This window comes from Carcharodon carcharias, chromosome 1, assembly GCF_017639515.1.
Source record: "Carcharodon carcharias isolate sCarCar2 chromosome 1, sCarCar2.pri, whole genome shotgun sequence".
Classification (NCBI taxonomy): domain Eukaryota; kingdom Metazoa; phylum Chordata; class Chondrichthyes; order Lamniformes; family Lamnidae; genus Carcharodon; species Carcharodon carcharias.
In genome coordinates this window covers 49,917,046-50,493,761 of record NC_054467.1, presented here as the reverse complement: position 1 = coordinate 50,493,761, position 576,716 = coordinate 49,917,046, and the positions used below count along the sequence as shown (strand labels likewise).

Genomic DNA, 576,716 nt, shown 5'->3' with positions numbered 1-576,716 from the left:
GAGCTTCATCAGCCACCTGCCTGGCCACTCCATCAATTTGTCTATGCCTTTTTGAAGTTCTACACTGTTCTCCTCCCTTACAATGCTTCTAAGTTTTGTATCATTCACAAACTTTGAAATTGTCCTCTGCACAGCAAGATCTGGATCATTAATATATATCAGGAAAAGCAAAGTTCCCAATGCCAACCCCTGGGGAACTCCACTACAAACCGAAAAATGTTCATTAACCATTACTTGTGGTTTCCTATTACTCAGCCAATTTTGTATCCATGTTGCTAATGTCTCTCTTATTCCATGATCTATAACTTTTTGGCACTTTATTGAATGCCTTTGGAAGTCCATGTACACCACATCAACAGCATTACCTTCATCAACCCTCTCTGCTACCTCTTCAAAAAACTCCAGCGAGTTAGTTAAATACAATTTTCCCTTAAGAAATCCATGCTGACTCTTCCTAATCAACCCACATTTTTCCATGTGGCTATTAATTGTATCCCAAATAATTATTTCTAGAAGGCTCCCCATCACTTGAATTTAAACTGACTGGTGTGTAATTGTGGGGCTTATTCTTACAAACTTTTTTTGCTCAAGGGCATAATGTTTCCAATTCTCCAGTCCTTTGGCACCTCCCCTGAGTCTAGAGAAGACTGCAGGATTATGGCCAGTGCCCCTGCAATTTCCACTCTCTCTTCCTTCAATATCCTTGGAATCATCTCATCCAGTTCTGATGCCTTGTCAACTTTAAGTGCTGACAGTTTATCCCATGCCTCCTCCTTATCAATTTTGAAACCTTCAAGCGACAGAGTTTCTTCCTCTGTCATCATGGCCTGGGTAGTATCCACTTCCTTGATAAAGACAGATGCAAAGTATTCATTTAACACCTCAGCCATGCCCCCTGCCTCGATGTGTAAATCCCCTTTTTGGTCCCTAATCAACCCTACACCTCCTATTACCACTGTTTTACTATTTAAATGCCTATAGGAGACTTTGGAATTCTCCTCTACTTTAGCTGCGAGTCTTTTCTCTTAATTCCTCTTTGTTTCTCTTATTTGCTTCTTCACCTCTCCTCTGAACATTCTGTGTTCAGTTAAGTTCTCAATTGTATTTTCTACCTAACACCTGTCATATGCATACTTTTTTCTTATTTATCTTAATTTCTTCTCCTTTTTCATTCAGGCAGCTCTGTATTTGTTTGCCCTGCCTTTCCTTTTTAAGGGGATATACCTTGAATGTGCCCAAACCATTTTTCCTATGAAGGTAGCCCATTGTTCAACTACAGTTTTTTCCTTTCCCATACTTCTGGCTCAGCTCCGTTCTTGCCCCATTGAAGTCTGGTCTCCCCCAGTTAATTATTCTTACTCTGGATTGCCCATTGTCCTTTTCTACCGTCATCCTAAACCTTATGATACAATAATCACTGTCTCCTAAATGTTTCCCAACTGACACTTGATCTACTTGGCCCACCAACCAGGTCTAACATGCTTGTTTTCTTGTTGGATTGGACACATACAGCTGAGAAAATTCTCCTGAACACACTCTAGGAACTCTTTTCCCTCTCTGCCTTTTGTTCTACCACTATCCCAGTCTATATTCAAATAATTAAAGTCCCCCATTATAATTACTCTATAATGTTTGCACCTCTCTGTAATTTCCCTGCAGGTTTGTTCCTCTACATCCTTCACACTAGTTGGTCATCTATAGACTACATCGAGCAATGTAACTGCACCCTTTTTGTTTCTTAGCTGTAGCCAAATTGATTCTGTCCTTGAACTCTCTGGGATATCCTCTTTCTCCAGCACTGCAATGCTCTCCTTAACCAATACCACCACCCTTCCGCCTTTCCTTCATTTCCTACCTTTTCTGAACACCTTATACCCAGGAACATTTAACACCCAGTCCTGCCCTTCCTTGAGCCAGGTCCCTGTTATCGCCACAACATCATATTTCCACATGGCAATCTACACTTGTAACTCACCAATCTTATTTACTATACTCTGTGCATTCACATACATGCACGTAATCCCGATTTAGACTTCATGACTTTCTCCCTTACTCCGACTCCGCCTATTAATTCATTATTTTCTATTCTATCGCTATCTGTCTCTCCCCATATTTTGTGCACCTTGGTATTACTCTCTCATGTTCTGTCTTGGTTCCCTCACCCCTGCTGTGTTAGTTTAAAGTCCCCTGCAACAGCACTAGCAAAACTCCCTGCAAGGAACTCAGTGCCAGCTCTTTTCAGGTACAACCTGTCCAGCTTTTACTGGTGTCATCTTCCCCAGAGCCAGTCCCAGTGAACCAAGAATCTAAAGCCCTCCGTCCTGCACCACCTTTCCAGCTGCCTTTCTTGCCTTACCCTCCTATTTCTGTACTCACTTGTATGTGGCACTCGGAGTAATCTGGATGTGGGGCTTGTCTTATTAGGAGAGATTGAGCAGTTTAGGCCTATACTCACTAGAGTTTAGAAGGATGAGAGGAGATCTAATTGAGATATATAAGATGCTAAAGGGGATAGACAAAGTAGATGTGGAGTGGATGTTTCCCCTTCTGGGGCATTCTAGAATGAGAGGCCATAGTTTTAGGCTAAGGGATGGTAGATTTAAATCAGAGATGAGGAGCAACTACTTTTCTCAACGGGTAGTGAATCTGTGGAATTCACTACCTCAGAGTGCAGTGGATGCCGGGATGCTGAATAAATTTAAGGAGGAGATAGATATATTTTTCATTAGTAATGGGTTGAAAGGTTTTGGGGAGAGGGCGGGAAATTGGAGTTGAGGCCGAAATGAGATTAGCCATGATCGTATTGAATGGCAGGGCTGGCTCGAGGGGCTGAATTGCCCACTCCTGCTCCTAGTTCTTATGTAATCTAGCATGGGCAGAGGTGACAGCAGTGATCAGCGCCAATGACCTACAAAAGACCCAGTGCCAAAAAGGGTTGAATGATCTCTACCGTCTGCCAGGATAAGTCATTCTTCTCATCACTCTCAACTCTCACACTCACAAACCCATCACACATCCATAGGGTTAAAAGAAAAATATTGCGGATGCTGGAAATCTGAAACAAAAATAGAAAATGCTGGAAAAACTCAGCAGGTCTAACAGCAACTATGGAGAGAAAAACAGACTTAACGTTTTGAGTCCGTATGACTCTTCTTCAGAGGTTCCTTAACCAAGGTTTCCCTCCCACTGTGGTTGACAGGGCCCTCAACCGTGTCCTGACCCATCTCCCACAACCCTGCCCTCACACCTTCCTCTCCCTCCCAGAACCATGATAGGGTTCCCCTTGTCCTCACTTTCCACCCCACCAGACTCCGCATTCAAAGGATCATTCTCCGCCATTTCCGCCAACTCCAGCATGATGCCACCACCAAACACATCTTCCTTTCACCGCCCCCCCCCCATTCCGTAGGGACCATTCCCTCCAGGATACCCTGGTCCACTCCTTCATCACCCCCAATGCCTCATCCCCTTCCCATGGCACCTTCCCATGCAATGGCAGAAAGTGTAACACCTGCCCCTTTACCTCCTCCCTCCTCACTGCCCAAGGGCTTAAACACTCCCTTTAAGTAAAGCAGTGCTTCACTTGCACCTCCTTCAATTTAGTCTACTGCATTCGCTGCTCCCAATGCAGCCTCCTCTACATTGGAGAGACCAAACACAGACTGGGTGACTGCTTTGCAGAACATCTTTGGTCTGTCCACAAGCATGACCCAGAGCTTCCTGTCACTTGCCATTTCAACATACCATCCTGCGCTCCTGCCCTCATGTCCATCCTTGGCCTGCTGCACTCTTCCAGTGAAGCTCAACACAAACTGGAGGAACAGCACCTCATCTTCCAATTAGGCACTTAAAGGCCTTCTGAACTTAATATTGAATTCAACAACTTCAGACAGCCCTGAAGAAGAGTCGTATGGACTCGAATGGTAACTCTGTTTTTCTCTCCACAGATGCTGTTAGACCGGCTGATTTTTTCCAGCATTTTCTGTTTGTGTTACATATCCACAGGGATCTCACTCACTACCAATTCAAGGGACATCATCATTCACTCTCTCACACACCTCTTCATTGTCCTCATCCCATCTGTGGGACCACTCACCACCCACACATGCCAGGCATACTTATCATCTGGCCTGGGAGGCATCCTGCTTACATTCCTTCCATCTCTATTAATGCAAGACAAGCTGGCACACAGCAAGAGGGAGAGGTGGCAGATGTGGATGAATGCCTAAAATCAAGGTCCTCACAGACTTCGAAAATAGAGCCATCCAGCTGGCCACCGAAGATCTGGACCATTCCTGTGCTGACGGTGAGGTCGGCGGAGCTCTACCAAGAGAGGACCCAGCAGTGCAACATCTATCAGACAACCATACTGTGACTGATGTGTCCTGTTCCGCAGCCCCCTGCCATATACTAGTTATCTCTCCTTGCTTTCCCAGGCGCATCTGGGAAACAATCGATGGAGTCCACAACCCATCCTCCAATCAAGCCCTGAAGAAACCTCTGAAGAGGAATCTGAAGACACCTTAACTGAAGTCGGGTCACAGCGCTCACCCACACCCTCCATCAGCGCAGAGACACACTTCGGTGGGACCTAGCTTTAGAGTAGCCCTGTGATCACAATATGATGAGCACATCACACTGTCTGATCCGCAGCAGGCGGCGGCGGGGACTTCCCAGGTCTCTGGCACACGGAGGACTGCTGGTGGCCAGAAATTTGCTGAGTCCGAGTCAGGTGACGAGCCTTTGGACTTGGTCATTCCTCAGTTGCTGGAGCTGCAAAGACAAGCTCGGGAAAATCAGGAAGGGATGTCCACTGCACTCCTCAGTTTGCAAGGCATGACGGGGGAGTCTGTCAGCCTTCAGCCTGAGATGATAGCACTGGCATGCCAGCGCACCCGGGTCAACAGTGCTAGGATAGCAGCTGCCAAAGAGACCTTGGTCCAGGACGTCGCTCCTGCACTGCTGCGTGGGCTGAACTCCATTGCTGATGCCATAGCTGGCCTCCAAAAGTCTGTACATGAGAGGAGTGCGAGGCAGACTGATCTCACTCCAGCTACCCCTTCTCCTTAAGGTGTCAGCCAGCAGTCCTCGAGCACCCATAGGGAGGAGGATCAGCCAGTGCACACCCCGGGGCCATCCACCCAGGTGACTCCAGGAGTGCCCAACCCATCCGAATCCCCTTTTCTTGTGACCCCAGAAGCTTGAGCTTCACAGGCCAAGGAAGATGCTACTGCCACACAGCAGGACCCTGAATGCAGGCTGGGGCCCTCCAGGTCTTGACCCTCCAGAGGCCACCCATTAATGTCATCACAGACAGGGCATAGCAGTCAGCAGTCTGCCTCCACCTCTGCTGTGAATGCTGGGAGAACACCAAGACATAGCAGCAGGATTAGTATGGTGAAGAGGATGTAACTCTTTCGAGTAAAAACCCGTTTCCATCTGTTTCAGATGAAGTTACATTGTTTCATAGTTTCCCATTGTGAGATTTGAACTCTTGATCTTGGGGCTACAAACCCAGTACCATAACCACTTGGCTATTTAGGCCAAGGTATGGGTGTTAATCACTTGTACAAAATGTTTGTCATTGTAAATAAACTTTCCACAATGTCTCCCTGTCTATGGCTCCTTGTTCTGATGAGCAGTGTTCGTGTAAATCAGAAGTGAAACCTTGGTTCCTGCACAAGATAAAGGCAGGTGTGTCAGTCCAGGGCCTCTTTCCTGTACTTTGTGCAGCCTTCAGACCAAAGTCATGGTCTGGCCTCGCAGTCCCTGGACACATTACTAATGCCTGAACATCCATGGTGCTTGTCCTTGCTGCCAGAATGTCGTGGGCAGGTGTCACAGGATTCTCTCATTCTCTCTATGTGTTCCCAGAACCTTTAACATGGGGCTGGCCTCCATCTTGTCAGTATCTGTGAATGATCATACTGTGCTCCTCAGGAGTCAGATGCTGAAGGCTGACAAAGGAGCAGGTGCATTTAAAGTTTCATGGCTGTGACTCCATGATATGTAGCGCAGAGCACAGGTGAGCTGCCCTCCAACAGACACGAGCCAGAAATTCACAGAGGTTACTGAAGATCTGTGTAGTGTCATCACTGCATGACATCATCATCCTCCTGGAATCAAGTGACTATTAGGGCCTCTACTGTGTCTCCATGACAGGAGCATTATCACAGAGGGTATGTGCACTGCCATCAGCCAGACAGGTGTCAAACATTCACAGATGCAATGTGAGGATCTATGGTGCCTCCTCATTGCATGTTGTCATCATCCTCCACAAATCTAGCAGCTATGAAGGCCTCCCGAGTACACCTGCCATATCTAGTTTGTGCAATTGCCTCATCCCCATCATCATCACCTTTGAGGACCTCCTCATTCTCATCCCTATCGACATCCTCCTCATCAGAGGAAACCTCCAACTCCTCTATATCCTCCTCAGCCAGCTCCTCTCCCCTTTGCAGTGCCAGGTTGTAAAGGACGCAGCAGGCGATGATGAAGTGACACCATGTGTGGACTACATTGCAGGGCTCCACCAGACCGGTCCAAGCACCAGAACCTCCTTTTCAACATCCTGACAGTTTGCTCCACCAAGGTGCTCGTTATACCTTCGCTCTGCTGCAGTCTGAGACCACCGCATGGGTAGCATCAGCTATGTCCTCTGCAGGTAGCCCTTGTCCCTGAGGAGCCAGTACTACAGCCTCTATGGATCCTAAAATACGCCAGGGATCTGAGACCAGCAGAGAAGGTAGGAGTTGTGCACACCACTGAGGACTGTGAGCTGACCTGCAGGATGCATTTGTGGTGGTCAAACACCAGTTGAACATTAAGCAAATGCGGTTGATATAGCTGACTGCATGTTGCGATGGAGATCTGAGCGCCGTGTGAAAGCAGTCGATGGCATCCTGCACCTGTGGGAAACCCGAGATCTGGGAAAATCCCATCATTCTTGCATCCTAGCTTACCTGGTCCCGGGTGAAATGCATAAAGTTGTGTGCCTTTGCGAAGATGGCGTCCGTGACCTCATAGATTTGTGGGTGGAGGCTTGTGATATCCCACAGACGTCACTTGTGGAGCCCTGAAATGAGCCACTGGGTAAAAATTCAGCACCATGGCCACTTTCACAGCCACTGACAGTGGATGCCCTCCATGTCCCTGTAGTACCGAATCCTGCGGCAGGTGGCAGATGTGAACAACCAGTTCCTTAGACATGTGCAGTCTTCAGCGACATTGGTTCTCGGTCATCTGCAGGGATGAAAGATGGTGTCCACAGACTCTGGGTCTAGCTAGGCACCAACAAGTAATGGCTTGCTGTGGCTCTTCAGTGGCGTGAGCGGGAGACCTAGCCAGCCCTTCTTCCTGGGGGTGCTGCTCCTCCCTCTGCGAAGCCAGACACTTCCATCACTCTCTTCCATTTCGTCTCCACTCTCTATATGCCATGAGACATACAGCTAAGTCACCAGGTTCCACGCTCCTGATGTACTCCTCCTGCAGGATGAAAAAGAAAGGTGCGTAGGTTAGCTTGGGTGTTCGAAGAATCTCTCTTGGTTAAGTCTGAAGGCTCCTTATCACATCCCAGAGAGTGCTGGTCACCAGTTGGAAGGCCATGATGACATTGCAAAGGGCCATGAACGCCTCCACCAGTGACTGCCCCATGGCCAGCTTTAGCAAGCAGATTGTACAACACGCACAGGCGTCCAAATGTTCTGCAGTCCACTAAAACGCTCATTGGTTTGCAGTCTGTGCCCGAATGACGAAAAGCTCTAGAGCACTTGATGGCAATTTGATGTCTTTGCGTTGCTTAAGTGGGCAGATAAGCTGTAGGTCCAACTCCAAGCATGTCAATGTGGCTGCGTCTGAACTGAGTCCGGAATGGAGGAATGGTCACTTTATAGAAGGTTTCCCTAATGTGTGGCCATTTCCCTCTCCCCGACCCAGTACATGCTTGTGCACTACTATCAACCACAGGGCAGCCCTTGCACCCCCCAACTCACCTCAACCACACGGCAGCCCTTGCCTCCCCTGCTAAGTCGCCTCAACTGCAGTGTAACGTTTGCCCCCCCACCCCCCAACTTGCCTCAAACCGCTGGGCAGCCCTTGCCTCAGGACCACATGGTCAGCCAGTCAGGAAAAAATTACTTACCTGTACCCTCGCCTGAATGTGCGGTGCTTCAACCTTGGAATCTAACAAGCAACCCTCGCGAGTGTTCCGCAACGTTACTGTGCACTCACCTCCGAGTTCCCCTCAAAGTGCAGCCCACCAAGTGCACGGCTTTTATATGCTGTTGTGAAATATGTTGGTGTGCAATCACGCCGATGTGCTCGGATGTTCCAGCATGGGGGAAATTATTCCGGCAAGCTGGGCTTATAATGATATGCAGATATATTACAATGAGGTTCCTGGTGTCTGACTGCTGGAAACGTGGCCTCCATTGAAAGGCAGAGTGAACTGTTACAAACTGTTTCATTATGTCACAAAACTGATTTTTCGCCTTCTCGCCATATTATCCGCTCACACTGGCAAACACGCCTGATGCCACCGGTCACGGAAAATTCCGCCCATGGTATACAAGACCATTTTGGACCAGTACTCTTATTTCCCAGTTTTTGCTGTTTTTTTCCATTGGATCCCTATGCTCCTTGTGCAAAAAATTAGGGCACCCTTAAATGGGCCCAGGAGTCCAGCTGTCAACGACTCCAACATGGCCTCCAACCCCAACAGGACAATATTTTTCTAAGGGTCTTATTAAATGCATCATTCCATCAGGTAGTTAACCTTGTGGTACTGCATTTTTACTTTGAGACCAGCTTCCAGCCTCTCCCTTTTGCCGTGAAAATCCCTCAGATCTACCATGATGATCAAGTAGACCTCCCGCCAGTCACTCTCCAGCCTCTGCAGTAATCCTGGAGCCCATTGTAATCAATGTGGACATTCTGTCTGCCTCCCCAAACACATCACTGTAGATGTCCCATTGCCCTATGTGGACCTAACCCCTCCCCATCTTGAGGCTGTCTGTATAGTTACATGCAGAGACCAACCTCACCAGAGCTTCAAGCACCGCCCACACCTCCATATTATGTGTTCCCCATTTACAGGCTGCAGATACATCCCTTGACCATGAAAATACAATCTGCAGCCCAGTACTGAACCATGCACCATCAGGACTGCTGTGTGAGATAGTGACCATGCCCTGCACACCATTCTGTGCAGAACCCCCACAGCGCGGACAAGCCTTCCCCTTCCCTGGACCGGGACCACAGTGTGCGTGCCATGCATAACCCTGTAGCATGCTCCACAGAGCCCCAGGACCTGCTTTGGTCTCCAACCCCATCAATGTGGTCCACAGAGCCGAGAAATGGCTTTGATTTCCCAGCCCGACGATGTGGTCCGAAGAGACACGATTAGACAAGTGGCTGCAACTTTCCCTCCTGTGTCCACCAAAACATGCCCTTCCCCAGCAATGAGTCTGTGTGAAATGCCTCCCTCTCATCACTAAGCTCCACCCACCGCCAGTGATTTCTCAGCCTGCCATCCCCTCACTCACTCACTTGTTCATCTGAAACACACACACCCTCCCACGCTGGCATGACAGTGCCTATTCCCCCCCACCCCACTTCTGCAGACTGCTCTCTCCGGGTAGAGTGCAGATCTGCCCGCACCTCACAACAGTCTCTCCAGGTAGAGTACAAACTGACTGTGTCCCATAACAGTCTCTCCAGGTAGAGTACAAACTGCCTACGTCCCACAACAGTCTCTCCGGGTAGTGTGCAGCCCTGCCTGTGTCCCACAACAGTCTCTCCGGGTAGTGTGCAGCCCTGCCTGTGTCCCACAACAGTCTCTCCGGGTAGAGTGCAGCCCTGCCTGTGGCCCACAACAGTCTCTCCGGATAAAGTGCACCCATGACTGTGCCGCACAACAGTCTCTTGGGTACAGCGCAGTGCTGCCTGTGACCCACAACTGTTTCTCTGCGTAGAGTGCAGCACTGCCTGCGCCACGCGACCGTTTCTCTGAGTGCAACCCTGCCTGTATCCCACACAGTCACCCTGGGTACAATGCAGCCCTGCCTGTGCCCCACAATGGCCACTCCGGGTACAGTGCAGCCCTATGTGCCCACATCACCCTGGTCTCGTTTGATAGAGCAGCTTTGCCAGCTGTCAGGAGTCGTTCCACTGGCGAGAGATGGCAGCAGCGCAGTGAAAGTTTACACATTTTAAGTCGCGAGTGAAGTGAAGTTGGACAGGTATATGCCACTTTTATCTGGTCGTAAATAAGACCGGTCTAATTACCCTCTGCCATGATACTAAGTTAGGGGGTAGAACATGATTCTGGCGATTTGTGATTTTAATAAGTGTTCATGACCTGCTAATGCATGCAAATGAGGTTCCTGACATGGAACAGCAGGGTCATTGACCCAGCATTAGGCTGCCATGAATATCCTGAGAGGAAAAGTCCATCTTATTTTCCTGCTGACTTTTGATCTCATGCCCAATTTTCCATTCCCGCCCACCACGAATCTCACCACTGGTGGGTACAGAAAATTCCACCCATTAACCGAAAACCTTTCTTCTTTTTCTCTCCACATATGCTGCCTGACCTGCTCTGTATTTCCGGGTTTTATGTTTATCCGTTTTTACTTTTGTATGGTTTTAAACCACATATTTTTTAAAGCCTCCCTGTGGATCCACGAGGAGCTATGTGCTCTTCTGGCTCTGGAACTGATAGGCCTGCAGAGAAGCCACACAATTGCAGATGGTGAGAAGGGACTGGCAGCCCAAGAGTGGGAAGAGGAATGGTGCTCGTATGTCACTAGAAATATGGAGCTCCACATCAGGTAGCGAAGGGATGAGGAGATATGAAGCCTTTAACCCCGTACTGTTCTGTTCTCTCATACAGGTCTCAGCATTCTAGAAGAATGATCATCAACTGAAATTGGGGGCCTCCGAGTCATCATCCTATGAGGAGGAGGCATCCTCAGAGCATCACATCATTCTCCTGCACCCTACACCAGCACACACCTCTGGGTACATGTTTGCGAGTAGATTCAGGGTCACCAGCTGGTAAGCACATCACAAACGCACCTGAGTAGCTGGCAGAGGCTGTGACGGCTGAGGCCAGTGACAGTCGGAGGACTGTGGGAGGCCTAACTGGAGGCTGAGCCCCAGGCTGATGAAGGCCTCTAGATTAACACAGAACTTTCTGGAGCTGTAGTGACAGGTAGGGGAACATGGGCCTCAGCTCACCGTGCAGCATGGTGCATACGTCTGTGATGGCTTCCCTAGAGAGCCATAGTCTTTGCTGACACTGGCACTCTGACATCTGAAGATAGTTGAGTTTTGTACGGTGAACTCTCTTCTGGGGATAGGCCCTTCATTGTGCAGGGGACAGTTGGTGCACCCAGTGTGCCCACCAAGAGGCTGGTCCCATTGTTGCTCCTGTTGCTGCTGCGAAGCAAACCAGGGGCTGGGGTGGAGCATCCAGTCCCATGCCAGTTGGTCTCTCCCCGTTGCAGTCAACCTCCCACGGAACCTTCCCCTTGCTGCTCCCTTGTCAACACATATCACTGCTCCTCTGCACGAGTTGCATATTGCCCATTCGCCCAATATGGCTCCCCACCCATTACAGGCCTCCTGCTGCTAGCCAGCAATTGCCTCCACTCCCCACTCTTCCCATTCAAGTCAACAAAGACTTTCAAAATAGCTGGCTTCCAGGGGCAGCAAGAGAGCCTCACCTATTAACCATCACCTTTAACCAGCTGGAAATCTGGAGCCCCGTGATCCCTGTGCTCCATTCATTAAATTGAAAATACCCTGTAAAATTCCTTTCGGTTGTGAAAAAATTGAGCTTAATTTTCTTTTAAATGAACTAAATAGATGCCTTGCCCTCTTGTAGTGGTAGCTCCACCCTCCATCTTTCCCAACACAAGTCAAATGTGAAACCAGACATAACATCAGGATGCCAAGTGAATTTAGCCCTCCTGATTTTTGGGCAGCCCCATCTCCTCTCTCTCTTTCAGGCCGAGTAAGATTCAGCCCGCTGAGTGGAGATAATGACTCTCTTTTTTCTGGGAAAACCTACAGTTTTGCCTCAGATTTATCCCATCATGTTACTGGTACTGACCATTGGTGAAAATAATCAAGTCTTTGCCTTGGTGAATAAGGAATCTATATTCTCCTTGACTGTAAGGACTGTAATTGCAAAGGCCCCCAATGCTAACCTGGAAGGAGCATAACACATAAACATTGAAGGCCACCTGACATTCATCAGGTATCTAGTAGCAGAGGTCTGCTGCATAGCAGAATACCGACAGTATACCTTAAGTGGCACCTAAAATCATGGAAAACCTTTTCCAGTTCTTTTTGACCTTCCCCTGTTAGTTCCAGGTGCAATTCGAAGGCAGCATCCACTATGCACAAAAACATAGAATATGGAAAGAAAATTCGAATTTGAAATTTGATACTTAAATGAAGACTCATGCAGGAATGATTTTTTTTGAGGGCCTTTGCTTGAAATTAATGGGGCATCAATGGGCCCAATAACCTTACCACTGCATTAAGATTGGCGATGCAACCAGGTCTATTTAATAGGTATTCAATGTGAGCATCTGATTTAAACAATAGGCCCCTTTTAATATGGAAATTGGGAAGTAGGACCTCAATTGCAGTTTAAGGAGGAACTGGTCAGAGTGCCAGTTTCGATCTGTTCCATGAGTGATGGAAGCGTAGGGGCCTTGTAAGGGCTAAGTTATTCTTGTAGACCCCAGATGAGCAGGCGTGTTCTTTCTGCTGTTTTAATATAAGGTGAAAGGTTCTCAAAATTCCCACATTTTTCATATCATCAAGGATATGACTTTTGGACTTTTACCTGAAACCAGACAATGAGAGGAGACAGAATACTCATTCTTCCCTTTATAACAATCAACATGAAACTAAAGCCCATCAAAATCTTGCATAAATAATCGCTACTAACTACGGGGGCAGGAAGACCACAATCAATGCAATTATGCAAACCAATCAATACTCCACACATACAATGGCTTTCAGTTCAAGACTAGTTATGGGGACAGGAAGACGATGATAAACATCATGTGAGCCCATTAAAAACAACGGGACAACAATCACCTGGGGAAGCCCACCAAAACAAAGAACTAACCTTGATTGAAATAAGAAATTTGAAAAAAAACAGTTTTTGGGCAGGGGCACAGAAGGGTGAGCAGTTTTGGGCAGTGAGCAGTTGGGAGCAGTTTTGCAAAGTTTAAACAGGGAGCTGAGCCAGGCGAAGGAAGGAGATCTGGAGGTTTGCAGGCCCGCAGGCAACATCACGGCAAGGGGCACAGGATGGCAGGCTCAACCAAAGACAACAAGGCTGCAACCGCAGCCCTCCATGAAGATCGACCACCCACAACCGCACCCTCCACCCAACTGAAGAACCTTCGCTGAGTCCACAGACCAGGACCACGTGGGGATGGCAGGCTCCAGAGGACACAAAGAGCATACCCCAAAACTACAACCGGCTTACCTGGCTGGATTTCAAACTGTCAAGGAACCCTGGTTGGTGAGCATGAACCCTGACCTCTCCTCGTTCAATTTAGTTAGGTTTTGGGGTTGGACAAGGGTAAGGGGATTAGTAGCATGATTTTTCCTCATTATGCCGTGTGTTCCCCATTCTTAACTAAGTGTACTTTGTAAGTCTGTATAATATCAGTGTAATCCTAATGTTACACGTTAATTTGTGACTTCAATAAACTCAGTTTTTTTTTTCTTGCACCAAAACCAGTTATCTGCTGCACTTTGTCACAACCCCGAAATAAGTCCAAGGGCTAAAACCCAGGGAGTGGGAGCGATTTGAACCACTCAGAAGTCAGAGGTGAAGCTGACATACACATCACCACCCCCTACAAAGGAGAACTACAAGTCACTCTACTAGGTTAAAAAGAGCGGTGATTTTATAAGCTTTGCATAGGCACCGTTATCATCTGTCATCAGTTCACCCTGTCACAAAGTGTCTCTTCACAATCTAATCTGGCTGGGATCAACTGCATTTTATCATTTTATCTGATATTTTGTATACTTTTGCTTTTGGCTTTAAGGATGTAAAGCTCTCCAGATGAGGATATGTGTGAGAAAATTCTGATATTAATTCATCAAGACCATGAAGTTTGGGGTCACTTGCTCATTTTTCATGGTGGGAACAGTCGATGTAGACCAGATGACTGCACTTCTCTATGACCTATCTACGATTTCTGTCTGTGTTCCAATTTCATTCTTCATCACCCTTAAGCAATCAATTTTAAAGTTAGTGTGAGAAGCCCAGAAATGGAGAATTAGTTTTCCTGTCATTTATGTCACAGCTCCCATGGGGGATAGGGGGAGGTGACTATATCAGTCAGGCATTCTTCTTAGTACCTTAAGCAGTTCTAATTCTGTCTGATTGGGATCTTTAATGAAGCAAAAAGGAGATCACAAACATAATTGACGGGATCATAGCTTCTCTTAAACATTCATATATCATGCAGAACATAAATAATATACTGGACAATAAAAATTATATTACAGCTCTAAGATTTGAGCAGTTTCTTGCTAGTAGCTGAGACATGTTGAGTCTAAACTTTAACATCAGCCATTAGTTTAATGAAAAGGATCATTTTAGTTCAACGGGGCAGATTTTCTTCTTCCAGCTCCTGACTGTATTGGATGAAAAATGGGGTAGGGAAGATTGTACACACTTAAAGAAACCCAGTAATTTTCCATCCATGAAGGATGAACTCAACCAACCCAATATAGCTGCTTGAGAAATAGAAATCTCTGCCTCAAAATATTTGCTGTTTTTGATCAAAACTTTAAATTTACCTTTTATAAACTCAATAAGAAAAATGGGCAGGATTTTCCAGCCCTGACACCAACAGGCGGGATAGGAACATTTGGAGAGTCATTAAAAGTCAACAGCTCTCCAAATTTTTTTACTCCGCCCGCAGTGATGCCCACGCTGGTGACCCAGAAAATCCCACCATAGGAACATAAGATTTAGGAACAGAAGAAGGCCATTCATCCCTTCAAGCCCACTCCGCTACTCAATAAGATCATGGATGATCTGGTTTTGGTCTCAAGTCTACTTCCCTGACTGCCCCCATAACTCTTGATTCCCTTATTTATCAAAAATCTAACTCAGCCTTGAATAAATTCAGTCACCCAGCCTATACTGCTTTCTGGGGAAGAGAATTCCACACTAATGACCCTCTGAGAGAAAATTCTCCTCATCTCCATCTTGAAATGGAGACCTCTTATTCCTACACCGTGTCCCCTAGTTTGAAAGGAAACACATTATCCACCCTTTCAAGTCCCCTCAAGATCTTATATGTTTCAATAAGATCACCATTCATTCTTCTAAACTCGAATGGGCATAGGCCCAACTTTTCAACCTTTCTTCATAAGAAAAGCCCTTCATTTTAGGAATAAGTGAAATGAACCTTCTCTGAACTGCTTCTAATGCAATTATATCCTTTTTCAAATAAAGAGCCCAAATCTGTACACATTACTCCAGGCATGGTCTCGCCAAGGCCCTATACAGCTGCAATAAAACTTCCCCACCTTTGTATTCCACTTTCCTTGCAATAAATGGCTATATTCCAGGTACTTGCTGTACCTGCATGCTAACTCTTAGTGATTCATATACCAGGACACCCAGATCCCTCTGTACCATCAAGTTCTGCCACCGCTCTCCATTTAAATAATATACTGCTTTCTTATTCTTCCTGCCAAAATAGATAAATTCACATTTTCCCACATTATACTCCATCAGCTAATTTTTTTCCCACTCACTTTATCCCTTTGTAAACTCATCCTCTTGACAACTTACTTTCCTACCAATCTTTGATTCGTCGACAAATTTAGCTACCATGCATTTGGTCCCTTCATCCAAGTCATTGATGTAGATTATAAATAGTTGATGTCCCTGATTCCTGTGGCACTTCAATAGTTACAGCTTGCTAACTCAAAAAATACCACTTATCCCTTATCCGTGCTAATAAATTAAACTCAAAACCCATAAAAAGTCATAAAATAAAGAAAAATTACATTTTAAAAAATTGATTTGTCCCTTTCAGTGACTTTAATGTTGTTAGTATAAATGAAGGATTACTTATGTCATCTGTAAACTTTTTCTCAACTTTCCTTAAGTTAACCCATCTCCCTATGTTCAATGACCTGGAAGCACTGATTTTTTTCTTCCCACTCTGATGAACATTAAAGCTTGGATTTTACCTCTTGGGTGGAAAGCAGGGGTAAGGCACATGATGGTTGCCTTGGGCTCCCTGGTTGATTTTAAAGGCTGGGCCCCTCATTGACATTTTGCCAGCAAGCTGCTTTTCGGAAAAGGTACCAACAGCAGCTGCCTGGCTGCTGCCTTCCTAAGTTTCCTGGCTCACAGGCCACCTGCCAACAATCACTTAGGTTCTGGGAGGTAGTTGGGGTTTCTGGCGAGTTTTATGGATGGGGTGGCAGATGTCCAAACTTTCCTTGTGGGGCTCCGAAGTTTTGTATCTATCCAACTGCTTCTGCTCTGTTGGAGGGCCATTGAAATGGTCTCAGATTACCAAATGAGTGATGTGACCCTGATTTCCATATATTCATGAGGCAACCACCACACTCAGAGAGACACTTCAACATCTCAGCTGTGGCAGGGTGTACTGCTGGACAGAGAGAATGAAACCCACCCCCCCACCTTAGAAATCCAAAACAACACTGGGAGGTAAAGGAAGTCTGGTCAAGCATTTTAATCTAGTACCAAGTTCATTGCTGCATTTGTGGTTTAATAGAAAATAGATCCTCAGGAAAGAAATCACCTCTGCCTACGAATTACATTGTACTTTATCATCACACAAATACATTAATATTTCCAGCAAGAAAACTGGCAGCACTTTGCCATAAAAACATCAAGCTTTTAAACAACAATTTTCTAATTTCTAATTCATAATTTCTAGGTTTTACACCTTTATTTGCAAAGGAATTGGTGGCAGCGCAAAATAGAATGAAAAAGAATCATTAAATGAAAGAATGGCTACAGCACAGAAGCAGGCATTCCAGCCCGTTGTGTCCCTGTCTGCTTTCTGCAAACACAACTCTGCTAGTCCCATCCCCGACCTCTCCTCATTACCCAGCAATTTTAAAGAAAATGGGGCAGTACATAAAATGTGTTGTCGATTTGTCATGTGTTAATTTTGTGCTAATGCCAAGTAGAATTTCGCCCATTAAGTGTACCCAAGAAAATTATAACAGTTTTAAAAAATACTTCAGCAGGGGCAATTCCCACCGGTCTCCTGCGGAGGTCTGCTGTCCGAATTCCCGTTCCCACTTGCTGACTAGCTAGTTTGCCTGGCTAAGCAGGAATCTGGTGAAATGCACAGAAAGGAGACCCAGCCATTATAATCAGCCAGCTCTCAACATCTATCTGTTTTCATATACACAATTTGCTATGGAGCTTGCACACACTGTTCTCGCTACCCCATTACCCCTGGTAAAATCGGGGCCTGTCACTGCTTAGAATCCTACAATAAGCATAATTACTCAGCTGAGGTACACAAGGAAAGTTGGTTCAATTGGTGTTGTATTCCAGTGTGGGACTACAGCTCTTTCAGGATGGGAGTGGAAAAAATGGCAGAGGGAAATGTTTTCTTTCACAAGTAATACAGACAAGCAGTTACAAATTTTCAAAAAATTATTATCATTGGAAATAGCTGAGACTTTTAAGACATATTTGCTGTAGTTGGACAATAAGTTAATTGTTCAGTTAGTGTATCAAATTTCAAACCGGAATTTAAATTTCAACTGCATTGTGTTGAGCACCTCTATACAACATAAAACTAGTTATGGGTGAGGGATTGAGATATGAACTAGAAGCTGATTTTTTTCTGGCACAAAATGAAAAAAAATTGTCCTGTGCCAAATGCCAGGCAACAGTAAATTGCACTGCCCTCCATATGCCATACCCAACACTTCTGGCAGCTAAAGAATGCAATCTGTAAATCAACAAAACAAAATACAGCCTTGAAGTAAGGGTGAAATCATTATCTGAGTATGAGATGACCTATGAAGCAACAACAGGTCTGCTTGTAGTGCTAAATAATTGTTGCAGTGAGGTGTGAAATTTCTATCTGTCTGTAGTCCGTTTTACCTTAACATGTTTGTCTGAAACTTAAAGGGATTAATTTACACAGGCTGTGGGAGAGGCAGGCAGGCTAAACCACAAGTTGTAAACAGTGCTGTCTCAATTTACATCAACCCTGACCAGAACTAAATGAGTTTTATTTTCATTTTTAAGAATTGGAAAGGAAAGATTTATGACAACTTTGTTAAAAATAGTACTCTGTATGAACATATTTGGAAAAGAATTTCTCTGGCAACACTTTCAGAAAGATTTTTCTCTGTTTGGTATTTTTTCAAAAAATGGAAACTTGTTCTTTTAGAAGTCTTTATTAATGTATTTACAACACCACAGCATACTGTCATCAGGTAATTCATACCTCGTTACTCCTCTCACTGAATCATAATAATCCTGTGATACAAATGTATAATTTTTAAAATATCTTGTCAAGCTTTGATGAAGAAAACCCCGTCATGCTTCGATCACAATGTCTATTAAGGATTTAAATGTTAGGCTTGGCACAGTATTACTGAAAATTGTTGGCAAACTTTGTTTATGATTTATTTGACAAATAATGGGAGAGTATGACACAGTTCACATCACAACCTGTGAAACTAGCACAATCCAAAAGCAAGCCATACATGATCTGCAAAGTGAACCCTGAAAGGTTCTCCTCACTAACACATGGACACTTGTGCTAAAGCTGTCTTATAGAATAGTCATAGACTGCCATAGTCATACTCAATGAATCATACCTCAGAGCCAATGTCCTGAACTCCTCCATCACCATCCCTCGTTATGTCCTGTCCCACCAGCAGGACAGAAACACCAAACGTGGCAGTAGAGTGGTATATAATCAAGTGGAAATGGCCATGGGAGTCCTCAACATTGACTCCAGACTCCATGAAGTCTCATGGCATCAGTTCAAACTTAGGAAAGGATACCTCCTGATGATTACCACCCACTGTCCCCCCTCAGCTGATGAATCAATACTCCTCCATGGTGAACACCACTTGGAGGAGGCATGCGTGGTAGTAAGGCCCCATTATCTGAGTGGCTTGGTAACACCACTACTGACTGAGCTAGCTGAGTCCTGAAGGACATATAAAGACAGCTAGACTGGAACTGTGGCAGCTGGCGAAAGAAATACCAGGAGGGAAAAATTCTACTTGACCTCATCCTTCAATCTACCTGTCACAGATATTTCTGTCCATGGCTGTATTGGTGGGAATAACCACCACGCTTATGTTATGGAGACAAAGTCCTATCTTCATACTGAGGATACCCTCCATTGTGTTGTGTGGCCCTGGCACCCTGCTAAATGGGATAGATTGAGAACAGACCTAGCAACTCAAAACTGAGCATCCATGAGGCACTGTGGGATGTCAAGTGAAGCAGAATTGTGTTCCACCACAATCTGCAGCCTTATGGCCCAGAATATCCCTCATTTTTGCAATACCATCTAATCAAGGGACCAACCCAGATTCAATAAGGAATGTGGTATTGCATGTCAGGTACAGCATCATGCATGCTTAAAAATGAAATGCCAACCCAGTGAAGCTACAACACCGACCTACAAGCACGTCAAACAACCGAAGCAACATACAGTAGAGCTAAATAATTCACAACAAACAGATCTGACCAAATCTCTGCACATTTGCAACATCCAGCCATGAATAGTGGTGGACAATTAAATGTCTCACTGAAGACAGAAGCTCCAGACAGATGTCCATCCTCAATGAGGGGAGAGCCCAGCATATCAGTGCAGAAGACAATGCTGAAGAATTTGTAGTCATCTGCAGACAGAAGTGGATGATTCACCTCAGCCTCCTCCTGCAGTCCCCAGCATCACAGATGTCAGTCTTCAGCAAATTTAATTCACTTCATTTGATATCAAGAAAAAGCTGTGTACACTTGGCACAGCAAAGGCTATGGGCCCCAACAATATACAGGCTATTGTGCTGAAGAGTTGTGCTCTAGAACTAGTCACACCCCTAGCCATGCTGTTCCAGTACAAATACAACACTGGCATCTACTCAATAATGTGGAAAATAGCCCATGTATGGCAATCTGAACAATTAGCGCTTCATCAGTCTGCTCGCACATCAGCAAAGTACTGGAAAGCGTGGTCAACAGCGCTATCAAGATGCACTTACTCATCATTATTCTGCTTATCAATGTTCAGTTTGGGTTCTTCCATGATCACTATGCTCCAAACTCATTAGAGACTCGATCTAAACATGGACAAAGGTGATGAATTTCAGAAGAGAGTTGAGAGTGACTGCCCTGGACATCAAGGCAGCCCAAATAAAATTGAAATCAATGGGAATCAGGGGAAAGTTCTCCACTGGCCAAAGTCATTCCGAGCACAAAGGAAGATGGCTGGGGATACTTACAGGCCAATTATCTTAGCCTCAGGACAACACTGCAGGAGGTTTTCAGGGCCCAACCATCTTCAGATGCTTCATCAATAACCTCTCTCTATCATGAGGTCAGGATGGGGATGTTTGCTAATGACTGCACAATGTTTAGTCCCATTTGTAACTCCCCAGGTAATGAAGCAGTGCTTCCCTGAATGCAGCAAGACCTGGATAACATTCTGGCTCCTTCAACAGCACCTTCCAAACCCACAACCTCTGGCAACTTAGAAGGACAATGGCAGCAGATGCATGCGAGCACCATTACCTGCGAGTTCCCCTCCAAGTCACTCACCATCCTGATTTGAAACTATATTGCTGTTCCTTCACTGTCGCTAGGTCAAAATCCTGGAAGTCCCTTCCTAACATCACTGTGGGTGTACCTACACCACATGGACTGCAGCAATTCAAGAAGACAGCTGACTACCACCTTCTGAAGGGCATTTTAAGATGGGCAATACATGCTGGCCTTGCCAGTGACCCCCACATTCCATGAATGAATTTAAAAAATGACCATTGTACAGAAAAATAATGCAAAACTGTTCTCTAGATATAAAGGCTGTAGCTCTTTATATTGCATCTTTGCTTTTAAAGTTTTAATTTAAGGATTGAAAAAGTATTTATTTCACTGATTATTTGAAAGTATTAATTGTGCGTTATTCAGTAAAATGATATTGCCACACAGCCTAAGATTGGCCTGTACCACATACAACAGATATAATTGGCGGGCAGTGAGCTGAATTTGCAATCCTGACATTGGCCTCAGTTTTGGGTTGGGAACCCAGCAGTGGCTGTGGCAGGAGTCTGGCTGTGATCTTCTCCAAGGCAATCAATTAAGAAGCTGCCTCCGGAAGTCCCATCCAATTAAAGCAGACCTGGAAATTGGGAGATCCAATAGGAGGGTGCAAAGCAATGGCTAGCCAGCAGCTACACGGAGAGAGATGGGATTTGCCTAGGCAGGCAGGAGACTACAAGGGTGCCTTAAAATGGAGGTGCTCTCTGCAGCATTGGGAAAAGTTAAGGAACATGCATGGCCACAGCTGTCAGGCCATCATTTTGGAAGGGATATTGTGCTGGGGTGAGTGAAAGGAGGCATCGATAGCCCCGATCTGTCATTGGGAGACCAGTTAAATATAGGGTGCCAGCTTCAGCAGGAGATCCATCCACTGTTGGGAATATCTCAGTGCCCAGTGGCATCATAACCTTTTCCCCAATTGGTCCATTCATGGATGGGTGGATAGACCCTACTACATTGACCCCACCCCCAGCAAGATCGCTCAGAGGCAGGAATCCAGCACACTATTTTACAACTTTTCTCCCAGTCCTGTCTCATAACCTGCCTTTACAGACCAAGAAAAGTCAGTCCAGGAAGATCTTCCCCTCAGGCTTCATAAGAATGTAAGTGAGAAAAGTTAACACTTATCTATTAGGTGGAAAACTAACCCAATTCTTCTAAGGACCAGCTGGTTAGGCTGCTAAGTGCTTAAAGAAAGTAACTGCTGCACAAACTGAGAAAACTGTAGTCATTCATAGATTCATTGAATACTACAGCACAGAAAAAAACATTCAACCCATTGACTCTGTGCTAGCCCTTCCGAACAGTAATCCAGTTAGTCTACTCCCCTGTTTTTTCCTATATCATGCAAATTCTTCTCCTTCAAGCATTTCTTCTATTTGAAAAGAGGGTCTGAAACAGAAATTAGTCCCTGATTTGCATATACAAAGTGCATAGCACCTGTTTCAGGCATGTCCCTAGATGTTTTCGGATGAGCTGTAAGCAACATGACAGGCATGCATTTCTGGGGGCAGTGGAATCTTATTGAATCTTTGGTGCCTGTTTAACATATGTAAAACAAGTGCAGCACAATCCAATTTCTAAGCCATTGTGAATTTTAGATGTGACTTTGTCAGGAGCAATGGGAAAATACTGCGGACGCTGGAAATCTGAATTGAAAACAATAAATACTGAAGATATTAAGCAGGCCAGGCAGCATCTGTGGTGACAGAAACAGTTAATGGGTGGAGTTTTCAGTCCCAGCAGCAGGAACATAGGCAGAAGGAACAGAAAATATCTGCGCCAGTTGTCATGCCAGTTTTGAAATGCCATTCCCATTGCCGGCAATGTTCACGAGGATGGGGGACTGGCTATGAGTTCAGAGCAGTGTTTGTTATGTGGAATGAGATACTTGCTAATATCATCGATGCTTGTTAATTGCAGTAACGTTCCTGAATTGAATGGAACAATTTGAATTGTTTAGAACTTTTAATCCAGTGAAATCAGCAGAGGCCGATTAAAACCAGGCAGGTAATCACATTGGGACAGGAAAAGTCCTTTTGTGGTTAAGCCAATGGAAGACAACTTGATAAAAGCAAAGATAAGCTAAGATAAAAGCAAAAAACTGCAGATGCTGGAAATCCAAAACAGAAACAAAAATAAAAATTAAAAAAAAATAATATTTTTGGAAATGTGCTAACCAACCAATCAACCAATCAAGCTGAACATGCACCCATTTAACCAATCCACGCCCAGAAGAGAATTATGCATGAGCTCTTTCACAAATTGTTTTCATGAATGTAAACTTCTAAAAAAGTCCCACGCAGGAACACTCAAGAAAGAAGACAGAATATCGATGGATGGAGTACTGGTGAATCAAGCAGAAGGATCTCAGTCAAAGTTCAATCCAAAGCAACCTATAGTCACCTATAGTCACCTTAGATTGACCACCTGAGGGACAGCTGTCTGATTTAATTGACTTGTTTAAAATTCTCAATAAAGTTGTTGGATTTAGTGTGAGATTGTGCCAATCAAAATTCACAGTCTCCAACCTTAACAAAGAGGTAAACTCACTTACACAAAAGCAGAAAATGCTGGGAAAACTCAGCAGGTCTGACAACATCTGTGGAGAGAGAAACAGAGTTGATGTTTTGAGTCTGTATGACCCTTCTTCAGAGCTAAAGAGAAATAGAAATGTGATGAAATAGAAGGCCAGTGATAGGTGGGGGCAAAGGAGAGATTGACAAAGATGTCATGGACACAAAGGCAAAGGGAATGTTAATGGTAGCGGTAAGGGCTAAAAAAGGTGCTGATAGTGGCATTAAGGTAAGAAAGCAGAATGCGTTAATAGCATAACAGGGGTAAGTACCCTGAAAAGAACAAATGGAACCAGTAATAGATGGCCCTTGTGGGGGTGGGGTGGGGGGAGGGGCGGTGGTGGGGAAAAATGGATTGAAAATGTGATTAAAAAGGGGGGGGGGGAAAGACTAAAACAATGAATAAATAAAAATAAAAATGAATTTTGCACAAAGCGTATAAAGAAGGGGTGAGAGAGGTCGTGCTCTGAAGTTGTTGAACTCAATGTTAAGTCCAGGAGGCTGTAAGATGTCTAATTGGAAGATGAGGTGCTGTTCTTCCAGTTTGCGTTGAGATTCACTGGAACATTGCAGCAGGCCAAGGACGGACATGTGGGCATGAGAGCAGGTTGAAATGGCAAGCGACAGGGAGGTCTGGGTCATACTTGTCGACAGACCAAAGATGCTTCGCAAAGCGGTCACCCAGTCTGCGTTTAGTCTCCCCAAAGTAGAGAAGACTGCATTGGGAGCAGCAAATTCAGTAGACCAAATTGAGGGAAGTGCAAGTGAAGCACTGCTTCACCTAAAAGGAGTGTTTGGGCTCTTGGACAGCGAGGAGGAGGGAGGTAAAGGGACAGGTGTTGCACCTTCTGCGATTGCATGGGAAGGTGCCATGGGATGAAGTGTTGGGGGTGATGGAGGAGTACACCAGGCTGTCCCGGAGGGAATCGTCCCTATGGAATGCCGGCAGGGGGGTGAGGGGAAGATGTGTTTGGCGGTGGCATCATGCTGGAGTTGGCGGAAATGGCGGAGGATGACCCTTTGATTGCGGAGGCTGGTGTGGTAAAAAGTGAAGACAAGGGGGATCTTTTCATGGTTCAGGGAGGGAGAGGAAGGTGTGAGGGCAGAGGAGCAGGAGATGGGTTGGACACTGTTGAGGGCACTGTCAACAACAGTGGGTGGGAAACCTCAATAAAGGAAGAAGGAATACATGTCAGAAGTGTCGTTTTGGAAAGTGGCATCATCGGAACAGACTGAGAGAATGAGATGGAGTCCTTACAGGAAGCAGGGGGTAAGGAACTGTAGTCAAGGTGACTGGGAGCCAGTGAGCTTGTAATGAGTATTGGTGGACAGTCTATCACCAGAAATGGAGACAGAGAGGTCAGTGAAGGGGAGGGAAGTGTTGGAGATGGACCATGTGAAGGTGATAGAGGAGTGGAAATTGGAAGCAAAATTGAAAAACATTTCCAGATCCAGACAAGAGCACGAAGCTGCACCGAAACAGCCATCAATGTACCGAAAAAAAGTTTGACTTGATGTAATGACCTGATGGACCGCATAGGTATCAACAGGAAACAGATAAACTTTAGTACAGAGAGCTTTTCAGATGCTACATGCTCAATCAGGACTCTTGTCAGGAAGCCCCAACGCCCCCTGGATTGCCCCTGCTTAGGGCTCATTGTTGGAGCCTCCAAGAACATCACGTGACCCCTGATAGACAGCAGGAGAGGTTATACCCTCAGTTACTACATTTCCCCCCCTTTAGTTTTTTTACAGTTTCTATTTACAGAGAACATTTGAATATCCAACAACATTTACATATATACAACTTCAGGTGATTAAAGATTAAGTCCCTGAAATGCTTTCCTTATTTGGTTAGAGCAGCGTAGCTCTACCATTTGAGGTTCCTCCACTAGATCGACATGATCAGGAACTGCGGCATGGGGTACATCATTAGAAAGTGGCAGTTCTTGGTCAGGCAACTCTACAGAGACATCGGGCATGTCTATTCTAGGTCGATATGTCACTATAGGAATTGATGGTTTGACGCTAATCACAGGCGGAATAGCTGGTTTTTGGAATGTCTCTATCACGAAGAGGGTCCACATGTTTTTGAATGATTCTGTCTTCCACTTCCATATGGAAGGATAAGGGACCAGTCTATGAGATAATGGTTCAAGGAACCCAAAATGTCCACTTCTGAAATTCCGCACAAATGACATGTCTCCTACAGTGAATGTGCAAGCTTTGCTATGAGTATCATGATTCAATCTTTGATTAGTCTGATTCATCTCTACCTTCTCCTTTAAGTTTGGAAACACCAGACTTAGCCTTGTAAGTAGACAGCGTTTCATTAATAATTCAGACAGTTTTGAACCCGTAGTCGAATGTGGCATTGTATGATAACTGAGAAGAAAGTGGGAAAGTCGAATTTCTAGAGTATCTTTTGATAACCTCTTCATTCCAGATTTGAAAGTTTGCACAGCTCTCTCATCTAAACCATTTGATGAGGGATGGTATGGGGCTGTTTCAATATGTCTGATTCCATTTAAATTCATGAATCTCTGAAACTCTGTACTGGTAAAGACTGCACCATTATCAGAAGCGATGATTTCTGGTAGTCCATGTATACTAAAACAATTACTCAGCTTCTAGATAGTTGCAATTGATGTTAGCAATCTGATTTCATATACATCCGTCCATTTTGAATTTGTATCTACAATCAACAAAAACACGCTACCTAAGAACGATCCTACATATGTAGGGGTTGGCCAGGCCACTCCCGTGAATGCAGTGGAGCTGAAACAGGCAACTTCTGTTGTTGCTGACAGTGGAGTCAGTGCTTGACCATGCTTTCAATGTTACTGTCAATGCCTGGCCATCAGACAATGCTTTGTGCACGTATGTTCATCTTTGATATGCCTGGATGTGCACTGTGAAGCTCTGTCAAGAATGGTTCTCTTCCTTGTGAAAGGACAACAACCCTGATCCCCACAACAAAATTCCATCTTGACAACTTAACTCCGTTTTTCTGACATGGAATAGTCTCAACTCTTCAGACACTGGTGAATTTTACCGTCCTTGCAAAACAAGATCTCTGACTTTCAACAAAATTGGATCTCTGTTTGACCAATTTCTAACTTGCTTTGCACACACACATGAAGAGTTCAAGAAATTCAGTACCAGCACAACTTAATGTGGCACTGGAGCATGTACAATGCTGTCTAGCATCTGGAGACGACTGAGTGCATACGCATTTGCAACATGTAAGCCAGGGCGATGCATAAAGATATATTCATATGTAGATAATATCAAAGTCCAACATTGTATTCTTGCTGACACTCTTGGTGGAATGGCTTTATCCTCACTGAATAAACCCATTAATGGTTTATGGTCCAACACAATGGTGAAATATCGTCTTTGCAGATACTGGTGGAATTTCTTCACTCTGAATATCATCCATAAACCTTCCTTTTCTAGATGGGAATAACCCATCTCGGCTGTGGAGAGAGTTGAGGCGACATAGCCAATGGGCCTTTCTGATCCATTTTCTATTATATGTGATGACATAGCTCCCATGCCATTAGGGGATGCATCACATGTTAATACCATATTTTCCTTGGTCCTAGTATTCCAATAAACATGTTGAAGGCAACCGGTTCTTTACTTTCACAAAGGCTTCTTCCTGTTGCAAATTCCACAACCAATGATGATTCTTTTTTAACAACAAGTGTAATGGTGCTAACACAGTTGATAAGTTTGGCAAGAAGCTGCTATAATAGCTGATCATACCCAGGAAAGACTTAAGGTTGGTTACATTGGACATTGAGGGCGAGGGAGTGGTCCATAGCATCCAATCTGTGACCTAGAGAAGTAACTTGAAAGTGCTTGAAATGTACATTTCTCTTTCTTTAACCGCACACCGGATTCCTTGAATCTTCTTAGCACCTCCTCCAGGTTAGCCAAATGTTCGGTTTCAGTTGACCCTGCGATCAGAACATCATCTAGGTATACCACACTCAGGGAAGTCCTTGCAAAAGACTCTCCATTGCTCTCTGGAAGATGGCGCATGCAGACGATACTCCAAAGAGCAGGTGATTATGCTGATGAAGACCCTTGTGCATGTTGAAAGTCACGTATCCTCTAGACATGCTATCCAGCTCTAATTGTTGGCAAGCATGGTTCATATCTAATTTTTCATAGGATTTGCCTCCAGCTAGCTTTCCATATAAGTCAACTATCCTTGGAATGGGGTACTTGCCTAATTTGGTTGCCTTGGTTACAGTCAATTAATAGTCTCCACAGGTGCATATGATTTGGTCAGGATTAACCACTGGAACTATGGGTGCTGCCCATGCCGAGAATTGGACAGGTTGGATGATGGCCCAGCTTTTCTAACCGGCACAGTTCTGCATCCACCTTCTCCTTCAACGCATAAGGCACAGGTCTGGCTTTAGAGAAACATGCTGTAGCCTGAGAATCCACATATATTTTTGCTTGCAAGCCTTTAAACTTCCCTAATTCATCCTGAAAAACACTGTTGTATTTCCTTAGCAGTTCAGGAACTCCTCTGGTTTTCAGGTGAAATATTTCATAGCAGAAAAGCTTGATTTTCTGTAACCAGTCTCAGCCCAGAAAACTAGGTCCTTTTCCTGTCATTTTATCAATGGAAGCTGGGCTGTCTGTTGCCTATAAAACACTGATACAGTGGCGATGCTCTTTACTTGAATAGATTCTCCAGTGCATGTCTTCAAATTGAGCTGTTGTCCGCTCAATATTCAGTGGCTGGGTACCTTCATTTCGGCTCTCCCACCACTGTGGTTGAGGCTCCCGTGTCTACCTCCATTATTATTATTCAGACACTTGGTATCCATGGAGACGTTGTAAACTGGATTTGAAATTGGCTGTGTGGGAGAAGACAGAGAGTGGTAGTGGATGATTGTATCTCAGACTGGAGGTCTGTGACTAGTGGTGTGCCTCAGGGATCTGTGCTGGGACCATTGTTGTTTGTTGTCTATATCAATGATTTGGATGATAATGTGGTAAACTGGATCAGCAGGTTTGCTGATGACACTAAGATTGGAGGCATTGTGGACAGCGAGGATGGCTTTCAAAACTTGCAGAGGGATCTGGACCAACTGGAAAAATGGGCCAGAAAATGGCAGATGGAGTTTAATGCAGAAAAGTGTGAGGTGTTGCAATTTGGAAGGACAAACCAAGGTAGGACATACACAGTAAATGGTAGGGCACTGAGGAGTGCGGAGGAACAAAGGGATCTGGGAGTTCAGATACATAATTCCCTGAAAGTGGCATCACAGGTAGACAGGGTTGTAAAGAAAGCTTTTGGCACACCGGCCTTCATAAATCAAAGTATTGAGTATAGGAGTTGGGACGTTATGGTGAGGTTGTATAAGACATTGGTGAGGCCAACTTTGGAGTATTATGTGCAGTTCTGGTCGCCTAACTACAGGAAGGATATCAGTAAGATTGAAAGAGTGCAGAGAAGATTTACTAGGATGTTACCGGGTCTTAAGGAGTTGAGTTACAGGGAAAGATTAAACAGGTTAGGACTTTATTCCTTGGAGCGCAGAAAGATGAGGGGAGATATGATAGAAGTTTACAAAATTATGAGGGGTATAGACAGAGCAAATGCGAGTAGGCTCTTTCCACTTAGATTAGGAGAAATAAACATGAGAGGACATGGCTTTAGAGTGAAAGAGGAAAGGTTTAGGGGGAACTTCTTCATTCAGAGAGTGGTGAGAGTGTGGAACGAGCTGCCATCTGACATGGTAAATGCGGGCTCACTCTTAAGTTTTAAGAATAAATTGGATAGATACATGGATGGGAGAGGTCTGGAAGGTTATGGACTGGGTGCAGGTCAATGGGTTTAGCAGAAATATATTTCGGCACAGACTAGAAGGGCTGAATGGCCTGTTTTCTGTGCTGTAGTGTTCTATGGTTCTATGGTTCTATTATTAGTGGTTTCCCTTTAACTTGGATTGTGACAGTGATAGGTTTGGTTTTACAGCGGGGACGTTATACAGGGAATAACTGTTGGTGTCGGCAGGTTCAGGTTCTGCAATATCTTTTAGCTAAATCATGTTGGTTTGCTGCTTTACAGGCTGTTTCGACTTTGCCCTGCATTGCCTTACTACGTGACCTTTCTTAAGTGGTGAATCTATGGAATTCATTGCCACAGAAGGCTGCGGAGGCCAGGTCATAGAGTGTATTTAAGACCGAGACAGATAGGTTCTTGATTGGTAAGGAGATCAAAAGTTATGGGGAGAAGGCGAGAGAATGGGGTTGAGAAACTTATCAGCCATGATTGAATGGCAGAGCAGACTCGATAGGCCGAATGGCCTAATTTCTGCTCCTATGTCTTATGGTCTTATGGTCTTAAGGCAGTAATGGCATTCTGCCTTCTTGAATCTACAAGTGTCTGATCCATGGTCATCCCCACATCTATAACAAATTAACTTTAGAGTTGCTGCTGAGGTGTTCCTACTAGGCCTTGTGTTTCTAACAGCAAACACTGCCTCTCGCTTCGATTCTGTGTCACTGGTTTTCGCACTATGCCCAGCGGTAGGTTCCTGCCCCACATGAAGAAAAGTGCCATGTTGTCTGTGTTGTAAAGCCAGTGAGCCTCTTGCAGCACTTTCCACGGTGAGGGATATTTCCAGTGTGCGTGTCAAGTCGATATTAACTTCTGTGAGTAAATGGCACTGAATTCATTTTGAACTCCACAAACTAATTAGTTCCATGGTACATCATTTGCTTTAGTGACTGGAAGCCAGTGTCCAGTGGCGTACCACAGGGATCCGTGCTGGGTCCCCTTTTATTAGTAATTTATATAAACGACATAGATGACTATGTGGAGATAGGATTAGTAAGTTTGCGGATGACATAAAGATTGGCCAAGTGGTTAACAGTGAGGTTGAGTGTCTTGGGCTACAGGAAGTTATAGACGAGATGGTCAAATGGGCAGATAAGTGGCAGATGGAATTTAACCCTGAAAAGTGTGAGGTGATAACTTTGGAAGGAGTAATTTGACAAGGAAGTATTCAATGAATGGCATGATACTAAGAAGTTCTGAGGAACAAAGGAACCTTGGCGTGTGTGTCCATAGATCTCTGAAGGCAGAGGGGCATGTAAGTGGGGTGGTGAAAAAGGCATATGGGACACTTGCCTTTATCAATCGAGGCATAGATTACAAAAGTAGGGAGGTCATGTTGGAGTTGTATAGAACCTTGGTGAGGCCACAGCTGGAGTACTGTGTGCAGTTCTGGTCGCCACATTATAGGAAGGGTGTAATTGCACTGGAGAGAGTGCAGAGGATATTCACCAGGATGTTGCCTGGGATGACACACTTAAGTTATGAAGAGAGGTTGGTTAGACTTGAGTTGTTTTCGTTGGAGCAGAGAAGACTGAGAGGCGGCCTGATCGAGGTGTACAAGATTATGAGGGGCATGGACAGGGTGGATAGGGAGCAGCTGTTCCCCTTAGTGAAGGCTCAGTCATGAGGGGACACAAGTTCAAGGTGAGGGGCAGGAGGTTTAGGGGGGATGTGAGGAAAAACCTTTTTACCCAGAGGGTGGTGACGGTCTGGAATGTGCTGCCTGGGAGGGTGGTGGAGGCGGGTTGCCTCACATCCTTTAAAAAGTACCTGGATGAGCAATGAACACTTGGCACGTCATAACATGCAAGGCTATGGGCCAAGTGCTGGTAAATGGGATTAGGTAGGTAGGTCAGGTGTTTCTCATGTGTCGATGCAGACTCGATGGGCCGAAGGGCCTCTTCTGCACTCTGTGATTCTGTGATTCTGTGATTTAGTGCACCCCCAAAGTTGTTCTGTCAACTGCTTCAGCTTTGCTGCATAGGTTGCGATGAAATTCCCTAGGGCCCTAACCCTTGAATTAAATTTAAACCGCTGCATTATTATGGATGGCCTCAGCTGCAAATGCTTTTTCAGAAGGTCTACTAATTCATTAAAGGCTTTGAATTGTATGCATTTGGACACATCAGGCAGCTGATGAAATTGTTTATCATGATATTACATACACTCAAAAGGATTACTTTCTGCTTCTCCACAGTAATTTCGTTAGCCATGAAATAAAAGCCAAAGCGCTCTACATACTGGCTCCAGTCTTCCATAGTTGCATTGTAAGGATTGATTCTGCCGAAGAGTGTCATGACTGGTGAGGAGTCTTTTCTTTTTCTTAAGATTTGATGTACTCACGATAGGAAGGTGAGGCACGGCATCGGAGCTATTTTACCCGACAGACTATGGACAGGTTTGAACAAGAAACAGATAAACTTTATTGCAGAGAGCTTTTCAGATGCTACATGCTAGATCAGGACCCTCATCAGGAAGCCCTACCCCACCCCCCCCGGATTGCCCGCGCTTAAGTGTCAGAGCCTCCAAGAGCATCACATGACCCCTGATAGATAGCAGAAGAGGCTATACCTTCAGTTACTACAGCATTCTTCATGTTTTTGCTCAGAAAATTGAAGGAATAATTTTAACCTAACTTTCTTGAAGAGAAATCAACAGGATTGGATTGGTTGTCCATGTTACATCCTGCCTGATTTTAGTTTCCATTAACGTAAATTTGGACCTGTCAATTTTTTGCCAGACAAAGTGAAAAAAGGAGGTTGTCCAATCGTGAATGGTATTACAGGCAATTGTAAAGCAGTTCCCATTTGGTGTCCCTATGCATACTTTTGTGTTGAGGGTTGATTGAACAATGATCAGACCCAGGAAACTTAACTGATTTCTGCTGGCCAGAGGTGATGTTAGCCATAGCATCCCACCTGTTGCCCAGCTGAGACTCTGGTATTTTTCTCAGCCGTCATGATTTCTGTGGGTGACAAATAATTGATTTTCAGCCCCTTACCAAGGGAATGCCATGGTTATTATAATACAGCAGTCAAGCATTTTACAGATTTAACAGTAATGTATCATACTCTGTATAAGAATGAGCAGGAACAGAATTTGAGCCGATCCTTATTAATAAGTATACTACAATTTTTAAAAATAAATTTAAATATAGAAGAAATTACCACTAATTATTTTTATACTAATCAAGAGTTGAGTTGATGATCATTTTCTTTTTGTACCAAAAATCACCAAAAAAAACCCCACTTGAAAAACTCGAGCAATTAAACTATATTATTACAATCCAAATGTGACCAAGTGAAACTTAATATATAAAATGTTGCTTTGCTTGTTCACTGTATACTATGTTCTGAATGATTGTATTACACATTATGTAATTGCCGGCACCACATGCTCGTCAAGTGATTCTTCATTGAGTAAGTAGTAAACAATGGGATTTAAAAGGAGTAAATTCTTTCAGGACTCTGCCATTATTAAAGTTAAGGCCAAGAAGCTTGAGCTTAGACATAGTACGGGCAATTCTTCAACTTAGATCCTGTAGCAGGGAGCTTTGCCTAATCATTTAAGAACAGGCAAAATATGATTTTGCAATGACAAACTCATTTGCAGTATACAGCCAAACATCTGACAACCAGATTGCTGTGATCAACAGTTCTAATCAATTCAAATTGTTCAGTTCAACAACACCACTGCAATTAACAAGTATAGATGTAATTCACACATTCCATATAACAAACATTGCTTGGGTTTGGATGCTGGTGGAGTGTCAAAGATGTAGCACGGCAGTACATCAGCTTCAACTTGTGTGCTTCCAGCAGGTTTCACTCCAGTGCATTAGGCTTCTCAGGACAGGTAGGTTGCCAATTAGTATATATCAATTGCTCAATTAGAGTGATATTTACACAAGCTTTTGCGCTTATTATCAGGTCCATTGATTCACTGGCTTCCTGAAACTTTCCAGTGAAAGCAAGGCGAGTATACGGTATCATTGGAAGGGGCTGAATCAAACTCAGGGAAATAAGGCAATAAATACTCAATATTAACTGCTTATCTATTAGTAGATTTGATCCGACTGCTTTTGCTGAGTTGGCTTTCTACACCTTGGAAGTTACTTCAATACTTTGGAGATTTGTTCTGTCCCATCAGGATGGGTGTCATTTATGCTACCTTATATTAGACCTTGGAGGAGAAGCAATATGGTTTCATCAGCAGCTGAATCATGAAAACCAGTGCTCTGCTGGTCACAGGAGTTGTGGCTGCACAACACAAAGGTTAACACTAGAGAGGGGACAAGCAGCGAGGTGTAACTCAAAAGAGACACTGCCTACAAAAAAGGTTTTACAGGCAGAGACTGAGTTTCCTTGACACGTCTGAACAGCAGTGTCTCAGGGGGCTCAGGAGGTTCAGGGTTGTCTTGCCAGATGTTGCTTCTGCTTCTGCTTTAGTTGTGTCAGTATCACAGACCAATATCTGTATTATTGCCAACATTTACATGGGTAGCACTAGGTGGGTATGACCTGCTGAAATGGTAGCCTTGATAATGCAAACATTTACATGGCAATAATCTAAAAATGGGCCTTGAAGATTTCAAGATGGGGCTATTACTATTTCCCTTGGCAGCTTGATGCATTCTCGGATTGTCCTTGAGAAGAAAGATTGTCTTGGAAACAAATGGTCTTTGTCATTTGTGCAGATGGCTGTCTGGTGTTTTGTTGTTGCTGGAAGGCATCAGGCACTTCTTTCTTTCATTCCCACCAGTCCATTCAATTTTTATAGAACACAGTCAGTCTATTTTCCTCCCTCCTTTGCTGTAGTGATTCCCAATACAAATCTTTGATCAAGGATGTGACACAGGTGTTTTTCCCATACTGATTTATATAGAATTTTTGGATTGATTCAATCTTATTTATACCTCTTGCCTTATAAGGATTCCATTAGCAACTTGCATGCTACAGGATTGGTCGAACAAATGTTTGGTAAGCTATAACTCTGATTTTGTTTTTGCAATGCCAAAGATTCCTCCTCAGAAATCCAAGAACACTATTTGCTTTGGATGTTCTTCGTTGAATGTGGAATCCCTGTTGAACATTGTTTTGAAGATGAATCCCCAGGTATGGTTGTGTACCTACTTGTTGGAAAATTTAATTACAGAACTTAAAGCTACAGGTTGGTGAATCCTTTTTGTTGGTAATACACACAACATAGCATTTTTAGCACCCAACCTCCCATTGGTCCTGCCATTTTGCAATTCCAGATCATCTTCCAGTGAATTGAAATGGCCTTGAGTTTTCTCTAATGTGTAAACCACGCAGTCACCTGCAAATAGTCAGATCCTGTTTTTTAACTTGTTGGAAAGGTCGTTTATGTATGTCAAGAAGCATAAAGGTCCCAACATAGTTCCCTGGGGCACTTCAGAGAGGATCTCTCTAGGAGAGGATGATCACCATCACACACCACTCTTTGTCTTCTGTTGGTAAGAAAGTGCCCGATCCAATTAAATGCTGTCCCACTGATTCTGCAGTGGTAAAGTTTGGACAAGAATTTTTTCATCAGGGTTACTTGTCAAAGGCCTTTGAGAAATTTGGTTTTACTGTGTGAGTAGTTTCATCTTTTTCTGACTTGAAGATAGGCCATTGACAGTCTGTAAAAGCTGTTTCTCGGTAGTTTTTGTGACCAAAAACAATGCTGATATTGTGAGCTTCAAAGTGCTTCATGACATGAAAATGAACAAAATGTTCAGGGAATTTGACGTTGGGGAGAGATAGCGGCCTGTAGTTTCCTGCCTGATTTTCATCCCCATTTTTTGAATATGCCACAGACGTTAGCTTGTCTCCACTGATCCAGTAAGTAGCCAGTGTTGATTGACTCTTGAAAGAGATTGGTTAATATTGGACCCAGACAATACTGCTGTCAGACACCTTGGCTGGGATTTTCAAGGGGCTGTGGAATCAGGACCTGGAGTGGGCAGGCTTTGAAAATTGCATTCCTAGATGTTGTATCTGAATTCTGACGTCTCCCGGACAGTTTTGAATTTTCAAAGGGCCTGTGGGAGAGGGGGAGGGGGTGTGGTGGCAGAGGGAATGGGAAACGAGCGCGCCGATAATTAATGGCTATTCATTTCATTAAGGAGTTCATGGGCCTATCCATTCAATTTTTGAATTTTGAATTTTTTTTCTCAGCAAGACCGAACGTCTTGTGCAATTTAGTGCATTGCTGTCAGGTTTGCTGGGTGGACCTGATCATTTTCCCTGCAGCTGCTTTGAATTAAAATCTGAGCGGCCAACCAGCATCAACAAGAGTGCTGCACCAAACCTTGTTGTCCTTGCCCTCTTTCAACCTCCTGTCCTTCTGAGGAGCTGCCTGCTCAAGTTGGCAAAGCAGCAGCAGCTCCAAAATGGCTACCACCTGCCTTTGCCGCTGGCAACAGGTAGGCAGCTCCTGCCTTCTGGATAAAAGCAAAAAACTGCGGAAGCTGGAAATCCAAAACAAAAACAAAAATAAAAATACCTGGAAAAACTCAGCAGGTCTGACAGCATCTGTGGAGAGGAATATAGTTAACGTTTTGAATCTGTATGACTCTTCAACAGAACTCTGTTGAAGAGTCATACAGACTCAAAACGTTAACTGTGTTCCTCTCGGCAGATACTGTCATACCTGCTGTGTTTTTCCAGGTATTTTTATTTTTGTTTTTGTCCTGCCTTCTGGAGTTGCTCGGCACCTCTAATTTGGCACTTAATTGCCTCCTGGCTAATTAGGCCATTTAACCTTCAAAATACATTCCCCTGGCAGCGCAGTTTGGGCGTGGGGCCAGGACTTGGGTTTCAACCAGCTGTCAGGTTCCTGACCCCACATTGCAAATCCACCCCCTGCAGCTTCCTAGAAGAAGAGTTGTTCCCTCCTGGACCTGTGGACACATGCTACCAGTGCCTGTGAAGATCACCACTGCCCTCATCTTTGTTGCCTGTTAATTCTTCCAGTCACTTGGCTTATGATGCACATCAGGAACTGACTACTGCAGTTCAGCAGTGCTACAAAGATGCCATATCACCACCAGATGTATAAATGTCATGATGAAGATGCTCTTCAAGTGCCTGAATAAATACAGAGAAGTGCTTCAGTGTGCATTACCCAGAGTTCACAGGATGATATGGTTTGGTCTGCATTGCACAGTAAAGGGCTACAGTGAGGCTTAGGCTTGCAGGAGGAACAAAACAGAGCTCAGATCCTCCACAGACAATGCAGAGGAGAAGGTGAAGAAATTGGAAGGTAATGAGGGCAGTGCACCCTCACCTGTTTTCATTGCTGCCAGGGATGCCCTTATTAACAGAAGGTTCACTTAGGTTGCACTAATAGATCCATGGGCAGAACTTCCACCCCCCCCCCCACCCCTGTTGGGGGGGTGAAGTTGAAGTGCGGGGGCGCGGAGTTGCGCCTCTGATCAGTGCCCCTGATTGGGGGCGTGCTGCTATTTTACATGGGCGGGCCAACTAAGGCCTGCCCAGCATGACGTCGACATGGAAACGCTATGCACTCCCTGTGCGGGCAGAGGGGGGTGGAATCCCTATCCCTAAACCGGAGAGTACGCTCTTTCGCGCATGCTGCCTCAGGGAGATCGGCTCTATTGTCAAAAATATTAAAAATAAGAAAAAAAAATTCCCTGACATGTCCCCTCATGTGACACTGTCACATGAGTTGGGACATGTCCGTAACTTTTTAAAAAACTTTCATTAAATTTTTAAAAACCTACATCCCGGCCGTGGATGAGGTTTCATGCATTTTCTATGCCTGCCAGGTCTCCCTGCCTGCCCGCCAATATTAAGGTTGGACAGGCAGATCCGTTAATTTGTTTAATGACTGTCAATGGCCTCAGTTGGCCTCAGTTGGCCATTGACAGGTCGGCGGGTGCACAGCTGATTTTGCTGAGCCCCCACCAGCCTGAAAATTTAAATGGGGTGCGGTGACGTCAGGAGTTCCGACGGGAAAATCCTGCCCCATGTTTCATGGAAATGCAGCAGCCACACTTCTTGACATCGCTTCCAATTCCACTGACACAAAACAGTCCTGAATCAATCAACCACCCTTGAACATGCTTCCATTAGTCCCCATCAATTCATGACTTCATATTCATCTTCAGACAAGTTGGGAGACCACTTACAACCCAGATAGGAAAGTGGTGAAAAAAATAACTTTTATGTATGCAAAATAAACAACAGAAACTTAACAACACTACATTTCAAAGACACATAATTATTCACTTATGCAACTACAATTCTCACTCTTCCTTTCTCTGTGACTTCAGCAGAGGTAGAGGCAGTTTGATTAGATCTCTGCTCTGACTGCTGTGGTGCCCTTGTCTGGCTTCCTCTAAATTTTGGAGCCCATGAGGGCCCTACCAAGACTGTTCCATCTGCAACTGTACAGGGGCAGACTCTGCCATTGGAAAATGAGGCAACATGTCAGGTACGGACCAAGTGTGGGGCAGTGAGTGAGAAATGGAAGCACTTTGACTGAAGACCCCATTTCCTTGCCTACTTTCGCAACCATTCCTCTCAAAGCTCAGCTGCACTTACTGGCTACCACTGTGCCAGAGAGCGCTTTGTTATAGATCAGTCCAGCTCTGTAGGTCCAAGACCGGGGTACTTTTCAGTCTATATAAGGTGGCAGGGGGGTTCGAGGTATCTTTCAATCTATTTAAGGTGGCAGAGGGGTTGGCATCAGAGGTCAAGGCATGCATGAACGCATTGACAGGATTGATTGATGATTCATTGTTCTGGCCACTTTTTCCATGGGAGAACACATCAATTCCTCCACCTGTGACATCAACCCATTCATTTCTCTGCCATCATGATGGGTTTACTTTGGAGGCAATGCACCTTATCAGTTCAATTATCAGAATTTTACTGCCCCATTGGGTCAGGGATGGGGCCGTATTTGTGGCGAGCCATTCTAAACTCCACGGCGGGAATGTAAATACAGCCCAATGATTCACCTTTTCATTGACAGATTGCTTTTTATTCATTCATGCTATGAGGCCATCACTGGCAATGCCAGCATTTATAGCTCATGTCTAATTAACTTTCAGAAGACAGTGCTGAGCCATTGCAGTTCGCATTGTGTATTCCCACATTGCTGTTCGGTAGGGAGTTCAGGATTTTGGCCCAATTGTGATGAAGGACTGGCATTTCCACATTAGGATGGTGTGTGACTTGAAGGTGCACCTTGTTTGTCTTGGTGGTAGAAATTTTGGGTTTGAAAGGTGCTGCCAAAGAGGCCTCGACAAGTTGCTGCAGTGCATCTTGTAGAAAGTACTTAGTGCTGCCACCATGCATCAGCGCTTGAGGGAATTAATGTTTAGGGTAGTGGAGAGGGAGCCAATCAACCAGGCAGCACCGTATTCAATGGTATTAAGCTTCTTATGTGTTATTGGAGCTGCACTTATCCAGGCAAGTGGAGAGTATTACATCAAACTCCTGACTTGTGTTTTTTGCCAGTAAAAAGGCTCTGGGGATTCAGGAAATGAGTCACAGCAGGAGTTTCAATGGGTTGCCACAGATTTCCCAGCCTCTGACCAACTGCTGTAGCCACAGTATTTATATGGTTCAGTTAAGGCACCATATGGTGTCAAAATGAATTTTAGAGGGGAGATGAGGAAAAATGTTTTCACCCAGGGAGTTGTGAGGGTCTTGAACTCACTGTCCAAAAGAGTATTAGAGACAGAAACCCTCAACTTATTTAAAAGGTGCCTGGATATGTATCTCAAGGGCAGTAACCTGCAGGGCTTATGGACCAAACTTTGGAAAGTGGAATTAGGCTGGGCGGCTCATTTTTTGGCCGGTACAGACACAATGGGCCAAGTGGCCTTTTTCTGTGCTGTAAACTTTCTATGATTCTAAGTGGCTGGTCAATGGTGGAGGATTCACCATTGATAATGCCATTGGACGTGAAGAGGAGGTCGTTAGATAATATTTTCTTGAAGATGGGCATTACCTGGCACCTGTATGGCACAAATTTTACTTGTCACTTATCCGCCCAAGACTGAATTTTGCCCAGTCATGTTGCAAATGGACTCAGACCGCTTCATTATCTGAGAAGTTGCAAATGGAACTCAAAACTGTGCAATCATCAGCAGACATCCGCACATCTTATGTTATGATGGAAGAAAGGTAATATTTAAAATTCATTTATGCGATGTTGGTAGGTCAGCTTTGATTGTCCATCCCTAATTTCCCTTGATGAGCTGCCTTCTTAAACCGCTACAGTCCATATGCTGTAGGCATATCCATGGTGCTGTTAGGGAGGGAGTTCCAGGATTTTGACCCAGCAGCAGTGAAGGAACAGTGATATACTTCTAAATCAGAATGGTGAATGGCTTGGAGGGGAACTTCCAGGTGGTGGTATTCCCTTGTATCTGTTGCCGTTGCCCTTGCCCTTTTAGGTGAAAGTGGTCGTGGGTTTGGAAGGTGCTGCCTAAGGAGCCTTGGTGAGTTCCTGCAGTGCATCTTGTAGATGGTACACACTGCTGCAATTGTTCATTGGTGGTGGAGGGAATGAATGTTTGTGATGGGCTGCCAATCAAGTGGGCAGCTTTGTGTCAAGCTTGTTGAGTACTGTTGGAGCTGCACTCAACCAGGCAAGTGGGGAGAATTCCAAAACACTCCTGACTTTTGCCTTGTAGGTAGTGGACAGGCTTTTGGGAGTCCGGAGGTGAGTTAATGGCCACAGGATTCCTGGCCCCTAGCCTACTCTTGTAGCCACAATATTTATATGGCTAGTCCAGTTCAGTTCCTGGTCAATGTTGATGGTGGGGGATTCAGCAATGCTAATACCATTGAACATCAAGGGGCAATGGTTAGAGTCTCTCTTGTTGGAGATGGTCATGCTGGAACTTGTGTGGCATGAATGTCACTTGCCACTTGTCAGTCCAAGCCTGGATATTGTCCAGTTTTTGCTGCATTTGGACATGGGCTGCGTCAGTACCTGAGGTGTCGCGAATAGTGCTGAACATTGTACTACCATCAGCGAACATCCCACTTCTGATCTTATGATGGAAGGAAGGTCATTGATGAAACAGCTGAAAATGGTTGGGCCTAGGACACCACCCCTGAGGGACTCCAGCAGTGATGTCATGGAACTGAGATGATTGACCTCCAACAAACACAACCATCTTTCTTTGTGCTAGGTATGACTCCAACCAGTGAAGAGTTTTCCCCCTGATTCCCATTGATTCCAGTTTTTTTAAGGCTCCTTGATGCCACACTCAGTTTAATGCTGCCTTTATGTCAAGGGCATTCACTCTCACCTCACCTCTGGAGTTCAGCTCTTGTTCATGTTGAACCAAGGTGTAAAGAGGCCAGGAGCTGAGTGACCCTGGCAGAATCCAAACTGAGTGTCAGTGAGCAGGTTATTGCTTAGCAAGTGCTGTTTGATAGCACTGTTGATGACGCCTTCCATCACTTTACTTATGATTGAGAGTGGACTGATGGTGCAGTAATTAACCTGGTTGGCTTTGTCCTGCTTTTTGTGTACAGGACATGCCTTGGCAATATTCCACATAGCCGGGTGGATGCCAGTGTTGTAGCTGTACTGGAACAGCTTGGCTAGAGGTGTGGCAAGTTCTGGAGCATAAGTCTTCAGTGTTATTGCTGGAGTATTGTCAGGGTCCATAGCCTTTGCAGTATCCAGTGCCTTCAGTTGTTTCTTGATATCACGTGAGTGAATCGAGTTGGCTGAAGATTGGCATCTGTGATGCTGATGACCTCAGAAGAAGGCTGAGATGGATCATCTGCTCAGCACTTCTGGCTGAAGATTGTTTCAAACAATTCAGCCTTATCTGTTGCACTGATGTGCTGGGCTCCTCCATAATTCAGGATGGGGATATTTGTGGAGTCTCTTCCTCTAGTGAGCCGCTCAATTGTCCACTACCAGTCATGACTGGATTTGGCATGTCTGCAGAGTTTAGATCTGATCCGTTGGTTGTGGAATTGTTTTGCTCTGTCTATCACTTGTTGCTTATGCTGTTTGGTATGCAAGTAGTCCCTGTGTTGTAACTTCACCAGGTTGACACCTCATTTTTAGGTTTGCCTGTTGCTGCTCCTAGCATGCCCTCCTGCACTCTTCATTGAACCAGAGTAGATCCCCTGGCTTGATGGTAATGGTAGAGTAGGGGATATGCCAGACCATGAGGTTACAGATTGTGTTTGAGTACAGTTCTGCTGCTACTGATGGCCCACAGCACCTCATGGTTGCCCAGTCTTGAGTTGCTTGACCTGTTCAAAATCTTTCACATTTAGCACGGTGGTAATGCCACACAACATGATGCAGGGTATCCTCAATGTGAAGATGGGACATGGTAATCAGCAGGAGGCTTCTTTGCCAATGTTTGACCTGATGCCACGAGGCTTCATGGGTTCTGAGTTGATGAAGCAGTTGAATATTGTTAGATGCACAACACTCTCTCAGGATCTCCTGCAGTGATTTTCCGGGACTTTGTCTTCAACAATTACAACATCTTCCTTTCTATTAGAAACTGCTCCAACCAGTGGATAGCCTACCTCCCCCACCTTCATCTTCCCATTGACTTCAATTTTACTAATTCCTTGATGCTATCCTCAGTCAAATGCCTTGAAATAGAATCACGGAACAATAAAATGGTTACAGAACAGAAGGAGTCCACTTGGTTTCTGCGCTGGCTCTCTGCAAGGCAATTCACCTAGTGCCATTCCCCCTCCTTTGCACTGTAGCACTGTAACTTTTTCCTCTTCAGATAATAATCCAGGTTTTTTTGAAAGCCATGAGTGAATCTGCCTTCACCATATTCTTAGTCAGCACATTCCAGATCATCATCGCTCGCTGTGTTAAAAGGGTTTTTCTTCATATCACCATTGTTTCTTTTGCCAATTTCTTTAAATCTGAGCCTTCTGGTTCTCAATCCTTCCAATAATATGAACAGTCTCTCCCTATCTACACAGTCCAGACCTCTCATGGTTTTGAAAGACTCTATCAAGTCTCCTCTCAACCTTCTCCAAGCAAAACAGCCCCAGCTTCTCCAATCTATCTTCATAATTGAAGTTCCTCAACCCTGGAGCCATTCTCATGAATATTTTCTGCACTCTCTGTAATGCCTTCAAATTCTTCCCTAAAAGTGGTGCCCAGAACAGGATGCAATGCTCCAGTTGATGTTGAACCAGTGTTTTATAGAGCTATATCAAAATTCACTTGCTTTTGTACTCCATGCCCCTATTTATAGAAAGCCCAGGATCCTGTATGCTTTTCTACCACTTCTCTCAACTTGCCCTGCCACCTTCAATTATTTGTGCACATATACTCCCATGTCTCTCCGCTCCTGCTCCCACTTTGGAACTAAACTCGTTATTTTATACTGCCTGTCTTCATTCTTACTGCAAAATGTATAACTTTACACTTCTAATTTGAATTTGAAAGATGAAGAAGAATGGATATAATATTCCAGTGGGTTATCGGTGGGGATTGCATTGGCAACTTAATTTCCTGCCTGCTCACAGCAAGAATGAGGTACACCTTTTACCAAGCCTCATTCAAATTCCATTAAACAGAAGATTGCATGACAGCTGGAGGTATCAAATGCGAGGTTTAAGACCTTGCAGAGGTCTTGCATTCAAAAAGGGCAGGATGTAGGGTGTGGGGTGGGGGGGCTGGGTGATGGGGATGTGGGCAGAGTTTGGGGAAGGGGAGGCCTATGATTTATTTGAGGGAAAAACGCACTTAATTTATTCAACTGATCCTCTTCAGCCCCAGATTAGTGTGGAGGAAAGTTTCAGGACCAGCATGAATATATAAAGGAGAGTTCTGCTTGCTTAGAATGTTGTCCTCATCACCTGCTCAAGAGAGGAGGCTAAACTTGAGTACTGAACAAGCCTTTCTGCTTCATGGAAAATGTGGCCCTTTTCTCACTGGCAGGTAGGGCTACAATCATCCCCGTGAGAGACAGAAAAAAATACGGTATAGTAAGAGAATTAGAAGAAAACAAGTACCAAATAATATAGTGCAAGCTATCCAATGGAAGTGGATAAATCCAGTGGAAAGTAGCAGTCCTTTCCTGCAGATAGAAAAAGGGCAGTTGTGAAAATCAATGATAATTTAATGCTCCTGTTACTGTGTTAAATTGCTTTGGATCATGGGTAAAATACTGCCTCAAAATGATAGGCAGCAGGATTTTTAGGCCAGTAGGCGGGGCTATCGGCAGGTCTGGGCCATTAATTGGCCAGCCAGCATGAAGTGTGTGCTGAAAGGCTCAGCACTGCCTGGGTGGCGGTGGGAGAAGTCAGTGTGGGTGCGGGGGAGAGCTTGCAGGAAGCTCCCTGAAGGCAGAGAGCTGCCACAGGAAGCTGAAGACCTGAACAACCTAAAATAAAGATCACAGAAACCGGAGATAAGTGTCCAAGCTTCATAATTAGTCACCAGAAAATGTAGGTAATAAAAATGTTGTCCACAGAAATAAATTTTAATTTTAATTTATGACTGAAGCCTCATCCCGCCCGTGGATGAGATTTCCTGAAAAATGCAGAGGCCACCTGGTCGATTCACCCGCCCGCCAACCATAACTTTGGAAGGGCAACAAAAATCTCTGTTAATTGTGCCATTAATTGCATCCGCCGACTGAAATATCGCGCTAGTGCGCAATGATGTCAGGACGATTGCTCGACATCATCACTTGCTATTTTATGCTCAAGTTGGTCAGGCACGCACCCGCTCGCTGAGCGAAAAATTCTGCCCAAGGAAATGACAGTCAGGAAACGGGTTATGGCTAACAAAAGTCAGAAGTAATCCTATGAGCACTGAAAAGCTCTATAGCTCAGGTCTTCTGGTGCACATATTTCCCTTTACACCATAGCTAAAAATATTCCCAGAAAGGTTGAATGTTAAATAGCATTAGATTAGATTTGTATTAGACCCCTTGATCAAAATGCAGCAGGATCCCTCTTAAAATGGTAACCTGCCTTTTCTCTTTCAACTGCTGACTGACCTGCTGGGTTTTTCTGGCACCTTTGTTTCAGATTCCTAGCATTGAGCATTTTTAAATCTTCCCAAAGTTTTTACTTTCATACAGGAATGCTAGTAGAACCCACAACGGGTATATTCACTTACATCTTGTAGACTTGCTTTGATGACCTGGTCTCACCCTTCCCCCTCCCTTCCCCAACTGTAAACCCTTCCCCCAGCTCCCCCTAGTCCCCCAGCTTCCAGTCATAAAGACTTTTGATGGGAGTCAAGCCAAGTTCTTGTGTGGTCTTCTCCAACCATCTGTTCGCAACAGACAGTTCTGGTCAGGCTGCTGAATGACCACTTATTACAGATGTCATTATACTCTACTGTTTTTCAGCAGCAGATCATTGGATAAGATTCTTTTGATATGAGAAAATAGGGCAGATACAGACAGTAAACACGAAAAAGAAAATGCTTGGTTTTATTTCAAGTTGATAACTCCAGTAGTAATAAAACTGTTAGCAGTGTATGCTCGCCAGGTGCAAGGTTATTTTTTGAAGTCAGTTCTGTTTAACACAGATTTAGTTAAAGTACTTGTGCTGCAAATTCATCTGATCTCTCTTTAAAGCGCTTGATGTATCATGCAGATGCAAGGAATACCTAGCCACACAAAAGGAATGATTCAGTTTTTCCAAACTACAGCAGCAGTTTTGCTAAAGGAGCTTTGCGTGATAAAGTAAGTGAGGGGCTGAGATTTCAAAAAGACCATCACAGCTGTGTGAAAATCTCTGACTGTAAAAGCGGCTCATGTTACAAGTCCGTCTCACATTTGAGAGTCTGCTGCACCTCACTTCAACAGTTGTTGGGAAGTACCTTTGAGAAAGATTTTCCAGAAATGCGTAATTTTATTTTTTATGCATTAAAAAATATATATAAAAAAGTCAAGGATATGAAAAGAGAATTTGGATCATCAAAGCTTATGGTTTTTATGAACTTACACCTAATTTTCTAATATATGTATTTTGAATGCTCCTGTTAGTTTGCCTCCACTAATCCCCAGGTATTTCAAACATTTATTCTTTGACCAAAGAAGTTGCTTCAGTTATCACTATTTAAATTTAATTTTTATTCATTAACTTTATGTCTAGTATCTCTACTTTCCTGGTTTAATTTGAAGTACTGCCAGGATTTTACAGTCAGTGGTGAAGAAAAAGTGCTCACCGCTGACAACTTGCTGAGAGGTCTAATGATTTCTTTGTTGAGAATTTCACCTTTGTCCCCCTCCTGCAACTGATTATAGGATTCTTTACTGGGCATTCACAGTATGGCGCTGGAGTGATGTCACTAGGCTGTCCAAGCAGCCAATCACATTAAAGTGTTTCCATTAACAGGAAACAAAAAACATTAAATAAAATTGCTTTTAAAAATTTTGCATAGAGTAAATTAAAGTTCATGACATATAGATGGGTGAAGTCAAAGGTAAAATATTCTGAGGAAACATTTTACAAATTAGTTTTTAACAATTAACTTTAAAAATCTGCTAATTGACCATTTACAGCACAACACAAACATAAAAATATTTTTCAGGACAAGTTATTGAATCATTAAATCATTATGGCTCATAAGATAGCCTTTCGGCCCATTGAGATCATGCTGGCTCATGGTAGAGCAATCCAATTAGTCCCATTACCCTTTAGTCCTGCAAGTTGATTTCCCTCAAATGTCCGTAGTTCACCATCACAGATCATCATCACAGATCATCATCACAGTTCACCATCAACCCTACCACCACTGCAAAATCCACTCCACTATTTTGAGGGTATCTGTGTATCTTAGAGGGGAGTCAGTGAGGAACCCTGTAAACATCCTTGAATATGGACATTGTACCAGCGGAATGCATGGAGGGTTTCTAATTAAACACTTCAGTTCAAAAAGACAGAAAGGAATAAACCAGGTAAGTGTAGACGGCAGCGGATAAGCTTTTAAAGGCTTTTTAACAATTAATTTCTAAAAGGTCATGAATTAATTAAGTATAGCAAACATTAAAAGATGAACTTTGCTGACAAATTCAATAAAGCTCTTTGAGAACTCACAAAATGTATTAATAAAGCAATGCATTGGAGCTTGTGTATAAGTATTATTAAATGATGAAAGATAAAGTTCTGTTAGGAGACATGTTGTTAAAATCAAGGAACACAATATTAAAGGCCATGATTTTAAGTTTACAATGTTCTTGGAGTAGGGTGTTCAGACTACAGGCTGCAAACTCGTGGGGAAAAATTGTCACCCCGTCATGCGGGTTGTGCAGAGGCAGGCAAGGGTGGGCGCGAACCTGATCGGCACCCCCTATTGGGGCCGCTCCGCCATTTTACATGGGCGAGCCAATTAAGGCCCGTCCAGTGTGACACTTGTCCGGAAGCGCTGTGTGGTCCCTGTGCAGGCAGGGGATTCTCTGAGTTGGGGCTGGCGCTCTTTCGACCATGCGCGCAAAAGAGCGCAGAAATCTCCCTGAGGCAGAGCTGCTTCCGGGAGATCCGTTTGATATTTAAAAACTGAAATAAAGTAATTAAAAACATTTAAAACATGTCCCCTCATGTGACAATGTCACATGAGCTGGGACATATCAAAGAATTATTTTAAAAATTTTTATTGAATTTTAAAACATTTCACGAAACCTCATCCTGCCCGTGGATGAGGCTTCATGAAAAATGCAAAGGCCGCCTGGGCTCTTCGCCAACCTTAAGGTTGGATGGGCAGCTCATTTAACTGCTTAAATTAGTTTTTAACAGAACTTAATAGGCCTTTGACAGTTCCCCACCGAACTGGAAAGCTAAATGACCGCGTCATTTTACGCGTCGGAGAGCGGGCCCCGCCTCTGCTCGCCAGCCGGAGAATTCAGCCCATGGGTTTTCCCAGTGACAGATGTCAGGGTAACTAGCCTGTAGTTCCCTGTTTTCTCTTTCCCTCCTTTCTTGATTTACAGCATTACATAATTACCAATCCAGTGGGACAATTTTAGAATCTAGGGAAATTTGGAAAGTCATAATCAGCCCAACCACTATCTCTGCAGCTACCTCTTTTGTAACTCTAGGTCATCAAGTCCTGGGATTTGTTAGCTTTTACTCCGTTAAGTTTCTCCAATACTATTTCTCTGCTGATATTAATTACTTAATTTCCTCTATTCACTCTCTATTTCTGGTGTGTAATTTGTTTCTTCTACTGTAAAGGCAGACACAAAATATGCGTTCAATATCTCTGCCATTTCCTAAAGCACAAGATGATGATGTCAGAAGCCACTGAGATGGGATTTTCTTCCATTGGTAGAGTGGCCACCACCATAGGTCATCAAGTGCTCTAGTGAAGTGACTCCATCCGTGCCTTAAACATCACCATGCAGACTCTGAGTGACAAGAAATCTACCACTTTAAATAGTTTGACAGGCTGCAATGATCTGCACCAAAATGCTTGCAAGCACAATGGTAACTGAATTGCGGTTGAACCACAAGAGAGACAATGGTGAAATGAGCCATGGAAGTGGGGATTCCACTCAGAGCGTTTTCACTTCTCACCCACAGACCACCACTCGGTCAGTACACAACTGCCTCATCTCCAGAGCCTGTCCTGCACAGTGTTTGGCAGGCCTCTCACAGGCTCCAAAATCTAGAGGACATTAGCCACAAGGATCTCAGCAGTCAGGACACTGGCTGATTTGAGCAGCCTGTCTTGAAGCCACATAAGCTGCACCTTGTAGGAGTGTCAGGAAGAATCACAGAATTACAAAATTGTTACAGTGCTACAGGGAGCTGTTTGGCCCATCATGTCTGCACCAGCTCTCCGAATGAGCTTTTCACCTAGTGTCATTCTCCTGCCTTCTCCCAGTAAACCTGAAGATTATTTCTTCTCAAATAATCATCCAATTCCCTCTTGAATGCCTCGTTTGAACATGCTTCCAACACAATCTCAGGCAGTGCATTCCAGACCCTAACCACTTAATGGGTGAAAAAGTTTTTCTGATATCGCTTTTGATTTTTTTGCCATTACTTTTCATCTTTGCCCTCTCATTCTTAATTCTTTCATGAGTGGGAACAGTTTCTTCCTACCGACTCTGGCCAGACCCTTTATGATTTTGATTACCTCTAAGAGGAAGAGTTAAACTTTGTAGTTGTACAAGGGTATGGACATGGGTGCCTGAGAAAATGTTGTTTTGTTGAGGTTTAATTCATTATTCACAGAAATGTTATTTGTTTCCACCATGTCCTTTCTTGGGTGCTGGGTGGTAAGTGACCTTTTAACTTATTTGATGATGAATAAGAAGGCATTAATTGATGGGGATAAAAACAGAAAATGCTGGAAAAACTCAGCAGGTCTGACAGCATCTGTAGAGAGAGAAGCAGAGTTAACGTTTCAAGTCTGTATGACCTTTCTTCAGAGCTTAATTGAAGGGGACCAATGGAGGTGGGGGGGAGTGGAAGGATCAAGGGGTGGATATTTGGTTGTGGGACTGTATTATTTCAGTGTCATTATGGGTTGGGGGTGGGAGGTGTGGGATGGGGAAGAATGGCCACTGCATTTTCTGATTGCATGGGTCCACTGCTGTAACTTAAATGAGTTGTGCATTAATAAGTGAATTTCTGGCATTCCAGGCAGCAATGTGAGCAGTTAGCTATGCATCACCCTCATTGCCTACTCCCCTCTTCATCTTCATCCTTCTCCTCCTCTGAATCTCTGCAGGTTCAAGTCTTGGGGCAGAATTTTGACCTCAGCGGAGGCGGTGGTGGTGGTCAGGAAGCCGACCACCGCCTGCGATTGAGGCCAGAAAGCAATGTCATGCTGGCGGGCCAATTAAGGCCCACCCAGCGTGAGACACGATCGGCAGCACTCAGCGCTGCCTGTGTAGGGGGCGGGGTGGGGTGGAAGGAGGGCAAGCAGGGCAAGCATGCGCTTGACAACCTCCCTGAAGCACAGAACAGTATTATAAGTGAAATTTAAAAAGCTTTATTTTATTTTTATTTGAAGTTGGAAGCCTCATCCCACCCATGGATGAGGTATCCAAAAAAATGCAAAGGCCACTTGGCCTTTTCGCCTGCCCGTCAATCATAAGGTTGGACAGGCAGTGAAAAATTTAAGTTAACTGATACTTTAATGGCCTTAATAGGCCTTTTAATTGTTGGCGGCTGCAGCACCCGCCGAACTATCGCGCGATTGCGTGTTGATGTTGGGACGCTCACCCAACGTCAACGCGTGTCATTTCACACTCGAGTGGGTCAGGTGCGTGCCTGCCCACCAAGGTGAAAATTCTGCCCTTGATGTTGTTCAGGGCACAGTACAACACAACCATTCTAGAGGGCTGGCTGGTACAAACTGAAGGGCACCTCCAGATTTATCGAAGCACCTGGAACATATCTTCAGCATGCTGGTGGTCTGTTCAATTGCGTGTCTGGTATTCAGTTGGTATTCATTGCACTGCTACTGAAATTGGGTTCTTGACATGTATTATGAGCCAGGTTTACTTGTCACCCAGGCCCAAAGAAAGCAAGGACTGTGAACTGCTGCAGGACAAGAGCATCATGGCAGCTGCCCAGAATCTTGCGCGCACCTGCATGAATATCGTTTTGTGGGTTACGCACCAGTTGAGAATTATTGGAGTTGTAGTCGTTACAGTTGACAAATAATTCTGGTTGTTCTGGAGTTGTCTGGATGTGTGCAATCAATAGTGCCCTACACTGGCAGAAGCCAGCCAGAGCTGCAATGCCAAGTACCCAGTCATATTGATTGGCATCATAGCAGGCAAAGTCAACATAATTGCCAGCCCTGGTAAACAGACCATCAGTGACCTGGTCTATACATTTGTGGATGACTGACTGGAAGGTCCTGGGCGTGTCTGTGGCAGAGCTCTGGAAGGATCTGGAGGCAAAAAAAGTTGCATGCTGTGGTGAATCTGACAGCACATGGTCAACAGGTCAAGCAGGCAGCTGGCTTTTTCTAGGAGGCTGCAGATAAGCTTCCTGAGGAACTGGCATTCAGAAATGTCAAGAAATCCCAGTCTTTGCCTGTAGACCCTGGTTCATGGGTATGTTTTGTGTGAGCTGCCTCTGAATCCCTGCTTCACCCCTTTCTTCTGTGCAGCAACAGGTCACAAGCAGTCTGTGGGCAATGTGCACTGTTGGCACTGCAGTGCTGCTTTAGAATGCTTCAGTTGGGGCTTGGTGAGAGAGGGACTTTTAAAAGTTCATTTCTATCCAAAGTGTAATCTTTCTTTAATTTAGCAACTAACTAAAAGTTGCTTTATGGGTTGGGAGAAGATGAGTTTTAGTCCAGCTTTAAAACCGAGGTTATACAGCCTCTGCTTAAAGCTGCAGCTAGTAAATTAGTTAACTGGCTTAATCGGGTTTCCAGGAGCTAGATTCAGACAGCATAAAAGCAAGCCACCAACAGTGCTACTTTTGTGTGCATTGTAGTGTTGCTTTGGGCTGTATTAGAGTTCTTCAGTTGGAGTTTGGTGAGAGAGGGAGGTTAGGAGGTGATCCTTTCATTTTTAAACTTTCCCCAGTAAGCTGAATGGCGACCTTGATAAATAGGACCTGGTAAGTAATTCTTCTTCTGTCTTTAACATTCTCTACACTAGAGGAAGTAAAAGTAAAGGGAGTAATTTAAGGGTAGGTCATGGCAGGACATCGCAACCAAATGGAATGCTCCTCCTGTGCAATGTGGGAAGTTGGGGACACTTCCAATGTGACCATGTGTACAGGAAGTGTCACCATCTGCAGCTACTTGAAATCCGTTTTCAGGAGCTGGCTCTGTGCCTGGAGTCACTGTGGAGCATCCGCGAGGATGAACTCTTTGTGGATAACACGTACAGTGAGGTGGTTACACCACAGGCAAAGAGTGCACAGGTAGAAAGGGAATGGGTGACCGCCAGACAGAATAAAAGCATTAGGCAGGTAATGCAGGAGTCTCCTGGGTCCATCTCCCTCTCCAACAGATTTTCCCGTTTGCATACTGCTGGGATGATGGTTTCTCAGGTGAATGCAGCAAGAGTCAAGTCCATGGCATCAAGAGTGGCATGGAGGGGTGGGGGAAAGAGCGGGAGGGCAATAGTGATAGGGGATTCTATCGTAAGGGGAAAAGATAGACATTTCTGTAGCCACAGATGTGACACCAGAATGGTATGTTGTCTCCCTAGTGCCAGGGCCAAGGATGTCACTGAGTGGCTGCAGGACATTCTGAAGGGGGAGGGTGAACAGCCAGAGGTTGTGATCCATATCGGTACTAACAAAATAAGCAAAAAGAGGGATGAAGTCCTAAAAACAGAATATAAGAAGCTAGGAAATAAATTAAAAAGCAGGACCTCAAAGGTAGCAATCTCAGGATTACTCCCAGTGCCACATGCTAGTGAGATCAGGAATAGGAGAACAGACCAGGTGAATACCTGGCTGGAGAGATGGTGTAGGAGGGAGGGATTTAGATTCCTGAAACATTGAGATCAATTCTGGGGATGATGGACCTGTTGCACCCCAACAGGACTGGGACCAATGTTCTCACAGGAGTATTCGCTAGTGCTGTAGGGAAGGGTTTAAACTAGATTGGCAGTTGGATGGGAACGTGAGTGGGGAGAGATAAGAGAAGAAAACAAAGATAGGAATGAAAGACAGAAAAGTAGAAAGCAAAAGTGGAAGACAGAGGAAACAAGGACTAGCAGCAAATAGGGCCAAAATGTGTAAAAATGTTAATAAGATACGTTTAAAGGTACTGTATCTGAATACACGGAGTATTCACAATAAGGTAGATGAATTAACAGCACAAGTAGATGTAAACAGGTACGATATGATTGCGATTACGGAGACATGGCTGCAGGGTGACCAAGGCTGGGAATTGAATACCCAAGGGTACTTGATATTTAGGAAGGACAAGCAAAAAGGGAAAGGAGGTGGCAAGGTATTGTTAGTTAAGGATGAAATCAGTGCAATTATGAGAGAGATTATTGGCTTAGAAAATCTAGATGTAGAGTCAGTCTAGGTGGAGCTAAGAAGCAACAAGGGGTGGAAGACATTAGTAGGAGTTGTGCATAGGCCTCCAAACAGTATTGGTAAGGTAGGGGATGGCATTAAACAGGAAATTAGAGATGCATGTAGCAAGGATGCTACAGTGATCATGGGTGACCTTAATCGACATATAGACTGGGCAAACCAAATTAGTAATAATACTGTGGCGGATGAATTGCTAGAGTGTGTACAATATGGTTTTTTAGACCAGCATGTTGAGGAACCAACTAGGGAACAGGTTATCTTCGATTTGGTGTTGTGCAATGAGAAGGGTTTAATTAATAATCTTGTTGTGCAGGGTCCTTTAGGGAACAGTGACCATAACTTGATGGGATTCTTAATTAGGATGCAGGGTGAAGTAGTCCAATCTGAAACTAGGATCCTAAAATTTAACAAAGGAAGCTGCGAAGGTATGAGGCATGAGTTGGCTAAGATAGATAGAGGAACTTCATTAAAAAGCATGACAGTGGATAGACAATCACTAACATCTAAGGAATGAATGTATGCATTGCAACAATTATACATTCCTTTCTGGTGCAAAAACCCAACAGGAAAAGTGGCCTATTTGTGGCTAACAAAAGAAATTAATGATAGCATTAGATCCAAATAGGAGTCATAAAAAATTGTTACAAAAAGTATCAAGCCTGAGAATTGGGAGCAGTTTAGAATTCAGCAAAGGAGGACCAAGAGATTGATTAAGAGGGGAAAAATAGAGTATGGGAGTAAACTTGCAAGGAACATAAAAGCAGACTGTAAAAGCTTCCATAAGTACATAAAAAGAAAAAGATTATTGAAGACAAATATAGGTCCCTTACAGTCTGTGATAGGGGAAGTTATAATAGAGAGCAAGGAAATTGCAGAGCAATTAAACAATTAGTTTAGATCTGTCTTCAAGGAGGAAGACACAAATAATTTGCCAAAAATAGTAGGGAACAAAAGGTCCAGTGAGAAGGAGGAATTGAAGGAAATTAGTGTCACTAAAACAAAAGTACTAGAAAAATTAAGGGGACTGAGAGCCAATAAATCCCCAGGGCCTGATAATCTACATCCCAGGGTGCTAAAGGAGGTGGCCATGGAAATGATGGATTCGTTGGTTGTCATTTACCAAAATTCTATAGATTCTGGAACAGTCCTGGCAGGTTGGAGAATGGCAAATGTAACCCCACTATTTAAAGAGGGAGGAAGAAAACAGCAAGTTACAGACCGGTTAGCCTAACATCAGTAGTAGGGGAAATGCTAGAGTCTATTACGAAGCAGCATGTGATAACAGGATACTTTGAAAATACCAATGGGATTAGACAAAGTCAACATGGATTTATGAAAGGGAAATCATGTTTGATGAACCAGCTGGGGTTTTTTGAGAGCATAACTAGCAGAATAGATAAGGGACACCCAGTGGATGTGGTATATTTGGATTTTCAAGAAGTTTTTGATAAAGTCCCACAGAAGAGGTTAGTGTGTAAAATTAAAGCATATGGGAGGTAACATATTGGCATGGATTGAGAATTGGTTAGCAGACAGGAAACAGCGAGTAAGAATAATTGGGTCTTTTTCAGAGTGGCAGGTGGTGATTAGTGGGGTACCGCAGGGATCAGTGCTTGGGCCCCAAATATTCACAATATACATCAATGATTTGGATAAGGGAACCAAATGTAATATTTCCAAGATTGCTGATGACACAAAACCTGGTAGGAATATGAGAGATGAGGAAGATGTTAAGAGGCTTCAAGGCAATTTAGACAGGTTGAGTGAGTGGGCAAATACAAGGCAGATGCAATATAACGTGGATAAGTGTGAAGTCATCACTTCAGTACGAAAAACAGAACGGCAGAGTATTATTTAAGTTGTGATAGGTTGGGAAATGTTGATGTACAAAGGTCTTTGTAATCACTGAAAGTAAGCATGCAGGTGCAGCAAGCAGTTAAGAAGGCAAATGGTATGTCCATCTTCGTTGCGAAAAGACTTGAGTACAGGAGCAAGGATGTCTTTCTGCAGCTGTACAGGGTCCTGGAATATTGTGTTTGGTTTTGGTCTCCTTAACTAAGAAAGGGCATACTTGCCTTTGAGGGAGTGCACTGAATGTTCACCAGATTGATTCCCGGGATGGCAGATTGTCATATGAGGAAAGATTGGGCCAACTAGGCCTGTATTCACTGGAGTTTAGAAGAATGAGAGGGGATGTCATTGAAACGTATAAAATTCTCACAGGGTTGGGCAGACTGGATGCAGGGATGATGTTTCCTCTGACTGGGAGGGCCTAGAATAGGGGTCACAATCTCAGGGTACGGGATAGGCCATTTAGGACTGAGATGAGGAAAGGTTTCTTCACTCAGAGGGTGGTGAACCTGTGGAATTCTCTACCACAGGGGGCTGTGGAGTTCAAGTTACTGAATATATTTAAGAAGGAAATAGATAGATTTCTAGACTCTTAAGGCGTCAATGGGTATGGGGAGAGGGCAGGAGCATGGCATTGAAATAGAGGATCAGCCATGATCATATTGAATGGGAAAGCAGGCTTGAAGGGCTGAATAACCCACTCCTGCTTCTATTGTACATTTGTCAGTCGGACAGGTGGGCGGGTGGGTGGCCAATTGCCACTGGCGAAACGGGCCACGTCGCCATTTTCCGCAGGTGGGCTAATTAAGGCCCGCACAGCAGCTTTGTGACTCCCTTGAAGAACAGGAAAATAGTCGCGGGGTGGGCGTGTTCAGACCGCCGGATCAAACAGGGAGCCGGCAGCCTTCATAAAGAGTGGCCAGGCAGCCTGCTTGAAACAGTGCATGATGGCCACTCAGAGATGTAAAAGTGCTCCAAGGAGGGCAGAGGAGGTGGAGGAGGAGGAGAAGGAGGTGGAGGAGGAGGGGGGCAGGCTGCAGGCTGCAGGCTGCAGGAAAGGCCAGCGGGGGGCCACTGTGCACCCAGATTCTCGGATGCATGCCTTGCTGTCCTCCTGGAAGACGTGGGCCAGCGATGTGATGTTCTGTATCTTGAGGATGGGGGGAGGAGAGCCCCCCATGTTACCAGCCAGGTGTGGGAGGAGGTGGGTGAGGCTGTAAGTGCCCATTATGACGTCAGACGCACTGGCACACAGTGCCGAAAATGCTTCAATGATTTGCTGTGCTCCGGACGGTTGAGTACCATGGCTGTCTGGGCTATTTGAGGCAGAAGGCAGCCTTAGCCTTTGCGCCACCCCCACCATGTATGGCTGCCATTACTGCATAGGGTATCTGTTGCACGCTGGGTGGGCAGATGGGCACTGACAATGGTTCCATCAGCCTTAGTGGTTGAGGAGAAGAAGGGCTTTCTGCGCAGCATATGTTGGTTTCTGTGGAATTTGAGCAGCTTGGGGTCAACCTGCAGGGGAGACCGCACGATGCATACTCAGAACTCCAACACATGTCATATTGATGGTAATGACATGGTCCAAGTGGTGCCTCAAGGTCTTTTGGGCAAGTCCCATCTGCTGGCACCGGCACAGCACCTATTTGACCTTCATTTCCATGGACGCTAGGACCTGTGTGCTATTCAAAGTGATGGATGCCAAATGTGTCCAAGGAGACCATTCGGGGAGGGATTTGAGACCAGCCGAACTATCTTCTGGGTCTCATCACTAGTAGTGTGAACAGGAGCCTCTGGAGGCCTTATATCCCCACTGTGGTTGGGGTGCGGCATGTGTGTGCAAAGTACATGAGCGACTTGCCCCAATAAATCCTCTTATGTATTTTGTTGGCAAAAAGTAACCACAATGCCTGGGAACGCCTGAGGACTGGTGGTGAGCGTGCCCTCCTCCAGCGCCTCACCCCATTCGAGGAGCAGGTCTTGGAGCTGGGCAGGAGGCAGGAGGCCAGGGCAGCCGGGGGCGGCCGGGGGCAGTAAGGCTAGGGTCCAGCGGGCAGGTATTTGGGGTCCATGGTCCCATCCACTCTGTGTGCCCACCATCCAAACCATTGATGGTTGCTGCAATCGTTAATGCTGAAACAATGCTCATTCACTGACTGAGACATTCTGACATCTGGGTCATAGAGAAGGGACCCTTGTCCCCTTGAGGAATCACGTCTCTACCACCTTCCAAAGTCACCTTATCCCATTTGTGACCACTATCACCATGGTCTAACATGCCATTGGATCGCTGCTGCACAGCCAAAGACTTATTCCATTTTTGGGGGTTTGGGACCTGCAGCACCCTTTCAGCCAGTGCGCCCCACATTACTTTGTCCAAAAGGTGCTCAGCACATCAGCTATGAACCTCATGGCACTCAACTTAGATGAATGCTACCACGTTACTCATCCCTGCGCCAAGGGGAAATGTTGCCTTCTGGCCACCCAGTCTATGTCCCTCCTTACGGAATGAAGGGCAATAATATGACCTCTCAATTTCCTGAGTTTGGCAGAAAATGACACAACTGTTTGAAATGTTTTCTCAGCCGCGCAACTATCCAGGCAACAACGCATCCACATCAGATAACTCTGCACTCTCCCTACCCCTCTGGTTCTTTACAAGCCATGTGCCATTCATGAGGCCGTCTAACCAGCCTGTTTGCATGTGCATTAAATGCTTGGGACCCATCTTGACTCATTTAGACCTCACCAATGTTCTTCTTTTAAGGGTGTTTAAGGGTGAGCAACTTATGAGGCTGGGGGGGAAAGGGATGAAAGGTTGAACTGAAAGCACGCTAACTGTCCTTGTTGTTAATTTCAGCATCATCACCAGAGTGACCTGCACGTCTGCACCGCAGCCCACCCTCCACACCTGAGGGCCCACAAGTGCAACTTGCGGCCCATCATTTCAGCCAACCAGGCACTAGCGCAGACAGACACACCTCGGTGGGGACTTTACCGTCGGCTAGTGTCCCGGGTCACAGTGGAGAGGGCACATCATGATCGCTGGAGGAGATGATAGAGGCAGAGAGTGCCGATGGTTCCAGCAGTTGAAGGGCTGCAGGGGACGAGGCACATGCTGAGTTCGGCACTGATGACGTGCCTCTGGAGTTGTCCCCATTGCAGCAGCTGCAGAAAAGGCGGCAGGAAGTGCGTTTGCATCTGGCAGGCTTGCGTGAGGGAATGGTTCAGTTGCTCTCTGTGACGGAGAAATCTAGGCAGAGTGCACACGAAGAATCCGCCCTCAGGGCAGAGCATCAGGAGTCCTTCAATGAGAGATTGGCAACTCTCATAGAGAGGGGCTTCCGCCAAATGGATCAAAATATGATTGGGTTACGCTCTGACGTGCAAGCCCTCACAGCGGTTCTGGCCACAGGTAGTGCTTTCCATTGTGGGAGATGTTGTGGACACCAAGCACCAGCACTCAGTGCCCATGCATCTGCGGGAGGTAGATGTGGACCTCGTGTTGGCGCAGCAGCAGCCTGCCGTCTCTGCGAGCTCCTCTCAGGGCACTCCGGATGAGGGCAGCAGCTCCTCCGCCCCTCTGCTAGTCAACGTTTCTTCCATTGAGGCTGTGACAGCTGGGGAGGTGCCAGTTCAGGAACTGGCCACTCCCTTCCAGGCGGGGCCATCACATGATCCACGGGCAGAGGACGCCCGCCAAGGTCATTGAGCCCAATGGGACACCAGAGTCAGCAGTCTGTCTCTCAAGCCACTCCAAGCGATGGGACAGCACCTAAACATAGCACCTGGAAACGTAAGCATAAGGCACCTTAGGCACTCCACGGGTATGTCACTGGTGATTTTATGTTGGCCTTAGAATAGGGACCCCTTTTTGTTACATTGTCGAATAATCATGTGGGCTTTAATTGTGGAAAGAATAAAGTCCACGTTTGTTATCATGGCTGACTATCTTTTCATTGTGGTGCTTTTTTCATTTTCACATAATTATCATGAGTGTTAGAGTGGAGAATGATATTTCTGTACTAAGGCCTTATTTGCAGCTGAACAGGTGGAAGATGTAGCACCTAAGTGCCACGTGTGGAAGTGCCAGGCAATGCTGTTCCTGCTGATCCATGTGTGTGGAGCTAGCTGATTTGGATTAAATTGTCCCGGGTGTCCCTGCCTCCTTGGTGTAAATGTGGGTCATCGTTCTGCCCATCATCATCGCCCTGTGCTTCCTCATCCTCTGAGGCACTGCTGGATTCATCGTGTGCAGCCTCATCCAGGGCGTCAAGGTCTTCATCGTCAACTGCATCCCCCCTTTTCAGTGCAAGATTGTGTAGGGCGCAGCAGACTACCACTATCAGAGAGACGCGATCTGGGGGGTACAGGTGGGTCCAGGCAACGGAAGCACATCTTGCAAAGACCGTTGGCTCTCTCCACCACAGCCCTTGTGGTGCCCTGGCTCCTATTGTACCAATGCTCAGCTTCTGTTCTTGGACGGTGTGGTGGCGTCATGAGCCACCTTCGCAGGGGATAGCCCTTGTCACCCAGCAGCCATCCATCCATCCAGCTGAGCCGGAGCACTGAAGAGCCCTGGCACCTGGGAGTGTGAGGATGCAGGCGTCGTGGAAACTGCCTGGGTACCTTGCACAGACTTGTAAAATCAGCATCCTGTGATCACACACTATCTGCACGTTCATGGAGTGGAAGCCCATGCTGTTGACAAAGGCACCGGGCTCACCTGCTGGTGCCTTGATGGCATGTGTACAGTCTATTGCACCCTGGACACGGGGGAAGCCAGCTATGGCCGCGAAGCCTCTGGCTCACTGTGCCTGACTTGTGTGGTCACAGCGGAAGTGGATAAAGCTGGATACCCATCTGAACAGAGCGTCTGTAACCTGCTTGACACAAGTGTGGACAGCTGATTGGGAGACACCGCAAAGATCACCCACCGAACCCTGGAAGGAGCCAGAGGCATAGAGGTGGAGGGCAACTGTGAGCTTAAGAGCCGCTGGCATGGGGTGTCCTCGCACACAGTTAGGGGAGATCTCAGGGCCAATCATTTGACAGATATACTTGACTGTCTCCCTTGAGAGTCGGAGCCTCCGTCGGCACTGTACCTCAGTCATATTGAGGTAGTTGCTTCGCTGCCTGTAAACCCTGGCAGCAGGATAGTGGCGTCGTCTGTGACCTCTTGCACCTTGGACAACCTCATGGTCCTGCGCCCCTTATGCCTGCGCCTGGCCTCCCAAAGGTGCATCCCTTGGAGGCTGATTGTCCAGTCCTGGCCTTCTCCTGATTCTATCCCTCTCTCCCTCCTCAGGGGAGCTGCCTCCATTGGAGAGGTCAGAACCCATAGCCCCAGGCTAAATGGAGGCCTCTGGAAAGTTGCAAGGCCAAAAAAGAATGCTGTCTGCAGAATGCTTTCACTTTACACAAAAACCTCTTGGACATTGATCAGAACTCCTAACAATCACACAGGTATGTTTTAAACACTTTCATCAATTATAACTTAATGAAAATCATGAACAGCCCCTCTGAGTCCACATATCCTGACATTGCAAAAGTTTTTTAAAATAATCTCCTACCCGCCTTCCCGTTGGGCCTGTGCGCCGACCCAAAGTTCACACAGGCCCCTCAAAATCATACACAATTGGCAAGTTAAGGGGCTTAACGAGCCCTTCAATTAATGGCGGGCGAACTGAGCGCGCCCATCCACCGAAATATTGCGATGGTGCGCGCTGACGTCGGCATGGGTCATTTTACGTGCTGACGTGCGGGCTACACTATCTGCACATCAGCCGGAAAATTCTGGCCTATGTTTCTACATGCAGGTGCTGTTGCTGGTCATCTGAGATCCAGTCTAAGGCAGCATAAGCAGCACCCAAACTGATGTGACAGGGCAGACCTCTAAAGTGTAGAAAATTCCCTCTCAGTAAAAGCACTGTGAACAAACACTTTCCCACTAACAGGCAAGAAAGCAACAGTGAGTATTTAATGGCATCTTGGTTGTTTAAACCCCTCAGATTAAAAGGGCATGGGAGAATAGAAATAGACTTAGTCCTTTCAAAAATCTGTGACAGATACGATGGGCTGCATGGCCTCCTACTGTGCTGTAAAATTCTTAAGTATCTATGCCAGTTGGTAACTTTTTTACCACTATAAAGTTCCTTTTTAGCCCCTTCTTACCAAAGCTTTAGGTTCCAATTTTTACTACCCCACTTGTAAACGCTGGGGCAGTGGTGGGGTTTGGGGGGCAGGGGGTGAGGGCAGTGGCACAATTAACATATGGGCAGCAATTTGCATGATATGATGCCAAAGCCTTCTCATCATATCCTGATATTAACCTGCTCCTTTGAACAGGTGAGCAGGACACCCACAGAAAGATAGCTTATAAACATGAAGATCGGCTCCTAATGATGTCATCTCACCTGACTGCAATTTAAATTGGAGGATTTAACAAGGGTGCTGTAATATCGTCCTAAACCTGTTAGGAACCAAATCTTGGGCTAGAAGTTCCTTCTTTAGAAAAAAAATCAGTTTTACTTGTGAGCCAGGAGGAGCAGGAGTGCTGTTTGGCCTCTGATTGTGATTTCCCCCACCAGGGAGCATCCCTGTCAACCTTTGGCTGCAGTTTCCTCCTGCTTGAATTTCCCTCCCATCCTTTGGCCAGGAAGTGAAGTTTCAGGCAGGAGTCCAATGATATTTATTGAAATGAGCACTGGCTGTTAAAATTGAGCTGGGGCTCAACACCTGCGATGATTCTGGGTGCAGCACCATCTTTGGGACTTGCACATACCTTTTTTGTATCCTTCCTTGATTGTTAAAATCAAGGCCACAATTTATCTAAAACAAAAACAGAAATACCTGGAAAAACTCAGCAGGTCTGGCAGCAGCGGCGGAGAAGAGCAGAGTTGACGTTTCGAGTCCTCATGACCCTTCAACAAAACAGAGGAACTAATCCTTCCTCGTAAAATTCATTTCTTGATAGAGTCAGTTATGCAGCTTTTTGCTGACGTCAGGCCTATCCCACTTCAGTGCCTCTCATGGCCTAAGCAGTGACTGTCAATGAGATGTAACCTTTAAAAAAGTAATTTAAATGTTTCCTTAAAGCCAGCCAGGAGTGATGCTTCTGGCTCCATCCCCTTGATGGCACATGCTTAGTCCACCTCTCATTCTCCATAACCCCCAACCTGTCTCTCCTAGACGTACTTGAGGGCTGCTGCCAGTAAAGCAAGTGGTTTGAAATTTGATTCACCAGTCAGTAAGCTGTATATGGGGTGATCATTCACTTGCCCAGATTATTTACAAGAGGTTCAATTTTGAGTTGTCTCAAACCTCCCAATTCGGGCATGCATTGTGATCACATCACCACCTTCCCACTTGAAAGGGGTGAGATTCTTATTACATTTATTTACACAGAGAATGAGTAGAATGTGAAGTTCCCTATTTGTTAAATACTCACAGAAGACTTGAACGGGAAAGAAAATGAACATTTGTGCCCATCAACAAAACCAGTTCAGATTATTTTTATCTTATTCTTCCAAGGCTCAACAATGTCTGTGTTCTCTGTCGACTAAGCACAAACAAGCTTTAGGCACCACATTAATAAAAGCATTGGGAAATATGCAGCAAACATTTACTAAGATATTACCAAGGGGAGAGGTAACAATTATGCAAGAAGACCATATAGGCTTGGACATTTTAGAACAAACTGAGAAGGTTAGTGAGTGACCTTAAAAAGGATCTCCAAGATTAAGAATTGTTATGATCAGATTGTTTACAACCATTAGTAACAAGGGGACATAGAATATAAGATAACCAGAAAAGGAATTAAAAGGGAGATTAAATCACATGACCTCAAAATTCTATGTTGTAATATTCTATCCTTCAATAACAGATAAGACAGTTTCTCTCAAGTGATTTGTTGAAGTTCAGTCTCTTTCACTTATTGAGTGAAATTTTATGCTCCCCCCAACCCTTCCAGAGTGGGATAGCAGATGAGGGAGTATAAAATTGGGTGCCATGGTGGCAGCACCTTGCCCATCGCCTGCCTGCTCCGGTTGTTATTTTACCAGTGTTGGGCAGGTAGCAGGAGGTCCACACGTGCCTGAACCTATTGAGGCCATTAAGTTCCCAATTAATGGCCACTTAAAGGCATCCTCTGCTGCTGCTGACATAGACTGCATGACGAGGCAGCCAGGTGGGGCACCCACACCCTGTGTTCCACTCTCCCTTGCCCTCCCAAACCTTGTCCTTCATGCACCCACACCCCCGACCCCTCACCAGACCTGCCAAACTGGCAATGGTGAAACCCTCCCATTCTCCTTTGAATCCAGCCTCTATGGTTTCTCAGCTTTGGGACTGCCTGCAGTTCTGGCAGTGGCCATTGGTTCCAGTAGCACTGATGAGATTAGAGAACTGATGGCCATCTGAGTAGCTGGCAGCTCTCAGACGTGGGACATAGTCTCAGTTGGGGGCAGGAATCCTGTCCTGAGCCAATTAACAGCCAGAGCACTGTATAATCAGCTTGGGTGACTTAACCATGTGGAGGCAGGCTTACCCCGACTTTTAAGCCAGGACAGGTGGGGGGGGGCGGTGGGGGGTGGGTGGGTGGTCTGTAGCCTTCATGTAAAATCCTGCTCATTATGTACCTCTATTACATAGACTTAACTTTTACAATATTTAACGTACTGAAAAGTTTCACACCTCAGTGACAAGTTCCAGAAAATTTCAAAGTATTCCCCAGCCAACAATAATCAGGAACTCCATGTGATCCACATGAACTTCATTCACTTTGTTGCATATGCCCTGAGGGAAAGGGTGGGATGATGTATCATATTTGTCAAAGCCAGTGCAGTCAGTAAAATAAAAGCAAATATTGCCAATGCTGGAAATCTGAAACAAAAACAAAAATAGCTGGTAAAGCTCAGCAGGTCTGACAGCATCTTCAGAGAGGAATACAGTTAATGTTTCGAATCCATATGACTCTTCATCAGAACTAAGGAAATATAGAAATGAGGTGAAATATAAGCTGGTTGAGGGGGGTGGGACAGGTAGAGCTGGATAGAGGGCCAGTGATAGGTGGAGGCAAAGTCAGTAGTTGGATATGAATGACAATAGGGCCCTGTAACATCCCTTTCCCTGACAAGGCAGGCCTTGCATAATCCAGCGAAAATGTTGCCATCGAAGCAGCTAACTTAACTGCAAACCAGATTATTCTGTTCATAATGGTTTCTACTGCCATTTTATGCTGATATTTGTATACTTTAATTCCATCTTCATCAAGAAAATTTATTATATATTAAGAGGAACTTTTAAAAGACAGACACCAAGATAACCAGTTCACAAGTTTAATGACATCATCATACACTGGGCATTTCATTCAAGTGCTTAATCCGTTATAAAAACAAACATTGGAATTCATAGTTGCACTTTGAAGAGGAACCATTTGTAACTGTCAATCAAATTGTGAAATGGCAGGCATTCCCCTGTGATAGTAGAATATTGTGAAGTTACTCAATCAGCACCAATCCAGTAATAATAACTCTCAGGCTTATGTCAACAGATAGAGAGAAATAGCAAGTAATTGTTTTTTAAACTCCACAGTTGCTCAAAGATTTAAAAGGCAGGACTTTTAAATGTTTTGACAATTTGACAGCTTTTGACAACTCCTTTTTACCGTTGCTTTTGACAGTTCCAATGAGATTGTACACTTTTTATGTACATTCATATCAATTTTTAACTTTCCCAAAGGGCATCTTACCTCTCCCAAAAGGCAGATTACTTTTCCCAAAGACCACCTGACCTCCCCTAAAAGTGTCCTGTAGTCATATTGAAAGAAGTAGCCTACCTCTTCAAAAGTATATCCCACAGTTCCAAAGGTCTCCTCAAAGTTTAGACCTCCTACCAGATCTAATTTGCATATGTCTTGTTTCCCATTTCCTGACTAATGAAAATCAGATATGACACTAGGCAGTTGCTGTTTTATATGGGCAACAGCTTCTGTGAAACATGCATGCTCAAATTCCAACCTGCCCCATTCCCATCCCCACAAAAATGGTGCCGTGTTCAGGGGTGGGACTTCCAGATTTCAGCCTCCTCTGCCATTATCACAATGGAGGGGCTCTTAAAGAAATGTTAAGGTTTTACCACAGGATCTTTGCACTTATAGAAGAAACAAAATAATTTGCCAGTGACAGGAAGCACCAGATGGTTTTTCACTCTAGTGAAACAATCAAAACTCACTTGTGTAATATCTGTGTGTGTCTTTATTATAGCGACATGTTAATAAAGAAATAACAAAGAGGCTGCATGTTGTAACAATGTAAGCCTAGAACTTAGGCTGCATGGTATTCATTTTTCAGGTATTAAGTGGCTTATTAGAGCAGGTAGGAAATATTTCCACACTTCTTGCTGTTTGTCTGCTGCCCATAGTATTTCTCAGCTGAAGCAGGTTGACAATAGAAGCACACTGGTGAAGCAGTGTTAGTAGAAAGTGAAATATTTAAATTTAGGGTCTGAGCTTCTTACAGCATGGATTTTTCACTTTGGCTCAGCACTAACCATGTGTTAATCTCGCTCAACACAACATGATACTATTTGGCGCGAAGGATCCTTCACCAGCACTTTTAAAAGGGACCCAGCAGGATTTACACTTGAATTGCTAATCTTACTATTTCTAGCTACTGTTTTAGTTCTAGATGAATTTTATTAAGTTCTAGTACTCTTAAATGTTAATTTTTCTGAACAGAAAGAAGTTTTGCTGCTCTTGCACTTTTATTGCTCTTTGCCTCATAAATTATCTGATTCCAAACATGAGTGGTCTGATAGGCTACCTCTGGGAATAGAGAATGGTTGGGAACAGCGAGGAAGACACTACACAACCAGAAAACCAGAAGAGAGCAATGAATAGGAATGGATCAGCTGGAGGAAATTCTCCAAACTATCCTCAGTGAGGAAAAATGTATAAGTTGGCTTCACTTTATCAGGGAGACTATCACTCAGCTATTTCAGCTGCTACAGTCAGTACAAATATCACTCTACAAATCAAGCCTCTCACCAGGTCATGAATAGCACTGAATGTGGCTGCCAAGGTTACTTTTCTTGTGCGCCATGGGCCTTTCCAGACTGCAACGGGCGGTGTTAACAATATCTTAGAGTGCACAGCTCTTTATGCATCAGAGAGGTTATTGAGGCTCTGTACATGAGGAGAAACAATTACAATTCCATTCCCAGTGTTAGAATAAACCAGAATGAGAGTGCAGTAGGTTTTTCACATATAGCAGGCTTCCCCATGGTGCAAGGTGCCAATGACTGCTCACACATTGCCTTGAATGCTCCTTATAACCAGTCAACATCTCTATCAGTTGAAAGGATTTCCAATCTGCCAGTTATTCTAGCTAGTCTGTATCCTGGTAACGATCTTTCATCCTGTGTCTGCGCTCCATACTGCCTTTATTCCAACCAGGCCACCGAGTTACAGCCTGGGTGTTGAATGACAAGCGATATTGCTTCCTGATGTGGTTCATGACTTCAGTCAGGAACCCAAATGCAGAAGAGTAGGTCTGCTCTGATATCCGTGCTGCCACCAGGAATATCATCGAGCAAATAATCACTGTCATCAAGCAATGTTTTCATTACCTGGACATTAGGGAGGAGGTTTGCAGTACACTGCTGGCTGGGTATCCAGAGTTACTGTCATCTGCTGAATTCTTCACAATCCTCACCACAACCTGTAAACCAACAGGCCCAGGAGGAGGATTTGGAAGAGAAGAAAGAAGCAGAAAGTTAGGAAGAATAAAAGGTGGAAGGACAATTATGATCAGAGCTACTATCTACACAAGCCCTCAGAAATTAGGAGACTTTCAGCTAAGATGGCCCTTCCATTTTCCATTCTGTAATTGTCCTAAAATCCTTCCTTCTCTTTTTATAATCACCATCCCATTGCCTTCCTTAACTCCAGATTTATTGGCTTTGCTCACATTTCACTACAAAGACAAATACCAATACCAAATCCAGATCTAAAAAACTTCATCAAACAAATCATGTCAACATTGACAAAACAAAATTTCCTATCCTAATGCTCCTACGAGGTGTTTCCTGCTGGCTACTTCTTAGGAGGTGGAAGACTGCTGAGCTTCCATTAAGAAGTCTTCAGATTGCTATGGAGCATGACCTCGAGCAGCTCAGGGTCTTGAAGGCAACATATTTGAGTGGGCTGCAACAGCTAGGGCAGTTGGATGAGTGGCATTGGCAAGGACACTAACTCCATGTCAAGTGGGAAATCAGGCATTCTGTTATCTTAGTGAGGACAACATGTCTCTTTCCTAGTGGAACAAGACCACTCTCATGGGGTGTTGCGTCAGTCCTCCAAAGGCTGAACTAAGTGCTGGTGTGATGTGAGGCCCAGAAAGCCCCTTTCAACGGTGGCCTCGAATGCCAAGATGGCAGCTATCTGAATGTACAAGGCTAGCGCTGCCACAATGGTCCTATGAACTTCAATGCTGGTCTTTTACTGTATTCTCTTGCAGCTAACACTACTCATGGCATCAAATAACCTGACCACAATTTTCCCAGTAGAATAAAAAGGTCATGTTGAAAATTTTCCAAGAAGAAACTAAAAAAAGGTAACTTAACCTTTCTATTGGTGTACTAAAACATAATCTCCTCAGGGATAAAGTGGATTAATTCAGTAACATGTTTCCCTTTTAGCTTTTCTGATTTGAAATTTCACTGAAACTTAACATAATGTACCCCCTGTCCCAATAGCTGCAGGGTTGCTGCTATTACCACACTCTGGGTGGAATTTAATGTCCTCTCCTGTGGTGAGTTTGGTGGTGGGGTACATTTAATCAGGTAGGAGGGTAGTAAGTGGGACCCTGCCATTTCCCTGGTTAAGTCCGCAGCAAGAAGACCCCGCTGCCAGTTAAGACACTTAAGTGAGCAATTAATGCCTACTGAAGGAAGTCCCCCTGCTGCTGCTGCTGGTATTCACCCAGCTGGGGGCAGGGGACTCGCCATGCATGTTTGTTTGTGGGCTCCAGGGAATGGTTTGAGAGGGTGGGGCAGGGTTCCTCATTGTCAGACCAGCTGAGGGCCACCCCCACTTGCTGCCAAAGCTCCTCCATACTCCCCTCACATGAACCCACCTTGCAACACCCTCCCCCCCCCCACCCCCCCCAACCCCACAATCCACCATCATTCACCTTTGCCCAGGTCCATGGCGACCCTGGGCCTTGGGTGGGTGTAATACCGGCCACAGCCACCACCTCTCTGATGATGCTGTTGAGCAATGAAGAGTTGCCAGCCTCTGATTCCACCTCTGGAGTCCTTGGCCCCGAGGAATGCATACCACTCAGCAGAATGCAGTGGCAGTGGGCCTTCCCTAAAAGAGCTGACCCATGTTCATATCCTCTCCATCACCACTTTCCATACTTCCACTTTCATAACATTGCTTGTCTCCACACTTGGTCATCCTCTCCTGAACCCTCATCCATTCCTTTCTTACCTCTAGACTTGACTATTCTAATGCTCTGGTGGTCAGCCTCCCACCTTGCGCCTGTATAAATTTGAGTGTCTCCAAAAATTTGTTGCCTGGATCCTAACTTTCACCATCTCCCATTTGTCCATCACCCTTCTGCTCTCTGACCTACATTGGCTTCCAGTTAGGTAACATCTAGATTTTAAAATTCTTATCCTTGTTTCCTCCAGCCCTACAACCCTCTCAGATCTCTGCTATCCTCCAATTCTGGCATCTTGCACATCCCTACTTTTAAATCACTCTATCATTGGCAGCTGTGTCTTCAACTGCCGAGGACCTAAGATCTGTAATTCCCTCCCTTAATCTCACTGCCTCTTTTTTCTCTCTCTTTCTTTATGGCCTTCCTTAAAACTCATCTCTTTGACTAAGATTTTGGTCATTTGCCATAATAACTCCTATGTGGCTGGGTGTCAAAATTTGTTTGTAAATTCTCCTGTGAAGCACCTTGGGATATCTTACTACATTGAAAGCTCTAAATAAATGTAAGTTGTTGTTGGTTGAGAAGCTAGATCAAGGACCTCTTTAGCTTCTGAGTCAAGGATTGAGATATCGCAATGTTTGGTAGCTCAGCAGTGCTTTGGATTACAGATTTATATAGAACCTCGTTCATCTCTCAGAAACTCACAATGAGCTTTGCATACAATGAATTACTGTAAAATATCTTCTGCAGCAGCCAATAATGATGTAAGATCCCTGCTGGGAGCACAGGATCAGTGAATTTACCCTTAATTGGAACATTATAGGGTAGAATTTTACAAATTCCTATTACTGACACAGACTATTGCATGCAAGGAGCGCAACTTTGAAATTTGGTCATCGTGATCAGTGCATCCCATAGGTTTTTTTTGTCTACTAATAAATTCCTGAATGTTCTCCAGATTGCTAGGCTCTGCATCAAGAGGGCAAACATGTAAAATCTATTTTCATGTTTTGGACTTGTGTTTTCCATACTGCTTTGCAATTTTTCAATGCACTTAGATTAGGAATCAATTTCTAAAATGCAAGAAGGTTGCACTCATCGTGGGTCATCACTCACCTCTCAATTCATTGGAACCGCTCTTAATAAGATTTTAGCATATTTTGACCGCAAGGAAACAAAGGACGAATAATTCTAAGTGGTGGAAATTCAACCAAAACCCAGTTTTTTTTTCCCAGATTCTAGTTTTCCATTTGATTGGTTATATTAATCTCTTCATTGGGATGATATGCCTGAAGTTCAGAGTTCACTCATTGTTTAGCCCTCTCGCTTCCAGAAGCTCAAATGTGTTACATCTTCTTATTCCCAGAAGTTTGAAATTATCACAATTGTAGACTCAAACTGCTAGAGCTTCATCAAGTGTGCTACATGTGGCTGGTTGATTGATCTGTTGTTGTTTGGCACCTGACTGCAGTGCAGCAGTAAATATGACACCCTGGATGTAACTCCTGTTACGGCCAGGTGAGGGTGGGTGCCAAGACTTCCCCTTTTTTCCCAATCCTCGATTGATCATAACAGGTTTTTTGAAATTTATAATGATGAATGTGCCAATTCAGTGTGTGTACTTGACCGTTAACATGTTGATTGCAAAGAAGTCAGTCCGACAGGCTTTCTTGAGTTTACACACAAAAAGGGTTAGTTTTTGTTGTGCTAAAAACTGACCCAGATAAAGATGGAAAAAAATTAAAAAGGTAAAAACACATCCTGCCCATCGCTGCACACAAACACAAGAATGCAAAATTATAAGTTATACAGTGTGGAGGAGGTGGAATTGAGTAAAAAGTTAAAGTAATTAAAGAATATATATATCTATATATATATATATATATATACTTCCAATGTCTCTTTGGTGGCCATGCAGTTCTAGTAGGGTTGCGGCCTATGTAAGTTGTAATTTCTGGAGACAGTCTCCTTTAAACTGTAATCCATCTTTTCTCAATGTGGATGCTAGGGCACCCGACATGCTTTTTGGTTGAAGTTCTCTATTTCTGTGACGTATTCCAAAATGTATCAGAGATTGGGACCGGGATTTTGCGGCCCCATCACAGGAGGGACCCGCCGTGGGTGAGGCGGAGCCCCAGCCAGAAGTCCATTGAACTGTGGTGGGACCGTAAGATCCCGGTGGTGGGCGGGCATGAAAAATCCTGCCCAGGGTCTTGAATTTGAGAACAGCAGGAAGAGAGATGGTATTACTGGTCCATTCTGCAGGATTTATCTGAAGATATCTGCCTTTTCTATGGGCTGAATTTTGCCCTCGTCAGGTGAGCGTGGCAGGCAGGCCCAGGAGCGGTCACGAAACTGACCACTACCTGTGCTCAGGCCCCGACTGCGATTTCATGCTGGCTGGCCAATTAACGGTGTGAATCACACTGCAATGCTGAGCACTGCTGGGGTGAAGGTGGGAGGAGGGCGAGCGTGGAAGTTTGCGCATCCATGCGAGTGTTTGCACTGAAAGCTCCCTGAAGGCACAGAGCTGCCTCAGGGAGCTGAAGATGTGGGACAATACAAATAAAGACTTAAAAAATAAGATGACTGTTGCATGAATAGGGACATGTTATAAAGGAGATTTAAACATGTTTATTTTATTTTTAATTCCTGTTGGCAACCTCATCCCGCCCGTGGATGAGGTTTCATAAAAAAACCCAAAGGCGGCTTGGCCTTTTCGCCTACCTGCCAGCTAACAGTTGCATGGGCAACGAAAATTCAGATTTAATTAATTGATTAAGGGCCTTAATAGGCCTTTTAATTGTCAGCACTCTTGGCACACCCACTGAGCAAAATATTGCAAGATTGCACGATGATGTCAGGACGCTCGCCCGACATAATTGCACACTATTTTACTCTTGATTGGGTTGGCCGCTTGCCCACCCAATGAGAGAAAAATTCTGCCCTTTGTCTCTGGCAAAAGGCAAGAGGGCTGCTGTGTCATGTGACTGGCCTTCACTCCACAGTCATTATTCTCTTTGGATATTTCTCTCTCACCTATTGTTAGAAGCTCTAAAGATAAATGATGGCCTCCAACAGAACAAACAGTTAATTCCTTGTATCCTGCGAACTATTGTGATAGCCAAAGGTGATTGAATATTAGTGTATGAGCTAATCAAAATGCCATCAAAACAGATAGGGGTCCTCAACACCCTCCTTGCATAATAGCTTTAGTCCTTCGTTGTCCCTGGTAGTTTCTAGTGTCGGAAAGTCTATAGGCCCATTGTCCTTATGTTTCCTAGAGCGTTTAGACAATGGCAGGAGTGAAGCCCATCAGGGAAACTGCCTCTAACCATGTCAAATCCATGTTCAGAAGTTTCCAGACTTGACCAGTTTCTAAGTTAGGTGCCTTCTGGAGCCATTTTAACGTCAGTGTCTTTAACTGGCAGAAGTCCTTTTAAACAAGTTCAATACATATATCTGACCAGTGATGAAATTAATGAAATTTTCTACACACATACCTCACATTGTCATGACAATCAGCATAACAATTAACTCCTAGCTCAGACATGAAAGTTCCAAATTTCAATAGTCAGAAGCTTCAGTCAATGATTAACGTCTGCTCTTTGCAATTGACTGAAATCAGTCCCACTCATGTTCTTTAGCTATCCATTGGTTCTGATATGATTCCAGCAGTAATATCACAACCATCATGAAACTTCATTAGATTTTTTTTCCATTCAGTGTGGAAAATATTACACTTGATCGGAACATAACATGGTTCTTACCTCACGTCTCCTTCGGTCTTGATCAATTTGTTCCATTTATATTTGTTTATAGTAATTAATTGAGACATTTAACTTGGGAATCCCAAGTTACCAAACTGAGTCAGAACTCTTACAATTAAGCTATAGATTCAGGGTACAGGTGAAAGCTGGAGGCATGTTATAGGAGTTGTTATTCCAGGTATGTATTGAGCTAACCCATAACAAGCAAAACCTTCAGGTTAATCTAAAAACAATGAACCTTTTGAATTTAATCATAAATGGGTTAATGACTCAGTTAAACACTCATCACAGGAATATTGTTCAAGCACATTTATTATGACCCAGCAGTTGGTAAAGCTGAGGTATTTAAAAATACCAAAGGGAAACTTTAAACAACTGTCACAACCTATATTCAGGAATAAGACCACCAGTTCTCGAGGTTTTATATCAAAATACATGAGACATTTATTAATTTACACAAGTTAAACATATACACATGGCTACAAGTTACTACTACATAACTTTTAACAAATTCCCAAACTAATCTCCATTAACGCAACAGCAACTCATTGTCTTTAAGCAGACACCAGGCAAAACATTTTCACCTTACAAATTCAAAATGAGGTTCCTTTCACTTTGCTTCCTTTACAGACACAGTAGTAGGCTTACAGGCTTTGATCTTATATTGCCTCTGCCTTGCACACACAAAACTGCTGTCTGTTATGCCTAGCACAGCTCATTGAATGTAAATTCTCAATGTATCGCCAACCCCTTTGAACTCCACCTCTGCTAACAATAAAACCCTTTTCATTGTGACAATTTTATTAGTAATATAAACATATTGCTTGGCCTCTGGTAGCTAGGTACCAGAATTCACTCTCCTTCTTGAATGCTCTATTCAACAAAATGCACATCTTCAGTCCTTACTGAGGCGGGTTCAGCACACACGGTAGGCTTGAATGCTTCCCAATCTCTCTTCAATTTCTTCTCATCACATTCCATGCATTTGTCTTCAAGCAGGCCAAGCTTGCCCACAACAAAAGGGGTAGATCCCAGACTGGAGGAGGGATGGCCACCATCCAGAAGCTCTCCAAATTTGACGAGGGTGCTGCCAAATTGGCAGGTGAGGGCAGAGATCACTCCTGTGGAGAAGGTGAGATCGACCTCTCCCAGCAAGCCAGTATGGATGAGCCCTCCAGAGTCGATCAAATCCTGACATATTCAGTGAGTGACATGCAATATTTTATTCAGTGTGCTCATAAACGAAATCTATCTTCTCTCTCCTACAGGTGCCTGCATGCCAGACAGAGCAGCACAGGCAACATAAGCCCCAGCCCCCACCCCACCTCTGAGGAGGATGATGAGGATCCATTGGAAGAAGATACATCATTGAGTTCACCTGCATCCCCCACCAGCACTAAGACAAACATCCCAGTGGGTCACATATCCAGATTAGGCTCAGGGTCACATTCTGGGGAACACCTCACTGACATGTCTCCAAAGCAGTTGGAAGCAGTGACAACCCACGTCTCTGGCGCTCAGAGAACTGCTGTAGGCCAGGAACCCACTGAGTCCTGATTTGATGATGTGCCTCTGGAAATGGCCATGTCACACATGCTGGAGATGCATTGAAAGACGGTGGAAAATCAGGTAGAGCTATGAGAGGCAGTCAACAGAGTAGGGTGAGGGTTGGAGGAGTCCGTCTCTGTTTGTCTGATGGCATGTCTCCAACACACGAGTACCTTGTGGTCTCCATTGGAAGGGTGGTGACCGCCTTAGAGACCTTGGTCCAGCAGATTCTGCTGGGATTGCTCTTGGACCTGCACTCCATTGCACTTAGCATTGTGGGGATCTGTCAGTGGCTTGGCAAGAGGTGGATGGAGCACCTTGACCTCACTCCAGGAGCCCCTTCTCCTCAGGCAGTCAGGCAGAGGCCCTTGGGCACCCAAAGGGAGGAGGATCAACAGCTGGACACCCCGGGGCGATCCACTCAGGTAAGTCCAAGAGTGTCCAGCTGATCCAAATCCCCTCCACCTGTCACCCCATCACCTCCAGCTGTAAGGGCTGAGAAGTGTGACCCTGTTCCAGAGCAAGACGTTCAAAGCAGGTCAGATCCCTACAGGTCTTGGACCTCTGGAGGACACTCATCAAATTCATCAAAGACAACAGGGCATCACAGTCGGCAGGCAGCTTCCACCTCTGCTGCAGATGTCAGGGATGCACCAAGATGTAACTTTAGGGTTAGAAAAATTAAGAAACTTTGACATTACTTCTGGGTCACAGGTATTCAATCACTGTTTATATCATGCACCTTTGTAAATACATTTAGAACTATGGAACCATAGAAAAGTTATGGTGTAGAAAGAGGCCATTCAGCCCATCATGTCTGGCTGGCCAAAAAAAGAGAAAAAAGAAACTAGCCGCTCATTTTAATCCCACTTTCCAGCACTTGATCCATTGCCTTGCAGGTTACAGCACTTCAGATACAGGTCCAGGTATCTTTTAAATGAGTTGAGCATTTCAGCCTCAACCGTCAACTTAGGCAGTGAATTCCAGTTGCCCACCACCCTCTGGGTGAAAACATTTTTCCTCATGTTCCCCTCTAATCCTTCTACCAATCACTTTAAAGCTATGCCCCTTGGTAATTGACCCCTCAGCTAGGGGAAACAAGCCTTTCCTATCTAGACTATCTACGTTCCTCATAATTTTGTACACCTCAATTAGATCACCCCTTAACCTTCTCTGTTCTAAGAAAAATAACCGTAGCCTATCCAATCTCTCCTCATAGCTGCAATTTTCAAGACCTGGCAATATTCTTGTTACTCTCTGCAGATCAATTATGTCCTTCCTGTAATGTGGTGACCAGAACTGTACACAAAATTCCAGCTGTGGCCTAACCAGCATTTTATATGGTTCCATCATTACATCTCTGCTTTTGTATTCTATAACTCATCCAATAAAGGAAAGCATTCCATACGCTTTCTTGACCTCCTTGTCCACCTGTCCTGCCACCTTCAAGGACCTATGGAATGCACTCCAAGGTCTCCCACTTCCTCAATCCCTCTGAATAATTTCCCATTTATTAAGTATTCCCTTGCTTTGTTTGCCCTCCCCAAATGCATTACCTCACACTTTTCCAGATTGAATTCCATTTGCCACTTCTCTGCCCACTCAACCAAACCATTGATATAATTCTAGAGTCGACAGCTTTCCCCTTCACTATCAACTGCACGGCCAATCTTATGTCATCTGCAATCATGCCTCCCACATTTAAGTATAAATCATTAATATATACAACAAACAGCTGGGGCCCCAACGCTGAGCCCTGTGGAACACCACTGGAAACTGCTTTCCATTCACAAAAACAATGATCAACCATTACCCTTCGTTTCCTGTCGCTGAGCCAATTTTGGATCCAACCTGCCACCTTCCCCTGTATCCCATGGATCACACTTCCCTGAGCAGTCTGCCATGTGGGACCTTGTCAAATGCCTTACTGAAATCCATGTAGACAACATCCACTGCACTACCCTCATCAATCCTCCTTGTTACTGCCTCAAAAAATTCTATTAAGCTAGTAAGACATGATCTTCCCCTAACAAAACCACACTAACCATCCCTGATCAATCCATGCCTTTCTAACTGACAGTTTATCTGTTTATTGTTTCCAATATTTTGCCCACTACCGAAGTCAGAATGATGGCCTATAATTTTATGGCCAACACTCACACCCTTTTTAAATAATGGCACAACATTTGCAGGCCTCCAGTCCTCTGGGACCTCACCTGCATCTAGTGAGGATTGGAAAATCATCCACAGAGATCCGTTATTTCCTCCCTGGCTTCCTTCAACAGCCTGGGGTACAATCCATCTGGCCCTGGTGATTTATCCATCTTCAAGGATGCCAGTCTCTCAAGTACTTCCTCTCTCACTATTCTTATTGTATCTAATATTTCACACTCCTCCTCTTTAACTGGAACATCTGCATCATCACTCTCCTTAGTGAAGACTGAGACAAAGTACTTAATGGGAACCCTGCCCACATCTTCTTCATCAACCCACAAGTTACCAAGTACGTCTCTGATAGGCCCTACCTTTTCCTTAGATATTCTCTTGCTCTTAATGTACTGGTAAAACATCTTAGGATTTTCTTTGACTTTACCTGCCAATATTTTTTGCATCCTCTCTTCGCTTTCCTAATTTCAACTTTTACTTCATCTCTGTACTTTCTTTGCTCCTCTGGGCTTTTTACAGTATTAAATATTTTGTGACTGTCATAAACTTCTTTTTCTGCTTTATCCTGGCCTTTTGCTTCTGGATAAACAGGGTGCTTTAGATTTGGCACTATTGCCCTTTTCCTTTGTGGAGACATGTCTACACTGTGCCCATGGAATCTTGCCTTTGAATGCCTCTCACTGATTTGTCACAGTTTTTCCTTCTAATAGTTGTAACCAGTCCACTCTCACCAGCTCACCTTTCAGCTTTGTAAAACTTGTCTTTCTCAAATTTAGAACTTTTATTCCTGTTTTATTTTTATCCTTTTCCATAATGATGCTAAATCTAACTATATTATGGTCACTATCTCCAAAATGGCCCCCCACTGCTACTTCGTCCACTTGCCCAGCTTCATTTCCTAAGGCTAAATCTTGAATTGAGGTGTACAAAATTATGAGGGGCCTAGATAGGGTAGACAGTAAAGACTTGTTTCCCCTAGCTGAGGGGTCAATTACCAGGGGGCATAGATTTGTGGTGATTGGTAAAAGGATTCGAAAGGACATGAGGAAAAGGTTTTTGACCCAGAAGGTGGTGGGTGTCTGGAATTCACTGCTTAAATTGGTGACTGAGGCTGAAATGCTCAACTTATTTAAAAGGTACTTGGATCTGCATCTGAAGTACTGTAACCTGCAAGGCTACAGACCAGGTGCTGGAAAGTGGCATTAAAATGAGCAGCTAGTTTCTTTTTCACCTTTTTATGGCCAGCACAGATATGATGGGCTGAATGGCCACTTTCTGCACCATAACATTTCTATGGTTCTATGGTTTTGATTGCACCCCCTATCGTTTAGCTTGTTATGTGTTGGTTAAAAATGTTTTCTTGAATGCAGTTCAAGAGTTTTGTGCCCTCTGTGCCTTTCACATATTTTGTATGTCAATTGATATTAGGATAGTTGAAGTCCCCAACAATTACTGCCCTATTATTTTTGCATTCAGAAATATGTCTAAATATTTGTTCTTTTAACTCCCTTTCACTATTTGGGGGTCTGTAGTACACTCCTAGCATTGTGGCTGTCCCTTTTTATCTCTGAGCTCAACCCACAGGGCCTCGTATGATGCTTTGCTTAGTATCTCATGTCTCCTCACAGCTGTAATTGATTCTTTAACCAATAATGCTACACCCCCTCCTATTTTATCCCTCTCCCTATCCTGCATGAAAACTATATATCCAGGGACGTTGAGCTGTCACTTTTGCCCCTATTTAAACCAAGTTTCCATTATGGCGATGATTTCATGCTGCCATTTATCTATATGTGCCTTTGGCTCATCGGCTTTATTTGCTATGCTCCTTACATTTACACATATACCTTTTAACACTGCCAAATTCCTGTGCTTTACACTTTTTAACCTGTGCTCCTTCTGTCTTTCAAAGTCATTTATTAATTCTCCATCCCCTGTTCCCTGCAAAGAATTTACCCTCAGGTTCCCATCCCCCTGCCAATCTAGATTAAATGCCCCCCCAACAGCACTAGCAAACCTCCCTGCGAGGATATTCATCCCAGTCCTGTTCAGGTGTATATCGTCCAACTTTTACAGGTTCAATCTTTCTCAGAACCATTCCCAATACCTCAGAAATCTGATGCCCTCCTTCCTACACCAGCTTTCCAGCCCTGTGTTTATTCGGTCAATTCTCCTACTCACTTGCATGTGGTACTGGGAGTAATTCTGAGATTACTGCTTTCGAGGTCCTGCTTTTCAATCTCCTTCCTAGCTCCCTAAAATCTGCTTTCAGTACTTCATCCCCTTTCCTACCTAAGTCACTGGTACCAACATGGACCATGACCTCTGGCTGATCACCATCCCCCAGAAGAATGTTCTGCAGCTGATCCATGACACCCTTGACACGGCACCAGGAGGCAATGTACCATCCTGGAATCACGTCTACAGCCACAGAAATGCCTGTCTTGCTCCGGTAATGAATGAATGCCCTATTACTACTGCTTTTTCCTTCTTCTTCCTTCCCTCCTGCACAGCAGGGCATCCTGTGGTGCCACAAACTTTGCTCTGACTGCACTCCTCTGAGGAACCAACGCCCTCGCAGGAATCCAAAACGGAAAACCAATTGGTGAGTGGCACCCCAGGGGACTCCTGCACTACTTGCCTCATTTTCCTGGACTGTCTGCCGGTCACCCTTTCCCTTTCTGCCTCTAGGCTCCTAAGCTGTGGCGTGACCACCTCACTGAATGCAATATCCACGTAGTTCTCAGCCTCATGGATGCACCACAGTGACTTCAGCTACCGCTTGAGCTCCAAACTCTGGAGCTCAAGATTCTGTAGCTGGTGACACTTCCTGCACAAGTGGTCATCTAGGACACTGGTAGCGTCCACAACTTCCCACATTTTACAAAGCACGCATTCCGCAAAACTGAGCTGTCCTGCCATGGCTTTAATTTATTTCCCTTGCGTTAACTTTATTTTAGTTTGGTTTAGTTATGGAACTTTATTTTACCTGGCTTTGACTTAACTTTATTTTCCTATTGCTTGTGTCTTTTACTTTCATGTAAGTAGGACTGTGAGAGGAGGACCAGATTCAGGCAGCCAGCAGCACCTAGGGAGCAGAGGAGCTATAAAAACAACGCGAGAAGCAGCAAGAGTTCGAGAGTAGAGGTGACTGAGAGAGTTTGGTGAGGAGGGAGGAGGTGCTCCTTTCCTTTTCTATCTTTCCTCAGAAAGAAGAGCAGCAGCCTTGGTAAGTAGGACCTGGTGAGTAAATTAGAAAAATGCAATAATCTCAAACAAGCAGCTATACTTGTATTTAACTGAGAAGCGTTAGGAATAAGGGAAATTGAGGGCCAATATAATAAAGTAATATAAATAATCCAAAGTATAATAAAGTTAACGTAAGGGAGGTAGAGTTAAGACATGGCAGGTCAGTTGAGTAGAATGCATGCCCTGTAATATGTACAAAGTCATGGACGCTATTGGTGTCCTAGATAACCACGGGAAGTGCTATTAGATGCTGAAACTTGGGAGCTCCAGGTTTTAGAGCTCGAGCAGAGGCTGGAGTCATTGTGGCGCATCCATGAGGCTGAGACTATGTGGATAATACATTCAGAAATGTGGCATTGCTGCAGCTTAAGGACCTGGAGACAGAGAAGAATATGTCACCAACAGAAGTAAGGCACGTGCTGGAGGCAGCTGCGTGCCCGCTGAACTGTTAACGGTCTATTAAAGCCATTAAAAAATTATTTGAAGTTGTTAATAATGCTGCCCATCCACCCTTAAGGTTGGCGGGCAGGCGAAGAGCCCAAGCGGCCTTCGCATTTTCCAGGAAACTTCATCCACGGGGAATGAGGTTTGCCGAAGGTTTTATAAAATTAATAAATAAATTTTGTACACTTCACAAACATGAGGGGACATGTTTAAATATTTTTAAACTTTATTTTTCAGAAACTTTTATTATCCATTTATCTTCCTGAGGCAGCTCCGTGCCTTAGGGAGATTGCTACACTCTTTTGAGCACACGAGCAAAGAGCGCAGGCCCTGACTCTCCCTCCTCCCCTGCCTGCACAGGTAGCGCTGAACGCGTTACTCTGGACAGGCCTTAATTGGCCCGCACAGCTGTTTGCGGGCAGCGATGGGCTCTGCACCCGCCCCCGCATGCTCCCGCTCAGCCCGCCCGCCATAGGTAAGATTCTACCCATAGAATACATCAGTTACATCATTTATGAAGAACCTAGGACTGCAGAATGACTGTATCACTGCAGGTTCAAAGCTCTAGTTGCAAGATGCGACTGACTCTGAATTGGTCTGAAAATTACACCTAGCGATCGGTCAGTTACTGACTACAGTCTACCAATGGGCCACAGGTCATCTCTTGCTCTGCCAGCAGTTTTATTAACCAAATCTTGCCTTAGAATTTGGAAATGATAATCGGTTACTGACTTATGCAACTGTAAGGAATTTATGGTGACATCAAGTATGGTGGAACTTGAATTCAATAAAAATCTGGAATTAAAAGCCTGATGATGACCATGAAACCACTGTTGTAAAAACCCATCTGGTTCACTAATGTCCTTTAAGGAAGGAAATCTGCTATCCTTACCTGGTCTAGGCTTGGCCTAAATAGCCAAGTGGTTATGGTACTGGGCTTGTAACCCCAAGATCAAGAGTTCACATCTCACAATGGCAAACTATGAAACAATGTAACTTCATCTGAATAGAAACAGATGGAAACGGGTTTGTACTCGAAAGAGTTACCTGGTCTGGATTACATGTGACCTCAGACTCACAGCAATATGATTGACTCTTTAAATGCTCTCTGAGCAAGAGCAATTAGGGATGGCCAATGAATGCTGGCCTAGCCAGCTATGTCCACATCCTATTAAGGAATAAAAAAAATTCATTGAAACACATAGGCCTGAATTTTTCCTGCATTGGGTGGGCTCAGCAGGAGCAGGTGGGGGCAGTCGGGAAGCTGACCGCCACCTGCAATCGGCTCCGCACTGCGATTTCACACAGGCGGGCCAATTATGTCCGGTCCTACGTGGATTGCGAGCAGTTGCACTGAGCGCAACCTTTACGGGCGGGGGGAGGAGGGAGAGCAGGCCTTGTGTGCATGCACGTGAAAGAGCACTTCAATCTCCCTGAGGCATGGAGCTGCCTCAAGGAGATTGAAGCGCTTTTGGAAAAAAATAATAAATACAATAAAAATTCAATGAATCATGTCCCCTCATGTGACTGTGTCACATGAGATGGGACATGTTTTCAATTTCAAACAAATGTTTTTATTTAATATTCATTAGCTTTAGGAAACCTCATCCCGCTCGTGGATGAGGTTTCCTAAAAAATGTAAATGCTGCTGGGCCTTTTTGCCTGCCTGTCGACCGTTAGGTTGGACAGGCAGTGTAAACTTCAACTTAATTACCTTCTTAATAGCCTTAATAAGCCTTTCAATTATCGGCGAGTGCACAGCCGACTCATGCTGCGTGCCCGCCGAACGAAATATCGCGATGGTGCATGGTGATGTTGGGATACATATCCAATGTCATCGCCTGTCCTTTCACATTCTGACATGTCAGGCGCGTGTCCACACACTGAAGGTAAATTTCTGGCCATAAATTTCTGCCAGGGTTGAACAAACTGAATGCAAGGATGATATTTCTTCTGGCTGCAGGGGGGAGAGGGGGCTGGTGGGTTCTAGAACAAGGGGTCAAAGTCTCACAAGCCATTTAGGACTGAGATTAGGAGAAACTTCTGCACTCAGTGGGTGGTGAACCTATGGAATTCTATAGCACAGGGAGCTGTGGAGGCCAAGTCACTGAATATATTTAAGAAGGAAATGGATTTCTGGGCCCTAAAGGTGTCAAGGGGTGTGGGTAGAGAGCGGGAGTACTGCGTTGCGATAGAGGATTAGCCATGATCATAATGAATGGCAGAGCAGGCTCGAAGGGCTGAATGACCTACTCCTGCTCCTATTTTCTATGTTTCCATGTATTTACTTGAGTATAGAGGATTAAGGGGTGATGCCGTTAAGGTGTTTACAACGATTAAAGGAGTTGATATGGCAGAAGGAGAGTATTTCTTCTCCGCCTTTTGACCCCATCAGCTTTTAAAATCAACAGGTTATCCTCTGACATTTCCACTATATCCAACACGATGCCTCTAGCAAACACATCTCCCTCTCCCCTTTCAGTATTCCCATGGGACCATTTCCTCTGCCATACCTGGGTCCAATCTTCCTTCATGCTAACCCTTGCTCACCTCCCCATGGTATCTTGCTGTGCAAACCCAGGAAATGCAAAACCTATTCTTTTACTCCTGCCTTGTCACTGTCCTGGGCCCCAAACAGTCCTTCCTGGAGAAACATTGATTTAAGCAAAATATTGGGGATGCTGGAAATCTGAAACAAAAGCAAAAATTACTGGAAAAACTCAGCAGGTCTGACAGCATCTGTGGAGAGGAAGACAGGGTTAGCATTTCGAGTCTGTATGGCTCTTCATCAGAACTGTTCCGATTAAGAGTCATACGGACTCAAAACGTTAACTCTGTCTTCCTCTCCACAGATGCTGTCAGATCTGCTGAGTTTTTCCAACAATTTTTGTTTATGAAACATTAATTTACTTGTAGTTCTTTCAATTTAGTATACTAGATTTGCTTCTTTTGATATGTTCTCCTCTACACAGATTGGGCAATCATTTTGCCGAACACTTCCATTCAGTCCACAAGCGTTGCTCTTAGCATCTAGTTGTTTGCCAATTTAATTCTCTGCCCACACTCATTTTGTCCTACATTGTTCCAATGAAGCTCAACATAACCTCTTGAGGAATTGCACCTTATCACTTGGTTAGGAACTATAAAACATTTTGGACACGTATTGATTTCACTAATTTCAGATCATTCTCACATCTCCCATTCTTTCTGACAGTAGGTGCTGGTATTGATTCTGCTGTTCCCATTGACAGCACTTCTGGGCTCTTGTTTTTTTATTTGCCTAGCACCATTATTCCTTTTGTCATTTAGTTACCTCTTCAACCCTATCACTGACCTTTCCTTTTGTTCTTTCCTCCCTCACCTCCCCCTTTCTCCGGCTCTGCACTTGCTTATAAACTGGGAAATTGATGGCTTCGTCTCTGACAAAAGTTATCGACCTAAAATGGTGGGTGGGATCTCCTCACCTTAGTTCCTGCTGGAACAGCAGGATCATTTTCGTTTCGAGAACCCGGCACTCTGACTTGCATGCTTTGTGGTGCCCGCAACAAACCAATTATCAGCCCATCTCCAGGTTGGGTGGGATGACGCACCTGAAGCAACATTGAGGATCTCTATTAAAGGTGTCCCTGCAGATTGCACAAAGGCAATAGTGTTTTCAATAAAAAGTCCAGTGCAAGGGAGGAAAGAGCTGCAGCATGGATGGGAAGGCTGTCCCCACACACCTTCCTTTAAGTTCATGTACTCGTTCCTGGAGATAAGATTGATGCAGTGAGGACACAGGTAGAAATCCTTTCATTTAAGGACAGCAGGAGGAGCTAGCCAGCATCACCATTCAGGAATGGTGCTGTCATGGAACCAGATCCAGTGTGATAAAGGGTTCAATGACCTCATGATGTCCTGCAAGACAAGTGCCCTGCAACTCTCAGCTGGCAGCCATCAGTCTCTCACTTCCCTAGCATTCTCCTGTATGTCACTTCTCTGTCAGACACCTTGCTGTTACACACATTCTTTTCTCTCTGGCCTCCTCCTCAAATCTCCACCACCATAGACAACACAAGCATTCGTGCCGCACAGTCACCCTCCTCAAATGTTAACCCTCCACCCAGAGAAATCAGCTCACTTCTCACACCTCAAACTCTCTGACTTATTTCATTGCAGAAGAAGACAGCCTACAACTCCAGGGGGAGGCAGAAACCCAAGGTTCAGAGCTGCAGCCCGACATCAATGGATGAGGAAACCCTGGAGATCAGCAGAGTGACACCCGCAGGTTTTTGCTGATGGAGAAATGGTGGTGGCCCTGAGACCTGGTGACACCAATGATATCATGCTGCCACTTGGCGGTTAACTGCCACTCAAGTTAAGTCGATGTCACCAAACATTAAATGTCATGAGCCCCTATTTCATCTGCTTTCAGCACCATCTCAAGTCTTTCACCTCCCACAGGTACATTTCCAGATCTGGTGCAGGAAGGATCTATGGAGTCTTCAGAGGAGGATCAGCATTCTGAGGATTCACTGTCATGTCACACACAGACACGCACTCAGGTGGGCTGGGAAATATCTATCCGGTTAACCACAGATGCTGCCCGACCTGCTGAGTATTTCAAGAAGTTTTTGTTTTTATAGCAATTTCCTCTGGTGGAGAAGGCAGAACAAAGAGGGATAATCTTAAAGTTAGACAGGCTGTTCAGTAGTGATGCATTGAAGCAGGTTCAAGGCACTGATTGTGTCTGTTCTTATATTCCTTAACAGCAGTCATTGGCAGAGTAGAGCTTTTAGCCTTTTGAAAAATGATGAAAAAAAGTTTCCAACAGATAAACATGTTTTCCATCATATGTGATGAATGCTGCAGAAACATTGAAAGCTAAATTACAGAATGTCTGCATCACAACTGGAACATTAATCTAATTCCATTTACTACATCAGAGCACAGCTCAACACAGGGAAAAATGGCTCTTGATAAAATCTCCATCTTTGTTTCTGGGGTTCAGGTTCATTTTTATTTGCCTTGATTTGTTGCTACAGAAACAAAAGCTGGAGGAGCCTGATGGCCCATCTCATGTGCATATTATGCCTTCAAGCAGCCAGCTCTCCAATATTTCTTTCACATTGCTGTTATTTATTAATTATTTTAAATTTGTTCCTTCCTCCCTCCCTTAAAAATATCTCTAATAGACAGGCACAGAATTTACTTGAACTACTTTTGCAGTGTTTTTTTTTAAATTTCCCCATTTGGGTCCATAGCTCCAATGATAATCTATTGTCTGCAACTAGAGGGAGGTGTGTGAGACCAAACTGGGGTATTGAATCCTTCCTTCTCTGAGGTATGCCAGACTTCTGCTTGGCTGAAGCCTTCCTCGCCTGGCCTGCATCTGGATTTCTCCATGTTGGGAATTACTGGCAAAAACCCATGTCCTACTGAGCCATGGTACAAGCCAATCTGTCAACGCCATGGCAACAACTTTTGAAGATTTTCTTCAAATTAAATACACATCTCTGTTCTTGAGTTCTCTCGCAGCAGGTGTTCATCTTTAAAGCTGCCAAAATGGTTCCCCAGCATCTCCAGTGTGCTGTTGAGAAAATACATTTTGTGATTTCAGGAAAAAAGATATGTGCATTAGTACTCAGTTTATATCCAAGTTTGCAAAAAGTAGCTACAAAGTTGACAGGTCAAATTTTCTGCTCATTGCACTTGGGCATAAAATATTAAGTGTGCTTAATTGGAGCATGGAGAAAAAATGGGCAGGAAGGATTGTAGCTCTATAATAGAACTCATCTGATTTTCCTGACATTAAATTAACTGGATGGAAAGTTGAGTGGGCTGCATTATATACATATTATATAAGTTGGTGGTGGGCCTTTTGTATGTATTCAGTAACTGTTCTCATATTTTGAATTTTTAAGTTTATTTCACTGAACTTCATTTACTCTTTACATTGTTATTCTAATGCTGTTATTTTCACATTTGCTTGTGAGACTTACAACGGTCATCAAGGTGCTCAGTTTTCATAATATAATTTAACTTTATAGATCCATATGTTCCTGTTAAGCCTAGTATTTTGCTATTTCAATAGCTCCCCCACCATCTACCGCCCCAGAGCTTTTGTTGTGGTAAATTCCTTTCAGCCAGTTTTAATTTGTCACCAACTTTCCTCTGCTTCTTCAAAAGTAGGACACTCAATTTTCAGATACTCCACCTCTCAGAGTATGGTCTTGCTCAACAAGAGTGCATATTTGAGAATTAGTTGCAGATGCCAGCATGCCAAATTTTTTAATCATGAAAATTAACAGCCAGAGAATCAGGAGTACTACAAATGAGCTTTGCTAACTTCCATTCCTGATCTATGATTGTGTCAAGTGTGATTCCGTGCTGTTAGTGACTGCACCAGAAATTTACCTCAGTGATATATGTGATGTAGGGCTCTATAAAACGTGGGGTGCAAAAGTCCACAACCCTTCCGGCCACTCCCATCATATTTGGCAGAAGTAGATCCACATTTGGGACAGAACCTTTGTCAACATGGTAACCCGGTCTCAGGGAGGATGTGATCTCCCTTGTCAGCAGCTTCTTCAGTTTTGGCCTGGCAATCTGCTGACAGGATACTACCTTTCACTGAGAAGATGTTTGGAGGCAGAAATGTAATCCATCTGGGGATCCAGGTTGGGACTTGACCTGGCATGTCAAAGCTTTTATTGGCTAAGGTGGGGCTGGAATCACCGGCTAGGAATCAAGTTTGTGAGAGGATTAGAAAATCCTAACTCCAACATTCGCCATGATTAACTTGAGAAAATGCTGAATATCATGGAACATTTCTTACAACTTAGAGAGAGTGGAATGTGGAAGAGAGATAGAGCTGGATGTCATCAGTGTATATGTAGAAACTGACCCAACATCTGCAGATGGTATCACATAAGAACATAGAAACATAGGAAATAACAGCAGCAGTAGGCCATTGGCCCCTCGAGCCTGCTCCACCATTCAACTAGACCATGGCTGATCTTCCACCTCAAAGCCATTTTCCCGAACTATCCCCATATCCCTTGATATCTTTAATAACTGGAAATCTATGTCTTGAAAATATTCAATGACTGAGCCTCCATAGCCCTTTTGGGTAGAGAATTCCAAATATTTAGCACCCTCTGAGTGAAGGAATTCCTTCTCATCTCAGTCCTCTTATTATTATTATCTCAGTCTACCTCTTATTCTGAGACTGTGTCCCCTGGCTTGAGATGATCCCTGTGCACCCCCCACCCCCCCCCAACCACCCCTGCCCCCATCTACCCTGTCGAGCCCTGTAAAAATGTTGTATGTCTCAATAACATCACCTCTCATTCTTCTAAACTCTAGAGAATGCTGGCCCAGTCTCCTCAATCACTCCTCATAGGATAATTCTGTCATGTTATGAATTAGTCTGATGAATCTTCGTTGCACACCCTCTATGGTAAGTATACCCTTTCTTAGGTAAGGAGACCAAAACTGCACACAATACAAAATCAAGCTTTTACAATATAATTAACTTTATAGATCCATATGTTCCTGTTAAGCTCCGTATTTTGTCATTTCAATAGCTCCCCTACCAATTCCCACCCCGGAGCTTTTGGTGTGATTAATCCCTTTCAGCCAGTTTTAATTTGTTGCCAATCTTCCTCTGTAGCAACTGCAACAACACTTTTACTCCTATACTCAAATCTCTTGCAATAAAGGCCAATATACTAATTGCCTTCCTGATTGCTTGTTGCACCTACATGTTAGCTTTCAGTGATTTGTGAACAAGGACACACAAGTACCTTTGGACATCAATTCTTCCCAAACTATCATCATTTAAGAAATACTCTGCATTTCTGTTTTTCCTACCAAAGTGGATAGCTTCACATTTTTCCACATGATATTCCATCTGCCATGTTCTTGCTCATTCGCTTAGCCTGTCTATACCTTGAAGCCTCTTTGCATCCACCTCACAGCTCACACTCATTTTGTGTCATCAGCAAACTTGAAAATATAACTTGTGGTCCCACATCCAAAAAGCAGTGACTGGGACCCAAATACTAATCTTTGTGGTACCCCATCTGAGAATGACCTGTTTATTCCTACTCTCTGTTTTCTGTCTGTTAATCAATTCTCAATGCATGTCAGCATAATACCCCCAAACCCATGTGCTCTAATTTTGCTTGCTAAGATCTTGCGTGGAACCTTATCGAAAGCCTTCTGAAAATCCTAATGCACCATTCCCCCTTATCTATTCTGCTAGTTACATCCTCAAAACATTCAAAAAGGTTTGTCAAACATGATTTCCCTTTCAAAAATTCATGTTGACTCTACCCAATCCTACCATTATTTTCTAAGGGTGGGATTTTTGGACCGGAAATTCATGCCCGAAGTCAATGGACCTTTTGCTGGTCTGTCAAATTTTATATCCTGGCCATGATGATTCCCGTGGCAGTGGGACCAGAAAATCCTGCCGTAAGTGTCCAGCTATTACATCCTTTATAATAGATTCTACATTTTCCCTACTACAGATGTCAGGGTAACAGGCCAGTAGTTCCCAATTTTCCCTCTTCTTTTCTTAAATAGTGGAATTATATTGGCCACCTTTGAATCTGCAGGAACAATTCCAAAATTTTGGAAGATGACCACCACTAACTTTCTCCTATGCTCAAAAAAGAAAGTCTGGACTGAAAACTAACAAAAACATCCCGGCTCTCGAAGTTTCAAAAACCACAAACCCTTGAAACCACTTGTGGTTTCCACTAGTGGAAACATCTTCTCAACATCTACCTTGTCAAGCCCCCTCAGAATCTTGTACGTTTCAATAAGATCACCCCTCATTCTTCTAAACTCTAATGAATGAAGGCCTAACTTGTTTAGCTGTTCTTGATAAGCCAACCCCTTCATCCCAGGAATCAGCCTAGTGAATCTCTTTTGAACTGCCTCCAATGCCAGTATATACTTTCTTAAATTCCCTCTTTGTTAGCTTTTTAGTCATTTGCTGCTGGTTCCTAAAAAAGTTCCCAATCCTCTGGCCCACCACTAGTTTTTGCTGCTTTGTATGCCTTAGTTTTTGATTAGATACTCTCCTTGAATGCCTTTGTTAACCATGGGTGGTTCATCCTTCTCATCGAGTCCCTCTTTTTGACCAGGATAAATTTTTGTCGAGCGTAATGAAATATCTGCTTAGATGTTTGCTATTGCTTATCCATTGACCTTCCCTTAGTCTAATTTCCCAGCCTGCTTCAGGCAACTCTTTCTTCATACCTCTGTAACTGCCCTTATTTAAGTTGGGGACACTGGTTTGAGATTCCAGTTACTCGCCCTCAAACTGAATTTGAAATTCTACCATGTTGTGATCGCAACCCCCTAGAGGATCCTTAACTACGAGATCTCTTATTAATCCTACCTTATTACACATTACTGGATCTAAAATAGCCTGTTCCCAGGTAGGTTCTGCAATGTATTGCTCTAAGAAATAATCCCTGATGCACTCTACAAATTTGTCTTCCATTTTACCCCTGCCAATCTGATTTGTCCAGTCAATATGCAGATTAAAATCACCCATGACAATTGTAGCACCCTTCTTATACGTCTCCATTATTTCCCGATTTATACATTGTCCTACCTAGGGGCCTATATACTACTCCCACCCGTGACTTCTTCGCCCTGCTAGTCCTTATTTCCACCCAAGCTAATTCCACATCATTGCACCTATATCACTACCCACCACCGCACTGATACCTTCCTTTATTAACAAAGTTACCACACCTTTCTTTTCCTTTTTGCCTATTTTTCGGGATTGTCGAATAGCCTTGAATATTGAGTTCCCAGTCTTGGTTGCCCTGCAGCCACGTCTCTGTAATAGCTATTAAGTCATATCCATTTATTTCTATTTGTGCCGTCAACTCATCTATTTTGTTACAAATGCTGCATACATTCAGATAAAGAGCCTTAAACTTTGACTTTTTACCATTATTACTCATTCTGATTCTAAATTCTACTGCACTCTTCTGCTTATATTTTCTGCCCTTTCCTGTCACGCTTTGATTATCGTTTGCCTCTTCACTATGCTGCACCTCTGCTCTCTCATTTATTTCTGATTTTCTAAACTTTCCTTCAATTGAACCCTCCCCCCACTAATTAGTTTAAAGCCCCAACTACAATCCTTGTTATACGCTTGGCCTAATTAGCCAAGTGGTTATGGTACTGGGTTTATAACCCTAAGCTCAAGAGTTCAAATCTCACAATGGCAAACTATGAAACAATGTAACTTCATCTGAAACACATGGAAACATGTTTGTACTCGAAAGAGTTACAAAGATATGTTAATCTCAAAAGAGTTACAATCCTAGTTATATGATTCACCAGGACACTGGTCCCAGCTGGTTCAGATAAAGCCTTCCCAACAGAACAGCTCTCTGCCTCCCCAGTGCTGGTGCCAGTGCCCCATGAATTGGAACCCATTTCTCCCACACCAATCTTTGAGCCACACATTTACCTCTCTAATTTTATTTACAAAGAACAAAGAAAAGTACAGCACAGGAACAGGCCCTTCGGTTCGCCAAGCCTGTGCCGATCATAATGCCTGTCAAACTAAAACATTTTGCACTTCTGGGGTCTGTATCCCTCTATTCCCATTATATTCATGTATTTGTCAAGCTCCCTCCGAAACACTACTATCGTACCTGCTTCCACCACTTCCTCTGGCTGCGAATTCCAGACACTCACTACCCACTGCGTAAAAAACTTGCACCGCACATCTCCTCTATAGCTTTCTCATCTCACCTTAAATCTATGTCCCCTAGTAATTGACTCTTCCACCCTGGGAAAAAGCTTCTGAATATCTTCTCTGCCCATGCCACTCATAATTTTTTAAACTTCCATCATGTCGCCCCTCAATCTCCGTTGCTCTAGTGAGAACAATCCGAGTTTCTCCAACCTCTCCTCATAGCTAATAACCTCCAGATCAGGCAGCATCCTGGTAAACTTCCCCTGCACCCTCTCCAATGCCTCCATATCCTTCAAGTAATGTGGCAACCAGAATTGCATGCACTATTCCAAGTATGGCCTAACCAAGGTTCTATACAGCTGCAGCATGACTTCTCGGCTTTTATACTCAATACCCCTGCCAATGAAGGCAAGCATGCCATATGCATTCCTGACTACCTTATCCACCTGCGTTGCCACTTTCAGTGACCTGTGGACCTGTACACCCAGATCCCTCTGCCCATTGATACACGTAAAGGTTCTGCCATTTACTGTATAATTCCTACCTGTATTAGACCTTCCAAAATGCATTACCTCGCATTTGTCTGGATTAAACTCCATCTGCCATTTCTCCGCCCAAGTCTCCAACCGATTTATATCCCGTTGTATCCTTTGACAATCCTCTTCATTATCTGCAACTTCTCCAACCTTAGTGTTGTCTGCAAACTTACTAATTAGCCCAGTTACATCTTCCTCCAAATCATTTACTTATACTACAAACAGCAAAGGTCCTAACATTAATTATGTTAGTTATCCCAATTACCCTACACCAACTTGCACATGACTTAGGTAGTAATCTGGAGATAATTACCTTTGTGGTTCTGCTTTTTAACTTAGCCCCGAGCTGCTCATAATCCCTCAGCAGAGTGTCTTTCCTAGTTCATTGGTAACTATGTAGACGACAACGGAATTCTTCCCCTCCTACTCCAAGTTCCTCTCCAGCCTAGAAGAGATGTCCTTAACCTTCGCACCAGATAGGCAATACAGCCTTCGGGACTCTGTCTTTGCTGCAGAGAACAAACAGTGTCTATTCCCCTAGCTCCTATTGATATTACATTTCTCTTTTCTCTCCCCACTTGAATGGCACTCTGTACAATGGTGCTGTGGTCAGTTTGCTGATCCTCCCTTCAGTCTGTGTCCTTGTCCACACCAGGAGCAAGAACTTCGTACCTATTGGACAAGGGCATTGGCTGAAGCTCCTCCAAAGCTAAATTCTGGATCCCCATATCTGCCTCACTTGCAGTCACACCCTCCTGCCTCCGATCACAGGCCAAATTTGATGTAATTAATCTAAAGGGTGTGACTGCCTGCTGAAACAGTGTCCAGGTAGCTCTTCCTCTCTCTGATGTTGTTGCAGTATCCGCAGTTCAGACTCCAACTCATCAATTCTGAGCCGAAGTTCCTTGAGCAGCCAACACTTGCCGCAGATGTGGTCACCAGTGTCCACCTTTCCCACATACTACAGCTGCAACACATTGCCTGCCCAGCCATCTCTGTTCTATGAATTAATCAATTTTAATGTTAAATATTTTAAAAGTGAATATCTGAACTGTACTCTTTAGCTGTAATAATGTCTCCTGATTTAAACCATTTGGCCAATCAAAAGAGACACAGACCCACGAGTCACCTACCTGTTTTCCTGTGATGTCACACTCACTCTGACAGGTAGAAGCAGGTTGAAGGGGCTGTCTGCTGCCAGTTTTTATCCCCTACCACCACTGCCCTTATCATGCAGGTCCACTCTCCATGCGCTCCTCTCGATGTTTTAATCTGTGAAAATCCCTACTCTCCTCTCGCTGTTTTAAACTGTGAAACTCCCGGCTCTCCTCTTGATGTTTTAAACTGTGAAAATCCCAGCTCTCCTCTCAGTTTTAAATTGCAAAAATCCCGGCTCTCCTCTCACTGTTTTAAACTGTGACAATCCCGGCTCTCCTCTCACTGTTTTAAACTGCGACAATCCCGGCTCTCCTCTCACTGTTTTAAACTGTGACAATCCCGGCTCTCCTCTCACTGTTTTAAACTGTGACAATCCCGGCTCTCCTCTCGCTGTTTTAAACTGTGAAACTCCCTCAATCACCAATCTCCAAGTGAAGCTCTCTACTGCAGCCAAACACAGCACTCCTTCAGAATTTTGTAGGTTTCACTGAGGCCAATTCTCATTCTTCTAAAGTCCAGAGAATATAAGACCAATTTAGACTCTCATCATAGGACAATCACCTCATCCCAGGGACCAATTTAGTGAACCTTTGCTGTACCACCTCCAATGCAAGTATATCTTTCTTAAATGTGGAAACCAAAACTGCACATGGTATACCAATGTGATCTCACCAAAACCCTGTACAATTGTAGTAATGGTCAATTGTTTTCCATCATTAAATTGTGTCTCGTGAGCAATAGCTTACCAACATTTGATTAAACATCCCTCTTTTTGGTGGGTCTTGACATTAAGTTGCTTTTGTACTACAGCCAATTATGTGGAACCTCTGTTCCTCATGATTGCTAATATGGGATGGCTGAAATGCTTATTACTGACATGACTTGTTTGCTCTCACAATAACTGGAGAAAATCAGTGTTTTAGACCTGCCACATGTGTTCTTTATGATGGTCAAAGAGCATTGATTTTTACTGCACTTTGTTATTGCCCTTTGTCACTGCTTGGACATTCAACAAACATTCTTCCTACTACTGTTGAAGGGTCATGAGGACTCAAAACGTCAACTCTTTTCTTCTCTGCCGATGCTGCCAGACCTGCTGAGTTTTTCCAGGTAATTCTGTTTTTATTCTTCCTACTAATGCAGTTTGTGTTGTGAAGTGATACCTTTGGCACATGAATGGCTTATGACTGAAAATCTTACATTTAAGATTTGCATAATGTTGACGTCACAGTCAGTGCCTCCACTTTTAATGTCCTTTTCACAGACTTGAAGACTTGACAAGTACAGTAAGAATTAGGTGGGTAAACTCTGATGTGTTGAATAAACTTTTCTCATCCCTAGCTTTTCTTGTGCTCTCATGGGAAATAATAGCTGTGGAACAGAAAACAACACTGACAACACCATATTAACTGGACAATACTTTTAAATTTCACGGAAGTTTATTTCACATCAGACATCCTAACTTGGGATTTCAAGGTCAGCTGGTTGCCACCCAGCAGAAAGAGAAACCAGTTGCTGTAAGTGATACCTAGTTAAGTGTCACAGAGTACAAAGTTCAAATCTTAGCTGGTTGAATCTCTCTTTATAAATAGCAAAGGCATTTAAAGATATACTCCAAGGAAGCCACATAAAGTTATAGTTGAGTCGACCCTTGCCATTGCATAAAACAGGAATATGTGACTATTGCATTGTTTGCTTGTTTGTTTTTAAGTGGTATAGTACTTTACAAGCAAGTGTGGGCTAAGACAGGGCTAAGTCAAGTTTGCTCCCTGCACTGAGGCAAGTGATGCCTAAAGCTGAAATTTTATTATATATTGTCACCTCAATTATCACTTCATTTGGGGTGAAAGTAGATGGGAATGGATTCAGCATTCGTAGGCTGAACATTATCCATTGCATTTCATTTTGGAGCACTGCAACAACCTGACAGTAAGCATCGACTCAATATGAGAGGCAACTATTCAAGCATATAAATGGCAAGATTTTTAACCTTCGGGACTGACAGATTTCAGTATTACAGTCACAAATAAGTTTAATATCACCATCCCTATAAACTTCACTTCAAAATTTATTACTGCACAAAATCTAAGTGTTTCTTTTAAAGATTTACTGCAAACCAAGTTTTACAAGTTGAGTTATTTTAATGAATCCCTCTAATAGACTTTACAAGGGACTGTTGATATTCAGAATAAAGCCAAAGATGTACCTCTTCCTTCATTTCATGAAAGCACAGACTTGTTTATCATGTTGACTTAGTTAGATTGGGTGTCTATTTCAGATTAATGAAGATCAAGGTCATTACAGCATCATATACAGAACATATATGCAGTTACTTGATTACTCTGTGGTCAAAGATCAAGGATAACTGGTACAGAAATATGTGTAACCTTTACAGATCTAGTTGCTTCTACATTAGCTACATTAATAGAAACAAGTGGGTTTTTAACATTTTGTTTAAAATTAAATAAATACCAATGTGTAACCAACATGTAACGCAGATTTTTTAAAAATGAATGCTTCAGAATTTTTGAACATAGTCTTTCAATTGCAAAAATATCTCTAATTTTCTAGGAAACTGGCTTTGTTTTTTGCAGTGAGATATTTAATAATCCGGTTGAAACAAAAACAGAAAATGCTGTAAAAAATCAGCTGGTCTAGCAGCATCTGTGGCGAGAGCAACAGAGTTAACGTTTCGAGTCCGTATGAACCTTCTTCAGAGCTCCTTCAGAACTCTGAAGAAAGGTCATATGGACTCGAAACATTAACTCTGGTTCTCTCTCCACAGATGCTGTCAGACCTGCTGAGCTTTTCCAGCATTTTCTGTTTTTGTTTCAGCTTTCCAGCATCTGCAGTATTTTGCTTTTAGTAATCCAGCTGCTCTGGTTAGAAGACCATGCTTGGCTCAATTAGTAAATTCACCACTGACACTCTGAGTTAATACAAGTTGTTCATAAAACTATATTTTCTTTAACTTTTATGACATTTTAATGAAAAAAGAGACGAGATCAAGTTAAACTAAGATACAGATACAACTGTTTTATGAGCAAGTTAGACAATTGGGTAGAAATCCTGATTAGTACGATCTTTGGAATAGTGGTACTGTACAAAAAGATATATACATTGCACAGAGCACCAACACTGACAGTGCAATGATATGGCTGTGCTTTTGATCACACCTACCCATTTCCCTTTTTTGTAAAATGTTGTGAATCATGAGAAATCTCGGACAATGCAAAGAGCTAAATTCTTAAATAAGTTTGGTACAAAATAGATACATTTAATGTAATATAAAAAAGCTTTAGTCATTTTAGCCTAAATGAGAAGATTTTGAAAAAAATGTACACACATTCAGGCAATGCCCTCAGGAAAGTCTGTAAAAATAAGTCCTTACTCTCCTCAAATTCTGTATTTCTCCAATATATTGTTCATTGGGAGACATTTGCTAGAATATTGTAGCTGTGATTGTAGACAGACATGCAGATTTCTCTTTAAAAATGGTGCATGGAAGAAAATAATGTTTAATGCACACAGGAAATGATGTCACACGAGGATGAAGTGGTACAAAACAAACAAATTTTCTTGGAAGTTTTCAGCAACATGGCTAGGAATACTGTAACCCACAAAGTATGTGATGTAAACAGTAATCGACTCCAGTCTTTTTTCTTAAACTATTTTCTGAAATTTTACTTGGTTCAGAACTGGAACAGTGAACTAAATAACATTGATATCCTTCCACAAGTGAAAGAGAGAAAGGGAACCAGAGTGCAATGCAAGAGCTATTTTCTTTGTTGTCATCTAGAAATCCAAACTTCATTGGGTATAGAACTCTTCCCCTGTATGATACGTTGCAGGTTCATCTATAGGCAGGAGAGCCGATGTGTCTTGCCCCAAATCCACCAAAAAGCTAGAAAGTGGAAAGTTGAAAACTGAGATGACTGTGATTTCTGAGTAAGATAATGCACACAGGCCCCATTGCTCAATGGTTTAAGTCTCTGAAAGGTAAAAGGGCAACTAGCTTAACCTCCTGTTTTTCCTTTACACACACAGTCACATTCTTCGTGGTGCTCCAATCCCACGTCTGCCAGAGATTTCTGCAATGGTTTCCCAGGGCTCCTATATCGCAACTGAAGAACCTGAAAGAGTTGTAAGCCATTAAATTAACACCATGAAAGATGAAGGGATCTTATCCTGTCACAAATTAGATCTTTCCAGACATTTTGAATCATCCATTACTAGCACACAGCTAAAAGAACGATACATCTAGACCACACCACTAATCATTGAGGATTTTGTCCCTACAACAAATCTATTTTGTAAAGCTGTCTTTATAAAATAAAAGTAACCTCGGTATTAGTGTAGCATTATCCAAATTCTTACTTGGGTTTCTACAAACTCATGTAATACATTATAGCAATGATATGCATTGCACCTCTGGACTGTGTCACCTCGAACTCTATACGTGTGAATACCAGTATCAAAACATCAGCAACAACATAAAATGATGATGGAAATGCAATATTTCTTAGCATTCTTATTTTATGAGTAACTGGATTTTAATCTAATAAAATGGGTTACTCGTGATGCAATTTTGTTTTTACAGCTGCTTATCCCAACTGACTATCACACCCTAGTCACTTTATCACTTGAATTTTGTTTCGTCTGAAAATTTTGTTTGAAAAATAAATTTCAATGCATAATTGAATAGTCCTGTATGGTCCTTCAAAATCCTGGAACTCCCTCCCTAACAGCACTGTGGGTGTACCTACAGCACATGGACTGCAGCAGTTCAAAAAGGCAGCTCATCACCACCTTCTCAAGGACAATTAGGGATGGGCAATATATGCTGGTCTAGTCAGCGATGTTCACATCCTGTAAAAGGATTAAAAACATGGTTTTCCATCAGCTATTCGGGGTGGATCTTTAGTCCACTGATCTCTGCTGCTCTCAGAGCCATTTTGGGATATCTGACGTCAACCAATGGCCAATAACTCTAGTGACAGGATATTGATTTTGAATCCCAAACTTAGCATTGAATGTGGGATCGATACTGAGAAAACTGCATACACAAAGTAGCTGTACTTCCACCTCCCCTCTCTCCTACTCCTTTTTCTCCCCCTCTCCTAACAGTCCATCCTTGGTCTTGTTCTTTCTGTCCTCCTTCCTCTCTCTTGTTTTGCTTCTATTATTCAACATCCCCCATCCTTCCTATACCCCCAATTCTGCTTGATCTGAAAAACGCCCTTGCTCTTGAATTTCAATATTATGGGAGTCCAATGAATGTATAAACAAGGCATGCATTGTGCCATTTGAAATTATTCTTTTAATTGCAACATGCACTTTTCTTTGCATCTTATTTTTATTCATTTATATTTGGAGTATGATAAAGATGGTTGTTGGGGTCTGCCAAAAGGTCAAGCAGATTAATTTAGCTTAATATGAAAAATGACTCCTGCTTGCACAGACAGGATTCATGAACCTGCTGGAAAGCTACTAGTTCTGACTGGAGTGTATTTGCTGAAATTTAAGAGACAATGGGCTGAATTGTATTGGGTTGGTTAGTGGGGGGATTTCCTCTGCCCCCTCCCGTGCCCCAATAGAAATGTTGGTCGCGAGCTAGCCAACTTAAAAAGGCTGCCCCACACCAATAATATGCTGTGGGTGTCCTTACTGAGGTTATTGTGGGATTTCTGCCCCTCAGGGAAAGGAATTCCCACCCTTGAAAGACCAATCTCATTGGCCAGGAGCTGAGTAGTCTCAGCAGCCCCAAAATTCAGTAGCGGCTGTTGTTGGACTACAAGCAGTTTGGAGGAGAAGATCCACAGTGATTGGACTTAAAGGTAAGTTTGGGGATCTTGGTCAGGCAGAATCAGGGACCAGAGGAATGGGGGTGAGATTATATATAGTTGGGCTTTGGAGGCCAGTGGGAGTTGCAAAGGTGGGGGTGGTTGGGTTAAAATCTTGGGTGGGTGTCCGCAGCTGGGGTGAGGTGGTGGGTGGGAAGAGGGCGTTTGTAAAATTTCCCCCAGTGAGTTATTTTGAATGAGTCATTGGATGTCCATGTGCAGGATCTGAAAGTTTTAAAATGTTCCTGTTTTTAGAACTTTACACCATTTTTTCCCAGCAAAGATCAGAATAGCTTTAGCGTACAGCATTATTGTTATTTTATTATGACACTGAAAACTTTTTTTTGAAAACATAGCTAAAAGGTACCTCGTGGTATTTTTTTGACACTTTGATGGGGACACATTGACAATCTTGACAGCCAAGAGAGCAGCAGGCACAGTTCCCTCCACAACGTTTTACCAGTAGACAGCCAGGCCAGTAGATGGTGTCTGTCCGTTTGAGTTCCTCTCGCAGAGATACTGATATGTTGCGTGGCGTGCAGCTGTACAGCTTTACCTCTTCTTTCAGCAAGTTCAGATCCACTGCAGTAACAAGAACAAGGACATCTCTATTAGTTTCCTCATGCTTCTCGCAATCTCAATAGAATATTTAAGAACACAAGGTTATGGTACAGTGCCTAAGAATCACCTACTTATTTTGACTATTGATTCTCTAGTTTGTAAAACATCAGGTCACCTTGCGTTGCGTTACAAGGGAGAAAGAAATAGAAAAATGTGTTAATGTGAGATGAGGCTGGTGTGATGCAAAAACACTGGGACCTGTTGGGTCATTTCAGAGCTGTAAATTCTATATAAAAAAAAATAACATTACGGAGATTTGAGTGTTGTTTTGTATAATCTACTGAGAAATGTCAGCATGTTAAGGAAAGTTTGAGGTAGATTTTCTGAAAGAAAATTTTCTTTTCGGTTTATTAAATTTATAGATATAATTAACTGATAAATAATCCAGCTATTATTTTAGCTACAAAACAATTCATTAACTAGCTTTGCCACGTAAGATTACTTGAAATCTGAATCTATTTCCACTTGTGTCTATTTTGATTTAATTATAAGATCATATTTGTGACCTATTGAAGATTATCCTATCCCGACGAGAAACAAACATGCATAATGGGGCCCTTTGCTGTTTTTCCAGCTCATTTTGTGGAATGTGCCATTATAGGTATTTAAAAGACTTTTTATCTACAAATGTTATTGTGTTGTGCGAATAAACCGCATGATTTGTCTGGTGGTCTATCAGCTGTATATCTGGGCTATTGGTCTACCTGATAGTCTATTGAAAGTAATGCGTCTAAGACATTTATTTCCCTTCTGGCTGTTGCATCTGGAGCAGCAGAGGCTGTCGAGGATAACAGTAACGGTAAATTACAGCTAATGCCCTCATCTCCCTCATCCTGAGATGTGGCAGCAAGTGAAAACTGAAGATGTGATTGTAGAACTCCTGCTTTCCTCCTCATTCCTCTTCTTACACTCCAGTCCTTCTCCTTTGCTTGTATGGTTTTAGATGCAGAAGGATTGCTGCCTGGACAATCTCAGTAGCGGCAAGTGGAAGAGGAAGAGTCCCCACAAAAGTGATGAAAATGCATCAGCACTTGATCTTACAGTAAGCCAGCAGCTCAGATACTGACACTGCAAAGACCTTGGAGGGTAGTATAGAATCACATCAGCACGTGGTGAGTTGCTGGGCATGAGTGAGCTGCAGCCAGAGGAAAAGGGTTGCTTACATGTTGCAAAAACAGAAAATAACGGAAAAACTCAGCAGGTCTAGCAGCATCTGTGGAGAGTGAAACAGAGTTAATGTTTCAAGTCAAAAATGACTCTTCTGCAGAACTAGGTTTTGCTTATATGCATAAAACGCTTATATGTTGGGCTTATGGAGGATGAGGTCACAGATGAGTTCTGCAGGGAACTCAGATGAGGATTTTAATGGGGTGGTATATGGGAGAATGTTGATCAACATGCACAGTGAGGTGCTTGGAGCATTGGCAAACAAACAGATAACCTCAGGTCATTGTCTAGGAGCATGGAGGAGTTTGACCTCAACATGGCAGAGCCATCATGTAGACCTTGGTGCCCATCCCATCCACCATAGATGTGGTGGCCAAAGCATGAGGGCATTGGTGGCCTGACTCATGATGGAGCATCTGATGGCTGCTGCCTCAGTTTCTACTACAGCACAGGCAGAATTCTCCTGACCTCTCAGTGCTGCAGTGGAAGCTCAAATAAAGAGCACAGGATCCATGGCTCAGGCTCAGATGCTTTCCAGCTGTCCTGCAATGTGTTTCAGCAGATGACTAGGATTGCTGTGTGTTGCCCCATGGGAGTGGCAGTGCTGCCATGAAGGACAAACTTGCTTGGGGTGACAGCATTCCTGCTCCCACCACTGTCACTCTACCATGTTGCCTTTCAGAAAGCCAGCTCAGACTGTTGCTTCTCTTGGAAAGGGGTAGGTGGAGAATTGGGAGGAGAAGACAGAAAAAAGCAACTTTGATCCCATGAACCAGTATGAAGCTGAGCCTTCCAGGCCCAGAGTTGCTCCAGGGTGTCATGAAAGGCTATCTCAATCTTTCCAGTGAAAGTTAGCAGCCTTCCCCCAACCATATTGCATGGGGCAGCACTGTGTAGGAGCAATAGGGCAGCTAAAGGTACCCACAGGCAGGTGTTAAGGGAATATACAAGGATTAATAGCTCATTAGTGTTTGTATGATTGAATGTGTTGTTGGATGAAGATGTTCCATGAAGGTTTTTGTTGGTGGCTTTCATTGTTGAATGTTGGCCATAAGGTTGTTGTGGTGGAGAGTCTAAAATGGATGGGGCAATAGGGAATTGTTGGTCTAGGTTGAGATGGAAAAGTTTGTTCAAATGAAGCAAAGCCTGATAATCCACTCTCTCTCACTTGTTCAATTTCATGGGGTCCATGATGCCTTCTTTCTGCCTCCTCCTCCACCTCCTGCTCTTTCACCTCCTCCTAGCAGGGTAGCCTCTAGATAGCAGGAGATTATGGCTGAACCCTTATAATCGACAAGGTTGTGGAGGATGCAGCAAGCCCACAAGCTCCGAGAACCCCTCTGGCACGTAGAGGAGCCGTTGCCTGCAAGAAGCCAGTATCTGGGTTCTCTTGAAGGCTTTGAAATGGTGAGTAGGGAAAACTCTCGCAGGAAGAAGGCAGTGTAGCTGCTGCCAGGATGGTAGGCATTCACTCAGATGAATTTCTTGGAGTGACCAAACACCAGCTACACATCTATGGAGTGGTAAACCTTGTGGTTTCTGTACAGGGGTGGAAGGGGGAAGGGGATGCCTGCAGAACCGCATGCGTGCAGTTGATTGCGCATAAAAATCCCACTATTTTGGTGAAGGCATGTGCCCTTTCATATTTCCCTCGTCTCTTGAGAGAGAAGAGGATGAAGTCCTCTCACCTTGCATATATGACCTCTGTCACTTCCCGGATGCTCCGATTAACTTCATATTGCAAGATATTCATGATGTCTATCACTGCTGCCTGGAAGGATCCAGAGACATAAAATGTGATGGAGATGGTGACCTTCAAGGCCAATGGGAGGGCTGAAGTGGGTGGCACAGCTCCATGACAACCTTCATCATAAATCTGAGACTTCTGTGGCTTTGCTCCTGGTTCATATGAATGCAGTCCACCTCTGAGAGCACTGAGCATCACAGGATGCAGGGACATCCTTCCCCTAGGCTCTCTAGCAGTGCAGATATATTCACTTAAGTAGGTATGTGATGGCGAATCGGCCAGGGTCACAAACTAGAGAGCACCTCACTGACATGCATGAGCAGTTGTGGATGCTGTTGTGACAGCCAAGGGCCCTGATAGTTGGGGGATTGTTGGAGGCCAAGCTCATGCTGAATGCCAGACTGATGATGTGCCACCGATGTTGGCCACATTGAATCCGCTAGAGTTGTAGAGTAGAACAGGGGAACACCTGGTGAAGCTGCCAGATGTTATGCGCAGCCATGCTCTGATGATCGAGGAGCCCATCCAGTCTATGACTTCTGCCATGCCTCAGGTGTGTGAGTGCATGGCTTCCAAGGAGAGGTTGGTGGCCACCATGGAAAGCCAGATCCAGCAGACCACTCAGTTGCTGCTGGTTATATATGCAGACCTGCATACCATCACTTTGCCATGAGCTACAGGCTGCAGTGGCCAGACAAGGGAGTCTAGTGGGAGTCTAGTGTCCCCTCCAGGTGCCACTCCAACTCCAGTAGCCAGGGACGTGCCATCAATACTGAGAGGGAGGAAGTTCGGCAGCCTGTCACATTTGGGGGCTCCTCTCGAGATGCTCTGAGGATGGCCAGATGCTCCTTAGCATCTCTGCTAGTGACCCATCCACCTACAGTAGAATTGGCCAGAGGAGAGAGAGTGGGAAGAGCGTCCTGCAGTCAGCATCGTGGTGAAGCAGTCTGGGAAGAGTGTCCTGCAGTCAGTTCTTGTTGAAAATAACAAGAGTGACATAACAAATGAGTGGCTCAGCTGCATGGGGGGTGAGGAAAAAGAGGGGAAGAGCAATAGCGATAGGAGACCCGATACTAAGGGGAACAGACAAGCGTTTCTGCGGCCATATTCGTGACTCTGAGATGCTATGTTGCCTCCCTGGTGCCAGGGTCAAGGATGTCACTGAGCGGTTGCAGGGCATTCTAAAGGGGGAGGGCAAACAGACAGAGATCATGGTACATATTGGTACTAATGATATAGGTAGAAAGAGTGATGAGGTCCTGTAAGCAGAATTTAGGGAGCTAGGAAGCAGATTAAAAAACAGGACCTCAAAGATAGTAATCTCTGGATCACTTCCGGTGCCACGCGCGAATGTATATAGAAATAGGAGGTTAGTCCGGATGAATGTGTGGCTGGAGAGATGGTGCAGAAGGGAGGGTTTTAGATTTCTGGGACATTGGGGCCATTTCTGGGGGCGGTGGGACCTGTACAAGGTGGACGGGTTGCACCTGAACCGGAATGGGACCAACATCCTTGCAGGGAGAATTGCCAGTGCTGTTAGGGAGGGTTTAAACTAACTTGGCAGGGGAATGGGATCCTGAGGGGAGGGTCAGCAGGGGGAGATGCACAGCCAAAATTAGAAGAGAGAGAGCAAGTGAGTCTGGAAGGCAAAGAAATTATAGACCAGTTAAGGCACAAGGGAGTTTGGCAAGGTTGGATGGTATTTATTTTAATCCAGGGAGTCTGATGAATAAAGCAGATGAGTTGAGGGCACAAATTAACACATGTAAGTATGATGCCACTGCTATCACAGATAAATGGTTCAGAGAGGGGCAGGATTGGCAGCTCAATGTTCCAAGATATAGGGTTTTCAGGCGAGACAGGGAAGGAGGTAAAAAAAGAGGGGGTATCACAATATTGATCAAAGAATCAATTACAGCAGTAAGCAGGGATCACGTGTTAGAAGGCTTCTCAAATGAAGCCATATGGGTAGAACTTAAAAACAAAAAAGGAGCAATCACACTATAGGCCCCCAAACAGCCAAAGAAAAATAAAGAAGCAGATATGTAGGCAAATTTCAGAGAAGTGTAAAAATAATAAGGTAGTAATAGAGGGGAATTTCAACTTCCCCAGCATTAACTGGGTTAGTCATAGTGTGATAGGTTTAGAGGAAGTGGAATTCTTAAAATGCATCCAGGAAAGCTTTTTAAGCCAGTACGTAGAAGGTCCTACAAGTGAGATCCTGGACTTAATTTTAGGGAATGAAGCTGGGCAGGTGGTAGAGATATCAGTGGAGGAGGGTTTTGCAGATGGTGATCATAACTCCATTAGATTCAAGGTTGTTATGGAAAAGGACAAGGATGGGCCAGAAATCAGAGTTCTAAATTGGGGGAAGATCGATTTTAATAAGATTAGATATGATTTGGCCAGAGTGAACTGGGAGCAGCTACTTTTAAGTAAATCTGCATCAGAGCAGTGGGACTCATTCAAGGAGGAAATAGGGAGAGTTTAGGGCCAACATATTCCAGTAAAAATGAAAGGTGGGACCAAAAAATCCAGGGAACCCTGGATGTCAAGGGATATACAGGATTGGATAAAGAGAAAAAGGGAGGCTTATGGCTGATACCGAGGACTCAAAACAGCGGAAGCCCTAGAGGAGTATAGAATGTGTAGGGAGAATTTAAAAAGGAAATTAGGAGAGCAAAAAAAGGGGCATGCAAAAACATTGGCAGGTAAAATAAAGGAAAATCCAAAGTTATTTTACAAGTACATTAAGAGTAAGAGAATAACTAGGGAAAGGGTAGGGACCATTAAGGACCATTATGGTAATTTGTGTGTAGAGCCGGAAGACGTAGGTAGGATTCTAAATAAGTACATTGTGTCGGTGTTCACAAGTGAGAGGGATGACGTGGGTATGGAAATCAGGCAGAAGGACTGTGAAGAAATTAGCATAAAAAGGGAGGAGGTTCTAAGTGGTCTGGCAGGCTTAAAAGTAGATAAATCGCCAGGCCTGGATGAAATGTATCCCAGGCCAGTGAATGAGGCAATAGAGGAGATAGCAGGGGCACTGGCAATGATTTTCAATACCTCTCTGGCCACAGGAGAGGTGCAAGAGGACTGGAGGACAGCCAATGTGGTACCGTTATTCAAGAAGGGAGGAAGGGATAAACCAAGGAACGACAGGCCAATCAGTCTAACCTGAGTGGTGGGGAAACTATTGGAAGCATTTCTGAGGGATAAAATTAATCTACACTTGGAGAGGCAGGGATTAATCAAGGACAGTCAGCATGGTTTTGTTACGGGGAGGTCATGGTTGACCAATTTGATTGAATTTTTCGAAGAGGTGACCAGGTGTGTAGATGAGGACAATGCAATTGATGTAGTCTACTTGGGCTTCAGCAAGGCTTTTGATAAGGTCCCACATGGGAGACTGATAACGAAGGTAAGAACCCATGGGATCTGGCAAATTGGATCCAGAATTGACTGAGTGGCAGGAAGCAGAGGGGATGGCCGAGGGGTGTTTTTGTGACTGGATACCTGTGTCTTGTGGGGTTCCACAGGGATCGGTGTTGGGTCTCTTGCTGTTTGTGGTATATATAAACAATTTTGACTTGAATGTAGGAGGGTTGATCAGTAGGTTCGCGGATGACACGAAAATTGGTGGGGTGGTAAATAGTGATTACAGGAGGATATAGATGGGCTGGTCAGATGGGCTGATCAGTGGCAAATGGAATTTAATCCGGATAAGTGTGAGGTGATGCACTTGGATAGGACAAACAAGGCTTGGGAATACACGATGAACGGTAGTATCCTGGGAAGTACTGAGGATCAGCGGGACCTTGGTGTGCATGTCAACCGGTTCCTTAATGTAGCGGGACAGGTAGATAAGTGGTTAAGAAAGCAGATGGGATACTTGCCTTTATTAGCCGAGAGCAGGGAGGTTATGCTGGAACTGTATAAAACGCTGGTTAGACCACAGCCAGACTATTGCGTGCAGTTCAGAAATCCACATTATAGAAAGGATGTGATTGCACTGGAGAGAGTGCAGAGGAGATTTATCAGGACATTGCCTGGGCTGGAGAGTTTTAGTTATGAGGGGAGATTGGATAGGCTGAGGTTATTTTCCCTGGAGCAGAGGAGATTGAGGGGGGGGGCATGATTGAGATGTATAAAATTATGAGGGGCATAGATAGGGTGGACAGGAAGGAACATTTCCCCTTGGTGGAGGGATCAGTAACCAGGGGGCATAGATTTAAGGTAAGGGGCAGGAGGTTTAGAGGGGATATGAGGAAGAATTTTTTCAGCCAGAGGGTGGTGGGAATCTGGAACTCACTGCCTAAAAGGGTGGTAGAGGCAAAAACCCTCATAACATTTAAGAAGTATTTGGATGTGCACATGCGATGCCATGGCATACAAGTCTTTGGGCCTAATGCTGGAAAATGGAATTAGAATAGTTAGGTACTTGTTTGACCAGTGCAGAGTCGATGGGCCGAATGGCCTTTTTCTGTGCTGTAGACCTCAATGGCTCTATGCCTCTATGGCATTTCTGCATGCTGGGACTCTCCAGGCCTTGCACACTTAAAGGACGGCCACCAAGGTCATCTCAAGCCATGGGGCATTGCGTGAAATAGCCTGACTCCATCTGAGTTGCAGATATTGGGACCACACCTGTTTGGAGGACTCAGACGTGCATTTGAAAAAGCTCTTACACATACCAAGGAGGCACGGCATTTATACCTTTGATATTAAATAACTGTTGCTATGTTTTGTTAAATTTTGTTTGTGCATTTATTGCTCTGTCCTTTATACAGTACAGTTTCAATTCCCATTCCGGCTGAGATAGTCTCGGGACCTGCCTGCTCATCCTGCCCCTGAAAGGCAATGGCAAAAAACCACTGACAAATGTACTGTCAGGGAAACAGCTCAGGGTGAAGCATCAGCAATGAGCCAAGGGCCTGCCTTTTGGCAGGGCATACATAACATATCATACCATACCATATCACGTCTGTTAATGGCTCTGAAAACCCATGGATACTTATCTATCTAGTTGTGGGGGTGAAAGCGGAGTGCAGTCATTTCCGTGTATGGAGCACTGGGCTTGGAGAGGCTTATTGATTAGCAGTGATAAGTAATATGTCTAATGAGATGTGGGGTGGACATAGCCTTTTGACGGTGTGTGGGAGTCAGCTCAGGGACCGGATGCCTGCTGAAAGTGGCTGTGAAACACATTGTCACGAGTCTTCCTAGTGTGTACCTCCTGCCTTCTGGTGTTGGATGTTGCTCTCTTGCCTTCTCAACCTCCTCCTTAACATTCTCCTTTGGTGAGTCTCCTTTACATCCCCGAGATGCAAAGCCTCCTCAGTTTGCTGAAGAAGGTTGCAAAGAGTACAGAAGACGACAGTGATTCTGGAAATTCTCACTGGGTCATGTTGTAGAGGTCCTTCTGAACAATCCAGGCAACTGAATCTCATCTTGAGCAGGCCTATTGTCTGTCCGATCATGGTCCAGATTGTGCCATGACAGGCATTGTACTATTCCTCAGCTTCAGTGTAAGAGTTCCTCACTGACGTCAGTAGCTATGTCTTTAGAGGATACCTCCTTTTACTGAGAATCCAATCATGGAAACATGTGAGGGGCTGGAACAGTTGTGAAGGTGGGAGTGCCGGAGCACATGTGTATCATGACCGCTTCCTGGGAAACGGGCACATCCTTTCAGGATGTACCTCTGGTGGTCGTGTTTCAGCTGAATGTTTGTGGAGTGGAAGTCCTTTCTGTTGATGAAGGCTGCAGGATGGTTTGATGCAGCATAGATGGCCACGTGTGCAATCTATTACACCCTGCACATGTGGAAAGCCTGCAATGACCCCAAAGCCATCAAACCTCTCAGCCTGCTTGCAGCATGAGCCACCTTCATCCTTTCTCCTGCTGCCATTCCCCACAGTGCCCTGGATCTCTTACTGATGCAGTAATGGTAGTTCATGGGGCCTTGCGCATTAATCCTCTGTGCCTCATCCTATCCAAGGTTGGTTGGATTGATCCCATCTTTAGATGATACTCCCCTCACTGGTTGCTGCCCTTGGATGCAGAGACCAAATGTTCCCCCTCAGCCTGTCAGAGCTACCCCACCCCTTCACAGCTCTGCCCCTTAGTTTTTCAGAGCTGCCCCACACATTTACACATTCATTGGCTGCCTTTCTCCTTTCAACAAAAGTTGCGCTCCAATGGAAAGTAGCTCCAGACAGGCTGACCTTCCCCTCAGAGTCTGAGACCTCAGCTGGAAACTGCCACCTTTTAATAGTGGGGAATCTGATGGCCCAGGATTCCTGTTCGCTGCTCATTATATTCTGAGAGCTGTATTTAATTCCAATTAAAGGTATGTTCATTTGAGTTAATGGCCTTTTTAACAATCTCTGTTACCTTCCTGCCACTGGCATGTGGCATTGCTGCAATGTTGCCTCCCTGATTGAATCCCTGCATTTCAACAGCCCTCCCAGCAATAGTTCTCACTCCAGTGGGCTGCATTAAACTCTGCTCCATAACTCTTACACCTCTTTGCAATTTCCTTTCAAATACGCTTTATCCTTCCCACTAGTTGGGATGATTCCGACTTACTTAGCAGGATAGTTACCCAGGAAGAGTTAGAAAGATTAAAACCAGTTCTAACTCCAGGGTAACAATAATATTGACCCCGATTCCTCATTTGGACACCCCAACTACCCCTTCCAACCATCTGACCACCCCTCCGGCCACCTGATTACCCCCTTCACCTCCAACCCCGACTACCAGACTAAACCCCACCGCACCCCAACTACCTTCTCACCCGACTACACCCCCACTCCCAACTACTCCCTGTCCACCCAATTACCCCCCTCCCTGACTACCTCTCAACCACCCGATTAACCCCCGTCCCCGTCCCAACAACTCCCCACCCGGACTATTCCCCTGACAACCCCCATCCCCCAACTTCCCTCCCACTTTACCTGACTGCACCCCCCACCCCCAACTACCCCCCACCCCCAACCACCCCAATTCCAACTACCCCGTGAACATCTGACTACACCCCACCCCCAATACCCGGCCCCAACTAGCCCCCCCGCCCCGACTATCACCCCACCCACCTACTAAACCCCCACACCTCCGACTACCCATTTACACCCGACCTTTAACGACCCCTTACACCTCCGACTACCCCCTGACAGCCCGACTACACCAAACCCTGAACTACTCCATATCTCCCATCCCGCTGACTATTCCCCCAGCCCCCAAACTAACTCCCTGACCATCCGACTATCTCCCCAATCCGACTACTCCACAATGGTGCATACTATCATCTCATGACCATGGGTGCTAAAGACAAAATAGCCCATGTAAATCGCCAGTCAAGGTTTATTCAGAATTTCATACTGGTTGGTGAGTGAGATGCACTCAGGTGACTCCTCCACTATCTCCCTGGTCCTTCTTGACTGCCTGGCAGTCAGCCATTTCTTCTTTGCCTGCACACAGTTAAGCTGTGGGATAGCCACATCCCTAAACATGCTTGCCACAAAATTCTCAGCCTCACAGATGTGTCACAGTAACTCCAGCTGCTACCCAAACTTTGAAACCCGGAGCTCCAGCTACTGCAGCTGATAGCCCTTCTTTCCATACGTGGCTGTTCAGGACAATTCACATGTGGAACAGGATGCTCACTCCAATGGACTGAACTGCCCTTCCATGCCTCTATTTATTAGGTATAGTGCTTAGAGAAAGACTTAAGAGCTACTCACCAATCAGCTGTTTCTGCTGTTCTAATGCGGCTTTATTTTATAGGGAGGTTAATTGAAATGTTTTATTTAAATTATTTATAAAATCTAAAAAGATCTATGTTCTCAGGAAGCCGACTTCAGAAACTGGAGACTTTGGCCAAACACTGACAAGATTTCAGACTTTCCCCTGGACAACTCAGAGGCCAGGGAAGAACATTGTGTCCAGTTCTGTGACTGATCACTCACCCACACTCAACGCCAAAATATCTTAGCATCAGGCAATATTTCCAGAACACCGGAGCCAAGGTCAAGGCAAGGTATGGAAACTGGCAAGTCCCACCAAGGATAACAGAGCCAACACACTGCACACTGCTTCATTTGCCCTGGTCTGCCCAACAGAGGAGTACTGCTTTTCAACCTGGCTCAGGAGCCGTCACAAAAACATGGTAGATATCCACTTCCGGAAAATCCTGAAGATTATTTCTGGGACATTGAGACCAACATAGCTTGGGTAGCTTCCTGTTCTAGCAGAGTTTGAACCTCCTGATGTCCACAGGGAAAACATCCTCCTCAAAGAACACCACCGGCTGAGAGCTAAAAAAGAACTCCCATTGAAACATGACCTAAACAAAACCCACACATTGTCTGAAATCCTGTGGTGCCTACTGGAATACAATCCACACTCGACAAACTGTGGCCAGCTTCACTTCTTGATGGCACATCTCCTGGCTGACAGGACACATCACCAACTGTAAACTGGTAACTGACCCTAGTGGTGAAGTCTCAGGATTCAACTTTCCACAGAAAATCTGGACAACCCTAAACTGCTTGAGGACAGGCCAGGGAAGATATGTCCAATTGGTCCAAAGTGGAACATGAGGAAAAGCTCAAATTGTGACTGTGACCATCCAAGTCAAACCATCACCCACATACTGAACTTCTGCCCTGAGAAATCCATTACTGGTGGCATCACAACCATTCACACTGCATCAGCTGAAGCTGTCAAAGGGATTGTTAACCTCAACATCAAACTATAACTGCATCTCCAACCATTGAAACACTGCATAAAGAAATCTAAATATTGTAGATCTTAAATTACTGAAAGATTCACTTCTTTAAGTCTCAGTATCCCTTGCTGTTTAATTTTACCTTTATTCCCCGAGGTCTGATTGGCAAATTGAACACTGATTTTAATTACATGATAAATGAGTAAACAGGCTTTAGTTTTGAATTTTTATACTAACTGATTGATCAGGTCTTACTTTATAGCTAGTTAATTTAAACTTAATTAAAAGCAGTATACACTTTGACATCATTTCACAATTTCTTTTCCCCTCCTATTCAACCCAGACACACAGATCATATCCTGCTCCAATCCCAGCCTGCTTCAATGCCTCTCCGCTCCGCTACCGGCCAGTTTCAATGTCTCTCTGCTCTGATCCCAACCTGCCTCATGTCTCTCCACTCCAATCCCGGCCTGTCTCATGGCTCTCCGCTCCGATCCTGGCCTATTTCAATGTCTCTCTGCTCCGATCCCAGCCTCTCCACTCTGATCAGAGGCTGTTTCAATGTCTCTCCACTCCAATCCCGGCCTGCTTAATGTCTCTCCGCTGTGATCCCAGGCTGTCTCATGTCTTTCCACTCCAATCGCAGTCTGTTTCAATGTCTCTCCGCTCCGATCCTAGCCTGTCTCATGGCTCTCCGTTGCGATCCCAGCTGCCTCATGCCTCTCCACTCTGATCGCAGGCTGCGTCATGTCTCTCCTCTCCAATTCCGGCCTGTTTCATGTCTCTCCACTCCAATCCCAGCCTGCTTCATGTCTCTCCACTCCGATCGCAGGCTGTTTCAATGTCTCTCCGCTGTAATCCCGGCCTGCTTCAATGTCTCTCCACTCCAATCCCGGCCTGCTCCATGTCTTTCTGCTCTCTGATCCCAGCCTGCTTCATGTTTCTCCACATTGATCCTTACCTGCTTTATGTCTGTCCATTCTGATGCCCACCTGCTCTTTTCTCTCAAGGAGCGCAGTCTTTTCTTAAATTCCAGAAAAGGACAGTACAAGGTCAGCGCAATGGGGCTGCTATAGAGAACCATTATTTGTGATGTCACATAACCGTCCCTATGCCATTGTATTTAGCTGTGCACTGTTTTCATTATATTATAGTAACAGCTTTGCTGTCCCATTGATAGCAAAAACCCACCTGTTGCAAGTTTTAGTTAGGCCTTTAAATTAGTGAGTATCACGTCTGTCTGATTCTGGTGGGAAGTTAGTTAAATATGTAAATAGAAGTCCTGCACCAGTTATAGGAGCATTTCGCAATTGTTGGGTACAAACTGACAAAGTATGCGTTTAAAGGAATTCATGGTAACTGATCAATGAAAAGCCCAGATCTTTTGGTGGAATCAGTTTTATGTGCATGGTCAGATCAGGCATGCTCCTCCTGGCTGCATAAAAATATTGTGGCCTGTTATTGGCATGTTCTCAACCCCTTGGCAATCAGTTCTCTCTTTAAGGCTGACTTGTGGTCATCATGCTGCCTGCTTGGCCTGTAGCCCACTGGCAGCATTCAAATCATGACCAAATCTGAAAACAGTTTGCCCTCCAGACACTGGCTTTAAGGGATTGCTTCACTGACTTCACACCCATTTAGGGGGGAAAACCAACATTTTTTACTGATCGAGCTGTGGATTCAAGACCAATTGCAATATTCAAGCCAGCAGAGCGATAGGTTTTGGGATTGTGGCTTTGTAAAGTTTAACAGGGAATTTGTTAAGCCTTTGTTCACACCATGTGCTTGTCAGGCCTTTGAGTCTTACTAGTTGAGACTGAATTATCTAATACCTTTGCTCCTCTGAGATAATAGGTGGTCATCTAGGTAATAATTTGTGTTCTCCTGTAAGCCTGTGCCTTTGAAATGTAAAGTAAAGTGTATTAGTTTTTGAATTCTTTGTTGATTTTAGAGAGGTCATTGGTGCTTTGCTATCAGCTTTTCAGATTGGTGATTTTTTTGCTTCTGTTCATGTTGCATAAGGTATAATCTAGAGCGCTAACTATAGGAATATACATTTCCAAAGCAGTACTTCACCCACCAGGAATGCATATCAGGAAGTGGTGGGCATGCTCCATGATTTTAATGGGCAGGAAACTGTGGCTAATGTGGCCATAATTTCATGGTATTTGTTCCTAGTGGGTGAGACTGCCACATTCTTCAGATCATTTTGTAAGAGTTGGTTCTGTGATCCCATGCTCCAATGCTTGTAGGGGCCACAGAGCTCGGACTACTATAACTCCATCTGTGACCCCTCATTGGAGATACAGATTGTGGGAGAATTGCGCTTTAAATTCCATTCACAGGCATGAGAAAGGTCTGTGAAGCAACAAACCCATTGGATTACCTTCAACATGAGTTCCCAGCAGCTCTGTGGCTGCCATTTTGAAAATTAAGTCAGCAAAGAAAAATAAACTTTCCAAACTTCCCTTGGATCAAAGAGGAAAACACTGCTGCACTGAATCATAGAATCTGCAGGAAGTTTTAGCCCCATGAGTCAATATACAAACATAAAAAGGAAAATACTTTGTGAAACCACAATTTAGCCACTTCATGGAATTAGAATGCAATGTTAAAATTGTGATTACAGGAAAAGCATATTTAATTTCAATCTTTAATAATTGAACATGATTTTTAAAAGTATCTCCTGAATAAAAAAAGTCTTTCTTCTAATTGCATGATTCCTCGATCAGTCAGTTTGTATAAATTCTAGATCAAAAAGTTTCCAATGACTATCTGTATCTTGCTATATCGAGGTGGCACATATACACACTCATCAGTGTGCACAGATTGTACTTGTTTCTGGTGTCAAAGGAGTACAAAACAAAACCCTGAATGGATTCCACTAAACAATAATAAGGAATCATTTCATGTGTGATTAAAGGTGCCATCTTATCAGAAATTTCTACAGGGGGAGAATATTTCTTGGGATGGACAATCAGAGGATAGGCCAACTCATATCAATCAAGCTGTGGCATATCCTTCAATCCACAGTGAACTGATAGGGTGAAATTCAGACTAATGTTTGAAATGGAAGAACTATATGAAACTGACAGATTAGTCTAAGTCTTGCAGACAGCTGCTGCCTTTCTCAGGAGTCCTGTTTTTAAGATGGGGATACCCTAATTGAAACATGATAGTTGAGAGCTGCATGCAGGGCTGCAGCTCCACAGAGACTTGCCTGTGTGAACATTCTTCAGGTGCTGCCTAGATGTGAGTATCACATAATTGTGAATAATTGATCATTTTAAAATAAAATCAGAAAGATAAAAATCCAACAGAAACATTTTCAAATCGGGAAATGAGACCCACGCTATGTATTAATTAATTCAAATATGTGGTTATCCCTTGTGTAAGCTCTGTGGTAGGCTAGATAACAGAAGCGTGATGTCATAATTTGGGGAGGCAATGTGGAAATCAAAATATACTTGTGGGTAGCAGTCTACTGTAAAAAAATGTTTATTAATTATATCTGAATAAGAAAAATCCATCGGAGCACATTAAGTGCCCCTTTGGTATCATTTACATTTGTTCAAACTGGGATCTGAGCCAGGAGTTCATGTTGGATAAAGTACCATTGGGTCTGGATGATGTTGCATTGTTTAAGCAGTCTAGTCCCAGACTGTTTGACAGGAAAATTCCAGCCTCTGGCAAGCATTCACACATATCAGACTAAGAGCGGCAATAGCGGGAATCTGTACAGTATATTCCAATGGAAAAATGTCAAAAGTGTAGTTCTATATATGTAACAGGCTTCATTAAATGTCTGAGCAACTCTCAACTTAACAGTTTCTAAAGAGGGAGTTATACAACAATGTGAAACTTTTGTTTCATAATAAACAAACAGACATAAATCCAACAGTAGTTCGGTGTCATTGCATCAAAGAACAAAGAAAAGTATAGCACAGGAACAGGCCCTTCGGCCCTCTAAGCCAGCGCCAATCATATTGCCTGTCAAATTAAAACATTTTGCACTTCTGGGGTCTGTATCCCTTTATTCCCATCTTATTCATGTATTTGTCAAGCTGCCTCTTAAACACCACTATTGTACCTGCTTCCACCACCTACTCTGGCAGCGAATTCCAGACACTCACTACGCTCTGCGTAAAAAAACTTGCCTGCACATCTCCTCTAAAGTTTTCTCCTCTCACCTTAAATCTATGTCCCCTAGTAATTGACTCTTCCACCCTGGGAAAAAGCTTCTGACTATCTACTCTGCCCATGCCACTCATAATTTTGTAAACTTCTATTAAGTCGCCCCTCAATCTCCGTCACTCTAGTGAGAACAGTCCAAGTTTCTCCAACCTCTCCTCATAGCTAATAACCTCCAGACCAGGCATCATCCTGGTAAACCTCCTCTGCACCCTCTCCAATGCCTCCATATCCTTCTGGTAATGTGGCGACCAGAATTGCATGCAATATTCCAAGTGTGGCCTAACCAAGCTTCTATACAGCTGCAGCATAACTTGCCAGCTTTTATACTCAATACCCCTGCCGATGAAGGCAAGCATGCCATTTGCCTTCCTGACTAACTTATCCACCTGCGTTGCCACTTTCAGTGACCTGTGGACCTGTACACCGAATTATTGACAGATGTGTTATTTTATTTGTCTTTGGGAAGTGTTATGACCCACATTTCTCTCCACCCCGCGCCTCCACTACCCCTTGTTCCATCCCCACAGCTATGGAGAAAACAAGAAAAAAAACCTTTCAGTCTTACTAAGCGAAGTTGCAAAACTGTGTATGATATCACCAGAACAGCTTGCTTCAGGAGACGTTCATACTGGACAAGCTCTTATTCTTGAGTTTGCAGTAGCCACTATTCCACTTGGGGCAGTACTCAATCTCCCATTATTTATCTTGGAACAAAGGAAGCCACATCAGAAATGAATGTCTTCTCAATGAGCTCAAGTCAATTTTTTTGTAAAAAAGTCACACATTGAATCCACTTGTACCCTTTGGGGAATGAATTGCTCTACAGCAAAGCCCACAAAGAGTGGGAGAACAAGCAGCTGAGCTTGGGGGCAGAGTATATAAAGAGGGCACAAAAATAAGTTCAAGGAGCAATCTGAAGATTATACATTTTCTAGTGTTATATATAAAACTAAAATTAATATATAAATAGATAACCAGAGTAATTACTAGACTAAGTGGAAAAGATAAACCAGCTAGAGGATGCATCGTTAACAATAAACAAGCAGCACAAAGCTATGTATCGTGGAATATGTGGAAATATGTGGACAACAAAATGGTTCAGGATTGCCACAGCTACAGGAAATGTTTCTATCTTGTGTCAACTCCAGCTCAGAGTCCAGAGGGACTAAATTCGATAGCACCCAAAAATAACAACGGGGATTATAACACGTGCCCATTGCAGCAAGCCAACTCCATGTTGTCTGCCCGTTAACATTACAGCAGCAGGCAGCCTGTGTTATCCATGTTGTTAAGTAGCTGTACATCTCAGTGGAGGCTCAAAGTCATGAATGTCTAGCTACGATTAAAGCTAGCCTGCACCTATTAAAGGCAAGGTGCTTTGTGGCTGGCTAAAGTGTTCGAAGTCATTTTACAATTTGTTAAAGATCCAAGAATGGCAAATATGAGAGAAAGCGGGCTTCAAAATTTTATAATGCTGTGCTGGAGGCTTTGGTTGAGGAGATGCAGAGGAAGTGGGATGTTCTGTATCCACAGAAGGCAAGAAGGCACTCCAGACAAATTCTTAATGCAGTGGAGCCTTAGCCAAGGTTTTAGCCTGAGGGCCTAGACACAGTGCTGCGAAATAATTCAATGACCTGAGGCAAAGGGTGAATGTATCTACAAATGATATATCTCACCAACTGCACCTCTCACCTCAGACACTACTCAAAGTACCACACTCCTACTCAACTACCAACAATCCCTATCAATAAAGATGCATGACTAACATTTGTAGCTTAATTTCATCCTCACACACTTAGCATTCTTCAAGCCTGATGCCCATATTTCTCAGCTTGCACACACTGCCAGATAATCAACCATGGCAGCCATATCAATCAGATTGTACAACACTCATTGAAACACTTCCCTCTCTCTTGCAGGACAAGATTGTATATAACTGGAAGCAGCAGGTGCTAAATGGTGGGGACAGGTATGGCTAAATGTCATTGCCACTACAGAAGAAATGATGTTCGCCATCATTGGAGCAACCATTTTTGAGACTGTGGTCAGTGGTTGGGCTGAAACAATATAAGATGTTGGTGTCCTCATACCAAATCCTTCTTCTCACACCCCACTTCTTTTTCGTCCACTAATTTCTTACGATTTAGAAGTTGCAGACTGTGTATAATCCACTTCTTTGTTTCCCCACTCCCTTCAGTACAACTCTACTTGCAACCTTGGCAAGGCAGTGGTGAAAGAGCAAGAAGACATCAATGATGAAGAAACATTGTCCCTCATCTCACACTCAGCCACCAGATTAGGTACTGACTCTGCATACTTTGAAAGATAGTTTGGAGGCTGGATCTATACGTGGTGAGACATTGGGCATGCATGGCCTGCAGGCAGAGCAGGCAGGAAGAGTGGCACAGGTACCAGCTGTGGAGGATGAAGTCACAGTGAATTGCTTGGTACAATGGCAGGTCTGCCAGAAGTCTTCATGCATTATCATGGGGGAGTCTGATACCAACCTTGCACAGAACTGGGAGCCCATCCTTTCTACCAAGGAAGTGGTGGTGAACTCCATTATTCCACTGAGGACCTAATCAATATTCAGTGCTTGATGGTTGATATCTCAACTTCCATTGCAGAACAAGCAGAAGCCAGCCAATGTTTGGGTGCTACCATGCTGTCATTATGGCTATGTTTTCAAAGGGTCATGCTGTGTGAAACAGTAGTCCAACAATCTGTCCTCCAACATATTACTACAATGGATGAGGTATCGGCACAGGAGAAGTAGTAGTGTCTCCATTAGACATAAACCTGTTGTTCTCTCTCAGGATTACACCATCCATCCTTCCACCACTGCCATTCTGCCAGTGCCCTTGCTATAGGAGCCAGCCAGCCCAGACCGCTGCTAGCTGTGATGAGATGGCGCAGTGGAAACTGGGCCTTCCAAGTCCAGTGCTGCTCAATGTCTTTATCCAAGGCCATCTCCAGTTACCCCCTCCCCACCACTAAAAGTCAGCATCCTTCTACCAGCTATGCTGCAGCCACTGGGGTAGAACTGTGTTGGAGCACTAGGACAGGAAAAGGCACTCAGAAAATCCTGATACACAGCCATCCTGTCAAGACCCCTCAGGCTTTTACATGTTTCAATCAAGTCACCTCTTACTCTTCTAAACTTCAGGGGATGGTCAGTGGCAGAGAGAAAGGAAGGTGAGGGACTGTTGGTGAAAGGGAAATGGGATGTTACGGGTATTGCTGTCAGATGAGTCGTTCACAGACAACCAGACTAGAAAGGGGCTATTTGTGCTATCCACTTCTTTGACAGCGCCTTCCAAACCTGCAACATCTAGCATCAAGAAGGGCAAGGGCAGCAGGTGCATGGGAACACCACTGCCTCCAAATTCCCCTCCAAGTTACACATCTTCCTGACTTGGAAATATATCATCATTCCTTTATTGTCACTGGGCCAAAACCTGGAAGTCCCTATCTAGCAGTACCCCACAAGTACCTGCATCACATGGACTACAATAGTTCAAGAAGGTGGCTCACCATCATCTTCTCCATGGCAATTAGAGAAGGGTAATAAATACTGCTTTCGTCAGTGATGCCCACATTCCATGATCGAATAAGAAAATCCTCCTTCCTCCTCCTCACTGTTTACTGGTGGCAAAGACAGTGCCTTAATGATGGCAGGGTATGCAGCATGCAGCAGACCACTATAAATCTTGACACACACTCTTAAAGGTATTGCAGGTCTTCTCCAGAGTGTTTCAGGCAGTGGAAGTCTTGTTTCCAATGGTCTGCTCTACCACATTTCGTGTGACAGCATGAACTGTATGCACTTTGTCCACACAGGTTCTGGTGTCATGAGCCAAGTGAGTCCTCAGTGGATAGCCATCATCACCTGGTTGTCAACCTTCGGTTTGCCATCGTGGTTCAATGCAGACAGCACAGTGGACCTGCTGGCAGGCTACTGCTCAATGACTTGCAGCCACTGGGCACTCAGTAGGTGGAATCCCTTGGGGTTGTGATGCATGTCAGAGTTGACATGTGGCACCTGCAAATGAAGGTGCATGCAGTCAATAGCCCTCTGCACCTTGGAGAAGCCTGTAATCCTTGAAAAGCCATGTTCTTGCTCCAGTTATGGCTGTCTGGCAAGTGAGAATGAAATGTAGTCAGCTCTCTTTGAATGAAGAGTGTCTGTAACCTCTCTTGTACAATAATAGATGGCAAACTGCGAGATATTATGTTGTCTGCACATCTAGCCTGGAAGTAGTCCAATGCACAAGAGTTCATTGTCATAATCACCCTCACAGCCATTGGCAATGTGGTCCTCACCCTGCTCTGGGGTTGGATTTGTGGCTGCAGCAGATGGTAGATTTCAGGGGCGATGTCCTTACTAAAGTACAGAAGTTGGATGAATTATTCCTTCCTGAGCTTCAGATAGGAGAATTGCTCCCTGGGGACACAGAGTGGACATGACCTCCTGGTGAGAAAGCACTTCACTTCCCTCTTCCTCCTCCTTCTAGCAGCGTGTCCTGCTCTGCATACTCTCTGCTTATGTTCCCAGTCATGCTGTATTCCAGTGGGAATGCTTCCAGCTCCAAGCATGACTGGGAGGTGGCTTGTGCAGAAGCCTTGAAGGCAGGGCCAAGGGGAGATGGTGGCATAGTGGTAATGTCACTGAACTAGTAATCCAGAGGCCCAGGCTAATGTCCTGGGGACATGGGTTAACATTTCATCACGGCAAGTGGTGGAATTTAAAAATTCAATTAGTGAATCTGAAGTTGAAAGCTAGTCTCAGTAATGGTGAGTGTGACAACTATCGCCGATTGCCATCTGGTTCACTAATGTCCTTCAGGGAAGGAAATTTGTTATCCTTACCTGGTCCGGCCTACATGTGGCTCCAGATCCACAGAAATGTGATTGACTCTTAAGAGCCCTTTGAAATGCTACTCAGTTCAAGAGCAATTAGGGATGGACAACAAATGCTGGCATTGCCAGAGACACCCACATCCCTTGAAAGAACAAAAAAATGCTTCTTGAGCAACTGCCACACTACTCCCTGTAGTCTTTAGCACCTATAAAGAACTCTAGTAAGCACTCAGCACTTGTACAATCATAGCAACAGACAGTAGAAATCAATCAGCAACTAACCTGAAAGCAATTAATGATCCCTTTAAATAGCACTGGTTGGAAATCTTTTCCACTGTTGGATGCATGCTCAGCTGTGTGTGATTAAGAGACAGCAATAGCTGGAGCATTGAACTCCAAAATGGCAGCAGTGATTGATATCACAATTTGCTTATGTTGCATACTTCTGGTGGACGCTTATTGCATGAATTTGGAGGTAGTAGTGTTCCCTTGCACCTACTGCCCTTGTTGTTCTAGGTGCTAGAAGTTGCAAGTTTGCAAGGTATTGTTGAAGAAGACGGCACCAATTCGGCATCAAGCACAGCTGGCACCAATTCGGCATCAAGCACAGCTTGCACCAGAGGAAGCATGTGTGCCACAGATGCCATTTTGGAACCCTAATGCCACTGACAGTCCCCAAAAAATGGGCACTGTGAATCTAAATTTGGTACCTTGAGTTGTGTTGTGTGTTAGATTCATTCCGACAAATAAGAAATGGGGAATCAAAAGGAAATAGATCCAAATGGTACAGTAAGACTAGAGAGGGCAGTCATAAAACTGCTCTAGGCAGCACGGAGCAGAGGGCTATGTTAAAGGGGGGATGCAGATTAGAAACGTAATAATTATAGAGGATTCAATAATGAGGGCAATAGATTTTATTCTCTGCTACCATAAGTGAGTCTCAAAGGGTGTCTTGCCTACCTAATGGGAGGGTAATGACTGTGCAAGAACCTCAGAAGTGATGGTGAGGGGAAAGATCCAGTTGGGACCAATGACATAGGAAAAAGAAGGGAGGAGGTTCTGCTGAGGGAGTGTCATGAGTTAGAAATTAAATTACCTCAAGGGTAATAATCCTGAGATTATCAAACCACATGAAACTGACATAGGGACATGCAAATTTGGAAAGTCGGCATGTGGCTAAAGGGTTGATGTGGGAAAGAGGGATTGATGTGGGAAAGAGCTGGTTTTGAGTGAGTAGCACCTTAGTACTGGGCATGTTGGCTTGGGAGAGGAAGTGGCTGTTGGGCAACCTTTCTTGCCACTAAATTTGGAGGGAGTGGTGGCGCTCAGGTCTATCAAAGTTAGGGTTGTCCATGATGGCCCTGGACCCAAATTTCATTTTAACAGATGCCTGTGTGTGATTTTTTTAATGTGGGGTGATCATTGCACGCCAACTGCCACACGATCTTAGCAGAGTAGGGCCATGGTCCAATGGCAAGGGGGTTCTAAAAGGATTGGAGGCCAGACTCTGCTGTAAGACATTATCACGTTCTGTACATGAATTCCTCAAAGCCTTTCCACCAACTGCAAGCCACAAGTCAGGAGTGTGATAGAATACACTCGATTTCCCTAAATGAGTACAACTCCAATAAAACTCAAGAACCTCAGCACCACCCAGCATAAAGCAGCCTGCTTGATTGGCGCTTCATCCACTACCTTAAACATTCACTCCCTCCACCAGTGGCATACTGTGGCTGCAGTATGTACCATCTACATAATGCACTGCAGCAACTCGCCAAATCTTCTTCAACAGTGCCTCTCAAACTCATGAAACTACTACCAGGAAGGACAAGGGCAGCAGGCACATGGGAACGTCCAAGTTCCCCTCCATGTCATAGACCATCCTGACTTGAATTATATCACTGTTATTCCACTGACACTGGGTCAAAATCCTGTAATTCCCTTCCAAACAGCACTGTGGGAGTACTTTCAACACAAACTATAGCGATTCAAGAAGGCAGTTCACTGGCTCACCACCACCTTCTCAATGGCAACTAGGGATGGGCAATAAATGCTGACCTTGCCAGTGACACCCATATTTTGTAAATTAATTGTAAACAAATAATTACCAGGATAAAATGAATGGGCAGTTGGTAGAGCACGGACAAATAAAGGTAGACCAATACAGGTTTGCTAAAGGCAAATCTTGCTTGACCACCTTGGTTGAATTTTTTTTGATGAACTAACAGAGGGTGGATGAGGGCAATGCAGTCAGTATTGTGTAAATGTACTTTCAATGTGTTTTTGATAGAGCACCACAGGATATGCTTGTTGGTAAAATTGAAGCACTTGGGATAAAAGAAACAGCAGCAGCATCATAGAGAGAAATTTGGCTGAGAGATAGAAAAGAGAGTTATGGAATTGTTACTTTTTGGACTGGAGGCTGATACACAGTGGTGTTCTATTGGGTTCAGGATGAGAACCACTTTTTTTTGATATACGTTATTGGCTTGGACTTAGGAATACAGGACACAATTTCAAATTTGCAGATAACACAGAACGTGGAAGACCAATAAACAGTGAGTAAGAGTAATAGACATGGACAGGCTTGGTGGAATGGGTGGATACATGGCAGATGAAATTCAATGCAGGAAAATGTGAGTTGATATAATTTTGATCGAAAAAATGGGAAGAGACAATACTAGCTAAATGGTACAACGTTAATGAAGGTGCAAGAACAGAGAGAATGGGAGGGAGGTGTGTGCACAAATTTTTGAAGGCAACAGGACAGATTGATAAGGCAGCTTGTAAAGTTTTGGGATCTTGAGCTTTGTAAATAAATGCAAAGGGTGCAAAAGCCAGGAATGATGTTGAACCAATTTAAAACACTAGTTCACCATCACCTGGTGTATTTTGTCCAAATCTAGGCATCTTTAGGAAGAATATGAAGACAGAAGAGATTTTTTGAGAATGGTTGCAAGGATAGACTGCTGAAGCTGGGGTTGTTCTCCTTCAAGCACGGAAGTTTAAGAGGAGATTTAAAAGAGATTGTGATTGGTTTAGGCGACACAAATCTTGGAAGTATTGTGAACTGTGAGGACAATAGTGATAGACTTCAAGAGGACATAGGCTGGTGGAATGGTGGCAAGTGAAATTTAATCCAAAGAAACGTGACGTGATTCATTTTTGTAGGAATAACAAGGAGAGGCAATATAAAATCAAGGGTACAATTCTAAAATGGGTACATGAACAGAAGGGCCTGGGGGTATATGTACACAAATCATTGAATGTGATAGAGCAGGTTGAGAAAGTGGTGAAAAAAGCATATGGGTTCCTCAACTTTATAAACAGAAGCATAAAGTACAAAAGCAAAGAAGTTTTGATGAACCCTTATAAAACATTGTAAACATTGGTTCAGCCTTAACTGGAGTATTGGAGTACAGCACACTTTAGGAAGGATTTAGGGAGGATGTAGAAGAGATTTACAGGATTGATTCCAGGGGTGAGGGATTTCAGTTAAGTGGGTAAATTCGAGAAGCTAGGATTCTTTTCCTTAAAGAGAAGGTTGGGCGCAGTTTAATGAAGGTGTTCACAATCATGAAAGGTTTAAATCAGGCTTGACCAACCTTTTCACACGGGGGGGGGCCACAATTCCATTTTTTTCTCACTCAAGGGACAGAATTTTCCGTTAATGAAACTAAGTGCAGTGGTGGGCGGTTTCGGCAGCACCCACGCCACTGGCTGGAATGGCGGGAACTCGCGCCCGATTCTGCACTTGGAGGGTCATTGATTATGCAAAGGCACGTATTAGTCCGAATCACCTGGTGGGTTGGGAGTTGATTCATCTGCCAGCCGGCGAGTTCAAAGGTCCAAGTGCCACATTTAAAGGCCAGTCCAACACAGACAAGTGCTCTATTCCAGGGATGGCTGCAGGAAGCACAGCAGCCTCATCTATCTGACTAGGGAGGCCATCAAAGAGCAGGTCAGCGCTGTTAGCAACTGCGCCCGAAATGCCATCCAGTACAGGAAGAAGATGAATGATCTCATCCACTCCGCCAGGGTAAGTCATCATCCAACTCATCCAATATCAAACTCTCATCATGGCATCATGCACTCAACAGGCTACTCTCTTCAGGGATCTCACACAACCATTAGCGGAGAACACATATCAACATTCATCCTCCAACTGAAACTTTCACATCACCACCATCCCATCTATCACATGTCTGTCCTTGGCTTGCTGCATTGTTCCAGTGAAGCCCAACGCAAACTGGAGGAACAACACCTCATCTTCCGACCAGGCACTTTACAGCCTTCCGGACTGAATATTGAATTCAACAACTTTAGGTCTTGAGCTCCCTCCTCCATCCCCACCCCCTTTCTGTTTCTTCCCCCTTCCTTTTGTTTTTTCCAATAAATTATATAGATTTTTCTTTTCCCACCTATTTCCATTATTTTTAAATATTTTTAAATCTTTTATGCTCCCCCAACCCCCACTAGAGCTATACCTTGAGTGCCCTACCATCCATTCTTAATTAGCACATTCGTTTAGATAATATCACCAACTTTAACACCTATGTGTTCTTTTGTTCTGATGTCTGTGACATCTTTTGATGATCTGCTTCTATCACTGCTTGTTTGTCCCTACAACCACACCAACCCCCTCCACTTCTCTCCCCCCACCCAAACCACACCCCCCCCCACCTTAAACCAGCTTATATTTCACCCCTTTCTTGGATTCACTCAAGTTCTGTCGAAGGGTCATGAGGACTCGAAACGTCAACTCTTTTCTTCTCCGCCGATGCTGCCAGACCTGCTGAGTTTTTCCAGGTAATTCTGTTTTTGTTTCCCATCTATCATGTTGCTCACACTCCATCCTCACATTCTGGGGAGGGCTCACCACACACAGGGGACATGCATCTCACCCAATGTCTGCTCCATCCCTTCTCATCACATGCCTTTCTTTCTTCTTCATACAGGCCAAGCTGGCGCACAACAGGCGTGAGGGATCACAGACCGGGGGAGGGATGGTCAACATCATTGCCCTTGCTGAGTTTGAGGAGGCTGCTGTCAAGCTGACTGGGGAGAACAGGGATCGCTCCTGTGGAGAAGGGGAGATCGACCTCTCCTAGCAACCTAGTATGGATCACAGCTCCATCACCACATCAAACCCAGACAATCACAGTGAGTCACATGCCGCCTTATCCAGCTCATGCTCATTCACTGAAACTCTATTTTCTAGGGACCAGCAGATCGAGACCCCCAGGCCACTCGTGCACCAGTCCGAGCCCCAGACCACGTCCAAAGCAGAAGCTCTGGAAAAACCGTCCCTGCGCTCACACACACCCTCCACCAGCTCGGAGACACATAAATTGGGGGGCACAGCTGTAGGTTCAGCTCAGGCTCACTTTCTGGAGAACACCTCACTGACATGTCCCTGCAGCAGTCAGAGGCAGGGACAGTCCAGATCTCCGGCACTCGGTGTCCTGCTGGAAACCAGCCACCCGCTCGGCCAGACTCAGATGATGAGCCTCTGGAAGTCTCCAAATGAATGCTGGAGATGCAATGACAGGCGGCCAAACATCAGATAGAGAGTCGACAGTCACTAAGCAGACTAGAGCGAACGATGGAGGAGTCTGTCTACATTCCGTCTGTTGTCATGGCTCCAACATGCGAGCACCTTGAAGTCACCATGGGAAGGCTGGCGACCACCATGGAGACCTTGGTCCAGCAGGTGTTGCCAGATTTGTGCTCAGCCCTGCACTCTATGGTTACACACCCTGGTGGGCACCATCAGGATGTAGACAACATGGCGACGAGGCACTTGACCTCGCTCCAGGTGCACCATCTCCTGCAGGAGTCAGGGCAGGGTCCTCGAACACCCACAGGGAGGATAAGCGCCAGCCGGACACCCTGGGGGCCTCCACTCAGGACACTCCAAGGATGTGCAGCCGCTCACAGCCCCCTCTGTGACCGCATCCACTCCAGCTTCTCAGGCCACCGAAGGTGCTTCTGCCCCTGGACAGGAGACTGTTATCAGGCCGGGGCCCTCCAGTCCTCGAGCCACCAGAGACATCTGCCAAGATCATTACAGACATTAGGACGTGGCAGTAGAAAGTTCAGAAAAATTGATGTCACCTTTGGGTCACAGGTGTGCTATACATGTAAAGAATTTGTACTTTTGTGAATACATTTGATGGTATGTGAATGTTCTTGGCAAGTGAAGACGTAGTGAAGACGTAGTGGCTGTGTACTTTGGAATCCTTTTATATTGAGGTCTAGCCTTCCTCCCACTCAGTGATATGTCCCACAGTGAGATTCACATTCCTGTGATGTCAACCTCAGTTGAACTAGTCTCCACATCCCTTGTGTGATGTCAGGGAGATGCGTTTAATTCTTTATTAGAAATGTGTGATGTAAGCATTTCTAACCCTTCTTCCTCAAGGAACACCATTGAGTGAGAGCTGCTCATCAGCATTGATAATCTCACGGCCTTTGTGTCTCCTCAGTGGCAGTGGCAGAAGAAAAGACAGTTCCCCGAGTGAGCTCACTCACAGGACCCCACAGACCAAAGCAGAGATCATGGCCTGGTGATTCATGAGGCCAGAACGTGCATGTGCGAATGCAGGACTCGTTCTCACTGAAGGTGGGTGGACATCCCCTGAGATGAAAAGGAACAGCATTGAGGGCTAGGAGAGATGTGGCCATATTCCCTCAATTAACTTTAACCTTCCTGGAGCCTGTCAGCAATTAACGTATCACAGGCATGTCTCCCACGTCTTCCTTCCCCCATGGTGTGATCACATTCATACTGACCCTCAACAGCCTCCTGAGGTTCCTGGGCCTCTGAATCTTCATCCTTTGATGAGCTCCCATCCTCCTCCAGTTCTTCCTCTGGCAGGGGTTCACCTCTTTGTATTGCCAGATTGTGAAGGGCACAACACTCTGCGGTTATGTGGGAAACCCTGTCAGAAATGTATTTGTAGTGAGCCATATGAGTGGTCCAAGCATCTGAAGCACACCTTCAGAAACCCTATGGTCTGCTCTCCAAGAGACGTGCGGAGCTGTGAACAGCATTGTACCTCTCCTTGGAAACACTCTTGAGGTTGACGCACTGGTGTCATCAGCCAGCATTTCAATGGGTATCCCTTATCCCGAAGCAACCATCCCCTGCAGATATAATGGTCCCTGAAAAATCTCGGGCACCTGGGAATGACTCAGGATGTAGGAGTCATGGCAACTCCCAGGGTACCGTGTATAAATGTGCAGTATGTGCTTCCAGTGATCACACACCAGTTGTACATTGATGGAATGATAGCCCTTGTGGTTTATAAACATTAGGGCCTGTTGCCATGGAGTCTGTATAGCCACATGGGTGCAGTGTATTGCACCCTGCACTCTTGGGAAGACTGAGATGGTGGCGAAGCCGATGAAACTCGCAGCCTGGCTATCTATCTATCCATACTTACTCTCACATGGACATACACTCTCTTACATGTGCACAGATTCTCTCTCGCACACACACACACACATTCACATACATACACACACATGCACATACACTGTCTCACATGCACACATACTCTCTCTTGCACATACACACTCATGCACACACTCTTGTGCACGAACTCCCTCTCTCATGCACACACACACTCTCTCTCTCGCTCTCTCTTTAGGCCAGCATTTTTATTGCCATCCCTAATTGCCCTTGAGACGGAAGGGAGGGAGTTTCAAAGTTTTGATTCAGCAACATGGAAGGAATGGTGATATTGTTCCAAGTCAGGATGGTGTGTGACTTTGTGGGGAACTTGCAGGTGGGGGTGTTCCTATGCATCTACTGCTCTTGTCTTTTTAGGTGGAGAGGTCACAGGTTTCGAAAGTGCTGAGACTTGGTGAGTTGCTGCAATGCATTTTGTAGATGGTACACACACTGCTGCTATTGTGTGCCAGTGGTGGAGAGACTGAATGTGTAAGGTGTTAGATATGGTACTGATCGAGAGGGCTGTTTTGTCTTTGATGGTGCACTGCCTGAGAATGAGAATATAGTGGGGGAAAAATCAATTCTGCCTTTCAAAAGGGAATTTGATAAGTCCATGAAGAAAAGAAAAGGGCTAAGAGGAAAGGGAGGGTGGGTGGAACTAGTTAAATTGCTCTTGCAGAGACCAGGCATGACTTGAGGGGTATTGTAACCATTCTATGATTCTATTAAATGGTATGTTTGTCTTTATTTCAATGGGATTAGAGTATATGAGTAAAGAAGTCTTACTAAAATTATATAGGACCTTGGATGAGAGCACACCCAGAGTAATATGCAATTTTTACCTGTAAACAGCGTGGCCTTAAGGCAACCTAAGATCTTTGTGTGCAAGTTTAATTTACTGTCCATGTGAAGCTGCAGAAAAAATAAATAAAGGGCTTATGTACCTAAACAAATAGTGTGCACACTGCAAAAAGAGAGTTGATTGGTGTTGTGAACGGTTTTGGCCTACATAGCCAAGGATGGATAAACCTTCTTTAGAGGGTGTTCCAAAAAGGTATAATAGGCTTATTCCTGAAATGATGGTATTGTCCAACGAAGAGAGAATGGGCGGAATTGTCCCAGATTTGCACTGTGTGGTAGCGGGTGGGTAAAAGAATGTTTTATCCCTGGCCACACTGGCGGCTTTTCACAGTGTATCGTGCCAATCCCACTTCATTGATCATGCATTCCCGGGAACATGGCATTTCAATGGTGGGTCGACTCTCATTTGCTAGCCACACTGTCACCTCGCCACTTCCTCATGCCAGGTGCCATATTTAAAGTGCAGCCACGTGCAATTCTCTCAAGTGTTTCCAGCCCAAGACTGATGCACAGAAGACATGGCAAGAAAGGTAAGAAGGCTGAAGCCCTCCGATTCAGTGATGTGTCCCTCGAGTGCCTTCTGAATACCGTGGAAGTCTGCCGTGATGTCCTGTATCCCGGCTCTGGGTGAAGACCAGAAAGCAAGGTCACCAATCCAGCATGGGAGGTGGTGGTAGCGGTGGTCAGCGCCAACGCCCTGAAAAAGAAGACAGCCACCCAGTGCCAAAAGAGGATGAATGGTCTTATCTGTTCCGTCAGGGTAACTCGCTCTTCTCATCACTCAACACAGACACTCCCAAACCTATCACACATCCACAGGGATCTCACACCTCAAGGGACAACAGCACTAACTCTCATATACACCCTCACATCTCCATCAGGCTCATATCCTCTTCAGCTTGCATCCTCATCCCATCCATGTCTCTGCTCACCACACAAACTTTGCACACAGTGCCTTGTGCCCTGCTCACATTGTCTCCATCTGTTTTCATGCAGGAGAAACTGGCTCACATTAGCAGGGAGAGGTCACAGACCAGGGGTGGAGTGGCCCACATTAGACCCCTTACTCGCTTTGAGGGGCAGCCATTCTGCTGACTGGTGAGGAAGTGCACCTTGCCTGTGGTGACGATGAGGTCGGCAGCGAAAACCTATGTGAGGATCCTGCACCACATCATCCTTCTCTCAATGCAATTCTGAGTGCTCTCTCTCCTGCTTTTGACTCTGCTGCCATGCAATACTTATCTCTACTTTGGTTCACAGGGAGCTCTGCCAAGCAAAAGACACCCTCAGCCAGTCACCCCTCAGTTCCATCCATGCCCTCACCTCCAGCCAAAAGGAAACCTCCTCCATTGAAGAGCTGGAAATAAGTAGCCTGGTAGACCCGTCACAGCGCTTACCCACACCCTCCACCAGTGCAGATAAACACACCTTGGTGGGACCTAGATGTAGAGAAGGCTCAGGTTCACAATCAGGTGGTCACCGCACAGACACACGTCCGCAGCATGTAACCTGGCCAATTACGGTCCCCAGCAGTCTACTCTCGATCATCAGTAAAGCGATGGAAGGAGTCATCAATAGTGCTAAGAAGCAGCACTTGCTAAGCAATACTCTGCTCACTGACACTCAGTTTGGCTTCCGCCAGGGTCACTTAGCTCCTGACCTCTTTACAGCCTTGGTTCAAATATGAACAAAAGAATTGAACTCCAGAGGTGAGGTGAGAGTGACTGTCCTTGACATCAAGGCAGCATTTGACCAAGTGTGGCAACAAGGAGCCCTAGCAAAACTGGAGTCAGTGGGAATCGGGGAAATCTCTCCGCTGGTTGGAGTCATACCTAGCACAAAGGAAGATGGTTGTGGTTGTTGGAGGTCAGTCATCTCAGCTCCAGGACATCACTGCAGGAGTTCCTCAGGGTAGTGTCCTCGGCCCAACCATCTTCAGCTGCTTCATCAATGACCTTCCTTCCATCATAATGCCAGAAGTGGGGATGTTCGCTGATGATTGCACAATATTCAGCACTATTCATGACTTCTGAGATGCTGAAGCAATCCATGTTCAAATGCAGCAAGACCTGGACAATATCCAGGCTTGGGCTGACAAGTGGCAAGCAACATTTGCACCACACAAGTGTCAGGCAATGACCATCTCCAACAAGAGAGAATCCAACCATTGCCCCTTGATATTCAATAGCATTACCATCACTGAATACCTGACTATCAACATCCTGGGGGTTACCATTGACCAGAAACTGAACTGGACTAGCCATATAAATACTGTGGCTACAAGAGCAGATCAGAGGCTAGGAATTGTTCGATGAATAACTCACCTCCTGACTCCCCAAAGTCTGTCCACCATCTACAAGGCACAGGTTAGGAGTGTGATGGAATACTCCCCACTGGACTGGATGAGCGCTACTCCAACAACAGTCAAGAAGCTCAATACCATCCAGGACAAAGCAGAGCGCTTGACTGGCACCCCATCCACAAATATTCACTCCCTCCATCACTGATGCAGAGTAGCAGCTGTGTGTACCATCTAAAAGATGCACTGTAGGAACTCACCAAGGCTCCTTAGACAGCACCTTCCAAACCCATGACCATTACCATCTAGAAGGACAAGGGCAGCGGATACATGGTAACACCACCACCTGGAAGTTCCCGTCCAAGTCACTCACCATCCTGACTTAGAAATATATTGCCATTCCTTCACTGTCACTGAGTCAAAATCCTGGAGCTCCCTTCGTAACAGCACCGTGGGCGTACCTACACCTGATGGACTGCAGCGGTTCAAGAAGGCAGTTCACCACTACCTTCTCAAGAGCAATTAGGGATGAGCAATAAATGCTAGCCTAGCGAGTGATGTTCACATCCCATGAATGAATAAAAATAATATAGAATGCTAAAATGAACAAACCAGTCACACACTGGATCCTGGGCATTTTTTGAGGCTTTCTGATCACAGGTGGTAATTGCAAAGGATAGGTAATATAGATTCACCAACACAGCTCTGAAATTGTACAGAGACGGGTGGTTCATGTAATCCGTTTTAGTAGGAAAAACAGAACAGCAGAGTATTATTTAAATGGTGAAAGATTGGGAAATGTTGATGTACAAAGGGACCTGGGTGTCCTTGTGCACCAATCACTGAAAGCAAGCATGCAGGTGCAGCAAGCAGTTAGGAAAGCAAATGGTATGTTGGCTTTCATTGCGAGAGGACTTGAGTACAGGAGCAAGGATGTCTTACTGAAGCAATTTAGGGCCTGGTGAGGCCACACCTGGAGTATTGTGTGCGGTTTTGGTTTCCTTACCTAAGAAAGGATATACCTGCCATAGAGGAGGTGCAGTGAAGGTTCACCAGACTGATTCCTCGGTTGGCAGGATTGTCATATGAAGAAAGATTGGACCGGCTAGGCCTGTATTCACTGGAGTTTAGAAAAATGAGAGGGGATCTCATTTAAAAATATTAAATTCTGACAGGGCTGGACAGACTGGATGCAGGGATGATGTTTCCTCTGGCTGGGGGAGGTCTAGAACAAGGGGTCACAATCTCAGGATACAGGGTAGACCATTTAGGACTGAGATAAGGAGTAGCCTCTTCACTCAGAGGGTTGTGAAACTATGGAATTCTCTACCACAGAAGGCTGTGGAGGCAAGTTACTGAATATATTTAAGAAGGAAATAGGTAGATTTCTGGACTCTAAAGGCATCAAAGAAGTATGGGGAGAGATCAGGAGTATGGCGTTGAGATAGAGGATCAGCCATGATCATATTGAATGGCAGAGCAGGCTTGAAGGGCCGAATGACCTACTCCCACTTCTATTTTCTGTGTTTCTAGGTGAATATATCTGTGAATGCGTAAGGACATATTGAGAGTACTTAGCAAAGCATGTAGGATCTTGGGCTTCGTAAACAGAGGTATTAAGTACAAGATAATTGAAGTTATGCTGAACCTGTAACACTCTGGTCAGGCAACAAACTTTCTGCTCACCACACTTTAGGAAGGATGTGAGAGTCCTTGATATAGTGCAGAGATTTACCAGAATGGTTCAGGAAATAGAGGATTTCAGCCACAATATTAAGTTGGAGAAGCTTGGGTTGTTCTCCTTGGAGCAAAGGAGATTGAGGGGAAATTTGATAGAGGTTTACAAGATTATGAAAGGCTTTGATAAGGTTGACAACAAAAAGCTGTTCTCATTAGTGGATGGTACAAGGACTTAGGGACACAGATTTCAAGTTTGGGGCGCAAGATGCAAGGAGGGCTGTGAGGAAAAACCTTTTTATACAGACAGTGATAATGACCTGGAACTCACTGCTCATAAGGTGATGAAAGTGGAGATGATGAATGATTTCAAAAGGAAATTTGATGGGCAATTGAACAAAATAAACTTGCGGAGCTGTGGGGTAGCGCAGGGAATGGGACTGATTGTTCTGCAGTGAGCCGGCATGGACTCAATGGGCCGAAAAGCCGTCTTCTGTGTTGTAATGACTTTATGGGCAGAATCTAAGGTAACGGGGTCTTGGCCACCGGCTGGAGTGCTGGTAATACCCCCGTGTCATTTTCTTTTGAGAAGGCCCTCCACATCTTGTTGAACTCGGGCACTTAACAGGCCAGGGGTCGGCCTTCCCTGGGATCAAGGGCCACTGGGGTGGAAGTCCCAACCTGCCGAGAGCTACTGGCCAATCACAGGCCGGCTGCTCTTCTGTACTCAGCTGCTGTTGGTATTACACCTTGGGTCTAGGAGGGACCCAGGCACAGGTGATTGATGGCAGGAGGGGGGTCATGGGCTGGGGCTCACAGGGAGGTTGAGAGGAGTCAGCAGCAAGGGCAGGAGGGTGGCTTTCAGCAGGACCACCTTTCGCAATGCTAGGTCTCTCGATCAGGCACCCCCCCCCCCAGCCAACCACCACCACCCCCCCTCACCCGTCACCTTGGGAGCCCGCAAACAAACACACCAAGGTTTGCTTCTCATGCTCCTTGCATGGCGAGCACCCCATCTACCATTAGGTTAATACCAGAGGTGGCGGAATGAGACCCTTAAGTGGGAATTAATTGCCAAACTTTGTATCAACTGCAAAATTCATACACCAAAGTCTAGGTTATTTATATCTGACAAGGAAAGTAATGGCCAAATACTGATCCCAAGGAGGCCCTTCTGGTTCTCTTGAGTCAAAAAAAAATGTCATCACTAATTTCTGCCTCTTATCCCTTAGTTAATTATGTACCTAAATGACCACATTTCTATTTTCTGAATAAGCCTATTATGTGAGGTTATGTGGCACTTTATCAATACTGTATTAAAGTCTATTCATACAATATTCATACTGCACAACTTTCATCAACTCTTATTGTTTGAGAAGGTCAATAGCTTCTCCTGTGATGCTGCGGATTGGTTCTCATTGATGGCCTTCTGACCTTGCATAGTAGGATGCTGGAAGGGGGGTCATCAGCTACTTGTAGAGGGAGTAGCCTTTTTGACTAAGCAGTTAATCTCCGTTGTCTCCTTGAGGCCTGAAGACACTATGCAGTGCAGACTGGTGCAGGATAAATGCATAGTATGTGCTGTCAGGATAGCGGGCATTCACAAGATGAACATCTCGGTGTGGTCACACATCAACTGTATGTTCAGAGGCCGGTAGCCTCTGCAGTTCCTGTATTGCTTCCCGTTGACAAGGGGGGCCTGCAGAGCCACATGTGTGCATTCGTTGACACCCTGCACCATCAGGAAGTCCACAATTCTGGTGAATTCATGTGCTCTTTCATCCTTATATTCCAACCTCAAGGGAAGGAGGATGAAGTCCCCTTTCCTCGCATACAGTGTTCTGTGACTGCGAGATGTCACTGATGTCACCGGCTCCTGCCTTGAAGAATCTACTGGTGTTGAATGTTAGGGAAACGGTGACCTTCACGGCCACTGCAGGACCATCTTTGTTCTGCTTTGAAACTCCAGGTTGGTGTACAAACATACAAATTAGGATGGGAGTAGGCCTTTCGGCCCTTTTGAGCTTGCTCCGCCATTTAATAAGATCATGGCTGATCTGATTGTGGCCTCAACTCCACATTCCCGCCTAACCCCGAAGCTTTTGACTCCCTTGTTAGTCAAGAATTTATCTACCTCTGCCTGAAAAATATTCAATGACCCTGCCTCCGCCACTCTCTGGGGAAGAGAGTTCCAAAGACTCACAACCCTCTGAAAGAAAAAACTTCTCCTTATCTCTGTCTTATATGGGCAACCCCTTATTTTTAAACTGTATCCCCTAGTTCTAATCTCTCCCACAAAGGGAAACATCCTTTCAGCACCCACCCTGTCAAGTTCTCTCAGGATCTTATATGTTTCAATAAGATCAACTCTCATTCTTCTAAACTCCAATGGATACAGGCCCAACCTGTCCAACCTTTCTTCATAAGATAACACCCACCACGCCACCCCAGGTATCAATCGTGAACCTTCCCTGAACTGTCTCTATCGCATTTCTATCCTCTCTTAAATAAGGAGACTGTACACAGTACTCCAGATGTGGTCTCACAAATACCCTATACAAATGTCTCAAAACATGTATACTTTTATATTCCTTTCCCCTTGTAATAAACAACAACATTCCATTTGCCTTCCTAATCATTTACTGTATCTGCATATCAATCTTTTATCATTCATGTACCAGGACACCCAGATCCCTCAGTTCCTCAGAGTTTTGCAATCCTTCTCCATTTAAATAATAGGCAGCTTTTCTATTCCTATTGCTAAAGCGGATAAATTCACATTTTCCCACATTATTCTCCAGTTGCCAAATTTCTGTCCACTCACTTAGCTATATCCCTTTGCAGACGCCTTATGTCCTCTTCACACCTTACTTTCCTACCTATCTTTTGTGATCAGCAAATTTAGCAACCATACATTTGGTTCCTTTGTCCAAGTCATTGGTATAAATCCTAAATAGTGAGGTCCCAGCACTGACCCCAGTGGCGCTCCACTCTTGCCAACCCGAAAGTAACCCATTTCTGCTTACTCTCTGTTCCCTGTTAGCTAACCAATCCTCAATGTGTCACTAATGTGTTGCCCCCAATGCCATGAACTCTTATTTTACATAGTAACCTTTGATGTGGCACCTTGTTAAATGCCTTCTGGAAATCTAAGTGCAGTGCATCCACAGGTTCCCTGTTATCCATGTTGTTTGCTACTTTCTCAATGAACTCCAATAAATTAGTCAAACATGATTTCCCTTTCATAAAACCATGTTGACTCTGCCTAATTGAGATTTCCTAAGTGCCCCACTTTAACCTTCTTAATAATAGATTCCAACTTTTTCCCATGACAAATGTTAAGCTAACTGGTCTGTAGTTTCCTGCTTTTTGTCTCCTTCCTTTCTTGAATAGAGGAATCATATTCACTATTTTCCAGAATCTAGGGAATTTTGGAACATTAAAACTAACGTGTCTACTATTTCAGCAGCCACTTCTTTTAAGACCCTAGGATGATGGGGGTGTGGCAGAATGCCATGATAACCTTCTTGGGGAAATGTAGTCTCCTCAGGTACTGTTACTGACTAAGTCAGAGTGATGCTCCCGGAACACTCTTGGGCCTTCAATTGAGAGCCCTCTCTCTCCTCCATTCTCATAGAGTTTGCCCTCTCTGTTAATGAGTTGGACCAAGAAATGCTGAAACATCTGTTTGCATGCCTATGTAAGGACATATCTCATAATGACTCAAGCGAATCAAACAGTGCTTCTACAAACTGCCTGAGCAAAGTAACTCAAAAACCTTGAGACTTGTTGAGTGACCCTTTATCTAGCCTCAGAATGGTTTCAGGAATAATTAACAAAGGTGCTGCCTGCACATGCATTGACCAGATTTGGCATCTTGGCATTGCATCAGCCAGTTTGGCACTGATTCACACCTCTGGAACACATTGGCAAGGGACTTCTGAGGTAACACCACACGGCTAATGCAGGCAGTTGCCAGTGGCATGCCAGGAAATCAGTAGTAGACCTCCTAGCGGTGCTATGCAATACAATTTTACATGCTATATCTTCAATTATCCAGGAAACTCTAGCCTTAGATGCCCTTACCTTTCCTCTAGTGGCTGTATGTCTAGTCTGTACTCAAGCTATTTTCTCTTGGAAGGCTCATTGCTCATTTACCTGTTTTACCTGCTGATCTATGATTCCAATTTACCAGATCCCTTTTCAACTCACTGAAGTTTTCCCTCCAATCGTGGATTCCGAGAACAATTAGAACACAGAAGGAATCCAGTTGGCCTGTTGTGTGCTTGCTGGCTCTCTGCTCAGCTGACCAACTCAGTTCACCCCACCCCCCACTTTTATTTCATAGCCCAGCGAAGTTTTTCTCTACAAATGCTTATCCAATTCCCTTTTGAAAACCATGGTTGAATCTACCACCAGCACTCTCAAGTAGTGCATTCAAGATCCGAAACACTTGCTGCATAAAGTGGATTTTCCTCATGTTGCTGTTGATTCTGTTGATAGTCAACTTAAATTGGTGCCCCTCTGGTTCTGAATCCTTCCACCAATAGGAATAGTTTCTCTCCACCTACTTTATCTAGACTCCTCATAATTTTGAACACCTCTCTGAAATCTACCTTCAAACATCTGTCCCCTAAGAAGAATAGCCTCAGTGTCTCCAATCTATCCCTGGAACCATTCTCGCAAAACTTTTCTACGCCCTATCTAAATCCTTCACATTATTCTTAAAATGCAGTGCACAGGATCCGACACTACACTTCAGGTGCGTCCAAACAAATGTTTTATAAAGGTTCATCGTAACTTCCTTGCTCCCACCCACCCCCGCCCACCCACCTGCCGCTGGGATCGTCCAGTCCTGCTGAAAGTCAATGGACTTTTGGCTGGGCCACCAATCTCCTGTGACAGGTCACGCCACAGTAGGGCTGGAAAATCCCAGCCTATGTCATTATTTATAGGATGCTGCCTGCAAAGGGAGTGCATAGCGCTTCCTGGCGGATGTCACACTGAACAATATGTAGAACATCTTCTAATCTTCTTTCAAGCAAACAAAATCGCGGGGGAGTCAAAGAGAGCGATTCTCCTGAGTATTTGTGGGAGCAAGACCTAAAATTTAATTCAAAGCTTGACCATCTCCAGTGCCCCTGATTCAAAGACTTTCAGTGAATTAGTAGACCTTGTTAAGGGACACCTTCAACCTAAGCCCTCAGTCACAATGCAGAGGTTCAGGTTCAATTCACGGAATAGAACCCTGGAGAAGACAACTGTTATCTACGTGGCAAAATTAAAACAACTAACAGAATATTGTGATTTCGGCGAAACCCTGAATGACATGCTCAGAGATCGTTTAGTATGTGGCGTACAGGAAGACGCCATTCAGCGAAGATTGCTGGATGAAGTGAATCTTGATTTTAAGAAAGTGTTAGAAATAGCGCTGGCAAGGGAAGGTGCTATAAGGGATTCACAAGCAACTCAAGGGGCATAAAATGGCACTGTTCTCCTAATCAGGTAGGAACAGTCAGCCAAAAGTAGCGCGAAAGCCGGGACTGTGCCGCGAAGTGGGAAACAGCTCCCGCTAACTGAAAAATGATAGGAAACAGCTCAGCAACTAAATCGAAAAATGATTTTCATCGATATAGAAACGATCAGTCTTCTAGCGAGGGGCAATTTTAAAAAGTAGAATGTTATTTTTGTCACAGTAGTGAACACATAATGGGGCAGTGCAAAACAAGATTTGAACAGGCCTCCAAATAACAAACAAAGTCCAATGAAGTCTGTAGTGTAGAAGAGCCAGAAACAACCAATTCTAACGTTTATTCATTATTCAGCATGAAAGTTGGGAAGACAGAGCCAATATTTGTTACAGTGCAAGTGAATAGTAAACCATTAAAAATTTAAGTAGACAAGAGTACCTTTACCACTGTAATTGGAGCACACACTTTCAAGTATTTAAATAAAGGTATCAACAATTAAATTTGAAACAAACATCTGCCAAGTTGAAAATGTACACAAGCGAAGAAATTTAGGTAAAAGGTATCACCAGAGCAACTGTTCATTATAGACACCAATCGGCACAGCTACAAGTGATGGTGGTAGAAGGTGAAGGGCCAAGCCTTCCAAGGCATGATTGGTTGAAGGAGATTAAATTAAACTGGACCGAAATCTTCCAGTTGCGAGCAGGTGGACTACCAGAGTTGCGAAAAAAAATGACATCGTCTTCAAGGATGAATTGGAAAAAATCCAAGGCCTACAGGCCAAGATTTATGTAGACCCAGAAGCAACCCCTCGCTTCTTAAAAGCAAGACCGGTGCCATACGTCCTGAGAGAGAAGTTGACGCTGAGCTGAACCGGCTAGAGAGGCTGGGTGTCATAAAGGCAGTTCAGTTCTCAGAGTGGGCAGCACCCATAGTCCCTGTCCTTAAACCAGACCAGACCATCCGGATCTGTGACTATAAGCTAATGGTCAACAGAGCAGCCAAACTGGACAGGTACCCTATTCCCAAGATTGAAGACCTATATGCCAAACTAGCAGGAGGGACAACATATACTAAGCTTGACATGAGTCACGGATATCAGCAACTTGAGCTTGGTGACGCCTCCCGGGAATTCGTAACCATAAATAACCACAAAGGGTTATACCAATATACACGCCTGCCCTTTGGTGTTTCCTCAGCCTGTGTCATTTTTCAAAGGGCAATGGAGAGCTCACTGCAGGGACTATCTCAGGTTGTGGTCTACCTAGATGATGCACTGATAATTGGATTCACAGAAAAGGAACACTTGGCTAACCTAGAGGAAGTCCTGAAATGATTTTTAGAAGCAGCAGTGCGCCTGAAGAAGGAAAAATGCACTTTTCAAGCAAATGAAGTCATTGATTTGGGCCACTGGGTAGATGACCAAAGGTTACACACAGTTGAAGAGAAGGTTAAAGCAATAAGAGAGGCACCTGCACCCAAGAATACCTCTGAACATAAATTATTTTTAGGGATGATAAAATATTATGGGCGATTTCTACCAAATTTACCCACAGTTCTAGCCCCTCTACACTCACTGCTGAGAAAAAACAGTATTGGTTTTGGGAGCCACCCCAAAAAGTCTTCATGAAAGTAAAACAGCTCTTATACTCCTCAAATTTGTTAGTGCATTTTGACCAGACAAAGGAATTGGTGCTAAGTTGCGATATGTCCCTCTATGGAGTGGGAGTGGTACTATCTCATAAAATGGATGATAACACAGGGAGGTGATAGGCTATGTATCCAGGACACTTACCACGGCTGAATAGGGATATTCTCAGATTGAAAAGGACGGTCAGTCATTTATTTCTGGTGTAAAAAAAATTCCACCAATACATGCACGGGTGACATTCACAGGTGACATTCACAATAGTATCAGGCCACAACTCACTTTTGGGTCTGTTTAACGAGGAAAAGGCTATGCCTCCAATAGTCACTGTAAGAATACAAAGATGAGCCTTAATTTTGGCAGCATATAATTGGCAAAATACACTTTTGTACATACACCAGGGATTCATAAAACAAATGCCGATGCGCTAAGTTGCCTTACATTACAAGAGAATGATGGACATGTCCCAATCACACAGGGGCTCGTATCAGTGATGAATTTTCTAGGTTCCTCACCAGTATGTGCCAAGCAGATAAGAAACTGGACGAATCTTGATCCAGTCCTGTCTCACGTGAGAGACCAAGTTACATGGTTGGTCCCAGTCTCTGATGAATTGAAACCATTTTTCAACCGAAGACACAAGATGAGCAATCAAGATGGTGTTCTATAATGGGGTGCATGGGTCGTGATTCCTGCACAAGGAAGGAAACCACTTTTAGTAGAGCTACACAGGGCCCATCCAGGGATCTCCCGAATGGAGACAATAGCGTGGAGTTATCTTTGGTGTCCGGGGATGGACGACAATATTGAAAATGTGGTAAAACACTGTGGGCAAGGTCAACAGCTGCAAAGGTTGCCGGCAGCAGCCCCATTACACCCATGGGAGTAGCCTGGTAGACCTTGGGTATGATTGCACAGCGACTACATCGGTCCTTTCCTTGAAACCATGTTCCTACTGATTAAAGATTAGTCCAAGTGGTTAGATATTTATGAGGTAAAGTCACCAATGTCAGGTGCTACTATAGAAAAACTACACCAGAGCTTTGCCATCCACTGATTTCCAGAGGTACTCGTCTCAGATAATGGTACTGCATTTACGAGTGCTGAGTTCCAGCGATTTATCAGCCTCAATGGTATCAACCACCATGACATCTATCATCAAATGGACTGGTGGAAAGGGCAGTACAAACTTTTAAGGCAGGAATGAAAAAGTTAATGGGTGATTCGTTGCAGACCAAACTTGCTCATTTTCTATTTCATTACAGAACAAACCCCCACACTAAGACAGGAGCAACACCTGCAGAATTACTGATGAGGTGCCGTCTTCGGACAACACTAAACCTAATTTTTCCCAATTTGGAGGGGAAGGTGGAGAAAAGTCAAGGGACCAAAAAGTGACTCAGATTTGTATAGTCGTGAGCGAGAATTTACTGTTGGGGAAACAGTATATGTAAAGAATTTTGGAGGAGGACTGAAGTGGTTACCTGGTAAAGTAATTTCTGTGATATTGTCATATCACGTGGAAGTGGAGAGCCAGATCTCCTATAAGCATGTGGATCATTTAAAAAAAAGAGAGATACCACAAAGAAATGATGTTCCACTGTTCACCATAACTGAACCAGTGGTTCCTGTTGAAGTTGCTCCAAGGACAGAAATGCCCAATGTCTCTGTCAGAGTCAAAGACACTGAAATGCCTGTGCCTAATGAGGTGCCTGATGTTAATGCAGTTCCGTAGAATGTGTTTCCTATAAAAAAATCTGAAGTCGTGGAGCTGTGACATTCCACATGGATCAGGAAACCACCTGAAACACTGAACTTGTAATTTCAAGACCTGTAAATGTTGTAATGCCATGAGATAAATATATTTGTAAATACTAAAAGTACAGAAAAGTTAAAGGGGGAGGAATGTAGAAATTATAGATTTAGGAAATGTAGGATATAGCTTTGGAAGCTACAGACTGACCAGTTAATGACGAGCAAGCGTGAATCACGCAGTGAAATGCTCAGCACTGCTGGGGTGCGGGGGGAGGGTGGACGCTGATGAGAGGAGGACTCTGGGACAGGCAGTCAGCAGCACCTAGAGGAGAGAGCGAGAGGAGGACTCTGGGACAGGCAGTCAGCAACACTTAGAGGAGCCGGGAATTGAAAAGGAGCGCGAGAGGAGTCAGGAGTTGGAGAGAAGTGCGAGAGGAGTCGGGAGTTGAAGAGGAGTGCGAGAGGAGTCAGGAGTTTGAGAGGAGCGTGAGAGGAGTCGGGAGTTGAAAAGGAGCGTGAGAGGAGCTGGGAGTTGAAGAGAAGCGTGAGAGGAGTCGGGAGCTGAAGACGAGCACGAGAAGAGTTGATAGTTCAAGAGAAGCTGGGAGAGCAGGGGTGACTGAGGGAGTTCGGTGAGGAGGGACCGAGGTGATCCTATGTGTACCCTGAGTATGGCCGGTTAAGCATTTACTACCTTTATTGCTTATAGGTGTTAAGGTCTTATTTTGTGGTTTATCATTTGTAGGGGCTATATTTTGTCACAACGAGGAGCAGGGAAGAAAGACTCGAGGGTAATTGATATTAAGTATCTTCCAAAAGGTTTAATTTAGTTTAAAGGGGTAAATCATGGCAGGAGAGCTCAACACCATGGTGTGCTCCTCCTGCTCTATGTGGGAAGCCGGGCACATTTCCAGTGCCCGGGGCCAGCATGTGTGCGGGAAGTGTCTCCAGCTGCAGCTCCTGGAAGCCCAGGTTTTGGAGCTGGAGCGGCATCTGGGGACACTGTGGAGCATCCACGAGGTGGGTAGCACGTATACAGAGGTGGTCACACCGCAAGCTCAGAGTCCACAGGCAGAAGGGACCACCAGGCAAAGCAAGAGGACTAGGTAGGCAGTGCAGGAATCTCCTGTGACTATTGCCCTGCAAAACAGATATACCGCTTTGGATACTGTTGGAGGGAATGGCCTCTCAGGAGAAAGCAGCAACAACCAAATTCGTTGCACCACGGTTGGCTCTGCTGCACGGGGAGGAGTAAAAAGTCTGGGAATGCAATAGTTATAGCGGATTCAATTGTAAGGGGAATAGATAGGTGATTCTGTGGCCGCAAATGAGACTCCAAGATGGTATGTTGCCTCCCTGGTGCTAGGGTCAAGGATGTCTCAGAGCGGCTAGAAGACATTCTGAAGGGGGAGGGTGAACAGCCAGTGGTCGTGGTATACATTGGTACAAACGACAGAAGTAAAAAAAAGGGATGAGGTCCTAAAAGCAGAATATAGGGAGTTAGGAAGTAAGTTGAAAAGTAGGACCTCAAAGGTAGTGATCTCAGGATTACTACCAGTGCCACATGCCAATCAGAGTAGAAATAGCAGGATATATTGGATGAATACGTGGCTGAAGGGATGGTGTGAAGGGGAGGGTTTCAGATTCCTGGGGCATTGGGACCGGTTCTGGGGGAGGTAGGACCAGTACAAATTGGACGGATTACACCTGGGCAGGACCAGGACTGATGTCCTAAGGGGGAACATTTGCTAGAGTGGTTGGGGAGGGTTTAAACTAAAATGGCTGGTGGATAGGAAACTATGCAAGGAGTCAGAGGAAGCGGAATCAAAGACAAGAACAAAAGACAGAAACTGGAATAAGAAAAGTGATAGTCAGAGAAATCAAGGGCAAGAATCAAACAGGGCCTCAGTGAAAAATAGTGGGGATGGGATAAAGAATGTTAAAAAGACAAGCCTTAAGGCTTTGTGCCTTAATGTGAAGAGCATTCGCAATAAAGTGGATGAATTAACCACGCAAATAGATGTAAACAGGTATGATATAGTCGGGATTACGGAGACATGGCTGCAGGGTGACCAGGGATGGGAACTGAACATCCAAGGGTATTCAGCATTTAGGAAGGACAGACAAAAAGGAAAAGGCGTTGGAGTTGCATTGCTGGTTAAAAAAGAAATTAACGCAATAGTTAATAAAGAGGAATGAAATTAGCTCCGACAATGTGGAATATGTATGGGTAGAGCTGAGAAACACGAAGGGGCAAAAAACGTTAGTGGGGGTTGCATATAGTTCCCCAAACTGTAGTGGTGATGTTGGGAATGGCTTTAAACAGGAAATTAGAGATGCATGTAATAAAGGAACATCTGTAATTATGGGTGACTTTAATATGCATATAGATTGGGCAAATCAAATTAGTAACAATACCATAGAGGAGGAATTCCTGGAGTGTATATGGGCTGTTTTTCTGGACCAATACATTGAGGAACCAACAAGAGAACAGGCCATCCTCGACTGGTTATTGTGTAATGAGAAAGGAATAATTGGCAATCTAGTTGTGCCAGGCCCCTTGGGGATGAGCGACCATAATATAATAGAATTTTTCATCAAGATGGAAAGTGACGTAGTTGATTCTGAGACTTGGGTCCTGAATCTTAAAAAAGGAAACTACGAGGGTATGAGGCGCGAGTTGGCTATGATGGATTGGGAAATGTTACTTAAAGGGATGACGGTGGATAGGCAATGGCAAACATTCAAAGAGCGCATGGGTGAACTGCAACAATTGTTTATTCCTGTCTGATACAAAAGTAAAATAGGAAAGGTGGCCAAACAATGGCTTACAAGGGAAATTAGAGATAGTATTAGATGCAAGGAAGAGGCATACAAATTGGCCAGAAAAAACAACAGGTCTGAGGATTGGGAGCAGTTTAGAATTCAGTAAAAGAGGACCAAGGGATTGATTAAGGGGAAAATAGAGCATGAGAGCAAGCTTGCAGGGAACATAAAAACTGACTGTAAAAGTTTCTATAGGTATGTGAAGAGAAAAAGATTAGTGAAGACAAATGTAGGTTCCTTATAGTCAGGAACAGGGGAATTTATAATGGGGAACAAAGAAATGGCTGACCAACTAAATACATACTTTGGTTCTGTCTTCACAAAGGAGGACACTAATAACATACCAGAAATGTTGGGGAACACAGGGTTTAGTGAGAGGGAAGAACTGAAAGAAATCAGTATTAGCAGGGAAATGGTGTTGGGGAAATTGATGGGATTGAAGGCCTGATAATCTCCATCCCAGAGTACTTCAAAAAGTGGCCCTACAAATAATGGAAGAATTGGTGGTCATCTTCCGAGATTGTATCGACTCTGGAATAGTTCCTACTGATTGGAGGATAGCTTATGTAACCTCACTATTTAAAAAGGGAGGCAGAGAGATAACAGAGAATTATAGACTAGTCAGCCTGACGTCGGGAGTGGGGAAAATACTAGAGTCCATTATAAAAGATGTAATAGCTGAGCACGTGGAAAACAGTGGCAGAATCGAACAGAGTCAGCGTGGATTTATGAAAGGAAAACCATGCTTGACAAATCTACTGGAATTTTTTGAGGATGTAACTAGTAGAGTTGATGAGGGGGAGATAGCGGATGTGGTTTATTTGGGCTTTCAGAAGGCTTTCAACAAAGTCCCACATAAGAGATTGGCATGTAAAATTAAAGCGCATGGGGTTAGGGGTAGTGTATTGAGATGGATAGAAAACTGGTTGGCAGACAGGAAACAAAGAGTAGGAATAAATGGGTCTTTTTCCCAATGGCAGGCAGTGATTAGTGGGGTACCACAGGGATTGGTGCTGGGACCCCAGTTATTCACAATATATATTAATAATTTAGATGAGGGAATTAAATGTAATATTTCCAAATTTGCATATGATATAAAGCAGGGTGGGAGGGTGAGCTGTGAGGAGGATGAGGAGTTGCTTCAGTGTGATTTGGAAAAGCTAAGTGAGTGGGCAAATGCATGGCAGATGCAGTATAATGTGGATAAATGTGATGTTATCCATTTTGGTAGCAAAAACAGGAAGGCAGATTATTATCTGAATGGCTATAAATTGAGAGAGGGGTAAGCGCAATGAGACCTGGGTGTCCTTGTACACCAGTCTCTGAAGGTAAGCATGCAGGCGCAGCAGGCGGTAAAGAAGGCAAATTGTATGTTGGCCTTCACAGCGAGAGGATTCGAGTACAGGGACAGGGATGACTTGCTGCAAATGTACAGGGCCTTGGTGAGACCATACTGTTTGCAGTTTTGGTCTCCTTATCTGAGGAAGGATGTACTTGCTATAGAGGGAGTGCAGCGAAGGTTTACCAGGCTGATTCCTGGGATGGCGGGACTGACATATGAGAAGAGATTTGAGTTGATTAGGATGATATTCACTGCAGTTCAGAAGAATATGGGGGGGTGGGGATCTCATAGAAACCTATAAAATTCTAACAGGACTAGACAGGGTAGATGCAGGAAGGATGTTCCTGATGGTGGGGGAGTCCAGAACCAGGGGTCACAGTCTGAGGGTAGGGGGTAGACCATTTAGGACTAAGATGAGGAGAAATTTCTTGACCCAGAGAGTGGTCAGCCTGTGGAATTCATTACCACAGAAAGTAGTTGAGACCAAAACATTGTATGCTTTCAAGAAGGAGTTAGATATAGCTCTGGGGGGGTGAAAGGGATCAAAGGGTATGAGGAGAAAGCGGAAACAGGCTATTGAGTTGGATGATCAGCCATGATCATAATGAATGGCGGAGCAGGCTCAAAGGGCCGAATGGCCTACTCATGCTCCTGGTTTCTATGTTTCTATGTCAGTGCAGGCGCAGGCGAGCGCTGAATGAAAGCTCCCTAAAGGTAGAGAACTGCCTCAGGGAGCTAAAGATCTGAAAAATGAAAAATAAAGGTCTCAGAAGCTGAAATAAAGTGTCCATGCATTGTTATAAAGCACCTGAAAATTTAGCTACTGAAAATGCTGTGCAGAGAAATTTATTTATATTCTATTTCATCATGGAAACCTCATTCTGGCCATGGATGAGGCTTGAAGAAAAATTCAAATCCCACCTGGCCAGGTCGCCCGTCTGCCAACAGTAAGGTTGGACGGGCAACATAAAATTAAAGGTGATTGCAACTTTAATTCCCTTCACTGGCCTCTTAATTGTCGGCAGGCGCACTTCCGACTTTTGCTCATGCCCACCAGCCTAAATGTCGCGCGAGCGCAGGATGACGTTGGGATGCTCACCTGACGTCATCTTGCACGATTTCGTGCCCAATCAGGTCAGGTGCACACCCGCCCGCCGACGTAAAAGTTCTAGCCATGGAGTTTGATGCATGCGTGTGTTGTTGCTGCTGTCTTGTAAATAAAGTTAAAATTTTCCACTAAGAGAAGTTGTCTGAAGGCCAACTCTATAACACCTTAGTATTGATCCTTGAAAAACCCTGCTCCTTCCAGTCTGAAGAACAACCATTCACCACTATTCTGTTTCCTGTCACCCAATCAACTTTGTATCCATGTTGCCACTGCCCCTTTTATTTCATGGGCTTTAACTTTGCTGGCAAGTCAATTCTGTGGCATATTATCAATAGCTTTTGGAAGTCCATGTACACAACATCAACTGCAGTACCTTCATCAGCCTTTTCCTTTACCTCATCAAGAAAGTCAATCAAGTTAGTTAAACACGATTCACCTTAAACAAATCTGTGATGGTTTTCCTTAATTAATTTTGTCAAGAATTATTGTTTCTAAAAGCTTTCTCACAAACTGATTGCTCTGTAACTGTTGGATATATCCTTACACCCTTTTTTGAAGATGGGTGTAACATTTGTACTTTTCCAGTCCTCTGGCACCTGCACCCCTGTATCTAATGAGGATTGAAGGTTATGGTCATTGTCTCTGCAATTTCCACCATTATGTTCCTTAGCATTCCTGGATGTATCCCATCCAGTCCTAGTGACTTATCAACTTTAAGTACAGCCAGCCTATCTCGTGCCTCCACTTTATCAATTTTTAACTCATTCAGTATTTCAGTTACCTCCTTTTTCACTACAACTTGGCAACATACCCTCTGCCTCCATGTATAGATCGCCTAATCGGTTCCTAATTGTCCCCATTCCTCCTCTAACTACCCTTTCACTCATTATATGCCTATAAAAGACTTTAGGATTCACTTGCATGTTAGCCACCAGTCTTTTCTCATATTTTCTCTTTGCCTCTCTTATTTCCTTTTTCACGTTCCCTCTGAACTTTCTTTACTCAACCTGGTTCTCACTTGTATTATCAATCTAACGTCTGTCATACACACCATTTTTCCCCTACATCTTACTCTCTATGGGTGGAATTTTACACCAGCAGGATTTTGAATGCCCAAGTACACTATCCCTTTCTAGTGCTGTAACAGCATCTTTGATCAATACTGCCATCTCCCATCTTTTTTTTCGTCCTTACCATTTCTTCATAATTTGTAGCCAAGTGTATTAAGATGCCACTGTATCATAATCCCATGGGTCAATTTGTTCCTGCAGCTCACTTACCTCCACACATTACGCACATGCACTCCAAACCCATCTAAATTGCCTCATATTTCCCCATCTGATCCCTTCTGATTCTGAACTACTCTTTATTTTAATGCTATTTGTCTCTTCCAGTCCTCTGAGCATATTGATTCTCCTCTCTAATGCTTAGCCTTGATGTCCCTCCCTGTGCGAAAGTAGTTTAAATGCTCAACTAGTTAACCTTCCTACAAAAACATTGGTCCCAGCCCCGATGAAGTGCAGCCCACCCATCCTGTGCAGGTCCAAATTCTCAATTGCAGATGGCACTGGGACTAATTCAAAGGTTACTGGTGTGAGGCTGTGCTCCTTAACTTCCTCCCTAGATTCTGAAACCTGTGACTATAGGATTTCATACTTCAACAGGAGCCACAAGATCTGGCTGCTTCCCTTTCTCCCATGGGATGTTTGCATCCCTTCCATAATCTCCTTTACATGGCATCAGGGAGGCAACACATCATACAAAACTCACGTCACCAGTTGAAGAACTGCCTGTCCACTCCCCTGACTATCAAATCCACCATGACCGCAGCATTTCTACACCTTGCGCTGTGCCCTGTGCCCTGCGCAGTCCATTGCCACAGAGTGCCATGCTCTGGACATTGCACTCGTTTAATATTTGTGAGTACCAAATTCCCAGCGGATTCTTGCATTACCTGTTTTCTGATCCTTTATTTTACAGTTTGGTACCTATGTCTCCTCTTTTGTTGTATCAATTAATAATGGATTTTTTCCCCTCTCACTTTCCTTTGTACCTTCTTGCCCACCTCTGTAGGCTTTCATCCTTGGAACTATCACTACAGACATAATAAGGAATACCAATCTGATGAATAAAAGAACCTCATGCTTTAAGTAGCTTGGCAATTCCTATTATGATACCAAATTTTCACATGCCTATACAATAAAGTATCGCTGATACTAGATATTTTTAACTTACATGCTGTGGGATTTCTTTCACAGTGTGCGGTACTGTTTTGAATTATATTTAAATTACAGTCTAAGAATGTGAGACTGTACTGGGAATTGATAAGATAGTTTATCAAAATAACATGATCTAAATTGCTGATGAATGAACATTAATCCCCAGCTAGAAGCACATTCTAAAAATGTAATTAAACTTCACAAGGGATACTACTCAATATTTTAAAGGCACACACATTATAATTTGTGTGTAGCAAGATTGTAAAATTGGAATCTTGACTTAATTAAAGCATAATATTGCCACTTTACGGGTAGATGTTAACTAGTGGCTGGCTGACTGGCTCTGGATCACCACAATATTTGGCAACTGAATAGAATCTTATGTGTTTGTAATGACTCAACAGAGGGACAGGTTTCAACAAGAAACAGATAAAGTTTATTACAGAGAGCTTTTCATGTGTTACATGCTTGATCAGGACTCTTGTCAGGAATCTTCACACCCCAGGATTGACTGCGCTTAGGGCTCATTGGTCGGAGCCTCCCAGAACATCAATTCACCCCTGATATACAGCAGGAGAGGCTATACCCTCAGTTGCTATATTTCCTCCCCTTTAGTTTTTTACACTTTCTATTTACAGAGAAACATTTGATTATCCAACAAAATATACATATATACAACTTCAGGTGATTAAAGATCAAGTCTCTGAGGTGTCCTCCTTATATGGCTAGAGTGGCGTAGCTCTACCGCTTGAGGTTCTTCGACAGGATCTGGAACTGCAGCATGGGACACATCATTAGAAAGTGGCAGTTCTGGATTTGGCATGTCTATTCTAGGTCGATCTGTCACCTCAGGAATTGACGGTTTGACATTAATCACGGATGGAATAGTTGGTTGTTGGAATGTCACTCCAGCACGAATGTGACCTACATGCTTATGAACGAGTCTATCTTCCACTTGTACTTGGAAAGATAATGGACCAGTCTCTGGGACAATGGTTCCAGGAACCCAACAAGGTCCACTTCTGAAATTTTGCACGAATATCGTGTCACCTACACTGAATGTGCGAGCTTTACTGTGTATATCATGATTTAATTTTTGATTACTTTGATTCCGCTCTACCTTCCCCTATAAATGTGGAAACACCAGGCTTAACCGTGGCTGTAAATGCCATTTCATTGTTGAACCCCTAGTTAAATGTGGCATTGTACGATAATAGAAGAAAGCGGGCAAGTCGAGATTCTAGAGTACCTTCTGATAACCTTTTCATACCAGACTTGAAAGTTTGTACAGCTCTCCCGGCTAAACTATTCAATGAGGGATGGTAAGGCGCTGTTTTAATATCAAAAACAAAAACAGAATTACCTGGAAAAACTCAGCAGGTCTGGCAGCATCGGCGGAGAAGAAAAAATATGTCTGATTCCACTGAGATTCATGAATTTCTGGAACTCTGTGCTGGTAAAGGATGTACCATTATTAGAAATAATGATTTCAGGTAGGCCAAGTATGCTAAAACAGTGAAGCAGCTTCTCGATACTTGCGCTCAAATGTTGGCGATTTAACTCATATACATCCATGCATTTAGAACGTACATCTACAATCAACAAAAATATGGTACCAAAGAATGGTCCGACATAGTCAATATGTAGCCTAACCAAGGGTCGACCAGGACACTCCAACAGATGCAGGGGAGCTAAAACAAGCAAATTCTGTTTTTGCTGACAATGGAGGCAGTGCTTGACCATGCTTTCAATGTCACTGTCAATGCCCGGCCTTCAGACGTAGCTTCATGCAAGCATTTTCATCTTTGATATGCCTGGCTGCACACTGTGAAGCTCTGTCAAGAGTGGTTCTCTGCCTCATGATGGCATAATAACTCTTGATCCCCACAACAAGATTATATATTGACAACTTAATTCTGTGTTTCTGGCATGGAATGGTCTGAAATCTTCAGATACAGGCGAATTTGACCATCCTTGTAAAACAAAGTCTCTGACTTCCAAAAATATTGGATCTCCATTCGTCCAATTTCTAATTTGCTTCACACATACAGGCGAAGAATTCAAGAAATTCAATAATAGCACAACTTCTTGTGGAACAGGAGCATGTACAATAATGCTATCTGGTAACGGGGGATGATTGAGTGAGTCCACATTTGCAATATATAAGCCAGGATGGTGCATGAAGGTATACTCATACTCCGATAATATCAGAGCCGAACGTTGTATTCTTGCTGATGCTATAAGCAGAATGGACTTATCCTCGCTGAATAAACTCATTAGTGGGTTATGATGCGACACAATGGTGAAATGTCAGTCATGTAGGTATTGGTGGAGCTCTTTCATTCCGAAAACCACTGATAAACCTTCCTTTTCTAGCTGGGAATAACCCTTCTTGGCTGCGGAGAGGGTTCTCAAGACATAGCCAATGGGCCTTTAAGATCCATTTTCCATTCTATGTGGTAACACAGCTCCTACACCATAAGGAAAAGCATCACATGTCAATACCAGGAAAAAAAACAGAAAATGTTGGAAAAGTTCAGCAGGTCTGACAGCATCTGTGGAAAGAAAAACAGAGTTAACATTTCGAGTCTGTATGACCCTTCTTCAGAGCTGTCCAGCATTTTCTGTTTTCCTTTCAAATTTCCAGCATCTGCAGTATTTTGCTTTTATTACATACCAACTGTCTCGATGGGTCATAGTGTACCAATAAACACGACAAATGCAACAGTTTCTTTACTTTCACAAAGCTTCTTCCTGTTGTGAATTCCACGACCAATGGTGATTCTTTTTTAACAAGCATAATGGTGCCAACACAGTTGATAAGTTAGGCAAGAAGCAGCTATAGTATTTGATCATATCCAGGAAGGGGGTTACATTGGATGGTGAGGGCACATCTTTTATTGCCCGAACTTTCTTGTCTACTAGATGTAAACCCATGGTGTGCACCCTGTGACCTAGATAAGTGACTTCTGCTTGAAATGTGCATTTTTCCTTCTTTAACCACGCGCCTGCTTCCATGAAACTTCTTAGCACCTCCTCCAGGTTGGCCAGGTGTTTGGCCTCGATTGACCCTGTGATCAGAACATCACCTAGGTATACCACCACTCGGGGCAGTCCTTGCAAAAGACTCTCCATTGTTCACTGGAAGATAGCACATGCAGGTGATACTCCAAAAGGTAGACAAGTATGCAGATAGAGACCTTTGTGTGCATGTTGATAGTCAGGTATTCTCTCGACGTGCTATCCAGTTCTAGTTGTTGGTAGGTGTGGCTCATATCCAATTTTGTATAGGACTTGCCCCCAGCCAGCTTTGCATATAAATCGTCTATCCTTGGAATGGGGTGCTGCCTTATTTATGGTCAATTTATAATCCCCACAAATGTGTATGGTGTGGTCAGGCTTAACCACTGGAACTATGTGTGCTGCCAATTCTGAGAATTGGACAAGTTGGATGATGCCCACTTTTTCTAACTGGCACAGTTCTGCATCCACATTCTCTTTGAACGCATAAGACACAGGTCTGGCTTTAAAGAAACGTGGTGTCGCCTGAGGATCTACATATATCTTGGCCTGCAGGCTTTTTAACTTCCCTAATTCATCCCGAAATACCATGTCACATTTTCTTAGCAACTCAGGACCTCATCCTGTTTTCATGTGAAATATCTCAGACCAGTCAAGCTTGATTTTCTGTAACCAGCCTCAGCTTAAAAAACTGGGTCCTTCTCCTTTCACTATTATCACTGTCTGTCGCCTATAAGACACCAGCTATTCACAACATATATTAATGATTTAGATGAGGAAACTAAATGTAATATCTCCAAATTTGCAGGCGACACAAAGCTGGGTTGGAGAGTGAGCTGTGAGGAGGATGCAGAGATGCTTTAGTGTGATATGGACAAGCTGAGTGAGTAGGCAAATGCATGGCAGATGCAGTATAATGTGGATAAATGTGAGGTTATCCATTTTGATAGCAAAAACAGGAAGGCAGATTATTATCTGAATGGCTATAAATTGAGAGAGGGGAATGTGCAACGAGACCTGGGTGTCCTCGAACACCAGTCACTGAAGGTATGCATGCAGGTGCAGCAGGCAGTAAAGATGGCAAATGGTATGTTGGCCTTCATAGCAAGAGGATTCGAGTACAGGAACAGGGATGTCTTGCTGCAATTATACAGGGCCTTGGTGAGACCACACTTGGAATACTGTGTGCAGTTTTGGTCTCCTTATCTGAGAAAGGATGTTTTTGCTATAGAGGGAGTGCAGTGAAGGTTTACCAGACTGATTCCTGGGATGGCGGGACTGACATATGAGGAGAGATTGAGTCGGTTAGGATTATATCCGCTGCAGTTCAGAAGAATGAGGAGGGATCTCATAGAAACCTTTAAAATTCTAACAGGACTAGATGGGGTAGATGCAGGAAGGATGTTCCCAATGGCGGGGGAGTCCAGAACCAGGTGTCACAGTCTGAGGATACAGGGTAGACCATTTAGGACTGCGATGAGGAGAAATTTCTTCACCCAGAGAGTGGTGAGTCTGTGGAATTCGCTACCACAGCAAGTAGTTGAGGCCAAAACATTGTATGTTTTCAAAAAGGAGTTAAATATAGCTCTTGGGGGCGAAAGGTATCAAAGGATAAGGAAGAAAGCAGGAGCAGGCTATTGAGTTGGATGATCAGCCATGATTATAATGAATGGCGGAGCAGGCTCGAAGAGCCTACTCCTGCTCCTATTTTCTATGTTCCTATGGTGTTGTGGCGAAGCCCTTTACCTGAATAGATTCTCCAGTGTATGTCTTTAATCTAGCTCCAGGTTTACTAGCTGTCTATCTTCATTAAGGTATTTGAAAGTGTGCTTTCCCACCATTGTAGTTGAGGCACCTACATCCACCTCCATTATTAGTAGCTTCTCATTAACTTGGATTGTGACAGCGATAGGTTCAGTTTTTACAGCAGTTACGTTAAACAAGGGATAAGTGTTGGTGTCGGCAGCTTCAGGTTCTTAATTCAATCATGTTGGTTTGCTGCTTTACGGGCTGTTTTGACTTCACCCTGCATTGCCTTACTACATGACTTTTCTCATGGCAGTAATGGCATTCTGCCTCATTAAATTTACAGGTGTTGGTCTGTGGTCACCCCACATCTATAACAACTTAATCTTGGGGTCGCTGCTGAAGCGTTTCTACTGGGCACTTTCATGTTTCTAACAGCGGATATTTGCATCGCGCTTTGATGCTGTCTATCTGGTTTTCGCATCATACTCGGCGGTAGGTTCCTGCCCCACATGAAGAACAGCGTCATATTGTATGTGTTGCAAAGCCTATGAGTCTCTCACTGCACTTTGCATGGTTACTAGGGTGCACTTAAAGTCAATGTCAACCTCGGCGAGTAAAAGGCACTGTATGACATCGTCCTGATCTGCACAAACTAATTGGTCCCACAGCGTATCATTGAATGTGTCCCCAAAGTCAAATGCTTATGGTTCGCTATATAGGTTGCAGTGGACTGTCCCGGGGTCTTAACTCTGGAATTAAATTTAAACGTGGCATTATTATGGATAGCTTTGGCTGGAAGTGCATTTTCACGAGGGTCATTAATTCATTATAGGACTTAATGAATTGGGCATACTCAAGGCTGTCAGGTTGCAAAATAGATTGTATGCCTTACTGCCACATTCAGTCAAAAGGATGGCTTTTTGCTTTTCCTCCGCAGTAATTTTGCTCGCTATGAAATAAAATCAGAGGCATTCTACTAATTGGCCTGAATTTTCTCGTCAGCGATTTGGGGGCGGGGCCCGCTCACCAATGGAAAATGACACGATATGACGTCAGGAGGAACCCCCCAACATCATCCCGGTCCCTTTAAATTTTTAGGAAGATGGGTGGACAGCGAAATCAGCCGTCCGCCCGCCGACCTGTCAATGGCCAATTGAGGCCATTGACAGAGTAATTGAGATAATTAAAGACCTGCCCGTCCAGCCTTAAGGCTGGCGGGCAGGCCAGGAGCCCCAGCAGGCTTCTGATAATACATGAAACCTCATCCACTGGCAGGATGAGGTTTCATGTCCGTTTTTAAAAAATCTAATAAAGTTTATGTGTCCCATGTCCCATCTCGTGTGACATTATCACATGAGGGGGAGATGTTAATAATTTTAATATTTTTCTACTTTTGGTGTTTTTTTTACCTGTCATTAATCTCCCTGAGACAGCACTTGGACACAGGGAGCAGTGCGCTTTTTCGTGCACATGCGCGAAAGAGCGCACTTTGACAGATGGGGAATCCCTTCCCCCCGCACAGGAAGCTGATAGCACTTCCTATCAGGGAGGCCACTGGGCAGGCCTTAATTGGCCCGCCCACTCAAAATTGCGGCAGGCCCCATTTTGGTGGCGGGGGTCGGCTGTCTGCCTGCTGCCGAGCCGGTGGAGCCCATCCGTCATCCGAGGGCAAAATTCTGCCCACTGGCTCTAGTCTTCCATGGTCACATCATAAGGATCAATTCTGCTGGAGTGGCATGACTGGTGGGGAGCCTTTTCTTTTTCTTAACATCGGTGTACTCATGGTAACAAGTTGAGGTGCAGCTACTTTGTCGCCAAATATAATGACTCGACGAAACGGACAGGTTTCAACAAGAAACAGATAAAAACTTTATTACAGAGAGCTTTTCAGGTGCTACATGCTCGATCAGGGCTCTTGTCGGGAAGCTCCACCACCCCCCATTTGCCCACACTTAGGGCTCATTGATCAGAGCCTCCCAGAATATCACGTGACCCCTGAAAGACTGCAGGGGAGGTTATACCATCAAATTACTACAGTATATCAATAAGATCATCTCTTATTCTTCTAAACTCCATTAAGTATAGGCCCAGCCTTTCCTCCCAAGACAACAACTTCATTCCAGGAATCAGCTTAGTGAACCTTCCCTGAACCATTTCAAATGCAAGTATATTCCCCCCTTAAGTAAGAAAACCAAAACTGCATACAGCACTCTAGGTGTGGTCTCACCAATGCCCTGTACAGTTGTAGCAAGGCTTCCTTACTTATATACTCCATCCCTTTTGCAATAAAGACCGAAACTCCATTTGCCTTCCTAGTTACTTACTCTGCAAGCTAACTTATAATGATTTATGTGTGAGGACACCCAGATCCCTCTCTGCCACAAAATTCTATGGTCTCTCCCTGTTTAAATGTTATTCTGGTTTTCTATTCTTTCTGCCAATGTGGTCAATTTCATGTTTTCCCACATTGCACTCCATTTGCCAAATTTTTGGCCTCTCACTTAACTTATCCATATCCCTTTGCAGACTCTTTGTATCCTCTGCACAACTTAATTTCCTACCTATCTTTATATAATCTGCAAATTTGGCTAAATACAGTTGGTCCCTTCATCCAAGCCATTAATATAGATTGTAAGTAGTTGAGGCCTCAGCACCGATTCCCCACTAGTTAGAGTTTTCTCAGTTGAAAGTGACTCATTTATCCCCATTCTGTGTTTCCTGTTCACCAGTCCTTTCACCCCTCCAATATATCACCCCAATATCATGGGAAGAATTTTCCTGTCGGTGAGCAGGGGTGACATTGGGCGGGCGTCATTTAGATTGTGAGTTCGGCAGGCGCCCAGGCACGTCAGCTGCGCCCATGCCGAACTGTCAAAGGCCTATTAAGGCCATTAACAAAATAATTAAAGTTGTTAAGGTTGGCAGGCAGGCGAAGAGCCCAGGCGCCCTTCGCGTTTTTCATGAAACCTCATTCACAGGCGGGATGAGATTTCATGAAGGGTTCATAAGTTAAATAAGATTTTTTAAAAAAATTAATGGACATGTCCCAGCTCATGTGACAGTTTCACACAAGGGGACGTGTCTTTAAAATTTTTTTTGACCTTTATTACATTTTTCAAGACTTAAACTAATCTCCCTGAGGTAGGATGAAGAATTTCTGCGCTCTTTGCGCGCATGTGTGAAAGAGCGCATTCCCCGACTGAGGGGCTTCCCCCCCGCCCGCACAGGGAATGTACAGTGCTTCCGGGTGCGCATCACTCTGGGCGGGCCTTAATTAGCCTGCCCACGTAAAATGGTGGCGCGCCCCCAATCGGGTTCGTGCTCGCTCCTGCCCACCCCCACGACGGGGGACAAATTCAGCCCCATGAGGTCTTATCTTGTGTAGTAACCTTTTAAGTGGCACTTTATCTATTATATGACCTTTTGGAAATCCAAATACATTACATCTACCTATTCCCCTTTAGCCACTCTGCTATAAAAGAACTATAATGAATTTGTCAAACACAATTTCCCTCTCAAAAAACCTTGCTGACTCTGCCTGATTGTATTATGATTTTCTAAATGTCCTTTTACTACATCCTTAATAACAGACTCTAGCATTTTCCCAATGTTAGAAGTAAGGCTAACTGGTCTATAGTTTTTTGCTATATGTCTCTATCTATTCTTGAATAGAGGTGTTACATTTGCGGTTTTCCAGTCTGCTGGGACCTTTCCAAAATCTAGGGGCTGGATTTTACGGGATGCCAATTCTTTGTGTCCACCCCCGACTAAAAGTTCGCTCGGGATCCTACCAAAGGCCGGGTGCCCTGCTGCCATTTTACCCTCAGCGGGACAAGACTCCTGCCCGCATCTGGGGAGCTGCTGGAAAATCCAATTGGCCAGCAGCTCTTAGTCCCAGCAGCGCTCCTACAAGTAGTTCCCAAGGAAGAGGTATGAAAGTTGGACTGAAGGTAAGTCCGGGGAATCAGCGGGACTGGCTAGCAGAGCCCAGCAAAAGTGGCAGGGTGAAGGGGTTTGGGGGAAGCAGGTTTGAGAGCCTTGTAGGGAAGGTTAAAAAGGGGATATGATGTTAGGTTGAAATGCCTCTGATGGGCACAGGGGACCCCCCAAAGGAAGTGCCCCTCCATCTTGCCCAATGCCAGCTCACCCAATCAAAGCTGCCAGGCTACCAATTTGGCAGGGACCTCCCCTGCTGCAGGTAAAATAGCACCAGGGTGGGATGAGGCACATAAGTAGCCATTATGTGGCACTTAAAGGCTTCAATAGGCTCAAGGATGGGAAGGCAATCCAATATCTCTGCTGCAAAATGGGAGATGGGTAGGGCAGGCAGGAAGGCAGCAGGCAGGCCATGTGCTACATTTTCCAAGCCCCCTGCACCTTTAAATACACTGGCAGGGGACTATAAAATCCAGCCATAGGGAATTTTGGAAGATTACAAGCATTGCATCCACTATCTCTGCTGCCACTTCTTTTAAGACCATAGGATGCGGGCCATCAGGTCCAGGGACTTGTCAGCCTTTAGTCCCATTAGTTTTCCCAGTGCTTTTTCTCTAGTGATAGTGATTGTTTTAAGTTCCTCCCTCCCTTTTGCCCTTTGATTTTCTACTATTTGCTTGTTTTGAGGACAGATATAAAATATTTGTTCAAAGCCTCTGCCATTTCCTGATTTACCAATATTAATTTCTCAGCTTCATGTTCACTTTTGCTACTCCTATCCTTTTTATATACTTGTAGAAGTTTTTATAATCTGTTTTATATTTCTTGCTAGTTTTCTCTCACGCTCTAAATTTTCTTTCGGACAGTACAACCTTCTCATGCAGTCTTTCTTTCTCAGTGGAATATATCTTTGTTGAGAGTTATGAATTATCTCCTTAAGTGTCTGTCAGTGCTTCTCTACCATCTTACTTTTTAACCTATTTTCCCAGTCCACTTTAAACAACTGTCTTCAGACTTTTGTAATTGCCTTTATTTTATTTTAAAACATTTGTTTTAGACCCAAATTTCTCAATCTCAAACTGAATTTAAAATTCTATAATGTTATGATGATTCTTGCCTAGAGGATCCTTTATTATGAAGTCATTAATTAATCCTCTCATTACACATTACTGGGTATAATATAGCCTGCTCCCTGGTTGGTTCCAGAACATATTGTTCTAAGAAATTATCCTGAGTACACTTTATGAACTCATCCTCCAGGCTACCATTGCCAATTTGATTAATCTAATCCATATGAAGATTGCCCAGGATTACTGCAGCATCTTTCTTACAAGTGGTCATTATTTCTTGAGTTATACTCAGTCCTATCAGGTAGCTACTGTAAGGGAGCCTATAAACTATTCCTACCAGTGACTTCTTTCCTTTGCGATTTCTTACCTCCATCCAATTCTATATCCTGATCCTCCAAACCAAGATCATTTCTCATGACTTTTATCTCATACTTTATTAACAGTGCTACCCCACCTCCTCTTCCTTTCCTCCTATCATTTCAAAATATCAAAGGTCAAAATTCAGGTCCAAGCCTTGGTCACCTTGTGACCATGTCTCTGCAATGGCTATCATATCATGCTAATTTATTTCAATGTGTGCTATTAACTTATCCATTGTGTTACAAATGCTGTGAGAATTCAAACAAACAAATTTTAATTTTGTCTTTTTACCATTTCTTAACAGTAACGGCTTAAGCAACACTGTTCCTAATTATCTTTTCTCCTGCTATAATTTCCATTGAAGGTTAAAATTGGTACATCTTTATTTCTTGTTGATCTGAGCTAATTTTTTTAGTTTCAATAATCGCTGTTTGGTAGTACAGGACTTCGACTATTGCTGAAAAAAGAGACATTTTTTGTTGAAACTTTTCGTCTTGCAACCATCAGGACAATTTGCAAGAAGACCAAAGGTAAAGGGAGCAACAATTTATACTGTATGAAAAGGGAGTGCTGATTGGTTGGCAAGTGATCTCTGATCAGTAGAGGCATTGCTAGGGATAATGCACCAGTTGATGGTAACTGACAGTTAACTGCCACACATTGTTTGAAATTTAAAGCAGGCAGCTTGACTCTGATTGGTCTTGGCATTGCTCTGGCGAATAAACCAGCGAATAGCTGTCACTTATTTTGTTTAGCTGAAACAGGCACAATGTGTTTACATGTTCTTCCTGCCTGTAAATGATGGGGCCCTGTGTATTAATTTATGTATTCAACAGTGCACGCAAATGTGTAATTCTTAGCACATTGAGGATTATTTAGCAAATGAAATCCAATCACAGAATCAAAACTGATTTCGGACAGTGTTTTGAGTTTTGCAAGCATGGGCTGGTTGGGCCTATGGTCTGTACCTTGCCTGTTGCAAATAGCGGAAGGCACATGCTGTTTGATACAATCCATTAGTCTTTGAGAAGTACAGCCTACATACCTAGCATCGCACTGGCATTGAAATTCATATACCACGTTACTCATTTATGTGATAGGCAGAATGTTTTTGGTTTGACGGCAGCATCCTGTTAGTGGCAAATACTACCCGCGTTGTTACTGCATAGTAGCAGCTAAGCTCACCTGTTGCTCAAATATTTGAGGTACCTTACCCTTCCAGGTTAATCTGAGGTAGACTGGGCACTTTTCAAGATCGAAGCCGACAGCCTTAGACCCACTCATGAGTTTGAGTGATATACAGAGCGAAACGAGCTGATCAGGGTAGCCATTATCGCGCAGGATGCCTTTGATGCACCCTATTTCAGCATCAAGCTTGCATGGTGACCAAATGGCTCAGGCCCTATTTACAAGGTTGCCCATAAGGCCAATCTTATAGCTCATGGAACTATAAGTGTTGCAACTCATGTATTGACCAGTGAAGGTAGGCTTGTCGTAGACCGTGGCAGAGAACCCCGAACAGATTTCTCAACTAGTACGTCAAGGAAAGGGAGTTCATCTGACTGCTCCATTTCAAAGGTGAATTTGAGAGCAGAATGGAGCCCATTAAGACATATAAGGAAATTATTACATGCAGATGGGGATTTAAATTTAACAAATGTGTCATCCACATATCAGAAATATGTAAGGGGTAGGAGGTTAGGTTTCACTCCATCGAAGACACGTTTCTCATGGAACTCAACAAAGATGTTTGCTCTTGTTCACATCTTATTGCTGAAGGAGAAAGGGGAGGAGGATGCTTCCTGGCATTAATCAGGTTTGAGTTACACCTAGAATGCATTCCATGAAATTGTTTTTTACATTTATGGGAAGTTTTTATTTCAATAAGTCAATCCACTATTAACAACAGAACAAGCTCATCAAGGTTGTGCTTCCAAAACAGATGGGAGCACAAACCACAGATAAGGTATGAAGGTGTGGTAATCTGAGGTGTAATACACCTTTAAGAGACTGTGAGCAGATTGACCATGTGACTGTAAGACTATCTGAATGGAGGAGGCCACACACTAATGCTGAAAACTCAGATGCCAGACTAAAGACATAGAGTGAAAGATATATGCAAGATTCCAGTACAGTATGAAAGCCAGTCTGCTAACCTATCCCTGATAGTGGTAACAGGGGAGGGTCCAACTCTACTTGGTTGGAAATAAAATTGGAGTGGACTGAGATTTTTCAAAACAGAATGAAAGATCTGCAAGAATTATTACAGAAATATGCCCGTATTTGGGGAAGAGTTCAGGAAGATTCAGGGGCTGCAAGCTAAAATCCACGTGGATCCCAGAGCAACCCCCAGATATTTGAAGGCGAGGCCAGTCCCCCGTGCATCATGAGAAAAAGTGGATATTGAATTGGACAGGCTGGAAAGGTTGGGAGTCTTACAACCTGTACTATTTTCCGAATGGGTAGCGTCCATAGTTCCAGTACTAAAGCCTGACCAAAGTGTGCGAATACGTGGGGACTACAAGTTGACCATTAACAAAGTAGCCAGACTGGATAGGCATCCTATACCAAAAATTGATGAATTGTACTTCAAGCTGGCAGGTGGAACCTCATATATGAAACTCGACATGAGCTACGCTTATCAGCAAATTGAACTAGAAAAGGTCTCTCAGGATTTTGTGACTATCAACACACATAGGGGGTTATACCAGTATACCAGGTTACCCTTTGGAGTCTCATCGGCTTGTGCCATTTTCCATTGAACTATGGGAAATTTGTTCCAAGGTCTACCCCATGTGGTGGTTTATCTCAATGATGCTTAGTAACAGGACTAACTGATGAATAACACCCAGCTAACATGGGAGGGGTATTGAAGCATTTCTCACAAGCTGGAGTACGTTTAAAAAGGCAAAAAATGTATCTTCCAAATAAAAGAAGTGATGTACTTGGGTCATGGGGTCAACTCGCAGAGCCTTCACCCAGTAGCAGACAAAGTGAGAGCTATTCATGAGGCGCCAAACCCGAAAAATGCCACAGAAGTCAAGTCCTTCTTGGGAATGGTTAACTACCATGGTCATTTTCTCCCAAAATTGTTGACAGCACTGGCTCCATTATACGGATTACTCAAGAAAAACCACAGGTGGACTTGGCAAGCCCCACAGCAACAGGCTTTTATGGCAGTAAAGCAATTACTACATTCATTGGCCCTGTTAGCACATTTCGACCCAAAGAAACAATTGATTTTAACATGCGATGCATTCCCTTATGGAGTAGGGGTAGTACTCTTCCACCAAATGACAGATGGCTCCAAACGGCCCATTGGCTACGTCTCAAGAACACTCAGTGTGGCAGATTGAAGATACTCACATATAGAGAAAGAAGGCTTATCCATTGCATTTGGTGTTAAGAAAATGCACCAATACATTCATGGTTGCCACTTCACCATAGTATCCGATCACAAGCCACTACTAGGCTTGTTTGGGGAAGATATGGCAATACCCCCAATTGCCTCGGCACATATCCAAAGGTGGACACTGATTCTAGGTGCTTACGAATCTACATTTATCTACCTGCCGGGAAGTCAAATTGACAATGCCGAGGCGCTGAGCCAATTACGCGCAAAAAGGACAGCAATGTGAACGTCCTCATCCCTCAAGAACTTGTCCTGTTATTAAGCTTTCTGAATTCACCAGTGAATGCCAAACAGATTAGAGAATGAACCAACTGCGATCCAGTTTTGTCTCACGTCAGGGAACAAGTCTTGCATGGATGGTCTAACAAGTCAAATTCAGATGAAATGAAGCCCTATTTTAACAGGACATGTGAGCTCAGCTGCTGGGATGGCATCTTATTGTGGGGAGTGATTGTGCCTCCAGGGGAGAATCATTGTGCCTCCCAGAGGAAGACAACCATTATTGATAGGATTGCATAGTGCTCACCTCGGCATTTCCAGAATGTAAATGTTGGCGCGCAGCTAATTAGGGTGGCCAGGGATGGATGTTGAAATTGAAAACATGGTCAAGAGCTGCATGCAACAGATGCAGAAATTGCCTCCTTCTGCCCTACTGCATCCTTGGGAATGGCCAGGAAGACCATGGGTCCACCTCCACGTTGACTACATGGGATCTTTTGTGGGCACAATGTTCCTCTTACTTATCGACTCCCACTCCAAATGGATGGATGTATACAAGGTACGATCACCCACATCTGCCGCCACCACAGACATGTTGCGTCACAGTTTCGTGATACAGGGTTTGCCAGAGATAATAATGTCTGACAATGGAACTGCATTCATTAGCAGGGAATTCCAAAGATTTACAACTCTAAATGGCACAACACATGTCAAGACCTCACCAAAGCATCCTGCATCCAATGGAAAAACAGAATTACCTGGAAAAACTCAGCAGGTCTGTTGAAGGGTCATGAGGACTCGAAACGTCAACTCTTTTCTTCTCCGCCGATGCTGCCAGACCTGCTGAGTTTTTCCAAGTAATTCTGCTTTTGTTTTGGATTTCCAGCATCCGCAGTTTTTTGTTTTTATCTCTGCATCCAATGGGTTGGCCGAGAGGGCTGTTCAGACCTTCAAGACAGGAATGAAAAAAACTGCAGGGAGACTCTATGACAACAAAGTTATCACGTTTCCTGCTCAGGTACAGTACTATGCCACGTACGACCAACAGTATTGCCCCTGTAGAGTTATTAATGAAAAGGCGTCATAGGACACTGTTAAGCCTCATGAGGCCAAATTTAGGGGGGAAGGTAGAGAGAAGTCAGGAGGCCCAGAAAAATGAACACGATTACCACAGTCTTGAAAGAAACTTCACTGTAGGAGAAGCTAGTTTCACAAAGAACTTTGGAGGTGGGCTCAAATGGCTATCAGGTAAAGTCAGTGCAGTGACAGGACCCCTGTCCTGCCATATTTCAGTTGAAGGTCAGATAATCAGGAGGCTTATAGATCACCTCAGGAAACAGGAAACAGAACCACAAGAAAAGATGCATCAAATATTCCCACTGGTGTCTACACCACAAGTAGAAGGAACTCCCCTTGCTTTGGAAGTACCTGTAGAACCCGTTGAGAGAGTTGAAGAGGCAAACTTACAGGTTCCTACTGGGGAGCCTAGAGTACAGATAACTCCTGAGAGGGAAGCCTCGGATAAACCATCTGAAGCCCTAGAGCTACAACGGTTGATATGTTTGAAAAAGCCTCCTGAGAGATTGAATTTGTATGTAGTTTATTTATGTAAATAGTTAATATATTGTAAAATGTACTTTCAAGTAAAGGGGGAGGGATGTGGTAATCTGAGGTGTAACACACCTTTAAGAGAATGTGAGTAGATTGGCCACGTGACTATAAGACCCAATAACTATGTAGCACGTGCTACCAATTTAATGTTAATCTAGAGTAGGGTCTGGCTGGAGAAGCACACATCATGTTAGTGCTCTGCTGTTTGTGTAAATCAATAGTATGTGCTCCATTTCATATTAGTCTCTGCATCTGCAGTATATTGTAATTGACTTGCCTGCTGACAGATAAGCGTGCAACCAATTCGCGCACAAAGTGACCCCACAGTAAAACATAACAGAGGGATATAAGGAGAAAATGGTGGAATACTCAGCAGGTCAGGCAGCATCTGTGTAGAAATAAACAGAGCTAATGTGTCAGGTGAAAGATCATTAACTTCAAACATTAACTTTGTTTTTCTCTCCTGCTGAGTATTTCCAGCATTTTTCATTCTAGTTTCACATTTCCATCCTGAAATATCTAGCAGAGCTCTGTTGTGGTATGCATATTATATCAAAGTTTTTAGAGTGCAATAACCTCTAGGAAATGTTTACTAAGAGTGGCTTTCGAGCCACCAGATGGGCTATGTGACAAGCATCGAATCCCCAAACCTCCTCCGATGTCATCCATTGGAGGACTGAACTATGTTAGTGCCTGAGCCAAGTTTATATCTCACTGATGGCTGCCCATTCTATCACATAAGGAACAAGCCTCCAGAGCTCTTTTTAGAGTGTGAATGCGCCAACAAAACAGAAGTTCTGTTCACCTTTAGTAGATTTGTTTGTGAACAAAGAATTGACTTGCAAGGTTGCTTAAGTCCACTGAAATTTTCCTGGTGTTATTAGTGCAGGGGGTAAGGGCAAAAATGGTGTTCCATTTCCTTTAGCAGGAAAAAAATTCTCTGGAGATACGTAACAAGAAAAGTGACAGAAATGACAGGGAGAAATTCACGCCCCTGCACCCATTTTGCGACTGTTTTATAGTCATAGTCACAGTGAGCAGCAGCAAGTTGTGGTGGCAAGGACTACACAGGAGCTGGCTTAGCAGAGGGCAAGCTGACCATGAAAGAGACTATGGATGGAGTCGTCCCAGATTTGCATGAAATGCAATAGCGGGCAGGAAAAAGAACATTTTATCCGTCGGCTGCAATGGCGGATTTTTATACAGTATGATCCCAATCCTGCCTGATTAATTATGCATTCCCGGGGAACACGTCATTTCAATGGCGAACAGCCTCAGATTTGTCCGCCACACCTTCAACTTGCCGCTTCCTCACACCAAGCGCCATATTTAAAGGGCAGCTGTGCGCACACCTCTCAGTGCGTCTACCCCAGGACTGCTGCAAAGAAGACATGGTCCCGAAAGGAAAGATGATTGCAGACCCCCGGTTTAGTGACACGTCCCTCGAGTACTTTTTGGGTGCTGTGGAGGCCCACTGTGATGTCCTCCATCCTCGCTCTGGCCGCGGTAGCAGCTGTAACATCACCAATCCAGCATGGGAATCAGTCGCAGCCAGCGGTGGTCAATGCCAACACCCTGGAAAGAAGACAGCCACCCAGTGCTGCAAGAGGATGAATGATCTCCTCCATTCCACCAGGATAAGTCTCTCTTCTCATCACTCTCAACTCACACACTCACAAACCCATCACACATCTACAGGGGTCTCACTCACTGCTCAAGGGACATCATCATTCACTCTCTCACACACATCTTCATTGTCCTCAATACATCCATGGGACCACTCACCACCCACACATGCCAGGCATACAAATCATCTAGCCAGACAGGCATCCTGCTTACACTCTCTCCATCTCTATTCATGCAGGACAAGCTGGCACACAAGAGGGAGACTGGTGGAGGAATGCCTGAAATCAAGGTCCTCGGGGGCTTTGTAAACAGAGCCATCCAGCTGGCTAGCGAGGATCTGGACTGTTCCTGTGCTGATGGTGAGGTCGGTGCTGCTCTACCAAGTGAGGATCCAACACTGCAACATCCATCAGACAACTATGCTGCGACTGGTGTGTCCTGTTTCACAGGCCACTGCCATGCACTAATTACCTCTCCTTGCTTTCGCAGACGCAGCTGAGGAAGGCCACGATCCAGGGCCACCAATCAAGCTCTGAAGAACCCTCGGAAGAAGAATCTGAAGACACCCTCCTCGAAGACCTGTCACAGCGCTCACCCACACCCTCCACCAGTGCAGAGACACACACCTTGGTGGGACCTAGCTTCAGAATAGCCCCGGGATCACAATCTGGTGAGTTCATCACACTGCCTGATCCACAGCAGGTAATGGCAGGAACTTTTCAGATTTCCAGCACTCAGAGGACTGCTGGAGTCCAGAAATCTGCTTAGTCTGAGTCAGATGACAAGCCTCTGGACTTGGTCATGCCTCTGTTGCTAGAGCTGCAAAGGCAAGTTCGGGAACATCAGGAAGGGATGTCCACTGTATTAAAGCATGATGGAAGAGACTGTCTGCCTTCAGTGTGAGGTGATAGCGCCGGCATGCCAATGCACCCGGGTCAACACTAGTAGGATGGCAGCTGCCATGGGGGCCATGGTTCAGGACATTGGTTCTGCACTGCTGCGTGGGGTGAACTCCATTGCTGACGTCATAGTTGGCTTCCAACAGTGTGTATGCAAGAGGGATGCAGGGCAGCTTGATCTCACTCCAGCTTCTCCTTAAGGAGTCAGCCAGGGGCCCTTGGGCACCCATAGGGAGGAGGATCAACAAGTGCACAGCCAGGGGTCATCCATCCAGGTGACTTGGCGAGTGCCTGTCCCATTTGAATCCAGCAGCTCCAGCTCCATAGGCTGGGGCGTGCTAATGCCATATAGCAGGTCCCCAGAAACAGGCCAGGGCCCTCCATATCTTGGCCCTCCAGAGGACACGCATCAAGGTATCACAGACAGGGTGTAGCAGTCAGCAGGCTGCCTCCATCTCTGCTGTGGATGTGGTGGGAGCACCAAGACATAGCGGCAGGGTTTAGAATGTTAAGAAGCAGTTGCACAGCCTGGGCACGGGTGTACACTTGTACATAATGTTCACTATTGTAGATAAACTCCCAAGAATGTCTCCCTGCCCATGGCTCCTTGTTCTGATGAGTAGTGTTCGTGTCACTCAGATGTGAAACATTTCTGCACAAGATAAAGGCAGGTGTCTCAGTCCAGGTCCTCTTCCCTGTGCTTTGTGCAGCCTTCAGACCAAAGGGATGGTCCGGCCTCACACTCCCTGGACACATTCCCTTACGGATGCCTGCACCTCAATGGTGCTTGTCATTGCTGCCTGAATGTCATGGGCAGGGGTCACAGAGTTCCATCATTCTCTCTTTGTGCTCAGCACCCTTAAGGTGCGGCTGGCCCCCATCTCATCAGCATCTGTGATCGGTGACACTGTGCTCCCGTGCTCCTATGCTCTCTTCATGTCTTTATCATCCTCCTGGAATCGAGCAACTATTAGGACCTCCACTGCGTCACCACGACAGGAGCTTTATCACAGAGGGTATGTGCGCCGCCATCAGTCTGACTGGAGTCCAACATTCACAGGTGCAATGTGAGGATCTATGGTGTCTCCTCACAAATCTAGCAGCTATGAGGGCCTCATTTAGCCAGTGTGATGGCCTCATCACCGTCATGCTTGCCTTCGAGGGCCTCCTCACCCTCATCTTCGTCAACGTCCTCCTCATCGGAGGAGACATACAGCTTTTCCATCTCCTCCTCAGCCAGCTCCTCTCTCCATTGCAGTGCCGGGTTGTAAAGGGCGTAGCAGGTGACGATGATGCCTGACAACCCTCTGCGGACTATATTGCAGGGTTCCACCAGAGTGGTCCAAGCACCAGAACCTCATTTTCAGCCTCCTGATGGTTTGCTGCACCAAATTGCGAGTTGCAGCATGAGCCTCGTCATACCTTCACTCTGCTTCAGTCTGAGGCCGCTGCACAGGTGTCATCAGCCACTTTCTCTGCCTCTTGTCCCCAAGGAGCCATCCCAGCAGCCTCTGTGGACCCTGGAAGACGGCAGGGATCTGTGACCGACTGAGGATGTAGGAGTCGTGGACACTCCCTGGGAACCATGTGCAGACATTTGTGATGGTCGCACACCAGCTGAACATTCAGTGAGTGGAAGCCCTTGTAGTTGACATTGTTGACCACTTGTTGCCATGGAGATCTGAGTGTCACGTGAGTACAGTCGATGGCCCCTGCACCTGTGGGAAACATGAGATCTGGGCAAATCCAATCGCTTTTGTATCCTGGCTTTCCTGGTCCTGGGCGAAATGTACAAAGTTGTGCGCCTTTGCGAAGATGGCGTCCATGACCTCAAAGATGCAACTGTGGGTGGAGAATTGTGATATCCCACAGAGGTCACCTGTGGAGCCCCAAAAGGAGTCACTGGTGTAAAAATTGAGTGCCGTGGTCACTTTCACGGCCATGGACAGTGGATGCCCTCCAGGTCCCTGTGGTGCCAAATCCTGCGGTAGGTGACATATGTGACCGACCAGTTCCCTAGACATGTGCAGTCTTTGGCAACACTGGTTCTTGGTCATCTGCAGGAATGAAATGCAGTGTCTATCACCCTGGGTCCAGCTAGGTGCCGACCAGCGATGGCTCGCTGTGGCTTTTCAGCAGTGTATGCGGGAGCCCCAGCTGCCCCTTCTTCCTGAGGGTGCTGCTCCTCTATCTGCACAGCCAGGCACCTCCTTCGCTCTCTTCTCCTTCATGTCCACTCTCTGTAAGCCATGAGGCATACAGCTAGGTAACCAGGCTCCCTGCTCCTGATGTACTCCTTCTGCAGGTCGAGAGAGAGAGAGATGCGTGGGTTAGCTTGGGCGTACTAAGAACCTCTCTTGCTTAAGTCTGAAGAACCCTTAACACATCCCAGAGAGTGCTGGCCACTACTTGGATGGTCAGAATTTGGTGTGCTGCATGGCTGTCCGAAACCCCAGCCACCTCCGCCCCACTCTACCTGACCGATTTGCGCAGCTTTGTCCATTGGACTGCATGCAGTGCTCTCAGCTCAGGCACAGGCATTCTCCTAACCCACACTACAAGGCTGCCCTGTTAGCTTGAATCATGGGGGAGACTGGTCCAAACTGGGATGATGACATTGCAAGGGGCTGTGAGCACCTCCACCAGTGACTGCTCTATGCCCAACTTTAGCAAGGAAATTGTACAACTTGCCCAGTCATCCAACTGTTCTGTAGTCCACTAAACGCTCACTAGTTTGCAGTCTGTGTCTGAGGGCTGAAAATCTCTGGAGCATTTGGTGATACTTTCATGTTTCTGCTTTGCTGGAGTGGACAGATAAGCTAGAGGCCTGACTCCACGTACATCAATGTAGCTACGCCTGAACTCTCAGCTGTGGAGGAACTGTCACTTTTTACAAGGTTTCCCTAATGTGTGGCCACTTCCCTCACCACCCCCCCACCACCGCACATGCTTGTGCACTACTTTCAACCGCAGTGCAGCCCTTACCAATCCCCCCGCCCTCCACAAGTTATCTTAACTACAGGGCAGCCCTTGCTCTGGCAACACATTGTCAGCCAGCTGGGAAAAAGCAACTTGCTTCATGCATGGCGCCTCAACCTTGAAGTCCAATAGGTGACCTTAGCGAGTGCTGCGCAACATTACTGTGTACTCACCTCCGAGTTCCCCTTAAAGTGCAACTTGCCAGGTGCACGCCTTATATATGCTGTTGTGAAACATGTCAGTGTGCAATCACACAGACGTTGTAGGATGATCTAGCATGGAGGATGATTCCAGCAAGCTGGGCTTATAATGATATGCAGATGTATTAAAATGAACTTCCTGACATCCGATGGAGGGAAACGCGGCCCGCCATTTACAGGCAGAGTGGACAATTGCAAACTGGTCCTGAAACTGATTTTTGGCCTTCTCACCATATTGCCTGCTAACATCGCCAAACATACCCGCTGCCAACGGACACAGAAAATTCCGTCCTATGACTTCAGGGGCAACAATAAGCCTGTGTTGGACAAGCAGTTTTATGAGGTATTATATGACCTGCTAAGAAGTTACTGGGCCAAGGCTCATTGTATGGAGGACTTGGCTTCCAGAAAGCATGGTATCCTGTGGTATGGCATCAGCGCTCCATATTCTACCTCTGAGCATATGGCCACACAACAGGCTCTCGCAGCAGGAGTATGTGTTACTAGCTTTTGCAGCTTTGATAGAAGATCAAAAGACTGCCAACCAGATTGAGGTTCCCACCATCTGCTTCACCTTTCAGAGGCTGGTAGAACTTATATTTAGGAGCTTTTAAGGTACTACTCATCTCTTAATGTCTGCTCTCCCACAGATGTGAAAGTGATAAATTGCAGCTGAATGGGAATTCCAGTGGAGCAACAGTGAACAAAAGTAGCATTGTTGTGCAGAATCTTAACAATTTCATGCCATTGTGAGAAAATGATTCCCTGCGACATCTCAGAGGCCAGGTGTCATTCCACTTCATTCATACAGCCAGGGGCCTAGCTCTGTCAGCGCTATGGAAGCTCCTGATGCTGCATAATGAACAGGTGTTCTACTAAAGTTGTGAGTTTGATTGGCAGCTTGATGGGCCCCCACCACCCCTCCCCTCTCCATCACACTGATATAATGGAAGGGTTCTCCCTATTGCTCTCCTCCCTCAAACAAAGTAGGTGAGCTGTGCCCTAGTAGTTAGCAACAGGAAGCCTGGAGCAGCTAGCTTTGAATAGCTTAGATGGAAAACTAATCCCATGTTTATGGAGTCAAGCTGCACTTACACCTGCCCTCTCAGTTCTCCAGACACAAAGCTGCCTGTTACACCAGCAAGATGGAGTTGGGGATTCTCTACGCAAGAGTCCTGGGGAACATTTGATGTGAGTATGAGCAACAGAACTACATTACATACTCAGTGCACCAATTTCCAATGTATAAAAATTTTAGCAGGCTCAATCAGTAAAGTTTGCAATTAAACCCTCAAGTGAACAGAGCTGGGTCCATTAATTCATTCCAACTAAAACTGGGATCTATTTATTTTCACTGTATTAAAGCCGACTAGAAAGTTAGAACAATCAACACAAATGCAAAGTATTAGAGTGTCGCGATGTTGAAAGGATATACGTTCCCTGTTGTATCAGTGACATTATAATGAAACACCATTGACGCAATCAAAGTGAAGAAATATTGTATAAATTTTCCATAATGAGTCAAATAGAAAATTGGAAGTTCTCACTGTGGAAATGGTGCACTATTCATTCATGTACCTTAATGTAAAATAAACCAGTTGCTAATTTGAAATCATGCCTCATCTAGATGGAATACTTTCCAGTCCATCTTCTGTAAGGAATGTAATATGGTTGGTATCTGGATCAAGAAGTTTTCAGCCTGAATTTTACTGGCCCTTGGGTGGCAGAAGTGGAAATGGGGAACTGGTGAAATAGAGGGAAGTAATTGACCATGGTAGTTACCCAGCAGCTGGCAGGACGTATGGATCAGCTGCTCATTCCATGCAGGAAGGCAGCCAATTTGCCCATGATTAAGGTCCTTTTGCAAATGTGATAGATAACTTTTTCATCCATTACAGGCATTCTCTCAAGGTAGAAGTTTAATTATGAGAACATATATAAATTCTGAACTTCTGCTGAACTATCCAGTGAAGTAAATCCCAGTTTTACTCATCAAATCATCTGGCAGCATATTGTGTGTCACTAAATAACTTTGCAAATCAGAGACTAAACCTTCTTAAATTTATGCACATAACAAGGCCTGTCCTGTAAAGGGGATTGTAACTCTTCCTGATCAGCAGCAATGCAGCAGGTGAACAGTTAAAAAGGAGCACCATTTCACATTCTGATCTCAAGAATCTGCAATTTAACATTGCTGATTTTGTAGCTGAAGAGGCTCCTGTTGGAATCTGGTGAAAGCCACATTAATGAATGCAAATTGGACTCCTGCGATACAAATGGGCCCTGACAGAATTTTAACTAGTTGCTGAACAATTGTAGCATCAGCCCAAAAGTATTCTTGATGAATACTTTTTATCTTAAATAAACATGTCATGGCCAGAATTTTCCGGCCCTATTGGCATCGGGCATGGCAGACAAGAGGCGGGGGGGGCAACAATATGGCGAGACAGCCATGAAACCAGTTTGTGATTGTCTGCTCCACCGTCAATGGCAAGCCTTGTTTCCTTCCGCCACACCTCAGGAACCTAATTTCAATACTTTAGCATCTCGTTATAAGCCCAGCTCGCTGAAATCATGCCCCCTCGCTGGAACATCCAGGCACGTCGGTGCGATTGCACACTGACCTGTTTCACATAAATGGTGTGCATCTGGCGGGCTGCACTTCACTCAGGACTTTGGTTTGTTTGCCTACCTTGCTTCGGGCAACACTCGCAATCATCAGTGCCAGGCTTTGCAGACAGCACCACATCAATTTTAGGGGGACCCATAGGCAGATGCCTACCAGACCAGCTGTAAGGTGGGGGTGGCTTTTCAATGGCTGCAGGGCTAGGGCTTGCTTGGGGAAGGGGGAAAAGTGGCCTCAGGCAAAGCAAGAAGCTGCAGGGTGAGGGCTGTACTGAGGAAGGGGGTGTATCCCAGGGTGTATGTGGGGGGCACATGTTGATCTGTGTAAGTGGCCTCAAGATGGTGAGGGCTGAGGAGGCAATCTCCAGAGGAGATGAGGCCAAATGGTAAAGTGAGGGTGGGTGTGAGAGAGTGAGTGGTGATGTCCCTTGAGCTGGATGTGAGTGAAATGCCAGTGAATGTGTGATGGCCTTGTGAGTGTGTGAGTTTAGAGTGATAAGATGGTTGCCTTACCCTGGCATCATGGATGAGATCATTCATCCTTTTTCTGTACTGGATGGCCAACCTCTTGTCAAAAGCATTGGCACTGGCCACCTCTGCCACCAGCTCCCAAGACGGAATGGTGAGGCTGTGAGCCACCTGCGGCCAGAGCAGGGGTAGAGGATATCGCGGCAGGCCTCCACAGCATCCAAAAGGTGTTCCATTGGGGTGCTGCATTCTTCTTGGCTTTTGGGGCCATGTCTTCACCGGAGCAGTCCTGGGCTGCAAGCATTGAGAAGTGTGCACGCAGCTGCAGTTTAAATATGGCGCCCTGCGTGAGGAAGCAGTGAGGTAATGGTGTGGCGGGCAAATCAGAGGCCAGCAAGACGGTGTGTTTCGTGTGGCTGCATAATTAATGAGGTGGGAATGGGATGATACGGCCTGAAAATCCGCCATTGTGGATGGTGGATAAAATGACTTTTTTTCCACTTACTACTGCACTTTGTGCAAATCTGGGATGATTTCACACTATAGCTTTCAATTGTTTGTGTGTAGACCTCGATTGAGTAGTTTTACCATTTTCTGGCTAAAAAGTAACTATCCAACCTGTTTAGGCTAACGTGTGATGGTGTCAGAAACCTGGGTTGTAATATGTTTTGTACATTATTGGTATTACCACGGAATCACAGAAACTTACAGCACAGAAGGAGGTCATTTGTCCCCTTGAGCTGGTGCTAGCTCTTTGAAAGAGCAGTCATACTTCTTCCTATATCCTTGCTTTTTCAATTTTCTAACATGAATTTTGCCTCATTTTGCTTATGGTTAACCCCTTTCTCCAGAAATGGAGATGAGTAGTCAAGTTGAGGAAGAGAAAGGAAGAGTAGTAGATGGGCCATGAGAGGATGAGGGAAGCTGATGTCTTCATCTTAATTCATTCTTAGCTGGTGGGTGTCACCAGCAAGGTTGTCATTTATTTAATAGTGCTTCAGATACAAGTAAGTGGCTCACTAAGTGTTAGCTATGTTCATGTGCAAACAGAATCACATATAGGACCCACAGAGTCAGACCAGCAAGTTTCTTTACCAAAAAAACATTAATGAAGCAGTTGGGTTTTTGTGACGATGGCCACTTTTTATAGTTATGTAGTTTTGTATTTCCAAATTTTTAAATGCCGAATTCAGATTCTCAAATTGCCATCATGGGATTTCTACAGATGCTCTCTAGGCCAATGGATTAAACATAGTAACATAGCCACTATGCTGCTGCACTCGCAGATGTACAAATATTTATTTGAGAGGTCATCGAGATTGTTAGTTCAAATACAGTATTCAATCTTTACATATTTCCAGTTCTGTGTCCTTTTGTAAGCATTCATTTTATTCAAGATTGCATTGAAAACAAACAGTTCTATCTCTGTGTTATATTTTACAACATTATAGTGAACCTCTTCTTTATCTCCACTAGTTCCTCCAAATAAAAGGTGTTGCTATGGGAACCCATATGTCTCATTGTTATGTCTGTCTTTTTGTGGGATATGTGGAACATTTTTTGTTGCATTTCTACTTAGATCCCTCTCCCTCACCTCTTTTTCCAATATATTGATGACTGTATCAGTGCCAATTCTTGTTAAAGCCTTGAACTGGAAAATTCCTCAAATTTGCTTTCAACTTCCACTCTTCCCTCACCTTCTCATGGCCCATCTGCTACTCTTCCCTTCCCTTTCTCAACTTGACTACTCATCTCTATTTCTGGGGAAAGGTTTTAGGCTATTATCAGCCAATATCAGCTATAAGCACACTCACTCCTACAACTCTGTGGCTACACTTCCTCATACCTTCTTCCTGTAAGGACTTAATCTATTCTCCCAGTTTTTCCATCCCCATCTCTGTTGCATCTGTTTGGACAATGCAACCTTCTATATCAGCACTTAATTACAATATATCTCCCTTTTCCTTCAGCCATAGATTCCCCTCTTCCCAACTTGGTTGACTATGCCCATTTCATTTGCCACACTTCTGTTCCCATCCCTTTCCCCTCTACCATAGAATAAGATTTTATATGCTAATTAGTGGGTTGGTTACTTTGGAGGGCTATAGGATTCGTTTTCTTTAATTAAATTCTTTAATTCAGAATGCAGGGACCAAGGTCAAGGCGACAAGATTAAGGCATAGACATTCATTACAACGGGGAATGGAAAACAAAAAGTGCAAATTTTCAATGGTCTCTGGATCTCAGTGGTGTTCACCCATTCATTTCAGCCATTAATTTTCTACCCATGACTTAGCTACAGGGTTATTGAGCCCACCACTCAGGATTGAGGTGGTCCTAACCTTGTATTACCAGATGTGTCATTCTGCAGCCACATCAATTTAAAAAAAACATTTTCTATCTCCCCCTTTCATCTCCTGTCCACCACCACCCCCCCCCCCCCCCCCCCCGCCAACCACCCAAATGATGCCCCTTACGCTCCTCCTCACAAACAGAATAATCACAAATGTGGATCTGATATCTCACTTGGTAAACAGCAAAATCCAGAAACTATTTACAATTAGCTGGATAAGCAGCATAACACAATATTAGATAGAAAAATGCATTACTACTACATTCTGGATCGCAATATGAACAATGCCAGACCACCCTCCACCCTTGTTTCAGCAGCAGCTGCCTGCTTCCAGGCTTCAGGCTCAGCAATGCAATGTAGCAGACTTGGGAATGGCAACAGCCTGCCTGCTGGCAGGCCCCACTTCTTGTCTCCTTTTCTTGTTGCCTTTCTGAGCCTGGAAGCTGGAGACAGGCACCTGCTAATTATCAGGCCATTTGCAAGTCATTCCTGATCCTTGCTGTCTACTAAGTGAGGCCAAAGTTCACTTTGCTTCAGTGTCTGGGCTTAAAACATGCTACATTATTAACTTTTATCAGTTCTGACTAAAGGCTATTGACCCGAAATGTTAGGCCAGGTTTTCGGGGAGTCAGGAAGATGCCACAGAACTTTAAAAATGGCAGGCAGGACCCAATGCAGTAGACCGGCCCCCATTTCCAACAGATCCCAATTTTGTTGGTAGGAGAAAGGGCGTGAGCCACACAGGAGGAAACTCAAACTCAGCAGGGCCATTCAAACTTAATGCTGAGTTCAAAGGGACAACATTTTGGCTGCTACAAGGGCCTTAACCTGCAGTATGGGAGTCACAAATTTATGGAATAGCTGTAAACGCTCTTGAAGGTCTATTTTACTGTCATGATCTGATGTTTTTCTGAGATTAAACACTTGAAGAGATTTAAAAGCTTTGATGCTTTCAAGAATGGGATTTTTCCACAATCAAGTCTGTATAGTGACAGCTAGATTAGGTTTTTACAAGATTATTTTAATTCAGATTCACATGGCTCCTGAGGTGTATAATGGGTGAGTGACTTTGAAGTTAGTATGGAGGGTATGAGAGGCCATGTTGGCTGAGTAGAGGAGGGGAGGGTGTATGAGGGGTGAAGGCTAGCAGCATAAAATCTTCTAAAACAACTGGGAAAAAGTTCCAGAGGACCAAGATAGGTCTTCTAACCCGTCCGCTCGGCACTCACCCGTCCACCTATGTTCTGCTTCCGAAGGTCAGTGAGCCGGACTCAAACCCCGGATCGAAAATTTTGGGATTTGGGGTGCGTCTTACCAAGGCTGGTCTGGCGAGTTGGGAAATTCCCTGACTCGAGTTACCACCTCATCAGTCTGTTAATTCTGTTTCTCTCTCCACAGATGCTGCCCAACCTACTGAGTATTTTGAGCATTCTCTGTTATTTCTGCATTGTAATATGTTGCTCTGCTTTGCTGATTACCAGATAGATTGCTACATCCATGAAGTAATAACTGAGTTTGTAATAGTCACTCTCTTCAGAAACTGTTCACAGAAGTTGGGTTACTTGTCCATATTTTGTGGCATCTATTGTTTTTGGAGCTCATATTTAGATATGCAAACTCCAATGAACCTGTACAGCAAATGCCAAGTGGAGTTATTTGAAGGCATGAGCCTCATTTAAAAATTGATAAATGCGACTTTGAAAGAGACAAGCAACATGAGTCACTATTCAACCCATTAGAAGAGCCTTACATCAATTTAAAATGTTCACTAGATTTTAAAAATGTGAAATATGTTTAATCAATTTCATAGAGCTTCTACTTAGATCAAAATTAGGAAAAAGGCCCTTTGGAATAACTCTTGCTTAAGTAGCACGGTTTCACATATAAGAATATTAAGATAACAATTAGTAAGATAGAAAATAAAAGAGAACACTTGCCTCTAGATTTTCTACCATGAACAAAAGCCTTTCCGAGCATCTGCCAGGTTGGTTTGTACAAGTCATCCAAATCCACTTGCCACCTCTCTGGTTCTAAGTACTTGATCAGCTCTTCTATTGTATCAAAGCTTGAGAGGGCCTCATTTAAGCCATCCAAAGATAGAGGAGATGGTGGCATGGCTGTTGGGCTTTCAAAATGGGCCTGTAATAAAAAAAAATTGAAGACAATGATTAGAGCTATATGGTTGTTATTTTAGTTTGTTATTGACAAAATAAGAAGATTTTAAAAGTATAGATTACATGGATTTGTGGTTTTACAATGGAATGGTCAACAAATTGATGGAAAACTTAAGATAATTGAATTAAATTTCAAGACCTCTTTAGTCAAGTCAAATCAAGTACAATCCACTGAACTAGAGTGTTCCCATCGTCTAACAATCTGCTAATAATTCTGATTGTTGTTGAGCAAGCATTTCCACTTTGGAAACAACCCAGAAACTCTCACTACTTGTGCTGGGGTTTAAGTTTCTGTTCAAACTCATTTGCATAATCACAAATGTAAAATTTTTCGTGATTCAGCTCAGAGGGCAGTGATTGAGAACATATTTATTTTTCTTGTATTAAAATATTCAATATATTTAAGAGTAAGCTGGTGCAGTTTGTGGCTGGAAATAGGTTTATCAAAAAAGGAGTATTTTAAATAAGAGCACCTAGTCCAGCATTTAAAAAAAATGCTTAAAAACCTACATTTTAGATGCATTTATTAGTTTCATTGGTGGACAGTAGTCAGGTTCTTGGTAAAATAAATATTTTCAATATTTAAAGTTCTTAAAAGGTGCCTACTAGTGTCCTTGCACCGAAAAAAATGCTTGGGGTGGGATTTTATGCCACTGCTGAAGTCAATGGAGTTTAGAATGGCTCATCATATCTTATGGTCCCATCCCCGTCATGACGGGGCCGTAAAATTCCAGCCTTAATTTTAAGGGCCTCCTCTACGGGCTGAAAATAGGCGCAATTAAGAAGAACTTGCCATGGTGATTAATTTGATCTGCAGCACACCGAATTGTGTGTGCCAGGTCATTTCCACAATGATATTTACTAGTGCAAAAGATCATGGAAACTCAATTTCTGCTAAACGTAATTTGCACTTGAAATTCCTTGATCTCATGTACTTGGGAAAATAGCATAACCTAGTGAAAGTCTGTTTCGAAGATCAATTATATTTTAAGACCTGGGACGGAATTTTACACCAGCGGGATTTTATGGTCCCAACGAAGTCAATGGACTTTTGAATGGCTCACTGCATTTTATGGCCCCACCAACCACCCTCACCCCACCCTCCTGCCGCGATGTGGCCGTAAAATTCTGCCCCTAATTTCTATTCCCCGCTGCCTTCTTCCCACATCTCCCCACCTCCCCATCGCTCCCACCTAACAAATAACAGCCAATTTCTTGTATTGCTATGGTTCTGTTGAAGGTGATAATTTATATTCCCGCTCAAAAAAAGCATATTGCCTAATAAGTAATCTCCTTCTCACCTCCAGTTTCCAACTCATCTCTCTGTTGCAATCTTTTTTATCTCTTTATTTTAATTGGAACTGCTATGTTTCTCTGAGTTTTCCTCTCTTGCTTCTCTAGGCTTTTAAAAAATAACATTCCACAAATTCCTCCATCTCCTGCCATCTTCACTGTGTTGAAATCAAGCCTCACCACATATTCTCATACTCTGAAACAGGCTACGAAAGAATCAATATCGGGCTTCTTTGCCAGTTATAGGATCTCTATTGCAATTGCTCTGTTCAATTGTACAGATAGCTTGAGGTCATTTGAAAAATAGTTCGGGAAATTTTAGATCAATTTTTAGCAAGGCAGGGCGAGTATAGGTACAAACATTCCTCTCCACAAAAATCTCTGACTTATTGCCAGCCCGTTCAAAAGTTGCCCCGATCCCAGGGTTAGCTCTACAAACAAGATCTGACCTGTTGGCCATAAAAGCCTGGAAGCCAAATGATTTCCCACCTTCTCACAACTGCAGAGCCACCACAGGTTGGCCACAGCTCACTGACACCAATCACTAAGACCTGAACCAAAAATAGTTTGAGTTTCTGAAGCCAGCATTGGGTGGACAGCATGGCTGCTCTGCTGTCTTCAGCCAGAATCTTACCACCTATGAATTTTTTCTGCTGTTGGGACCAAAAGTATGTGCCGACCCCAATTCTGTTGGCTGGCTGCACAAGGTCATAATTTTCCAGGAGGTCGTTAATTAAGAGGCTACCTTGGTGTTCAGCATCCAATCACTGGGTGGGTTCCTGAAGCGGGAGGCCCAGTGGGCCCAAAGCTGTGCACAGCAGGCAGGTTCATCAGGAGAAGTGGATGCTGCTGATGCATGTAAGGGACAGTGTGGGCCCCCCAACATGGAAGTGGTCTCTGAAAAGACTTCTACAAATGTAAAATTAAAAATGACACAGCTTCAGGCTATCGTTATGGAGAGGGAAACTCTCCACAGGGCAGCTTGTGTGCATCAGCACCAACCCGCCCCCACCCCTGGGCCACCTCCCCCCTCCCTGTGCCCCCCATCTCACCGCCCCCAATGCGATCTTGCTTCCTTGAGAACTGACCAGAGGTGGGACCATGGTGAAAGACTAGCATGCTGACCCGTAGCGGGAAATTACGGGCTTGTCCATCTCCAGTCCTGCCTCCGCAGCTGAGTGAAAATTTGGCCCTTTCTGACATTGTAGGAGGAAAGGAGGACTAAGGGAGATATGAACCTATTCCAGGCACTTATCTCATCCTCTTACAGCATTTATGCATTTAAAACCTAACTTTGATATCCAGGTTTACCTTAGATTTGCCTCATCTATCTTTTCTTCAGCCACAGTGGTGGGCTAAATCCTTCAACTTGCTTTCTCAATAATAATAACAGCTTGCATTTATATAGCACTATTAATGTAGAAATAATATCCCAAGGTGCTTCACAAGAGCAATATCAATAATACAAATTGACAAAAATAATAAAAATTGATGCATCAGGCCTCAAAGAACCTCAAATCTGGTTTTCCTAAAATACATCCCAAACTCTTGATCATGGGTGACTTTTACTCCCTGGCTCAGATGTTACAATCCTGAAAGCATCCTCACACTTAGGTCTCTTCTTGCCTGGGTGACAATACTTCAGAAATTTCTACTGATTTCAATGGAAAAGAAATTCAAGCATGGTGCCACAAACACTGCTAATTCACTGTCGTTCTCTCATACTATCTCTGAAGACAAACTTCAGCTCCCAATGTTTGAACAAGATTCAACTTTGGCCCAATCTGGCTGAATGCTGTAACTGGTTAAACATCATATATTAAAACAGTGATTCTTCTTACAAAGGAGATATGTCTAACAGTGAATTTTTCCATTAATTATGTGAATAATCGCATAATTTCAACAACCTTTTGGATCATAAACAGAGTTAAATTTATATGAAATATATAATCCAAAGTATTTCTTGAGCCTACTTTAAAATTTGACATGTACAAGTGCAATCTAAGTCTCTTTAACACGGAGATTATGGAATTTGAACTGAGTAGCTAATGTTTTAAGTCTACTATCTACTACTAAAAAGATCTCTGATGTACAATCAAACATGTTACAAAAATGTTTCATATAAATAAATATAATAAACAAAGGGTTTCTTTGTTGTTCTATTAAAAAAGCTGTGCCTGGAATTTCTGCATGGGTCTCAGCATCCTGATGAGCAGAAACATGAGAGGAAGCATATTTAGCCATTTATGTAATTTCTCCAGGTTTTCTTCTCAAGTAAGCGCAGGTGGCTCAAATCCCAACATGCATTCCTAGGGAGGAGGTGAACATGGACAGAGACAACCCTCAGCTAACAGTGATCCTTCTCCTGGCTCCACAAATATATAACTCAGTTTTGGAATAGCCAGCAACATTTCCTTTAAGAACCACTGGTTAAGCTCCTTGATGCCAGGACGATGCTCCTAGGATGCTCAACAGTGATCCTGATGGCTGCTCACATCTCATTGTATCTTTGCTCAGTGGCCGCCCATGGCTATCGCAGTGGTTTGTTTTAGGAGCATTCTTCTATTCCATTTTCTCCTTCAAATAATTTCATGCATAGATGAATATCTTAAAATGAAGAATTCAGGGCTTCTCCCTGGGAAATATTCATTCATCTGTGTTGCAGGCCACTGACTACATATCTACACATTGACTGAGTGGAATTTTCTGTGGTCTTGAACTAAGAACACTGTCTGTAAGGGATTGCCATATTGCCTTATGAATGCTGAGTTTTAGGGAAGACCATGTCTCCTGCCAACTCAAGATGACTACCAACACCGGTCATTGTTCAGTTCAAGAATCTGAGAGTTCCAACATTAAATGACATTTGATTTTGTGTTATTGGCCTGGGTATGCTTCATTTGTTCTCTAAGTGCAGAGTAGGTCAGTATTTAATGCTGGACATGGGTCTCTTGAAACTTTATTGCACAGGCACTGAGTGTATTTTGGTGGCCAAGGAGATGCTCCTTTCTGGGATCTAGGATGGAGGCAGCAGCCCTGGCATGAGGTAGTAGTTATTATTTGGTAGCCTAGCTGAAGGAGCATTGGATCAATGCATCCATGGTGTACCTGCCTCCCTGGAGGTTACCCAGATCTGGCTCCAAGCCCTGTGTTCTCCTCACTGTGCTCATCCTCGGACTCACTACTGAACTCATCATCTGTTACCTGTGGAGTTGTGTCAAAATCCTCTTCCTCCACTGGGTCCCCCTTGCCAGTGTCAGGTTGTGGAGAGCGCAGCATGCAACCACTTTCAGTGACACCCACTCTGGGGAGGTATTGCAGTGCGCCCCCTGAATGGTCCAGGCATCAGAAGTGCATCTTGAGAAGAGCTATGGTTCTCTTGACCACTGCCCTTGTGGAGAGGCATGGCTCCTGTTGTACCCTTGTTCTGCTTCTGTTCTTGGGTGGTGGAGAGGCGTCATGAGTCACCTTTTCAACAGCAGCCATCCATCCATTCGGGCTGGAGCAATGAAGACCTCGGTACCTGGGAGTGTCTCAGGATGTATGCATCATGGGAGCTGCCAGGGTACCTTGCACAGACTTGCAGAATCTGGATCCTGTGATCACACACTATCTACATGTTCAGGAGTGGAATCCCTTCCTATTGACGAAGGCACCCGGCTCACCCGCTGATGCCTTGCTGGCCACATGTGTGCAGTTGGTGGCACTCTGGATGCGGGGGAACCAAGCAATCGCTGCAAAGCCTCTGGCTCACTCAATCTGGCTGGCCTCATCCGTGCGGAAATGAATGAAAATCAATGCACGCTTGAACAGAGCATCTGCCACCAGCTTGACATAACTGTGGACAGCTGATTGGGAGACTCCACACAGATTCCCCACTGACTTCTGGAAAGAGCCAGAGGCATAGATGTTGAGGGCCGCTGTGACCTTCAGAGACACTGGCATGGGGATCCACCCACACTGGCGCTGATCTCAGGGCCGATCATCTGACAGATGGAGGTCAGTGTCTCCCTTGAGAGTTGGAGCCTCCTTCAGCACTGCACCTCAAACATAGTTAGGTAGTTGCATCGCTGCCTGTAAACCCTGGCAGTAGGATAGTGCTCCTTCTGCCTAGGACTTCCTGCTGGCCCTGTGCCCCTTGTGCCTGTGGCTCTCCTCCCACAGGTCCCTCCCCTGGAAGCTGCATTGGGACACCTTGCCCCCTCTCCCTTCTGCCCCTCTCTTCCTCAGAGGAGCAGGTGCCTCCAGCAGGGACCACAGTCCCCTTACCAGGGTAATAGAAGGTTGTCTGATACCTGGAAGGGCCCACATAGTCTGAATCCTCCAGGGGCCTGGAAGACAACATTGAGTCCTGAAATGAAGCTTAGAAATGCTCAGAATGAAGCTGTGAACCGAGATGATGCTGTCCAATTCAAATAAGCAACCAGCAGCGGACAATCTCCAAAACTCCTCATTACTGACGTTGACAATGCTACTGACCCTTATCTGCCTGTGGATGAGCTTTTGAAAATTGAGGGCTGCTCGTCTTGACCGTGCAACAGCCGAGAAATCACATGAGCAATGTTAAACTGCCAACAATTGGGCTGTCAAGGGCCTTAACTGGCCTCTTAATTAATGACAGGTGCGGCTGTCTCCTGTGTGTGCCTGCCGACTGAAGTATCGCATGAGTGTGTGTTGATGCCGAGACACTCGCCCGATGTCAACGCGCATCACTTCACGCTCGAGCAGGTTAGGCGCGCACCCATCCACCGAGATGAAAATTCTGCCCTAGACATTAGGGGGTTATTTCCATATCCCTCCCATTCATTGCCTGTGTTTATGTGGCATCTAATAGCCTGTGACCTTAATTATGAGCTGATTCTAACCTGCAGAGCCAGATTTTATTGTCTTGCTGCCAATACAGTTTTCAGGATCATGAGGAGAATTCTGGTTGCGCACTTACATCCGTACACACATCTCCCCTTTCCACCATTCGATTTTAAATGTTTTGAGAGTGCCACTAACGGGCTACCAGAACATTTTATGTAACTCTGGGTAAGTTCCTAAAGTGAGGAAACTAGCTCAAGAAGCAGTAGTTGTAAAATACTATCCTGCCGCTCCAATAACTGTTTGATAAGCATCTCCGCTCCTGGCCACTGCCTACTCTGTCACTCGCAATAACATAACGGAGTAAAACACTTAGAACTGCACATGCGCAGCATTGGCAACAAATGCAGCCTAGAGGGAAACTTTCAAAACAGAAAAACTGCATTGCCCTCTCATTCTGCCACCAGTTTCCCATTATGAAGGGGTCAAATATTTTGTTCTAGAAAACAATGCACAAGTGTCACTCAGACAAATTAAGGAAAACCAACATAGATTTGTTAAGGGCATGTTGTGTTTACCTAATTTGACTGGGCTTTTCAATGAACTAACAGAGAGGGTTGATGAGTGTAATCTGGTTGATGTGGTATATATGGACTTTCAAAAGGCATTTGATAATGTGCCACATAGTAGGTTCATCAGCAAAGCCCATGGAGTTAAAGGGACAGTAGCAGCTTGGGCACAAAGTTGACTGAAAAGGCATGTAGTAGTGAACGGTTGTTTATCCAGATTGGAGGAAGGTATATAGTGCCCCAGCAATTGGTGATAGGGCCTCAACTTTACTTGGTCAATATTAATGATCTAACTTGGGTGTGCAGAGAACAATTTCCAAAGCTGCAGATGGAACAAAACTTGGAAGTATTGTGAACTGTGAGGAGGATAATTGAAGACATCAAGAGAAGGACATAGACAGGCTGGTGCAACCAGATAAACACATGACAAATGAAATTTAATGCAGACAAATGTGAAGTGGTGCATTTTGGTAGGAAGGATGAGGAGAGGTAATATAAAATAAAGGGTGCAATTCTAAAGCATGGAGAAGAGGGACCTGGGGCTAACATAAGAACATAAGAAACAGGAGCATGAGTTGGCCATTCAACCCTCAAGCAGTATCTGCCAGTCATTAAGATCCTGCTGATATGATTGTGACCTCAACTCCACTTTCCTGCTCTGCTGTCCGTAATCCTTGACTCCCTTATAGATCATAAATCTGTCTAAATGCACTTTGAATATATTCAATGACAGAGCCTCCACTGGTCGCTGGGGTAGAGAATTGAAAAGATTAGTTCCTCCTCCTCACCATCTTAAATATTAAAACTGTGTACCCTCATTCTAGATTTCTCTATGATGGAAAATATTCTTGAAATATCTACACTGTCAAGCCCCCTCAGATATAGGCTCAACCTGCTCAATGTCTGCTCACAAGATAATCCTTTCATCCCAGAAATCTATATAGTGAACCTTCTCTGAAATGCCTCCATACAAGTATATCCATCCTTAAATAAAGAGACCAAAACTATATACTGTACTCTAGATGTGGTTTCACCAGTGTCCTGTACAGTTGTAACAAAACTTCCCCACTTCTATATCCATCCTCTTTACAATAGGAGCCAACATTCCATTTGCCTGAATATTTTATATATATATCCTCATGGCTAATTTCTAAAATTAAAAAAAAAAACTGTACAATAACCTTTTAAAATGGCTGAAGCTATGTCTGTCTGCAGCCCTGAACAAAACTTGCTATTTGGCAGTTTTGAAGAAGCTTATATCTCGTTATCTCTGAAGAGAACTTAATAACCCACCTGTCGGCTGCAGAGACCAAATTCAAAGAGAACTATACAAAGATCATCTGCATTTCAAAATCCAGGCTGGCCAACCAGAGTCTACTAGTCTGCTAGGACAAGGAGCCTTGCAACGTTCCTTTCAATTCTTAATGGCTGGGACATTTAATCATCTTGGGGACCCAGACGAGGAATACACGGTCTTTGTCATAGGTGGTGTAGAGAGGTGGGAGTCATGTGGCATGAGCTCCTAGCTGGTGGAACCAGTAATATTGCCTTGTGGACCGGCAAAGCTCAGTCTGCCATTTTAACATTTGTAAGCAGCAGAACAAAAAAAAGGGAAAAAGGGACTCTGTCCAGGTTTGAGTGCCTGGCCCCCATCTTCACTTTTTCGACAGGAACTTCTGTACCATCGCCTACAGGACTGACTCATCACAAAGTAAACTCCACTGGAAAAGTGAATTATCCAGCATCACTACAGCCTGCGAAGGAATACACCATTGCACTTTGAGTCTGGATCCCTAACACTATGAGCCATCTGTATAGTAACCTTTTATGTGGCACGTCGTTGAATGCCTTTTACATTTCCAATTACACTACATCTACTGGTTGCCTTTTAATAACCCTGCCTGTTACACCCTCAAAGAACTCTAATAAATTTGTCAAACACAATTTCACTTTCAGAAAACTATGTTGACTCTCTTTACTTAGAGTCAACACATAAAATGACGCACGGTGACGTCGGGAGGAACTCCCGATGTCACTGCCCCCGCTTGAATTTTCAGGTAGGCGGGGGCTCAGCAAAATCAGCTGTGCACCCACCGACCTGACAATGGCCAATTGAGACCATTGACAGAGTCATTAAACAAATTAATGGACCAGCCCGTCTAACCTTAAGGTTGGTGGGCAGGCCAGGAGCACTGGCGGGCTTCAGAAAAAGCATGAAACCTCATCCAAGGGTGGGATGAGGTTTCATGTAGGTCTTGAAAAATTTAATTAAAGTTTTAAAAAAAGTTATGGTCATGTCCCAACTCATGTGACAATGTCACATGAGGGGACATGTCAGGGAATGTTTCTTTTTCTATTTTTAATATTTTTGACAGTAGAGCCAATCTCCCAGAGGCAGTACTTAGCCTCAGGGAGATGAGTGCACTCTTTCGTGCGCATGCGCGAAAGAGCGCACTCTCAGGTTTAGGGATTCCCCGCTGCCTACACAGAGAGCGCATAGCACTTCCGTGCAGACGTCATGCTGGGCGGGCCTGAATTGGACGGGTTGGAATCCTGCACATAATGTTCTAAATGTCCTGCTATTACTTCCTTAATACTGGATTCCAGCATTCAACTAAATTCAATCCCATGAGGACGAAAAGGTACTATGTAGCCCAATACCTTACAAGGTTTGGGTCCTCAATGAAGTACTTAAATAATGAAATTTATATGTACTTCAGTGCCTATAATGTAGAAATGGTGTATTGATTTGTAATTTTAATTCAATTTTAGCCTTTTTTAAATCTCCTGTTCCAGTTACCTATTGTAATTTGTTTACCTATTTTTGTTACTACGTTATTGTTACATGTTGGCATGTTTTTAAGCCTGATTACTTAGCCTTTACATGAATTTTTCAATGTAATTTACAGTGCGATTCAGTCTTCAGGCTGCGGATGTGTTTCTTGAATAAAATATCATCATTATTCTTATTTTCCCAATGGCAGTTATTATGCTAACTGGTTTATAGTTTCCTGCTTTCTGTCTCCTTTCTTTCTTGAATAGGCGTGGTATATTTGCAGGTTTCCAATCTGCTGATACCTCTCCAGAATTTAGGAAAATTTGGTAGATTACAAGCAATGCATCCACTATCTCTGCAGTCATTTCATTTAATTCCCTAGGAGGAGGCCATTCAGCCCATCAAGTCCATGCCTATCAGAGCAATCCAGTCAGTACGACAACCCCACTCAATCCCTGTAGCCCTGCAAGTTTATTTCCTTCAAGTGCCCATCCAATTTCCTCTTGGAAATCATTGTTTCCAAATGCATCAACCTTGTGGGTTGTGTATTCCAGGTTATTAGCACTCATTGCATAAAAAAGTTCACTCTCACATTCCCCCTGCATCTCTTGCCCAAAATCTTAAATCTGCAATCCCTAGACCTCCTACCATCAGTAATGGGAAATGTTTTTCCTTGACTGCCTTATCTAAGCCTATCGTAATCTTGCACACCTCTATCAAGTCTCCCCTCAATCTCCTTTGCCCCAAGCAGAACAGCCCCAACCTTTCCAACCTAATCTTGCAACAAAATCTCTCACCCTGGAACGATTCTGGTAAATTTCCTCTGCACCCTCTCAAGGACCTTCGCGTCTCTCCTAAAGTGTGGTCACCAAAACTGGATGCAGTCCTCTAGTTAGGACCTAACTCGAGTTTTAAAAAGGTTCAGCATAACTTCCCTGAATATACTTATGTAGCACAGGATCCCACATGCTCTGCTTCTCACTCTCTCAATATGTCCTGTATGTCCTGTCACCTTTAAAGATCGATGCACATGCATACCTTCTGTTCCTGTACACTCTATAGAATTGTGTCATTAGGTCTACATTGACCTTTTGGCCAAAATGCATCATTTCACATAGCTCTACATTAAATTCTATTTGCCACTTGTCTGTCCATTCTATCTATTGCTAACCAATCTGGTTCTATCCCTGATCTTTTTGCTCAGCAGTGTGGGAGAAAGAAAGTTCATTTCAAATCCAATCTATTTAACAGTGATTTAGTAATTTATGTTTAAAAGGGGTGTTGTAGGAGAATTTGAGTTTGTTGTATAAGCCAGGATTAATATTTTGGTATTGATTTTGGTCTGGGAACTACTACTGAATGTTGGTGGGGGTGGGGGGTGAGCTATTGAGAGAGGGGGATGCAGATATAGGAAAATGAATGAGTTCTGAGACATCAGCTTTCTTTGGGATTTGAGATTATTCTTTCTGCTCATTGTTGTGATACTGGTTATAAAACTTAAAGGTTGTTTTCTGTATTGGCAGCTTAATTTCTTTACTGTTTTCTGTTCTTTCAAAGGGTTTTCTTTCTTCCCTCAGTGTTCCATTGTTGTTTTCTCAGCAGGTTTTTGCTTTTCTCATCTGTAGGGCTGCCTTTTCAAAAACTGAGACTCATGCTTAAACATAGATGCATTTGTACTCCAGGTTACTTGTTAACCTTTGGTCCCATTAATTTTCCTAATAGCATTTTTCTAGTGATTGTGATTGTTTTAAGCTCCTTCCTTTTGCCCCTTGATTTTCCACTACTTTTGGGGTGTTTTTAGTGTTTTCTATGATGAAGACAGATACAAAAACTTGTTCAAATTTGTGCCATTTCCTTGTTTCCCATTAATTCCCCAGTGTCATTCTTTAAGGGAACAGCATTTATTTTAGCTACTCTCTTCCTTTCTATGTACTCGTAAATGCTTTTACTGTCCATTTTTATATTTCTTGCTAGTTTAATCATTATAAGCTTTTTAAGCCATCCTTTGCTGGTTTCTAAAAGTCTCCCAAACTTCTGGACTACCACTACTCTTTGCAGCATTGCACACCTTCTCTTTCAATTTGATATCATCCTTAACCTCCTTACCAATGCATGGTTCATCCTTCTCAGAGTCTTTCTTTCTCAAATAACTATACCTTTGTTGAGAGTTATGAAACCTCTTCTTGATTGTCTGCTACTGTCTTTGAACTATCTTACCTTATAATGTATTTTCCTGTCTACTTTAGCCAACTCCACTTTCACACCTTTATAATTGCCTTTATTTAAGTTTAGGGTGCTAGTTTCAGACCCACATGTCTTACCCTCAAAGTGAATGTGAACTTTCATCATATAATATTCACTCTTCCTTTACTATGAAATCATTAATTAACACTAAACAAAAACAAAAAATGCTGGAAAAACTCAGCAGGTCTGACAGCATCTGTGGAGAGGAAGACAGAGTTAAGGTTTCGGGTCCGTATGACTCTTCTTCAGAGCTAAAGAGAAGTAAAATTGTGGTGAAATGTATAGTGTTTAAATAGCCTGTTCCGCATTTGGTTCAGCTACAAATTGTTCTAAGGAAACGTCACGAATGAGTTCTATGACTTTGTCCTCATGACTATCTTTGTCAATTTTTTAAAAATTCATTCATGGGATGTGGGCTTCACTAGCTGGGCCAGCATTTATTGCCCATCCCAAGTTGCCCTTGAGAAGGTGGTGGTGAGCTGCCTTCTTGAACCGCTGCAGTCCATGTGGTGTGGGTACGCCCACAGTGCTGTTAGGAAGGGAGTTCCAGGATTTTGACCCAGAGACAGTGAAGGAATGGCAGTATATTTCCAAGTCAGAATGGTGAGTGACTTGGAGGGGAACTTCCAGGTGGTGGTGTTCCCATCTATCTGCTGTCCTTGTCCTTCTAGATGGTAGTGGTCATGGGTTTGGAAGGTGCTGTCAAAGGAGCCTTAATGAGTCCCTGAAGTGCATCTTATAGATGGTACACACTGCTGCTACTGTGGGTCGGTGGTGGAGGCAGTGAATGTTTGTGGATGTGGTGCCAATCAAGCGGGCTGCTTTATCCTGGATGGTGTCAAGCTTCTTGAGTGTTGTGGGAGCTGCATTCCATCCAGGCAAGTGGAGATTATTCCATCACACTCCTGACTTGTGCCTTGAAGATGGTGGACAGGCTTTGGGGAATCAGGAGGTGGGTTACTCATTGCAATATTCCTAGCCTCTGACCTGCTTTTGTAACCATAATATTTATATGGCCAGTCCAGTTTAGTTTTTGGTCAATGGTAACCCCCAGGATGTTGATAGTGGGGGATTCATTGAAGGTAATGCCATTGAAGATCAAGGGGCGAAGGTTGGATTCTCCCTTGTTGGAGATGGTCATTGCCTGACACTTGTGTGGTGCAAATGTTACTTGCCATTTGTCAGCCCAAGCCTAGATATCGCCCAGGTCTTGCTGCATTTGGACATAGGCTGCTTCAATATCTGAGGAGTTGCGAACGGTGCTGAACATTGTGCAATCATCAGCGAAAATCCCCACTTCTAGCCTTATAATGGAAGGAAGGTCATTGATGAAGCAGCTGGGGATGGTTGGGCCGAGGACACTACCCTGAGGAACTCCTGCAGTGATGTCTTGGAACTGAGATGACTGACCTCCAACAACCACAACCATCCTCCTTTGTGCTAGGTACGACTTTAATCATTGGATAGTTTTCCTCCTGATTCCCATTGACTCCAATTTTGCTAGGGCTCCTTGATGTCACAGTCTGTCAAATGCTGCCTTGATGTCAAGGGCAGTCACACTGACCTCACCTCAGGAGTTCAGCTCTTTTGTTCATGTTTGAACCAAGGCTGTAATGAGGTCAGGAGCTGAGTAGCCCTGGCGGAGCCCAAACTGGGCATCAGTGAGCAGGTTATTGCTTATTGCTAAGCAAGTGCCGTTTGATAGCACTATTAATGACCGTTCCATAACTTTACTGATGATTGAGAGTAGACTGGTGGGGCGGTAATTGGCTAGGTTGGATTTGTCCTGCTTTTCGTGTACAGGACATACTTGGGCAATTTTTCACATTGCCGGGCAGATGCCAGTGTTGTAGCTGGACTGGAACAGCTTGGCTAGGGGTGTGGCAAATTCTGGAGCACAAGTCTTCAGTACTATTGCCGAGATATTGTCAGGGCCCAAAGCCTTTGCATTATCCAGTGCCTTCAGCCGTTTCTTGATATCACGTGGAGTGAATCGAATTGGCTGAAGACTGGCATCTGTGTTGCCAAGGATCTCTGGAGGAGGCCGAGATGGATCATCTGCTTGGCACTTCTGGCTGAAGATTGTAGCAAATGCTTCAGCCTTATTTGTTGCACTTATGTGCTCCCCCATCATTGAGGATGGGGATATTTGTGGAGCCTCCTCCTCCAGTGAGTTGTTTAATTGTCCACCACCATTCACGACTGGATGTGGCAGGACTGCAAAACTTAGATCTGATCCATTGGTTGTGGGATCGCTTAGCCCTGTCTATCACTTGCTGTTTATGCTGTTTGGCATGAAAGTAGTCCTGTGTCCATTACTTCACCAGGTTGACACCTCATTTTTAGGTATGCCTGGTGCTGCTCCTAGCACTTTTCATTGAACCAGGGTTACTCCCCTGGCTTGATGGTAATGATAGAGTGGGGGATGGCTGGGCCATGAGGTTACATATTGTGTTCAAGTACAATTCTGCTGCTGCTGATGGCCCACAGTACCTCATGGATGCACAGTCTTGAGTTGCTAGGTTTGTTCAAAATCTATCCCATTTAGCACGGTGGTAGTGACACACAACGTGATGAAGGGTATCCTCAATGACTCCACAACAACTGTGCAGTGGTCACTCCCACGGATACTTTCATGGACAGATGCATCTGAGGCAGGTAGGTTGGTAAGGATGAGGTCAAGTAAGTTTTTCCCTCTTTTGTATATGTGTGCAGATCATTGAAGGTGACAGGGCAGTATGTGAAAGTGGTTAAAAAGGCATATTAGATCCTGGGATTTATAAATAGAGGCATAGAGTACAAAAGCAAGCAAATTATGGTGATCCTTTGTAGAATAGTGATTTGATCTCAATCAGAGTATGGTGTACAATTCTAGTCTTTCAAAAGGGAATTGTATAAGCCCTTGAAGAGAAAACAATTGCAGGGCTATGAGGAAAAGGTGGGGGCATTGGGACTGGCTGAGAAGCTCTTACATGGAGCTGGCACTAACATGACATGTAACCACTCTATGATATGTGCCCTGCCTGACACATCTGTATTGCAGACTAACTGGTGTTACTGATGCTCACTGAAGTATCTTGGCTGGGCCTAAAGTATACAAAGTTTAGGACTGTGATCACTTTTACTGCTGCTGGTGGTGGAAGTTGCCAACCAGTTACTTTACAGCAAATGGTACAACTTCATTGCTGCTTCCTTGCTGAAGTGGAATCTATGAAGGAAGTTATTTTCAGACAATCCTAGGCAGGTTTGCCTGAGTCTCCATTGATGCCTGTCTGGGTAATGGAAGTTAACCCCTGGCCTCACATCTTTTTCCTCATCCACTTATTTTTGATCCCAGAAACATGAAAGGAGCAGTACCTGAAGTTTCTGCTTCTGGGTTTTTAACTGTAGCAATCAAAGTTTTGCTACAAAAAAATCTAGCAAACGATATTAAAGAAAAGTACAAGAACACAATGATGACTTATGCAGCTTTCAAAGATGCTCCTTTGTAAAATACAGCAAATCTCTCCTTCGGGACTGACTTGCTGAAAGTCGACCATGTGCCTCATGAACTTTCACTCATTCTGTATAACAAGCTGTGTGCACACTGCGTTCTCCCATGGAAAATTGGGGAATCATGTTAGTGCTAATATTGAGGTTGAAAATTTGTATGAGTTGCTCCTTAAAATGATTCAACATTGAAAAATGAAGCAGTGGGATGGCCTACATCAATTCTGCACATGCATTCAGGCCATTGCTAATTTTGTCAGGCCTATGGCTTCAACCGGCTGCCTGAAACAGGCGTAAGGCAAATAATTAGTAGGGACGTATTGACAGATCCCTATGCCTAATTTGTTTACAGTGAGCAGAGCAGGTGCCTGGCCTGCCGTAGAACCCCAGTGGTTGACAATGAGCGAGCGTAGGAGCGCTCCACCAATTGCACCATTGTTGTGATCGCTCCTTTCCCCAATTAGCTGCTTCAATTACCTTCCCAGGATTTACCAACAGGTTTTGTCAGTGAGACAATTTACATTGTAAAAGCTGCTTTTGAAGACATGATAGTGGCCAATAGTTCAAAAATAAAATGTTAAATAGCCTGAGGCACCTCTCTGGCCAAACTCAGACTTCATGATAAGGGGAAAAAGCAAAAAACTGCTGGAAACCTGGAACAAAAACAAAATACCTGGAAAAACTCAGCAGGTCTGACAGCATTTACATAGGGATACAGTTGACGTTTTGAGTCTGTATGACTCTTCATAATAACTAAGACATATAGAAATGAGATGAAATATAAGCTGGTAGAAGGGGGTGGGACAGGAGAGCTCGATAGGGGGCCAGTGATAGGTGGAGGCCAAGAAGAGACTGCCAAAGATGTCATAGACAAAAGGACAAAGGTGGTTGACAGGGCCCTCAACCATGTCAGGCCCATCTCCCGCACTTCTGCCCTCGCACCTTCCTCTCCCTCCCAGAACCATGGTAGGGTCCCCCTTGTCCTCACATATCACCCCACCAGCCTCCGCATTCAAAGGATCATCCTCCACCATTTCCGCCAACTGCAGCATGATGCCACTACCAAACACATCTTCTCTTCAACCCCCTGGCGGCTTTCCGCAGGGATCGTTCCCTCCGGGGCATCCTCGTCCACTCCTCCATCACCCCCTACACCTCAATCCCCTCCCATGGCACAGTACCATGCAAACGCAGAAGGTGCAACACCTGCCCCTTTACTTCCCCTCTCCTCACCGTCCAAGGGCCCAAACACTCCTTTCAAGTGAAGCAGCACTTCACTTGCACTTCCCTCAATTTAGTCTACTGCATTCGCTGCTTCCAATGCAGTCTCCTTTACATTGGAGAGACCAAATGCAGACTTGGTGACTGCTTTGTGGAACACCTTCGGTCTGTCCGCAAGCATGAGCCAGACCGCCCTATCGCTTGCCGTTTCAACACACCACCCTGCTCTCACGCCCACATGTCCGTCCTTGGCCTGCTGCAATGTTCCAGTGAAGCTCAATGCAAACTGGAGGAACAGCACCTCATCTAGGCACTTTATAGTCTTACGGACTTAATATTGAGTTCAAAAATTTCAGATCATGAACACTCACCTCCATCCCCACCCCCTTTGCGATCCCCCTTTTTCCAATAATTTATAATTTTTTTACAACTATACTTTTTTCTTTTCCCTCCTATTTTTAAATTTATTTCGATCTATTGTTTCATCTCCACCTTTAAGCCCATTTCGATCCCCTCCCCCCACCTCACCCGCATCAGAGCTATCTGTCACTAGCTTGCTTCTCTTAATGTCCCCATTAGCACATCCTTTAGATAATATCACCACGGTCAACACTCCTTTGTCCTTTTGTCTATGACATCTTTGGCAGTCTCTTTTTGGCCTCCACCTATCACTGGCCCCCTATCGAGCTCTTCTGTCCCATCCCCTTATACTAGCTTATATTTCATCTAATTTCTATTGTCTTAGTTCTGATGAAGGGTCATACGGACTTAAAAAGTCAACTATATTCCTCTCCGCAGATGCTGTCAGACCTGCTGAGTTTTTCCAGGTATTTTTGTTTTTGTTCCTGATAATGGACATTTGCTGCCCGTGTAATAATGGAGTCGGGCCTAAAAACAAATTTCTATCACATTAACATTCAATTTTCATCCACTGTTATATTTATGTCATTTGGATAACATATTTTGTGCAAGAATTTTGTGGGCTAGCCACAAGATCATGTTTTCTATGAACTGTAAAGGCTTCCTCCAAAAACATTTTTGCACTCACTTTCACACACTGCATTGTAGCATCAAGCCCATCAGCTCAACATGTCCTGGACTTACACATGAAATTGTGCAATACATTTTATTTTCTAGCTCTCAGTGCTATGTGAGCTGGTTATTAACAAACAAGCATGATGGTGGGAATGGTGTAATCGGATCCAACAATATGGTTATGGAGGTACACACAAGCAACTTGTTTGTGCAATAAAGCACATGTTAAATCTCAGATGTATGTCTGGTTTAGTAATTCATTTTGTTCCCTATTTACAAAGAAAGGTGCCTCTAAATCCAAAATGATTATAATTGGACCACTTGAAATTTGTTTTCGTTCTGTTCATTTTTGAAAATGTTTTTAGCCAAAATGTTGTTGCAGCCTTCTGAGGATTAGGCATATGTTTTTTTAAAAATCTTAAACCTAACCCCAGCAAGTGCACTTATAATTGTGACAAGCTTGTGGTTTCTCAGAGATAAAAGCTTCTGCACAAGTTTCAGGTTTTATGCATTTTGTAAAAAAAATGCTATTGTTCTGAAATTCCAGACAGCTGGAGTAATTGTGCTTATGTGCTGCAGGGTTGAATGATATTTGGGAGACATAGAACATTTTAAAATATATTTGCAGCATACAGCCTTCCTTTTAAGTACAGTTGTACTTGTGTGTGCATGTGATGGATTATAATTATGTCATCTCATTTGACAAGACTGTGTTTTGGCAAGAACACACTGCCTTAATGTTTTTCATTGCTCTAATCAGTCCGTCACATAATAAAAGGTATCAGACAGACACAGTGGGTTTCATTTTGTTTCATCTTGTGTTATATAATCATTTCAGTCTTAGAACTTGTGTCCATTAGAATATTTTACATAGCTATGTGTGTGTGTATACATATATATATATATATCTATATATATATATAAAATATATATATATCACACACAAATATATATATATACTATATAGACGTAACATTTAAAACATCTCCATAACCAATAAACAGCTGCAGCATATTTCAACTGAACTCTACGTAAGATTTATACCAATCTATTCAAAGCCAAACTCGTACAGTATGTTTCAAACTTCATCTGGACTTTTCACCTCAGGAATACTTGATCTAGCAAGGGAAAAAAGATAGGAATGCATAGCAAATTTGTCCTTAAAGTGAATAAGAAGGGAAGATAGCCAATGAATAACAGTTGCTATTGTTTTATTATGTATCAGCTAAAATGCATCCAATTTTATGATAAATTGTGTCAATCTTTTTATATGGAAAATGGCTTAAAGTGCAGACAGCGCATGGAGACTTTGAACTTGCCAGGAATTACTGACAGCACTCGCTGTGTAGACCCAAGTGCAAAAATAAGGAACTGCAGCATTGCCGTTTTGAATGAGGTTGCCATGGATATAGTTCATTCCTATTCAGCTTAAGCTGTAAATGCAAAAGCAAATATGAAAAAGGATATAATTTCTGCCTTTCAGAATCTGCAGTAATCTACTTATACTAGCTCATGTATTCTCCCCAGTCCTTCCAGTCATACTCCTGCAAGAAGAATGATTGCATAAAAATCAAACTTTTTAAAAACTTTCAGCACCAGTTTTACTCTTGAACCTCAGGCAAACATAAACTTTCCTATTAAAGTTGCAAATAGGGAAAGTCAGTTTTTAATCAAAGTCAATGAGTTACTAAATGAATTGCTGTGTCTCCCTGAAATTGTTGTTCAAAACTTCAACCAACAGGAGAAGTATTGATTGTGAAGATCATTACAGCAGAACCCTGTAATAAGGAAACAAACTGTCGGAAGATCAGAGATTCTTTCAGCTGCTGATAAGCCCCACCCATGTATCCAACAGATACAGGGCCAGATCTTCTGGTCAGCAGTGAAGTGGGATTGCATGGTGCTGACCCTGTTTAAAGCTGCACCCTTATCTTTATACAGTGGAGCCTTTGGACCTTCTTGTCCCAGCTCCAGCATGGATACAGTGATGAGGTGAATTGGGAGGACTTGTGCAAACTACAATTCCAGCAAAGTCATGCCCCATTTATCATCATAAATCATGTTCTTTGAGGTCTGTCGCCACTTCACTGCAATTAACTGTTTTTAAATGGACCTGTCTTTGTTAGGTTTCTCCTGCCCCTTAACTTTACTCTCCCGAAACCGCCCAGGCTCCCTCCCGACATCGCCCAGGCTCCCTCCCGACATCGCCCAGACTCCCTCCCGACACGGTCCAGACTCCCTCCTGACACTGCCTAGACTCCTCCCGACAATGCCCAGACTCCCTCCCGACAACGCCCAGACTCCCTCCCGACATCGCCCAGACTCCCTCCCGACACGGTCCAGACTCCTTCCTGACACTGCCTAGACTCCTCCCGACAATGCCCAGACTCCCTCCCGACAACGCCCAGACTCCCTCCCGACAATGCTCAGACTCCCTCCTGACAATGCCCAGACTCCCTCCCGACACGGTCCAGACTCCCTCCTGACACTGCCTAGACTCCTCCCGACAATGCCCAGACTCCCCCATGACATATGCAGATAATGTTCATCCCACTCCCCACCTCTGAGCCCCGATATCGCTCACCTGGCAATGCTACTGCCCCTCTGCACCACCAATATCATTGCTTCCCACCCTCTACCAATCCACCCGACAGGGCTAACTATGCTCTGACAGCAGCCGGAGTAAGGAGATCAGGATTCCCAACGGTGAGCCGGACGGGTGATGCAGGAGTAGTCAGCATTTCCTGGGGATGTGGGGGTATGGGGGTGGGAGGCAGGTGTTGAGCGTAGTTTGGTGGGAGGGTGCAGTGTGGGGTTGGTGAGCATTGTTGGGACTGCAGGGGTGAACACTGTCAAGTGATGTCAGCAATGTTGGGAGGAGGGGTGGGGAGTTAGCTGTGCTCAGGGTGTGCGAGGGATAAGCATTGTCGGGGGTTCAGAATTGTCGGAGCTGTGAGTTGGGGTGCAGTGGATGTTAGTATTCTTAGGAGGGATGTGGGTGCGGTGAGCATTGTCGCAAGAATGGGTGAGGGGTTTGGGGTGCGAGCAGCATCAGCACGAGCAGGGTGGTGGCCAGTAGCAGGAGCACATGAGCACTGTCAGGAGGGTAAACATTGTTGGAAAAGAGAGGGGGAAGTGGTGGAGGATGAGCAGGGACAGCGAGAGAGCAGTGGACAGCAGTGTCAGGATGGGAGTGAGCAGTGTCAGGGAGGGGAATAAGAAATGTTGGGGGATAAGCAATGTCGGGGAGGGTGAGCAGTGTCGGGGGGGGTGAGCAGTGTCGGAGGGGTGAGCAGTGGCGGGGAGGGGGATAAGCAATGTCGGGGTGGGTGAGCAGTGTCGGGGGGGTGAGCAGTGTCGGGGGGGGGTGAGCAGTGTCTGGGGGGGGTGAGCAGTGTCGGGGAGGGGGATAAGCAATGTCGGGGAGGGGGATAAGCAATGTCGGGGGGGGTGAGCAGTGTCGGGGGGGAGTGAGCAATGTCGGGGGGGTGAGCAGTGTCGGGGGGGGTGAGCAGTGTCGGGGGGGTGAGCAATGCCGGGGGGGGATGAGCAGTGTCAGGGGGGTGAGCAGTGTCGGGGGGGTGAGCAGTGTCGGGGGGGTGAGCAGTGTCGGGGGGGGTCAGCAGTGTTGGGTGGGGGGGGTGAGCAGTGCTGAGGAGGGGCTGAGCAGTGTCAGGGAGGGGGTGAGTAGTGTTGGGGGGATGAGCAGTGTCAGGGAGGGTGTGAATAGTGTTGGGGGGTGAGCAGTGTCGGGGGGGTGAGCAGTGTTGGGGAGGGGGCTGAGCAGTGTCGAGGAGGGGCTGAGCAGTGTCGGGGAGGGGGTGAGCAGTGTCAGGGAGGGGCTGAGCAGTGTCAAGGAGGGGGCTGAGCAGTGTCAAGGAGGGGGGTGAGCAGTGTCGGGAGGATGAGCAGTGTCGGGGGGGTGAGCAGTGTCGGGGGGGTGAGCAGTGTCGGGGGGGGTGAGCAGTGTCGGGTAGGGGGTGAGCAGTGTCGGGGGGGTGAGCAGTGTCGGGGGGGTGAGCAGTGTCGGGTAGGGGGTGAGCAGTGTCGGGGGGGGTGAGCAGTGTCGGGTAGGGGCTGAGCAGTGTCGAGGAGGGTGAGCAGTGTCGAGGAGGGTGAGCAGTGTCGGGGGGGTGAGCAGTGTCGGGGGGGTGAGCAGTGTCGGGGGGGTGAGCAGTGTCGGGGGGGTGAGCAGTGTCGGGGGGGATGAGCAGTGTCGGGGGGGGTGAGCAGTGTCGGGGGGGGTGAGCAGTGTCGGGGGGGGTGAGCAGTGTCGGGGGGGTGAGCAGTTTCGGGGGGGTGAGCAGTGTCGGGTAGGGGGTGAGCAGTGTCGGGTAGGGGGTGAGCAGTGTCGGGTAGGGGGTGAGCAGTGTCGGGTAGGGGGTGAGCAGTGTCGGGGAGGGGGTGAGCAGTGTCGGGGGGATAAGCAGTGTCAGGGAGGGGGTGAGCAGTGTCGGGGGGGTGAGCAGTGTCGGGGGGGGATGAGCAGTGTCAGGGAGGGGGTGAGCAGTGTCGGGGGGGTGAGCAGTGTCGGGGGGGATGAGCAGTGTCGGGTAGGGGGTGAGCAGTGTCGTGTAGGGGGTGAGCAGTGTCGGGTAGGGGGTGAGCAGTGTCGGGTAGGGGGTGAGCAGTGTCGGGGGGGTGAGCAGGGTCGGGGAGGGGGTAAGTAGTGTCAGTGGGGTGAGCAGTGTCGGGGGGGAGTGAGCAGTGTCGGGGGGGTGAGCAGTGTCAGGGAGGGGGTAAGTAGTGTCAGTGGGGTGACCAGTGTCGGGGGTTGAGCAGTGTCAGGGAGGGGCTGAGCAGTGTCGGGGGTTGAGCAATGTCAAGGAGGGGCTGAGCAGTGTCAAGGAGGGGCTGAGCAGTGTCAGGGAGGGGGTTGAGCAGTGTCAGGGAGGGGGTGAGCAGTGTCAGGGAGGGGCTGAGCAGTGTCAGGGAGGGGCTGAGCAGTGTCAGGGAGGGGGTTGAGCAGTGTCAGGGAGGGGGTGAGCAGTGTCAGGGAGGGGCTGAGCAGTGTCAGGGAGGGGGTTGAGCAGTGTCAGGGAGGGGGTTGAGCAGTGTCAGGGAGGGGGTTGAGCAGTGTCAGGGAGGGGCTGAGCAGTGTCAGGGAGGGGGTTGAGCAGTGTCAGGGAGGGGGTTGAGCAGTGTCAGGGAGGGGGTTGAGCAGTGTCGGGGGCTGAGCAGTGTCAGGGAGGGGCTGAGCAGTGTCAGGGAGGGGCTGAGCAGTGTCAGGGAGGGGCTGAGCAGTGTCAGGGAGGGGGTGAGCAGTGTCAGGGAGGGGGTGAGCAGTGTCAGGGAGGGGGTGAGCAGTGTCAGGGAGGGGCTGAGCAGTGTCGGGGAGGGGGTGAGCAGTGTCGGGGAGGGGGTGAGCAGTGCCGGGGAGATGAGCAGTGTCAGGGAGGGGGTGAGCAGTGTCAGGGAGGGGGCGAGCAGTGTCAAGGAGGGGCTGAGCAGTGTCGGTGGGGGTGAGCAGTGTCGGTGGGGGTGAGCAGCGTCGGGGGGGGTGAGCAGCATCGGGGGGGGTGAGCAACATCGGGGGGGGTGAGCAGTGTCGGGGGGGGTGAGCAGTGTCGGGGGGGTGAGCAGTGTCGGGTGGGAGCAGTGTCGGGGAGGGGGTGAGCAGTGTCGGGGAGGGGGTGAGCAGTGTCGGGGAGGGGGTGAGCAGTGTCAGGGAGGGAGATGAGCAGTATCGGGGAGATGAGCAGTGTCAGGGAGGGGGTGAGCAGTGTCAGGGAGGTGGATGAGCAGTGTCGGAGGGTGAGCAGTGTCAGGGGGGGTGAGCAATGTCGGGGGGGGTGAGCAATGTCGGGGGGGTGGTGAGCAATGTCGGGGAGAGGGTGAGCAGTGTCGGGGTGGGGATGATTAGTGTCGGGGAGGGGGCTGAGCAGTGTCAGGGAGGGGATGAGTAGCGTCGGGGGGGTGAGCAGTGTCGGTGGGGTGAGCAATGTTGGGGGCTGAGCAGTGTCGGGGAGGGGGCGAGCAGTGTCGGGGAGGGGCAGAACAGTGTCGGGGAGGGGGCGAGAGTGTCGGGGAGGGGGCGAGAGTGTCGGGGAGGGGGCGAGAGTGTCGGGGAGGGGGCGAGAGTGTCGGGGAGGGGGCGAGAGTGTCGGGGAGGGGCAGAACAGTGTCGGGGAGGGGCAGAACAGTGTCGGGGAGGGGCAGAACAGTGTCGGGGAGGGGCAGAACAGTGTCGGGGAGGGGCAGAACAGTGTCGGGGAGGGGCAGAACAGTGTCGGGGAGGGGATGAGCAGTGTCGGGGAGGGGATGAGCAGTGTCGGGGAGGGGATGAGCAGTGTCGGGGAGGGGATGAGTAGGATTGGGGGGGTGAGCAGTGTCGGAGGGCTGAGCAATGTCGGCGGGGGTGAGCAGTGTCGGGGAAGGGGTGAGCAGTGTTGGGGGGTGGGCAATGTCGGGGGCGGTGAGCAGCATCGGGGGGGGGTGAGCAGTGTCGGGGAAGGGGTGAGCAGTGTTGGGGGGTGGGCAATGTCGGGGGCGGTGAGCAGTGTCAAGGAGGGGCTGAGCAGTGTCAGGGAGGGGGTTGAGCAGTGTCAGGGAGGGGGTGAGCAGTGTCAGGGAGGGGCTGAGCAGTGTCAGGGAGGGGGTTGAGCAGTGTCGGGGGTTGAGCAGTGTCAGGGAGGGGGTTGAGCAGTGTCAGGGAGGGGGTTGAGCAGTGTCAGGGAGGGGCTGAGCAGTGTCAGGGAGGGGGTTGAGCAGTGTCAGGGAGGGGGTTGAGCAGTGTCGGGGGCTGAGCAGTGTCAGGGAGGGGCTGAGCAGTGTCAGGGAGGGGGTTGAGCAGTGTCAGGGAGGGGCTGAGCAGTGTCAGGGAGGGGGTTGAGCAGTGTCAGGGAGGGGGTTGAGCAGTGTCAGGGAGGGGCTGAGCAGTGTCAGGGAGGGGGTTGAGCAGTGTCGGGGGTTGAGCAGTGTCGGGGGTTGAGCAGTGTCAGGGAGGGGGTTGAGCAGTGTCAGGGAGGGGGTTGAGCAGTGTCAGGGAGGGGCTGAGCAGTGTCAGGGAGGGGGTTGAGCAGTGTCAGGGAGGGGGTTGAGCAGTGTCAGGGAGGGGGTTGAGCAGTGTCGGGGGCTGAGCAGTGTCAGGGAGGGGCTGAGCAGTGTCAGGGAGGGGCTGAGCAGTGTCAGGGAGGGGGTTGAGCAGTGTCGGGGGCTGAGCAGTGTCAGGGAGGGGCTGAGCAGTGTCAGGGAGGGGCTGAGCAGTGTCAGGGAGGGGCTGAGCAGTGTCAGGGAGGGGCTGAGCAGTGTCGGTGGGGGTGAGCAGTGTCAGGGAGGGGCTGAGCAGTGTCGGTGGGGGTGAGCAGTGTCAGGGAGGGGGTGAGCAGTGTCAGGGAGGGGGCGAGCAGTGTCAAGGAGGGGCTGAGCAGCGTCAGGGGGGGTGAGCAGTGTCGGGTGGGAGCAGTGTCGGGGAGGGGCTGAGCAGTGTCAGGGAGGGGGTTGAGCAGTGTCAGGGAGGGGCTGAGCAGTGTCAGGGAGGGGGTGAGCAGTGTCAGGGAGGGGCTGAGCAGTGTCGGTGGGGGTGAGCAGTGTCAGGGAGGGGGTTGAGCAGTGTCAGGGAGGGGCTGAGCAGTGTCAGGGAGGGGGTGAGCAGTGTCAGGGAGGGGCTGAGAAGTGTCGGTGGGGGTGAGCAGTGTCGGTGGGGGTGAGCAGCGTCGGGGGGGGTGAGCAGCGTCGGGGGGGGGTGAGCAGCGTCGGGGGGGGTGAGCAGCGTCGGGGGGGGGTGAGCAGCATCGGGGGGGGTGAGCAACATCGGGGGGGGTGAGCAGTGTCGGGGGGGGTGAGCAGTGTCGGGGGGGTGAGCAGTGTCGGGTGGGAGCAGTGTCGGGGAGGGGGTGAGCAGTGTCGGGGAGGGGGTGAGCAGTGTCGGGGAGGGGGTGAGCAGTGTCGGGGCGGGGTTGAGCAGTGTCAGGGAGGGAGATGAGCAGTATCGGGGAGATGAGCAGTGTCAGGGAGGGGGTGAGCAGTGTCAGGGAGGTGGATGAGCAGTGTCGGAGGGTGAGCAGTGTCAGGGGGGGTGAGCAATGTCGGGGGGGGTGAGCAATGTCGGGGGGGTGGTGAGCAATGTCGGGGAGAGGGTGAGCAGTGTCGGGGTGGGGATGATTAGTGTCGGGGAGGGGGCTGAGCAGTGTCAGGGAGGGGATGAGTAGCGTCGGGGGGGTGAGCAGTGTCGGTGGGGTGAGCAATGTTGGGGGCTGAGCAGTGTCGGGGAGGGGGCGAGCAGTGTCGGGGAGGGGCAGAACAGTGTCGGGGAGGGGGCGAGAGTGTCGGGGAGGGGGCGAGAGTGTCGGGGAGGGGGCGAGAGTGTCGGGGAGGGGCAGAGAGTGTCGGGGAGGGGCAGAACAGTGTCGGGGAGGGGCAGAACAGTGTCGGGGAGGGGCAGAACAGTGTCGGGGAGGGGCAGAACAGTGTCGGGGAGGGGCAGAACAGTGTCGGGGAGGGGCAGAGCAGTGTCGGGGAGGGGATGAGCAGTGTCGGGGAGGGGATGAGCAGTGTCGGGGAGGGGATGAGCAGTGTCGGGGAGGGGATGAGTAGGATTGGGGGGGTGAGCAGTGTCGGAGGGCTGAGCAATGTCGGCGGGGGTGAGCAGTGTCGGGGAAGGGGTGAGCAGTGTTGGGGGGTGGGCAATGTCGGGGGCGGTGAGCAGCATCGGGGGGGGGTGAGCAGTGTCGGGGAAGGGGTGAGCAGTGTTGGGGGGTGGGCAATGTCGGGGGCGGTGAGCAGTGTCAAGGAGGGGCTGAGCAGTGTCAGGGAGGGGGTTGAGCAGTGTCAGGGAGGGGGTGAGCAGTGTCAGGGAGGGGCTGAGCAGTGTCAGGGAGGGGGTTGAGCAGTGTCGGGGGTTGAGCAGTGTCAGGGAGGGGGTTGAGCAGTGTCAGGGAGGGGGTTGAGCAGTGTCAGGGAGGGGCTGAGCAGTGTCAGGGAGGGGGTTGAGCAGTGTCAGGGAGGGGGTTGAGCAGTGTCGGGGGCTGAGCAGTGTCAGGGAGGGGGTTGAGCAGTGTCAGGGAGGGGGTTGAGCAGTGTCGGGGGCTGAGCAGTGTCAGGGAGGGGCTGAGCAGTGTCAGGGAGGGGCTGAGCAGTGTCAGGGAGGGGGTTGAGCAGTGTCAGGGAGGGGGTTGAGCAGTGTCGGGGGCTGAGCAGTGTCAGGGAGGGGGTTGAGCAGTGTCAGGGAGGGGGTTGAGCAGTGTCGGGGGCTGAGCAGTGTCAGGGAGGGGCTGAGCAGTGTCAGGGAGGGGCTGAGCAGTGTCAGGGAGGGGGTTGAGCAGTGTCGGGGGCTGAGCAGTGTCAGGGAGGGGCTGAGCAGTGTCAGGGAGGGGCTGAGCAGTGTCAGGGAGGGGCTGAGCAGTGTCGGTGGGGGTGAGCAGTGTCAGGGAGGGGGTGAGCAGTGTCAGGGAGGGGGCGAGCAGTGTCAAGGAGGGGCTGAGCAGCGTCGGGGGGGGTGAGCAGTGTCGGGTGGGAGCAGTGTCGGGGAGGGGCTGAGCAGTGTTAGGGAGGGGGTGAGCAGTGTCAGGGAGGGGCTGAGCAGTGTCGGTGGGGGTGAGCAGTGTCAGGGAGGGGGTTGAGCAGTGTCAGGGAGGGGCTGAGCAGTGTCAGGGAGGGGCTGAGAAGTGTCGGTGGGGGTGAGCAGTGTCGGTGGGGGTGAGCAGCGTCGGGGGGGGTGAGCAGCGTCGGGGGGGGTGAGCAGCGTCGGGGGGGGTGAGCAGCGTCGGGGGGGGGGGTGAGCAGCATCGGGGGGGGTGAGCAACATCGGGGGGGGTGAGCAGTGTCGGGGGGGGGTGAGCAGTGTCGGGGGGGTGAGCAGTGTCGGGTGGGAGCAGTGTCGGGGAGGGGGTGAGCAGTGTCGGGGAGGGGGTGAGCAGTGTCGGGGAGGGGGTGAACAGTGTCGGGGCGGGGTTGAGCAGTGTCAGGGAGGGAGATGAGCAGTATCGGGGAGATGAGCAGTGTCAGGGAGGGGGTGAGCAGTGTCAGGGAGGTGGATGAGCAGTGTCGGAGGGTGAGCAGTGTCAGGGGGGGTGAGCAATGTCGGGGGGGGTGAGCAATGTCGGGGGGGTGGTGAGCAATGTCGGGGAGAGGGTGAGCAGTGTCGGGGTGGGGATGATTAGTGTCGGGGAGGGGGCTGAGCAGTGTCAGGGAGGGGATGAGTAGCGTCGGGGGGGTGAGCAGTGTCGGTGGGGTGAGCAATGTTGGGGGCTGAGCAGTGTCGGGGAGGGGGCGAGCAGTGTCGGGGAGGGGCAGAACAGTGTCGGGGAGGGGGCGAGCAGTGTCGGGGAGGGGCAGAACAGTGTCGGGGAGGGGGCGAGAGTGTCGGGGAGGGGGCGAGAGTGTCGGGGAGGGGGCGAGAGTGTCGGGGAGGGGGCGAGAGTGTCGGGGAGGGGGCGAGAGTGTCGGGGAGGGGGCGAGAGTGTCGGGGAGGGGGCGAGAGTGTCGGGGAGGGGGCGAGAGTGTCGGGGAGGGGCAGAACAGTGTCGGGGAGGGGCAGAACAGTGTCGGGGAGGGGCAGAACAGTGTCGGGGAGGGGCAGAACAGTGTCGGGGAGGGGCAGAACAGTGTCGGGGAGGGGCAGAACAGTGTCGGGGAGGGGCAGAACAGTGTCGGGGAGGGGCAGAGCAGTGTCGGGGAGGGGATGAGCAGTGTCGGGGAGGGGATGAGCAGTGTCGGGGAGGGGATGAGCAGTGTCGGGGAGGGGATGAGCAGTGTCGGGGAGGGGATGAGTAGGATTGGGGGGGTGAGCAGTGTCGGAGGGCTGAGCAATGTCGGCGGGGGTGAGCAGTGTCGGGGAAGGGGTGAGCAGTGTTGGGGGGTGGGCAATGTCGGGGGCGGTGAGCAGCATCGGGGGGGGTGAGCAGTGTCGGGGAAGGGGTGAGCAGTGTTGGGGGGTGGGCAATGTCGGGGGCGGTGAGCAGTGTCGGGGAGGGTGTGAGCAGTGTCGGGGGTGGGCAGTGTCAGGGGTGTGAGCAATGTCGAGGGGGTGTGCAATGTCGGGGAAGGGGTGAGCAGTGTTGGGGGGTGGGCAATGTCGGGGGGGGTGAGAAGTGTCGGGGGGGTGAGCAGAGTCGGGGAGGGGAGCAGTGTCGGGGAGGGGGTGAGCAGTGTCGGGGGTGTGAGCAGTGTCAGGGAGGGGGCGAGCAGTGTCGGGGAGGGGGCGAGCAAAGTCGGGGAGGGGGCGAGCAATGTCGGGGACGGGCAGAACAGTGTCGGGGACGGGCAGAACAGTGTCGGGGACGGGCAGAACAGTGTCGGGGGTGTGAGCAGCGTCAGGGAGGGGCAGAACAGTGTTGGGGAGGGTGCGGGAGTGTCGGGGAGGTTGCGAGAGTGTCGGGGAGGGTGCGAGAGTGTCGGGGAAGGTGCGAGAGTGTCGGGGAGGGGCAGAACAGTGTCGGGGAGGGGCAGAACAGTGTCGGGGAGGGGCAGAACAGTGTCGGGGAGGGGCAGAACAGTGTCGGGGAGGGGGGCGAGCAGTGTCGGGGAGGGGGCGAGAGTGTCGGGGAGGGGGCGAGAGTGTCGGGGAAGGTGCGAGAGTGTCGGGGAGGGGCAGAACAGTGTCGGGGATGGGCAGAACAGTGTCGGGGAGGGGCAGAACAGTGTCGGGGAGGGGCAGAACAGTGTCGGGGAGGGGATGAGCAGTGTCGGGGAGGGGATGAGCAGTGTCGGGGAGGGGATGAGCAGTGTCGGGGAGGGGATGAGTAGGATTGGGGGGGTGAGCAGTGTCGGAGGGCTGAGCAATGTCGGCGGGGGTGAGCAGTGTCGGGGAAGGGGTGAGCAGTGTTGGGGGGTGGGCAATGTCGGGGGCGGTGAGCAGTGTCGGGGAGGGTGTGAGCAGTGTCGGGGGTGGGCAGTGTCAGGGGTGTGAGCAATGTCGAGGGGGTGTGCAGTATCGGGGAAGGGGTGAGCAGTGTTGGGGGGTGGGCAATGTCAGGGGGGGTGAGAAGTGTCGGGGGGGTGAGCAGTGTCGGGGAGGGGAGCAGTGTCGGGGAGGGGAGCAGTGTTGGGGAGGGGGTGAGCAGTGTCGGGGGGCAAGCACTGTCGGGGAGGGGGCGAGCAGTTTCGGGGAGGGGGCGAGCAGTGTCGGGGGTGTGAGCAGTGTCAGGGAGGGGGCGAGCAGTGTCGGGGAGGGGGCGAGCAAAGTCGGGGAGGGGGCGAGCAATGTCGGGGACGGGCAGAACATTGTCGGGGACGGGCAGAACAGTGTCGGGGACGGGCAGAACAGTGTCGGGGACGGGCAGAACAGTGTCGGGGGTGTGAGCAGCGTCAGGGAGGGGCAGAACAGTGTCGGGGAGGGTGCGGGAGTGTCGGGGAGGGTGCGAGAGTGTCGGGGAGGGTGCGAGAGTGTCGGGGAAGGTGCGAGAGTGTCGGGGAGGGGCAGAACAGTGTCGGGGAGGGGCAGAACAGTGTCGGGGAGGGGCAGAACAGTGTCGGGGAGGGGGGCGAGCAGTGTCGGGGAGGGGGCGAGAGTGTCGGGGAGGGGGCGAGAGTGTCGGGGAGGGGGCGAGAGTGTCGGGGAGGGGGCGAGAGTGTCGGGGAAGGTGCGAGAGTGTCGGGGAGGGGCAGAACAGTGTCGGGGATGGGCAGAACAGTGTCGGGGGTGTGAGCAGCGTCAGGGAGGGGCAGAACAGTGTCGGGGAGGGTGCGGGAGTGTCGGGGAGGGTGCGAGAGTGTCGGGGAGGGTGCGAGAGTGTCGGGGAAGGTGCGAGAGTGTCGGGGAGGGGCAGAACAGTGTCGGGGAGGGGCAGAACAGTGTCGGGGAGGGGCAGAACAGTGTCGGGGAGGGGGCGAGCAGTTTCGGGGAGGGGGCGAGCAGTGTCGGGGGTGTGAGCAGTGTCAGGGAGGGGGCGAGCAGTGTCGGGGAGGGGGCGAGCAAAGTCGGGGAGGGGGCGAGCAATGTCGGGGACGGGCAGAACAGTGTCGGGGACGGGCAGAACAGTGTCGGGGACGGGCAGAACAGTGTCGGGGGTGTGAGCAGCGTCAGGGAGGGGCAGAACAGTGTCGGGGAGGGTGCGGGAGTGTCGGGGAGGGTGCGAGAGTGTCGGGGAGGGTGCGAGAGTGTCGGGGAAGGTGCGAGAGTGTCGGGGAGGGGCAGAACAGTGTCGGGGAGGGGCAGAACAGTGTCGGGGAGGGGCAGAACAGTGTTGGGGAGGGGGGCGAGCAGTGTCGGGGAGGGGGCGAGAGTGTCGGGGAAGGTGCGAGAGTGTCGGGGAGGGGCAGAACAGTGTCGGGGAGGGGCAGAACAGTGTCGGGGAGGGGCAGAACAGTGTCGGGGAGGGGCAGAGCAGTGTCGGGGAGGGGCAGAGCAGTGTCGGGGAGGGGCTGAGCAGTGTCGGGGAGGGGCTGAGCAGTGTCGGGGAGGGGGCGAGCAGTGTCGGGGAGGGGCGAGCAGTGTCGGGGAGGGGCGAGCAGTGTCGGGGAGGGGCGAGCAGTGTCGGGGAGGGGCGAGCAGTGTCGGGGAGGGGCTGAGCAGTGTCGGGGAGGGGGCGAGCAGTGTCGGGGAGGGGGCAAGCAGTGTCGGGGAGGGGGCGAGCAGTGTCGGGGAGGGGGCGAGCAGTGTCGGGGAGGGGGCGAGCAATGTCAGGCAGGAGTTGAGCAGTGTCAGGGAGGAGTGAGCAGTGTCCGGGACGGGGCGAGCAGTGTCAGGGAGGAGGCGAGCAGTGTCCAGGAGGGGCTGAGCAGTGTCGGGGAGGGGGCGAGCAGTGTCGGGGAGGGGGTGAGCAGTGTCAGGGAGGAGGCGAGCAGTGTCCGGAAGGGGCTGAGCAGTGTCGGGGTGGGGGCGAGCAGTGTCGGGGAGGGGGTGGGCAGTGTCGGGGTGGGGGCGAGCAGTGTCGGGGAGGGGGTGGGCAGTGTCAGGGAGAGGGAGAGCAGTGTCAGGGAGGGCGAGAGCACTGTTGCGAGGGGGTGAATATTGTTGGAGGTTGAGCATTGTCAGGGATGCCTGGGGTTTGGGATGAGGAGCTTGCTGAGCAATGTCGGGGTTGCCATGGGTGCTGAGTTACTTACAGCTGTATTTCTGAGCAAGGTGAATACCTGCAAGAACAGGAAGACAGTGTAAAAAGTAGCTTAAGTGTAGGGTAAACAGCCCTGGTTTACATATTCTGGAGGAACCATTAGTTTGGGCTCCCATGGAGCCATTTCTAGTGAACCGGAATCGGGTTTAAATCAGCTCCCCGGAATCCAATCCAACAATGGCTCTCATTAGTGGTGAACGTCTCAGCATTCGCTGCTATTTGGATCAGATAGTCTGGGCCATAAAGTCAAATGGCCTGGGATCTAAGGAATCAGACAGCCTTCTGTATTGGATATTAAGCCAAGAAAATGGAGACTTGCTGGCAAGATTTTCTGAGTGCTTAAAAAATATCATGATACTCATGTGGAGAAATACCAATAACAATAAAACTCTTATATATTCCCAGCCAGGGTATCACAATAAAAGTTATGACATCAGGTAGTTTATTTCAGGAGTGTAATGTTCCTTCAACAAATTATTGTAGGTAGTATAATTTCACAATTTTTCTTTATTTTATTCTGCTACTGTTTCTCACTTTCCCTTTCTTTCTTTCTACTTCTCTCCCTTCTGCTTTCTGCATTGTCTTTCAATTTCTTTCTTACTCCCTTATGTTTCTCTCTATCTTGTCTCAGTCAGTTCACTCTACCTTCAATCTAATTGCTTCCCAGATGGATTAATATACACATAAATTGTGGTGTCATGATAGCAATTTGAAGATCCAGCCAACACAGTTGCTTTAAACTCAAGACATCATCTGGTATACACATCCCTTGTAAAAAAACACTTGGATTCTTTCTGATTTCAAATTGGCTCTTTCAGATTTGAATGATCTAGGTCCTGAACCATCTGGAATAAAGCATCTTGGGCAGATAGCTACTTCACTATAATGTAAGGCAGATGGTTTACACCACTGAATGTAAAAAAAGGTAAAAAATAAATAGAAATATTTCATTTTGTTTGAATACAACTTTGATATTAAACACAGGGAAGCACATATTTTGTACACACAGCGATCATAGCATTGTGCATCACCAAAATATGAGACGTGTCACTGCATCCACACACCATTATCTTTTAAAGAGATGAGATTAAAAGTGTGCCCATCTCCCAGGCGAGAACCTAACTTTGATTTCAGGCCAGCTCAGAAATAGTGACAAGTTAAACAAGTCAAACTACACATAATGCTGTGTAATTGATGAACGTTACATCAATCCAAGAAAAAGTACAGATAGCAACTAAGAACTGGAAAGAAAAATGCAGACATATTTAAGCTTTTTGTCACTTTGAGAACTGCCAAAAACCAGGGCAAGAGACTCTTTCCTTGAATATTCCTTTAATTACTGGTCAACATATGCAGAAAAGCACTCTCCTTATCTGCAGGGGAGCCAAGGCACAACTAACCCAGTAGCATTTCACTTAACAGTCAGCAAATAACACTGTCTGCACACATTATTAAGTGTGACTTAGGGATGTAATATTATAGTACAAATTGCGCCATTGTTTTGCATTCTACAAACATGGCAAATACAAAATAAATAAGCAACATCCATTTTCCCCATTTCCTACTGTCAGCCCCTGTTCTTTACAGCTACAGGGTAGGATTTTCCTCCAGACTTTGGGGCCCATGTTTGCCCGAAGCCAGGCCAGGGGAGCTGTTTTCCTAACTGGCCCCCTCTGTGCTCGCTGTGTGATTACAGATAGCGGGAAGACTCCTGAAGCTGCCAACCCTAATCTACCTTGGTAGTCACACGGAGAAAGATGAGTGCTGCTGATGCGAGCAGGAGGGAACGCCAAGCTTTGAGGTGATCTCAGAGCAATGAAAATAATAAAAGCAAAATACTGCACATACTGGAAATCTTAAATAAAAACAGAAAGTGCTGGAAATAGTCAGCAGGTTTGGCAGCATCTGCGCAGAGAGAAACAGATCTGTTTCAAAACAAATGTGAAACGTTTTCATGGAGTTCTGAAGAAGAAGTGGAAGGGATACCCTTCTGGTAGCAGCATTTGGGCTACAGTTGTGGCCTTTTCTGCCAGCGGCCCCCTTTCTGGAGGATGGCACCTCCAATACCAATAGGCCCCATGCTTGCCACAGGGATACTGCTTCCATAAAGGTGGTGGCCTCCTAATGAGGTTGCGGGGAAGGAAGGTGGAAGGGTGTGCTGGGGCCACTCTGCTAGGCTCTCTAAATCAATCAAACTGGGGTTCTAATTATTTAAATTGGCTGTCCACTGCCGTGCCTGTCAGGGAAGTGTATTGATGTAGCTCCCCATTATTTATCCAAAATCCCATCACCATGCCCCCATACCCACTGCCTCCACTTCCACCACCCTGGGGCCAGGAAATTTTTACTCATGATTTCAATGGAAATAGTGACCACAGAGGGAACCGTCCCGGTTTACCATGTTGGTACACATGTGAATAGTGGAATTTATCCCTAGAGATCTCAGATTGCATTGCAAAATTAAAACTTAACTGCAATGTTTTGATAAGAAGGGGCCAATTGCTGACAGCAATTAATGGTTGGAAAATGGTGCAGAGCACACACCTTATTACTTGTGCCTCTGGCTGAAAAGCTACAGCGCAAAGTCAGAAAATTGCTCCCAAAATGTAAATGAAAACTGTTTATAGAACTATACAGCACAGCAAAAGGCCATTTGGTCTTTCATGCTCGTACCAACTCTTTGAAAGAGCAATGAAATTAGTCTTCTACTTTAGCCAAGTAAAAGAGAAACAAGACAAATAATTGATCAATGTAAACATTTTACTTTAAATGTAAATAATTGTTTGGACAGATTTTACAAAAATAAACTTAATTTTGTATCCAGCATTGATAAATGAAGTAACTTTTACTACAAAACTTGCAACTAACCACAACATAAATTTGGAACCTATGTGCAATAAAATGTTCTAAAGTCAAAGTTCCTTCAAATAATGTAACATTAACATTTGAAATGCCTTCAGGGAGCTCAGTGGAAGCGCTTTCCAGCACCCACGGTGACGTCGGTGCCTGCCCTCTTCCCACACCCACTGGCAGTGCTGAGCCTTTCTCAGCATGCCAGCCAGAAATCGTGATCGGCAGCCAATTGTGGTTGGGGTCCGTTTCCCATCCGCTCCCAGGCCCACTGATCGCAGGCACTTGATGAACGAAAAATTCAGGCCCTAGAGTGTGCAGGCTTAGCTTCTGAGGTAGATAATGGATAATAAGGACAATTCTCTTTACATATCACTACCTGCATTTTGAGCAATTTATCGGAGCGACAGTGTGTGCAGAGCTTTGGGAGTAAGCTCTTTTGAACACACTGGCCCAGGTGACACTCAGCATGAACTGACACATCCAACACAGCTTCACCATAGATGGAATGTGCTCCAAACCTTCACTCTAATGCCCAATACATTGTCAGTGAGCAAAGCTCCATGCTAGAGCATAAATAGATAAAAGCTAATCTGAAACCATCAATGCATGGAATCAACTTCCCAGATAGGAAGGTGCAGACAAAAACTTGGAAAAGGGTTTATTTATCTGCAGAAGATCTGCAGCTGCCCATGGCCAGTTTTTGGGGAAAAAAAATCAAAATTCATGGAGTGCGAAAGTTCAGATAATTATCCATTTAGGGGACGAAGTTAAATTTTATCCTGCACATAATAAGAACGCTGGACATCAGGAAAATGCTGATGTCACTAATGTCCACTGTTTTTACAACATAATGAGATGTCTGTTGCTATTCCATCACCTACTAGAAAAATCACAGAAATGGCAGTGATTGCAGGGAACCAGCTCCCCAGCTCAACCACATCGCATTCACCTAACTTCATGTAAAATGGGCCTGAAAGATCTTGCCTATTGAGTCAGTTGAGCTTAGATTTACAAGTTTAGGATTTCCAACTTTGTGGGTCTATTATCAATGCCAGCTTTTGTTAGGAGGTCCTTCTGAAACAAGCAAAACCAATTCACAAGGGATCTCTTAAGGAAAATAGTCTTTTATTGAAAGGGCTTCCAATGTTCTAATGCTGATGAGTAAAAATAACTACTTATGCATTAGAATGAATGGAGAATAGTTTAAATTTAACTGCGGTCACCAATTTAATTATTATTTACTGTTTGTAGACTCAGTGCATAACTCAAGCCTCATCACCAGTCATCATCAGTAAGCAAAGTGCAGAGTTTAATCAGTGGGTAGGAGTCAACAGCATCGTAGAAATTATAGTTTTGGGAAATGTTGGACGGTAGCTTTAAGAATAATTCTGTGCTGTAAGATCACATGATCTGTGTAAACCGTTGGGTTAGCAGCACGGGGAACCTCTACATAGGGGAGTACTTCTTTAGTTATGGTGTTTGATGAACACCTGTAGTTGCTATAGCTGCCTTCTAAATAAAGCCAAATGTTTCCACTAAGAAAAATTTTCTAAAGAACTCTATAACAAACATGGAACCTGGCTTGTATTTGCCTTCAAGGACATTTGCTGTCATCATCAAGTCCCATGGGTAAAGATTGAGGTGCACTACCCTTTCCAATTGAAACAAAAGCAAAATACTGTGGATGCTAGAAATCCAATCTAAAAATCACTCAACCCTGATGTGGCCTATTGAATTCTGGTTGCATGTCTGTAGAATTAGAGATGATAAGGAAATTTATAGGAGAATATCCTGTCAGCATGAGTTGCCAAGGAAATGTCAAAGTAATTAAGAAAATTTGACCATCTTGGGAGTCTCAAACAGAGCCATGTATTTGGTAGAGTGAAAGGCCTAGATACTTGGGGAGTCATGCAGGTTCCATGGTGTATCCAAAATGGTTCTGTAATCCTGGACCCCTTTTTGACAGATCCTACTTTTGCTGGTATGGAATGGGGGAAGTCATGATTCACACATGGGGGAAACCCAAACTCAGCAGGGCCATTTGAATTCATTGGTGAGTTCAAACAGGTCACATTTTCACTGGAGCGAGGTCCTTAACCCGCAGTATGTAAGTTATGAATAATTAGAGCATACATGAATACTCATAAAGGGCAGTTATGATTTGTGGAAATGTGGAGCTGTCAAGATATTTAAACGCCCTGCCTTTTAAATTTTGAACAAAAAACCTGCCTCTGTAAGTTAAAAAAATGCTTGCAGTTTCAACATATGTTTGAAAAGTGATATCATTATTACTACTTGACTGCTTCCACAACTTATCATTATTATAGTATCGGCACCGTCAGTTCACAGTTTAATTAACAGTTCCAAGAAGTTATTAAAGGATTAGCTGTCTTTGATACTGAGTTATGAATACAAATGTTTGTTTTTATAAAGGTATAATTCTTGAGAGAATTTACATGTATTGAATGAGCTTTTATGGATACATTGTGAAGTCTGCAATAGATGCTTAAACTTTATTTTATTTCATCTCAGCATGCCTTCTGAGGTCTGCATGGATATGAATGAGATAGCATGGATGGTGTAAGGGCAAAGGTTATTGGTTGGGGGCATGGGTTGGCATGAGTTGGTACTAAAGTACATGGGGCTATAAGAGACCCTGGGGATGAGCGGGAGCCACGAGTTGGCATGGAAAGCATGAGGGGCCATTGGGGTGGGTCACTGGCCCTCCCGCCCCCGCCGGCCTCTCCCCTCACACCCCAATGACCTACTTTCCACCCCCTAGACTTTGCCTACCCACCTGGCCTGAAACCCTGTAAACCTACCTTGTCATCCAGTCCCGGAACTTAGGTTCAGGCATCTTCCTGAACTTCCTCTTCTGTTTACTGCAGCTCTTGACGCTGCAGGGTCTAGAGAACTGCCGACCAATCTAAGACGGGACTTCCTCCCAAGTGAGAGACGGAAGTTCTGCCTGCAACCAAGTGATGCATATTCGAGTGTGAAATGGCTGCGGGGCAGTCAGAATCAGCAGGGATGTGTTCCCCGCCAACTCACTAGATTGCAGGAAGGGAAATCCCATCATCCGAAATATTCAGGCCATTGCATTTCTGGTGACGATGTAACCATTCCAACAATTTTCGAGGGCCCATTCCGATGCATGCTTCTCAAGGTCAGACCAGTGGCCAGTCATTGTTCTGATGGTGCATTTGGTATTGGGCATCTTCTTCAGGATGGATTTCTTCTTCTTCCATTCCGGCAGCAGCTTTTCACTAACCCAGCACCAAATTCCCTTGCTGCAGCATAGTAATTTGATGAGTTAGCAAATGTTACAACTTTTAACTTGAAAGCAGCTTCATACTTCATTCATTTTGCTGGAAGATCCTTTAAACTCAGGCGAACCTTTTTTACAACACAATCCCCAATTGCCTGCCTGATGCCATGCGCTGGCTTATAGTAAAAGGCAGGTAAAACATGGATTTCTGGGATGAAAAATTGAAGCCAGATATTAATATGAGTACAGCATTTCATAACTGTAAAAGGGAGGGTTGACTTGTACACCAAGTTTACAAAGGCATGTTTATGGCACCAAAATAATGGGGTTGTCTTATATGCCACAATCTATGGTATTGAACGTTCTCAGTACACAAGGAGAATTTATTGTGGTGTGGTCGTGGATAAATATTATTGTGGGCTAATTTTATACAAAATGTATTTGATCTACCACTCCGGCAGAAAACGGCACAATTAACATAATTGAGAATCGGGTAAGAAGTAAGAAAGGACAAAGGGCAACTCCAGGGGGCGCGGGTTTCCGATCTGGTTGGGGGCGCGCCACCATTTTACATGGGCAAACCAATTAAGGCCCGCCCTGCATGACATCCGCTATGTGCTCCCTGTGCGGGTGGGGGAGGATTCCCTCAGCCGAGAGTGCGCTCTTTCGCACATATGCGCGAAAGAGTGTACAGATCTCCCTGAGGCAAAGTGCTGTCTCAGGGAGATTGGCTCTGATTAAAAACTTTCAATAAAGGTGTTAAAAATTTCCCTGCCATGTCCCCTCATATGACACTGTCACATGAATTGGGACATATCCATAACTTTTATTTAAACATTTAATAAAAATTTAAATACCCTCATGAAACCTCATCCCACCCGCGGATGAGGTTTCATGTTTTTTCCGAAGCCCGCCTGAGCTCCCGGCCTGCCCACCAACCTTAAGGTTGGACAGGCGGGTCTAGCAATCATGTTAATTAGTTTTTTAATGGCCTTAATAGGCCGTTGACAGTTTGGTGGGCCGATGTATCCCCGCATCATTTTATGTGTCAGCAAGTGGGCCCTGCCCCCGCTTGCCAACCGGAAAAACCTGCCCAAAGTCTGAGCTTTTACATTCTATTTAATTTATATTTAACTTTTAAAGTGTTGATAATTCAAAGGAATCCTATATCATTTTGGATCTGCCATTTTACATATAGTGTTTCAGGCTCATGCCCTGTGTTATCTTGTTCCAACTTCCATCAAAAGATACTGATAGTTGTGGGACCTTGTGTGCAAATTGGCTGTCATATTTCTTACATTGCAACAGTGACTACAAGTCAAAAATTCTTTATTGGCTATATTGCACTTCTGTATATGTCCTCAGGCTGAGAAATGTGCTATATAAATGCAAAAGTTTTATTGCTTCTTTTCTACTGTGTGAAGCACCTTAGTTTTAGTATCTGAAAACATTATTGGGTTAATGCTAGTTGCTGATCAAAATGACAATGATATTTAAACATCTACAATTTAAATATCATGAATTAACAGCTATAAAATTAGTACTTATATCCTGGTTTATTCTATAACTTCTTTAACTTTTTTTAGTTATTTCCTGTTAACTTTTCAGCCAAGTTAAAAGCATGCTACAAAGTAAAGCATCTAATTAAAGTGCTGGGCAGGGACAGAGGGTGGGGGTGGTGGGGTGTAGGGCAAATGTTAAATGTGCAAATATTAATCTGCATATGCATATCTACAGTTAACAACATATATTTTATCATTTGTATTATTAGTATTGTGAAATCAACACTTTTCTCTGCTTCCCAAAAATCTGCTTTGGAACTGGAAATCACATCACTTAAAGTCTGTCACTGATGGGCTGAAAACCAGCTCATGAGGCAATTTTCCATTCAAAGAACAGTATTTTGAAGTGAGACCTGATACTAGAGTGATAGATCAAATGCTCTACATACTTTACAGTTGATTCTGCCAAGATCATAAAGCACAAGACATTGGTCAGCAGCCAAGTTAAATGCATGCTGCAAAGTAAAGCATCTAATTAAAGTGCTGGGCAGGGACAGAGGGTGGGGGTGGTGGGGTATAGGGCAAATGTTAACTGTGCAAATATTAATCTGCATATGCATATCAACAGGTAAAAATAACACTGTTCTTGTTATAACAATGTTATGATGGAGATTTGATGCTACTAGAAACCTAATTATCAGATGCCAAACCATATTAATCTCAATCCTTCCCATCCCTGTCTGGGGCCTTCAGCAGCAACTTGGCTACATTCTGCTCTGGATAATGTGCCTGGGTTCGTCTTCTGAAACCCTCTGCACCTGCTGGCAGTCAGTTTTAAGAGTTTGTACATACAATCTCATTAAAGGAACATGCCAGGATAAGGTCCTCAAACACTGCTATCTTTTGAAGTCAGCAAGGAAGTTAAGGAGTAATTATTTATCAGGAACAATGACACAGTTATGTTAGTGCACTATTAATTCAGAGGCCTGGACTAATGATCTGCAGGTACCAGTTCAAATCCCACCACAGCAGCTGGGGAATTTATATTGAGTTAATTAAATAAAAATGGAATGAAAAAGCTAGTATTTGTAATGGCTACCATGTAACTATTGGATTGTTGTAAAAATCCAATTTGGTTCACTAGTATTCTCTTCCTTGTGACTGAATCGTAATCGCCTGTGAAATGGCCTAAAAAGCCTTCCAGTTGTCAAGAAGGCAGCTCACCACCACATTCCAGGGTAATTAGGGATGGACAACGAATTCCAGCCTTTCCAATTATACCCTCATCCTGTGAATGAATAAAAGAGTCACAATTCAAGCACTTCCAGCAGACAGCAATATGGTAGGGAACACGTGTGGCCAACTGGAAGTTGCACAAGCCATGATCACCTGTGTATTAAAATTTTAGTGGATGGAAAAAAAATGTGAACATTTCTCAAGCTGTGATTCCCTTTGATGCTGCTCCTTGTTGAGGCCTCCAGATTACAGAATCACTCCTTTAGGTCTCAAAATTAGAATGTGAGAAATCAGCATACAAATTATGCATTGATCTGAAATTCTGTCTTGCCATATTTTGGGGACTGCTTTAAGTTACTTTAAATAAATAACCAGACAGGCAGTGAGAGATTTCAGAGGGACAAATGAAATATTATCCCACTAGACATTATTATCCCATTCCACTACGTCATTTCTGAGCCTTAGGGTGGAGTTTTAAGCCCCTCCCTACCAGAAAGGAACAAAGTATGTGAATGTGAATGTGGCGTGCCACAGGGATCAGTGCTGGGACCTCAACTGTTTACAATTTATATAAATGACTTGGATGAAGGGATTGAAGGTATGGTTGCTAAATTTGCTGATGACACAAAGATAAGTAGGAAAGTAAGTTGTAAAAAGGACATAAGGTGGCTACTGACAGATATAGATAGGTTAAGTGAGTGGGAAAAGATCTGGCAGATGGGCCAGATTCTTCGGGTCAGCGTGCAGGGGCGGGCCCCACTCGCTGACGCGTAAAATGACACTGCGTGTCATTCCAATTTTCAATTCAGTGGGCGCGCACCGGAGTTGGCTTCGCGCCTGCCGAACTGTCAGAGGCCTATTAAGGCCATTTAAAAACTAATTAAAACAATCAATGGAGTCCAACCTTAGATTGACAGGCAGGCAAAGAACCCAGGCAGCCTTCACATTTATCATGAAACCTCATCCACGGGCAGGGTAAGGTTTCATGAAGGATTCATAAATCCAAAAAATTTTTTTATTAAAATTCATTGACATGTCCCAGCTCATGTGACACTGTCACATGAGGAGTCATGTCTGAAAATTTTTTTTTAATTTAAATTTTGAAAAATGAAATTAAACTGCGCAAAAAAGCTCAGGCCCCGACTCAGCCTACTCCCTCCGCCGCTCAGCACTTCCAGGTGCACGTCATGCTGGGCGGGCCTCAATTGGCCCACCCACGTAAACATGCCTTCCCATGGAGTTTAATGTAGGAAAATGTGAAATTGTCCATTTTGGCAGGAAAAATAAAAGAGAAGCATACTATCTAAATGGTGAGAGATTGCAGAACTCTGAGATCCAGATGGATCTGGGTGTCCTAGTGCATGAATCACAAAAGGCTAGTATGCAAGTACATCAACTAATTAGGAAAGCTAATAGAATGTTATCATTTATTGTGAAGGGAATTGCACACAAAGGTAGGGAAGTTATGCTTTAGTTGTAAAGGGCATCGGTGAGCCACATTTGGAGTACTGTGTACAATATTGGTCACCTTATTTAAAGAAGGATGTAAATGCGTTGGAAGCAGATCAGTGAAGGTTTACCAAACCACTATCTGGAATGGGTGGATTGTCTTATGACGAAAGGTTGGACAGACTAGGCTTGTATCTGCTGGAGTTTAGAGGAGTAAGAGGGGTCTTGACATGGTGGATGTGGAAAGGATGTTTCCTCTTGTGGGAAAATCTAGAACTAGTGGTAACCGTTTAAAAATAAGAGGTCGCCCATTTAAAACAGAGACAATGAGGAATTTTTTCACTCAGAGGATCAGGAGTCTTTGAAACTCTCTTCCTGAAAAGGTGGTTGAAGCAGAGTTTTTGAATATTTTTAAGGCAAAGGTGAATGGACTACTGGTGAGTAAGGGGGTGATAGGTTATCGGAGGTCGGTGAGATACAGATTTCAGGTTACTCTCAAATCAGCCATGATCTTATTAAATGGTGGAACAGGCTCGAGGGGCTGAATGGCCTACTTCTGCTCCTTGTTCATATGTTTGTAAGTTCATATGTTAGAAATTAGGAAGGCAAATTTATCATTCTGTTTTCACTAACTTTGTGCCCACCTCCATTTTCTCAGTCAGCAGATGTTCACCCTGCACAAAGCCAGACACTTCATGCAGGCATGAAAATTGAATTCCAACATTTTTACATTTTGAAATGCAAATGTCCCACTCATTGATATGGTTGCAAGTTAAAACATAATGGGATTGCTATTTTCACAATGGTCTATTTAGTTAACTGACACTGAAGAAGCTTCCACTGTTTATAAGAGGGAGGCAATGCAAATACTGCCTTGTACTGAATATAGGTAAAGGAGGAGGAAGTGGTAGCAGCAGCAGCAGCAGGGTGGCCTCAGAGAGTAGAGCATGTGAGGTGAAGCTCTTTGCAGGAGGTCCTATTCTTTAATAGGCTGCGGGTCACCTTTCTCAACATGCATCAGATAGGTTGTTGTTGTCTAATGCAAACTTATGCAACAAGACCTACACACTGCTGTGTAGGGGGGCTATACCATTCCTAAAGCTTTGAAAGTGGCCACCACTCTGAAATGCTTTGCCTCAGGGTGTCAAAGGGGTTATAAGATAAGAAAAATATATTTACATAGTGCATTTCATGACCTCAAAGCATCCTAAAGTACTTTAAAAATAATGAAGTACTTTTGAAGTGTAGTCACTGCTGTAATGTATAAAATATAGTGTACAATAGTGTAAACAGCAGGGTCCCATGAGCAGGAGCGAGATAAAGAGAAACCTTTTATCATGATGTTAGTTGAGGGATAAATACTGAACAGAACACAAGAGACAACACTGCTTGCATCCCATAAGTGCATCAATTCTTTACTTGCGAGTTAACCACTGCCCCCTCCTCCCAGTTGATGAAAACACTCAGGACAAAAGAGCCCTGGGGTTTGCAGCAAAGTCTCTTCCCTAGGGAACAAAAACTGAAATACCTGGAAAAACTCAGCAGGTTTGGCAGCAGCCGATACTGTCAGACCTGCTGAGTTTTTCCAGGTATTTCTGTTTTTATTTTGGATTTCCAGCATCCGCAATTTTTTGTTTTTATCTCTTCCCTAGGGTGCATGCCACAATTGGCAGTGCTCATTGTGTCGTCAGAACATAGCACAATAAGCCAACGGCTTTCATTAACTGAAAGAGGTTTCTCTTGGTGAAAACGCAGCTCGTACGTGATCAAACCAAGAGAATGATCCGGGCTTGTAGCAGTTACCCGGGAAGCTGCCATGAGTAATTCATCCTGCAGCAGTTAATGGCTGCTTGAAGATAACAGCTACATCCTGCTTGTGGCTCATGTCACCCCTTCGAACTCTGAGGATGCTTGAACTGGCCGGATATAATGACAGCCAAGCCAGCATGAGGAGGATTGTTGAGTTTACATCTTCCTACGGAAAATGCAATATGCACTAGAGAGTCTACCACATCATTGTGCTCTTCTGTAACCTCCAGAATGGAATGATTCAGAGGGGATTGCACTGAACACAAAGCCATGAACCTCCGTACAAACAGTCCTGGAAACTTCAAGATCACTCCCTGATCTGGCATTCTCTAGGGCCAGGATTTTACGGCCCCTCCCGCCTGACGGGGTATTACGGTCCCGCCCAACTGAATGGAGGTTTAAATGGCTCTCCGTATCCACTGGGGGGAGACATGCTGCGGCGGGGCCATAAAATCCTGGCTTAGAAATCATTCTGTCAATTTTTACATCACTGACTTCCTCATAAGGCAGATGCATCAGTTGCCCCACAAACACACTGCAGATCAAAATGCTACAAGTACCAATGATTATACTGTGCTGGAAATCACTCATTACCCAAGTGTCAATCCATAGTTCCCTTTTCAAAAGGTGTGCTCACTTTACTACTTCTATTAGGTGCTCTCCCAGTGGCATCAGCAGTGCTGTTGATAGGTTTCTGTGAATCATACTGAGACCAAGGAGATACTCTTGGCCAGAGCTCGAGGCTGTGAATGCATGGCTGAAGACTTTAGCTCCTCCGTTGTTATTAGGGCAGCCTGACCCTGGCTTTCTGACACCATGGTTATTATTGCCTAAGAGGGTGGGTGGTGGAGAGAAAGGGACGACGAAGCAGACATACTGACATCCTGAGGTAGACCAACATGTACTCCTCCTGCAGTGCCACCACCACTCTAACGGGGATGCTTCTACTGATCTGCTGAAGATAAGAGATGAGTCACACCTTCAAAATCTCTGTCAATATGGTCCACCAGTTTATCCATCTGTTGCAACAGTCTCTCCAAGCTGGAGCAGACATTGGTGCCCAGAGTGTGGATGACATCCATCTGAGTTTCCATAAAAGCTACAAAAGCTAGTGACACAGATTCTTGCTGTATGGCCACATCTGCAATGTCTTTGAAGGTGGCTCCATATTCCAATGTTAAGTGAAAATGTCATGTGACAGAATTCTAAACCTGCTGGATCTGGACTGGTAGCACCAAAATTGTGACACCAAAATGATGTGGAAAGTTTTTCGCAGGTCTTCCAATGCCTCATGCAATCTCTGAAGTGCCTCAAGCACTTTTCATGACCTGAGGACCACATCTCTGCCTTACTCAGCACATGGCAAGAGCATGTTGTCCTTCAGAAAGTCATCTCCTGAGCTGTTCCTGCCACCAGTACCTACTCCTGTTCATGTGCTGTATATTACAGCAGGTGCAGACCTTCTACCCATGATCTACAGCCTGCCAAGGCAGGGTTTTATCACGATTATGGTGCCTCAGGAGGGATGCCATCATCAAGGGATCTTCTTCAGGAAATTGTTTATTAGGTATTTGCTGTTGAGAAGGATCGACAGAAAGGAAAAAAGGGAAAAGAGTGGAACAGTATTGGATAACAATGAGAGGTTGAACATTTACATGATTGCAGGATTTGCCCACATGGGTTGTGAAGTTGGTTGAAGGTGCAATTGCATGTTCTTCACACAATAAACCAAAAGTCATCCTGCTCAGAGGAGGCTGGTCTTGACGTCTCCATTACTGTGAGCTCTTGCTGAGTCAGTTATTTCAAATGCATCTGTGCCATCTGGATGAAGACAATGTTGAGTGTTCCAACTCACGGCTGTTTTGCTCTGTGTCATGTGTATAATTTTTTTTCCTGCAGAAGGAGGAGACTGTTATGACTGTGCATGTCTCTTGCTTCTGTATGCAGAAGCTGAAGAAGGGAAGAAGCAAGATGTGTAGAGAATGGTGAGGTGTTGACTGGGAAGTAAGCTCGAGTGTGAATTAAGGAGGTGCAGGTTCTGTAATTAACAACCGATGAGAAAAACATGCTGCTGGCAGAAGCAGTCAAATTAGCAAGCAGCAGGTGAGTGTATGTTAGGAGTGAGCAGGAGAATGTTATAGTCTTTCCTAGTAATTAGTGGTCAACAATGTGATGTGGAAGTGAGAATTGGTCTGAATGTTGATATTCAATGGAATATCATGACCAGGTACAATGCAGTTGATAGATAAAGGATTGGCTACACTCACCTTTGCTGTCTTTCTAAGGCTGTTTAATCTCTTGGGCATGTGATCCAGGTCTTTGGATGAAATTGCTGTTGTTGACATGACCTGCCATCTCTAAACATGCATATCTGTTAAACACATCCTCATCCATACTATATCCTCTAAATTACAAAGGTTGCCTCATTCCCCATAACACTATTCATCTTTAGCTCATCTGTGCTAAAACCTTCATTCATGTCATCTCCAGATTTGACTATTCCAATGTTCTCCAGGTTGTTCTTCCATTCCTCCATACACTTCGGTTGATTTAAAATAGGAGACTTTTTCTACATTGTGCACTTGAATAGAATTGCATCATAATTTTTAAATGACTTCTCAAGTGTTTGCGTCAGCACAGAAATGCAGATAAACATCAGAAATTGCAGATTTCATAGCACCAAAAGAAAACTGCCACCAGAACTATTTTAATCATTCATGGGATGTGGGCATCGTTGAGTAGGCCAGCATTTATTGCCATCCCTAATTACCCTTGAGAAGGTGGTGGTGAGCTTCCTTCCTCAACCATTGCAGCACATGTGGTGGAGGGAGTGAGTTCCAGGTGTGTCCTGTGCAGAAAAAGCAGGATTAATCTAACAGTGCCAACTACTGCCCCATCAGTCTACTCTTGATCAACAGCAAGGTGATGGAAGAGGTCATGAACAGTGCTATCAAGCGGCACTTTGACCCAACGATAGTGAAGGAATGGTGATATATTTCCAAGTCAGGACGGTGAGTGGCTTGGAGGAGAACTTCCAGGTGATGGTGTTCCCATGCGTTTGCTGCCCTTGTCCTTCTAGATGGTAGTTGTTATGGGTTTGGAACGTGCTGTCTAAGGAGCCTTGGTGGGTTCCTGCAGTGCGTCTTGTAGATGGTACACACTGCTGCTACTGTGCGTTGGTGGTGGAATGGGTGAATATTTTGAATGGGGTGCCAATCAAGTGAGCTGCTTTGTCCTGGATGGTGTCGAGCTTCTTGAGTATTACTGGAGCTGCATTCATCCAGGCAAGTGGAGAGCTTTCCATCACACTCCTGACTTGTGCCTTGTAGATAGTGGACAGGCTTTGGAGAGTCAGGAGGTGAATTACTTGCTGCAGGATTCCTAACCTCTGACCTGCTCTTGTGGCCACAGTAATTAAATGTCTAGTCCAGTTCAGTTTCTGGTCAATGGTAACCCTCAGGATGTTGATAGTGGGGGATTTAGCAATGGCAATGCCATTGAATATCAAGTGGCAATATTTAGATTCTCTCTTGCTGGAGATGGTCATTGCTTGGCACTTGTTTGGCGCAAATGTTACTTGCCACTTGTCGACTTGATGTCAAGGGCAGGCCCTCTTACCTCACCTCTGGAGTTCAGCTTCTTTGTCCATGTTTGAACCAAGGCTGTAATGAGGTCAGGAGCTGAGTGATTCTGGCAGAACCCAAACTGAGTGATTGTGAACAGGTTATTGCTGTGGAAGTGCCGCTTGATAGCACTGTTCATGACCTCTTCCATCACCTTGCTGTTGATCAAGAGTAGACTGATGGGGCAGTAGTTGGCCCTGTTAGATTAATCCTGCTTTTTCTGCACAGGACACACCTGAACAATTTTCCACATTGCCGGGCAGATGCCAGTGCTGTGGCTGTACCGGAACAGCTTGGCTAGGGGCACGACAAGTTCTGGAGCAGTAGTTTAGTACTATTGCCGGAATGTTGTCAGGGCCCATAGCCTTTGCAATGTCCAGTGCCTTCAACTGTTTCTTGATATCACATGAAGTGAATCGAATTGGCTGAAGACCAGCATCTGTGATGCTGGAGACCTCTGGAGAAGGCCGAGGTGGATCATCTACTCGGCACTTCTGTCTGCAGATTTTTGCAAATGCTTCAGCCGTATCTTTTGCACTGATGATGGGGATGGGGAAATTTGTGGAGCCTCCTCCTCCCGTGATTTGTTTAATTGTCCACGACCACTCATGATTGCATGTGGCAGGTCTGCAGAGCTTAAATCTGATCTGCTGGTTGTGGGATCACTTAGCTCTATCACTTGGTGCTTATGCTGTTTGGCATTCAAGGAATCCTTATGTGTAGCTTCACCAGACTGACACCTCATTTTTAGGTATGCCTGGTACTATTCTTGCCATGCCCTCCTGCGCTCTTCATTGAACCAGTGTTGATCCCTGGCTTGGTGGTATTGGTAGAGTGGGGGATATGCCAGGCCATGAGGTTACAGATTGTGGTTGAGTATAATTCTGCTGCTGCTAATGGCCCACAGTGCCTCATGGATGCCCAGTCTTGAGCTGATGGATCTGTTCAAAATCTATCCCATTTAGCATGGTGGTAGTGCCAAACAACACAATGGAGGGTATCCTCTCTGTGAAGACAGGACTTTGTCTCGACAAGGACTGTGAGGTGGTCACTCCTACTGATACTGTCATGGACAGATGCATCGACCGCAGGCAGATTGGTGACGATGAAGTAAAGTATGTTTTTCCCTTGTTGGTTCCCTTACCACCTGCTGCAGGCCCACTCTAGCAGCTATGTCCTTTAGGATTGACCAGCTTGGCCAGCAGTGGTGCTACTGAGCCACTCTTGATGATGGCTATTGAAGTCCACCACCCAGAGTACATTCTATGCCCTTGGCACCCTCAATGCTTCCTCCAAGTGTTGTTCAACATGGAGGAGTACTGATTCATCAGCTGAGGCGTGGGGAGGTGGGGTGTTGCTGGGGGCGCAAGATGGTAATCAGCAGGAGGTTTCCTGGCCCACGTTTGACCTGATGCCATGAGAGTCCTTGCGGTTCAAGTCGATGTCCAGGGCGATTCCCTCCCGACTGTACACCACTGGGCTGCCGCCTCTGCTGGATCTGGGCTGCCAGTGGAACAGGACATACTCAGGGATGATGATGGTGGTGTCTGGGATATTATCTGTAAGGTATGATTCCGTGAGTATCGCTATGTCAGGCTGTTGCTTAACTAGTCTGTGGGACAGCTCTCCCAGTTCTGGACAAGCCCCCAGATATTAGTAAGGAGAGCATTTTATCTTTTGGGACAGGTTAGTCAAGAAAGGCATTTACTGTTGGCTTTCCTGAACAAAAATGGTTCGAATATTCCTGTACTTGTTGCAGAGTGCTATTCATCTTGTTCAGTTTCTCATGAATTCCTTGTTCAATGCTGCCCCACTGCTCAGCTTTTCCTTTGCAACACATCTTATTTAGAGTCAGACAATTGGAAACAACCAAAGATTCCTGTGATGGGTGCCGAAGTCATTCACCTCAACTTCTCCTGAGCCTTCAGCCTTTCCTGAACTATTGGCTCCCTACATCAGAGTGGATTTCCCCTTCTCTTGATCTTACACCTGCTAAATGCCATATAGAATTAAATGAGGATACTTGCAGTCAATCTCGCTCACACCTTCTAATCCCTCATTTATCTTGTTCCTCGATGCATTGCTTAGCAATAGTATTGCCATCTTATCAGTTTCCTCCCAGAAGTGCCTGGAATGCTGCTGCAACCCCAGCCTTGGTACAGCACCATTTATTTATTCAGAACTTTTAAAATGGAACTACCGGTATAAAAATTCCTGTCCCATTGCCTCTAGAAAACAAAGATCTTCTGGTTCTTCCATTAACCCTGTTAGGAAAACTATCTTTACAGCATCGACTGCTTCTTTTGGCACTCTTGTCCTATAAATCCACAAATGTGCACAAAATATGTAAACTATTAGTAAAGCACTACTAACTCACCCTTCTTACGTATTCTCCTGGAATGTCACCTTCCTATCTCAAGCTTGTTGAATTGAAAAGAGGGGCATGTATTCAGTACACCACCAATACCAGTAAATCTATTTGTGGTATTATTGGAAAAACAAAGTAAAAATAACTCATGATGGACAGTGACACTACAATTCTAACTTAGGGGCTCCAGTGGGAAACCTTATCTTCTGCTAATGATATTGAAAAGGAGACTGACTGATGCATAATGCACCAACTAAGGAAACTGCGAGGTGATAATTGGTCCAGTTTTATAATTCTTCCAACTAATAAAGCATGCCTCTTAGATCACACTAGCGTCTATTTGCTGTTGTGAAGACACATTTCCTAGTTTTCCCTTGCAGATACTTGCCCAACAGATACTGGAAGCTCTGCTTTCCCTCAGATGCATATATCCAGATTTCATTTCATGTCCCACTGGGAGTGCCAGTGTATTCATAATGCATCTTCTCCAATATTGGGGAAAATATTTTAAAGATCCACAAAATACAGCAAAATGGCACCCTATTTATTTTCCATCATTTACTCCGCACCCCCCACTCCCTGTTTATTTTTGGCACCAAGAGTTGCTATAGCAATAGGGTTTTTTAAATAGTTAAAGAGTACCTTAGCCAATGCAATCAATTGCAGAAGTTGGAACGCCACCAGGAATCTATCAAATATATCCAAAAGAGCTTCATTCTAGAAAAGTCTACTTGAGTCATGAACACAGGTAAAAGCCAGGATTCCACCAGAGCACAAGATCCCAGCCTGCCTTTGAAAGCTGAGGCATTAAGGAAGCTCTTCAAAGCCCTATTCAATACTAATTCTCCCTTATCCAGACTTCCCAGCTGCATTCCATATCCAAATTCATTAAAATTTCTTTCCTGTTTGAAAGAAAATGCTTAAGGCCATGACTGACATAGACGCCACCAGATTGATGTTCCAGGCCCTGGTCAGTTCCTCTAACTGACCTAAATGAATGCCTTGAGTGGAATGCTCCATTAAAATGCAGACTTATTCCCCAGAGGAACATTGTAAACCGTATTTCACACAGTATTTTTCCTTGGGAAGAGTCCAGGTCCCAGTGATCCCCACTGATTCCACAATGCCATCACATCATTCTTTCCCAGGACCTCGAAACCTAACAGTTGATGCGTCATTATTTAACATTGGTCGTTAGCCATTTAAAATAAATACCGCTTATCAGAAAATCTAGGCTAAAAACTGTGAAATTCTTTTCTCGCTGTTTCTCCTCCTAGAATCTTCACCCTTAAAAATCCAAGCCGGTTAGCTATTTCACAATCTCCTATTTCATATTTCTGATGTTTTTACTCTTCTTGGGTCATTACTACGGTTTTGGTTTTTGTCCTTTCATTTTGATTTCTCAGTTTAAAAGCATAATAAATGTTATCATTTGTCCAAAGTCAAAATTCTTACAAAACGTTTAGGATGAAGTTCCTCAGGGCTTCTCCTGTTCCACCAAGCCACAGACAAAGTAATGGTGGACAAAGTGAGGGAACCCCCTGAGGAAGTTATTTATTTAAAAAAAACAATGGATCAGAATTATGTTCATTTTAATTTGGCTCAGGTCTGGTCCAATCAAATTATGCCTTTTACCAAGTTATGCTGAACTCACTCTGTGTTTTTGAAGTAAAGGAATTTTCTTGGAACTGCTCCCACTAAGCAATGTGGTTAAACTCCTTTGAAACAATGATGGGAATATTTTCCCATAGATGGGAATGTCCCACTGGCACAGAAAACATGTGGGTAAAATCACATGGGTACTCGCCAACTCGTAAAATTAAGCGCGGTGACATCCGGCTGACGTCCCAACATCACCGCGCATCATTTAGATTGTCAGTTCGGCGGGCACTCAGCCGTGTCGGCTGTGCACCCACCGAACTGTCAAAGGCATATTTAGGCCATTAACAAAATAATTAAAGTTGTTAAGAATGCTGCCCATCCAACCTTAAGGTTGGCAGGCAGGCGAAGAGCCCAGGCAGCCTTAGCATTTTTCATGAAAACTCATCCACGGGCGGGATGAGGTTTCATGAGGTGTTTATTAATTAAATTAAAAATTTTGAAAAAATTAATGGACATGTCCAAGCTCATGTGACAGCTTCACATGAAGGGACATGTCCTTAAAAAATTTTTTCACCTTTATTAAATTTTCCAGAACTTAAACTAATCTCCCTGAGGCAGGCTCCAACTTAGGGAATCCTCCCCTGCCCGCACAGGGAGCGCACAGTGCTTCCGGGTGTGCATCACGCTGGGCAGGCCTTAATTGGTCCACCCACATAAAATGGCGGCATGCACCCGATCTGGGGCGCCAAATCGGGTTCGCTCTCAGATTGCCCCCGGAAACCCCACCACCCCCACCCCCCCACCCCCGACGGTGGGAAAATTCAGCCCAATAGGCTCTTGACCCATTAGCACAGAATGTAATTTTCCAAGTGGTCTATTCAACTGATTTCAAGCCCTTTTGCACAAGATATCAGCAGCTTCATTTAAATTTGATAACATATGGAAAAAGATACTAATGGGCCCAAGTGCCATTTTCCATCATCCAAGAGGGACTCACACTATACATTCTGCTTGCCACCTGAACCAGTGAATAGTGAGGCACCATGTAAGAATATGTTCTTAAAAAGGACAGAGATTCTTTGGCTTTGTTTTTGTCATCAGCTATTTTCAGTGACTTTATATTGCCAGGTATTTACTATTTTCTTCAATTTAGCAGTTAAAAATATAAGGAGCCTTTATGTGGAAATAAAAAATAACTAATTATAGTAATTATGGTTTTATTTAGTGTGTAATAAGAATAATACTTGTTAGGAAAGATCACATGATCTGTAGTAACCAATAGGAGAGTAGCGTGGGCTACCTCAGCAGTCAGTGCAGAGATGTAAAGAAGCACAGATGTAGTTACTGCCAACTATATTGTAAATAAACTTAATGGGCTGAATTTTGCTGTCGGTGAGCAGGAGGCGGGGGCCCGCTCACCGTAAAATGACGCAGGATGACGTTGGGGGAAAATCCCGATGTCAATCCAGCCCATTTAAATTTTCAGGAAGGTTGGCCCACAGCAAAATCAGCTCCAGGCCCGCCAACCTGTCAATGGCCAATTGAGGCCATTGACAGGATCAGTTATACAATTAAAGGACCTGCCTGTCAAATCTTAAAATTGGTGGGCAGGCCAGGAGCCCTGGCGGGCAATAGAAAAAACATGAAATCTCATCCACCGGCGGGATGAGGTTTCATGTAGGGATTTAAGAAGTTTAATAAAGTTTTAGTATAATTTATGAACATGAGATATGTGACATTGTCACATGAGGGGGAAATGTTAAGGATTTTTTTTCTATTTTTAATCTTTTTAAAAGTGTAAGTGATTTCCCTGAGGCAGCACTTAGCCTCAGGGAGATGCGCGCTCTTTCGTGCGCATGCGCAAAAGAGCACACTCTCGCTTTTTGGGAATCCCCCCCGCCCGCACAGGAGGTGCATAGCGCTTTTGGCCCGCCCACATAAAATGGTGGCAGGGCCCGCTTCTCTGGCAGGGATTGGATCCCCGCCTGCCGGAATTTGGATCGGGTCCGCCCGGCAGGCAGAAAATTCTGCCCAATGTTTTCACTGAAGAAGTGACTGCAGTTCAACTCTATTACTAATAGTACAACTCGGCCACCTGGTGAGGAGAATAAAACAGGATTGAATAGAAGAAATCAAGTTAGACAGGAATTGGCACTGTACCTCGCCCAGTAAGTGTAAGTAGCAAGCTCCGTTAGGATTGAAGAAGTTATCCTTTCTCAAAATGCCACAATTTGAGAGAATTGATCCTTTTGAGCCAGCCACAGACGATTGGTCTCAATAGATAGAATGCCTCACGTACTTTTTTCCAACGAACGAGAAGAGAAGAGGTGAGAGATCCTCTTGAGGACTTGTGGGAGCAAAACCTATGGTTTGATTAGAAGTTTGATGGCACCCAGTGCTCCAGATTCGAAGAATTTTGATGAATTGGTGGACCTCATGAAGGGTCACTTTCAACCCAAGCTCTCAGTCATGATGCAGAGGTTCAGGTTTAATTCGTGAAATAGAGCCCCATGTGAGACAATTGCATGCTAAGTGACAAATGTGAAGCAGCTAACCGAACATTGTGAGTTCAGTACGACTCTGAATGACATGCTCAGACATCATTTAGAGTGTGGTCTGAAGTAAATCTGGATTTTAAGGCGGCGCTAGAGATCATGCTGGCCATTGAAAGTGCTGTAAGAGATTCACAGGCAATACATGGTGCGCAAAATAGTGCCATCCTCCACAAATGGCAGGAAACCTCAGCTGAAAAGGGCGTGAAAAAGCGGGACTCTGCTGAGAAGCGGGAAACAGCCCCCATTGGTCGAAGAACAAAGAAAAGTAACTTAGCAGTGAAATTGAAGAATAATTTTAATAGAGGTGGAAACAATCAGTCTTTTAGCAATTGGCAGTTTAAAAAAATCAAATGTTACAATTGTCACAGAAATGGACATAAAAAGCAGTACAAGGAAAGACTCAAGCAGGCTTGTAAACAAAAGAAGAAGCCCAATGAAATCTACAATGCAGAAGAGCCTGAAACAACAAATTCTGACATTTACTCATTGTTTGATCTGAAAGTTGGAAAGACAGAACCAATATTTGTCAAGTGAAAGTAAATGGCAAGCCAATTAAAATGGAAGTAGATATGGGAGCTTCCACTACAATAATTGGGGAACACAGCTTCAGATATTTGAATAATGGTGAACATCAATTAGAACAAACAGCTACCAAGTAAAAGGCATAAGCAAAGTAACTGTCCATTATGGAAGCCAATCGGCAAAGTTACCAGTGTTGGTATTGAGAGGCAGGGGACCAGGCCTTCTAGGGTGAAATTGGCGAACGGAAATCAACCTTGATTGGCCACAGGGATTCCAAAATTAGCTGGAACCATTCCTGTTTTAAAAAAGGAGTGTGTAAGGACTCAACAACCTGAAGAGATATAGCCAAAACCTGGAAGAACAGCAGAAGAAACTCGAAGAGACCCTGCTTGATCTCAGAGTTCAAGTAGAAGGCCGAATCATCTGTAAACACATGGATCATTTAAGGAAGAGAGAGACAAATCATTAAGATATGGTTCCACCAGTGACAATGATCAGGCCTGCGTTTCCTGTTGAGGATACTCAACCCAGCACAGACACATATGATGTTCCTCTAACAGTTGAGGATACAGAACTGCCAATGCCCACCGAAGCACCTGATGCTTAGGCAACTCCGGAAAAGGAGGTTCTTGACAAAGAATCTGAAGTTGTGAAGCTGTGGAGTTCCATACGTACCTGGAAACCACCTGAAAGACTGAACTTGTAAATTCCTTACCCGGTATAAATATTGTGTTGTCTTGAAAAATATGTACTGTAAATATAATATGTATAGCCAAGTTAAAGGGGGAAGAATGTAGTAATTATGGTTTTATTTAGTGTGTAATGTACCTTTAAGAATAATACTTGTTTGGAAAGATCACATAATCTGTAGTAACCAATAGGAGAGTAGCATATGCTACCTCAGCAGTTAGTGTAGGGTTAGAGTTGGAGTTGAAAGCACACAAGTAATTGCTGCTGAGCATATTGTAAATAAACTTAATGTTTCCATTTAAGAAGTGTCTGCAGTTCAACTCTATTACTAATAGTATAAATTGACCATCCTACAAAGCTAATAGTATCTACAAAATACTTGGCAGTTAAGTATAAATGAAGGATTCACGAGTAAAACAGAATAAAGAATTTTAATGCAACTAAGGAAGCAACAAAGGCACTTAACTCCAATTCAAGAAGTCATGTGACAGTAGGCTCTTTAAAAGCAACCCCAGGCATTAATTTTAAATCGGCCACCGCACACTCAACTTTCGACTCCTTGCAGGTTAGCATAGGGATAAACTGAAGCATTAGTCAAGTAGTGTTGTGTTCCCTGGAATTTAGAGGGTTAAGGCGTGATTTCATACAATAGGCGTTTATAGCACACAAGGGGGCCATTCGGCCCATCGTGTCCACGCCAGTCAACAAAGATCTGACAACGCTAATCCTATTTTCCAGTGCTTGGCCCATACCCCTGGAGGCTATGGGAACACAAGTCAATATCTAAATAATTCTTAAATGTCACTAGAGTTTCTGACTCAGCCACCCTTTCAGGCAGTGAGTTCCAGACTCCCACCACTCTCTGGGTGGAAAAATTTCTGCTCAACTCCCCTCTTAGCCTTCTACCTCTGACCTTAAATCTATGCCCCCTGATTATTGACCCTTCTACCAATGAAGAGCCTTCCTATCCACCCTATCTATGCCCCTCATAATCATATACACCTCTATCAGGTCCCCTCTCAACCTACATGTTCCAAGGAAAACAACCCCAGCCTATCCAATCTTTCCTCATGGCTCAGACCCTCCAGCCCAGGCAGCATCCTGGTAAATCTCCTCTGCACCCTCTCCAGTGCAATCACATCCTTCCTATAATGTGGTGACTAGAACTGCACACAGTACTCCAGTTGTGGCCTAACTAGTGTTTTATACAGTTCCAGCATAACCTCCCTGCTCTTGTACTCTATGCCTCGGCTAATAAAGGCAAATATCCCATTTGCCTTCGTAACCACCTCATCCACCTACCCTGCTACCTTCAGGGATCAGTGGATATGCACACCAAGTTCCCTTTGATCTTCAGTACTTTCCATGGTCGTACCATTCATAACGTATTCCCTTGCCTTGTTAGCCCTCCCCAAGTACATTACCTCACACTTTTCCAAGTTGAATTCCATTTGCCACTGCTCTGCCCACCTGACCAGTCCATTGATATCCTCCTGCAGTTTACAGCTATCCTCCTCACTACTTACCACTCCACAAATTTTCACGTAATTCACAAACTTCTTGATCATAATAGCCCCTACATTTAAGTCCAAATCATTTATGTACATCACAAACAGCAAGAGCCCAGCACCGAGCCCTGTGGAATCACACTGGAAACAGACTTCCAGTCACAGAAACATCCCTCTATCATCACCCTCTCCTTCCTGCCTCTCAGCCAAATTTGGATCCAACATGCCACTTTGCCATGGATCCCATGGGCTGTTACTTTCTTGACCAGTCTGCCATGAGGGACCTTATCAAAAGCCTTGCTAAAGTCCATGTAGACCACATCAAATACATTACCCTCACCATCACTCCTGGCTACCTCTTCAAAACATGTGATCAAATTTGTCAAACACGACCTTCCCTTAACAAATCCATGCTGACTATTATTCCGTGTCTCTCCAAGTGCAGATATATTCTGTCCCTCAGAATTCTTTCTAGTGACTTCCCCACCACTGAGGTTAGACTGACTGGTCTGTAATTTCCTGGCTTATCTCTTCCTCCTTCTTTTGATAATGGGACGTTAGCAGTCCTCCAGTCCTCTGGCACCTCACCTGTGACCAGAGAGGATTTGAAAATTACTGCCAGGACCCCTGATATCTCTTCCCTTGCCTCCATCAACAGTCTGGGATACATCTCATCCAGGCCTGCGGATTTATCCACTTTTAAGGCTGCTAAACCCACTAGTATCTCCTCTCTCTCTCTATGTTAATTTCCTCTAATATTTCACAATCCTCCACCCTGATGTCTATACCTGTGTGGTCCTATTCCATTGTGAATTCAGATGCAAAATACGTTTTCAAGATATCAACGAAACTGACAAGGTAGATAGAGAGGTACTATTCCTGTTGGTTTGGAAGACTAGGACTAGGGGTTGATTTCAACTCTTTCTTGGACTCACTCAAGTTCTGTCGAAGGGTCATGAGGACTCGAAACGTCAACTCTTTTCTTCTCTGCCGATGCTGCCAGACCTGCTGAGTTTTTCCAGGTAATTCTGTTTTGTTTAGGACTAGGGGTTATTGTGTAAAAATTAGAGTCGCCTTTCAGGGATGAAGGAAGGAAATACTTCCACACAAGAAAAGTGGTAGATATTGGGAACTGTGTTCCGCAAGCAGTGATCAATTGTTAATTTTAAATCTGAGATTGATAGATTCTTGTTAACCAAAGGTATCATGGAATGATAGAATGGTTTCTGCACAGAACAAGGCCATTCAACAACAGCATTCCAGTTAATCCCACACTCCTTCCCTTTCCCATTAGACTTCAGTGTTCTTCTCTTCAAATACTTATCAAATAGGGAGGCTTAATAGTGTGGGTAATGTCCCTGCCTCTGACTGGGTTAGAGTTCCACCCTAGGGCTTGATGGCCAAGGAAGGTGCATTCATAATGTAGCCAAACAGGTTGATTATCAACCTGTAACTTCTTCCAACATATGCCAATGTAGGCTGTAAAAGCGAGAGAGATTCCTGGTCAGCCATGTGATGGAAAGAAAGCGGGAGCCTCTGCCATCACGAACCATAGCTCCAGACTACAATTTGCATATAAAAGTGCATGTTGCCACAGCAACTCAAGCTCTAAGTGATCTGTAACACACCACCACCACTTATCACATTCCATTTCAAAAGCCTCAACCACACTCTCAGGCAATGCATTCCAGATCCTGACGTGTAAAAATGTATTTCCTCATGCTGCCTTAGTTCTTTTGCAAATCACCTTAAATCTGTGTCCTCTAGCTCTAGACCATACTGCCAATGGGAACAACTGCTCTATATTTACTCGATCAGGGCCCCTCATGATTTTGAGCACCTCAATCTCCCCTCAATCTCCTCTGCTCTCTGAAGAAAAATGCCAGATTCTCCAATATATGTAACTGAAGTCCTTCAACCCTGGAACTATTCTAGTAAATCTTTCCTGCACCCTCACTATGGCCTTCATATCCTTCCTAACGTACAATGTCCAGAATTGGGCACAGGACGTAATTTTACACCAGCGGAATTTTACAGTCCCACTGCACTTTTTACTGCATGGGCTTCAACCTTACTGATAGGTCTTTAATGAGGTGTTTTGTCAAACACCTTTTGAAAGTCCATATATACTACATCAACCATATTGCCCATATAAACGTTACCTTATCAAAATGCTCAATCAAGTTAGTATTAAGACATGTAAGCAAAAGCAGATAAATGGAGTTTGGTTACAGATCAGCCATGGTCTCATTAAATGGCAGAATAGATTTGAGGGGCTAAATATCTACTCCTGTGTTCCTAATGTGCTGTCACACATGATTCAAACACACGACTGATGCATTATTCAGCAATAATTAGTACTTACTTTCCCAACGAATAGAAACACAACACTGATGTCATTTTTACCATTCTTCACAAACTACAAGTGGTAACTGATGGCAGTCATATTGCCACTTGGATAATAAATTCATGTATTTCTCCTACAACATCACAACTTTCTCTTCCTCACCTGTGCACTGTGATCGCCCAGTGCTGCCTTCTCAAACTCACTAACTGCACCCAACAGGATATGCATAGTTGTGCTGGTTCTTGCAAATATTGGTGAGAGTGAGACTAAGGCCTGAATTTTACCCTTGGCAGGCGCGGACGATCGGCGGGCCCAGGACCAGTTGGGAAACAGGCCCCCGACCGCAATCAGCCCACAACCGCGATATCATGCTGGCTGGGCAATTAAGCCCCATCCAGCCTGAAATGCATCTTCCCAATGGTCAGGAAGGGCCGAGCAGGGGCGGGGGCCTGTCGGGCACCAGGTCCAATGGTAACCTGGCAGGCAGTTTAAAAACAATATAGGCAGCTCCTTGAAGGCTGCCAGGGAAGAATTATACATTCTGCATTCTGGAGAGTGAAGCTATGGCCTCAGTAGCACCTGGAGATGCCAGGAGGTTGAGTGGGCACTTGGCCCACCCCTTGGTTTTCAGAGGAATACCTCACGATCCTCTTGTTGGAGGTGGCTGCCAGGAGGGGCACCCTCATTCCCAGAGATGAAAGGAGGAGGCCACCGTACCAGGCAAAAAAAGTTTGGGAGGAGGTGGCAACCGAGGTCAGCAGCCATGACGTTGTGTGGGGCTCATCGGTGCAGTGTCGCAAAAGGTTCAACGACCTGCTGCACTCGGAAAGGGTGAGTACCGTGTTGGCAGGGATCAGTATGGTGAAGCGTTGAGGTCTGGCCATCCTCCCGTAGAGCTCAGGGGTGTTAGAATCTGAGTGTCAACGGTCAATGATACCGGAGCTGGCCAAGGAGGTAAGCCTTGGCTGCTTGGACTGAGTGCCTTGCAGCTTGAGGGCCATGACTAGGATGTGCCCTGCAAAGTGTTCCTCAGGTGGGATTGGCCAGGCTGCAATGGCGCTGCAGGTACAGAGTGGACAAATCAATGCTCCTCTGTCCTTTCAGGAGAAGACCGCCCATAACAACATTAAAAGGTCATGGACAGGTGGAGGACCCCCAAACCTCCTAATATTGACCAGATTTGAGCCAGAGAGCCACCACGTGTTCAGCCAGTCGTGGGAAGGCTGGGGTGGCAGATGAAGGTAAGAGTGCAGTACACAGAGGTGAGAGTTTAAGATGGTGCAAACATTCTTGTGTAGTCTCATCATTGATGGGAGCCTCAAACCTGGAGTCCCCATTGATCTTTGAAAGACCAAGGCACCATGATGCAGATCGCCATGGTCTCACCAGGGTGCCAGGCATGCACAAGGACAGTGTGATGACTTAAGCTAATGACATGTCGATGTAGTTTCATTTATACGTTTACTGGTGTGGAAATGAACACCAGAGATGGTAATGTTAATTTGTTTTGAGTGTGAAAATTACATAAATTTTGTTTTTGTCGTAATGGCCTGAGTATGCTTCACCTTTTTTTTTCATGCACTGTACACCAGTATGTAATGCTGGACATGAGTGCCTCTGAACTTTATTGCACAGGCACTGAGTGGACTTTGGGTTCAAATGAAAGGGTCATTTCAGACATCCTGGATGGAGGCGGCACCCCTGGCATGAGGTGGAAGCAGATTTTTGGCAGCCTAGCTGAAGGAGCGATGGATCAAGGCGTCCCTGGTGTCCCTGCCTCCCTGGAGGATACAGATGTCTGCCTCCACACCCTCAGCATCCTCCTCACCGTGCTCCTCTTCTGACTCATTACTGGATTCATCCTCTGTGGGTTGTGCAGCTGCCTCAAAATCCTCTTCCTGCAGTGGGTCCTCCCTTGCCAGTGCCAGATTGTGGAGAGCGCAGTATACAACCACTATCAGTGACACCCGTTCTGGGGATTTTGTAGTGTTCCCCCTAAATGGTCCAGGCATCGGAAGCGCATCTTCAGAAGACCAGAAAACCTACGGCCCTCTCTGTCACCACTCTTGTGGAGACATGACTCATAATGTAACGCTTCTGTGCCTCTGTTCTTGGGTAGCGGAGAGGCATCATAAGACACCTTTTCAATGGATGGCCCTTGTCATCCAGCAGCTATCCATCCAGTCGGGCTGGAAAACTGAAGAGCTTCGGCAAGTGGGAGTGTCTGAGCATATAAGCGTCATGGAAGCTGCCAGGGTACCTTACACAGATTTGCAGAATGTGTCTTGTGGTCACACACTATCTGGACATTCAAAAAGTGGAATCCCTTCCTGTTGATGAAAGCACCTGGCTGACCCGCTCCTCACTACTCACAATGACAATGTTGCTGGCCCTTTTTATCCTGCCCTTGGATGAGGTTTTGCAAAATGTGGGCTGCCCAGCTGTTCATTTTGCCCGTGTGGCAAGTGTGAAATCACACAGGCGATGTAAAATCAGGATCAATTGGGTTTTTAATAGCCTTAAGTGAACTTTTGATGGCGGGTGTGGTTCCGACACCCGCATGTGCCCGCCAACCTAAAGATTGCTTGCATGCAGGATGATGTCGGGATGCTTGCCCAATGTCTTCTTGCGCTATTTTACGCCCAACCGGGTTGGGCGCGCGCCCGTCCTCAAGGTATAAAATTCTGCCCTGAGTGTTATTCCAAATCACTGGCAGTGTTGGCAGGCAGCTCTTTCAGGCCAACAATAACAGAAAAGTAACGCATGTAACAAATGCTAGCATGTTGCCTCCAAAGGACCACACACCTTAGAAGGAGAGCATGCTTTGCAATGACAACATCAGTAAATTGTATTTATACAGCACCTTTAATTGCAGTAAAATATGCCAAGGCATTTCACAGGAACATTATCAAACAAAATTTGATGAAACAAGTTGTCACATGAACAGGTATTAGGACAGAGGTGTGGGTTTAAAGGAGCATTAGAAAGGAGGAAAGAGAGAGATGCGGAGAGGTTTGGGAAAGAAAAGTCCAGGGCTTAAGGCTTGGCAGATGGAGGAATGGTTACCAACGGTGCAGCAACTAAAATTGGGGATGCTCAAGACGCCAGAATTGGAGCAGCACAGATATCTCAAAGGGTTGTAGGGCTGGAAAAGATTACTGAGATGAGGATTGCGAGATAATCTGTATGATGCTTTGTGGTTGATGGCTGCATAGGGATGAGTGAAAATGAGAGCAATAGACAACAACAACAGGATGATATTATCTGTGAGCTTCAGAAAGACCTTTTATTTTCCCAGCTCCCTTCAGACCCTTATAAGTAAAATGTCCACAGCCTTCTCCAAGGAATTCAAGGGCTACCAGAAGTCGAGTTCCCAATCGTAACCAGAAAGCCACTGTCACGCCCTAGAGTTGAGTCTGCGCTACTCACCTTTCCCTGATCCAGTCTTCCAGCTGAGGCGCTACCTCACAAATCTAGGTGCCCAAGGTGCCACTCCAGATATCTGACATTTTAATCCCAGAGAGGTTGGAAGAAGCTTCAGTGCATCCAGGATGTGTTCAAGCTTACCGAATGCACTCCTACTATGTCTGATCTGGTATACTGATCTTACCTAACCTGCACTTTAGGAATAAGTGGATGCCCTTTGGGCCATTAGCCATGCCAACTAGAGAAAGCACCTTAGAGGCTCCCATTGATCATCTTGAAGATATCCAGCAGCTCTGCTCCTTTCATGATTGGCTGCATCTTCCCTTCCCACATTCCTCTCTCTGTTAATACTCAAATTGATCAACTTCATTGTGAACCCAGTGACTCCTGCAGTTTCATGTTAAAGGGCTCCAAATATCACCTTCTCAATAACCTCTTCCTGAGTTCTATAGGCTCAGACTCCATTTCCATATTGTTATTCTAAGCAATGTGAGGGTTCCTCCATAGGGACCCCTGAGTACAGCCTTGGGCTCCTCCCACACTGCCTCAGCTCCCTCTCGTGCAGATTCTTTTCCAGTTCCAATTTTAAACTGCATCATAACTTCGGGGTTTCAAGATGGTGGTGTTATATTTCTATTTCGAGACCAGCTTCGACCCTTCCCCTGTCAGAGTTCAGGTGCTCCGATCTTCCTGGATCCTCACGATGTGCAGGGAGACCTCCCTCCGGTGATTCTCCAGCCTCCCCCAGTAAGCCTTGATCCCACTATCGCTGTAGTGGACATTCCTGCCCTCCACCTGAACGTATCGCTGTTGGTGTGCTTACACCCCAGGTGGAACTCACCCCTCCCCATCTTGAAGCTATGTGCACGGTCACATACAGAGGTGAGTCCCTCCCCAGGAGAGCTTCGAGTGTCTCCCCGCCCTATTATGATTCCCCATTTACAGGCTGCAGGTGCCTCTCCTAACCATGACCATCCCTTCTGCAGCCAAGTACCGAGCCAGACACCCCCGTCACCACAGAGTGTGAGACAATGACCACACCCTGCACATCAAGCTGTGCCTGACCCCCACTGAGCACACAGGCCTTGCCCCTCCCTGGAGTGGGAACACAACATGTGTGCCATGCATAACCATGTAGCATGGCTCGGGGCTGCAACCCTTCCCTCTTGTGCCACATTAACCAGCCCCCATTCTACTCTTGAGTTTGCATGCATCCTCCACACCTTCAAGCAGATCAAATCTCATGCACCCCCTTCTCTGTCTGCATTCTACTGTTCCATGTTGGGCTCCAACTTCCCCACCCCCATCTTGCCTCCCTCTGTCTGCCATCATGCCACACCCCCCAAGCAAACCCCCTTCACCCTCATGTTTCTGCAATCTCCCTCCCTCTAACCCTATCAAACTCCCTTCACTCTCATGTCTCTGTCATCCCCCCCATCCCCACCCGGTCACCATGCTGGTCTCTGTTTCAGAGTGCGGCTCTGCCTGAGACTTGCTGTCCTGCTGGAGTAGCGCAGTAACCACGGTGAGCAGCCCAGCTCAACACCCGAGGCAGCCACAGTGAGCAGCCCCGCCATACACCCCCACCAGTGTGGGCTGACACTGGTATCGCTGAGGAACCAGAGTAGTGCTGTTGCAGGTAGGCTTTGAATGTTGCACTCACCTTGAAGTCACAAGTGATTTGAGGGTGGACAGTTGCATCCCACATATATTCAGTTGTGATTTAGACCAGTCTAAATCCCTGTTGGCGTGGCCCGTAATTGAGAGGAGGTATGTGATTCTGGTGGGTTGTGTTTTTAATAAATATTCATGACATGCTAATGCATGCAAATAGCATTCCTGACATGGGTCAGCGGGAAAGCCAACCCGCCATCATCCCATTATGAAAATGGCAACGGGAAAACACTGACTTGTTTTTCTGCCGGTGAGAATCTGAATTTTCTACTCCTGCCTGCCACTGAACCCACCACTGGCAGGGCCGGAAAATTCCACCCAATGTTGCAGGTTGTGTGTGGGGTGAATGTATGATTCAGGAATATATGTGTAACTGGTAACACTTTGCAGCAGGCAATTTACTTGGAATATGGTAATATTATGTAACCTTACCTTAGCAGCTACCTTAAAGTCATGGCCTGAATTTCCACTGAGTTGAGATGGCTTGGGAGCCCTTCGATAATGGCGGCCAGGACCCGATTTGAGATTCCCAAACCCAATTCCTGCAGTTTCCAATTTCAACAAGGTCTTTAAATGGTGTGGGTTGGTTCAAGTCAAAAGCCCACATCCTGGACTCCCAACCTGGTCGGCTCCATTGTGGGGATAGGCATGTCCTAGTCTCTGCAATTTTCATGGAGCGTGGCCAGGGTTTTTAGTCAGTCATGATTCATGGTACCTCAGAGGTGTTGTGAAGTATAGTCTGCGTCAGGGAACCTTTTAAAAAGTAAGTTTAAAAGGTCCTCCTCATGCCCTCCCCACCAAGTTATCTCCCCAAAAAATAAATGCAATGGCTCCTCATACCAAGATAATGACCACCATCACCCCCTGCAAAACAATCCCAATGGCCCCTCATGTCTCCCAAGCCAAGCTATGGAACTTCCATGCACATTCATCCACTACCCACTGTACAGAAGCATTGAACTTTATAGTTACAGTGCGGTTTGTAAAAAAAATCATTTTTAAAAAAGTAATTCATTGATAACTTTCCACTTCTTTAAAAAAAAATCCTTTCCACTACAGTCTAATAAAAGTGTCAATCACCCAGATCGTTTAAAGTTTCAACAGCTAAAACTGCAGGCACTTGAAACCTCTTACTCTTATGTTAATAAATATTGTGAAATTGACAACAGTGATCAGAGCTGTCAATCAAGCAATGTTTTCTCTGGGACTCAGGTGTAACTGTAAATGCATTGGAAGCAGTTCAGAAAAAGTGTATTAGATTAATACCTGGAATGGGCAGATTATTTTATGGGGAAAGGCTAGACAGGCTAGGCTTATATCCACTAGAGTTTAGAAGAGTAAGAGGCGATGTGATTGAGACATATGAGATCCTGAGGGGACTTCACAGGGTGGACGTGGAAAGGATGTTTCTGCTTATAGGAGAATCTAGAACTAGGGGTCACTGTTTAAAAATAAGGGGTCACCCGGTTAAGACAGAGTTGAGGATATTTTTTTCTCAGAGGGTTGTGGAATTCTCTTCCTCAAAAGGTGGTTAAGACAGAGTCTTTGAATATCTTTGAGGCAGAGATAGATAGATCCTTGATAAGCAAGGGGGTGCAAAGTTATCAGGGGTAGGCCGAAATCTGGAATTGAGGTTAAAATTATATCAGCCATGATCTTATTGAATGGCAGAGCAGGCTCAAATGACCGAGTGGCCTATTCCTGCTCCTAATTCGTATGTTCATATGTTCAACAGGCTCATGGTTTTTTGGGATTTCAGCCAAGCCTGTATTGATGTATTCTCCAGACATTCATTTGAGTACTAAAACATCTGGGTCCCAGAGAAAACATTGCTTACCTTGACATGGGGTCATGAGGGGCCACAGGGGCAGATGGGGGCATGGGGTGGCATGGTTTGGGCATGGGGAGTGCATGGGGATAAGGGGTGAGGACTGGAGGGCCTTTCTGTTTTTATTCTAATTGGGACAAATTCCCGCTGCACCTTTGTGGCCTTTTAAACAGCTCGCCTGGACACCCGGCACCCCCATTGACCACTTCCAAATTTTTTCCGGGTCAGCAGGCCCGACTCCAGCCTGCACCGATGCCCCCACAATGAAAATTCTGCCTTTGTGGTACTTTTGCCCCGATGCGGGTGGGCCAAACCAGGAATTTTTCCGACTCCCACTACACAGCCTGAGGATGAAAATCCCGGCCCATCTTCTCCATCCGTTCTCAGGCCCTATCATTAGAGTACATAATGCTGACCTAGAAACGAGGTCTACCAGGTGTACTGCATTGTTGCTTGCAAACTAACAGTGCTGTAGAGTGTCAAACATGGCAACTTATCTCACACTCACCTCTCGCAATAGCAACTTTGCTTCACTAGATATCAAATAGTAGGTTCAAGGGCTGCACAACAAATCAGCACATAGGAACATAGAACTTAGAAGCAGGAGTAGGCCTTTTGGTTCTTAAAGCCCGTTCTTCCATTCGATAAGATCATGGCTGATCTGATTGTGGCCTTAACTCTACTTTCCTGTCTGCCCCCATAACCCTCGACTCCCCTGTCTATCAAAAATCTATCTAACTCAGCCTTGAATAAACTCAGTGACCCAACCTCCATTGCTCTCTCCACAGACTAATGACCTTCTGAGAGAAAATATTTCTCATCTCTGTCTTATTCTTAAACTGCTCTAGTCTGCCCCATGTCTGCATTTCTTTTTCCATCCACTTCTTTTTTGCCAGTTGTTTTTTTAACCATATATCTTTCAGTGAGGCCATCAAAAATATTTATCCCATATATAGCCAATACCTCTAAGTGGCCATGAGACCTTAATTTCCAGGTGTTAGGCAAGTGAGTCATTATGATTGGGAATGCACTCCCTGAAAAGGTGGTGGAAATTGGATTAATATTTGAAGGGGAACATATTAAGGACTGTGTGGAAACAACTGGGAAGTGAAACTAGTTGAGCAATTCCTTCAAAACTAGCACAATGTATCGAATGGCTTTCTTCTGTGCTGCAAGGTTCTATGAATCAAGGAGCCTAGCTGAAATGCTGCAATCAGAAAATTTACTCTTAGAGCCAATTTCAGGAATTTCCACATTTTGTGAGATTCTGAAAAACTTTTAAACTTGGCAGGTAACTTTCCAAGATTGCATGTTGCAAGCATTAACATAAAATTACAACTATTTTAATGATTTTGTTTTGTTTGGAAGAAAAGACGTTGGTTCTAATGGAATGTTCCAGTTTTGGAAATGGCCGATTTTCCTTTCGGCACAGAGCCTTTTTCAACAGGTGCAAACATTTGGATGCAGAGATTAATACATCCAACTTGCAGCGCTCCCAATTTTGTAGTCAATCAGGTCAATTCTCTGATTTCTGCTCTCGGATCACAGCCTAACTATTTCATAGGTGTTGTGTCAGCACCAAGGACTTCCAGCTATAGTATGACAGACAGGCAGAATGAAAGAACAAACAAATGACTTGCATTTGAATAGCCCTTCATGGCCACCAATGTCTCAATAAGCTTCATAGCCAACGAAGTGTTTTTTTTGAAGTGCAGTCACTGTTTAAATGAAGGAAACTACAAAACATGGCTTCCTTGTTTTAAATAAAAAAAATTGCTTCCTGCTGTTGTATATTAATACCATTGTAAAAAATAGCAGGAACATTTCCTAAGATTGATATTTCCAGACAAATTATAAAATAGTTATTACTTCTCTGGAAACAACAACCAGAAGAAATCTTCCTATTTACCATGTTACTAAAACAAACCAGAAGAAATTTTCCTCTAACATAGCTTAATCCCAACCCTAGAAGAATGTCATTCAAATTTTCCTTTTTTTGCACCTGAGCGTCAGTATATTAAAAGCAATGGACATTAAAATAAGCAAGCTCTATAACAGGCATAAAAGATTCCCCAAACAATGCTCCTTAGCATGCTCCACCCTGAGGGACGGATGCTCAAATGGGACATCTCAACCCATGTGTTTGAACTATGTGTCCCATTCAAGGGAACAGTTAAGAGTTTCCAAGCATTCCCATGTGCTCAAGGGTTGCTCTTCCTGCTCCTCGTCACATACTCGCCTCCTTTGTTTTCCTGATTAAGATTAAGTCTAAAGTTTAGTTACATAGGACTACATAGGATATACAGAACAGAATCAGCCATTTGGCTCACCAGGCAATGTCGGCATTTATGTTCCAGTCAAGCCTCCTCCCAGTGGTCCTCATCTAAATCTACCATCATAACTATATGTTTCCTTCTCCCTCAAATGCTAATCTAACTTCATCTTAAATGCATCCATACTATTCACTTTAACCCATTCACTGTAGTAGGGAGTTCCACATTCCCGCCACTCTTTGTGTAAAGTTGAATTCCCTATTGGATTACTTGGTGACACTTTACATTGATGTTTCTAGTGATGCTCTTCCCCATGTGAGGAAACGTTCTTCCTGTATCCACTCTTACCAAAATCTTTCATAATTTTAAAGTCCTTTATTAAGTCACTCCTCAGCCTTCCTTTTACAAGAAAGAAGACAACCAACCTGGTCAATAATTTCCTGAGATGTGTATTCATACATTTTTGCTGTCATCCTTATAAATCATGTCTGCATCTTCTCTAGTGCCTCTTTATCCTTTTTACAACATGGCAACCAGACTGCATGCAGTACTGTAAATGTGGTCTATCCAAGACTCAATACAGGTTTCTATCCCTTTGGAAATTAAACCTAGTCTTTGTTTTGTCTTTATTTTATGACCTTGCTAACCTGTGGCGCAACTTTTTGTGATTGATGCATTTGTACTCCAACATCCCCTTGTTCCTCTACCCACCTAGATTTTTCACCAAGTAATGCGACCTCCCTATTCTTCCTACCAAAATGTACTACATCACAGTTATGTGTTGAACTTTATTTGCCCATTCTGCTAGTTAACTAATGTCCTCCTGTAATTTGTTGCAGTCCTCCGCAGTATTGACTATACCTTCCGATTTAGTGTCATCCAGAAATTTAGAAATTATATTTTTGATTCAGATGTGCAAATCATTAATGTAAATTGTGAGCAGCAGTGGTCCAAGCACTGATCCTTGTGGAGCACCACTTTGTACCTTTTGACACTCTGAATAACTACCCATTATTTACATTCTCTGCTGTCTTGAAACCATCCAGCAATCTATTCTGCCACGTGTCCCTTGACACATTTTCTGACCTTATTGATTAGTCTATGATGAGGCACCATAGAATGAATCAGACTCCAAGCCCTGGTGTTATTCAAGCATTGTTAATATCAATCTTTACTCTCTTTGGGCCTTTAACTTGGCCGGCTTTTCAATAGTCTTGAATAGGCTCTCATGAGTATTGGAATATTCCAGACCATATTCCACAACCCTTTCTGACCTCCCTTTTTTTCTGCCTTTTCTTCTTGTAAATTCTTGTGCTTTGAGATTTAAAAGTAATGGTACAACAACTACAAAACATTGCTTTGTATATTTAATAGTGTCCAGAATTGTTTCAGCAAGAGAGCTGCAAGATCTGGTTTTGCTACAGAACTCATTCTATATTGCTACCTGAGCTTTGACTGTGTGTACATATGTTTGCAATCTTTACTCTGTGCTAATTTGTTCTGTTTAAATTTAATCATTTAGATAATTAGATAATAAATTAAATAATTAGAAAATAGATAAAAGAGCAATTGTCCAAAATGTTTGATATCTCAAATGGAAGAAACTCCACTCCATCCAACATGCTCACAATCACATCCACACCTCCTTAAATATATCATTCTGGGTTCCTAGAATTATACATTCACAAGCATGGAAATCCATTGACAAAATAAATATATATATATATATATATCTGTTAAAACAAAACAACATTCACACAAATGACATGTGAATTTAATCGTTCTTGTCTGATTTTACTTTGTAATTTTTAGTTACCAAATCAAAAGGGGAAGTCTTGAATATTTGAAATACATTAGATTCTTATTTTCATCAGAATTACCAGCATAGCAAGTCTAAACAAAAATTCTGCAGTACTGACTGTAGCAAAGAGGGATAAATAACAGTAGATTAAACCAGTATTCATACTAATCCTGGTGCAAATACAAGTTATTCTCAATGAGTATGAAGGGAAATTTTGTCTCTATTTTACCCACAGCTGTGATAACTCATTTTAGGAAAACACAAGAAGCTGCACCTTACCCAGCTAAAACCTAGTGGTGTGTAAAAATAATATAATTCACAACCAGGTACAGAAATGTCAAATCCCTGTCAAAAATATTGTATCCTTTATTGCATACCACACATTCATTTTTGTTTGTCTTATACCAATTCATTAGTTGAGCAAGATCGGTTCAATTGCAATTTTTAATCGAACAGGGATAAGAAGTGGTCACTAAGTTAAACCAGCATTGAAAATGAAACTAACTGTTGAAAATAAAGTGTGCTTTAATGTCAACGTATTGTTTTTCACTTGACAATAAGTCAATGCAAAGCAATGGAATTCAAAAATTAGGGCCGGAATTTTCCGTGCCCGTTGGCATTGGGCGTCATGGCGGGCGTCAGCAGACAATATGGCGAGAAGGCCAAACATCAGTTTTACGCCGTCGTGAAACCAGTTCGCGATTGTGCGCTCCACCCTTCAATGGTGGGCCATCTTTCCCGGCATCCAACATCGGAAACCTAATTTCAATGCATTTGCATCTTATCATTTTGCCTGCTCACCAAAATCTTCCCCCTACGCTGACTAATCCGGGCATGTCAAAACTAACATGTTTCAAAACAGCATTTATAAGGCATGCACCTGGCGAGCTGAACTTCAATGAGAGCCCGGAGAGGAGTGCACACTAATGCTGTGCAGCTCTCGCGAGGGTCGCCCATTTTATTTCAAGGAAGATGCACCACACATTCAGGCAAGGGCACAGGTAAGTCTCTTCTTCCCTGCTGGCTGACAGTGCATTGCCAGCGCAAGGACTGCCCTGCAGTTGGGGTGGAGGGGTGCAAGGTCTGATGGTAGTGCACAAGCACATGCGGGGTGTGGAGGGAAGCGGTCACATATTAGGGAAACCTTGTATTAAGTGAACATTCTTGCACAACTGAGATAGTTCAGGTGCAGCCACATTGACATGATTGTAGTCGAGCCTCTAGCTTATCAGTCCACTCAAGCAATTGAGAGGCATGAAAGTGCCATCACCCCTTGGGCACAGACTGCAAATTAATGAGCATTTTAATGGACTGCAGAATAATCGGATAACTGGACACATTGTACAATATCCTTGCAAAAGCTTGCCTTTGAGCTGTCACTGATGGAGGCGCTAACAGCTCTTTGCAATGTCTTCATTCAGTCTCCCCCATGGTTCAAGCTAACAGTGCAGCCTTGCAGTGCGGGTTAGGAGAATGTCTGCGCCTGAGTTGAGAGCAAAGCATGCAATCCAGTGGGCAAAGCTGCTGCCAATTGGTCAGGTGGAGTGCGGAGGAGGAGGGTGGGGTTTCGGACAGCCATGCAGCGCACTAAACTCTGGCCATCCAACTGGTGGCCAGCACTCTCTGGATCTCATTAAGGGGCCTTCAAACTTAACCAAGAGAGGTTCTTAGTACACCCAAGCTAACCCTCATGTCACTCTCTTTCATCCTGCAGAAGGAGTACATCAGGAGCATGGAGCCTGGTGACCCAGCTGTATGCCTCATGGCTTACAGAGAGCAGAGACAAAGGAGAAGAGAGCAATAGAGGCGCCTGGCTAGGCAGAGGGAGGAGCAGATCTCTCAAGAAGGGGCGCTGGGGCTCCTGCGCATGGCACTGAAGAGCGACAGTGAGCTGTCCCTGGTCGGCACCTAGCTAGACCCAGGTCTACAGATGCCGCTTGTCATTCCTGCAGATGACCGAGAACCAAAAGACTGTCGCCAAAGACTGTGCATATCCAGGGAACTGATCAGTCACATATGTCACCTGCTGCAGGATTTGGCACCACGGGGACATGGAGGGCATTCACTGTCCATGGCCGTGAAAGTGACCGCAGCACTCAATTTGTATGCCAGTGGCTCCTTCCAGGGCTCCACAGGTGACCTCTGTGGGATTTCACAAGCCTCCACACCCAAGTGCATCCAGGAGGTCACGGACGCCATATTCGCGAAGGCGTACAACTTTATGCATTTTGCCTGCGATTAGGAAAGCCAGGAAGCTAGAGTGCTGGGACGTGCAGATCTCTGGTTTTCCACAGGTGCAGGGTGCCATCGGCTGCACTCACGTGGCACATAGATCTCCATGGCAGCAAGGAATCAACCACATCAACCACAATGACTTTCATTCACCGAATGTGCAGCTGGTGTGCGACCACCACAAACGCATCCTGCAGGTCTGCGCACAATTCCCTGGGAGTGTCCACAACTCCTACGGTCTCAGATCCCTGACGTCTTCCAGGATCCACAGAGGTTGCAGGGTTGGCTCCTCGGGGACTAGTGCTACCCGCACAGGACGTGACCGATGACGCCCATCCAGCGGCCACAGACTACAGTAGAGAGAAAGTACAACGAGGCTCCTACTGCAACTCGCACTTTGGTGGAGCAAACCATCGGGATGTTGAAAATGAGGTTCCGGTGCCTGGACCTTTCTGGTGGAGCCCTGCAATATAGTCCGCAGAGGGTGTCATGCATCATTGTCACCTTCTGCGCTGCTCACAACCTGGCACTGCAATGGGGAGAGGAGCTGCCAGAGGAGGAGATGGAGGAGCTGCACATGTCCTCCGATGAGGAGGACATCGACGGGGATGAGGATGAGGAGGTTCTCGAGGGCGAGGATGATGACAATGAGGTCATTGCTTTGTCCAGACGAGGCAGCCGTATGCGGGAGGCCCTTACAGCCACTAAGTTCATGGAGGATGATGACGACATGCAGTGAAGATACTCCATAGATCTTCACATTGCATCAGTGAACATTTGACTCTTATCTGGCTGATTGCAGCGCACATACCCTCTGTGAAATGGCTCCTGTCATGGAGACATAGCGGGTGCCTATAATTCCTATATTCCAGGAGGATGATGACAACATGAAGGGAGGACAGTCCATAGATCCTCACATAGGTTGTGTGAATGTCTGACTCCTGTCTGGCTGATGGCACCTCGCTTGCACTCTTTGAACAGGGTCATATCATGGAGATGCAGTGGGGAAACTTTAACTTCTCCTGATCCTATGGCATCCTTCATGGGATGAGCCCTTCAGGACCACACTGTCACCCAACATAGATGCTGATGAGATGGGACCAGCCACACCTCAAAGGTGCAGGGAGCACACAGAGAGAATGACAGAACTCTGTGTCACTGGCCCAGGACATTCTAGCAGCAAGGTGCAGGCATGATTGATGTATCCAGTGACAGTGAGGGTGCACCATCAGTGTGCTGGGAAGGTTGCACAAAGCACAGTGGTGAGGCCCTGGACCAAGACACCTGCCTTTATCTTGTGCAGGAACCAAGCTTTCACTTCAGACTGACATGAACACTGCTCATCTTAACAAAGACAGGCTAACATTGTTGGGAGTTTACTTACAATAGTCAACATTAAGCCCTGGCCTGCTTTTGGGGTCCTGCTGTGTGGCAGGGGCACCCTCCTTAGTCTGTGAAGCTGAAGCCACTGAGGTCTCAGGAAGTGGGGATTCGAATAGGCCAGACACTCCCAGAGTCACCTCGGTGGATGGCCCCAGGGTGTGCACCTGCTGATCATCCTCTCTATGTGAGCCTGAGGGCCTTAGCTGACTCCTTGAAGAGAAGGGGAAGCTAGAGTGAGATCAAGCTGCCCCACACACATCTCATGTTGACACTGTTAGAGGTTGACCATGGCATCAGTGATGGAGCTCAGCCCATGCAGCAGGGCAGGACCAATGTCCTGGACCAAGGTCTCCATAGCAGCTGCCATCCTACCAGTGTTGAACTTGGTGCATTGGCATGCCGGCGCTATCCCCTCAATGAAGGAGGACAGACTCCTCCATCGCGCTTTGCAATCTGAGGAGTGCAGTCGACATGCCTTTCTAATGTTTCCGAGCTTGCCTTTGCAGCTCCAGCAACTGTGACATGACCGAGCCCAGAGGCTCCTCAACTGATTCAGACTCAGCAAATTTCTGGCCTTCAGCAGTCCTCCGAGTGCCGGAAATCTGGGAAGTCCCTGCCTCTGCCTGCTGTGGATCAGACAGTGCGATGTGCTCACCAGATTGTAACCCCGAGGCTACTCTAGAACTAGATTCCACTGAGGTGTGTGTCTCTGCACTGGTAGAGGGTGAGGGTGAGTGCTGTGACAGGTCTTCAATTATGGTGTCATCAGATTCTTCTTGGGGCTGGAGTCGAGGACTTGGGTCGTGGACACCCTCAGCTGTTTCCCAAATGTTCCTGCGAATACAAGCAGGGATAATTAGTGCATGGCAGGGGACTGCAGAACAGGGGAACTCACTCACAGGATGATTTTCTGCTGGATGTTGCACTGCTGGATCCTCACTTGATTGAGCACCGCTGACCTCACCATCAGAACAGGAATGGTCCAGATAGTCATGGGCCAACTGGATGGCTCTATTTTCAAAGTCTGTGAGAGCCTTGATGTCAGGCATACCTGCCAGCTTGTCTTGCATGAAGACAGATGGACAGAGTGTAAACAGGATGCCTGCCAGACCAGATGAGGAGAATGCTTGGCATGTGTGGATGGTGAGTGGTGCCACGCATGGGATGAGGACATGATCTGCAGGGCAGATGAAGCTGTTTCTGAGAGTGAATGATGATGTCCCTAGAACTGGCAGTAACTGTGATCCCTGTGGATGTGTGATGGGCTTGTGAGCTGAGAATGGCGAGGGTGGGTGAATCAGAGGCTGCCCCACCAGCAACTCGGTGTGTTTTCCAGGAATGCATAATTTATGAGGCAGGACGCACCAGGAATGGGACGATATGGCTCAAAAAGCCGCCATTGCAGCCAACAGGTGAAATGTCCTTTTTCCCACCTGCTACTGCACTTAGTGCAAATCTGGGACAAGTCTGCCCACGGGCTCATCAAAACTTTAAAAATGGGATCTCACACCAAGGAAGTACTCTATGTATAACGATTCAGTAACAGAACTTAGTCGTAGGCACTTTCACACTGAAGCAGTAGCAAGGAAAATTACAATGTAGGAAATGCAACTAACAACAGACATGTACAGCAGAATAAAAGAGTTAATATCTAACATGTGGTTCCATTAATATGAACGTTCATTGACTATTCTCTGAGAGGGCAAGGGTTTTATGAATACTGTTTCAATGTGTACATTGCAGTTAGTAAAAATAAATTAGAAATACGCACTTCTGACAAATAAATGGGGGTGTAATTCGACTTGGGTGGTAACGTAAACCAGGTGTTAGCAAATTGGCAGTCCTTGTTTTTGTTATTTCAAGGGATGTGGGCATCACTGGCAAAGCCAGCATTTATTGCCCATCCCTAATTGCCCTTGTGAAGGTGGTGGTGAGCCACCTTCTTGAACCGCTGCAGTCCATGTGGTGCAAGTACACCCACAGTGCTGTTAGGAAGGGAGTTCCAGGATTTTGACCCAGCGACAGTGAAAAAATGATGTTATATTTCCAAGCCAGGATGGTAAATGGCTTGCAGGTGGTGCATGTTCCCTTGCATCTTCCACCCTTGCCCTGCGAGATGAAAGAGCTTGTGGTTTTGGAAGGTGCTTTAAAAGCTGCCTTGTTGAGTTGCTGTAGTCATCTTGTATATGGTACAAACAGCTACCACAATGCGTTCGTGGTGGAAGGAGTGAATGTTTAAGTTGGGTGGGGTGCAATTCAAGCAGGTTGTTTCATCCTGGATGGCACTGAGTTCCTTGAGTGTTGTTGGAGTTGCACTCGTCCAGGCAACAGGAGTGCATTCCATTAGACTCCTTACTTGTGCCTTGTAGATGGTGGTGAGTTACTCACCACAGAATTCCCAGCCTCTGATCTGCTCTTGTAGCCACAGTATTTATAGTTCTATCGAAGGGTCATGAGGGCTCGAAACGTCAACTCTTTTCTTCTCCGCCGATGCTGCCAGACATGCTGAGTTTTTCCAGGTAATTCTGTTTTTGTTTTTGACAGTATTTATATGGCTAGTTCAATTAGGTTTCTGGTTAATGGTAACCACCCCCCCCAACCCCTCAGGATGTTGATGGTGGGGGATTTAGCAATTGTTATTGTGGTATATTTTATATCTTGAATATGCAAAGATGACATGTTCTATGTGTGCAACAGGTTTTATTTAAAATGTCTACTCCATATTTCAGCTCTGGCTTCCAACTGTTTTGATAGTTTGTTTACTTTTTTCCTAAGTCCACACCCAGATTTAACTTACCAAGCACAGCGAGCATCAATAGTAAATAGACTCACACAATCAAACTCAGAACAGTTGAACAATACAGTTATGCCATTGAAGATCAAGCGGAGATGGTTAAATTCTCTCTTGATGGAGATGGTCATTACCTGACATTTGTGTGATATGAATGTTACATACCACTTATCAACCCAAGTCTGAATGTTGTCCAGGTCTTGCTGCATATGGACAAGGACTGCTTCAGTATCTGAGGAATTGTGAACAGCACTGAACACTGTGCAATTATCAGCAAACATTCCCACTTCTGACCATCGAATGCAGGATAGGTCATTGAAACAGCTGAAGATTTTTGGGCCTAGTACATTAACCTAAGGAACTGCTGCCTCAAACAGCTACAACCATCTTCCTTATGATAAGTATGACTCTAAGCAGTTGAAACTTTTCCTGCCAGCACCCCCACCGATTCCCACAGACATCAATTTTGCTAGGACTTCTAGATGCCACACTCAGCCAAATGCTTCTTTGATGCCAAAAGCAGTCACTCTCACTTCTCTTGAGTTCAGTTCTTTAGTCCGTGTTTAGACCAAAACTGTAACAAGGTCAGGGGGCGAGTGGCCCTGGCAGAAACCAAACTGAGTATCAATGAGCAGGTTATTGATGTGTAAATGCCGCTTGATAGCACTGTCAACAACTACATCTTTGCTGGTGATTGAGAGAAGGCTGATGGAACAGTAATTGGCCAGATTGGATTTGTACTGCTTTTTGTGTACAGGACATACCTGAGCAATTTTCCACATTGTTGGGTAATTGCCAGTGTTGTAGCTGTACTGGAGCAGCTTGGCTAGGGCTGCAGCAAGTTCTGGAGCACAAGTCTTCAGTGTTACTGCTGGAGTGTTGTCAGGCCCCATAGTCTTTGCTGAATCTGGTGCCTTCAGCAGTTTCTTATATCACATGAAGTGAATCAAATTGGCTGAATACTGTGATGCTGGGGACCTCAGGAGGTCTTCTGGCTGAAGACGGTTGAAGCTGCTTCAGCTTTGTCTTTTGCGCTGATGCGCTGGGCTCTCCCATCATTGAGGATGAGGATATTTGTGCAGCGTCCTCCTCTGGATAACTGTTTAATTGTCCACCACCATTCACGACTAGATGTGACATAAGTGCAGAGCTATGGTTTGATCCATTGCTTTGGGGATCAATTAGCTTGTTTCTGTGCCCTCTGGTTCTCAATCCTTCCATCAATGGGAACAGACTTTCCCTAGATACTCTGTTCAGACCCCTCATGATTTTGAATACCTCTATCAAATCTCTTCTCCACCTTATTTTCTTCAATCTATCTAGCCCCACCTTCTCCAATCTATCTAAGTAACTGAAGTTCCTCATCCCTGGAATCATTCTTATGAATCTTTTCCGCACGCTCTCCAATGCCTTCATATCTTTCCTAAAGTGTGGGATCAAGAACTGGATGTAATACTCCAAAGGCCAAACAAGTGTATCATATAAGTTTAACATAACTTCTTTGCTTCTGTACTATATGCCCCGAGGGATACAACAGAGGATACTGTATGCTTTATTAGCCACTCTCTCAACCTGTCCTGCCACCTTCAATGACTTATGAACATATACACCCAGGTCCCTCTGCTCCTGCAACTCTTTAGAGTTGTACCCTTTATTTTATTTTCTCTCTCCATGTTCTTCCTACCAAAATAAATCCCTTCACATTTTTCTGCATTGAACTTCATCTGCCACCTGTCCACCCATTTCATCAACTTCCACCAGCTTTTGAAGTTCTACATTATCCTCCCGACAGGTCACAAGTTTTGTATCATCTCCAAATTTTGAAACTGTGCCCTGTACACCAAGGTCCAGGTCATTTTAATATGCATCAGGGAAAGCAAGGGTCCCAACACTGACCCCTGCGAAACTCCACCACAAACCTTCCTCCAGCCCAAAAAACATTTATTAATGACTACTCTTTGTTTCCTGTCACTCAGCCAATGTTGTATCTCTGTTGCAACTGTCCCTTTAATTCCATGAGTTATAACTTTGCTCACCAGTCTGTTTTGTGGCACTGTATCAAATGCCCTTTGGAAGTCCACGTACGCCACATCAACAACATTATCCTCATCAACCCTCTGTTACCTCTTCAGAAAACTCCAGTACGTTGGTCAAACATGATTTTCCCTTTAAAAATCCATGCTGGCTTTCATTAATTAACACAAATTTGCCTAAGTGATTATTAATTTTGTCCAGAGTTATTGTTTCTAGAAGCTTCCCCACCACCGAAGTTAAACTGGCTGGTCTATATTTGCTGGACTTATCTCTACATGCTTTTTTGAACAATAGTATAACATTTGCAATTCTGCAGTCCTCTGGTACCATCCCTGAGTTTAAGGAAGGCTGGTAAATTATGGGCAGTGCCTCTTCAATTTCCACTCTCACTTCCTTTGGTATCCTTGGATGCATCTTGTCTGGTCCTGTGTATTATCAACTTTAAGTACATACAGCCTATCAAATATCTCCATCTTTTCAATATTAAACCCATCAAATTCTAAATTACCTCTTATTTCATCATGACCTGAGCAGCAGCATCTTCCTTAGGAAAGACAGATCCAAGGTATTCATTCAATACCTCGGCTATGGTCCCAGCCTCCATGCGTAAATTGGCTTTAGATCCCTAATATGTGCTACTCCTCCTTTTACCACAGGTAGATTGGTAAGGGTGAGGTCAAGTAGGTTTTTCCCTTTTGTTGGTTTCTTTACCACATGTCATAGTCCCAGTCTGGAGGTTTGTCCTTCAGGACTTAGCCTGCTCATTCAGTAGTGGTGCTACCAAACCACTCTTTGTGATGGGGAGTGAAGTCCCCCACCCAGAGTACATTCTGTGGCCTTGTTACTCTCAGTGCTTCTTCCAAGTGATGTTCAACATGCAGCAGTTCTGATTCAACAGCTGTGGGAGGGCGGTAGGTGGTAATGAGCAGAAGGTTTCCCTGCCCATATCTGACCTGATGCCATAAGACTTTCTGGAGTCCAGAGTCAATGTTGAGAACTTCCAGGGCAATTTCATCCTGACTGTATACCATAGTGCCACCACTTCTGCTGGGTCTGTCTTGCCAGTCGGACAGGGCATAGCCAGGGATGGTGAAGGTGGAGTCTGGGACATTGGTTGTATGATATAATTTAGTGAGAATGATAGCCTGTGGGATAACTCTCCCAATTTTGACCCAATCCCCAGATGTTGGTGAGGACAATTTTGCAGGGTCAACAGAGCAGGGTGTGCCATTGTCTTTTCCTAGGTTGTCGCTGGGTGGTCCATCCAGTTGTATTCTTTTCAACTTTTCTGTAGTGGTTTGGTACAACTCAGTGGCTTGCTAGCCATTTTAGAGGACAGCAAAGAATCAACCACATTGTGTGGGTCTGGAGTCACAGGCCAGGTAAGGATGGCAGATTTCCTTCCTAATAGGGCATCAGTGAACCATATATGATTTTAATGACAATGTGATAGTTTCATGGTCACCATTACTGAGACTAGTTTTTAATTCTAAATTTATTAATTAAATTCAACTTCCACTAGTTGCCCTGATGGGATTTGAACTTGTGTCCCCAGAACATTAGCTTGGGCCTCAGGATTACTAAGTTCAGTAGCCTTACCACTATACCACCAAACTCTGCCTGATTTTAATCGGGTAGTGTGTAAAACAGGCCCTTGATGTGGCCTCCAATCTCACCCCAAATATGTCCTCTTGATCTTGTTCTGTTTTCAAATGGCTGTTTTCACAATTTTTGTAAAAGCAATTTTCTGAATTTGTGCTTATTATGATGAATGATGAGAGGCATGCTATTACTTATTGTAACAGTATTTGAATGGAGCACTTCTAGAACAAGTGTAGAGGTTGTCTTTGATCCAGAGCTCCTTCTTGATCGTCAGATGACTATCCTATATTGCACAAGCCCATGATTTTCATTTGTTCCCAACAGTCGTTGTTTTAAATGTAATTTTGTGTCATGTACTCACATCAATTGGAGGTTGGGTTGAAGTTCATTAAACTTTGCAGATAGGCAAATCCCTGTGAATAATGTTAGCTCTTGCAGATCTACTCAGCCAATCAACAGAAGTACAACATTCTCCACAAACATACATACAACCTATATATTTGGGTCGGTTTAAATATAATGGCTGTTGTAGAATATCAGGAACGATGGATCAAGAAAAGGTTTCTCAACCATCAAGCTCATTCCTTAAGACCAGGTCCCATCATGTGCTAATTCCAAAACATTCAATATCCTACAGGAAGGTATGGAAAAAGATTATTTTTGACTCCAGATGTGAGCCATGCAAGACTTCATGTTGAAGGGTCATGGGGACTCGAAACGTCAACTCTTTTCTTCTCCGCCGATGCTGCCAGACCTGCTGAGTTTTTCCAGGTAATTCTGTTTTTGTTCAAGACTTCAAAATATCTATCTAATTTTGGGGCTGAAATTTTTATTATAACTAATTTTGTAAAGAATTGGCTGCTAGTAAACCAATGATATTCACCTCCTGCAGAAAATCATGCAAGACTTATTAACCATCGGCCCCCAAATTTCCAATATGCAGTCCCAGCAAATGAAGATCTGTACCAGAAGCTCAAACTCATAAACTTAGCCAAAGTTCTCTAGTTCTATGATTAGTCAAAATTAGTCACTAACTGGCAAACATTAACAACTGAACATTTTAGAAATCCTAATCAAACTTCCAATCATTTATCTTTTCTCTGATGCTCCAATTGGTGTTATCTTGCATTCATCTATATTAAGAGTGATCTGCCCTTCCTTAATCCATTCATATTATTAGTGGAGACCCACTTGTGACATAACATTGTGCCACCAGCAAATTTCATGATGTTACTTGAAGAAACATCCAAAAATCTGTGTTGAAACTCCATTGTGGTACAGAAGGAATGTTGCATTGTTGCAGCTGTCACCTTTCAGTTCAGATATTACACTGAAGTCACATTTGCCTGTTCAGGTTGGAATCAAAGGTCACCCATTGCATGATGTAAAGAAGAGTAGGGACAATTTCCTGGTCTCTCGGCCAACATTCCTCCGTCCACCAATACTATCAACAGAAGAAGTAACCATTCATTCATTTCTGTTGGTAGGATCTTGCTATGTGAAAAATGGCTCCATCATTTGCCAACACAGTGCTAGTCACTGCCAGTACAAGGTAATTCACTATGCGCAAAGCATTTGCAGAAATTCTAACAGGCATAGATGCAGAAATTAAAATAAAAACTGAAAATGCTGGAACTACTCAGCAGGTCAAGTAGCATCGGTGGATAGAAACGGACTTAACACAGGTTTGTGACCTTCGATCAGAACTGAGAAAAGTTTAACTTTTTAACCTTTAAACTGTGAAACTGCATTGATACTGCCCTGCCTAAATGAAAGGCTGATGCTCAAAGGACTTCTTCTGAAAACGTAATTTCATCACTTAACAGGTGATTTCCAACTTTTTGGAAGTCAGTTCATTTACCTTGCGTTCCAAGATGATCCTTCTATCTTGGATTCTAGGCATGGGACTTGGTTAGTAGACAGACTGTAGACATACTCTGGTCTCTGCTTAACGCTTGTTTACTAGTACTACATCTGAAACAGGTTACAGGGTAGGCATGTTGCTCCTAGGCATAATTCCAATCTCTCTCTAGAGAGTCTAACAAATAACTGAAAAATGTCAGTAGTACATCACCATCCATGTTATACATTAGCATATGCCATCTGTTAAACCTTTACACCATACTTCCTCCCAAGTATTCTATGCTCTTTATACTATTGTAGTATCCTATACAGATACTATTCTCCTTACAGAGCATTCCCACTCTTCCATGTCCTTCTCATATTGCAAAGTAAGTTGTACTGAAACTACATTCCCCTATGCAAGGTACTGATCTTTCCTTCATTCCTAGGCTCAGCAAAAATCTCCTAATTGTTCCAGAAACTCACCACAGTGCATTTGCAAACTTTGCTTTAGCAAAAATAAGTCAAAACAGCTCGGATGCAACTTGTTGAGTGGTTCTTTAAACAGCCCCAGGACAGGACCCATTCTTCTTCGTAACGCTGGTTGTTGCAGCAATAATTTTCTGCACATGCATTGACCAAATTTGGTATCATGGTGTTGTCTGAGCCCATCCAGGTGACTGCCATCATGATCGTTTCCATTCTCGGTCTTCTGGCACACGTGAGGATGCACTTGATTAACACCACATGAGCCATGCTCGGAGCAACCCAGCAGCACAGCATGCATGTGGAAAATTCAGGCACTCTTTGAAGAAGTGGAACTACACAATGAATTTTGCATCACTGATGTCCCCACCATCACAAATGCCTGTTTCAAACCATTCATTCCAAATGACATCAAGGAATGAATGAGTTCACTGAACGCAACAAAGGTGGTAGTGGAACATGGGAACAAAGGAACAGGTGTAGGCCATTTAGCCTCTCGAGCCTATTCTGGCATTCAATGAAATTTTGGCTAATCTGCAACCTAACTCCAGATACCTGCCTTTATCCAAATATATTTGGGTAACACAAACTATTCATCCCTGATTTAATATTTACACTTGATCATAGTCAGTTGCTTTTTGCAGAAGAGAGCTCTATCCTTCCACCACCTTTTTATGTAGAAGTGTTTCCTAATTTCACTTTTGAACAATCTGGTTCTAATTTTTAGGCTATGTCCCCTAGACTCCCAATCAGCAGAAATAGTTTCTTTCTACATTATCTGTTTCCCTTAATATCTTAAAAACTTTGATCAAAACACAGCTGATACTTATAAATTCCAGGGAATACAACCCTGGTTTGTATAATCTTTCCTCATAATTTAACATTTGGAATCCGGGTATTGTTCTGGTTAATCTACATTATGCTCCTTCCAAGGTCAATATATTTTTCTTAAGGTGTGCTGTCCAGAAATGCTCATGATATTCCAGTTGCGGAGTTTAACCAGAGTTTTGTATAACTGAAGCATGCCTTCTATTCTCTTGTATTCTAATTCTCTAGATGGAAAGGCTCACATTTCATTAGCCTTTTTGATTATGTTCCTGTTCATGGAATTTTAATGACCTGGACACCCACTGTTCCTGGCTTCTCAGCATTTAGAAAGTACCCTGTTCTATCCTTTTTTGTCCAAAGTGGAAGACCTCACATTTGCCTACACTGAAATTAATTTGCCACAGTTTTGCCTAAACATTCATTTAATCTCTCAATATCTGTTCAACTAATAACCTACCCATCAGCCTATGTTCAATTGTCAGTGAAATGCTGGAAGGAATTACCAACAGTGCTATAAAACAGTGCTAACTGTTTGGGTTCCATCATGACAACTCAGATCAACACCTCTTTATAGCTTTGGTCCAAACGTTTGGAGAGGGCAAACAAAGCAAGGGAATAGACAAAAATGTGGAAGTGTAGCGGAGCAGAACCTTGGAATGCACATGCTCAGATAGCTGACAGGACAGGTAGACAAGCTCATTAAGATGGTATAGAGGATACTTCCATTTATTAGCCAAGGTATAGAATACAACAGTAAGAAGGTACTGCTCGAACCTTATAAAGCATGAGTTAGACCAAAGCTAGAACAATGCATACTGCTTGAATCACATTACAGGTGGGTGTGATCGCATCAGAGAGGATGCACAAGAGAATAATGGAGGTGTTGTCAGCTAAAATTCTCCTATGAGAATTTATTTGACAGGGCTTGGGTTATTTTCTTCAGAACAGAGGAAGCTGAGGGGAGATTAAACTAAGGCGTACAAAATTATGAGGGACCTCAAGAGAGTGGATAGGACCTATTTCTCTTAGCAAAGCAGTCATAACCAGGGAGCATAAACATAATGTAATTAGAAGGATTAGACGGGAGTGGAGGAAAAATTCTATCGCCCAGAGGATTGTGGTGGGGGTCTGTAACTCACTTTCTGAAACGGTGGTAGAAGCAGAAACCCTCATTGCATAAAAAAAATTATATGCACATCAAGCACAGTCATTTACAGGATTACAGACCTAGAGCTGGAATGTGGGATTAGGCTGAATAGCTCTTCTTTGGCTGGTACAGACACATAGGCAGAATGGCCTCCTTCTGTGTTGTAAAGTTTCCATGTCTATATGTTTAAAATATGGACAAAACAACTGAATTCCACAGATGAGCTAAGTGTTACAGCCCTTGACATTAATGTAGTGTTCAAGTGTATGTGACACCAAGAGCCCAAGCAAAACCCAAGTCAATGGGAATTTGAGCAATAACTCGCCAATTGCTGGAGTCATACCCAGCACAAAAATAAGATGGTTGTAGCTTCTGGAGACCAATCCTATCAGCCCAACGTCATTGTAGCAGATGTTTATCAGGGCAGTATCCTAGGCCTAACTATTTTCAGCTGTAGTACTGAAGGTTTGTGCTTCAGAATTAGCCGCTCCCCTTTTTCAAGGTATTCCAGTACAGCTCTATATGGACCTCTACCTGACAATGTGGAAAATTGCTGAAGTATGTCCTTTCACAAAAAGCAGGGCAAATCCAATCCAGCCAATTACCACCCCATCTTGGCCTTAATCAAGTCCTGCTTGAGGGGTAATGACACCTTTCTCCTAAATGAAGCCTTCCTTCCTGGCTACATCTTCCGTCACTTGCCCTTCATGACTGGTACAGTGGCGGTGTGGCACTTATCACAAGGTCACTCCACGGCCTGCCCCCTATTCCTCTGGTATTCCTCCTCTTCTGAGCATCTCCCCTTGTTCCATCCCTCTCACCTCATTCAAAATCATGGTTCTGTATTGCCTTCCCAAGTAGGATAAGTACTTTATCACTGAGATTTCTTCACTGTTTTCCTCCCTCAGTCTGTGTACCAAATGCTCAGTGTTCTCTCGCTTCTGAGTTCACTGCCCTCTTGTCCTCCCTACATCTTTCCCTCCATGTAAACTCCATATTCACAGCCACTCCCCCTGACTTTGCGATCTTACGTGGTCAAATTACAGATATGGCCACTTCTGATCACTTTCTGGTATCGCTCAACACCCACATCCCCTTTCCACCTTCCAACCCTACCTCCTTGTATCCATCCCTGGAAAGAAACTATCCCCCAATTCACTTAAAACTGCACTTCCAAAATTAAACTATCTCATTTTTGGCCTTGCATTCGCCACAACATTTCTGCAGCTGTTGATTTGCTCAACCACATCTTCACCTCTACCTTTGATGTCCTAGTTCCCAATAAAACTATTACTCTCTCTCATGTTGGATGCTCCATTAAGTCTAAGAGATGCAGACTGAAAGGGATATGGCGGATAACTAGTCTAGCCATCAATCACCAGACCTGGGCTAGACCAATTAAAACACTATCAGGTCCTGCTCTCATCTGCTAAAACTGCTCAATATTCCAAGATATTCCTGGAATACAAAGATATCCCCCTACTTCCCTTGTCTGCTGCTAAACATCTTCCTAAACCCTTCTCCTCTGTCCGCTCCACACTCACCTCCATGTGCGAGGATTTCTTTGTCACTAAGACTGAGAAAATCCAATCATCAGCAACTTTTGTGCTCCTCCCACCAGTCCACTGGGCCATACTTCCTTTAATGCTCGCCCGCCCCCCTGCCCTAGCCCTGAACTCACCTCTTTCTCTAGTTTCAAACCATCTCCCCTCATATCTTCTCTGAGCTTATCTTGTCCGTGAGACCCACCTTCTGTTCCCTCAATCCAACTTTCCCTTCTGGCCCCTACGTTAGCTGATATTGTAAATGGTTCTCCCTACAGGTGTTGTCCTCCCTCCTTTACATCTGCCATCATTACCCCTTTGTCCAAAAAATCAACTCCTGACCTCACCTCCTTGACTTTGCAAACTACCAGTCTATCTCCCACCTCCCTTTCCTTTGCAAAGTCATTGAAAGTGTTGTCAGCCCCCCAAATCCATTTTCATCTTTCCTGCAACTCCACGTTTGAATCCCTCTAACCAGGTTTCCACCCCCACCACAGTACCAAAATGGCTCTGATCACATCACAAATTACATCCTATGTGATTGCGATAAAGGTAAACTTTCCCTCGTTATTTTCGACCTGTCAGCAACCTTTGACACAGTTGACCACACAATCCTCCTCCAATGCCTCTCCACTGTTATCCAGCTGGGTGGGGCTGTTCTCTCCTGATTTCATTCTTATCCATCTAATCATAAACCAGAGAATCACTTGCAATGGCTTTTCTTCCTGCCCCTGCACCATTACCTCTGGTGTCCCCCAAAGATCAATCCCATAAAACTCCTCCTATTTCTCATCGCCATGCTGCTCCTCAGTGACACTATCCAAAAACAAAGCATTAGTTTTCACAAGTATGCTGACGGCACGCAGTTCTACATTGCCACCTCCTCTCTCAACTCCTCCACTGTTGCTAAATTATCAAACTGCTTATCTGACATCCAGTACTGGATGAGCAGAAGCTTCCTGCAATTAAGTATTGGGAAGGTTTAAGACATTGCTTTTGGTCCCCACTCTGTTGCTTATCTACTGATTCCATTCCTCTTCCTGGCAGTCTGAGATTAAGCTGGTCTGAGATTAAGCCATTCTGTTCGCAACCTTGGTCTCATCTTTAATCCCAAGATTAACTTCTTACTTCATATTCATGCTATCACTAAGACCTATCTTTGTACCACTGCCCAACTTAGCCTCTTCATCTGCTGCTGAAACCCTCATTTATGCCTTCATTACTTCCATCTTTGACTATATCAACAAGGCACGGTGGCCATGTCCTCAGCTATCTTGGTCCCAAGCTCTGGAATTCCCTCCCTATAACTCTCTCCCTCTCAACCTTATTTTCCTCCTTTAAGTCACTCCTTAAAGTCTCCTTTTTTGACCAAGCCTTTGGTCATCTGACGTAATATCTCTTTGTGCCGTGGTGTCATACTTTATTTTATGATGCTCCTGTGAATCGCCTTAGGATGTTTCACTATGTTACAAATGCTATATAAATAGAAGTTGTTGTTGTTCCATTCCCCTGCTCTATCCCGGAGCCCTACAAGTTTATTTCCCTCAAGTGCCCATCCAATTTCCTTTTAAAGTCAATGATCATTTCCACTTTCACCTCCCTCATATGCAGCCAGTTCCAGGTCATTAGCACTTGCTATGTAAAGTTCTTCCTCACATCCAAACCCCCTCACCCAAACCCCCACTCCCATATCTTTTTTCTAAATTCCCAAAATATATGTGCCATAGTCCTCCACCATCAGTTAATGGGAACAGTTTTTCGTTGTCTCACTTTTCTAAACCTGTACACCTCTATCAAATCCCCCCTCAATCTCCTTTGCTCCAAGAAGAACAACCCCAAATTCTCCAATCTAACTTTGTAGGTAAAGGTCCTCATCCCTAGAATCATTCTGTTAAATTTTGTCCAAACTCCCTCAACCTTCCAAAAAAGTGATGCTCAGAACTGGACGCAACAGTTTTCTAAAGATTCACCATAACGTCTTTCTTTTGTACTCAATGTCCCAACTTATGAAGCCCAAGATCCTATATGCTTTGCTAATTACTTTCTCAACATATCCTGTCACCTTCCTACGATCATAAGAATTAGGAACAGGAGTAGGCCATTCGGGACATCGATCCTGCTCTGCTATTCAATATCATGGCTGATCAGATTTTAACCTCATATTTCTGCCTACCCCCAATAACCTTGCTTAACAAGAAGCTATCTACCTCTGCCTTAAAGATATTCAAAGATCAATGCATATCAACCCCCGACCCCCTGTCGCTGCACACCCTTTATAACTAAAGATTAAGTGTATATTGCCTCTCCCTACCCCTTCTGTCAAAATGCATCACTTCACACTTCTCTGTATTAAATTCCATTTGCCATTTGTCTGCCCATTCTGCTAGCATGCCGATGTGCTGATGAAGTTGATTGGTTTCAATACCTCCACACTTCCAAGTTTGGTATCGTGGCCTAGTTTTGAAATTTTACTTCGTATAACAATATCCCATTCTTTTATATACATTGAAAAAACAGTGGTCATAGCACTGAGCCTTGTGGAACACTACTGTCTACCATCCTCCAGTCTGAAAAATAACTATTTACCATGACTCACTGTTTTCTGTCCTTAAGCCAAATTTTTATCCAAACTGACACAAACTCTCCTATTCTATGAGCCTCAATTTTGTTAACCAGTCTTTCTGCAGCATTTTGTCAAGCACTTGTTTAAAATCCCTATAGAAAAATATCCATTACATTGCCTTCATCAACCTTCTTTGTTACATCAATTAATGCAATTAGATTAGTCGAACATGATCTGTCTTTAAAACATTGCGTTAGGTCTCCTTATTTAACTCAAAGCTCTCCAAATGCTTGCTGATTTTTTTTCCTCAATTATTGTTTCTAAAACTTACCCACCGTGAATGTTAAAGTGACTGGCCTGTAGTTACTAGGAATAGCCTTTCTTGAATAAAGGTGTCACTGATGCCAGTCTTCAATCTTCTGGCAGTCTTCCATATTTAAGAAAGATTCAAAGATTATGGCAACCCCCTTCTGCTATCTCCACCCAACTTCCTTCAGCAACCTGGGATGCAAGTTGTCTAGACCAGGTGACTTATCCACCCACAGCAGAACCAGCCTTTCCAGTACATCCTAACCATCAATTTTCATACTATCCATTACCTCTATCATCTCCACTTCTATCGATATTTTGTCAACATCCTCTTCCTTAGTAAACACCAATAGAAAATGCTCATGGGTCTGAATCTTCTGGTCGGTGTGGGGGGAAGGGCCCTGCACACCGACATGTAAAATGATGCAGTGATGTCAGGCGTGCGTCCTGACATCACCGTGCATCAGTCCAATCTTCAATTCGGACGGCGCGTACCAGAGTCAGCTGCGCGACCGCCGAACTGTCAAAGGCCTATTAAGGCCATTTATTAACTAATTAAGCTGATTGCCAGGGCTGCCTGTCCAACCTTAAGGTTGGCAGGCAGGTGAAGAGCCCAGGTAGCCTTCGCATTTCTCATGAAACCTCATCTACGGGCAGGATGAGGTTTCATAAAGGCTTTATAAATTAAATAAAAAATGTATTGAAATACATAAACATGTCCCAGGTCATGTGAGGGGACATGCCTGAGTATTTTTTTGTCTTTCTTGCAATGCTTTATTCTTAAATTCATCAGCCTGAGGCAGCTCTGCGCCTCAGGGAGATTTCTGTGCCCTTTCACGCACATGCACGGAAGAGCGCAAGCCCCGACTCTCCCTCCTCCCCCTGCCTGCAGAAATATCGCTGAGTGCTTCCGGGCGCACGTCACGCTGGGTGGGCCTTAATTGGTCCACCCACACAAAATGGCAGTGCACAGCCGATCAAAGGCAGTAATTGGCTGCGCGCCTAACCGTGCCCACACCCGCCCGGCCCACCCAACAGGGAGAAAATTCTCCCCATTCAGTATACTAGCTTTGCTCTGCACCTCTAAGCATATATCATTCCCACTTTTTCCTTAATGGGACCCACCTGCCTCTTACTACACGCTTACTACTTGGATGGCGGAGAAGATTTTTGGGTTTCCCTTTTTGCTGACTGCCATTCTCATCTCATATTCTCTCTTTGCCAGTCTTATTTTCCTCTTCACATCCTCTCTCAAGTTATTGTATTTGGCCTGGTTCTTGCTTGAAGAATTCACCTGACATGCATAACACACCCTATTTTTTGTTTCATCATATTCTCCATCTCTCTTGACATTCGAGGATCCCTGTCGTTGTTTGCACTGGCTTTTGTTCCATACATTCTGTCCTTTTTGGAATATACCTAATCTGCACCTGAAATATCTCCACCCTAAAGATCACCCATTTTTTTGCTACCATTTTTTCCATTCAACTTTGGCTCCATTTTACCTTGGCTTGACCCTCTCTCATCCAATGAAGTTAGTCCTTTTCTAATTTAGAAGTTCTACTTTTGAATGTTCCTTGCAGTTCCCCATTCTTAATCTAAACTTTATGATACGATGATCTCCCTTATTCAAGTGTTATCCCACAGACACTTTGTCCACTTGGCCCACCTCATTCTCCAGCACCAAATGCAGCAAATCATCCTTCCTTGGTGCTGGTCAAGGAAGTTCACCTTAACACTGTTGGGAAGTCTGTCCCCATCCTTTTCCTTTCTACTCCGCCTCAGCTTCTGAAAATATGACCATAGGACCTCAATACCTGCCCTTTCTATGTCATTGGTGCTGATGTGTACCACACTTCTGTTTCAGTCCTTTTCCCCTGCAGAACATTCTGTATCCTCTTCTCGATGTCTTTTACTCTGGCACCAGGGAGACAACACTGCATGTGGGACTCACCATGACAGTTACAGAAATCCCTGTCTGTCCCCCGACTATAAAAACTCCTATGATCACAGCATTTCTATTTGTTGCCCTTTCTCCCTATGAGGTCTCTTTCTCATTGGTGCCATGATCTATACGGCACACATTCAAAGTGTTGTCACTCCCAGTAGTCTCCAATACAAAGTACCAGCTTGAGAGTGGCACACAATCCAAAGACTCCTACGCTTCGGCTTTCTCCTTCTCTTCCAGGTGGCCATACATCTGATATACTGAATTCTTAGTGCCTATAAGGGACCCAACTCCTAAAACCTTTGACGCAGGAAACTTTCATCCTCCCTGATGCTCTGCAGTGACTCTAGACTCAAGCTCAGAAATCCTGGACTCAACCTCAAGCTGCTGGAGATGTTTCCTATACACACAGTCCCCCAAGACCCATGAAGCATTGTGAAGCTCCCACAAATTGCAGCAATTGCAAACAACAGACCTCAGCTGCCCATCCATTATCTAAAATAAACTCTACTCCCTCTTTTAGAATTTAGTTAGTACCTTGTTTAAATTATTAATTTTGATTAATGCCTCTAAAATTGTATTTTTTAATTCATTCACGGGATGTGGGTTTCACTGGCTGCGTCAGCATTTATTACCCATCCCTAGTTGCCCTTGAGAAGATGGTGGTGAGCTGCCTTCTTGAACCGCTGCAGTCCCTGTGGTGTAGGTACACCCACAGTGCTGAAAGGAAGGGAGTTCCAGGATTTCAGCAACAGTGAAGGAATGGTGATATATTTCCAAGTGAGGATGGTGAGTGACTTGGAGGGGAACTTTCAGGTGGAGGTGCTCCCATTTATCTGCTGCCCTTATCCTTCTAGATGGTAGTGGTCATGGCTTTAGAAGGTGCTGTCTAAAGAGCCTTGGTGAATTTCCGCAATGCATCTTGTAGATTGGACACACTGCTGTTACTGAGTGTCGGTGGTGGAGGAAATGAATGTTTGTGGATGTGGTGCCAATCAAGTGGGCTTCTTTTCTCTTGGACAGTGTCAAGCTTCTTGAGTGTTGTGGGAGCTGCACGGATTCAGGCAAGTGGAGAGTATTCCATCAAACTCCTGACTTGTGCCTTGTAGATAATGGACAGGCTTCGGGGAGTCCAGAGGCGAGTTACTTGTTGCAGGATTCCCAGCCTTTGACCTGCTCTTGTAGCCACAGTATTTACATGGCTAGTCCAGTTCAGTTTCTCATCAATTGTAACCCCCAGGATGTTGATAGTGGGGGATTCCATGATGGTGATGTCATTGAACACCAAGGGGCGATGGTTAGATTCTCTTTTGTTGGAGATGGCCATTGCCTGGCATTTGTGTGGCACGAATGTTACTCGCCACTTGTCAGCCCAAGCCTGGAAATTGTCCAGTTCTTGCTGCATTAGCACATGGACTGCTTCAGTATCTGAGGGGTCGCAAATGGTACTGAACATTATGCAATCATCAGCGAACATCCCCACTTCTGACATTATGATGGAAGGAAGGTCATTGATGAAGCAGCTGTAGATGGTTGGGCCGAGGACACAACCCTGAGGAACTCCTGCAGTGATGTCCTGGAGCTGAGATGACTGACCTCCAACAACTCAACCATCCTCCTTTGTACTAGTTATGACTCCAACCGTGGAGAGTTTTGCCCCTGTTCTTATTGACTCCAGTTTTGCTAGGGCTCCTTGATGCCAAACTCAGTCGAGTTGCTAATACACTTATTATGAATTCACTTACTGTTCTACCCAATCCACACTGATGATACTCATAAGTCTTTTTTTAAATTTCCTCCCTGATGCTCACTCTGCTCTGATCCTGAACTCCTTCTGCCACACAATCCTCACTGTGGAGCTCTGCAATCGCCTATCTTTTTTCCTGTTGCATCACTCTGTCATGCCCAGAGATGTGAAAAAGAATATTTATGTTTATATCATCCAAGCTACTTTATAAAATTATTAGTTTTTAAATGGACAAAGCCTTCACACTGACTGAAGTCTGGCTAGCTACAACTCACACAAATGGAATTTCTAGCCTTCAGAAACCAGCAAGGACCCTGTTATCTCTAAATAGGCATTAGTGACCCTGTGAATGCAGAAATCAAATTCTAAGGAAATATACAAAGACCTTTTATTTTTCTAATGCATAGATCTTGGCAACATAAATGCTATGCCTGCGAGGACAAGGGGATGTTGAAACCTCTGAAATTTACCAATGGACAAAACATTAACCATCTCAAGAACCCAGACAAGGAATATACATATTTTGTCCAAACCAAGGGGAAGAGGAGGAGTTATGTCACATGATTTCACCCCCTCCCACCTATCCCAAGCTGCAAGAACCTGTATTATTGCCTTGTGAAGCAAAAAGATGCAGTCCGCCATCTTCCATCAACTGAGCAGCAATAGAACCAGGGTTCTACCGAAGTTTAAATTGCCTGGCCCTCCTCTACACTGTTCCTACTTGAACATCTGAACTCCTGTACAGGGGCCTACTACAAGACTAATTCATCACTACATACATCTCCCATCGTGGAAGTCAGCGCTTCTGGAAGAGTGAATTACCCTGCATCAGCTTCAGCCTACTAACCTCTCTGAAGGAATACACCATTGGACTTTTGATTCTGGACACTGGATTCATGTGAAACAATAATTCTTATTTGCCCTGTACCTCTTTTTTACCCCCTTTATCCCTCTTTTATTGTGTGAATGTACTGGGGTTATGTAGTGACACCCCTCCCTGCATTTTGATTGTGTGTCAAATAAGCTAACCCTCTGATTCTACCCCATCTCGAGATTGCCATGGGGTTATTAATAGAGGTTTGGATCCCTCCAAAACTGAGGGTTTAGGGGAAATACCCCACCACTTATAAAGGGGGAAATCAAAAAAATTAAAAACACTTTTCTGTTTACGGATGGTTAATCAGGGGAGAAATCAGTGCTGTTTGGAATTAAACCCCCTCCTGTCCATAACAACTCCTTAATTTTGCCTGTGGATTTGTTCTCACACTGCACTCTCTGAGTCCCCGCCACTGCTTTTACCCCTTGTTTTCTGGTACTGTTTCCCCATAGGCTCACTTGTGCTGTCTTCCGCTGACTCCTTTTGTTCAGATCTTAGCATCTCCTACTGACTTCCTCAGGCTCGCTCTCCTTCATGGGGTTCAAAGTCAATGTGGAAGATTCCCAGGCCGTTCCCTCCCAAATGTGGGTGTGTCCTGCCAATGGAAAAGGACTATCCAGAGATGGTGATATGGAAATCTAGGATGTTGGTTGAAAGGAATTATTCTGGCAGTATGACTATGTCAGGCAATTGCTTGACTAGGTTGTGGACTAGTTCATCCAATTTTGGTATAAGTTACTGAGAAGATGTTACTGAGCAGGGCAGGATTGATTGAACGGACTATTACTTTCTTGTGTCCAGTTCTGTATCTAGCTCAATGCTGGGTAGTGGGCCTGGTTTTGTTGATGTCTACTACCTTCATAATGCACTGCAGAAACTCACAAAGGTTTGTTCAATAGCAACTCTCAAATACAGAACCCCACCACTTTCAAGGGCAAGGGCAGAAGGTGCATGGGAATACCATCACCTCCATGTTGCCTTCCAAGTTACATACCATCCTGACTTGGACATATTGTCATTCCTTCATCGTCACTGAGTTAACATCCTGGAATTCTTACCTTACAACATTGTAGGAGTACCTTCACTACATGGACTACAGCAGTTCAGGAAGGTATCTTATCACCACCTTCTCAAGGGTAATTCGGGATGGGTGGTAAATGCTGGCATTGCCAGCAATATCCACAATCCAAAAATAATTTTTAAATAAAACAGAAAATCCATCTTGACAATGGTTGTATATTAATTAATGCAATATTATGCTTGCAATTACTGTGCATAGATGACTTCAGTGCATATGAAAAAGAACACCTTGGCATCTACTCTATTTAAAACATTTAAAGAGAAGAAAACTGTTCCCTGATGATTCACTGACACATGTCAAAAACAACATATTAAATACTTACAATAAACTTACTTGTATTGATATAGTTTCTTTTGTGTCCTCAAGATGTCCCAGCATTTCAAACCTAACAATTTATTTTTGGAGTGCTGTTACTCTTGTTAACACCAAAATATAAACTAAGTTGTAAGTATACCATCATCTCCTGACATTCAGTTCCCACAAAAATGGCTGCAACTCAGAAGTAAATTTGATATGACTTTTTAAGACTGACTGCTGGGCAGACAAAGCCAGAACAGATCTCCTCAGGCACACGTCTTTAATGAATCCAAGAAAGTTTGTTTTTGATTACAGCTGGTGTCATTAGAATGGGACTGACACATTAGAAAAAGCAGCCAAAGAAAAAATATAGAGACAGACAAATATCCCAGTTCGAATTATTGGATTATCCTAAGTTAGCTGAACTCAGCAGGTGCACTAACACAGAGTAATTACAATTGGCCTCTGTTTCCACAGGGCAACTCAGTAAAGCTAGTTGGAGTAGCATAGTGCATATGTCCCTCTCAGTTGTCTTTTAAAATGACAATCAAGGGTGTAGATATTTCCTAGGATTCTAATACAGGTGGGCAATTTAACCACCCAACCACAGACCAATGGCAGCTGAAAAACCAGCATTAAGAATCCCATTTTGAGACTTATAACACCCCTCACCAATGAAAATTTGGCAAAGTTCAGTTGCTAAAAAAGACATTTTGTTAAAGATTTTGGTCTTACACTCATTAGGACAATCGCAAGAATACCAAAGTTTGGGGAAGCAACAACTTTATACTGTATGAGAAGAGAGTACAGTATACAGTATGTCTTTTTTCAGCAACACTCAAGTTCTGTCCTACCAAATGACTTAAGGTAAAATTGGTGTCAAATCCTTCATGAATAGTAAACATGTTCGAGTTTCACCGCAGACAATGAATGCCTATTCCAGAAATTATGGCCTGAATTTTTCAGTCGGCAGGTGGATCGGTGGGACCAGGTGGGGGTGGCCGCCACCCGTGATCGGCTCCATGCCACCATTTTACATGGGCGGGCCAATTAAGACCCGCCCAGCATAAAACACGAGCGATAGTGCTCAGCGCTACTTATGTGGGCTTGCGCGCCAAAGAACGCTTCAATCTCCCTGAGGCAAGCAGCTGCCTCAGGAAGATTGAAGCGCTTCTGAAAAATTGTCAAATAATTGGATTAAAAATTTATTTAAACATGTCCCCTCATGTGATTGTGTCACGTGAGATGGGACATGTTTTTATATTTTGGAAAATGTTTTTATTTAATTAATAAAAGCTTTAGGAAACCTCATCCCGCTTGTGGATGAGGTTTCCTAAAAAACTTGAAGGCTGCTTAGCCTTTTCGCCTGCCCGCCAACCTTAAGGTTGGACGGGCAATGTTAACAATTACATTAATTACTTCCTTAATGGCCTTAATGAAATATTGCGAGATAGCACAATGACATCGGGACGCACGCTTGGTGTCATTTTACGCACTGGCATGTCGGACCCTTGCCCGCACACCGACTGAAAAATTCAGGCCTATGTTTACCTGTGGAATTCTCCAACAGAAAAATATGTTGGATTATTGTGTAAAGTTGTTCAGTTTTGAGTACACATATCATTAAATATGACAAATGACTGAGCTTGGTGGCAGAACCAAGTAGGAACAAATCATACCCAACTTCAAAAGGAATCTCTCAGAAAGTTGTTGATCAAATACATTCAGAATCTTAATAAACATGTTTACATCATCAAGATCAATGCATAAACCATACTCAGTGTACCTTATCTTGAAAGCAGTCCAATGGTTTATAAAATGAAGGAAATTGTAACTGTGGCCTGGATTTTTCCTATGGCAGGCGGGCTGGGCGGGAGCGAGTGGGGCCGCCCACAATCATCTGCATGCCACCACTTTACGTGGGAAAATCAATAATGCCCGCCCAGTGTAACACACGGCCGGTAGCACTCAGCACTACCTATGCAGGCAGGGGGAGGAGAGAGTCGGGGCCTGCGCTCTTTCACGTGCATGCGCATAAAAGAGCGTAGCTGAGGCACGGAGCTGCCTAAGGGAGATTGAATAGACAATAAAAAAGCTCAATAAATGATGTAAAAATTTATTTAAACATGTGACAGTGTCACATAAGTTGGGACATGTTTGTAAAAGTGGGAACAAATTAATTAAGTTTATTTTATAAAAGCTTCAGGAAACTTCATCCCGCCCGTGGATGAGGTTTCCTGAAAAACGTGAAGGTCGCTTGGGCTTTTCACCTGCCTGTCAACCTTAAGGATGGACAGGCAGCGTTCTTACATACTTTAATTAATCCCTTAATGGCCTTAATAGGCCCTTAACATTTCAGTGGGCGCACAGATGACTCCGGCACAGGTGCGTCAAACAAAATTTCGCGATGACATCGGGATGCACACCTGTCGTCATCACGTGTCATTTTACACATTGGTGTGTTTGGCCTGGCCCCGCACGCCGACCGGAAGATCCTGCCCTGTGTGTTTAAAAAATGACACTGTTGCTTCACGACTGAATTGTCATGGATACAAAGAAAGACTCTCAGACAGGTTCGAAGCCAATAATTTACAAAGTGAATACTGAGCTTGATCAAGGAAATTCCTGATTTTGGAAATATTTTCCTCACTCCGACATTGTCCGCATGGGTACCAACAACCTAGAGCAGCTAGAGACTATATTAAAAAGCAGAACCACAAAGGTAATAATCTCTAAATTAGCAAATGAACCATGAGCAAATTGCCAAAGGATAAGTAAGATCAGGGAGTTAAATGCATGGCTCAAAGATTAGTGTGAGAGAAATAGGTTTCGATTCGTGGGGCATTGGGACCAGTACTGGGGAAAGAGGGAGCTGTGCCATTGTGATGTTTTTCACCTGAAACATGCTGGGACCAATGTCCCAGCAAGTCATGTAACTAGGGCTGTAAAGAGGGCATTAACCTAAATGGGTGAGGGGGGGAGGGCTGAAATGAGAGAAGATTTGGAAAGCTATTGAGAAAGGACAAGGCAATAGTACAGGGTAGTGATATGGGTAATGGTAACTAGAGTGTGACAGGGTGGAACAGAGCATACAAACATAAGAGTAGGGAAAAAAAGGCTTTAAACTAACAGAAGGGGGGAATGGTTCAGGTAAAGGAAGATTTAGAAATCAAAAGATAAAAGTTGAGGCTGTAGGATAGTACACTGGTATGGGAAAAGACAAGAAGAGTGGGGCAGGTAGGAACAGAGAATTTAACAGTAATAGTGCAGCAGAGGGTAATAGCATATAATAGTAATAAAAAAAATTGAAATCACTTTACCTGAATGCATGGAGCATCCACAATAAGATAGTGGAACTAATGGCACAAATACAGATAAATGTTTGGATCTAATCGCCATTATAGCCCTGACAATAACGGATCATATAAAGACATCAGCAAGAAAGGATCTTGGCTCAGAAAATCAGGTAATAGACTCAGTAGGGGTGGACTTTAGGAATAGCATGGGTCAGAAAACACTAGGGGGAGTAGTTTATAGGCCCCCCTAATTGTAGTTATACCATTGGACAAACCATTAACAAGAAATTATTGGAGCTCTTAATAAAGACAAAATAGTTATGAGGGACTTTAATCTCCATATAGAATGGATCAATCAAATTGACAAAGAAGGGCTGGAAGATAAGTTTGTATAAATATTTTAGATCTAGTATAGTACATTGAGATGTGGTTAATTAGTAATGGATAGTAAAAGATCCACTGGGAAATAGTGGTCACAATACAATTGGATTCCATATTTAGTTTGAAAACAACAAACTTGAATCATGAACAAGAATCTTTAACAAAGCCAATTATGAGAGAGAGGACAGCTGTCAATGATTAATTGGGAAATAGACTGAAAGGTATGGCAGCAAATAAACAACAGGAAACAGTTAAAGAAACAGTTCAAAATAATCAACAAGAATATATTACATTGAAAAACAAAAACTCAGCAAGAAAAATTCATCCATGGCATACTACAGAGGTTAAGGATCATTTTGGATTAAAAGAAGAGGCTTATAATGTTGAAAAGAATGCTGTAAATCTGATAATTGGGAGCATTTGTAAACCAGCAAAGGGTCACCAAAAAAGGGAAAACAATTGAATATGAGAGTAAACTAGCCGGGAATATAAAAACAGATTGTAAGAGCTTTTACAAGTATATAAAAAGGAAGAGAGCAGCAAAAATAGACATTTGTCTCTTAGAAGCAAAGACAAAAGAAATTATCGTGGAAAATGACAAAATGGCAGAGGCATTGAACAAATATTTTGTGTCTGTTTTCACACCACCACCTGCAACTCCCCTCCAAGCCACACACACAACTATATCGCCATTCCTTCACTATTGCTGAGTCAAAATCATTGAACTCCCTCCCCCCAAACATTACTGTGTGTATACCTACAGCACATGGACTGCATAAGTTCAAGAAGGCAGTTCATCATCGCCTTCTCAAGGGCAATTAGGGATGAGCAATAAATATTATGGCCTAGCCCAATGAAAGAATAAAAAGACATGAGTTGCATAGCAGAAATAGATAACCTAGGGGCTAAAAAGTGAGGAATTAAGGAAATTAATATCAATAGAGGAAAGGTGCTGAAGAAATATAAGGGAGAATCCACCCATCTCCCTCTGACATTCGATGGCATTACCATCACTGAATGCCCCACTATCAATATCCTGGAGGTTACCATTGACTAGAAACTGAACTGGGCCTGCCATATAACTACTGTATCTACAAAAGCAGATCAGAGACTGGGAATTCTTCAGAGAGTGACTCACCTCCTGACTCCCCAAAACCTGTTCACCATCTACAAGGCACAAGTCAGGAGTGTGATGGAACACCAGTGGCAGCAGTGTGTACCATCTAAAAAATCCACCACAGCAACTCACCAATTCCTGAGCACCTTCCAAACCTAGGACTTCTACAGCCCAGAAGGACAAGGTCAGCAGATGCATGGGGACACCACCACCTGCAACTCCCCTCCAAGCCACACACACAACTATATCGCCATTCCTTCACTATCGCTGAGTCAAAATCATTGAACTCCCTCCCCCCAAACATTACTGTGTGTATACCTACAGCACATGGACTGCATAAGTTCAAGAAGGCAGTTCATCATCGCCTTCTCAAGGGCAATTAGGGATGAGCAATAAATATTATGGCCTAGCCCAATGAAAGAATAAAAACTAAAAGCCAACAAATGTTCAGGGCCCTATGGCCTACATCCTATTGTTCTAAAAGAAATGGCTGCAGAGATAGTGGATGATTTAGCTATGATTTTCCAAAATTCTCCAGATTCTGGGACAGTCCCAGCAGATTGGAAGGTAGCATATGTGACACCACTATTCAAGAAGGGGAGGAGAGAGAAAACAGAGAACCATGGGCCAGTTAGCCTGATATCAGTCATCAGGAAAGTTGTGCACTCTATTCCTAAGAAAACTTTAATAATGCACTTCAAAAATAATTGTATGATCAGACAAAGTCAACATAGTTTCATGAAAGCGAAATCTTGTTGGTCAAATTTATTAGAGTTTTTTGAGGATACAACTAGTGAAATAGATAAAGGGGAACCAGTAGACATAGTATACCTGCATTTCCAAAGGATATTCAATAAGGCATCATACAAAAGGTTAATAAGCAAAATAAGAGCTAATGGAGTTGGGAGTAATATATTAGCTTGGATAGAGGATTAGTAAATGGATAAGAAGCAGGGTAGGCATAAATGAAGCATTCTCAAGTTGGCAGGCTGTGAATAGTGGAGTGTCGAAAGGATCAGTGCTGGCATATCGCCTATTTACAATCTGTATTAATGACTTAGACAAAGTGACAGCAAACAATGTATCTAAATCTACTGATGATACAAAGCTAGGTGGAAATGCTATTTCTGAGCAGGACACAAAGAGGCTGCAAAGAGATATAAACAGCTTATGCGAGTGGGCAACAAGATGGCAGATGAAGTATAATGTGGGGAAGTGTGAGGTTATTCACTTTGGTCATAAGAATAGAAAAATAGAATTTGGAGTGATCTAATCCTCTATTAATAATCGCAGAGCAAACTTGAGATAGGGTAAAATCAGAGGGTTAGTTTATTGTACACACACTCAAAATGCAGGAGGGGGTGTTGCTACATAAATCCCAGTAATCTGAGATAATAAAAGTGGGATAAGGGAAAGAAAGAGATACTAGGGCAAAGACCACAAACAAAATAAGGATTATTTTTTCACATAATTCCAGAGCCCAGAATCAAAAGTCCAATGGGGTATTCCTTCAGGGGTTAGCAGGCTGAAGCTGATGCTGGGTAATCCACTTTTCCAGTAGCAAGTAGGTGGGGATGCAGGTATTCAAAAACCTGCACATACCCCTTTTCTGCTGCTGTCTACTGGATAGAAAATGGCAGTCTGCCTTAGTTCCACAAGGCAATATTACAGGTTTTCGCAGCTGGAGGGGGGGTGGGGGAGTGGGGCGGGGTGATCATGTGATATTACTTACACTTCTTCCCCTTGGATTGGACAAAGGATGTATATTCCTGGTTCGATTCTTGAGTTGGTTAAATGTGTCATCTATTAATAAGTTTAACAAAGGTTTCTGAGTGCTTTCTCCTCACAGATGGATCATCTCCAAAGGCCGGAGCCTGGCCTTAGAAATGTAAATAATCCTTGTCAAACCTCCCTGGAATTTGATCTCAGTAGTCACAAGGGGGTATGAGTGCCTCCTTAGAGATAATGAGGTTGCTGCTGTTCCTGAAGGCTGGAAATTCCTTTTGTATGAGTCATAGCTGGTCATGGCTTCGGTTACTTTGAAGCTTTTGTCCGTTTTTTAAAAATTTTTTTAAAAAATTATAGACTAGCCAGGATATGTTATAAGGATATAGAGTAAGGTCTTAGCCTCTGATATAGAACCACAGGAAAATTATGGTGCACAAAGAGGTCATTCAGCCCATCATGTCTGGGTCAGCATAAAAAAAAGAGAAGAAAAGAAACCACTCATTTTCAATCCCACTTTCCAGCACCTGGTCCGTAGCCTTGCAGGTTACAGTACTTCAGATATAGATCCAGGTACTTTTTAAATGAGTTGAGCAATTCAGCTTCAACCACTGATTCAGGCAGTGAATTCCAGGTGCCCACAATCCTCTGAGTGAAAACGTTTTTCTTCATGTCCTCTCTAAACCTTCTACCTTAAATCTATGACCCCTGGTAATTGACCCCTCAACTAGGGGAAACAAGTCTTTACTGTCAACCCTATCTAGACCCCTCATAATTTTGAACACCTCAATTAGGTCACCCCTTAACCTCCTCTGTTTTAAGGAAAACAACCCTAGCCTATCTCCTCATAGCTACAATTTTCAAGCCCTGGCAATGTTCTTGTAAATCTCCTCTGCACTCTCTCCACAGCAACTATGCCCTTTCTGTAATGTGGTGACTAGAACTGTACAAAAACTCCAGCTGTGGCCTAACCAACATTTTATACAATTCCATCATTTTCTATTCAATACCTTGCCCAATAAAGGAAAGCATTCCATATTCTTTCTTGACCACCTTATCCACCTGTCCTGCCACCTTCAAGGACCTTGTGGACATGCACTCCCAGGTCTCTCACTTTTCAACCCCTCTCAATATCCTCCCATTTATTGAGTATTCATTTGCTTTCCTTATCTCACACTTTTCCGGATTGAATTCCATTTTCCACTTTTCTGCCAACTCAGTCGAACTGGAGACAATATCTTGGCTATCAACAGTCAATTTTTGTGTCATCTGCAAATTTACCAATCATGCCTCCCACATTTAAGTCCAAATCATTAATATATACAACAAACAGCAAGGGCCCCAACACTGAGCCCTGTGGAACGCCACTGGAAACTGCTTTCCATTCGCAAAAAAATCCATCGACCAATACCCTCTGTTTCCGATCCCTCACCATCTTGACCTACATTCCCTGAAGTTTGGAATAATGAGAATTGAGCTCATTGATACATTCAAGGTTATGAAGAGAGGTTAATAGGATAAATAATGAGACATTGTTTCTCCTGACTGGGGAATCTAGAACAAGGGGCACAGTTTCAGGATGAGGGGTCGATCACTTAGGACTGGGATGAGGAGAAATTTTTTTCACTCAAAGGGTGGTGAATCTTAGGTATTCTCTGCAACAAGTAGTTGTGGATGTTCCATCGTTGACTATATTTAAGGCTGATATAGACAAATTTTAGGTCTCTTTGGGAATCATGGGGTATGGGGAGCAGGCAGTAAAGTGGAGTTAAAGCCCAGGTTCAGCCATGATCATGCTGAAAGGTGGAGCAAGCTCAGTCGGCTGTTTGGTTTACTCCTGCTTCTGTCTCTTGGTTGTGTCCTCTCCAGTTTTCTCCTTTCCTCTCTTCAATGTGCCAACATGTACTAAGATTCATCATTCAATCGTTACCCTCATCCAAATACACATTCTTCATGGTGATATAGAGTTATACAGAGGAGACACTGATTTAAACAATGCTCCCACACACAGTCCAAATATGCACATTCCTCAGCAGGACACACTGGATTAGAGTTAGGAATCATCACCTCAATGATGTTCCCCTCAATAGCAAAAGAGCACTGAGATAAATTGCAGCACATTTGCTGTAACCTTGACTCAAATTAAAGAAAGCCTCAAAAACATGAGATCAAACAAGGGACCCTTCTGTTTTTTATGTTTAAGCACCACACTAAACTTTACACTTAACAACAAAGCACTGGGAAATACAAAGTGAATCAAGTTCATTAAGCTTGCTGAAAGTACAGTTAAAAGAATTAGCATATACCAATACACTTTGATAAATAAGTGGATGAGCACCAAAGCATCTTTTCTGCCCCTTAATAATGAATAATCTTCATGAGCCACAACTGTCATCCAGTGCGACCATAAAGAATGATTTATTGATTTTGCACTATTGTTTTAAGGCATATGATTCAGAGTACTAGAACAGTGAGACAGAGGTGAAGAGTTTGAACCACTCTATGATGGGTGAGAAGATTGGCAGCTCAATTATTAACAGTGTGAATCCTGACCCCAACCTATGTTTTTTTTTAATTCATTCATGGGATGTGGGTATTGCTGGCTAAGCAAGCATTTATTGCCCATCCGTAATTGCCCTTGGGAAGATGGTGGTGAGCTGCCTTCTTGAACCACTGCAGCCCATGTGCTGTAGGTACACCCAAAGTATTGTTAGGGAGGGAGTTCCAGGATTATGACCCAGCAACAGTGAAGGAACAGCAATATATTTCCAAGTCAGGATGGTGAGTGACTTGGAGGGGAACTTCCAGCTGGTAGTGTCCCCATGTGTCTGTTTCCCTTGCTCTTCTTGATGGCAGTGGTCATGTGTTTGGAAAGTGCTAAAGAGCCTTGGTGAGTTCCTGCAGTGCATCTTGTAGATGGTACACACTGTTGCCACTGTGCATCGGTGGTGGAGGGAGTGAAAGTTTTTGGATGTGGTGCCAATCAAGTGGGCTGCTTTGTCCTGGATGGTGTCGAGCTTCTTGAGTGTTGTTGGAGCTGCACGCATCCAGGCAAGTGGAAAGTATTCCATCACACTCCTAACTTGTGCCTTGCAGGTGGGTGGACAGGCTTTGAGGAGTCAGGAGGTGAGTTATTTGCTGCAGAATTCCTAGCCTCTGATCTGCTCTTGTAGCCACAGTATTTATATGGCTGCTCCAGTTCAGTTTCTGGTCAATGGTAACCTCCAGGGTGTTAATAGTGGGGAATTCAGTGATGGTAATGGCATTGAATGTCAAGGGGCGATGGTTAGATTCTCTCTTGTTGGAGGTGGTCATTGCCTGGCTCTTGTGTGGCGCGAAGTTTACTTGGCACTTGTCAGCCTAAGCAGAGTTGCGAATGATGCTGAACATTGTGCAATCATCAGCAAGCAACTCCACTTCTGAGTTTATGATGGAAGGAAGGTCACTGATGAAGCAGCGGAAGATGGTTGGGCCTAGGACACTACCTGAAGAACTCATGGTGAATGTGTCCACTTCTAGTTTAACCCCAGGCAAGTTTGGGACATCTAATAACCCATTCTGAACAGATGGGGCAGTGATTATAACATTTAAATAAAGCCCAATGTTGTATTATCTCTTTCCAGACCAATACAAACAAAACTGGAGGCAGGCGTAGAAGTTGAACACAGATCTTCAATGGAGGTTTCTTCTTACTGCTGCTTTATGTGCTGCACTGCAGATGATCTAAATTGCTGCATAACATGACATTGCATCACCTCCTGTGATGATAAAATCAATTATATAATCATATATTTAAATGGATATACTACAAATACAGTAAGTCTTCACTTAAAAATTATGTTTGCATTCCTGAAAATAGCGACTTTGAGTGAAATGACTTTACGCAAACCACATTTTCCCATTAAAACCAATATACAAGTTGTAGTTAGGTTTTGTAAGTCTTTTGTCATCAGAGAAAAAAATTAATAGGTCCCCTTATGCAGACAATGATTCACAACACCTCTGAGGTGCCGTGAACCATGAAGCATTGAAAACCCGAGCCAACTCCATAAAAATTGTGGAAGACTAGAGCAATAGAGCCAGCCAGGTCTAGAGTGCAGGTTGCAGGCTTTTGACCCAAACCAGCCCTAGCCCTTTAAAAACCCTGATGAGAATTGGAAACCCGAGGAACCAGGTTCCAACTGTCAATTTCAAAGGGCTCACAAGTCATCCTGATTCAGTGAAAATCCAGGCCAGTATCTGCAGTGTGTACCATATACAAGATGCACTGCAGCAACTCGACAAGGCTCCTTCGACATCACCTACAAAACCATGACCTCAACCACCTAGAACGACAAGGGCAGCAGATACACAGGAAAACCAGCACCTGCAAGTTCGTCTCCAAATTACACACCATCCTGAGCTGGAACTATATTGCAGTTCCTTCAATGTTGTTGGCAATTATGAGTGGGCAACAAATGCTGGCCTTGTCAATGATGCTTACACCCCATGAATGAAATTTAAAAAAAGAACCGAAAACAGTTCTGGAGAAGAGTCACATTCAGCTTGAAAAATTGGCCTAGATTTTCTGTGCTGTGGAGACTCCACAGATCTTTGAAAATGGCAGAGAAGCCTGTGATCCGGAAGTCTTGCCCCATTTCTGACAAGACCCATTTTCGGAAAGCGGTAGTGCATGACTCACACATGAGGGAAACCCAAACTCAGCAAGGCCATCTGAACTCAGTGTTACTGTGCTATCATTGGGTCCATTGCCTCCTGAGGGTGAAAGGTGACCATGGAGGAAAACAAATACCGAGACAGGCTCTGAGATTTTGGCCCAGTTGCATAAAACGCTGTTAGGCCCACTAATCCTCACCTCTCACCCCAACTCCACCCACCCCCATAAGCCCCCCACACCATCTCCATGCTCCCTCATACCCAATGCCACCTCCATGACCCCATGCCACCTAAATGCCACCCATAACCCCCATTCTACCTCCACCTATCTTCATCTCCCCCATTCTGCCTTCATCGCCCCATACCACCTCCATGCCTGCCATACCCACATAGCCACTTACCCAGTATCCACTTTGCGCAGATCTCATGAGCCACGTGGAGATGTAAATAAAATCAAATTTTAACAATCTAAGAAAGCTCTGATTCAGACACACTGGATACTGAAAATAAATCCCCATATCACATTTTTAAATCCCTCAAGTGGTCAATTGTTATAAAAACAAAGCAACTTCCATTCACTAACCACATCAAAAACAGCTGTAATAACTTTTGGCAAATGTCAACAATGAAATCTATTGAAACAGCTGGAACAGATGGCTAATGTTTTTTTCTGCTAAGCTACAGTCTGTCAGTCAATGCACTCCAGCAGCTCATGTCTACTTTTACCCAAAGTGAAAGCTGCAGCCTGTTTTTTTTTCCATTTTTAAAAGGCTGGGGATTTAAATGACTACAGTTCATGACGTTAAAACAGACCTTATCCACCCATCAAGAGTATTTACACCTCCTCCATAAATTAGTGACCCCCAAACTGAGGGTTAAGGCCCTTAGAACAGCAAAAATGGTGTCTGCTCGAACTCACCTCTAATTTCAAAGGGCCCTCCTGCGTTTGGGTTTCCCGCCTATGTGATTTACACCCCACTCCTTTCCCCAGCTAGCAAAAATTGGATCTGACGGAAATATGCGGTGGGACTTCCACATCTGGGATGTGCCCGCCATTTTTAAGACCCCTTAACTCCTTACACCAAGCTCCAGCCTTTAGTCTTGAATTCTGTAAGCACCATCATGAATCACAGAGTGCAGAAGAGGCCCTTCGGCCCATTGAGTCTGCACCGACATGTAAGAAACACCTGACCTACCTACCTAATCCCATTTACCAGCAGTTGGCCCATAGCCTTGAATGTTATGATGTGCCGAGTGCTCATCCAGGTACTTTTAAAAGACAGACACAGACTCAGGATCTACATGTGCATTGATAACACCTGGCTCTACCTCATCAGCACCTTCCCCTCCTCTGCCTCTGTACTGTCAGATCATTTGCTCAATAAACTGTCTTGGATGAACCATATTTTTTTCTAACCTACCTGTCATTGTAAGACTTAGTCCCATCTTCTCTCAATCAAAAAGGCAGCCTGTTTCTACCTTTGTAACATCATCCAGTTGCTCTTCTATCTCAGCCCCAATTAGACGGGTCCATTCTGGGATTGGGCCTTGGACCTTAACTAGACCTTGGGAAGAGCTGCCAGCATCAGTCCTGCCTCCACAGCAAGCTCACCCTGCAGGAGAAATACAATTTGGACAATGGAGGAGGGCAGGGGGCACATCACCAAGTCTGTGAAGTGAGGGGCAGCACCCCGAATCCTCCTGGCTCTAAAGAAATGGAGTGATTTTCTACCTTAACAGGTGATATATAAATGTAACTTATTCTTGTTTTAGTTTATATTTTGAGGTTGATAGAATGCATTGATTGATCAAATGGGACACTTGATCTTCTGATCCAAGCTGGACCTTTATAGAGAGGTATAGAATGCAAATGCAAGACCTTGCACTTATTGCATGTGGCTATAATATAGCTGCAGACTAATTAAAATAACGTCAGTTAGAATGAAATATCATTCTAACCTCTGGAATTTTCCTCTTTACCTCTCTTTCTTCCTTTAAGATGCTCCTTAAAGACTATGTCTTTTATCAAACTTTTGATCATTTACCAGTATATACAGCTCAGTGTCAAATTTTGTTTGAAAATGTTCTTGTGAAGCACTTTGAAATCTTTTAATATGTTAAAGCCGCTATATAAACACAGGCTGTTGTAATAGGTCAGTACATCAGCAGACTTAACCTTAACTGATGTTGATGCAAACCTGTTGAAATTGACTTATTAAACTGAGTAGTGCGCCGTGTCTTTCAAAGTACTGTTGCTGAACTGACATAACAAAGGTTCGTTTAGATTGAGATTGAGGTTTTAGTTGAGATTATTCTTATCCTTTGCTGCGCCATGAAATTCCAGTGCACTGAAACCTTGTTTTAATTTACATGTAAATGTCATGCAATAACTGCTTAGACGTTACCATCTGGGGTGCTTGCAATGCGCTGAACATGAAGCATTCATAGTATTTTCCCACTAAGGAACCAGCTTAGGGGAAAAATCCTACTGTTTTGTAATCATTATTATTCTAGGAGACCAAACTTCACCAGTTGCTTTACTACTGGGAGAAAAGGAACAGGCAGCTGTGTGTTGGAGTCCCTGCAGAAAAGGAATGCATAACCAAAGCAAAAGCACTGCTTTTCTATCTGGCCCTCTTTCATTGCATTCCTCTGGTGTTCACTGTAAAACATCATAGAGACAGTATTCCTGTCCTATCCTGTTATTTTCCTCAACTGAAAAAACAGGGTGATTCAACCAATCCACACATCACTCTAGGTGCTTCTCTTAAGGTTTGGTCTCTCAACCTCGTCCCTGGGATGGCACTCTCTTATTGAACTTCTCTCCTTTGCAACTCTATCCATGACCATCCCATTGCCCTTTCTGCCTAGTTTCCTCTTGTCCACTGCTTAAGATTTTCTGCTCCTAATAGAAGGCGCATTTTAGCCGGAATTACAAGTTCAAACTACAAACTTAAAGCTACCTTTATAGAGCACATGTCTCTGCTTGTTCTGTTTTTATTGGGCTCTTTGCAATGTCTGAAGCTCTGCTCAAAGTTTATTCTGGATTCCCTAGCATTGCAAAGGAGGAGGGGTGATCCTGATAGTAAAGGTTGACATAGGACAATATTGAGAAAGGATCTGGCCTCAGAAGGTCATGAAGTAGAATCAGTGTGGGTGGAAATTAGGAATAGGCAGAGTCAGAAAACACTGGTGGAAGTAGTTTATAGGCCCCCTAACAGTAGTTATATTGTTGGGCAGAACAATAAGCTAGAAATTATTGAAGCTTGTAACAAAGGCAATGTAATAATTGTGGGGGACATTACTCTTCATAAAGACTTGGATAATCAAATTGACAAGAGTGGCCTAGAAGATAAGCTTGTAAAATGTTTTCATGGCAGTTTCTTGGAGCAATACATTGTGGAACCAACTAGCGATAAAGCTATCTTAGATCTAGTATGTGTAATGAAGCACGGTTAATTAGTAATGTGGTAAAAGATCCTCTAAGAAATAGTGATCACAGTGCCATTGAATTCCATGTTAAGTTTGAAAGTGACATATTCTAATCACAAACAAGAATCTTAAACTTAAACAAAGCCAATTAAATAGGTATGGCGAGGACTGGCAAAGGTTTATTGCATAGACTAAAACGTATATGGAGGTAAATGAACAGTGGGAAGCATTTAAAGAAGCAATACAAAACCTTCAACAAAAATATATTCCGTTGAAAAGCAAAAACTCAATGAGAAAGGCCCATCTGTGACTCACTCAGGATTAAATGAAGAGGCTTACAAGGTTGCAAAAATAATGATGCCTGGCGTGTTGAAGCGGCGAGGCGATGGCACGGTGGATGAATGAGAGCCCACCCGCCATCAAAATGGCATGTTTCCAGGGAATGCATAACTAATGGGGCGAATTTGTGGTGATACAGCGTGAAAACCCACTATTGTGTCCGGCGGGTAACATTGTTTTACCTGCCCGCTCCCACACCTAGTGCAAATCTCAGACAATTCCACCCCTGGGCATATATTGTTGTTCCTTCAACATTACTAAGTGAAAATTGTGAAAAATCCTAACTGAACAACATTGTGGGAAAACTTTTAGCAAGATTGTTGTGGTTCAAGACAGCAGCCTACCATCCTTCTCAAGGGCAACTAAGGATGGGCAAATAAATACAGACCATGCCAGTGATGCCCACTTCCAGAGAATTTATTTTAATAGTTCTCCCACTGCCAATGACCCAACTGAGATCTGTAAACTCACTGAGAACAATTAGAAGCATTGAGATTGAAACACAACCACAGATGAGAATTCAACATCTTAGTCTTCAAACTTTGTTATGTTTCCTAAATTCCTGCTGTTGGCTTGTTCTCCCCTATTTTGCCAAAAAAACTGTGGCAACCTAATCTACATTCTTACTTTTTTTTAAACTAAAGAACTTAAAATTAGAATGTAGCACAATTTGTTTTTCTTCAACCACTTTTAGTGCTAATTTGACCAAAGAATTCAAAACATGAGGTATTCATACAGGTTTCAAAAACCCATTATAAATTTCAAGTGTTATCATCACTTTTCATACCCTCAACACAATAATGAATAAAAACCTGCTCTCTCCAATGTCCTACGATGTTCTATGTCACAACGCGAACAATGAAATCAACAGAAAAGGTTCAGTTGAAACAAAAGTAGTACAGATCCTCGACTCCTCAAGCAGCATATCTGCCTCAGGAAACCCATAATTTTCCTTCCACCAACTTTCATTTATTACTTGGAAGATGTGAGTCTACGTAGGGTAGAGGAACAAATGGATCTCTGAGTACAAATACATCAATCACAGGTCAGCAAGGCTATAAAGAAAAAGCAAACCAAGCACTAGGCTTGATTTCTAGAGGCATAGAATTGAAAACTAGGGAAGTTACGTTCAACTTTGATCAGACCACACTTAGAGTGCTGCGTGCAGTCCTGGTCGCCATTTTATAAGAAGGATATCAAGGAACTAGGTAGGGTGCAGTGAAGATTTACAAGATGATATCAGAAATGCATGGGTATACATACAAGGGAAGGATTGACAGACTGGGTCTCTTTTCTCTTGAAAAGAGACTGAGGGGTGACCTAATAGAGGTCATTAAAATTATGAAGGGTTTTGATAGAGTGGATATACAGAGAGAATGTTTCCTCCTGAGGGGAAAAGCATCACTAAAGGCCATTAGCAAAAAATCCAGTAGGGAATTCAGAATTAATTTCTCTACCCAAGGAGTAGTGGACAGGTTGGGCCCTATATCTTTCTATGCCTTATACCCTATGTAATCCCAAGTAAACATTTTCCCTGTATCCACTCTATCCTATGAAATCGGATGTATTAGATGGCAAATCATGAGCTCAGTACTGTAATTTTCTGAGATATTCTACCTGTAAGGGGTAGGCCTCGTTGTGAGTGCCTGATTGCAGATCCACTCTCCCAAGTCCTCTCTTCTTATAGCATGTATTATAAATCATAGATTACCCAAATGGTGTTGAGTCTACAATTTTCAACCTCATTGGAGCTATGCAGGACTTGTGAAGTGAGTCATGCAATTGCAAATGAATCAAATGTCAGAACCTAAATTTACTTTATCAAATGCTGCAGGCCATCTACATCTGTCTGAAACGGGAACCTAAAGAAGTCATATTATTGAATTGTCACAGGTCTGTGGCTCCTAACTAGCAACAACAATCTATATTGCATCTTGAACATAGTAAAATGGCCAAAATGGTGGAGAGATTAAAATTGGGTGTATAAATTCAAAACACTAAAATAAAACATGCTGACATCTTCTGGAATATAAATCTATACTGGATAGCTTCCCTATTGGTTCAGATGGCAATTTGTATTTGAATCACATTGTTCAGAAGATCCATTGTTTTATTCCTACTTTTCTCAATGTTTGCCCAACTCAGTTGGAGCAGTATAATGGGCTGTGACATTTAGTATTTGGGGCTGAATTTTTAAAGAGGTCATGTTCTGGGTCGGGAGAGGGGGACCGCATTTGGCACCACTGGCCTTCGTCCCCATTACGATTCCGACTCCAAGCCATTTTGAAAGAGGCCAGCTCAAGGTGGGATTGACTACCCGCTGGCAAGCAGCTAATTTGGGGTAATTATGTTTAATTAAGGGGCTTATTAAGGTTCCATTCAGGAGCCGGCTGGGATTTCCAAGGACAGCCCAAGTCATGATGGGCTCAGGGCGGGAAGAGGAACGGGATACAATGGACCCCATACACCCATGGCTGCTGACCAACCCCTGGAGCGGTTTCCCTTCCAGGATTATAGCCAGGAAGCTGTGGCATTTTAAAAAACAAAGTTAATTTACCTGTCTTCGTTCCTCGCTAGCTGCATCTTCACATTGGTAGCTTCCACCTTTGCCAATGGGATTGACGATCTGAGTGCTGGAGGGCCTCCCATTGGGTCTCCAGCTTCGAGAGCGTGCCCACCATCCCTGATTGGACAGTGAGCCCACTTCCTGGCCTTTAATTGGCTAAGCATTAAAGACGCAGTGGGTGGGATCTGGAACTAGCCCCATATCCACTTCCCGATTAAAAATTCAGCCGCTATTCTCAGCTGCCGAAGGGGAAATCCAAATTTGATTCTCACTCCTGATCAAAATAAAGAATGCTTCCAAGGTTGACACCTTATTTTCTAATTTTCCATTGCCATGAGCATTCTAGTGTGTTTCCTGCTGGAATACTTGAGGTTAAACTTATTAATGCAATCATTATTAACACATAACGTCATTGTAAAGAATGGCGATGTTCCCTGGCGATGATGAGTGAACTAATGGAGAATGTGAATTTCTTAAAGTCAACAAAAGTGATAATTTGAATTACAATATTATATTCTAATAAGAAACTCTAAATTTATAGCTGCCAGAGAGTAAAGCAATAATATTTATATATGATTTAAAAATGACTGCAATTATTTATCCAGCAGGGATTATGATTAAAAAGATTATCTTAATCTAATTTAAATACTTAAATACTCCTGATCACGATCTGGCAATCTCTGCTGGGACCTCAGGCCTGTGAACTATATGGAAGGACTGAGTTTTGATTTCCCCCATGGAAATGAATACCCAATGTCTGGAATCACACATGACAACTGACTTCTCAAGTGAAGTACTGAAGGGTAACTGTTATCTGTAGACTCATTCAGTGTCAACAGCTTCATGACTGGATGAAAAGGGAGATGGAAAGTTAAGAGGGGAACAAACAATTACGTGGAATCAATATAGCATTGATTCGCCTATGATTGTAACTGCAGAATACCACAATGGTTGCCTTTGCAGTGTTATGCCCTGGTGGACATATATCAGGTTGCCTTCATGGTCAATAACTCATTAATAATTTTAATTGAAAAATGCAGGTGTCAAAACATGGCTAACATCAACCTGCATCTTCTGAGCTACTATGCTTCCTAAATGGCCTGCCTGCTCGTCTATTAGCAGAAACAGAAGTGACCCATTTACTTTCCAGTTGCTCTGATAGAGTTGTGCTGGAAAATCATGATTGAGCTTGAAGTTTGCAGTTTCCTTAACAACACAACAGGAATATTCCAGTGGATACTTTGTATTCTTGCTCTTGTTACCATGGCATGTTGAATTGCAGGGTTGGGGCACAGAAGGTCAGGAAGAGAACTGAGTTCTTTGTTATAAATACTGCTGTCTGAATATGACATTGGAGCTGCTCTGCAATTCAGTATCTCTAATACATTTTGCTGTTGCCTAGCCTGGGAAGGTCCCATTAAATTAAAAAATTATTAGTGTGTATATAAGCATATATCATCAAACTGAATTATCTTTGAAGCATGCAGACAATTATACTGAAAGGTGGAAGCTTTAGGATCCCAGTTACACATGGAGATCTCTGGAACATTTCTGACACTGAATTTACTTCAGTTTATACACAGATTCCTATAGCTTTTCTTGTCAAAAGCAATATTTTTTTGAGTGGAATATTAAATTGTAAGCAACTGGTACAAGAAAAGTCGGTTAACCAATTATGACCTCAATAGGTTGCACAGATTTTTTTTGATTCATGTTTTGCTCCAAAAATCAGATAACAATCAGTACTGTGTTATGATCTTTGACCCAGAAACAGTACAGTAGGGAAAACTTGTATTTCATTAAAAGGTATGTGGAACCTCTAATTGTTTTTACAAATGTTTGAAAAATACTTTTAAGAGTTTGCATAAATTATAAAGGGATTAATTGTAATTTTATTGGATAATAAGAATACTAGTCTATGTGATCTGGTGACCTGGAAGTAGTACCAACAGGAAGTTATGAAAGAAGCCATATGGCTGGTAGACACAAAGGGGAACTACAACAGAGGAGCTATAGGGTGAAGGTGATTAGTGCAGAGATGCAGACAAACAGAGAACCAGAAACAGAAAGAGTAAGATGGAGAATTCTTGTGGAGAAACTGCAAATAGCTTTCAGGAATAGGTCAGTTTTTCTGTTCAGCAGAAAAGCAGGCAAGAGTTCTTGGAGGTACTGTACAAGCTAGCTAAAAAGGTCTAAAACTTGAACAGCTGTGTGAATAGTTCAGAGATGCTATTGAATGTGGTGTTTTCCCAGAAGTGGCCAAACCATGAACTGGGGTGTTATTGGTTGGTCAGTTGAAAACAAACTCTGGAAAGCCATTTCTGCCAACTCCAGCATGATGCCACCACCAAACACATCTTCCCTTCACCACCCCAGCGGCATTCCGTAAGGATCATTCCCTCCGTGACACCCTGGTCCACTCCTCCATCACCCCCTACACCTCAAACCCCTCCCACGGCACCTTCCCATGTAACCGCAGAAGATGCAACACCTGCCCCTTTACTTCCCCTCTCCTCACCGTCCAAGGGCCCAAATACTCATTTGAAGTGAAGCAGCATTTCACTTACACTTCCCTCAACTTAGTTGCTCCCAATGCAGTTTCCTCTACATTGGAGAGACCAAGCGCAGACTGGGTGACTGCTTTGCAGAACACCTTTGTTCTGTCTGCAAGCATTAGCCAGACCTCCCTGTCGCTTGCCATTTCAACACTCCACAGTGCTCTCATGCCCACATGTCCGTCCTTGGCTTGTTGCATTGTTCCAGTGAAGCTCAACGCAAACTGGAGGAACAGCACCTCATCTTCCGACTCGGCACTTTACAGCCTTCCGGACTGAATATTGAGTTCAACAATTTTAGATCATGAACTCTCTCCTCCATCCCAACCCCCTTTCCGATTTTCCCCATCCTTTTTGTTTTTTTCAATAATTTATATAGAGTTTTCTTTTCCCACTATTTCCATTATTTTTAAATATATTTCCATCCATTGTTTATCTCTACCTTTTAGCCTTTTTGACATAATTTTTATTATAGATATATTCATGTGAGTGAGTCTATGTGGGGACATTTTTTCAGACTTTCCAAATCTTTATTTTTGATTTTAAAATTCTTCAAGTCCCCGAGGGAGCTCTCTGCCTTCAGAGAGCTTTCATTGTGCGCCACCCCACGCCTGCGCAGACTTCAGTGCTTGCCCTCCTCCCACCCCCACCATAGCAGCGCTGAGCCTTTCAGTATGCGTTTTACACTGGCTGGCCAGCCAGCGTGAAATCGCGGGTCGGGGGCCAACCTTGGGCGCCGGAATGTTTCCCGGCCACTCCCAGGCCCGCTTGCTGCACCTGCACGATGACCCAAAAATCCTGTCCAAGGTTCTCCATTCTCTCTCTCTCTCTTCTCCCACTCCCAGTGTAAACTGCAGGTGGATTCCTACCAGACTCCATCCAATATTCTTCAGCTGAGTTGATTCCTGAAAAAGAGCCAAAGCTAAAGTACAGGAAGCAACCAATGAACCTACCCAAGTGCACTGGTGCTGTCATTATGGGAAAATGGGAAATTTCGGTCTTTGTCTTTACTAAGAGTGATAGTCAAGACTAATATCACTATAAACAAGAGTTTGATGGCTTAAAAATCATGTCTGTTCTGACACTGCTCGCACTTTCTCAGCCTGCCTGACACTAATGCCTGAAATAACTGAAAGTTAAATTTCTAGGTGGATAGCACCAAAATGAACAACAACTTCCACTTATTCAGCACCTTTACCTTAATAGAATGTCCCAACGCATCTCACAGGAGCATTACCAAACAAAATTTGACATTGAGCCACCTAAGTAGGCATTAAGGCAGATGACAAAGGTACATCAAAGAGATAGGCTTTAAAGAACATCTTAAAGGAGGAAAGGAAGGTCGAGAGGCAGAGAGCTTTAAGGAGAGAATTCTAGAGCTTAGGCATCTGAAAGCATAGCCTTCAATGCTGGAGCAATTAAAATTGACCATCTCAAGAGTTCAGATTTAGAGGAGTGCAGTTAGTTGAAGGTCTGGAGGAGGTTGTTGAGGGAGAAAGCAATTTTTGACATAGGGGGTTTTCAAAACAAGGGTGAGAATTTCACTCTTAGTCATTGCTTAACCAGGAGTCAATATCGGTCAGTGAGGACAGAGGTGATTGCTGAAGGGGACTTGATGGGTGTTAGGATCTGACAGCAGAGTTTTGGATGAACTTAAGGTTATGTCGGGTGAAAAATGGAAGGCTGACCAGAAGTACATTGGAATAGTCAAGGGTAGAGAAAACAGAGGCCTAGACAATGGTTTTCACAGCAGATGAGCTAAAGCAGGGGTGGAGTTGTGCAATGTTGCAAAGGTGGAAGGAGGAATCTTAGTGATATGGTTGGAAGGTCAACTCAGGATCAATACAGCACCAAGATTTCACTGAGGTTTGTTTTAAATGGGAGAGGGATGGAGTCAATGGCTAGCAAGCAGAGTTTCTGTTAAGTTTACACAAAGTAGTCCTGCAGAAAATCCTATGGAAGCAAAGAAAATACTTTACTTTGCACAGTCATATATGATCACAAAACAAAAATTCACTTACTTCAGGCATCCACACCATATAAATTGATAAAAACAAAAATAAAAACAAAAAAACTGCGGATGCTGGAAATCCAAAACAAAAACAGAATTACCTGGAAAAACTCAGCAGGTCCGGCAGCATCGGCGGAGAAGAAAAGAGTTGACGTTTCGAGTCCTCATGACCCTTCGACAGAACTTGCGTTCGAGTCCAAGAAAGAGTTGAAATATAAGCTGGTTTAAGGTGTGTGTGTGGGGGGCGGAGAGATAGAGAGACAAAGAGGTGGAGGGGGGCGCGGAGTGGTTGTAGGGACAAACAAGCAGTGATAGAAGCAGATCATCAAAAGATGTCAACGACAATAGTACAATAGAACACATAGGTGTTAAAATTAAAGTTGGTGATATTATCTAAACGAATGTGCTAATTAAGAATGGATGGTAGGGCACTCAAGGTATAGCTCTAGTGGGGTTTTTTTTTATATAATGGAAATAGGTGGGAAAAGGAAAATCTTTATAATTTATTGGAAAAAAAAAGGGAAGGGGGAAACAGAAAGGGGGTGGGGATGGGGGAGGGAGCTTACGACCTAAAGTTGTTGAATTCAATATTCAGTCCGGAAGGCTGTAAAGTCCCTAGTCGGAAGATGAGGTGCTGTTCCTCCAGTTTGCGTTGGGCTTCACTGGAACAATGCAGCAAGCCAAGGACAGACATGTGGACAAGAGAGCAGGGTGGAGTGTTAAAATGGCAAGCGACAGGGAGGTTTGGGTCATTCTTGCGGACAGACCGCAGGTGTTCTGCAAAGCGGTCGCCCAGTTTACGTTTGGTCTCTCCAATGTAGAGGAAACCACATTGGGAGCAACGAATGCAGTAGACTAAGTTGGGGGAAATGCAAGTGAAATGCTGCTTCACTTGAAAGGAGTGTTTGGGTCCTTGGACGGTGAGGAGAGGAAGTGAAGGGGCAGGTGTTGCATCTTTTGCGTGGGCATGGGGTGGTGCCATAGGAGGGGGTTGAGGAGTAGGGGGTGATGGAGGAGTGGACCAGGGTGTCCCAGAGGGAGCGATCCCTACGGAATGCCGATAAGGGGGGTGAAGGGAAGATGTGTTTGGTGGTGGCATCATGCTGGAGTTGGCGGAAATGGCGGAGGATGATCCTTTGAATGCGGAGGCTGATGGGGTGATAAGTGAGGACAAGGGGGACCCTATCATGTTTCTGGGAGGGAGGAGAAGGCGTGAGGGCGGATGCGCGGGAGATGGGCCGGACACGGTTGAGGGCCCTGTCAACGATCCGGTACATCGATGATTACTTCGGTGCCGCTTCATGCTCTCGTCAGGACTTGGAAAAATTTATTAATTTTGCTTCCAATCTCCACCCCTCCATCATTTTCACGTGGTCCATCTCTGACACTTCCCTTCCCTTCCTTGACCTCTCTGTCTCAATCTCTGGTGATAGACTGTCCACCAATATCCATTACAAACCCACCGACTCCCACAGCTATCTCGACTACAGCTCCTCACACCCTGCTTCCTGTAAGGACTCCATCCCATTCTCTCAGTTCCTTCGCCTCCGTCGCATCTGTTCCGATGATGCTACATTCAAAAACAGTTCCTCTGACATGTCCTCCTTCTTCCTTAACCGAGGTTTTCCACCCACGGTCATTGACAGGGCCCTCAACCGTGTCCGGCCCATCTCCCGCGCATCCACCCTCACACCTTCTCCTCCCTCCCAGAAACATGATAGGGTCCCCCTTGTCCTCACTTATCACCCCACCAGCCTCCGCATTCAAAGGATCATCCTCCGCCATTTCCGCCAACTCCAGCATGATGCCACCACCAAACACATCTTCCCTTCACCCCCCTTATCGGCATTCTGTAGGGATCGCTCCCTCCGGGACACCCTGGTCCACTCCTCCATCACCCCCTACACCTCAACCCCCTCCTATGGCACCACCCCATGCCCACGCAAAAGATGCAACACCTGCCCCTTCACTTCCTCTCTCCTCACCGTCCAAGGACCCAAACACTCCTTTCAAGTGAAGCAGCATTTCACTTGCATTTCCCCCAACTTAGTCTACTGCATTCGTTGCTCCCAATGTGGTCTCCTCTACATTGGAGAGACCAAACGTAAACTGGGCGACCGCTTTGCAGAACACCTGCGGTCTGTCCGCAAGAATGACCCAAACCTCCCTGTCGCTTGCCATTTCAACACTCCACCCTGCTCTCTTGCCCACATGTCTGTCCTTGGCTTGCTGCATTGTTCCAGTGAAGCCCAACGCAAACTGGAGGAACAGCACCTCATCTTCCGACTAGGGACTTTACAGCCTTCCGGACTGAATATTGAATTCAACAACTTTAGGTTGTAAGCTCCCTCCCCCATCCCCACCCCCTTTCTGTTTCCCCTTTCCCTTTTTTTTTCCCAATAAATTATAAAGATTTTCCTTTTCCCACCTATTTCCATTATATAAAAAAAAACCCCACCAGAGCTATACCTTGAGTGCCCTACCATCCATTCTTAATTAGCACATTCGTTTAGATAATATCACCAACTTTAATTTTAACACCTATGTGTTCTATTGTACTATTGTCGTTGACATCTTTTGATGATCTGCTTCTATCACTGCTTGTTTGTCCCTACAACCACACCGCCCCCCCCCTCCACCTCTTTGTCTCTCTATCTCTCCGCCCCCCACACACACACCTTAAACCAGCTTATATTTCAACTCTTTCTTGGACTCGAACGCAAGTTCTGTCGAAGGGTCATGAGGACTCGAAACGTCAACTCTTTTCTTCTCCGCCGATGCTGCCGGACCTGCTGAGTTTTTCCGTATAAATTGACAATGATTAATGATATTGCAGCCAACCATTCACAGATTACTGCACCGGAAACCAAAGGAAACTTCATAAGGCACCAATCCACTTAAACCAGGGAAAACTAAATATACAGAATTCCAATTTTTCTTACATCCCTTACCATCAACTACTTAGTGGATTTCAGAGTAGCAAATTCCTTTGAGGGTCCAATATGACGTGTCTCGTGGTGGGGCGACAAGCATAAATGTCTGTGATGCCACACATCATGAGTTATTTAGCACAGCTGTGGCATTGTTGAAAGGCTCCAAATGTTTAAAGAAAAAGAATATGAAGTATAGTCACCCTGTCCACTCTTGCAGAACACCTTGCAGCTGACAATTAAAATTTGCACAGAGGTACAGGGCAGGATTCCCGTCCCATGGGTGGGCTCGTGCCTGACCCAATCAGGCGTAAAATCACCCGTGATGATGTCGGGCAAACGTCCCGACGTCATCGCACACTCGCGTAATATTTCAGTCGGTGGGCACGCGCGAGAGTCAGCAGCGCACCCACCGACAATTAAGAAGCCTATTAAGGCCCTTAAGCAGATTAATTTGTATTTTTCGCTGCCTGTCCAACTGTTCAGTTGACAGGTGGGTGAATCGACCAGGTGGCCTTTGGATTTTTTATGAAACCTCATCCACAGACAGGATGAGGTTTCCAGAAGTAATTAAAATAAAATAAATTTTTTAAAACATCTTAAATGTGTCCTTCTTCATGTGACTAAGTCCAACGGTCCCAACACCTATCAGGCCACGACCTTCCTCCCACTCCACCCCACCCCAGCAGCCCCCCCCCCTCCATATTTGTCTCATTTTTAAAATCCTTATTTTTGTTTCTACAATTCTTCAGCTCTCTGAGGCAGCTCTGTGCCCTCAAGGAGCTTTCAGCATACACTTCTCCGTGCATGCGCAGACTTGTGCATTCGCATTCCTCCTGCCCCCCCATTCTGGCAGCGCTGAGCTCCTCAACACATATTTCATGCTGGATGGCCATTAATTGGCCAGCCAGCATGAACATGCGGTCAGGGCCTGATTGCGGGTGGCGGACCATTTCCCTGGACCCATCCATTGCATGGACCCGATGACCGGAAAATCCTACCCATGGATCTAGAAATCCTACCCTCTCCCTCCCTTAAACTCACTTTCTCTCCCCTCACTGCCCCTCTCCCTAATCTACCCAAACCCTCCAGGAATTCCAATATTTGTACTTCAAATACACAGGAATGGAAAGGTCCAAGGATATCAAGTCTCATAACTAAGTTAACCAGGAAAGGTCTTGTGAGTGGAACCCAAGAAAATGAGTGAGCACTCCAATGGCCCACAGCTAAGTGAAAACCTTGGGGAGTTTGTGGGACTCAGTGGGGTCATGGACCCCAGGGGAAGCATGGTGGTGGGGGCATGTTGGGGTGGGGTGAGGTGGGGTGGGATTGGGGAGAAGGTAGTGGCCTGGTGGGTGTAGGGGCTGTTGGCCAACTGCCCACCATATTAGTGCCTGGTGGTTGATGGTCAGAAACAAGGTTGTAGGGTGTTCAGATGTCGAGGCTGGGGTGCCCAGAGATTGGGGGCCGGTTTTCTCTGAGATAGGAGGAGCAAAGATCGCAGCAGCCCTATAACATGGGATTGGGAACAGCAGTCCTCTTCTGAATGGTTGGCAACCCTGAATGCAGCCCACAATTTTGCTGGCTACCTCAGGAAAATTAATGTTGCAGCAGGGACCAGAGGAAGGCGTTAAGCCTCTTATTTGCAAAGTACCTTATACCTGCTTCAGTCATTGACAAACGTTGGCCTTTGTTCATCCTCACCCACTATGACAGGTGATGCATTTTCAATTGGAACTGCACACATGCTTACAACCCGCCATTTTGGAAAATTTGGAAGCTGCATAGACACAGGCCAAATTTTAAGCTCTAATGTCCACCAGCTTGCCTCTCTGTCAGATATGGATTATGGTTTAGAAAAACAATTGGAGGAAAAGGATAGAAAAATGAATACAAATGTCTTAAAAATATAAATTAAATTTTGAAAAACGCGGCACAATTGAATTTGAAGACTTTTGGCCTGTTTAAAACCCAGTTTTAATATTCAAGGCTGTTCATTTACAGAAGCTGGTGTTTTATGTACCAAGTAGAATAGAAAATAATTCAGTTCTTAATAGTCCACATTTTTCTCATTTAAAGAGCCGTTGAATACACTCTCAATAACTGGAACCACTCAAACAAGCTTTTGATCTGTTATTTGGTTTAGCATTTAATTACTATACTGGTTAATCTACTAGAGTTAAAAGGAACTACTTTGACATTATATTGCAATACTGCACTAAAATGTAACCCAAGATCTCAATCTCACTTCATGATATGCAAATATGTTCACTTATGCATACCCCCATATGTGTTGCGCATTATTGCCATGAAGAGCCTGATTATGGTTACATTAGCGCTGATACCTTTAAACTGTGATATAGTTTAAAATAAATGTATAACAGTAAATAAAACACTGAAATGACAGCCAAAGTTTTCTGTGAAATGGAAGAAAGTAAATAAGAAAAGTCAGACCTAGGAAATTGTAAGCCCATTAGCATGACCTCAGTTCTGGACAAGAAGGGATCATTGGAGATGCAGAGGTTATTTAACACTGTGGGTTTGGGTTGAACAAGAAGGAAAAATTTGAACAAGTGTTAATGGTGATGGGACTGAGGTGGGGACAGGGCTAGGCAGGTGACCGAACTGCTGTAGTGAAGTCGGTGGGTAAAATGTCTAATGCTTATTCTGGCTGGATTTTCTGTGCTTCAGGAAACCTGGCAGATAAAAGGTGAGTGAATTTACAGCATGTCTGTGGGCCAGGAGGAGAAAAAAGGTTTCTACTCAACCACCCCACCACCAACTGGCGAATAAGTGTAAAATACATCCTGCATTTAATTTCAGTTGGACAGCCAGGAAAGTCATACTTCTGGGTTTCCAGCCCAGTACGTTTCCCTCTGCTCTCTCACTATAAATAACAACGTTGCAGGGTATGGCTGCCTAGGCAGAGATGGGGGTTATTAGATATCCTTACTATGACTTCAGGAAAAGAGTCACGTCTTCCCAACCTGGTTGAATTTCTTGAGCAGGTTACAAGTTGGAGGATAAAGGTGGTCCATTCCACAAATTTTACATGGATATTCAAAAAGCTTTTGACAAGATGCCACAGTAAGCTGCTTTATATGGGAGGTTCCAGTGCGATTTCCAACTCCTGTTCTGCCAAAACATAATTTGCACAAAAGGTTAAATCCAATTCTCTCTCTCCACTGCCTGACCTTGGCTGAGTTTATCCAGCTTTTTCTTTTTCCATTGCTGTGGGATTTGTTTGGACAAGGAATTGATTGCATTCCCATAGCCAGAAAACTGTTATTAACGATAATAGTTCTATATGGTGATCAGTTACTCGAGATTTCTTGCATGATTCACTAGTGCCACTGTTTCTTGTCAGGATTTTTATGAATCCAGGTGAAGGCTCATAGGATAAACCATCAGCAAGTGATCTCAAATACATTCATCTCGATAGAAACGTCAAGAGGTTGATCATTCTCTGCCTCCTCCTGAGGTCCTTCAACACAGATGCCAGTCTTCAACCAATTTGATTCACTTCGCATCAGATCAAGAAATGATTGAGTGTGCTAGTCACTTTCAACAACCTGGGGGTTACCATTGACCAGAAACTGAACTGGACTAGTCATATAAATACTGTGGCTACAGGAGCAGGTCAGAAGCTAGGAATCATGCGATGAGTAAATCACCTCCTGACTCCCCAGAGCCTGTTCACCATCCATAAGGCACAAGTCAGGGGTGTGATGGAATAATCTCCAATTGCCTGGATGAGTGCAGCTTCAACAACACTCAAGAAGCTTGACACCATGCAGTACATAGCTGCCCACATTTTGGCACCCCATCCATCACCTTCACTCATTCAACATTCACTCTCTCCACCACCAACACACAGTGGCATCAGTGTGTACAATGTACAAGATGCACTGCAGCAATTCATCAAGGCTCCTTTGACAACAGCTTCCAAACCTGTGACCTCTAACACCAAGAAGGAAAAGGGCAGCAGATGCATGGGAACACCAACATTTACAAATTCCCTCCAAGCCATAAACCATCCTGACTGGGAAGTATATCACTGTTCCTTCATTGTCGTTGTAACTCCCTCCCTAACAGCACTGTGGGTGTATCTACAGCACATGGACTGCAGCGGTTCAAGAAGGCAGCTCACCACCAACTTCTCAAGGGCAATTAGGGATGGGCAATAAGTGCTGGCCCAGCCAGCAATGCCCACATCCCATGAAAGAATAAAAAAAAGTGAAGGGAGTTGTGAGGAAGAACTTTTTTTACACAGTGAGTGGTAATGACCTAAAACTTGCTGTCTACAAGGCTGGCTGAAGTGGAGATAATCAGTGATTTCCAAAGGAAATTGGGTGGACACTTGAGGAAAATAAACTTGCAAGGCTCTGGTGGTAGCGCAGGGGAATGAGACTAATTTGGATTGCTCAACAGAGATCAACATGGACTTGGTTCCCCAAATGGCCTCCTTTGGTGCGCTTATGAATCTATAGCACCTCAAGTCCAGGACATTTCTACAGGAGTAACTCAGAACAGTGCCCTATGCCCAACACTCCTCAGTTGCTTCAAGAATGAGCTCCACTCCATGATAAGGTGAGAACTGGGGTTTTTAGCTGATCATTGCAGTGTTCAGCTTCATATGTAATTCCTCAGATAGTTATGTGGTCCATGCAGATATGCAACAGAAAATTGACATCACCCAAGCTGATAAGTGGAAAGTAACATTTGTGCCATACAAGTGCAAGGGAATAACCATTTCCACCAACATAACTACCTTCCCTTGACATCCAATGGCATGAACTTTACCAAGTTTCTCACCAACAACATCCTGGGGTTCACCTTTGACAGAAGCTGAACTGGACCAGGTGCATGAAAGCATCATGATTCCCCAATATAGAAGTATCCACCACCTTGTCGGATAAGGACAGCAGGTATGTGGGAATACCATCAACCCCAACTTACCCTCTAAGTCACACACCATCCTGATTTGAACATCAATCATTGTTCCTCAGTGTTGCTGGGTCAAAATACTGGCATTCCTACCTAACAGCACAATCAGACAGTCTTCACCACATGGACTGCAGCACAAGAAGACAGTTCACCACTACCATATTAAAGGAATTAGGGATGGGTGTTAAAGGTTCATAGATAAAATTAAATTGTATGGTTGTTGGAACCTTGAATGAGAAGAATAACTACAATCGGATCTAACTGCAATGGGAAAATAGGCCCGGCATTTAATATAGCTAACATGGTGTTGCACATCTAGGTTGGGCTGATGCCAACTATATGTATATCATGCAGGACTCCAAACTCGAGCATTGAGTGAGAAAGAAACCGAGATCTTTTTTTGCCTCACCATTAATAAAGTACATAAATCTCTAAATACTCACAATCTCTAAATATTCAGAACTTCTAAATACTCACAACTAGCATCACAAGGTCATAGCAATTGAAAATAGAGTATGACAGGAAACTCACTTAAGTGAATAACTGATAAAGGTGTTAAAGAGAATAGCATCTCCATACACAAATCCTTTTTCTGTCCCTTCAAATGATAGCTCTCCCTGTTAAATGAATAACTGCAAAATGAATAATATGTTTAAATAAATTGCAAAAGCATGGATTGATACATCAGCTAAGTACAACCTTGTTAAAGCTGATCAGTGCGTTAAGCTCCTTTCACAATCATTCTTTTGGTGTGAAAAATTGCCATTCATAATAAGTGACATCTCAGTCTTTTTCAATTCAGCAGATGTTAGGACTCTTCAAACCCCCATTCTTCCTGTCTTCTTGGACCTGGATCCTTCTACCAACCCTTAGCTTCCATTCCTAGGCCTCACCCTTCTGCCCTGCTCTGGTCCCGATGGTGGACCTGGATCTATTCCATCCCTCCATCCTGCCCCCTGCCTCAATTGCAAGCTTAGAACTCCTGCTTTCATCCTCGATTCCAATCATGGGGCTGGCCGCACCCAACAGTGGACCTGCATTTTTCCGATTCCAGTATATGATTGTGGGCCTGGACTTTCAGCGCTACCCACTGTTCCTGATTCCCAAACATGTTCCTGGATCCTATCATACCACCTCTCCCCAGCCCTATCTCCAATTCCGTTCATGGGCCTGGATCATTACCCCCACTTCCCAACACCCGCACTCCTGAGTGTGGGCCTAGACCCTCCTGAACTTGGATCTCTCACCTCCTAATCCTGAACATGGACTAGATCCTCATGCCAATAACCCCATCACCTCTACCTTATTCTCAATCAACCTGGATCTGCCCTCACCCTCTCCACACCCCTATTCTCACTCAATCCCCCACAACCACCATCGGAACTTGGTACCACCTTCTTCCTCACATAACATATTGTGTTCCAGATCCGTCCTCCCATTGACTATGGCCTTCCTCTCTACCGACCAGTCACAGCCTGGAGTCTTCTTCCTTTCCCAAGGGTACTGTATGCATTCTCCTGCTGCTAAATTTCTGTCCCTATCCACTGGCTAGTCAGTCAAACTAGCTGGCTGTCAGGCTGAAAACAAAACAAAATTACTTAAATGCAGCCCTGCCATTAAGATTGGCAGGGCCTCCAACTTCTGGCCTTGCCAAGTTCATGCTTCGCCTTCTCCAGGGCTCCCCCACACACTTCTTACCTCGCCATTAATACTGGGGGCTCTGATTCTGAATAATGGGAACAGCATCCTTAGCAAAGCAGGTACCATCTCTTGCTGATAAGATAAAAGAGAAATGATGCCAAAAGGGCCCAGAGTTTCCCAAATTAGAATTAAATTGCTAAACTGTGTGACACAGCCCTATATTTTTTTTTAAGGATTTGTTGTGCTGCACTGAAATGTGCATATTATAATCAAGCAAATTACATAAACATACTTTCAGTTATCCATAAAAACTGTTCTTACAGCATTGGAATTCAGTTTCCATTCCAATGTGAGCTTTTTGGCAAAGGTCATTCAACAGTTATATTTAACAACAATTAGTGTAGTTAAGTGAATAGAAATACTTGGCAAAATCATTATTCCTTCAGAAATATTTCTCAGTAGTATGTATTTCTAGGGCTTTACAACATGCAATGAGAATGCTGATGAAAATAATGCTGTTGATGTTCTGTTCAAGGATTTTCAAAAGGTGTTGGATAAAATACCACATCATAGACTTGTTAGAAAAATTACAGGCCATGGGATGAAGGGACAGTGGCAGCATTGATACAAAGGGACAGAAAGCAGAAAGTAGTAGTATTTTTTAGGGGTTGGCATTCGGACCACTGTACTGGGATTTATTTGCCCTTCATGGGAATATACCTTGACTGTACCCTAATTATCTCTTCTTTGAAGGTAGCCCATTGTTCAGTTACAGTTTTGCTTACCAACATTTGATTTCAATTTATTTGGTCCAGATCCATTCTTACCCTTTGAAGTTGGTTTTCCCCTAGTTAATTATCCTTACTCTTGATTGTTCTTTGTCATTTTCCACAGCCAGCCTAAACCTAATGATAAAATGATCATTGTCCCCTAAATGTTCCCCACTGACACTGATCCACCTGGCCCACCTAATTCCTGAGGTAAAGCCTCCTTTTTCATTGGACTGGAAACTGTTGCAAAAAATTTTCCTGAACATACTCCAGAAACTTTTGTCCCTCTCTACCCTTTACACTACTCCTATCCCAGTGTACATTTGGATAATTAAAGTCTCCCATTATAACCACCTTATAATTCTTGCACCTCTCTGTAATTTCTATGCAAAATTATTCTGCTACATCTTTCTCAATAGTTTATGGCCTATAGACGACACCGAGCAATATAAATGCATTTATTTTTTTCCCCTTAACTCAAACCAAATAGATTCTGCCCTTGACTCCTCTGTGATATTTTCTCTCTCCACCACTGCAATTTTCTCTTTAGTCAATATATCCACCCCTCCCCCTTTCCTTTCTTTCCTGAACACCTTGTATTAAGGAATAATTAATGCCCTGTCCTGTCCTTCTTTGAGTCGTCTCCATTATAGTCATATCATATTTTCATGTGGCTATCTATGCCTACAACTCACCAATTTTACTTACCAAGCTCCACACATTCACATACATGACGGTAACCTTAATTTAGACTGAATTATTTTCCGCTTTACTCTGAACCCATCTAATAACTTACTATTTTCTACTCTAGGGCTATCTGTCTCACCCAGTATTCTGTGCACCTTGGTTTTCCACTCTAATATTACCACACCCCTGCTAATTTAGTTTATCTTCCCCAATAGCACTCGTGAATCACCCAAAGAGTGTAGAAGGTTGCAGATAAATATGTGGAAATGTGAGATTAAGGACGACTGTTCCGTCAAAGACCTAGCACAGGCATAATCAGCTAAGCGGCATCCTTCTGTGCAGTATGTTTCTATGATTCTTTGCCAACCCTGTGTCCATGTGGATAAACTATTTAAATTAGAGTAGTTATGGAGAACATGCATGTAATCTGCATGAGCATAGAACTAGGTTAGATGGCAGGAGGTCTTTTCTTTTTGTTGCTTCGCATCAACTTTTGGAACAAGTTGCTGCCTCGTAGAGTGGGCAGAACTTTGAGTTCGGCATGTGGCGATTTCACGCTGGCTGGCCAATTAACAGCCAGCCAGCGTGAAAGGCACACTGGAAATGCTCAGCATTGCTGAGGTGGGGGCTGGAGGAGGGCAAGCGCTGAAGTCAGCGCGGGCGCGGGTGAGTGCTCACAGAAAGCTCCTTGAAGGCAGAGAGCTGCCTGAGGGAGCTGAAGAATTGAAAAGCCATAAATAGAGATTTTCGAATGCCAAAAAAAATGTCCATGCATCAGGATCAGTCACCTGAACATATGGCTGATGTAAATTCTGTCCAAACATTTTTATCTATTTTTAAAATTAAAATTGGAAACTTCACCCTGCCCTAGGATGAGGTTTCCTCAAAAAGGCAAAGGCCGCCTGGTCAATTTGCCCATCCACCAACCATAACATTGGATGGGCAATAAAAAATCACCCTTGATTACTATGTTAATGGCCTTAATAGGCCTCTTAATTGTCGGCTGGCACACTGCTGACTCTCTCATGCGCCCACCAACGAAATATCGCACGAGTGTGCGATGGCATCAGGACGCTTGCCTGATGTCATCACGCGCTATTTCACACTCGAGTGGGTTAGGCGTGCATCCGCACGTCGACTGAAAAGCTCTGCCCAGTGAGTGTGGATTCACTACACATATTCAAAAACAAGCTGGATGAGTTCCTGATGAAGGTCAGTGTCACTGCATATGAAAGTTTAGTGACGTATTAGGAAATGCAGTCACTGTGGTCTCCTGGAATTTGTTTTGTCACCTTTGAGAATCAAAGCAAAATTTCCCAGATTTTGTTTCCCTAATTTTGCTTAGGATTTTTAAAATCTGTTTTGTGTGTGCTTTGCTATCTCAGAAGATCACATGACTATTATTGAGAGTGTTTTGTTGGCGACCTTGATGTTCCGTTGCACCATACCTGTACAGGCCAGGCTCAATGGGTCTTTTCCTTTCACTTTTGTATGTTCATGAGTATCCGTATTGTCACTGCACAGGTGCTGTGACTGTCCGTGTGCAGAGACTGCAACTGGCCAAATTCAATGTATAGGAAAAAAATATCGCTGTGGCCATAGCAGACAGTTTCAGATTAATCTGGGAAGATGAAAACTTGTATGATATACTCAAAAAACAGCATACTGATACACAATTGATGCAGGTTGCAGGACAAATTAAAATTCACTGAGGGACAGCAGAGAAAAACATCCAGCTCCAGGGTTCTCTAAATTCTCACAGGTGATATCAGTCTTTATTATTTTAAACATGTAATTTCAGTAACCATGAGATTGTTATTGAGGATGAACACCACAAATGGGGCAGTGCCTCAGCTCCATTTTGCTGTGACACTGAATTAAAGTATATTCTGTACCTTGGATATCGACCTAAATCGATTGCTAAACAAACACTAAGGAGATACCAGACACTTCAAAGCAGCCAGACAAAGAAAAATGTCAAGTTAATCACTCCACAATGATCTAATGTATCTGTTAGTGATTGGCTAAAATGTAGAAGTGACCAGAGGCCTTGGAGTAGATTGCCTGCCCGCATTCTTGGACAGAGAATGATGGCTAATCAAGGGACTAAAAAGATAATGCACAAAAGTTAGCAGTCAGTGGTAGAAAAGAATTCATTTAAGAATATGCCTGAGGTTGGCAAGAATCACTTATGCACAGAACAAACAGATTAGCTCACCACAACTGGTAAGTACTATATATTCTTTCATTAGTCTAAGTGAGGAACACAATGGCCTTCTTTCCTCGACATATAACTGCCACACCTTATTGGCATAGCTAAGACACCCCCTGCATAGTTAAAGTACAACATGTTACAGCTCACAAATGAAGAAAATAGTATTCAATTTGTACAAGTGAAATTCTAGAAGGAAGATATTTATCACCTGCAACAGAATGTTCCAGTGGTGACATTTGGCTGATTTGAATACTGATAAATTAACAATTTGATTTATCACAGAAATCATGGTTTATATTTTACAAAATTCTGACAGGGTAAAAAGTAGCTGCTGTAGCTAAGGCTGAAGACCAAATTGTTTCTTTTTCATTCAATCATGACTCAAATACTTGAACTAAATGTTTCTCTTTACTTGTGCAGTGTTGTTTTCCTCATCTGACTACATTTCCTGCCATTGTACTTATTGTTAAAAGTTACTGTAACATTACATCTTTTTATTTATGCTAATTTCCAGTAGCTTAGTGTGACAAACAGTAAGCATCAAGTTTCAGTGGTAGACATACATTGTTCCAGTTCAAACCTATCTAGTAAATGTACTCAGTCTGCAGGGCATCCAGTGAGAGGGAAAGGTATCCTGCAGGCGATGGTACATCAAACAAATCACTGGGCATCCAGTGGGTAATTTTTGAGACAGAGTGAGCTACTCTGGGCACTTGTGTAGGGACATTGTAAATACATTCAAAACATAGAGAAAACTGAACAATTTCTCCCTGGGGCTATGTGTCCATTCTCTAATCTCAAGCTTTATCAAAGCAGTTTTGCAGTGCTTAAATTGTCCTGACATTCTCTTCATATATCTTGTTATCAATGATCCCTAACTGGGTGAAATCACTTTAAGAAAGTCTTGCTGTGCAGTTCCTAAATGACCTGTGGTTGCACCTTTGCTATGACTGCATGGTCCTTAAATCCAGGCTTATAATTTTAATATTTTATCTAAAGTGTGTAATGTGGGAAACTTGCACATTTCCATCCAATCATTTTTTGAAATTCATACCATGAGGCAATTTTTCTGAATATGAACTAGTAGTGGATGAGGTGCTCACAAAGTTAGAATCTATATATGTTGCAGTCAACATGGTTGTCTATATTAATCTTTTACACAAAGGTATTCTAACATAATATATAGACAAACGAAAATTCATAAAATGATTTCCATTTCTTGAATTTCAAAACTAGCATACACATTCCTTAAATAAGATAATTTTCCCATTGACTTACAGGTTCCAGAAGGGAGTAGTAAATACAGAAGCCCGGTTTTGATGGCAGATACTCATCAGATCGGAATCGTATCCGGACTTGATTTGCCTTCGATATTTGTATATCTGGAACTACACTGGTGCCACACCATCGTCCAATAATTGCGCCATCACTTGGATCTTCAATTTCCACAAAGTCAAACCTAAAGAAGAGAATTACCCTTCAACAAATGTGGCTTAGATGTAAATGAGTTGTATTTGAATTCAGCAAAATAACAGGTCCTCCAATTTTCAAGCATTCTCCATCCAAAGCCTGGAGACCACTGATGACAATATCATCATATAAATACTTAACATGCTTAGATCAAATTCCTCTCCACCATTTTAATCATGGCATTAGCCAATTTTAAAAATTGGGACATGCTGTTGAAGCTTTTCACCTTACACTTATCAGGACAGATGCAAGATTGCAAAATTTCAAAGGAGGTAACAATTTATACTGCATGAGAAAAGGGTGCTTATTGGTGGTAAGCCAACTCTGATTGGTAGAGGTGTTGCCATGGAGAGTACATCAGGGATCTATTGTTTTCCATGCTTTTGTTTAATTCAAAAAAGGCACAATGCCTGGACGTGTCCCTTGAGGTTGCAGAGGACAGGTCCCTGCTTATGAATATATGTAGCCTCTAGCAAGCATAAGTGAATCACATTGTGAGCCCAACTAATAATCTTAAATTTTTGTTAGTCTAATTTTTAGCAGAATGGTTGGCAAGTCAACTCTGATTGGTCAAGGCATTGCCATGGAGAACATACCAGGGAACTATAGTCCCCCATGCTTTTCTTCAATTTATACTCATGAATGGGCATAAGGCTGCCATTTTCTGATCTAAACATTGTCCAATCTACCTCAAATTATTCTGGAAGGGCAATGTATTTTCCATGGCAATGCCTTGACTAATCAGAGTTGACTTGCCAACCAATCAGCAGCATGCAGAATAAATTGGTACACCCTTTGAAATTTGGTATACTCACATCTGTCCTGATGAGCGCAAGATGAAAGCTTCGATAGCATGTCTCTTTTTTCAGCAATACTCAAATTCTGTGCTACCAAGCAACTATTAAAATAAATGGGTTAATGTTGCAGTTTTAGTCAAGACAAACCTGGGGCCAGAATTTCTATGGAGTGGCAACTGCTATCAGATTGCCACTGTGCTCCTTTCTTCCTACCTTAATTTGGAGCTGCACCTTCCTTGCCTGACCTGGCGACTTGGGCCGGCTGGGAAAAGTGCAGTAGATTCAGTGCAGAGCAGCAGAGTCGAGGGAAAGGAAGCCACACACCCTTTTTACACCATTAACTGCCATAAAGCAGGTATGTTTGAAGGTCCCAGCCACTTTAAGAAGCCAGATGTGTAAGGTAAGTGGATAGGATGGGGGTGGAGGACAGGGTAGGATGTGGGGCAGGGAAATGGTGGAGGAGTTGGTTAGTCAGTGGGGCACATTGTGTTGTCAGTTGGGGGGAGTCAGGTCATCAGTAGGGAGATAGGATGGGTTGAAGTTGGGTGATCAGTCAGGAGGGCTGGATGGTCAGTGGGTTAGGGGTGTGGTGGTCAGTTATGGGAGGAAGTCGGGTGGGTCGGGGCATCATATGGAAGTTGAGTGCATGGGAGGGTAGCCAGAGGGTGGTGAGGGGTAGTCGGGGGATCCTGTGGGTGGTGGTTGAGGGGTCAGTACCATAGTTACCCAGGAGTTAGAAGTAGTTTTAATTTTAACCATCCAAAGTCTCCGATTTAAACCAGAGTTTCGGATGGTTCCAGATGCAGGGCAAGCATTGTGAACTTCTCGGGCAATTCCTGTGCAGTCCTTGCATGGGGACTTGCGGGAGGGCCTCCCAGTGCATCTTCTCGGGTACCCCTGTCAGGCACCATCCCCACCCCCTCCACCTCCACCCCCCAAAGAGATCAGGAGTTATGGGCCCTGATGTAAATACATTTGACGATCAGACCATCAAGAGGGATTTCCAGAATAGGATCTCTATTTCATTTGAAATGTCCAAAATGCTGAATTGAGGAATAAAATATTTTTACATATTAAAAAAGCAGTTTCACTGTTGAATCATAATGTTATTTCAAATGAACTCCATAAATGATGAAGTATTTATCAAAATGAGTACGTTTCAGCTAAAGGTCTATAAAATAAGCAGGAGCTGCGCTCATAATTTCAAGGTATAAGATAAATAATTCATGTTTTAAATAATTCAAGTTAACAACTGGTTTATCAGAGCTCCAGCAGCTGGCTGTATCTTGGATGAATTGCTTGCTGAATCAAAAACCAGCACTAGCCCAGAAAAACATGGATGTGATGAGTATGACTGAAGAACAAAATGTATGAGGACACTAAACAGAATCATCTGACATGCCTCTCAATTTTCCAGATCACCTGGAGCTGTTATGCAAATTACGCTCCACATTTTCTACCTTTTGAATTCCATTCAGCATGGGACATAAATCAGAGTTCTATGTAGAGCAGGAAGCCCCATGATAGCGCAAACGTGAGGCCCAGCAATTTTAACTCCTGGCTCTCATTTTCCAATCAATGACAGGCTGCTCATCTGGACGCACTGGGAATCAGGCAGCCCATTATATGATAAAAACAAAAAAACTGCAGATGCTGGAAATCCAAAACAAAAACAAAAACAGAATTACCTGGAAAAACTCAGCAGGTCTGGCAGCATCGGCGGAGAAGAAAAGAGTTGACGTTTCGAGTCCTCATGACCCTTCGACAGAACTTGAGTTCGAGAAACTTTCTTGGACTCGAACTCAAGTTCTGTCGAAGGGTCATGAGGACTCAAAACGTCAACTCTTTTCTTCTCCGCCGATGCTGCCAGGCCTGCTGAGTTTTTTCAGGTAATTCTGTTTTTGTTTTTGAGCCCATTATATGACATGCACAATTTCCCTTATGCTTCCAGAGGCCTATTCAAAGTGGAATGCATCTTTGAAAATGAAGTTGTATTCCCTGCTTTGATTTATGTTTGAACAACACTGGAAACTATTGTGCAACCAGAGATAAGTTAGAGGATTGCTTCCCCACCCAGGTTTTCTTATGGCTTCCTGGGGATCCCAGTGAAAGAAATCAAGGCAAGGAGGGAGATTCTGTTCCCCAACAACTGTAGCCACATGCCCAGACACAAACTTGGCCTGGACAGAAGAGGTTGACAGGATCAGTGCCACCAGTATTTCCCCCAGGATCTGACTTAAATGACCTCACAAGGTTAGTAAAGACGAGTACCGCTCTGCATCTCTGCACAACACCTGACAACACTCTCAACAAATCCCTCCTCTCATCACATCTCTCAACATACATTCTCAAGGGTATACTGCATCACCTCTCTTTTTCATTCCACAGTCACCCTTTGATTTCCTATATTCACACCACGCTCTCCTCATATCCTAGCACTTGTATAATCATTAATTCCTGCCAGCACTCCTTCCTCATTTCACATGCTACACACTTAGATTTACAATCACCACCACCACATTTGTGAAGCTTCTTATATCCAGTTGGTAAAGGAGGAGATCAGGAGTAAATCTTTCCTCAGTTTTAGATTTATTCACAAAGTGAGACATTACAAATGTATAGCTCCTAACCCTGCAATCCACCATCAGTATCAATAAATATCTTTTTGCAAATCAATTAAATATTGCTTTGTATTCTTCTGAACAAACTAAAAACAATTAAACTAATTAACTAATTGACATCTTCTTAAAGGGACACTGTAATACAAGTGTCTCTTTATATTTTTTCTCTTTATACTCTCTTTTGAATATACCAATGTGAAAACTAATTAACACATTAACTAATAAACAATTAGTCCCCTTAAAGGGACACTTTAAGAAAACTTTAGAGGAAACTTATCAAATTCAATTCAAATAATATAAAGGCAAAATACTGCGGATGCTGGAAATCTGAAATAAAATTGAAAAATGCTGCAAAAACTCCATATACAGACTCGAAACGTTAACTCTGTCTTTCTCTCCACAGATGCTGTTAGACCTACTGAGTTCGTCCAGCATTTTTTGTTTTTATTTCAATTAAAATAATGTTCCCAGGGCTGATGGTGCACTCCAGCCACTGTGGTGCCCACCGGTTGCACCAAGTATCTCTTTATATCAGCACAAGTTGTAAAGAAGATGTAATAATTCTCATAATGTTGTTACAATTTATTGTAAGATAGAGTAATAGTGGGATGTGTCTATGTGTGTGTGATATTTAATTGAATTAAAGGCAGCTAGTCTAGGTGCTCTAAGGTTTGAAATGTTAATTAGATAAACATGGGGAAGTTTAGAAATATAGGAGTCAAGGGAATATATGCATTTTGAAATAGACCAGACTAGATTGTTTTCAAAGGAGGGTTGAAATGTGTTACCTAGCCAGGTGAAGTTTAGGAATGGTGTGTTTATTTTTCCTAAAGATTACTGGTAAAACTTAGTACTACGAGAGGGTTTTATTATCAGGAAGATAAAGTCCAAGGACATAGTGAAACAATGGGTATTTTGTATTCAAAGAGAAAGATATGTATAAAGAAGGGGCAAGGGCTGTTTGTAAGGGATGGCATTTTTAAGATCTTACAAGTATGAAAAACCTTCAGCATCTATGCCTCAAGCTGCTGTCTTCAAAGGACTGAAGTGAAGAAAACTCACGTGGAAAGCCACTTGTTCAGGGTATCATGTCTCTTTGCCTGGGTCTTTTAAAGTCTATGTGTCTTGCTGTTGCCTTAACAAAAGTGTAATCGGGAGTTAGATTGATTAGGGGATTTAGAAATTATCATAGTAGTAATTTGTAGATCTATGTATGTATTTAAAGTCATTTCCTCAATTAACTTAAGTTTAATATAGTTTTGTAAAAATCAATAAGACTTGCTGATCTTATTGCTACTGAATTCAGGGCACGCATCCCAAAATTTATACAAATTGCAAAACAAGTGGCAGTTGTTTCATGTTTCCCTTTGGGATTTGAACATTGACTGTGCCATAAAAAAGTAATTATCCAATGAGTGCCCCCACCTGCACACACTTAACCTTAATTTATACAATTAATTCTCTTTCCATCTTATACTTTCATTTACCAGTGTTGATTATTCCTATCTCCAGATGACCTTCTGGTTCCCTAAATGTTTTGTATATAACAACTGATGGTACAAAACTACGAGCAAAGATACTCAACTACAGAGAGTCCAATGTTTATAAATGAAGTGCAATTAACATTTTTAAAGATTGGGGTATGTTGCTACAAACAAAGCCAACTTTTATTGCTTATTCCTATTTGCCTTTAAGAAAATGGTGGGCCTTATTCTTGAAGTCTGCAGCCTGTGGTACAAAGTTTCAGGAGAGAAATTACAAGTGTCACATGGTCAAATAACATATGGCCAGCTATCATGTGATTAAACCTCCAGTGACAGAGTAGATAGGAATTTGGGCTAAGAGAGAGTAATGATGAAGGGAAATATACAGTGATATTCCAAAGTGCCAGAATGAGGATGACTGCTCTCTTTTATATATATTATTGACCTGAACTTGGGTATACAGGACATCATTTTCAGGTGACTCAAAACTCAGAAATATAGTAAAAAATGAGGATGGTAGCAGCTCCCCCAGACTGCTGCCGGTGGGCCATCTCCAAGTTATCAGCAGCCTCCTAATTCAAAGGGAAGCCTGTTTGATGCTGGGAAAATGACAGCAGCTTCTGAAAATGGCTCCTAGAAGTGGGGTCTGAATTGGGAGCCAGCCTCAGTCGACCAGGTTATCAACTCCCATAGTAGCTCCATGGGAAACTTACCCAAGGGCAGGACAGTGTTGGGGAGCCATCCTGACATGCAACTATCTGGCTTTCTCCACCGCGCTCCCCCTCCCACAACCTCCAAACCCGCCTCTGCCTCTGTGGCAAAATTCTACGCATAAAGAAGGTAAGCAAAGAATTTATAAATAAACCTTTGGTTTGTTATTAGTTAGGCCCCAGCTGGACTATTAACTTAAGGAGGATATGGGCAGATTGGTGAAATCAGCACATTGTAGATACAATTTAACACAGAGACATGTGAATTGATACATTCTTAGCTTTACAAACAAACTCCAATTAAATATTGGGAAGTCCAAAGCCATTTTTTCAGCGCTTGCTATAAACTCCATTCCTTAGTGATCAATTCAATCCCTCGCCCTGACTCCTGCATGAGGCTGAACCAGACTTTTTGTGACCTTGGCATCCTACTTAACATTGAAATGAGCTTCCGTTGCTATATCTTCTCCTTCGCCAATAACATCTGCTTCCACCTCAATATATATTACTCTTCCCTGCCCCTGCCCAAACCCATCTGCTGCTCAAATCCACATCCATACTTTTGTTGCCTCTGGACTGACTATTCCAATGTTCTCCTTGATGGCTGCCCATCTTCCACCCTCAATAAATCTGAGCTTATCCAATGTCTGCTGCCCATATCCTAACTCCTAAATAAGTCCAGTTTATTTATCCCCTGTGCTTGCTGACCTATATTGGCTCCTGGTCCAGTCACACCTCAAATTAAAATTCTCATACTTGTGTTCAAATCTCTCTGTGGCCTCACCCCTCCCTTGATTTGTTTCACTCCATTATTTGTGACCATGCTTTTAGCTGCTTAGGCCCTCATTTGTGGACTGCTCTCCTGAAACCTTTTTAACTCTGTCCTGCTTTACAATGGTCCTTAAAAGCTACATCTTCACAGAATCTTTACAGTGCATAAGGAGGCCATTTGGCCCTTTGAGTCTGCACTGGCTCGCTGAAAGAGTTATCTCCCTAATCCCACTCCCCTGCCTTATCTCCATAATCCTGCACATTCTCTCTTTTCAGGTAGCAATTCAATTCCCTTTTGAATACCTCGATCGAACCTGCCTTTCAGGAAGTTTGTTCCAGACTCCAATCACCCTCTGGGTGAAAAAAGTTTTCCTCACATCACTTCTACTCCTTTTGCCCATTATTTTGAATCTGTGCTCTCTAGGTCTTGGTGTTCTCTTGAGTGGGAACAGTTTCTCACTATTCAGCATGTCCATACCCCTCAGGACCTTGAATACCTCTATTAATTCTCCTCTGAGCCTTTTTTTCTCCAAGCAAGGCAGTCTCAATGTCTCCAATCTATCCTCATATCTACAGTTCTTCATCCCAGGAATCATTATTGTGAATCTCCTCTGTACTCTCTCCAATGCCTTCACATCCTTCCTCAAGTATGGTGTCCAGAACTGGACGCAGTACTCCTGATGAGGCCTAATCAGTGTCTTATACAAATTCAACACGACCTTCTTACTCCTGTACTCAATGCCCCTATTAATAAAACCTAGGATACCATGTGCTTTATTAACTGCTCTCTCAACATGCCCTGCCACCTTCAGTGACTTATGTACATATACACTGAGGTCTCTCTGTTCCTGCACCTCCTTTAGAGTTTCTCCCTTTGTTTTATACTGTCTCTCCACATTCTTCCTGCCAAAGTGAATCACCTCACACTTCTCTGCATTGAACTTCATCTGCTATTTGTCTGCCCAATCCACCAACATGTCTATGTCCTTTTGAAGTTCAAGATTATCCTCATCACAGTTGACAATGCTTCCAATCTTCGTATCATCCACAAATTTTGAAATCATGCTCTGCACATCACAGTCTAGGCAATTCATATATATCAAGAAGAGCAAGGGCCCCAACACTGACCCCTGAGGAACTCCACTACAAACCTTCCTCCAATCTGAAAAACAACCATTTATCACTACTCTCGGTTTGCTGTCATTCATCCGATTTTTCATCCAAATGCCAATTCCCTTTTATTCCATAAGCTAGGAGTTTGCTCACAAGTCTGTTGCATGGCACTGTATCAAATGCCTTTTGAAAATCCATATACACCACATCAACAGCTATGCCCTTATCAATGTTCTCTTACCACCTCAAAAACTTCCAGGCCCAGAATTTTGAGGTCAGTGGACGGACATAGTTGGTGGGCCCGGGAGCAGCCAGTAAATGGACCGTTACCCGCGATTAGCCCCTGACTGCGATTTCACACTGGTGAGCCAGCGGCTCCCCAATGGTGGGGAAGGGGCGGGCGGTGGCAGGGGCCTGTCGGCCACCGGGTCCAATGGTGACCCAGTGGTCAGTTTAAAACTGACACAGTCAGGCCCTGGAAGGCTGCCGGCAACAAAGACATCTTTAGTGTTGTCAGCAGGAGAGTAAAAATTATGGATTCAAATGTGACTGCAGACGCCAGGTGGGAGGGCAGGTCGGGTGGGCACTTGGCACCCCATTTTTCTAATGAGTACTTTGCGGTCCTCCTGAAGGAGGTGGCTGCCAGGAGGGACATTCTTGTCCCCAGGGATGGAAGGAAGAGGCCACCGCACCTAACAAAAAGGGCATGGGAGGAGGTGGCAGCACTAGTCAGCAGCCATGATGTGGTGCGGCACACCTTGGTCCAGTGCCGCAAGAGATTTAACAATCTGCTGTGCTCAGGAAGGGTGAGTACATGAGTGTTGGCATGGGTCAGTGTGTTGAATTGTTTTGGGCTGGCCATCCCCCTGTGGAGCTAAGGGGTGTTAGAGTCTGAGTGCCAATTGTCAATGATACCAGAGGTGGCCAATGGGGTGAGCCCTGGCTGCTTTGACTGAGTGCCTTGAGGCTCGAGGGCTACGACTCAGATGTTCCTCAGGTGGGGTTAACCAGGCTGCAATGACACTGTAGGTAGAGAGTGGACTAATCAATGCTTCTCTGTCCTTTCAGGAGAAGATAGTCCACAACAACAGTGAAATGTCACAGGCAGAGGACCCCAAACCTCCTAATCCTAACCAGATATGAGCAGGATGTCTTGGAGCTGGAGAGGCGCCATGCACCTCGGCCAACCAGCCGCAGAGAGACTGGGGTGTCAGACGAAGGTGAGAATGCAGTGCACAGAGGTGAGGATTTCAGATGGTGCAAACATTCTTGTGTAGGCTCTTCATTGATGGGAGCCTCAAATCTGGAGTCCCTGTTGATCATTGAAAGACAATGGCACCAATATGCACATCGCCATGGTCTCACCAGGGTGCCTGATATGCACAGTGACAGTGTGATGACTTATACTAATAACATGTCGTAGATCTCCCTTAGCTTTGCCACAACACACCCAATCACAGGACCCCTCAGATCCACCCCTGATATCAGTGGACCGCCAGTGTCCAGATGCACGTGTGTCACACCCGCTCTCTGAACCAGGCACCAGTGCAGATACCAGCACATCGATCTTTAGATTAGGCATTAGATCTTTGGCTAGAATGTGGAGGCACAGCGGTGAGGGCACTTCATACTCGCTTGAGGTGCAGATGGAGGCAGAGAGTGCCCAGGGTGCTGACAGTCGGAAGACTGCTGGAGACCAAGATGATGCTCAGTTAAAGGCAGATGATGAGCCTTGGAGTCAGATGCTGGATGTCCAGCGGGAAGTGCAGGAGGATCTGGCAGAGATCCGTGAGGGTATGCATGCTATGATCTCCGTTATGGAGGAGCCCATGCAGAGCATCAGCACTGTGTTGACCCTCATGGCTGAGTGCAGTGCCTCCTCCATTGAGAGAATGGCAACTCTCATGGATAGGGACCTCCAGGAACAGAATGAGGGGTTCCTGGTGTTGCACTCGGACCTGCAAGCCCTCACACAGGCACTGACCTCAAGTGGTCAGTGTCCGTGTGGGGGATAGATGAGGCACCCAGTATCCCAGCTAGGTGCCCATCCATCAATGATGAGCAGGGAGGCCAAGAGCAACCTCACATTGATGCACGAGCTGCCTGTTGCCTCTGCGGGCTCCTCTCAGGGCGCTCTGGATGATGATAGCAGCTCTTCTGCCCCTCTGCCAGTGACTGCGTTATCTGATGAGGCTGCGACGACTGGGGAGATGCCAGCCGTGGCACTGGCCGCTCCCTCCCAGGTGGGGCCTGCACAGGCTCCACTGGCGGAGGTCAACCGCCAAGATCATCAAGGCCAACAAGACAGCCGAGTCAGCAGGCTGCCTCTAATGCCAGTGCCAGTGATGGAGAGCACCAAGACATAGCACTCACAAATATAGGTTTAAGGCACCATGAACACAAGAGGGACTGGTTATGGGTTATCTTCTGTTGTGCAATGTTTTGTTTAATTTAACTGGTCTGGGGTTGAAGACCAGAGAAGGTTCTGTTAATTTGTTTTGACTGTCAACATGAGATCATTTTTTTTTTGTCATTATGGCCTGTGTCTGCTTCACCTTTTTTATTTAGTGTGGTGCAGTGTATCCCAATATGTAATTCTGGATGTGAGTGGCTCGAAACTTTATTGCACAGGCACTGAGTGGACTTTGGGGTCAAAGGAAAGCATCATTTGAGATGTCAGGGGCGGAAGAAGCAGCCTTGGCATGAGGTGGCCACGCCTGCCCTCATGCCCTCCATGCCCTCAGTGTTCTCCTCACCATGCTCCTCTTCTGACTCACCACTGAATTCATCATGTGTGGCCTGTGCAGCTGCGTCAAGATCCTCTTCCTTCAGTGGATCCCCCACCCCCCCTTGCCAGTGCCAAATTGTGGAGAGTGCAGCACACAACCACTATCAGTGACACCCGCTTTGGGGGATATGTAATGCTCTCCCCTGAAGGGTCCAGGCATCGGAAGTGAGTCTTCGGAAGACCTATCATCTTCTCTATCACCACACTTGTGGAGGTATGACTCCTGTTATACTGCTGCTCTGCCTCTGTTCTTGGGTGGCTGAGAGCCAGCTTTTCAAGGGATAGCCCTTGTAACCCAGCAGCCATCCATCCAGTCGGGCTGGTGCACTGAAGAGCTTCAGCAACTGTGAGTGTCTGAGGATGTAGGCGTCGTGGGAGTTGCCTGAGTACCTTGCACAGACTTGAAGAATCTGCATCCTGTGGTCACACACCATCTGCACGTTCATGGAGTGGAATCCCTTCCTGTTAACGAAAGCACCCGGCTGACCCACTGGCACCTTGATGGCCTCACGCATGCAGTCGTTGGCACCCTGGATGCGGGGGAACCCAACAATCGCTGTTAAGCCTCTGGCTCACTCAGCCTGGCAGGCCTCGTCCATAAAGAAATGATTGAAAGTCAATACCCACCTGAACAGAGCTTCTGTCACCAGATTGACGCAACTATGGACAGCTGATTGGGGGGCTCCACACAGGTCCCTCACTGTCCCCTGGAAACAGCCAGATGCATAAAAGTTGAGAGCCCTTGTGATCTTCAGAGCCACTGGCAGGGGTGTCCAACCGCACAGTCGGAGGTGATCTCAGGCCCAATCATCTGACAAATGGGGGTCATGGTCTCCCTTGAGAGGCGGAGCCTCTTTCATATTGAAGTAGCTGCATCGCTGCCTGTAAACCCTGGCAGGATAGTGGCGTCTTCTGCAGGCCCTTCCACCTTAGACTGCCAGCTGGCCCTGTGCCCCTTGTGCCAGCGTGTCTCCTCCCACAGGTTGCTCCCCTGGATGCTGCGTTGGGACACCTGGCCTCCTCTCCCTTCTGCCCCTCTCTTCCTCCTCAGAGGAGGTGCCTCTGGCAGAGATCACAATTCCCATTATGAGGGTAAGAGAAGGCTGTCTGATACCTGGAAGGGTCCACATGGTCTGAATTCTCCGGGGTCTTTAAAGACACCAAGGAGTCCTGAAATGAAGCCTGGAAATGCTAACAATGAAGCCCCGAACAGAGATAAAGCTACCATATACCAATAAGGCACCAGCAGCAAACTATCTATCAACCTCCTCACTACTCAGATAAAAGCAAAATACTGCGGATGCTAGAAATCTAAAGCAAAATCAGAAAATTCTGGGAAAACTTAGCAAGTCTAACAGCATCTGTGGAGAGAAATACAGAGTTAACGTTTCAAGTCTGTGTGACTTCTTCAGAGCTAGAGGAGTAAAAATGGGATGAAATTTATATTGTTTAAGGGGGGGTGGAGCGGGTGAAGATGGATAGAAGGCCAGCGATAGGTGGAGGCAAAGGAGAGATTGACAAAGATGTCATGAACAAAAGGACAAAGGGGTGTTAATGGTGGTGGTACTGGCTAAAGGAGATGCTGATGGTGGCATTAAGGTCAGAAAGCAGAATGTGATAATAGCAGGACAAGGGTAAGCACTCTGGAAAGAACAACATGAACAAGTGACAGATGGCCTTGGGTGGGGTGGGGGAGGGGACACTGGTTGGAAAAAAGATCAAAAATAGGATAAAAGGTGGGAATAAAAGTGAATAAAACTGAAAATAAATAAAAATAAAAATGTGGATAAAAAAATGAATATTGATAAAAGGGGATAAAAAGGGGGTGAGGATAGAGGAGAGAGTTCATGGTCTGAAGTTATTGAACTCAATGTTAAGTCCAGAAGGCTGTAAAGTCCCTAGTTGGAAGATAAGATGCTGTTCCTCCAGGTTGCGTTGGGCTTCACTGGAACATTGCAGCAGGCCAAGGACGGACATGTGGGCATGAGAGCAGGGTGGTGTGTTGAAATGGCAAGCGACAGGAAGGTCTGGGTCATGCTTGCGGACAGACCGAAGGTGTTCCGCAAAGTAGTCACCCAGTCTGCATTTGGTCTCTCCAATTGGATGACCTAGACCTTCCTGTCGCTTGCCATTTCAACAGTCCACCCTGCTCTCATGCCCATATGTCTGTCCTTGGCCTGCTGCAATGTTCCAGTGAAGCTCAACACAAACTGGAGGAACAGCACCTCATCTTCCGATTAAGCACTTCTGGACTCAACATTGAGTTCAACACCTTCAGACCATGAACTCTCTCCTCCATTCTCACCACTTTTTTAGCCCTTTTTTTCAATATTCATTTTTATTTTTTATCCACTTTATTTTTATTTATTTTTATTTTTATTCATTGTTTTATCCCCATCTTTTATCCTATTTTTGATCTTTTTTCCCCACTACCGTCCCCTCCCCCCACCCCACCCCCACTAGGGCCACATGTCACTTGTTCATGTTGTTCTCTCCAGAGTGCTTACCCTTGTCCTGCTATTATCACATTCTGCTTTCTGACCTTAATGCCACCATCAGCAACTTCTTTAGCCAGTATCACTATCATGAACACCCCTATGTCCTTTTATTCATGACATCTTTGTCAATCTCTCTTTTGCCTCCACCTATCACTGGCCTACTATCCAGCTTCACCTGCTCCACCCCGCTAAACAGTATAAATTTCGTCACATTTTTACTTCTCTTTAGATCTGAAGAAGAGTCATACGGACTCGAACTGTTAACTCCTCACTATTCACACTAGCAATGCTGCTGACCCTTTTTCATCCTGCCCATGGATGAGGTTTTTGAAATTGTCAGCTGATTACCTGCCCATTTCGCCCGTGCGACGAATGCAAAATCGCACAGGCAACAGAAAATCGGCATCACTTGACTTTTTAATGGGCTTAACTGGCCTCTTAATTAATGGCGGGTGAGGCTCCGGCACCTATGTGCACACTGAGTGAAATATCGCGCGAGTGTGCCATGACGTTGGGATGCTCACCAAACGTCATTGCGCGTTATTTTACACTTGAGCCTATCAGGCGCATACCCGCATGCCGAGCAAATATTTCTGCCCCAGAAAATTTGTTAAACATGACTTTCCTTTAATTAATCCATGCTGGCTTCCCTTAATTATCCCACACTGTCTAAGTGGCGTATATTTTGTCTCAAACTATAGTTTCCAGAAGTTTCCCTACCACTGAGGTCAAACTGACTGGTGTGTAGTTGCCAGTTTTATCCTTGCATCTCTTTTTGAACAAGGGTGTAACATTCACAATTCTCCAGTCCTCCCCTGTGTCTAAGGAAGGCTGGAAGATTATCGCCAGTGCCGCTGAAATTTCCACTTTCACCTCCCTCAGTATCCTTGGATGCATCTCACCCTGTCCTTGAACCATATCTATTTTAAATAAAGATAACCTTTCTAACACCTCCTCCTTCTCAATTGTAAATTCTTCTAGCGTACCAGTTACCTCTTCTCTCACCCCAGCCTGGGTAGCGTCCTTTTCCTTTGTAAAGACAGGTGCAATGTACTTGTTTAATACCTCTGCTATTTAACCTGCCCCCAAATGCCAGTCTCCTTTATATCCCTAATGGGCCCTACTCTTTCTTTTACCACCTTTTTATTATTTACGTGCTTATAGGAGACCTTGGGATTCCCTTTTATGTTCACTGCCAGCCTCTTTTCATGCTCTCTCCTTGCTTTTCTGATTCATTTTTTCATTTACCGTCTGGTCCTTCTGTATTCAGCCTGATTCTTCATTGTATTTTCTACCTGATATATGTCATATGCACACTTCTTCCTTTTCATCTTCACCTCTATCTCTCTCGTCATCCAGGGTGTTTTAGATTTATTTGTCCCACCTTTCCCCTACAAGGGAATATACCTTGACATTGCTTGCAATACTATCTCTTTGAAAGTAGCCCATTGTTCAGCTACCGTCTTTTCCGCCAACATTTGAATCCAACACACTCAACTCAGATGCATTCTCATCCCTTTGAAGTTAGCTTTCCCCCAGTTAATTATCCCTACTCTGGATTGCTTCATGGCCAACCTAAACCTTATGATACAATGATCACTGTCCCCTAAATGCTCTCCCACTGTTATCTGACCCACTTGGGCCAACTCATTCCTCAGGACCAGGTCCAAAATTGCCTGCACTCTCATTGGGTGGAAACATACTGCTACAGAAAATTATCTTGAACACACTCCAGGAACTCTTGCCCCTTTGCACTATCCCTATCCCAGTCTATATTTGGATAATTGAATTCTCCCATTATGATTACTCTAATTCTTGCACCTGTCTGTAATTTCTTTGCAAATTTGTTTCTCTACCTCCCTTCCACTACTTCGTGGTGCATACACTGCACTGAGCAATGTTATTGCTCTTTTTTTCATTCCTTACCTCTGGCCAGAGAGATTCTGTCTTTGACCCCTCAGGAACATCCTTTCTCTCCAGTACTGTCATCTTTGATCAATAGTGCCACTGCCACCTCCACACCGCCCCCCCCACCCCTCCCACCCCACTTTTCTTCCTTTCCTGTCTCTCTTAAACAGCTTGTACCCAGGAATATTTAACACCCAGTTCTGCCCTTCTTTGAGCCAGGTCTCTATGATAGCAATAATATCATAATTCCATTTGTTAACCTGTGCCCATAGTTCGCCAATCTTATTAGCCACACTCCGTGCATTCCCATACATGCACATTAATCCTGATTTAGGCTTTTTAACTTTCCCCCTTGTTCTGACTACATCTAATAATTTACTATATCCTACTTTAGTTCTATTAAACTCTCCAAGTGTTTTATTTACTTTGATATTACTCTCTGATATATCCTCCTTATCAATTAATACTTCTCTACTTCCCACTGCCAGTTTTTCTCCTCTCCTCTCTGAATTTCCCTTCAGGTTCCCATCCCCCTGCCAATTTAGTTTAAACCCTCCTCTGGCAGTCACCCATTCCCTCTTTGCCTCTGTATGACTTTGCTGTGATGTGACCGCCTCTCTAAATGTGCCATCCATGTAATTCTCATCCTTGTGGAAGCACCAAATTCATTCCAGCTGCTGCTCAAGTTTCTGCAGCTAATGACTCTTCTTGTGGATATAGTTGTCGAGGGCACATTGTGCCTGCATAACTTCCCACATCCTGCAGGATGCACATGGCAAAGCTGCACTGACATACCTTAAAATTTATATAAAGTTTATATTCACCTGTCACTCACCAATTGTCTCCTCCTCTCCCTCTCGTGCCTCTTTATGAAGTTTCTCAGTTCTCTCCCTCTCGTGCTGTTTTATCACCTGGGCTCCTTGTTCCCTATGATGTCACACTTGGATTTTCTCCAAATCTGGTCAGTCTACTGAGACCCACCAACACCACAGCTAGCTCTTTTTGAACTCCCAGCTCCTCTCGCGCTCTTTTTGAACTCCCAGCTCCTTATGTAGCTCATCAAATTTTACTGATAATGTTCTAATAAGGGCTCTGGGATGTTTTCCTACATTAAATATACAAGTTGTTATTGCAGTCATGAGATCTTGTTTTTCCACTGTGTGCTGTGAACCTTTGTATGCTCGTTAATGCTGTGCCTATGATGATGTGCTCCCTTAGTTACGGGAGTACCAATAGTGCAGCACATTAGCAATCATTGCAGAAAATATAGAACGCTTGCAGTCTGTATTTACTATTAATTGTGGTTTACATGCATCAGTACCAAGGGTTTCTGCAAATGGCACCACTGTGGGCTTTTTGAAAGAACTGAACTTTATAGAGAGCTTTCCCTCAATTTAATTCTACAATGCACTGGGAAAAGGAAGTCTGATAGTGTGTGAAATAAGTAAGCCCAGAAGTGAGTGCAATGGGCCTGTATGTGGCTTTTTAATCAGTGGCTGCTGGGTTTCCAATCCAATCAGCAGAAGCAGGTGTGATGTGAACCCACATAATCTCAACTCCAGTATTTAAAGAGACAGTCCAAACAAAGTGTTTGTCAGAGTTTTGAGTGAGGAACTAAAGAAAAGCAAGTACCTGAATGGAGTCCAGACAGAAAAAGGCTATTAATCATTTTTGTGATGTCTCCCTGGATGTGTTGCTTGAGGTGTAAGGAGTTAGAGAGAGAATTTCCTTACCAATAAGAGGAAGAAGCCTGCAGTGGAGACAAAGGTGGTGTGGCTGGAGGTTCCAGAGGAGGTCAACAAGATTGTAGTGCCATTCTCCTGGATGCCATGCAAAAAGCACCTTAATGAATGACCTACACAGATCAGAAAGTGAGTACAATTGCACATTCATCTAAATTCTGCTGTGCACATCACCCAACCCCTCACTCTGCCTTCTGAAGCTTACTCCAGCACATTACTCCTGACACCAACTTACCTTACCGGTGCCCCCACCCCCACCCACCCACCCCCGCACCCTACCTCCTTCTATACAATTCCTCACATCCCCATCTACTGCTGCTACTCACCCTCATCTTTATGCACTGCCATTTCTCTTGTCCATAGTCACCCTGATCAAATGCACTCCATCCATCAGATATGCAGTGCCTTTACCCTTACTGGCAGCTGGAGATGTTGAGGTGGGGAGCTCCCAGCTACCTGGTGACACAATTAAATAAAAGCCACCTACATTTCATTGGGCACTCAGTCATGTGGATCATCTTCATAATGATATCCTGCAACATATTCTTCCTTACCAGGACTATTTCATGTCATTTATCTCCCACAGGTTTTTCACGTGCCCGGTAGCAGTTGTTGGAAGTTGCTGACAATGATTCTTCAGAGGAGTCAAGTCCTCACAAAGGTGGCACCATCACAGGATTCATACATATCATGCAGCAGCTCAGATACTTACACTTAAGTGAGACCAATAAGTATATATTTCTGTCTTCACATGGTGACTCACACCTCACAAGTGAGTAATAGCAGATGGTTGAGCAGATGCAATGGTAGAGAGTCAGCATGAGAGGCCGCAGCCCATTCCATGCTTTGATCAGCTGGACACCAATGCTGTACCTCAGCGGCTGTCAATAAAGGGCAGAATCATTGAGCTGCAGCAGACACTAATATGATTTCAAAGTAGAATTCACATGATAGCAGTGAAATTGGAAGAGTCCACCTCAAGCAGGAGTGGGCTGATGTCTCAGGCGAGGTGTTCTTCCATGGACAGAGTGGTCATAGAAATGGGAATTTCATACAAAGTACTTGGACTTCTCACCCAGAGCTCACCTCTCAGTCAGTAACTCACATGCTGCCTTGTTTCCCAATAGCTGAGTCTGCTGCTGTGTAGGCACAGATGAAATGTGTCTTGGTGGGGCCCTCACAGCTCCAGAACACTAGGGGCATTGGTCAAGGGCATCACAGCAGTCAGATCAGGAATCTTGGCAGCCCATTTCTACCTCTGGAGATTCCAGCATGTAGGCATAGAAGGAAAAGGAAGAGTAAAGCTTTGTAGTTGTGCAAGGGTATGAACATGGGTATCTGAGAAAATGTTCTTTTGATAATTTCTTGATATTTATTTAGATTACATCAATGTAATTCTTTTTCACTACATCTCCATCTTGTCCATTTTCAGGTGGCCTACCAACTTGTTTGATGATAACTGTGAGGAGTAATAGAGGTCAATGGGGGATGTTTGAGAACTGGATGATTAGTTTTGGTGGGGGGAGGGAGGGAAGAGTGGTGGTTGTGTTTTCTGGTATCATGGATGCAATGGTGCAACCTAAGTGAAGTTTGTATTAATAAGGGCATCCCTGGTACCGAAGCAACAATGTGAGCAGCTCTGTGTGCATTGCCCTCATCACTTCTCCTCTTCTTCCTTCACCCCCTTCAAATCATCCGAAGGGATTTGAAGCTTTTCACCTTATTCCTCCTACAAGTCCAGGCCTCAATGTTGAGCAATGTTGTGCAGAGCACAACAAGCCACAGCCATTTTGGAAGCCCTGGCTGGCACATACTGAAGGATGTCTCCTGATCTGTTCAGCATGTTGATGGCTTTTCAATGACATGTACGATGGCATTCAGTATGTTGCTATTGAGCTTCAATGTTGGGTTTCTGTCAGGTGTCATTAGCTAGGTTTGCTGTGGATATCCCGTGTCACCTAATAGCCACCCCTTAACTCTGCTTCCAAGTATGAAGAGATCAGGAAATATGGACTTTTGCACGATTAAAGCATTGTGGCAGCTACCTGGGAATCTTGTGCACATCTGCATTAAGGTTATTTTGTGGTTGCACACCAGCTGCACATTGATTGAGTGGAAGCTCTTGAATTTACGGATATTCCTCATTGTTTCAGGTGTGCCTGAATTGCCACGTGTGTGCAATTGATGGCACCCTACACGTGTGGGAAACCAGCCAGAGCCACAAAAACAAGCACCCACTCATTCCTACTGCTTTTAATGTTGACATTCACCATAATTGCTGGCCTTGGCATACAACTCATTCATCACTTGTCTATTGCTCTGTGGGCTGCCACCTGTGAGATTTTGGATATGTCTGCAACAAAGCCCTGGAAAGATCCAGAGGCAATAAAGTTAATGGTACTGACTTTGCAAGCCATGCATAGCTGGCAACTTTTCAGGAAGCAGAAGGTGTCTAATACCAGCTGACATGACATCCTGAGCTTCCTGAGACATGTGAAGAATTCTGATCCTCTGCCTGTAAACCGTGCTTGGTGGGTAGTGCCTCCTGAGAGCTGTCTCTGTCTGCTGCTCACTCTCTCTTCTGTACAGCTAAAGATCTGTGAGCAGCAGGTCGCTGGTGCTGTTGCTGGTGCTGTTACTGGTCATCTTGGTCTGAAGTCCAAGTAGCACACATCCTGATATAGACCTCCAAAGTGTAGAAAGTTACCCCTAAATTGTACAAAGTGACCTCTTAGCAAAAGCACGGTGAACAAACCCATTCTGCCTGGCAGGTAAGAAAGCAGTTGTGATTATTGAGTGTTTATTGGCATCGTTGCCTGTGATTGATTCTGGCCCCTCAATTACTGCTGTGTGTTCACCTTGCTTTCACCAGTGAATTCCAAGAAGCAGAGGAAACATGTGAACACAGCATTAAAGTGAAAATAGTTTGTCAATATTGTTTTAATTTAGCAATTAGCATATGCTAATTGATAACCTACCTCTTCTGTGAGGTTGTGTGCAGGCAGCCTAACACACAGATGTCAATTGCAGAAGTTGGCAGGTTGGAGCAGCCTTCCTGATGCACTACCGATTTTTCTGGTTTTAACCTGCCTACTAGCACCCAAACTGACACACTCTTCCACATTAAAATTCAACCCCTTACAGTACGATGTTTCAAAGTGCTGCACAGCCAATGAATTACTTCTGAATTACTACTAAATTATTAAATTGGTTAGCCCCCAAAAATGAGCACATGAGATTAAGGTTCATTTAATGCCCTGCAGGCACCAAGCCAATTTTGTGCTGTCTGCTCATTATAATGATTTCTGCATGTATCCAGTGTTACTGTGCTGTTCATTGGCAGCAGGCTTTATTCAGCAGGAGGCTCAAAGTCAAACTTTCTAGCATCACTTAAAGCTAGTTTGCACTGCTTAAGGCTACCATGCATCTCTTAAAGTTGAGGTACTCTATGGCTGCAGCGAATGCTGGGACCTCTTTATGGAGTGAATCCATCCTGAGGAATAGCTCAACATGGGAGAAGATGGGCTCCTACGTTTTCAGACGCTGCACTGGAGGTGTTGTTGAAGGAGGTAAGTTCAATGACTTAACACAAGTGACCAAGGCCAGTTAATACGTCTTCAAATGCTTTTCCCGACCAATTGCATCACTAGCTTCAGCCACTGCTCAATTTCGCCACACCCCCATCAATCAACCACCAACAATTTCTATCAATCAGGGCTCACAGCTGACATTCATAGCTTCACCTTCCCCTCACACATTCAGCACTGTTGCAGCCTCACACCTACAGCTCACAGCTGGCACATACTGCCAGCTACTCAACCATGCCATATCATCTAAATTGCATGGTACCACACTCAGTGACACTTCCCTCTCTCTTTGAGGACCAGGGGGCACACACCAGGGACAGTAGGAGCTACCCTGAGATAACCCGAGGCCAACAGGCAAGCCTGCGTGTCCTGACCCCCAAGGAAGAGACACTGCTGGATATTATTAGGACAGCCATTGCTGAAACTGTAGTCAGTGGTATGTTAATAACTCAGAAAGTCAGGTCGTGAAGAATAGAACATTGCAGCCTAGTCTTTATACACTTATAAGCTTTTACCTCCTGAGACACAGATAGCATAACATGCACCTCCAACCAACAAACACATTTTCTGTTTGCTCTTATATGAGTACAGGCGAGTCCCCAATTAATGCTCACCATTTAAACACAATTAACCCCTAGGGGAACTGAAACAATTGAAGATGATGGTATCCTCACAATCCTTCTTCTCACATCTCATCCCACAATCTGTAAAAGGTGTTAAGCGTGGGTTGGATTTAACAGGCGCCATGGTCGCTGCCCAGGAGGGGAGCCTGCAGCAGGGTTACATGTCTGTGTTGTGCTCCAGGCCAAAGTGAAATGGAGGCTGGATCACATGACACACTTCTCTTAAAGTGATAGCACGCTGCTATTCCATGAAGGCATATTAGAACAGAACCCTTTAAATAATGCTGTGGCGAGGTTTTCATCCTGCTGCTGAACTCCAAAAAAAGCTGCAAAATGGCATGACTAGTGCAAAATCAGTCTGATGCACGCTTGAGTGATGTTATGATCTGCCCGTTCTGCATAGTTCCAGTTGCATTAGCTGTCTGCATGTTAACCGCTTCTCTAAAACTGCGTCAGGTGTGATTGACAGAAGCAGTGTGCACGAGAACATTGGGCACCATTTTGGTCACCAAGCAAAGGATGCTACCAAGCCTAACTTCACAGCTATACAGCCTACAGCACAGAATCAGCTCATTTGGCCCAACTGGTGCATGCTGCTATTTATGCTCCACAGGAAACCTCCTCCTAACCTTATTCATCTAACTCTATCGGCATATCCTTCTGTTCTTTCCTCCCTCATGTGCTTATCTAACTTCTTATTAAATATACCTATACCATTTGCCTCAACACCACCTGGTCATAGTGAGTTCCACATTCTAATCAATCTTTGGGTAAAGATGTTTCTCCAGGATTCATTATTGGATTTATTAGTGACTATCTTATGAAGCTTAGATTAATAGATGAAACGATGCTGAAGGATGCTTTTCTGCTCCCATATTTCCTGTGCTAGCTTTTTGAAATCGCTCTCCATTTACTCGCACACCTGGGTCTGAATTTTACCCTTGGCGTGCGCATGCAATCGGCAGCGGATGCGAGATCCATTACCACTCATGATTGAATGTCAACCCTGATTTCACATTAGCTGGCCAATTAACGACCAGCCAGTGTGAAATGCATGCTGACACTGGCTCAGCGTTGCTGGTGGTGGCAGGATTGTGGCGGGCACCAGATCCAATGCTGTACCAGAAGCATGGATTTAAAAGTGCACAGGAAGCTCCCTGAAGGCTGCCAAGAGGTGTTCATGGGCCTCAGGAAGCTGTCTGACATTGCCTGGAAGGAGTAATAAATTTCATGATTTATGGCCTCAGGACACGCAGCCTACGCCCAGCAAGAGGGAAATGCCGGTGGGCGCTCTGAACCCACACTTCTCAGATGATTGCTTGAGTGTTCTGCTGGAGGAAGTGTGTGCCCGACAGGAGATATTAATACTGTGGGACGGTAAGAGGTGGCCACTTCAACAAACGAAGAAGGCATGGACAGAGGTGGCAGCCCAGGTGCACGAGAATGTTGTTGTGCACTACATTTGAATCCAGTGCTGAGTTAGGCACTTGACTAAAAAGCAAGATCTCTCAGGTTGTAATCAATGGATTACTCCCAGTACCATGTGCTAGCGAGCTCAGAAATAGGAGAATAGCACAGATGAATACGTGGCTTAAGAGTTGGTGCAAGAGGGAGGGTTTTAGATTCCTGGATCACTGGGACCATTTCTGGGGAAGGTGGGACCTATACATGCGGGATGGTCTACATCTGAACCAGAGCGGGACTAACATCCTTGCGGGCGGGTTTGCTAGTGCTGTTGGGAGGAGTTTAAACTAATTCAACAGGGGAAGGGGTCACAGAACATTAACAGAATAGGGACACTTAGATAGCAGATAGGGATACAGTAAAACAATCAAGTCAGAGGGAGTACAGCTACATTAAGTTTCAGTGGAGTAAGGCAAGGCTGGATGGCCTCTACTTTAATGCCAGGAGTATTACAGGTAAAATGGATGAGTTAAGGGTGAGGATTGACACATGGAATTGTGATATTGTAGCCATCACTGAGATGTGGTTGAGGGAGGGGCAGGATTGGCAGCTCAACATTCCGGGACATAGAATCTTCAGGCGAGACAGAGTAGGGGGTAAAAGAGGAGGAGGCATTGCATTATTAGTTAAGGAGTCAGTTACTGCAGTAAGGAGAGATGGTATCTTGGAGGGGGCATCGAATGAAGCTTTGTGGGTAGAGTTTAGGAATAAAAAAGGGGCAGCCACGTTGTTAAGTGTTTATTATAGACCCCCAGATAGCGGAAAATTGAGGAACAAATATGTGCCCAATTTGCGAGGTGTGTAAATACAATAACAATAGAGTAATTATATTAGGTGATTTCAATTTTCCCAACATTAATTGGGATAGACATAGTGTTAAGGGCTTGGATGGAGTGGATTTCTTGAAATGTGTACAGGAGAACTTTTTGGGTCAATATGTAGAGGATCCAACAAGGGACAGCGCCGTGCTGGACCTAATTCTGGGGAATGAAGCGGGACAAGTGGCTGAGGTGGTGGTGGGGGAGCATTTTAGTGGTACAGTTTAAGTTTGTTATGGACAAAGAAATATGCAAGTTGCAAAAAAATGTTTTGGACTGGGGGAAGTGGATTTTAGTGAAATAAGGTAGGATCTGGCCAAGGTAGACTGGGAACAGCTACTTCTGGGGAAATCTACAGAGGAACAGTGGGGGTGTTCAAAAAGGAAATGGGGAGGGTACAGGCTCAACATGTTCCCTCTAGGGTGATAGGAAGGAGTAACAAGCCCAGAGAACCATGGAGGACCAGAGATATTCAGGTTAGGATTAGAAGGAAAAGAGGGGTTTTTAGCAGGTACAAGGGGAGCAAATCAGCAGAGGCACTAGAGTGTAGAAAGTGCAGGGTGGAACTTAAGAAAGCAATTAGGAGAGCAAAAAGGAGATATGAGAAAGCTCTGGCTGATAAAAGTAGGGAAAATCCCAAGATATTCTATAAGTATATCAATGGGAACAAGATAACTACGGAAAGAGTAGGGCCCATAAGGGACAAAGGGGGCAATCTATGGGTGGAGCAGAGCACATCGCTAGAGTGTTGAATGAATACTTCACATCCGTCTTCTCCCAAGGGAATGAGGATGAAGGTATCGAACTCAGGGAGACAGACTGCGAGGTTCTTAAGCAAATTGATTTAGGGAGTGACAAGATATTGGAGGTGTTGGCAGGCTTAAAAGTGGACAAATCTCCAGGTCTGGATTATTTGTGTCCCAAGCTGCTGAGGGAGGGAAGGGAGGAGATTTGCAGGGGCTCTGACCCAAATTTTTAATTCCTCTCTGGCCACGGGGGAGGTGCCAGAGGACTGGAGAACAGCTAATGTGGTTCTGCTATTTAAGAAGGGTTGTAGAGATAAGCCAGGGAACTACAGGCCAGTGAGTCTCACGTTGTTGGTAGGGAAACTGTTGAAGAAAATTCTGAAGGAGAGAATCTATCTCCACTTGGAGAGGCAGGGTTTGATCAGGGATAGTCAGCATGGCTTTGTCAGAGGGAGGTCATGCCTAACAAATTTGAATTTTTTGAGGTAGTGACCAGGTGTGTGGATGAGGGTAGTGCAGTTGTTGTAGTTTATATGAATTTCAGCAAAGCCTTTGACAAGGTCCCACATGGGAGACTTATAAAGAAGGCAAATGCACATGCGATACAGGGTAATTTGATAAGTTGGATTCAAATTTGGCTTAGTTGTAGGAGACAGAGGGTGATGATAGAAAGATGCTTTAGTGACTGGAAGCCAGTGTCCAGTGGCATACCACAGGGATCTGTGCTGGGTCCCCTCTTATTTGTCACTTATATAAATGACATAGATGACTTTGTGGGGGGTAGGATTAGTAAGTTTGTGGATGACACAAAGATTGGCCGGGTGGTTAACAGTGAGGTTGAGTGTCTTGGGCTACAGGAAGATATAGATGGGATGGTCAAATGGGCAAATAAGTGGCAGATGGAATTTAACCCTGAAAAGTGTGAGGTGTTACACCTTGGAAGGAGTAATTTGACAAGGAATTATTCAATGAATGGCATGACATTCAGAAGTTTTGAGAACAAAGGGACCTTGGCCTGTGTGTCCATAGATCTCTGAAGGTGGAGGGGTATGTTAGTGGGGTGGTGAAAAAGGCATACGGGACACTTGCCTTTATCATTCGAGGCATAGATTACAAAAGTAGGGAGGTCATGTTGAAGTTATATAGAACCTTGGTGAGGCCACAGCTAAAGTACTGTGTGCAGTTCCAGTCACCACATTATAGGAAGGATGTGATTGAACTGGAGGGGGTGCAGAGGAGATTCACCAGGATGTTGCCTGGGATGAAACATTTAAGTTATGAAGAGAGGTTGGATAGAATTGGGTTGTTTCGTTGGAGCAGAGAAGACTGAGGGGCGACCTGATCGAGATGTACAAGATTATGAGGGGCATGGACAGGGTGGATAGAGAGCAGCTGTTCTCCTTAGTTGAAGGGTCAGTCATGAGGGGACCACATTCAAGGTGAGTGGCAGGAGGTTTAGGGAGGATATGAGGAAAAACCTTTTTACCCAGAGGGTGGTGACAGTCTGGAATGCACTGTCTGGGAGGGTGGTGGAGGCAGATTGCCTCACATCTTTTATAAAGTACCTGGATGAGCACTTCACATATCATAAGATTCAAGGCGATGGGCCAAGTGCTGATAAATGGGATTAGGTAGGTAGGTCAGTTGTTTCTCACATGTCGGTGCAGACTTGATGGGCCAAAGGGTCTCTTCTGCATTGTGTGATTCTGTGATTCTGTGAAAAGTTTCAAGGACTTTCTGCGCTCTGCAAGGGTGAGTACAGAGTTGGCATGGAACTGTGAATAGATGTCTTAGATGGTGGCCAGACATCATGGTACTCACCGGGCGTGAGATGCAGAGCACCAAATGGCACATATCCCTGAGTTGTACCAATTTTATGGGCACCTCAACCTGGGTCACCTGGGTGCGGAGGGACAGGGGGGCGTGGTTGTGATGGGATGGGCAAGGCTGGTATGGTGTGGCAGTGGACTAATGAAAACACTTTTATCCTTACAGGAGAAGAGAAGCCACAGTGCACAGGAGCGTGTACGAATGGGTGGTGGCGTGCCTAGCCTCCTGATCCTTTCAAAGTTTGAGACGGAAGCCCTTGATTTAGAATGCGAGCATGGAGCAATGTCCACATGTCGAGGAGAGACAGGGGTCTCTGAGGAAGGCAAGAGTACAATATACAGGAAAGAGACTGGAGCAGTGAGATGTTCAAACCAAGAGTCTCCATTGCTTGTCCATTCACGATGCCTCACTGAGGCAGTTGTCCATTGTGACAAGCAATCGTAGTACATGCACAAACATTTTGTAATGATGTTTGCAACTGACATTTTCCCTCCCTTCCACAGATGTGCCATCCTCATAACGCGCTGCAGACCCCAAGGACCCTCCCTTAACCCCCGAGGAGGAGCCGCGGACAGGTGCACGCATGTCACATCCTCTCGCCGTACCAAGTACCGCACAGACACAGAGAGGTGGGCAATAGCGCATCGGATCAGTTGGTAATGCACAGAGGTGAGGGGATATTACACTCGCATGAGGAGCCCATCCATCAATGGTGAGAAAGGATGTTCAAACCAACCTCATGTTGGCGTAGTAGCTGTAGCTCACATCTGCAGGCACTTCTAGATGATGGCAGCAGCTCTCCTCCCCTCTGCCAGTGACCGTCACATCTGATGAGAATGCAGTGACTGAGGAATGCCCTGCCATTACGATGGATGAAACCACCCAGATAGTACCTGCGCAGGCCCCTCCAGCCAGAGGATGGCCACCAAGGTCATCAAGGCTGACAGGACATCAGAGTCCGCAGGCTGTCTCCAATGCCGCTGCCAGCGAGGGAGGGGGGGGCACCAGGACACAGCACTCGCAACGGGAAGTTTAAGTTACTTTGGGCACAAGAGGGGGTGTCATAGGTGCTAGAACACAAGTCTCAATGGAAGTTATGTTTAATTTGTATTTTCAAGACTACCATATAAACATCTCATTATGTATAATGACCTGAATGTGCTTCATGTTTTTCAGTGGTGATGGGCCTAAGAGTTGCATGTGACAGATGGGAAAGGCTGAAGACTTTAGTTCACAGCTAGTTAGTTGACGTAGGAGCACAGGATTGCCTCATCAGGAACATTCTGTAAGGAGGCATCATCCTTGCCCTCAAGCTATGCCTTGGGTGCCTAGCTGGATGAATGGAGAATCAAGGCCTCCCTGGTCTCCCTGTTTCCTATAAGATTCCTCATTTCGGTATGCACCACCTCACCCTGGGGCTCCTCTGGCTCCTCCTCAAACCCAGCACTTGAGTTGTCCTCTGCAGCCTGTGAAGCAGCATCGCTGTCTTCAGCCCCCAAAGGGTCTCCGCTTGACAGAGCCAGGTTGTGCAGTGCACAGCAGACAGCAAGAAGCAAGACATGCTCTAGAGGATATTGCAGTGCTCCCCATGTTCAGTCCAGGCAGCAGAACCTCATCTTGAACAGCTCAATGCTCCTCTCAATTACTGCCCTGCAGGGGTATGACTTCTATTGTACCTCTCCCCTGCTTCTCTCCTTGAGTGTCTGAATGGCATCATGAGCCACATTTTCAGGGGATAGCCTTTGTCTCCCAGGAGCCAACCATCCAACCGAGCTGGAGTGACAAAAAGCCTTGGCACCTGGGAGTGTCGGAGGATGTATGCAAACAAGTGGTCACAAACAAGCTGGACATTCAGGGAGTGGAACCCTTTTCTATTGACGAAGGCACCCAGCTCACCTACTGACGACTTTATGGACACATGAGTGCAATCTATGGCAGCCTGGATACAGGGGAACCCAGCAATTGCAGCAAAGCCTCTGGCTCGCTCAGCCTGGCTGACTTCATTGGTCCAGAAATGAATGAAGTTACTGACCCAGCTGAACAGAGTGTCAGTGACCAGCTTAACGCAGCTGTGGCCAGCCGATTGGGACATATCACATAGATCTCCCTCTGAGCCCTGGAAAGAACCTGAGGTGAAAAAGTTCAGGGCCACTGTAACCTTAAGAGCCACTGGCATAGGGTGTGCACCAATACAGTTTGAGGTGATCTTTTTGCCAATCATCTGGCATATGGAAGTCACTGTGTCCTTAGAGAGGCAGAGCCTCTTTCAGCACTGGCCCTCAGACACGTCCAAGGAGCAAGAGTGCTGCCTGTAAACTTTGGCTGCTGGATAATGACGTCTTCTGCAGACCCTTCTGCCTTGCACTTCCTGCTAGCCCTGCATGCCTTCTGGCTGCGTCTCTCTTTCCACAAGTCACACTCTGGGACACAGTCGGCAGGCATGCACCTGGTCTCCACTTCCTTCTGGCCCTCTCCTCTTCTGCGGAGGTCCCTCCAGCAGAGTAGACAATCCCCAGTTTTTTTAGAGATGATTGCACAGGTTAGTGAGTTCACTGAAGGCAAAAAGCCTCTGCCAGTGCTAAGAAATCAGAGTTCTCCAGAACACAGAAAAAAATGCCAGAAGCTGTCATAAACTAACTCCAACTAACTCACAGCAAAACTCCTACCTATTCACCTTGCTAAGATGCTGTTTGTCTTTTGTACTGCCCTGGATTGAAGTTTCATAAAAAATGTGAAGACCACCTGACCAAGTGGCCCATGTGCCATGTGTGAAATTGCATGGGCCACGTAAAATTGTTGCAAATTGTTATTTAAATTTGCCTAATTGTCCCGGCATCTGCATACAGCTGCCAACCATAATATCATGCGATGGCACGGTGATGTCGGGATGCCCTACCGACATCATCATGCGTGATTTTATGCAAGATCGGGGCCATCGCGCACCTGTCCCAACACTGTAAAATTCAGGCCCTGTGCTCACTCCCCACACTCCAGAAAAATTTTCCTTTTCAATTATTTCAATTCTCTGTTGTAAGTACTTTCCAGATCACAACAATTTGCAATGTAAGTAATTGTTTCCTCATACCATCGCTGTTTGTTTTTTGCCATTCATTTTTAATCTGTGTCCTTCAGTTACTGTCCCTTCTGCCACTGGAAACAGTCTCTCCTTATTTACCCTCTCAAAACCATTCATAATTTTGAACTGAAGTTTTTCCTGCTTGGCAGCATTCTAGTAAAGCTCCTCTGCATCCTCTCCAAAACCTGAACATCTTCTCAAATGTAATGCCCAGAATTGACAACAATATCCAGTAAATTATAAGGATTTGTCATAATGCTTTTGTACTCTATGGAAGTAATTTTCACCTTCCAAAACAGGTGGTTTTGGCAGGATGGAATTTGAATGTAAAGAATTTCAAACCTGAATCCAACTCGCTTTAAACCCGCCCATGTCCAATTTTTTAATGGAGGAAGGATGGGGCAGCGTGCATGAAGAAGACAGGCAATCAACCCACTCCCAGGAGGCAGATCCATCGTTTAAGGTGCATAAGATTTTATTTGTGTTCCAGCTTTAAAGCTGGCAGCCAGCTGGACCCCAAGGAACCATACAGCTGAAAGGAGATGAGGACTGTTGGATGGAGTGGAATGGGTAACTGCCGCAAGCTACTTTGTTAACCTCCCTGGTGATCAAACTCCCCCATCCACCCCCAACCCTGTCTCTACCACCACCATTTGATCTAATGCCCTCCCATTGTCCTCTCCAACCTGCTATCTCATCCATGGCCTCCGCAATCTTATCCTTCCCAATTTCTTGTCTCCATGAGCCATCCACTGATGTCCCCCATCATTCCTGAGCTCTCCTGACCCTCCCCCAATGACTTCTCACCTTGCTCTTTGATCCTTTTGGGCACCAGTAGGCTTTCCCAACCCCTCCAAGCCCCACCCATTGATGTACCTGCAACTCTTAACCTCTTCACATCCACCCACCAACGACACCCCCCAAGCCCAAATATCTCAGGGCCACACCATCACCACCATCTCCTGGCCCATGCACAATGTTCCCAGGAACCTAGATTTCTCGGGCTACCCACATCAATGGCCTTCTGCCAACTCTTGATCCTTCCAGGCAATCTCTCATTGATTCCCAACCTCCCATCTCTCCAGATCCCTCTACTTACACCCCCTCCCCTAATCCTTGATCTCTCCAAATGCCCCATGGATGTTGCCAACCTGACCCCTGATTTCTCCTCCCGACTCTACGTTCCCAGTCTCCAGACTGGGACATACAGGACTGCCTGCCTGACAGCCATCCACCTTTTCAATCTGGTTAGCTGCAGGCACGAGCAGATTTCAAAAATCCAAAAATGGCAAATCAGGTTCTTCCATTAAATTTGGCAGGACCTGAGGGAGATCCGTACTTCTGGATTTCCTAACTTCCTCCTCACCTCCCCATAACGGGGCCTAAGTCAAGGATCCCATATGCGGTTTTAACAGCCCCCTCAATTTGTCCCACCATTTTCAAAAACTTGTTTATGTAACAAGTAGACAATCACTCTGTTCCTGTATCCGCTTTAAAATTTTACCATTTAATTTATATTACTGCTCCTCATTCATCTAACCAAAATGAATCACTTCACCCTCTAGGAGTGCACATATGTTGCTGAGAAATATTGCTCCATGGCTGGAGCACAAGTTCATAAAATTATTCTATGATGCAAACACAAGGCAACCATGAACATTCACCATTATTAATGCAGATTCAGGATACAATTGTTGCAAAGAGGAGCAGATTATGAGGTGGGGCCTGTATAAAGCAGGATGAGGAAATTCAACTTGGACAAGACAGCACAAAAAGGGCAGTAATGGTTCAGCCATGTTTTCACCTCAGTGGAAAAAAATAGTTGAGTGTATAACGATGGCAGATCCACTACTGTGCGTTTTGCACATCTGATCATGGGTTTTCCAGGAATGCTACGATACCTTAGAGGAAGGCACAGCTGAGTGGTGGGTGGTTTTTGGACCTGCCCTTTGCTATTTGAATTTCACAGATGGCAGTCAAAATTCCCATCATTCTCACCCCTGATGTCTCCGAAGTTTTGCACACCTGCAGGAATCAACTGCACAATGCTTTGGAGAAGCAGAGTTCATAAGAGTGTGAAAGGTCAGTCTACTTACATCAACTTGGTCATAAAGCTTGTTCAAGTGACCTAATTTTTTTATCCTTTTTCCTTGTGCAGCCCTTTCCCATGACTTTATGTTCATTAATTTAACATTCTTTTACTTATACGATTACTTTGATCATGTAACGGTCTCCTGCTTTTTATGGAATTGTTCAACCTATAAACTTTTCCCCTGTGACTAGAATATTTGTTGTTCAGCCCCTTTACTAAATAATCTTTCTGATTTTAGATGCTGGTGCTTCTGCTGTATTTTTCCTGCACTTTCTGTTTTTTTTTAAGATTCTCAGTATTTTTGTTATTTTTATTTGTAAAACCTGTGATAGTTTGGATTGAGTAGTGTAATGGTTTGAAATTGAATTGCGCTTTAAAGGTGTTAATAGTGCTTTTGGCATTTAAGTACAATAAAACTTATGCAGAAAGAGAATTAAGTCTAGAAATTTCAGTTTCCACAGTAGCAGACAAATATTTAAAACACTGATGTGGCATTCATCTGTCTGCTATTTTAACACTGGGACTCACCCATTTATTTACACATCAACGATCAACTAATATCGCCAACAGTAAACCCTTGTGATCTTGTAACATAATAAATGATCATAAATCTTCTTAAGTGTGGTGTATCATCCATTAATATAGCACATTGGTACTTCAATATGTTGTACCATTTCTCTATAGTCATATAGCCTCAATACACTAAATAAGATTGCAATCTTACTCACAATACTGTGGGAAGTATTAAGCAGAATCCGGTAACTTCCTCAAAAGAAAGAAAAGGAGAAAACTCAGATTTTACATGTTCTCTCAGTTTCTTGCATTCATTAACACTCTGATCACATGCGGATCAAAGAAGCCTCAAATTCAGTTTCCTTCCTGTCTTTCTGGTTGCAGTGGAACATATTGGAGGATGGTGTCGGAGGGGTTTGCAGCAAGAGTGGGAAGCAGGGGGAAGGTTCCTTCAAATAACAGTATGCCAGAAGTTGGTGGACTGCTATGACAATATCTTACAATATATATATCTTTCATCATTGGTAAGAGAATGCTGCTGGAGTATTATTTCTGACCTAATGTGGTTTTATAGGCACCCATTCTAAAAATTCAGAAAACATAATACACAAAGAACTCACAAAAGGTTAAATTAGGGACAGTCAATTAATTATCCACATTTTTGAACAATGTTCTGACAGTTTCCAAGCTGACAAAATTGGCCACAGTAGCAAGGTGTTAAAAAAGCCTTATATACAAAGTAGGATTCAGCCTGGAAAAGACTGTTAATCATTGTTCAGAAAGCCAATTTATTGCCACAATTGCTCAAGCCTTTGACAGTAAAACAAATACAGTAGGATGTTCTTGTTTGTAACCATGGGGATTAGTCTTAATCAGGTTTACTATTTTAATAGTTGCTAGTAAGATCATGGACGTACTGCCAATTTTATCTTCTGTACATTGATTCCATTGACTGAAAATGATGAAACATTCACCACACACAAGGCAAGATATTTCAGATGATATGGAATGTTACCATTTCCCAAATATCTTACATTATATTTGGAAGGAGCCAAGCGCCAACATTTATGGATGTTTTACAGGGTAAATACAGGTTGCAGCAAATGTTACCAGTTCAGGAGTGTCCAATGAATGAGTTCAAGTAAATAAAATCCATGGCTGATTTTGAAAACTGACAATTCTAGTAAAAAAAACTGACGTGAATTAAAAGCACTAGTAACCTGAGGCAAAGCATCTTATGCTATTTTATTTGCAGTAGTTTTGCCCTTCTTGATAAGCTGTGTGCAGCTTTTAAATGAATTTGTTCTTTTACTGTATTTATAATTGTTGACTTACAAAGCACCTTTTCAGCAGGAAATACATTATAATATTCAATTAAAGTTAAAATTAAGTATCCCAGATGCTCTATGAAGGAGTTTAAGAAAAAAATGCTTGAGTTTAATTTCTTTAAAAGCCTTAATTTCTAGGGGTAATTATGCCTTTAAGCGATAACAACAACTTATATTTATTTTGCATCTTTAACATAATAAAACATCCCAAGCTGCTTCCCGGGAATGTTATAAAAAAACACATCACTGAGCTACGTAAGGAGAAATTAGGTCAGATGACCATAAGTTTGGTCAAAGAGGTAGGTTTTAATGTGTATTTTAAGGGAGGAAAATGACATAAGGTATGGAAAGGTGTAAGGAGGGTATTCCAGAGCTTAGGCTCTAGACCACCAAAGGCACGTCCACCAAAGATGGAGTGATTAAAATCAGGGATGCTCAAGAGGCCAGAATTAGATAAGTATGGATGAATCAGAGGGTTGTGGGGCTGGAGGAGATTACAGAGAAAGGAAGGGACAAGATGATGGAGAAATTTTAAAACAAGGATGAGAATTTTAAAATCAAGATGTTAGAGAGCACAGGAGTGATACGTGAATGGGACTTGGTGCGTGTTAAGACACGGGCAACAGAGTAGACAATGGTAATACCAATTGGGAGAGATAAAAAGGAGGCTGCCAATAGGCTATCACCAATTTTACACTATCGCACAAAGTTACAATGATCCCCATCTGCTTCTCTACAGGGCGACATATCTTAAATTAGAGGGCTTGTCTTCACAGATCACTCTCACACACCTTACAAACTGGCAGAGAGCAGCATTTGTAGAAGACTTTGTGCAGGTTACCAACCTCTTTCTTTGGCTGGAGAAGGTGCGCTGTGAAAATGAAATCAGGAGAGATGTGTGATGAGTTTCCCAAAGTCAAAATATCCTCAATAACCTCAAATTATATAGGGGAAGAGGTAGGTAGGATTTCCAATTGAAAGGCAGCATTCAGATAGCCAAGTGCAGAAAAGGGAGAAGAAAGAAACAGGAGAATGAAAGCTATAAATTACACAGGGCAATAAACAAAACATTGTACGTCCCCAGGCATCAATTGCTGAAGCCTTACAATGATTATAAGCTACTTTTCAGTATTATATTACGGTGCAGACAATAGACAAAATCAAGTCTGCAGAGACTTTACTGAGCATGTTCAATGGGCCAGTGGAACCACATTCTCATGTCAACACAATATATTGTCCCCTTTCTGCGATTAGCACCTAGGGATTTTATGGAGCTTTATTATTTAGAACTTAAATGGAATATCAAGTATATACACAGTGATATAAATTAAGCCACAACACTAAAAGCAGAAGTAATTAAATATGTTTGCACTGTACAACCATAATTTAAGAAAAAATTACTCCTTCCACATCAGGCATTCAGCTTATTAAAAATTAATAAGGTTTTATAACACATGCTAAATGATTAAAATCACAAAATTCCATCATTTCCTATCTATTATCTAAATCAACTAGAACTATTTTGTTTTCTTTAAACCAAACTCACTTATATAATTTATCATATTTCATCAATTTCCTGAGAAATTAGCAAAGCTGAAGTCCATGGGAATCAGGGGGGAACCTCTCCACTGGTTGAAATAATACCCAGTGCAAAAGAAAATGGTTTCGGTTGTTGGAGGTCAGTCACCTCAGCTCCAGGACATAGCTGCAGGAATTCCTCAGGGTAGTGTCCTCAGCCCAACCATCTTCAGCTGCTTCATCAATGACCTTCTTTCCATCACAAGGTCAGAGGTGGGGATGTTCGCTAATGAATGTTCAGCACCATTCATGACTCAGATACTGAAGCAGTCCATGTGCAAATGCAGCAACACCTGGACAATATCCAGGCTTGAGCTGACAAGTGGTAAGTAACATTCGCACCACACAAATGTCAAACATTGATCATCTTCAAGAAGAGAGAATCTAACCATCGCCCCTTGACATTCAATGGCATTACCATCACTGAATGCCCCACTATCAACATCCTGGGGGTTATCATTGACCAGAATCTGAACTGGTCTAGCCATATAAATACTGTGGCTACAAGAGCAGGCCAGAGGCTAGGAATCCTCCACCGGGTAACTCACCTCCTGACTCCTCAAAGCCTGTTCACCATGTACAAGGCACAAGTCAGGAGTGTGATGGAATACCCCCCACTTGCCTGGATGAGTGCAGCTCCCACAACACTAAAGAAGCTTGACACTATCCAGGACAAAGCATCCACTTGATTGGCACCATATCCACAAACATTCACTCCCTCCCCCACCAACACATAGTAGCAGCAGTGTGTACCATCAACAAGATGCACTTCAGGAATTCACTAAGGTTCCTTAGACAGCACCTTTCAAACCCATGACCACTACCATCTAGAAGGACAAGGGCAGCATATAGATGGGAACACCAACACCTGGAAGTGCCCCTCCAAGCCACACATCATCCGGACTTGGAAATATATCACCATTCCTTCACTGTCACTAGGTCAAAATCCTGGAACATCCTTTCTAATAGCACTGTGGGTGTACCTACACCACATGGACTGCAGCAGGTCAAGAAGACAGCTCACCCCCACCTTCTCAAGGGCAACTAGGGATGGGTAATAAATGCTGGCCCAGCCAGCAAAGCCTGCATCCTGTGAATGAATAAAAATAATTCCCCCTCTCAAAGAGATCTTTGAGCAATGACAACATTTGCAATAAAAATGACAGGGCAAATTTTAATTTACCCAGACCTTGCTGAAACCCATTCCCAGTTAAAACTCCCCCATCCCAACCCCTTAATGTTTGTTGACTTTAATGTGACCTTTGTAGGTCAGTAGTGCCTCAAGTAAAAATGCTATCCGTTTGCCAATCCTTCCCATATTTCAAGGGTATTTGAAATAAGCAGAGATTATTCTTGTGTGAATCTAAAGTAAAGCCTGAGACAAATAGCCTTTTTGCACTTGACCATGCATAACATGACCTGATTATCATTATGTCATTTTCAGCCAAAATCCCCTGTGATTAGCATATATTTTTCATTTAAAAAGTTGGAGCTAAAGTTCAAACAGTCATAAAAGAAATAGGTGCAGAAGTAGGCCATAGGACCCCTCGAACCTGCTCTGCAATTCAATAAGGTCACGGCAGATCTGATCTTGGCCACAACTCCATTTTCCTGCCTGTACTCCATACCTTTGACTCCCCTATTGTTCAATAATCTGTCTAACTCAGCCTTGAATATATTCAATGACTCAGCCTCCATAGGTTAGAGAATTTAACGGCTATCCAAAGGTTGGAGATGAGGCAGTACTTTGCAGGGATCAACAGTATCTTTTTTGAGGAACGGGGTGATGACAGCAGATTTGAAGGAGAGGGGACTGTACCTGAAGAGAGAAATGAGTTAACAACATCAGCTAATATGCAAGCCAGGAGGGGAAATTTGGTGTTCAGCAGTTTAGTGCGAATAGGGTCAAGTAGCAGGAGATGGGTCTCAAGAATAAGATAAGCTCAGAGAAGGCATAAGGGGAAATAGGAGAGAAACTATAGAATGATGTGAGTTCATGATTAGGTCGGGGGGATCTTTAGAGGAAGTTTGGCCAGTTGGCTAGTGGAAGGGAGAGAAGCAGTAGAGGCAGCTGATCAGATGGTTTCAACTATAGTGACAAAGAAATCCATAAGTTTCTCACAGTTAACCAAAAGGAAAATACTGCAGATGCTGGAAACCTGAAATAAAAGGAGAAAACTCCAGCAATGTTCATCAGGTATCACAGCAACCTTTCATCAAAGCTGGGAATAGAAAAGAAAGAAAGAAAGCAAGAAAAATAGATAATTGGTTTATTGAAAAATTATCATGGTGCTAGATGCCGAATTGTGATGACTATACAAATAAAAAAATTAACATAATTCATAACATAGTTATGGACAATCATTAAAACAAAAAATAAATTATATAATGAAAAGATTGCATATTTGTGAACATTTCAGTAGAGCTATCAAGCTGTCAAGCCATTTAAATCTTGATCCCTTTAAAAATAAAAAAAACAGGCTGCCTGTAAAAGTCAGAATTGAAACAACTCTGTTCTAGTTACAATAGTTGCTTGCTGATATTTCCCCAAGGGTTATCATTATGAATGCCTGTGACTTTCCTATAATTATCTCAGCAGGGGGGTCCTAAGTTCATAGCTTGATTGACAGCTCAAAGAGCTTATTAACGGATTAGCTAAATTTGATTTGCAGTTATGAATAAAATGTTGTTTAATAAGGAATTGAGCACTTGTGGAGATTTAAAAATTTGAATGAGCTTCATGAATGAGTGTCTTTTTAATATAGTGAAGGCTGTAATAGATATTTACACCTTTATTTTATCTCAATATGGCTTCTGAGGTCTCTCCATGGGTGGATACTAAATGAGTTTGCATGGAGAGTGAAGGACCAAGGATGGTGGATGAGAGGCATGAGTTGGCATGAAGTTGGCATGGGAGCTATAAAGGGTCATGGGGGTGGATGTGTTGGTATGAAGGGTATGGAGGACCTTTGGGGGTGGTATTGGGAATGGATGGGGGAATGATGGGTTGTGAGGGGTGAGGGCTAGAGGGCCTAATATTTAATGAAAAAGCTGGGATAAACTCCCAGAGAACCTAGATGCCCCTTTTAACCAATCCACCTTGGCACTTGACTACCCCATGGATGCCTCTGATCTGCTTCCGGGGGCAGTGAACCCAACTCTATCCTGCACCCGCCTCCTCTGGACCATAAATTGATTTTGGTGGGGCACTTTCTACCGAGGTGAGTCTGCCAAGTTAGGAAATCCACCAACTCGAGTTACTTGCATCGGTAGTGAATATTTGGGTCCAAGTAAAATGCTCTACCTACCCTTACCCAGCCTTTCCAATTCACTAGTGTCAGCCATGATTCAGTTGGTAGCATACTTAACTGAAACTCAGGAGGTTATAGGTTAAATTCCCACTGCAGGACTTGAGCACAAAAATCAATGCTGACATCCCAGTGCAGCGCTATCGTTCTAAACAAACTTTAAACGAAGACTAAATCTGCTCTCTCAAATGGATGTAAAAGGGCCTGTGGGACTATTTTGAAGAAAAGTAGGAGTGTTATCCTCACTTTTTGACAATATTTATCCCTCAAATTAACAGCACAAAAGCAGATTATCTGGTCATTATCACATATCACGTGAGTTCTGTTGAAGGGTCATGAGAACTCGAAACGTCAACTGTACTCTTCTCTGCCGATGCTGCCAGACCTGCTGAGTTTTTCCAGTTATTTTGTATTTTTTATTTTTGTTTTGGATTTCCGGCATCCGCAGTTCTTTTGTTTTTATCACATAGCTGATTGTGGGAGTTTGTTCTCATAATTGCAAGAGAGACCAAAACAAGAATACTCTGTATGCAGCTTAGAGCTGCCCAATGTAAAGACCAACGGACTGCAGGATCACTGGGGAAGCTCTGGACACCATAGTGAGCCTGCCTGTCATAGAAGAGCTTGATATAAAAACTAACTGGAAGAGCTGAGCAAAGCTATTGATTTGCTTGCCATTGGTAAAACTCTAGGTGTTGACGCTACACTGCCTGAACTAATCAAGTGTGAGAAACCGGCACTCCTACAGCAATTGCTCAACTTTCTCTGTCTCTGCTGGAGGGAGTGGTCAGTGCCTCAGTATATTTGTAATGTGAAGATTGTGACCCTGTACAAGAACAAGAACAACCACAGTGATTGCAACAACTATTGAGACATCCCTGCCTGTTGAGCATTATGGGAAAAGTATTTGCCCGTGTTGTCCTCATCAGACTGCAGATCCTGACTGAACACATCTACCCCGAATCTCAGTGTGGTTTCAGAACTGGAAGATCTACAATTGATATTATCTTCTCAGTCCAGCAGCTGCAAAAGGCTTGCCGTGAACAAAGAAGGCCACTATATATTGCCTTCATTGATGTCACCAAGATATTTGACCATGTGAGCAGAGACGGTCTATTTAAGCTGCTGGAGAAACTGATTTCCCACCGAAGCTGCTCAACGCGATCTTCTTTTTCTATGGCAACATGCTGGGCAAGGTCAGCTATGATGGGGCAACATCAAAACACTTTGAAATCTGTGGTGCAGTCAAAGAGGATTGTGTTCTAGCACTAACACTTTTGTGTATTATTCTCTTTGCTGCTGTCATTTGCCTTCAGGATTTCTACAGATGGTGTCTACTTACATACCAGAATTGATGGAAAGCTGTCCAACCTTGCTTGCCTGAGATCCAAGACAAAGGTGCGCCAAGTGCTCATCAGCTCTACTCTGATGACACCACACTAACATTCCACACTGAGGAATACCTGCAGTGGCAAATGGTCAGACACTCTTACGCCAGTAAGGAGTTTGGTTTGACCATCAGCATCAGGAAGACAAAAGTCATGGTCCAGGACAATGCCATATCGCCATCTACCAGCATTGACAATGTGACACTGGAGACTGCTGATAGCTTCACATAAGTGGGCTCCACAATCACCAGCAATCTGTCCTTTGATGCTGAAACCAATGCACATATTGAAAAAACTGCAGCTGTTTTGGCCAAGCTGACTGAGAACACCAAACTATGAGTCTACCTAGCTTGCGCCCTCAGCGCACTCCACTACAGTGGTGAGACCTGAGCAATTTATGCTAGGCAGGAGAAAGGGTTGAACAGTTTCTACCTTCGCTGTCTCAGGCATATCCTTGGCATCTCTTAGCAGGACAAGCTCACCAACTCAGAAGTCCTGGAGCATGTTTAATCCATCAACATACACTCATTACCGAGACAATTATATCTGCACTATCTTGGCCATGTTCATTGGATGAATGACGGCTATATATGCAACAGCCCTCTGCACTGTGCAGTGGCCACTGGGTTACAACTTTCTGGACATCCAATTACTGCATTGACACTTGTAAGCACAATATGAAGATGGTGGTCATTGACATAAACAACTAGGATACAGTTGCCGATGTCCGTGACCTCGGAGCATTGGAAGAGGCAAGGGGAAACAGATAGTTCAGCTGGCCAAGAAGAAGACCCAGAGGAAACAAAGGCCAGCAAATCTGGTACCTTCTCAGCTCATTGCCTTCACCTGCAGAAAATGTGGCAGAGACTCCTATGCCAGAGTGGGGCTCCTGAGCCAAGCCAGGCAATGTTTAATACAGAGGTGACCACCAAAGAACAAACCATCATCTCATGAGACAGATGGCTGCCAAAGTGTATCACATTGCTGTTTGTGGGGATTTGCTGCCCTCAAGTTGGCTGCTGCGTTTCCTACATTACACCAGTGACCATACTTCAAAGGTACTTCATTGGCTGTAGGCATTTGGGACATCTGATGGCAGTGAAAAGCACTATATAAATGCAAGACTTTCTTATTTTTTAACTTCCCCTTGCCTGAGCTCTGAGCCTAGATCATTTTCTAGTATTTCCCCTCTTGGTATCTCTTCAGGTTATTGTGCCCATGAAACCCACCCCTTGCTCTATATACCCCATTCCTACTAAACTGCTGATCATTTCCTTCCTGACCCCTATGACAGCCAAGTTTGGAAACAATTCCCTCTCTTCAGAAACGGTCCCCTTCCCTTCAAAACTGCCATCAGCCTATCTCTCCTCAAAAGCCCACCCTCAACAGGTGCACCTTTGCAAATTAACTCTAACCTCCCTTTGCTCTCTAAAGTTCTTGAACACCTGGTCATCTCCCAAATCTGGACTGATCTTTTCCACAATTCCAAGTTTAAATCTCTCCACTCAGGTTTCCATCTGTACCACAGTACTGAATCAAAGTCACGTACACACCCTGGCCAGAAATTTCTCCCTATCAGGGGGATTGTGTGGAGGTGGGTGGGGGCGGGTGTGAACCCGATCGGGGACGTGCCACCAATTTACAAAGACGCTCGCCCAGAAGCACTGAGTGCTCCCTGTGTGGGCGGGAGGGGAATTCCCTGAGAGGTTCCCTGCATGGCGCGCATGTGTGCAAAAGAGCACAGATATCTTCCTGAGGTGCCTTAGGGTGATTTGTTTCAGTGCTAAAGTTTTAAATAAAGGTTTGAACACTTTTAAAACATGCCCCCCTCATGTGACACTATCACATGAACTGGGACATGTCAAAGATTAAATATATAAATTTTTATTAGATTTTAAAACACTTCATGGAACCTCATCCCTCCTGTGGATGAGGTTTCATGAAAAGTGCAAAGGCCGCCCGGGCTCTTCACCTGCTCGCCAATCTTAAAGTTGGATGGGCAGCTCATTGAATTGAATTAATTAGGTTTTAAATGGCCTTAATAGGTCTTTGACAATTTGAGGGTGTGCAGCCAAGTCAGCTGTGCGACCGCCAAACTGAAAATCTAAATGAAGCACAGTGATATCGGGACGCCCGCCCAACATCACTGCATGTCATTTCACATGCCGGTGAGTGGGCTCCGCCCCCGCTCACAGACGGGAAAATTCTTCCCCCTGTGTAATAATGACCGTGGTGTGCTATACGTTCTATTCCTTCTCTATTTTTCTACAGCCTTTGACATCACACCATCCTCCTCTTATGCATCTCCTCAGTTCTCTAGATCAGGGAATGACCTTATTAATCCACTCTTCTTATTTAATGATAGAGCATTTCCAGCAATGGCTTTGTTTAGTTCCTGCATCATTATCCCTGAAATCCTTCCTGACATCATTCAAAGGGGTAGAATTTCCATAACTGACAGCAACAATCAATATAATGGAAATAAAAGCAAAATACTGCAGATGCTGGAGGTCTGAAATAGAAACAGAAAGTGCTGAAAAAACTCAACAGGTCTAGCAGCATCTGTGCAAAGAGAAACAGAGTTAATGTTTCAAGTCTTCTTCAGTTCCAAAGAAGAGTCATATTGGGCTCGAAATATTAATTCTGTTTTTCTCTCCAAAAATGCTACCAGTCCTGTATGTTTTTCTAGAATTTTCTGTTTTTTATATCATTGCAATGGAGACCACATCAATACAATGTTCAAGAAATGTGCATTCACAATAGGAAAAGAATCTCACAGTGTTAGAGTATAACACAATAGTGATTTATGGGAAAATTTTCAATGCAATGCTTGGGTGCCTTTTTCTCCTCTTCCTTCTTTGCAAGACAAGTAGGAAACACAAAACTTCCATGACAAATTAGATTGATTGTATTGCAGGACATCCCTAAATCAATCCAGGCAGCAGAAGCACACCTTCACCATGGCGATAGCATCTCAAATATAACTCCAGTAGCTGTATGGACCTCATTACTGCCAGCATTCAATTTCCTTCTTGGAATTCCAAGCAGGTATCATCAGTCAGTGCTGCAGATCATATCCTCGACCTTTCAGGAGCCAGCCCAAAACTTCCTTTTCATGCTTGCAGAATTGTGGCATCCTGATTGCTTTAAAATGAATGCATAATGGCTACTGCTAGGGAATCAAGCATTTGGGAAGATGAAGTGGTACTCAGTCAGAACCAAACTTCTTACAATGAAAGTAGAGTCCTTCCTTTCTCAAGCAGGTAATGGCAAGGGAACCTATAGCCAGGTGTGTGTAATCTATAGTTTCTTAGACCCTAGGGAAACCCTCAGCTCTAAAACTGTAGCCATGCTGCCATTGTCCATGTACAGCAGATAAAATTGCTAATACAGGCAAACAATGCATCTGTCACATATTCAATCCACTCTACACAGTTGTCTGATTAATGTTAGTTAATATCTCCAGTAACAGTCTGAAACTATGCTGCAGGAGAAACATTCAAGTGGAACTGTGACCTTCGTACCTTGCATCAGTGGTACCGCCTGAACAATCTGTCTTCCATTTGTAATTGGACATGGTCGAGGAGGCAGTAGACGGCACAAAAACTTAATGTGAAAATAGTTGTCAAAAACAAACGAAAAGAAACAAAAGTACACCAAAACCAACTCAATAAATAGGAGGCTGACTTCCAGCCCGGAAAAATTTTAATGAATTGTTTAGTTACCTCATTGGAATCTGTCCTGATTTTTAACAATTGGCAGCTGAGGCCTGCCAAAACTATTTCACATTTTAAACCACTCCTAGTGATCGAGAAGGAGCCGGAGTGCTCTCCCACCCCTCAAGTGAACCTCTGCCAGCCCCAGCCCTTGCAGCCCTTACAGCCCTGCTGTAAATCACTGCAGATCCTTCTAAACCATTTACTGGTCTCTATAAAATTGTCTTCCACATGTTGTGTTGGGCCCAGCAACTCTGGACATTCCTTTTATATTGGGGAAAACATCAAGTGGAGCTCAAGGGCAATTAGGGATAAACAATGAATGTTCGCCTTGTTAGGGATGCTCACATCCTATCAGCGAATAAGAAAAGCTATTAACAGAACGTATGGCCTGATTTAACAGTTGCCTGCGAGGTATGGCAGGGCTCAAGAAACCTGGCAATAAAAGGGAGGTTGGAACTGATGGTTACAGCAGGTTATTGTTTTTTGCACCACTCCTTATGGTCCAAGAGGAGCAGGAGTTCTTCCCCTGCCCCTCAAACAAGCCTTTTCCCCACCCCTTTACAGTGCAGCACCTTTCATATCTCTGCTAACAAACAATAACTGCAACCCTACTCCCAGTCCTGATCTCTGGCTATCTTCCTCCCAATTGCCACACTCTTCCTGTCCCTCCCCCTACTAACCCCTATCTCTTGCTCCCTCCCTCCTGACTGATGGGGTCTCTTCCCAACGATCCCTAACTAAGGACTCCTGCAGCTAGTTTTCCTGAATGGCAGCTGGCCAGGAAGTTAATCTGGTTAGTTTCCCTCACAGGCATCTGTCTTAAGTTTTAGCTATAGGCACCATGGGCCTGCCACAACTATTTTCTACCTTTCTTGCGGATGTGTTTCTAATGGAGGCTGAAATTCCAGTAGGAGCTTGCCTAAAAAAATGTAAATTTTACTCCAGTTTTCAACTTTTGCCTAACCCTTATTATCCATCTTGATTATAGATAATATCTTAGTTGAAATTTTTCTACCACAAGCAATTTTTCTTTTGATAGTAGTTAGGTCAGGATTTTGCGGTCAGCAGTAAAACAATGACGCTCACTTCTGGCCTTGAAGAAAGCTGCCCACCACTCATAAAGATCTAGCAATCTCTGGAATGTGGCTTTTACATTTTTATTGTTAATTTGAATCTGGCACCAACTCAAGGAGATCTCCAGGCATTTAGCAAAGTGATGTCATTAAGCAGGATAAGCAGCCAATCACATTGGATAATTCTTACAAACAACAAATCAACAAATAAAGTGCATTGATTATCCATTTTTTCAATATGTTTTGCTCTCTGTGAAATTTATAGATTGGTACATATGCATTGGAATCTGAAATATAATAAATAAAGTTTAACAATCATTTTTATTATAAAAACTAAGGATATGGTTTAACCATAATGAAAAATGTTGACATTACACCAATATAAGAGTACTTAAAAATTCATGAATGGGCCTAAGACCGCGACTTTCAGTCCTGAAAAGTATCCAAAACAAAAACAGAATTACCTGGAGAAACTCAGCAGGTCTGGCAGCATCGGCGGAGAAGAAAAGAGTTGACGCTTTGAGTCCTCATGACCCTTCGACAGAACTAGGTAAATCCCAGGAAGGGGTGAAATATAAGCTGGTTTAAGGTGGTGGAGGGTGTGGGGGGTGGGGGGGGATGTTGAGTGGGGGGAGAGAAGTGGAGGGGGCTGGTGTGGTTGTAGGCAAAAGCAGTGATAGAAGCAGATCATCAAAAGATGTCACAGACAGCAGAACAAAAGAACACATAGGTGTCGAAGTTGGTGATATTATCTAAACGAATGTGCTAATTAAGAATGGATGGTAGGGCACTCGAGGTATAGCTCTAGTGGGGGTGGGGGAGCATAAAAGATTTATAAATATTTAAAAATAATGGAAATAGGTGGGAAAAGAAAAATCTATATAATTTATTGGAAAAAAAACAAAAGGAAAGGGGAAGAAACAGAAAGGGGGTGGGGATGGAGGAGGGAGGTCAAGACCTAAAGGTGTTGAATTCAATATTCAGTCCGGAAGGCTGTAAAGTGCCTAGTCGGAAGATGAGGTGTTGTTCCTCCAGTTTGCGTTGGGCTTCACTGGAACAATGCAGCAAGCCAAGGACAGACATGTGGGCAAGAGAGCAGGGTGGAGTGTTGAAATGGCAAGCGACAGGGAGGTTTGGGTCATTCTTACGGACAGACCGCAGGTGTTCTGCAAAGCGGTCGCCCAGTTTACGTTTGGTCTCTCCAATGTAGAGGAGACCGCATTGGGAGCAACGAATGCAGTAGACTAAGTTGGGGGAAATGCAAGTGAAATGTTGCTTCACTTGAAAGGAGTGTTTGGGCCCTTGGACGGTGAGGAGAGAGGAAGTGAAGGGACAGGTGTTGCATCTTTTGCGTGGGCATGGGGTGGTGCCATAGGTGGGGGTTGGGGAGTAGGGGGTGATGGAGGAGTGGACAAGGATGTCCCGGAGGGAACGATCCCTACGGAATGCCGACAGTGGGGGTGAAGGGAAGATGTGTTTGGTGGTGGCATCATGCTGGAGTTGGCAGAAATGGCGGAGGATGATCCTTTGAATGCGGAGGCTGGTGGGGTGATAAGTGAGGACAAGGGGGACCCTATCATGTTTCTGGGAGGGAGGAGAAGGTGTGAGGGCGGATGCACGGGAGATGGGCTGGACACGGTTGAGGGCCCTGTCAACGACCGTGGGTGGAAAACCTTGGTTAAGGAAGAAGGAGGACATGTCAGAGGAACTGTTTTTGAAGGTAGCATCATCGGAACAGATGCGATGGAGGTGAAGGAACTGAGAGAATGGGATGGAGTCCTTACAGGAAGCAGGGTGTGAGGAGCTATAGTTAAGGTAGTTGTCGGAGTCGGTAGGCTTGTAATGGATATTGGTGGACAGTCTATCACCAGAGATTGAGACAGCGAGGTCAAGGAAGGGAAGGGAAGTGTCAGAAATGAACCACGTGAAAATGATGGAGGGGTGGAGATTGGAAGCAAAATTAATAAATTTTTCCAAGTCCCGACGAGAGCACGAAGCAGCACCGAAGTAATCATCGATGTACCGGAGAAAGAGTTGTGGAAGGGGGCTGGAGTAGGACTGGAAAAAGGAATGTTCCACATACCCCATAAAGAGACAGGCATAGCTGGGGCCCATGCGGATACCCATAGCCACACCTTTTATTTGGAGGAAGTGAGAGGAGTCGAAGGAGAAATTGTTCAATGTGAGAACAAGTTCAGCCAGACGGAGGAGAGTAGTGGTGGATGGGGATTGTTCGGGCCTCTGTTCGAGGAAGAAGCTAAGGGCCCTCAGACCATACATGGAGGTGTAGAAAAGTATCCAGTCTACCTCAGACTACCCTGGAAGGGCAAGGCATCTCAAAAATTTGAGCAACAGGTGAAGCTAGTGGTTTCATGCTGCTATTATGCAGTAGCAAAACGAGTGGTGTTCGCCACTAACAGGATGCTGCCATCAAGTCAAAAAGATGTTCTGCCTATCACACAAATGAGTAATGTGGCAAATGAATTTCAGTGCCAGTGTGATACTAGGTATATAGGCCATTTGTCCCAAAGACTGGCGGATTGTGTCCTTTCAGCTGTTCACAATAGGTGGGGTACAGTCTGTACCCAACAAGCCCATGCTCGCAAAACTTAAAACAGTATCAATATTAGATATGATTCCTCGACTGGACAACATTTGCTAAACAATTCTGAGTGTTCTAAGGATTACACTGACAACCAGTTTAAGATTATCAATTGGCCTCACATAGTGGCGCACTTACATGTGCCAGGAGCTACATATATTAACACACAGGGCTCTGGTCTTTGCAGCCAGAAAGAACATGGATGCACATTGTGCCTGTTTCAGCTAAACAAAATAGGTGACAGCCATTCTCTGGTTCATTCCCCAGGGCAATGCCTTTACCAATCAGAGTCAACCTGCCTGGTTTGAATATAAACAAAGCTTGGCAGTTAATTGTCAGTTATCAGTTAATTGGTGCATTCTCCATAGTAACACCTCTACCAATCAGAGTCCACTTGCCAATCATCAGCGTTCTTCTCATGAAGTATAAATTGTTGTTCCCTTTACATTGTCCTGATGAGCGCAAGACGAAAAGCTCTGACATCTTTTTCGGCAATACTCAAGTTCTGTACTACCGAATGACTATAAATATAAAATTATTTATCCAGGGCCAAAAAATGTTCTTCACTATAGTACATTGTTATGAACCCAGTTACATCTCATCAGTAAGGTGTAACTTTTTCAGGGGCTTTAATAGCAATGTTACAGTAAAAGTGGAAGATCTTGTCAGTTCAGTAATTTTACAACTTTGCTGTCTGTGGAACTTCAACAGTGCACTCTTTGGAGGAGCAGGGCTGCACTGACAGAAACATGTGGATTTCTGCATTTAGCTGTGATGTGCAGATGCCAGACGTTGACCAATTCTCCAGCACTAGAACCTCAAATACAGTTCTGCCCAGCCACTTAGATACAAAAGATAAGGCTGAAGCATTTGCAACTATCTTCAGCCAGAAGTGCTGAGTGGGTGATCCATCTCGGCCTCCTCCAGAGGTCCCCAGCGTCACAGAAGCCAGTCTTCAGCCAATTTGATTCATATCACACGATATCAAGAAATAGCTGAAGGCATTGGATACTGAAAAGGCTATGGGCCCTGACAATATTACGGCAATAGTACTGAAGACTTGTGCTCAAGAACTGGCCGCGCCCTTAGTTAAGTTTTCCATTACAGCTACAACACTGGCATTTATGCGGCAATGTGAGAAATTATCCAGGAATGTCCTGTACACAAAAAGCAGGACAAATCCAACCCGGCCAATTACCGCCTCATCAGCCTACTCTCCATCATCAGTAAAGTGATGGAAGGGGTCATCAACAGTACTATCAAGTGGCACTTACTTAGCATAAACTGCTCACTGATTCTCAGTTTGGGTTCCACCAGGATCTTAGCTCCTGACCTCATTACAGCCTTGGTTCAAACATGGACAAAAGAGCTGAACTCCAGAGGTGAGGTGAGACTGACTGCACTTGACATCAAGGTAGCATTTCACTGGGTGTGGCATCAAGGAGCCTTAACAAAATTGGAGTTAATGGGAATCAGGGGGAAAACTCTCTACTGTTATACCTAGGAGCTATATCTAGTAGAAAGGAAGATGGTTGTGGTTGTTGGAGGTCAATCATCTCAGTTGCAGGATATCATTGCGCATGTTCCTCAGGGTAGTGTCCTACGTCTAACCATCTTCAGCTGACTCATCAATGACCTTTCTTCCAACATAAGGTCAAAAGTGGGGATGTTCACTGATGATTGCATAGTGTTCAGCACCATTCGCAACTCCTCATATGCTGACCCAGTCCATGTCCAAATGCGGCAAGACCTGGACAATATCTAGGCTTGGGCTGACAAGTGAGAAGGGGCCAGTAACTTTCATGCCACATAAGTACCAGGCAATAACCATCTCAAACAAGAGAGAATGTAACCATAGTCCCTTGACATTCAATAGCATTAACTTCACTGAATCCCCTAACATCAACCTCCTGAGGGTTACCATTGATCAGAAACTGAACTGGGCTAGCCATATAAATACTATGGCTACAAGAGCAGTTCAGGAGCTAGGAATCCTGTGATAAGTAACTCATCTCCAGACTCCCCAAAGTCTGTCGATCTTCTACAAGATGCAAGTCAGGAGTGTGGTGGAATACTCTCCACTTGCCTGGAAGGGTCAGCCCCAACTACACTCAAGAAACTCGACACCATCCAAGACAAAGCAGCCTGCTTGATTGGCACCCCATCCACAAATATTCACCCCCTCCACGATCAATGCGCAGTGGCAGCAGTGTGCACCATATACAAGATGCACTGCAGGAACTCACCAAGGCTCCTTAGCCAGCACCTTCCAAACCAATGACAGCTACCATCTAGAAGAAAAGGGCAGATGCATGGGAACACCATCACCTGCAAGTTCCCCTCCAAGCTATGCACCATCCTGTCTTGGAAATATATCGCCGTTCCTTCACTGTCGCTGGGTCAAAATCCTGGAACTCCCTCCCTAACAGCAGTGTGGGTGTACCTGCACCACATGGACTGCAGCGTTTCAAAAAGGCAGCTCACCAACAACTTCTCAAGGGCAATTAGGGATGGGCAACAAATGCTGGCCCAGCCAGCAATGCCCACATCCCATGAGTGAATAAAAAAAAACTCACCATTAGTGTTTATACAGCTGCAGCGAGTAGGGAAAGATAGAGACATCTCTCTAACCTTGTACTAACCTGCTGTTTCTTTGAAGAGTCTTTTCCAATGGCTTTGTGTTTATTTACACACGATTAAGAGATGTGAGGTGCAAAAAGACTTCTGACCTTGATACTATGAATGCTGTGATTGATTGACAGTTTTATGAGAAGGTAAGAGGGCCAATATAATTCAAAGGGAATGTTGAATACTTGTTTTGTTTTTGGTTGATGACCCAAAACTGGGAAGCCCCCACGGTCCACGACTCCACTGAGAGGCCATGAACCACGTCGACTGACAGAAGAGCCCAATGGCACCAAAATTGCCGGAGTGGGGGCTGAAATGTCCACCCCCACAATGAAGTTGGCAAGGGCAGGAATGCTGCATGCAACCTTGTCCTGTGGCAACAAAAATGACCGGAAATGGGAATGGAGGTGGGGATCCCTGAATCGGGTCCCGCCTACCATTTTTAAATGCCTCCCAAGTCAGACAGACTCAGTAAAATTCTGGGCCTTAATTGCTTGTCTGAACTTTCTCTTTGTCATTTTAATGTGTGTATCTATCTATTTTCTGTAAATGGCTTAATGTCTGTGCTAAAATGGTAGAGAGAAAAAGTTCAGATGAGCAAGTTCGGAATTTGTATGCTTGTATCTCTCTGTGTAATTTCAGGGTGTATGTTTTAAAGTGGACAGGAGGCAACTAGATTCACTTAAGGATAAGCATCTGAACTGGTTAGGGTTTTAACTCTGCAGAGGAGCATGTGCAAAGGTCTCAACAGCAATCAAGAAATTTTTGTGCATCTGGTATCCTCCTGTGTAGGTGGAGGGGAAATAAGCCATACATGGAAAATATACATGAGTGAAGCTGTACGCAGACAAAAAGGTGTAACTTCAACAAGTCACCTTTTTCAACAACAGCGACAATGGCATATTTTATTTATATAGTGCTTTTAAAATAATGAAACATCCTAAGGTGCTTCACAGCATTATAAAACAAAGTGTGACACTGGGTCACATAAGGAGATATTAGGTCAGACAACCAAAAACTTGCCCAAAGGAGTAAGTTTTCAGACGTGTCTTAAAGGAGCAAAGAAAGGTAGAGAGGTGGAGCAGTGTTGGGAGGAAATACCTACTCTTGGGGTTCAGGGAACTGAAGGCATGGCCACCAATGGTGAAGCAAATTTAATTAAGACAATGCACAAGAGGCCAGAATGAGAGGAGCACAGATATCCTGGAGGGTTATGGGGTTGGGGGAGATTTTAGAAATAGGAGGATGCAAGGCCATGAAGATACTTGAAAATAAAGATGAGAATTTTAAATCAACTTGTTGCTTGGCTGGGAGTCAACGTAAGTCAGTGAGCACACGGTTGCCTAATGGTTAGGTTGGACGGGCAGCATAAATTTGAATTTAATTAGTACGTTAATGGCCTCAATAGGCCTTTCATTTATTGGCGGGCGCGCAGCCGACTCCGGCGCAAGCCCACCAAATTCAATATTGCGAGACAGCGTGATGATGTCAGGACGCATGCCCAACATCATAATGTGTTATCTTACATTCCAGCATGTCGGGCGTGCACCTCCACGCCGAATGTAAAATTCTGCCCATAGAAATGTTAATAAGCTGAATTTTATTAGGTGCAGGAGTCCCACCAGTGAGTCCAATGAAACTGCTTCAGCAGTCAAAAGCACCTTGCTGACAGCAGCTAATTAACTGAATGCCGCTGGCTGCAACTTCAGGAATGGGGCCTAAAAATGGCCACACGCTTAAAATCTGGTAAGTTGGGTCTAGGGGTGCTGGGGCAAGTTAGACAGTCGCCAAAAGGGTGGAGGGAGTCACTGGAAGCAGAGGTGCAGTTGCCGGGGTGGGCCATAAGACCATAAGACGCAGAAGTAGGCCATTCGGCCCATCGTGTCTGCTCTGCCATTCAACGAGAACATGGCTGATCTGATAATCCTCAACTCCAATTTCCTGCCTTTTCCCCATAACCCTTGATTCCCTGACTGATTAAAAATCTGTCTATCTCACCCTTGAATATACTTAACAACCCAGCCTCTACAGCCCTCACAGTAAAGAATTCCACAGATTCATTACGCTCTGAGAGAAGAAATTCATCCTCATCTCTGTCTTAATTGGGCAACCCCTTACGTTGAGATTATGCCCTCTGGTTCTAGGCTCTTCCACAAGGGGAAACAACCTCTCATTATCTACCCTGTCAAGACCCTAAAAATCACAGAATCACAGAATCACAGTGCAGAAGAGGCCCTTTGGCCCATCGAGTCTGCACCGAGACGTGAGAAACAACTGACCTACTTATCTAATCCTATTTACCAGAACCTGGCCCACAGCCTTGAATGTTATGACATGCCAAGTGCTCATCCAGTTACTTTTTAAAGAATGTGAGGCAACCCGCCTCCAGCACCCTCCCAGGCAGTGCATTCCATATTTCCTCACATCCCCCTAAACCTCCTGCCACTCACCTTGATCTTATGTCCCATCGTGACTGACCCTTCAACTAACAGCTGCTCCCTATCCACCCTTTCCATGCCCCTCATAATCTTGTACTCCTCGATCAGGTCACCCCTCAGTCTTCTCTGCTCCAATGAAAACAACTCAAGTCCATCCAACCTCTCTTTAACTCTTAAATGTTTCATCCCAGTCAACATCCTGGTGAATCTCCTCTGCACCCCTTCCAGTGCAATCACATCCTTCCTATAATGTGGCGACCAGAACTGCACACAGTACTCCAGCTATGGCCTCACCAAGGTTCTATACAACTCTAACATGACCTCCCTACTTTTGATATCTATGCCTCGATTGATAAAGGCAAGTGTCCCATATGCCTCTTTCACCACCCACTAACATGCTCCTCTGCCTTCAGAGATCTATGGACACACACGCCTAGGTCCCTTTATTCCTCAGACCTTCCTGGTGTCATGCCGTTCATTAAATATTTCCTTTGTCAAATTATTCCTTCCAAAGTGTATCATCTCACACTTTTCAGGGTTAAATTCCATCTGTCACTTATCTGTCCATTTGATCATCCCGTCTATATCTTCCTGTAGCCCAAGGCACTCAACCTCACTGTTAACCAGCCGGCCAATCTTTGTGTCATCCGCAAACATACTAATCCTACCCAACCCCCCACCCCACCCCCCCCACCCCCCCACCCCACCCCCACCCCCCACCTCCCATAGTCATTTATGTCATTTATATAAATGACAAATACTAGGGGACCCAGCACAGATCCCTGTGGTACACCACTGGACACTGGCTTCCAGTCACTAAAGCATCCTTCTGTCATCACCCTCTGTCACCTACAACTAAGCCAATTTTGAATCCACCTTATCAAATTACCCTGTATCCCATGTGCATTTGCCTTCGTTATAAGTCTCCCATGTGGGACCTTGTCAAAGGCTTTGCTAAAATCCATATAAACTACATCAACTGCACTACCCTCACCTACACACTTGGTCACCTCCTCAAAGAATTCAATCAAATTTGTTAGGCATGACCTCCCTCTGAAATAGCCATGCTGACTATCCCTGATCAAACCTTGCCTCTCCAAGTAGAGATAGATTCTCTCTTACAGAATTTTCTCCAATAGTTTCCTTACCACTGACGTGAGACTCACTGGTCTGTAGTTCCCTGGCTTATCTCTACAACCCTTCTTAAATAAGGGAACAACATTGGCTGTTCTCCAGTTCTCTGGCACCTCCGCCGTGGCCAGAGAGGAATTAAAAATTTGGATCAGAGCCCCTGCAATCTCCTCCCTTGCCTCCTTCAGCAGTCTGGGACACAAGTCATCTGGGCCTGGAGATTTGTCCACTTTTAAGCCTGCCTACACCTCCAATATCTCGTCACTCCCTATATCAATTTGTTCAAGAACCTGTCTCCCTGAATCCCGTACCTTCATCCTCACTCTCTTTGGTGAAGACGGATGTGAAGTATTTATTCAACACTCTAGCGATGTCCTCTGGTTCTACCCATAGATTGCTCCCTTGGTCCCTAATGGGTCCTACTCTTTCCCCTGTTATCCTCTTCCCATTGATATACTTGTAGAATATCGGGATTTTCCCTATTTTTACCAGCTGGAGCTTTCTCATATCCCCTCTTTGCTCTCCTAATTGATTTCTTAAGCTCCACCCTACACTTTCTGTACTCCACTAATGCCGCCGTTGATTTGCTCCCCTTGTACCTGCTAAAAGCCTCTTTTCCTTCTCATCGTAACCTGAATATCTCTGGTATTCCATGGTTCTCTGGGCTTGTTACTCCTTCCTATCACCCCAGAGCTAACATGTTGGGCCTGTACCCTCCCCATTTGCTTTTTGAAGGCCACTCACTGCTCCTCTGTAGATTTCCCCACAAGTAGCTGTTCCCAGCCTAGCTGTGGCCAGATCCTGCCTTATTTTACTAAAATCTGCTCTCCCCCAATCTAAAACATTTTTTTGCAACTTGTCTATTTCTTTTTCCATAACAAACTTAAATTGTACAATGTTGTGGTCGCTATCACTAAAATATTCCTCCACCACCACCTCAGCCACGGGTTCAGCTTCATTCCCCAGAATTAGGTCCAGCATTGCGCTGTCCCTTGTTGGACCCTTTACATATTGACCTAAAAGGTTCTCCTGTACACATTTCAAGAAATCCACTCCATCCAAGCCCTTAACACTATGTCTATCCCAATTAATGTTGGGAAAGTTGGAATCACTTAATGTAATTATCCTATTGTTATTGTTTTTGCACACCTCTGCAAATTGTGCACATATTTGCCCAACAATTTCCCGCTGACTGTCTGGGGGTCTATAATAAATGCCTAACAATGTGGCTGCCCCTTTTTTATTCCTAAGCTCTACCCACAAAGCTTCATTCAATGCCCCCTCCAAGATATTATCTCTCCTTACTACAGTAACTGACTCCTGAACTAATAATGCAATGCCTCCTTCTCTTTTACCCCCTCCTCTGTCTCGCCTAAAGATTCTATATCCCGGAATGTTGAGCTGCCAATCCTGCCCTTCCCTCAACCATGTCTCTGTGGTGGCTACTCTATCACAATTCCACGTGTCGATCCTCACCCTTAACTCATCTGTTTTACCTGTAATACTCCTGGCATTAAAGTAGAGGCCATCCAGCCTTGCCTTACTTCCTTGAAGCTTAATGCAGCTGTACTCCCTCTGACTTGATTGTTTTACTGTATTATGGTGTGTCCCAATTCTGCTACCATTCTGTATCCCTTCCCCCTGCTGAATTAGTTTAAATTCCTCCCAACAGTACTAGCAAACCCACAGGCAAGGATGTTAGTCCCGCTCTGGTTCAGATGTAGACCGTTCCGCTTATACAGGTCACACCTTCCCCAGAAACAGTCCCAGTGATACAGGAATCTAAAACCCTCCCTCCTGCACTAACTCTTAAGCCACGAATTCATCTGCACTATTCTTCTATTTCTGTGCTTGCTAATGTGCATCGGGCATGTGTCCTGACGTCATTGTGCTGTCTTGCGATATTTCATTCAGCGGGCGCACACCCACTGGTTATTGAAAGGCCTACTAAGGCCATTAACAAACTAATCAATTTCAAATTTATGCTGCCCATCCAACTTAACAGTTGGCGGACAGGCAAAAAGACCAAGCAGCCTTTAAATTTTTTAGGAAACCTCATCCACAAGTGGGATGAGGTTTCCTAAAGCTAGTACAATTTAAATAAAAACTTTCTTTGAAAAATGAAAACATGTCCCATCTCATGTGACATAGTCACATCAGGGGACATGTTTCATTAATTTTTTTTATTTTTATTTTCTTTTTAACAATCGCTTCAATCTCTCTGAGGCAGCTCCTCTCAGGGAGATTGAAGTGCTCATTCGTGTGCATGCGCGAAAGAGCACCAGACCCAACTCTCCCTCCTTCCCTCGCCCGCACAGGTAGTGCTCAGTGCTACCACTCACGATCCACGCTGGGTGGGCGTTAATTAGCCCGCCTGCATGAAATTGCGGTGCGGAGCCAATCACGGGCAGTGATCGGCTCCACGACACCCCCTCCCTGCTCCCACTGAGCCCACCCAATGAAGCATCCTGGCCATGAACAATTTTCTTAACCGTTTGCCATTGTTCATCAACTGTTTTTCTGTTAAACCCCTTTCCCTGTCCACCCCAGCCAACTCTGCCTTCATTCCTTTGTAATTACCCTTACTTAAGTTTAGCACAGTTGTTTCTGACCCAAGTTTCTCACTCTCAAACTGAATGCTAAATTCTATCATGTTATGGTTACTGTTTCCTAGGGGACTTTTTACTCTGAGTTCATTTATTAAACCTGCCTCATTACATTAATTTTGCTTTTTTATTATTTACCAGATCCAAAATAGCCTGATCTCTAGTTGGACCAGCAATATATTGTTCTTGGAAACTGTCCTGAATACACTCTATAAATTTTTGCTCATGGATACCACTGCCAATTTGATTTTCCCAATCTAAATGAAGATTAAAGTCACCCATGATTAATGTGCTGCCTTTTTTACATGCCCTCCTTATCGCCTGATTTATTATCTGTCCTACAGTATAGCTACTGTTATGGGGCCTATAGACTACTCCCACCAATGTCTTCTTCACTTTGTTATATCTTACCTCCACCCAGTTCGACTCTACATCTTCCAATCCAAGATCTTTTCTTGCTATTGTACTTATTCCACCTCATGTTACAAAGCTACCCCACCACCCTTTTCTTCTTGCCTGTCCTTTCAAAAAGTCACATACCCCTGAATATTTAGTTCCTAGCTTTGATCTCCTTGTAATACGTCTCCATAATGGCAAAATATCATACCCATTAAACCCAAATTGTGCCATTAATTATTTATTTTATTCTAAATACTATGTGGATTTAAGCAAAGAGCCATTAATTTTGCCTTTTTACTGTTTTTTACCCCCTTGACCCTATTTGCTGTTTTTTTATGTTTGTGCACTCTGTCCCTAGTTTGTACAGTCTGTCCCTGTACACTCTACAGCTAGTAATTAAGAAGGAAAAAGCTAAAAGCAAAAAACTGCTGATGCTGGAAATCCAAAACAAAAACAAAAATACCTGGAAAAACTCAGCAGATCTGACAGCATCTACAGAGAGGAACACAGTTAACGTTTTGAGTCCATATGACTCTTCAACAGAACTAAGGAAAAATAGAAAAGAGGTGAAATATAAGCTGGTTTAAGTGGGGTGGGGGGGTGGGGGGGGATGGTGGGACAGGTAGAGCTGGTTAGAGGGCCAGTGATAGGTGGAGATAACCAAAAGATGTCATAGACAAAAGGGCAAAGAGGTGTTGAAGGTGGTGATATTATCTAAGGAATGTGATAATAGGTGACATTAAGGGTAAAAAGCAGGGTGAGCAAGGTACAGATAGCCCTGGTGGGGATGGGGAGGGGGGAAGGGATTGAAATAGGCTAAAAGGCAGAAATAAAAAAAAATGAATGGAAATACATTTAAAAATAATGGAAATAGGTGGGAAAAGAGAAATCTATATAATTGGATAAAAGGGGGATCAGAAAGGGGGTGGGAATGGAAGAGAGAGTTCATGATCTAAAATTGTTGAACTCAATATTCAGCCCGGAAGGCTGTAAAGTGCCTAGTCGGAAGATTAGGTGCTGTTATTCCAGTTTGCATTGAGCTTCACTGGAAAAATGCAGCAGGCCAAGGATGGACATGTGGGCATGAAAGCAGGGTGGAGTGTTGAAATGGCAAGCAACGGGTAGGTCTGGATCATGCTTGCGGACAGACCGAAGGTGTTCCCCAAAATGGTCACCCAGGCTGCGTTTGGTCTCTCCAATGTAGAGGAAACCACATTGGGAGCAGCGAATGCAATAGACTAAATTGAGGGAAGTGCAAGTGAAATGCTGCTTCACTTGAAAGGAGTGTTTGGGCCCTTGGACAGTGAGGAGAGGGGAATTAAAGGGGCAGGTGTTGCACCTTCTGCGGTTGCATGGGAAGGTGCCGTGGGAGGGGGTTGAGGTGTAGGAGGTGATGGAGGAGTGGACCAGGGTGTTCTGGAGGGAACGATCCCTGCGGAATGTTGCCGGGGGTGATGAAGGGAAGATGTGTTTGGTGGTGGCATCATGCTGGAGTTAGTGGAAATGGAGGAGGATGATCCTTTGAATGCAGAGGCTGGTAGGGTGATCAGTGAGGACAAGGGGGACCCTATCATGGTTCTGAGGGGGAGAGGAAGGTGTGAGGGCGGATGCACAGGAGATGGGCTGGACACAGTTGAGGGCCCTGTCAACCACCATGGGTGGAAAACCTCTGTTAAGGAAGAAGGAAGACATGTCAGAGGAACGGTTTTGGAAAGTGGCATCATCAGAACAGATGCAACGGAGGTGAAGGAACTGAGAGAATGGGATGGAGTCCTTACAGGAAGCGGGATGTGAGGAGCTGTAGTCGAGGTAGCTGTGGGAGTCGGTAGGCTTGTAATGAATATTGGTGGATAGTCTATCACCAGAAATAGAGACAGAGAGGTCAAGGAAGGGAGGGAAGTGTCAGAGATGGACCATGTGAAAATGATGAAGGGGTGGAAATTGGAAGAAAAATTAATAAATTTTTCCAGGACCAGGCGAGAGCATGAAGCAGCACCGAAGCAATCATCGATGTACCAGAGAAAGAATTGTGGGAGGGGGCCGGAGTAGGACTGGAACAAGGAATGTTCCACATACCCCATAAAGAGACAGGCATAATTGGGACCCATGCGGGTACCCATAGCCACAGCTTTTATTTGGAGGAAGTGAGAGGAGCTTAAGGAGAAATTGTACAGTGAGAGAACAAGTTCAGCCAGAAGGAGGAGAGTAGTGGTGGATGGGAATTGTCCAGGCCTCTGTTCGAGGAAGAAGCAGAGAGCCATCAGACCATTCCGGTGGGGGATGGAGGTGTAGAAGGATTGGATGTCCATGGTGAAGAGGAGGCGGTTGGGGCCAGGGAACTGGAAATTGTTGATATGATGTAGGGTGTCAGAGGAATCACTGATGTAGGTGGGAAGGGTCTGGACAACGGGAGAGAGAATGGAGTCAAGATAGCAAGAAATGAGTTCTGTGGGGCAGGAACAGACTGACTCGATCTGTCTGCCGGGACAGTCCTGTTTGTGGATTCTGGTTAGGAGGTAGAAGCAGGCCGTCCGAGGTTGGGAGACTATGAGGTTGGAAGTTGTGGAAGGAAGATCTCCAGAGGAGATGAGGTCAGTAACAGTCCTGGAAACAATGGCTTGATGTTCAGTGGTGGAGTCATGGTCCAGGGGGAGGTAGGAGGAAGTGTCTGTGAGTTGACGCTCAGCCTCTGCGAGGTAGAGGTCAGTGATCTAGACAACAACAGCACCACCCTTGTCAGCAGGTTTGATGACAATGTCAGGGTTGGACCTGAGAGAATGGAGTGCAGCAAGTTCAGAGAGAGACAGGTTAGAATGGGTGAGAGGAGCAGAGAAATTGAGACGACTGATGTCACGCTAAGAGGGCAAATAGAACTTTGGCCTGTATTGCTAGGGGGTTAAAGTTTAAAAATAGGGATGTTTTGTTACAACTGTACAGGGTGTTGGTGAGGCCGCACCTGGAGTACCATGTTTAGTTTTGGTCCCCGTACTTAAGAAAGGACATACTAGCATTGGAGGCAGTTCAAAAGGGATTCACTAAGCTGATTCCTGGGATGAAGGGGTTAACTTATCAAATGGCTAAACAGATTAGGCCTTTATTCATTAGAGTTTAGAAGAATGAAGTGTTATCTTATTGAAATGTACAAGATTCTGAGGGGGCTTGACAGGATAGATGCTGAGTGTGGGAATCTTGGACTAGGGGACATAGTTACAGAATAAGGGGACACTCATTTAAAACTGAGAAGCGAAGGAATTTCTTCTCTAAGAGGGTAGTGAATGTCTGGAATTCTCCACCTCGGAAAGCTGTGGAGTCTAGATCACTGAAAGTGTTTGAAGAGTAGGTAGGTAGATTTTTGAAATATCTGGGAGCTATGAGGACCTGGCATGAAAGAGGAGTTGAGTCCTGGGGCAGATCAACCATGATCTTATTGAATGGTGGGACAGGTTTGAGGGGCCAAATGGCTTGCTCCTGCTCCTATTTCTTATGTTCTTGTCCCTTCCTGTTACACTCTGGGTATCAATACCTAAATAGCTGCCCTGCAATGCTGCCATATCTTTTTGCTTTGTTAACCTATGTATCCCCGCTCCAGAACCCTTCTCTGCTTCCCCCAATTTAATTAAAAAAAAAACAAATAGGGGAGGGCCCTGCTGTAGGTCTTGAAAATTAGAATGGTTCTGTACCACTCTATAAGCAGCAGAATGGCACAAGAAGGGCCCAGCTTAAAAGATTTTTTTTTCCATTCTTTTGCTGTTCCCAATAGAGATAGTGTTTTTTTTGCTTATGATCATTGAGTCCCTTTATTCCAGTCCTTAGGCCCAACCAAGATTTCTGGCCTCAGATGTTTAGTTACTTAGCTTTTGTTTTTAGAGGGTCCTAAATTAAAAATAAACATCGGGAAGAAGAGACAGTAATGAGAGCTTGAATAATCATTAGGACAAAGTAGGGCTTGACTCGTACCATTCCCTGCTGGAGAGCTCCACTGGAGAAATTACCTGTTAAGATTCCAAGTTTAGTTTTGAAAGCACCGGCCTTGGAATTATACTATGATGCATAAAGCAAGACATTCTCAAGTGAAAACTCACTTTCTGGAATGCGCATCAGAAACTCAAGCAGGTACCTCCTGTAAATTTCCACCCATGGACAGAAAAATGCATATGTTGCAATTCACAAAATGTAGTCCTGGCTAGCATGGCTCACCACTCTGAGTTTTACTTCATAAAATGAGTCCTTTATTGTGTTTCCACAAATCTCCTTCTTACATTAATTTAACGAAGGTAGTCACTCACTTAAACTAAAATGGGAGGACATCCATTAGAATGGTTAGGAAAGGAATTTCATCCAAGTGCACGAAGGGCTTGTATGCCAAGATCCAACAAGATAAGGTTCCACTGAGAGAAAGGGTACCACTATTAATAAAAACAGGAAAATGAAGGGTCTGCTTATTTATTATTGATGTGTCTTTTCCACAATTAAATGTCAGGGCATGCAATAAGTAAAAATGAAAATGAAGTACAACAGACCCATAACTTTCTAGTTAGTCCGCTCCATACATGAATGCTGAATACTGGAATGAGTCCTTTTGTTTTGTAGTTGGGTGACAATGGGAAGTCTCAACATGTATTCACTTGTTGTGACAGAAGTGCTTCCCACAAAAAATGTTGCTGTAATAAGCTTGTAAAGAAGTGTAACTTCTTAACAATCAGTTTTGGCAGTGCAATGTATGACAGGGCTTCAAGTTAGGTAGTTCAAATGAATGAATTGTTGCCCAGTTAGAAGTTCCATATATTAAATTCAGGAACTGTTTTCTTCAATTGCTGACAAAACTTCCCCCTCACTTTTTCTTTTGACAACAATAAAGCTCAATTTCCATCTTCCGGAAGATACCATATTTGTTCATTTACTCAGAAACATTGGGTAACAATGTAAAGTCACAAATCTGTCTTCATGCTTTTAGCTGTTTTGTTTTATTCTTCTATGCTCAAGTTCTCACATAATGTCTAATTAAGGTCTGGTCACATTAAAGTGATTTATGAGACAATGGTGATCATTTTAAGTTTCACTCAAGGAACACGGGGGCGGAAGTCCCGCCAGTCAAGATCTGCCAGCCAATCAGAGGCTCAGCTCCTTTGAACTGCAGCACTACAGGGAAGGCTGTGGCTGTTGCTGACACGACATCAGCCTGAGGCCGAGGATCATTGCTGGATCCAGGCCAGAGGTGAGTGCTGATGAGAGTGAGGGTTGGAGGTGAGAGCTGCAGAGAAGGTTGGGAAGGAAGGGGGGGGAGCTTGGCAACAAGGATGGTGGTGGCAGGGAGGCTCTCAGCAGGCCCCACCCTTTCCAATGCCGGGTCCCTTGATTAGGGACTAAATGCCTTTGAACAAGGCCCCCGCCCCCGCCAAGAACTTGCAAGCAATCCCACACGAGTTTGCTTGTTACCCTCCCTGCATGGTGAGCCCCCTCCAGCCACCAGGTTAATACCAACAGCAGCAGGGATAAGGCCCTTAAGTGGACATTAATTGCCCACTTAAGGGCCTCAATAGGCAGCAGGGTGGGAAGGCCGTTCACATACCTTCCAGCCATGGACTTTATCGCAATGGAGGTGGGATCCCCGCCCACCACCCTTCCATCTGATTACCCTGCCTGCCACCAAACTCACCATAGAGAAGAGCACAAGATTTTGACCCATTTCTGATCTGATTGTGGTCTTAACTCTGCTTTCCTGCCTGCCCCATAACCCTGAACTCCCTTATTGATCAAAATTCTGTATAACTCCAAAGATTAATGATCCTCTGAGAAAAGGCACTCCTCCTTATCTCTGTTCTAAATGGGAGACCCCTTATTCTGAAACTGTGTCCCCTAGTTCTAGATTCCCCCATGAAGGGAAATATCCTCTCAACAGCTACCCGATCAAACCCCCTCAGAACCTTACACATTCATTAAGATCACCTCCCATTCTTCTAAACTCCAATGATTATAGGCCCAATTTGTTCAAAAACTCCTCATAAGACAGCCCCTTCATCCTAGGAATTAACCTTGTGAACCTTCTCTGAAATGCCTCCAGTGCAACTACATCCCTCTTTAAATAAGGAGACCAAAACTGTACAATGTACTCTGGGTGTGATCTCACCGACAACCTGTACAGTTATAGCAAAACTTCCAAACTTTTATACTCCACCCCTCTTGCAATAAAGGCCAACATTCCAATTGCCTCCCTAAAATTACTTGCTGTATCTGCTGGCTAACTTTTTGTGATTCACATACAAGGATTCCTCTGCAATGCAGCATTCAGTAGTCTCTTTCCATTTAAGTAATATTTTGCTTTTTTACTTTTCCTACCAAAGTAGACAACCTCACATTTTCCCAAATTATACTCCATCTGCCAAATTTTTACCCACTCACTTAACCTATCCACATTCCTCTACATTCCCTTTATGTCCTCCTCACAAATTGCCTTGCACCTATCTTTGTACCACCAGCATGGCTACAATACACTCAGCCCCTTCAGCCAAATCATTAATATAGATTGTAAACATTTGAGGCCTCAGCACTGATCACCATGGCATTCCACTACAATTTGTTAACCTGAAAATAATCCATTTATCACAACTCTCTGGGCAGGATATTTAGGTCAGTGTGCAGGCATGATTGGCGGGCCCGGGAGTGGCCAGGGAATGGACCGTCGCCTGCGATTGGCCCCTGATGGCGATTTCACACTGGCTGGCCAGTTAACAGCCCCCCAGCACGAAATGCATGCTGAAACTCTCAGCGCTGCCAGGGTGGGGGCGGGAGGAGGGTGCGCCCTAACATAAGTGTGGGTGCAGGGGAGCGCGGAATGAAAGATGAAGAATTTAAAAGCAATCAATAAAGATTTTCAAATCTGGAAAATAAATGTCCACGCATCAGAATCAGTGGCCTGAACATACACGTGATGAAAATTCTATCCATGCATTTTATTTCTTTTTTCATTTAAAAACAGAAACCTCATCCCACACTTGGATGAGGTTTTATCAAAAACGCAAAGTCTGCCTGGCAGATTCGCCCGTCCACCAACCATAAGGTTAGACGGATCACAAAAAGTCAGGGACAATTGGAACTTTAATGGGCTTAATTGCCCTCTTAATTATCAGTGGTGCACTTCTGACTTTTGCGTGCGTCCCCAACTGAAATATCGCGCGAGCTGGGCGTTGATGTCAGGACGCTTGTCCGATGACATCACACGCTACTTTACTCTCAAGCAGGTCAGGCACGCACCCACACACAGACCTAAAAATTCTGCCCTCTTGTTTCCTATTAGTTAGCTAATCCTCTATCCTTGCTAATATATCACCCCCAACATTATGAGCTCTTATCTTGTGCAGTTACCTTTTATGTGGCACCTTATCAAAAGCCTTTTGGAAATCCAAATACACTACATCTACTGGTTTCCCTTCATCCACCCTGCTTAAAACATCCTCAAAATCTTCTAATAAATTTATCAAACATGATTTTCCTTTCATTAAACTATGTTGACTCTGCCTGATTGTATTATGATTTTCTAAATGTTCTCCTACTACTTCCTTAATAACAGACTCTACCATTTTCTCAATGACAGATGTTAGATTAACCTGCTTGCAGTTTCCTGCTTACTGTTTCACACCTTTCTGGAACAGAAGCCTTACATTAGCAAATTTCCAATCATAGAGTTATAGAGTTATACAGCACAGAAACAGGCTCTTTGGCCTGTCATGTCTGTGCCAGCCATCAAGCACCTCTCTATTCTAATTCTATTTTCCAGCACTTGGTCCACAGCCCTGTATGCTATGAAGTTTCAAGTGCTCATCTAAATACTTCTTAAAGGTTGATGGTTACTGCCTCTCTCACTCCCTCAGGCAGTGTGTTCCAGGTTCTAATCTCCTTCTGGGTGAAAAACTTTTCCTCAAGTCCTCTCTAAACCTCCTGCCCCTTATCTTAAACCTCTGCCCCCTGGTTATTGACACATCCGCTAAGGGGAAAGGTTTCTTCCTGCCTAACCTATCTATGCCCTCATAATTTTGTATACATCTGTCAGGTCCTCCCTCAGCCTACTCTGCTCTAAGGAAAACAACCCTGGCCTATCCAGTCTCTCTTCATAGCTGAAATTTGCTGGGACTTTTTCCAGAACCTAGGCAATTTTGGGAGATTACAACCTATGCATCCACTATGTCAGCAGCCATTTCTTTTAAGAGCATAAGATGTGGATGATCAGATTCAGGGGACTTGTTAGCCTTTAGTCACATTAGGTTTCCTAGTACTTTTTCTCCAGTGGCAGTGGCTATTTTAAATTTCTCCTTCCCTTTTGCCCTGTGATTTTCTACTATTATCCAGATGCTTTAAGTGCCTTCTACATTGAAGACAGATACAAAATACTTATTCAAATTCTCTGCCATTTCCTTATTTCCTATTATTAATTCCTCAGTATCATCTTCCAAGGGACCAAAGTTTATTCTAGCCACCCTCTTCATTTCTATATACTCATAGAGGGTCTTACTGTCTGTTTTAATTAATCTCAGGCTGATTTTCTGTTCTATGCTACCATTTAAGGAGGTTTCTATTGATGGTTTGCTGATCCTAAAGTTAAAATACTAAATCAGTTTCCTGCATGTAGCGTGATCACAAATGGCAACTTATAAGATTGAAACAAGATGGTCATTCTAACTGTACTATGGCTGTAGCACATGTCTGTGATTTAAGCAAGTTATTAAAGTACCAGGTACAACAAACAGGAACAATCAGCTCTGAAAAGAAAATTCTAGCTTCTATGCCTAACTAGCAGAGTCTTTGAGCACTTGATGACTAATTGCATCTGGCTTTACTTATAGACAGAATTGTGCAATGTGGAAAAGAAACATTTACTACCCTGCTCATAATGGATGAGGTAAAATCTGGTGGATGATTTGTATTCTCAAAGTAGGTTTTTACATTAATAAAATAATGCTTCTGCTACAAATAAACACCAAATTTAAAAGTGGGCCAATTTACATTAATTCATATAATCTTCATTTGACCCAAATTGGGCAGTTGGGTTCAAAATGCTTTTCATGACTTTCTATTTCAAATAAGTGGTTTCTCCTTGTGCAATGTCCCTCTTCATGAGCAACCCAATTTTCTGTCATGCCAGCAGTGTCTTCTTCCAATTACCAATGACTATGCCAGTAAGTAACTGCAAAGGAAAACACTTTTTAATTTATCAACTGCCTGGTTTTAATGCTGGCATTGTGGCTCTGGGGCAATTTTCAGCGTGGTTTTAGTGATTTATATCTGGAGTTTTGGGTTAACATTTTTAAAATTCTTTTATGAGATGTGGGCATTGCTGATAAGGCCAACATTTTTTGACCATTCCTAATTGTTCTTGAAAAAGTGATGGTGATCTGCCTTCTTCAACCACTGCAGTCCATCTGGAGTAGGAACACCCACAGTGCTGTTAGGGAGTTTCAGGATTTTGACCCAGTGACAGTGAAGGAACAGTGATATATTTCCAAGTAAGGATGGTGAATGACTTGGAGGGGAACTTGTAGGTGGTGGTGTCCCCATGCATTTGCTTCCCTTGTCCTTCTAGTGGTAGTGGTCACAGCTTCCGAAGGTTCTGTTGAAAGGGCATTGGTGAGTTGCTGCAATGCACCTTGTATACAGTACACACTGCTGCCACTGTGCATTGGTGATGGAGGCAGAAAATGTTTAAGTTGGTGGAAGGAGAGCCTGTCAAGTGGACTGCTTTGTCCTGGATGGTGTTGAGCTTCCTGAGTGGAGAGTATTCCACCACATTCTTGAGTTGTGCCTTGTAGATGGTGGGCAGGATTTGGGGAGTCAGGAGATGAGTTACTTAATACAGGATTCCCAGTCTCTGACCTGCTCGTGTAACCACAGTATTTATATGGCCGGTCCAGTTCAGTTTCTGGTCAATGGTAATCTCCAGGATGGTGATAGTGGGGGATTCAGTGATGACAATGCCATTGAATGTCAATGGGAGGTGGTTAGATTCTCTCTTGTTGGATATGGTCACTGCCTGGCACTTGTGTGGCATGAGTGTCAGTTGTCACTTATCAGCCTGTCATGAAGCTATTAATGTATATTATTGGATTTTTTTTTAAGTAGAGGGTTAGTCTTTAGGTGTGTCTTAATTGGATTAAAGCCAGCTAGTCTGGGTACTTTTATGTGTACTAGTTTTGAGGTGTAAGAGAGGTAGAGTGCATTTGCATTTTGTTGAATAGAGCACTCAAGAAGAGGAGTGAAATCTGGCACCTAGCTAGCAGAGACCAAGCAATGTTTATATTACTAATAAAATTGGTACTATGAAGGGGGTTTTATTGTTAGAAGAAGTGGAGCTCAAAGCAGCTGGTGATACAATGAGAATTTACATTCAATGAGGTGTGCTAGGTATAACAAGTAGCAGTTTTGTATGTGCAGGGCAGAGGCAATGTAAGATCAAAGCCTGTTAGCATACCACTGTGTCTTCAAAGAAACCAAATTGAAAGGAACCTCATTTTGAATTTGTAAGGTGAATTTGTCTGGTGCCTACTTAAAGTCTATGGATTGCTGTTGCCTGAGTGGAGATTAGTTTGGGAATTTGTTAAAAGTTATGATCGTAGTAATTTGTAGCCATGTGTATATATTTAACTTGTGTAAATTAATAAATGTCTCATGTAGCTTGAAATAAAAACCTCTCCAGAACTGGTGGTCTGATTCCTGAAGTTAGAGCAGCATTCAAACATACCACTTAAAAATATAGGTTATGACAGTTGTTTAAAGTTTCCCTCTGGGATTTTTAAATGACTGAGCTTTACCAACAGCTGTGTCATAACACAGCCCAAGACTGAATGTTGTCCAGGTCTTGCTGCATATAGACACAAACTGTTTCAGTATCTGAGGAGTAGTGAATAGTGCTGAACATTGTGTAATCATCTGTGAATATCCCTCCTTCCTACCTTATGATGTAGGGAAGGTAATTCCTGAAGCTGCTGAAGATGACTGGGCCTAGGACACTACCCTGAGGACCTCCTACAGCAATGTCCTGGGACTGAGATGATTAACCTCTAACCAACACAAACGTTTTCCTTTGTGCTAGGTATGACACCAACCAGTGGAGAGTTTTCCCCCCAAACCCCACTGACTCTAGTTTTGCTAAGGATCTTAGATGCCACACTCGGTCAAATGCTGCCTTGATGTCAACCGTCTTGAGTTCAGTTCTTTAGAATCTGTTTTGACTAAGGCTATAATGAGGTCAAGAGCTGAGTGGACTTGGCGAAATCCAAACTGGACATCAATGAGCAGGATGTTGCTGTGTAAGTGCTGCTTGATAGCACTGTTGACGACACCTTCCATTACTTTGTTGATGACTGAGAGGAGGCTGATGGGGTGGCAACTGGACAAATTGGATTTGTCCTGTTTTTTTGTGGACAGGGCATACGTGGGTAATTTTCCATTTTGCCAAGTCGATGCCAGTGTTGTACCTGTGCTGGAACAGCTTGACTAGGAGCATGGCTAGTTCTGGAGGACAAGTCTTTAGCACTATTGCCGAGATGTTGTCAGGGCCCCTAGCCTTTGTAGTATCCATTGCTTTCAGATGTTTCTTGATATCATGTAGGCTGAATTGAACTGACTGAAGGCTGGCATCTGTGATGGGAACTTCAGGAGGAGGCCAAGATGGATTATCGACTCAGCACTTCAGGCTGAAGATTGTTGCAAATGCTTCAACCTTGTCTTTTGCAATTCTACTTTGGATTCAATTCAGATATGGTCTGAAACTGCATTATAAACTAAATGTTAGGTTTTCACAATTCAGCGAGTTCAGAAAAATCAAAAGTCAAGCAATCCATTGGTACTTGACTTTTGTAGTGTGCTCTGTGTTCCAATCTGTAGTATCTATTTCTCTGTTCTATGGTGCTCTATGAGTACAACACTGATGGCATAATGAGAGAAGTTGTCACCATCAGTACATCTTCAATTCCTGATGTTCTGAAGCCAGGAACCTTTTGACAGGTACGTTTAAAAGATGTTGCCAGCTTCACATATCACAATTAGATGTTGTAGAATAATTTAAGCATACTTTAATGCAGTGATTGATGATAGAGCTTTGTTCTTAAAAGACCTTTTAAGACGATTAAATTGACCAGCATTGCGAAAGTGTTCAGATTTATCCAGTGGAAAAAAGTGCTCTTTTGCATTCACTAATATTGTGATTCAGGTTTCAATGTGTCAGTTGGACCCTCTACTTTGATCTTTACATTGATTGACAGTCCAGCCACCTGTTGAGCATTTAAAATTGCTGAATAGGTGGCTGATTTCTTTAAAATTGAGGGGATATGGGTGGAGAGCAGTGAAGGATAAGGGCTAGGATGTCTACTGTTCATGGACAGAGCCGAGCCAATGTCCTAGCAAACGTAGGTGGGCCTTCTAACATGCCCTCCTCCATTCCCACCAAGGGCCTGCTGAGGGAAGCAGCAGGCCAGACTCCAGCCCTTCCCTGCCACCCCACCATGAAAATAGTGTGAGTATATAATGCCAGGCAGGAGGCGGAGTGTAATGTTGGGGAATCTCCCAAGTCGTGATTCCCACCTCAAAGGGGAAAATCTGGCCCTTTCTTCTGTTCATACCAAAATCATCCTGGCATTCTTTACGTTCATGGAAATATAGGGAAGTAGAGACTCAGACTACAGGAAATACTAGGTCACTTGACGCATTGAGACTGCTCCATCATTTTGTTAACCCTGAGAGCATTGTTTTTTTTAATTCCAGTTCCCTATTCAAGTCATAAAATCATTGATTTTGCACACAAAGAATATCTAACTAAAAGTTTGTTATCTTTCTCAAGATGTTCTAAATGTGATTTATTTATATATTATATGTAAACAAACCATATAAATATATTATTTATAATGTTTATATATTACGTGAGTTATTTATTTCTGTGGAGGGTAAACACAAAGGCAGCCTGATTGGGGCAAGTGTTCCAGCTCTACATAGTAACTTCTACAAACGAAAATCAGAATCTTATGGCAACAGGTTCCAATTGCTTAAGGCTATTAATGGTTAAAAATGAAATAAGTTTGACTTTTCCATTCTTCAGGCCACTGAACTAAACACTGTATCCAGCAACACATTGAATTTTGCTTTGCTGAGGTAATGGACACAGGGGATAGAAAACAAATGATAGATTAAGGTGATCTGTGTGATATTCACCATTTTCCTTTTCACAAGTGAAGTAGTCACACAGGTCATGAATTAATTTTGGTTGGAGTTCAACAAAAAGCTCATGTCCGTATAAATCTTTATGAAGTAGTCTGCTTCTAATGCTCACGATTCCATTTAGAAAACAGTTCTGAGGTACTCTAAGGACAAATAATTCCAAATCCGAATTAATTTTGTGTAAATTAATATATTCCTTTGGCTGGTGATCAATTTTCAAAAATTATTGGTGTTTTTTCTCTCTGACACCTTGGACTGGCAAGATGCCATCTGCTGCTAATGCTGAATGAACGAATCTCTGAGAGATTTGCTGCTTGAAATCTTGTTCGATTAATGACTAGAAAATTGGTAGTGCCACTAATCCTTGAAGCAAGATTTTGTGCCTGGAACAAAGTTTCTGAGTATTTAATCTGATATTACTCAATATATTCTAAGTTGTCATTTCATTCATGTTTAATTACAGTTAGCTATAAATGCATTATGAGACAATGTTTCCTGTTGCTGATCTTACTAGATTGCTTGGGCACAGAGCACAAAGGAAAATCGGACAGAGAAATTGATACATCCATCAGGAAGTCTGCCCATCTATTTAATTTAAATGCACAGAAAGTTGGACAAGCTCCATTATAAATGTATAATTCTCTTCACTCAATTTTCCTTTGTGCATTGACCTCAGAAAACTACTTTATATCTAAGTGCAATAGGAGAAAAATCTGCCTCTTTTAAAGACTATATAGATTGTGGTACTCTGCAAGATCACCTTCCACTCTTCACAGACACGTTTCAACCTCCTGACGTAGACACAGCAGCAAAGATAACTATTGATTGTTGTAAAAACCTGCCTGGTTTACTAATGTCTTTTAGGGGAGGAAATCTGCCATTCTCACCCAGTCTGGCCTACACACGTGTCCAGAACCACAGTAATGTGTTTGTATTTCAACTACCCTCTAAAATGGCCTAACCAGCTACTGAGTCAAGGGCATATATGAATGGGCAATAACTTGCCATCGATGTCTACATCCTTTGAATGAATTTTTAAAAAATCATTTAAGTTAGCAACCTTACCTGTACCAGTAACATTATTTGCACATGTACCTCAAACTATCATCACCAATCAAGTTATCAAGAGCTTGAGTTGTATTGCAATCTATGGTGGCATCTCCTACATTTGAACTTGGCCGGAATTTTCCGCACTGGAGACTAAGTGCAGAGGTGGGCGTGGAAAGCGGAGCATTTTCCACGGTCAGCGTGGCGGGTTTCCATGCCAGATCGCCCACTTTTCATTATACAGGCATGAATGTCAAGCATGTCATATCTCATGGCGGGTTGGGATTCGTCCTCCAGTCCGTGACATCATCGGCTCATCTTTCACCATATTTAAACTACACCCATGTACATCATTCACTGTCTGCATCCCGGGATTGGTCATAATGAGCCATGGCTCCAAAAGGTAAGGAGCCTACTGCACCCAAGCTTAGTGATAATGAGCTGGGGGAGCTTCTGGATGCTGTGGAGACAGACTGGGACATTCTTTACTCCAGTGATGGCAGAAAGAGATCCACCAACCTTACCATGCCAGCTTAGGAGCAGGTCATCAGGGCGGTCAGCGCCAATGCTCCTCAGAGGAGGATCATCCAGTGCAGAAAGAGGATGAATGACCGAATCCGCTCAGTCAGGGTAAGTCAATCTTCTCCTCACTCTCAATTCACACTCTCACAAGCTCACCAGACATTTGCGGGGTTACAGTCCACAGGGATCTCACCCACTACCAGCACAAAGGACATCATCACTGACTCTCCCACACATACTTTGACATCTCCATAGCTTGGATTTTCTGTTTGGTGTGTGTGTGTGTGTCGGGGAGGTGGGGGGTGTGGAGAGCGGGTGTGGGTGCAGGTGGGCATGGACCCAATCGCTGCCTAGGATTGGGTCTGCGCTGCCATTTTACGCAGGCGGGCCAATTAAGGCCCACTCAGCATATTTGCCAACTCCCATGGATAGCGGGAGTGTGCGGGCAGGGACAGGCATTCAATGGCAACCTGGCAGTCTGTTTAAAAGAAGACCTGGCAGCCCTTTGCAGGCTGCTCACAATGGCCAGTTCCAGGCCGCAGCAGAGGGGTTTGGGTGAGCAGGCCAGGCTGGAGAGTAGGCCAGTGGAGCAGGCCAGGCTGGAGGATAGGCCAGCGGAGCAGGCCAGGCTGGAGGGTAGGCCAGCAGGGGAGGGGGCAGTGCACCCCTTCTTTGTCTAATGATTGTCTTGTTGCTCTCCTCGAGGAGGTGGCAGCACAATGTGAGGTGTTGGTCCCCCAGGATGGGAGGAGGAGGCCCCCCAACATGACGAAACGTGCCAGGGGGAGGGTGGCGGAGGTGGTGAGCTCCAGCGATGTGGTGCAGCGCACCTGGATCCAGTGCCGCAAGCACTTCAATAATTTGTTACGCTCTGGCAGTGAGTACCATGTTGGCTTTGGGCATTTAAACCAGCAGGTAGCCTTACAAGCTGCAGTGCCCCCTGCCTCACCCAAGTCCCAGTGTTGTGACTGCATTGAATCATTGAGGGCATTTTTCCTTTGCTGGGTGGGCAAGCAGATAGCACCCATGCTGAGGTCAGCCTCAGTGGATTATGAGGACTTGAGTTTTCCCCCGCAGCATATGTTGATCTTAGTCCCACATGACTGGTTTTGGGGCAACCTGGAGGAACTGCACCTAGGCACTTACTCAGAATGCCAGGACATGTCCTAGTCAGGGTGATGAGATGGTGGAAGGGGAGCCTCAAAGTGGCAAGGCAACGAACCATCTGCTGCCCCCTACATTGCACGTGCTTGCGCCTCCTTGCTATGGGAGAAAATACCATGTGGTTCCTAATGTGATGTAGGCAGCATGTGTCCAAGGGGGCAGTGGGGGGCGTAGGGAGTAGGCCTAGCATCTTTGAGTGATCAGCAGCAGCGGGGTGAGGAGGCACTGGAGGCCTGATATATCCCGCTCTGGTTGGGGTGTGCCGTGTGCGAGCAGAGTCCATGTGCAATTTGCCCTAATCAATGCTCTTCTCTTTTTTTCAGGAAAAGAATGCTCATAATGTGGCCGAGTGCATGAGGATTGGAGGCAGCCAGGCACAGCGCTCCATATTAAGCCATTTCAAACAGGAGGCCCTTGAATGGGAGAGACACAATGCACCCAGGTCCACTGGTGTCGGTGAGGCTGGGGTGGCACAGCCAGGTATTTAAGGCCAACAGTGAGGTCAGCATTGTCTCCCAGCAGCCATAGCACTGATGATTGTTAAATTAGTTATTGTTGCAACATAGCTGGGCCATTGCTTATGGAAGGCTGAGTGCATAATGAGCCGGGGATAGGGATGAACTTTGTCATTGTCTGCACGCTAACTGATCCACTGTCCTTGTTCTTCCTTTCAGCATCATCAGAGCACAGCCGGGAGGAGGAGCAGCAGATGCCCCCTCTCACACCTGAGGGGTCTGAAGTCTCACCAGCATCACACCATTCCTGCGAGGCAGGCACCTGCGCAGATACTAGCACGTCGGTGAGAATTAGAATAGCGGCTAGTATCCCGGGGCACAGTGGCGACGACACTTCACACTCGCTGGAGGAGCTGGCAGAGAGACAGAAAGTGCCCAGGGTGCCAACAGTAGGAGGGCTGCACGGGACCTGGCACATGTTCAGTCAGTGCCTGATGATGTTCCTCTGGAGTCGTCCGCGATGCAGCAGCTGCAGGAAATGCGGCCGGGTTTGCAGGAGCATCTGGGGGAGATACATGAGACTATACTTGGCATTGTGTCCATGCGGATGCTCGCTGAAGCAATGAGCCACATGTCCAAGCGCCAAGCGTCCTCTATGGAGACAGTGGCGACTCTAGTGGAGACCCTACTCCAGGAGACCTGCCAGGGCTTCCTGGGGATGTGTTCTGACCAGCAAGCTCTCACATCGACAATAATCTCAGCGGGTGATTGCCAGTGTTGAAGATGGTGTGGGCATCAAGCTTCCCAGCTCGTTGCACATCCATCTACGGTGAGCGGGAAGGTCCGAAGTGACCTCACTTCAGCGCAGCAGCTGCCTGTCATCTCTGTGGGCTCCTCTCAGGGCGCTCTGGATGAGGACACCAGCTCCTCTGCCCCTCTCCCATTGACAATATCCTCTGGTGAGTCTGCGACGACTGGGGAGATGCCAGCTGCGGAACTGGCAGCTCCCTCCCAGGCGGGGCCAGCACAGGCTCCACCGGCCAGTGGACGACCACCAAGGCCACCAAGGCCAATGGGGCAGCAGAGTCAGCAGGCTGTCTCAGATGCCACTCCGAGCGATGGGGCAACACCAAGACGTATTATCCGTAAACGTGATCATAAGGCACCTTAGGCACACCACAGGTTTCTCACTGGTGCTTTTGTTTTGATCCGAGATTAGGTCCTTATGATTTCTTTTTGATTGTTTACACTATTGTTTTCTATTTGAGATAACTTCTGCTTCACACATTAAATGCCAAATGTATGGCAATGGCTGAGGGTGCTTCGTTTCTTCTGCATATGTATGTTTAAGAAAAGTGTAATGAGTAGCTGAGGGTTCATTGGATTAAAGCCTCCCGGGTGTCCCTGCCCCCCTGGAGTAATCCCGGGTCAGCATCTATCCCCTCAGCATTTCCCTGTGCATGCTCATCCTTGGAATCAGTGCTGGATTCATCGTGTGCAGCCATAGACACTGTGTTGATGTCTTCATCGTTCACTGCGTATCCCTCTTTCCAGCGCAAGATTGTGGAGAAAGCAGCATGCAACCACTGTCACCGAGACACGATCTGGGGGGGTAGTGGAGTGCATCCTCTGAGCGGTCCAGGCACCGGAAGCGCATCTTGAAAAGACCGATGGTTCTCTCCACCACAGCCCTTGTGGAGGCGTGGCTCCTATTGTACCACTGCTCAGCTTCTGTTCTTGTAGGGCAGAGATGCGTCATGAGCCACCTTCTGAGGGGATTGCCCTTGTCAACCGCAGCCAACCATCCAGCTGGGCTGGAGCACTGAAGAGCCTCGGCAGCTGGGAGTGTCTGAGGATGTAGGCGTCGTGGGAGCTGCCTGGGCACCTTGCACAGAGTTGTAGAATTTGAATCCTGTAATCACACACCATCTGCACGCTCATGGAGTGGAAGCCCTTCCTGTTGATGAAGGCACCGGGCTCAACTGCTGGCACCTTGATGGCCACATGTGTGCAGTCTATTGCACCCTGGTCGCGGGGAAAGTTCGCTGTGTCTGGCTTGCCTGGTCCCAATACGAGTGGATGAAAGTCAATGCACACCTCAACAGAGCATCTGTGACCTGTTTGACACAAGTGGGGACAGCTGATTGGGAGACATAGCAAAGGAGCCAAAGCCATAGAAATTGAAGGCAGCTGTGACCTTCAGAGCCGCTGTCATGGAGTGTCCGCCCACACTGTTAGGGGAGATCTCATCTGACAGATATAGTTGACTGTCTCCCTTGAGAGTCGGAGCCCGCTTTGCCATTGCACCTTAGATATATTGAGGTAGCTGCTTCGGTGCCTGTATACCGTGGCAGCAGGATAATGGCATCTTCTGCGGCCCCTTCCCTTGGACTACCTCTTGGCCCTGCACCCATTGTGCCTGCGCCTGTCCTCCCAAAGGTGGCTCCATGGAGGCTGAATGTGCACTCCTGGCCTCCTCCCCCTTCTAGCCCTCCCTTCCTCTTCAGAGGAGCTGCCTCGATTGGACAGATCAGCTCCTATACCCAGGCTAAGGGAAATCCTTTCCTGAAATCTGCAGGCCCGGAAAAGATTCCTCACTGCAGAGTGCTGATCTGAAGGTTAAGAGTCCAGAAAAAGCAGCTGGGATGCATTCTGAAGTATTGCAGATCACACAGACAAATTTGAAAAACTTTCACCAATAAATAATTCACAGAGCAAATTCACAACCCCACTGAGCCCCCTATCCTGCCCGTGGATGAGGTTAATACAAATGTCTCCTACCCGCCTGCCGTTGCGCCCGTGCGCTGACCCGGAGATTGCATGGGCACCAAAAATCGGCATCAGTTGAAGACTAAAGGGCCTTAAGTGGTCTGTTAATTAATGGCAGGCATGCTTCGGACTTCATTGCATGCTCGCCCAGCAAAATATCGCGATGTTGCACGGTGACGTCAGGACGTTCACCCGACATCACCACGCATCACTTTACATGTGGATGTGCGGGGCCTGCCCCCCATTTGTCAAATGCAAAATTCTGCCCCATCTCTTCTCACATCCTGTGCAGCTTGTGTTGTCAGCCCTTTCACACGTCCACTCAGTACCCACGGAAGGCAGGCATGCTGATTATCGGCCCTAGCAGTGTCCTGCTCACAGTCTGTCCATCTGTTTTTATGTAGGAGAAGATCACCCACAACAAAAAGGAGAGATCCCAGACCAGAGGGGGGATGCCTGAGCTCAGGCCCCTCACCCAGTATGAAGACCATAAGACCATAAGACATAGGAGCAGAAATTAGGCTTTTCGGCCCATCGAGTCTGCTCCGCCATTCAATCATGGCTGATAAGTTTCTCAACACCATTCACCCACCTTCTCCTTGTAACCTTTGGTCCTCTTACCAATCAAGAACCTATCTAGCTCGGTCTTAAATACACTCAACGATCTGGCCTCCACAGCCTTCTGTGGCAATGATTCACCACTCTCTGGCTAAAGAAGTTTCTCCTCATCTCTGTTCTAAAAGGTCTTCCCTTTACACTGAGGCTGTGCCCTCGGGTCCTAGTCTCTCCTACGAATGGAAACATCTTCCCCACGTCCACTCAATCCAGGCCTTTCAGTATTCTGTAAGTTTCATTCAGATCACCCCTCATCCTTCTAGACTCCTTTGAGTATAGACCCAGAGTCCTCAAACGTTCCTCATATGTTAAGCCCTTCATTCCTGGGATCGTTCTTGTGAACCTCCTCTGGACCCTCTCCAGGGCCAGCTCATCCTTCCTGAGATACAGGGCCAAAAATTGCTCACAATATTCTAAATGTGGTCTGACCAGAGCCTTATAAAGCCTCAGCAGTACATCCCTGCTTTTATATTCTAGTCCTCTCGAAATAAATGCCAACATTGCATTTGTCTTCCTAACTACCGACTCAACCTGCAAGTTAACCTTAAAAGAATCCTGGACTAGGACTTCCAAGTCCCTATGCACTCCAGATTTCTGAATTCTCTCCCCATTTAGAAAATAGTCTATGCCTCTATTCTTCCTACCAAAGTGCATGACCTCCCACTTGCCCACGTTGTATTCCATCTGCCACTTCTTTGCCCATTCTCCTAATCTGTCCAAATCCTTCTGCAGCCTCCCCATCTCCTCAATACTACCTGTCCCTCCACCTATCTTTGTATCATCTGCAAACTTAGCCAGGATGCCCTCAATTCCTACATAATATCATTAAAGTATAAAGTGAAAAGTTGTGGTCCCAACACTGACCCCTGTGGAATTCCACTAGTCACCGGCCGCCATCCATGTGTCAGTGCTGCAAATGACGACTGGGGCCATGCCTGCGTCAGGTGAAGAAACTGTGAGCACTTTGTAATGTTAGTGACAATGCAGCCAATGACACTTTATCTCTTCTCTCTTTGACAGGCACCAGCAGGAAAAGGAAGAGGCCCACTGGCAGCCGCCCCATCAGCCCCAGCCCCAACATGACCCTGGATGAGGATCCTGAGATCACACTACATGAAGACCTGTCATATTGTTCACCCACATCCTCTGTCAGTGCAAAGGCATGCACCTCAGTGAAACCTAATTGTAGGGCAGGCTCGGGGTCACAATCTGGTGAGCACAACACAGATTCAGGTCCACAGCAGGCAGAGGCAGGGAAATCCAAGGTCACCTGCACTCTGGGGACTGCTGGTGGCCAGGCTCCTGCAGGGTACAAGTCAGATGATGAGCCTCTGGACTCGGCCCTAACACAGATGCTGGAGCTGCAAAGACAGACACGGAACGTGCCAGGGTTGTCAGATGCCATCACAAGATTGCAATGGAGGATGAAGGAGTTCATCCGCATTCAGTCTGATGTCATTTTGCTGACATACCAGCACACTGAGGTCATCACTGGTAGCATGGCGACCGCCATGGGGTCCTTTGTCCAGGACATTGTGTCTGATATGCTCCAGGACCTGCACTCAATCGCATAGGTAGGATCTATTAGTGGCTAGGGGAAAGGGAGATGGGGCAACTCAACCTCATTTCAGGTGCTCCTTCTCCTCATGGAGTCAGGCATTGGCCCTTAGAGGGAGGATGACTGTCAGGTGGGCACCCCGGACCCGGCCACTCAGGTGACTTTGAGAGTGTCCAGTCAATCCCAATCCCCGCTGCATATGACCCCATCATCTGCAGCTCCACGGGCTGAGTAGGGTGCACCTGCCCCACAGCAAGAGATCCAAAGCAGGTAGGGGCCCTCCAGCCTCAGCACTCCAGAGGACACCTACCAAAGTCATCACAGACAACAGCATGAAGCAGTCAGCAGGTTGCCTCCACCTCCACTGCAGATGTCAGGGATGCACCTAGACCTGGCATTAGGGCAAGAAAAATTAACAAACACAATGAGCACAAAGGGAGCATGGATGCCCACAATCTGTATAGAATTTGCACAAATGTAAATAGGTTTTCACTCATTCCACTTCTTAGACTGTGTCTATATTGTTTTATCTGATGCTACACTCCGCGGTCAGTCAAGTGTGACAAATGCATGCCCCCCACCGTGCCCCCAGGTCATCGTCTGCCTCCACTCTACGTTGTGTGGAACCATCTCATCACAGTGCCTGACCATACTCTGTGTAGTCTCAACATGAGTGAAGTGCCTGCCTCTAAAGGAAGTTGTGGTTGGCCAAGGCATCCCTGAGACCTGCTTCAGAGGCTCATGTAATGTTGCCTCATGAGTTTAGAATCTGCAGGCTGTTCAATGTGGATCTTAGAGGATTGAATGATGATGCACGTGGAGTCGGTGCATCTTTCATTGGCCCCCATGTACTTCCCATCATCCTTGAGTGTGCCTTATGTATGAACCCAAACCTGGAGCTCTTATATGCTATGTATGCCTGCTGCATTATCTCTTGTCCACGAGTCTATCTGAACATCACCCCAATATTAGTCCCCACCTTCCAACCTCCATGACTTAGAGCTATGAATCTCACTGACAGATGTTGACATTACTGATTCGTGCTAGATGGTTAAAACTGTATGACCTAGGAGTTGTGTGCAGAGGCCCCAGATGCCTGACTTAGACATTAGAGGATGCAGCATCGAGTCAGAAGGTCTGAATAGTGTCTCATCACAGTAAGTCTCTGTCAGCTTTGAGATGGTCAATCGACGTGGTAATGCACAATTGACCATCACATCGGTGTACCTGGGTTCTGTGTGCATTTGTCAGATTGTTGGAATGAAAATGTGGAGGTCTCAAATGAGATCAGAGGGAGTCTCCGAGACATCTGATGTGTGCTCTTTATTATCAACGGTTTGGGTCTTTAAGGCCTAGATGGAGTGTCATCATTTTCTTTTGAACCCATAAATGCCATGGCTAGGCAGCATTGGACCCTGGGGTCTCCAAACAGAGGCACAGTCATGAGTGCTTGTCAGATATCAGGCTGTGCTGCTCCTGAAGCTTCCGCAGTTCACTGAAAGATGAGCTGAAGTGCAGCCTCACATCCATTACAGAGAATTACAGTTGACTGCATCCTGAAGAAATATCCTGCCTTCCCGCTGGTCTCACATGGTAAACCTTGGCTTTGACCCCCCTAACCCCTAACCCCTTGAGTTCCCGCTGATCTTGCCTGTGCAGCCTTGGTATGGAGTCTGAGCAGCCATGAGTGCAGCGCTATGAAAGGTAGACAAACTACCTCGAGGTCACGAGTGAAGTGATGCCCCCCCAGATGCACGTCACTTATATCTGGTCATGAATCACGCTGGTCTAATTAGCCACCAGTGTGGCCATTTTATTTGCAGTGGGGATATGATTCTGGTGAGCTCCCTTTTTAGTGAGTGTTCATGATATTCAAATCAGGGCAAATACTGTTCCCAACATGGCGTGGCAGTCTACCCAATCCGCCATGAAAGTTGGAAGTGGAAAATTGCAAACTATTTCCGGGCGAGAATCTGACTTTTGGCTGTTCTCCCTATTTTCCTCTCCAGCTTGCCATGATGCTCACCACTGATGGGACTGGAAAATCCCGCCCCATGTAACTGACACAGAGGATTTAGTGTCATGGAGAGGCAGCCTGCAGGTTGGCTGTGTCACTGACAGCAGGAGCCTGGTGTAATGAAGGTGTTATAGTATGAAGTGGGTGTAAGAAGGGCTGCCATTAGGGGCATTCCAGAGCACTTTTTATTGTATTCAGATAATGGTGTACAATCCTTTAAGGCAAGTGAATTATTCCATCAATGGGATATTGACTACATGAGAAAATACAAGCAACAAGATGAGGGGCAGAAGGTTTAGGGGGGATGTGAGGAAAATCTTTTTTACCCAGAGGATGGTGACAGTCTGGAATGCGCTGCCTGGGAGGGTGGTGGAGGCGGGTTGCCTCACATCCTTTAAAAAGTACCTGTTTGAGCACTTGGCATGTCATTAATATTCAAGGCTATGGGCCAAGTGCTGGTAAATGGGATTAGGTGGGTAGGTCAGGTGGTTCTCACGTGTCGGTGCAGACTTGATGGACTGAAGGGCCTCTTCTACAATGTGTGATTCTGTGATTCCGTGAAATCCAAGTGATTCTGGTATGCTACTCCTCAGATCTGTTTGAGTTGCTCAATTCAGTTTATTGTGGAGAGTAATTTAAATGCCACAATGGCTGATGTACAATCCTTGACCAGAGTCTTAAGAACAGTATAGACTGATCTTTGAAAAACTGCTTGCAAAGAAATGTTCACCTAAGGCGGTTTGCTAGGGATTAACAATGCCATGCAGAATGTCTTGACCCAAATGAGTGACTGCCTTAGGCACATAAGCCAACCAAGTGAAATAAGGCTTTTGACATCCAAGGTAAAATGGATATCATAGAGTCAATTATTCTTGGTGGTGCTTACTCAAAACACCAGAAGATACATTTTCTGGCCCAGTGTACAGGGAAATCAATTGTACTCTCAAACCTGCCATTATATCACCTGATGGCACTGTTAATAGCAGTCAATATTCTCCCTCCATATTTTTGATTCAACATCTTGCCATGAATCTTGTACTGTGGAGAAGATGCCCTAAAATGTCAAATGGAGTAATCCTTGTCACACCTACCTCACCCTGCAGTATCTCCACTTCATTAGCTATCCTGCTGGGAGGTTGGAAACTGTGCTACCTCTTCAGTTCCCCACACTTAGTTTTCTGCCTCAAATTTATTTTGGGTGCAATGGATTTTGATGGCCAATTTTTTTGCTTTTGGAAATGTTGAAACATCCATTTCAAATATTTTTAGCGTTTGCAAAGGCTAAACAAAATTTTGGCTCCATATGTTGGCACTTTTCTTTTTGTGGCTGTATCCCTTCAACTGTTTCCAGAAGCTCTTTATAGCCTGTTCACTCACACAATTTAATGTTCCCTCCCTTTGGTGAGTTCCTGGCACAAGTTCCAAATGGGCATGAAGACAACCATGGACTTTAGTTGAAGCCAACTCTAGAAAATCCTAGTAGATTCACCTGGCTTAAATTATTTGAGAAACTCCCCTTACATCTACAGAAATGTACAAAGCGAACAACAGTTTCTCCATGCAGGGGACTTGCCCTAATGTGCACACAGCAGCCTGAACTCTACTCTCCTGATCTCTAGTGAACTCTGCTGTATTTTGTTTCAATCCACATGCTACAAACTGAGCATATACCTATTAAATGTCTTATCCCAAATGGTACTGCTTTGACATATGAGTCATATAGAAGCATAGAATCATAAAATGGTAATGGGGCAGAAGGAGGCCATTCATCCCATCTTGTCCATGCTGGTTCCCTGTTAGTGTAACTCACCACTTCCACTCCCTCCCTGCATCTCTGCAATTTTTTTCTCCTCAATTAATTATCCAATTCTCTTTTGAAGACTTTGATTGAATCTGCCTTCACCACACTTTCAGGCAGTGTATTCCAGATCCTAATTACTCACAGTTTAAAAAAGCTTTTCCCACGTGGCCATTGTTTCATTTGCCAATCATCTTAAATCTGTGTCCTCTGATTCTTGATCCTTCCACCAATGGGAACAGTTTTTCTTTACCTATTCTGTCCTGTCCCCTCATGATCTTGAATACCTCCACCAAATCTCCTCTGAATCTTCTCTTCTCCACACAGAACAGCCTAAGCTGTTCCAACCTATCCACGTAACTGAAGTTCCTGATCTCTAATGAAACTCTGATGAACCTTTTCTGCAATCTCCCTAATGATTTCACATCCTTCCTAAAGTGTAGGGCCCAGAATTAGACACAATACACCAGTTATGGCTGAATTAGCATTTTATATAGGTTCACCATAACTTCCTTGCTTTTGTTCTTTATGCCCCAATTTTAAAGGCAGGGTTCTGTATGCTTTATTAACTGCTTTCTCAATGTTCAATGTTTTGAATGACCAGCAATGATTTGTGAACATATATCACAGGTACCTCTACACAACCTTTAGAATTGTACCCTTTATTTTATATCATTTTTCTTTGTTCTTCTTACCAAAATGATTCACTTCACACTTCTCTGTATTAAATTTCATCAGTCACTTGTCCACACATTCCACCATCCTGTGTATGTCCTTTTGAAGTTCATAACTATTCTCACAGTTCACAATACATCCAAGTTTTGTGTCATTTGCAAATTTTGAAACTGGGCCCTGTGCATCCAACACAAGGTCATAAATTTATATCAAGAAAAACAAGGATCATAGCCAAAGGGAACCCTAAAATATACCTTCTTCCAGTCCAAAAAACTATCATTCATAACTATTCTGTCTCCTGTCATCTAATCAATTTCATATCCATGTTGCTACAGATCCTTTTATTCCATTGGCTCTATGTGGCACTTAATCAAATGTGTTGTTTGGTGTTTGATTGTGTGTGTTTGTTGACTTTTCTCTGTGCCATTCGTCAAGCCTGAGTGTGGTGATGGTGAAAGGGAAACTGAACTGAAGCAAGAAGCTTGAAGCTTCTAACTGCAGACATTTTAAAGCACTGAATAAAACTACTATTCACACACAGAAACTGAGGTCATCTCCTCATATCTTCAAAGCATTAAACACAACAACTGGTGATGAGATGGAGAATAGTTTAAATTTACTGGCTCCGGCTTCTTAGCTCCGAGACAGTGTTCAAGTATCACCTTCCTGAAGGCCAGCAAATATTTGACCACCTCACATAAGACACGTCTATGATTGATACACCAATAAGTACTCTGGAAAAATACCTTGAGACAAAGAAAAGTGTACTGATCAAATGGCATACGTTCCGCCAGAGAACTAGAGAGCCCATCATGGTCATATACCCTCAAAAATGTGCCCAAACTGTGGAGGTTTCCATCGACTCATAACATCTTACCCAACTCAAAGGAAAAAGTGTTCTCATGCTTAAAGTGGAATCACTTCACCAAGGTATGCAGGTCAAAGAAGAAGCGGACTTCATTGATTCACCATGTGGAGGAGTCTCTTCCTGAGAGTGGGTTATAGCAGGTGTATACCTTCATGGACACCAGGTCATTTTAAGGAAGGTTCAGTTGAGATCACAGGCCTCTAAGTATCGTTCCTCATCAATGTTGGCATATTGAGAGACTAAGTCTGCCATTATTAATTTTCGCAAATTTCTCTCCCACCTGCAACAGACGGTCTTCAAGATTACAACGACTCTATTGTTCTGGTTTTGGGAAACGATCACAGTACATGGCATTACAAAAACATCAACCTAGACAGCTTCAAGTTCTACATAGCCAAATGCAGGAGCCTTATGGGGATAAACTTATTCGTTAAGCTTGGCTTCAAACTTGAATGGCCCGCTGCAGCACATATCAATGTGATAAATGACCAGGCTATATACAATGGTATCCTTCCTTATTTACCAGATTTGGGGAGACTAATGGGTACTGTCATGCTCCTCGTGTCGACATACCAATTTACAACAGTTTCACAAAATTTGAGACGGTTGCCATTTGTAATCCATGCTGGACTGTCACAGGAGCTAATATGACTTAACACAGATAATATCATTGAGTGAATCGACTCATCACTGTGGACATTGGACCTAGTCATTGCATGATGCAAAAGTGATGAAATTAGACTATGCGCCGACCTTAAGATGGTCAACAAAACAATCATTCCAACAAGTATCCTATGATCCAAGAACTATCAGCATCATTTCATGCCTCCACAGTCTTCACAAAGTTTGACATGTGACAAAGCTATCTTCAGATACCATTAATGGAGCAAAGCTGATATTTTGCAGCTTTTATTGTTCATGAAGGTGTGTTTCCATACCACAGAAAGCCCTACAGGCTAAGTTCAGCACCTAACACAACTCAGAAGATCATTTCTCTCAGTTTTGTCAGACTTTGAGGGGATGCTCAACTGACTTGACTCATTGTTCATGGAAGAGACAAAGCAGAACATGATCAGTGATTATCAGCAGTGCTCACTCGAATCGCATACCACAATTTGACATTCAACAAGGACAACTGCACATTCGCGACATCCAAGATTGACTTTCTAGGGTACAGAGTGACATCAGTTGGAGTAAAGCCTTCACACAATATCAAAGCTGTTTATGCACTTCCAATCCCGTCTAATGTGAAAAAGTTGGCATCGTTCCTCGGTATTGCCAACTTTTATCACAAATTCTTTCCAAAGTATGCAGAGATCATGGACCCTCTTCAGAAGCTTCTATGCAAAGTATACAATGGGAATAGACCAATGCACAGCAAACAGCAGTTGTCACATTAAAGGCGAAGATAGCATCTTCACCAGTCCTCGTGCCTTTCAACCCAAGTGAGGAAACATGTCACGATAGATGCTTCAGGAAATGTGACTGAACCTGTATTCACAGTACATTGAAGGAAGCGAACAACCAATTGCTTACCCATTGCACCTTTTGTCAGAAACTGAATTTAAATCTCTTCTTGAGAATGGGAAGCTCTAGCCTGCATCTACGCTTGTGAACATTGGCACATGTATCTCTATGGTAGAAAGTTCACCCTCTACACTGATCACCAAGCACTGACTACGTTGTTAACCATGTCAGGATCTGGTCGTCAACCTCTATGCATCTACAGGTTGTCATATTATCTTCATCACTATAACTTTGAGGTCAGGTATCTCACAACTGAGTAGCTGATATGCTTAGCCATACTTCTATTGCAGGCTACATTAGAAATAGTGAAGTGGCTTGCAACATGGAAGACTACGTGATCACTGCGATTTTACAGTCGACCATGAATCTAGTAACCTAAGAGGAGTTGAAGGCAGAATCGGTGTCAGACAGTGTACTGCAGAAAGTAACCCAGTGCCTAAAAACCAAATGGCCTCATGAAATAGAGGTAGTACAGAATGAATTCACATTGTTAAAAGACAACTGCATTACACATGGAACTCGAGTGGTTATGTTGAAAGCACTATGGCAATGTGCATTGCATCGTGCCCATGGAGAATGTCTGGTGGTTGTAAGATGAAATAATGGTCCTGTGAAGCAGTCTGACAACCAGCAATTGATCACTGTATAGAATAGTTCATTAGGAACTGTGTAGATTTTATGCTCAATGAAAAATCTTTAAACTGTGTTGTGCACCTCTATAACCACCCCCATGGCCAACAAAACCATGGCAACAATTCCAAATACATATTTTTGGAGAAGAGCAAGCAGCCCTTAAAATCAATGTTTTTTGCTTGTTGTTCATGATCTTCAGAGTGAATAGCTGGAAATCACTACAACAAATTCAATAACCACCGCTTCTCTCATTGACACTTTAGGCAAGTCGTTTACAAGATGAGGCTTGCCAAAGACTACCACTACAGACAATGGACCACAGTTTGTTTCCAGTCAGTTCACAGAGTTTTAGCAATTTACAGAATGCATCACCATTTGACATCGTGAAATAACTCACAATTGAATGCTGGTGTCGAATGGTTCAACAAGATGATAAATTCTGAGAGCCTGGGACCATCTATGCACTAAATTATTTTTAGCCTGTACAACAGAGATAATTTGACAGATATGCAGGCAGATTTTCAGGAAGGTCCAAGCTAAAAGCCAGTCCTGAACTCCTGGTGGGTAGCTCAAAGTACCTAGTATACCAGGTTCAATAGTGTAATGGAGGTTAGCGTGGGTTGCCCTCCACTGGCCTGCCACGGCAATGTCTATGTTTGGAACAGATGAACGTTCCACCCTCAACATAACCCAGCATAGGTTAGCAGCAAGGTCTGTTATCATCTTGGTCAATTTTTAATTCCCACCACTACTCTCTCAGGGGATTACCTCTGGAGTGTGCCTCTAGACACCATAGATTTCTGGGCCTTTATAAAATGCATTTTAAACACATCGTTATGAACAATGTCATATAATAACAGACAACAAAAAAGTTATAAAGAGCATGGCTTCTTCAAGGTAGGTACACCTGGAAGAGACGTGGCAGTGAATAAACACTAAGATAAAAGCAAAATAATGCGGATGCTGGGAAATCTGAAACAAAAACAGAAAATGCAGGAACTCTGAAGAAGGGTCATATGGGCTTGAAACGTTAACTCTGTTTCTATCTTCACAGTTGCTGCTAGACCTGCTGAGTTTTTCCAGCATTTTCTGTTTTTGTTTCAGATTTCCAGCATCTGCAGGATTTTGATTTTATTTTAACAGAAAAGTTATGTTGCCTCTACTACATGAAATGTATTCAAGTAAAATAATTTTTGATTAGATGTTTTTTGTCTACTTAACTAAGGCCTCACCCATCTAACTCTGGAACAGGCTCTTGAAGTTCTTGGTCTACCATTCATATGACACAGTGAATTCCTTAATAATGTGCACTAGCATTCCCTATATATATATATTGTTAGATCTGTATGCAGTATCTTATACACTGTCATTGGGTTGTACATTGAGGCACCACCACAGCAATCAAGACAGCAGTCCAAAGGTATACTTAATAACTGACCTTATGAATTTATGTGTATGGTTATAATTATGCTCAGCTTCAATTTGTGCTGGGGTCACAAACCGCAAGGACCTTGGTTCACCAACAGTCATCTTTGATGTCAGCTATTCTGTTTTGATAATAAATTACTGGAAATAAAAGTAACACATTTGGAACTAGAAAACGTAGCTGTAATTAGCACAGTATGTTCCATGTATTGAGAGTTATCTGAATACATTACTAATTTCCAAAAGGATTTCAGTGCATATGTAACTGAATAAATGAATCATGCCCAGAACTCCAACTATTGGAATTTCTGCTGCTTAAACAAAGGTTCAGGTTTTTGTTTAAAAATGTAATTCTGATAATCTGCATACAATTTGATAGTTTGCAAAGCAGGATATCAGCTCATTATAATTTTCCCCAGGACTCTAAGCAAATGGGGAAATAAATATAGGCTGCAGTGCTTTTACCTGCCAAAGGAAGAACAGTCAAACTTGTAAAAGCTCACATTCTATTTCTCAGATAAATGGGAGAATTCAGCCCAGTGACATGTGTGGTGTTGGATTTTCATGGTCCCCAGAGGGAGCAAACAGAGGCAGGACCGGCAGTCCATTCCCGCCTCCATTCCTGTCCACGGCCATTTTTAAAAGGCCAGAAGAGAGAGAGTGGGCCCTGTAAACCACCTGCTCCATGAAGGATGAGACTAATAGCATTGTGGGCTCAATGACAGCCAGCCTCAGATAAGTTTCTTTTAATTTTCATGGAAGTGGCCAGGCTTCAGCAGCTGTTGGGTTTTACATCAGTTGCATGGAAGTGTGAACCATGGATTGGAGACTGGAAAAGTTTAAAAGGTAAGTTAAATGGTTTTTCTTCCTTTACAGTTAATCATTAAATGGTATACCATGAGTTTTCTGTGTTCAATAAAGTGAGTAATGACAGTACTGTGGTTGGAAGTTGTTACTACCCCTTAAACAATATGTTTACCAAATTGTTACTTCTACCAACTGGTAAGTTGCGTTGTAAAAGGTCAACATTGTAAATGTGAAAAAGTCTTCAGATGAGTTTAAAAAAAGTTCACCTAATGGATAAAAAAGTAGAGCACATTTCACACTATTGAAAGGGTAGCCTAATATGACGATCAAGTGTAAATGTTTCATCTTTTCCCATTGCTTTTATATATTCAATCTAGACATCCACTGAGGTAGAAGTTCTGAAGTCTGAAACAAAAACAAAATAGCTGGAAAAGCTCAGCAGGTCTGACAGCATCTGTGGAGGGGAAGACAGAGCTAATGTTTCGAGTCCATATGACTCTTCATCAGAACTGAAGAGAAATAGAAATTAGGTGAAATATAAGCTGTTTAAGGGGGTGGGACAGGTGGAGCTGGATAGAGGGCCAGTGATAGGTGGAGGCAAAGAAGAGATTAACAAAGATGTCATAGACAAAAGGACAAAGGGGTGTTGACGGTGGTGATATTAGCTAAAGGATGTGCTAATGGTGACATTAAGGGTAGAAAGCAGGATGAACAAGTGACAGATGGCCCTAGTGGGGGTGGGGTGGGGGGGAAGGGATTGAAAGAGACTAAAAGGTGGAGATAAAATGATAGATGGAAATAAATTTAAAAGTAATAATAGAAATAGGTGGGGAAAAAAGTTTGAAGTCTGTTTGTTTACTTAGGGAGTTTATGGGCTTTGGCTGCAAGCCAACTACCTAATCATTTTATAGTTCTTGACATTGTTTATACAGCTGGTTTGAAGAGTCTGTTTGTTTACTAGGAAGTTTTATGGGTTATTCAACAGCTTCCAATAATAGGCTGGTGAGTTTTGTTCATAAAGTGGATAATGGGCAAGGGTGGGGGGGGGGGGGGTTGAGGCAGTGAGGGAGTAAGGGGGTGAGGGTGAGGAGGGCTTAAAGTGATCAGAAGGTTCAACTGTATATAGAGCTACTGATTCTATCAGAAACAACAGGCTGAAGGCTTTTGGGAATGGAGGTGGGCCTTTTAACCTGCCTCGTCTACACTCGGCCTGTCTCCACTCCCAGTGGTAGGCCTGCCTCCCAGCTACTTAGGGCCTGGACCCCTAGAAGATTCTGGCTGGCAGTTTTGAGGCAGAGGCTAGGTTGTGATGGTGGGATTAGTCGTATCTCCTGATTCCTGCATTTGACATGAAATTCTTTCTTGTGGTGCAGTATTGACTTGTACAGGAAAGGATCCATACTCCCTACATCATTAACTGATTTATAACAGAGAGACTTTAACAATTAGTTTCTGTGTCCCAGTGAATAGAAAAACAAAAATCATTCAGATCATACAATAATTATTGGTAAGTAAAGGCATTTGCCCATCTTAATTCATCCATCAGAGGCCTCCAGCTGAGGTCTCCAGCATCACTGATGCTACCTTCAGTCAAGACCATTTGCTTTATTTGATATCAAGAAATAGTTGAAGGCATTGGATACAGCAAAGTCTATGGGCCCTGATAACATCCTGGCTGTAGTACTTAAGACTTGTGATGCAGGACTAGATGTGTCCCCAGCCAAGTTTATGCCAGTACAGCTACAACTCTGGCATTTACCCGGCAACTTGGAAAATTGCTCAGATATGTCTTGTCTGTAAATAGGAGAAATCCAATCTGTCAATTACCACCCAACATTCCACTCTCAATCATCAGAAAAGCAATGGAGCATGTCATTAACAGTGCTATCAAGCGGCACTTACTAAGCAATAACTTCTCAACGATAAAAACAAAAAAACTGCGGATGCTGGAAATCCAAAACAAAAACAGAATTACCTGGAAAAACTCAGCAGGTCTGGCAGCATCGGCGGAGAAGAAAAGAGTTGACATTTCGAGTCCTCATGACCCTTCGACAGAACTTGAGTTCGAGTCCAAGAAAGAGTTGAAATATAAGCTGGTTTAAGGTGTGTGTGTTGGGGGGCGGAGAGATAGTGAGACAGAGAGGTGGAGGAGGGGGGGTGTGGTTGTAGGGACAAACAAGCAGTGATAGAAGCAGATCATCAAAAGATGTCAATGACAATAGTACAATAGAACACATAGGTGTTAAAGTTAAAGTTGGTGATATTATCTAAACGAATGTGCTAATTAAGAATGGATGGTAGGGCACTCAAGGTATAGCTCTAGTGGGGTTTTTTTTTTAATAATGGAAATAGGTGGGAAAAGGAAAATCTTTATAATTTATTGGAAAAAAAAAGGGAAGGGGAAAACAGAAAGGGGGTGGGGATGGGGGAGGGAGCTCACGACCTAAAGTTATTGAATTCAATATTCAGTCCGGAAGGCTGTAAAGTCCCTAGTCGGAAGATGAGGTGTTGTTCCTCCAGTTTGCGTTGGGCTTCACTGGAACAATGCAGCAAGCCAAGGACAGACATGTGGGCAAGAGAGCAGGGTGGAGTGTTAAAATGGCAAGCAACAGGGAGGTTTGGGTCATTCTTGCGGACAGACCGCAGGTGTTCTGCAAAGCGGTCGCCCAGTTTACGTTTGGTCTCTCCAATGTAGTGGAGACCACATTGGGAGCAACGAATGCAGTAGACTAAGTTGGGGGAAATGCAAGTGAAATGCTGCTTCACTTGAAAGGAGTGTTTGGGTCCTTGGACGGTGAGGAGAGAGGAAGTGAAGGGGCAGGTGTTGCATCTTTTGCGTGGGCATGGGGTGGTGCCATAGGAAGGGGTTGAGGAGTAGGGGGTGATGGAGGAGTGGACCAGGGTGTCCCGGAGGGAGCGATCCCTACGGAATGCCGATAAGGGGGGTGAAGGGAAGATGTGTTTGGTGGTGGCATCATGCTGGAGTTGGCGGAAATGGCGGAGGATGATCCTTTGAATGCGGAGGCTGGTGGGGTAATAAGTGAGGACAAGGGGGACCCTATCATGTTTCTGGGAGGGAGGAGAAGGCGTGAGGGCGGATGCACGGCAGATGGGCCGGACATGGTTGAGGGCCCTGTCAACGACCGTGGGTGGAAAACCTCGGTTAAGGAAGAAGGAGGACATGTCAGAGGAACTGTTTTTGAATGTAGCATCATCGGAACAGATGCGACGGAGGCGAAGGAACTGAGAGAATGGGATGGAGTCCTCACAGGAAGCGGGGTGTGAGGAGCTGTAGTCGAGATAGCTGTGGGAGTCGGTGGGTTTGTAATGGATATTGGTGGACAGTCTATCACCAGAGATTGAGACAGAGAGGTCAAGGAAGGGAAGGGAAGTGTCAGAGATGGAAGTGTCTGACATTGTCATCAAACCCGCTGACAAGGGTGGTGCTGTTGTTGTCTGGCGCACTGACCTCTACCTCACGGAGGCTGAGCGTCAACTCGCAGACACTTCCTCCTACCTCTCCCTGGACCATGACCCCACCACTGAACATCAAGCCATTGTTTCCAGGACTGTCACTGACCTCATCTCCTCTGGGGATCTCCCTCCCACAGCTTCCAACCTGATAGTAGCCCAACCTTGGACGGCCCGCTTCTATCTCCTACCCAAAATCCACAAACAGAACTGCCCCGGTAGACCGATCGTCTCAGCTTGCTCCTGCCCCACAGAACTCATTTCTCGTTATCTTGACTCCCTTCTCTCTCCCCTTGTCCAGTCCCTTCCCACCTACATCCGTGATTCCTCTGACACCTTACGTCACATCAACAATTTCCAGTTCCCTGGCCCCAACCGCTTCCTCTTCACCATGGACGTCCAATCCCTCTACACCTCCATCCCCCACCAGGATGGTCTGAGGGCCCTTAGCTTCTTCCTCGAACAGAGGCCCGAACAATCCCCATCCACCACTACTCTCCTCCGTCTGGCTGAACTTGTTCTCACGCTGAACAATTTCTCCTTCAACTCTTCTCACTTCCTCCAAATAAAAGGTGTGGCTATGGGTACCCGCATGGGCCCCAGCTATGCCTGTCTCTTTATGGGGTATGTGGAACATTCTTTGTTACAGTCCTACTCCGGCCCCCTTCCACAACTCTTTCTCCGGTACATCGATGATTACTTCGGTGCCGCTTCATGCTCTCGTCGGGACTTGGAAAAATTTATTAATTTTGCTTCCAATCTCCACCCCTCCATCATTTTCACGTGGTCCATCTCTGACACTTCCCTTCCCTTCCTTGACCTCTCTGTCTCAATCTCTGATGATAGACTGTCCACCAATATCCATTACAAACCCACCGACTCCCACAGCTATCTCGACTACAGCTCCTCACACTCCACTCCATCCCATTCTCTCAGTTCCTTCGCCTCCGTCGCATCTGTTCCGATGATGCTACCTTCAAAAACAGTTCCTCTGACATGTCCTCCTTCTTCCCTAACCGAGGTTTTCCACCCACGGTCGTTGACAAGGCCCTCAACCGTGTCCGGCCCATCTCCCGCGCATCCGCTCTCACGCCTTCTCCTCCCTCCCAGAAACATGATAGGGTCCCCCTTGTCCTCACTTATCACCCCACCAGCCTCTGCATTCAAAGGATCATCCTCCGCCATTTCCGCCAACTCCAGCATGATGCCACCACCAAACACATCTTCCCTTCACCCCCCCTTATCGGCATTCCGTAGGGATCGCTCCCTCTGGGACACCCTGGTCCACTCCTCCATCACCCCCTACTCCTCAACCCCCTCCTATGGCACCACCCCATGCCCACGCAAAAGATGCAACACCTGCCCCTTCACTTCCTCTCTCTTCACCGTCCAAGGACCCAAACACTCCTTTCAAGTGAAGCAGCATTTCACTTGCATTTCCCCCAACTTAGTCTACTGCATTCGTTGCTCCCAATGTGGTCTCCTCTACATTGGAGAGACCAAACGTAAACTGGGCGACCGCTTTGCAGAACACCTGCGGTCTGTCCGCAAGAATGACCCAAACCTCCCTGTCGCTTGCCATTTTAACACTCCACCCTGCTCTCTTGCCCACATGTCTGTCCTTGGCTTGCTGCATTGTTCCAGTGAAGCCCAACGCAAACTGGAGGAACAACACCTCATCTTCCGACTAGGGACTTTACAGCCTTCCGGACTGAATATTGAATTCAATAACTTTAGGTCGTGAGCTCCCTCCCCCATCCCCACCCCCTTTCTGTTTTCCCCTTCCCTTTTTTTTTCCAATAAATTATAAAGATTTTCCTTTTCCCACCTATTTCCATTATTAAAAAAAAACCCCCACTAGAGCTATACCTTGAGTGCCCTACCATCCATTCTTAATTAGCACATTCGTTTAGATAATATCACCAACTTTAACTTTAACACCTATGTGTTCTATTGTACTATTGTCATTGACATCTTTTGATGATCTGCTTCTATCACTGCTTGTTTGTCCCTACAACCACACCCCACCCTCCTCCACCTCTCTGTCTCTCTATCTCTCCGCCCCCCACACACACTTCTCAACGATGCTCAGTTTGGGTTCCATGACGGCCATTTGACTCCAGACCTTGTTGTAGCTTTGGTTCAAATATAGAAAAAAGTGCTGAATTCAAGATGTAAGCTAAGGGTAACAGCCCTTGAAAAGACAGCACTTGACCTAGCATGGCATCCGAGAGCAGCAGCAAAATTGAATCCAATGGCACTGAAGATGTGCTGATGCAATTTACTTCTTTCAACAGCCCTTTCCAAACCATGACCTCTATCACCTATAAGGGCAAGGGCAGCAGATGCATGAGCACACCACCACCTGCAAGTTCCCCTCCAAGCTACACACCATCCTGGCTTGGAACTGTATTCCTTCATTGGCACTGGGTCAAAAACATGGAACTGCTGCCCTATCAGCACTGTGGGTGCACCTACGCCATATGGACTGCAGCGATTTAAGAAAGTAGCTCACCACCACCTGCTAAAGGGCAATAGGAATGGATGAAAAATGTTACCCGTCTCCATGAATGAATGAAAAGATATTCCAATGACCACTTTCCTTGTAACATCCACTTAATTAATTAATCCACTTAATTCCAAGGTTTTTGCCTTACTGCGCCAGAAGCTTATTCCACATGTAGATCACTCTTAGTGTGAAGAAAGTGCTGCCACTTCCTAAAGCATCAGTCCTAAAATTATCTTTTTTTAATATTTGGAAGCCTCAGATGTTATGAGGTTAGAATTGAATAAACCCCCAAAACTGGCAGAGCCATTATGATGCGTGATTAACACACAGCCATTGGATATAAAGCAGGCAGGATGCTATTTTCATGCTGCCTGCTTATTTATATGATTTCTGCATGCAGCAAGCTCTAAATGTGTTGTGGATTGGCTGTACCTATCAGTATAGGGCCAATATTTATACTTGCTCAGATTATATAAAGCTAACCTGTGCCTCTTAAAAGTAAGATGCATTGTGTCTGGAGCAAGTACTGGGAGTCCTCTGGGAACTAATTCTGACCTCAGAAACACAGAAGAATAGCTTAACAAGGGTGGGAAAGGGCACCTAGGTTTTCTGATGTCCCACTAGATGTCTTTTTGGAGAAATTGGAAAGGAGTAGAGACCTCCTCAATCCACAGGAGACCTTCCAGAAAAGCCCATGGGAGCAGATAGCTATGGAGGTCAATGTCTTGAATCCAGCCCTGAAGCCTGGATGCAGTGCCACAAGAAGTTCAATGACCTCACATGAGTGGTCAAAGTCAGTGAGTGCATCTTCAAATGCCATATCCTACCAACTGCACCGCTAGCCTCAGTCCTTGCTCAAATTATCGCACCTCCATCAATACCAGTAGTCACTATCAATCAGGGCTTAAACCTAACATACAGATGTGCCATTTCACCCCCGCACACTTAACACTGCTGCAAACCTCAAACCCACAGTTCACAGCTTGCACACACTGCCAGCTACTTAACCATGACAGCCACATCACGAAAACATATTTCTCTGCACTCACTGGGCTGGAATTAATGGCTGTGACAGTGGCCTCATCCACTGGCTAGACAGCTGGTTGCACCCTGCTGTGGCCATTTCCTGGCCTGATAGGATTAACTCCCAATCAGGTACTTACCTGCCTGCCATCAGCCTTCAGGACAAGGCTCCAGCCACCAAAAGCTTCCAGCCAATCAGAGGGGTGGCAGCATTTTGGCACCAACAGCGACACCAGGAGCAGTAGTTACTGCTGGGACTGCAGTAGGTTGAGGTCAAGGAGCAGCCCCAGTGGGGTGGGGTGGGGGGGGGGGTGGGGGGTGGGGGGCAGGGTTTGGGGTTCAGTGTGGAGGGTATGAGGTATTCCTGTAGGGGCAATCCTTGCCAGTCACAGAACCTTCCATGGACCACAGTGTGCCCAAACAGGAAAGAGGCAATCCCAGAACTGAGGCAGGTCACCAGGACATACTATTAATTGGCCACTTAAAGGCCTCAATTAGCCTAGGGGCAGGAAGGCTGGCCTTGAACTTCTCTGTCCCTGTCTCAATCAGAGGAGTCAGGAAGGCAACAGGCTCTCCACCCACGCCTTCCTGCATGATTAAACAGCAACCACCAACGCCCATCACCCACCACCTAGCTCCCTCCCATGAGAGAGGGAGGGAGCATTAAATTCCGCCTACTGAAACACTTCCCTCTCTCTTATACAAGAAGGTGGAATACAAAAAGGTGCAGCAAGAACTAACCGGAAGCGGAGAAGTGCTGATGAATATCCTAACCCCCATGACGGGGATAGCACTGGCTATTATTGGAACTGCAATTGCTGAGGCTGTGGCCGGTGCAGGACTGTATCCTGCATAAGAGGACAGTGTCCTCATAAGAAATCTTCCTTCTTAAATCCTAGTTTCTCCTCATCCCACAATCTCTACTGACTTATTACTTGCAGATGAAGTAAGCATGCAGCTCTTACTTTCCCCTCTCCACACCGCAACCCTACCTCTGTGCTTTTTCCTTTCAGATTCCCAATACGTGCAAGCAGATCAGACAGTGGAGGAATACTAAGAAGTGGTGATGAAAACACATTCTCACTTGATTTCACACTCACAGACACCCGTTCAGACACAGACATTCCAGTTATCTTAGAGGATAGATTAAAGACAGGACCTACACAAGATGAGACACGGGAGACAAGTGCCCAGCAGCCAGAGCAGAGTGAAAGGAAAGTGCAGGTACCTACCCACTAGAAAACCAGGCCCCACATGAGGACTCAGATGAGGACTTCAGGCTACAGAAGATTGCTCCTGGCCATACACAACAAAATGCCTGGTGTATTGAGAAGCCTGCCAGTGGGCCTGCATTCAATGTCATTGAGCTTGGAGGAGCCCTGCACCAGCTGGGCACTAGGTGTTGCGCCTTAAATTTTCCAGCTGGGAGTAGTGGCCAACTCCATTTGCACACTTGTGGATCCAATCCTTACGCGGTGTCTGTGGAGAGAGAAACAGAGTTAATGTTTCAGGTCACTGACCTTTCATCAAAATTCGGTCATCAACCTGAAACGCTGGGTGAGGCTTTACCCTCAGAGCGTGTATGGAAATCAGTGGTTTTTGTGCCGTATCGTCTGCTTCCCATCTAATTAAATATGCACACATGGGAAACGCGTCGGATCGCTGGTGGGGCAGCCTCTGATTCACCCGTCCCACCATGAGTTCACTGTTTGCTCACTCTTTGCACCATATTTAAAGTGCAGCCACGCACAACGCTCTCAATGTCTGCAGCCCAGTACTGCTCCATTGAAGACATGGCCCCGAAAGCCAGGTAGACGGCAGCACCCAAATTCAGTGATGTCTCACTGGAACACCTTTTGGATGCAGTGGAAGCCCGCTGCAATGTCCTCTACCTCCGTTCTCGCTGCGGGAGGTCCAGCAAGGTCACACTCCAGCTTGGGAGGCAGTGGCAGTGGTGGTCAGTGCCAATACTGCGCAGAAGAAGTCAGGCATTAAGTGAAGAAACAGGATGGATGATCTCATCCATGCTGCCAGGGTAAATCAACCATTTCATCACTTTCAACTCACAAGCCCATCACATATTCACTGGAATCTCGCTCACTGAGAGCTCAAGGGACATCATCACTCACTCTCTCACACACCATCAATCTCCATCGGGTCTCATTTCATCCATGGCTCCCCTCACCACCAACACATGCCAGGCATCCTTATCATCTGCCTGGCATGCTTCTTGCTCACACTCACTCCATCCGTCTTTATGTAGGACAAGATCACACACAATCGCAGGGGCTGGAGTGCTGGAACTCTACCTCCTCTCTCAGTTTGAAAACCAAGCCATTGAGCTGACTGGAGAGGACTTGAACTGTGCCTGCAGTGATAGTGAGGTCAGCAGCAAACAATCCCGTGAGGATCCTGCACCAGCTCGTCCCTCAGACACCCATACTGTGAGTGCATTGTCTGTTTCAGAGTCACCTGCCATGCACTAATTATCTCTACTTTCTTCCCTCAGCCAAGCGCCCAAGGCCTCAACCAGTCAGGCCCTTAGCTCAGGCACCTTGGATGAGGATCCTGAGGACACCACAGCAGAAGGCCCATCACAGCGCTCACCCACACCCTCCACCAGTGCAAAGTCACACACCTTGGTGGGACCTAGTTCTACAGCAGGCTTGTGGTCACTATCTGGTGAGCACAGCACACAATCTGGTCCACAGCAGACTGAGGCAGGGATATCCGTGGTCACCAGTACTCAGAAGACTGCTGCAGGCCAGGATTCTGCTGAGCCTGAGTCAGATGACGAGCCTCTGACCTGGGTCCTAAATCAGTTGGTGGAGCTGCAGCAACAATCATGGGAACATCAGGAAGGGATTTCAGCTGCATTCCTCAGATTGCAAAGGGCAATGGAGGGGCCTGTCTGCGTTCGGTCTGATGTGATAGCGCTAGCATGCCAAAACACCAAGGTCAACACTGGCAGGATGGTGGCCACCATGAAGACATTAATCCAGGACATTGATCCTGCACTGCTGCAGGAGTTGCACTCAATCATTATAGCCATCGGTGTCATCCTGACATGGGCATGTGAGAGGGGGGTGCGGGTCACCTCAATCTCACTTCAGCTTCTCCTCAAGGAGTCAGCCAGGGGCCTTCAGGCATCATAGGGAGGAGGATCAACATATGGACACCCTGGGGCCATCCACCAGGGTGACTCCAGGAGTGTCCAGCTGATCCCAATCTCCTCTTCCTGTCACCCCATCACCTCCAGCTCCACAGGCCGAAGAGGGTCCACCTGCCCCCCAGCAGGACACTCAAAGCAGGCTGGGGTCCTCCAGGTCTTGGCCCTCCAGATGACGCCTGCCAAAGTCATCAAAGACAGGGTGTAGCAGTCAGCAGGCTGCCTCCACCTCCACTGTGGATGTCTGGGAAGCACCAAGATGTGGTGGTAGGGTTAGGAATGTTAGAAAGATTTAGGAGCACATTGCTGGCACGGGTGTTCACAACATGTATATGATGTTCACAAATGTAAATAGAATCACAGCCATTTCACATCTCCTCTTTATGATGCACTGCGCTGCTGCCAAGCAGGTGAGATACCATGGTGCTCTCCCCCAACTTATTGCAGATCTCACTATCACGGGCTTCTCGTCTAGGTAGTGCGCTTCCATATCACCACAGTGTGTGGCCCTTTTCCAAATCATTGTCATGATGCTGCGACCTTAATGTTACGTGTGCTTGTGGAAGGAAATTCATTCACATGCTTTGTAGGGTCAAGCGATGCTTATTCTTGGCTGTGTAAGATTGAGGCAAAGGGGTCTCCCATCTCGTCTGCATTCTTGAATGGTGAAGGTGTAGTGCACAAGGAGAGATGTGTTTACACATGCAGAAGGGTCATATATCGTGCAATTCCATGTGCTGTCTGTCATCTGGCAGGGTTTTCATGCTATGACCCCACTCTCAGAGTTCATGTGCACTCCTGTCTGCCAACCATATGTCCAAATTTCTGAGTGTACATCTGCTAAGCTCACCAATAAGTCGGGGTACCTTGCCACTTCAAGGTTCCGAAGCTCTTCCCCTCTAAGCCACATTATTGCCCTGGTGCTCGAACCTACAACCTTGATCATTTTTCAAACTGTAATTGCTGCCACAAGGCTCTCATCACAATGTTGGGATGCAACGCTATGCATCCCATCAATTGCCAAGACGTGTGGTGCTAGTTGCAAATGGTGATTTTTGGTGGTCAACACAGTCTTTGAGCATGCTCTGGAAGCGTATATCATTGATTTAAACAATGTTGACAGGAGCAATGGGATAGGAGCGAGGATGTACTGAAGCTGAAGTGTGCTCTTTATTAACAATGACTTGTCACTTTGAGGGCATCATGGTGTCTGAGCATTTTGGAGTTTGCAAGAGGCTGGCCATGAGGGCACAGTGTGTGTCTTAAAGAGGAGGCATTTTAATGTCTGGCATGCAAGTGGTTGAATGTCATCAACTTCAGGTAGTCCACATGCAGAGTAAAGTGAGGATAAAATCAGGTCAGTATTCCTAACTGAGAATGCCGGATGGTGATGTGATAGAGAAGAAGGTGACACAGGGGATTAAGCCGTCTGATTAGATGCACACTTGTGGAACATCCTCAGCTGCCTTTGCCCAAGTGTCACCCTATCAGATTCACCATCGAGGTTACACAGAATGTGTTATCCAGTTGCTGGAGATGGATCTCCTTGAGGAGCTTTGTCAGATTGAAGGTATACAGCTACAAGCTCACTGAAGATAGTGGAACAGCTCCTGGCTCTTGTAGGCTGCTGTTGCAATTGGGATGCTGGAGGTAGACTTGAAGAGGCGGCACCTTCTGATGACGGTTGCTGGGATTCCCTCCTCTAGTTAGCACCTCATCGCAGCAAGGACACATGTTCTTGAGGCCTCATCATTGTTCAAAGGATCTAGACAATGTGAGCCTGATGTGTAACTATTCACTCTCATATTGAAGTGGATGGTTGAAATGAGAGGAATAGCAACACTGGTGTTCATGTTGGTCCATGATGGATGGCACTTGTCTAAGAGGGTATTTACTACAACTCGTCATCCTTCTTGTGGAATCTGGTGGCTATCAGGGCCTCGCGCACATGCCTGCCTCGTCTTGTCTGTGATATGGTCTCTTCCCCCGCAGCCTCAGCTTCCTCAAACTCAAATGCCCTCATCCCCTCCAATGACCCCTCAGCTCCTCCATCTGGTAAGTCCTCTCCCCTTTGCAGCACTAGGCCAAGCAGTGTGCAGCAAGCCACGATGATGCGTAAGATGCTCTGGGGACCGCACTGGATTGCTCTGCCAGATCTGTCCAGGCATCGGAATTGCACCTTTAAGATGCTTATAGTCTGTTCCATCAATGTTTGGGTAGTGGCATGAGCACCGTTGTACCTTCCCTCGGCAGGATTTTGTGCCAGCTGCATGTCTGTCATCAGGCACATCCTTTAGTGGGTACCCTTGTCAGCAAGGAGCCAACCCTGGTTCCTGTGTGGTCCCCAAAGTTGTCCGGGATCTGCAATCTACTCAAGATGTATATGTTTTCGATTCGTCCTGGTATCTGGAGCAAACCTGCATGATTTGTTTCTTGTGGTCACAGACTAGCTGTACATAGAGCGAGTGGTAGTCTTTCCTGTTTGTGTTGGAGTGCCTGTTGCCAGAAGCTTTTATAGCTACATGAGTGCAGTTGATGGCACCCTGCATCTGTGGGAATCTGACAATCTCAACAAAGCCTAGTGCTCTGGTGTCCTGTGGGCCTTGGCAAAAAGAGCGTCTATCACCTCATGAATACATTTGTGAATGGATGCTTGAGAGATTCTACAGAGGTCCCCACTAGAGCCCTGGAAGGAGCCACTTGCATAGAAGTTCAGTGTGGTGATTACTTTCACAGCCAGTGGCAATGGATGCCCTCCCAGTCCCCGTGGCATCAATTCCTGGAGAATGTGGCAAATTTGAGTCACCAGGTTCTTGAACATGCGAAGCATCAATTACACTGTCTCTCTCTCAACTGCAGATAAGACATGTGAGTTCTGAACGTCCTCAGCCTTGCGAGGCACCTATGCATGATGTCTCTGTGAGTCTCATCATCTGGGTCCAGAGGGGGCCCTGCTGCCCCTCCTCCATTTGGCAAGCCTGGTGCCTCTGTCACAATCTTTTCCTTCTCTCCTGCCAGTATGTGATTATGCAGCAGCAATAAATCCAGGCTCAGTCTTCCTGATGGTCTCCTTCCTGCAGCATCAATGAGAAACAGACAAGAGTCAGCATCAGCCTGCAAGGGTCTTATTTCTGTCAGTGAATCAGTGAATGTGGGCTCCAGTGTCAGAAACTAATCGCCCCAATAATCAGGCCAGTGCAGGGTTCATTTTAATGTGTGCCCTCCCCCCTCCCCTCCCCCAACCTTTTACATGACCAACTGCAATGTGATTGCTTTGGCCAGATGCTTGGATGCGCTGCTTTCAATCCTGCGCTTGGATCCTCATTCGCTGCACTCTAATACCACACTTGATGGAATACACAAGAGGGAAAATGTTTAGTCAGGAACCAAGATTATTTGGCGGGTGGCGGGCGGGGGGGGGTGGCTGAACATTGTCTTCCCTTAAGCTGCCAGTTGCCACTGCAATGATTGTAACATGCATCTGAAGCTTGTTCAGTCACCCAATTGCTCTGGGGCTGAATTTTTTGCTCGGCGTGTGGGCGCGCGCCCGATACATTCAAGCATGAAATAGCGCATGATGACATTGGGCAAGCATCCCAACGTCATTGCGCACTTGCGCGATATTTCAGTTAACTGGCACGGGTGAGAATTGGCAGCACGCCTGCTGACAATTAAGAGGCTAATAGGCTATTAGCCTTGCACTTACAGGCATTTTTCATTGCCCATCCAACATTACAGTTGGCAGATGGGTGAATTGGCCAGGCAGACTTTGCCTTTTTGAGGGAACCTCATCCAAGGGCGGGATGAGTTTTGCAGGAAAATGTTTGAAAAGATAAAAATATTTGGACAGAATTTTCAGCATCCATATGTTTAGCTGACTCATTCTGATGCATGGGCATTTTTTTTGGCATTTTACGATCTTTATTTATTGCTTTCGGGTTCTTCAACTCCCTGAGGCAGCTTTTTGCCTTCAGGGAGCTTTCTGTGAGTGCTCCCCCACACCCGTGCTGACTTCAGTGCTCGCCCTCCTCCCGCCCCTACCCCGGCAGCGCTGCACATTTCAGCGCGCCTTTCACACTGGCTGGCTGTTAATTGGCCAGCCAGCATGAAATCACAGCTGGGGGCTGATCGCAGGCGGTGGCCCATTTCCCAGACATTCTGTAGCCCGCCAACCGTGCCCACATGCCAAACTCAAAATTCTGCTCCTAGAGTGTGTTACTGCACTGGGCAATTTCCACACTGTCAACTAATGGTTAATACAAGGAGGTCAATTGGTGCCACTTTGCGGGATTGGTCTCGCATGAAAGCACATCATAGCTTAATTTTGCTGATTCCCTGCATTTTCATTGAAAAGCTCCTAACATGTCTCCGCTGTGCATCTCTCCTCATTTGGAAATACACAGTTCAACTGGATGCCCCTTTAATCATCCCCCCCCCTACAATTCATGCACCTGCCGTGCTATCCGCCTGCAGAGCCCTCACCAGCAGAGTGTCTCCTCATTTTAATTTTGTACTGCGCCATCGCTGCAAGTTGGAAGATGGTGGTGCTGAGCTCTCACTGCCAGACCAGCTTAGACCCTGCTTGTGAGGGGGTAGAAATCCCTCCCATCATCCTGCAGGAGCTTAATGTTCAGGTTTCCCTCCCTTCTCCCCCTCCCAGAACCTCTCAATCTGCCCCCTGTATTCCTTGATCCCATCGTGATTGTGGTGGATGTCCCCTTGTTACCTCCGGAATATGGTGAGGTAGATGTGCCATGAGAACCTCACCTCTCCCAATCTTGAGGACACTTGCACAGTCTGACATATACCACCCCCCCACCCGACACCCTCGAATGCCCCCACAATACCTCCTCTCCATCGTTAGGCTGCAGATGCCTCCCCTGACTGAGTGTGCCATCTGCCCAGTATGATGCCAGAAAACCCCCCTAGACCAATGGGTGTGATGTTATGACCATGCCCTGTGCACAACATCCTGGGCATGACAGAGACTGGACAGACATGCCCTCTCCCTGCCTGGACTGGGACAAGGACAGTCTCAACATTGAAGCAGTTCTTCACGCAGTGATCCTCCATTCTGGACCACAGTCGCTTATGTCATTCTGTAACCAACTCTCTCCGCATCCTGGCACTGAGGATTTTTCCTCACCGCTCCCATTCTCTCCAATCATGTGTCTGAGTGTAACCTTCCCCACTCTTACTCCCCAGTGGAAGCCTTGCCATGCAGCCCCTTCCCTTGCCTCAAGCCAGTTTCCCCCCTTCCCCAGTGAAGCCCTTGCCCTGCAGCACATTAAAAGCCACCTCCGCCTTACTACTAGTCAGGTAGGTGGAGACAACGCCCTGAAAGCAAAATCTGGCACTGATTCTGAGTAGCTGTGAGGGTTGCGTGATGCAAGGTAGGCAAATGAACCTCAAAGTCATGATTGAAATGCAGGTCACCAGGTGCATGTCACTTATATCCGGTTGTGAAACACATTGGTCTAATTGGCGCCAACTCTTGATGCAGCGTGGGAGGTTGATTTCGGTAAGCAGCCCTTATAATGAGATGCAAATGTATTAAAATTATATTCCCAGCATGTCGCAGTGGGAAACGTGGCCCGCCATTGACGGCTGGAGCGGATGGCCCCGGATTGCTTTTACAACCGCAGTAAACTGATATTTCCGATCTCAAGATATTTTCTGCTCCCACCCACCATGAAACCCCCCAGGGGTGGGGCCAGAAAATCCTGCCTGTTAACTCTGTTTCTCACTGACAGGCTTGCTGAGTATTTCCAGTATTTTCTGTCATTATTTTAGATTTCTAGCATCTGCAATATTTTGCGTTTATGCAGTGTCTGATGGCCCGTGTCTCAGGCTCCATTGCAGAACAATGAGCTTCCATTAAAAATCTTCCCCATTTACCACAAAAGTGCTGCAGTGGAAGCTCACACTGAAGTCCCACTAGGTCAGCTTGATGTGATACAACCTCAATCTGTTGTCATCATGGCTGCAGATACCAATGTTCATAAAAGCTTGGAGGGTGTCACAGCAGTCCAGTATTCTGTCCTCCAAAAGATTGCTAGGTTTCCTGAGGCACCATATCAGGAGAGTGGTGTGGCTCCAAGAAGCATGGAACAGTCGTCCTCTCTCAGGAATACAGCATTTGTCTTCCATCCCTGCCTCTCCACCAGTGCCCTCGCTATTGCTGACTGCTCTTGTCCAAACCAAGATGGTGCGGTCTAAAGCCAAACCTTCTATGCTGACTGAGGTTGACCTCCAAGGCAACTGCAATCTTCTCCATTGAAATTCAGCAGCCTGCCACCATGCATGCTGTTGCCACTGGGATAGCACTACCCTAGAGCACTAGGAGAGAATTTATGGGGAGTTTAAAGTTAAGAAGGGTTTTGATAGAATGAATGAGATAGAATGAGAAATTGTTTTGAGTGACAGAAGGGTCAATAATTAGAAGATGCAGATTGAAGGTAATTGGTAAAAGAACAAGAGACAAGATGAGGAGTCATTTTGTTTTTACAGAGCAAGCTAATATGATCTGGAAACCACTGCCTGAAAGGCTGGTGGAAGCAAATTCAATAGTAATTTTTAAAATGGAATTGAATAAATATTTGAAGGGGAAATACTTGCATGACTATAGGGAAAGGACAGGCGAATGGGACTAATTGAATAGTTCTGTCAAAAATCTGGCACAGGCTCACTTGGTCAAAGGGTCTCCTTCTGTATGGCGTGGCTCTACAATTCTATGATTTTATGGACCTCAATTTCCTCAATGGCATAAGCCATTGGTATGGCAAAATTTCCTGAGAATTTCCTTAAAATACACAGAATGTAAATACAGTTAAGAACAAACAGAAATCAGTGTAAACAAAGCATAGTGCAAAGCATGGAACTTCTTTTATATTTGAAAATTAGATGTTTAAGCTATCAAACTATTATTTATGCATGTTAGGCATCTAATTTCAAAAAGTGCAATCAGGGAAGCTTTTAAACTCTTTAAGTATCTCATTGTGATGTTTTAAAAGACAGTCATTATTACTTACGTTACCAAAAAGAAAGCATACTGACATAGATTCGGCTTTTGGTTTTGATCCTGTTAATCAGTGATTCCCTTAAACAGACTTCGCTGAATCAGCATTGCCAATAATATGACTATTTTTAGAAACTGTCCAGAATCTCTCCGGGATCATTTACTTGACTGTATTTGAATGTATATTAAATGAAGTTGCTGTTCTTAGTTCACCTCCTATCTTAATAGCAATAATTTTCTTTACTAACAGTTTGTTCTACCCTTATCTGAAAAGGATGCACTCACTTGCACAGTCCATTCTCTGGTTCCTCAAGTCCGAATCTTTCATCGAAGGTCAGCTGTATTTGCATATTCTCATCAGCTGCTATTAATCTCCACACCAGCACCACATTCCGAGGGTAACTCTGAGGAAATCGTGGACTCTGCACAAATCCATCCTCTGATACTGTGATAATTTTTTCATGCTGATGATCATGTACTCCTAATTTAATTAAAAAAAGCCAATGTAATTGTAATTGTAAATGTAAAACAAAAGGAATTTAAATCTCAACCATGACCAATTGTTTTTATGTACTTCATTTTGTCAGTAATAAACTAGTCCGATATAATGAACACAAATCTCAGAACAACCAACCAGTAAAGGATAATGACACAAGAGAACCAGCAACCTAATGAAATACTTATAACCCAGAATTTATTTAACCATTCTCTGTATCATAACATTTTTAGCAGGTATCTGCTGAAACTTCCTACATGATGATTGGTGTGGGGCCTACTCTGTCATCACATACTTGGCGACAGCTTACAAAACATTGAAAAATAAATAACACATGCTGTTAGGATTTTCAGTTTGCTATCACTGAGACCCACACTTTAAAGACTTTAAATAAAGAAAGCCATTGTTCTCCTTCCTGCTGTTTTGAAGATTGATTGCAAATATCAAAAGTCTGTTGTAATTTTTAAAAAACTTTTTAAGAAGTTTCTGATTTGTTAATTGTCTAACACTAATGTGTGTATTACTTAAGGTTGAATGCTTTTTTGAGGTTTTTTTTCTCCTCCTTTAAATAATGAGTTTCTTAAATTGGGACAGCTATTCCTGAAAATTTGCATGAACATTCTGAAGCTTTTTTGGCACATTAATATTTTTTGCACTGCAATCACACGATTTATACCAGAAAACTTAAGTGTATCACAAAGTCATCATGCTCTTAATGTTTAATATTAATATGATGAAAATATGTACCACTGAAGGTCTTATGAGTTTCCAAAGGGGTTTAACTTCCTAATGGGGTAATCTACAGACCACTTAATATTGGAAGGAAGATGAAAGAAAAAAATATGCCAACAAATTACGGCAATTAGTAAAACATAGAATAATACTCATGAGGAATTTCTACTAACACAAAATGAACTGGCCAGAAGAGGTTGGTAAAGGGAATCAAGGAATGGAGCTCCTACAATGTGCACAAAAACCTTTTCTAGCCCATTGTGTCAGAAGGCCGCCAGTGGAAGATTCACTACAGGAACTCATGATGGGAAATGAGCCAGAACAGATAAGAGAAATGAAAGTAGGGGAATATCTAGGCATTCAGTATAACATAATAAATACACATTAAGATAATAATTGAGGACACTAGCTTGGAAAAAACATAGTTTACAGATCAGAAAAATGGTGATTTTGAGACACCAAGATTAGAACTTGGAGATATATAATGGGCAATAAAATTGGTAATCAGTAATGTAGAACAGCAATGAGAAACAGGGTCCAGGAAAAATATATTCCACTAAAACAAGAGAAGAAACTACAGCTTATAGAGCTACCATGGATGAATGACAATCTCCAACAAGAGAGAATCTAACCGTCGCCCCTTGACATTCAATGGTATCAGCATTGCTGAATCCCCTACAATCAACATCCTGGAGGTTACCATTGACCACAAACTGAACTGGACTAGCCATATAAATACTGTGGCTACAAAAGCAGGTCAAAGGCTAGGAATTGTGCAACAAGTAACTCATCTCCTGCTTCTCCAAAGCCTGTCCACTATCTACAAGGCACAAGTCAGGAGTGTGATGGAATACTCTCCACTTGCCTGGATGAGTGCAGCTCCAGCAACACAAGAAGCTTGATACCGTCCAAAACAAAGCAGCCTGCTTGATTGGCACCCCATCCACAAACATTCACTCCCTCCACCACTGACGCACAGTAGCAGAAGTGTGTACTAGTGTGTACATCTACAAGATGCACTGCAGGAACTATGAAGGCTCTTTAGACAGCACCTTCCAAACCCACAACCGCTACCATCTAGAAGGACAAAGGCAGCAGACAGAAGGGAACACCACCACCTCCAAGTTCCCTTCCAAGCCAAACACCATCCTGACTTGGAAATATATCGCTATTCCTTCACTGTTGGTGGGTCAAAATCCTGGAACTACCTAACAGCACTCTGGGTGTACCTAAACCAAATGGACTGCAGCGGTTTAAGAAGGAAGCTCAACAGCACCTTCTCAAGGGCAATTAGGGATGGGCAATAAATGCTGGCCCAGCCAGCGAAGCCCACATCCCATGAATTAAATTAAAAAAGTAAATGAAAAATGGAGAGTAAGAGGCAAGCACTAAGTACATAAACAGCAGCAGAGAACATCACAAGAGAAAAGGAGAGAAATAAGAAACAATTAGAATAGCAAAGAAGAACTGTGAAATTAAATTAACAAAGAACATAATTAAATAAAATGGTAAAATATTCTACAGACAAATAAATAAAAAAGGAAACATGGGCTGGGAGTAGAGACACAAAGGGATAGGCAGGATAAAATTAGAAGTGGCAATGGTGAGATGACAAAAATATTAAATAATTATTTTGCTTTTGTATTTACCAGGAAGATGGGTCAAATGAACATGAAATCAGAAGATGAGGTTAGAAATGATATAACAGCAATTAAAATAAAAAAGGAGGAATGTTAAATAAATTAATCAAACTCAAGTGGGTAAAATCCTTGATCTGGATGGATTATATCCACACATTTTAGAAAAATCTAAGGAAGAGGTAGTAGACGCTATTATGAACATACGAACATATGAATTATGGAACAGGAGCAGGAACAGGAGTAAACCATTCAGCCCCTTGAGCCTGCTCTGCCATTCAATAAGTTCATGGCTGATCTTCTTGTGTTTCGATTTCCACGTTCCCATCTAAACCTGATAACCTTTGACTCCCTTGCCTAACAAGAATCTATCTACCTCTGCCTTAAAAATGTTTAATGACCCCGCCTCCACCATTTTCTGAGGCAGAGTTCCAAAGTTGCACAACCCTCAGGAAGAAAAATTCTTCTCATCTCTGCCCTATAAGGGCAACACCTAATTTTAAAACAGTGCCCCTTAGTTCTGGACTCACCCACAAGAGGAAACATCCTTTCCACGTCCACCTTGTCAAGACCATACAGGATCTTATATACTTCAATCAAATCACCCCTCATTCTTCTACACTCCGATGGAAACAAGCCCAACCTGTCCACCCTATCCTCATAAGACACTCATTCCAGTTATCAATCACTTATTTAATAATTAATTAGAAAAAGATATAATGCTAGCAAACTGGTGAGACAGAACATGTCCAGCAAACTATAGACCTTGACACTGGGGATAGGAAAAATTATGGAATCCTGATTAAAGGAGGAAATAAAAAAACATCCAAAAACCAAAAATATAATAATGAATATTTAGCATAGACTGCAAAGGTGTAAGTCTTGCTTGACCAACCTCATTAAATTATTTGAAGAGATAACACAGAATGTAGACAAGGGTAATATGGCAGATGTAATGTACATAGATTTTCAAACGGCTTTTGATAATGCGTCACTTAATAGACTAATAAATAAAGTCAGAGGATGCGGACTCACAAACAAGTAGCAGAATGGATTGTGAGCTGGCTTCAAGACAGAAATTAGAGAGTAGGAATAAAGACTAGCTAGTCAGACTGACAGAAGGATGAAAGCGGGGTTACACAAAAATCAATGCTATTCCCACTGTTCACAATTTATATTAATGATTTAGACTTTGAATCAAAACACAATTTCTAAATTTGGAGATGATACCAAATTAGGGGGTATAGTCAATACTGAGGAGCACTGGAATAAATTATAAAACAAAATAAACTTGCAGAATAGGCATAAAATTGATAAAAACAAAAAAACTGCGGATGCTGGAAATTCAAAACAAAAACAGAATTACCTGAAAAAACTCAGCAGGTCTGGCAGCATCGGCGGAGAAGAAAAGAGTTGACGTTTCGAGTCCTCATGACCCTTCGACAGAACTTGAGTTCGAGTACAAGAAAGAGTTGAAATATAAGCTGGTTTAAGGTGTGTGGCGGGGCGGAGAGAGATAGAGAGAGAGAAGTGGAGGGGGGGTGTGGTTGTAGGGACAAACAAGCAGTGAGAGAAGCAGATCATCAGAAGATGTCAACAACAATAGAACAAAAGAACACATAGGTGTTAAAGTTGGTGATATTATCTAAACAAATGTGCTAATTAAGAATGGATGGTAAGGCACTCAAGGTATAGCTCTAGTGGGGGTGGGGAGAGCATAAAAGATTTTAAGATATTTAAAAATAATGGAAATAGGTGGGAAAAGAAAAATCTATATAATTTATTGGAAAAAAAAGGAAGGGGGAAACAGAAAGGGGGTGGGGATGGGGGAGGGAGCTCACGACCTAAAGTTGTTGAATTCAATATTCAGTTCAATATAAAGTGCCTTCCGGACTGAATATTGAATTCAACAACTTTAGGTCATGAGCTCTCTCCCCCATCCCCACCCCCTTTCTGTTTCCCCCTTCTTTTTTTTCCAATAAATTATATAGATTTTTCTTTTCCCACCTATTTCCATTATTTTTAAATATCTTAAAATCTTTTATGCTCTCCCCATCCCCACTAGAGCTATACCTTGAGTGCCCTACCATCCATTCTTAATTAGCACATTCGTTTAGATAATATCACCAACTTTAACTTTAACACCTATGTGTTCTTTTGTTCTATTGTTGTTGACATCTTTTGATGATCTGCTTCTATCACTGCTTGTTTGTCCCTACAACCACACCAACCCCCTCCACCTCTCTGTCTCTCTATCTCTCTCCGCCCCCCCCCCCCCCACACACACCTTAAACCAGCTTATATTTCAACTCTTGCTTGGACTCGAACTCAAGTTCTGTCGAAGGGTCATGAGGACTCGAAACGTCAACTCTTTTCTTCTCCGCCGATGCTGCCAGACCTGCTGAGTTTTTCCAGGTAATTCTGTTTTTGTATAAAATTGGTAACTTCATTTCAACAAAGATAAGTGGGAGGTATGACATTTTGTTAAGAAAAAAAATAGCAACATAGGTTAACAACAATATAAAAGAAGTAAACCACACATAGGGATTATTTCCAAGAGGGACAGAATTGAAAAGTAGAGAATTGGAGCTTTGAATACCCTATATAGTTCTGATTCTCATAAAATTATGAAGAAGCAGTAGACAGGGTGCAAAATGGATTCATAAGGATGGCACCAAAAATCCAAGGTTATTCCTGTCAGGTAGGGATTAACAGGCTGAGTCACTTTTCTCTTGAAAAGTAAAGGATGATGGATGACCTAACAGAAATATTTAAAATTATGAAACGTTTTGATTGAGTGGGTATAGAAAGAGTTTCACTGATGGCAAAAAGCAAAACTAGATGCTATTAATATAAGATAGTCATCAAGAAATCCTGTAGGAAATTCGGAAGAAAGTTATGTATCAGAGATGGTGAGAATGTGAAACTCATGTACTGCAAGGTGTAGTTGAGAATGCTATAAATGCTTTAAATGGAAATCTTTAAACATGTAAGGGAGAAGGAAATAGAGGGTTATGCTGAAAATTAAATAAGGGAAGAGGAAGCTTAACTGAAGCATAAATGCCGGCATTGATTGGTTGGGCTGAATAGTTTGTTTCTGTGCTGTATATTTTATCTAATTCTCTGTAAAATCATACATAATTCTGAACATCTTCTTTCCCAAAAGTAATAATGATTCTTCTTGAAAGCACAATTACCAAGTCAATATTTAGTGATGTGTCAACATTTAAGGCAATGGAGAAAGCCTGGAACTGTCTTCAGAAGATAAACTGAACTACAAATAGTACCAAATTCACTGGCATGGGAAGCTTACACTGCAAGAGATGGTTTTATCCACCAAAAGACAATCTTTTAGAAACTGTTTTTCACATGCAATTACATCACTGTACTTCCTTTTAATAACTTGGCAAAACTATTTTCCAGAACAATGCCGTCTTTGGATTATTGCATAAAATGCTAGTCCCTTTAATAATGATCATGAAACTTCCAGATTATCATAAAAGCCCATCTGATTCATTGATGTCCTGGAAATTTGCTCTGCTTACCTGGTCTGGCCTACATGTGACTCCAGACCCTCAGCAATGTAGTTGTCTTCTAATAGCCCTCTGAAACTCTCCACTCTTTGGAGTTATGCATAGCACAAAGAAAGACTGTTGTGGTTGCTGGATGCCAATCATTTCAGCCCTATAACATCACTGCAGGAGTGCATCAAGGAAGTGTTCTGGGCCCAACCATTTCAGCTGTTTCATCAATCACCTTAACTCCATTATAAGATCAGAAATGGGGATGTTCACTGATGATTGCACAGTGTTCAGTATAATTCGCACCTCCTCAGATACTGAAGCAGTCTGTGTCCACATGTAGCTGATAAGTGGCAAATAACATTCATGCCACACAAATGCTGGGCAATCACCTTCTCCAACAATCATCTCCCTTTGACATTCAATGGCAGTGACATCACTGAATTCCCCACCATCTACATTCTGGGGGTTACTATTGATATAAAGCTCAACTGGACCAGTCATATAAATACTGTGCTTACAAATGCAGGTCAAGGGTTGAGAATTCTGTGCCAAATCACCTCCCAAAACCTGCCCACCATCTACAATACTGAAGTCAGGGGTGTGATGGAATATTCTCCACTTGTCTCGATTAGGGCTGCTTCAAGAATGCTCAAGAAACTCAGCATCATCCCGAGGCAAACCAGTCTACTTGATCGGCACCCCACCACCACCTTAAAAAACATTCACTCCCTCCATTACCGGCGCACAGTGGCAGCAGTGTGCACCATATACAAGATGCACGGCAGCAACCCACCTTTGACAGTACCTTCTAAACCAACCTGTCACCGAGAAACAAGGGTAGCCGACACATGGGAACCCCACCACCTGCAAATGCCCCTCCAAGTCACACAGCAACCTGATTTAGAACTACATCACTGCTCCTTTACTGTCACTGAATCGAAATCCTGGAACTCCTTCTGCAACAGCACTGTGGGTGTACCCACAATGAACTGCAGCAGTTTGAGAAGGTGGCTCATCACCAACTTCTCAAGGGTACAATAAATGTTGGCCTTGTGAGTGACACTCACATCCCAAGAATGAATAAAACAAAATTCAGTGAACTGGTCAGTTTTGAATTTTGTTCCATGAGCATGCTGAACCATTAATAAATCATCCCACCCAGCCACTGAATTCATGCACAGCCGTTAATTGGACCAAACCTTCTATCATGGTGTGGAACATTTAAAACAATAAAAAGGCAACTATTATTGAGACACATCAATTAACAATATGTCATTTTCTCTCTTTGGTGTGCAGTAGAGAGAGAAAACTACTTCAATTATATTCAATTATAATCATTGGCAAATCAACCAGGTGACATTAACAACTATTTCAAATATTGCTCCTACCAGAACTGCATTTTACGTGGCCCAGCCAGGCGTGTTTTTGGCAAGGGGTCATGTAAGATAGGGTGGGTGCCCACCTCACCACATTCCCGCTCACCTCTGAGCTTAACCCCATAATACTGGGCAAAAACAGAATTACCTGGAAAAACTCAGCAGGTCTGGCAGCATCGGCGGAGAAGAAAAGAGTTGACGTTTCGAGTCCTCATGACCCTTCGACAGAACTTGCGTTCGAGTCCAAGAAAGAGTTGAAATATGATAATACTGGGGGTGGACAGGTGCAAAAATCAGCAGCACACCCACCATAGATAAACAAGGGTCAATTAATCTTGTTACCAAGCCAATTGACCCTGATAATATACTGCCCATGCCATAAAATTGTTGGCATAGGCAGTCGGGCTGGAGTGGGCAGCTGTTGTTTAAAAAATTCTTCAAAGGGCAGGAAGGAAGGGGGGGATTCTATCTTCAGGGGCTGCTCATTGCAGATTGGGAGGCAGCCTCCCCTAAGATAGAATGCATCCTCTTTCATCCTATCCACACTGCTGTCTTAAACCCACCACCCCCACCCCTTTGCTTCCCTCCCTAAACTGCCCAAATCCTCCCTGCCCAAGACCTCAGACTTGTTTGAGGAGACCCAATGGCTTTCTTCCTCCTCCTCTTGTAGTCCTGGCAGTGACCACTAGTGCGCTCTTGGCGCTACTAGCACCAATTGGCCAGCAGCTCTCAAGGGTAGGACTTCCACCCACGTGAGAAACAGAAGTCCCATTCTGCCTCAGTTTACCCCACCTGCAGCACATTATGGCTGCAGGGTGGGCCCAGTGTGGAGCGGTTCGGCTCCACATGTGACTTTGCTTCAAGAACCCATTCCTCTAGTTTCAAACTTTAAAAAAAGACAAATGCCTAAATATGCTCTACCCCTACACTTATGGGATTAAAATCAATTTCAATGCAGAATTAAAATCAATTTCAATGCTTTCTTTCCTCTATCTTAAGGCCAAAATAAAAAAAGCACGTGTTGCAGAGCAGACAAGACATAATTTATAAGGATCATGAACCTGCAATGCAGGCTGTAAAAGAATAGGGGGCGCAGACTGATCCGGAAACAAAGTGCTTTCTGAACCGAGAGCTAAGTCGGGAACTCGGTGCAAGTGAGAATCCATGGCAGATCAGGAAGGAGGTGCTACTTTTTATTTTTATTTTACCTCCTGTAGCCAGTCAGTGCTCCTCTTTTGTCTAAAAGCTAGGAGGCTGCAACTTCATGTTACTTCAGCTAACTAGTTACTAATTGAGCAACAACAACAAATCTTTATATAGCACCTTTAACATTATGCTGCTTCACATGAGCATTATAAAACAAAGCATGACACCAGCACACAAGGAGATATTAGCTCAGGTGACCTACAGCTTGGTTAAAGAGGTAGATCTTAGGGAGTGTCTTAACGAAGAAAAGAGAGATAGAGAGGTGGAATGGTTAGGGCGGGAGTTTCAGAGCTTGGGGTCTAGGCACTGTCACCAATTGTGGGGAAATTATAATTGGGAATACACAAAAACCACATTAAAGGGGTGCAGATGTCTTGGAGGGTTGAGGGGTGAAGCAGATTACAGAGGGAGGGAGGAGTAAGGCCATGGAAGGATCTGAAAACAAGGATGAAAAGTTTAAAGTCAAGGTGTTGCTTATAATCAAATAAATAAATAAGGTTAGACAGACATGTTGTGTTGTGTGTTGTGGAGGAGGAGGTGTGTTGTGCCTGGAATATATGGGAGTTTGTGGAATGCATTGCAGTCCTTGGACAACCATATCTGCAGCATGCGTGTGCAGATTAAGCAACTTCGGTTCAAAGTTGCTGAGGTGGAGTCTAAGGTGCAGACATTGCGGGGAATCAGGGCAGAGGAGAGTTAGCTAGGCACTTGTTTTGGGAAGCAGTCACACCTCATAGGTAAAGCAGAGCAGGACATCAGGGGCAGGAGGGTGTGACTGTGAGTCAGGGAGGTATGGGGATCTTATACGTAATGATGGAGCAGCCTCAGCCATTGACTTCGACAGACAAGATTGAGGTGCTTGCTACCTGTGTGGTTGAAAACAAGGACTGAAGGGTGGATGAAGAAACTGACCATGGCACCATGGTGCAGGATGCCATTCAGTTGGAAGGAGTGAAAAGGAATGTTTCAATGATGGGGGCGCGTATAGTCAAGAGATAGTGTTCTCTGCAACCGCAAGGGGGAGTTTTTAACGTTGTGATTCTGCCTAGTGCTAGAATTAAGGACATTTTCTCACAGTTGGAGATGAACTTGGAGCAGGAGGGTAAAGATCCAGTTGTGATCCATGTAGGAACCAACAGCATAGGGAGAACAAGGAATGATATTCTCCTGAGAGAATTTGAGGAGCAAGGGTCCAAATTAAACTGCAGAACTTCAAAGGAAATAACATCAGGATTGTTACCTGAGCCACGCACCAATAGGCATAGGATCAAGCAGGTTAAAGGATTAAACACATGACTCAAAGGAGTGGTGTGGGAAGAAGGGGTTTTGATTTATGGAGTACTGGCATCAGTACTGTGGAAAGAGAGATAAAAACAAAAAAACTGCGGATGCTGGAAATCCAAAACAAAAACAGAATTACCTGGAAAAACTCAGCAGGTCTGGCAGCATCGGCGGAGAAGAAAAGAGTTGACGTTTCGAGTCCGAAACGTCAACTCTTTTCTTCTCCGCCGATGCTGCCAGACCTGCTGAGTTTTTCCAGGTAATTCTGTGGAAAGAGAGGGCTGTTTCATTGGGAAGAGTTCTACTTAAACTGGGCTGGGATCAGCGTCCTGGCAAATCATATAAGAAGGATTGTGGATAGGGCTTTAACCTAAAAGAGGATGGGGAGGGTTCAGGCGATGGGAGATTTAGAAATCTAAACAGAAAAATTGAGACAACAGAATGGTGTAGCAGAGTGGGGCACAAAGGGAAAGAATGTTTAACAGTAATAGTGCATCAGTGAATAAAGTCCATGCAAATAATAGTTGTGAAAAGTAAAATTAAATGTTCTTTATCTGAATGTATGAAGCACAAATAGCACATTGGTAGCACAAATAGATATCAGTGGTTTGTATACCATCACCATAGAGAGACATGGGGCAGAATTTAATACTCTCCCCCATGCTGGGTTTGGTGGTGGGGAGGCATTTAGTCAGGCGGGAGGATGGTGGGTTAATTTGTAATCTCATCGTAAAAGGTACACTTGGAAAAAGTGATCATATTATAATTGAATTCCATTAAGTTTGGAAGCAACATACTCCAGTCCCAAACAAGGATCTTAAACTTAAACAAAGCCTATTGCATAGATATGAGGGGAGAGCTGGCTCCGGTTGATTGGATAAATAGACTAAGGCCTGAACTTCACCCTCAAAGTTGGTGCGGCCAGATGCAGATGTAAAGCCCGCTCATGGCTGAACTCGCTCTGTGAGTGTGATATTATGCTGGGTGGCCAAGTAAGGGCAGCCCAGAATGAAACGTGACTGCTGGCTAATTTTTCTGTGCGTGGGGGTGGGAACACTTCAGGTCCAATGGGCACCCAGTGGGGTGTTCAAAAACAGAAGAGGCAGCTCTCTGAAGGCTGCTAGGAGTTGTGAGGGAAGCTGAGGGAGCTGTTTTGAATCTATCCAAGAAGTGACCTGGTGTGCAGTCATGGCCTCAGCACCTGGTGGTCATGGAAGGTGGGAGGGAAAATTGGCACTCTGTCCTGCCATTTCTCAGATGAGTGCCTAGGAGTGCTGGTCGAGGAGGTCAGTGCCAGGCCACATATCTTAATGCCCAGGGCTGGCAAGAGAAGGCCGCCCTACCTGTTAAAAAAGACCTGGACAGAGGTCACTGGCAGGTCAGTGGGCATGATGTGGTGCGTCACACATGGCTTCAGTGCTGCAAAAGGTACCCTGCGGTCAGCAACGGTAAGTGCAGAGGTGGTATTGACCTGTGCGGAGAAGTTTAGTCAGGTTCCCATTGCTCAGAACATTCAGGGGTCGAAGAGTGAGTATGCCAACTGGTACTGAAGCCTTCCCTGCCATAGCTGGGATGGCAGCTTGAGTGCATTGCAGGGTGAGATGTGCCACTGTGACACAGCCCACCTAAAGCCAGGGGGGCTGGAGGGTAGTGGGGGGGAACCAGGAAAGGAACTTCAGGGAGACAGAGCAATAATGAGACTTTCTATGTTTCCCTGTCAGGAGAAGAGCAGTCATAATGCTGCAGAGCACCACAGAACAGGTGGAGGAGTGACAAATCTGTGCATCCTCATGAAGCACAAAAGTGATGCAGTGGAGCTGGAAGGCCTTTGACTAGCTCACTCCTCCAGTCGCGGTGAGGCAGGGGTCTCAGATGTAGGTAAGAATTCAGGTGACGGATGCATGTGCGGTAGGTACTGGAAACGTAATGGGCTCCTCTCATCAGAAACTGAACTGTTGCAGCCAGAGAGCCCATTAAAACTCCAAAGCAGACGGCACCATGTATTAGGTCTCCACTGTCTCCTCAGCCTGCCTAGCATGCATAGTGACTTTGATGATTGAATGTATGGATTTTTACCTTCCTCCCACAGAAACGCCATTCACAGGAGCCACCGGTGACCCCGAGGACCCACCATTGAGCTCAGGGGAAGACATCACACATGCACCAGCATCACACCATCCCTCTGGACAAGGCTCCAGCTCAGATATTCACACGTCGGTGGGCATTAGTTCTTTGGCTCTATAGGTAATGCACAGTGTTGAGGGCATGTCACACTCACAGGAGGAGCTGCCAGAGGCAGAGAGGTCCCAGGGAGCTGACAGTGGGAGCACAGCTGAAGACCAGGATCATGTTAAGTCTGATGCAGATGATGAGCCTCTGGAGTCATCCATCAGGCAGAAGATGCTAGATGCCCAGTGGGATGCATGGTGAGATCTAGCAGAGTTCCATGATGGTCTGTGTGCCATAGTCTCTGGGCATGACTCTTGTTGTATCTCTCCTCAGATTCAGTTCTTGGTGTGAGAGGTGTGGGGTCATCAGCCACCTCTTCAAGGGATAGCCCTGGTCACCCGAGGAGTCTATGAGGAGCATGAGTTCTTCATTGACCTTAACACTGAGCACACAGCCCCCTCCATGGAGAGAGTGGTGATTGTCATGGAGCTACAGCATCAAGAGCAGACTCAGGGATTCCTGGGGCTGCACGTAGACCTGCAAGCTCTCACACAGTCCCTGAGTGACCTCAGGAGGTCACTGCCAGTGTGAGAGATGGATGAGGCACCTAGTCTCCCTGCTAGGTCCCTATCCATCAATGGTGAGCGGGGAGGTGCAAATGTACCTCACACTGGCAGACAAGCTGCCTATCATCTCTATGGGCTTTTCTCAGGGTGTTCTGGACAAGAGCACCTGCTCCTCCACCCCTCTGTCAGTGTCTGCTGCATCTGATGATGCAGCGATGACTGAGGGGTGCTCAGACATGGGGCTGGATGCATCCTCCCAGGTAGGCTCCAGCGGCCAGAGGATGACCACCAAGGTCATCAGGGCCACCAGGCCAGCAGGGGTCAGCAAGCTGCCTCCAATGTCGCCGACAGTGAGGGCAGGGGGAGTGGTGAGGGCTGGGAGGCACCAAGACACAGCATCCACAAATGTAAGCTGAAGGCACCTTGAGCACAGCAGGGACGTGTCACGGGTGACATTACTTGCGTTAATTATTTTGATGTTTGTGTTCAGGATGGACACTTGGTTTTTTCTTTGTATGTTCATATGAAGTAACATAAACATTTATTTTACTTAAACAGGCTGAGTTGGCTGGATGTTATGAAGAGGTGCCAGATGCAGCACAGGTTTGTAAAAGCATGACATTGCGTGGTGCTGGTGTACTGGGTTGGGTTCTTATTTACTGATTGCTAGTAAAGGAGACAATGCCATTGATTTGACAAGGCATTGATGCCTTGGATGCCTAGCAGAAGGATTGCTGGTGTCTCTGCCTCCATGAGGTTTCCTATCCTCTGCCTTGACGTCCTCACTCTGCACCTTCCCAGGCTCGTCCTCTGAGCCGTCACTAGAGTCCTCCTCTGTGCCTATGGAGCTGCCTCGCTTTCCTCAGCCTCCAGTGGGTCCCCCCTTGTCAGAGCCAGGTTGTGCAGGTTGCAGCATGCGACGACTATGAGGGAGACATGCTTCGGAGGATACTGCGATGCTCCCCCTGACTGGTCATCTTCAGCAGCCCAATGGTTCTCTCCACCATCGCCCTTGTGGAGGCATGACTCCTGTTGTATTTCTCCTCAGCCTCAGTTCTTGGATAAAGGAGTGGGATCATCAGCCACCTCTTCAAGAGATAACCTTTGTCACCCAGGATGCAGCCATCCCCTTGTGCAGGAGCTACAAACAACCTTGGTACCTGTGAGTGCTGCAAGGCATAAGCATCATGTGATCTCCCAGGGTAATGGGCACAAACTTGGAAAATCTGTGTCCTGTGGTCACAGACGATCTGAACATTCATTGATTGGGACTCCTTTCTGTTGATGAAAGCTCCAGGCTCAGCTGCTGGCACCTCGATGGAGCGCAATCTATTGCACCCTGGACGTGGGTATACCCAGCCATCACAGCAAAGCCTCGTGCTCTTTCCACCTGGCTCACCTTTTCTACCCAGAAGTGGATGAATGTGCAGATGTGTCCAAAGAAAGCATCAGTCACGAGCTTGACACAACTGTGTGTAGCTGGTTGAGAAACACTGCGCAGATTGAGCCCTGAAAAGAACTGGAGGCATAGAAGCTAAGGACTCTGGGACCTTCAAAGCCACCAGCAGGGGATGTCCGGCCATGCAGTTGGAGGCAATTTCCGGACCTATCATGTGATATATTGCTGTTACTGTGTCCCTGGAGAGGTGGAGCCTCCTGTGACACTGGACCTCGGACATCTGGAGGTAGTTGGAGCGCTGCCTGAACACTCTAAATGCGTCTTTGGAGTGCCCTTCCCACCTTGGCCTCCCTGCTGGCCCTGCACCAAGTGAATCCCTGCTCCCTGGTCCCTGGGACACTGCCCATGTTCACCTAGACTCCACTTCCTCCTGCCCCCTCTTCCTCTTCAGAGGAAGCTCCACGAACGGAATACACTATCCCAATTATATGTGATGCAGAAGATCAGATGCCTTAAAAATGAAGGGGCACCATGCTATAATACTCAGAGGAACCTTCCAGGGAAGATGAGGACCTGAGATGCTGAAAAGCAGGCTTGACAATTAAACGAGATGCCAAGACACTCTGGGACAACTCTACTCACGTAGGAAAGGACTGGCAATGATAGAGAAAGTGCTGCTGCTCCGGGGGTTTTTTATCCCGCCCGTGGTTGAGGAAATGATTAGAATGTGATTTCCGCCCACTCGTTTTGCCCGTGAAGCGAGTGAAAAATTGCAGAGCAACGTAAAATTTCGGTCAACAGACTTTTTAGTGGCCTTAATTGGCCCTTTAATTGTTAGCAGACATGGCTCCAACTCCCACGAGCGCCTGCCGATCTCAGCATTGCACACATGTGCAATGGATGCACTCCTGACATCATTTTGTGCAATTTTATGCGCGATTGGGCCAGGCGCACATCCTGCCTCAGAAAGTAAAATTCAGGCCTAAAAGTTGCATTGATAAATAAGCAGTGGGAAACATTTAAGGAAACATTTCAAAATGTTCAACAAAAATACATCCTACTAAAACACAAGTTTCCCAAGAAGGATCTATCCCTGGCTTACCAGAGAGGTGAAGGATAGTCATAGATTAAAGGGCGAGGCTTACAGTGTTGCAAAGAATAGCAATAAGCCGGAGCACTGGAAGTGTTTTAGAAACCAGCAAAGGGCCACAGAAAAGCTGATAAAGGGGGAAATAATAGAATATGGGAGTAAATTATCCAGAAAATAAAAGCAGATTTTAAGAACTTTTGGAAGGCTATAAAAAGGAGAATACCTAAAATAAATGTTGGTCCCTTAGACACATTGACAGCATAAATTATCATGGGGATTGAGAAAATGGCAGAAACATTGAACAAATATTTTGGGCCGGATTTTCATGGCCTAATTTGGGCTGTACCGAGCCAGAAACCTCTGTTTCTGGCATCTCTGATTTTCCCAGGGTGGGAGTGCAGCCTCAGAATTTACTTGAGTTCCTAAACCGGCCAGTTAAAGTAGTTAAGGGCTAATTAAAACCTCTGCAAACTCTTTGAATCTTCCTGGCGGCAGCTGATGCTCAACAACACAGACCAGCTGAAGGAAGGCAAGGGTCTTTACGGGGGAAAGGCATGGAGGCAGGAAGAGTTTGAAAAGGTAAATCCCAAAAGGTAAATTTCCTAGGCTAAAAGGCTTAGTCCTTTGTAATTAAAGTTGCAATAGCCATGGGAGGAGCCACCACTAAGAGCTTGACCGGTTCAGTGGGTCGCCACCTTCCCGGCATTGCCTGGGTATGAGCAGTGGGCAAGGCTGTTTGGACTCCACCTGAGCACCAGAAAGGGTTCTGCTGAAAAAGGGAGCTGCACCATCAGAAATTGTGGCTTTTGGAGATGAGGAGCAGCAGCCTGCACAGGAAAGGTACAGTCTCAGGCTAAAGGGCTGGGGGCAATTATTTAAGACTGAGATAAGGAGAAATTTCTTCACACAAAAGGTTGTGAATCCTTAGTATTCTCTACTCCAGAGGGTTGGCAAATGCTTCATCAGTGAATGCATTTAAGGCTGGGATAGACACATCTTTGGTCTTTCAGGGAATCAAGGGATATGGGAAGCAGGCGAGAAAGTGGAGGTGAAGCCCAAGATTAGGGATGATTGGTTTGAATGGCAGAGCAGCCTCAAGGGCCATATGGCCTGCTCCTATGTGTTATTATGGCTTTGTTGAGCATGAGGCTGTGATCTGTCGCATTTGCCATTTACGTTTGGCTGGGGTGGGAGGGGGTACAACAAATAAAATCTAGAACTCACAAAGAAAAAAAATATTTCAAATGTAACAGGAGAAACGTGAACCCTTAGATCGTCCTTTTTTTTCCTTTTTGCCAAACTGATCTGTTCCCATGATGATAGCCGCATTCCCTTATTTGGGGCAATGGGAACAGGGCAAAGTCAGAAAAGGCTGTCAACGGGACAGAAACATCAAGATTTGGGAGCAAAAATAAAAAGCTTAGGAAATAGTACTGGAACATCAACAGAATTCCCTTTGCTTAACGCTTTACACTTTAACGTCTTCATATAAAGCACCCAAGAGTTTCAGACAACAGCCTTGAAATTCTGAGGTTTGTCTTGGTTCCCAATCATAAATTTCTGCAGGTGATCTAAACTTTCATAGAAGTCATGGCAGGAGATCAGAATAAACTACATGGAATTTCAAAGCTAAAATAATTATCTGGGGCATGGCTTCACAGACAAGTGAAGGGAGGTATAGAGTTTCACCCTCAGTACTCTGGACTGATGTGTCAACGCTCATCTGCATTTGTTCTTGTGTTCTGGTTGCAGATATAATGGTCTGGCTCAAATGCTCTTTTTCTGTTGTTCCAAAGGTGCTTATATTGAGTCACAGATTCACAGCACTGTGGAGATGAACTTTGACATGCAATAAATCATTCTCTTCATTGGTGCTCTTTATGAGTTTAGACTGTGATGAGGTGAGGGGAGAGATGGGCTCAACTGAATAACCATGTCTGGTAGTATACACAAACCCAGTAACATTTTTCACTGAAGATTTATCAATTTTCATTTCCTTCAGGGGAAATACACTGTCCTTTTTTGATACTCACCAAGCCTAGTTAAAACAAAAAATAAAACATTCAAGGACTCATGGTGGTTCCTCTGATTTAACCAGAGTTGATGAGCAATAGATAGTAAAAAATGTCACAGTTTAAATTTTCATTATGTGCTAAGTTAGTTCATTCCAGTTGGCAATAAAATTCTTGCAATTTGATTAGGATGGGGAAAAATGGCCATCGTTCCTGCTCCTACTTGCTAGTGTTGCAACCATTGCTGGAGATATCTGCAGATGTTGTGAGTTGGTAGAATCAGGCTCCACTGTGATGTATGGCTGAAACATCTGCCAGCACACACAAGAATAATATCAAACTATAAAAGGTACCATATGGTAATTAACAACCAAGGAATATTGGGCCAGAGTTTCATGGAGTCATGGAGACTCCGGGGACCTTTGAAAATGACAGCAGGGCCCAGATCCGAAAGTACTACCCCCCTTTACGGTAGATCCTATTTTTGCTGGGAGTGGGGGGGAACAGGGGCAGGATATGACATCCACATTCGGGAAACCCAAACTCAGCAGGGCAAGTTGAACTCAGTGCAGAAGTCAAACAGACTTATCCTGCAGTGTGTGAGTTACAAACCTTTACAGAAGTCGTAAATACTCTTGAAAGGCAGATAAGGTCTATAGCACTGTTAAGCTAGCAATCCATTGAAATAGCCGGCTCTTTAAAAATGGGAGAAAGGCCTGCCTGCCTGTGAGCATTGAAAAACTGATCTAGCAGTTTCAATAGTTGTTTGTTGACATAACCCTAGGTGCTATCATTATAACATTACTAATGCTTGGCTATTATCTACAACTGAGAATTATCACAGTTGGGGAGAGGTGTTACAGGTTCACAGTTTAACTGACAGCTCATGGAAATTATTAATGGATTCAACACTCCTTCCAGGTGAAGGAAAGCTGCCCTTAAAGGGCAATTAGGGATGGGCAACAAATGCTGGTAAGCCAGCGAAGACCACATCCCATGAATGAATAAAAAAAAGTAGTTATTTACTTGTGCCTCTTTCAATTTAATCTACTGTACTCACTGTTCACATTGGGGAGACCAAATGTAGACTGTGACTGTTTTGTGGAACACCTCCACTCAGTCCATAAGCATGACCCTGACCTTCCGGTCGCTTGCCATTGAAATTCACTATCTTGCTCTCATGCTCACATTTCTGTCCTTGGCCTGCTGCAGTATTCCAGTCAAGCCCAACACAAGCTTAAGGAACAGCACCCCATCTTCTGATTAGGCATTTTACAGCTTTCTGGATTCAACATTGAGTTCAACATCTTCAGATCATGAACACTGTCCTCCAATTTGATTTCTCCCCCCATGTGCAAGTTTGTATTTTGTTTTCATGTTTTTGCTTTCAGAGCTGATCTTTGTTCTGCTATTAACACTACTCTGGACTAATGCTTTGTTTCTTTACTACTACCATTACCACTCTCCCTTTGCCTTTTGATCAATGACATCTTTGGCATTAACTTCCCCCACCTTCTAACCTATCCTGATCTTCTCTTTTGTTCCACCTGATTCCCTCCCCACTTTTTCAACATTATAAAACCCATCACATTTCTGCCTCTCTCTCCACAGATGCTGCCAGACTTGCTGAGTTTTTCCAGCACTTTCTGTTTTTATTATTAAAGGAATACCAATATTCATTTTATAAGGAATTAAATACTGAGGGGATTTAAAAGTATCAAATGAGCTTTCACAAATGGAAATGTTTGTTTAGTATAGTGATAATTGTAATAGATATTTAGATCTTTATTTTCTTTCATTTCATCATGTATCCTGAGTCTGCCCATGAAAGATAGTTGGTGAGTGGTATGGAGTATGTAGGGGGAAAGGGTGGTGGGTGTGGTCATGAGTTGGCATTAAGTTGACATGGAGGGTATGAGGGGCTATGGGGATGGGTGGAAGTTGACTTGCATGGGGCATAGGGAGTGGGGAACTGATGGAGTGTGAAGGGTGAGGGCTAGAAAGTCTAATATTTAACAAAGTAGCTGGATGAAGTCCCAGAGAGACAAGGTGGACCGTTTAAACAGCCCGCCTCGACCTTGGCAGCCCCTGTTGCCACTTCTGATCAGTGTCGGGGCAGTGAGGTTAACTCCATCCTACATCTGCACCACCACCCCGCCCCACCACTGACCCCCACCCCCCGGCCAACCTTTCCCAAGCCCAGCCCCTCCTGGAGCGAAAATCGCTTTTTTCTGAGTTTCATGTGCCGAGCCTGGAAGTTTCCCAACTCAAGCTATCCACCCCGGGAGCATAAATCCAGCCCACTATCTCATCAAGGAATCAAGAAAAGAGAAGAAAAAGTTAAGAAAGCAAATACCAACATAAGAAGTCACAAAATACTAGTCAACTTGATATCTATAACATTTATGATAGAATTTTAATTGGCCACAATTAATGAATTATTTGCAGTGGAATAGCATTCACTGCTACAAATGTATTACAGAAGTCACCTGGGGCAGGTAAAATCAGGCAAACTGTGGTTTCTAAAGCAACATAAAAGTGATTTAAATTTATTTCCTGGCTGCTACTTAGATGTTATGCTCAATTAGTTGAGAGCACAATTATATCTCCCACTTTTGAAATAAAATCCACATTTCATGTAATTGAAATATCAGTGGGGAGATGGGGAGGGGATGAGTTTTGTCTTTCACTGAAAAATGGATATTCAGACAGAAATTGTATTTAAAAAAATCTACCAACCTCTGGCCTAAGCCATCCATGCATAGTCTACCCTTTGATACCATGTGGAGAGTGTGACCAATAATTCTTCAAAGAACCATTGGAAACTCTTCGAGAAACAGTATTACTAAAAGCAGATTGACTGTTCATGTTCCTCATTGCTATTTGCAGCCAACTTAACGTGAGCAAACCGGTTGTCAGGTTTCCCTATATTACAATAGTACAACGCCTTAAAAGTATTCGTTGCCAAATGTTTTGGGATGTCCTGAGGTCAGGAAAGGGACTATATCAATGAATTTTACCCCTCCCACAAGCCAATCAGCAAGTGTTGGCAGTTTGCCAATATTCTAAAGATGGAGCTGGATGCTGAAAATGGCGCAAGTCCCCCACTGGTACCATTGGGTGGGTTTGGCAGATGCACCAGAATTGAAAGTTGTCCCTCGCAAGTATTTAGCTTGCAAACTTAATGGCCTCTTACGCTTCAAAAATAATAATCTGAGGTTTGTCCAATAGCAATTTATTATTCAAAGCTCATCATCCTGGCAGGTGCAATGTTTTCATGTGACTCTTGAAATATAAAAACACTCCACCAACAGGAATGAGATATTAAAGTACATGAATATGTTGAGATCAAAAAGTAACCATGCGATCTTGAAATTAAAAATCACTCTCATCTGTAATGAAATATAATTTTATAAGGAACACCCATCCAAACACAGTTTGTGGCATTTTGCCTTTTAAATTACAAGCAGCCTTTTCTTATAGAGATGACGTAATCAACCTAAACCAGAAATTATTGTGGTTTAGGCAATAACCACATGTAATGAGCACATTTTTGCTGTCAGCTGACTGAGCCCACAGGCAGGAGGTTACAAATAGTGCCACTGCTAAAGTTGGCAATGCAATAAAGCACCATGCAATGTGAATCCACCTCCCTCCTCCCCAGTGAGAGCTAGAATTAATAATAAAGGCAAACATTACAGTTGATCAGTAGCAAAGCTTCTGTTCAGCCCTTGTGGCCATAATGCTGACAGCACCAATGTAAAACTGAAACCCAAACACAGAGAAAATCTTATAGGTTTCAAAGTCCATCTTTTGTTTCAAAAGACAAATGGAGTGAAAAAAATCCAAAGGTTATCAGGAATTCCTTTAAGATTAAGATCAGAGTTCCATGGTATATAAATATATATGCACACACACAAAGCTTTAGAGCCATTTCATTGGACTAATTCCAACTCTTAGCCTTCTTCTTGCCCTGACTGGCCAATACCTCGTGTCTCATACAAATCAAAGCTCCTTATGTTTACTGTTACCAGGGAGATGGAAATTCTACTTTGGCAAAGATTGTTGAATACTCTCCAAGAGTAGAAATACATGACAGAAAACAGTTGCCTTGTTGCTGCAAGTTACAATTTGTATCTACAAGGCATGTAAACTTTTTGCCACACACCTCTGGATGATAAAACAAGAAGGGTATCCTGTAACAACAGTTCTTAGTATGAGTAAAAGCAGTTTTGAGTAATAAAACATCTGCTTTATTGTTTTTGGCCAAATGACAGTATTAACCAGGTACAGAGCATAACATTGAGCTGCTCATATAGGGCAGAATCTTACTGCCTTATTTTTTCATTAGTGATCAGGACCATTCTGGGGTCCTCACCCCAATGGTTTTTGAGGGCTGCCCATCTGAGCAATCGTACCAAAAGTGACCAATTAAGAAGCCGCCTCTGGAAACCCCAACCAATTAAACAGGGGGGCAGATTGCACTGGTGAGAGTGCCTATAGGAGGAGGATCACCAGGTTGCCTCAAGATAGAGGCGTCCTCTGAAGACTGCAAAAAAAAAATCAGAGTAATCTGTTCTTCGTTATGCAGGGGGACCCCTCCACTGGATGGCCTGTGGCTGCAGCTGCACTCGGGTGGGGGCAGGTGGTGCAATTAGAGGAAGCCTTGCTTGCCTCCTGGCCCATTGTCAGCAGGCTGCCTCCAGCCAACTGCTTGGCTTCAGCCTCAGCAGGGATCCCATCCTCTATCAATAAGATCTCAGAGGGATCACCAAATGAAGTCCTCTGGCCATTATCCTGATAATATATTTGCACAGCTTAGTAAGCATTAATGTTGAGCTCTTTCCCATATTTTTAATCCGCTTTATAGGTGTTCCATCTATTCCAGCCACTTTTCCAGTTTTTATCCCAGTTATTACTGCTCTTATCTTACTTTCTGGTATTTCTGGTCCTAATGGTATCGACATTGTACTCTCTTCTTCTTGCTCAATTATTTCAGGTTTTTCATTTCTTGCATTTAGTTCTTCAACTTCTTCCACTTTATTCTTATTTCATCAGTGTTTACTAATCAAACACCTTCCTTACTCTCTATAGCTGTGGTTTACAGTCAATTATGCTGTCACTAATCTCCTTTGCTTTTGTATATATAAGATCTACTCTTCCAAGTCATTCATTAGTCATTACCATCATTCAGGTTTATATGCCTACAAGCAAACATTCAGACAGAGAGGTTGATGAAATGTTTGATAGAATTGAAAAACCAATTGAACAGAATATTAGAAAGAGCTATTGTTATAGGAGATTGGAAGAGTATTGTTGGACAAGGAAGAGATGACAAAGAACTAGAAACAGACAGTGCTGGAACAAGAAATAAGCAAGGCCAAAAACCGATAGATTTTTGGAGAAGAACATGATTCATGACAACAAACATATGGGGCAGAGTTCTGCCCTTGGTGGGCGGGCTCGGCAGGGGCAGACAGGACATTCAGGTTGCTGACCACCGCCCATAATCGGGGCTGGATCGCGATTTCACGCTGGCAGGCCAATTAAGGCCTGCCCACCATGAAATGCGAGTGTCAGTGCTCAGTACTGCCTGTGTGGACGGGGGGGGAGGAGGGCAAACGGGGCAAGCGTGACCTTCGTGTGGGTGTGCGCTTCATAATCTCCCTGAGGCACAGAGCTGCCTCAGGGAGCTGAAGGATTTTAAAAAATAAAGATTTGAAAAATGTAATTAATAATGATCACGCTCATGTATGCCCACCCGCCGGGCTAAAAATTTTGTCCCATGGCTTAGACATCATGAAATAAGACAATATACATGGGAAGTGTTTGGCGATACAGGAAGCTTTCAACTGGATTGTATAATGGTGAGACTAAGATGAAGGAATAATGTTAAGAACTCAAAAGCTCTGTCAGGAGCCAATGGAGATTTACATTATAATCTTGTGAAAATGGAAACAGCATTCTGATTGAAGATCCAAAATAGAAAACAGTGGAACTTAGAGAGGCTGAGAGAAGAAAATGAAGAATTTGTAAATGAAGTAAATGAAGCACAAGCTAGAAAAGGTAAGGATACCATTAACATGAATGAGCAATGGAAACAAATTAAAGAATCTGTCAAGGAAGGAGGAGCAAATAGCATGGGGTTTTTAAGAGGAAAAGGATCAAGAAACCGTAGATTACGACTGCAATGTTGTAAAAGATGAAAGAAAGGAGAAAATAGAAGAATATTAATACTGAAGCAGGCAAGCTGAAATACAGAGACCGGAGAGTGCATCAAAAATAAAAGAAAAGGCAGAAGAACAATGGTAAAAATAACTGTGATATACTTGAGGAATGCATAAAGGGGCTATTTAAACAAACATGTAAATGTTTAATAACTCATCCATATAAAATTAATCTTCCCATCACACTATCTCTAAAAGTTCCATTGAGCTAGATAGACCACATACTGAATTATTTTCAGTCAAAAAGGGCAGGATATCCCAAGGGCTTCAGGGCCAAATGATTGTCTTGAGCCCACGGTTGCCGGAGCCAGACCACTGAAGCTATTTTCCCAGATGCAGCTTCCTAATTGGCTGCCTCCATGATCACCATACCCAATGGGTTCCTGATGCTGCTGGTTAGAGGGCTGGCAGCTCTAGAGTCTCAGCAGTCCCACCAAGACAGGCGAGTGCTGCCAAGCAAGTTTGAAGATGCAAGGTATCCTCAAAATTGAGGTGTCCTTAGAGGCGTAAAATTATTAAGTATTTTAGAGGGAGAACAGCAGCAGACTCCTCAGATCAGAGGGGAAACACCTCCAGTTGTACAATTGGATCCATAGGGACATCCTTTGCTGCCCACCCACCTCTCTTTGGAGATGAAGCCTCTGGCCCTGATGGTCCCCTAGACAGCTGAGTGTGGTAACCTCCTAATGTGGCCGGGGGTGGGGTGGGGCGGGGGGGGGGGGGGCAGGGTAGGAGCGCACTTCGCTGCCAACAAAACACCAGCAGTACCTCAAAATCATCCCTAATTGGATCTTAATTAATTAAATCGCCTGCTTGCCTGCTTGCCTCCGTGCAGTGGGCAGGCAATCTGCACCCCAGGCTACCCCGTGAGATTTCTGCAGTGGTGGGAATGTGTCGAGAGAGCCTTCCTGATGTGACAGCCCCTATTTTTCAATGCTACCACCCTCCCACCCCCATTCTCCATGCTGTCACCAAGCCTGCCATCACAGGGCTGGGAAATTCAGCCCATTGTTACACATAGAAATAAACACATAGATGGTGGTATTTAATCAAGGTGACAGGAGTCTTGCCCACCAGCCAGTGGGAGCCCCGCATTCTAATCTCATGTCCCTAAGACATGAAAGAGATCATAAACTGATTAAGTCAAGCCTTACCATTTTGCATATTTAAAACATGGCCATTGTGGAACCAAAGGATGGCTGCTACAGATCATATGATTCACAAGTTGGCTACAGTTTCTGGAAATTTCCAACAGCAGTCACAGGACAAAAGCACAACAATCATCCTTGTGGAATCTCAAACCTCTTATTATTACAACACATTACAATCAACAAAAACAAGGACCAGCAGATAATCTGTCTCCTGAGCTGGTCCTATAACAAAGGAAGAGCCATCAAAACTCATTAAGCCTACAGAGGCATTAAAGGCCTGTCTTCTAAGGTGAACAATGGATTTTGAACTGCTTGTTAGCCTGAAAATGACTCATTAATGGGCAACATCACCTGACCTAAGCTTCTGGCCTTTGGAAAGTTTTAATATTGCATTTTCAGACTCACAGCTCAGCCTGCTGTTTAAACTCTAGCCTGCAAACATCAAAGCAGGACTCTAGGGTGACCAACAGCCTGCATCAAGTGTAAGCCTTCTTGGGGCCTGTTTCTCTTGAAGATTCTTGCCATCGCCTGCCAAGCAGACCAAGTCTCTGTATGCCAACCTCATCTTGCAGTATCACCATCAATCTTAACGTAACTCTGCAAAAATCCTGCTTCAGCCAGCTGAACTGTAGCTTCTCTGTGAAGGAACCCTAATTGGACTCTGACTTTCTGGCAATCACGTGAACTGATATCCATATCTGTAGTGCTTTTTCTTTTCAGTTATTCATAGTTGTAAAATCTCTTTCCTATCTTCTTACTGTGTGCTTGTGTGTGTGTTTGAAATTGCAACCATTTCCTGGGTTTGAATGTGAATAAACTATACTTCTGATTTAATCCTGAAGAGAATTTGCAGCAAGTCACTTTAAAAATTGACCTCACAAACAGAGGGTTGGGGAAATGCACCACAGCCCATTTCAAAAATTAAAACACCTCTGCTTATGGACAGATGGCGAGAAAATGCCTTTCCCCTGATCATAACACTGTCCTTTTGAGAAGGCACATCAAATTGAATGCCAAACAGGCAGTTAAGCGGCCAGCAGCAGGGCTTCTGCAGTATTAGGGACATTGAGATCAGAAAACCCACCCCTTCAGAACTGCTGGCCAATCAAAGGCCAGCAGCTGTTTAGTAACTCTTTCAAGTACAAACACGTTTCCATCTGTTTCAGATGAAGTTACATTGTTTCATAGTTTGTCATTGTGAGATTTGAATTCTTGATCTTGGGGTTACAAGCCTAGTACCATAACCACTTGGCTATTTAGGCCCATTAGCAGCTGTTTAGTATTGGTAGCAACTGCCAGCAATGCATCCCGAAGATTACTGAGGGACCTGGGCCACAGGTGACTGATGAGTTGCAGGATGAGGGTTGTGGGGTGGAGGTCGCAAGACAGGAGGGCAGCAAGGGTAGGGGGGGCTGGCTCTCAGTGGGCCACCCCCCAACACACCGGCCGTTCTCGATGCTGCATCCATCAATAAGACGCTGACTGCCTTGAATGAATGATACCCCCACAACAAGGTTTGCTTTTCGTACTTTCCATGTGATGACTGCCACTAGTTGATACCCATCACTAGTTGATACCAGAGGGAACACGATGAGACCCCAACTGGCATTATTTGACCACCTAAGGGCCTTAATTGGCAGCAACGCAAGAAAGCCATCCACAAGCCTTCCTGCCCCAGGCCTAATCAGAGCAGAGGCAAGAAGGCAGGGGGTCCCCACTCAGCATCCTTGCACCAAATTAAATGCCCTCCACTTCCAAATCATCTCATGGTGGAGAAGCCATTAAATTCCACCCATAACATGCATTGCTGAACTTATTTAAAAGCCACAATAACAACAGTGCCTTTAACAGAATAAAACATCTCAAGATGCTTCACAGGAACATTATAAAATCACACCAAGCCCTGTAGGAGATGCTAGGGTAGAAGGTCAAAAGCATCACCAAAGAGGTAGCTTTTAAGCAGCACCTTAAAGGAAGAAAGCAACGTAAGGAGGTGGAAAGATTTACGGAAGGAATTCCAGAGGAGCAACAACACCAATAGCAGCTTCCTTCCCCACAGTCACATGCTGCTCCACATGATGGAGGGAATAGACACATAGGCCAGGATTTTACCTTCGGTGTATGGGCATGCACCCAACATGCTGGAATGTTAAATGATGTGCGATCATGTTGGGCATGCTTCCCAATGTCATCACGCACCGTTGCAATATTTTGTTCAGTGGGGATGCGCCGGAGTCGGCTGCGCACCCGCCAATAACTGAAAGGCCCATTAAGGCCACTAACAATATAATTAAGTTGAAGTTTACACTACCTGCCCAACCTAACAGTTGGCGGGCAGGCGAAAAGGCCAAGTGGCCTTTACAATCTTTAGGAAACCTCATCCACAAGCGGGAGGAGGTTTCCTAAAGCTATTACAAATTAAATAAAAACTTTCTTCTGAAATTAAAAACATGTCCCGTCTCATGTGACACAGTCACATGAATGGACAAGTTTCATTGAATTTCTTTTGAATTTATTAATTTTTTCAAAAAGCGCTTCAATCTCCCTGAGGCTTCTCGGCCGCCCGGCCCGACCCAGGAAAAATTCAGGCCATAGATTCAATTTGTAGGAGGGGATACTCCAACACAGGATATAGACTCATAGACTCAAATGTTTACAGCACAGAAGGTGGCCATTCAGTCCATCTAGTCCATGTCAGTCAACATAGATCTGACAACATTAATCCCATTTTCCAGCGCTTGGCCCATAGCCCTGGAGGCTATGGCAATGCAAATGAATATCTAAATATTTCTTAAATGATTTGAGAGTTTCTGACTCAACCACCCTTTCAGGCAGTGAGTTTCTCTGGGTGAAAAAATTTCTCCTTAAACTCCCCTCTTAGCCTTCTAGCTCTGACTTTAAATCTATACCCCCTAGCTATTGACCCCTCTACCAATGGAAAAAGTGCCTTCCTATCCACCCTATCTATGCCCCTCATAATCTTATACCCCTCTATCAGGTCCCCTCTCAACCTTCACTGCTCCAAGGAAAACAACCCCATCCTATCCAATCTTTCCTCATATTTCAGACCCTCCAGCTCAGGCAGCATCCTGGTAAATCTCCTCTGCATCCTCTCCAGTGCAATCACATCCTTCCTATAATGTGGTGACCAGAACTGCATGCAGTACTCCAGTTGTGGCCTAGCCAGCGTTTTATACAGTTCCAGCCTAACCTCCCTGCTCTTGAATTCACGCCTCGGCTAATAAAGGCAAGTATCCCATATTCCTTCTAAACCACCTTATCTACCTGCCCTGCTACTCATAGGGATCTGTAGACACGCACACCAGGGTCCCTCTGATCTTCAGTACTTTCTAGGGTCCTACCATCCATAGTGTAATCCCTTGCCTTGATAGCCCTCCCCAAGTGCATTACTTCACACTTTTCTGGGTTGAATTCCATTTGCCACTGCTCTGCCCATCTGACCAGTCCATTGATATCCTCCTGCAGTTTATGGCTATCCTCCTCACTATTTACCACCCTACCAATCTTCGTGTCATCTGCAAACTTCTTGATTATATGATTATATTTAGGTCCTAACCATTTATGTACACCACCAACAGCAAGGGCCCCAGCACTGAGCCCTGTGGAACCCCACTGGAAACAGACTTTCAGTCACAGAAACACCCCTCTACCATCACACTCTGCTTCCTGCCTCTCAGCCAATTTTGGATCCAATGTGCCACTTTGCCTTGGATATTACTTTCTTGACCAGTCTGCCATGAGGGGCCTTATCAAAAGCCTTGCTATAGTCCATGTAGACCACATGAAATGCATTACCCGCATCAACACTCCTGGTTACCTATTTAAAAAACTTGATCAAATTTGTCAAACACGGCCTTCCCTTAACAAATCCACGCTGACTATCCCTGATTAATCCGTGGTCTCTCCAAGTGCAGATATATTCTGACCCCCAGAATTCTTTCTAGTAACTTCCCCACCACCAAGGTTAGACTGATTGGCCAGTAATTTCCTGCTCTATCCGTTCTTCTCTTTTTTAATAATAGGACAACGTTAGCAGACCTCCAGCCTTCTGGCACCTCAACTGTGGCCAGAGTGGATTTGAAAATTACTGCCAGAGCCCCTGATATTTCTTCCCTTGCCTTCCTCAACAGTCTGGGACACATCTCATCTGGGCCTGTGGATTTATCCACTTTTAAGGCCGCTAAACCCACTGGTATCTCCTCTCTCTCTCTCTATGTTAATTTCCTCTAATATTTCCCAGTCCTCCACCCTGATGTCTATGCTTGCGTGGTCTTTTTCCATTTTGAAGACCGACGCAAAGTATTCATTGAGAACTGTACCCACGACTTCCGGGTCCACACACAGATTGCCTCTATGGTCCCTAATTGGCCCTACTCTTTCCCCAGTTATTCTCTTGCTCTTTATATATTTAAGAAACCCCTTTGGGTTTTCCTTTATTCTACCCACCAATGCTTTCTCATGTACTCTCTTAGCTTTTCTAATTTCCTTTTAAAGTCCTTTTTATACTCCTCTAGGGACTCTGCCATATTGAGCCCTTGGTATTTGCCATAAGCTTCTCTTCATTCCTTAATCCTGACCTTTATGTCCCTTGACATCCAGGGTTCTCCAGACTTGATCCCCCATTTTGTCTTTATGGGAACATATTTGCCCTGTACTCTCACTATTTCTTCCTTGAATGCCTCCCACTGCTCTGACACAGTTTTATCTGCAAGTAGCTACTCCCAGTCCACTTGGGCCAAATCGTATCTCATCTTAGTAAAATTTGCCTTTTCCCAGTTTAGAACTTTTATTCTCAACCCAACCTTATCCTTTCCATAACTATCCTAAATCTAACTGAGTTATGGGCACTATCTCCAAAATGCTCCCCTACTGATGCGCCTTCCATCTGCCCGGGTTCATTTCTGAATATTAGGTCCAGAACTGCTCCCTCCCTTGTTGTGCTTTCTACATACTGGCTAAAAATGTTCTCCTGGATGCAACTTAAGGATTTTTCTCCCTCCCTACCTTGCACTCTAAAACTATCCCAGTTAATATCTGGGTAGTTAAAATCCCTTACTATTACTGCTTTATTATCCTTACACTTCTCTGAAATTTGACTACATATTTGATCCTCTGTCTCTCCCTAACTGTTTGGGTGCCTAGTGAATCAGCTTCCTCAACATTATGGAGCTACTATGCCCCCTGAAGCTCCAGTTTTCATGGTAGGTTTGTGCAGACACCTGCAACCTCCTAGACAAGACTTCCTTCCCAGAAAGCCAGGTGAGCATACACTACCAGTGACAGTGAAGGTCACCACTGTTTGAATTTCTTTGCCAGGATCTTACAATCTGCTCCCCAATGTCCTGTTTTCCAAGTTAGCACTTATGTCCAATTTGTCACAGATGAGGCCAGTCAAACACAGAGGACTGTTGGTTTCACTGCAGTGGATAGGGTTTCTACAGGTGTAGGGAGTCATTGACTGCACATTGTGGCAATCTAGGTGCCCTCAGATCAACCTGGAGTCTTCATCAATTGCAAGGGATTCTGCTCCTTGGTGTTCAGATAGCTTGTGACTAGAAAGGATGTGGGCGTCACTGGCTAGGCCAGAATTAATTGCCCATCCCTAATTGCCCTTGAGAAGGTGGTGGTGAGCTGCCTTTTGAACTGCTATGGTCGCTGTGGCATAGGTACACCCACAGTGCTGTTAGGGAGGGGGTTCCAGGAATTTGACTCCATCAAGGGTCTCCAGAATGATGGTTGTTGGTAATCTTCTCCACAACATCACATTGCAGAGAGGAATGGAGCTGCAAGAAAAGCAAGGTGCTGACCAATTGATGTCAGATGTAGCCATGGTGCCCGCAGCCTCTCACAGTTGCCAGGAAGGCCACAGTGACCTCACCCAGGCCTAATCTTTACCTTATCGGGTGTGTACGTGTGTGTGAGAGGCATCTGACAGTGCCATTGGAAACCCAGTGCCTGTGCTCTCACCACAGACACAATTCAATCCAACCATCAACAGTCCAATGGCCACATTCACCCCCTTTCCTCCTCATAAAACCTGATCATAACATTCACTGGCTGCTGTCCAGTATGAATTGAGAATTCAACAAGGTAGAGAGCAGGAGAATGAGAAATTCAAATAAAGTCTTTAATTGAAATAAAATACAACATAATGCAATAAAAATTGCTATACACACCCAATTGAATCCCCTTGTGCAACCAATATGTCACACATTCACTTCCTATTGCTCCTACATGATGCTGACCCTGTGGCTTTAGCAGATCTAAAGGATGGTTGTTCATTCCCCTGCTTTGACACATGAGGTATCATGATAGACATCCTATGGGTTTTGGAGCCCATAAGGGTCCAACAAAAGATGACCCCACCTGCACCATAAAGTAGCAGACATGGTCATCAGGGGAGGAGGCAGCATGTGTGGTTCTGTCAGCAGGATAAGTGGAAGAGTGGGCGTAGCAAAGGACAAGAAGCTGGAGCACCTTGAGAAGAGTCCTCACTACCAAGTGGCTTTCTCCTTCGCATGGTCCATGGTGAAGTGCTCAATGCCCATGGCGAGGCTTTCCTTCATCCTGTGTGAAGTGCAGTCTGAATGTACAGGCTGTTGCAGAGGGCCAGCATGTACTTGGTTGCCTAACACATCTGATTCTCCATGAAGATGGCCACTGTTTCCATGACAGTGGACATCAGCACAAATGCCTGAGACATCATGGCATTCATGGTAGAGATGGACTTCCCCAATCTCTCTCCAAGGGTGTACACTGCCTCCAGAAATGCTGACCCATGTGGTGCCAAAGTTCACTTTTCATGAATGACATCCAAGGCTCTGAACCTATGTCCAGCTGAGCAGAACTTGAGTGCCCTGCATCCTCTGATGGGGAGTCTCTGTCTTCCACATCTAATCTTGCTCAACATGTGATGTGTTGCTCACCATGTGACAAGCCAACCATCTCTAATGCAGAGCCCACAAATTGGAGCTTATCTGTGCTGGTGGAGGCTGTACATGAGTTAAGTGACAATGGATCCTCAGAGTGCTCACCTTTCCTCATCCCACTATCATCCTTGAAGGAGCTATGGTAGATCAAAGACATGAGTTAGTGCTGACATGGGGAAAGGGTTCAAACTTGGCATAGTGCATATTATTGTATTTTAGTACCAGTGTGATATCTAATCTCCAGGTGTGTGGGCCACCATCTTTCCATCACCATTACCTAATGTCTATGTCAACCATTTGTTCAGCAAGATATCCTTCTCCAATGCAATCAGGGTGGCAATGGCTGCCTCTCCATGGAATTGAATACTCTCTTCTGCAATGGGAGAAAACAGAGAGTTATGAGCGTGAGAGGTGGAATATGTGGAGAGGATGGAATGGGAATATTTATAGCGATCCCTATGAGAAATGGGTTCAAGATGACAATGGGATGATGCTGTGTGCGTGTGTTGGCTGCTCAGATTCAATTTGAGAACTTGACTGTTCTGTCAGCAATTTTGCTCTTTACCTCAGCAGCATTAGCATCTTGCTTCCAGGTTTCCCGGCCATTCAGAGTGATGTCACTGAGAAGCAGCATGTTGATGAGAAATAGGAATTTTGAGGCATTATTGCTTGCTTATTTTCAATGTGTGTTGTTCTTAAGTTCTTTATTTTTGAAATGCTGTCAAATAAGTAAGACATTATCTAGCCAATGACACTTGGCATCCTCGCTCTTCCCTCCTGCTAAATTGAAAACAGTGACACTATAAACCTGTGTCTTTCTATTCCGTGGAAATGAGCATTCGTGCTCCAACATTCAGTGCGGTCCAGGAGAAATTGACTGACTGGATTTGACAAATATATACTAACAATATATCAGGAAAGAAGTTGTTCTGTAGCACTCTCTAAAAATGATTCATATCAATTTACATCCCTCATCTCCTGTTCAACACCACGTGATTTTTAAAGTCTGGTTTCCCAGAACAGTACTGAAAAAGTGCCCAGTAATTTTATATTATGAACTCATTTCCACTTGGAGCTGATTTAGGACACATAGTAATGGAACTCTGCAATTAGGTCTGCTGTTAAAATGAAAGGAAAATTGAAGAGAAAACTATGTAAAGATGTTTTGATCAATTCAAGTTCTATGACATCCCAATGAATTGTAAACTTAATGCCCATCTAAACATTTTAGGGTCTAAATTTAACATTGTTGTGCCTAAAATGGGCACAGCTATAATCATTTTAGCACTGGAATGGTCTATTTGTACGCGACTTCAGGTCACTGCTATGTTGGTATTGAAATGAAACCCCGGCACTAAATTCAGACCCGGACTTCTAAATTTGTTTGTCCTTTTCAGAGCTTGTGACCCAACTGACATTTCTGGGCCTCAAGAAGCCTAGTCAGCGATCCTTAACAAGAACGGCAGATGTTCACACAAAATGTTGCTTCCTGTACAATCAGAAGGTGCAGGAGTAGTCCTCTTGGTTCCAGAAAACAACTATGAGCAGCGACCATCACATCCTTGCCATCTCTTTCAATCACCTCCTCCCTCCCTCCTGACTTCTGGGCATCAGAAAGGACAGAAATTCTGACAACCTAGAGAGGTGAGCTGCACTAAGTATGTTTAATTGGGGCCCACAGCTCACCTGATATAGTCTGATGAGGGCCAATTTATTTTGATTCTTGGACCTTTTCATTCCAGGGCACTATAGCTGCTTACTGCTGGAATCTTGCTTACTTTCTGGTGTTTATCCCCCATCATTTCTGCTGACAAGAACACAGGCAAGAAACCTGCTCCCAAATCTCTTGAAAAAGGATGTTGATGCTAGGTCAACTGAGCTACTCCAAAATGCTCCAAACTAAGATCAATAAATTGGTAGATATGATTATTGAGCAAAATGACACAAAAGAGATAAATGGAGTTGAGGTATAAATCAGTCAGGGTCTTCTGGATAGTGGAAATGGCTAGAGGGTATTGAAAGCTGCTTTTTCTATTTCTCTAGGATGAACTCAACCAGAACTTTGAGTATTACTTTTACCACACCTTCCCTGCCAAAACACCAGACAAGGAAGCAAAACATCTCTATTTGTCACCACTTCAGCCAAGACAGCTCATACTGGAAACTGAGCAATGTAATTATACCAAGCTGACACTTTTATAAGCTACGTTGCTACATGTTAGTGATCTGATAACATCCAACGAAAAGGTTTGGGCCCAGAGACCATGCAGCACCCATTCTTGGATGCTAAGTGGTCTCCTAAGTTTTCAATATGGTGGGAGGAAGCTAAAGCTGATTAGGAGCTGCAAGTGCTTCACATTCCAAATTGGTGGATGCAAAACAAATCGACTTCCAATGACTGAGCCTGAAAGGGCAAAAAATCCATAGTGTAAGAGGCAGAACAGCTGTTTGAATTCCCCTCTGCAATAATGGGCAATATTGGATTCCCTGAATACAGCTGGCCACAGCTGCATTCAAGAAAAACAGGTTTACTAATTAATGGCCTAATATAAGCAGCCCTTAAAGGAATTGCTGCAGGCTGCAGTCAACAAAGTCAACTGTTTGAAATATACATACCTAGATGTGAGAAGTAGAAATGCTCCTCAAGAACTCATTTTCATAACACATGGGGCAGAATGTTTCACTCAGCGTGCGGGCACATGCCCAACATGTTCAAGCGTGAAATAGCTCGTGATGATGTCAGGCGAGCATCCCTACGCCAACGTGCACTCATGCAATATTTCGGTCAGCAGAGTCGGCAGTGTATCCACCGACAATTAAGAGGCCTATTAAGGCCATTAACCTATTAATCAACCATGATTTTTTGCTGCCCGTCCAACGTTACGGTTGGTGGCCAGACGAATTGGCCAGGCAGCCTTTACTTTTTTGAGGAAACCTCATCCGGGGCGGGATGAGGTTTCCGAAATTAATTAACATAAATAAAAATGTTTGCACAGAATTTTCATCTGGTATATGTTCCGATGGCTGATTCTGATGCATGGGCATATTTTCCCGGTTTTTACAACCTTTATTTTTGGCATTTAAATTCTTTAGCTCCCTCAGGCAGCTTTCTGCCTTCAGGGAGCTTTCTTTGAGCACTCCCCCGCACCAATACTGACTTTAGCGCTTGCCTTCCTCTAACCCCCACCTCAGCAGTGCTGAGCCTTTCAGTGCACCTTTCACACTGGCTGGCTGTTAATTGGCCAACAAGCATGAAATCTTGGTCAGGGGCCGATCGCGTTCCCCGTTCCCCGACCGCTCCTGGGCCCACTGATCGTGGGCGCCCGCCAAACTAAAAATCCTGCCCATGGGCTGTTGCTGGCCCCTGTTCCATCCTCTTCTCCCAATCAAAAGCACACCGCAGCCATCACCAACATGAATTAATCTTCCCAACCAACATTACCCAGCCCATCTCGGTAATTGTTACCTTCCCATCACAATCACTCTCCTTCTTGAGCTGATTCCCCCTCCCTCCCCACACAGTGGGCTGGGTTTTCACCAAATCAGGAGACCTTTAAAAATGGTGGGCAGGCCCCAATTCCCAGGCTGTGCAATTTTTGGGAATGCATTTTAAGGTTGCGGGCTGGTTAAGATCAAAAGCTTGAATCTGGCACTCCAAACCTGGGGCCGATCCATTGTAGGGTTGCGCATGTCCTACTCCTCCTCAATTTTCATGGAGTCGGGTCATGTTTTTCAAGAGTTGTGCTGTGCAGCCCCTTAGAAGAGTCATGAAACATAGCCTTTAAGAGGGGACCTTATAAAAGGTGATTTGAAAAGGTTCTCCTCATGCACTCAAGCCAAGTGATGCCCCCACACCCCACTGCCCCTCATATGTCCCCTGTTCCAAGCTATGTACCCCATCTACTCTCATGGCTTCCCATGCCCCTATGCCAAACTATGAGCGGAATTGTCCCAGATATGAACTAAGTGTGGTAGCGGGCGGGAAAAGGGCATTTTACCTGCCGGCTGCGTGATTCTAGAGGGAGAAGTGTGTGCATGTGGCAGAGCCTTTTGGAGCCTTATGCAAGCACTCTCCAATGCACGCGGAGCCTTCCTGCATGACACTCATCTCACTGTTCTGAGCATTTTCAGTGCTGCCTGCTGGGATTCTCTTTCAGTTGTCCATCTGAGCTGACCTGCATCTCCACCCACCCACTGACCACACTCCCATGCAGCACCTGTGCCCTCCAACACGAGGCTCCTCTCACTATCAATTTCAGAAACATGATGGCTGTTAAAGACCTCTGCGCCCGCCAGCTGTTGTGGGTGCATCCGACCTCTTTCCCATTTCAGCTGGCCCGATGGCAGCCTGCACCCACTCCCTAGCGTTGCCTTTGTGGGCAACTTCTCCTGAGGCGGGCAGGCCAAGCCGAGAATTTTCCCAACTCCCGCCACCCCCTTCAGTGATGAAAATCCAGGCTAATCTCCATCCCTCCTAAACTGGTCTTCTTCCCTTCGAACACAATGGCTCTTCTCCCAGCATGATCACTTCTCCCCCAGCTTTCAATCCCAACATGAATGCCCTCCAACACACTCGCATCTTCATCCTCTGACCTAGCTCTATCACTCCCTTTCCCAACCCCCCTTTATAGGCTTAGCTCTTTGCTATTGCTGGCTTTGCAGTCTAGTTAGCAATTCAACTTTACCAGTGAGCTGCCTGAGGAAATCTATTACATGGCTGCACCTTGCCTGAGGCCCACTGTCATGTGCACCTCAGGCTAGCTACTTTTTCCTCAGTGGTTGTGGAATTTGACCCTCTTAAGCTACTCAAACTTTAGAGTTTGAACAGGATGAAGATATTTTTCCCAATACTTATAGGGGGCCAGGGAGGGAATGGGGGCAACTTAAATCGACCAGGATAAATGGAAATATGGGGAACACAAAGATTCCACCTAATTTAACAGCAGGAGCTCTTTTCAATATTTTTTTCCCCATTTCCCACCTGACAACTGATCGGATTGCGAAGCTGGCCAGCTGTTAGACAGGAATTCCTGCAGTAGAAGGTTGCAGCCAAAGATTGTAGGGGAGAGAGGAAGGGAGGGAGAAGGAGGGAAGAAGAAGAGGGAGGGAAGGAGAGACAGGAAGAGTATTCTTGGAGGGAGGGGTCACATTTAAGACTAGTTGGTTGAATTTTTAATTTTTAAGAATTTAACGCTCACCTGCCCTGGGGTGGGCGGGGTGTTAAAATTTCCACTGGTGTTCATTTTGGAATTTGCGAGTCTTCATTGCTTGGCAGAAACCCCTGAGGGGCTTATCAAATTAAGAAGATATTTAACAGCACTGTCTAGTTTCTGTTTAATAAAGCCAGGCTTATCTAAACGGCTTGAAGATAACACAAAGATGTATGCACTGGAACCAGAAAAACCTGCAATGCACCAAAATTTCCTCGGGACTTAACAAGCTGGTATAAATTAATAAATTCAAAGAATAGTTCCAGGAGATGAAGGCACTCTCTGAATAATTAGTGATTGTGAAAGAAATTATGGAATCCTTGCTTAAGTTCATTATATACAAAAGATAGGCTCCCTCAGAAGTGCCTGGCAAGAACTCTTGGGCCCTTGAGAGTGTGCAGAAGAGATTTGATAGTACGGTTCCAGGGGTGAGGGATTTTAGTTACAAGTTTAAGTTGGAGAAGCTGGGGTTGTTCTCCTTGGATCAAAGGAGATTAAGGGGAGATTTTATAGAAGTGTACAAGATTATGACAGGCTTGGATAAAGTAGACAAAGAAAAGCTGTTTCCATTAGCTAATGGTAGAAGGACTAGGGGAGAGGAGTTTTGGGTTATGACAAGAGATGCATAGGGAATGTGAGGAAAAGCTTTTTCACACAGTGTGTGTTAATGACCTGCAACTCACTATCCGTGAGAGTGGTGGAAGAACAAACAAGTAATGATTTCAAAAGGAAATCGAATGGGCACTTGAAGGAAATAAACTTACAGGGCTATAGGGACCAAGCGGGGAGTGGGACTGATTGAATTGCTCCACAGAGAGCTGGCATGGACTCAATAGGATGAATGGCCCCCTTCTGTGCTGTAAATGACTCGACAGGCTGGGTATTCACACAGTCAAGAAGATTCCACAGACCTTTAAAAATGGCAGGCAGGACCTGGATGCAGAAGTCCCGCCCCAATTTCTGTCAGAGCCAATTTTTGTTGGAATAGAAAAGGAGGCAGGGCATGATTCACACAGGCAGGAAACCCAGACTCAGCAGAGTCATTAGAGTTCAAACAGTCCCCATTTTGGGCTGTTGCAAGGGCCTTAACCTGCAGTGTGGAAGTCATGAATTGACACAGTAAGTGTAAACGTTGTTGAAGTTCAGTTAAGGTCTATAGAACTGTCATGATCTGAAATTTTTTTCAAACCCATTCCTTAAACTTTTTTTAAGAAAAGGCTGCAGCTGTCAGTAAGGATTTAAGAAAAAATTTCCTGTTGGACTGCTTTAATTGACAGGCAAAGGTTAGAAAAAGTAGAAGCATCTGGTCGTGCAGTTTCAATACAGTTCTTTGTTGACATTTCCCCAAGAACTACTGTTATGATTATGAATGCTTGGCTGAATTTTAAAACCTACAATTATCTCAGCAAGGTGTTCTGAGTTTACAATTTGACTAACAGTTTGAAGAGTCTAGTAAAGGATTAACTGTCTTTGATGCGAGATCTGAAAAGAAGTTTGTTCTTATATGGGATTAACCACTTGAGGAGATTTAGTCATCTACTCCAGCAATCTGTGACTATCACACTGCTAGTTAAGGCCCTTGCAATAGCCAAAATAGGATCCGTTTGAACTCAGCAAAAATTGGATCTGTCGGAAATGGGAGTGAGACTTCCACACCAGGTCCTGCACACCATTTTTAAAGGTCTGTGGAGTCTTCCCAATTCTGTGAAAACTCAGCCCTATGACACTAATCGTTGGGCATGTGGATAAAATATTATGGGTTGCATACCCATAATTGACAAAGATGCAGTCTTGTTTGGGAGCACTGAATTATGAAAGCATCCTAACTCATAGGTCAGGTGATTTTAGTTAGGCTAATTTCCCCTCTTTTCCTGAAGATAAAGCAAAACTGATTTTCTCTTTCTCTCCCTCTGTAATGTGCAATACATATAGACCACAGATTTTCGTCTTTAGTGACTGGATGAAATAAGAATGCAAGCTTTTCATTGAGTCAGGTATTTTTCACTTAACTTAAAAAAGTTCCGTGGTAGACAAGAATGCTTTACTGTTATATTTTACTTTCCATATGAAAAAATAGTTTACTCCTAAGCAAATTAGTAACTTTTCTAAGATTTATTCATTCTTCTAAGATGTCTGATACCCTGCAGGATTACTCATTCAGCCACTATGTCACTGTTCCCTCAGGTTCCCTCCAACTTGACATCTTTTTCTCCATGTTCAAAATCCTCTTTCTTCACTCCTCCAACACATTCTGTTTTCATTCCTGTTTAGCATCCACCATCTTACTTCCTCAATACGCAATTCTTTGTAATTCTCCTTATGTTTGAGAAATATAATTGAGTTGTAAGATGTTTTAACATTAAGATAAATAAATCTGACCCTGGCCTCTTCCAACATCACAGCATAACTGCCCAGTATGGAGGGACATAAAAATACCTGGGATGTGACTCGCAGGCAGACAGGCTAAAAGGACCATAATTTGTGTATATTCATATGTTGCACTTCTACTTCACATTGAGGGAACATCTTCTTCACTACCCTTTTTTTCTGCTACACCTTGGTATATCACCTTGACAACATTGTTAAGACTAGGAAATCACTGTTGGGAATCCTAGCCACATCTATCACAGCACATTAAATAAATCAAAATGTGGCTCAATACACGACCACCCAGATAGTTTATCAGTGTTTGAAAGAAGAGAATAAAATCATGCAAGATATTTATAATGGGGTAAGCAAAAGGTCACTGTCACAAATCATAATACATATTTTTCATTAAAAATAATTGAAATTGATGCCAAATCTTTCATAATATTTTGAACAAATGCTCCGATGTAAATCAGTTTGTTATTGAAAACTTTGCACAGATAAACATTAGGCAATAAATGTGAGGGAAGGGTGGTTAAGTGTGTCACTGAAGCCTGAATTCTTGACAACCTCACAATATCTTTACCATATGAAGCATTTCCCTTTTTTATATTGTAATCTAATAATGCCACCCACTGGGGGTAAGCATGCTATGGTTCAGCATCTGGGTGCAGGTTAAAGGTGGTATCATATCACAGGTCCTTGTTAGTATAAGAGATGCGTGTGTGCCTGTGTGTGTGTGCGTCTGCTCATGTGTATGTGTGTGTGGTGGAGGTGAAGGTTAAGAGAGATTTCTGTCGCTAAATCCACTGTTGGACATCCTTTCTTCATCATAGTTTTGACAGGCAGATGTGTCAAAATAGGTCGGTTGTTATTGATCAAGTAATTCTCACTGTAGTAAAAAAAACTGACACCTGCAATCAGTGGTGATCACTGCACATAGTGATCACAGTACACAACAGTGATCACTGTAAACAACATTGATAATTCCAAATGATGACCTCTGCAAACTACATCAATCACTACAAATAATTCCAAACTATGATTCTCACTGCAAAGTTAGAGAAATGTAATACAGTCATAGTGGGGATGTGGGACAATGATAGGCTGCCAACTCTGGCTGAAGCTATTCCTGGAAATTTGAGAAAATGACATTCTGAGTATGTGCTATTTGACCAAGTGATGCATGCTTAGATGGCACATGATCATGTGACATTCAATCACATGACAGTTGATCCTAGATCAGCTACTTGAATGTCAGCTGTGGTTCAGTTGGCAGCACCCTCATCTGAGTCAGAAGGTTCTGAGCTCAAGTTCCACTCCAGAATTTGAGTACTATATAGTACTAAGGGAGTGCTGTACTGTTGGGGGTGCCATCTTTCAAATGAAATGCTAAACTAAGGCTGTGTCTGCCCTCTCAGTTGGATGTAAAAAAAAACCCATGGCACTATTTCAAAGAAAAGCATGGGGAGTTATCCCTCGTGGCCTCATACAAAAACTGGTCATTATCACATTACTGTTTCTGGAATGTTGTGTGCAGTTTGGCTGCTGCATTTCCTATATTACAACAGTTTAGAATTCCAAAGTACTGCATTGGCTGTAAAGCACTTTGAGACAACCAAGTAGTCATGAAAGGCAAGTCTTTCTTTTAATAGGAAACAGTGCTACTCCTGGCAGTTTTTAAAAATGAGGGTACAAATAGGCCTACAAATTGAGTAATCTAATTATAGACAGACAGAAATCAGTGGACCTTACAGAGACCATGGAATACCCTTCACCCCCTTGGCTCCAAGGAACTCAGTCTGAAAACTTATGATGTAAGGATGCTGGCTAGGTAAATGTACAGCTGATGAGATGCACTTCTGCCATTATAATGAAAATTGTCTAAAGTATTCACTATCAGAAAATACAAGGAAACAAATAAACAGCACAAGCACAATTAGAATAAATGTAAGTCCTGGCCCTTTATGTGACTTGTGCAGAGTGTTCATGCTCAACAACTGAATCTGAAATTCCAAAATGTTAAAAACCATTCCATTTAAGGCTTGTCACATTATATCTGTATTGCTAAACAATTTGCAGATTAAATTACTTTAAGGCAGAGCCAGACCATACATAGAATGAATATTTGGACTGAAACAGAACTTATTCGGATGATTTGACTTCTGAAAGGACATTTTAAAGGATTACAGTCTCTGGCTTGTTACAGAAACCACCACAGATCCATTAATCAAATAACCATTAAAATATGTTTTAACAAGAACTTAATTGAGGGGACATTGCATAATCCTGAACAGAAAGATGAAATACCAAATTAATTTGAATGCAATAGGCTGTAGGTCAGCAGAGAAAGACTAAAGCCATTGGTTTTGGTCCCTGTCACAAATTCTGTTTCCTCAGAGCCAGTTTGACCCCTCAAGCCTGCTCTGCCATTCAAAAGGCTGATCTTTTACCTCAACTGCACCCTGCCCTTTTTTTATTCAGGACATGGGCATCGCTGGCTAGGCCAGCATTTATTGCCTTCCTAGGCCATTTAAGAGTCAATTAAAGGGCACTAATGAACCAGATGGTTTAATGGTCATCATTAGACTTTTAATTCCAGGTTTTTATTGGATTCAAACCTGGATCCCCAAAGCATTGGGCCCTCTGGATTGCTAGACCGGTGACAATACCACTAAGCCACTCAATTCCTTTAGTATCAAAAATATATTAATCTCTGGCTTGAATAGTGTGAATGACTAAGAAACCAGAGGTCTGTAGGGTAGAGAATTCCAAAGGTTTGCAACCCTTTGAATGGAACAACTTTCTCTTCTTCTCGTCCTCACTCTCAATGCTGGCACTATCTAAGGCTGAATCACACCATTCGCAACTTTGCCACCCTATTTAACCTGGAACTGAACTTGCAACCCATATCCTCTCCAGCACCAAAATCAAGTGTTGCCAACTCTCCAGGATTGGCCAGGAGTCTTTAAGGATTGAAGATCAATCTCCAAGACACAGCTGCATGCAACCCTGGAGAAAAATCATTCAGACATTAAAAATTATTGGGTTTTTTTGTCAGTTTCTTTGAACATTTCTTAATACCAGATATAAAAATATTGAAAATGGGAAAAAAAGGCTGTTTGGTTGACAGTCAAGCATCATCCAATTGGGTAATAAGTCTTTTTGTTTTACAATTGGCATAGGAAGGCAGTGTGCCACAAAGATGGATGTGTTGGAGGGTGCTAAAGGCAGAAACCCTCATAACATTTGAAAAGTATTTGAATGTGCACTTATGATGCCAGGGCATACAAGGATATGGGCCTAGTGTTGGAAAATGGGATTAGAATAGTTAGGTACTTGTTTGACCGGCACGGACTCAATGGGCCGAAGGGCCTTTTTCTGTGCTGTAGACCTCTATGACTCTATAACTATAATTAGTTTATTAATGGCCTTAACAGCCTTTGACAGTTCAGTGAGCATGTAGCCAACTTTGGTGCGCGCCCACTGAACTATAGATCAGAATGACGCGCTGTGATGTCAGGATGCATGCACGACGTCACCGCACATCATTTTACACGCCGGCATGCAGGGCCCACCCCCGCACACTGAACAGAAGATTCTGCCCTTGGAGTTTAAATTATTATTTCTGGAAATGCTTCCCCCAAGTGTACTTTCTTTTTCAGCCTGATATAAATCCCTACCTACCATCATAAGTTAGATGAAGGCCTGTAGGCTGCTGACATGAACCACAACACAGTTTTAAACTGTCTCAGTGTGAGAATAGGAAATGGCATCTTTTTCATTCCTGACACCTGATCTACCATTCAGTTGATAATGAGTTAGTAAGGATCTAGAAAAAGCATCCAAGAAAACAAATCTGGACTGATGCTCTGTCAGTTCAGGTGCCTGCTGACTTCAGCTTCACCAAAAAGGCCCATAGTGACTGATAGAATAATATATAGATGACTATTATCCTTAAAATTACTTGTCGCAACTTTTAATTAAGTGCCAATAAGCTGTTGTTTTACCAAGAGAATTATTTTGTTGTATGCCAATAATCTCCAAAGACCTACCAGCTCCTAAAAGTAAAACCTTATGCTGCTGGTATTCATAGAATGATATAACACAGGAGGTGGTGATTCAGCCCATCATGTCTGTGCTGGCTATTTGGTAATCCCACACACCTGCTCTTTCCCTATAGCCCTTATTTTTCTCCCTCATTAAGAATTTATCCAATTATCTTCTGAAAATTACAGCTGAATGTATATCTACCACCCTATGAGGTAATAAATTTCAGATCACTACTCAGGCAACAAAATCTTCCGTTGTATCACTTTTTTTTGCTAATTACCTTTAATCTCTTGTCAATACCCCTTCTGCCACAAGAAGCAGTTTCTCCTTTTTTAACTCTACCAAGCCATTTGTGATTTTGAATGCCTCTATCAAATCCCCTCTTAACCTTCTCTGCTCTGAAGGGAATAACCCCAGCCTCAAAAGTCTCTGCACTTTTGAATCATCGGTCCCATTTTAACAAATTTCTTCTGCACCCTCTCTCATGTTAATTGTATATAATTGTATGCAGTGTTGGGCCTTAAACTGGGGACTCACATGTTGTCATAAATCGGAACAGGCTGAAAACGTGGTTATTGAGTGAGGAGGTGCATGTTTGGATGTGTATTATGATAAATAAATGCTTATTAAAAATATCCAAGGTTTTATCCTTCGCCAACTGGCTTTCTGGAATCATTGTGACTCCTGCAAATCTGTGCTTGCACTTTGGCCCGCACGCGCAGAAATCCAATGACGTGCACACATCAGTTTACCCAGCACACTGCCAACTCATTTTGCTTTCTAACTCGGTTATTGCAGTATGCTATTAGTTTGTGGATTCCATGGATTCCACACATCACTTAATCGGTAGGTTGCTTGGAATATCTAGCTCACAAGCATTTTATTGACACTTGGAGGAAGTGTTAAAGTATTTTACGAGGAGTGACAGGGGCAATCCAGAATTATTAACATGTCCCCCTTGGGACATGGTAAAAAAGAACACTTAAACTTTATTATTTTTGTTCAAATCAGACATGAAACTTCATCCCGTCAGTGGATGAAGTTTCATGAATAATCAGAAGCCTGCTGGGGCTCCTGGCCTGCCCGCCAGCCTTAAGGTTGGCCGGGCAGGTCTTTAAGTACTTTAACTTGCCTGTCAATGGCCTCAATTGGCCATTGATATGTCGGCGGGCGGACAGCTGATTTCGCTATCCGCCCGTCTTCCTAAAAATTTAAATGGCCTGGGATGACATTGGGGATTCTTCCTGATGTCATCCCACGTCATTTTCCCCTCGGCGAGTGGATCCCACCCCCAAATGGTGGAGGGGACAATCCTGGCCACAATGTTTTCTGAGATGGATACCTGTTAGTTGGATCGTGATGAATGTTGTAACCCTCTATTAAAGTTTCTGGATGAAATCTATGAGGAAGATGATCTGTTAATTGCTTATGAAACAAGGTCAGAAATAGATAGATTTTGAAAAACCGATGATCATTCCATGGAAGCACGTGCCATGGTCTTTGACAGTTTGTATAGAAGATTAAAATTCAATTTGAAAATCCCTGGACTGGGTAGTGGTGCTTAAATTGCTGGATCATGCTAAAGTGTCTTTTATGAACAGGCTACTGGTTGTAACTGGTGTTCAATTCTCAGACAAAGAGAATGTTAGATCCTAGCCACGAGTATGTTGGATCCTGTTCCTATGCTTGTTGTAAGAGGTGGCTGATTTGGTACTATTTATAGAGTTGAGTAGCAGACACTTCACAGTAGAAAGTCTGTGTCTATTTACAAAGGTACTCAGCAGCAACTAAACATGTGCTAACACTTCAAATTCTATCTCTATACTGCTGCTGCTACTAACTACTGACTACAGACTACTAACTACAGAGGTAGCCCATGCTACTCTGCTATTGGATAGTAAGATCATGTGATCTTCCATTATAACATTCTTCTTAAAGGTATATTATACATCAAATTACCACATCCCTCCCCTTTTACTCAGAAATACATTTTATATTTACATTTCAACCTTCTCAAAGTAGTAAAATATTTACACTGATAAGTAATTTACAAATTCAGTCTTTCCGGTGGTTTCCTTATGCATGTAGAATGACTCATCTCTTCAACATCAGATTCTTTGTCAGGAACCTCCTTTTCTGGAGTTGCCTGAGCATCAGGTGCTTCGGGTGGGTGTCTGCAGATCTGCATCCTCCACTCTTGAAGGAACAACAGATGTGTCTGAACTGGGCTGAGTTCTTTCAACAGGAAATGCTGACCTACTCACGAACACTGTTGGAATAATTTCTTGCTGCATAGTTTCTCTCTTTCTTAGATAATCTACATGTATAACTCGGCCTTCCACCTCCATGTGGTAAGATAGAGGTCCAGTCACTGCACGTATTTCATCTGGTAACCACTTTGGTCCTTCTCCAAAGTTCTTCATGGATATCATTTCTCCCACAGTAAATTTCCTCTCGTGATTATGTCAGTCATGTCTAGTTTTCTGGCTTCCCTGACTCTTTTCCATCTTCCACTCTAAATTTGGCATTATTAAGTTCAATCTCGTCCTGATATGGCGTTTCCTCAATAATTCAGCAGGTGTGACATCTGTTGTTGTGTGAGGGATAGTCCTATAATGGAAAAGAAAGCGTGCTAGCTTGGTTGTTAAGGAATCTCCGGCTCATTTCTTCATGTCAGCCTTGAAATTTGAACCATCCTTTTGGCCAGTCCATCTGAGGAAGGGTGGTACAGTGAAGTTTTTACATGAGTGATACCGTTGAGGCTGATTAACCGCTGAAACTCAGCACTTGTAAATGCTGTGGCATTATCAGAAACAACAACTTCTGGTAATCCATTAATGGCAAAACTTTGATGTTGCTTCTCAATTGTAGATTTCACCTCATATATGTCCATCCATTTTGAGTGGGCAACAACAAACATTGCTCCCATGAAAGGTCTCACATAGTTAATGTGTAACCGCACCCATGGTCTTCCTGGCCATTTCCACAGGTGTAATGGAGCAGTTGAAGGTATCTTTTGCAGTTGCTGACATTGTACACAATTCTTCACTAAACTCTCTATTTCACTATCTATCCCAGGTCATCATAGGTAGCTGCGTGCCATGGTCTTCATTCAGGATATTCCTGGATGTTCACTCTAGTTCAATTAACAATGGCTTTGGAGGAACAATCACTCATGGCCCCCACAATAAGATGCCATCCTGGCTGGTTATTTCACATCCTCTGCTAAAGTAAGGTTTCATTTCATCAGATACATGCTCTTGTGACCAACCATGAAGTACTTGTTCTCATACTTGAGATAGGACTGGGTCCACGCTTGTCCAGTCTCTGATCTGTCGAGCACATACCGGTGATGAATCTAAGAAATGTAAACACAAAATAAGTTCTTCTGGAACTGGGACTTCCACATCCTTTTCTTATAAAGGCAAATGACTAAGTGCATCAGCGTTTGCAATTTGACTACCAGGCCTATGTATGAATGTATACTCATATGCTGCCAGGATTAAAGCCTTGTTTGTGTTTCTGAGTCTTCTTTCCATGTCCCTTCTTCTTTCTAGCGCTGACTTTAGTCTTGGCCTTCTTTTTGGTTTCAATATTGGCCCGATGATCTCAGATGTAAGCTCGACTTCAGTGAATTCAGTTGTTGAGTCTCCCAGAATTTCATCATCTGTCCACTTCTTAGAAAATTCTGCGTCTTTTGCCTCCAAAGCCTTTTTGGCTTCATGTAGCTGATTCTTCAGCTCTTCCATCCATCTCTTTTTTGTATTTGTTTGTTGCCTCCTGGAAAATTAAGCATGTTGTGTCTTCTCTGCCAAATCATCCTTCATTTGGGTCAGAGAGATGCTGAATTCTTTCCAATTCTCTTTGTACTTTTCCAGTGGTACAAACTTTGGCCTGAGGGAATCTTGTAGTGTGTGAAGGTCTTTCAGCAGCTTTTCTTTTTCCCTTCGAAGGTTGCTCACCTCGCCTCAAACTCTGTCATCAAGCATGCTCTCTTCGAGTTCCTTCCGCTATTCTTCCATGTTTTGGCTCAAGACAGACTATGTTTTTTCAGGTTGTTGAATCCTTTCACACTCCTTTCCCAAAACAGAAACTCTTCTGGCTTCCTTTTGGAATCTCAGTGGCACCTCGAGGTTGATTTCCCTGAGCCAGTTTTGCCCTAGAGGGCTTGGTCCTCTGCTTCTCAATACCAACACTATTAACTTTACTGATTACCTCCCATAATAAACAGTTACACTACTTCTTCCAAAGTTAATTGATGTTCTCCATTACTCAGATATCTGAAGATATGTTCCCCAATTACTGTAGTGGAAGCTCCTGCGTCCACTTCCATTCAAACAAGTCTACCATTCACTTTCATTATTACATAGATTGCTTCTGTTCTTCCAACCTTCAAAATATACAATGAATAGATACCTGAATCTGTTGCTTCAGGCTCTTCTACATTGTATATCTGACTTTTTTTAAATCTTTTGTTTAAAAGTCTGCTTGACTCTTTTCCTTACACTGTCTCATTATGTGACCATTTTTATGACAATAAAACATTCTATTTTTTTTAAAGTGCCAATCATTAAAAGATTGTTTATTTCCACCTCTATTGATATTACTCCTTGTTTTTGCTGCTGAGTAATTTTTTCTTATTCTCCTACTAGCGGGGGCTGTTTCCTGCCTCTCTGTAGAGTATTGCAGTTTTGCACCCTTTTTGGCTTCCTGCCCAATGCAAAGAGACAGGGTCCTTAAACTGTTGCATAGTGTACAGAATTCTGAGGAAGTGGATGAAGATGAAGATCAATTTGAACAAATTACACTGGTCACAAGGAGTTTTAGTGCTGTGAAGAATGTGTCAGTCACAGATTCCTTTTAACTACACAATATTAACTAGTACTTGTATGCCAAAATTATGCATTATGCAGTATGATTAAACCGTTATCTTGAATCACTAAGTAGTAAAGGTTGACAGAAGATTAAGAAATAAAAACATAAACTTGCTTTAGATTTGGTGGTAACAATGCATTGAGGTCACTAGAGTTGTAATTTCATGTGAAATAGCTAGAGTAAGCTATTCTGTATGTACCAATGTAGTCTCTAGTGAGATACCTATGCTACTGAGTAAACATTTTATAGAAAAGGCATGAGTAAAACTTGAGGCAGAGAAGATATGGCAATTATTTTTGGAAAGTCAGTTAATCTGCAGTCTATGCAGTCAGAATATTATTGTATCTCTTAATAAGATCTGATGTTTCTCATCAGTGTGTTAAACACATATAAATGGCATCAGGTGATAAGTAGCATGCAAAAAAAGGTCTCAAAATTACAAACAATTTGCTCACCCTACTTCTTGTCAAAGGTGAAACAAATCCTACCAACAGATGCACGTTGTGGTTGTTGAAAGTATGCAAGGTTTATGGAAGGGATTAGTGAGATGTCTGCAATCTATAAAAGTATTGGAGGGTACCACCATGTCCAAATATAAGTCTTCAATTGGTATGTGACTTTAACAAGGTAGTTGTCATCGATCCAAAGGTATGGGACAAAGAAAGAAATATTTTCATTCTCTATTTTATAGACCTGACGACCAGACTTGGGCTTTCTACAATAATGCATACCAAGGTCAAAGGGTTATTACAGGCAAAATTATGGAGAAGTGGATAAGGGTCAGATTTGGATCACCAAAGTTTCTGACTGTCAATGAATGTAAATTTTCCAACAATGTGTTCAGAGACATGTGTGATAACATGAACATCTTGGTCATGAACACTGCAGTTGAAAGTTCTTGCATGGCATGGGTGGATCATACAAAACATTTACTCCAGCTGATTGGAGGGTATAATCTCCATCAATTAGTCAATGGGAAAAACTCCCAGATTGCTTTCTATTCTTTGTGCTAGTCCTCCTGCACCAGAAAGCACCACAATGGTTTTCTTTTTGCACATTTGACTGCTTTACATGTGGGGAGACAGGCTGATGTCTCAGAGAAAATTCAGAGAGCACAGGGGCATCCCACAAGACCACCCCTACAGAATCAATTCAAGGGATTTTGTTTACTATAAAAGAGAAGATCATAGGGAATGGGAAGGCCCTGGCCGTGATTTTAAGGCTGTACTTATCAAACATGGCAATCAAACTGTTAAGGTTCATGAATCATGATTATTCAGGATTAATTACAAAAAGCTGCTGGAAGGGAAGGTGGCACCTTCTACTACAAATGCTCATGTGTTTTGTGATAAAAGTCCTGAGGAACAACCTGAGATGCAGGAGAGAGATAGTTTCTAATCAAAGAGATGCACCCTGCAACCATCAAAGGATTCCAGGATTCTTCTTCCCCCTAGCTATGCCAGGATGAATCATCCGATCAGGCTTTACTGCTGGTAGTGGATTTAAGGGACTCTGCAAAAACTGAGAAAAAGCCTGGAAATGGTCACTCAAAGTTATTACCCAGTGAATCAGGGGCACAGGAATCCACTGGAAGTTAGGAGCAACTGTAGACTTTTTGCTATAAGGACAGTAATTCTGTGGAGAGTGCAATGCGTGATAAATATAAAAAGGGAATCTTCCTCCTTGTAGTTTAAAATATAAGTTGCCTACAAAAAAGAATACAGTGTGTAGTTAATAGCACTTTTAGATACAGTAGAAGTTTTAAAACGTGAAATGTTGTCATGTCACCCTTTTCAGCTATTGACTGGAAGTTTGAATTTCTTTTTTAAATTATCAATCTCGATGGAGATCAGAACAGCTGGCAGAATGCAGTGAAAGAGCAGAGAGGAAGGAAGTACGCTGCAAGCACTGATAGCGAATCCGTAAGCGACCCTTGAGTCAGAAAACGATCATGTACTGAAGAAAGAGCCTCTGACAATGAAAAAAGGGAAATCTCCCAGTTGTAGTCCCAAAACACTCAAATGGAAATAGTGGCCGCAATTTAAATAGATTAGAAAATGAAATAAAAGCCACAGAGCAGTCTTGCAACCGAATGAGAAGCAAAAGTCCTCATCACTGTGAAGTTTTGTCGCTGCCAACAAACTTAAGAATAAACTAATGAGAGACAAAACAAAGAGAATTAGATTGTTGGAGTTAATTTAGAGTTGATTCTGAGGTACCAGATAAAAGTCAACCAGCTTTGTTACATAGGTGGATTTGTACTGAAAGTCATTGCAGATTGGTCTCATCAGGCTAAAGTAATGCTAGTCTTTAGGCATTTTGAAGAGTGGCTGGGTGATACAGCTGTTAAAGTGCATTCTCCCATAGCCAAAATAAAAAAAACTTAAGTATCTTTTTGGCTCCTTTGACCACATATTCATGGGAGTGTAGGTCCATCAGCAAAAAAGCTGCATTTCTGCAGGGCGATACTTTACTTTTCAGAGAGAAGTGTTTCTGAAACTGCGCAAAGAGGCAGCAGATGCAGAAGGAAAACCATGAAAACTAAACAAATACATCTATGGTCTGACTGATACATTCAAAGAACAATATTTTTCAGTCAGGTCTGTTTGGTAGGATATTTTTCATTGAGATCTGTTTTGCTGAAAATAGGTTACATCCACGCAATGTTTTACTGGTATCACACAGGGAAACTTCATGATGCATTTTAATTGTTTCTAATGAGATGGTAATGCAGAATTTGAGAAAAATGTTATTCAAAGTGCAGCATTTAAAATTGGGTTTCAGGCTTGTTTGGGCTTTTAAATATATTGGTTTAGATATTAAGCAGAGTAGGTCTGGAATAACTTTAAATCAACAATCCTATTTAGAGAGTGTTACTCCCATCCCAGTTAATTGTACTAGGTCATCACAGAAAGATTATGTTATAATTAAAGAGTCAGCGCAATTGTGAAGCTTGATTGGTCGGTTGAATTGGTTACGCACCCAGAATAGACCAGATGTTAGTTTTTATGGAGTTAAATACTACGATAAAACACCCTAAAGCAGAGATTGTTTAAAGTGAAAATAGAACATGATGAATGTTAAGTCTGGATAAATCCATCCTTAAGTTCCTACCTTTCGATGACCCAAAGGACTTGAAACTAATAATTTTTCGTGATGTTTCACATGCTAATCTTCCTGATTGTTATTCCTAGTACAGCTGGTTTCATAATGCAGAGGCTGGAACCAGAAATAAAACAGAAAATGCTGGAAATACTCAGCAGGTCAGGCAACATCTTTGGAGAGAGAAACAGAGTTAACATTTCAGGTCTATGACCTTACCAGAACCACTGAAATGTCACAGAACTAAAACGTTAACTCAACACCCATTTCACCTGTAGTATAAATTGTTGTGGTCATTTGAAATTTGACATCCTTGCCTTTATACTGATGAGTGCAAGATGAAAAGCTTTGGCAACATGTCTCTCTTTCCAGCAATCTCTCTTTCAAAGGCACCAGATGTAGCTTTGTCCTGCAAAAAAATGGGGCCGATTTTTTTGTTGGTGGCCTAGAATTGGTGTCCACTCCATTTCCCTGATGTTGTTGGCAGAGCTCTGTTCAACTTTGGTGGGCAGACCTCATCTAAATAGAAAAAGCGAGTTGCCAGTGCTAATCGCATTGCTTCTAGGCAGCTCGCCATTTGGCAGGGCAGGAAATCCTGCTGGCCTGCTGCCACTCAAAGGAAGCCTGAAAATCTTCAAGGAAATGTTCACTTTTCAAAGGTGATCAGTAGGCAGCACTTTATTGAATCAGCAGGAAGCACAATTTTGACCAGAGCCCCCCAAATCTCCGATGCAATGGTGGAAGTCCTCATATAATGAGGAATAGAAAAGAAGTCCTCTTTCATTCAGATCGACAGCAGGCCTCATCAAATGAATCAGAAGCAGTGGAGAGGGATGGTTGGCCAGGTCAATGCCAGTAGCAGTAGTATTCCAAGAATCTGGCCGGAGACCAAAAAGAAATGTAATAACCTTAGCAGGGGTGCCAAGGTAAGATGCCATTTAATGTCTTTCTTACTCCCTCCACAGTCCTGCAGCACCAGCTCTAGAATTATCTATCCTTCCCACCCCTGCTTGCCAAGTTTCACCACCAATTACATTTAACTACAGCTCCTAATACTTGCCTTCACACACATGCAATGCATGTCAATGCTCTCTGCATCAATAGTTGTTGAACCCCGACGAGGGTTGGCAATCTTAGTCAGGATTCAACAACTATGGATGCAGAGAGCTGACAAGAATTAAAGATTAATCTTCTGTTCACTGCTTCAAGCAACACAGGAGAAAAATGTCCCAAGGCATTTAAACAAAATTTGCTACTGAACCACATGAGATATTAGGGCAGATGGCCAATAGCTTCATCAAAGATAGGTTCTAAGGAGTGTCTTAAAAGAGGAAAGAAAGGTAAACAGGTCAAAAGCTTTAGGGAGGGAATTCCAGAGCTTTGAGCCTAGGCTGCCAATGGTAGGGTAATTGAAATCGAGCGGATCAAATGAGTGCAGATAACTCAGAGACTTTGAGGGTTGTCGGAGCGATAGGAATGGTGAGGCCAAAGAGAGATTTGAAAACAAGGATAAACATTTTAAAATCAAGGCATTGCTTAACCAGGGGCCAATTTAATATCAGTAACCAGAGGGGTGATAGTTAAAAGGGACTTAGTGCAAGTTAAAACATTTGGAGATTTGGAGGAGATAATTTTCTGGATGGTGGAAGATGGGAGGCCAGCCATCATTGTTTGAAATAGTCCAGTCTACAGGTAACAAAGGCATGGATCAGGGTTTCATCAGCAGATGAGCTGAGGCAGTCGTTAATTATTTATCAAAATATTCAAGACTGGGGGAGGAAATGTTATTTAACTGGGTGGGGTGGTAGTAGGTAGAAGGTCCCATGATAAAACCTGCAGTAATGTTTCCAACCAGAGCTGTTAACCCTGACCCCTCCACCGATAAAGTAATCAATGACAGAAAAGCACCTTGACCTAGAATCCTCAGCTTCTGTTTGTTATTCCTTAGCTATTGCTTCTACATGCAAGAAATGTGTAGCATGCAGCTTAGGCAAAATGTAATGGTATGTGTGGAAAATGCAAAGGTAACAAAGCGAATACAGTAGTTTGAGATATGTTTGCTGGGCTGCATGTAGACAATGCTTAAAAGTGAAGCGGGGCACTTGTCTTTACCTTGCTCCTGATACCAATAAACACCTTGTTAACCTGCCGCCAGGTGCAAGGCACCTTGGTGACTGGATTGACTTGGCTAGCAATCTCCCTCCAGCTTGCATCATGTATTTACTGAAGGGTGAATCTCAGAAACACTCCTAACATCCCGACACTTCTTTGGTACACCTTCCTCAGCAGAAAAGGGAATTGTGTCATCAACACATCTATGCCATAATACTGGGAATGATAATTCCATTTCCTGGCTGCTAACAGAATTCATGTTTTAATAGTAAAATCATTGCTTCATTATGTGTTTGCCTCTTAGGGTTTTGCACTCCCCAATCAAATGTGATACAAACCAATTTTCCTGGATGAGGTTTTCATTTGCCAACAGCCTATTCTAGTTAAAAGCCAGAATACGGGCACAACAGCTCTGCAAACACACCACACCTGATAGCGAACACTTAACTTAAACGTCAGTCCAATATCATTTTATTATATCCTCTGCGTTTCTCAATACTAATGGATTGCTTTTTGAAACAGTCATTCCTGCTGTTTAGGTAAACATGCCAGCCAATTTGTGCATAACAAGATTCCATAAACTACACAAATGAATGACCAGATACTCTGTTTTTGGTGCTGTCGATTGAAAGAGGAAGATCTTTGATTAAATGTTACATGGTTGATGACTGCTCTTGCATGTCTACATGTAATAGAAAGTGTGGAACGGGAAAAGCCTCTACATCGAACAACTTCTCATCCTTGGTGATTCAAATTCCATGTCAACTCCCCTGTTCTCTCTCTTCTGAATTCACCTCTGTCCTAACTGCCTTTAATCTCCCCCAGAATATAAACTTGTAAACTCATATTCACCTCCAGCCCTTTGAATTTTTTATCTCATGTGGCCTCACTACCCCCACAGTGTTGATCACCAAATCCACTTCTTTCTATTTACACCCCTTGAAAAATCACACACCCCAGTCAAATACAACTGCATTTTCAAATTCCCAGCTTTGGCCTGCCATTCACTGCTACATTTGTGCAACTATTGACCTGCTCAATCACACCCTCACCTCTATCTTTGATGCCCCAGTCTCCTTTAAAACTATTACTTTCTCTCACCCCGGTCTTTCCTCTGGTAGAGTCCTCACCTCTACTCCCTTAAGTCCAAAGGGCAGTCTGGAATGTCTGTGGCAGACAACTGTTTTAGCCATTTATCGCCAGATTTGGCTGGACTAAATAAAGCACTCAGGTCCTTCTCTCATCTGCCAGAACTTCTCACTATTCCTGGATCCTTAGCTTCTTTTCTTCACTACAAATTGCTTTCTTAAACCCCTCTTTTGTGCCTCCTCTACCCTCACATCCAACAACAAGTATGAGGAGCATCTTTGTCATTAGATTGAGATACTTCCTTCCACTAGTCCAATAGGCCAAAGTTCCTTTCAGCTTCCCACTTATCCTAGCTCTGAACTACATCTTTTTGTACATTCTCTACTCATGCTCTTTCAGAGCACACCTTGTCCATGAGACACATATTCTGCGCTCTTGAACCTATTCCCTAAACTCGAACCATAGAACCATAGAACACTACAGCACAGAAAACAGGCCATTCGGCCCTTCTAGTCTGTGCCAAAATATTATGCTGCTAGTCCCATTGACCTGCACCTAGTCCATAACCCTCCAGACCTCTCCCATCCAAGTATCTATCTAATTTATTCTTAAAACGTAAGAGTGAGGCCGCATTTACCACGTCAGATGGTAGCCATGTCCTCTCGTGTTTATTTCTCCTAATTTAAGTAGAAAGAGCCTACTCACATTTACTCTGTCTATACCCCTCATACTTTTGTAAACTTCTATCATATCTCCCCTCATTCTTCTATGCTCCAAGGAATAAAGTCCTAACCTGTTTAATCTTTCCCTGTAACTCAACTCCTTAAGATCTGGCAACATCCTAGTAAATCTTCTCTGCATTCTTTCAGTCTTACTGAAATCCTTCCTGTAGTGACCAGAACTGCACACAATACTCCAAAGTTGGCCTCACCAATGTCTTATACAACCTGATCATAACATCCCAACACCTATACTCAATACTTTGATTTATGAAGGCCAGTATGCCAAAAGCTTTCTTTACAACCTTGTCTACCTGTGACTTTCAGGGAACTATGTATCTGAACTCCCAGATCCCTTTGTTCCTCCTCACTACTCAGTGCCCTACCATTTACTGTGTATTTCCTACCTTGGTTTGACCTTCCAAAATGTAACACCTCACACTTTTCCGCATTAAATTCCATCTGCCATTTTCTGGCCCATTTTTCCAGTTGGTCCAGATCCCTCTGCAAGCTTTGAAAGCCTTCCTCGCTGTCCACAATGCCTCCAATCTTAGTGTCATCAGCAAACTTGCTGATCCAATTCACCACATTATCATCCAAATCATTGCTATAGACAACAAACAACAATGATCCCAGCACAGATCCCTGAGGCACACCACTAGTCACAGACCTCCAGTCTGAGAAGCAATCATCCACTATCACTCTCTATCTTTTCCCACACAGCCAATTTCGAATCCAGTTTACAACCTCTCCATGGATACCAAGTGTCTGAACCCTCTGAACTAACCTCCCATGTGGGACCTTGTCAAAGGCCTTACTAAGTCCATGTAGACAACATCCACAGCCTTTCCTTCATCTACTTTCTTGGTAATCTCCTTGAAAAACTCTACAAGGTTTGTTAAACACGACCTACCATGCACAAAGCCATGCTGACTATCCTTAATCAGCCCTTGGCTGTCCAAATAATTATATATCCGATCTCTCAGAACACCTTCCAATAATTTACCTACTACTGATGTCAGGCTCACTGGCCTGAAATTACCTGGTTTACTAGCTACTAGCTAACTAAATTCCCTTCCTGGCCCCCATGTTAGCTAATACTATTTAACAGTTCTCCCCTCCCACTGAAACCTGCCACAATCACCCCCTCATCAAAAAAAACCCTTCATACCTCACCCTTTGTAAATTATTGCCTCATGTGCAACTTCCCTTTCTTCCCCAAAGTTCTTGATGTGCAGTCTCCTCCCAAATCCATGCCCATTTTTTCCAGAATACGCTGTTTGAATCCCTCCAGTGTGGTTGCCAGCCTGTCACAGTATCTAAATGAGTCTGATAAAATGACATCCCATGCGACTATGGCCATGGTAAATTATTCTTACCCATCCTTCTCGATCTGTCTCCAGGCTTTCATACTGTTGATCACACCACCCTCCTCCAAAGCCTCACCTCCCTCATCCAACTGGGTCGGACTGCACTTGCCAAGTTCCATTCTTATTTATCCAATCATAGCACAGTATTGCCTGAATGGGCTTCTCAGCCCACTTCTGCACCAATATTTTGGGAGCCCTCTAAGGATCTACCCTTGGGCACCCTCCTATTTCTCATATACATACTGCCCCTCAATGACATCATCTGAAAACACTGGCAGGTTCCAGATGTACACTGACAATGTCTAGATTAATCTCAGCACTGCCTCTCTTGACCACTCCATTTCCTCTAAATTGTCAGACAGTTTCTCCAACCTCCACAAGATGAGCAGAAATTTCCACCAACAAAATATTGGAAAGACCAAAACCATTGTCTATGGATTCCACTACAAACTCTGTTTCCTAGTTACCAACCACATCCCTCTTCCTAGCAACAGGGAGGCTGAACTAGACCGTTCAAACTCTTGGCATCATATGCAACATGGGGATAAACTTCTAACCACATGGCCAACTCCATGGCCAAAGCCCCATACTTCTACCTCTGTAACATTGCCTGCCTCAACTTGTCTGTTCATGAAATACTCATACCTTTGTTACCTCAAAACTTGACTATTTCAATGCTCTTCTGCCTGGTCTCTTCTCTTCCATGTCCCATAAATTTGAGTCATCCAAAGCTCTGCTGCCCAATTCCTAACTCGCATCAAATCCCATTCACCCATTACTCCTGTGCTGCTGACCTACACTGGCTCCCAGCCCTGCAACACCTCAATATTAAGTTCTCTTCCTTGTTTTCAAATTCCTCCATGACCTTGACCCTATTTCTTTTAAACTTTTGGAGAATGCTGCCTTTCTCCAATTCTGACTTTTTGAATATTCCCCAAGTTCCATTCTTATCTCTCTAACCAGCGTAACACCTTTATTGGGATCTCCGATCGCTCCCACACCATTACCTCTGGTGTTGTCCAAGGATTTATCCTTGGCCCCCCTCCTACTTTTCATTGACATCTGGCCCCTTGAGAATCCCCGATTTAATTTCTCCACCATTGATGGCTTTGCCTTCAGTTGCCGAGGCTCCAAGCTCTGGAATTCCCTCCCTAAACATCTCTCACTCTATTTCTCTCTTTCTGTCTTTAAGATGCTTTTTAAATTCCACCTTTTTTGACCAAGTTTTTGATCCCCTACCCTAAAGTTGCCTGATGTGGCTAGGCAGTTAATTTTACCTTATAACACTCCTGTGAAGTGCCTTCGAATGTTTTATTATGTTAAAGGCACCGTACAAATGTCAGTTCTTATTGTTGTCCCCTTGTTTAATTGCTCCACCATTGGCGGTCATGCCTTAAGCTGCCTAGACCTCAAGCTCTGGAATTTCTTACTGAAACCATTCCACCTCTATATCACTTCATCCTCCTTTAATAAACTCTTGAAAGCCTACTCTTTGACCAAGCTGTCCAAATATCCCCTTACATGGCTCATCATTAAATTTTGCTTGAGAATGCTCCTTTGAAGCACTCTGAGGTTACCTATATCACAGGCACGTTATAAATGCAAACTGTTATTGTTGCTGATTGACTAAGTTAAAGATGCCAGCCAATTTGTGCCATTTTCAATAGAAGTTCAGACACATACTTCTCAGTGGTCAGGAAGTTATGAAATAAACCATTTCTAAATGGAAATGGTGTGAACAGCAGCTCTCTGCCCTTGAATGACTTGTTGCTTACAGCACTTTTGTGTGACAGAACTAATTCTTAATGTATGATTCATGACTGAAATTATAATATTGATTGTGCTTCACAGGACCAGTAATTTTAAGCGACACTACCTCATGCTGATAAAAACTGTACTTTGCCTTTTTTTGGCCCCAATTTATTACAGGGAGCGAGGGGGAATGTGGGTTCAACTGAAAATGATCAAACTAAAGGACAAAGCCAAGGAAATGGACCTCCTGCTCTCTTAATTGGCAGGTCAGCTGATAGGTTTTCCCTTTCTTCTCAGATACTCATTGGTCTGAATTTTACTGGCACATCATGGGTCCCAAGACAGCTCTGGCAAACGGCAGGATTGCAGACATGGTTTTACTGGTGGTGGGTAATTAAGAGGCTTGCCAACTCAATCAGTGAGCCAGCAGCTCAGGAGCCTCGGCATTACCACCAATAGAGGTAGCCCCTGCTGAGCTTGCAGGGAGGAGGTGCCTCCATATTGAAGAGCTGGAAAGATTTTCTTTTAATGTGCTGGGGCCAGGCATGCCATGATGATCAGAGTGGTAAACTCTCCAGCAGCAGTGTTGTAGTCATCGGGGAGGACATTGCTGCGGCACATGGGGCCCCTAGGAAGGAAGACCCTACTCAGAAAGCCACTGGGAATTTGCTTTGATGTACCTGGCAATTCTCCCTATGCAACAGAGAGGTGGTTGGCGGGGGGAGGGGGATGTGGGGGTGGAGTGGTGCTATCTGTTGTCTATAAAATGCCAGCAGGAACTAAAGTGCTAGTTACTATAATTGGCCTTCTGCCTCTGGTTGTTCAGAATATCCCGTGGTAGCAGGAGAACACTGGGCTTCCCTCATCATGCCTTCCACTGCTATTTTACTAGCTCTCCTGCCTCCCAGCCCATCTCTAGGGACCCTTGTTTCTAACCTGCATGTATCTGCCATTTATTAACCTTGTCCATCTCGCATTCACTTCCTGCCTTGATTTCAATTCCTCTTCACTTGGTCCAGTTTTAATTATCGGTTATCTCCATGTACAATGGGTGAGCAGTAATCACAGACAGAGTTCCCGAGGCCTAGTGTCTGAGGGATACCAGCTCCGGTCTGTCAACTAACATGATTCATGTAATTGTGGCACAGTACAACCTTCCAAAATAGCAATAAAAAAAAACATAAATTTCAAACAAAAATACATCAGGGTGAAAGAAAATAAATGTTTGCTGATTGGAAAGAATAAGCCGATGTAAACCAAATGACAAATCTCGCTGACAGCTGTAAGAGGCCATAAGTAATCATGTCCTCACTACTTAATGAGTCATTTTCATGATTTAACTGCAGGATCTGCTTCATGTTTTTCATCCCCATTTCTGGCAGACTGAGGGGGTTGGCGTTCAACACCAAATCACAGCCAGGGAGTGAGGAGGATGGACAGGGGGTTCAGGAAGGCTGGAGTTGACAAGGGGAAAGGGAGATCAGAGACTGGAGGAGGGGGAGAATGAAGGCTGGAAAAGCAGATGCAGCTGGAGAAGTGGAGAACAGAGGCTGGAGAGAGTGATCTGGGGCTGGAGGCGGGGCAGATAAGAAGTTGGTGGGGGCAAATCTGCAGTTGTCAGTCTGTTAGTATCATTATGGGTTTTATAGGAGGTTGTTCATGATCTGGACTTACAGAAAATGCTGGAGACAAGGTTGCTGGTATAACATTCAATAAGAGGTAAAGTTTACCGTATACAATACAAGCTGGGTATGAAGTTCCACATAGAACTATATCTCTCCATGCTCCATTGTCATATGATCTGACCTCATTGATGATGTAGACTATATATTTACTTATTTAACATTAACCCTTTATATTACATCTCCCCCCAAGTCTCTGACACCAATAAATACATTATTTATATTATTCTACATCTCTCCCCAAGTCTCTGCCTTCACCTCTGGTTCACACAGATAAGACTCATGGTGTTTTCATTAATCTCTCCAACCTGGTTCTCATCTCTCTCAGGGGTTGCATAGGATTCATGTTCTCTATGTTTTCTCTCAGACTCTGTAGATTAGTATGTGAATCATCAGAGACTGTTGATTCTCTGGTCAGATTGTCTTCTTAGTCATATGGGTAGCTAGTCCATTCAGTTGATGATCTTCTTCTTGTAGAGGCAAGTGCGCTTCTGTTTCTTCCTACGATTCCATTTTCAGTCTCTACAAGATGAGATCTTGGCCTTTGTGTCTTTTCCAGTATTCGGCCTTCTTGATTCTGGTCTCTATTCCAGTCTGATTCACCTGATTAGTAAATCACGTGCTGCATGGTGTTGATTATATTTTCTGGCCTGGTTTGCAGGAAACACACCCTACTTCTCCCTTACTTTCTTTATCTCAGTTGCTTTGAGATATGCCACAAATGTATGTGGAAGAGCAGGAAGTTGAGTTCGTAGTCTTCTTCCCATCAGAAGTTCTGACAGAGCCAAACCTTTCTGAAGTGCTACAGCTCAACAGTGCTAAGTTGATAACATTATTTGAATAACAGGTAAGCTAGCTGTTTCACTTTGCTACTATGCAGTAGCAACACGAGTGGTATTTGCCACTAACAGGATGCTGACGTCAAGCCAAAAACATACCCTGCCTATCACACAAACGAGTAACGTGGTGCATGAACTTCAGTGTCAGTGTGATGCTGGGTATGTAGGCCGTCCATCCTAAAGACTGATAAAACATATCAAACAGCATGTTCCTTCCGCTGTTTACAATGGGCAAGCTACAGACCTTACCCAACCGGCCCATGCTTGCAAATTCAAAACAGTGTTCAACATTAGATGTGATTCCACCATTAGACAATTGCTAAATTATCCTCAATGTTCAAAGAATTACGCTGATAACCAATTTAAGATTGTCAGTCGGGCTTGTGGCATGGTGCATTTGTGTGTACTGGAAGCTACTTATAGTAATACACAGGGCTCTGTTCTTTACAGACAGAAAGAACCTGTACACACATTGCACCTGTTTCAGCTAAACAAAATAAGTGACAGCCATTATTTATCCAACCCTAACATTGTCATCAAACTCGCTGACAAGGGTGGTGTTGTTGTTATCTGGCGCACTGACCTCTACCTTGCAGGGACTGAGCGTCAACTTGCAGACACTTCCTCCTACCTCTCCCTGGACATGACCCCACCACTGAACATCAAGCCATTGTTTCCAGGACTGTCACTGACCTCATCTCCTCTGGAGAGCTTCCTTCCACAGCTTCCAAACTGATAGTCGCCCAACCTCGGACAGCCCACTTCTACCTCCTACCCAAAATCCACAAACAGGACTGTCCCGGCAGACGGATCATGTCGGCCTGTTCCTGCCCAATGGAACTCATTTCTTGCTATCTTGACTCCCTTCTCTCTCCCCTTGTCTAGTCCCTTCCCACCTACATCCGTGATTCCTCTGACACCTTACGTCACATCAACAATTTCCAGTTCCCTGGCTCCAACCTCCTCCTCTTCACCATGGACGTCCAATCCCTCTACACCTCCATCCCCCACCGGGATGGTCTGAGGTGTCTCAGCTTCTTCCTCGAACAGAGGCCCGAACAATCCCCATCCACCACTACTCTCTTCCGCTTGGCTGAACTTGTTCTCACACTGAACAATTTCTCCTTCAACTCCTCTCACTTCCTCCAAATAAAAGTTGTGGCTATGGGTACCCGCATGGGCTCCAGCTATGCCTGTCTCTTTATGGGATATGTGGAACATTCCTTGTTCCAGTCCTACTCCAGCCCCCTCCCACAACTCTTTCTCTGGTACATCGATGATTACTTTGGTGCTGCTTCGTGCTCTCGTCAGGACCTGGAAAAATTTATTAATTTTGCTTCCAATCTCCACCCCTCCATCATTTTCACATGGCCCATCTCTGACTCTTCCCTTCCCTTCCTTGACCTCTCTGTCTCAATCTCTGGTGATAGACTGTCCACCAATATCCATTACAAGCCTACCGACTCCCACAGCTACCTCGACTACAGCTCCTCACACCCCACTTCCTGTAAGGACTCCATCACATTCTCTCAGTTCCTTCGCCTCTGTCGCATCTGTTCTGATGATGCTACTTTCAAAAACAGTTCCTCTGACATGTCCTCCTTCTTCCTCAACCGAGGTTTTCCACCCACGGTAGTTGACAGGGCCCTCAACCGTGTCCGGCCCATCTCCCGCGCATCCGCCCTCACGCCTTCTCCTCCCTGCCAGAAACATGATAGGGTCCCCCTTGTCCTCACTTATCACCCCACCAGCCTCCGCATTCAAAGGATCATCCTCCTCCATTTCCGCCAACTCCAGTATGATGCCACCACCAAACACATCTTCCCTTCACCGTCCCCCCCGGCGGCATTCCGTAGGGATCGTTCCCTCCGTGACACCCTGGTCCACTCCTCCATCACCCCCTACTCCTCAACCCCCCTCCACGGCACCTTCCCATGCAAACGCAGAAGATGCAACACCTGCCCCTTCACTTCCTCTCTCCTCACCGTTCTCCTACTCTTTCAGCCCCTCCATTTGCTTATGGGTACCTGGGTGAACTAGTTGTGTGGACTAATCCATAGTCTTCTGTAAATTCCTTGAACCTTTCATTCGAAAACTGTGAGCTGTTGTCTGAAATGGCAAGATCTGGAATGCCATATGTGGCAAAAAATTCTTTTCGTAAATTAATAACTGCTTCTTAGGTTGTACCATGAAGACATTTAACGTCAATCCATCTATATAATGGTCAACAACTATGAGGAATGCCTCTCCTTTGAGCTCAGAAAGGTCCATCCCATTGTCTGTTTGGAAAGGAGGATACCATCAGTGGTTCTCTTTGCTCTTGGCAATGAATTGCACAGGTGAGCAGCTCAAAATTATTTCCCCTTGTGAGTTTGAGATCCCTGGCCACCAAACTGAATTTTGCACTCTTGCTGACACTTTGTAATGCCTAGATGTCCCTTGTGTATTCTTGAGTCTGAGGATTCTTGGAATGGCCAACCTCTCATCATAAATTAGCAAATCATCTACGACACTGAGATGTTGGCGTTTCTCAAAGTATTGTTTCAGGTTGAGATTGTTTGGAATATATTCTGGCCATCCGTTTTTGCAGTATTCCCTAATTCTAGCACATTCTTCACTTGTGTCTTGTGCATGTCAGATTTCATTCAGCCTCTGTGTTGTTGCTGGCAGGAATTCTGTAGTCAATGAGGTATATGACTCTGCATCCTCAACAAAATTTTTGTCCTCCTGTTCAGGTTTCAACAGGAATGCATGACAATGGGCAGCACTTCCCCTCTGCTGGGAGGAAGTTGATGTGCGGGCGCGCAAGAGGCATGCCTCCAATCATGTCCCAATTGGGGGTACGCTGCCATTTTGCGTGGGTGGGCCAATTAAGGCCCGCCCAGCAAGACATCCACCAGGAAGTGCTCTGGGCTCCCTGTGCGGGCAGGGGGGTGGGGGGAGTCCCAAAACCCAAGAGTGCAATCTTTCCCACAAGCACGCGAAAGAGGGCACTTATCTCCCTGAGGCTAAGTGCTGCCTCAGTGAGTTCAGCTTTACAATAAAAAATATTTTAAAATAGAGAAAAAAAAACCCTGACATGTCCCCTCATGTGACACTGTCACATGAGTTTGGTCATGTCCGTAACTTTTTAAAAAAACTTTAATTAAATTTTTTAAAACCTACATAAAACCTCATCTCGCCCGTGGATGAGGTTTCATGTTTTTTCTAATGTCTGCCAGAGCTCCTGGCCTGCCCGCCAACCTTAAGGTTGGACGAGCAGGTCCACTAATTACTTCAATGACTCTATCAATGGCCTCAATTGGCCATTGACAGGTCGGCGGGTGCACAGCTGATTTTGCTGTGTCCCTACCTACCTGAAAATTTAAATGGGACCACGGTGACGTCGGGAGTTCCGCCCTGCCCCCCCGCTCGCCGATGGGAAAATCTTGCCCAATGTGTCTGCTGCTGTTTGTTGTTTACCCTGGGTATGTTAGACTGGTTCCTTTACCTGCTGTTCCTGGTTTGCTCAAGGTTTTCCAGATCATCAACTTTGTAAGTAAGCTGTAGACCTGTGACTTAACAGTGAACATTCTTGGTTATGAATCAAGTACAAAGGGCGGAATTTTACGGCCTCTACTGCCAGTGGGATCTTCCATTCCCACCAACGTCAATGGAATTTTGAATGGATCGCCGCATTTTGCAGCCCCGTCTCCACCGCAACTGGGCTGTAAAATTCGAAACAAAGTTTCTGCCATATCTATTGTTTTATACTGGAGTTTAGCAGTCAACTGTCCCTTTACCTTCAGTTGAATGCCTCCTGGACAGTGGCGTCATATGGTTGATGGCTGGAGGAAATCTTGTTTTAACCACTGTTCTGTGTCTGAAAAAATTGAAACACCTGCTCCAGTGTCTAATTTAAAGTTTGTTTTATGCATGTTGACCAAAATATCTGTGTTCCAATAGTTCCCATTTGATCCTGTAATTTTTCCCAAGAATGGCACTTCATTGTCTTTTTCTTCTATAACTTCTTAAATGGTGCATGATCTTAGTTGCTTCTCCTTTGATTTTTGTATTAGGAGTTTTTTGCTGAGGCATGTGATTTAAAATGGCCTCTCTTCTTGCAGGAGTGTTACGTCGTATTTTTAGCAGGTCATTCTTTGTGCCGCTGCAACCTTCTTCTGCCACAGTGAGAATCTGGATAATGGCAGCTACTGCACCCTATTCAGTCTCCTTATTTTGGATTAGGTGCACTGCTACTTCTGTGTCCTACAAACTGCACTGCATCAGCCATTTTTCTCCATGAGATTTATTTTTTGCCTCAATAATAATCTGGTTTTGCTTTCTCACTTTTGCCTGCATTGTTAACTGCACAGCCTTCAGTAGGATCAAATCTTCCCTCAGCTGTAGAAAACATGATAAGGTCTTTTCTAAGCCTCCTACAACAATGCAATCCCGAATTAATTTGTCTTTCAGGGCTCCATATTTGCAAATTCTCAGCTAATCCATCTGGATTGTTAATGAAGGAATCTATGCTCTCTCCCAATCTTTGGGTGAGTCTGCTGAATTTTGCCCTCTTTATAATAATGTTCCTTTAAAGACTAAAATAAGTATCAAAGGCTTTGATAACTTCTTCATATGTTACCGTGTCTTCATTTATGCCCCGCCTTGACCATTACATCTTACTTCTGCCTATGGCGCAGAGTAAGGTACTGATCTGCTCCTTACTAGTCTGTTCTGCGAGTCCTAATGCTGTTCTGTACCTGGTAAACCTGCAATGCCAGTTCTACCACTTCTCAGCTTGATTCGGGTCTTCCACATGGTCGAAGCACTCAGGCAAAGGTAGGTTTCCCTGAAATGTAGCCTTTTCTGGAGATTTGTTGAAGATTTTCCTGCATTATCTTTTATTTCCTGCAGTCATTTCTCTTGCTGTTTCTCCCAGTCACTGGGCTCTTGTTGCTCCTTTCATTGTGTTTTCCGCTGTCCCCATCTGTTATCATTGTTGTAGATCTTAGAGAGTGTTGTTCATGATCTAGACTTAAAGATAATGCTGGAAGCAAAGCTGATGGTAAGCTTTACCTTTTATTGAACATTATGCCATGTACAATATAGGCTTAACATGAGGTGCTACATAGAACTATCTCTCTCCATGCCTGGTTGTCATGTGACCTTATATCACCATGATATCGACTATATATTTACATATTTAACATTAACCCTTCATACTACAGCCGAGGTCACTGAGGGATCAGCAGCTGGGGGAGATATTAAAGGATAGAGGACATAATCAGAAAGGCTTTTGGTAGATTGGAGGCTGGGAGGGTAGATTGGAGACATGAAGGGAGCAGTGGAGAGATTATAGGTTGGACATGAAGAGAAAATGTCTGGAAGCATATTGGAAGGTGGATACAGGGAGAGTGGGTGCATTTGAATTGGGTGAGAAGTTGGTTTCAAAAAACTTTCAAGCCTACCCTAACCCACCCAGTTCTAGTTAATGGAAGTACAATGTGGGGTGCAGGCACAACCAACCCACTCTCTGGGGACGGGTTGATCAATAAAAGCTGTTAAAGGAGGCTTCAATGTTTTAAACTCTATTTCTGACCCATTTTCGTTGGGTTTCCCTGGGAAACTTGGCTGGTAAAAGGAGGTGAGGATGGTCAGATCCAGCACTGCCTGAAAGAAAGAAAAGTGGACTTTTATATTGTGCCTTTAACAATCTCAAGATGTCCCAAAGTGCTTTATAGCTGATGAAGTACTTAGTATAGTCACTGTTTTAATATAGGAACAGTGAATGGTGGCCCAGGAGGAGTGTAAGTGTTTCCTCCAGGATTAACAGGTTTATCTGCTTCCCTCCTGGTGATTGCTGACTACCCACCTGCCATTTCTCCATGCACTCTTCTGCCCACCATGATGTCTCCTCTGGCCACAATCTGCACCCCCTGACCACGATCTTTCCCCACTTGTTTCCCCTTGATCTTTCTTCTTCAACCAAAAGTTCATCCGAGACCATAACCTCAGCCCATGTAATCTCTCAGGCTGTGTGTTTCAAAGGGTAGCACTCCTGCCTCAGAGTCAGAAGATTATAGGGTCACGTTCAACTCCAGAGACTGACAGTCTACTGCAGTACTGAGGAAATGCTGCATTGTCAGAGGAGCTGTTTTTCAAGTGAGATATTATATGGATGATCTGTCTGCCCACTCAGGTGAATGTAAAAGATCCAATAGTGTTACTTAAAGAAGTGCAGAGGAGCTCCTCCTGATATTCTGGCCCATATTTATCCTTCAGCCACACTAAAAACAGTTTATCTGGCCATTACTTCATTGCCATTTGTGAGGACTTGCTCCATGAAAACTGGCAGCTTGTTCCCTATGTTACAATCGTGACTATACTGCTAAAGTACTTTATTGGCTGTGAAGAACTTTGAGACATCTTGAGATCATGAAAAAAGCTATAAAGGTGCAAGACTTTTTCTTTCATGTGCTTTCCCCCTCATGTACTTACCTACCTTCCCCTTAAATGCATCTACTACATGTCCAGGTCTTGTGTCACCTGAAAATTATGTCCTGTCTATGCAGTCCAAGTCATTAACATATATAAAAAAGAGTAGCCATTCTAATACCAATCCCTGAAGGACAACATTGTATACTTCTCTCCAATCTGAAAATAACTGGTCAAAAGTCCTGTCTCTTTTCCAATTTCGTATCCATGTTACCACTGCCCCTTTAATTCGATGAGATTTAATTATTTGCAATTTTTATTTCTTAATTATTGATTGCAATATTCGCAGGAGGCAGGATGTGTGTGGGAAGCACAGTAATGCCAAGGAAATCCAGCAATGTGAGGACGCAGAGATCCTTCCAAATCTAATGGCAGGAACTTCTTATAATCTTTCCAGTCCATTTCCCGCCAAACAGCTGGACAAATTGATGAGCTGACCTCTGCCAGGCAGGAAAACCAGCACTAGGAGGCTGCAGTTTGGGGAATCTTATGCACTCTTCCTGACAAGTGTTCATTGCTTGGAGTTTGGGGAGGTGGGAAGGCCACGATCCGGGGTTGGGGTGAACAGGAGATTGGTGCTTGGAGGGGTTGTAGGAGGTCTTTGGTCATGATTGGGAGGGAGGAGCAGAACATTGGTGTTGGGGGAGAGGAGGGAAAGGTGTCCAATCATGGCAGGGGGAGTGAGAGCACCATGATTGGTAGAGGAGAGGCCAAAGGCTTGCTTTAGGACAGAGGGGAGTACTGCTACTCTTCCTGGCCCACATGGAGTGCTACAAAAGACAAGTACCATCTTGAGACGCAAGCTCCTGCCACCTTTTCGCTGCCAAGTTTCCTAAGCCCTCAGAAGCCCAGCCGCAACTGTTAAACTGCGGAAGCCTGATTTAAATATGCTAATGAAGTGACCCACTTCTCAAAGACAAGATGACTGCAGCTGCAAACATGGCAGTTTGGGGATGCATTCCCTGTTTAACTTTCTTTTTAACACCCCCCACCCCAACCATCCTGACTTTCTCCTGCCTTACATGGCATCAGTCAGTTCTCCTTAATAAGTTTGTTTTTAAACAGACCAGGAATCTGGCTTTCCACAAACCCTTCATCTTAACATGAATGATATTGCAGCCCCAACCCCCTCCGTTTAGGAATGACGATAACACACCCATGATATCACTAAACAAGCATTAAAGTGTTTCCATCTTTATAATTCCACGTGGTAATTTGAAGTCTTGTTTTTCTAATCACTGCGAATCATTTCATTGATTGCTTTGGCAACCATCCCATTCAGATGATCAGGTGAGATCAGACCAGCCACCACATGTACAGTTCTATTTGAGATTTTAATTCAGGCTTGGAGAAAGAACTTGCACTTGCATAACAGCTGCTGCCTGACAATGCTGAAATGATAAATCATTCAAAGTGTGAAATATCAGAATTTGGTTGAATAATTCATCTGAGCATTCATTTAGTTTCTGTTACACTAATCAGCATCTACTATAACAGGATGTGTATTTTTCTCTGCATGTTATTGACAGTTTTCTCTCTCTTTTGGTGACATGGTAACACAGTGAAACTAAATTAAAGGGTTACCAATCTGAAATGTTAACCCTGTTTCTTGCTCCACAGATGCTGCCTGACCTGCTGAGTGTTTCCAGCACTTTGTTTTTATTTCAGATATCCAATATCTGCAATACCTTGCTCCTGTAACTCAGCAACAGTTCACTTCACTGAGGCATTACTGTATGCCGAGCATTATACAATCTGTCCGGTGATTGATTTTAAATGAAGATGGTATCACTGTTGTCCACAAAAGAGGTGCAACTTTGACTCTTCATATTTATACTCCACAATTCTTTATCTGACAGACAACTTGATCAAGGTATATATATTTGTACAGCACACTTCCCCCCAAACAATTAATTCACCCACATATATAAGCACAGACAGTCATTCTGAGGTAATTTCATGCCAACTCATTCTTTCATGCAAAATGTTCAGTGATGTAAAACCAAAAGTTAGATCGCATTCCAAATAGTGACATATGAAGAGCCTATACATAACTTGATTGCCTGCACTAGACATTTTGACTGAGTGCCATCACTATCACCTTGTGGATACAGTGGTGTTACAGTAACTTAGGTAAGAGTGCCAGTACAAATCAATTATAACAGGAATCTTTCTCTGTTCCCACAAATTCATTTTATTCTGTGAAAAACTGGGTTTATGAAATTCTTCTCAATAAAAACTTCTCAACTTGTTTTTTAAAAAAATCTTCATTAAAGATTAAATTTTCCCTTATTTTTGCGTTCATAATCAGAGTTCAGAACTGAAATGTAGTTGGAGATTTCCTCAGTGCCCCATGGCTGCTCTACGACCCCCCTCCCCCTCGGCCCCCACCAATCCCCTTCCCCTGGCCCCCAAACAATTTTGTAATGTCAGAATTCAAAAAGAATATATCACATTTTTAGATGGTGGCTCCTTCTGGGCATTTGGAAGCTAGGATGACTTGGAAACAGTTTATTCACTGATTTATCATTGTTAATGCCTGCCAATTTGTTTGTGTGTTAAATCTGTAAACCATATAACATTAATGCTGACCAAACAGGTTCCAATCCTTCAATAGCCAAGAACAACCATAAGCACTAAAACTTCCAACAATTAAACCTTAAACCTTATATTAGTATTTGTTATATTTCTTAGATTACAACAGTGGTGACACTTCAATAGTATGTCATTAGCTGTAAAGTGTTTTGGGATGTCCTGAGCTCATGATAGGTGGCATATAGATACAGGCTCTTCTGTTTCTTTTATGCATTCAACAGATCTGCATAACATTAGCTGATTGCATGTCAGACAATATTGCATATTTTAGAAAGGGTACTGTTTATAAGTATGCACAATTAACGATTCTTCCCAGCAGCAGGCCATAGCAAATCCAGCATGTTTTAGATTGCCACTAGTTGTGCCAGGCCTACCTGTCAGAGCTGGTGATCCAGCACATAGTGGAGAAATTTTGACCTCCGTGTAATAGTGTAATAATTAGGCAATTGTGTATCATGGGCAATACTTCCAATGGATTTAATGGGAATAAAAATTAGGAGTGATGTTTAACAAGCAGCTTGTCCAACATTGCCCACTTAACACTATTGTCCAAACTTAATATATTAAAAATAAACGCAAGACCAATATAAACACCACTTAATACTTAATAGCAGTTAATAAATAGTTTACATAGTTTCTCTCGGTAAAACCAGCAGCAGCAACTTGCATTTAAGGAATTAAGAAATTGGAGCAGAGTAGGCCCTTCGGCCCTTTGAGCCAGCTCCAACATTCATGAGTTATCTTGTACTTCAGCAGAATCCTCATCACATTTGATTCACAAAATTTCTAAAAATCTATCAATCACTAAAAGAAAACCAGATTCTCACCTTTAACACCTGGGCAATGATTCAATGAAACTTACCATCCACTACATTTATAGAGTCATAGACCTGACTTTCATCAAGGAGACAGGTACTGGGAGTCAGGAAAGTTCTTGACTCTTCAAACCTGTCTTTGTTAAGGAGGCCTCTGCCAGCCATATTTCATTCTGGAGAGGAGGGGGCAGAATGGAGTCAGGCCCACCACTTCTGGAGGCAGGCCCTAGGTGGCAACAGATGTGGGCAGATGGTAAGGACAGCAAGTTAGAAGGCCTGCTTCCATTTACTGCAACATCAGCCTAGCTGTAATCAATGCTGTTAGGCCCTCAAGGCTTCATACCTTACTCAACCCATCCTCTTTCCAAGGCCCAATGCTTCCCCACATCTCCCATATTCCCTTATATCTCCCATGCCCCCATATCTCTCATGGCTTGTTCATGCACTCATTTCCCCCATGCCCCCATCACCTCTATACGCTCCTTCCATGCCCCCAATGAATCCTCCATACCCATTCTTCTAGTATCCATTATTTGCAGAACCAATGTGCTATTGGCAAGTCTGGAAAGTCTTTGAAATGCCATGAAACTGACATAATAAGCAAAGAGTTTTGGAAAATCTCCTCTGTAAGAATGAAAACTGCACATCTTACAATCTTTTAAAAGCTGTTAATAAACCACAGCCATTCATAAAATCAATGGCAAAAAGCTTTTACTTCATGTTTAATCTTGTATAAATAAAAACACAAGCATTGAAAAATAATCTCCTCAAAGATCAGATTATTACAAGTTAATAAAGATGTCAATCAAACAAAGCTAGCAGTCCTCTGAAAGTTGTGTCAATGTTCCCAGCAGGGCTAAGTGCAAGAGCCATTCCTGAAGCTCAGCCAACCATTCATAATGAGGCCATCTTGCAACTGTATCAACAGAACAGTTAGAACAGATGGCCAGATATCTTTTTTTTTTCCAGATGGCCACATTATTGGCAATGTATGTCAAGAGGAATGTTGAATGGGTTTTTTTGGTTCTAGATGAATCTTTAACTGCCAAATGGTGAATGCTTAGAACATTTTATTAGCAGGTAATGATGAGTTTTCTATTCCCCCAAACTGGTGCTGAAAGAGACAGCTTTAAATCTGTCCCATTGAGCAATTGTTTAGGGAAAAAGATTTGCCCCCTGGGCTCCCACCCTTGATGCTCCTCCAGACACAGATCATGTCTCTGGAAGAGCAGCAAGATCAGGAACAACAGAATCTGTGTTTGGAGGAGCAGCTCCTCACAGACTGTCTCTCTCATATACCGGGGCAACTTTTCTTTTATTGTTCGCCCCCATGATTGAATTTTCCAGTGTTTTCTGTTTTTATTTCAGATTACCAGCATCCACAGTATTTTGCTTTTATCATTGAATTTTCCAGGGTGTTTTGGGGCTTTTGAGGGAAAATTTGCCTGTCACCCCATGTATTTTGAACCCTGAGTAGAACATGGTGCACGGTAGGCTATGGGCCACAATGTTTTCAATGAGCTTGAGAATAGCTGACTTTTTTTTAGCAATAAAGGTGTAGTCGGCAGCTGAAGGACTGAGGCAAGAGCGGAGGCAGCCAATATTACAGGGGCAGAAGTAGATGGTCTTTGTGATGGTGAGCATGGGGTTGGAAGCTCTACAGGGTCAAATAGGATGCTGAGCTTGAAAACAGTCTGGTTCAAGTTGGGACAGTGGCCAGGGAGGGGAACAAAATCTGTAGCAAGTAGGTTACGGAGGTTGTGGGTGTGACCAAAGAACCTGGCTTCAGTCCTTGCAATGTTTAGTGGTGGAAATTACTGTACTTCTAACATTGAGTGTCAGACAATCAGTGTGACACATAGTAGCAGCGGAAGGATCAAGTGAAGTATAACTATCTGTCATAGGCATACAAGTGAAAGCTGACCCATAGGGTAATATGTACATCAGCAAAAATACATTCCATTAAAAACAATAAAAACTCAGTGAGGAAGATCCATCATGGTTTATTATGAATGTGGGAGAACAGATCAGATCAGAGGTATTGGAAGAGGATGATTTGGTTGAACATGTCAATGGCTTTAGAGGTATCAAGGAGGATGAGGAGGGATAATGCACCATGGTCAGTCACAAAGGCTGCCAGTTGTGACTTTGGGTAGAGTAATTTCAGTGTTGTAGCAAGCGTAGAAAACTTGGAGTGGTTCAGAAATGTAACTACAGGAAAGGTGGGTATTTATTTGTTCAATGACATTTGGTGAGACAGAGGAGTTTGGAGATGAGGTTGTAATTTTCAAGAATGGTGTGATCAAGGGTGGAGTTTTCAAAATGACAGGAGTTTTAAAAAGGAGGACGACAGTACCTGAAGATAGGAAACTATTTACCATGCCACCTAGCATGGGGGGAGTGAGGGTGCAGTGGAGGGAAGTTGATGGGTCATAGTTTTATGGAGTAGAGTCAAGGAGCAAAACTGTAACTCATGGAGAAGATGAGCTCAGCAATTTGGCTTGATAGACGAGGAGAAGGGAGGCTTGCATCAGAGACAGTTGGATAAACATCTTATTCTTAGTGAGAAGGAAGTCTTAATCTTAGGATTACAAAAGCACAATACTGTGGATGTTAAAAATCTGAAATAAGAACAAAACATGCTGGAAATACTCAGCAGGTCAGGCAGCATCTTTTTTTTTGCTTTCAGACAGCAGTTGTTCATCATTCTGCCATTCACACCTTGTCTACACACATTTTTTGTTTCTTTAATTGCTCCATTACCATTCCCTTTTGTCCTTGCACTACACATTCTCTTTTCATTTAATCTCTCCTGTCTTCCACCCTATCACAAATCTTCCCTTTTGTTATTTTCTTCCCAGCACCACCACCGACCCCCCCTTCATTGTTTAAAATGTATTACATTTCTAAATTTTCCCATGTTCTGATGAACATAAGACCGTAAAAAAATAGGAGCAGGAGTAGACTATATGACTCTTCATGCCTACTCCACCATTCAATACAATCATAACTTATCTCTAGCTTTAATTGTGCTTTCCTGCCCATTTTACATATCCCCGGATTCCCTGAGAGAATCAACATCTGACCACCCATCGCAGCATTCATATATTCAATGAAGAAGAATCCCCAACACTCTGAGGTGCAGAATTGCAAAGGTTCACTACACTTTGAGGGAACATTTTTTTTTAATATTCATTCATGGGATGTGGACATCGCTGGCTGGGCCAGCATTTATTGCCTATCATTAGTTGCCCTTCAGAAGGTGGTGGTGAGCTGCTTTCTTGAACCGTTGCAGTCCATGTGTTGTAGGAACATGCACAAGTGCTATTAGGAAGGGAATTCCAGGATTTTAACCCAGTGACAGTGATATAGCTCCAAGTCAGGATGGCATGTGATTTGGAGGAGATCTTGGAGGTCGTGGTGTTCCCACATATCTACTGCCCTTGTCCTTGGTAGAAGTCACAGGTTTGGAAGGTGCTGTTGAAGAAGTTTCTCCTCATCTCAGTATTAAATGATCAGCCCCTTATCCTGAGACCATGGCCCCATGTTCTAGATTCCCCAGCCAGTGGAAACAACATTTTTTTTCTTTATTCTTTCATAGGATGTGGGCATTACTGGTAGGGCCAACATTTGTTGCCCATCCCTAATTGCTAGGCCATTTCAGAGGGCTGTGAGTCTGGAGTCACATGTAAGCAGACTAAGTAAGGACAGCATATTTCTTTCCCTAAAGGACATTAGTGAACCAGATAGGTTTTTTATGACAATCCATTATAATTTCATGGTCACTCTTACTGAAACTAATTTTTAATTCCAGATTTTTAAAACTGAATTCAAATTCCACCAGCTGCCATAGTGTGATTTGAACTCACGTCCCAGAGCATTAACCTAAGCCTCTGAATTTCAAGTCCAGTGACATTACCACAACACAATCTCCCTCTATCATCAAATCGCTCAGTGTCTACTCTGTCAAGTCTCTTCAGAACCTTGTACGTTTCAATCAGGCCACATCTCATTCTTCACAGGAAGATTATCAATCTGAAATGTTAACTCTGTTTCTGCACCTGCAGAAGTTTGCTTTTGTGTTGAAGCAGGAATGAGTCCTGGCTTCATTAAATTGCTTGCGGTTGCTGAGACCCAAGCTCATCCCCTTTGTGTTTGCCTATTACCTCCCCACACCCTACAATCCCCCAAGACCTGCCTATCGACTGATGCAGTATGTGTGAGCCATTCCGTATTGTGCCAGCCCAGAGCCAACAAGTTGCAGCAGGGTGTTCGTTCATGACATGTAGCTTGCTGCTGAAACTTAAAAGAGGTCCGAGCTAATAATAGATCTGCCACCCTGAGCTAATCACCAGATAAGAAACTCAGCCACTCAGAAGTGAAAATGGTCTCCCCTGGAAGAATGAAAAGGCCTTGTGAGATGGCCAAGGGGCTGGCCATGAAGAGGAGTAGACAGACTGGCTTTATAAGAGAACAAAAACAGAATTACCTGGAAAAACTCAGCAGGTCTGGCAGCATTTGTTTTGGATTTCCAGCATCCGCAGTTTTTTTGTTTTTATGGCTTTATAAGAGAATTTATTTATGGAAAGAGAAGCTGAAAATAGGAGGGAAGTGAAATCAGAAAAAAAGAGGACAAGCTAAGTTGAGATGAATATTGAAGCAGTGAGGTGTATCACAGCATTGCAATATGGGATATGCAATATTTTTCCCTTAAAATATGAAGAACTGCCTTTTCACAGTCAAGCTCTAGTAAATTGCATACTTTTAAAAATAACAGATGATCAGATTACTGTGAGTGTTGAAACAGTGTATTGTATGAAACTTAACACTTACAAATAGTAAACTTATTGGATTCAGTATGGAGTTATGTGGGCCATCCATAATTAATTGATGAAACACATGGAGTAAGGCCTAGACTAACTCCAGGTTCATGTTTAGAATAAGTAGCAGATGTTATCTCACTAGCACTCATCTTTTATTAAAGCAAATAATATGAAGCATGATGCTATGAAGTGAAAGGGATAGCAGCCCATTTCCATGAGCAGGATTTTCCCTTTCTCGGGCAGGCACGGCGGGTGGGGCTGGGAACGGCCGTGAAACAGACTGCCGCCTGCAACCGGGCTCTGACCGTGATTTCATGCTGGCTGGCCAATTAACAGCCAGCCAGCGTGAAACACGTGCTAAGAGCCTCAGCGCTGCCGGGGCGAGAGCGAGCGGAGCACAAGCTCTGAAGTCTGCACATGCGCAGGGGAGCGGGCACTGAAAGCTCCCTGAAGGCACAGAGCAGCCTTAGGGAGCTGAAGAATTTTAAAATGAAAAATAAAGATTTTAAAAATAAAGGAAACATGTCCCCACATGTGACCCAGTCACATGAACAGGGACATATTAAATATGATTAAACATGTTTTAAAATTTTTAATTTTTTAAATTACTGTTGGAAACCTCATCCCACCCATGGATGAGGTTTCCTCAAAAATGCAAAGGTCGCCTGGCTTATTCGCCTGCCCGCCAAATGTAAGGTTGGACAGGCAGCGAAAAATAGGGTTAAATTAATTGATTTATGGTCTTAATAGGCCTCTTAATTGTCGGTGGGCACGCTGTCGACTCTTGCACGCCCCCACCAGCCGAAACATTGCATGAGTGCGCAATGATGCCAGTTTGCTTGCCTGACGTCACTGCGGACTATTTTACTCCCAATCGGCTCAGGCGTGCGCCCGCTGCAGGATGTAAAATTCTGCCCCATGTAAACATTGGAGACTTATTCCAATGTTTCCCATCATATATTTATAAAGTTCAGTGCTTACACAGAACAGGGTCGGCAAAACAATAAATGTTTATCCAAAAGAGAAACTCAACATGGCCCAGAGAAGCAAGTGGGTATATTTCCTCCTTACTGAGCAGATTTTCATCCATGAAACTTTGCTACACCATGCTTCCCAGAAACTGAAAGGCAGTACCCGTCAGCCTGCAATGGGTTATAAACCAGGCCATAAATTACATCATGCTGTATTCATTGATTCCATAGAATTAAGTAGAAATTATAACACTGAAACAGGCTGTTCAGTTGGTGTTTATCTTCCCTGTGATGAGTAGTCCTAATCCCTTATGCCTGACATATTTCTTGTTTCCTTTTACTCCCTTAAACCAACTACCTAACCTAGTCTTTTAAAAGCTGACCATGATGTAAGTATCTTTCTTTTTCTAGAATACTACATTTTTCTAGCCTACTTTTGTATCCATCTGCCCTGGTTTGCAGTACAGGGCAGCCTTCTCATCAGAAGGCTGACACAATTAACATACTCTCAGCCTGGCTGCTCTCCAGCAATTGACAGACATGGTACAGATTTTCAGAAATTATAAAGTAATTTTTCTCACAGCTGTAGGCTCCAACAACAGCAAGCACTATGCTCTTTCAAGACATATCTGTCGCACACTGGCACCCAATATACCAAAAGAAGACAAGTTTTGTTAAATTGTAGTTTGAATTACTAAGCTCTCCTTCCTTTCAGAATTCTGGCACATTTTATTAAAAAGGAGATCTAGCTGAGTTAATTGTTCAGTCAGCTTCTGGGTGTAGAATTTCCACCTCAGGCGCAATTGGCAATCTGAGCATAAATCGCCCAAAATTGCACCAATTCTGAGAAACGCATTTTTCTTGAGTTTCTGCTCAAACTGCATATCACCAGCCTTAAAAGCTGCTCTGAACAAGCACAATTGGGCAGTGCTTTAAAATGTAATTTTTTTCAAAAACAATGGACAGGATCTTTAGGTTGGCGAGCGGGGCGGGGCCCACTCACTGACGTGGAAAATGTAAGGTGGAACTCCCGACGTCACCCCGCATTATTTCCATTTTCAGGTCTGCAGGGGCACAGCCAAATCAGCTATGCGCCCGTTGACCTGTCAACAGCCCATTCAGGCCATTGAAAAACTAATTGAAGTCATTAATGGACCTACCCGTCCAACCTTAAGATTGGCGGGCAGGCTGGGAGCCCTGGCAGGCTTCAGAAAAAGCATGAAACCTCATCCATGGGTGGGATGAGGTTTTATGAGGGTGTTTAAATTTTTATTAAAGGTTTCAATAAAAGTGATGGACATGTCCCAACTTATAGGACAGTGTCACATGAGGGGACATGTCAGGGAAATTTTTTTTATCATTTGTATTACAAATTTTAATTCCGAGCCAATCTCCCTGAGGCAGCACTAAGCCTCAGGGAGATCTATGCACCCTTTTGTGCGCATGCGAGAAAGAGCGCACTCCCGGCTCAGAGAATCCTGTCCCCTGCTAAAAGAGTAGCTAAAGTGAATGTTGGTCCCTTGGAGGACGAGACTGGGGAGTTAATAGTGGGGAACGCAGAAATGGCAGAGATGCTTAATCAATATTTTGCCTCAGTTTTCACAGTGGAGGACACTGGTACCACTCCAATAGTAACAGGTAGTGCAGAGGATATAGAGAAGGAGGAACTTAGAACAATCATAGAACAATCACCATCACTAGAGAAAAAGTACTGAGCAAACTATTGGGATTAAAGGGTGACAAGTCCCTAAGACCTGATGGCCTACATCCCAGGGTCTTAAAGGAAGTAACAGCGGAGATAGTGGATTCATTAGCTATAATATTCCAAAATTCCTTGGATTCTGGAAAGGTTCCAGTGGATTGGAAAAATGCTAATATAATGGCCTTATTCAAAAAGGTTGGGGGGGTGGTGGGGAAGGCAGAAACTATAGACCAATTAGTTTCATGTCAGTAATTGAGAAATTATTGGAATCCATTATTAAGGAAGTGGTAATGGGGCATTTGAAAAGTCAAATTGCAATCCATCAGAGTCAGCATGGTGTTATGAAGAGTAAATTGTGTTTGACTAATTTGCTAGAGTTCTTTGAAGATGTGACAAGCAAATTGGATAATGGGAATCCTGTAGATGTAGTATATCTGGACTTCCAGAAGGCCTTTGATAAGGTGCCACACAAAACATTAATACACAAGGTAAGATCACATGGAGTTAGGGGTAATATATTAGCTTGGATAGAGGACTGGCTAACCAACAGAAAGCAGAGAGTTTGGATAAATGGGTCTTATTCTGGATGGCAAGCTGTAACTAGTGGGATGCCACAGGGTTCGGTCCTTGGGCCCCAACTATTTACAACCTATATTAATGACTTGGATTCAGACTTAGAAGGTACTATAGCTAAATTTGCAGATGACACCAAAATAGGTGGGAAAAAATAAGAAATTTACAAATGGATATGGACAGGCTAGATGAATGGGCCAAAATCTGGCAGATAGAGTTTAACATGGATAAGTGTGAGGTTATCCATTTTGGTTGGAAGAATAAAAAAGTGACTTATTATTTAAATGGAGAGAAACTTCAGAATGCTTCAGTGCAGAGGCATCTGGGTGTCCTCGTGCATGAATCGCTGAAAGCTAGTATGCAGATACAGCAGGTAATAAGGAAGAAAAATGGAATTTTGGCATTTATTGCTAAAGGAATAGAGTATAAAAAATGTTGTTGCAACTGTACAAGGCATTGGTGAGACTGCAACTGGAGTACTGTGCACAGTTTTTGTCCCCTTACTTGAGGAAGGATGTAGTTGTAATAGGCAGCCATGATTGTATTGAATGGCGGGGCAGGCTCAAGGGGTTGAATTGCCTTCTCCTGCTCCTAGTTCTTATGTTCTAAGGGAATATGCTTTAGACATATTTGAGAATGACTTCTCGAAGACCTACATATTGATGTTCCTTGTTATTATGGATAAATTGGCATTAGTACATCAATGATTCTATTACTCAGTCCGATGGACACCAAGTGATAATTCCAGACAATGTATCAACGGTCCTACATTAAGAATTAAGAAAGGTTATTATGCCTTTTATTAAGTGGCACTGACTTAAGGTAGGCCTATATGAGGACATTCCAAAATATTTCACGCCAATTAAGTATTTTTGAAGTGTGGTAACGTAAGAAAATGTGACAGGCAATTTGTGTACAGCAAGGACCCACATATAGGGGTCACATAATCCTTTGATGGATAATTATTGGCTTGGATCCTGGGAGAGCTCCCCTACTCTTCTTGGAGCAGTGTTATGGGATCTGTCAGGTCCATCTGAGAAGTGGATGGAGCCTTGGTTTAATGTCCCCAAAAGGAAATATAAAGTAACCCTTTTTTATACACCTTGATGGTAACATGGCTGCTTTTATGGCTTTCAAAGACGAAGAATGGATAATTTCAACTATGGGTGTAAAACAGGGGACAATGACTTCACTGAAAATGGAAATGGGGAGAGATGTATAATGAGGGAATGAATCAATATCACCTTTTTTGTACCATTACCAAATGTCAACATTGACCCTGGTGTTCTTGAGGGTGTACATTTAACAGCAACAACTTGCATTTAGATACCACCTTTAATGTCAGGACACTTCCTAATCTTAGTCTGTCAATTCAAAACTTGCTGAAAGACTTGCAAAAACTTTCAGATAGCCAACAATACCCTGCACTTTCAAAGTTTTTAAGTAACAGGTTCCCCAGATATATCCTTCTCACCTCATCTAGTCAAACCATGATCTCTTGCAGGAAGAATCGTCACTTACATAGTTCATTTATTTTAATCAGTCATCTTACTGACTGAATGAATACCAGAACCATCACCTTGTAAAAATGAAATCAATCAGTGGTAATGTACATTAGGCATTGAAATACAGTTTGACAGAAATATCTGTTTTTGCTCTGAACAAGTGAAACAAGGAAGTAGCTGTGGACATGAGTGTCAGCTCCAAAATGTAAACTGCCTTCATTATTTCTAATCATATGTAATATTATACATCAGTGGCGATAACATTTTCAGGTATGATGGACAAAATTACTCCTTCCTTTTGTTGATTTTTTTTCAAATGGAAATACAAGCCAAAGCATAGAAAACAAGAGCAGGGGGTTTATGCTAGAACTGTATAGAGTATTGTATAGTCTGGTCACCAAATTACAAAAAGGATGTGATCACAATAGATAGGGTATAGAGGATGTTGCCAGGAATGGAGGATTTTAACCAGGAGGAAAGATTGGATTCTTGCTGGCTGGAGTTGTTTTCTTTGAAATAGAGGAGGCTGAGTGATGACTTCAATATGAGGGGCCTGGATAAAGTAGATAGGAATGATTTCCTATCATAAATGCTCTATCTTTAAATTGGGGCTTAACTTCATTAGTGGTCGAAACCAAGAGATTTACAAGATGTGTAAACAGATTCACCAAGGATCTGCCTAAATCTGTCCAGGCTCCTCATCCCAATTACAGCAAGATGTGGGTGTCAACTGGGTAGGTTGAGACCTGACCATTTTCAACATATAGGCGAGGTCTGGAAACGGGGGAAAGATATCAGGAGGAGGGGTGACTGCAGGCTGGTTTATTCTATAGTCTTAATGTATAGACAGGTGGAATCACACCTACTCCTCCTGGCTCCATGTTAACTTGCCTGCAGACTGTTACATGATGTTGTATGTGCTTGCATGCCATTGTAATGTAAAGGTGCTCAGCAGAACAAGGGTTAACATGGGACTGGAGAATAGCACCACCCATAGTATGAAGTATACAGTCACATGGTAACAGGCTGACAGAATGCTCTAGAAACAGCCTACCTGTGTGACAGCAGCACCATGCATGAAATGAACTGGGACCTGTACATAGTTAAAGATTAATAATTAATGGGTCATGTTAAAACATACAAGTCTCAAGATCTCTTCATTGTGACATTGAACAAACCTATAACACAACACAGACTTCATGCATAGCCTCCAATTATCCCTTTTAAGGACTGCAGGTCAGGCCACTTTGAGTCTAAAAAATTAGCAGGGGTTGGCTGCAGCTCCAACTAACTTTTAATCAGGGTGTGAACAGGCTCGGAAACAGGTGCAGGAGAATGAATTTCAATATTGAAATGAGACCTATTCAGGCGGCCACTATAGCCACCTAAAAAAACCTGCCAAATTAAGCAGCAGCTTGTGCACCCACACAAATTGTGCTTCATGTACTGAGAAACTCAAAAAACTTCTACATTTTCCCTTTGCTCTGCACAAAAGTTGAGGCCAATCCCCTGGACATACACAGAAGTATAGCAAGGAGTGTGACTCAAATTCTAAATCTGGACTTTGACTTAATTAACAGTTTTTTCAAAATTCTGCCACTTCAGTTTTGGGTCAGTGTTTGTTGTCAGTAATATTTGTGTACCCATTCTTTTTTCGGACATTGTAGGTAGCACTCTCTCCTAGAGAATGAGAACCGCATATCCCAGGTTCAATCTTGCATGTCTATCCCATTATACTGTTCAAGTTTTACCTGGTGTCCTCGTGTCACTGCATAATGGAGTTCCACTGTTAGCTTACCCTTCTCTGGCGTAGGCCTATTGGGCACATGACCCATTAAAATATCCTTTCTCCTTTACCCAACGGTAGGAAAGTGACCAGATTCCTTTTAAGCTATGTGAAGGACTGAACAAGTTAATTTTGGCATTATTTCTGATTTTGGTTTTTAATAAAGCAACTGTGACTCACTTTTTTTACACCCCTGCCCTCTAAAACTTCCTACAATTTTGACCTTTCCAATTACCTCGCGATTTTTGCTACTGACTGAAAAGCTTTCCTTTTTATGTGAAATGTACCTAATAAAATACCTAGTTATTTACCACAGTTTGAGAAGGTATTCTGTCATTGTGATGACAGGTGTATCATGATATTCCATAGATGACTTCTGACAAAACATCATGATCTGAAGTGTTAAATGTTTCTCTCTCCACAGATGCTGCCAGGCCTGCTGAGGATTTCCAGCATTTTCTATTTTTATTTATTATACTGTTGTATCTCTACATTATAGTCCTCTCCTTTGCATTCCCCTGAGCGCTCTTGAACACATCAAGTAACCCTGAATTCTGAAGTAAAAGTAATCTCATCCAAGCTCAAGTCTTGACCTTGCTTCTTCACTATATCTAATCTTTAACATCAACACTTCCCAACTTCCCTATTTCACAACACAATCTGTCTAGATCCATGATAGTCTATACTACACAATTCTGCATGCATGGAAATGTTTTCATTGTGCAGAACAAATGACATACATAGAGATATGGGAAAGAAAGTAAAAAACAATAGTAATTAAGTGGATGAATGCAGACATCTGGGGACTTGTGCCAAAATTGAGGGAGCTGATCCACAGGCTATTCAGCCAATAGCCTGACATAGTCAGAATCTTTTAGCCAATATCCCAGACCCCTCCAACACCATCCCTGGGTTATTCTGTCCCACCAGTAGGGCAAACCCACCAGAGATGGTAGCAAAGTGGTATGCAGTTAGGACAGGGTGGCTCTGGAAGTCCTCAAAATTAACTCCAGGTCCCATGAAATCTCATGATACCAGGGGCCAAATTTTCACTCCCGAGTCAGGAAAGTACCCCTAATCTTTTGGATTTTCATTCTGGGGAGATGGCCGGAGGTAGGGAGGGATGGGGCATTCAGGTTCCAAAAGGATTTTGGGCTGCCTACTCTGGAAACTGATGCAAGCAGCCACAAGGGCACAGGTGTCAAAGCAGATACTTTAAAAGACTGCGCCAGTGCTCTGAGACTTCATCACAGTTACAACAAAAAGAGCAAAACAAAAAACAGCCCTCTAGCCCTCATTCCTCAAATCCCCTCACTGGCACACACTCCCCATGCCAACTCATCCACCTATACCCACCCCCCATGGCCCCTCATATGATCCATGCCAACCTATTCACCTCCAGACACCCCTCACAGGCCATCAAACCCTCCATGCCAATCCATGCCCCCCACTCATACCCATAGTTCTTTACAGCCCTATGCAAACATAGTCTCAACTCATACCAACCCAAACTCTCCATGCACCATTCTTTTTCCTTACACTATCCATACCAACTTACCCAGTATCCGCCATGGGAAGACCTCAACAGCCATGATAAGATGAAATAATTTAAAGCTCTAAGGATGGAAATTTATGTGCCTGCTGGTGTCGGGCGTCTTCAGTGGCATGAGTGGACAATATGGCAAGAAAGCCAAAAATCGGTTTCACGACATCATGAAACCAGTTTGTGATTGTCCACTCAGCCCATTGATTGCGGGCCGTGTTTCCCGCCTTCGGTCATTGGGAACCTCATTGTAATACATCTGCATATCATTATTAGCCTAGCTCTCCGGACTCATCCCCCACTTGCTGGAATGTCCGCCCACATTGGCATGATTGCACTTAGATGTGTTTCACAACAGCATATATAAGGCATGCACTGGCGAGCTGCACCTGGAGGGGAACTCTGGGGTGAGTGCACAGTAACATTGAGGAGCACTCGTGAGGGACGCCTGTTGGACTTCACGGTTGAGGCATGTTGCGGTTGGGATGACTTTGGGGGAAGGGTGGGGCAAAGGCTGCCCTGTGGTTGAGGTGACTTCGGGGGGGTGGGGTGGTGGGGAGGGTGAGTCAAAGGCTGTCCTGCGGTTGAAGGTAGCGCACAAGTATGTGTGGGGTTGGGGGTGGTGGGCGAGGGAAGTGGCCACCGATTAGGGACACCTTGCATAAAGTGACCTTTTCTCTGCAGCTGAAACAGTTCAGGTGCAGCCACATTGATATGATTGGAGTCTGGCCTCTAGCTTATCTGCCCACTCGAGCAACGCAGAGGCATGAAAGTGTCACCAAATGCTCCAGAGCTCTTCACCCCTTGGGCACAGACTGCAAACTAATGAGCGTTTTGGTGGACTGCAGAACAGTTGGATGACTGAGCATGTTGTACAATCTGAAGCCAAGTCATACAGGCTTGAATAATTTGTTTTTTTTTCTCCACAGATATTGTTAGACGTGCTGAGTATTTCCAGCATTTTTTGTTTTTGTTTCACGTTGTACAATCTCCTTGCTAAAGCTGGCCGGCCATGAAGCAGTCACTGGTGGAGGTGCTCACAGCCCCCTGAAATGTCAGCAGCCCAGTTTGGACCAGTTTCCCCCATGGTTCAAGATAACAGTGCAGCCTTGCAGTGTGGGTTAGGAAAATGCCTGTGCCTGAGCTGAGAGCACAGCATACAGTCAAAGCTGCTGCAAATCAGTCAGGGGGAGCGGGGTAGAGGTGGTGGGGGTTTCGGGCAGCCTTGCAGCGCACTAAACTCTGGCCATCCAAATGGTGGCCAGCACTCTCCGGGATGTGTTAAGGGACCTTCAGACTTAACCAAGAGAGGTTCTTAGTACGTCCATGCTAACCCATGCATCTCTCCCTTTTATCCTGCAGAAGGAATGCATCAGGAGCATGGAGCCTGGTGACCTTGCTGTATGCCTCGAGGCATGCAGAGAGCAACATTGATGGAGAAATGAGTGACTGAGATGCCTGACTGTGCAGAGGAAGGAGTGGCACCCTCTGGAAGAAGGGGTGGCTGGGGCTCTTGCACACATTACTGAAGAGCCATAGCGAGTCGTCGCTGCTCAGCACCTAGCTAGACCCAGGGTCTATTGACAGTCTTTCACTCCTGCGGATGACTGAGAACCAGTGTCACCAAAGACTGTGCATGTGTAGAGAACTGGTTGTTCACATCTGTCAGCTGCTGCAGGATTTAGTACCATGGGGACATGGAGGGCATCCACTGCTAGTGGCCATGAAAATGACCGCGGTGCTCAATTTCTACACCAGTGGCTTCTTTCAGGGCTCCACAGGTGACCTCTGTGGGATATTGCAAACCTCCACCTACAAATGAATACGGATGCCATCTTTTCTAGGGCACACAACTTTGTGCATTTCGCCCAGGACCAGGAGAGCCAGGGTTCAGAAGTGATTGGATTTGCCCAGATCTCAGGTTTCCCACAGGTGCAGGGTACCATTGACTGCACTCACACAGCGCTCAGATTTCCATCACAACATGCAGTCAAATATGTCAACAGCAAGGGATTCCATTTGCTGAATATGCAGCTGGTGTGCGACCACCACAAATGCACCCTGCAGGTCTGCACATGGTTTCCAGGGAGTGTGCACAACTCCTACACCCTCAGTCAATCAGATCCCTGACACTTCCAGGGTCCACAGAAGCTGCAGGGTTGGCTCCCCAGGGACAAGGGCTACCTGCAGAGGATGTGGCTGATGACACCCGTGCAGCAGCCTCAGACTGCAGCAGAGCAACGCTTTAATGATGCTCATGCTGCAGCTTGCATCTTGGTGGAGCAAACCATCGGGATGCTGAAAATGAGGTTCTGAAGCCTGGACCGGTCTGGTGGAGCCCTGCAATACAGTCCACACAGGGTGTCATGCATCATCATCACCTACTGCGCCCTTTACAACCTGACAGTGCAACATGGTGAGGAACTGGCTGAGGAGGAGATGCAGGAGCTGGATGTCTCCTCTGATGAGGAGGAAGTTGATGGCGATGTGGGTGAGGAGGTCCTCGAAGGCGACAATGACGGCAATGAGGCCCTTGCACTGGCCAGATGAGGCAGGCATGCTCAGGAGACCCTAATAGCTGCTAGGTTTGTGGAGGATGATGAACATGCAGTGAGGAGACACCATAGGTTCTCACATTGCATATATGAATGTTTGACTCCAGTCTGGCTTATGGCAGCACACGTATCCACTTTAAAAGGCTCTCATCATGGAGATGCCGTGGAGGTCCGATTAGTCACTCGATTGCAGGAGGATGATTACAACATGCAGTGAGGACACTCCGTAGATCTTCACAAAGCCTCTGAAAATGTCTGACTCATGTCTGGCCAAGGGCAGCTCACTTGTGCTCTGTGATCAGGGTCATCATATAGAGACGCAGCCATGAAACTTTAAAAGCTTCTGATTCTTTGTTCACCTTCAGCACCTGACCCCTTCAGGAGCACAGCATCATTGGTCACAGATGCTGAAGAGATGGGGGCCAGCCCCACCTTAAAGGTGCTGAGAGCACACAGACAGAATGACGGAACTCTGTGACGCCCTGCCCACAACATTCTGGCAGCAATGACCAGCACCATCGAGGTGCAGGCATCAGTAATGTGTCCAGGGAGTGTGAAGTTGGACCATCACTTTGGTCTGAAGGCTACACAAAGCACAGGGAAGAGGCCCTGGACTGAGACACCTGCCTTTATCTTGATCAGAAAGGTTTCACATCTGAGTGACATGAAAACTGCTTACTAGAACAAGGGGCCATAAGCAGGAAGACATTTTTGGGAGTTTATTGACAACAGGGAAAATTATGTACAAGTGATTAACATCCATGTCCAGGCTTTGCAAATACATCTTCTTAACCTTCCTAACCCTGTCGCTTGGTCTCGGTGCTCCCGGACATCCACAGTGGAGGTGGAGGCAGCCTACTGACTGCTATGCTCTGTCAGTGATGACCTTGGCGGGAGTCCCCTGGAGGGCTGAGACCTGGAGAGCCCAAGCCTGCTTTTGATGTCCTGCTGTGTGGCAGTGGCACCCTCCTCAGCCTGTGAAGCTGGAGCTGCTGGGGTCACAGGAAGAGGAGATCTGAATGGGCCGACATTCCTGGAGTCACCTGGAGAGATGGCCCTGGGGGTACACTTGCTGCTCCTCCTTCCTATGGGTATCCGAGGACTCCTGGCTGACTCCTTGAGGAGAAGGGGTAGCTAGAGTTAGATTGGGCTGCCTCCCACCCCTGTCATGTACACAGTGTTGCAGGCCAACTATGGCATTAGTGATGGAGTTCAGCCTGTGCAGCAGTGTGGGAGCGACGTCTGGACCAAGATCTCCATGGTGACCACCATCCTACCAATGTTGACCTTGGTGCGTTGGCCAACGCTATCGCCTCAGCCTGAAGGCGGACGGACTCTTCCATTATGCTTTGTATTCTGAGGAATGCAGTGGACATCCCTTCCTGATGTTCCCTAGCTTGTCTTTGCAGCTCCAGCAACTGTGACATGTGAAATCTGCCGTCCTTACCTGGTCTGGCCTACATGTGACTCCAGACCCACAGCAATGTGGTTGATTCTTAAAACTTAGGGATGGGCAATAAATGCTGGCCTAGCCAGCAATGCCCACATCCCATGAATAAATTAAATTTAAAAAAACTGTGACATGACTGAGTCCAGAGGCTCATCGTCTGACTCAAACTCAACAAATTTCTGGCCTCCAGCAGCCCACCTAGTGTCAGAGACCTGGGAAGTCCCTGCCTCCACCTGCTGTGGATCAGACAGTGCGATGTGCTCACCAGATTGTGATCCCAAAGCTATTCTAAAGCTAGGTCCCACCAAGGTATGTGTCTCCGTGCTGGTGGAGGGTGTGGGTGAGTGCTGTAATGGGTCTTCAGGGAGGGTTGCAGTGGATTCCTCTTCTGAGTTTTCCTTGGGGCTTGATTGGAGGCGCTGGTCATGGGTTCCCTCAGCAGTTTCCCAGATGTGCCTGCGAAAGCAGTGCATTAGCGCATGGCAGCGCCCTGTGAAACAGGACACATCACTCAGCATGGTTATCTGATGGATGTTGCACTGCTGGACCCTCATTTGGTAGAGCACCATCAACCTCACCATCAGCACAGGAATGGTCCAGAACCTCACCGGCCAGTTGGATGGCTTTGTTTTCAAAGTCCATGAGGACCTTGATTTCAGGTATTCCTCCACCAGTCTACAACCTCTCCCTCTTGTTGTGTCCTACATGAATAGAGATGGAGAAAGTGTAAGCAGGATGCCTGCCAGGTCAGATGATAAGTATGCCTGGCATGAGCGGGTGATGAGTGGTCCCATGGATAGGATGAGGACAATTAAGGTGTGTGTGAAAGAGTAAATGGTAATGTCCCTTGAACTGGCAATGAGTGAGATCCCTGTGAATATGTGATGGGTTTGTGAGTGTGAGAGTTGAGAGTGTTGAGATGAGTGACTTACCCTGGCAGAACAGAAGAGATAATTCATCCTCCCGCGGCACTGGGTGGCTGTCCTCTTTGAAGGGTGTTGGCACTGACCACTACTGCCACTGCCTCCCAAGCAGGTTTAGTGATGTTGCTGACCACCCTGTGGCCAAAGCAGGGGTAAAGAACATCATGATAAAAACCAAAATCTGCGGATGCTGGAAATCCAAAACAAAAACAGAATTACCTGGAAAAACTCAGCAGGTCTGGCAGCATCGGCAGAGAAGAAAAGAGTTGACGTTTTGAGTCCTCATGAACCTTCAGCAGAACATCATGGTGGGCCTCCACTGCATCCAAAAGGCGCTTGAGGGACACGTCATTGAATCTGCAGTCTTTTTGCCTTTCAGGGCCGTGTCTACTTTGCAGCAGCCATGGGCTGGAAGCACTGAGAGGTGTGCATGCGGCTGCACTTTAAATATGGCACCCAACTGATGAAGCAGCGAGGTGATCATGTGGCGAGTAATGAGAGCCCATAGAAATGATTTGTTTCCCGGGAACACATAATTAATGCGGCAGGTTTGGGAATTTACAGCATGAAAAGTCGCCATTGTGGCTGTCAGGTAAAGCATCGTTTTACCTGCCCGCTACCACACTTAGTGCAAAGCTGGGATGATTCTACCCTAAGTGCCTATTGCAGGCTTCACTATATTTAAGAAAACATCCTCATTGATAACATTTAAATCTCTTCAAAAACTCAATCCCTTCTCAAAACACATTTCCTTCAAGTAATTAACCCCATATGAAAACATACATTTGCATTTATAGCCCCACATCTAAGACAGCTAATCGCTTTATAATCACTTGGAGCTGTCAATCAAACTGTGAATTTACAGGCACCAACTGTGATCTTGATAGCAGCGAAAAGAGTCAGCAGCATTAATACTTATGTCAACAAACAATAAAATAGCAAGCACTGATTTTTTTTCAACTGCAGGCTAGATTTTTTTTCAAAAATGTAAAGGCTTGGGATTTAAATAATTTGACAGCTTGGCAGTTCCACAGAGATTATCCACTTTGTACATACATTCATGTCTACTCTTAACAATCCCAAAGGGGTACCTGATTTCTTCCAAAGGGGCATTTGACCTGTCTAAAAGGGTTATCTTATCTCTTACAAAGGGGTACTTTACCTCTCCAAAAGGGTACCATGCCTCCCCAACAACTCTGGCAGCTTTAGACTTTTTCCTCAAATGCCTAAAGCCCTAGAGCCCACAGGTTGTGTTTTAGAAATCCCAGTCGCAAAAATTGGATCTGTTTGAAGGCAGGTGCACTTTTAAATGTGCAGTTGCCTCTGTAAACCATGGACGTGCAAAGTACAAACACCCCATTCCCCACCAACCACCCCCCACCCCCTCCCCATCTCCACACACCTAACCCTGATATAAATGTTGGTTTCCAGGTTTGGTGGCTGAACTTCCAGAATCAGGACTCCAGCACCATTTTAGTTAAGGCACATGTCCCTTCTAACTCCATGAAAATTCAGACCCAGGTCAAACATGGACAAGGAAACTTTCTGCTGATTACCACCTACGAACCTCCCTCAGCTGATGAATCAGTATTCTGCCATGTTGAATATCACTTGGAAGAAGCACTAAAGGTAGCAAGAGCAGAATCTACTCCAGATGGGGACCATCAATTTTCATCACCAAGAATGGCTTGAAAGCTCCACTACTGATGGAACTGGCCAAGTCATTAAAGACATATCTGCCAGGCTGGCCCTGTGGCAAGTGATGAGAGAATCAATATGAGGGTGGGGGAGAAATGCTACTTGATCTCTTCCTGACCAATCTACCTGCAGCAGATGCATTTAGCCTTGGTGGTATTGGTAGAACTGACCACTGCACAGTCCTTGTGGAGACGAAGTCCCAACTTCACACTGAGGACACCCTCCTTGTATTATGTGGTACTACCACTGTGCTAAATGGAATAGACTCAGTACTGATCTAGAAGCTGAGAACCAGACATACCATACATCACGGCTTGTAAGTCGAACCAGCATATAAGACAACCCCAAAAACATTTTGCATATACTTGGCATATTAGTTGATTCCCTTTTCAGCCACAATATGCTATACTCACATTAATAGTCAGCCTCAATTTTTCACCCCACAAATGCATGTTTTACTTACCAGAACCTTACAGCTGGCCACCAGGGATCAAGCAGGAAATATGGGATGCATTGCTAACATACACAGGAGTTTAATACATGCCCCTCTTTGCATCGGATGCCAATGACATTTCAAAATGGTGACCGCCCTCACCCATACTGGTTTGAGGAAAAGAAGAGTGAGTCTAGGACTAATGTTTCAAACTTAAATAAAGACAATTACAAGGGTACAAAGTTGGAGCTGAGTGAATTGAACTGGGAAAATAGATTAAGAGGTAGGTCAGTAGAAATGCAGTGACAGATATTTAAGGTGATATTTCATAACGTTCAGCAAAGATACATTCCATTGAGAAAGAAAAACTCTAGGAGAATGATGCACCATCCGTGGCTAACTAAGGAAGCTAAAGATAGTATCAAGTTGAAAGAAAAAGCATACAATTCGGTGAAGATCAGTGGTAGGTCAGAATATTGAACAGAATGTAAAAACCAGCAAACAATGACTAAAACAGTAATAATGAGGGGAAATTAGAGTATGAGAGAAAGCTAGATAGAAAAATAAAAACCGACTGTGAGAACTTCTACTGGTATTTAAAAAGGAAAAAAAGTAAATAAAGTGAGTATTTGTCCTCACCAGGGAGAGTCTGGGGAATTGATAATGGGAAATAAAGAAATGGTGGATGCATGGAACAGATAGTTTGTGTCTCTTCATTGCAGAAGGCACAAATAACATCTCAGAAATAATTATAAACCAAGGGGTGAAAGGCAAAGTGGAATTTGGAACAATTGCAATCGCCAGGTCAAGGGTACTGAGAAAAGTATTAGAGCTAAAGTTTGACAAGTTCCCAGGTGATAGGAACATCAGACTTAGGAGGAGGAGTAGGCCATTCAGCCCTTTGAGCCTGCACCATGATCAATAAGATCGTGACTGACCTGGCTGTGGTCTGAATTCCACTTTTCTGTCTGTGCCCCATAACCCTTGACTCCCTTATCTATCAAAAAACTGTCTAACTCTGTCTTGAATATATTCAATGAGCCAGCCACCTCTGCTTTCTGGAAAGAGAATTCCACATACTAATCATCCTCTGAGAGAAAAAAAATCTCATCTCTTAATGGATTTTTTCCTTAAACAAAGTGGCTGCTGAGATAGTAGCTGTATTGGTCCTGATTTTCTGAAATTACCCAGATTCTGGAAAGACCCCATCAGATTGGAAAACAGTGAATGTAATTCCTCCATTCAAGAAAGGAGGGAGAAAGAAAGCTGGAAACTATAGGCTAGTAACCCAACACCCAAGAGGTTATAGCAGGACACTTAGAAAATCTTAATGTAATCAGGAAGAGCCAACATGGTTCTGTGAAAGGGAAATTGTGCTTAAAGCTCTTTGAGTAAGTAACAAGTATGGATAAAGGAGAACCTGTGAATGTGGTGTACTTAGATTTCCAAAAGGCATTTGATAAGGTGCCACATCAAAGGTTTCTACAAAAAATAAGAGCTCAAAATAAGAGCAATAAAAATAAAGTAATATAATAAACATCTAAAACATATGTCTTGTAGTTAAGAAGCAATGGTACTAGCATTCAATAAACACAGTAAATTGTAGCACACATAGGAAGAAAGTAATTAAAGTAAATTAACTAAATAACATAAGTTATAATGGCGGGACTGGTGTTATGTTGCAGCTTTGAGATGTGGGAGATTTTGGACACCAAGATGATCCGTGACAAACACGTCCTCAGGAAGCGTAAGTAGATTGAGGAATTCTGGATCAGGATTATTGATCTGGAAGCCGAAATGTAGACACTGCACAAAATCAGGGAAGGAAAAATACCTGGATACTTTGTTCCAGAAGGCGGTCACACCTCTTAGAAGAGGGTCATCTATTTTGGTCAGCAGTGAGGGACAGGGGGATGTGACTGTCAGTGAGGCAGGTAATGGAGGTACAGACAGTCGCGGAGGAGCCTCAGAATTTGCAATTATCAAACAGGTTTGATGTGCTCACTACCTGTGTGGGGGAAAGCAAAGTCTGCAAGGTGGATGAACTGGCTGACCATGACACTAGGGTACAGGAAGCCGTTCAAACCAGGGGAGAAAAAAGGAATGTAGTGGTAGTAGGGGTTAGTATAGTGAGAGTGATTGACACTGTTCTCTGCAGCAAAGAGTGAGAGTCCAGACTGCTCTGTTGCCTGCCCAGTGCCAGGGTCGAGACATCTGCTCAGGGCTGGAGAGGAACTTCCAATGAAACAGGGGAGGATCCAGTTGTCATGATCCATGTAGGTACCAATGACAAAGGTAGGACTAGGAAAGAGGTTCCACAAATTCAGTATGAGGAGCTGGGTACCAAATTAAGAAGCAGAACCTCAAGGGTAATAATCTCTGGATTATTACCTGAGCCACATGCAAATTGGCACAGGGCAAAGAAGATTAGAGGGACGAATGCATGGCCCAAAGACTGGTGTGGGAGAAGTGGGTTCCAGTTTGTGAGGCACTGGCATCAGCAATGGGGAAGTGGGGGCTGTACCATTGGGATGGTTTATACCTGAACCATGGTGGACGAGTGTCCTCACAAATCACATAACTAGGAAAGTAGAGAGGACTTTAAACTAAATAAGAGGGGAGAGGGATCAATCTTGGGTAGAGGTAGCAATTCAAGGTGTAGAGTCAAGACAGGAGAACAAAATAGTAATATGAGAAATGAGGGTCAGAGAATGGCAGGAAGGTACAGAGAGAGAAAACCTAACAATACATCAACAGTCAAGACTAGACGTTACAAAGGTAACAAAAAGGGCTCTCCATCTGAAAGCACATAGCCTTCATAACAAAGTAAATGAATTGATGGTCCATTGAAGAAAATAAATATGATCTGATAGGAATTACGGAGACATGGCTGCTGGATGACATAATTGGGTCCTTAATATTGATGGGTATATGACATTCAAGAAGAATAGGAGGCTAGGTAAAGGTGGAGGGGTAGCACTGTTAATCAAAGAAGGCATCGGTGCAATAGTTACAAATGATCTTGGTTCAGGAGATCAGGATGTAGAATCAGTTTGAGTGGATCTGAGGAATAGTAGCGGAAAGAAATAATTAGCGGGAGTGGTCTACAGGCTCCCTAACAGTAGCCACAGTGTAGGGCAAAGTTTCAAGAGAAAATATTGTGTGCTTGTGATAAAAGGACAGCAATAATCATGGGTGATTTTAATCTACACATACACTGGAAAAATCAGATTGGCAGTATCAGCCTGGATGAGAAGTTCTTAGAATATTTTTGAGATAGTTTCTTAGAGCAGCATGTTCTGGAACCTACCAGAGAGCAGGTTATACTAGACTTGATATTGTGTAACATGACAGGATTAATTAATGACCTCAGAGTAAAGGCACCACTAGGTAGCAGCGATCACAATGTGATTGAATTTTACATCCAGTTTGAAAGGGAGAAGAGTGGGCCTAAGACTAGTATCATAAACTTAAATAAGGGCAACTATGTTGAGATGAAAGCTGAGCTGGCTGAAGTGAACTGGGAAACTAGGCTAGAGATAGGTCAATAGAGGAGAGGTGGCAGGCATTTAAAGGGATGTTTCAGCGTATTCAGAATAAGTACATTCCTGCTATAAAAAAATTTTAAGGGGAGGACCCACTATCCGTGGTTAACTAAAGATGTTAACAAAAGCATCAAACTTAAGGAAAAAACATACAACTCCGCAAAAATGCATGGCAGGGCAAATGATTGGACAGAATATAAAAAACAGCAGAAAATAGCTAAAAGGTTAACCAAGAGAAAGAAATTACAGTATGAGAGGAAGCTAGCTAGAAATGTAAAAATGGAGAGCTAGAGTTTCTATAGGTCCTTAAAAAGGAAAAGAGTAAGTAAAGTGAGTGTTGATCCATAGAGAGTGACAGTGGGGAGTTAATAGTAGATAATAAGGAAATGGGAGAAGAAATTAACAAATATTTTGCTTGTGTTCACTGTAGAGGACACAAAAAACATTCCAATAACAGCTACAAATCAGGAGGTGAACGGGAGAAAGGAACTTGGTGAAACTGAAATCACTAGGGAAATGGTACTGAGCAAATTGATGGAATTGCAGGCTGGCAAGTCTCTGGGTCCTGATGGACTACATCATAGGGTCTTAAAAGAAGTAGCTAATGAGGTGGTCAATGCGCTGGTGTTAATTTTCCAAAATTCACTAGATTCTGGAACAGTCCCATCAGATTGGAAAGTAGCAACTATAACCCCTCTAATGAAGAAGGGAGGGAGGCAAAAAACAGGAAACTATAGGCCAGTTAGCTTGAAGTCCGTCACGGGGAAGTTATTAGAATCGATCATTAAGGAGGTTGTAGCTGGGCACTTGGAAGAGTTCAAGGCAATAAGGAAGAGTCAGCATGGTTTTGTCAAAGGAAAATCACGTTTAACCAATTTATTGGAGTTTTTTGAAGGGATAAAGTGGATATAGGGGAGCCTGTAGACATGCTGTACTTGGATTTCCAGAAGGCATTTGATAAGGTGCCACATCAAAAATTATTACAGAAAATAAAAGCACAAGGTGTAGGGGGTAACATATTAGCATGGACAGAATATTGACTGGCTGGCAGAAGCAGAGAATATACATAAATGGGTCTTTTTCTGATTGGCAGGATGTGTCAAATGGAGTTCCACAGGGGTCTGTACTGGGGCCTCAAATTTTTATGATTTACATCAATGACGTAGATGAGGGGAGTGAAGACATGGTTAAATTTGCAGATGACACAAAGATAGGTAGGAAAGTATGTTGTGACGAGTATATGAGGCTGCAGATGGATAGAGATAGATTGAGTGAGTGGGCAAAGATCTGGCAAATGAACTTTAATGTGGGGAAATGTGAAGTTGTTCACTTTGGCAGGAAGAACAAAAAAGCAGAGTATTACTTAAGTGGAGAATGGCTGCATAATTCTGAGGTTCAGAGGAATCTAGATGTTCTAGTACATGAGTCACAGAAAGCTAGTGTGCAGGTACAGCAAGTAATTAAGAAGGCTAATGGAATGCTATCCTTTATCATGAGAGGGATTGAACATAGAAGTAAGGATGTTATGCTTCAGTTATACAGGGCATTGGTGAGACTGTACCTCGAATACTGTGTGCAGTTTTGGTCTCCTTATTTAAGGAAGGATGTAAATACATTGGAGGCAGTTTAAGGGAGTTTGACTAGATTGATACTTGGAATGAATGGGTTGTCTTATGAGGAAAGGTTGGGCTTAACTGGAGTTTAGAAGAGTGAGGGGTGATTTGATTGAAGTATACAAGATCCTGTATGGCCTTGACAAGGTGGACATCGAAAGGATGTTTCCTCTTGTGGGCGAGTCCAGAACTAGGAGGCACTGTTTTAAAATTAGGAGTCGCCCTTTTAGGACAGAGATGAGGAGAATTTTTTTCTCTCAGAGGGTTGTGGGTCTTTGGAACTCTCTGCTTCAGAAGGTGGTGGAGGTGGGGTCATTGAGTATTTTTAAGGCAGAAATTGAAAGATTCTTGTTAGGCAAGGGAATCAAAGGTTATCGGGGTTGAATGGGAATGTGGAAATCAAAACACAAAAGATCTGCCATGATCTCAGTGAATGGCAGAGCAGGCTTGAGGGGCCGAATGGTCTACTCCTGTTTCTATTTCTTATGGTGTTGGGGGTAACATATTTTCATGTATAGAGAATTGGTTGGCCAACAGGAAGCAGGCAGTAGGGATAAATGGGTCATTTTTGGGTTGCCAAGCTGTATCTAGTGAAGTGCCACAGGGATCAGTGCTGGGGCCTCAATGATTTAGAACTTATATAAATGATAGAATATAAGTTAGTTAAATTTGCTGATGACACAAGGACAGGTAGGAAAGTAAATTGTGGGAAGGACATGTAGAATTTAAAAAGGGGTTTGGGTAGTTAAAGTGAGTGGACAAAGAATTGGTTGATGGAGTATAACATGGGAAAATGTGAACTTGTCCACTTTGGCAGGAAGAATAGAAATGGAGAAAGGTTGCAAAATTCTGAGCTACAGAGGGACCTGGGTAGTCCTGTTACGTGAATCTCAAAAAGCTAGTGTGCAGGTACAGCAAATGATTAGGAAGGCAAATAGAATGTTGTTGTTTATTGCAAGGGGAATGGAATATAAAAGTAGGGAAGTTTTGCTACTTTTGGTGTGACCACTTCTAGAGTACTGTGTACAGTTTTGGTCTCTTTATTTGAGAAAATATATAAATGTATTAGAAGCAGTTTAAAGAACGTTCACTCAACTGATTCCTAGGATGAAGGGGTTATCTTATGAGGAAAGGTTAGACAGATTGAATGTGTTTCTATTGGAGTTCAGAAGAATGAGAAGTGATCTTATTGAAACATTTAAAATCCTAAGGGGGATTGACAGGCTAGATGCTGACACGATGTTTGCCCTTGTGGGAGAAGCTAGAACTAGGGGACTCTGTTTAAAATAAGGCATCTTCCATTTAAGACAAAGATGAGTTTTTTTTTCTCTCAGAAGGTCATTGGGCTGTGGTATTCTCTTCTCCAGAAAACAATGCAGGCAAGGTCATTGAAGATTTTTAAGGCTGAGTTAGATAGATTCTTGATTGACAAGGGAGTCAAAGAGTATAGGGGGTAGACAGGAAAGTGGAGTTGAGGACATAACCTGATCAGCTACGATCATATCAAATGGTTCAAGGAACCGAATGGCCTACTCCTGCTCCTAATTTGAATGTTAATATGGTTCACTTTTATACTCAGCATATAAGCCGACCCCTGTTTTGAGATGGATTTTTTGAAGCTTCCAAGGTTGACTTATACTTTGACATCTATGGTACATAGGCCAGGGTTTTCCGGCCCCATCATGGCAGGATCCGTTGCAGGAAATTCAATTGCCCAGCCAAAAGCCTATTGACTTTCGGCAGAACCGATGATCCCAGGGAAGGGCAAGGTCAGAAAATCCCTTCCTTAGGTCAGTGTGGACTATCAGCAGCAGCAGAATTATATTCCTCCACAAACTGTAACCTCATGATCTGGTATATCCCTCATTCTGCCATTAACATAAAACCAGAGGACTAAGCCTGGTTCACTGAGGTGTAGGAGAGCTTCTCAGGTGAAGCACCAAGCATACCTAAAAATGAGGTCACAACCTGGTGAAAATACAACACAGGACTAGCTGCATGCTACAACAGAAGCAGCATGTGATAGACAGAGCACCATGAACCATGAACAGACAGATCAAAGCTCAGCAGTGTAGCTACATCCAACCATGAATGGGGGTGGTGAGGAATTCCTCAGGGTGGTGTATGAGGCTCAACCACCATCAGTTACTTCATCAATGACCTTCACTCTATCATGAGGTAAGTGTGGATATTCATTGATGCTTGTGCAGTCTTCAGTTCCATTTGCAGCTCCTCAGATACTGTAGTAGTTCATGCATACCAAGTGCTGGACAACATTCAGGTTTGGGTTGATAAGTAACAAGCAATATTCATGCCACAGAAAATGCCAGGCAATGGCCATCTCCAACAATAGTGAATGTAACCACTTCCCTTGAGATTCAATAGCATTGTCATTGCTAAATTGCCCATCATCGATATCCTGGGAATCACAATTGACAAGAATCATAACTGGATCAGCCACAGGTGGACTCTAGCTATAACAGCAGGCCAATTCTGCAGCAATAACCCACCAGCTGACTTCTCAAAACCTTTTCGCCATCTTCAAGGTAAAATCAGGAGTGTGATGCAATGTTCTCCACTTGCCTGGATGAGCGCAGCTCCAATAACACTCACGAAGTTCAACAGCATCTAGGACAAAGCAGCCCACTTGATTGGCAGCCCATCCACCACCTTAAACATTCACACGCTCCAATGCCAATGCACAGTAGCAGCAGTGTGTACCATCTACAAGATGCACTGCAGTAACTCACCAAGGATCTTTTGACAGTACCTTCAAAATGCATAACCTCTACCACCTGGAAGAACAAGGGCAGCAGATGCATGGGAGCACCACCACATGCAAATTTCCCTCCAAGCCCACACCATCCTGACTTGCAAGTATATTGCAATTCCATAATTGTCACTGGAGCAAAATCCTGGAATTCCCTACTTAACAGCACTGTGTGTGTATCTACACCACATGGAGTGCAGCAGTTCAACACACCCTTCTCAAGGGCAATTAAGTATGGGTGATAAATACTGGCCTTGCTAGTCATCCCATAAATGAATAATAAAAATTGATTGAAATCAGTTGCACCAAATAGTGAACAACTGTTCCACTCGACCAAATTACCAAGCAGGTGGTAAAATGAAAATTTGCTCCATTATTTCAACCTTGGTTTAAATATTTAACTAAATTGAACTACCTTACACTGCCTCCCTGTGCAAGATTTTCCAGCTTTGTTTACTTACTGCAAATTTAGATGCAGCATCCATAGCCTGCCTGCACCTGCTACTCCACTTATTGTCAAGTGATAGCTTCATTGTAAATGTTGCAAGGTCGATGAATGACATTTGCGGAAAATTGGTGAAAGAACCCAGAAGCATAGGTGTTGAAAACCATCTTGAGCAGAAGTACCAAATAAGTGATCATGAATTGATGGCAGATTTTATTTGTGATTGACTTTTAATGCTGCCCAATTTACATTAAAGAAGACAGCACTCACAAAAAATGGATTGCTCAACTAAAATCTGGACAGGTGACAGTTTGAACTACCTCCCTCTTCACTTCTACAGAAAGCAGTACCACCACCATTTGTTATCACCAAGAAAACCCTCAAAGGAACGAAGTGAAGTAAAATCATTATTTCAATTTCACTTCATGTGGCATTCCTGAACATTCCTTATCTATGGAGTGTACCCCAGGTACTACATTGTTCCTTCCATGTAGAGGCAATGCAAATAATAGTTTTAATTTCCTGAACAAAGCGTTATTCAAACTAGCATCTGCACAAGCTCAGAGACAGGTCCTGATATCAGCGGTCCATATCTCAACAAATTAAATGCAGTGTAATAGTACCCTTTATGCTGTGACAATAGTGGCAAGTGAACTTAGGTCTGTAACTTTACGGATTCAATGATTCAGCATTGAATTGCATGAAGAGTCCCAGCAGCATAATGTCACATTCTGAATGAGCTAATTAAAGAGGGAGACAGAAAGCAGGAAACTATAGGTCAGTTAGCCTAACATCTGTCACTAGGAAAAACCTAGGAAGTACTAGGAGGTCATTTAGAAAGTCATAATAATCAGGCAGAGTCAACATGGTTTTGTCAATGAGAAATCATGTTTACAAATGTATTTGAGGATGTAGTAATCAGAGTAGATAAGGGGAACCCATGGATGTAATTGGTGTTGGGGTGATATATTAGCATGGATAGAAGATTGGCTAAGTAACAAGAAACAGAGTTGGGACAAATAGGGCATTTTTAACGTGGTAAACTGTAGCTAGTGGAGTGTCACAGGAATCGTGCTGGGACCTCAACTATTTACAATCTATATTAATGATTTGGCTGAAAGGACTGACTGCATTGTCAACAAATTTGCTGATGATACAAAAATGGTTAGGAAACCAAGTTGTGAGGAGGGTACAAAGTGTCTGCAAAATTATGGAGGTTCGTTAAGTGAGTGGGCAAAAATTTGGTAGATGGAGTATAATGTGGGAAAATGTGAGGTTGTCCACTTTGGCAGGAAGAATAAAAAAATAGAATATTATTTAAATGGAGAGAGACTACACAATGCTGCAGTATAGAGGGACCTTGTGAATGAATCACAAAAAGGTTGCATGCAGGTACAGCAAGTAATTAGGAAAGCAAATGGAGGTTTTTCCTTTATTGCGAGGGGAATGGAGTATAAAAGTAAATAAATCTTTTTACTATTGTACAGTGCCTAGAGTTTTGCATACAGTTTTTGTTTCCTTACTTAAGGTGGGATATATTTGCATGGTAAGCAATTCAGGGAAGTTTCATTTGACTGATTCCTGGGGTGAAGGGTTTGTCTTACGAGGAAAAATTCAGCAGTCTGAGCTTATACTTATTGGAGCGTTGAAGAATGAGAGGTGATCTTATTGAATCGTAAGATTCTGAGAGGGCTTGACAGGGTTGTTACTGAGAGGATAGGCTGAACATCAGAGAGTGCTGTATTCCCTGCACCACCCCACACCCCCAACCCGACTAAAAAGTCAGTAGGGAGCCTGCCCACCAAAATGTTTATTGCTCCACATCCACTTTATGCTGGAATTAGTGATAATTGCTTAAGGTCAAGACTTCATTTTTGAGCCTCCCCCTCCCCGCCTCCTGTCTTCAAAGACGGAGATAAGGAGAATTTCTTGCTCTCAGAGGGTCATTAGCCTTTAGAATTCTCTTCCATAGACAGCCTGGGCTTGGTCATTGTATATATGGAAGGCTGAACTGGACAGATTTCTGATCTACAGGGGAATCAAGGGTTGTTGTGGGGGAAGGCAGGAGGTGGAGTTAAGGCCACAATCAGATCAGGCATGATCTTATTGAAGGGTGGAGAAGGCTCGAGGGGCCAAATGGCCTACTCCCGCTCCTATTCCTTATGTTCTTATTTTCTTATGTTAATTGCAAAATATCTCACATGATGGAGATCTGTTAAGTACACCCCAACATTAGTCATGCTTGCATCATGTTTGTAAATTACTTGGGCACACAGAGATGAAATGTTTACAAACTTGCTACAATAAATCAGATGTGAAAAACACACATGATTTTAAGCCTATAAACAGGTATTCAGTTTGTTCATTCATTCATTCGCCTCCCTCCGTCCTGTGTTACATTGTATAAAGGCTGTGTAAGGCAGTAAAATGGCACAGTATATTGAAAGTGACACATAGAAGTTCACACCTGCCACTGTGCACATGGTGAATTTCCAATCTCTATTTCAATTTCAGAATTTGCAAATTGTGATGCCTGGTTAAGATTAAGAAAGAATGCGACAGGAAGACATTAATAAATTTGCTGAGTGCACATGTAATTGGCAAATGAATTTCAATATTGCTAATTTGTAAAGTAGTGCATTTTGTTAGGACAAATAAGGAAGTCACATACTGTTCGCATAGTAAGTGTCTGAATGAGGGAGATCTAGGGGAACAGATACTCAAGTAGCAATTCAAGTTAAAAGGCCATAAATAAAACAACTCAAGCACAACAATTCATTTCTAGGCGGATTGAGTTGAAAAGCAGAGAAGTTATGTTAAACTTGTATCAGTCCTTGGTTAAACCAGACTTAAGTACTATGCACATTTCTGTCCTCTATTCTATAAAAACAATATAGAGGCATTAGAAAAGATCCAAAAAAGATTCACAAGGATGATACCAGATCTTTCAGGAGTAAAATTAAGTCACACTTCTACATGCAAAGGGTGGTAGAAGTTTGGAACTCTCTTCTAAGAATGGCAATGCATTCTGGATCAAAGGTTAATTTTAAAACTGATCTTTGTTAGCTAAAGGCATTAAGGGATATGGAGCAAAAGTGGGCAGAATGAATTATGTTGCAGATTCCCCCATGATCTCATTGAATGGAATAAAAGGCTCAAGAGGCTAAATGGCCAATTCCTATTTCTACGTTCCTGGAACTGGGAGGTTAAACTTACCAGGAAAGGCTGAACAGGCAGGGTGTGCTTTTCTCTAGGGAAGGTAAGGTTGAAGGGTGACCTGGTAGAAGTCTTTAATATAATGAAAAGGTTTGATAGGTAAGGCATACAGAAGAAGTTTCCACCTGCGGGTGAGACTAGATTATGGGCCATAAATACAAGTAGATCACTAATGAATCCATATGAACATACAAATTAGGAGCAGGGTTAGACCACTTGGCCCCCTGAGCCTGCTCTGCCATTCAGTAAGATCGTGGCTGATCTGATTGTGTAACCTTTACTCCACATTCCTGCCTACCCCTGATAACTTTTCACCTCCTTGCTTGTCAAGAATTTGCCTCTGCCTTAAAAATATTCAAAGACTCTGCTTCCACTGCTTTAAAGGAAGAGAGTTCCAAAGACTCACAACCCTCTGAGAGAAAACATTTCTTCTCATCTCTGTCTTAAATGGGCCACCCCTTAGTTTTAAACAGTGACCCCCAGTTTTAGATTCTCTCACAAGAGGAAACATCCTTTCCACATCCATTCCATCAAGACCCCTCAGAATCTTTTATATATCAGTCATGTCACCTTTTACTCTTCTAAACTCCAGCAGATACAAGCCAAGCCTGTCCAACATTTCCTCATAAGACAACCCGCCCATTCCAGGTATGAGTCTAGTAAACCTTCTCTGAACTGCTTCCTTTACATCCTTCCTCAAGTAAAATCAATCCTGTACACAATACCCCAGTGCTCACCAATGCTCTGTATAACTAAAGCATAAACTCTATTAGCCTTCCAAATTACTTGCTGTACCTGCATACGAACCTTTTGTGATTCATGCACTAGGGAATCCAATAGGGAATTCAGGAAAAACGTCTTCACCCAGCAAATGTGAATGTGGAACGTGCTATCACAAGGAGTAGGTGAGGTAAATGGCATAGATGTATTTAAGGGAAGTTTGATTAGCACAAGGGGGAAAGAAATATATGGGTCTGAATTTTACCCTCAGGCTGTGCCTGAGGTCAGCACAGCCTATGTGGTGGCATAGTGGTATTGTCACTAGACTGGTACTCCAGAGACCCAGGATGGTGCTCTAGGGACCAAGGTTTGAATCTCACCACAGTAGACAGTGAAACTTGAATTCAATAATTAAAAGTCTGAAGCCATTTTTGTAAAAACCCATCTGGTTCACCTATATCCTTTAGGGAAGGAAATCTGCTGTCCTCACCTGGCCTACAGGTAACTCCAGACCCACAGCAGTGTGGTTGGCTCTTCAACGTTCTCTGAACAAGGGCAATTAGGATGGGCCATGAATGAAATTTTAAAAAGCGGTTGTAAAAACCATTGTGAATGAGGTCTGCTCAGCATGAAACGTGATTGTCGGATACATTTTCCATGCACGAGGGTGGGAACATGCTGGCCCAATGGGAAACCGGCGGGGTGTTCAAAAACGGAAAAGGCAGCTCCCTGAAGGCTGCCAGGAGTTGTGGGGGAGGCTGAGGGAGTTGTCTGGAAGCCGTTCAATAAGTATCCTGGTGGTCATGGAAGGTGGGAGGGCAAATTGGGTGTGCACTCTGCCCCCCATTTCTCAGATGAGTGCCTGAGTGTGCCGGTGGAGGAGGTCAGTGCCAGGTAGCACATCTGAATGCCCAAGGAGGGAAAAAGAAGGCTGCCCCACCTTACCAAGAAGGCCTGGACAGAGGTTGCCGCCAGGGTCAGTGGGCACGACATGGTGCACCGCACTTGGCTTCAGTGCCACAAAAGATTCAATGATCCGCTGCATTCGGCAAGGGTAAGTGCAGAAATGGCATGGACCTGTGTGGAGAACTTTAGTTGAATGCCCATTTCTTGGAACGTTCAGGGGTCTAAGAAGGTCTATGCCAACTTGCACTTAAGCCTCCCCTGCCAAGGCTGTAATGTCAGCACAGCTGGCCTCAGTGTATTGGAGAGTGAGATGTGCCACAGTAATATGGCCCACCTAATGCTGGGCGGTAGAGCAGATGGAAACCAGGAAAGGACCTGGAGGAGTATAAAGAGTGCAGGGGGAGCTTAAAAAGGAAATTAGGAAAGCTAAGTAAATGCATGAGAAAGCATTGGTGGGTAGAATAAAGGAAAACCCAAAGGGGTTTTTAAAATACATTTTTTAAAATTCATCCATGGGATGTGAGCATTGCTGGCTAGGCAAGGATTTATTGCCCATCCCAAATTGTCCTTGCTCAGAGGGTATTTAAGAGTCAACCACAATGCTGTGTGTCTGGAGTCACATGGAGGCCCAACCAGGTGAGGATGGCAGATTTCCTTCTTTAAAGGAAAATAAAAATCAGTAAGCCAGATGGTCTTTTACAACAAGTGACAATGATTTTAATTCTATATTCTTGTTGAACTCAAATTCCACCATCTACCATGGCAGGATTCAAACCTGGGTCCCCAGAGAGTTACCCTGGGTTTCTGATCCAGCGACAATACCACTACACCATTGCTTTCCTTATAAAGGGCCAGAGAATAATTAGGGCCAATTAGGGGCCATAGAGGTAATCGGTGTGTGGACCCAGAAGATGTGGGTACAGACCTCAAAGAAGCTTGGCCTAAATAGCCAAATGGTTATGGTACTGGGTTTGTAACCCCAAGATCAAGAGTTCAAATCTCACAATGGCAAACTATGAAAAACAATGTAACTTCATCTGAAACAGATGGAAACGGGTTTGTACTCGAAAGAGTTACAGACCTCAAAGAATACTTTGCATCAGTCTTCACAATGGAAAAGGACAACACAGGTATAGACACCAGGGTGGAGGACTGTGAAATATTATAGGAAATTAACATAGAGTGTGTGTGAGAGAGAGGAGGTACTAGTGGGTTTAACAGACTTCAAATTGGACAAATCCGCAGGTCCAGATGAGATGTATCCCAGGCTGTTGATGGAGGCAAGGGAAGAGATATCAGTGGCCCTGGCAGTAATTTTCAAATCTTCTCTGGCCATAGGTGAGGTGCCAGAGGACTGGAGGACTGCTAACTTTGTCCTATTATTAAAAAAGGGAGGAAGGGATAGCCCAGGAAATTACAGACCAGTCAGTCTCGGTGGTGGGGAAGTTACCAGAAAGAATTCTGAGGGGCAGAATATATCTGCACTTGGACAGAAATTGATTCATCTGTGATATTCAGCATTGATTTGTTAAGGGAAGGTCATGTTTGACAAATTTGATCAAATTTTTTGAGGAGATAGCCAGAACTGTTGATGAGGGTAAAGCATTTGATGTGGTCCACATGGACTTTAGCAAGGCTTTTAATGAGGTCCCTCATGGCAGACTGGTTAAGAAAGTAAGACCCCATGGGATCCAAGGCAAAGTTGCACATTGGATCCAAGATTGGCTGAGAGGCAGGACACAGAGGGTGATGGTAGAGGGATGTTTCTGTGACTAGAAGTCTGCTCCCAGTGGGGTTTCACAGGGCTCGGTGCTGGGGCCCTTGCTGTTTGTGATGCACATAAATGATCTGGACTTGAAATGTAGGGGGTATTATCAAGAAGTTCGCAGATGACACGAAAATTGGTAGGGTGGAGGATAGCCATAAACTGCAGGAGGATATCAATGGACTGGTCAGATGGGCAGAGCAGTGGCAAATGGAATTCAATATGGAAAAGTATGAAGCAATGCACTTGGGGAGGGCTAACAGGGCAAGGGATTACACTATGAATGGTAGGACCTCGGAAGTACTGAAGATCAGAGGGACCTTGGTGTGCACATCCACACATCCCTGAAGGTAGCAGGGCAAGAAGGTGGTTAAGAAGGCATTTGGGACACATGCCTTTATTAGCCGAAACATAGAATACAAGAGCAGGGAGGTTATGCTGGAACTGTATAAAACACTAGTTAGGCCACAACTGGAGTACTGTGTGCAGTTCTAGTCACCACATTATAGGAAGGATGTGATTGCACTGGAGAGGGTGCAGAGGAGATTTACCAGGATGCTGCCTGAGCTGGAGGGTCTGAGCTATGAGGAAAGATTGTAAAGGCTGGGGTTGTTTTCCTTGGAGCAGCAAAGGTTGAGAGGGGACCTGATAGAGGTGTATAAGATTATGAGGTGCAAAGATAGGGTAGATAGGAAGGCACTATTTCATTTGGTAGAGTGGTCAATAACCAGGGGGCATAGATTTAAGGTAAGAGGTAGTAGGTAAAGAGGGGAGTTGAGGAGAATTTATTTTCACCCAGAGGGTGGTGGGAGCCTGGAACTCACTGCCTGAAAGGATGGTTGAGTCAGAAACCCTTGTAACATTTAAAAAGTATTTAGATATTCACTTGCATTGCCATAGTCTCCAGGGCTATGGGCCAAGTGCTGGAAAATGGGATTACTGTGGTCAGACCTTTGTTGACCGGTGCGGACACGATTGTCCGAATGGCCTCCTTCCGTGCTGTAAACGTCTATGAATCTATGAGACCTTCAGGAAGACGGAACAATAATGAGGCTATTTTTCCCTGTCAGGAGAAGAGGAGTCATAATGCCGCAGAGCGCCACAGAACAGGTGGAGGAATGCCAAATCCGTGCATCCTCACTAAGCATGAGAGTGATGTACTAGAGCTTGAATGCCACTGGCCAGCTCGCTGTGAGGTGGGGGTCTCAGATGAAGGTAAGAGTGCAGGTGACAGATGCATGTGTGATGGGCACTGGAAACATAACGGGCTCCTCTCATCAGAAACTGAACTGTCATAGCCAGAGAGCCCATTGAAGCTCCAATGCAGATGGACTATGCAGCTGTTCTCCACTGTCTCCTCAGCCTGCTTAGCATGCATAGTGACTTTGATGATTGAATGTATGGATCTTTTGCCTTCCTCCTGCAGATGCGCCATCCACAGGAGCCATCAGCAACCCCAAGGACCCCCCACTGAGCTCCAACAAAGACATCACACCTGCACCGGAGTCACACCATCTCTCTAAACCAGATACCCAGCACAGATACTCACCCATCGTTGGGCATTAGGTATTCGGCTCTGCAGTAGGTAATGAAGAGCGGTGAGGACACATCACACTCACTTGAGGAGCAGGCAGAGGCAGAGAGGTCCCAGGGAGCCGGCAGTTGGAGATCAGGACCATGCTGCATCCGAGGCAGATGAGGAGCTTCTGTAGTTGTCCATCAGGTGGCAGTTGCTGGATGTCTAGCGGGATTGAGGAAAGAACTGATGGAAATCCATGATGGTCTGCGCACCATGGTCTCCATCATGGAGGAGTCATGGCAAGCGTCATGCTGGGCAGGCCTTAATTGGCTCGCCTGCACGCGCCCACTCCTAAACTTCCCCCTTGACAGGGGGAAAATTCTGCCCCATGAGCCAGATGAATCCACCACAGGGAAGAAGAGTAAATCATCAAGCTAAACTTGGTTGCTCTAGTGCATTTCTAAGTGCAAGTTATTTATTTTATTCTCTCTAGGTAGGTGGCTGCAGAAAGAAATTGTGTGGGACACAAACTCAAGTTTTCAAATTGTTTCAATAAGAGATAGTGTGCAACAACAGAAGCAACAACTTTAATTTTTATAGCACTTTAAGCATCGTAAAAGTCCTCAAGCCACTTCACAAGAGGGGTTATCAAACAAAATTGACACTGCTCACATATGTTAAAGAAGTAGGTTTTAAGGAAGATAGAGAGTAAGAGAGATTATGGGAGAGAATTTCAGAGCTTCGGGCCATAAGCAGCTGAAGGTAGAGTCACCAGTGCTCAAATGATTAAAATTGGAAATGCACAAGAGGCCAGAATTGGAAAAGTGCAGATATTTCAGATTGCAGGGCCGGTGGAGATTACTGGGATAGGGAGGAGCATGGTCATGGATAGATTTGAAAAGAGGGATGATAATTTTTAAATCATGGCATTGCTCAACTGGAACCAACATTGCTGGTGAAAGGGACTCGGTGTGAGTTAAGTTATGGGCAGCAGAGTTTTGAATGAGCTTCTGTAGATGGAGAGTAGAAGATGGGAGTCTGCCAGGTACGTGTTTTGATGGCCAAGTGCCAAATCTACAGTGCCAAAGCCTTCTGTAAGGTCAAAGGGGAGAAAATTAAACTGAAAAATTTCCACCAAAAAGACCCAATTCTGAGTCCTGCCAATTACGGGAGTAACCACAGTTGCTACAGCAAATATGATTGGGGTGGTATCTTCCAGTCCCACCACCAGCAGGAAGCTTGGTGTTCAGGGGAACTTCATTTGATGGAAGGTCAAAAATCAGTTTCCCAACGATGGGATGAACTGCAGGAATTAAGTTCTCGGGGCTTTAATGGTGAGTTAAAAGTTGGTAGACCTTCCAATGATAAATGCCAGGAAGTCCTTTTGCATGCATTAGCATGTCATGCATGCTTATTAAAAGGCCACCTCACTAAGATAAGTTCCCGCCAGTCAGAAATTAGAACATTCACATTCACAACTGTTTTTAAGTGGTGTACACCTAGTGAGATTGCCTCCTTCCATGACTTTGAGGTGAGTCGACACTGCTTTAGCCTTCTTGGGGACCGCTCACAAATCTCAGCCTTTTGACTCAGATTGAGTGCCAGTAGGACATGAGGGCTGGACATGGGAGGCAGGCTAAGGGTGGAAAGGAGTGAGGCTGTCTGGGGAAGGAAGACAGAATGTCTGGGGCAGGGAGGGAGGCAGTGAGGGAATATGAGGGAATATGAGTGTGCAGGGACATTCGATAGAGGGAAGTGCCTTGATTGTTGGGTCTGGGGTCCTGTGGATAGGTGGGGGAGCAGGTTTCCAGGCAGGGATTGTGTGAGAGAGATGGTCCTAGAGTGTGGAGTCCATGCTGTTGATGGTGGGGTCTTGGAGGTTGAACCAAGGGTACTGGGAAGCAGAGGGAATAGTTACAGTGAGATAGCAGAATGGAATGTGGTAAGGTGGAAGGTCCAGGATAATAGTCGGGTAGCTGAAGGTTTCATCAGCGGGCGGGTGGGGGGGGGGTGGGGGCACGGAAACAGAGGAAACAGGTAGCTCGGATAATGGGGTCAGGGTCAAGGTAGGTATGGGGTCAGGAACGGGCATAGGGTCAGAGGGGAGAGAAGGCATGTGGAGGCCAATGGTTATATGTGCAAGGGCAACAGGGAAGATTTTCATGGGTGACAGAAGGGAGAGAAATTGTTATACTGGATAGGTCAAGAGTGATGGAAGGAAGTTGGTGAGTGATGGCTTTGGGTAGAAGGTGGTGGAGCGAGTCTCAAATGTCACGCATACCAATTTTGAATTCTCAACTATGCAATGACGTCACTCTGAAATTGCGATCCCTCAAAATGGAAGGAGTGTCTTTTCGGGTGGGTAGAGTTCATAGTGAGCATGATTGGCTGAGTAAAGAGACACCTTAATAATCATGAGGCAACTGGATGGGAACCATGCTCAGTTGAGTTCTCCTCTCGATGGTGCAGCTCACATGGCAGTAGGTTTGTCCCCTGACTCATGGGTCTCAGAACATCAAAATTCCAGTGAGGTGTGGAGCTGTCGTTTATTCTGTGCCATGTGCCATCTGCTGCTGTCAGAGGCAGGGGTGAAGGGAGGGAGGGAGGTGGAGCCTCCAAGGGGTATGGCTGGTGGACGGCAGCAAACTCGCGACTCTAAACCTCTATCCTACCGGGTGAATGGTCATTGCTGATAAGGGCTTATGTGGTTAGTCTTTCTATGCTGCCAAGGCAATGGTCTGTCTATAGAGACTCAAGGCTAGTGGAGGAAAGCTGAATAGTATCTGAGGGAGGGTTCCCCCTCATGGCTGTCATCACTCCGGTCAAACAGCAATGTCTTCATGCATAGTCCTGTATAAACAGGAGGATCATTCATCTCTGGTCCTCAAGGGTGTCCTTCACCTGGAAGGTTTGGGGTGGGGATGTCATGTCTAGATGGAAGCAAGTCATAGGGCTTAGCACTGGGTTTGTGGCTCAGAGATTGATTCCTACAATTTGTTCATAGATTCACTGAGGTCTGGATGATGCTTTTCTGCTAGCTCTCATCCAGATTAGGAGGACCCCCCATTGCAGGTTGGCGCAGGACCAGGAGGAGGAATAACCTTAGCAGAAAGAGGCAGTGGGGCCTCAAGAAATTCAGGATGCTGGCAACCAGGGGCCAGTTCAATGGCAAGCACTGGCCTGACCATCAGCTTATCACAGGTGGTGCACCTATCTACAGCAAAAGACAATGTTGGAGGTGCCACCTTCGAATGTCCTAGAATGTGGTAGCTCACATCTGCTAGCTTCTCCACAGGGATATAGAGGCAATCCTATGTTGATTGCATTAAAAGGTCACCACTGCCTTATGCTTCTTCGCTAGTGGCTTCACTGGGGACCGGTGCGGCATCCTCCAGTCAGTGACACACAAAAACATTTGGGAGATGACAGATGACCTGTTCAGGACAGTGTACAATTTGTCAAAATCTACCTTTTTCCCGAAAGCCAGGCTGGAAGAGCATTGGGTTTTGCAACAGTCTCAGGTTTCCTGCAAGTGCAAGGAGCTATTGATTGAACACATGTGGCCTTGAGAGCTCCCTAGCAACAGCCAGTCATATTCATCATTAGTAAAGTATTCCACTCATTGAACGTATAGCTGATATGCTTTTTTCATTCATTCCTGGGATGTGGGCATCGCTGGCTAGGCCAGTATTTATTGCCCATCCCTAACTGCCCTTTTGAAGATGGTGGTGAGCTGCCTTCTTGAACCGCTGTAGTCCTTGTGGTGTAGATGCACCTACGGTGCTTTAGCTAGGGATTTCCAGGATTTTGATTCAGGCGACAGTGAAGTAATGGCAATATAGTTCAAGTCAGGATGGTGAGTGGCTTGCAGACACCCCTAGATGACACCATTTTGCCATCCGCAGAATGCAGCTGAGCAGAGATACAATGCAGCACATGCCTCTACAAGGTCCACGATTGAGCAGATGATAGGCCTCCTAAAAATGTGGTTCAGATGTTTGGGCTGCTCAGGGGGCCTCTCCAATGCACACAACAGGGATTGTCCTGGATTATTGTTGTCTGCTACATCCTGCGCAACCCTGTGCACAAAGTGAGGATGTCTTGGCTGAGGGAGGCATAGAAGACCAAAATGAGGATGATAAAGGGGATGGTGATGCCGAGAGTCAGACTGATGGGTCCACAGGGAGGAGCAGCACAGGAACACCATTTGGACCCGCAAGAATGCTCCTTCAGGCAGATTGATCATGGAAGATCATGTTCTTGCCCCCTGATCGCCACTCACCCACAATAAACCCATATCCCTTGACATCTTTATCATGCCAAAAGGTTTTGCAGTTACTTTGAAGTCCACTCACTGAGAGTGCCTCACCTGCACTATGACTCTCCAATTGCAAAGACCCCTGAAGCCTCAGTCCTAGATGGCCTTAGTGTTAGTGTGAGACTGTAATCCGTCATTGTGGACACCCCAGCCAACATAAACATCTTTCCTGCATGGACTCTGCAGGGCCCTGTTACAGCTGCTGATGCTTCACATGGATAGCCTCTCAGTCCTCGGCACGGTGCAGCACACAGGCCCATTCTACTCTCTCTTACCTCATGAACTAAAACCCTGGTTTTCCAATGATATCTGATGCATTTTGGTTGCAAACCCTTTATGCAAGGGCTACTGCAGCCCTTGATAGGAAGATGAACAGGCCAAACAAAGCTCCATGCGACAAAGGCTTCAGTCAACTGCACACACACCTCTTTAATCCTACATTCAATCCCTCTTGCAATTACGGCTAACTTGCCCATTGCCTCCTTACTTGAAGCCATCACCTGCATGTTAGCACAAAATGACAAATCACCAAGGAAGGCCAGTAATGAATCATGGACCCACCACAGCTTTCTCCAAACATGCAGGGAAGACTCTGGTTTTCCACAATTAAAAAGACAGTGGAGAGCTTCACTCTCTCAGCCCTCAAACTGCATCTACTGTGTTCCTTGCCAGTCACGTAGCCTGTTTAACTCCCTTTGAGGTACTCCTTGCATCCACCCACATCTCACATCAGGGCAATGGCAGCAGGAGATGCAATGACTTCACTGAACATTCTGCACAAACATAACTTTCAGAGCTCAGAACATAGTGAGCTGCAAGTAATGGCTTGCATGATGTGTGCCCAGACAGAACACCCACAAATGATGGTCAGTGCTTAATCATGACCTTGTGGGATTATTGAGTAATCACTATGTTGATAATGTGAGACAACTGAATCTATAGGAGTTTAGTGTTGGACTTTGATGGGGACCCAAATTCCTGACCCATAAATGCCTGTGACCATTGAAGCAACTAGCAGCAAAATGGAAACCAGGAAGCTTCCAAACTGTGCAAGTGAACATATTTTACAAGTGCCTAAAGTATATACAATGGTTGTACATTCGTGCCCCGTGTGACTTCACAACTTCCTTATCTTTTTCTATTACTATATCTAGGATCAGCCCCGAGATCTACAACTGAGGTGGAGGCAGCCTGCTAATAGCAGTGCCCTGTCGACTGTGATGACTTTGGCGGGTACTCTCTGGTGGCCTGAGGCGTAGAGGGCCCGGGCCTGTTAATGGTTCATTCAGGTGCAGGTACAGATGCACCCTCCTCGGCCTGACCTGCTGGAGGTCATGGAGTCACTGGCAGAGGGGAGGTGGAATGGCAGGGCACCCTTGGAATACCCAAGGCTGAAGCACCAGGGTGGTTGGCTGGTTCTCCTCCCTGATGGCACCTCCAGAAGGGGCACCTGGAGGGAGGTCGAAGTGCCAGTGAGGCTCGTCATCTGCATGGGGCTGAGCAGGTGCCGGTGTCCAGCAGTCCTCCAAGTGTCAGAGATCTCGGCTGTCACTGCCTCTGCCAGCTGTGGACCCATGTCAGTGATCAGATTGTGACCCAAGCCCACTCTAGAATAGGCACTCGAGATGAATGTATCTGCGCTGGTGGAGGATGCAGGTAAATGCTGTGATGGCACATCCTCTGAGGCATCTGAGCTATCATCCTCAGAGCTGGGTTTGGACGTGGAGCTGTGGCTGCCTATGCCTGCTCCTGAACTCTCCCCAGTAAGTGATTAACAAGCAGGATGTCCTGCAACTGATTGAACGTTGACAGCATGAAGAGGCTGGCACACATTCAGTACACATGTCCCACCTGATACTGAGTCCTACAACCTAAACTGCTGTCTGACATCCCTGTGCACTCACATACTTACACTGCCTGATGCCCTATGAGTATCAGTTTATAGTGAGTAGCCTATACCAGTCACGCTGGCAGAGCACAGCAGTTCATTCACCCTTTTTTTGCACTGCCAGGCAGCTCTCCTGTGGGCCCCATTTACGCTAACTTCCGCTCCGACCTCCACCCATGCCACTATGGTCAGGCAGGAGGGCCTCCTGCTGCCATCCCTGGGAAACAGCATCTCCCATCTTTCCTGGAAGACCTAGAGGAGGATCTCCAGGGAGGCTTTGCTGAACCGTGGGGCCACACATTCTTTGGTCCGTGACATCCTGGTCTTGATAGAATCCAGAGCTCCTGGGTAGCAGTGAGTGAATAGCTGCCTGGGTGCCCTTTAAATATGACAAATGGACCTTCAACCCCATGAGGTAACACGGGGATAGCGACTTCCTGCCCGCCCCCACCATGAGATTCAGCGAGCTCCTCGCGGATGCATATGTATTGAGCTGAACAGTGCGAGATCACTCATGGTCAGCTGTCCCGCCCACAGCGGGGATCACTCCAACTTTTGCGCCTGCCACCCAATTTAGATTCCAGAATGGAAGATTCCAGCTTATATTTAGTTAATGAAAGTAAGAAGCGTCATTTTAAAAAAAAATCATAATTGACAGAAAGTGGATCAGAAACTGAGATGAAAGGTGAATGAGTGCTAAATAATGTGGCTAGGTCTCATATTGTGTGCGTGCATCTTAAATGAACAGACTACACTAGAGGAAACCTTGTCAAACCTCACTAAAAATACTGAGTCACTAAGGCATAACTTAACAAAACAAAGGGAAGGCCATTTTAGTCCCTTATCAGTATTGCTCACCCAAGCTTCCATACATTTAACAAAGCAATATTGCTGAAACTTGTGCTCTGTAGAGATATGTGCTTAAATCACAAGGTGACATGTAATTACATGAACTGCAACATTTTCCTCTCCACGTGGATTGCAAACTGTTCTGTACAATTAGTACTGAGGGTTACTGACAGTAAGCAGGGCAGAATTGGGTGTGATGCCAAAAGTTGCAAGTTTAGTCTTCCAGAACATGTGAATTAATCAGATCCCTGAGCTAGTTCTTACTACTGTTTCTCAAATTCAGTTTTAAATGCTGTCAGTGTAGTAAGGAAAACAAATCAACTTCCATTCACTGTTGTGGTAAAATGGTATGCTGTGAGAAAGGCTTAAATGAAGAACCTTCTGTTTCTTCCATTCCACTAAATCCTGACAGACTGTCATGCAATCCTTTACTTGTTTCCTTACTGTCACAATACTCTGAACTGCTGACAACTTGTCCACAAGTAAATGCTAATTAACAGAGTTATTAACTGAACAGGTTACATGAGAACAAATTATAACAATTGAATGTTTTAGAAAACAGACACTGCATTGCAAACCTATTTTTCTTTTTAATGGTTATCATTATTTCCACCTATTTCTACCTCTATAATAACACTCAACACCACCCCTGTCTCAGCTCATCTATGCCTTTGTTATCGCTGGACTTGACCATACCACTGCACTCCTGGCCTCCACTCCTTCCCACATTTTTCTTTCTGTAACCATTTAGTCATCCAAAACGCTGGTGTGCATGTCCAAACTGACATCAAGTTCAATTTACCCATCAGCCCTGAGCTCATTGATCTACCGTGACTCCCAATTAAACAATTTTAAAATTCTGATCCTTGTTTTCAAATCCTTCTCACTTCATGATCTCATGATCTCCTTCATCTGCTCCAGCCCTCCAACCCTCTGAGATATCTGCATTTCATTAATTCTGGCCCCTCAAGCATTTCCAATTTTAATCGCTCTACCATTGGTGACTGTGCCTTAAGCTGTGTGGGTCCTAAGTTCTGAATCCTCTCCCCCAACCTCTCCATCTCTTTATCTCCCTTTCTTCCATTAAGAAGCTTCAAAACCTCTCTCTGAACAAGCATTTGGCCTTCTGAACTAATATCTCCATATGTGAATCATGTCAAATATTGTTTGATAGCGCTCCTGTGAAGTGCCTTGAGATATTTAACTATGTTAAAGGCTCTATATAAATGAAAGTTGTTGTTGGCAATGTTGTTGTTGCTGTTATTTGCATCCACCCTGTGTGGTTAAGGTTCATTTTCACATAGAACTGAACTGCCTGTTTTTTTCCCTCAGTTTTTCAAGAACCATCTGATTTAAATTCTATGCTTTAGCAATGAGAAAAGTGTCAGGTCTAACAATGAAAAGATTGTCTTAGGTGCCCTAAAGCAACACGATGGAATGATCATGTTGCTGCTGGAAAATATTCTGTTTTACCTTTAAAAATGTGTTGATGATGCTACAAGTTTGATGCGAAACCTCAGACTGAGTTTCTGACAGTGGTGCTTCAAAAATCTCTTAAAAACTCAACCCCATTCTTCTATTAAACCTGCTTTATGCTTAAAATTTTAACTTTATGTGAGGAATGCTCCAACTACCCAAAAGACCATTAATATTAAGCTGTTTCGCTTTTCAAAAACCCATCAGCCACAGCCGTTTAGTAGGTGGGCTGCTGTAGTGATAGCATTTTCTATGTCATGTTTGATTAATGCTTTGAAACTGCTGAAACGGTTCATTGGCCTCTAATGCCCTCTTTGAGAGAGAACAAAGCCACTGTTTCAGGTACAGTGTTTGAAAAAGTGCCCTTGGCTGCTTCAGTGCAGGCCTATAGCACAGTACCAAGTAGCCTGTACAGTAACTCTCCATCCTTTAGAAAATGTTCTTTCATTGATTCTGTAAAGAAGTCCTTCAAGTCTGCTGTTATGGTGCCTGCCAGATTGATTTCAACAGGTGTACAGAACAATGGCATGTCTAAATACTTTGCTATTTAAGCAAATATGTTCATGGTCATTACTTTCCTCTTCAAATACTTTGCCTGTTTATTGGTAGATAAAGCCTGGTTTTTCAAACTGCTAGGGGAAAAAAGCCTTCAAATTTATGAAGTTCCACACAGCCATGTGAAAAACATTCCCTGTACCATATTATGGAATCTTATAGCAAAAAGGAGGCCATTCAACCTATGTTTTCTCCATCCTATGTTGTACCTTTTTAAGGTCTCCACATCTAACCATTGTTTTATACAATATTTTTGCAAATGAGTTTTTTGCTCAAAACTTTGAGTTCAAAAGGATAGATTTGAACTATCGGACCGAATCTTAAACATGACTAACTATGGATGTTGCCTAATACTGTAATATAGTTTTCATTCTCAACCTTCATTTCTTGGGCTCTTTACATTGGCAAACTCTTCAGCAAGTTAATTATTATTATCCTCTAACAACAAATGCCTAAAGCACTTGATAATAGTATGTTACACAAAGAATTTAGGTTACTTTGATGTTACTGTGCAATAACACCTCTATAATAGAGACTGATACAAATCAAGATAGAATGTTGGAACACATTTTTTTCCTCCCTCTGTGTAAACTTTTACAAATTTAACTTGATTTGGCAGCAGTAAAAAAATGTATTGTCCTCATCAGAGCATAAATTAAAAGAGTACTGGTAAGTCAGGCTATTGCAGATGAATGGGATTTTCATACCCATGATGAAAATTTTCCTTGGATGTTGTATTGAAGTCCTGCTCCACCCCAACCCTGTGGTGCATCTCTATACTCATGTTGTAAGTGCAGCACTTTGTGAATTATGTAATTCTTTTATAGTCTTGTAAGCAATAAAACAATGAATGTCAGGCAAGCACTGCAGTTTGAGTCGAGTGCTACTGAACCTAACTCTTTCAGAGACACCAGAAGCAACATTCTTCAGTGGCCATAACTTCTATCTGCTCTTTCTCCAACAATTTGACCATTACAAAACAGGGAGAAATCTGATTAGTTACCAGTAGTTACCACTGCTAATATACCAAATTGTCCTCTTTACTGAGCCTAGATGACATCTCTCTAGCCTAATGGCATTTTTGAATGGGGAAACATTGGAGGCATGGTAGTGGTCCACGACTGGAAAATAATAACCTTAGTGATGTAAGGAAGAACTTGCATTTACTTGACACCTTTCTGAGTTTCAAACATCCAAACACTTCACAATCAATAAATTATTTCTGAAGTGTAGTCACTGTTAAGCAAGGCATATAATTTGCACACAACATAGTTTCACAAACAGAGAATGTGATAAATGATCACACGTTCTGTTTTGGTGATATTGAATAGAAGTGTTGGCCAGAATAGCAGAAAAAATTATCTTTAAAGAATTGTTTATTTCCACTTGAATAGGCAGACAGGAGCTCAGTTTCATCCAAATGATGGCATCTCCAAAAACTGTAATATTCCTTCAGTATTACAGGATCACAGAATTGTGACACCATAGTGTCAAAGTAAATTTGAGTAAAACTATGCTCCTGGACTGAGATTTGAACCCATGACTTTCTAAGAGGCAAAAATGCTACCAACTAAACCAAGCTGACACTTATATACTGTTTAATGCTACCACAAATAGAAAAATTGTATCCAATCAGATAATTTATATCTGAAAATGTGGAATGCTATATTTTTAGCTGCACTCCTCTCTTTCCAAAATTTCTATTGACATTGTGGGCTTAACTTTCTTCTAAGATATTTACATGCAGTGACTGCCCATAGTACCGTGATGTTTGGCACACTTGTACTGCAAAACAGTTTCCCATTTTTGAGTCTTTCTGGGACAAGCAGAAGGGAAGTGTTCTTTCAGGGACAGCAGCCGGTCAAATTCCTTTTCCTTATTTTCTTTTTTGGTAGCTGTTTTGGTAGCATAACAAAGTCAATCAATATTTCATTTGTAACTCAAGTTTCTGATGGACCTCACCTTTCATGCTAGAACACTCAAGGACAAACATAAACAAATAGTCCTTCAGACATCTGCATGGCAGTGTGATGTCTCCCAGCTATTTTGAATGAGTTCAGCCTCTGCTGTTTGCCAACTACAAGTGGATGAAAAGTCTCTTCATTTTTGCAGTGAGGTATACAGAAGCAGGGGTTGTGCAAATGAGACTGAAAACAGTTGTGCTATATATTTTAATTATTATATTTAAAAACTGTCAAAGGTAGTAGAACATTGAATGAAAAGGACTTTCAAAGCAAAATATTTTCCACAACCAATTTCAGAATGTATTTTCTTCCTTCTAAATAATTCCTTGTATAAGAGAAGAAATGTTTAGGCTCAGCATTATAACATAGTCACCCAACATAATATATCAGGTGAAAGTGGAGATTCTTACTCAGCTAAGTGGCTGATTCATAAGAAGCAAAGAGATTAGCATATTTTTCCTGTACACGTACAGAAAAGATTTCTCCACCAGGGACAGAACGTAGATTGTACTTTACCTTTATTCCAACACAAAAACTGACTGAAAGTACATATAAATTCACATACTTATTCTGGGGCACTTAAATGTTCTTTGTGTGCGAACAAAATACAGCTCGTGGAATCTTAATACACACTCAAAGCTGAATTGTCTGTTAATTGCTAGGGACTGTCATTAAATGGTCATTATTGAGAGTACTCTGATGATCTTCAAGTCAAGTTTCACCAACAAAAAAAAGCTCAAATTGCAGACACCCACAAAAGATTATTTCTAGCTAATGGATTTACATTGTTGTGTTGTCAATTATGACATCCCAGATGTGACAAGCTCAAATAAAAAGACTTAATGACATCATTAAATTACCAGAAGGGACTGACACGAGTGGAATTTTCTTTTCAGTCGTAATACATGGGGGATTATGACATCATTAGCTTAGAAGTCACAAGGGCTCTCTGTAACTGGCCCCAGACCAGCTTGTTTTAATTTAGATCTTCACAAAGCATTTGACATTCTTTTTCCTAACTTTAACACAATTTAAATGATACACCAAGGGATGGGAGGGTATATCATGCCCCCATCTGTGTTTCTTGATATACAATAGGCACATTCATGCTGCTCCTAAAACCTCAGCATCATTATTACTGAAACCTTCAGCTGTGCATTGGATTCAGAACAGGTTTCAGCTGTGTCCCAGATTCACAACTTCCAAGTTCTAAACAATGAGGTTGAGATTTTTGGGGCTGCTCATCAATTTTGGTTCTAAAGCCACTCTTGAAACATAATTTCATAAATGCAATGCCAAACACCCAGACTCCACCCTTTTGTGTTCCCATGCTTGGTGTCAGTGGCCTTCACTAATGCCAGAGTAGATATGGTGTGGAATTCTTATAGCTATAAGTGTTCCTGTTTTGTAGTGCATTCCATAAACATTTGTAACTGGTTACCTTAATTACTTGCCAGGATGCATTTGGCACATTGATGAAAGTTTTAGTTGTAAGTATGATCAAGAACATTGAGCCTAAGACTGCCAGTAATCGATGTATACCACATGTGTGAACTATGGACCAGGAGTTCGCTCCAAATGGAAGTTAACAGATTAGAAAAAAGCACAATACCTTTGTGTGTCTTTATGCAGTCCCATTGAATAGTCAGGCACATAATCATGTCCACAATTTTCCTCAAAGTACATGATTTTAACAAATTCTTTTGGGGAGATATTGGGCTGAATTTTCCCATTTGGATCATCTTCCTGATTCCACACAATGACACATATCATGTCCACAATTTTCCTCAAAGTACATGATTTTAACAAATTCTTTTGGGGAGATATTGGGCTGAATTTTCCCATTTGGATCATCTTCCTGATTCCACACAATGACACCATGGGAAGGGACTTGAGGATAGATTTTGGCAAGTGAGGAATGTTGTTTGAAATATTATGATGTATAATAAAATTCAAGTGGCATGGCAGATTACATTAAAACACCTACATCCCACTTATTGAGTAGAAGCATACAGCTTCTGAGATATAATTTCCCGTAGGTAGTGTGTTCCTGAATTTCAGCTGTGTTACCATGACGAATGATACAGTGGAAGTCAGGGATTTGCAGAATAGAGGTGAAATCAAAGGTAAAATCACATGGGACTGCTCACACACACCCTCAGCAGTTGTCAGAGAAACACTGGCAGGCATTTACAAGCAGGCTGCCTGTGTGTCTTCTCAATTACAGCAAATATTAGGCATAGTTAAGGCCTTAAAATTTCGTACAACATCTTAGATGTGTAAATAACAGAAATCTTGGAGTTTTCAAATACACATACAAAAAATCTTTGCATCATTTCCTGCAGATATATTACTGCAGTCTATAATTGCTTAAATGGATCTGATGGTTCGTTTGGTCTTTTTCCCCAAAGGGATGTATTGTTATATTTAGTTTTATTATCCCTTCCTTAAAATTTGTGTAAAAGCCATTGTAGTTACCTACACAGGTCTGAACAAAGCAATTTGAACATAGTTACCCAAGCATGCATTTAACAAGAGTAACTGTTAAAAATGTTGTCTTTATGATGTTATAATTCTGATGATCAATGTATGCTTTGCCCACAAAACACTCGGCATTTTAAAAGTAATTTGGAAGCTGTGAAATACTTGGGGGTGCCATGTGGGTGTGAAAGGCACAATACAAATCCAAGTTCTTTCTTCTTTTAAAGCATTGCATTTGTGGCTTACCTATGCAACAACTGGCACAAAAAAGGTGACTCAGGTCACATAACCACTAAACTGAGACTCACATCAACAAGATCATGACAGCAAATACTTGAGGTGACATTAGTTCCATTCTTTTAAAGTGTTAACAAGCTGTAGGTTCCTCACAACACAAAATGTTGACAGATGGCTCATCATAAGGTAAGCTCCCCCACTTACAGGTAAAGAGTTACAAATTTCACAAACTGTTTACACAATAGCATTGTTATAACATCTCATTATAAGCCATAGCTAACAAAAACATTTGATTGTACAGGAAGATAGGTGCTGCTTTACCATGCTGCAGACTCAGTGAAGTGTTCTTTACTGTCAGGCAGCCTGCGCCGAGGATCTGGTGTGTGCCACTACAGCGTGCACACAGAGGCAGATCTCTCTATGTCTACATCATCATGAATACCACCTATGTACAAGTAATTTTCCATTTGCATGTGCATTTATTTAGTCACTTTATTCCTAATGAAAAATGATAGCAGCTTAAAACAACTTGTTCATACAGGCAGAAAAGCACTCTGTACAAAAGCCTGCAACACGGGTTGTGTTGTATTCTAAAAAAAGACTTCTGGATTCCAGTTGAAGATTACCTAATTTTACACCAGGTAATTGAGGTCATATTGCAGTTAACCAAGACACTCTGTAATATACCTCCATAATGTGGAAAGTCTCCTTTGGTTAAAGGGTGAAGGAGTTAAAGCTTACCTTTGCAGTAGCTCTTAAGAATTGCAAATGGAATGAACTGTGCCAAACTCAGTAGTTTACAAATTAATTTAAGCCTTAATTTGTACTTTCAAAGGGTGTGTTTTGAAACTCAAGCAGCCATTTTGATTCTTGACCACTATAACAGCAGTGCATTTTTACACATCAACATTTTTGTTGAAAATATAAAAAAGCTGTTTATAAAGGAAGCAAAAACTAACAATGCCATAAAAGGAATAAAGCTAAGGCACATAATGTACTAAAGATGAGTAAAAGCTTGTCAAAAAAGATGGACTTTGAGAAAACCTTCAAAGGTGAATAGAGAAGCAGGACATCAGAACTCTTTAGGGAATGAATTCAGAGATTAGGGCTGAGGCAACTAAAGGCTCTGTCATCAACGCAGGGGTGGAGGTGAGATAAAGGAAGGTAGCGTGCATATTAAACAACAAAAAACGGAAAGGTATGTAAAGAGATGCATTGCAAGAGGAGACTGCAGAGATGGGGTTGGATGAGAACATGCATGGAAGAATTTAAAGAAAAATTAAGAATTTTGAATTAAACTGGGACAGTGAGCCAACATTAATCAGCAAGGAAGGGGCGGATATGTGATGTCTAATCTGGGAAAGGATATGACCAATTGCAAATTAAATAAATTGGAGTTAACAGTGAAAGCAGGAGAAGCCAGTAGAGAGGATAATGCAGGTTTTGGAGCTGACTAGTGTGGATTACGGTCTCAGCAGAGCTGCTTAATAGTAGAAATGGCTAATGTTGTAGAGATGAAAACAGGCCATCTTGGTGATCAATAAATGTGAGACTGGAAGCTCAATGCTAAATTGATAAGAATGCTAAAGTATTGAGTTATCTAGTTCAACTTTAGCAAGTAAAGTTGGATGAAATGTTATCTTCTCGCTGTCAGGCTCACAGTCTGAAAACTGATATTGTCAAAGTAATTGGTGGAAGTGTGGAGCTACATGTTATCAGCACAGCTATGAAACTAGTTAACGTCACCAAGAGACAGCATGTATCTGAGAAAGGGACCAAGGATAGAAGGTCTCCTGAGGTAATAAGCAGCCAGGAAGGGGAGCATTGGTGGAGATGTATTGGCTGTGTTTTAACAGTTAGGAGCACAGCCACATGAGGCCAGACCCAAAAGGTGCAGTCCCATTTAACTGGGCAATGAAATGGAGCCAAAAGATGAAGAAGCCTGGCATGGTCAACCATATTATACACCTCAGTGTGGTAAAAGCAGAACAAGTGGAATTAATGCACTGCATTCACAGTCACACAGCAAAACATTTCTATCTTTGATGATGATTTGTTTTGATGCTGCAAGCAGAGTAGAAGCCAAACTGAAAGAATCCTAATAAAGTGGTTTTGTAGGAGATCTGTGAGACCAGGGCACTTTAGAGAATGTTAGAAAGAAAGGAAGGTTAAAAACCAACACTTGAACTCACTGCATTTACCAAAAAGATGTTCCGAGGTGGACTTCTCTGTGCAGCATATGTTACACCAGTCCTGGTCAGGTATGTGTGGCAAGAACAAAACTGACTAGAGTGACCACTTAAGTCTTCTTCATACACATTGAACAAAGAAATGGCATTCATAGCATCTGTGGAAAATGTCTACTGACATATCAGAGCAAGACTGCGTTAAAAATAAAAGCTAGATGAAAATTTCCAGTACAATGATAATACAAGGACAGTGTGTGTTCGGACATACATAACCGAGTTTTGGGTGAACTCAAGTTTATTGAAGGTGGAAGATGTGAGTTTGGCCAAGAGAGTATTGGAATAGGCGAGTCTGGAAATAACTAAGGCATAGATGAGGGTTTCAGCAGCATATGGGCTGAGGTGGGCTGATATTACAGCGATAGTAGAAGTCAGTTGTCTCAGTGCCAAAATTATGCTCACTGACCTCATGGGCTCCCAAGCTACCAATGCCTAGAACACATAATATTTTCATGTTTGTCTTCAAATTCCTCCATGGCCTTGCACCTCCTTAACTCTGTAACTTCCAAGAATTCTGAATTCCTGCAATTCCGACCTCTTGGGCATCTCGATTTCCTTCACTCCCCCATTTTCAGCCTGCTTTCAGCTGTCTAGGCCCCAAGCTCTGGAACTGCTTTCCTAAACCTCTTTCCTTTAAATCCCTGTCTAAAAGCTCACCTCTTTGTCTAAGCTTTTGGTTGCCTGTCTTTTTCTTAAATCTGCCTCAGTATCAAATTCTGTCTAATAATATTTTATGAAGTGCTTTGGGATGCCTGTACTATGTTTAATGCTTTAAGTTGTTTAGTAAATTATAGCCAATTCATTCCATCAAATATAAAATAATTGAAAAAGAAATAAAATGCAATTGTGTTTCCTACATTACAACAGTAACTGCACTTCAAATAAAAACTTGACTGCTGTAAAGCATTTTGAGACATCCTGGTGAAAGTGCTACATACAGTTAGTGCAAGTCTTTCTTTTTCCTTTAACTGGAAATACAAGTCATTCTGTTCTGTAAATAGAAAAAAAGATTAAATGTTTCAGTATAACTCCAAATGTATTTGGTATAACCCTTTGTCTGGCAAAGAGCTTTGTCAGAGTTTTTAACTGTTGCCTTTTCTCTTTACAGATACTGACTGACTGCTGTGTAGTTTCAACATTTTCTCTTTGCTTTTCCAACATGTGTAGGTTTTATATTTTAAATATATGATTGGTTTGAACATACTTGAATCCAAAAAACTCAAAAAATACATCCACCAACATGGTCACACAGGACTTAACTGATGTCTAAATCTAACAACTGCTTGATGTTCAAAGCACTTGCTGCAATATGTGGCTATCAGAACAAGTTACACAGTCTGATTCACATTACTACTAAGGTCCACCATGGTTCCTGGATACAGCAGTCCCTTGAACTGAAGCTGCTCATTTTTGGGCAATTGTTGTGCATTGACCAGCGCCAAACCCCAGGACCACACCCAATGCAGAAATAGCTCACCACAGAGAAAAAAATCCCCATTCTTTAGCATGATCCGCACTTAGAACACAAATATTCAGAGTTCTCGCATTTAAGCAAAATAATGTTTTCACGGTTTTACTTTTCAAACAAATGCTGTTTCCAAAGCATGAAATCCTTTTGATGTAATCCTGTGATCTCAGCTGCAAATTGGTATACAAAATGTAGGAGATTTTGTCATGTCCATAAATCTGGCTTAATGTACTCATTAAACTAATCTCAAACTTTATTTTGCTTCGAACCTGCGCTGGATTATTCTAAACATTTCTTACTGAGGGGTTGGACGGCTTTAAAAAAAACACAGGAATGTCATGCTTTGCTTGGCTTTTTATTAGCCAGTCTAGGTTGTAATCTAAAACTGTCAAGTCCCAAAGCTATATAATTAGGTAGTAATGCATGGGAATTGAGAGTGAGTTTATCATGGCTTTTAACGTACCGATCTTTGTTTTGCCAGGAGGGCGGAGAACAGCAAGCACCTTTAGCTTCTCCATTTCGAGTAAAAAACACAACAGTAGGTTCAAGGACTGAAGTCAAAATTGGTATTTGTAGTAATGTTTACCACAATTTTCACCCAATTAGAGCCACGATTTATGCGCGCTGGTAGATTAACATGCCTTTCTGGAATAAAACAATTCGATCGATACTCTCGCAGTCTCAGTGAGACTCCAGGAGTAAACACAAGTTGTCTTCAACATCATTGTGAAAAATAAAGCGTTCAAATGAGAATTCAATGTTAAATGGCACAGGCACGATGGGCCGAATGGTTCCCTTCTGTGCAATAAGAAACAAATGAGAAAGTATGCTTCTAAAGTCGTTGTGTGAGTGTATAACTCTCAAGATGTGATAGTAATGGCTTAGTCCGGACTGGTGGCTGGATGTCAGTGTACAGCTCTTACGCTGACTTACTCTTTTGATCGCTTTCACTGCCTCTTCCAACTTGTTCTGACTGTGAGGCCAGCTTTGTTAACGCTGCTCTTTGATCAGCGCCCTGGCTGCCTGCAGGTGCCAGATGTCATCGCGTTTACAAGCAGCGTGGCTCAGTTAAAAAACAACACACCAACCTTACTCCAGAAGCACTCGATTGAAAACTTAAAATCTTTCCGAAGGTAGAGCTTTTTTTTTAAGCATGAGGGATACTCAGAGGGAGCCAGTCGCATACATTAAATCACTACCCTGCACGTTTTTTAGAGCAAGAATACCTTAAGGAAAAGTTTGTTCTCCGGCAGCGGGCAGATCTACATTTCCCACAAAAAAAGTTTAAACAAACAAAATCCCAATGAGGGCCAGGATTCCCTCAGTTCAGAAGTACTATCGCTTGTGTGTACCGGGCTGCACTGAAATCCATACCTGTAAGCGATCACCCACACTGGCAAGTGAGTGCAGCAGAAAGGAAACACGCCAGGAATTGCAAACTCAACTTTCTCGCATCAACGCGAGAAAGGAAGAAAGACTTACCGTTTTGTTCCTTGTTACTTGATGGCTGGATCTTGTTGATTTGGGCTTCCGATCCATGATGGCGGAAGTTGAGAGCCGATATTAGCAGTAATACTAATGACAGGGACATTTGGGGAGGAATGTTTGCGAGCTATCGGGACAGAGCAGACAAGACAGACACTGGGCTTCTTCACACTGACTCACTCCCAGCCGCCGCTTCTACCATGAAGGATGCCGAGTGCAGGGACCCTGATGTGCCAGCATTTCCACCAGATAATCACATAGTGGCTTCCACATTCCGATCCAAAGCACTCCCTTCTCTCTCCAACGTGCCCCGATCCAACGATCGCATTTATCTACTCAATGGCTAATGTAAGGCGGAAAAAAATGACAGACGGTTATGCCAGAGCCGAAGGTTTTTTTTTAAAGGCGCAGCCAAGTACTTACGCACACCTGTCAACTTTTATAAACTTCTGGATTAAAAAAAACTTATAGATATATAAAACTTGCCGATCTCTGTTTCCTCCTCCTTGTTTTTTCCCCCTAACATTAACTGGCAGTGTAAGATTTTTCTGTCCGAATAAAGTTTTGGTTGAAATTACTTTAAAAGGTAGTTTACCAGCGAACAGCTGGATTCCATTATTGCAGAGTACTTTCAAGTGGCTTTTTTCATAAAAAGAGAAAAAAGGCTGATCTAAGTTTTTTCCCTCTCTTGACGTCAGCTAAAGACAAAAAAAACCTTTAAAGTGCTGCCTGTTGCCGTGTGAAAGTAAAGGTTACAGTTTAACGCATTTCATGTCATTGCCCCCCCCCCCCCCCCCCCACCCATCGCCTGCTCTGTTCAGACACGCTGGGTGTGCTCTGACTCTCGGCTGAACAGAGCCTGCCAACTGGCGACACGACAGGTGGTATAACATTGCTGGCTGCAAATCTCTCCAGGGGCAAAAAAACTTCAGCCATCAGATTCACATTGCAAGCCTTAATCCCCGCGTACACTTTACAGGTCAAGCCCTCGGATTGTTTATCAACCAGTTTAGGACAGTTGAGAAACCCTATATGTAAAAAAGTAAAAGGGCCAAGTAAATGCTTCAACTACTTTTCAAAGTCTCGCCTGCACTCATTGAATTTACATAATATAAAATAAAATGAGGCGTCCGGATTGCCACACTGCGTGCAGCTCCCCTCTGATGTTCGAGGGCTTTATCGCAGCCGATGCTCTGCATAGATTGAACTTTATACACTACCTACGCCTTTCGTCAGACCCATAAATAAAGATGTGTCAATTTTCTGCGGATTAAGTCGAGACTCGGATTATCAGGGAACTTTGAAAGGATGTGGTTTTCACTGGGCCGTCAAGGACACTTTTTTAAAAAATTCACATTCAGAAAGTACAAGAGCAGCTCTGAAGAAGTCATATTCGACTCGAAACTTTAACTCTGTTTCTCTCGCCACAGATGCTGCCAGACCTGCTGAGTTTTTCCAGCATTTTCTGTTTTTGTTTCAGATTTCCAGCATCCGTGGTATTTTATATCAGAAAGTACAAACAAGGGTATTTAATACTATAGACACTATATATGTTACCCAAAACATAGCGTGTATTATAGAGGCTCAAATGCTAAGGGGCAAATTTAAGAGGTCCAAAAAAATCACGAAAATGGTGAAAGTACTCAACAGGTCAGGCAGCATCTGAGGAGGGAATGAGTTAATGTTTCAGGTCCATGGCTTTTCATCAGGAAATAATTGCTTAGTGATTAATTTGCTGGACAGTTTTTACCAATATACCTATGTCAAGCGAGAGATGTTCTAAATAAAACTCAAAACACAAAGAATTCCAGAACTACAATACATATGAGCAGTTTGTAGTATGGATGTTTTGGTTTGTGTTTACACCCTGGGGCCAGTTTATGATGCTTGCCCTTGGCTGCAAGGTTCACTGCCAGCAGCTTATATTTGTAAAATTGGACCTTATAATGTTAACATTGCTGAAAAGTGATTTTCAAAGCCAAACTGGTAAAATGCATTAAAATCCATAGCCCTGACTTGAGAGAAGGATAATAGACTTTCAGAAGGAGGGTAGTTTCACACCACTTGGGATTGATATCACATGGATTTCAGTCCAAAAGTTATTAGTTCATCTAAAAGCTATGGAGATTGGGGTAATATTTGGATCTAGATAAGAAATTAGCAAGAGGATAGAAAACAATGGGTGCTTGTTGCAAGAGTTGCTACATCATGGGTGGAGAAATGCTGAATAAACTGCCCCACAGATTGTTATTGGGACCTGTACTGTTTCTTTTAGCCATGCAGAATCAGAAAGAAAGGTAATTTGGTCACATTTTCTGATGATATCAAGCAAGGAGGACCAGTAAAATCAGAAGAGGTAGCAGAAGAATTAAAGAATATGCTGGACAAAATATGTGAGTGTGTTAAACTTTGGCAGATCCAACACCAATGTCCTCTCCCAAGCCAACATGCCCAGCATCAAGGTGCTAATCAATCAAAAGCAGCTTCACCGGGCATGATGTTCATATGCCTAACACCAGACTCCTGAAGCAACTCTTCTACTTGGAATTTGGTTGTGGCAGAAGATCCTCAGGAGCACAGCAGGAACATTTTAAGATGTCCCCAAGGCATCCCTGAAGAAATCAAACATCCCCACTGACTCTTGGAAGTTCATGGCTTGTGACTGACCAAAAAGACAAAGGCTCATATGGGACAGCACCAAACACATCGAAAGACTTTGGGCTGAATTCTCTGTGCCTGTTGGCGTCAGGCATCATGGCAGGTGTGAGTGGACATTAGGGCAGAAATGCCAAAAAATCAGTTTCACAATGTTGTAAAACTAATTTGCAATCATCCAATCTGCCCGTCAATAGCGGGCCATGTTTCCCACTGCTGCTCATTAGGAACTTCAGTGTCAAAAATCTGCATATTATTATAAGCCCAGCTGGCCAGAATCATCCCCAAATGTTGGATCATCCAGTGCAATCACATCGACGTGTTTCACAACTGAACATCAGCGATGCGCACCTGGGGAGCTGCACTTCACTCGGGACTTTGAGGTTTACTTGCCTACCTTGCTTTGGGCAGCCCTCGGTCTTCAGCGCCAGGCTTCGCAAGGAGTACCACATCACTTTTAGGGGGGCTCGTGGGCAAGTCTCTACTTACGAGGCCAGCTGTAAGGCGGGGGTGGCTTTTCAATGGCTCCAGGGCTAGGGCATTACTGGGGAAGGGGGGTATCTCAGAGGGTGTGTGGTGACACATGTTGATCTGTGCAAGTGGCCTCAAGAGGGTAAGGGATGAGGAGGCAGTTTCCAGAGGAGGTGGGGCCAGATGGAGTTATGACAGTGTGTGAGGGAGTGAGTGGTGATGTCCCTTGAGTTGGCAGTGAGTGAGATGCCAATGAATGTGTGATGGGCTTGTGAGTGTTTGAGTTTAGAGTGATGAGATGGTTGCCTTACTCTGGCAGCATGGATGAGATCATTCATCCTCTTTCTGCACTGGATGGTGAACTTCTGTGCAGTGTTGGCACTGAACACCACTGTCACCGCCTCCCAAGCCGGAATGGTGAGAATGATGGACCTCCTGCAGCCGTAGCAGGTGTAGGAGACATCGTGGCGGGCACCAATAGTGTCCAGAAGGTGTCCCAGGGATGCATCACTGAATTGGAGGGTTACAGTCTTCTTACCTTTCAGGGCCATGTTTTCTGTGCAGCAGTGCTGGGCTGGAAGCACTGAGAGGTGTATGCAATGGCTACACTTTAAATATGGCACCTGGCATGAGGAAGAGGCAAGGCAATGGTGGGGCAGGTGAATCGGAGGCCATCCGCCAGCAAAATGGTATGTTTCCCAGGAATACATGTTTAATGAGGCGGATTGGGACAATAGAGTGCGAAAACCCGCCATATTTACTAGGGGTAAAATGTCCTTTTTCCCATCCGCTACCACACTTAATGCGAATCTGGAATGATTCCACCCATTGTCAGGAATGTACAGTGGTGAAGTCGAAGCATCTGTTGTGTTTTATGCTTCAGGGACCTGCAGAGATGACACATTCTGTATATAAACGGGAGTTTTATTCAATGGTTTAAAATGCCTGCAGCAACCACAAGCTTCCAGCTTACTTTTAATTTCTCATCCTCAGCAACCACACCCAAGTTTAATTAACAGAACATGTATCGACATCAAGGTGACCAACTCTCCTGGATTTAGCAAGACTGTCCCATGTTTGAGGCAGTTGTCCAATGTCCTGGGCAGTTTGATGCTGGGATGGCCTTTATTTCAGATCTGTGATTCTTGCACATGTGCATGTAAACTTTGCTCTGTTACTGGTGTCCCAATCTCGCAGGCTCACCACCACCCTCTGCCGTGATCCCACATTCTGGCTCCCACCACCCTTCCCACAATCCCCCTCCAGGACCCCACTGTTCCAAAAATTTCAACCAGACCCCCACACCCACAGCTCCCACGGTCTGGTCAGCACCCAATCCCCTACACAACTCCCATAGCTTTTCGGGTTATCCGCTTGAGTTCTGTGTGCAATCCAGTTGTCATTAAAAAATATGAGTTCATTTCATATTCTGTAGAACAGGACCAGTTCTTCCCCAATTTTGTGAGGCCACTCAGTTTTTAGGTACTGACTTATTATCTGCAGTATGCTCTCTTTCACTGATCTTGCCTTCAATTCCTCTCGCATAACAAGTTTTGTGGTCTCATGTGAAATCGCCGTGATAACATGGTCTTCAATGTCACATGTCACTTCACTATTGCTAACGCTGTGTGTGACAGTAGTATGGCTAGGCATGTCGGCTACTCAATTGCTCGAACCTGTAAGATAGTTGACCTCAAAGTTGTACTGATGAAGATGATCTGACCATCTGTAGATGCATAGAGGCCCATGACCAGATCCTGACGTGGCTAACAATGTAGTCAGCACTTGGTGAATGGTGTAGAGTGAACTTTCTACCACAGAGATAAATGTGCCAAAGTTCACAAGCGTAGCTGCAGGCTAGAGCTTCCCACTCACCAGTAGAGTATTTACTTTTAGTTTCAGACATCCTTAAATGTGCAGTGAGAACACAATTCCTATTGCATTTCCTGACATGTCTGTTCTTTTTTTATTCATTCATAGGATGTGGGTTTTGTTGGCTGGGCCAGCATTTACTGCCCCTTGCTAATTGCCCTTGAGAAGGTGGTGGTAAGCTGCCTTCTTGAACCGCTGTAGTCCATGTGTGTAGGTACACCCACAGTGCTGTTAGGAAGGGAGTTCCAGGATTTTGACCCAGCGACAGTGAGGGAACGGCAATATATTTCCAAGTCAGGATGGTGACTGACTTGGAGGGGAACTTCCAGATAGTGGTGTTCCCATCTATCTGCTGCCATTGTCCTTCTAGATGGTAGTGGTCACGGGTTTGGAAGGTGCTATCGAAGGAGCATTGGTGAATTCCTGCAGCGCATCTTGTAGATGGTACACACTGCTGCTACTGTGGGTTGGTGGTGGAGGGAGTGGATGTTTGTGGATATGGTGCCAATCAAGCAAGCTGCTATGTCCTGGACAGTGTCAAGCTTCTTGAGTGTTGTGGGAGCTGCACTCATCCAGGCAATTGGGGAGTATTCCATCACAATCCTGACTTGTGCCTTGCAAATGGTGGACAGGCTTTGGCGAGACAGGAGGTTAGTTACTCATCTCACGATTCCTAGCCTCTGACCTGCTCTTGTAGCCATAGTATTTATATGGCTATTCCAGTTCAGTTTCTGGTCAATGGTAAACCCCAGGATGTTGATAGTAGGGGATTCAGTAATGGTAATGCCATTGAACATCAAGGGGTGATGGTTGGATTCTCTCTGGTCGGAGATGGTCATTGCTTGACACTTGTGTGGTGTGAATGTTACTTGCCACTTCTCAGCCCTAGTCTGGATATTGTTCAGGTTTTGCTGCATTTGGATATGGACTGCTTCAGTATCTGAGGAGTCGCAAATGGCGCTGAACTTTGTGCAATCATCAGAGAACATCCTGACTTCTGACCTTATGACCATCTGTTGTGACATATGTTTCCGTACGTAGGTTGAGGTGCGTGAGGACTGGTGGAGATGCTTTTTTGCCTTCAATGTGTCAAACACTGTTTGCTGTGTGATTGTCTGTTCCCATTGTATATTTATGTGCCGTAGGTTTTGAAGAGTCTCCACAATCTCTGCATACTTAAGAACAAACTTGTGATAAAAGTTGGTAGCACTGAGGAACAATCTCAACTCTTTCATATTAGACCGGGTCAGAAGTGCATGAATGGCTTTGAAGTTGTCATATGTACTCCAGTTGCTGTCACTCTGTATCCTAGAAAATCAACCTCATTCGAGTTTAGAAGAATGAGAAGCGACCTAACTGAAACATATAACATTCTTAGGGGCTTGACAGGGTAGATAGATGCTGAGAGATTGTTTCCTCTTGTGGGAGAGTCTGGGAGCAGGGGGCATAATCTCAGAGTAAGGGGTTGCCCATTTAAAACAGAGATGAGGAGGAATGAGCATGCAGGTGCAGCAGGCGGTAAAGAAGGCAAATGGTATGTTGGCTTTCATAGCGAAAGGATTCGAGTACAGGAACAGGGATGTCTTGCTGCAATTGTACAGGGCCTTGGTGAGGCCACATCTGGAATATTGTATGCAGTTTTGGTCTCCTTATCTGAGGAAGGATGTTCTTGCTATAAAGGGAGTGCAGCGAAGGTTTACCCAACTGATTCCTGGGATGGCGGGACTGACATATGAGGAGAGATTGAGTCAGTTAGGATTATATTCGCTGGAGTTCAGAAGAATGAGGGGGGATCTCATAGAAACCTATAAAATTCTAACAGGACTAGACAGGATAGATGCAGGATGGATGGACCCGATGGTGGGGGGATCCAGAACCAGGGGTCACAGTCTGAGGATACGGTGTAGACTATTTAGGACTGAGATGAGGAGAAATTTCTTCACCCAGAGAGTGGTGAGCTTGTGGAATTCATTACCTCAGAAAGTAGTTGAGGCCAAAACATTGTATGTTTTCAAGGAGGAGTTAGATAGAGCTCTTGGGGTAAAAGGAATCAAAGGATATGTAGAGAAAGCGGGAGCAGGCTATTGAGTTGGATGATTAGCCATGATCATAATGAATGGTGGAGCAGGCTTGAAGGGCTGAATAGCCTTCTCCTGCTTCTATTTTCTATGTTTCTATGAATTTCTTCTCTCAGGATGTGGTCAATCTGTATAATTCTTTACTGCAGAGGACTGTAGAGGCTGGGTCGTTAAGTATATTCAAGGCTGAGATAGACAGATTATTAATCAGTAAGGGAATCAAGGCTTATGGGGAAAAGACAGGAAAGTGGAGTTGAGAATTATCAGGTCAGCCATGATCTCATTGAATGGCAGAGCAGATTCGATGGGTTGAATGGCCTACTTCTTCTCCTATGTCTTATGGTCTTATAGCACAGAAACTTCCAAACATCTCACCTGCCTGACCCTTCAAGCACAACCTACCCTCCATGTGTCAGTCTGCAGATTTCGCATTAGAGCCATCTCAAAACCCATTGAACCGGAGCACAAGCAATTCGATCATGACAGGCTGCCTGAGAAGGAAACAGACAAAGTTTAATGCAGAAATAGGAAGGAAGAATTGATGTCAAATATGCGCACTGAATTATGTTGTAACAGCTAAAAATGAAGTTCAAAACATCTTAAGTGTCTTTGTTAACTCAGTGTTCAACCTATCTACCAAATGCAGGGCAACAATCAATAAAAACAATGGAATGTTGAACTGCGCAGCCAGAAAATTAGGATACAGATCAAAGCCAGGGATGATCAATTGATCAGGCCACACCTTGAGGACTGTGACCAACTTTGGTTGATGACAAACAAGGGGCATTCATGCACCGAAGACAATACAGAGAAATGTCAAAAGGCTGTTGGTGTCAAATTTCTGAGTTACGAGCTGATGGGACATTGGCACCAGTATTGGGGCAGGAAGCAATTGTACCATTGGGCAAGGTTCCACCTGAAACAGGTTGGGCTTGGGTCTTAGTGGAAAGGCTAAAGAGAGCGGTCACCTGGACTTTAAACTAGTAAATGGGAGCAGGGCATAAGTGGTAAAAATTGAATTAATAATAGGTCAAAAACAAACAAAAGGGGAGAAAGCAGAATAACCATCAGAAATTGAGCCGAAGGAAGGGAGAAAACTAAAAGATGTAAAGTGATTAAACCAGGAGGGAGAAATAGGAAACATGTGAGGAAAAGTTTAGAGCAGAAGGTAGATTAGGATGTATGGCTCAAATAAGCATTTTTTATACAAACACGCAGAGTATAAGGTACACATTGAATGAATTGCAGCTGCAAATTCAACTTGCAGAGTAAGGCATGAGAACCATTACTGAGATCTGCACGATGACCAGGACTGAAAACTAAATAGACTTCATGAGTACAATTAAGAAATACAAATGGATTTAAGCCTGTGTTGGGAGTTGTGTATAGGACTGCTATAGGACACTTCAGCTGTGAAGTGGTAGATTATATAAATGCAGAGATTAGACAAACAAGTTGCAAGGTAAATTGGTTTTGATGGGGGATTTTAGCTTTCATATCTCTTGAAAAAAGCATATATCAGAAAGGTAGTGAGTTTTTTGAGTGCGTTCAGGATAGATTCTGCAACCATGAGCAATGACCATTTTCTATGAAGATTTAGTTAAAAGCCTAACAGCACTGAGGAGGGGGTAAGTAAAGGGGCAGGTGTTGCACCTTCTGCAATTGCATTGGAAGGTGTCATAGGAGGGGGTTGAGGTGTTGGGGTTGATGGACCAGGGTGTCCTGGAGGGAACGATCCCTGTGGAATGCTGACGGGGGGGGAGAAGGGAAGATGTGTTTGGTGGTGGCATCATGCTGGAGTTGGCAGAAATGGCGGAGGATGATCCTCTGAATGCCGAGGCTGGTGAGGTGAAAAGTGAAGACCGGGGGGCCCTACCATGGTTCTGGGAGGGAGATGAAGGTGTGAGGGAAGAGGCGTGGGAGATGGGTTGGACTTGGTTGAGGGCCCTGTCAACCACCGTGGGTGGGAAACCTCAGTTAAGGAGGAAGGAAGACATGTCAGAAGCATTGTTTTGGAAAGTGGCATCATCGGAACAGATGCGACGGAAGCAAAGGAACTGAGAGAATGGGATGGAGTCCTTACAGGAAGCAGGGTGTGAGAACCTGTAGTCGAGGTAGCTGTAGGAGTCGGTGGGCTTGTAATAAATATTGATGGGCAGTCTATCATCAGAAATTGAGACAGGGAAGACAAGTGTCGGAGATGGACCATGTAAAAGTGATGGAGAGGTGAAAATTGGATGCAAAACTGATAAATTTTTCAGGTCCAGACAAGAGCGTGAAGCGGCACTGATACATTCATCAATGTACCAAAGAAAGAATTGTGAGAGGGGGCCTGAGTAGGACTGGAACAAGGAATGTCCCACATACCCCATAAAGAGACAGGTATAACTGGGGCCCATGCGGGTACCCATAGCCACACCATTTATTTGGAGGAAGTGAGAGGAGTTTAAGGAGAAATTGTTCAGTGTGAGAACAAGTTCAGCCAGACGGAGGAGAGTGGTGGTGGATGGGGATTTTTCGGGCCTCTGTTCAAAGAAGAAGCAGAGAGCCCTCAGACCATCCCAGAGAGATTGGACGTCCATGGTGAAGAGGAGGCGGTTAGGGCTAGGGAACTGAAAATTTTTGATATGCCGTAAGGCATCAGAGGAACCGCGAATGTAGGTGGGAAGATACTGGACAAGGGGAGAGAGAATGGAGTCAAGATAGGAAGAAATGAGTTCCGTAGGACAGGAACAGGCCGACACGATCAGTCTACTGGAACAGTCCTGTTTGTGGATTTAGGGGAGGAGGTAGAAGCGGGCGGTCCGTGCTTCAGAGACTATGAGGTTGGGTGCTTTGGAGGGAAGATGTCCAGAGGAGATGAGGGCAGTGACAGTACTGGAAACAATGGTTTGATGTTCAGTGGTGGGGTCATGGTGAATTAAGTATAGTGATAGACCCAAAGCAGAGTTATATAAATTTGCTAGAGAAAGTAGCAAGCCTGAGGATTGGAAGCAGTTTAGAATTAAGCAAAGGAGGACTAAGAGATTGATTAAGAGGGGAAAAATAGAGCATGAGAGTAAACTTGCAAGGAACATAAAGCAGACTGTAAAAGCTTCTCTAAGTATGTAAAAAGAAAAAGATTAGTGAAGAACAATGTAGATCCCTTACTTTCTGAAATGGGAAAATTTATAATAGAGAACAAGGAAATGGCAGAGCAATTAAACAACTACTTTAGATCTGTCTTCATGGTGGAAGACGCAAACAACTTCCCAGAAATGTTAGGGAGCCAAGGGTTTAGTGAGAAGGAGGAGTTGAAGGAAATTAATATTACTCATAAACTAGTGTTGGAGAAATTAATTGGACTGAAAGCCAATAAATCCCCAGGGCCTGATAATCTACATCCCAGGGTGCTAAAGGAGGTGGCCACGGAAATAGTGGATGCGTTAGTTGTCATCTTCCAAAATTCCATAGATTCTGGAACAGTTTCGGCAGATTGCAGGATGACAAATGTAACATCCCTATTTAAAAAGGAGGGAGGGAGAAAACAGGGAATTACAGACCAGTCAGCCTAACACCAGTAGTAGGGAAAACGCTAGAGTCTATTGTAAAGGATTTGATAACAGGTCACTTCGAAAATATCAATGGGATTAGACAAAATCAACATGATTTATGAAAGGGAAATCATGTTTGCCAAACCGATGGAGTTTTTTTGTGGATGTAAGTAGCAGAATAGGTAAGGGAGAACCAGTGGATGTGCTGTATTTGGATTTTCAGAAAGCTTTTGATAAAGTCCCACATAAGAGGTTAAGGGCAAAATTAAAGTACATGGGATTGGGGGTATTGGCATGGACTAAGAATTGTTTAGCAGATGGGAACAGAGAGTTGGAATAAATGGGTCTTTTCCAAAGTGGCAGGTAGGGGTACTGCAGGGATCAGTGCTTGGGCCCCAGCTATTCACAATATATATCAATAATTTGCATGAGGGAACCAAATGTAACATTTCCAAGTTCGCTGATGACACAAAACTTGGTAGAAATGTGAGTGGTGAAGAGAATGTTATGAGGCTTCAGATTGATTTAGACAGGTTGAGTGTGTGGGCAAATTCATGGCAGATGTAGTATAACGTGGATAAGTGTGAAGTTATCTATTTTGGTAGGAAAAAACAGAATGGCAGAGTATTATTTAAATGGTGATAGATTGGGAAATGTTGATGTACAAAGGGGCCTGGGTGTCCTTGTACACCAATCACTGAAAGCAAACATGCAGGTGCAGCAAGCAGTTAAGAAGGCAAATGGTACGTTAGCCTGCATTGCAAGAGGATTTGAGTACAGGAGCAAGGATGTCCTACTGCAACTGTACAGGGCCTTGGTGAGACCACTCCTGGAGTATTGTGTGCAGTTTTGGTCTCCTTACCTAAGAAAAGATATACTTGCCATAGAGAGAGTGCAGCGGAGGTTCACCAAAATGATTCCTGGGGTGGCAGGATTGTCGTATGAGGAGAAGTTGGGCTGACTAGGCCTCAATTCACTGGAGTTTAGAAAAATGAGAGGGGATCTCAATGAAATGTATAAAATTCTGACAGGGATGGACAGACTGGATGGAGGGATGATATTTTCTCCGGTTGGGAGGGTTCTAGAACAACGGATCACAATCTCAGGATACGGGGTCAGCCATTTAGGACTGAGATGAGGAGAAACTTCTTCACTCAGGGGTTGGTGAACTGGTGGAATTCTCCACTGCAGAAGGCCATGGAGTTCAAGTTGCTGAATATATTTCAGAGGGAAATAACTAGATTTCTAGACATTAAAGGCATCAAGGTGTATGGAGAGAGAGGGGGAGCATGACGTTGAGATAGAGGATCAGCCATGATCTTGTTGAATGGCAGAGTAGGCTCGAAGGGTCAAATTACCTACTTCTGCTCCTATTATCTATGTCTCTGTGTTTCTAGCAACATTAAACTGGTATGAAAAAAAACTTGCAAGCAATACCAAAATCAACTTAATATTTTTTACATTGATATGAGTTAGAGGGTGGTCAGAAGCAAAGTAGGTCAGTTAAAAACTGATAATAGTGACATTGTCAATAGAAACATATTGACACAGTCCAACATTTGGACATGTTGAATAATTACTTTGCAATATTACTTACAGTGCAGGAAGAGGTCAACATGCTGGAAATCCCAAGGAAACTAATGTTGAATCTGGGCCAGGGACTCACAGGACTTAATGTAATCTAAATAACAGTAATGAAGAAAATAATGGCACTAAAGACTAACAAAACCCCAGGACCAGATGGTTTCCATATCATGATTTTAAATAAATTGGGTGACAACAATACATATATCCGAACTATAATTTTCCAATATTTTCTTGATTTGGCAACCATTCCTTTAGATTAGAAAATTTGGCATGCCCTCCGCTATTTAAGAAAGATGAGCAAGATAAACTAAGGAATCATAGGCCAGTTAGTCTGCTTCCTAAAAGGTGGTGCCCCAAACTCTTCACTGTCCTCCAGGAATGGTCTGACCAGGGCTTTTTATAGCTGAGGCATGGTCCCTGCCTCCTTATATTCTATTTCTATAGATAGGCTGAAAACTGAAATAAAAACTGAAATAAACTGAAATAAAAACAGAAAATGCTGGAAATATTGAGCAGTTCTGGCAACATCTGTGAAGGGGGACCAATTTTAATGTTTCAGGTCTTGACCTTTTGTCAGAACTGTCCTGATTGGTTCACCCATTCATAATATTTCATTTGCTTCTACTTTACTTACCTCTTCAAATGTTCAATCAGAGTTTTCAGGTAAGTCCCACCCTTTACAAATGCATGCTTGTTCCCTGTGATTTGATGAAATGTTTCAAGTTGTTCTGTCACCCTATCCTTAATTATAGACTTCAGCAACTTCCCAACAACAGATGCTAGGCTAACTGGCCTGTAATTCCCTCGTTTCTCTCCATCATGTTTCTTAAAAAGTGGAGTGGCATGTAGGGCTGGGAGAGAAATCATGGGTCCTGGTTCTTCTCCTGTTTGTGGGCCCCTTATTTCTCACCATCCACCACCACAACTCCCCACTTAAACCTCCCCCCTCAATCATATATATTTTTCCCCTTTGAACATTCACCAAACAAAACAGAAATGTCCTAGTAAAGTGATAACATCCATTACTGGCATCTGGTTACAAATGTCGTCAGGTATATATGCAACATGGGTCATTAACACTAAGAGTAGCAATGTTATCATGCGGTATTAATTTGTGTATGTCCTATAGGTGATCTCACTGTGACTATTCAACAAACCAGAGCACAAATTTTATTTTGACGGCGTCATGCAATATTGTTAATTCAACAGGAAAATATCCCATTAGTTATTTATAACACTGTGCAGACAATAACATTGATTTTGCTGACTGCCTCAGCCCTCATTAACATGTTCTGCACAATACACCATATGGACACTGTGACAGTAAATTCATATTTGGGGTAAAGATTCAATACTTGCAATAAACTGCACAAGAACTTTTCCATTCTGCAGAAATAGAAGAAGGTTTTCTCATGCCTGGGTGCATGATATTATTCCAAAAAAATCTATTTCATACAAGGGGTACAATTGCATTCTATTTTATCAGTCATCTCACAGGTAGAAAGATCAAATGACTCCTGAGCAACAAATTGGAGTGATTAAACAACATAGGTCTTCACTGTCAGTGAGAAGCATTGGACCCACAGGTGTCTCTCTGCAACACACTTTTAAAAGGCCATAGGAGAAAAGGCTAAATGGCTCACAATTGTATCTGTGCTTTCTGTCTGAATACTCTGCTGATTGTTGCTTCTCACTACAATATATTTACAATATCTACTATGCAACACAATTTTATCACGATATTTCAACACCTCAAAAAACTCATAAAAGCATCAAGATAGAGTGGGGTAATAGGTAAGTAGAGAAAATAACAAGATTGAAGTCAATGGAAAAGACACTCGAGGATCATGTGTAGTGTAAAACAGATTACTGGTTCACTATTATGTGCCCATTATGCACTCCAGTCCTGGCAATTTCACCCCACAAAGCCTACTCAAAGTAAACTTCCATTGACAAGAAAATAAACAGGACTCCAGCCATGATTCCAACCTCGGTTCACAAGTTAATTATGGATGGCAAAGGCCATCTAGCCCAGCTCATATCACCCATCCAGAATGGCATATGAATATGCATATTAGGATCAGGAGTAAACTGTTCAGCCCCTTGAACCTGCTCCAGCATTTGTTAGCATTACCTACAATATTATATATTGTTAGAAAAGTGTCTACAAAGAAATCACTAAATTTATAAAACAATTCAACTCTATAGCTAATACAACCTTACTATTCTGACTTCCCTGGTACCAACTCACAATACACCATAAATGTACCAACAGCTCAGGAAAAATGTAGATTGAACTGTTGATCTGAATTTTTCAGAGAAGAATGACACATGGTGCAAAGGTACAGCCTTAACTCAAGAACTGGATTGTTTCCCTTCCCCCAAAGCGGTCATACAAATTGTGTTGTACACAATCAATTTACAGCCTATCTAGGGTGAACTGAGGATGGAGTAGAGATTTGTAAAACCTTACTTTAAACAATCTCATAGTGGCAAATAGGGATTTTGTTCCCAAACTTTGCAAGAGTGATAAAACGCTGGCGAGTCAAGGCCTTCTTTTGCATCGCTCCTGGTTTTTAGTTTCTTACATTTATTTTGATGAGGCCCAAGCTTCTTAAGCCTCTGGTACATCAACACTGCATGTTATAGAATAGTTTCTACCTACTGTAGGGCATAATAAAATTTCAAACTGCTAATGGGGAGGTGATGGCATAGTGGTATTGTCACTACACCAGGAATTCAGGGTAATGGTCTGTGGACCCAGGTTCAAATCCCACCGTGGAATTTAAATTCAATAGAAGTTTTATTTGTATTTCTTGGTAAGCAAGCGAGTGATAGGTTATTGGTGGTAGGGGGGATGCAGGTTTCAGGGACAGGATTTTCCTCTCATCGGGCAGGCTTGGGAATGGCTGCGAAATGAATTGCCACCCTAAATTGGGCCCCAACTGCGATTTCACATTGGCGGGCCAGTTAAAGCTGACCCAACCTGAATTGCAGCTCTGCACTGGCCGGAAGGGCCGAGCGAGGGCCTGTTAGCCACCAGGTCCAATGGCGACCGGTCGGCTGGTTTAAAGATGGCCCAGACAGCCCCAGAAAGGCTGCCAGGGAAGGGCATCCATCTGGTGCTGTAATGATGGAGTCTGCAAATGCCAGGCGGGAGGGCAGGTTGGGTGGGCACTCAGTCCCCCGCTTTTCTGATGAGTGCCCCACTGTCCTCCTGGAGGAGGTGGTTGCCAGGAGGGTCACCCTTGTTCCCAGAGATGGGTGGGTGGGGGGAGGCCACAGCACCTCAGAAAGAAAGCATGGGAGGAGGTGGCAGCCCTGGTGAGCAGCCATGACATGGTGCAACGCTCCTGGGTGCAGTGCCGGAAGTGCTTCAATTACCTGCTGCACTCAGGAAGGGTGAGTACCCTGTTGGCATGGGTCAGTGTGCAGACGTGTTAAGGTTTGGCCGTCCCCCCATGGACCTCAGGGGTGCTGGAGTCTGAATGCCAACTGTCAACGACGCCGGAGCTGGCCAAGGGGGTTCCCCCCTGGCCACGACTCAGATGTGCCCTGTGAGGTGTTCCTCAGCAGGGGTTGGCCAGGATGCAGTAGCGCTGCAGGTAGAGAGTGGACTAATCAATGCTCCTGTTCTTTCAGGAGTAGGCGAGCTACAATCAAGTCAAGACAGCATGTACGAGCGGAAGCTCGCCCAACCTGCTGCTGCTCTCCCGATTCGAGCAGGATGCTCTGGAGCTGGAGAGCCGGCACACTCCCGTGCAACTGTGCATGGAGAGATGGGGGTGCCAGATGAAGGTAAGAGTGCAGTGCACAGAGGTGAGAATTTCAGATTGTGCAACCATTCTAGTGTAGTCTCTTCATTGATGGGAGCCTCGAACCTGGATCATTGGTCATTGAAAGAGGATGGCACGATGAAACAGATCTCCATTGTCCCACCAGGGTGCCTGGCATGTACAGTGACAGTGTGGTGACTTTAACTAATGACATGCCCTTCTCCCTTTTAGGCTCACCAGCAGGTGTCCAATCTGCAGATTCCGAAGGGTCACACCTGACCTCGGAGGACCACCGGGCATCATTTTCACCCGCATCACACCTGCTCTCGGAGGCAGGCACCAGCGCAGATATCAGCACCTCAGTGGGCATTAGAACACTGGCTAATAACTCGGTGCACATTGGTGAGGGCACTTCACAGTCGCTTGAGGTACAAACGGAGGCAGAGAGTGCCCAGGGCGCAGGCAGCCGGAGGACCCCTGGGGACCAGGAGATGCTCAGTTGAAGTCAGATGATGAGCTTCTGGAGTCGTCCATTAGGCAGCAAATGCTGGATGTCCAGCGAGATGTGCGAGAGGATCTGGTGGAGATCCATGAGGGTCTGCATGCCATGGTCTCCATGATGGAGAAGTCCTTGCGGAGTGTGGACACTGCATTGACTGTCATTGGCGAACACACTGCCTCCTCCATTGAGAGAATGGCGCCTCTCACAGAGAGGCAGCTCCAAGGACAGAATGAGGAGTTACTGGGGTTGTGCTTGGACCTGCAAGCCCTCACACAGGCACTGACCTCAGGTTGTCAGTGCCAGTGTGGGAGATGAATGAGGAATCCAGTATCCCAGCTAGGTGCCCATCCATCAATGGTGAGCAGGGAGGTCCAAAGCGACTTCATGTTGGCACACAAGCTGTTTGTCGTCTCTGCGGGCTCTTCTCAGGGCGCTCTGGATGAAGGCAGCAGCCTGTCTGCCGCTCCGCCAGTTACCGTGGCATCTGATGAGGCTGCAATGACAGGGGAGATGCCAGCCATGACACTGGCCGCTCCCTCCCAGGCGGGGCCAGCACTGGCTCCACTGGCCAGAGGATGACCACCAAAGTCATCAAGGCCAACAAGACAGCAGGGTCAGCAGGCCGTCTCCAATGCCACTGCCAGTGAGAGGGGAGCACCTAGACATAGCACCCACAAGTTATATATACCGGTCTGGGAACGAAGACCAGAGAAGTTTATGTAAATAGTTTTGAATTGCTAAAATTAGATACATTTTGTTTTTCTCATCATGGCATGCTTCACCTTTTTATTTTATTGGTGCAGGGTACGCCAGTATGTAAGTGACTCTGAACTGCATTGCAAAGGCACTGAGTGTTCTTTGCGTTCAGACGAAAGGGTCCTTTCAGACATTTTTGATGGAGGAGGCAGCCCTGGTGTGCATTTGAAGCTGATCTTTGGTAGCCAAGCTGAAGGAGCATTGGATCAAGACATCGCTGGTGTCCCTGCCTCCCTGCAGGTTACCAAGGCCTCACTCCATACCATCAGTGTTCTCCTCACCGTGCTCCTCTTCAGACTCACTACTGGATTCATCATCTTTGGCCTGTGCAGCTGCGTCAAGATCCTCCTCCTCCGGTGGGTCCACCCTTGCCAGTGCCAGATTGTCGAGAGCGCAGCGTGCAACCACGATCACTAAACCCCTGCTCTGGGGAGTATTGTAGTGCTCCCCCTGAAAAGCCCGTCTTGAGAATACCTATGGTCCTCTCTACCACCACCCTTGTGGAGACATGGCTCATATTGTAACGCTTCTCTGCCTCTGTTCTTGGGTGGCAGAGAGGCATCATGAGCCACCTCTTCAACAGATAGCCCGTGTCACCCAGCAGCCATCCATCCAGTTGGGCTGGAGCATGGAAGAGACTAGACACCTGGGAGTGTCTCAGGATGTACACATGATGGAAGCTGTCAGGATACCTTGTACAGACTTACAGAATCTGCATCCTGTGGTCTCACACTATCTGCATGTCCGTGGAGTGGAATCCCTTCCTGTTGCTGAAGGCACCGGGCTGACCCGCTGGCGCCTTGATGGCCACGTGTCCAGTCAATTGTACCCTGGACGCGGGGAAACCCAGCAATCGCTGCAAAACCTCTGGATCACTCAGCCTCGCTGACTTCATCTGTATGGTAAACAATGAAGGTCATTACCCGCCTAAACAGAGCTTCTGTCACCAGCTTGACACAACTGTGGACATCTGATTGGGAGACTCCACACAGATCCCCCCTTGAGCCCTGGAAAGGGCCAGAGGCATAGAAGTTGAGGAGCACTGTGACCTTCAGAGACATTGGCATGGGGTGTCCACCCATACAGTTGGAGCTGATCTGGAGCCGGATCATCTGGCAAACTGAGGTCACGGTCTCCCTTGAGAGGCGGAGCCTCCTTCAGCATTGCACCTCAGACATATTGAGGTAGCTGCATCACCAGGTAAACACTGGCAGCAGGAGAGTAGCATCTTCTGCGGCCCCTTCCATCCTGGACTTCCTGCTGGCCCTGTGCCCCTTGTGCCTGTGTCTCTCCTCCCGCAGATCCTTCCCCTGGAAGCTACATTAGACACCTGGCCTCCTCTCCCTTCTGCCCCTCTCTTCCTCCTCAGAGGAGCTGTCACCAGCGGAGACCAGAATTCCCATTCCCAGGGTAAAAGAAGGCTGTCTAATACCTGGAAGGGTCCACAAAGTCTGAATCCTCCAAGGGTCTGGAAGACAGCCATGAGTTCTGAAACAGGGCCTGGAAATGCTAAGAATGATGCCCCAAAAAAGAGATGAAGCTGCCAAGAACCAATAAGCAACAAGCTGTAAACTATCTCCAAAACTGCCCAGTGCTCATGCTGCTGACCCTTTTTATCCTGCTCTTGGATGAGGCTTGTGAAAATGTTGGAGAACGCCAGTCCGTTTTGCCCTTGCGATGAGCAGAAAATCACACAGGCAAGGTAAAATCACAGTCAATTGGACTGTTAACAGCCTTATGTGGCCTTTTAATTAATGGCGGGTGTCGCTCCAGTGCCCACGCGCACCCACCGAGCGAAATATCACGTGAGTGCACAATGCCATTGGGATGCTCGCCCAACGTCATCGTGTACTATTTTACTCCCATTTGCCTCAGGCGTAGGCCCACCCACCTTACGAAAAATTCTGTCCCAGGTTACTATCAGATCGGCCATGATCTTATTAGATGGCAGAGCAGGTTCGAGGGGCTAAATGGCCTACTCCTGCTCCATGTTAGTAGGTTTGTATTTACATGATGATTTAAATTCAAAAGAGAACTTTTGGAAGAGTACATTACTTAATTTTGTGGCAATAAACCTTAAAGGTTATTCTCCTAACCCCCCACCATCCTAACCATCATTACCACACACCCCCAGCAGCCTCTCATCCCCACCAGTCCCTCACCCTCCAATGCTCTCACCTCCCCACCACCCTCTCATCACCCACCAACACCCCAATGATCCCCTCAACCCCCACCAGCCCCTCACCTCCCACGCCATTACCCTCTCCACTGAAATCGGAACTACAAAGCTGCCCGAAGCGTGGAAACAGCAGTGCAGCAACTGATTGAAACTGACCTGTTAGACCAGCAATATAGGACACTTTAAATAGGCTGAGGAGATAATAGATGGAGATAAGGCAGCGACCCCCTCATAGGACACCATAATCCACACCTGCCGCTATGGCCCCTCTGATGGGTGAAGCAACTCTGGAGTCACGCCATGTTACGGAGACTGCCTCCTTAACGTTGTCAGTGCAACAACAACCTTTGGAGGTGCCCCCTGGCACCTTCACACCAAGATAGACTGCCATAGGCATTCCAGGCCCAGACAGGCGCGAGCAAGCAGTCAGCCTCCATCTCTTCCCCAGCCACAGGGGGAGCTCTTTGTAGGATGGCAGTGAGCAAAGCCACCATGTCTCTAACGTTACTCTGTGGGTCACTTGGGCATTTCTAATGAATTGCCCTGCTCTACCATTAGCTTTGCACAATGAGTCTCACTTTAATGACATGCATTTAATGCCATGAAGCTGTTGTTTTTGTGCAGTACATATGAACTAAACATGCCATAGAAAGTTAAATTTTCTCATTAATATTGTAAGTATCCCTTTAACAACATAACAATTGTTAATTACTGCTAATCACCCTCTCTGACACTGGAAAATTAACTATTAGAAATGAAGAGCAGAATTTTCTGTTGCACAGAATAATTTCGGTAGTGGGAGCAAAATTCAGTGATTTCCGCTGGAGAGTAGAGCAGCTGGACACATGAGATCTTGCGCTGTTCAGCTCATTAATTAAGAAACCGTGTGGCGCATGTTGAACCTTGTGGTGGAGGCAGGCAAGAAGTGGACCACCCCAGCATTACCTCGTAAGCTTCAACATCCGGGCGCCATATCTGAACAGCACCCAGACAGCCATTCACTCTTCCACTCTGCTCCTTGACTCCCCGGCAGCTACCCCCACCCCCACCCCCCCCCTCCACCCCACCAGTCCTGGCTCGGTCTTACCCCTCCCCTGTGCCCAGCCTTGGCACAGTGTGTGTGACAGGCAGCTGATATCTCTCAGTGATGGTGTGAAAGGAAGGCAAAAGCAGCGTCTACCGACCTGAAAGCCCAGGGAGAAGCTTACCTCGCCAGGTGCATGCCACTTCTGTCCAGTTGTGAAACAGAACATTCTGAATTCCCACTGGTGGGGTGCTAAATTTGGCAGAGGAGCAAGATTCCAGTACATTGGGCTTTTAATGAGTATTCATGAGATGCAAATGAGGTTCCTGACATAGATCTGTGGGACACTTGACCTGCCTTTTAGCTGCCCTGGAAGCTGGGAGAACAAGGTTCCAAACTAATTTCCTGACGGTGGGAAACTGATTTTTGTCCTCCCACCAAATCTTGCGCCCCCGCCCGCCACGATTCCTACTGATGGCAGGAGCGGAAAATTATGCCTGAAGGGTCGCATCCCTTCCAAGGTTACTTGTTGAAGATTTTAAAAATATCAAATTTTAAATGCAATTATTTTGATGCATCTTTTCACTCCCATTTTCTCTCCCTCTTATTCTAATCATACTTCCCCATCTCTTTATTTCTCTTTCTGTACCTACTTTGACACTGAATTCACCCCCTCTGATTTACCCTTCCTACTTAGTCCTCCTGCCCTTTATTTCTCAATCCTTCAATCTTTGAATATGTTGTTCACTTAGATTCCAGGTGCCCTTGCTGTGTCATTATTTGCACACATTTCAGCAACTGGGTGGCAAAGCTTTTTGAGCTGAACCATGCAGTGACAAGTCTAGCTAACAGCAGAAATCACTAGATGCCTTGCTTCTGTATAATATAGCCCATTGCTCTTTGCTGGGTCTTGCTGTGTGCAAATTGGCTGCTGTATTTCCCTACATTATAGCAAGAAATACATTTCAAAAGCACTTTTTTAGTTGTAAAGCACTTTGAAATGCCCTGAAGAGATGAAAGATCTCTCTTTCTAAATTTCTGGACATTTTCATGCTGATAATTTGTTCAGACTCATTTACTTTATCCTGTATAAAATGATTGACCTGTTTGGGATATTAAATGTTCTTTAAGGGTGAGAAATTTAAAGGTGATTCCTAATTAAGCACTCCAGTAAGAAGAAGAGTTTACATGGAGTACCAGTCAGGAAATCACGAGGGTCCGTGGTGCTGATTTATTTATCTAGTAATTTTAAACTGGAGCACCTTTCAGGGATTCAGCTCTTTAATTCTATGTGGTTAGGTTTGATTTAAACATAAACTCTGAGCATGAAAGTGCTTCTAGTTTGTTGCCATTTGATTGTTTGAACATAGAAGTTGTTTGGTGCACCTTCTGACTATATGTGAATTAATTAGTTGATGCATATCAGCCTGTTTAGCAGATTGCTAAAAAATAGTTAAGTAACATCATCGGGGGATGATTTAGATTTCTGGGTTTGGGACCACAGATACCTAATTAGGCAGTCGCCTATTCATATGTAATTTTAAGATAGTTTATTGAGTTTATTAAGAAACAACAGTTTAGATATGATACATTAACTAATTAGACAAAAAAAAGGATATGACCCTTAACAACTTGTGATAAGAGTACTCCACTCTCTGGTCAAAGTGTTAGGAAACGCTTCCCTCAATCTCTCAATCTTCCTCCTCCTCCACTGGTCCACCTTCTGTCTGAAGAAGGCAGCTGCCCAATGAGCACTGCCACCTCAACAGCACCTCAGCCCACTACCACGGTATGACACCAAACTATATAACCTTTTTTTAGGGGCTGGTAGCTTACCCAGTGTCAATCATCTAAGTATTCTAACCAATGGATACAGGACAGGTACTCCAAAAATCAGGGTGGTTACCACACCTGGTGTGTCACCCCAATCAGGGTCAGCTTTTTAGTTTACAAATGCTGAGGGTCATATCCTGGTCATTTTTAAACAATTGCACAAATAAGGGGGTACAGAAGACGCCATCTTCACTTAGGAATGAGAACATGAACTAAGTGACCTTGCCTGTTTCCATAGACTGTTTATTGTTGCCTTTTTAGAAAGCTTTTTAGGGTGTGCTATACTATGCAGAAAATATCTGTTTATTCAAGACCCTAATTTCTTACAGTGAGATCACAAATGGGAACTTTTTCTGTGAACCACTAAGTTCCAAATGATATTCGGTTTCTATCACAATTTGATTGATTGGTTTCTTAGGCTGGGAGAGTTTTAATTGTAGAGCACTACTCTATCTCTTATGACATCTGGATTTAATCTAGCCCCAACTGATGTGATGAGTGCAGACCTGTAAAGATCCTACACAAAATTAGTTTAGACAGTTGGAAGCTAGTGCTTGATGAAAATGGGTCCATAATTTTATTCAGAAAAGTTATAAAATAATTGACGTGTGAAACAAAAATATTCTATTGATGGAATTAGAAATATCCTCTGAAGTTCGGAGGTAAAACTCATTTTGGGAAGGAGTGTAGAAGGGATGCCGGTCTGCAGCTAAACTTCATCTAAACTTGACCTGGACATATATGATACTGTCTCAAGATGGCTGTAATAAATCATGTTCCATCATCATTGAGGCCCGTCGCATTGATGAGCGCCATGTATCTGTAGAAATGGGAGGCTGAACATTAAGTGATTTTTGAATGATGAAATCATTTAAAAAAAACAATCGTTGTTTCAAATATTAGGTAACTTGTATAATTCATACCAATCATTTTTCCTGAAATATTCCTCCTTCCTATATTTTCTTTACTCAGAGAATGTGAGAATGTGGACCTTCCTACTACAGGGAATTGCTGAGATGAATAGTATAGATATATTCATAGAAAAATTAGATAAAAAATATGAGGGAGACAGGATTGGGGTTATGCAGATAGAGTTGAATGAGGAAAGATTGAAGGAGTCTCAAATGGAGCACGAATGCCGGTATGGACTGGTTGGGTCAAATAGCCTGTTCCTGTGTTCTATATTCTATATATAAAGGTGCTGACTAATGCTGGGATACAGCTTTCTTCAATCATGGCAAAAAGCTGATACCTCTTAAAAGTAATCCTTTTTGTACATGTGGAGACAATAACAGTGTGTGGATGATTTGAGCATTGATTCCTCTAATATCCATACATGCATGCTGTCCAGCAGAATTCACTTCATTAGGATCAGGAGAAGGAAGCTTGACTGAATTTTTCTCTTTGACCCTGTTGTATCATTTGCATTGCACTCAACTAAGGTCAACCAATATCAACTAAAAATGTCTTGATCTGGAAAACACCCTGAATCATTCACATCTGGATTATTCACTGAATGTCAGAGTAGCTTCAGTGAGGACAGGTGAAAAATATACACTTATTAAGTTGGACAATATGAAGGTAACATATGACTGGTCAGGTTATTGCTGTACATTAATCCAAAAATGTGCGAGTTTCAGAAATCATCTACCACAAATAAATCATTGATATTCAGTTTCATGTATGATGTGAATTTGTTTTTCTCTGGAGTTAAAGAGTCTTACTTCAGAAATATTCACATGGAAGTTCATTCTACACATATTGGGGGTAATTTTAACTTCTTCACTGTGTGAAAAACAAGTATCAGAGAATTGTCACCTAGTTTAATGCCTCACCATATTTTATTTTTCCTTGTTACTTCATCGTCTCAAGAGGTTTTAGAGGCAAACAACGATCAAATCTATGCAGTCATATTGGGGAAAAGTGCCCAGACAGGACCAACATTTGCTTGACAAACTGGCTAGAGTTTACTGCGGACATAACTAGCAGAATAGATAAGGGAGAACCAGTGGATGTGGCGTATTTGGATTTTCAGAAAGCTTTTGATAAAGTCCCACATAAGAGGTTTGTTTGTAAAATTAAAGCACATGGGATAAGGGCTGATATATTGGCATGGATTGAAAATTGGTTAGCAGACAGGAAAACAGCGAGTAGGAATAAATGGGTCTTTTTTGGAGAGGCAGGTGGGGACTAGAGGGGTACTGCAGGGATCAGTGCTTGGGCCCCAGCTATTCACAATATATATCACTGATTTGAATGAGGGAACCAAATGTAATATTTCCAAGTTTGTTGATGACACAAAACCAAGTGGGAATGTGAGTGATGAGGAGGATGTTAAGAGGCTTCAAGCAATTTAGACAAGTTGAGTGAGCAGGCAAATACATGGCAGATGCAGTATAATATGGATAAGAGCAAAGTTTTCCACTTTGGTAGGAAAAACAGAATGGCAGAGTATTATTTAAATGATGATAAATTGGGAAATGTTGATGTACAAAGGGACCTGGGTGTCCTTGTGCACCAATCACTGAAAGCAAGCATGCAGGTGCAGCAAGCAGTTAAGAAGGCAAATGGTATGTTGGCCTTTATTGCAAGCGGACTTGAGTACAGGAGCAAGGATGTCTTACTGCAGCTGTACAGGGCCTTGGTGAGACCACACCTGGAGCATTATGTGCAGTTTTGGTCTTCATACCTAAGAAAGGATATATTTGCCATAGAGGGAGTGCAGTGAAAGCTCACCAGGCTGATTCCTGGGATGGCAGGATAGTCACATGAGGAGAGATTGGGCCAATTAGGCCTGTTTTCACCGGAGCTTAGAAGAAGGAGTGGGGATCTCATTGAAATGTATAAAATTCTGACAGGGTTGGACAGACTGGATGCAGAGATGATATTTTCTCTGGCTTGGGTGGGGGGGGGGGTGTCTAGAACAATGGGTCACAATCTCAGGATAAAGGGTAGGCCATTTAGGACTGAGATGAGGAGAAGCATCTTCACTCAGAGGGTGGTGAACCTGTGGGATTCTCTACTACTGAGAGCTGTGGAGGCCAAGTCACTGAATATATTTAAGAAGGAAATAGATAGATTTCTAGACTCTAAATGCATCAAGTGGTATGGGTAGAGAGCGGGAGTATGGTGTTGACATAGAGGATCAGCCATGATCATATTGAATGGTGGAGCAGACTCAAAGGGCCGAATGCCCTCCTCATACTTCTATTTTCTATGTTTCCATGTTTCTAACATTGACCAAGTTATCCCAGTCACTGTCTGGATCCGCAAAGAAGTATGAAATTTAGCGATAGTGGTTAAATGCATGGAATGTATGATTTCCTTGTAAGTTAAACAAGCAAGAGTAGCATTGTGTGACAAAGAGATTTTGAGCGTTATTTTGAAGTTAATCAAAGATCATAAGCCACAAGTCTGTTATCTGAGTAAAGTTTGTAAGTTGGCCTGCAGTTTCCAGCCCGATTACACTTGTTTTCTTACAGGTTGAAAGGGCATCTGGAATTACCAGAATTGCAGGTGGCTCTGTGAACCCCACATCAACATGGAGAGGTATCACGATCATCAGGGGTACCACTCTGTCACTCTGCAGTTGGTGTGCAATCACACAAAGAAGTTAATCTCAGTCAGTGCCTGCTATTAAAGAAACACCCTCAGTGGTTTTATCTTGCGGCAGTCAGTGAGACTGAACATCTTCCAGCCTCCGAGAAACAGTACAGGATGGCTGCTCAGTGACAAAGGTTAGTCTTGCTATATGTGATGCATTAGCCCCTTCTGCCATCCCACCACATGATGTTAGAGTTCTTTCAATAAAAGCCATTGGAGCCACCACCTAAAAATTCTAAAGGTTCAGCCTTTACTTCTGGGGATCTGGAGATCATCCTGGGATGAGGAGAAGGAGAACAAAGTGAAGAGAGCACATCTACCATGTGCAACTGAACAATGTAAGAGGAAGCACATCATTTAAGATTCCATTTAAGCAAACTTGCCCAATGCCAAATGGATTAATAATTGGAATTTTTGTGGGTGAGGTGCAGTATAAGGATGTTAGTGGTAAGTTCTGAGTTTATGGAGTGCTGTTTGTTAAGTGTTGGTGGTGGGACTGGGGGTGTGATGATACGTGAACTGTGTGAAAGGTGGATGACGTGATGGGTGTGAGATGTGATGTTCAAGTTCATTCAGCACCTAGGCGATCTGAGTGAGGTCATTTAACTTCTTTCAGCACTGCTGCTATATCCTGGGTCCCACATCCTGGTCATTAAGCAGCCTTGACTTCCTGCCCCCTGGCAGGAACATGACCTCCTTCCTCCCTGATCTCTCTGACCAGTGCATTCAGGGCATTGGCATTAATGCAGGCAGACCTTTCCTTCACGTGGTGTCATCCTTCTTCTCCCTCAGTGTTCCCATGTGACTATCAAGCAGCCTAATGCTACAACTTTCCTTTTATAGGAACTGGACCTTTAAAAACGAAAGATTGTCTGGAGCATATAATTTCATCACAATGCTACTGGGCCCCCTATGGTGTGCAGAGGATGGCAACAGTGCAATGGAGACCAGTTCAGCACGTGAGCCACATTTTGAACCGGCATGGACAGGTCAGAGGTCGTGACCCCAACTCCCAAAAATGAGGCAAACAAATTTCTAGCTCCAATATGTCACCACCAAAATTGTATCACAGACATACTTACAGAACTTCCAATTGGCATTAGTAAATAGCTCATGGCCTTACGTCTTCAGCTTAGTCATAACCAGTGGTCCACAATAATCAATGCTTAAGCTCTTACACTTGATTCTATTGAAAAAACAAAGAGCTCTTTTATGCAGATCTGAATTCTGTCCTGGCAACTGTCCCAAAACAAGAAAACTTGATTCTACTGAGAGAGTTTGATGGCAGAGTTGAATGCAAATGCACCATCTGAAAGAACCATTGGGAAAGAAGTGGGGAAATCAATTGCCAGTGGTCTCTACCTCCTCACCAAGTGCCCCGAACATGGGCTCATCATCACAAACGTACTCTTTTGTCAGAAAAATAAATACGAGACAATATGGAAACATCCTTGATCCAAGTATTGGCACCTCCTGAACGATGTCATTGTCCGTGCCCGGCACAGGAAGAGTATACACATCACCTGAGCCATGAAGGATGCAAATGACTGCTGGACAGACCAGAGGTTTGTACATCCCACCATGAGCATACAACTGGCACTGAGAACACGGATGATCTTCAAAGAAATCCAGGAGAAGATTTAACATTTGTACTCTCCAGGATATGAAAACAAGAGAACAATTTCAGGTGCAACTTTCTTCCGATGTTGCTGTTTTAACCTCCAATTATACCGTATGGAAGGGCTTTGGGACAAGATCAAACCTGTGATCTAAGAGACATGCACCCAGATCATCTTGTTAAAGCCTCACAGGCACCAAGGCTGGTTCAACATGAACAATAAAGAAATGTGCAAACTTCTCGAATGGAAAAGTCAAGACATCATCACATGTCAAAATCACCCTACATCATTACAGAAATGAAAATGATACTTCCTACCTAAATCCTAAGCTCAGAAAATGATATACGTCATCAAGAATACTTTGACAGTAGAGAATGCCAATGAAATTCAATACTACGCAGACCAGCTCGACGTACGTAGCTTCTACCAGATCACCAAGTCCATCTATGGATGACAAAATGAATGGTCATTCTCCACTCTAAGCTGAAGATGTCAGTACCCTTCCCAAAGACAATGCAGCCATCTGGCAACATTGGAAGGAGCACTTTTGTTTTTTATTCATTCATGGGATGTGGGCTTTGCTGGCTGGGCCAGCAATTATTGCCCATCCCTAGTTGCCCTTCAGAAGGTGGTGGTGAGCTGTCTTCTTGAACAGCCACAGTCCATGTGGTGTAGGTCCACCCATAGTGCTGTTAGGAAGGGGTTCCAGGAATTTAAACCAGCGACAATGAAGGAACGGTGATGTGTTTCCAAGTCAGGATGGTGAGTGACTTGGAGGAGAACTTCCAGGTAGTGGTGTTCCCATCTATTTTCTGTCATTGTCCTTCTAGATGGTAGTGGTTGTGGGTTTGGAAGGTGCTGTCTCAGGAGCCTTGGTGAATTCTTGCATCTTGTAGAAGGTACACATTTCTGCCACTGTGCATTAGTGCTGGCAGAAGTGAATGTTTGTGGATGTGGTGCCAATCAAGCGGGCTGCTTTGTCCTGGACGGTGTCAAGCTTCTTGAGTGTTGTGGGAGCTGTACTCATCCAGGCAAGTGAGAAGTACTCCATCACAATCCTGACTTGTGCCTTGTAGATGGTGGACAGACCTTGGGGAGTCAGGAGGTGATTTACTCATCACATGATTCCTAGCCTCTGACCTGCTCTTGTAACCACAGTATTTAAATGGCTTGTCCAGTTCAGTTTCTGTTCAATGGTAACCCCCAGGATGTTGATAGTGGGGGATTCAGTAATGGTAATGCAATTGAACATCAAGCGACCATGGTTGGATTCTCTCTGGTTGGAGATGGTCATTGCCTGATATTTGTGTGGTGTGAATGTTACTTGCCACTTCTCAGCCCAAGCCTGGATATTGTCCAGGTCTTGCTGCATTTGGACATGGACTGCTTCAATATCTTAGGAGTTGCGAATGGTGCTGAACGTTGTACAATCATTAGCGAACATCCCTACTTCTGACCTTATGTTGGAAGGAAGGTAATTGACGAAGCAGCTGAAGATGGTTGGGCTGAGGATACTACCCTGAGGAACTCCTGCAGTGATGTCCAGGAGCCATGATGACTGACCTCCAACAACCACAACATTTCTTTGTGCTAGGTATGACTCCAAACAGTGGGGAGTTTTCCCCCTGATTCCCATTGACTCCAGTTTTGCTAGGGCTCCTTGATGTCACACTCGGTCAAATGCGGCCTTGATGTCACCTCACCTCTGAAGTTCAGCTCTTTTGTCCATGTTTGAACCAAGGCTGTAATGAGGTCAGGAGGTGAGTGGCCCTAGCGGAACCCAAACTGGGTGTCAATGAGCAGGTTATTGCTAAGCAAGTGCTGCTTGATAGCACTGTTGGTGACCCCTTCCATTACTTTACTGATGATCGAGAGTAGACTGATAGGACAGTAATTGGCCGGGTTGGATTTGTCTTGCTTTTTGTGTACAGGAGATACCTGGGCAATTTTCCACATAGCCGGGTAGATGCCAGTGTTGTAGCTGTACTGGAACAGCTTGTCTAAGGGCACGACAAGTTCTGGAGCACAAGTCTTCCGTGCTATTGCTGGAATATTGTCAGGGCCCATAGCCTTTGCAGTATCCAGTATCTTCAGTCATTTCTTGATAACACGTGGAGTGAATTGAATTGGCTGGAGACTGGCATCTGTGATGCTGGGGACCTCTGGAGGAGGCCGAGATGTATCATCCACTCTGCACTTCTGGCTAAAGATTATAGCAAATGCTTTAGCCTTATCTTTTCCACTGATGTGCTGAGCTCCTCCATCATTGAGGATGGAGCTATTTGTGGAGCCTCCTCCTCATGTGAATTGTTTAATTGTCCACCACCATTCACGACAGGGTGTGACAGGACTGCAGAGTTTAGAACACATCCATTGGTTGTGGGATCGCTTTACTCTGTCTATCACTTGCTGCTTATGATGTTTGGCAAGCATGTGGTCCTGTGTTATAGCTTCACCAGGTTGACACCTCATTTTTAGGTATGCCTGGTGCTGCTCCTGGCATGCCGTCATCCACTTTTCATTGAATCCGGGTTGATCCCCTGGCTTGATGGTAATGGTAGAGTGGGGAATATGCTGGGCCATGAGGTTACAGATTGTGTTTGAGTACAATTCTGCTGCTCCTGATGGCGTACACCGCCTCATGGCTGCCCAGTCTTGAGTTGCTAGATCTGTTCGAAATCTATCCCATCTAGCACAGTGGTAGTGCCACACAAAATGATATAGGGTATCCTCACATCCCCATTGAAAAGGCGGGACTTCATCTCCACAACGACTGAGTGGTGGTCACTTCTACTAATACTGTCATGGACAGATGCATCTGCAGCAGGCAGTTTGCTAAGTATGAGGTCAAATATGATTTTCCCTCTTGTTGGTTCCCTCACCACCTGCTGCCGCCCAGTCTGGCAGCTGTGTCATTTAGGACTCAGCCAGCTCGGTCAGTACTGGTGCTACCAAGTTACTCTTGGTGATGGACATTGAAGTCCCCCACTGAGAATACATTCTGCACCCTTGCCACCCCTCAGTGCTTCCTCCAAGTGGTGTTCAACATGGAGGAGCACTGATTCATCAGCTGAGGGAGGACAGTACTTGATAATCAGCAGGAGGTTTCCTTGTCCATGTTTGACCTGATGCCATGAGACTTTATGGTGTCCAGAGTCGATGTTGAGGACTCCCAGGGCAATTCCTTCTGGCTGTATACCACTGTGCTGGGTCTATCCTGCTGGTGGGACAGGACATACCAAGGGATGGTGATAGTTGTGCCTGGAACATTATCTGTAAGATATGGTTGCATGAGGATGACTATGTCAGGCTGTTGCTTGACAAGTCTGGGAGACAGCTCTCCCAATTTTGGCACTAGCCCCCAGATATTAGTAAGGAGGACTTTGCAGGGTCAACAGGGCTGTGTTTGCCGTTGTCATTTCCGGTGCTTAGGTTGGTGCCAGGTGGTCCATCTGACTTTGCAACTGAGTGGCTTGCTAGGACATTTCTGAGGGCATTTAAGAGTCAACCACATTGCTGTGGGTCTGGAGTCACTGTAGGCGAGGCCAGTCCAGGTAAGGATGACTGATCTCCTTCCCTGAAGGACATTAGTGAACCAGATGGGTTTTTACAACAATCGACAATGGTTTCATGGTCATCATTGGACTTTTAATTCCAGATTTTTGTTGAATTCAAATTCCACTATCTGCCATGGTGGGATTCAAACCCAGGTCCCCAGAGAATTACCCTGGGTCTCTGGTTTACTAGTCCAGTGACAATACCACTACACCATCACCTCCCCCTACTGGAACTTTCTCAATCAGGACTCAACAGTATTGGACAAAACCATCAAAATAATCCCTCAACAGTTTGAAAGATCAAATTTGGGTATAGTGCCAACCTTGCAGAGATACAAAAGGCTATCCAACAAATTAAGAACAACAAAGTGTGTGGTCTGGACAACATTCCTGCAAAGATCTTTAAAGCTGGTGGCCGGGAACTCTCACTCAAACTCACAGATCTTTTTTAAATATCTGGAAAGAGGCAGCACTCCCAACTTCTTTAAGAAAGGTTAAACAATTCAATCAAGTTGTGGGAACGATAAAACAAATCTCTTCTGTCCAGTGTGAGGAAGATTCTCACATGAATCTTCCTGAATCACTTCTCACCCATCAGCAAAGACATCCTTCAGAGACCCTATGTGGTTTCTGGCCATCCAGGGGAATCATGGACATGATCTTTGTTGCTCAACAAATCCAAGGAAAGTGTCTGGAACAACCCAGAGAGTTCTACATGGTCCTCATTGATCAGTCAAAGGCCTTTGGCTCTATCAACCATGAAGCCCTTTGGAAAGTCTTCCAGGAACTTATAACTATTGAAAATGTGTTACTGTCCTGTGACTTCTGTGTGACGATATGGCAGCAAGTTTATTTTAGAATGGATTTGAGACTGGGCCCATCCAGATGGGCTGAGTTGTGTGATTGCTCCAACTCTCTTCACTATCTACCTCAGCCTAGTCATGGAACTCATTCATGACCAACTTTTTCAAGTGGTCTGATTGTGCTTTGACTTGACAGGAATCTCTTCAACCTCAACAGGCTGTGTGCCAAGACTAAAACGATTGTTCAGCATATCCACAACTTACAATATGCCAGCAACAGTGTAGTTGTAGTCCACTTTGTAAGTGATGTTCAGACAACCTTCAACTTTTCAGCTTTGCATACAAAAAAGTTGGTCTCTCATTCAACATCAGCAAGACCAAAATCCTCCATCAGCCCTCCCCTGGACATGCACCTATCTCCAGCTATTGTTATTTATGGGGAGACTTTAGATGTTATTGAACACTTCCCTCTTCTTGGCAGCCACCTTTCTCAAGTGCCAGTGCAGTCTTCCAAAAATTGCACAACTGTAACTTTGACAACAGAGATCTCCATAACAGGGCAAATGCCTTAGTCTACAACGCTGTTATTATCACCATCGTTCTACATTGCAATGGGACTTAGGTCACCAAACTAAAACGCCTCCGGGCGCTGGTGAATTCCACCAATGGTGTCTCTACAGGCTATTCAAGGTCAAGTGGGAAGGCAGGTGAACAAACTTGTGCATCCTCACCAAAGCCAATTCTTCCAGCATTGTAACCATGATCATACACAATCAGCTCCACTGACTTGGACAGTGCATCCGTATGCCAAATAATTAGATTCTGAAGCTGATCCTCTTTTTACAGCATAGGAATGCCACACCATCTCAAGAAGGACAGAGAAAATGTTTCAAGGACACTCTGAAGGCCTCATTGAAAGGGGGACAAATTGACGCTGGTGCACGGGAAGAAGTTGCAACTAACCAGGCCATGTTACAGCGCCTCATCCAACAAACTGCAAGAAAGTCAGAACCTGACTCCATAAACATTGATATGAGTGTCACTGGCAAGGCCAGCTTTGTAGCCCATCCTGAAGTACTTTTGAGAAAGGTGGTGGTGAACGACCTTCTTGAACCACTGCAGTCCAAGATAATGAAGGTACACCCACGGTGCTGTTCGGAAGGAAATTCTAAATATTTGTTACAGTGATAATGAAGGAACGGTGGTTTTGTTCCAAGCCAGGATGCGTAACTTGGAAGGGAACTTGTAAGTGATGGTGTGCCCATGCGATTTGTTGCTCTTGTCCTTCTTGATGGTAGCAGTCTTGCATTTGGAAAGTGTTGTCAAAGCAGCCTCGACAAGCTGCTGCAGCGTATCTTTTACATAATGCATACAGTGGCACTGTGCACCGGTGGTGAAGGGAGTTAATGTTTCAAGTCCTTAATGGTCCCGATCAAGTGTGCTGCTTGGCCCTGGATGATGTTGAGTTTCTTGAGCGCTGTTGGAGCTGCACTCATCCAGGCAAGTGGAGAGTATTCCGTCACAATCCTGCCTTCTGCCCTGTAGACAGTGGACAGGCTTTGGGGAGTCAGGAGGTGAGTTACTCACCACAGAATTTCTACCCTCTGACCTGCTCATGTAGACACAGTATTTATATGACTGGTCTAGTTCAGTTTCTGGTCAATGGGAATGCGCAGGATAGTGGGGGATTCAGTGATGGTGATGTCATTGAACTTCATGTGAAGATGATTAGATTATCTGTTGCTGGAGCTGATTAGTGCTTACACCTGTATGGCAGGAATGTTGCTTGTCTTTTGTCAGTCCTAGCCTGAATGTTGTCTACATCTTGCTGCATGCAGACAAGTTCTGCATCAGTATCTGAGGAGTTGCAAATTGTACTGAACACTGCAATCATCAGCGAGCATTGCCACTTCTGACCTTGTGTTGGGGGAAAGGTCATTGATGAAGAGGATGAAGGTGGTTAGGCCTAAGAAGGAACTAATGCGGAACCCCTGCAGTGATGTTCAAGGGTTGAGATGCTTGACCTGCAACAACCATAACAATCTTCCTTTAGGCTAGGTATGACTCCAACCAGTGGAGAGTTTCCCCCCGATTCCTGTTGACTTCAATTTTGTTTGGGCTCTGTTGTGAGTGGTGACCGAGTTGGTACTATTGATAGAGTTGATCCACAGACACTTCTTAGGTAGAAACTTTAAGTTTATTGACAAAGGTACTCAGCAGCAACTACACGTGTGCTTCCAACTCAAACTTTATATCTACACATCTAACTATTAGCTACTGACTACTGAGGTAGTCCACGCTACTCTCCTATTGGGTACTAAAGATCATGTGATCTTCCTTAACAAGCATTATACTTAAAGGTATATTACATTCTAAATAAGGCCATAATTATCACATCCCTCCCCCTTTACTCAGATATACATTTTAATTTTACAAGTACAATTTTCCCAAGACATCAAAATATTTACACTGATAACTCATTTATAAGTTCAGTCTTTCTGGTGGTTTCCTTGCGCGTGTAGAATGTCTCAGCTCTACAACTTCAGATGCTTTGTCAGGAACCTCCTTTTCCGAGTTGCCTGAACATCAGGTGCTTTGGTGGGCACCTGCAGTTCTGTATCCTCAACTCTTACAGGAACATCAGGCATGTCTGTCCTGGGTTGAGTTCTCTCAACAGGAAATGCAGACTTGGTGGTGAACACTGGTGGAATCATTTCTTGGAGATCTGTTTCTCTCTTCCTTAAATGATCCACATGTCTCCATATGACTTGGCCTTCCACCTCCACGTAGTAAGATAGAGGCCCAGTCACTGCTCTTATTTCACCTGGTAACCACTTTGGTCCTTCTCCAAAGTTCTCCATGTATACCATTCCTCCCATGGTAAATTTCCTCTCATTAGTCATGTCTAGTTTTCTGGCTTCCCTGACTCCTTTCCACCTTCCCCTCTAAATTCATCATTATTAAGCTCAATCTCCTTCTGAGGCAGCGTTTCATCAATAACTCCGCTGGTGTGACACCTGTTGTTGTGTGAGGGGTAGTCCTATAATGGAAAAGGCTACTTCTGGTAGTCCATTAATGGCAAAACTTCAATGTAGCTTTTCAATTGTAGCAGTTGCGACGGTGACTTCACCTTATATATGTCCATCCATTTTGAGTGGGCATCAACAATGAGCAGAAACATTGCTCCCATGAAAGGTCCCACATAGTCAATGTGTAATCGCACCCAGGGTCTTCCTGGCTACTCCCAAAGGTATACCGGAGCTGTTGATGGTAACATTTGCAGTTGCTGACGTTGCACATAATTCTTCACTAAACTCTCTATTTCGCCATTCATCCCAGGTCACCATAGGTAGCTGCGTGTTATGGTCTTCATTTGGGATATTCCTGGACATGCGCTGTGTAGTTCAATTAACAGTGGCTCCCTTCCCTTTGGAGGTACCATCACTCATGCACCCCACAATATTGTGCCATCCTGGCTGGTTATTTCATGTCTCCTGTTGAAATACAGTGTCATTTCATCAGATACTGGCTCTTGTGACCAGCCGTGAAGCACTTGTTCTCATACTTGAGATAGGATTGGATCCCAACTTGTCCAGCCTCTGATCTGTCAAGCACGAACCAGCGAGGAATCTAAGAAATGTAACGGTAAAACAAGTTCCTGTGGAACTGGGATGTCCTCATCATTTTCTTGTAAAGGCAAACGAGTGCATCAGCATTTGCGATTTGATTGCCAGGCCTATGTACGAAAGTGTATTCCTATGCTGCCAGGGATTAAAGTCCTTTTAGTATTTCTGTAACTTCTTTCTACATGCCTTCTTCTTTCTAACGTAGACTTAAATTAATCTCGGCCTTCTTTTTGATTTCACTATTGGCCAGGCTTCTCTCAGAGGTAAGTTCACCTTGACTGAGCTCAGCTGTCTGCTTCTTAGAAAATTCTGCAACTTTCACTTCCAAAGCCTCTTTTTTCTTCATGTAGCCGATTCTTCAGCCCTTCCACCTCATTTTTGTATTTGTTTGCTGCCTCCTGGAAAATTAAGCATTGTTGTGTCTTCTCTGTCAATTCATTCTTCAGTTCATTCAGAGAAGTGCTGAATTCTTTCTGTTCCTCTTCATACTTTTCCAGAGGTACAAACCTGGACCTGAGGGAATCTTGTGGTGTGCGAAGGTCTTTCAGCAGGTTTGTTTTTTCCTTCCGAAGGCTGCTCACTTCGCCTTGAACTCTGTCATCAAGCATGGTCTCTTTGAGTTCCTTCTGCTGTTCTATCATGTTTTGGATAAAGACAGACTGCATTTCTTCAGGTTGCTGAGTCCCTACACACTCTTTTTCCAAGACAGGAACTCTTCCAGCTTCCTTTTGGAATCTCAGTGGCTACTCAAGGTTGATTTCCCTTAGCCAATTTCACCCTAGAAGGCTTGCTGCTCTACCTCTCAATACCAACACTGGTAGCCTTGCTGATTGGCTTCCATAATGGACAGTTACTCTGCTTATGCCTCTGACTTGAATGTCTTCACCCATGTATGTTTTCAGTTTGGCAGCTGTTTCTTCTAAATGTAATTGATGTTCCCTATTATTTAGATATCTGTACACATGTTCCCCAATTACTGTAGTGGAAGCTCTGTTTCCATTCTAACAGATCTGCCATTTACTTTCACTGTTACAAATATTGGTTCTGTTTTTTCAACTTTCAGATTAAACAATAAGTGTCTGAATTTGTTGGCTTCAGGCCTTCTACATCATAGATCTCACTGGGTTTTTTCTTTTGTTTAAAAGCCTGCTTGAATATTTTCTTGTATTGTCTCATTATATGTCCATTTTTGTGACAATAATAACATTCAATTTTTTAAAACTGCCAATCGTTAAAAGACTGCTTATTTCCACCTCTACTGAAATTATTCTTTGATTTCGCTGCTAAGTAATTTTTCCTCAATTTTTCGGCTAGTTGCCTGCTTCTCGGCAGAGTCTTGCTTTTTCACGCCCTTTTTGACTGGGGTTTCCTACCCGATGTGAAAGACGGCACCATTTTGTGCACCCTGTATGGTTTTTGAATCTCTTACTGCGCTTTCCATGGCCAGTGCTGACTCTAGCGCCTTCTTGAAATCAAAATTTACTTCGGACAATAATCTCTTTTGAATCATGCCCTCATTCACACCACACACTAAACAATCTCTGAGCATGTAATTTAGAGGTGTATCAAACTCACAATGTTCTGGTGACTGCTTCAAACTTGTCATGTAGCATGCAACTGTCTCCCCTGGGCTCTATTTCTCGAATTAAACTTGAACCTTTGCATCATTACTGAGGATTTCGGTTGATAATGACCCTTCATGGGGTCCACCAATTCATCAAAATTTTTCCAATTTGCGGCTGTCAAACGTTGAACCAATCCATAAGCTTTACTCCCACATGTACTTAAGAGGATCGCTCACCTCTTCTCTTTGCTTGGAAAAAGAACATGAGATGTTCAATCTAATGAGACCAATCATCCATGGCTGGATCGAAAGGATCGATTCTTCTGAATTGCAGCACTTTGAAAGGGAGTTTCTTTGTCAATTCAAATGGAACTTCTACTTACAATTACTTGTCGAGGTATAGTACCGATTTCTTGTGTTAAACTTGTTTTATCCTCATCAGCAGTTTGTTGTGAGTGGTGGCTGAGTTGGTACTATTGATAGAGTTGATCCACAGAGACTTCTTAGGTGGAAGGTTTAAGTTTATTTACAAGATACCCAGCAAAAGTTACAGGTGTGCTTTCAACTCAAACTCTATCTCTATACAACTAACTACTAGCTACTGACTACCGAGGAAGCCTGTTCTACTCTCCTATTGGGTACTAAAGGCCATGTGATCTTCCTTATCAAGCATTATTCTTAAAGGTAACTACACACTAAATAAAACCATAATTATTACAGACTTCTTTGTGTCATACTTGGTCAAATGCTGCCTTAATGTCAAGACTCTCACCTCACCTCTTCAATTCAGCTCTCTGGTCCATGTTTGGCCCAATTCTGTCATGTGGTCTGGACTGAGACAAGGCTGCAGAGGGCATAAACCCCATTTATCCCTGGGTTGGAGGGTGGTTGAGATATAGGCAAGATCCTGCTTCTGCTGTGAGTTCACCCCATTCACACTGAACTTTTACATTTTAATTGAGTACAGTGGGCAGTCTTCTCTAGTTGGAATGACTCCAATAGGAGATGATCACTTTAAGAAAATAACATAGGAATATAGGAACAAAGGAACAGGAGTAGACCATTCAGCCTGTTGAGCCGGCTGTGACATTCAATTAGATCATGACTGATCAGCTACCTCAATGCCATTTTCTGTGCTATCTCCATATCCCTTCATGTCATTAGTCTACAGAAATCTATGAATTTCTGTTTTGAACATCCTCAATGATTGAGCTTCCATAGCCCGCTAAGGTAGAGAATTCTTCTGAGCAAAGAAATTCCTCCTCATCTCAGTTTTAAACTCCTTAAACTCCTTATCCTGAAACTATGTCCCCTCTACAGCTCCTCACACCCCACTTCCTGTAAGGACTCCATCCCATTCTCTCAGTTCCTTCGCCTCCGTCGCATCTGTTCCGATGATGCTACATTCAAAAACAGTTCCTCTGACATGTCCTCCTTCTTCCTTAACCGAGGTTTTCCACCCACGGTCGTTGACAGGGCCCTCAACCGTGTCCGGCCCATCTCCCGCGCATCCGCCCTCACTCCTTCTCCTCCCTCCCAGAAACATGATAGGGTCCCCCTTGTCCTCACTTATCAACCCACCAGCCTCCGCATTCAAAGGATCATCCTCCGCCATTTCCGCCAACTCCAGCATGATGCCACTACCAAACACATCTTCCCTTCACCCCCCTTATCGGCATTCCGTAGGGATCGCTCCCTCCGGGACACCCTGGTCCACTCCTCCATCACCCCCTACTCCTCAACCCCCTCCTATGGCACAACCCCTTGCCCACGCAAAAGATGCAACACCTGCCCCTTCACTTCCTCTCTCCTCACCGTCCAAGGACCCAAACACTCCTTTCAAGTGAAGCAGCATTTCACTTGCATTTCCCCCAACTTAGTCTACTGCATTCGTTGCTCCCAATGTGGTCTCCTCTACATTGGAGAGACCAAACGTAAACTGGGCGACCGCTTTGCAGAACACCTGCGGTCTGTCCGCAAGAATGACCCAAACCTCCCTGTCGCTTGCCATTTTAACACTCCACCCTGCTCTCTTGCCCACATGTCTGTCCTTGGCTTGCTGCATTGTTCCAGTGAAGCCCAACGCAAACTGGAGGAACAACACCTCATCTTCCGACTAGGGACTTTACAGCCTTCCGGACTGAATATTGAATTCAACAACTTTAGGTCGTGAGTCCCCTCCCCCATCCCCACCCCCTTTCTGTTTCCCCCTTCTTTTTTTTTTTCCCAATAAATTATAAAGATTTTCCTTTTCCCACCTATTTCCATTATATAAAATAAAAAAAAAACCCACTAGAGCTATACCTTGAGTGCCCTACCATCCATTCTTAATTAGCACATTCGTTTAGATAATATTACCAACTTTAACTTTAACACCTATGTGTTCTATTGTACTATTGTTGTTGACATCTTTTGATGATCTGCTTCTATCACTGCTTGTTTGTCGCTACAACCACACCAACCCCCTCCACCTCTCTGTCTCTCTATCTCTCCGCCCCCCACACACACACCTTAAACCAGCTTATATTTCAGCTCTTTCCTGGACTCGAACTCAAGTTCTGTCGAAGGGTCATGAGGACTCGAAACGTCAACTCTTTTCTTCTCCGCCGATGCTGCCAGACCTGCTGAGTTTTTCCAGGTAATTCTGTTTTTGTTTTGGATTTCTAGCATCCGCAGTTTTTTTGTTTTTATCTCTGTGTTTAATTGACTGCCACTGCTCTTCAAGAAATGCCTACCTCCTTGAAGAAGTTCTGTTCCTCTCTGCGACAAGATTTCCGGATTTCTCTGTTGCCTTGTTCACCTTCATTGCTTTCC

At 44.3% G+C, this 576,716-nt stretch overlaps 1 protein-coding gene and 1 long non-coding RNA gene across 2 annotated transcripts; both read right to left on the bottom strand.

Annotated features, from left to right (window-relative positions):
• Positions 1-94,146: 94,146 nt before the first annotated feature.
• Positions 94,147-537,199, bottom strand: pdgfc (platelet derived growth factor c). The gene is made up of 6 exons (XM_041187762.1): positions 536,862-537,199; positions 410,849-411,044; positions 306,723-306,903; positions 175,468-175,669; positions 97,385-97,599; positions 94,147-95,307 (listed from the first exon to the last, which is right to left on the bottom strand). The coding sequence occupies exons 1-6, from the start codon at positions 536,968-536,970 to the stop codon at positions 95,191-95,193; spliced, it is 1,020 nt and encodes a 339-aa protein (XP_041043696.1). The 5' UTR covers positions 536,971-537,199; the 3' UTR covers positions 94,147-95,190.
• On the bottom strand, positions 272,277-287,857 carry LOC121277950. The gene is made up of 2 exons (XR_005943027.1): positions 287,680-287,857; positions 272,277-272,676 (listed from the first exon to the last, which is right to left on the bottom strand). It is a non-coding gene; the product is annotated as an uncharacterized LOC121277950 (long non-coding RNA).
• Positions 537,200-576,716: the final 39,517 nt, after the last annotated feature.

Excerpts from the sequence above, each read along its gene's own strand:
- pdgfc (XM_041187762.1), bottom strand. The coding sequence starts at position 536,970 with ATGTCCCTGTCATTAGTATTACTGCTAATATCGGCTCTCAACTTCCGC. Across the intron at positions 306,904-410,848 it reads CCAGAGAATGGACTGTGCAA|GTTTGACTTTGTGGAAATTG; the intron begins GTGAGTGCATCC and ends TCTCTTCTTTAG. Across the intron at positions 97,600-175,467 it reads TCATGGTAGAAAATCTAGAG|TGGATCTGAACTTGCTGAAA; the intron begins GCAAGTGTTCTC and ends TTGTTACTGCAG.